Source organism: Cervus elaphus, chromosome 17 (genome assembly GCF_910594005.1).
Source record: "Cervus elaphus chromosome 17, mCerEla1.1, whole genome shotgun sequence".
NCBI classification, from domain to species: domain Eukaryota; kingdom Metazoa; phylum Chordata; class Mammalia; order Artiodactyla; family Cervidae; genus Cervus; species Cervus elaphus.
The window spans coordinates 47330799-47907514 of record NC_057831.1 but is presented as its reverse complement, the minus strand read 5'-3'; the positions used below and the strand labels follow the sequence as shown (position 1 = coordinate 47907514).

The 576716-nt window shown below is 36.4% G+C and overlaps 1 pseudogene; it reads right to left on the bottom strand.

Moving 5' to 3' along the window:
- Positions 1 to 168679: 168679 nt before the first annotated feature.
- On the bottom strand, positions 168680 to 170350 carry LOC122673366 (annotated as a pseudogene).
- Between the last annotated feature and the right edge of the window lie 406366 nt (positions 170351 to 576716).

Genomic DNA, 576716 nt, shown 5'->3' with positions numbered 1-576716 from the left:
ATGTAGGAAATGTATATATTGAAGAATGTTGTATTAATAATTGGCTGGCATATTCTACATGATTATCTAGTGGTGTGTGACCACTTTATATTATTTCATGAAGGAAGAAAGATAAGGAAACTAATGCATTAAATATCTACTCTGCCTTGATCTGTGATAATGTTTCTCATAACCATCCCACTTAATTGTCTTCGTGAAGTAGTTATCATTTTCAGTTTTGAGAGGAGTAAACCAGGAAATGTGGCAACTTTCTGATAACACTGCAATGTCAGGATTCCAACCCATGTTTGTCTGGTTAAAAAACTTGTGCAGAGCTCATTAAAAAAAAAAAAAAAAAAATCTCTTGAATGTTATGCAGATGGGAATAAGTTAACACAGCATATAAGATTAAAATGCCCAGAGTGCTTTGTCTCCTCAATTATAAATAGCTAAAACAATGGTTACCAAGACAGAAATGACTGGCTTTAAGCTGAGCCTTAATTTCAATGAATTCCTCCAAGGCAATCTGTCTTGCCTCAAATTCCACTGATGTGTTCAAAGAAGCTGGGAACATTGCATGGAAGGTAATGTTGAAAAATGAAAAGTTCTACTGTAGTTTAATAGTCCATCTTGGATACACATACATGCTTCCAAATTAAGGAGGATTTTGCTTCCCTGGGGGCTCAGATGGTAAAATGTCTGCCTGCAATGCAGGAGACCCTGGTTCGATCCCTGGGTTGGGAAGATCCCCTGGAGAAGGAAATGGCAACCCACTTTAGTACTCTTGCCTGGAAAATTCCATGAACGGAGGAGCCTGGTAAGCTACAGTCCATGGGGTCGCAAAGAGTTGGACACAACTGAGTAACTTCACTTTCTTTGGTTATTCAAAACAAATGCCCGATTTCACTGTTACATGGCTCATTTTGTTGCACACTAACATGGGCATTTGTTTTATCAGAGTTTATGAGAACTTGGCCAGCCACTGTGCTGTTTCTTGTATCTCAGCATCCATTTCTCAGAGGTATATAATGGGACTGACATTTACTTTGGATTCATATTCAACTGATAGTTTATATAATTGACTTCTACTCCCTAGAACTGCCTTTCCTATTGAGAGAGTCTGACCTTGAGGTGTCTTTGTCATTCTGTTCTAAGAGTCAGTAAACATTTATTCAGATAATACAGCTTGAGATGTGCATGTGCATAAAATGATGAGATGCTAACTAGATAACACATCTAAATTTGTGTTTTTAACCCAATTCATTAGTTGCTTTGATACTGGGTTAGCACTGAATGAGATCGGCATTCTGTAGTTGTATTCTTAAATACAAGTGTATTTTGTGTACACAAGTACCCAAAAACACTGTTTTGCTTTCTTTCTTTCTTTTTTTTTTTTTTTTTTTTGGTGAGAACATCTACTCTCTTGGCAAATTTCAAATATACCATATAGTGTTGTTGTTCAGTTCCTAAGTCATGTCCAACTCTTTGCAACCCCATGGACTCTAGTTCTCCAGGCTCCTTTGTCGTTGGGATTTTTTTCAGGTGAGACTCCTGGAGCGGGTTGCCACTTCCTGTTGCAGGAGATCTTCCCAAACCAGGGATTGAACCCATGTCTCCTGTGTCTCCTATGTTACAGGTGGACTCTTAACCCGCTGAGTCATCAGAGAAGCCCTTTTTAGATTCAACATATAAGCGATACCGTGACGTGTTTGTCTCTCGTTATTCTTAACCCAGATCACCAAATAATAACTTGTTTCAAATAATTCACTTAAATCGTTTAGGAGATTACCTCGTACATACTTGTGAAGTATGTACTTCACATACTTCATAACAAACGTGAAGACAAAATGAACTGTGGAAGTGAGCTACATGAAAAATTGGGTACAGGGTTTAAGGCAGAGAAAACTGCAAGTACAAAAGCACCAAGGCAGAAGGACACTTGGCATTTTAAAGTAACAGGATGAGGAAGAGTATGGCTGGAGCAGATATAGAGATAAGGAAGTAGTGATTACATTTGGAGTTATTCAGAGGCCAGATTATGCACAAATTTTAGTCCATAGTAAAGAGTTTGGGTTTTGTTCTAAGTCTGATAAGTTCTAATTGAGATTGGAAAGTTTTGATCAGAGATATTGACTTGTGATTTTTTAAAATGACTATTACTTAACATGATTTATATATATACTGGATGCACACATAAACATTATCTATCTAAATTACTGATTTATATAAAACATATAAAGATACATGTCTACATATTATAGTACATGTCAAATATTAATATAAGTATACATGAGAATGTATGTAATTATATAAAGCATATTTCATTCCATTTGGGGACCAACCTACTCCAATACTCTTGCCTGGAAAATTGCATGGATGGAGGAGCCTCATATGCTACAGTCCATGGAGTTGCAGAGTCAGATGCGACTGAGAGACTTCACTTTCTTTCTTTCTTTTCTTTCTTTCTATTGTGTTTCAACTCTGAAGACTCAGAAAATAGTCCTGAATTTCAATACATTACAACCTAAGCAAGCAAGCGAGATCTATTTTTGAAATATCCAAGGGGGTATTTACTTGGCTTATTTAACTTGGTTTTCTCTGTTAGTAATCTTGGGTCTATCACTTATAAATTGTATAACTTTGGATATAGTCTTTAGTGTTATCGAGACTTTTTTCTGTGAAATAACAAAAAATAACGTCAGCTATTTCAGATAATAATAATACATTTGAAGGCAGTGTCTCCAATACACACTTGCCACATGAGATTTTTATGAGGGGAAAAAAATACACAAAATATACAAAGTAAAAAAAAAAAAAAAAAATATACAAAGTAACAATCCAGTATGTGGAGTGGAGATATAGTCATTATCAATAAAGTATCTTATATATTTGAAAAAAATAGATCAGTGGGAAAGAAGGAAAAAAGGAAGTGAGGAAGGGAAATTAAGGCTATTTTATAAATACTTGCTAAAGCTGTATTGTCACTTCTAACATGTAAGATAATAGTAGCTGATAGTGCTTTCAAAGTGTCATACATTAAGTTTTTTATACATATAAATTCAGTTCATCTTCAGAAGTCTTCTATGAGATAGTGTTTTTATTTGCACTTTTATAGAAAAGAAAATTAAGGCCCAGATTTCAGGTAACTTATCTCAGGTCACACAGCAAATGATCTTTGTGCAGCTCTGGAGGAATATGATCATTTAGTTTTAAATCAATTATTTATTTCTGACTATGTTGGGTCTTCATTGTTGCATGTGGGCTTTCTCTAGTTGCCTGGAGTGGCGGCTATTCATTGAGGCGTGCAGACTCTAGAGCTGGGGCTTCAATAGTTGTGGCACATGGGCTTAGTTGCTCCACAGCAAGAATGTGGGATATTCCCGTACCAGGAATTGAACCCGTGTGCCCTAAGTTGGCAGGCATATTCCTAACTATTGAACCACCAAGGAAATCCTGCAATGTGGCAGTATTAACAAAATTTAGGGTCAGATTGTGCTGCATACAAGTGCCAGCCTTTCTAGTAACTCTCTGAGCCTCTGCTTCCTCTTCTTTAATTATTGAGTTTGGATACAAACCTCATAATTACAAAGATACTGTGACAAAACATTCTGGGGCTCAAAAATTAGTAATTTTCTACATCGAGTTAATAATTCACCAAATATGATATGGTGCCCAATGTTTATTACACGTTCAGTATTTTCCTGGCTCTTACTCAAACTCATTTTGAGTATCCTCCTGCTACATTTGGAATGAAAATTTTTAGTAAGTGGTAATACAAAAACAGTGTACTTTCCAATGGGGAACACATGTAAATCCATGGCTGATTCGTGTCAATGTATGGCAAAAACCACTACAATATTGTAAAGTAATTAGCTTCCAACTAATAAAAATAAATGAAAAAAAGAAAAGCTAAAAAAAAAAAAAAAAAGACACCTATAATCTGAAAGAAGATGCAAGAAATTCAACCTCTCTCCCTCCCTGAGTCTGTAGTCATGGCTCTGTGTCCACATTCCTGCCAAATAATCTTATTTTACTTAATTAACCTATTAAAGGGTACTTAATCATTTTATTTGATATATATAAAATTGCAATAGCTCATCCAACAAATTTTTCAAGAACATACCCAAACTAAGGAGTGTGATCTTAGATTTCAGTCTTTTCAATTCACTTGATTTCACCTAATTTATTAATTCTAAGGAACAATTTATAAAATGTGCAATTTAATATGGTTGTATTTTATATCATTGTAACTCATTATATCTAAATGAGTTTCATTTAAATCAAAATAAACATAATGGCTTTGAATCAAAATGGTAAAAGTGACTGTGAGTGAGTAATGGAAAAGGCAGTGTGTTTCTGGGTTAGAGAATGTCCACCTCCAATTGTTCACACCATCACCTCACCTCCATCATGAAGTTGTTTTAGAGGATTTTGACATTATGGTTTCCCCTTGACATAAGCTGCTGCTTTTTTTTTTTTTTCTGAAACTTTGGGTTATCCACAGAATTCAGTACTTTCTGGGAATTTATTAGTACATACATTCACCACGAGTCTTATTTACAAATATAATTAATGATTTTCTGGGGAAATTATGCATTACTTTTGAGTTGCAAAGCATTTTGCTGTAAAACAATAGGTCAAGTTGATTTGTCAAAGTTTGTAGGACTGTCTGCTAACTAATTTGAGGACAGTAGGGAGGGTTTGACTCGGATTGTCCTTAAGCACAAAACCCATGACTGAGTCCTGAGATGATAATGTAGGAAATTTTTAATTGGAAACAAGTATGTTTCTCTATAAAGCTTGTGGTACTGTGAGAGTGCATGCTCACGCTTGTCTGTGCTCAGTTGTGTCTGGCCGTTTGTGCCCTCATGAACTCTGGCCTGCAAGGTTTCTCTGTCCATGGAATTTTTCAGGCAAGTATATTGGACTGCATTGCCATTTCCTGCTCCAAGGGATATTCCCACCCAGGGATCAAACCTGCATATCTTGCCTCTCCTGCATTGGCAGGTGGATTCTTTACCACTGTGCCACCTGGGAAGCCATAATGAGAGTGCTATGTGTTAAGTGTTAATCATCTTGGTGCTAAACATTCCTGTAAGGATGGAACAGGTCTGTGTAGGAGTGGTGATGAATATAGACATTTGTAGGCTCAGTATTGCTGATGGACAGTCAGAAAGCCAGTATCAACAGACTTTCAAAAGCAACTAATTTGGCTTGGTTGTCCTCAACAGGCAGTAGCAGAAGCAGTGTCCCCATTGGTCAGTAGCATCAAAGCAACAGCTTTGATTTTAACATAAGGAAAAGCTATGGAAGGTACCAGAAATAGCTAAGGGTTTTCCATCAACATTGTCCAAAGAAGGCTGGCAGATTTCCAAAATTTTTTACACAAATGTGATGATGAATTGAATCCCTCCAGGAGTCAGAAATAGAGCCAATGAAGTACTATTTGTGACTATTATTGTTTATATTTAATCATAGAAATGAGTGGTCTGGAAAACACAAATCACTTAACTGTACCCAAGGCTATCAAACTGGTACCAAATATATTTATTATGCAAATTGAAGTCCAACAACCAAGAAATTGAAAACAGAAAATCACCTTACTTTCCAAATGAAGCAAAATCATCCATATAATAAAGTTTATTAAATGTTCAGGAAGATATAGGGACAAAGGCAGCTTAACAACAATTTAAAAGCAGAAATATTAGCTATTCTAGTTCTTAAAAAAGAGTTCTCTATAATTTCCAAAATTAGGAATCTAGGTCCATCTTTGGTTCACAGTCTCAACCTTTGCTCTGCTCTGCTCTTTCCTAAGGGCCTACTTAGGAGATTTCCTGAAGTAATTCAACTCTGAATATTCATTGGAAGGACTCATGCGAAGATGAAGCTCCAATAATTTGGCCACCTGATGTGAAGAGGTAGCTCATTGGAAAAACCCTGATGCTGGGAAGATAGAAGCCAAAGGAGAAGAAGTTGGTAGAGGATGAAATGGTTAGATAGCATCACTCTATGGACATGAATTTGAGCAAACTCTGGAGACTGTGAAGGATAAGAAAGACTGGGATGCTGCAGTCCATGGTGTTGCAGAATCAGACACAACTGAACCACAAAAAGGGCCTACTCCATCCTTTTCCTCTGTTATCAAATTCACTTCTATCTTTCACCAGATCTTACCATTGGATCTCTCTTTGCAAGTTAAATAAAGACTCAGCAGAGTTAATATTTATAAAGCCATGTCTAATTAAGATCTTAATCTTGCACTTTTAACCAACCTCCTCACTTCTGTCCTAAAAGGGAGGTGGTTTGTTTCTGCTACTTTTTGTATAGGATTCCAAGCAACCTTATTTTTTATAATGTGATAAAATGGAAGAAAATTATAAATTTTGGAGACACGAATACTCAAGGTAGTGTCAAATTAACATTCTAATTTTGTTGTTTGTCTTTATCTTATATAGAACCATTTATTGACTATTTCTCATAATCCATTTCAATAAAATGAGAATAAAATAACATTTCAAACAGGTAATAAGAGGAACAAATAAACAAACAAAAAAGGCGATAGGGAAACCAGTAAACAAATGTTAATTTTAATCTCTTGCCTTTCTTCCTCGATTTGTTGTCGTTGTTCAGTTGTCGAGTTGTGTTGGACTCTGCCACCCTATAGACTGCAGCACTCCAGACTTACCTGTCCTTCACTATCTCCTCATGTCAAATTTACACTCAAACTCATGTCCATTTACATAAATCATCCAGTTTACAAGTCTGTAAACTAAATTACAAAGGAATTATGTAACTTCCCCATGTCCATTATTTTTCTTTTTATTTTATATACTTTAATTTTTCTTCCCAATCTTTAGATTTCCTGGCTTGACCAAAAAGAATAAAAAAAGTCTGGTGTTTTTCTGGCTAGGTGAGGTCATCCAGATCATAGATGTGTAGTCTATGGAATCAAGAAGACTTTTCAGGGCAAGTCATCTTAAGAAAACTCCAGTTAAAAATTAGTTTACAGAATGTAGCCCCAACCTATAGTATTTTCAAGATAAAGAAGAAAAATAAACTAACCAAACATGGGAGGAAAAGAGGGAAAGAAAAAATAAATTTATAAAATAAATCTGGAATAATAATTTGGAAGAAATAAGGAGAGTTTCACTTGCCTTTACCCCGGTTTTCTGTTTACTACTTGGGTCACAGCTTGGGTCTTTGAAGGAAAGAATAAGTATAAGCAACTAGTTAGTGTATAGTTTTCTGGAAAGGAAGAGAAGAAAGAAAGAAGGAAGGAAATTAATTTAATTAAGCTTATTTTTAAAATAATTAGGATATTTTGAATTTGCAAAGACAGGAAAATGTTTCAAACATCATGATTTATCTCTGAACTGCCTGTAAGTTAAATTTCTGTTTTCAACTAATTCAGGAGTCTCTAAAATATTTAACAGGCATGTGTTCATTGGCATACTAATTTGCACTCCTTACCAAAATAAAAGAAAAAGGAAAAAAAGGTGGACTGTCAGGCATTTTCTTACTTCCAGGAAATAATGCAGATGTAATTTACTATAAAACATTTCTCACGATGTTTCAAAGAGTTATACTGAAACCGAGCAGGACCGTATGGGGCTCCTGGGCACTGGAGCCTTTCCTTGTTCCACTTTTCTTGTTTGCAGGAAATAGTCTCCAGTTTCCATTACCTTCCTTGAGCTCCAAAGGGTAGATCTGAGCAGTTGCTAATCAGGGAATGGAGGAGATGCAGAGATAAGGGGGAACAGCCCAGGAACGACAGTGTAGCCTTGGGGTGGGGTCCTGTTTCTGCCTCAAGGGATACACATAACACTATCTTTGAACTTTTCTACAGAACTAAAAATCCCAACAAACGGAAGATGAAGTACTTGATGAAGCAATCCTCATTTCAGAGAAGGTGACGTTTTGATAGTCTCAAAAACCAGAGAAGATCATCCAGAGACCTCTTGAATCCATATTAATTGGCTGCAGACCCTGAACACAAACTAATTCTTATGAGCAACCCTGTCCTTGAACCATTGCTATATAACCACTCACCAAATCCTTCCAGCTTGGGACACACAGTTTTGAATGGTACAAGTCCTCTGTACCCATTTGCTTGGCAAAAAAATAAAACTATATTTTTCTACTTCACCCAAACTCTGTCTCCAACATTGAGTTCAACACTGTGCACAGAGGCTGAGTTTTTGGTATCAATACCCCAAGCAAAACTCTTTCTCGTACAAAATTATTTGAAATTTGAACATAATTTTACTCCTTGGTAAGAGTGGCAAATACTGCCTGATCTTTTGGGTGAGGTGGGGTAGGGGTGGGGTGGTTCCATAATAATCCTACACATGCCCCTAGAAATTATATGCAAGTTCAATTCAGTTCAGTTCAGTTGCTCAGTCGTGTCTGACTGCGACCCCATGGACTGCAGCATTTCAGGCCTCTCTGTTCATCACTAACTCCCAGAGTTTACTCAAACTCATGTCAATTGAGTCAGTGATGCCATCCAACCGTCTCATCCTCTGTTATCTCCTTCTCCCTCCCACCTTCAATCTTTCCCAGCATCAGGGTCTTTTCAAATGAGTCAGTTCTTCGCATCAGGTGGTCAAAGTATTGGAGTTTCAACTTCAGCATCAGTCCTTCCAATGAATATTCAGGACTGATTTCCTTTAGGATGGGCTGGTTGGATCTCCTTGCAGAGATGCAAAGAACAACTTGTATTTTCAGTTATCATGAAACTGAAACCATTTACCACAGATTGGGACTTGAACCCATGTGCTGGGACTTAAACCCAACCAAAACCCAGTTTGGGCCTCAAACCCATGTGATTCATACCTAGCCAAAACCCTGCTTGGGACTTGAACCCACATGGCTGGGACTCAAACCCAGCCAAAACCCATGGTACCTGGTTTCAGGACCTAATGAAGCTCAGGTTCTTGATATCTCATTACAGAAAGAATTCAGTGAGAGACAATGTGATGAGTAACAAGTGGATTTATTCACTTACAGAGAGAAGCACACTCCATAAACAGAGTGTGGACCATTCCACAGGGCAAGTGTGGCCACAAACTGTGGTGTGGCTAGTTTTTAGAGACTGGGTAATTTCATATGCTAATGAGTGGGAGGATTATTCCAACTCTTTTTGGGAAGGCGTGGAGACTTCTAGAATTTGGGCCACCACCCACTCCTTGGTCTTTTAACAATGCCTTGGAACTGTCATGGCATCTCTGGGTGTGTCATTTCACTTGCCAATTGAAGATCAAGGTCTAGTCTTGTCTGCCATCTTGGTTCCATTTGATTCTAACCAGTTTATCTTGTGTCCTTGGGCTATGTCATTTATTCAAAAGTTGTGCCCTGTCCCTTGTCCTCCTGTTACAAAACCTTGTGGAAATCAAATAACTAGGCATATAATAAAATCTTAGGGCTCATATGGATAATTTTTTTCATTAGGGAAAACGTGAAGAGTTGATGTGGGTTCAAGAATATTATGAAATTAAATTCATGAAATTGGAAAATAAAACATTTTTCTTTACATGTACAACAATAGTTTTTGTTTATTTGCTTTTTATTTCTTTAAGTTCAATCTGAATTGGTTTGGAGATGCATTACAAAATGTTCAATTTACCTTATACTGTCAAAAAGAAAGTAGTAAAACTCCATGTCTGAATCCTCAGTGGGGAGTATGGTCAGAGGTAAATCATGGCAGATAAAACTGAAGCAATTTTATGTTCCACTTTAATTCTCTATCAAGTATGTGGACACAGGGAGTGCATCGCCCAAGGGCATCTCTTTGGGTTTAGGCTAGTGGCAAATCATGACAGGAATTCAACCTTTTATCTACAGGATGCTTATAAACTGACAAAATCAGGTTAATGTGAACACCAAGGTCAACCACAAAAGGAAAAGACTTTTACAAAAAAACAGTCTAAGGTAGATTAGTATTTAATGATAGCAAACAATTGTCATTGATCAATGGCACACATGTGCAACCTCGGGTTCCTTAGTATATCTGGCAGACAATGCTTTCCTACCCACATCTTACCCTCTGTTCCCAAAGCATTATCCATTGTTCTTAATTCACTAAAAATGACTTTACAAATAACTATTTCAAAATGTTGATACATTAACTATCCTTTATTACCCTTCAAAAAGAAAGATGAATTGTAAAGATAATACTTTGTCAAACTTTGATTATTGAATGATAGTAAATCATACACAGCATATTTACTTTGGTATGAATCTGGCAAATATCTGAAGTAAGAAATATTTATTCAAATATTTACAAAATTTATTTTTCCTCATGGAATAAAATGTATAGAAAGCATGCTCATTTTTAAAAATAATAATATAGGACTCTGTAAAGAAGATTTCTGCTCTTATATGAAGATTCAAGTTGCCTTATATCTTAGTCTATTAAAATTTTTAGGAGAATAATAATAGGATTTATTAAGCACAAAGAAACTGTTTAAAACATGTGTAAAACAGTCATAGTAGATTTCTTTGAATAAACTCTAGGATGGATTATTGTCTTGACCAGTGGCACTAATCAGTATTGTTACAAATCTTAGCTCTGATGAAGGTAAGATTGTAGTAAATGTCATGTCACCTTGTCTGCACCTCTCTCCTCCCACTGCTCCAGCTCCCCAGGAGGGAATCAGATAACTGTAAATTTCACAAAATATTCTGCTGAGAGCATTGTAGCAAGCTGGTCTATGAGATTATATCTCTGAAGTTGTCAGTTCTTAGATTCTCCTATGGAATGACCTCAAGGAGCAAATATATTGTAATCACTCACTTTATACAAGAGGATACATGAGGTTAAAGGTGGTGCTGAGCCTGCTGTTCTGAAGTTACACTAAAGCCAAAGTAAGGAGGAACCTTCCTGTACTGCTCCATGGGCAAAGGAGGTTGGAAAAAATCAAAACATTTCTTGGAAGTGGGTAAAGTTTTAAAAATGAAAACTATTCTGGAAAACCTTTTGCTAGAATTCTCGACATATAAGAACAAATCTCATAGTTAGCACCTTCACTGAAGCTATTTCTACTTGCAAAGAGCTCAAGAATGGCAAACAAAGTGTAGAAGTGAATCATCTTTCTCCGTTCTCACAAATATAGAAAAGTAAAAAAAAGGAGGGAGATAATGCAACACAGGGAAACCCAGGAGGGCTCTCACAGCTGGCCAGCAGTGGTTCCCATCTCTTCACTCACAATGCAAACTATGTAATTTTCCAAAGACAGCCCAGGATACCTGTGCAAATGCTTCTGCATGAGTGGGTGTATACATCTACATGATTATATTTTATTTTTAGATTTACAGTAATTGTTACATAAATCTTTAAGGAAATATCAGTGTTAAAAATAAAAAAAATAAGAGGCTGACTTGAGTTGGCCACAATTTATGAAAATAATTTTCAGACTCTGAGGATTTACTTCATTCATGACCTCAAACTCCCTTGTTGTTCCAAATTATGCCTTCTCCTTAATGAGTGAACCAAGGCAGGAATTTCTGCTGAATTGGGCAAATTCTGTAGTAACTGTGTGATTTGAACAAATTTCCATTAGCTTCTAGGAAGAAATCACGAAATTGATTTTCATCTGTGAACGGAAACAGGATGTGTAAAATTCCCTAGAGAAAGGAAATGTTCAATTGTGAACATAATGTTGAAAATTATTCAGGATATTTAGCATGAAATATGATTTAACCAAACCCTCATGAAAGTCATGATGGCTCTAAAACACATCAGATGTTTCTTACACGTGTGTATGGTATTCAATATCTACCTTTAAATATCAGCGAAAAGGATGAATAGCATCAAGGATATATATTATTTAGGTTGAAACTGAGGTGTCCAAACCACAAATGTTTTGTCATACAGAATGTTTTGTCATACAAGATTTAAACCCTCTCAAACCAATCTTCCAACACAAGTTTCATGAGCATAAAGACACGTAATAAGTACCACTGAATGATGATTAACTTCCTAAATTGCTGGCCAATTAATCTGCTGTGAATTTAGTTGATGAATTCAGCCCTGTAAATCAGAAGCTCATAGGATGGGCAGTCTCAAATTAATTCTTCTTAAAAAATTAGAAAGTTAGAACTATCCTATTAACTCAGGCTATGTGTAACTGATTAGAGAAAATATTTTGAAATTGTACAGGTAATTTTGCCTTTTCACTTTCTTTTAATACTAAATAGTGAAGATGTCAGTTCATTCTACTTTTCACGGAATCCTACAATCAAAGGTTATCTTTAAGTAAGTATTGGTACTATGGTCTTAGAGATTCTAGTTAAAGTTTTTCAATTTAGCCATACAAACTATTTTTGAAATAAACATGAGTTTGGTGTGAAGAGGCTGTGATGTGATCTATTGGCAAATCAATACAAACAAAGTAGTTGTCCAGGACTGTACATAATAGGAAGGGTCAAATAAGTCCTTAATGATGGGCTCAATAAAGGACAGAAGTGGTATGGACCTAAGAGAAGCCGAAGATATTAAGAAAAGGTGGCAAGAATATACAGAAGAACTGTACAAAAAAGATTTTCACGACCCACATAATTACGATGGTGTGATCACTCACACTCACCTAGAGCCGGACATCCTGGAAGGTGAAGTCAAGTGGGCCTTAGGAAGTACCACTATGAACGAAGGTAGTGGAGGTGATGGAATTCCAGTTGAGTTATTTCAAATCCTAAAAGATGATGCTGTGAAAGTGCTACACTCAATATGCCAGCAAATTTGGAAAACTCAGCAGTGGCCACAGGACTGGAAAAGGTCAGTTTTCATTCCAATCCCAAAGCAAGTCAATGCCAAAGAATGCTCAAATTACCACACAATTGCACTCATCTCACATGTTAGTAAAGTAGTACTCAAAATTCTCCAAGCCAGGCTTCAGTAATACGTGAACCATGAACTTCCAGATGTCCAAGCTGGCTTTAAAAGAGGCAGAGGGACCAGAGATCAAATTGCCAACATCTGCTGGATCACTGAAAAAGCAAGAGAGTTCCAGAAAAACACCTATTTCTGCTTTATTGACTATGCCAAAGCCTTTGACTGTGGGGATCACAATAAAGTGTGGATAATTCTGAAAGAGATGGGAATACTAGACCATCTGACCTGTCTCTTGAGAAATGCAGGTCAGGAAGCAACAGTTAGAACTGGACATGGAACAACAGACTGGTTCCAAATAGGAAAAGGAGTACATCAAAGCTGTATGTTGTCACTCTGCTTATTTAACTTCTATGCAGAGTACAACATGAGAAACTGGGCTGGATGAAGCACAAGCTGGAATCAAGATTGCCAGGAGAGATATCAATAACCTCAGATATGCAGATGGCACCAACCTTATGGCAGAAAGTGAAGAACTAAAGAGCCTCTTGATGAAAGTGAAAGAGGAGAGTGAAAAAGTTGGCTTAAAGCTCAACAATCAGAAAACTAAGATCATGGCATCTGGTCCCATCACTTCATGGCAAATAGATGGGGAAACAGTGGAAACAGTGGCTGATTTTATTTTTCTGGGTTCCAAAATCACTGCAGATGGTGATTGCAGCCATGAAATTAAAAGATGCTTACTCTTTGGGAGAAAAGTTATGACCAACCTAGACAGCATATTAAAAAGCAGAGACATTACTTTGCCAACAAAGGTCCATCTAGTCAAGGCTATGGTTTTTCCAGTTGTCATGTATGAACGTTAGAGTTGGACTATAAAGAAAGCTGAGCGCCAAAGAATTGATGCTTTTGAACTGTGGTGTCGGAGAAGACTCTTGAGAGTCCCTTGGACTTCAAGGAGATCCAACCAGTCCACCCTGAAGGAGGTCAGTCCTGGGTGATCATTGGAAGGGCTGATGTTGAAGCTGAAATTTCAATTCTTTGGCCACCTGATGCGAAGAACTGACTCATTGGAAAAGACCCTGATGCTGGGGAAGATTGAAGGCAGAAGGAGAAGGGGACGACAGAGGATGGATGTTTGGATGGCATCACTGAGTCAGTGGACATGGGTTTGGGTGGACTCCGGGAATTGGTGATGGACAGGGAGGACTGGCGTGCTGCAGTTCATGGGGTCGCAAAGAGTCGGACACGACTGAGCGACTGAACTGAACTGAACTGAATATGTATCAGACTGAATCAAGGTTTATCTCTTATCAGGAAAGTTATAATTAATAGGACACAAATAACTACCATTTATGGAACATACTTTATGCCCCAGGCAATGCAATGTATATTATTTGTAATTTGAAAAAATCTTTGGATATTAGTGAAAACATTTTATAAATGAAGAGACTGGGAATCAGAGAAATTGATTCCCCATGATTATAAAGCTACTATTTAAAGCCAGATATATGTAAAAGATCTGAGATTTTGTGCTGTTTCTAACTCCCCTAAAAGCAACACAGAACATAACAAAACAAAATAAAGCAAAACAAATAAAAATTAAAACATGCATATGCACATCTCTGCAAAAACTGAGAAAGTTTATGTCTATAATATTTTAGTTTCTGCCATTTAATATGTTGCTATAAAATCAGCAAAATATAACTGCTTTTAAGTTCTTTCACAGTTTTTTTTCTTTCTTTTTTTTTTTTTGGTCAATGATATTGCTTCAGATTGTTAAACTAGGTAATAGAAAAGCAAAGTCAAGAGTCATAAGAAGAAATTATTGGATGAAAATAGATTTTCTTTTAAATTTGGCTTCCTGAAGAACACATGAATTGGAATGAAAAGTTATAAGTTTTTTCTGTTGATTATTGAAATCGATAATATACAGAATAAATTCTCTTCTGTGTCCTAGACTTGTAAATTACTAAATTTTCTTTTTATTTGGCTTGGAAATTGTTATGGGATCTTATTGCCAAACTATGAGCAAATTCAGTTAGAATTTGGGAAAGAAATAGACCTTTTATTCCTAAGCATTCTTCAAAGAGCTTAATACATTGGTACCATAAAATTTTGATAAATCTTTACCTCATTGTGTCCTAGAATTCTTTTAGTATATCCAGTTGAGCTTCTCTTAAACAGGCTGAACTGAGGAAGGTATTTCTATATTGGGCGAATAGTGTGGCAGCTTTATGAAACAACTTTCTTATTTTTAAGTCACCTTCAGTGTTTTATTGAACACTCTTTAATAAATATTGTTCTTTACAGCATCAGACTTTATTTCTATCTTCAGTCACATCCAAAACTGGGTGGTTTTCGCATTGGCTCCTTCTCTTAATTCTTTCTAGAGTTATTTCTCTAATCTTCTCCAGTAGTGTATTGGGCACCTACTGACCTGGGGAGTTCATCTTTCAGTGTCATAATTTTTTTGCCTTTTCATACTGTTCATGGTGTTCTCAAGGCAAGGATGCTGAAAGGGTTTTCCATTCCCTTCTCCAGTGGACCACATTTTCTCAGAACTCTCCACCATGACCCATCCATCTTGGGTGGCCCTACATGGCATGGCTCATAGTTTCATTAGTTAAACAAGGCTGTGGTCCATGTGATCAGTTTGATTAGATTTCTGTGATTGTAGTTTTCTCTCTGTCTGCCCTCTGAAGGACAAGGATAAGAGGCTTATGGAAGCTTTCTGATGGTAGACTAACTGTGGGGGAAACTGGGTCTTGTTTGTGGTCTTGGAAGTGGTTAAACAGGAGCTGGCAACAGTGAACATCAACATTTAAGGAATCAGTGAACTAAAATGGACTGGAATGGGCAAATTTAATTCAGATGACCATTATATCTATGACTGTGGGCAAGAACCACTTAGAAGAAATGAAGTAGCCATCATAGTCAACAAAAGAGTCCAAAATGAAGTACTTGTGTGCAGTCTTAAAAACAACAGAATGATCTCTGTTCATTTCCAAGGCAAACCATTCAATATCACAGTAATCCAAGTCTATGCCCCAACCAGTAATGTTGAAGAAGCTGAAGTTGAATGGTTCTATGAAGACCTACAAGACTTTCTAGAACTAACAAGCAAAAAAGATGTCCTTTTTACCATAGGGGACTGGAACGCAATAGTAGGAAGTCAAGAGATATCTAGAGTAACAGGCAAATTTGACTATGGAGTACAAAATAAAGCAGGGCAAAGGCTAACAGAATTTTTCCAAGAGAACACACTGGTCATAGCAAACACCCTCTTCCAACAACACAAGAAAAGACTCTACACATGGACATCACCAGATAGCCAGTACTGAAATCAAATTGATTATATTCTCTACAGCAAAAGGTGGAGAAGCTCTATACGGTCAGCAGAAACAAGACCAAGAGCTGACTGTGGCTCCAATCATCAACTCTTTATTGCCAAATTCAGACTTAAATTGAAGAAAGTAGGGAAAACCACTAGAGCATTCAGATATGACCAAAATCAAATCCCTTGTGATTATAAAGTGGAAGTGAGAAATAGATTCAAGGGATTAGATCTGTTAGACAGAGTGCCTGGAGAACTATGGATGGAGGTTCATGACTTTGTACAGGAGGCAGTGATCAAGATCATTCCCAAGGAAAATAGATGCAAAAAGGCAACATAGTTGTCTGAGTAGGCATTACAAATAGCTGAATAAAGAAGAGAAGCTAAAGGCAACAGAGAAAAGGAAAGATATACCCATCTGAATGCAGAGTTCCAAAGAACAGCAAGAAGATAGGAAAGACTTCCTCAGTGATCAATGCAAAGAAATAGAGGGAAAAAATAGAATAGGAAAGACTAGAGATCTCTTCAAGAAAATTAGAGATACCAAGGGCACATTTCATGCAAAGATGGGCACAATAAAGGACAGAAATAGTACAGATCTAACAGAAGCAGAAGATATTAAGAAAAGGCAGCAAGAATACACAGAAGAACTATACAAATAAGGTCTTCATGACCCAGATAACCAAAATGGTGTGATCACTCACCTAGAGCCAGACAGCCTGGAATGCAGAGTCAAGTGGACCTTAGGAAGCATCACTATGAACAAAGCTAGTGGAGGTGATGAAATTCCAGTTGAGTTATTTCAAATCCTAAAAGATGATGCTGTTAAAATGCTGCACTCAATATGCCAGCAAATTTGGAAAATTCAGCAATCACCACAGGACAGGAAAATTTTCATTCCAATCTCAAAGAAAGGCAATACCAAAGAATGTTCAAACTACTGCACAATTGCACTCACATCACATGCTAGAAAATTAATGCTCAAAATTCTCCAAGCCAGGCTTCAAATAGTATGTGAACCATGAAATTCCAGAAGTTCAAGCTGGATGTAGAAAAGGCAGAGAAACCAGAGATCAAATTGCCAACATCCACTGGATCATCGAAAAAGCAAGAGAGTTCCAGAAAAACATCTATTTCTGCTTTATTGACTATGCCAAAGCCTTTGAGTGTGTGGGTGTCAATCACAACAATCTGTGGAAAATTCTTCAGGAGACAGGAATACCAGACCACCTGACCTGCCTCCTGAGGAATCTGTATGCAGGTTAAGAAGCAATAGTTAGAATAGGACATGAAACAACAGATTATTTCTAAATTGGGAAAGGAGTACATCAAGGCTGTATATTGTCTGCTTATTTAACTTATATGCAGAGTACATCATGAGAAATCCTGGGCTGGATGAAGCACAAGCTGGAATCAAGATTACTGGGAGAAATATCAATAATCTCAGATATACAGATGACACCACCCTTAACGCAGAAAGTGAAGAAGAACTAAACAGCCTCTTGATGAAAGTGAAAGAGGAGAGTGAAAAAGTTGGCTTAAAAACATTCAGAAAAGTAAGATCATGGCATCCAGTCCCATCACTTCATGGCAAATAGATAGGGAGACAATGGAAACAGTGAGAGACATTATTTTTTTTTTGGGGGGGGGGGGTGGGTGGGCTCTAAAATCACTGCAGATTGTGATTGCAGCCATGTAGTTAAAAGACACTTGTTCCTTGGAAGAAAAGTTATGACCAACCTAGACAGCATATTAAAAAGCACAGACATTACTTTGCTGACAAATGTCAGTCTAGTCAAAGCTATGGTTTTTCTAGTAGTCATGTATGGATGTGAGAGCTGGACCATAAGGAAAGCTGAGCAATGAAGAATTGATGCTTTTGAACTGTGGTGTTGGAGAAGACTCTTGAGAGTCCCTTGGACTGCAAGGGGATCCAACCAGTCCATCCTACAGGCAATCAGTCCTGTATACTCATTGGAAAAAACTGATGCTGGAGCTGAACCTCCAATACTTTGGCCACCTGATGTGAAGAACTGACTCATTGAAAAAGACCCTGATTCTGGGAAAGACTGAAGGAAGGAAGAGAATGGGATGAAAAAGGATGAGCTGGTTAGATGGCATCACCGATTTGATGCAAAAGATTGGAGCAACTCTGGGAGCTGGTGATGGACAGGGAAGCCTGGCATGCTGCAGTCCATGGGGTCACAAAGTTTTGGACATGACTGAGCAACTGAACTAAGCTCACTTTAATAAATATTTACTTTAAAAATGATTGTGAATTCTATTCTATTGCATGAAAACAGGGTATCAGAGCAGCTTCAACATAATTTTTGTGAATCAAGAATGGTAGGTTTAACAATATTTTCATCTATGCTTTGTATGCTTTCAGATATTGTCGATATAAATATGAAAAAAATGTACAGCCTACACTGTTGGGTGTTGTCATCATCTGCTTACCTGCCTTCCTTGTAGGAGTTCTCATTTGTATGAGCAGCTTGCCTATATATAACTCAGCAAAGATAATCCCTGTCCATGGTCCATGGTAAAACATTCCTAACCCAAGTTTAAGGCAATCAGCATCACTCCATTTTATGTACTGGAAATGAGTATTTGGCCAAGTTTTGGCTAATGTATCGTGAGAGGGATTCAGAAAGGAAATTTCTAGATAATCTTCACTAAAACAAAAAGGCAAAATGAAAGAATGAGGGAAAGAAAGAAATAAAAAGAATGAAAGAAGGAAAGTATGAGAGGTGTCATAGCTTCTTTTCAGTCATAACGTGATACACAGCCATATCCCTATTCTGGGAATACTGAGGAAGGCTTTTATTTTCATAAAATCCATCTCAAGTCTATAGTGATCCACTACCTTTAATAGTAAGTGTTCAGAAATTAGATGATAGATTGCACAATAGTGATGACAGCTAAATTTAGTATGTCTGTAGTTGGTTGTGGCTGCCGTCTATGGGGTCGCACAGAGTCGGACACAACTGACGTGACTTAGCAGCATAGCAGTTGGTTATGGGCTTCCCAAATGGCGCTGGTGGTAAAGAACCTGCCTACCAGTGCAGAAAACAAAAGATACAGATTCAGTCCCTGGATTAGGAAGTTCCCCTGGAGGAGGAAACGGCAACCCACTCCAGTTTTCTTGCCTGGAGAATCCCATGGACAGAGGAGCCTGAGGGCTGCAGTCCTAGGGCTGCAAAGAGTCAGACATGTTTTGATCATGAGTCTGATATTGGTCTCTACATATTCTACATATTCATAATAAACGCCAGTAGCAGAGCATGTTATAGAACCTGGTAGACTGATTTATTTAAATGTCTAAATAAGATTTTTACAGCCAAACATGTGGAGATATCAATCTATGAAGGAGATCCAGATTCCAAAAATCAATATAAAGTGATCTTTCATTGGCAAAAAAATATCATCATCAAAAAAAAAAAATTGCAATACAATTTTCAGTCTTTGGAGGTACAGTTTATACAGCTAGGTATTTAAAGTGCATGGGATTTGTTTTAAAATTCTTCAAATCAATGAAAATCATGAAGAAATAATAGATTATCTCAAGTATTCAAAATGAGGTTAAATTTCAAAGTCACTATTAGAAAGTTTTTTTTTCTCACTTTGATTTGTATATATTACTTTGGAGATAAATATAGTCAACTTACGAAAGTAAGCTGGCCACTTTGCCAAAGTGATCACAAATTCATTGGACACTTAGCAGGCTGTGGGGTACCTCATATACTAAAGCTACTTCCTCTCATAACCACTTTTAAAGTGAAAGAGTATTTTGTCAATAAATATTGAAATTGAACTTTAGATAGCAGAAAAGGCATGTAAAAGTAGTTCTTTCTTCTCTTAAAGTGCCTAGAAATGAAAGGTGGAATAAAAAAATAGTAGTAGTTTAAAAAGCAAGAATATGTATTCTTGGGGAAAGTTAAATAAGTATAAAAATAAATAAATAAATAAAGAGTCCTTAAGATACAAAGCAGGCAGATGTACTCAACTGAAAAATAAATCTCAAATGCCTGTTAAAGAATCTGGTACTTATTATTAGATATTATTTACCTATTCAGATGCTCCAGTTTCAAAAACAATGAATACCAAGAACAGCATAAGCACCTGTGACAACTTTCAGAGCGATTATTAAAGGACAGTACATGGCAGAACTGGACTGAAAAGTTCTTTCCTACCCAGCTTCTGCTCAGCTTTCAACCACCAAGGTCTTTTCCCTCAGATTAAAGCAAGGTATTGGGGTTAAAAAGAAAATGAGGTACCCATATTGCAATCTTAACTTCCACAACAAAGGCTACTATTGAAAACTCCTGGCAGCAATCTATTTTCGATAATCACTAGAAATAAATTCCTAAAATCAAGAACTACTCTTTTGCTCCCATCCATCCCTTAATCTTGCATCAATTCTAGTCAGCTCTAACCTAAGAAAATACATTGAAAGGGATTCATAAATGTAGAATTCAGCTTATCAACATTAGCGCATTTTAACACATTTCCCACAAGGACTTGAAAAATGAAAGCAAAGATTATACACTTTTCCAAAATTCTAATTTGTTATAAAAAATGCATGTAAAATATTTTTCTTTCAAAATAGAAATGACTTATTTTGCCTCTTGAGGATAATACTCTCATGACTTAGAGATTACCTAATTTATCAAATAGAAGCACTCCAATGAGAACAGATATTGCATTTTCCCATACATTAATATTGAGATATAAATAAGGAATAGCAGTATGCAGTTTTTAAATGAGTATTCCCTATACAATCATATCATGGACACATACAAAGTCATAAAGAAACTAAATGACTCATGAATTGTATACTCCTGTCACTAATCTAGTCTTTAAGCCTAATAAAAAGAAATGTATGGCATATGTTCAGGCTTTCCTGAGGTTGTCCAGATGTGTTTACTACAAGAGGAAATGAAGCAGACTAAATAGATACACTGAAGTCTAGACATTTTATTCAAGAACAAAAAGACAGAAAACACACACACACATATTCCACTCCACATTAGGCAGAATAATGCTCCCCTAAAAATGCAGATGTTCAAATTGCTGGAAACTGTTTCTATGTTATGAGAATTAAGATTGCTCATGGAATGAAGATTGCTAATTTAATGACTTTACCATGGAAAGATTATCCTGGATCATTCACACAGGCCCAAAATAATCGTAAGTTCTTCAGCAGTGGGTGATACAGATACGAGTGGGTGGATACAGATGTGGAGGTTGAAGTGATGCAATGAGAAAAGGCCTTAACCTGCTGTTGCTGGCTTTGAAGATCAAGAGAGAGGAGCATGAGGCAAGCAATGACCAGGCTTTGGAGTTACACACATCTGGCTGAATGGTGTGAAAAGTGTTAAGTTGGAGGATGGTGGTCATACTTTTGGGGAGGACAATTCAGAACAGAGTCACAAAGTTTCCAAGCATGAAACATACATAGGAGTAGTGAAAATATAATGTAAACTTTGGAATAAATCAGAAATATGTTATCCAGACAAATAAAAATGTATCAGCAAAAAAGGCAATAATTTGTAATAGTTGAGCCACTATATAGGGCTGGAAAGTACAAGGAGTCCAAAAGATCTAGGTTCAAATCTCAAAACTGTGGCTTCCTTGGTGGCTAAGTCAGTAAAGAGTCTGCCTGAAATGCAGGAGTTGTGGGATTGATCCCTGGATGGGAAGACCCCCTGGAGGAGAAAATGGCAACCTACCCCAGTATTCTTGCCTGAAAAATCCCAGAACAGAAGACCTAGAGCCCAAAGAGTTGCAAAGAGTCTGAAATGATTGAGCACACACACACACAAACACACAAAGCAACGATATTACAAAAAGATTAGTACATTGTCCAAAACTTAGTAAAATTTCTGTCAATGTTAGCTACTGATAGCAACAGAATAGTTAAGCTATTAAAATTTGAGAAAAAAAAAATTAAGTTTCATGAGGCAGCAACCTGTGAAGAAATTTAGGAAGAAAGAGAGAAACATTAATTGGTAGAAGAACATCTTCTACCAATACAACTTCTAATGTATTCTTTTTTTTTTTTTCTCAGCATTTACTTTTTTTTTTTTCCCCCCATTTATTTTTATTAGTTGGAGGCTAATTACTTTACAATATTGTAGTGGTTTTTATCATACATTGACATGAATCAGCCATGGATTTACATGTATTCCCCATCCCGATCCCCTCTCCCACCTCCCTCTCCACCCCATCCCTCTGGGTCTTCCCAGTGCACCAGGCCCGAGCACTTGTCTCATGCATCCAGCCTGGGCTGGTGATCTGTTTCACCCCAGATAATATACATGTTTCAATGCTGTTCTCTTGAAACATCCCACCCTTGCCTTCTCCCACAGAGTCCAAAATTCTGTTCTGTACATCTGTGTCTCTTTTTCTGTTTTGCATATAGGGTTATTGTTACCATCTTTCTAAATTCCATATATATGCATTAGTATACTGTATTGGTCTTTATCTTTCTGGCTTACTTCACTCTGTATAATGAGCTCCAGTTTCATCCATCTCATTAGAACTGATTCAAATGAATTTTTTTTAATGGCTGAGTAATATTCCATGGTGTATATGTACCACAGCTTCCTTATCCATTCATCTGCTGATGGGCATCTAGGTTGCTTCCATGTCCTGGCTATTATAATGTATTCTTTTTATTATTGATTCTGTAAATTGAAATAAATCATTATAATAAATATTCCATTAAAAATACAGTCTATGGAAAAATCTATAAAAATGTTGAATTACTGTGTTGTATATCTGAAACTAATATAATCTTTAAGTGAGCCATACTTCACTTAAAAAAGAAATGTAGTGTATTTATTTAATGAATTAGTAGTACCTTGTGATAAGTTAGTATCTATTTGATGCCATTCAGTTTCTAATCTCATAATAGATATCTACCAAAGTTATAGTGGTGAGGAAAATCTCCATTAACACAGTAAAGAATTTTATAAAATAGAATCATAATCACCTAAAATGAGCATAGCATAAATGTCTTGGTGCAAATATTTTCCAAAATATAAAACATTCTCTCTTTGATATTTCACAGGTGCCATTCTAAAAAGACTCTTAAAAAGAAAAAAAGAATATATGACATTCTTATAGTCAAATAAATTTAGAGAACATTATACAATATATCCCATCTTGAAGAGTCACAGTGTTCAAACACATTAAACTTATTGGGTCTTATGGAGTCCTGGCCTAATCAAATTATTTAACATTGTCTAACATAGTCTTTTTTAAAAAAATTCCATTATTCTATCACCAAAAGATTTATATGTGTAACATGCCATGGGACCATTCTTCCCTGGGAAAACAATTTGTAATATACAGACTTAGAATTTAAGATAATAAAACAAATCTATCATTTTTTTTTAATTGTTTTTAATTAATGATGTCCAATGGAAGTTTATGCTGCAATAGAAATATTCTCTATCTGTGATATCCAATGCAGTAAGCACAAAACAGTTGCATAATTACTGTTGGTTGAAATAATTAAATACATAGTGATATTTAAAAATTATGGAATTAAATAAACTACAGGAAATGGTAGAATTTTCACATTTTAAAAGACTTAAAATGCAGGTGCAAGAATTTGAGCTGTAATATAACATCATGTTGTTATCAAATATAGCCATTTGTATCAAAGACTCATTATTTCAAAGTTGAGGAAGCTCCTATCAGTTGGCAAAGCTATAATTCTTAAAATGTTCTTCATTATATTGGACTGAAATGTCATTTTTCATATCCTACACACCTTGATAGGGGTCCAGAATAGCAATAAAATATATTCAGTGCAGTTTTTCTATCAAATTTCCCAAAGACAAACTGAGAGAAAATGGAAATATTTATCTAACTTAACCAAATCTTTTCAAATTAAATATGAGACTTTAGAACAAACTATTGTTAGCTGCAAAAAAATGATAACTCCCCTAAGAAATGTGATATTTGTATATATATATATATAATATATACATATATCCCCAATCTTTAAATTAAATGTTAAACGCAACATCACCTGACCAAAAACAGTATATATGCAAAACATTTGGCTTACTGTGAAACCAGTATAATTTACTCACACCAATAAAAGTAATTGCTGAAAAGAAAGATTTATTATTCAGTCAATCCAATATATTATAAACACAAACCAATATACAGCAGCAATCAATTTATTATACTATATAAAGCATTTCATGTGGAACCCAATTTATAATAACCCAAAGACAGTGCTGACCACATTTTTAAAAAGCTTGATATAATATTCACATAAATTCCACACAAAAAATTGAAACTTGACTTTATAGATATCTCAGACAGCAACACTGCTCTTTTTGGTTCTTCAGTGTCAACTTTCAAGATAGTCAAATATTTGTAAAAACTAGGTTTCTTTTATTCCCATTGTGACTCTGAAAGAAAGGAATCATTAACAAAACAGAGGTAGATTCTCCTGTGAAAGCTTAGAATTCTTCAAATCTGGTTAAGTAGTTGAATGAATGTACTATGAAATAGCAGCTGCAGAAGCACATTTTTGCTGACTTCAGTTTTATTTAAAGAAACAATTTAGCAGCACGGATTTTGCAAACAGTAACACATTTCTCCAATTCATATTTTAGATTTGCTGTAGCCAAAGGAGCACTTGCCAGAGTAATAAAGCCTCTGTAACTTGAAATGGGTAGGTGTTTCTGAAACATTTCAATTATTCTCTAGGTGACTCTGAGAGATATGTGTCAAATGAATTTTAGTCATGCAAAATGAAACACTTAGAGGCAGTTGCAACGTCCTTTCTCATGAAATCCCATCTCTTCTGTCCTTACATATGAATAATTATGTGCAGAGCTTTCTACAGATTAACAAGTAAAGAAGGAAAAAAAAAGGCAGGGAAATTTTAGGGGACAGCTTTCCAAATTCATTTCAGTGCGACTCAACTGACTCAGATTCATTGAGGTGTGTCCATTTTACTGCCAATGAGAAGCAAAAATAATAATCCTAGTCATCATGGTGGCAAGTTATTAATCCCAAGTATCTTTCAGGATTTCTTCCAAAATTAATGACAAGAGCAGTTACTCTCAAACCTGTGAGCACGGATTATGCAGAACTAACTTTAATTTTAAGGTGCTCAATTTATATCCAATATGGGTTATATTTTAAAATTAAAATCGTCTATGATTGTAGGTTATCTGCAATTTACCTGGTGACACAGGCAGATACTTCCTTTTAAAGTGATCATTTATTTTATAAACGCAAGTTTCTCACTGTTCCTTAACAAAAGCTTATTAAACCAATTACATAAGGACATTAGACTGAAATGATTAGACTGAAGTGGCTCTAATGCCATGGTGATCTGTAGAAGAAAATCAGAATCTGAGTTGAAAGTTGTCTCAAGGTTACAAATTTGAAACTTAAGTGCAACCAATAACAAATAGCCTACCAGAATTTAAGCTATAGCCAATTAATAGTTTTCTTGCTTTATTTCTGCCTTCTTTCTATAAAAGTCTCTTCACACTCCCCACCCACCCACAGGCAGCTCCTATCTTCAACCCTCCTAACCACTTTCAATGCGGAAATGTCCAGTTGGAATAAAGTTGCTCAAATAAAATTAAAAAATGGTTAATATGCTTCAGTTTATCTTTTAACAGGTTTTACTTTTATACACTCAGTTTAAAACAGTTTTATACAGCTTCTCAACAGGTAAAAGTATATGTCTTCAATGCAGGAGATGCGGGAGATACAGGTTCCATCCCTGGGTCTGGAAGATCACCTGGAGACGTTAATGGCAACCCATTCCAGTATTCTTGCTGAAAAATCCCAGGGACAAAGGACCCTGGTGAGCTATAATCCTAAGGGTTACAAAGAGTCAGACAGGACTGAACACACACTGGATACAACTTTTCAACCTGTCAAAACCCTGGTTATTTTTTCTAGTCCTGAATTTTATTTTATTTCTGATGTTTACCATTTCTTGCTATAAAGTGACATTTGGAAATGATACTGAGCAGGACCCAGTGGGACTCCTGGGAGCAAAAGCTTTTCTGTTTCTCCTACTTCTTGACCTCTGGTAGCAGTAGGTCTTGACAGCTGGAAATACATTTTATTCACCGCCAAGACCTTCCCTGAGTTCCAAAGAGGTAGGTTCAAACAGTTGCTAATTAGGGAAGGGAGGGGACTCAGAGAGGAGGGAGGAACAGTCAAGAGAAACAATAGTGCAACATTAGGGCAAGGTCCTGGTTCCCCTCAAGGGATATACATAGCAATATCTTTGAGCTGTTTTGCTGATACTGAAGTTCCCACCTGGTGAGAGAAATGAGGGGTATACTGCCCACCAGCACAAAGACCCCAGACAAGTTGACAATGCTGACTCCCACTTATCTCACCAGTAGCCAATCAGAAGTATGTCTATGAGCTGATTATGCTCTCTTTGAACATTACTAAAAATCTTATCACTATACCTTTCAGGTCTGGATCTCCGGAAATTAATTTGGTGTCTGGATACAGAGGCAGAATACAGCTTCAAAAAGAGCACCTAAGAGCTCAAGTGCATCCTTTAATATTAGGATCTGTAAACTGAGGTCTGGGGGTAATAAATTGCTTAGCCTATCTCTGTCTAGCTATGGGGCATCTTTTCCCACTATGACAAAACCTGTATATTGTAATTTAAAAGTAGATAGTATCTTTGACTCTGCCAGACACCTTGCTAAGAATTTCATATTCAGTATCTCATTTAATAAAAAACAACAGATTTATAAATTGTTACATTATTTTTGCAATCATTTTAAATAAAGAAGTCTTTTTAGCCCATAATTTTATTAGTTGATTAAAAGTCCATCATGATTATAATAGTAATTTGGTTATTCAGGATCTGTAAATTTTCCCTTCATTTATGCTGATCTGGGTGAGAACAGAGAAACAGAAAATTTTGATTTGGCATAGATTCCAGTCTGGGCCAATATTTCTTCATCCTTCCAACTACACTACATCGTTTCCTAATTTTAGGCCCACTGCTTCATTAGGGAAAATAAATACATACACATGAATAAGCAAATAGGAGCAAAGTCAAGAACACACACACACACACACACACACACACACGACAATTAACTTAAACATTGACTTCCAGGAATGTTTACTGAAGAATTCAACTCATAGTACAACATTAAAGTGGCATAAAGATATCCCGTTAGTTTCCTGTGCCCATGGGATTTCCCAGGCAAGAATTCTGGAGTGGCTTGCCATTTCCCTCTCCAGGAGATCTTCCTGACCCAGGGATCAAATCTATATTTCCTACTTGGTAGTCACATTCTTCACCACTGAACTACCTAGGAAGCTCAACGTAGTTTATCCTTTTAAATCTTCATATTGTCATTTCAGGTATCACATTTTTTTTTTTTTTTTTTACCTTCTATATGATAAAATGGCAGATATTTTCTTTGTCTCATCATCATGTCCCTAACATGTCATAGTACTTTGTAAGAATGAGATGTATAAATATATATTTGTGAAGATACTATAACATTTGGATGTCTTAGTCTTTTTAGACTGCTATAACAAAATACTACAGATAGAGAAACTCGTGAACAATAAAGATTGTGTTCTTACAGTTCTGAAGCAATGGAATTTCAAAATCAAAGTGCTAACATGCTCAGCTTCTGATGAGGGCCCCCTTCTGGCTAGCAGACTGTGAATTTCTCCCTATATATCCACATGGTGTAATGAGTTAGAGAAGTCTGTGAGGTCTCTCTGAGCAGAACACTAATCCCATTTAAAAGGGCTCCATCTTTATAAACTAATCACCTCTGAAAATTCCCACCTCCTAATAGCATCCCCATTGAGAGTTAGGAGGAAATATATAAATTTAGGGAAATACATATTTGGACCAGAGCAGTGGGAAGCACATTTTAATGTAGGATTTGATTGGGTATTTAAAAGGAAGCTGTCTAATAAAACTAGTCCCAACTTTCCCATGTCTTACAGTCTTACATTTTACCTTCTTTAATATTCATTTCAAATATTTCACTCTTTCTCTCTCTCTCTCTTTTTGGCTGCACTGCATTGCATGTGGGAGCTCAGCTCCCCAACCAGGGACTGAACCTGAGTTCCATGTATTGGAAACATGGAGTCTTAACCAGTGGACTACCAGGGAAGTCCCTCAAATATTTCTAGTGGGGCAAAGACTGAGCATAAAAAGAAAAATAAGATAGGTTTGAGCGGATTTATTTGAAAATTAACTAAATTGTCTGATTAGTAAGGGATAGATAGTATGAAATGAGAAAAGTCAGCCAAATTTAAAAGATGAAGGGGAATATTCTCATGGTCAGCAGTATTCATTACCTTTTAAAAATGATTGACTATTGAATTATGAATTCCCCATCATGCCATATTTCAGAAAATGGGATAACTATCTTTACTCATTCATTTAATTAATAAATAATTATATGACACCAAACATTTATCAGATACCAGGTTGTTGTTCAGGTGCTAAGTCGTGTTGTGACCACATGTACTGTAGCACGCCAGGTTTCCTTGTCCTTCATCATCTTCCAGAGTTTGCTCAAACACTTGCCTACTGAGTTGGTCATGCCATCCAACCATCTCATCTTCTATCTTACTTTTTCCCTCCTCCCCTCAATTTTTCCCAGCATCAGGATCTTTTTCCAACAAGTCAGCTCTTCACATCAGGTGGCCAAAGTATTGGAACTTCAGCTTCAGCAAAAGTCCTTCCAATGAATATTCAGGGTTTATTTCCTTTAGGGTGGACTGGTTTGATCTCCTTGAAGACCAAGGGACCCTTAAGAGTCTTCTTCAGCACCACAGTATGAAAGAATCAATTCTTCAAGACTCAGCCTTCTTTATGGTCCAGTTCTCACATCTGTGCATGACTACTGGAAAAACCAAAGCATTGATTATATGGACCTTTGTCGATAGAATGATGTCTCTGCTTTTTAGTATGCTGTCTAGATTGGTCATAGCTTTCATTCCAAGGAGAGAGTGTCTTTTAATTTTATATCTGTAGTCACTGTCCACAGTAATTTTGGACCACAGGAAGATTAAATCTGTCACTATTTCCACTTTTTTCTCCTTTTGTTTGCCAAGAAATGATGTGACTGAATGCTATGATTTTTAGTTCATTCTGGGTGGAATTTCAAGTCAGCTTTTTCTCTCTCCCAAGAGTCCCTTTTCAACATTCAAATTTCAGCAATCAGCCAAGAAAAACATGACCAGGAGCTGACTGTGACTCAGATCATGAGCTTTTGTTGTTCAATTGCTCTGTCGTTTCCAACTCTTTGTGACCCCATGAACTACAGCACTTCTTACTGCAAAATTCAGTCTTAAATGAAGAAAATAGAGAAAGGTACTAGGCCATTCAAGTATGACCTAAATCAAATCCCTTATGATTATACAGTGGAGGTGATGAATATATTAAGGGATTACCATACATGGTAGACAGAATACCTGAGGAACTATGGACAGAGGTTTGTAACACTGTACATGAGACAGTGACCAAAAGCATCCCAATATGGGGTCAGATTTATTCTTCTCTGTTATAGTTCCAGAAACCCCTCACACTAAGATCAGCAGATACTCAAGTCCTTTAAATAAAATGGATTAGTACATTTGAACCTCCAAATCCATGCATGGGAATCCAAAGATACAGAAGGCCCACCAGTACCTATGATGTCATTGCTAAAGAGTAAAAAATTAAAAGAAATCTTTTCAATATGCTTAAGGATTACAGATATTAACTGCTATAAAAGATAGAAGAAAAGGAAAAGAAAGTAGCTTGAATGGGTCAATGAAAGTGTATTTGATCTCCGTTTGCCCCAATTCTATCTTTTCTTCGCCTTAAACTTATTTCTCATTTTCATTCTCAAATGTTTTGCTTTTTAGGTCTTGTCTAGGCTTTGTATGCTATAGAAGCTAAAGAAAATATTAGCTGAAAATCACTAGTTCTGGTACAATTTTATCCCAAAGTAAGATGATCTTGTTTCCTGAGAATTTGAGTTGGAAATCCATGATTTGTGGATATTCCCTTCCCCAGCTGGACCCAGAAAAGCCTTCTCTGGGAATTCCAAATCATGAGCAAAAGCAATTTACACTGAGAAAAATTCTTCTCCCTAAGGAATTTGGCACTGGGGAGTGTGTTTGTAACAATCTTAAGAGTGCTTTACATGCACATGTATACATTTACAAACTTGGATTTACTTTATAATTAATTCCTCACAATTAAATATTTTATTCTATCACATCGTGGCAAATATATGCAGAAACAATGGAAACTGTGACAGACTTTATTTTCTTGGGCTCCAAAATCATTGCAAAGGGTGACTGCAGCCATGAAGTTAAAAGACGCGTGCTCCTTGGAAGAAAAGCTATGACTAAACTAGAGAGCATATTAAAAAGCAGAGACATTACTTTGCTGACAAATGTCTGTCTAGTCAAAGCTATGATTTTCCAGTGGTCACGTATGGATGTGAGAGTTGCACCATAAAGAAAGCTGGACACCAAAGAATTGATGCTTTTGAACTGTGGTGTTGGAGAAGACTCTTGAGAGTCCCTTGGACAGCAAGGTAATCCAACCAGTCCATCCTGAAGGAAATCAGTCCTGAATAATCATTGGAAAGACTGATGCTGAAGCTGAAGCTACAATACTTTGGCCATCTGATGCGAAGAACTGACTCATTTGAAAAGACCTTGATGCTGGAAAATATTGAAGACAGGAGGAGAAGGGGACAACAGAAGATGAAATGATTGGATGGCATCACCCACTCGATGGACATGAGTTTGAGCAAACTCTGGAAGTTGGTGATGGACAGGAAGGCTTGGCATACTGCAGTCCATGGAGTTGCAAAGAGTCAGACATGACTGAGTGACTGAACTGAACTGAACTGACTCCCACTGAACAGAAATCCATTAACAAATTGCTTACTTTATATTCTCCCATATTGTCTATGTAAACAAATTGAAAATATTGATGTTTTAAAATCTAGCACAGAAATAATTATTAAATTTTCTAAGTCTGATCAATTGTTGAGGCATTGTTGTAAAGCAGTAGTATCAGAGAGACAAGCCATTATAAAATAGATTTCACATCCATTAACTTTCAATTGATATCTGCTATTAAGCCAAGGAGAATAGTAGAAAAGTGAAAAGGAACTAATAATTATTCAGTATTAAAATTCAGCTAACCACTAAAAGTAGAAATGATCTGTCACTAATAATGTATAATAAAAATTTCTATATTTAAAATAACAGTGAAGACTTACTAAGAGCTTATTTTGTGCCAGGTACTGTTTCAAATAGCAACATATCTAATATGAACTAATTTACTAATGCTCACAATAGCTCTAAGAATTTGATGAAAAAAATGAGACAGAAGAAATAAGTAACTTGCCTAAGATCACACAGCTAGTAGTGATGGAGTTAGGAATCATACCCAAGATACGTTATTACACATTCTCTTCCATTAACTCTTATTTTCCCCTGCCTCATACTGACTCATATCTGTACAGACAGACACACACACAAGGCAAAACAATTTATACTTTCGCCTTATTGGGTTTCTAGCCCCAGAAAAATGTGTCATAATGTAAAAGAATTTCTTCTAAGAAATAAGAGCATATTGAGGTCATTTCAGATGTTTTCTTGTCTACTTCAAAAAAATAAAAGGTGATTTCATTGAAGACATTTCCAGAATTGTGAACCCAATAGTTCTGAAAGTCAAGAAGAATAAAAGATACTGCTAGTCCAGAGTAACCATCATCTTACTGTGAAAATGATGCTTTAAGATTCCTATTCCAAGTGATGCAACTGGAAACAAACTCTTACTTAAAAAATCTAAAATTAAAAATAACTCTTTTAATTGAATGTGGATAAACTTAACAAAAAGTAACAATGAAAGTTTGCTGTTGCCAAAAAAACTGTTTTGTTATATGATGAAAGATGTAAACAAGTTTGTGTTTGCTATGTGGCATTGACCTAGTGAACACTTATTTTTGTCCTTAAATATATATATTAGCATACAAATTCTTTAAGGAAATGGATTGCAGTCATGTGATGGAAAAAGAAATAAAGAAAATATGTTTTAAGAGGCTGTACACGCATTTTAAAATTTCTTGATTTTCATTTTTATTACCCAAGTCATTACAAGCCTGTATCTACTATAAGTTAGCAAGAAAATCAGTTGATTCTTTTATATTCCTTTCCTGATAGCATAGTGACATTAAAGCAGTATGTTTTGACACACTTATTAACAAAATTAAAGTACATTTTCCTTTAATTATATTTAGTTGGTGGCCTTGATGGTTTGTAGAATTATTGCTTTATTCAAATGGGGAAGACAGATAACATGGATATATATTTATATAAAATAATACATTTATGATATATAAAAGTATGCTAATAAAAGGTGTGCATAAGTAGAAAAACTGCTTTCCTCAGGTTTTAATACATTTAAAAGGCTGTCAAAATATTTTACTTTCTGATTTTTAGATTAAATAATCTTCTGTATCTATCTCTCTATGTGCATTAAAGCTCTTTAAAACAGTCTGAAACATAAAAGTCTTAGTCTCCAAGATCTCCTAATATGAATTAATTTCTTAAGCTTAGTAGAGTTTACAATTTTTTTAAAGGATTACAGCATTTTTGGAACTTTCATATACTAATATAGAAAACTTACTACCCTAAAATCAAAGATATTATTTAAATTTCTTCTTTTTCATCACCACCATTGTCATCATTATCATTATTTCTGTGATAACAATCAACCATCACTAATTCCATCTTTTATTACAGCTGCTTTTATTTAACAGCATTACATATTTCTTTCTCCAAACACTTACCCTTCATAAACACATGTGTCCAAGTGATTAATATTGGTTTGTCTCACCAAAAGCTGCTTGCTTCTTTTCTTTATGTATTTTCAGAAACAGATTTTGGTTCATTCCTCTTCTTCATGTTTACTTCTATATTTTTTGACTCTCATTTTCATCCTCTCAATTTCTTTCACTCCTTGTTTCCTTCATTTTACAACAATTATGAATGACAAAGTCCCTCCAAAAATTTCAGTCTAGTAAAGGAGACAGACAAGTAAACAGGCTACAATAGTACAACCTGCCAAATTTTAGTTAAGTGTAAGATATTATGAAAATCTATAAAAGGAACCTATGTCAGTTTTCCGTGTAAGTTCTAGAAGGTTTTATAGGTCTTCATAGAACCATTCAACTTCAGCATTACTGGCCAGGGCATAGACTTGGATCACTGTGATAATGAATGATTTGCCTTGTAACAAACAGAGATCATTCTTGAGATTGCATCCAAGTACTGCCTTTCGGATTCTTTTGTTGACTATGACAGCTACTCCATTTCTCCAAAGGAATTCTTGCCCACTGTAGTAGATATAATAGTTATCTGAGTTAAATTCACCCATTCCAGTCCATTTTAGTTTGCTGATTCCTAAAATGTTGATGTTCACTCTTGCCAACTCCTGTTAGACCACTTCCAATTTGCCTTGATTCATGGACCTAACATTCCAGGTTCCTATGCAATATTGCCCTTTACAGCATCAGACTTTACTTCATCACCAGTCACATCCACAACTGGGTGTAGTTTTTGCTTTGGCTCCATCTCTTCCTTCTTTCTGGAGTTATTTCTCCACTGATCTTCAGTAGCATATTTGGCACCTACCGAACTGGGAGTTCACCTTTCAGTGTCATATCTTTTTTGCCTTTTCTTACTGTTCATGGGGTACTCAAGGCAGGAATACTGAAGTGGTTTGCGATATCCTTCTCCAGTGGACCATTTGTCAGAACGCTCAACCATGACCCATTTGTCTTAGGTGGCCCAAGGAAATGGCAACCCACTAGAGTACTCTTGCCTAGAAAATCCCATGGATGGAGAGGCATGGTAGGCTACAATCCAGGGGGTCGCAAAGAGTCAGACTTGACTGAGCGACTTCACTTTCTTTCTTTTTCATAGTTTCATTGAGTTAGACAAGGCTGGAAAAGGTCAGTTTTCATTCAAATCCCTAAGATAGGCAATCCCAAAGAATGCTCAAACTACTGCACAATTGCACTCATCTCACACGTTAGTAAAGTAATGCTCAAAATTCCTCAAGCCAGGCTTCAGCAATACGTGAACCGAGAACTTCCAGATGTTCAAGCTGGCTTTAGAAAAGGCAGAGGAACCAGAGATCAAATTGCCAATATCCACTGGATCATCGAAAAAGCAAGAGAGTTCCAGAAAAACATCTATTTCTGCTTTATTGACTATGCCAAAGCCTTCGACTGTGTGGATCACAATAAACTGTGGAAAACTCTGAAAGAGGTGGGAATACCAGACCACCTGACCTGTCTCTTGAGAAATCTGTACGCAGGTCAGGAAGCAGCAGTTAGTACTGGACATGGAAAAACAGACTGGTTCCAAATAGGAAAAGGAGTACATCAAGGCTGTATATTGTCACCCTGGTTATTTAACTTATATGCAGAGTACATCATGAGAAACGCTGGGCTGGAAGAAACACAAGCTGGGCTATCTAGGTTGGTCATAACTTTCCTTCCAAGGAGTAAGCGTCTTTTAATTTCATGGCTGAAGTCACTGTTTGCAGTGATTTTGGAGCCCAAAAAAATGAAGTCTGACACTGTTTCCACTGCCTCCCCATCTATTTCCCATGAGGTGATGGGACCAGATGCCATGATCTTAGTTTTCTGAATGTTGAGCTTTAAGCCAACTTTTTCACTCTTCTCTTTCACTTCCATCAAGAGGCTCTTTAGTTCCTCTTCACTCTCTGCCATAAGGGTGGTGTCATCTGCATATCTGAGGTTATTGATATTTCTCCCAGCAATCTTGATTCCAGCTTGTGCTTCTTCCAGCCCAGCGTCTCTCATGATGTACTCTGCATATAAGTTAAATAACCAGGGTGACAATATACAGCCTTGATGTACTCCTTTTCCTATTTGGAACCAGTCTGTTTTTCCATGTCCAGTACTAACTGCTGCTTCCTGACCTGCGTACAGGTTTCTCAAGAGACAGGTCAGGTGGTCTGGTATTCCCACCTCTTTCAGAATTTTCCACAGTTTATTGTGATCCACACAGTCGAAGGCTTTGGCATAGTCAATAAAGCAGAAATAGATGTTTTTCTGGAACTCTCTTGCTTTTTCGATGATCCAGTGGATATTGGCAATTTGATCTCTGGTTCCTCTGCCTTTCCTAAAACCAGCTTGAACATCTGGAAGTTCTCGGTTCACGTATTGCTGAAGCCTGGCTTGAGGAATTTTGAGCATTACTTTACTAACGTGTGAGATGAGTGCAATTGTGCAGTAGTTTGAGCATTCTTTGGGATTGCCTATCTTAGGGATTGGAATGAAAACTGACCTTTTCCAGTCCTGTGGCCACTGCTGAGTCTTCCAAATTTGCTGGCATATTGAGTGCAGCACTTTCACAGCATCATCTTTCAGGATTTGAAATAGCTAAACTGGAATTCCATCACATCCAACCTAGATAGCATATTAAAAAGCAGAGACATTACTTTGCCAACAAAGGTCCGTCTGGTCAAGGCTATGGTTTTTCCAGTGGTCATGTATAGATGTGAGAGTTGGATTGTGAAGAAAGTTGAGCACCGAAGAATTGATGCTTTTGAACTGTGGGGTTGGGAAAGACTCTTGAGAGTCCCTTGGACTACAAGGAGATCCAACCAGTCCATCCTAAGGGAGATCAGTCCTGGGTGTTCATTAGAAGGACTGATGCTGAAGCTGAAACTCCAGTACTTTGGCCATCTCATACGAGGAGTTGACTCATTGGAAAAGACCCTGATGCTGGGAGGGATTGGGGCCAGGAGCAGAAGGGGACGACAGAGGATGAGATGGCTGGATGGCATCACCCACTCAAATGGCATGAGTTTGAGTAAACTTCGGGAGCTGGTGATGGACAGAGAGGCCTGGTGTGCTGTGATTCATGGGGTCACAAAGAGTCAGACAGGACTGAGCGACTGAACTGAACTGATGGTCTATGTGATCAGATTGATTAGTTTTCTGTGATTGTGGTTTTCAGTCTGTCTTCCCTCTGATGGAGAATGATAAGAGTCTTATGGAACCTTCCTGATGGGAGAGACTGACTCAGCAGGAAACTGGGTCTTGTTCTGATGGGTGGGGCCATGCTCAGTAAATCTTTAATCCAATTTTGTGTTGATGGGCAGGGCTGTGTTCTCTCCCTGTTATTTGACCTGAGGTCAAACTATGTTGGAGGTAATGAAGATAATGGTGACCTCCTTCACAAGGTCCCAGGCACACACTGATGTTCTCAGTGCCCTCAGTGCTACAGCAGGCCACCGCCAAGCCACACCTCTGCTGGAGACTCCTGGACCCTCACAGGCAAGGCTGGGTCAGTCTCTTGTGGGGTCACTGCTCCTTTCTACTGGGTCCTTGTCCACACAAAGTGCTGTTTGTGCTCTCCAAGAGTCTGCTTCCCAGTCCTGTGTAAGTTCTGGCAGCTCTATGGTGGGGTCAGTGGAGACCTTCTCCAAGAGGGCATATGCCATACCCAGATCTACTGCACCTACAGCCCCTATAACAACAAACTGTGGAAAATTCTTAAAGATATGGGAATACCAGACCACCTGACCTGCCTCCTGAGAAATCTGTATGCAGTTCAGGAAGCAACAGTTAGAACTGAACATGGGACAGACTGGTTCCAAATAGGGAAAGGAGTATGTCAAGCTTGTATATTGTCACCTTGCTTATTTAACTTATACGTAGAGTACACCATGAGAAACGCTGGACTGGATGACACACAAGCTGGAATCAATATTGCCAAGAGAAATATCAATAGCCTCAGACAAGCAGATGACACCACACTTATGGCAGAAAGAGAAGAAGAGTTAAAGAGCGTCTTGATGAAAGTGAAAGAGAAGAGTGAAAAAGTTGGTTTAAAACTCAACATTCAGAAAACTAAGATCATGGCATCTGGCCCCATCACTTCATGGCAAATAGATGGGGAAACAATGGAAACAGTGAGAGAGTTTATTGGTGGGGCGGGGTGGGGGCTCCAAAATCATTGCAGAGGGTGATTGCAGCCATGAAGTTAAAAGACGCATGCTCCTTGGATGAAAAGTTATGACTAACTTAGACAGCATAATAAAAAGCAGAGACATTACTTTGCCAACAAAATCTGTCTAGTAAAAGCTATAGTTTTTCCAGTAGTCATGTATGGATGTGAGAGTTAGGCTATAAAGAAAGCTGAGCGCTGAAGAATTGATGCGTTTGAACTGTGGTGTTGGAGAAGACTCCTGAGACTCTCTTGGACTGCAAGGAGATCCAACCAGTCCATCCTAAAGGAAATTGGTCTGGTCCGGAATATTCATTGGAAGGACTGATGCTGAAGTTGAAATTCCAATACTTTGGCCACCTGATGTGAAGAACTGACTCATTTGAAAAGACCCTGATGCTTGTAAAGATTGAAGGCAGGAGGAGAAGGGGACGACAGAGGATGTGATATTTGAATGGCATTACCAACTCAATGGACATGAGCTTGAGTAAACTCCGGGAGTTGGTGATGGACAGGAAGGCTTGGCATACAGCAGTCCATGGATTGCAAACAGTCAGACACCACTGAGCAACTGAACTGATATCAGTCTTAAGGGATTAGGATATGACCACAAAATGTTTACATACTTGTCTTTTAAGCTGAATCTGCAAGATTCACTATCAATATTAGAGATAGGGGGCTGAATCCAGATGCTTAGCTATAAATTTGTGCCAGAATTTTCCAGTGTTATATTTCTGGAATTCTTATAGAATTATACCAGTTTAATCAGTTTGAAACTGAGTTTTAGGTGCTAGTTAATTAGCTGACCAGTTCACCATAAAGGTTAAACTGGAATCATAAAATAGGTCATGACCTATAATTTGCAATAACTCCTGGGGAGTTTCATTCTTTATCACTGACAAGTGATCTAATGACAAGTCTCTAAATCTTTGTCTTCTTTTTGCTCTTCTCTGAAAGAAAACGAAATTGCTTGAAAAATTCAATGAAAATGCTTTCCTATCACTAGGCAGTCTTCAGTTAATATTGTGTTACAATGCAAAAGAATATGGAATGGTAAATGTGAACCTTTATACTGCATTAAACATTTTATGAACAAAAATAGAGCATATAATATCGTAGCACAGAGGAAGAACATGAGAATGTGGAATAAGATGTAATTTATTTTCTTAAAATGGCTGTTGTCTATTACATCTCAGTTCTATATCTCTTTATAATAGATGTGCTTATCAGACATTTATCTTCCATCACTTCCTGACATAATACACATCTTGTGATTTCCAATTTTATCACACAATAAACTTTATGTTCTCAAAAATAACATGAGTTAGAATTGACTAAAAATAATCCACAGTATTGCTATAGATGTTTCAAACTAAAGAACTGATTCTTTGAACTGCAACTGGCTATAGAAAATGGATTTTGGAGGACCTTGAAGGATTCTCCCCAAACAATCTCAAGACATTTCACAGATTTTATTTATACTTAAATTACAGATAATTTGTTAAGACCATTACATGAAAATGAAGACAAGACAAAAAAGATTTCTGCTTGTATTCCATCTTTTGGGGGCAGTTTTCTCCATATTAACAATTGTGCTTAATAGCAATATAAAATTTGCTTGAGTTACATCATTGTGTTAATTTTCTTATGACACACTTTAAATTAAAAATCAACAATGACTTTCTGCTTGATTATGATACAAAATTAAAAACAGTTTCAAAGCATCACATAAAATGATGCTCTACTGAAATCTACCAAATTTGAACATTTTTGCCCCATCTGTGAAATGTCTCCTTTTCCCTAATTTTACCTTTACAATCATCATCACTATCATATTACTAAAAACTTCTAAACTCCTGTTTCATCTAAAATGCTTTACCGGTAAAGAAATACAATTTGTCTTATCCCTCTTATTCAGTCCTGAAATATCTATGGATCTTTCCTCCTAACCTTCTCTTACAAAATGAACTAAAATTACATACTTTTCTATTCTTGACATACTTGATTATTTTATGAAATGAATAACAACAAATAAGCATTGTTTTGCCTATAGATGACCTATCTGGATACAGGACAGATTGAGTCTATCAGATTTGATTAACAATTTAGGGAAATTAATCGTATTAACCTTATACCCATTCTTCGGTAAAGACAATTTTTAAAAATGCTTATCTGAGTGACAAATTATTAGCTTTAACATCTGACAAAATCATGTCCTTGTTATCTTCTCACTGACATTTTTTTTTCTGTCTCTGCATTATCTAAAGTCAAATGCAGTTTAACATCTGTAGTAGCATAAATCCACTGCGAGTGGCCTGATGCTATAGAGAGCTTTAGAATAAATATTTTGCTGCAACTCTACAAAACTCAAAGAGGAATCTTGTGTTAGACAATGAGGATTTGAATTCCAGATCCAGAGAGAACTAGCTTTGTTGCCATGAGCACCAAGATGTAAAGTGATAATAACAACAGCATCGAGTTAATCAATTTATAAGGTAACAATTAGCACATTGCTTGGCACATAATACTTAAATGTCAATTGTTGCTTTAACGACCAAAGATAGAAAAGGCTATCAATAAATGGAGATTTACATATAAATGCATTACCATATTCAGTTTCACTATTTTTAAACTGACAACTAAACAACGACTGCGCTGAACTGAACTGAAACTGAAAACTGCTACAGGGCAGAGATAAATCTTAAACTCTTCCTACAATCTATCTAACACAATCTCTGTAACTAATTTCTTTGTTGTTGTTCAGTCACTCAGTCATGTCCATCCCTTTGTGACCCCATGTACTGCAGCACACCAGGCTTCTCTGTCTTTCACTATCTCCTGGAGTTTGCTCAAGCTCATGTCCATCGAGTGGGTGATGCTATCCAACCATCTCATCCTCTGTTGTCCCCTTCTCCTGACTTCAATCTTTCCCACCATCAGGGTCTTTTCAAATGAGTCAGTTCTTCGCATCAGGTGGCCAAAGTGTTGGAGTTTCAACTTCAGCATTAGTCCTTCCAATGAATCCTCAGGACTGATGTCCTTTAGGATGGACTGGTTTGATCTCCATGTAGTCCAAGGGACTCTCAAGAGTCTTCTCCAACACCACAGTTTAAAAACATCAATTCTAAGATGGCGGAGGAGTAGGACGGGGAGACCACTTTCTCTCCTACAAATTCATCAAAAGAATAACTGAATGCAGAGCAAACTTCACAAAACAACTTCTGATCGCTAGCTGAGGTCATCAGGCGCCCAGAAAAGCAGACCATTGTCTTCGAAAGGAGGTAGGACAAAATATAAAAGATAAAAAGTGAGACAAAAGAGCTAAGGATGGAGACCCGTCCCGGGAAGGGAGTCTTAGGCGGCCTTGCTTGGGCTAGGGTCCGGGCCTGAGTGCCCTGAGGACAATCGGAGGGAGCTTCTGTGAGGTGCCAACTTGAACTGTGGGAGACCAAAAGAGAGAGAGAAAATTAACCCCGGAACACACTGCCGGCCGTTCGCAGAACAAAGGGACGGAGAAAGTCCCGAGAAGAGCTCGCAGGCTGCAGACCGGCCCAGCCCCGCCGGAGGCAGGAGGCAGGGGGGAGGTGAGGGTCGCGGTGAGACACAGGGCGCAGGCACCCGACCGGCGGGGGCGGGGACTGGGGCTGGGGACGCAGAGGGCGGAAGGCGCGCGCACCCGACTGGCGCCAGCGGAAACTGAGACTGGGTCCGCGGAAGAGAGTGAGTGCGCCACACCTGGGGATAGCTCGCCCATCAAGCCCCTCGCTGCCTAGACCGCTCTGACGGGGAAGGCACAGAGAGCAGGCGCAGCTTTTCCTTCCGCGCTTTTGTGTAACACCCGAGGGCTGGAACCTAGCGCAGCGCGGAGCGCGCTCCATATAGAACAGCCGGGAGCCTGAGCAGCGCAGACGGAGAAAGCAGCGTCAGCCCCTCCCCGCAGCGTCAGCCCCGCCCCGCAGCGCCAGCCCCTCCCCGCAGCGTCAGCCCCTCCCAGCAGCGCAACGGAACTAGCTACCTGAATAAGAGTCCACCTCCGCCCGCCTGTGTCAGGGCGGAAATGAGGCTCTGAAGAGACCGGCAAACAGAAGCCAAATAAACAAAGGGAACCGCTTCAGAAGGGACTGGTGCAACAGATTAAAATCCCTGTAGAAAACACCGACTTCACCGGAAGGGCCCTGTAGATATCGAGAAGTGTAAGCTGGAACGAGGAGCTATCTGAAACAGCCGAACCCACACTGACCTCAACAGCTCCAGAGAAACGCCTAGATATATTTTTACTTTTTTTTTCTAAGTAAGGAAAAAAAAAAAATTTTTTTTTCTTTTTATATTTTTTCTTTTTTATTTTTTCTCTTTTATTTTCCTTTAAAATTCCCTATTACTCCCCCATTACTCCTTAACTTTCATTTTCATAGATTTTTACGATTTTTTTAATTAGGGGAAAAAAAATTTTTTTTTTTTTCTTTCTTTCTTTTTTTTTTTTTTTTGTTTTTTTTTCTTTTTTTTCTTTTTTCTTCTTTTTTTTCCTTTCCGTTTTCTCTTTTATTTTCTATTTTTCTTTTTCTCTTATTTCTTTTAAAGTCCTCTAGTACTCCTCTACTACTCTTCATTTTCATTTTCACTACACTATAACCTTACAAAAAAAAAAAAAAAAAGAGAAGCCCTATCTTTAAACCGAAGATTATTCTCTCCCAATCTTGACTCTCTGTTTTCTACCTCAGAACACCTCTATTTCCTCCTTTCCCCTTCTCTTCCCAATCCAATTCTGTGAATCCTTGTAGGTGTCTGAGATACGGAGAACACTCTGGGAACAGACAGCTGCGTAGATCTGTCTCTCTCCTCTTGAGTCCCCCTTTTTCTCCTCCTGCTCATCTCTATCTCCCTCCTCCCTTTTCTCCTGTTCATGTAACTCTGTGAACCTCTCTGGGTGTCCCTAATGGGGGAGAATCTTTTCGCCATTAACCTAGAAGTTTTATTATCAGTGCTGTATAGTTGGAGAAGTCCTGAGACTACAGGAAGAATAAAACTGAAATCCAGAGGCAGGAAACTTAAGCCCAAAACCTGAGAACACCAGAAAACTCCTGACTACATGGAACTTTAAGTAATAAGTGACCGTCCAAAAGCCTCCATACCTACACTGAAACCAACCACCACCCAAGAGCCAATAAGTTTTAGAGCAAGACATACCACGCAAATTCTCCAGCAACACAGGAACATAGCCCCGAATGTCAACATACAGGCTACCCAAGGTCACACCTAACACATAGACCCATCTCAAAACTCATTACTGGGCACTCCATTGCTCTCCAAAAAGAAGAAATCAAGTTCCATGCACCAGTACACTGACGCAAGCTTCCCTAACCGGGAAACCTTGACAAGCCAATCGTCTAACCCCACCCACTGGGTAAATCCTCCACAATAAAAAGGAACCACAGACCTCCAGAATACAGAAAGTCCACTCCAGACACAGCAATCTAAACAAGATGAAAAGGCAAAGAAATACCCAACAGGTAAAGGAACATGAGAAATGCCCACCAAGTCAAACAAAAGAGGAGGAGATAGGGAATCTACCTGAAAAAGAATTTAGAATAATGATAATAAAAATGATCCAAAATCTTGAAAACAAAATGGAGTTACAGATAAATAGCCTGGAGACAAAGATTGGAAAGATACAAGAATTGTTTAATAAAGACCTAGAAGAAATAAAAAAGAGTCAATTAAAAATGAATAATGCAATGAATGAGATCAAAAACACTTTGGAGGGAACCAAGAGTAGAATAACGGAGGCAGAAGATAGGATAAGTGAGGTAGAAGATAAAATGGTGGAAATAAATGAAGCAGAGAGGAAAAAAGAAAAAAGGATCAAAAGAAATGAGGACAACCTCAGGGACCTCTGGGACAATGTGAAACGCCCCAACATTCGAATCATAGGAGTTCCAGAAGAAGAAGACAAAAAGAAAGGCCATGAGAAAATACTCCAGGAGATAATAGCTGAAAACTTCCCTAAAATGGGGAAGGAAACAGCCACTCAAGTCCAAGAAACCCAGAGAGTCCCAAACAGGATAAACCCAAGGCGAAACACCCCAAGACACACATTAATCAAACTAACAAAGATCAAACACAAAGAACAAATATTAAAAGCAGCAAGGGAAAAACAACAAATAACACACAAAGGGATTCCCATAAGGATAACAGCTGACCTATCAATAGAAACCCTCCAGGCCAGAAGGGAATGGCAGGACGTCCTGAAAGTAATGAAAGAGAATAACCTACAACCTAGATTACTGTATCCAGCAAGGATCTCATTCAGATATGAAGGAGAACTCAAAAGCTTTACAGATAAGCAAAAGCTGAGAGAATTCAGCACCACCAAACCAGCTCTTCAACAAATGCTAAAGGATCTTCTCTAGACAGGAAATGCAGAAAGGTTGTATAAACGTGAACCCAAAACAACAAAGTAAATGGCAACCGGACCACACGTATCAATAATTACCTTAAATGTAAATGGGTTGAATGCCCCAACCAAAAGACAAAGATTGGCTGAATGGATACAAAAACAAGACCCCCATATATGCTGTCTACAAGAGACCCACCTCAAAACAAGAGACACATACAGACTGAAAGTGAAGGGCTGGAAAAAAATATTTCATGCAAATGGAGACCAAAAGAAAGCAGGAGTCACAATACTCATATCAGATAAAATAGACTTTCAAATAAAAGCTGTGAAAAGAGACAAAGAAGGACACTACATAATGATCAAAGGATCAATCCAAGAAGAAGATATAACAATTATAAATATATATGCACCCAACATAGGAGCACCGCAATATGTACGGCAAACACTAACGAGTATGAAAGAGGAAATTAATAGTAACACAATAATAGTGGGAGACTTTAATACCCCACTCACAACTATGGATAGATCAACTAAACAGAAAATTAACAAGGAAACACAAACTTTAAATGACACAATGGACCAGCTAGACCTAATTGATATCTATAGGACATTTCACCCCAAAACAATCAACTTCACCTTTTTCTCAAGTGCACACGGAACCTTCTCCAGAATAGATCACATCCTGGGCCATAAATCTGGTCTTGGAAAATTCAAAAAAATTGAAATCATTCCAGTCATCTTTTCTGACCACAGTGCAGTAAGATTAGATCTCAATTACAGGAAAAAAATTGTTAAAAATTCAAACATATGGAGGCTAAATAACACGCTTCTGAATAACCAACAAATCATAGAAGAAATCAAAAAAGAAATCAAAATATGTATAGAAATGAATGAAAATGAAAACACAACAACCCAAAACCTATGGGACACTGTAAAAGCAGTGCTAAGGGGAAGGTTCATAGCATTACAGGCTTACATCAAGAAACAAGAAAAAAGCCAAATAAATAACCTAACTCTACACCTAAAGCAATTAGAGAAGGAAGAAATGAAGAACCCCAGGGTTAGCAGAAGGAAAGAAATCCTAAAAATTAGGGCAGAAATAAATGCAATAGAAACTAAAGAGACCATAGCAAAAATCAACAAAGCTAAAAGCTGGTTTTTTGAAAAAATAAACAAAATTGACAAACCATTAGCAAGACTCATTAAGAAACAAAGAGAGAAGAACCAAATTAACAAAATTAGAAATGAAAATGGAGAGATCACAACAGACAACACTGAAATACAAAGGATCATAAGAGACTACTACCAGCAGCTCTATGCCAATAAAATGGACAACTTGGATGAAATGGACAAATTCTTAGAAAAGTATAACTTTCCAAAACTGAACCAGGAAGAAATAGAAGATCTTAACAGACCCATCACAGGCAAGGAAATCGAAACTGTAATCAAAAATCTTCCAGCAAACAAAAGCCCAGGACCAGATGGCTTCACAGCTGAATTCTACCAAAAATTTAGAGAAGAGCTAACACCTACCTTACTCAAACTCTTCCAGAAAATTGCAGAAGAAGGTAAACTTCCAAACTCATTCTACGAGGCCACCATCACCCTAATTCCAAAACCTGACAAAGATACCACAAAAAAAGAAAACTACAGGCCAATATCACTGATGAACATAAATGCAAAAATCCTTAACAAAATTCTAGCAAACAGAATCCAACAACATATTAAAAAAATCATACACCACGACCAAGTGGGCTTTATCCCAGGAATGCAAGGATTCTTCAATATCCGCAAATCAATCAATGTAATACACCACATTAACAAATTGAAAGATAAAAACCATATGATTATCTCAATAGATGCAGAGAAAGCCTTTGACAAAATTCAACACTCATTTATGATTAAAACTCTCCAAAAAGCAGGAATAGAAGGAACATACCTCAACATAATAAAAGCTATATATGACAAACCCACAGCAAGCATCACCCTCAATGGTGAAAAATTGAAAGCATTTCCCCTGAAATCAGGAACAAGACAAGGGTGCCCACTCTCACCACTACTGTTCAACATAGTGTTGGAAGTTTTGGCCACAGCAATCAGAGCAGAAAAAGAAGTAAAAGGAATCCAGATAGGAAAAGAAGAAGTGAAACTCTCACTGTTTGCAGATGACATGATCCTCTACATAGAAAACCCTAAAGACTCTACCAGAAAATTACTAGAGCTAATCAATGAATATAGTAAAGTTGCAGGATATAAAATTAACACACAGAAATCCCTTGCATTCCTATACACTAACAATGAAAAAACAGAAAGAGAAATTAAGGAAACAATACCATTCACCATTGCAACAAAAAGAATAAAATACTTAGGAGTATATCTACCTAAAGAAACAAAAGACCTATACATAGAAAACTATAAAACACTGATGAAAGAAATCAAAGAGGACACAAACAGATGGAGAAACATACCGTGTTCATGGATTGGAAGAATCAATATTGTCAAAATGGCTATTCTACCCAAAGCAATCTATAGATTCAATGCAATCCCTATCAAGCTACCAACGGTATTTTTCACAGAACTAGAACAAATAATTTCACAATTTGTATGGAAATACAAAAAACCTCGAATAGCCAAAGTAATCTTGAGAAAGAAGAATGGAACTGGAGGAATCAACCTGCCTGACTTCAGACTCTACTACAAAGCCACAGTCATCAAGACAGTGTGGTACTGGCACAAAGACAGAAATATAGACCAATGGAACAGAATAGAAAGCCCAGAGATAAATCCACGAACCTATGGACACCTTATCTTTGACAAAGGAGGCAAGGATATACAATGGAAAAAAGACAACCTCTTTAACAAGTGGTGCTGGGAAAACTGGTCAACCACTTGCAAAAGAATGAAACTAGAACACTTTCTAACACCATACACAAAAATAAACTCAAAATGGATTAAAGATCTAAATGTAAGACCAGAAACTATAAAACTCCTAGAGGAGAACATAGGCAAAACACTCTCCGACATAAATCACAGCAAGATCCTCTATGACCCACCTCCCAGAATATTGGAAATAAAAGCAAAACTAAACAAATGGGATCTAATGAAACTTAAAAACTTTTGCACTACAAAGGAAACTATAAGTAAGGGGAAAAGACAGCCATCAGATTGGGAGAAAATAATAGCAAATGAAGAAACAGACAAAGGATTAATCTCAAAAATATACAAGCAACTCCTGCAGCTCAATTCCAGAAAAATAAATGACCCAATCAAAAAATGGGCCAAAGAACTAAACAGACATTTCTCCAAAGAAGACATACAGATGGCTAACAAACACATGAAAAGATGCTCAACATCACTCATTATTAGAGAAATGCAAATCAAAACCACAATGAGGTACCATTACACACCAGTCAGGATGGCTGCTATCCAAAAGTCTACAAGCAATAAATGCTGGAGAGGGTGTGGAGAAAAGGGAACCCTCTTACACTGTTGGTGGGAATGCAAACTAGTACAGCCACTATGGAGAACAGTGTGGAGGTTCCTTAAAAAAACTGGAAATAGAACTGCCATATGACCCAGCAATCCCACTTCTGGGCATACACACTGAGGAAACCAGATCTGAAAGAGACACGTGCACCCCAATGTTCATCGCAGCACTGTTTATAATAGCCAGGACATGGAAGCAACCTAGATGCCCATCAGCAGATGAATGGATAAGGAAGCTGTGGTACATATACACCATGGAATATTACTCAGCCATCAAAAAGAATTCATTTGAACCAGTCCTAATGAGATGGATGAAACTGGAGCCCCTTATACAGAGTGAAGTAAGCCAGAAAGATAAAGAACATTACAGCATACTAACACATATATATGGAATTTAGAAAGATGGTAACGATAACCCTATATGCAAAACAGAAAAAGAGACACAGAAATACAGAACAGACTTTTGAACTCTGTGGGAGAAGGTGAGGGTGGGATGTTTCAAAAGAACAGCATGTATACTATCTATGGTGAAACAGATCACCAGCCCAGGTGGGATGCATGAGACAAGTGCTCGGGCCTGGTACACTGGGAAGACCCAGAGGAATCGAGTGGAGAGGGAGGTGGGAGGGGGGATCGGGATGGGGAATAAGTGTAAATCTATGGCTGATTCATATCAATGTATGACAAAACCCACTGAAATGTTGTGAAGTAATTAGCCTCCAACTAATAAAAAAATTAAAAAAAAAACCAAACAAACAAACAAAAAAAACATCAATTCTTCATCACTCAGCTTTCTTTATGTTCCAACTCTCACATCCATACATGACTACTGGAAAAACCATAACTTTGACTAGATGGACCCTTGTCAGCAAAGAAATGTCTCTACTTTTTAATACACTGTCTAGGCTTGTCGTAGATTTTCTTCCAAGGAGCATGTGTATTTTAATTTCATGGCTGCAGTCACCCTCTGCAGTGATTTTGGAGCCCAAGAAAATAAATTTTTTCACTGTTTCCATTGTTTCCTCATCTATTCGCCATGAGTGATGGGACTGGATTCCTTGATCTTAGTTTTTTTTTTTTTAATTAATAAATTAGTAACTAATTTCTTACCAATAATTTTTATAGATTATGATGTGAACAGATACACAGAACTAACGCCTCCCCCCCCCCCCCAAGAAACTATAATTTAAGAGAACATAGTCCATATAACATTCTGTAAAAGAAACCTTTTGGTACATTTCCAAGGAAGATATATCACCTAACATTACTACAGGACTCTACTTTGTATATTTAACATTACCCAGTGTCCTATTAAAGCCTCACATTCAATGTTATGAACTCAAGCTATTTTTATAAATATATTTTAAGTATGTATTTGTTACTGGATTCAAAGTTAAGAAAAACTCTCAGAAAAACAGGATAATATAGGAAGAGCAAAACAATTGTTTGAACAGACTTAAGATTTTCATCACCCAGTGTCATGAAAACTGGTGTAGAATTTAAAAATTCTGGCAGGGAGCCAAAGGGTTTGCAATAACAATGAGTTTTAGGTAGTTAAAACATTAGATTGGCAGTGTTTGAGAATGTGTTGATCATTTCAGTGAAATATACTATTTATTATTTGAAATAAATTATCAGAAACAAACCTCATAATATTTTTACACATAATTGAATACCAGTACTAAATAACCCTAAGAAATTTTATTTTGAAAATCAAAGAAACCAAGATTTTAATTTTAAAGCTTTATTAAAATATAGCATATGGCTACAAATAGCCAGACCTTTAGGTAGCACCTGCATTTTTAAATATGCCCTGTATAATCTACGGCCATACCACTCTGAATGCACCCAATCTCGTCTGATCTCAGAAGCTAAACATGCCCTGTATATACTTGAAAGAGTAAAACCCATTCTGGAGGGTATGAGATACAAAATTTCACTCTTGATTTATTAAGTAGAGTTATTTTTAGTTTTCTATGAATTTTAGTGTATTTTCAAGAGACTTGGGAAGGCTATAATTATTTTAGATACTAACTGCAGTTAGTATTTAAAATAGAAAAGTAAAGCAAAAGTCCTAAGATATCAGTGGTATTTGGGGCTTATTTGGAAGACATAATAGCTGAAAGTATCCTAAGATTTATTTCTAAGCTTTTTCAAACTTCTCCCAATTATATTAAAAAGCATACACACACATAATTTTAATGTAAAGCTGTGGGAAAGATCTATCTTAAGTATTACAGAAGCTAAACTATAAACTATTTAAATATTATTGTAATGTTTACATCTTATTTTTAGAGAAGTAGTTTAGTGCTAAGTTGTGTCCAACTCTTGAGATCCCATGGACTGTAGCCTGCCAGGCTTCTCTGTCCATGGTGTTCTCCAGGCAAGAATACTGGAGTGGGTTGCCATTTCCTTCTCCAGGGGATCTTCCTGACCCAGGGACTGAACCCAGGTCTCCTGCACTGTAGGCAGATTTTTTACCAACTGAGCTACAAGGGAAGAGTACAAAGACAAATAATGTAAAACAACTCTCTAAAAATGTCATTCAGACCTTAAAATATTTCAAAGCCATAAAGATTAAATTTTATAAAAATTTTATTTAGGCTTTATTTTAAGAAAAATTCATGCAATAAAATATTCAGTCTGTTTTCTCATAATCTGAACTATATCAAATTGTATTTGAAATCTCAAGGCTCTAGAAGTGGTAAACTTGGTAGTAATTTATTTTCCATAATAATTCTATGATGCTGATATCATACAGTGTTACCTACATTCTTAAATTATCGGTTTCTCTGTCACCTGGCTTTTCTTGCATTATAAATCACCTCAAAATTTAGTGGTTTAAGAAAATAAGATTTATTTAGTTCGTCAGTCAGTTCAGTTCAGTCACTCAGTTGTGTCCAACTCTTTGCAACCCTATGGACTGCAGCATCGCAGCCCTCCCTGTCCATCACTAACTCCTGGAGCTGCTCAAACTTATGTCCATTGAGTTGGTGATGCCATCCAACCATCTCATCCTCTGTCATCCCTTTCTCCTCCTGCCTTCAGTCTTTCCCAGCATCAAGGGCTTTTCCAATGAGTCAGTTCTTCACATTAGGTGGCCAAATAATTGGAGTTTCAGCTTCAGCATCAGTCCTTCCAATGGTTATTCAGGACTGATATTCTTTAGGGCTGATTGGTTGGATCTCCTTGCAGTCCAAGGGACTCTCAAGAGTCTTCTCCAACACCACAGTTCAAAAGCATCAATTCTTCGGCACTCAGATTTTTTTAGAATCCTACTCTCACATCCATATTATTTATGTTCTATTTAGTTCATAGTTCTATTTAGTTCATAGTTCAGAGAAATAACAAGTTAGCCTGGACTCAGTAAGGCAGTTCTGCTGGTTTGAGCCAGGCTCGAATGATTTTGACTGGGCTTCAATATTGTATCTGCACAAGGCTGCTAGCTCCACTGGGGGCTAGCTGACAGTCAACTGGGAGTCTTGAGCTTTCCTCCCCATGATCACTCATATTACAGAAATCTAGTTTGGCCTGTCCACAACACCAGTAAAAAATCTCTTTTCAAGTCTCTGCTTTCATCAATTTTGCTACTGTCCCTAGTGCCTCAGATAGTAAAGAATCTGGCAGCAATGCAGGAGCCCCAGGTTCAATCCCTGACTCAGGAAGATCCCCTGGAGAAGGGAATGGCAATCCACTCCAGTGTTCTTGCCTGGAAATTTCCATGAACAGAGGTGCCCGGTGGCCTACAGTCCCTGGGGTCGCAAACAAACACAGCTGAATTACTAATACACTTTATTGATCAAACAAAGTCACTTGTCAAGCCCAAAATCAATTTGGGAAAGTTTCCCTAAGATGGAGCTAAGGGGTGGCTAGGATAAGTTGGGGGCCATTATTGCAACAATCTACAGTAGCCATTTGAGCATTTTTATTCTAATGCCAGAAACCAGTAAATCAAAAATTATTGAAAAAAGATTGGTTACCATAGAGAATTTCATATACTGGATTGTTCTTAGTAGATAATTGATAAATGTTGGCAGATTGAAGTGAATTTTTATGAAGGGCATAAATTAACAAAGCATGTTACAAAACTACTTTCAACTAGAGTGAAAACAATAATCATGGCAACCAATTCATTATTAGAATGATGATAGGGGTAAAACCAAAAAGGAGTGAAATTAAAAGATAGCTAATTGAGAATCTTAAAATCTAAGTGACAGATTTGAATTGATTGAGAAAAGTTACTGAAGTAAATGTTAAAAAATATTGGATAGAAAAAAGTTGATTATTGATTGAATAAATATAGAATATAAATTTTGGATTGGGGGATCAGTCACACTGGATAAAAATAGACGAAAAATTGTTATTAACTTATAAATTTCATAATGACAGGGCCTATGTATGTTTTTATTTATTATACCCCATTGATACCTTTATGTTTAGTGAGGTGCCTGGTATAAATTCAGAACTGGTCATTATTTTTATTGACTTAACTAATTAAATAGTTTTATTTTATTTCATTTTATATTTTTATTTTATGCAAATATCAGGTTCAGTTTTCATTTACCAGGCTTGATGCAAAGTCCAGTATTAGTCATCTTTGGACTTTCCAAATGCATGAAATCATATGTCTCAAAAGAATGAGAACTGAGTCTGGATCTTAGTCCATGATGGTATATTTGGTTGATATACTTTGGTATACTTGATATACTTTGGTTGCAAAATGCTGCAAAACTGGTCCTCCACATACTGTCAGTGTTTCACAGAGCAAGCAATTGAGGTGTCTTTCCAGAAACCCTACTCTCTGGCTGTAGTCTCTTACAAGGGACCATTGATTCTGTCTGCAAGGCAAGGAGCTTAATACACAAAGCCTGCCCCCACCCACCTAAGATAGGTATAAGGATGAAGACAAGAGATTGTGGCCAGGAAATGATGTTGACTTCAGATAGAACAATGGTAGTGGAGATAGAGGGAATTTTATGTATGTGTGCATGCTCAGTCACTCAGTTGTGTTCCACTGTTTGTGACACCAGGGACTGTAGCTCACCAGGCTCCTCTGTCCATGGGATTTTCCTAGCAAGAATACTGGAGTGTGTTGCCATTTCCTCCTCCACGGGATCTTCTCAACCCAGGGATTGAACCTGCATCTCCTGCATTGGCGGGAGGTTTCTTTACCACTGAGCCACTTGGGAAGCCCGTAGTGGGAATTAGAAGGGTGCAAAATATGTCTTGAGATTGGAGTTAGTAACAGTTTCTGATTGATTCAGTGTGTATGACAGTGAAAATAAGACTTGCCCAAGGTCCTGGATCTGGACACTCAGTTGGATCAGGAGGTTGTTTACTCACACGGAAACTAGAAGGTAACAGGAATAAGGTATGGAAAAGATTGAGAGTTTGACTTTGTGTCTGTGTAATCTGAATTACATTTTAGGGAGTCAAATGGAATTACTGTACAGGCAAATGCATATTGGAGCTGGGCTTCCCAAGTGGTGCAGTTGATAAAGAATCTGCCTGCCAATGCAGGGGACATAAGTGATGTGGGTTCAATCCCTGGGCCGGGAAGATCCCCTGGAATAGGAAATGGCAACCCACTCCAGTGTTCTTGCCTGGAAAATTTGACAGATGGAGGGTTCTAGCGGGCTACAGACTATGGGGTTGCAAAAAGTTGAACATAACTGAGCACACATGTAAGAACATGTTGGAGTTAGACAACAGGGAGCTGGTTTGGGCTGGAGTTATACATTTTCATTCTTATCATTATATAGTCACCTGAAGTATAAGCACCTGGAAGGCAGGAACAAAGGGATACATATTTTTACTCTTTTCACAATGTTTGCCATTTTTAATACCATACTAATGTGGTCAGCAAATGTCTTAGGCCAACAGTGTAACTGTTAAGGGTACACATTGGTAAACTCGGACACAACCTGTAGTTGTGGGTAACAAGATGGGTTCTGTCAACCTTGGAGACATGCACGGGAGCCAGGCACAGCTGGTTTCTCCTTAGCATGTTCACCAGGAGAGAGGGTCTATCTTTTTTCCTATTTTTACAGAAACTTTGTAAAAGTGCTTGTGACATTTGTCTGAGTTTCTGCCATTTGTTTTAATGAAAGTGACCTTGTTTTCCATTAGAAAGACAGCATGGTTTCAATTGTCCAGAGAAATTGTAAACCAATGCTGATATTACCATTTAATCCCATAAGAAATAGAATATTCCATGACTCCTGTTCATGAGAAAGAAAGCCACTAGACCAAGGAAATCTATATCTAGGTAACCGTAGAGGTACTGAGGTCTTCAATAGATGATTCTGCTTTTCTCTCCACAAGATAAGGTAAAGTATTGACACTATTTATTGGGTATGACTACCTATTTTATGCCAATCAGTTCATAAGTACATATGAAAGTGAAAGTTGCTCAGTTATGTCCGACTCTTGCAACCTCATCGACTGTACAGCCCATGGAATTCTCCAGGCCAGATACTGCAGTGGGCAGCCTTTACCTTCTCCTGGGGATCTCCCAACCCAGGGACCAGACCCAGATCTCCTGCATTGCAGGCAGATTTTTACCAGCTGAGCCAGAAGGGAAGCCCAAGAATACTGGAGTGGGTAGCCAGCCTATGCATTCTCAAGTGAATTTTCCTGGCCCAGGAATCAAACCAGGGTCTCCTGCATTGCAGACAGATTCTTTACAAACTGAGCTATCAGGGACACCCATAAATACATATATTTATGTTTCATCTTATTTATCATTGTATGAAGGAGTTATAATTATCAACATTTTCCTAGTTAAATAAACTTTGAAAGAGCAGTAACAACAACAAAAACTCACCAGTGTCACCCAGATAGTTACAGATAGAGCTATAATTTAAGCCTGATTGACTCCAAAAACACTGAATCCCTGAATAGAACTACTATGAGGAAATGCTTCTTTATTGAAGTGAAGGGTAGGGGGCAGGGAGGAGTAAGCTGAAAGAGGATGAAACTGCAAAGTGAGGAAACAAAAGTCCCCAGAAGACACGCTGCATGAGGCAGTTTGCTATTATTAGCCCACCCTGCCAAATGTTCTACTTGATTCCGCCCTTTGGTTTGGTCCTAGACAAATTCTGTGCGCCAAATCCCCTAGGTGAAGCCCTGCACTTGATACTTTCATCACTAGATCATAATACCTGTTGTGTATGTGTGTGTGTGTGTGTGTGTGTGTGTGTGTGTGTGTGTGTGTGTGCCCACACGCATAGTGCTCTTTTAAATTTTTCTTTTAATTTATTTTTTATTTAAGGATAATTGCTTTACAGAATTTTGTTGTTTTCTGTCAAACCTCAACATGAATCAGCCATAGGTATACATATATCCCCTTCTTTTTGAACTTTCCTCCCATCTTCCTCCCCATCTTACCCTCTAGGCTGATACAGAGCCCCTGTTTGAGTTTTCTGAGCCATGCAGCAAATTCCCTTTGGCTATCTATTTTACATATGGTAATGTAAGGTTCCATGTTACTTTTTCGATACATTTCACCCTCTCCTCCCCTCTCCCCATGGCCATAAGTCTATTCTCTATATCTGTTTCTCCCTTGGAGCCCTGTAAATTAGGTCTTCAGTATCATTCTTCTAGATTCTGTGTGGATGTGTTAGAATAAGACATTTATGTTTCTCTTTCTGACTCACTTCACTCTGCCTATTTTCTATAGTTTACAGTTCAAAGACTTTTTCAGATCCATAAACACTGTTTACTCTGAAGATCATCTCCCTGCTTTCTGAGGACTCTGTAGATGCACCAAAAACATGTACTCAGGAAAGAGGCAGTTTTTATTATTTCAAATTGTAAAAATCAACAATTTTTGAGAAAATCACAGCTATCATCTGAAAATTATATCAATTTAGTGCTTATAATATGGAAGAACTAATAGCTCAGAATTGAAGAAGCTCCCCTATATATCGGTAAGTACTTTTTCAATGCTCACTCACCATTTTTCTAGGACACTTGGCCTTAGTTCTCAACCTGTATAATTACTCTCCTGTTTTGAGTGAAGAAATGCAAATTATCCAGAGAGATGCAAACACATCTATTCCAGACCAGAGTTTGGGGCTAACCAATAGTTTTACTTCTGTTTATGCGTTAAGACCTAGTTATCGAGTGTCCACAAATGGGATCAGCTAGAAGCCTAGATTCTCACCTCCTATATAGGTAGTTAGTGGTGGAATTGACATCCTGAAAATCTTTAATAGAGAACAGAAGGAAAAAGAGTTAAAGGCTATGTAAGAATACGGATTCCTTGGTGGCTTAGTGTAAAGAATCCACCTGCAATGCAGGAGACAGAGGAAATGAGGGTTCAATCCCTGGGTTGAGAAGATTGCCTGGAAGAGGAAATGGCAACACACTCCAGTATTCTTGCCAGGAAAATCCCATGGACGAAGGAGTCTGGTAAACTACAGTCTGTGGGATTGCAAAGAGTTCGACATGACTGAACGACTGAGCACACATACATGAAGAAATGGATAACTTCTCTGACACTCTTGCATTTCGTGCATGAGCTCAGTGCAGTGAACAGATGAGCACATTTAGTTTACAATTCAGTAGCTGAGGGTTGTTATGAAAGTCGAGTGATACAGATGGTAGGCAATTATTCATGCTGCATCAGAAAACCACTATGAAGACACTATTAAAATATGATTGTTGATTAGTAATCATCATGGTTTCTGTGAGAAAAAAAAAAAAAAAACTTTAGTAAAAATGAAATCTCTGGTGGGGATTGCTAATGCATTAGGCAAAGAGAAGGTTAAGATGTCAATGTCATTAACTGTGAGATCAGTGATGACCTAGATCATCATTTTCCCCTTCCAAAGTCTGTCAATTTAAACCAGTGCTTTTATTATGATTATATTATTATTATTATCCATGTGCCTTTCTAATGTATCACAGCAGTCATGTAGCCTTGAAGTCACTGTATTTCTTCTTTTTTAAAAATGACCCTTATTTCCTCCTTGTTAAAGCATTCATTTAATTGGGTATTGCTTTTAAGGGAATTTGAAAATTCATAGAATATGATTTTGCCATTGGTGAACAACCCACATAGTGTAACAAAAAATTTCATTGTTAATAATGATAACTTAATGAGAGTTCAGTATGAGGTGAATGTGGTCAAACTGGATTCTTGTAGATTAAAATAGATCATCTCTAACTTTGCACAATAATGTGTCAAGATAGTATGGACTGAATGGTGCCCCTGCCCCCAAATTAATATGCTGAAGCCTTAACCTCTGATATTTGGAATCAGGGCCTTTAAGGAGATTGTTCTTGTTGTTTAGTCACTCAGTTGTGTCTGACTCTTTGTGACTCCATGGACTGCAGCCCACCATGCTCTTCTGCCCATGGGATTGCCCAGGCAAGAATCCTTGAGTGGGTTGCCATTTTCTACTCCAGGGGATCTTCCTAACCAAAGGATAAAACCCACATATCCTGCATTGGCAGGATGATTCTTTACCTGTGTCACCTGGGGAGCCCCTTTCAGGAGATAGATAAGATTAAATAAGGTCATAAAGTTAGGACCCTAAGCCAATAGGACTGGTGTCCTTTTAAGAAGAAGCAGCAGCACTCTTGGAGTGTGCACACAGAGAAAAAGACAGAGAAAAAGGCCACATGAGGACACGGAAGAAGGGGGTCAGCTATGCACCAAGGAAAGAGGACCTAGGGAAAACAAAAGCCAGCCAACACCTTGATCTTGGATATCCAGCCTCCAGTACTGTAAGAAAATAAATTTCTCCTGCTTACGCCATGTGTCATATTTTGCAATGGCAGTCCTTATGCAACTGTTTACAAAAACCAGTCTAGGTTTGGTCAATTCCATGCCTTTCTGATTTCATAGCCTGGATTGACTCACTGTATCTACAAATGCACTTTCAGAGCTGAATTGCTCTAATCAAGTACTAATCAAGTGCTCTTGAGGTATATGGAATTTGGGATAAGGGAGTAAATATGTAATTTTATCCTTGTTTTTAAATACTGTGTTGTTTGATTCTACTTTTCTGACTTTCCCAAGTTTGGGAAGTCCAAGATTCTTGAGTATTTTGAAAGGACTTTGAGTATTTAACTCATACATGCAATACACTAATATTTACTAGTTGCCTACTATGTTCCAGGCATTATTCAATTATTGTGGATGCAACAAATAAGACAGAATGCCTCCCTAACTAGCTCTAAGATGCCATCATCCTGTGGGAGCGAGAGGCACAAGAACAAATCATTACAATACTCTCTGACAATGAATTAACAGTACGGTCCATGATCTCAGTCCAGTTTGCAAACTCTTACTGATCTGCCATGTGATTAGCACAGATTATGAGAGAGAACATTTAGAAATGTCAAGAATTATTTTTGCATAAGAGCAAAATCCAAGCCTTTTTTTATTTGTTTTTGTATTTACACAAGTATAGGTCTGTTCTATAATCAGCAGGGAATTAAAAAAGCAAACAAGCATACAAGAAATAGACCTTGATCACAGATAGATTGGAAGTCCTCTTCTGTGTGATGTCTGTGTTTACTTCAGCTTGAGGAGGGAAAATGGAAAAAAAAAAAAAAAAACTGGCAAGCAATTTACTCATGATTTATCATATATTTTTATTATGTTTACTTCCACTTGGGTCAAAAGGAAATAAATTAATGTTATATTTAGAGTCAGCTATTGAGTATATTTTATTTTAAAGTATAAAAAGAAAGAGAAATCAAGGATAATTGTATATAGATCAAGATTTTTTCTTTCTTGTATTAGGTACCTTTTGTCTCAATAAGGAAAATAAAGTAATTGAGCTTATATAGTAATTAGACACCCATCCTCTGACCTAGTTTTACAAAGGTATAAAATAATTACCCAGAAGTCTCTGTTTCTTACATTACAGCCAGCAGGAAGGTGGACCAGTCAGGAGCTGACTTTGTCTTGAAGGCTAGAGTAAGGTATAAGCTGAGGAAGAAATTTTTCAGTTTAATTCCTTTAGGTAATGTACAGGTCATTCTTTTCTGGCTTTACCAAGGTGAGACAGTTAGGAATTTGTGTGCCTAATCCTGGCCCAGGAGAATTCGCTAACATCACATGGGCCATTAGTCACATGCCTCCTAAAGAAAAGAATGTCGATTGTGAGAATACCATTTGAAGCCAGGGTAGACATAGTCTTAGAAAACTGGTTGATGTCACTATTACTCTCTTGAATTTTAAATAGATTGACTGTAAAGAAATCAGAATAAAAAATTACAAAAGCTTTTGATAAAGTGATTGAAAAGCTTTTGATAACCTAATCCAGAAAATACCTGGCAACCCATTCAGTAGGACAATGCAATGTTAAATATAGTTATAAGCTGTATTGTCAAAGGGAAAGAAATGATTCACCCTTATGTGTTCATAAGTAGCAAAGTTCAAAAGATGTAACATCACATTTATGTTAATGGAAAAAAATTAATGCTATGCATATATCTAAGAAAAATTACCATAGATATGTAATTACTAATAAACTTTTTTCCTCTTAAATTTTAACGGAAGTTACACTTGAATGTGAATTGCTCTTACTATGCAGAATTTCTACTCAGCCTACTCTAGTCTAGAAAAGAGATCAGTTTTTGTCAGTTCTATTAAAACACCTCATATTACACCTCTCCATGCAGTGCAATCAGCTCTCTTTTTTTAATTTCCACTTTTTACATAGGAGAACCTGGATAGGTTTTGTGTTTCTTTCTCCTTGGAAAAATTGGGATAGAGTGTAATAGCACCGCTGCCCCTATTCCATTACCACATGTGATTTGGTATAAAATCTTTATAGAAGATTTGTTCCCATAGGAAATAAATCATTTTCTTGGACTTGTTCTTCATTTCCCAGATTTTTGGATTTTGTTTTGCATTTCCCCATTGGAAAGCTTGTGAAGAAAGTCCAATTCAAATTTAGGGTATAACTGGTTTCTCTACTAGTTTGTGTATGCTTTTCTGTACAATTGCAGATATTTTTCAAAGAGAATAGCCTTTCCTATAAACATTGAGATTTATTTGACTTTGAAATGTTATTATATTTGAGCAGGACCTTGGCATTCTTAATGTGGCTATAAGAATAGTTTCTTCAAGAAAAGCATCATCAATTATTTCAGTATTTTTATGATTAACTGGAAAAAATATTTACCTATATATAACCCAAATTATTAAAAATTATATTTTAAGTTCTATAAATTATGTGCAAAATCATGGAAGTAACAGATAACTATAATTAAACATTATGATGTTTATTTTCCTTTTTCCCCCTGCTCAATAAACATGACAAGAAAGAGAGAACATGGTGAAGTGGCATGGTGAGTGCAATTAACAAAGAATGATTTTCTTCCACTTGGGAGAAATTATGAAATGTAGATTTCTTCTTTGTTAGGATCTCATCTAGCATCTTGGATCTATCATTTATTATTTTCTCAAATCTGGAAGCTTGCTTATGCTCTTTGAATCTTAAATTGAGACTAATAGGTTGCCAGTGTTAATGTGAAACACTGAGATAAAATGAGCACATGCATTGTTAACTGGAATGTTCTCTGTATGTGTTGATTTCATTTATTTGGATTTCTTGAAGTTCATTTCTATTTCTTCTCTGTATAAAACTTGAAATATTTAATCATATTCTGACCTGAGGAAAATTTGCCAAGCTCATGTTAAAATTATTGACAACATGGACTGTAACTACCAATTGAGCATATTTATTTACATTAATATCTGAAATAATGGACATCTTCTTTTGTTGTTTTCTTCTGTGTGACTCAGAATATATGTATTTTCCATAAATTTATCAGGTGTCTTCTTGTACATACTGATGTCTTTATCCATTGATATCAATTTATTTTATAAATTTTTTTTTTCCAAACTCTCCTTTTCAATTGGCACTGTAGTCAGAGGCATGGATTCTGGATCTATATCTGTGTGACAGAGAAATTTAGATTAGCATCCTAAAGTTAATGGAAAGCATTTTCAGTGTAGTGCTCTTTCTCCCAGAAGTTTGTGGCATTCCTTGGCATCTAGTGTAATCCAGAAAAGACAAACATTTGTCTGGCTGCTGAGAACTAGAAAAATTTCATTGCCCTCATTCACCAGAGGGATTCCACAGAGAGCAATGTGACATATCACAATCCTTACAAAGAAGTGCATTTTGACCCAAGATTACATTTGTCACAAAAATATTTTCTCTTCTAATGCAACACAGTAGGAGGTAATGTTCAGGTTTCCTTCTTCTGTTGAGCTTTATCAGTTTTCTGATTTTCATGACTTATACTGATCTTGAAATCTCAGTATTTCCAACCACCTCACACTGCTGAAATAAAGATGAATGTCATGCCTTTAAGATTGCAAGTTGTGGTAGTATTTCTTAGGTGTGTACATGTGTGATTTAGTGTGGGAATTTGTGAATCAATCGGAGACAACCTTAATAAAAAATCTATAGACCAGAAAGCGATGAATGGTGCTGATCTCAAAAAAAAAAATTATTTAGTAGCAAACAGTTGAGTAATATTCTATTTTGTCCATATCACTGTCCATTCATCTGTCAGTGGACATTTAAAGTCTGTCATACAGAATGAAGTCAGAAAAATGCATATGTGTGGAATCTAGAAAATGGTACAGATGAATCTATTTGCAGAGTAGGAACAGAGATGCAGTTGTAGAGGATGGATATGTGGACATGGGAAGGGAGAAAGGGAGAAGACAAATTTTGAGATTCAGACAGACATATATACACAGCCATGTTAAAAATGGCTAGTGGGAATCTGGTCTCAAGGCTCTGTGATGACCTAGATGGGTGGGCGGGGGAGTAGGGTGGACAGAGGCCCAAGAGGCAGGGGATATATTTATACATACAGCTGATTCACATCATTGTATAGCTGACACTGACACAACACTGGAAAGCAACTATACCTCAATTTAAAAAAATCAGCAGGAAATAAATGTGAATTTTAGCTGACAAAGCTACTCCTATTTCAAGAACTTTTCACTTGGTCTTCCATCTGCTTGAGAAGTCCTCCTTCCTCTTTCCAGACCATTCCCAACTTCTGCAATATCTTGTTTATACTCATCCTCAACCACTCTCTCATATTCACTTCGAGATCTAGAAATGTTTATTTTTCTCAATACTTAGTAATATGCTCAAGGAGAGATTTTCCCTGACCACTTATCCTCATTTATTTTCTTCATGATATTAAAGCATTCAATTTAACCTAAAAGTGTATACTATTTGTTATGCATTTATAAAACATAAGTTTCATGAAGGAAAACATTCTAATCTGTTTTATACACCATGGGACTATTACTATCTAGAATAATGTCTGGCATATAGCGTTTCTCAATTTTTACTGTTATTGACTAAGTGAATGAATTCAAGTTTCTTTGCGCCAGATCTGTCACAAAGAAAAAGATCGGATAATTAAGGAATTAATTATTTTCAACATTATATTGAAATTGGTTTATTATTTTGAATATTTAATATCTGTAACTAAACATTCTAAAAGAAAGGCCATGGTGTATGCCATCAGAAAGAGCTGCATCAGCTTAGAATTCTATTATTTACAAGTTAGGTGGACTTAGAAAATAAATCATCCTATGTAGACCTTAAGTTTTTCATCTGTGTATTAGGAAGAATAATATTTTCATTAATAATTTTTGTGAGACTTTATCCTTTGAAATACCCTTTATTCCTGACCTTACTCTAAACTCAAGATTCTTATGTGCAACTACTTTCTTGAAATTTCCACTTGGATCTCTAATTCATATCTCAAAACAACATTTACAAAGCTGAGTTCAGTGCCTTTCCCAATTAACTTCCCTTCTAATCCTCCCAGGGAATATCCCCTGGGATCTACAGTCCATACAGGCTACAGTCCATAGAGTTGGAAGAGGTGAACACCATGGAAGCAACTTAGCACACAGGCATGCACTAATCCTCCCAGCCTCGGTATATGGTAACTGCATTTGACCAGTTGCTTCACAACCAAAACCTTGGAGACGACATTGTATAATCTATTCAAATCTCACAATTCATAGTCTTTAAAGTTGTCTTTCCTAAAGTTAAATATGTAACCAAAATTCAACTCTTACTTCTCAAAGGCTTTTCCCTGGCTTACAAAAACATAGACATGCTGTAAACTTACTACCTGTCTACACTACCCTCCATAAATCTCCCCTGGGTCCATTCAGTATTCATTGACCTTGTTTTTATGGCTTTAATGTGCTGAGTGCTGAATGTTCATACTTTAGGACTGTTTTCCAGAATAATCTTCCCCAGTTAGCTATAGGTCTGACTCTCTTCTTTCTTTCATATATCTGCAGAAATGTAATTCCATCAGACATTTTTTGGCAGTCTGCTATGGACTGAAAGTTTATGTCTCTCCAAAACTCATATGTGGGAGGTTTATGGTGATAATATTTGGAAGTGGGGCCTTTGAGAAGTAAGTAGATCATGAAGGTGGAGTCCCGTGATGGGATTAATGTCCTTCTATGAAGAGGAAGCAGAGAAGGAAATGGCAACCCACTCCAGTATCCTTGCCTGGAGAATCCCAGGGACAGAGGAGCCTGGGTGGGCTGCCATCTATGGGGTCGCACAGAGTCAGACATGACTGAAGCGACTTAGCAGCAGCAGCAGCATGATGGGGAAGAGAGCTAACTTGTTCTCCGTTTGTCTTATAAGGACATAAATAGAAATGACCATCTCCATGCCAGGAGTTGTCCCTCACCAAGAACCAAATCGGCTGGCACCTTGATCTTAAACTTCCCACTCCAGAATTGTGATAAAGAGACATTTGCTGTTTAAGCCCCCCTGTCTATGTTAACTTGTTGTGACAGCCCAAGCCAAGATGCTGTCCTATCTAATCCCTCCTCATGCCCATCTTTCCTATTTCCTGTTTTCTTCTTCAACATAAAACTTAGACTGATATAGTCAATATGAATTTATTATTCATTTACTATTACTTTTCTCCCATTAGGATATATTTTCCTTGAACTAGGATACTATTTCATTTACTGCTTGGGACAGTAACTAGTACAGAGTAGATACTAAATAATTATTTTTGAAGAGCTTATGAATAAATGAATGACTATTTTTGGCACTTAGAAGGTTCTTAGTAAATGATATACCTTGTTAAAATAATCAGTTTCAAACTAAAGGAAATGAAGAGTTTATATTTTAAAGGTGTGTCAAATAGAATATCATTTTTTTTTTATTTTTTAAAGAAAAATGTTTTTCAAACTAGGTTTTTAACTACACATTATCTTTATAATACATGCTGATTTACATGTTGAACATTCTCTGTGGTGAAGCTGATTTAACCCATGGATGATAACTATCTGTGGTGAACAAATGAGGTATCAGATTACTCAAAACTAATAATATTCTTTTTGTGTTTTTAATCTGAGATTAAGTTTATAATCAACATTCCACAAGAGGACAAATCAATAATAATTGGTTTCTCTTTGACACTTCTTTGCATTAATGAGACATAAAACTTAAATGGAATTCTCATGATATCTTATCAAAAATATCTACTACAAGCAATCTTTCAAAATTATACTTGATGTAAATATATCCTGATACAAGTGCTTTATCTAAAAATTCAAATGAGACTCTACCATCTCAGTCATAAGTATGCTATATCTCCCTTATTTTCTTATAATCTCCTATGAAGATCATGAATAGATTTTGTAATCTGATTTATCATGAAAATGATTTAGTATAGGCTAAATCTTAAATTTCAGTAACGTCAAAAAACAGCACTTTATCTCTTTTGCAATCTATATATTCTTTAAACTGTTGAAACTTACACAAAATTTGTGATTTCATTCTTTCTTATGTCTCCCTCATTTTTCTGTTCTTCTTTCTTTCTCTGAAGATATCTTTAATACATATGTTCTACATTGATCAGAGTTCCAATTCAAATACAAACAACTAAGATAAGAATGAACCTTCTTGGAGCAGTATACACATTTGTGGATGGATCCAAAATCTTGTTTCAGAAATAAGAACTAACTTGAGAATGTGTTCATATATATCTAAATAAAGCACTTTTAAATGGAGTAGAAATAACATCAGTGATTCATTTAGAAAAGTAAAATGCATTTGTCAGTCTAACAAAATACCAATTATTAGATGTAAGCTTACTTTCAAGCATTATTTCATCAAATGTAATTTTATAATGTAGGTATTATATCCTAGAATTATATATTATTCTAAGTTCAAAATCATATAAATAGACCTTTTAAACCACTAATTTGTAAATGAGAAAAATGATCGGTGTTCTTAGAATTGTTTAATCACAATACTTATGCTAGAATCTAGTTTTCTTGACTCCTAAGCTTGTTGCTTTTCTGGGTTTTTAATTACATTTAAATTGTTAATATCTATGAACTTCTATACAGTAGGAACTATTTTTATTATTTTTTTTATTCTAATTCCTACCAGGAATTATACATACCTTGATGTAAAGTAATACTCAGCAGTGTTGCCTAGATAATTATAGATATAAAAGAATCAGTTCAGTTCAGTCACTCAGTCATGTCCGACTCTTTGCAACCCCATGGACTGCAGCACACCAGGCTTCCCTGTCCATCACCAACTCCCAGATGTTTCTCAAACTCATGTCCATTGAGACAATGATACCATCCAACCATCTCATCCTCTGTAATCCCCTTCTCCTCCTGCCTTCAATCTTTCCCCACATCAGGGTCTTTTCAAGTGAGTCAGTTCTTCACATCAGGTGGCCAAAGTACTGGGGCTTCAGCCTCAGCATCAGTCCTTCCAATGAATATTCAGGACTGATTTCCTTTAGGATTGACTGGGTGGATCTCTTTGTAGTGCAAGGGACTCTCAAGAGTCTTCTCCAACACCACAGTTCAAAAGCATTAGTTATTCGGTGCTCAGCTTTTTTATAGTCCAACTCTCACATCCATACATGAATACTGGGAAGACCATAACTTTGACTAGATGGACCTTTGTCAGCAAAGTAATGTCTCTGCTTTATAATATGCTGTCTAGGTTGGTCATAGATTTTCTTCCAAGGAGCAAGCATCTTTTAATTTCATGGCTGTAGTCACCATCTGCAGTGATTTTGGAGTCCAAGAAAATAAAATTTTCTGTCACTGTTTCCATTGTTTCCCCCATCTGTTTTCCATGAAGTGATTGGGCTCAATGTCATGATCTTAGTTTTTTGGATGTTGAGTTTTAAGCTAGCTTTTTCACTCTCCTCTTTTACTTTCATCAAGAGGCTCTTCAGTTCCTCTTCACTTTCTGCCTTAAAGGTGGTGTCATCTGCATATCTGAGATTATTGATGTTTCTCCCAGGAGTCTTGATTCCAGCTTGGGCTTTAATAACTAAGTTCTTGCTTTGCAGTTATAAATGCCTTGAGTACAGATAGACATTATTACATTTGATAAAGATGAAGATTCCTTTCTTGAGGAAGGTGGCCATGTGAGCAAGGTCTATGGCAACATAACAGTCCCCAAATAATTTTAGTGACAATAGTGACATTTGAAAATGCATACAAAGTTAAACTATAGTCTTCAACATGTATGCATTTAATTTTAATAGTTGCTCACCTTGTAATATTGTTCTACCCAAACCTATTTTTTCTATACATAAAGACATGTTAAGTGTTACTAAATTATTCCTTCTACAATCAAAACATCCATATCTCTCATTATTACAAATATGTGCAAATTATTTTCATGTTTTAAGTTCAGAAGTACCTTTAGAAACTTCCTGACTTTGCCCTCCTGACTGCGACACCAGAGAAGATCTCCTTTCATCATTTTGACAATAGGAATGATTTTGTAAATACTTCTTGAAGGTATTTCACAGGTCAGCAGTCTCACTTCAATATAGATCTACATCTTAGATTAGATTATAATTTGTTTTCTGCTTCACCTTCACCTTGACATGTTATTTCATACAATGAAACAGTAAATCAATAGAGTCCTTGTGGGTGGGATTCTGTAAAGAAAAAACCCATGTTCACTTAATTATAAACTCATTAAAATAAGAACACGACATTTCCAAAAATATAAGTCAGCTTATAAGTCACTGAAAGTAAGTTTGGGGCTTACTTTCAAAAAAACAATCTTGGTTAACTAAAACCATGCACAAGTAAACTCATCATCACTGATCTGGTTGGACCTAAAGAGCCCACTGATTTTGTCCTCCAAGTGAATAGGTACAGTAGCTCACAGATAAGTAGTCTGCTCCATTACAGCTGGAATTTCCACTTAGTTAGGCACCCTAACAAAGGGGGAGAGGGAATGTATGGTCTCAAAGAAAATCTCTTTTTTCTCATATGATTGCTGAGTGTTTTGATTATAATCTCAAGGGATAAACAGTAGGCTTATGTCTTATAAAAGAAATCGTGTTTGATGTTCAAGGGTCCTAATAGTCACATATAAATAGATAATTCATAATTTAACAATGACTTGCAACACATATTAATTTGCTAATATTTATTATTCTTCTCACTGGTCCCTTATTAATGTTTTTTTTTTTTTTTTGAATGACTGTATAAAAATTATTTAAAATGTTGCATTAGCTTCAAGGGCTTCCCTGGTGGCTCAGACAGTGTACAGCAAAGTAATTTAGTAACACATATACATACCTCTATTATTTTCCAGATTCTGAAACGCTTGTTTCACATTACCATCAGCTTCCTATAGCAGTTGGGGGAAAGCCTTCTTTGATAGCTATTATGGTTGCTGTTTGGCGCTAACCTGTGTCCAACTCTTTGCTACTCATAGACTGTTGCCCGCCAGACTCCTCTATCCATAAGATTTTCCAGGCAAGAATACTGGAGTCAATTGCCATTTCCTCCTCCAGGGGAACTTCCCAACCCACGGATCAAACCCACATCTCCTGCTAGGTAGGCAGATTCTTTACCACTGAGCCACCTCAGAATTTCCCTTGTTAGCTATTCTTCTCTCACATAAATGGTCTTCCACTAACTAAGTCTGTCTATTCCTTGGAAGCAATGAAAAGAAGCAAGGAAATAAAAAATGTTCTTTGGACACTGATGTAATTGTATTGGGTATATTTATGTTCTAGTAGATCAGGGTCAAAGACTCGAATTGAATTTAGAAATGCATTGTAATTCTATCTAACTGAAAAAAAAAATTGGAAGAAATGATCTCTGGAACTATTTATCTAAAATTTGAGCTACTCATGCCTACAAGAACTTTGACTTTGAAACACACCTCCCCCCAAGGTCAGTATTCCAAATAAAGAAATCTACATTACTTCTCACTACAAGTGAGTATGACTCAAAAAGAAACATGTCTAAGAAAACAGGCTTCGCTATACCTTCTTCATGTAAGAAGAAAAAAAACACAAGTCACTGTGGTGAGAAATAAATACTTTTGAGTTGTTATATTATCTGATATATTCCAAATTTTTGTGGTTGTTAGAAAATGTATTTGGAAATAAGTAAGTATAACTCATATACATAAATATACATCAAATATATCTAACTATATATTTAAATGAGCTTTCAAGCAGAAATAAATATTAAGCAATAATTTTTTATTCTTCTTAAAATACTATTTCCTAGAGAGAGGAATAAGGCAGCTGCAGTAAACAGAAGGGGACTTTTAACTCAAGCTTAGCACATTTAGATGTATGCATATATAAAACCAAAATAAATCTATACATTACCATTTTGGGATATGACATTTTTGAAATGCTGATGTATAAGTTAAGGCATATAAAATAATTTTTACAACTCTATCTTCCTTTGACTTTAGCTATTGCATATTCTACCAAAATTCTACACTATAGGGTACATTAACTTCATTATTTCTGTATGATTACATTATAGTCATTTGTTAAAAAAAAAAAGAAAGACAAATATATGATATCGCTTCTATGTGAAGCCTAAAAAAGGGTATAAATGAACTTATCTACAAAACAGAAATAGAGTTACAGATGTAGAACACAAGCTTAAAACCACCTAGGGGTAAGGAAAGTGGAAGGGATAAGTTGAGAGATTGATATAGACATATACACACTACCATTAATACATATAAACTAGATAACTAATAAGGACCTACTGTATAGCATAGGGAGCTCTACTCATTACTCTGTAATGGCCTATATGGTAAAAGAGTCTAAGAAAAAGTGAATTTGTATGCATGAAAGTGAAAAGTGAAAGTGTTGATCCCTTAGTCGTGTCTAACTCTTTGCCACCCCACAGAGTATAGCCTGCCAGGTTCCTCTGTCCATGGAATTCTCAACACAAGAATACCGCAGTGGGTAGCCATGCCCTTCTTCAGGGGATCTTCCAGACCCAGGGATCAAACCCAAGTCTCCTGAATTGCAGGCAGTCTTTATCATCTGAACCACTAGTTATGTATGTGTGTGTCAATGTGCTTCAGCCATGTCTGACTCTCAGCGACCTTATGGACTGTAATCCCCCCGTGGGGTTCCTCTGTCCATGGAATTTTCCAGGCAAGAGTACTGGAGTGGGTTGGCCATGTCCTTCTCCAGGGGATCTTCCTGACCCACGAATGGAACCCGTGACTCTAACCTCTCCTGCATTGGCAGGTGGGTTTTTTTTTTAACCACTAGCACCACCTGGGAAGCCCTAACTAGTATGTATATGCATAACTAATTCACTTTGCTTTACACCTGATACTAGCACAATTTTGTAAATCAACTATACTCCAATAAGATTTTTTTTAAAGCATAAAACAAACAAAAAACCTTTTTAAATACAATGTGTTTTAAAATACAATGGCCTGGAGGGTCACCTGAATGTACATGATCCCTTCTGTATCAAGACACTGCTTTGCTGAAGGAAACAAATCCTGAAAGTGGCTTTTGGAGGAAGAAACTTAGAAATTCCGTAAACATGTTTACACTTAAGAAACAATAAATAAAACCAATGCTACGTTTTAATTTAAGGGGCAAAGTTACACTTCCAAGGTTCAAAGGAGGGTCTGATATTTAAATAGAATGAGCAGTTTGATATGTTGCATCACTTAGTACTTTCCAGTCTGAGATAAAGTTTCTTACGATCTTCTGGTTATATTTACTTCATTACTAAGGGGTTTTAAAGCGTTTTACATGTAAAATTTTGCTAGCCACTCTGCATTTTAGTACCATCATCCTTAAACTATTAACTATTTAGTCATTACACTTAAATTTTGCCAATTTTAATTGGAAACATTACATCAATATTTTACCCTTTACTATGGTCTGATTGTGTCCTCACAAGATTTGTATATTGCATCCTAACCCTAAAGGTGATGGTAATAGGAGGTGCTGCTTTGGGAGTTAATTAAGTCATGAAGGTCAAGCCATCATGAAGAGGATTCGTGTTCTCAAAGAGTCCTCAGAGAGCTCCCAACCTCCTTCCAATACATGAGAACACAGAAGTAGGCAGTCTGCAGCTCAGGAGAGGGCTTTGACCAGAATGTAACCATGCACAATGATCTTGGACTTCCGACCTTCCAAACTGGGAGAAATAAATGTCTGTTTATAAACTATCCAGTCTGTGGTGCTTTAGTATGGTATAAAGCAGCCTAAACAGACAAAGATACATTTCTAGACATAAAAATGCAGTGAAATATATATATATATATATATGTAAAATATCTAGCACAATTCCTGGCATATGTTTAGAATAATGTAAAATGTTTGGGGTATGTGTGTGTGTGTGCGTGCTTATATATTTGTGTGTTAGTGCATAGGGGCACATACAGAGTTAATTCAGGAACAAACATATATCTGGATAGGAGAATTTGTAAAATGTTCAGCTATAAATAAATTTCTAGAGATTGTATTTGTCCCCCAAACCATGTGGAAATTTCATTGAATAATATGTTAATTTTGTTCCTTCTTTTTCCTTTCACAGTTTATGTTATTCATTATTTAGTTGCATAGTCGAGTCCTGTTCTTTGCAACTTCATGGACTGCAGCACGCCAGGCTTCCCTGTCCATAATTTATACCAAGTAATTATTTGCGTGGAAATATCAACTATGTTGGATAACATGCAGGTCTTAATGGAATTTGTGAACCCACTTAATTTATATTCCCTTGGCGTCTACAAGACTTCTTAGTGGTCATGAAGGAATTATGGAGGAAATCCCTCAAATCCAGTATGACTCATTTAGACAAGAGTTTTAAGAATCACACCTAACCAAAAAATGTCCATTTCTATTTGGGGATCATGTGTTATCCTGATTTGTTTTGAATGCTTTATGTACATCTTATTGTGTTATAATTTATCTTCAACTTGTTTCCCAAATAAATGATGTTTACTTTCTTTCTCTTCGAAGGAAAATTCATATAGCTTCTCTTAGAAATATTTCCAGTAAAACATTCCTCAGAGCTTAACAGCTCTCAACTTTATAAAGATTTCCATGATTAAACAGATTGCAATGTTATAAACAAATTTCTACATTAATAGCTTTCCTACCAAAATACCGGTGAGAAAGTTTGAAGATGTGAGTTCACATCTATTTGAGTCTATTTCTTTTCCATATTAAACATAGTTTTACTTAGGTAAATGACATTTATATTTTTTGGATCAATGTTTTCTCCCTTTGTGTAATGTATTTGATATAATATTTAAGAAAATATAAAATACTGTGTACTGATCACAGAGCCTTTATGTTTCCTCTGGTCATTTCTTTCCAATTGAATGGTATTTTTTGAATCTGAGATCCAATTATCGTTATTTGAGGAAAGATTCTCACTACCAATTTAATATAATTTTTTTAGCAGTCTACAATGATACATGAAGGGAATATAACTATGTCCTTATTTGGTGTTAAATTATCTACTTCATGTAATAAGCAAATGTTGAAAATGAGGAGAGGATGTTCTGTACAATTTTTCTCAAATGACACAGATTGGATGTCCAGTAATTGGCTCCAGATTTGATTTCTGGTCAATTACTCACATTTGAGACCACATTTTATATATCAAGTTTAGCCTCTCTTTCTTGAGCTTTTTCCCATTTAATAAGCACTTTCTATTTATGTAATGCCTATATCTGAGAAATTTAATATAACTCAGATTTCTCATTAATTCTGATGATATAACTGTGAATTAGATGAGTCTGCCTTTGCAGTGATGGAAACTGAGGTAAAGATAGTTGGAGTGGCTCTCATACAATCTCACCATCTCCCATTTGTAAAGATCTGCCTTCAAGGAGGAATTGTCACCTCATATCCATTCAACACTGGTAGGTCACCATGTTCAAAAGTTTCCATAGTGACTGTTCCAAACTTTTATATTTTGCAGCTCATTAGCTGAAAGAGATGCTTCAGTTTTTGCTACTGCATGCACATCTGGCAAGAAAAATCTCTGCACTCAGTAAAACAGGAGTGAGGAAAATAGTGGCTACTCAAGAGCCTCACTGGTGAAAACAGGGCAAATTTTCTTTCCTTGTTATTAATCCATTATATCAGGTTGTGAAGCAGGCATAGTTGGTCCTCAATAGAGGTCTAGTTTCTCAATGTCTCAGACAATAACATATGCCAGCAACAAGGCTCAGGATCTTGGTCTAATGGTGAGGTCCTTGAAATCCAGAGAATGGCATTTCAATTTTCAATATAGGCACCAAAATAAAGGCTTTGAGCCTTCAATGGGAAGCAGCGAGATGACAATGAAGCCCTCACAACTGTATATTTCTCAGTCCATTATTTTTCCAAATACAAAATGAAAATAATAAACACAGAGTCTCAGGTATTACTGTTCAATAATCACTCTGAAAAGAGGAAAGCAGGCATCCATACTGAAATGTGTCCTCCTAGAGAAACCTCCTTTTTAAAGAGATATATTTAGTGTGAAATGATGCACCAAAGGAAATGTTAGCAAAAGTAGAAATGATGCCAAGCTTAACCAAACAGTAGGAATTATTATTTTTTTAACTCAAAGTTCAACTTTTTTTTTTTTTTTTTTAGGAAATAGAGAACATTTTATTTTGAACTGTGCTATTTTTATTTTCCCAATTATTTTTATTAGTTGGAGGCTAATCACTTTACAATATTGTAGTGGTTTTTGCCATACAATGACATGAATCAGCCATGGATTTACATGTGTTCCCCATCCTGAACACCCCTCCCACCTCCCTCCCCACCCCATCCCTCTGGGTCATCCCAGTGCACCAGCCCCGAGCATTTGTCTCATGCATCCAACCTGGACTGGCGATCTGTTTCACCCTTGATAGTATACTTGTTTCAATGCTGTCCTCTCAGATCATCCCACCCTCACCTTCTCCAATAGAGTCCAAAAGTCAAACAGTAGGAATTAAACTGATCATTAAATGATATTAAGAGTTGATATGGAAACACAGCATGTCAATTCCAGTTGTTAATCCGTAGCAAAGCCTAACTTCCCAATACTTGCTTTAAGATTCTATTATTTTGAGGAGTCATTTCTGAGATTCTTTTCATACAATTATAACTTTTGTCTTTTCTAGAGAAGTCTAAATTTAACCGAGTTACTAATTATAGTAATAGAATGCTATCCTTGATTTTTATATTTTTAGAAAATAAAAAGTACTAGCATACCTAACGCATGACTAAAATTGTTAAAACTCTGAATGTGTTATATGTATTTAATAACATCACAGTTAGTATAATTTAGTAATATTTGAATAAAACAGAAAAAATGTCCTCATAACACATATTTATCATACTCTTCAAGAAGGAGACAAAGGTAACCACCTACAATATATTCAGGAAAAAGGAAAGTAAGCATCATGGTTTACAGTTAGAGATGTAGTACAGGCCAGTGGTGGCTCCCTGCAATGCAATGTGAAATTCTTTGAAAGATATGAAATAATACAAGCAGAAATGATAGATGGAGGAGAATTTCTGCTTGAAACAATGCATAGAAGGGATTATCCAAATCACCCCCTGTGAAAACATGCTGTAGCTGTTGTTCTCTTTGTAAAAGCAAAAGGAGAAAATCAATATATAGCAGCAGAATATATTTTTAATAGCTTAGTTTTTTCTGGTTTGTTTTTCCAAAAATGTTTTTGCAATGTGACAACTTGAACTTGTGGAACTTGTGTCTATACCGATACTGTTGAGATCTTAACATTTTGGTTTTTTCAAGTACAAAATGAGTGGGATGCAATATAGCAGGGTTTTCTAGATAACTACTGCCTCAGAAATACTGAGGGTACTTGGTAAATTTCAGATTCCAAACTTCATTAAAGGTCTACTACTCAGTACCTTTTGCTACTATAACAAATTAACCACAAAATTTCTTAAAACAAGACAAGTTCTGGAGGTCGCAGTCTGAAAAATAGGTCTCACTGGGCTAACGTCAAGGTGTCAGCAGGGCTGTTTTTGTTCTGGAAGCTCTAGGAACAACCTGTTTTCTTGTCTTCTCCAGCTTCTAAAGGCTTCCAGCATTCCCTGGATCTTTGCCCCCTCCTCTATCTTCAAAGCTAGTAGGGTCGCATCTTCAAATCTTTCTCTTCCTGGTACTAAAGTCACATAACCTTTTTTGATGTTTGACCTCCAGTTGCCTTCTTTTAAGGACACTCGTGATTATATTAAGTCTACCTGGATAATCTAGGATATGCCTGATGTCTCAAATCCTTAATTTACTCACATGTGATATATATTTGTTATGTAAAATAATATATGTAAGGTTTTAGAGATTAAAACTTCAACATCTTTGGGGCCATTTTTCTGTTTACCAGGTCAAATTTTGGTAGAACTAGATAATCTCACTTAGCAATTAAACTCTGTATTCAGCAATGTTTTTGTTAGTATATACAACTATTTACTTATTGATTCATCTATATAATCATTATTTTATTCATTATTAACAAGCATTTGTTTCATACCTGCTGGATGTGAACCACAGAGTCGGTCCATGGAGACACAAAATGAATTAAAAAAGAAATGTCTACCCTCACTTCATCGAGCTTAATTGTTCAATTTTTTTTAAACAGAATTCATGTATTTATTACCTAATATGTGCAAGGTGTGGTCTACTTACAAATAATTAGACATGCTCATGTAGTAGACACAGTATGTAATATATTGTTTTCATTGAAATTACAGTTATAATTTCAGAAGTGGATTGTAAGATAGCATAGACATCCATAGGAATATAACACAAATTTACAAAGTAAAAAAAAAAAAAAAAAATGAAGTCTGTGAAACTACAACCTAGGGAGATATACTAAGCAATTGACATAGTATGAGGGTGTTAATAACATCAAATTTATCCCATTAGAAGATAATGAGCTCTTTTCTCTCTGCACCCAATGGAGATTAATTTAAAAACATGTATTTTATGCATGTTCCTCACCTCTTTTGATAAAATAAAAGTGCTAAAAGTGGTCACCTGGGGGTGGTTTTTACTTTACTTTTTATTCTCTTTTCTGAGAAGAAACATGTTGCATAACTTCTATTGCACATAGAATAGTATTATAAACATTTTGCTATTTGGATTCCTGGCCAAGTGATTCCATTAAAGGATGTTCAGTTAAAGGATGTGTTTTCTGTAATTATCATATCAGAACTTACAAAAAAGTTCCTCTACTTTAAAAATGTTCAAAGCTAGGCAACAATCTGTTAATGCCATGTGATCAGTAAAAATCAGCAAGTTTCTGAAAGTAAGCAATAGCTCTCATTCTCCATAGGCATGTTTTTCTGAAATCAAGCTCCAGGAATTCTCATTTGTCTCAGGCTCATTCTGTTTCTCTAAGTTTCTGTCTTCCCTGTGGCTCCCACCTGTTTTTTTGTTCGTTCATTTGCTTGTTTTTACCATAGCTACTGTCCACTCTTCCTCCCCTGGGATAGCAGCAGAGATGATTTGGGTATGAGTACAGCCCCACATCACATGAGCAGTTCTCACTTCTGTTTTCTCTTCAGTTACTCCCTGCTTTGAAGCTGTTTCCTAGGTACTTATGTGTCTTTTTGAGTTTGCTTCCTGCTTTGAACTTTCCCTGAGCTCTCTGTTTCTTCAAATGTCTACACTGTGCTTTCGATTCTCTTAACAATGTGATGAAGAAAACCTGATTAGATGATTTGAGCTGTGTTGATATGTACAACTGGCTTTATATGATTCCACTTTCAGAAAACATGCTTAATAGGAGCCATCAATACTAAAAGCCTCTCAGTTACCTGTCCTTTAGTATATTCAGGATGCCGAGCCATGCTAAGTCAATTCAGTCATGTACAGTTCTGTGCAACCCAATGGAATGTAACCCTCCAGGCTCCTCTGAACATGGACTATTCCAGGCAAGAATACTAGAGTGGTTTGCCATTTCCTTCTCCAGAGGATCTTCCAGATCCAGGGGTGGAACCTGCGTCTCTTAAGTCTCATGCATTGGGAGGTGAGCTCTTTCTCACTAGAGTCATCAACAGTAAAACACGATGTATCTGTCTGAAGAATACATTTCACTTAATTTTAAGTAAATGAAAACACTGCTTTTGTATTATTCAATAGAATATACAATTAATGTTGGATTCTTCATGTTGGAGCCAAGTCTCTAATATATTTTGTCCTTGTGATAGTTCGTTTCAGATTCACAGAGATCTAGAACCCTACAGAAAACATAGTTAAATCTGTGGCTATTACAGATATTTCTGTAGAAAAGTTTGGGAGTAACTCCCTAAAAATTGTGGGATTTAGCTTTAGTTGAACAATTGTTCAGAAGCCCTCATGATACACTTGTATCAACCTTAGAAATGGAGAAAGCAGAGGTTAGCTTTGAATTCCACATTTGGAGTAAATTTTTGTAACTACCTCTTCAGTGATAAGAGAAACAGTTGAGAAGCAGAGATATTAGAGTAAAAAATGGCTGCAAAAAATGGGATAATGCATTTTTTTGCTTTTAACCCTTGCCAGCAGCTATCACACTTGCAGCAACTTCAGGTGTGACAAGTTTTCAGATCTGTTGGTCAAGAAGGAATCAGACTATGCAAGTTAGATGACGATGACAAATTATTTAGAACCACACCCTCATTTTACAGATGAGAAAATGAGGTGTGGAGAAGGTGAAGAGATTTTTCTTTGATCGCACATCCCCTTGTTGGAAGAAGTAAGCAGTGTATTAAGGGAATTAATCAAGAAGTATTTTTATTATAATTAAAATAAAACAAGTTGAGTCAAGGTAAAATGGAAATTTATTAGATCATGTAAGCCAACCATAAAATGAGTGGCAGTTGAGTAGCACTGAGGGTAGCCTGGGAGTCAGGACTCGGATTGAGTTAGCGCTGGGTCTTCTCTCTGCTTTACTTCACAGATCAGCTTCATGTTCCCTTTATGTGTGTGGACTTCTTCTGAACATCAAAAAGATGGCACTAGGTGTCTTGTTCTTTTATTCTAACAGCCTTTTGCCTACAAAGAAAATCTAGTCTTCCTGTTGCAGAATTTAAAATCAGAAGGAAGAAGTCTAGTTGGTTTGGTTCAACTCATTTGACCATTGCTTGGACCAAAGAGAGATAAATTAGATTAATTTTCTCATTCTGTGTAGCCAAAACAAAGAAACCATTTTTATTTTATTTTATTTTTTTTTCTTCCCCCCCCCCCCAAAAAAAAAGAAACCATTTTTAAAGAAAATAAAGCGGAGAGGGTGTTGGGCAGATAAAACAATTCCCTGGGGGCTGGAATTGGAGAGGGAACAAATCTAGGATTTCTGAAGGACACATTTTATACTCTGGCTAGAATGTCTTACACCCAATGTGCTCTGATTTTGTCTATCCAGAATGTTCATTAGAGATATCAGTTTTAATTGGGATATCAAATCAGCTGGGGTTAGAAGCATCATTTTTACTTCAATTATCTTTCCTTTTAAAAAATCCTTTTAAAAATTTGATGAAACCTGATAGCCATATATTGTATGAAACAATGTATACAGATAAGTGAAATGGTCATTTCAGATTACAGCAAATGAGCCATTTGTTTTTCAGAAATGGTATAATATAGGTTTTTTCCCCCAAATGCTGTTTTCCTTACAACTCTTTTGATGCATGCTTCAAAAAGTCCTTATTTATTTTGAAATGCAAATCAGGATGATATTTAAATTAAATGAATCTCTCTCTTCTATTCATACAAGGACTTTATCTTGTGACAGAGTGTTTTATAGCCCTTTAGTTTTCAAAGCAGTAAGCTGTTGCTTCCCGTAGACATGTGCCCTATGTCTACAAGAAATGCATCAATCCTCTTAATTGGATGGGACATTGATAAGGATAAGTCAAATATTATTTTTCCAATTGCTGTAATCAGTATGCTAACTGTGCTTAGAATAATTTTTAAAAATTATTCCAACAGAGCTGTTGTTTTTCTGACTGTATATGAAACTTGAAAGTTTGATTTCAATATGAGGAAGAAGAAAAAATAAAGCAGCTGTTTGACTTCTATCTCCAAATGGGGTATAGAAATATAATATATATATATATTCTTTAATAACAAAAGATTATTTATAGAGTCCAGCTTTAATGAACCTTAGCAAACCCAATGTAGTGTTAATTATGGGTTCTATTTAGAGAAAAAAGAGGCAGCAAATTGTAGAGAAAGTGCTTCGTGGACATAATCAGGCCACTAAGCTCAACTCTAATCTCTGTGATCTTCGAAGTAGCATTGTCACAGATACTAGGACACCTCCTCCTCTTTCACAGCTTTGGTTCTTTTTGTACTATAGAGTAATATAAAGGATAAAATAAAGGGAAAAAAACATTTCACCAAGAAAAAAATTAATCTTGCAGTATTTTATTAGTCAAATGGTGATCACTAGGTTATAAGATAATGTTGCTGTTTCACGTACTCTCAGAAAAAGAAACCTTCACTCCATCTTACTAACTAAAATATTAGAGTAGCTTCTTCAATTCTTTCTTGGAGTCAATACCTTTTGTTACCATAGCAACCTATATGTATAAAGGAGCAAGACAAGATGCTCCTGATTCTGTCATGCCCAAGTAACCTGTCTACTACTTGCGATTCCATGATTTCTAACTACAGCAAATGAAGCATGACATGTTACCATTTTCAAATCCTTTAATTATTCTTCGTGCACTTGAAACTGCAATGAGAGCTAGGAAGACAACACATTACCAGCTGTACCTTGTTTTAAATCTCTCCATCTGGAATTTTGTATCTGCATTCTTATAACTGAGTAAGAATATCATCTGAAAACCCAAAGTTAGTATTTCCACAGCTTTATAAAATTGCAATTCAGTCTTCTAACATAGATATAGAATAAAAGAATGAGAATATGAAGGAATGAGTGGTTCAGAGGGAAGACCATGAACTTTAGAGTGGGACAGACCTATTTCTAATCTCAATCCTGCATATCATACCAAAAAGAATTTAGGTTAGTCACTTCCATATCTGCAGACTAGACCATTCAGGTATGACCTAAATCAAATCCCTTATGATTATACAATGGAAGTGACAAATAGATTCAAGGGATTAGATCCAATAGTCAGAGTGCCTGAAGAACAATGGACAGAGGTTCCTGACATTGTACAGGAGGCAGTGATCAAGACCAACTCCAAGAAAAAGAAATGCAAAAAGGTTGCCTGAGGAGGCCTTGCAAATATCTGTGAAAAGAAGAGAAGCAAAAGGCAAAGGAGAAAAGGAAAGATATACCCATTTGAATGCAGAGTTCCAAAGAATAGCAAGGAGAGATAAGAAAGTCTTCTTCAGTGATCAATGCAAAGAAATAGAGGAAAACAATAGAATGGGGAAGACTAGAGATCTCTTCAAGAAAATTAGAGATACCAAGGGAACATTTCATGCAAAGATGGAAACAATAAAGGACAGAAACGGTATGGGCCTAACAGAAGCAGAAGATATTAGGAAGAGATGGCAAGAATACACAGAACTATGCAAAAAAGATCTTCATGACCCAGATAATCACGATGGTGTGATCACTCACCTAGAGCCAGACATCCTGGAATGTGAAGTCAAGCGGACCTCAGGAAGCATCACTACAGACAAAGCTAGTGGAGGTGATAGATTTCCAGTTGAGTTATTTCAAACCCTGAAAGATGATGCTGTGAAAGTGCACACTCAATATGCCAGCAAATTTGGAAAACTCAGCGTGGCCACAGGACTGGAAAAGGTCAGTTTTCATTCCAATCCCAAAGAAAGGCAATGCCAAAGAATGCTCAAACTACCACACAATTACACTCAACTCATACATTAGCAAAGTAATGCTCAGAATTTTCCAAGCCAGGCTTCAACAGTATGTGAACCGTGAACTTCCAGATGTTCAAGCTGGATTTAGAAAAGGCAGAGGAACCAGAGATCAAATTGCTAACATCCACTGGGTCATAGAAAAAGCGAAAGAGTTCCAGAAAAACATTTACTTCTGCTTTATTGACTATGCCAAAGCCTTTGACTATGTAGATCACAGCAAACTGTGGAAAATTATTAAAGAGATACCAGACCACCTGACTTGCCTCTTGAGAAATCGGTCCACAGGTCAAGAAGCAACAGAACTGGACATGGAACAACACTGGTTCCAAATCGGAAAAGGAATACATCAAGGCTGTGTATTGTCACCCTGCTTATTTAACTTAAATGCAGAGTACATCATAAGAAATGCTGGACTGGATGAAGCTGGAATCAAGATTGCAGGAGAAATAAAAATAACCTCAGATATGCAGATGACACCCACACTTATGGCAGAAAGCGGAGAACAACTAAGGAGGGTCTTGGTGAAAGAGGAGAGTGAAAAAGTTGGCTTAAAGCTCAACATTCAGAAAACTAAGCTCATGGCATCTGGTCCCATCACTTTATGGCAATAGATGGTGAAACAATGGAAACAGTGACAGACTTTATTTTTGGGGGGCTCAAAAATGCAGATGGTGACTGCAGCCATGAAATTAAAAGATACTTTCTCCTTGGAAGAAAAGTTATGACCAACCTACACAGCGTATTAAAAAGCAGACATTACTTTGTTGACAAAGGTTTACCTAGTCAAAGCTATGGTTTTTCCAGTAGTCATGTATGGATGTGAGATTTCAACCATAAAGAAGTTTGAGCCCCGAAGAATTGATGCTTTTGAACTGTGGTGTTGGAGAAGACTCTTGAGAGTCCCTTGGACTGCAAGAAGATCCAATCAGTCCATCCTAAAGGAAATCAGGTTGAATATTCATTGGAAGGACTGATGCTGAAGCTGAAACTCCCATTCTTTGGCCACCTGATGGAATGAACTGACTCCTTGGAAAAGACTCTGATGCTGGGAAAGATTGAAGGTGGGAGGAGAGGAGGACGACAGAGGATGAGATGGTTGGATGGCATCACCGACTCAATGGACATGAGTTTGAGTAAACTCTGGGAGTTGGTGATGGACAGGGAAGCGTGGTGTGCTGCAGTCCATGGAGTTGCAACGAGTCGGACACAACTGAGTGAGTGAACTGAACTTCCCTGTCTGAGTCTCTGTTTCTCTATTTTCAAAACAAAGTTATTGATAGAAACTTCCTCAGATCATTGAGATGGTTTAATGAGACTGCACCTGTAAGTCCTCTAGCACAAAGTGAACTGAAGTACAAAAAAAGGTAGCAAATAATCTAAACTATAGTCTTCCCTCCCTTTTGATAGTCACAAGACAGAGTAGATGTGAGAACCACACCCTAATTTGGGATGATCGACGAAGCAAAACTGCAGAAACATGGTGTCTCCTCAGATAAATCTGAAATTCCTGTTGATATATTGACACTGATTCCAATGAGCCAAACCCAGATGTTGCTTCTGTAAGCAACTGGCTGTCTTCCCTCAACAGTCCATCAGTCTCTTGAGTCCTTCCGTCAGCCGGTCGGCACAGCTGTTCTCTTAGCAACATCTGGAGAAGGCAGCTTGAGGAGGGAGCCCCACTGAGGTTTCTTGGGTAAGTCTGATGTTATAAACCACTTGAAAGAGCTGATTTTTTAAAAGTCTAAACTCCCTTGAGTTACCTTAAGAAAGCAGGTCTGGGGACTGGGGAGCATTATGCATCAGTGTTTCCTCAATGTCTTAATGTGACTTCAGGAATCAAATGTAACCCAGCTGAGCCAGTGATCATGTGAACTCTCACACCTCCCACTGGTGATGGAACAGGATGTTAGAGCACAAAGGCCATCTGTCTCTCCCAAGAATTGCCTTCCCAGGCACCTAACACCCTTGGAAAAAGACACAAATGCTTCTTTACATTCACTTTTCCTAAAATCAGCCCCAAATAGTCCCTAATTTCTAACAGAAATAAAGTTTAAAGCAGCTTCTGGGTTGCTAGTCCATAATCGTGTTATATTCTGAGAAGTAAATTTTAAGTCACCAAGGTCAGGCTGATATGTTAGCAGTCATATTCTAGCTTCCCTTGGGAGGGGTAGCCCAGGGCCCTCGACTCTGTCATTGGACAGGGGTTCTAATCCCAGCTCTGTCACTAGGCAATTATATGAACTTATGTGAATCATTCAACAGCTCTGGACCTAAGGGCCCTCACCTATGCAGACTAAATTATTTCTGAGCTCCCATCCAGGACTAAGATTCTATCATCTGTACTCTCAATTTGCTATTACTTGGAGAGCCAGGCAGATTGAATGTTCTCTCAGAAGTGCTAACTGTCCTTACTGAGAACACTTGCACACAAGCTTATTAGGTAAATAAAAAAAGTTTCTTTTTGCAGGAAAAACCTCTTGGCACTATGGCTTCATATTAATATTTAGTGAATTAATTTTATAAAGTTTATGCACCTAACATTTCTATTTCTTCCATTTTATTCAGCAATTGTGGATTTTGTGAGTTTGATATGCTAGACAAATATATTTCCATGATTTATACATAATTTGTCAGTCGCGGGGCTGTTTAAAATACTTTCAAATGGGGGATGCCATTCAATACTTTTCTTTTATCTATTTAGCAATAATTTCATATTTACTTTGATGCCCATATTACATTTATGAATAGTTCAGTATTTTCAAATGTTATACATATTGCACCTGCATCTATAATGAATCATTTAGTCATCAATTATATTACCAGTAGATAATGATAACTTGCATATACCAGAACTGAAGCTAATAGTCTTGAATGGATTTCTTCATTGACACAGGCCTCGTCATGCTCATGTGTTAAGGTGCCAGCTATTGTAGATCACAGCTTATACTACCTTTCATCCTGTGCACTGCATGCTTATACAGCTTAAATTCACATCTTTCTAACATTATATAGGATTTCTACAAGACTTCATTGGAGTAAATTGCTGGATATGATACAATAATAGCTGCAAACTCCTGGCATCCTGGGCTCAAGATGAACGACGATAGACCCGAGGCTAATCATTTCCATAATTCCACTTTCACTGCAGCTGTGAAAAGACTTAGACAAAGACATGCCATTGATCCATTTGAAATACTTTTGCAGGGGCAAAATGTTTCAAGTGGTATATTTATATATGTTATGGTTGAGACACGTGGAACCTGTGTTTATTCTGATCTAAATTTTCTATATCTGCTTTTTACTTCATGCTTTAATTTGTTAAAATTATGAAGCTCTCTCATAAAACCTGGTATTCATAGCCACAATAATAACAGATCCTGCAGAACCCATTTATAATTAAGGAAGCTGGATAATCACAGCTTTACCTGTCTATAGAGATATATCTGGTCTTAAGCGGAAGGATTTACTCTTTCCTGTATGTGAATTATCCATGGAAAGGGATATAACCCCAAATATAAGAACATCTAGCTTATTATCTCAAGGTTCTTGGGGAAGTCTTCTTAGGTACATCAACAACAATTTATGGAGAAGACACAGAGAAAGAAGTTGCTCAACTGCTTATGTAATAAATCAATCTTAATATACTAATAAATCTCAGTAAATCTAATCTACTACTAATAAATCTACTTATGTAGTAAATAAGTAGATTTAAGTACTAATGTCATCTGTGGAGTACCCATAATAGGTCAGGTACTCTGTTGCATATGATATTTGATGAAGGCTGAGTTAAGGTCTCAAAGGGCTCAAGTAGTAGAGTAAACAGAGACAAATAGAGGCCAGTTAGTATGACTAGTGCTCTTTAAATGTCAAGTACAAGTATCTACCATGATACTGAGCTATACATGAGGGCACGGAAGGCTTCACAGATGAGAAGCATTTTTTGGATATCCAAAAGAAGGTTTTTGGATGGAAAGAAGGATCTTGTCATAGAGGCAACAGCAAGTTAAGGGAATGCATCTTGACTTACATATGCCAACTTTTGTGAATTTGATCAATATGAATCTGTTAATCAAGTCTAGTTCATAGGTAAGCAAGCTTTTAACTAAGGCACTATTCCACATCCATAATCCAAAACATAGAACTTCGGATCAGTGGTGAGTTTGCTTACCAAGTGACGCTAGTGGTAAGGATCCTGCCTGCCATTGTAGGATATCAAAGAGAGTCAGATTTGATTTCCTGGTAGAGAAGATCCCCTGGAGGAGTGCATGGCAACCCACTCCAGTATTCATGCCTGGAGAATCCCATGGACAGAGGAGCCTGGCAGGTTACAGTTGATAGAGTTGCAAAGAGTTGGATGAGTCTGAAGTGACTTAGCACGCACCAAGCCACATTACTCAAAGCTGCCTCATATCTTTCTATTTTTCTTTTTTAGCATCCCTGCAGCTATAATACATATAGATCAAGTAAATAATGAATTCAAAAAACAACAATAACAGCAATGCACACATGTCTATGTATATTGCATATGCATTTAGAATTGGATATGCTTAGTCCCTGCTTCTAAGATAAACAAAGAAGACATTTATGTTAACAAAAAATGTCCAGTGCTACATGATATATGATTTCGTAGGTAAATATAGAAGAAACATTAAGAACACAGGTGGAAAAGATGCTCATATTCTCTCAGATTTGATTTAAGTGAGTGATTCTGATGGTATGAGCTTTTGCATAATTACTCTCCAGTCAATGAAAGACCAAAATAGAGAATTGATTTTAAATGTCCACTAAATCCATCTGGAGGCACCCAAGCAATATTCAAACTACAAGCCAAATGAAGTATTTATAGAACAGCTGGTTTCAGAATCATACACATGATATATATCCCATGTGTCTTCTTAAATACATCCCTTAGCATCACTGATCATACAGACTGTGGATGAACAAATCTAAAATCACTACCAACATGTTATTAAAATTGGCTGAATGCTTTCATCGAGAAAATGCCAACCCCAGTGAAAATTCACTGGAGTTTGAAGAAGTCTTAAAACTTTTATTGGTAGAGTTAAATATTAATTTCTATAAATAGGAAAGACAAGAAAAAGTAAAACCTGTTTTTACCAACAAAAGAAAAATTTCATGTAAAGATGTAAAACTGTGGCTTTGAAAGAAGAAAACGTTGGAATTGAGAAAATATGTATAGCACTTTTTATTGTAATCAAGATGGGAAACCTACTTAAATGATCTTGAGTTGGAAACTGTGGCTGTATACAGACAAATGTGGATAATATGATCCAATAACAGGAATGGCTGAATTTTAAATAATTTTTCTTTATAATTGTTAGGTCTCAGTGTCACCATTTTTTGTTTTCATGAATTTATTTGTTCATATATCTGTTTATCCAGCCTTAATTAGGCTTTTTCTATGTACATTCACTCAACATTTGTTGTGTTTATACGTGCTGGTCTATTTTGCTATATTCTGAGGATTTTGAAATTCTCATTAAGGAGGATAGATAGACTAGAGCATTTTAACCTGAAATTACCTTATAAGAGACAATCTGTTGTTATCGAAGAATTATTTCACCTTTTATCTGGCATGTTGCTGTTATTGTTATTAATCAGAGCAGACTGGTGAAACTTTATAGTATCCAGAAGTAACAAGTAGCTCCTTGAATTTACCTGCTTGATGGGACAAGGGCGTATGTGAACACTGTTCATTAGAAGCACATCTAATTAGTTAGTAGAGAATAAAATTATGTGTCCATCCACTCCATGTGAAATAATTCTCAAAACTCAAAATTCTTCAATGAGAACTTATTTTTTTGTGATTCAGACCGTATTAGTTGAAGGTTATAAAAAGAGACAGTGTGAACATCATCTTGTCTAGCTAGTTCATAGAAAATGGATAGGCTATTATTTAAAACATTCCCACTACCCACAAACCTCCTGATCTTCTTGTCTTTTGAATTCATCCTTCATTCTGATGTTAAATCTCAAGTACTTTCTCACAAAGGCAAATTGATAAGTTTTTAACCTCAAGAGCCTGAAAGAAAACATACACAAAGTCTCCTAAGCACATCAGCTACATTTCTCTGAAGTGTACTTGACATGGGGGAGATGACTGACACTTACATCCTGATGACAACAAGAACTGAGAGAAAGTAAACATGTTATCACATATTTGCTTTAATGAATCAAGCATAGGTTAAGTGATGTGGCTTTGAGTCCTTACACAAAAAGTCAAAATACATTAGCCATAAAATATTGAAACAAGCATGTTTCTTGATTCATCATTTTATTTTTTGCATATTTGGTACCTAAGAATATCTTTACAAAGGCAGGCCATTTTACTTAATGTTGGTAGAGTATTCTTTTTTGTTTGTTTGTTTATTTTATTGAAGTAGTTGATCTACAATGCTATGTTAATTTCTACTGTAAAACAAAGTGATTCAGTTATACATATATATACCTTTCTTTTCATATTCTTTTCCACTATGGTTTATCATAGAATACTGAATATGGCTCTCTGTGCTATAAACTAGGATATTGTTTTTTATCCATTCTTTATATAATTGTTTGTATGTTCTAGCTGCAAACTCCCAGCACATCCACTCCCTTCCCCACTCTGGCACCCACAAATGTGTTCTAGTGTTGATAGGGTATTCTCGCATGTATTTCTAATGTGCAGAGTGATTTCACATATAAAACAGAGATTATCTGTACAACAGATTTAGCTCTACCCAGGTAACTTTACTTCTGAGTACTACAATATATATATAAGATATATAAGACACAACTGTGGCTGTAACTGTGCTGATTATTTAACTGTGGAGGCCTGTCTAGAGACAAGTATCTACAATAAAAGGATGTGTATGCAAAGAGACAGATGATTAGTTCAGCTAAGTAAGAAATGTTTTTCTGACTTCCAGAACTGAAATGTTCATTTTTTTTTTTCTAATTCTATACCAGCTATTTCATTATTTAGAATAAGGTCTTGCTCAAGTACATGTCTGCCTCTTCTTCTGTAGTATTACATGATCATTAGAAGCTGCTGCATAGGGAACATATAAATGAAATAATATGAGAAGTGGAGGAGTTTCAGCAAATAGGATGATAAAATGCTTTGAGGGGAACTGGCTCAAAGAAAAACAGCAAAAAGGCCTATGGTTAAAGCAGTCTTCATAAAGAACACTATAACTCAACTGCCACAGGTTACTGGGCTCTTGGAGGGCTGACAATGATGAAAGAGCAAAGCTGAGTCTATAGTATGACTCAGCCCATGGGCTTAGAAATATACTCTCATGTTCAAGTCAGTTTTTCCACATGTTCATCTGGACCCCTTCCCAACAAATGTAGCAATGTCATCACTCATTTGTATTTGGAATGCAAAAGTAGGTGGTCAAGAGATACCTGGAGTAACAGGCAAGGTTGGCCTTGGAGTGCAAAACTAAGCAGGACAAAGGCTAATAAAGTTTTCTCAAGAGGACACACTGGTCATAGCAAACACCCTCTTCCAACAACACAAGAGACAACTCTACACATGGACATCACCAGATGGTTGACACTGAAATCAGACTGATTATATTCTTTGCAGCCAAATATAAAGAAGCTCTATACAGTCAGTAAAAGCAAGACCTGGAACTGACTGTGGCTCAGATCATGATCACCCTATAGCAAAATTCAGGCTTAAATTGAAGAAAGTAGGGAAAATCACTAGGACAATTCAGGTATGACATAAATCAAATAATTTATGATTACACAGTGGAAGTGATGAATAGATTCAAGGGATTAGCTCTGGTAGACAGACTGCCTGCAGGACTATGGGCGGAGGTTCATAACATCATACAGGAAATGGAGACCAAAACCATCTCCAAGAAAAAGAAATGCAAGAAGACAAAGTGATTGTCTGATGAGGCCTTGCAAATAGCTGAGAAAAGAAGAGAAGCGAAAGAGAAAGGGAAAGATAAGCACAACTGAATGCAGAGTTCCAGAGAATAGCAAGGAGAGATTAAAAAAAAAAAAAAAGAAAGAAAGAAAGAAAACCTTCCTAAGTGAACAATACAAAGAGATAGAGAAAAACCACAGAATGGGAAAGACTAGAGATCTCTTCAAGAAAATTGGAGATACTAAGGGAACATTTCATGCAAAGATGGGCACAGTAAAGGACAGAAAAGGTAAGGACCTAACAGAAGGAGAGATTAAGAAGAGGTGGTAAGAACACAGAGAAGAACTGTACAAAAACTGTCTTAATGACCTGGAAAACCATGATGGTGTGGTCACTCACCTAGAGCCAGATATCCTGGAGTGTGAAGTCAAGTGAGCCTTAAGAAGTATTACTATGAACAAAGCTAGAGGAAGTGATAGAATTCCAGTTGAGCTATTTAAAACCCTCAAAAATAATACTGTTGAAGTTTTGCACTCAATATGTCATCAAGTTTTCAAAATTCAGTAGTGGCCCAGGACTGGAAAATGTGTTTTCATTCCAATCCCGAAGAAGGGCAATGCCAAAGAATGTTTGAACTACCATGTAATTATGCTCATTTCAAATGCTAGCAAGGTAATGCTCAAAATCCTTCAAGCTAAGCTTAAGCAGTACATGAACCAAGAATTTCCAGATGTACAAGCTGGATTTAGAAAAGGCAGAGGGACCAGAGATCAAATTGCTATTGGATCATAGAGAAAGCAAGGGAATTCTAGCAGAACATCTATTTCTGCTTCATTGACTATGCTAAAGCCTTTGACTGTGTGGATCATAAAAATCTGTGGAAAATTATTAGTGTTGGGAATACCAGATCATCCTGAGAAACCTGTATTCATAATAAGAAGCAACAGAACAGGACGTGGGACAATAGACTGGTTCAAAATTGTGAAAAGAATTCGCCAAGGCTGTATGTTGTCACCTGCCTATGTAACTTATATGCAGATTACATCATGTGAAATGCCATGCTGGATGAATCACATGATGGAATCAAGATTACTGGGAGAAATATAAAAAACTGAAAATATGCAGATGATATCACTCTAATGGCAGAGAGCAAAGAGGAACTAAAGAGCCTCTTGATGAGGGTAAAGGAGGAAAGTGAAAAATCTGGCTTAAACCTTAACATTCAAGAAATCAAGATAATGGTATCTGGTCCCATCACTTCATGGCAAATAGATGGGGAAAAAGTGGAAACAGTGGCAGATTTTATTTTCTTGGGCTTCAAAATCACTGCAGACAGTGACTGCAGCCACAAAATTAAAAAATGCTTGCCTCTTGGAATGCAGCTTGGAATGCAGCTATGCCAAACATAGACAGTGTATTAAAAGGTAGAGACATCACTTTGTTGAAAAGGTCCATATAGTCAAAGCCATGGCTTTTCCAGTAGTCATGCATGGGTGTGAGAGTTAGACCATAAAGAAGGTTGAGTGCTGAAGAATTGATGCTTTTGAATTGTGGTGCTGGAGAAGACTCTTGAGAGTCCCGTGGACTACAAGGAGATCAAATTAGTTAATCCTAAAGGAAATCAACCCTGAATATTCATTGGAAGGACTGATGCTGAAGTTGAAGCTCCAACACTATGGCCACCTGATGCAAAGAGTCAACTCATTGGAAAAGATCCTGATGCTGGGAAAGATTGAGGGCAAGAAGACAAGGGGGCACCAGAGGATGAGATGATTAGATGACATCATCAACACAATGGACAAGAGTCTGAGCAACCTCTGGGAGATACAGAACAGGGAAGGACAGGGAAGCCTGGTGAGCTGCAGTTGATAGAGTTGCAAAGAGCCAAACACAACTTAACAACTGAACAACAAAAACAATCATCACTCAGGAGATTCAAAAGGGTTTTGGTCAGCTTTAGTCCATGAGTTTGGAGCATGGACAGAACGTCTTAAGTCCTGAAAGGAAAATTGAGTTAGAATGATGTTTATTTCATTTTTTGATGGCCTCCATCTTACCCACTCCTTATAGGTGCTTCACTAGAATATGAAAAAGGAATCAGAGTGATAGCGGAACTCAGAATGTGACCAAGAAGTTAAGGTTCAGCAAACCAGTTGGAGGGGGCAGACCAGTTGTTTTTGCTACCAGAGGTACTGATGGAGGGAAGGAGATAGGAGAGGGAAAGACAGACAGAGACAGACAGTATGACCAAGAGAGATAGAAAGGCAGAGAGAGAGAGAGAGACAGAGAGAGATCAGAGAGATTCATCAGGAACAAAATGCAGTATCTTTCTGTTGTGCATCCTGATGAAGTTCAAGTTCAACATAGGCAAATGATGAGTAACACAGACATTTTTTTAAGGCAGTGATTTTCAACACACAACTGCACTTTAGAACAACTTAGATGTGCTAATTTATACTAGTTCAATCCTGGGTTTCAACTTAGACCAATTAAATCAGAATTTCTGAAAATATAAATCTCCATATGTAATTCTAATATAAAGCAAAGTTGGGAAACTATTGCCTAAGGATGTATAGAACAGGATGAGATGCATTTTTGTAGTTGAATATTCACTGTTTTTTGGATTTGTTAACGTGTTGTGGTGATAAATAACACCCATGCCTCAAACACCATAAATGGATATAATGAACAGTTGTGAGAGAAACCATTGGCCTCAAGACACTTTGGATAAATATAATGAAGTGCCCTCCAAGTTTAGATATTCTTTACATACTCTGACACAATGACTATCCTACAAGTTAAGTATGCAATTTGTTTGTTTATGCCTATATATATATATATATACATTCAGTCCCAAACTCAAGGGACTAGAAAGAGAAGAGAAACTTCAGGTAGGTTTTGTGGGATCTGAAACTTCAGAAAGATATTTCAGGGATATTAAAATCCTGTGCCCAGAAACACATGGAAATTAGTGCTGGAAATTAAGGTTGATGTCTTTAGATAGAGATGGCCTAAGCTCCACCAGAGAGCTTCTAAAGGTATTACCATGGTCCCCAAAGGAATCACTTGTGAGCTTTGCTAGAGCTAGATTTAGAAAACTTCATATTTGGGAAGAAGGAATAACATAAGTGCAACCTTCATTTAACAAAGGATGGGGAAGGACCCCATATACTTCAGAGGAACAGAATGAATACATGGCCAATAATGGCCATATGTTCCTACAACAATTGCTAGAGATAAATTTCAGTGTGACTGATTTTACTTTTCATCATCTGTCAGAACTGAGTTTAAAATAGAAATTATTTTGTCACACAGTTCTAAAGTCACACTTCATGCCTGCCTGAACTCGTGGCCTAGATTTGTACCAAATATGGAATGTGTATCAATAGCATTAAAAAACAAAAACAAACAAACCAAAAAAAAAAAACTCATACAAATCTATCATAGGATCATCTTTTCTAAGTCTCCTTAGACTTATAATAGCTGATAATCTGTACTTCAAATAAATAAATTTTGCTGTGTTCAATCTCTCATATGAAATCTCCTTGAATGTTCACCCTATTTTTGGATTGTGTGTGCCTCTTGTTTCACAGTTCTCTTCACTGGTTTTTTGTTTTTTTTTCAGTGTCAAGTTCAACTTGGACTTCATCTATGCTATGGCTTTTAGGTTGATTCTGGTATGTCAAGTACCTAACTGGAAACCATGAAACCCATGTATTAGGCAAATTCAAAATAAAATCTATATAGTGTTAGCCAGCAAACCAATGAGCAGTCACAAAAACAGACAGAGTTTTACCATATTTTACTATGTTCAGTGAACTAAACATGGTCAGATACAAAATGCTTCAAACCAGCTTGTTACAGAGTTGTATTTTCAATATATTAATTGATTGCAGTACTGACTTTTCCCTTAGGGAGACCAACAAAAGTGGGTCTGAATAGGAGCAGTGAGAAGGTCAATTGGTAGCTAAAATTAGATAAACAGGGAGAATGATTTGGAACCAGGAGAGAGCCGGGCCCCCTCATTGCAGAACAAGGAACACAGCAAAATCTTCAGGGATGAGTTGCCTCAGAACAAGGATGCCCTGCCTTTCAGCAACTGGTGTGTGCCTGCAGCCCCAGCATCACCACCACCCTCCCCCCCAACCCTAACCACACACACAGACAAGTGAAAAAAAAGCAAAGGATAGGGAGTAGAAAACCCAGATTCCCTGAGAGGAAGTGAGTGCATAGAGCACCTTGCCTTCCATTTCTGAAAGTGTGGTGACATATTTTATCTTGACCATTCCTTCAGCTAATAACCATTTTTAGCAAAGGTGAAAAGGAGATGATGCCATAGAGAGATTCAAAATTACAGTGACTGAAGAAGATGGAAATACACAAGTGTCTTTCTCTCTTAAATCGTACTTAAGCTTCAGGTTGTAGTGCTACCGGCAGGCTAAAGAATTGAGGGGGAGGAAGGAGAGAGCATTGCTACTCAACTATAATGAAACTGAGCTGAAACAATGGGGTGTGTCCCTACAGGTTGGGTCACAGTGCCACCACTAAACAAGACAACATGTACACACAAGTGCAGAGCTGAGGTCTTACTTTCTGTCTCACAATTCCCCGTATCTTCTATGCCAGTTGCAAATAAGAATATATACCTGAAAAAAAAAAAAAGAATATATACCCAAGAAAGGCAGAAACTGTCCTATTAATAAATGCCTGTGAGATGAAGGTCAGCATCTGCTCAGTCATTTGAGTTTGATAATAGAAAAGACAAATCTGAAGAGAGTCTTAAAGTGGATGTCAAAAGTGGAAAGCATTTCTTTTGGGGGATGGGGGTACAAGGGTTTGTTTTGTTGTTACAACTTTACTGGCACTCATCGTTTAGATCCATCCATATATACACAAGCAACTTGTTATAGGTGTTACGAGTTAATGTGGCATATTTTCACTCTTTATACATTGATAAATATAAAACATATTTCCTTTCAAGTCAACTTTCACTGATTTATTTGTAGATTTAATAATCTTGCTTATTCAGAACATTTCCTCTTCCTTTCTGATTTTGCAGTTATGAGTTGGCCTAAATATACTAAGACATATTCAGCTTTATAAATATATTGCAACCCCCTCAAAGCCTGGAATGCATATCATTCGGAGAGTGAAAATGACTCAAAAGCATGAAGTCTCATTATCCATAGGTAAGTAACCCAAATCTGTGTCTAGATATTTAAATATAAATAGTTCCTGGTATCTGGGCTGTGACAGATGTAAGTCACCTTATTACTGCTTAATTGCCTCCATTACTAACTTCATTACTTCTTTTTTGGCTCTTAGAGGACTCCGTGTGAGCTCATGGGGCCCAACTGCTTTGGGTGAGAGAGAAATGAGCACTTTTCCATGGGTACATGGCTGGGATTTTGTTGATCTGCATCACACTTCGACCCCAGGTTATGCTAAATGAATGACTTAAAATGATCCTTGGGGAGCTTACCTTACATGCCAGCTTCCTTAGCAACCCCAGTGCCTAAAGTCAGCTCTGCCTATCACATTTTCCAGTCTCTCCCTGTTCATTTCTCCTGTCTCCTGCAGCCCGTGGTGCTATGCTGTACCTAGAGGGGCAGTTTGTTTTTCTATAACAAGTCTATTTTACCATCAACATTCTTTTGCTACCATTGAGATACAATTTATTTTTTAAGAAAAATCTCTATAGTGTCATGCTATATTAAGCAATAGAACTTCAACTTCCCCAGAAGTATATGAAGTCTAAAGGGTTGAGTTGAAATTCCAAGATTACATTACCTTAGCTGCTAATTGAAATGGAACAATTATCTCTGTCTTATACATGCACTCTGGGGCATATTTTGTTGATGGTTCATATTTTTCAATAATACCCTCCCTAGAGTGGTCCTGTCTCAGATTATCAGCTGATAATCTTCAAATCCCTTTGCCCTTTTCTCTTTCATGCAGATTTAAGCTCCTTCATTTATAGGTTTATGTAATATATTCACTGAATGCTTGTCAGAGCTGCAGTGTCTATTTTTTTTTTTTCCAGAATCTTTCTTGGGCAATTGCTAACTAAAATTATCACCTGCATTGAAAGAAACTTAGTCTATGTTGAAATTATGTCAAAATAGCTCATTGAAGAGTGAAACATTTAAGTTATCTCTTTTGAACTCTACAAGAAAATTATTTGACAGATATTTACACATTTCCTGAAATGTGTTAAGTCCTCTGCTGGGCACTAGGTACATATAATATTCAGTACATTCTGTCTCAGTCCACTCCAGACAGGTTAAGAACATCACACAAGAAAAGGGTAAAAATACAAGTTATATGCCATGTAGGGAAATGATTAAGTGAGTGATGCTCACATCAAGTTCTGTTTTTGCCATGCTGGCTGTGAAACTCTGGGCAAGTTACTTACTTTGAACTTGGTTTCCTCATTTAGATAATGGAATAGTAGTAATGCCTTCCCTGGTGAAGAAATTGGAGCAAAACATTAGGAGCCAGGGCATTCTTAGAACAATGTCTGGTATAGGGTAACTATCTGATAAATATCAATTATTTTTGATTGTCCTTAAAGCAAAATCTAAATGCAGGGTTGTGTTCAGAGCTAAGAGGAGGAAAAAAGTTTCTCTCTTTTTTTTTTAAAGAAAATTTCTCTTGAATAAAAGTAGAAATAAGTGTAGCCACAGATTTTTCAGTCACTCAGTCATGTCTGACTCTGTGACCCCATGGACTGCATCATGCCAGGCTTCCCTGTCCTTCAAGATCTCCTGGAGTTTACTCAAACTCATGTCTGTTGAGTAGATGAAGAGGTAATGAGTAAATTAGATGAAGCTTTGTGGATTAGTAGAAACATCCTTTGGCTTGGCCCAGCTGTTAAGGGGTGTTGTGTGTGAATGTGTGTGGGTAGGTATTCAGAAATAACTCTAATCTGCTTTTGTTTCTTTTTTTTTTTTTTCCCAAAGATAAATTAGTCTCACTAAATCCATTAAATGGAAGGGTAAAGAACCAGGGGTAGGGGATTCTCAGGTGGCTTAGTGGTAAAAATCCACCTGCCAATGCAGGAGACATGGGTTTAATCCCTGATCCAGGGAGATATCAAATGCTGCAGAACAACTAAGCCAGTACACCACAACCCCTGGGCCTGTGCTCTAGAACCCGGAAGCTGAAACCACGAGCCACGTGCCACAGCTGCTGAAGCCTGTGAGCCCTAGAGCCCATGCCCTGAAACAAGAGAAGCCATCTCAATCAGAAGTGCATGCACTGCAACTAGAGAGTAATCTCCGCTTGCCACAACTAGACAAAAGTCTGCACAGCAACGAAGACCCAGAGCAGCCAAAAATAAATAAATGAAATTATATATATGAAGAAAAGTGCAAAGATGTGAGATACCCGGCAGTCATGGTAACAGGGTGTTCTCAAGAAGATCCCTTGGGTGCCTCTGCCAGAATGAATAAACTCCAACTGATTATTTCATGCTTCCCCTCAAGATTCAAGGTTCCCGCTAGTCCTACCTCTGACTGCTGCCAAAGTCTGCCACTCTCCCCTCTTTAAAGGTGTCAGTTCTAAAAAACATCACACCAGTGACAGGATCACAGGTAATCATGTGGGTTATTACCCAGGAGAATGCACGCATAGGGAGTCCTGGGCGAGGGGTCTAACAAGCAGCAAGAGGAATAGGGAAAATCCTGCTTTTAGATTTGTTACATGTCATTATGAGATATGCTAACTCTCCAAAAACTTCTTGAAATGAATCACTGACTATAGCACAAAAAATGCATTCAATAAATACTGAATCACTTTAATGAATTTACACTCCGTATTCTGTGACATTTTCACAGAACATTTTATAATACACATGTCTGTATATCTATGAGATCATTTAATTATAAAGAGCCACACAAAATATTTTGAAAAAATAAAAAAGTTTATAAAAACATCTTGCACTTCAATGTAAATTGCTAAACTGTTTACTTCATTTATGAAGTTCTTTACAAATTAATTACCATCTTTTTCTTGACCACTTAACTTTTATTAGAATTTGGACAAAGAAAGTAAAAATTAACACACCACTGTAACTCAGCTATACTTCACTAAAATAACTTTTTTTGTAAAAACCCTAAATTACTTTGCTGGACAGTAGGAATGAATACAACGTTGTAAATCAACTCTACTTCAATAAAATAATTTTTAAAAAAGAAAAAGATTGGGACAGGAAAAGATAATAGCTTCTCCAAAGATCACAAAGGGAATAGACAATATTTGGTGCAAATATTTAAAGAATTAAAGTGTTCAACCAAAACAAAAGATATGATTTAATGACACTAGTAATTTCAAGTCATATTCCAAATCAATTTAAAACTAGATGTTTTCATTCTATGCATCACTGAACAGAATTACTTTATGACACCTCATTCACAAGGTAAAAATAATCACCCACTCTTCTTAGTTTCATAAAAATATGTTAATAACTCAGTTGTAACACAAATAACAGTGTATACTATTTGGTCACATGCATCTGTCTTTGGCTCATGCCTGAAGAATTAAAACAGAAGCTTATCTACACGCTTGTGGTCTCAACATTTAACACAAGGACAGCTGAAAATTTGATAGCAGAACTAAATGTGATTGATCTTCCTGTTAAAAAATAAAATGATCAAAATATGGTACAAGGGGAAAAATAAAAACTTAAACACACAACACTCTTTCTTGCACTTTCAAGTTCTCTGTAAACTAACTTCAGGACCTCAAGAAAATAATTCCTTATTGTGTGTGAAAGGATATATGACTCTCTGAGTTTTGAAGATGAAAGGTGATAAATATATCCTAATCATCATGCAAAATATTATTATTGACTTCAGTATGATTCTACATATGTTTGAGAATAACTGTTTTGTGTTCAATATTCAGTAAAGCATAAGGGCAGTCTGGGAGTTAATGGAGAGAAGGATCTATATCACGTTTGAGATTTTCCTTAAAGTATTAACCAATGCCAAGCACCTAAGAAAAAAAAAGACTTAAAAAAAGCACCTATAAAAGGGGACTCCTGAGAGTCCTTTGGACTGTAAGGAAATCAAACCAATCAATGCTAAAGGAAATTAATCCTGAATGTTCATCGGAAGTGCTGATGCTGAAGCTCCAATAACTTGGCCATCTGTTGGCAAGAGCCAGTTTATTGGAAAAGACCCTGATGCTGGGAAAGATTGAAAGCAAAAAGAGAAAAGGGTGACAGATGATGCGATGGTTAGATAGCACCACTGACTCAATGGATATGAATTTGAGCAAACTCTCCAAGACAGTGGAGGACAGCGGAGTGGAGTGCTGCAGTGCATGGTGTTGCAAAGAATCTGACATGACTTAATGACTGAACACAAATAACAACAAAGTACCTAAAAAATTCTTTGCATTAAGCTCAATGCTAACTTCCCTCTGAAAGTCTTGGGAGGCAATACAATGAGAAAATTCAGGGAATTTTGAACAATGTTTTCTGAGTATTTATTATGTCTAATGATTCCACTAACTACTATGATTATGAGTAAACTAATAAAAAAAATCTTTCATTATAGTGAGAAATGCAGACTAGAAGACAAAAATAATAATAACATCATAAATCATAGAAGTACCATGCACAATAGGAAATGTTTGAGTCATTTTTCTTGGAGCATTTGCTCTTGAACTCTTAGGATAACAGAAGGATATACAACTAGTAGTGGGTTGGAGCCAGTTTCTACAGGCTCAGGTGAGCTGATGGTGGGAATCTCTTCCCAACTCTTCTTCCCATGATGTCATATTGGTAGCTTGAAATTGCCCACGATGGGGGATATTTATAGCAAAGAAATAAACAAATATAAATCAAGGCTTTCCTTCACCATCACCCCTTAAGTCATTTTCAAAATGTTTATACAATGATGTTTTTATAGTACTGTACACAATTCTGAAAGAAGGTATCTGATAAGAAAAAGAAAATATGTTTGTGTTTTAGGCTAGAATAACTTGATATTTTACATTTTGTTTTATGTCTGTGAAGGCATGGTTTGCACGGTTATGGTAGTTTTAGATTATTTTTATCCTTTACTCTTTTCTAGGACCTTCCAGAACAAATAACAATAAATAAGTGAAAGGTCCTAATGAATGAGTTTATTCTTGAGACATGAAATAAATTCATTAGATAACATTGTTATGAGATGAAGTAATTTTTAAGTAGTTCCCTCTTGGCTGATAGTCTCATTATTACACATCAGAGGTAATAACTCTTGCCATGTGTTATAGATCAATGCATGGTAAAAATGAAATATCCAACTGGACAACTGTGGTGAAAACATTGAGCATGGCTACAGTGTTCAAATAACCTGAGGTGATAGTAACTTGCCTAAATACTAACTGAAATTCAAAGGACAGCTTCTCCAGATTGAGTACTCTTGTGCTTGGTACAAATTAATTTCACAGTTTCCTTTTTCACTGGCAATCACCAAGGATCCTTGTCCAATTGCCAATAAATAAGACTGTTTCCTGAAATAATTATTTGTATGAAACAGAACTTGCATAAGCCATTTTCTTTCTTTCTTCTTCTTCTTTTTTTTTTTTTTCTTTGGTAGCCTGCAGTGATTTCTCCTCCACTAGAGCACTCTAAATTCGTTAACTTTTACAATTACTTTTGTAGCAGACAATTATCTTTCCAACCCAATCAGTTTGTCCACATTTTCATCACTGCAGTTTTTAGGCTGGGGAGAAAATCTGCTGGTAGGGTCCCAATTTCCATTTTAGAGTTACTCTTTTTGGTTTATGAGATTGTAAAAACTTGAATTATTTAATCATGCTCTTTTCTAAAAGTTTCACCACACCTTCAGGGCTTCATTTACCATGACAAAGGGTTTTAAATGGTTTTGAATGAGTAAATAAAATATTTCTTCTGAATGGCTGCAGGTCAGAACTTGTTATGGAATTGTGGCTACTTCAACTGTATACTGATCTGTTAAGCTCCCCGGTGTTGTGGGTGCTGTTTATAGCTGGGGATAAGGTTCTAATTGCTAACACTTCCTGAAGGCAGGTGCAGATCAGCAAGTAAGGTAAAGAGAAAAGGTCAAGAACACATAATAGCAATTTTCCCCAGAGTCCCAGCAGAAAAATGTAGAAAACAGAGAACCCCCACTGTATTTTTGAGAAGCAGTTTCCAGGGACTACTTGCTATGTTAGCGATCTGATCTAGAGCCTTAAAGACATGAGAATTTATGGGAAGGACTTGGATTTTTAATGTTTCTCGATGTAGGGCTCCTCTCAATTTGTGAGATATCCTCCCCGCAACTGGAGAAGTTAGTTACTACTGAAATGAGAAGCCCATGCAGCCTGAGGACAAACATGCAAGACTCAATTCCAAAGGCAGTATTGGCTGAATTAATTCAGTAGGAATAAGTGCAGAGATTGGAAAGCCAACAGGTTTGAGGGAAAACTGACTTGCAGTCATGTGATTAAATCAAACTCACCTGGATAATCTTCCTTCTTGAAAGTCACATAAATATAACAGATCATAACCTGATCACAGGAGTAAAATACTTCCTATTTATAGTCCCAGGTAGTTTGCAGAGCATCTACACAAGGAATAGAAAATCTTGGACACCATTTTAGAATTCTGCCAGCCACATGATGGGTGAGCAATAATCTCAAAAAGTTGTGAGGATTAAGGGTAATAAGTACTGATTTTTAAAATCTTGATTATCATATACCACTTGATACTTGGTAGCTATAAAAAAAAGACTTATTCTCAGGTCTAAGGGACAAGCATGGAGCCTAAATCAGAAAATAAGAGATTCAAAGTAAAATAATCCATAAAAAGAACAAGACAGAAATGAGAAATGATTGTTCAGATTTTGTTATCAAGGACCAATTTTAATTTTGAAAGCTGGCAAATTCTGTTTATTGGATGCTGGTAGCTTGTTAGGTAAGGGCTGACCCAAATTTTAAGGCATAGGAGCAGGATCAACATTATCTTCATTGATATATGGATTTTTATTGCTAGTTTAGTTGCATTCAAGGTATGCAACTTCTTTCCAATTCAACCTGATGTTCTTGGAATAAACCACTATTTTTTCTCTATATCGCCAAACTCCCTAGTACTTTTTTACTCTTATCTATCACTTGCTATTATCAATGAATAAATCTGCCAATAGAAATTTTATAACATCTATGTGATACTTTATTTTGGAGACTAGTAATTTTTCATATAAGAAAACATATATACATATAGATAGATATTCAAAGGCAGGTCTTAATATGTACAAGTGATATAAAAGTTATAGTAGTTGGCTAATATAAATTATGTGCCTGTCAGATGAAGCTTTGGAGTAATATCTATTAGATCAAATTATGGCAGTTGTGTGGGAGCTCATAATTCTTGTTTCTCAATATTTTATTACAGTTTATGTACAATCAAACTATAAACAAAAATATAAGATAGGATATGTTATCATTAATCATCGGTTTTTGCAACAAAGCAATGATTATTAAGATATAGAGAGTCTATTCAAGAATTCTTGGCATTAATGAGAATGATAGTTGTTGCATAAGAAGAGCTTCCTTCTTTCATAAAACATTTAATGAGAGCCTACTTTGTTTTAGGCACTGATGATATGTAGCAGGGATAAATAATATCTGCTTTTGAGAAGATTATAGTGTATTCAGGTGTAAAATAGAGAAATAAATCTTTGATTAAAAAGTCTAATAAGAGTTATGCCAGATTTATGCTCAGAAAACTATAGGGACAAAAGTTCATGGGATTGTTTTTTAATTCCAAAAGTTCTGTGACTTGGAATATAGACTGATTGTAGATTGTTCTGCCATTAGGCATAGCTGCCAGACTTATCTTTCTTCATTTTTCTTATATTATCACATACCTGTTAGGTTTGCAGTTCATATCTATTCAGTAAATGAATGAGAAAATGTATTTTAGTGAATAATTTGGCTGTTAGCATTTTTCCCCTTTCACTTTATCGTCAAATAAAAAGTACAGACTTTCTACACCATTATCTTTCCAGGACCTAGCTTCAGGGGAACCCCTCTCTACTCTTGGCTTAGAGTCAAGGTTAACTTCATCAACCTAATTTAGTAGTCCTCAACTAGGAGCATGTTTGTTCTCCAGGGATCTTCAGAAATATGTGGAGGCCTTTTTTTCAGGAAAGGGAGGTAGTGGCATTGGTTGCCACTGGCATCGAGTGGGAACAGGCCAGGAAGTTGTTGCATATCTCCAATGCAGAGGATAGTCCCTCTCCTCATGAAGAATTATCTGGCTGAAATGTCAATAGTACAGATATTGAAAACTGTACAGAAATTGTACAGGTTTAATGTTACGTTTCTAACCCCAGGAATTGGTTCAGGGAAGAGCACTTGATCTAAATTGATCAAATCAGAAAAAAAGTTGGAGGTGGTTTTTTTTTTAGACCATCAGGGGAAATGAATTTCTATTGATAGAATATATGATATGCAGAAACAACTATTGAATGTGGGACTCTCTACAGCTGAGACCTCAGGTAACTATTTGAGACATGAATAGTTATATGAGATTAGGATTCACATTAACAGGAATGAGTTAAGAAATTAAAAAAAAAAAAAAGATTAGTATGGTTTTAACAATGAGATTCAACAGAGTCTGAAGCCTTCCTTACCCTCTGAATGTTTTAGTAATATAATCCAAAAAATTTCCCTTATATTATTTAAATTTGATTGTAGTAACTTGTAGCAAAACCCTTCAACCTGATGAATAAACAAATGAATTATAAGTAAGACATAGGTAAAGATAAAGGTAAAAGGAGGGGTTAGCAAATGTGAAGGAAGCTATGAAGCAGAACAATTTATTCCAGCATCCCCATGTTAGCAGATTTTTTTAAATACTATCAAGAGCGTGATTTTATGAGAAGACAAATTTTTTGATTCCACCAGCATATTCAAAATTTTTTTTCTGATGCTCAGGACAATCACCTTGTCATTCTGAGATTCCTTCATCAGAAGATGCTATGATCCTGCTCCCAGTTCTACACAATCCCAAGCATTTTCTACAAAGTCGACTTCCTGTAAGAAGGCTTCCCAGCTCCCATTGGTCATAATTAGCGTCATCCTTTCCCCAGCAAGCATATATATTGTCTGAAAGAAAATTATTTAAATCTCTTTCTTATGTTCTATTATGGTCTGATAATTAAAAGCCATTAGTTATTTTTTGTGACTCAGGTTTGTGCTACTGGAATTTAAGAATATTCTTCATCATCTTTGTACCTCATAATTTAAAAGACTATTTATACCTGATAATAATAGCAGTGAGAGTCACTCAGTCGTGTTTGACTCTTTGCAACCCCATGGACTATACAGTCCATGGAATTCTCCAGGCCAGAATACTGGAGTGGGTAGCCATTCTTTTCTCCAGGCGATCTTCCCAACCCAGGGATTGACCCAGTTCTCCCACATTTCAGGCGGATTCTTTACCAGCTGAGCCACCAGGGATGACCATTTATACCTGATAGGAATTCATGAAGCTTTATTGAATTAAATACTACTTTATTACCAAACAAAATAGCATGAACATTTCTTTCTTTTTTTTTTTTTTTTTAAGTAACATTTTAAAATCCTTTCAGGAGACTGTCTTTTTATAACCTGGAACACAGCTCACTATCCAAATGACCAGAGAGAGAGAGAGAGAGAAACTGGATCTAAAAAATTGAATCTAGATGCTCTTATCGATGATATTTCCTTCAAGTTTGAACCCTTCCCCCGTCAGTTTGACTCTAAAAATGTTCTTTCTACTTCCACTTTTGTAAATATTTATTGTTTTAAAGGATGGAAAGAGAGGAGAATCACAGAACATTGGTGTTATCCTCAGAAGGGAGTGGTAGGGCACTGCTTTCATCCTCGGTTATTATGAGACTTTCATAGTGGATCAGATGGTAAAGAATCTGCTTGCCAATACAGGAGACCCAGGTCTGATCCCTGGGACAGGAAGACCCCTGTAGAAGGGAATGGCTACCCACCCCAGTATTCTTGTCTGGAGAATTCCACGGACAGAGGAGCCTGGGGGGCTACAGCCCATGGGATTGCAAAGAGTTGTACATTAATGAGTGACTCAGCATGTATGCACTTCAGTTATTTTAAGTGTATCTGTCTCAAACAAAGGGAATAGGAACACAAACGTTTGGGCTAATTAAAGTCAATGTTTACACTTTAAATACTTTCTGGGAGTAACACACTGTATACAATCACAGAATATAGCTCCTGTGTACTATTAATATTTCATATTAATATGATAATATTAATAATATTTATATTATAGTAACATTAATATTAAATAATTAATTATTATAATTAATATTAATATTATTGATTAATTGATAATTATTATTTGATAATTAATATCAAATAATATTAATATTAATAAGATAATATCCCTAAAAATATGCTCAGATTCTGAACTCCATCTTGTAAAATCCTTCAGCAGCTTCCCAAATCAACAAAGATCCAAGCCAGAATCTATTGAGTTACATATTAGAACCATTTGATCCTATTTCTTGCCTCCACATGGGCCATTCTTTCTCCACATAGTGGGCTTCCCTGGTGGTTCAGTGGTAAGGAATCTGCCTGCCAACACAGGAGCTGCAGGAGATGAGTTCAATCGCTGGGTGTGAAGATCCCCTAGAGGAGGAAATGGCAACCCACTCCAATATTCTCCCCTGGAGAATCCCATGGACAGAGGAGCCTAGCAGGCTACAGTCCATGGGGTCACAAAGAGTCACACAGCTGAGCTTGCATGTTTCTTATACTCTCTCAGGTACATCTGCAACAATCTATTTATTGCTAAAGTACTTTCACCATAGCTTGATATACTACCTCATTGGTTTTGTATATCGTACTTGCCCTACTGGAAAGCATTCTCCTCCTCCTTGGCCACATGACAGTCTTCTACCAATGTTAAGATTTAAACCTGAACCTTGCTGACCTTTGCACCTCCCATCATGGGTGCAGATGAGTTCTCACTGCTCTCCACGTAGCACCCTTCATATTTGTGCTTGTTGCTTACTTTGTCTCTCTTAGATAAAGAAATTTTTTATATGAATGTTTTTATCCTTTAAGAGATGGAATTGTGCAGGCAAGAACACTGGAGTGGGTTGCCATTCCTTCCTCCTGGGGATCTTCCCAACCCAGGGATCAAACCCGGGTCTCCAGCATTTCAGGCAAATTCTTTACCATCTGAGCTACCAGAGAAGCCTATCTATATGTAAAGAAATATTAGTCATTATTAATCTTCAAACAAGAAAAATTAAGTCCATTTAAGTTAAAAAAATAGCTTTTAAAGATGTTAATTAATTATAGAACAAATGGTTCCCAATCTCTTTAGAAATATTAATATTATAATAATCATAAATTAGGTTAAGACTTTAATTATTAGTATTTTTGAATCATTGCAATATTCAAATATTGCTCAATTGTTTATTTAGAATTCTGTCTTTGACTTCAAAAATTGAAAACAAAACAAAAATAATGATTAAAATGTGCATTGTTATTCACCTTTCATACTTTAAAACAGCAAATGAGAAAATTAATATAATAGGCATCAAAAAGAAAATGGTATTTCATTAAAATTACTCAGTTTTGTATCACTTTTTATTAAATACCCATTATGTCAAACATATATGTACACGTACTATATATGCATACTTTCACTTTATGACTCAAGTTTGACAAAATATGTAAGCATAGAAAGTGAGTATTTGGAATTGAAGTAACATTTAACTCTGCAGAAAGTGCATGTGTTCTTCTCATAGACATTTACTGACCATCAAATATGTGACTGGAGAAGGAAGTAGCAACCCACTCCAGTATTCTTGTCTGGAAAACTCTCATGGACCGAGGAGGCTGGAAGGTTATAGTCCATGGGGTCGCAATGCAACTTGGTGACTAAATGACAACAACAAATAAACGATGGGGACTCTACTTTGTGTAAATTTTGATGACATACACTTCCTTTCCTCCAAGAGATCACTTTTTAGTCTTATAAGAATTTTATGTTTCTCTCATTCATTTATTCAATAGTTATTTACTGTGTGTCTACTATGTGGTGAGCATTATGCTATTTGTTGGGTATATAACAGTGAATAGCAAGCCTGCATTGATCTATTTTTCTCCATTACACACACATTAAAATAATCAATAAATTTCTTTGATTTAATCCAAATTCTTTTTCCTTTGTCCATGGCTAACAGATTGATTCGCTTGTTAGTGAATCCCCTCTAAGATTAAGGAAGTAAGTTCAAACTCTCCTATCATATTTCACCAAACCACTCTCTATAAAGCCCATTACTAGCTTTAATCACTTTCATTAAAATAAGAATAAAGTACAAATTCTGTTCTAGAAATCAAAAGGAACTCAAATTTAATCTCAGATATTTTTGCCTCCAACCTATGTAGGTTATTTATCATTCCTTTTGCCTGTCCCCATTTCCACAATGATTCTAATGGTTAGTCCTTTCCGATACTTTACATTTTCTCTTAAATATCATTTCCACAGAAAAATCATCTCTGGTTACTCCATTTTCTTAGTTCCTTACCTTCCATAATATTATCAACTGGAGTACCTTGTAAGTTTGTTGAACAGTATAAATGGGTGAATATGTTAATAAGATTTCAGTTTGTAGGAATTAGAAATAGGTCTACAGGAACTATAAATAAGCAAACACATTTATAATTTTGAAAAGTACTATGATGGTATATGTACAGGTTATATAATAGTTAATAAAAATGTTAAACCTAGCCTACTCCCTGTTTCCACAGAATGTATAAACAAGGATATAAAAGATAAGCAGAACTGACTAATCAAAGCTGGGAAATTGAGAAAGAATTGAGAAATGTGGGGAAAGATTTATAAGCCATATAAAGAAAAAAATACATTAGGAATTGGACATTGGGATGTGATAAGAAATAAAAATGGGCTTCCCTGGTGGCTCAGTTGGTAAAAAATAAACTTAAGAGAAGATCGAACCTTGAAGTGCTTTATAATTCATGTGAGGAACTAGGTCCTCATGCTGAGAACAACTGGGAGTCATTGCATATACTTCAGTTATCAGTAACCTCTTGATATGGAACGAGGGGGAGAGAGATGTTATTTTTATGTTGCTGCTACTACAAATTGCCACACATTTAGCAACTTAACACCTATTTATTATCTCATGATTTACATGAGTCAGAAGTCTGTGCACACCGTGGTCCAGTTGGTTGTGTGCTTCGAGGTCACAAAGCTGGAATCCAGTGTCAGCAGAGCTGTGTTCCTTTCATGATTCCAGTCTCTTTAAGGTGATGGCAGAATTCACTTCCGTAGGGGTAGACCGAGGTCCCTGCTTCCTGGTTGGTTGCCAGGGAGGGGTCGTTCTCAGCTTCTAGAGTCTCAACCATATCCCTTGGCTCATGGCCCCATTCAAAGACAGCAATAGCTGGTCAGTTACTTCTCACACTTCTCAGACCTCTCTGCCTCATCTTTTTTTACATAGTTCTGCCATCTTTTCTATTTGTAAGGGCTCAAGTGACTACATTGGTTAATTTGTATAACACAGTTTATTTATCTCCTATCTTAAGGTCAGTTGATTACTAACCTGAAGTCCTCTGCAATTTCCCTTAGTTTAACATTTGATATTTCTGTTGTTTCTTTCCCTGAATTTTAATATCATTATAATTTATTTTGGTGTGCAGTAAGAATCATGTCTAAATTCCTTCCTCACTGATCTATAGTAACCATTACTAACGTTTATTAGCCTCATTTTCTTAAATTTTTTAATGGTTTTTATGGAAAACTAGTTTTTCTTAACCTCTCCCATTTTGAAAGCATTCTAAGCTATTCTTATATTTAGTTTTTGAAAATCCAGTGTGTGTGTGTGTGTTTATAAGAAATTTATAGGCACGATACTATACTACTGTCCTTATAATGAGGACAAACATGTTTAATATATAAAAATATGTCCATTGATATGTTTGATTCACCTGAAAAGATGAATGAATATTAGGAGAAATGAAAAAATGAGCAAAGTAAAAAGACCTATAGTGGGCAAAAATATATATTCCCTTGGCCTTAATTGAAAGGTGTCAAATGTCAAAGAAATATGGGGAATAAAGAATGAAATGAGACTAAGACCAAAAAGCCCCCAAGGCTTTTTGGGGGAGGGTTTCCCGGTGGTGCAGAAGGTAAAGCGTCTGCCTGCAATGCGGGAGAACTGGGTTCAATCCCTAGGTTGGGAAGATCCCCTGGAGAAGGAAATGACAACCCACTCCAGTGCTCTTGACTGGAAAATTCCATGGATAGGGGAGCCTGGTAGGCTGCAGTCCATGGGATCGCAAAGAGTCTCATATGACTGAGCAACTTCACTACCTAGAAGTGAAGGCTTTAGTTGCAAGTTAAATATAGGTGATTTAAAAATTTCTCCTTGGAATATATACATTTTATATTTTATAAAAACTATTTTATAAATATTTTATAAAAACTGTTTTTGTTCTACTTCCTTATATATCAAAGTAACAATTTTTTTTTTTTTAAACTCTGATTCGTCTCAACTATGCTTAGAAGTTATAATTGGTAATGACAACTGGGGAGAGAAAAATCCATGAAGATGACAATCAAGTTGAATTAGAATATGTAATCTAGTTCATTTTATGCACCTGGGGGGTTTGTTGTCAAAGTTCAAATTTTGATGTGTGGTTGTAAATAAAGGCGTCAATTCCCTTAAGCAATAATTCTCAACTTTGGTTGAATATTATGTATAATTAGTTGGGGAGTTTTAAAAATCCCAATGCTCAAACCACACCCCAGAGCAATTAAATTGGCATCTCTGGGGTTGGCATCTAGTTAGCAGTACTTTTTAAAGCTCCCCAGGTGATTACAATGTGCAGCTAAAGCTGAGAATCACTGCTTCAGAGTGGTATTATATATTTATTAAATCATGTATATGTGTTTGTGTGGGCTTCCCAGTGACTCAGCACTGAAATATCCGCCTGCAATGCAGGAGCCACAGAAGATGTAGGTTCAGTTCCTGGGTCAGGAAGATCCTCTGGAGGAGGGCATGGCAAGCCACTCCAGTATTCTTGCCTGGAGAATCCCAAGGACAGAGGAGTTTCTCGGACTACAGTCCATAGGGTCCCAAAAGGTTGGACACAACTGAAGTGACTTAGCACACAGCACACATATGTATGTGTATATTTACATAAGTGTTACATGCTTATTTCTTGACTTTCTGTTCTACTGATTTCTGGTATAATATTTGAATTACTGTTAATTCTTTAATGTTTGACTATAATTTGAAATAGACATTTTTATATTTTTCTAAGTATCTTTATATTGTATTTATTTTCTTTTTAAAACAGCTATTTTAATTTAAATGGAATCTATAAATGCCCTATATATTCATCAGTGTTCATATTTCATTTACCATTACAGTAGATACTATTTATTCCCTATTTTTTTTTTCATTCATTACTCCTATAATAGAGAAATATATTGATCTGGAATTAGGCAATTTTTAAAAAGTTTTTGCAGTTTTTTGCCTGATTTATTAAAATACATATCAGATACAGAAATGATACATAAATTGATTTTCCACTTTAAACACTGGTGATTCTGCTTATGAAGTCCTTAGATCAGGGAAAAAATATACCATATTTTTAATACTTTCAAAGGAAAATGATTTAGAAATGATCAAGTATTTTGACATTTTGACCATAACTCACTTTAAACAAAATCATATCTCAGTATATTTATATACACTTAATCAGAAATAAAGTTTCATGATGTGGTATTAACCTTCAGTATGTGTGATGCTCCTATGATGTTTTCTCTTATAGTCTACTCTATGTTAGTCTTAATAATATTCATCACAATACACAAAATTGTTTTCATATCCTAATTAAGTATTGAGAGATATTTGAAGATTATTTTTAATCCAATACCTTTATTTAATAGACAAGCTAAGGACCACGACAGTTAAGAGTAGCTTTTGTCCAGTGGTTACACGTGGTAATCCTTGATGTTAATAGCATTCTATTCAGTGGCTAGATCTTATCAAAATTTTGTCACATCAAGGCTCCTCAGGGTTGATTATTCATCAGTATTACATCAGATATACATAAAAGATATAGATTACCAGGCACTTCCACCTGGAATTGCTAATTAAACTAGTTTTTCCTATATCTAACATGTATATTCTTCTATTTTAATGTGCATCTAAGCTTACACAGACTTAAAAATCCTGAACCTCAAAACAATCAGTTTCTTCTAAGCTTTTATTATAATTTTTCCCACCAGTTGGTAACCTCTCTACATGTTTTTGAGGTGCCTAGAGTTTATAGTAAATGTAATTAAAAATATAATTTCTAATTGAAAGTAATTTATTAAGGAAGAACAAAATTATATATCATACATAAGTACTTTATGGATATTGTTTCTTCTAAGATCACCTACCTGAGAATGAAATAGATGAATCTGACCCTTCATTACAAGTTTTTGCCATTGGCTTAGGCAGTTTTTGGCCTCTATTTTAACAAACAAAACATAGAATATATATAACAAGCACGTTGATTGATTGGTTAATTGAGTACAAATACGTGCAGTGCCCGCTCCACCCCCAGTCTGAAATACAACTAATTCCAATGTAGTGTTTAAATTTATTTTTCACTTGAATTCCTAATATTTCCTTGGTTTCAAGAGTAAAGTTATACAATAGATTTGTTTTCCAATATTGTCCACCTGATTAGTCAAAATTTATCTTAGAAAATGATGAATGTTAATCACAGAAGTTTGGTATTTGATTTATGTTTTAAAGTTATTTTTTTATTTAGACAAGTATGCCTGCAGAATCCCAGGGACGGCAGATCCTGGTCAGCTGCAGTCTATGCAGTCGCACAGAGTCGGACACGACTGAAGCGACTTAGCAGCTGCAGCAGCAGCTTTATAGAAGTAAATACATTTTAACACTAAAAAGTTAGTTATGTAGGAAACATTATGCTTGAAGAATTAATTCCAAGCTTTACATTTTATCTTTCCTTCAAAAAGGGAAAGTAAATTTGCCTAATTATCTAAGTCATTTTTCTTATGTTTTTCAGATAATCATAGACTTTTAGATTATATAAAAAGATCAGAAACACTTTAGTAAATTCATTGCTTCTGACATTCATTCTAACCTTAAATACACACACACACATACACACATTGTAACATACTGTTGACACATTCAGTCAATCAAAAATTGCATTTAGGTTTAACCTTAAAATATTGAACAACGAGCTTTATGTGGTTCTCTATACTAAACATATAGGTTAATTTATATTGATGAGTGAGTGAAGTGAAAGTCATTCAGTCATGTTTCACTCTTTGTGACCCCATGGAATATAGCCCACCAGGCTCCTCTGTCCATGGAATTCTTCAAGAATACTGGAGTGGGTTGTCACTTCCTTCTCCAGGGGATCTTCCTGGCGCAGGATCGAACCAGGTCTCCTGCGTTGTAGGCGGGTTCTTTACCATCTGAGCCACCAGGGAAGTGATAGATTATATCAATAACATAAACTTCCAGATTCCAATAATAAACTTCCAGATTCCTAGTCAGCTCTTCTATTTATCGAAATAAGGGAGACAAATAGGATTTATCTTTAATTTTGGTGGGTTGAGAAGAATTCTAATTCTGCACTCTATGTTAAGCAGTGAAAAACAGGATGATAAATCTGATAAATAAGAATGTTTTTTCACATACAGTGAGCCTGAGTGGCAATTATAAATATCAAATTGTTGCAATATGCATAGGTGGCCTTAGTAATCTTCCTTAGAATTCTTGGCAAACCACTACCTTAAAAAAAGTACTCTACAAGCATAATGTCAAGTTTTCAAATGTCAGTATATCAATCAATATATCAAAATACTATCAATAATCCATAGTAACAAAAGGAATCATAAGGAAAGTCTTTTAGGGAAGTTTTCTTGCCTTTAGGCAACACCTCCTAAACATAAATTATTTCCAAACTTTGTTTTATTTATTTATTTCTAATACCTTTTTATAATATTCAGAGGGAATTCTCTGCTTCTTGAGTATCTGTTCCCAGTATACCATTTTTTTTGGAGACGGGGGGCAAAAACAGAACTTATTATTGTTCATCAGAATTCAGAATTTAGTCATGTAGGTAGCACTAGCAATCAGGTAGCTCTGATTTTCACAAAAGAGTCAAGTTAACTGGATGGCTGCATTAATTCATTAGTTGGATAGAAGACCTCATAGCAGTCACCTACCTTTGACAGTAGCTAGTAAAAGATCTGACATTTATTTGTCATTTAGTTACTATGGGTGGCATAACTGACCAAATATCCAAGTGCCTGAATGAATGTATGAAAAACACAAATAAGACTCATTCTTATGAGTCCATTTTGGTTGCTAGTTTTCGTTCCCTTTACCAGAACTATTTAGTGCCCCTTATATTTCTTAGTCTAGATCTTGTTCACTTGATCCACCATGCGGTCAGTGAGTCTAACACTAGTTTCTCTTACATTCTCTCCACAATTGCCTTGTTAATAAATGATATGACTTTTTAAAAGGAAAATTGTACCTGATCATGTAGTTTTTACCCATCTCATTAACAGTTAGAGTGTGTTTTAGGTTTATTGTGATTGTGGAACAATCTAAATAACTAAAGATTATTAAACCCACATTATTAGCTATATAGGATCCCATCAGTTTCCAGGGAGTACAGTGAAACTTGCATTACACTCCTAAGACATCTCTAAATTTGTAGAAGCCATTACATATATGTCTTGCAGAAATATAATTCAACCACATTTTCTAAGAGAATAAAATATTTTTAAAAATGACTAGTCACTTCTCAAGCACTTTTCACCCATAAAGCAAATAATTTCATTTTTAAACATTTCATTATATGACATATCTCTTAGTGAGAGCAGTCACAAGAGAAAAAAATGGTGAAATAATGCAACTGAGAAATTATAGGAAAGGAGTTGAAGGTGTGTTTTCCACAAGGAGACTCCAACAAAGGGATTTGGCCTCTGGCTTACTAAGTACACAATGGTAACAGTTTTTGAAAGCTGCCTTGAAAAATTCAAATTTATTTGTGGCTTAAAGATCTACCTGGCATAGAAACAGAACCATTATAGTAATTATGAACATTTATTGAACACACACTACATGCTAGTCACTATGCTAAGTGTTTTAAATAATAACTGATTATTATTTTTAAATGTCAGGAACTCTGTGAGGCAGTTATTATTTTTTTTCCATTTATGTATGAGGACACTAAGCTCAGAAAATAAAGTAGCTTTCTCAACTAGTTAGTGGCAGTTCTAGGATTTAAAACATGTCTAATTCCAAAATCCACATTGTTGATAATCTTTTTACCCATTCTTTTATTCAGCCATAAGAAAAAGATTTATTGAGATTCTATTACTTACCAAGACCTGAACTAGACACCAGAACCACAGAAGAAAACATGGTGACATGTCCATTCTCATGGAATGCATTGATAATATGTAACTAATAGATATTTCTGAAATCATGTAAGTTAATGTGTTGAATCTTTTAATGGCACTCTTGTTTTAAATAAATGCCACAATTTTCATGCATTTTTTTCAACTTATTTCTCATGGTCTTTGGTCTCATGGAAAATGGGCTGGATTGGCATATCCTCCTTTCTTATTATTCATGGAATTTAAAAGAAATATATTAGTACTTTTTCTTAGAGTAAACAAAATACATAAACACATATGATGAAACTGAATAAATGTTGGTGTTTTGAGCTGACATTTCTCTTGATTACTTCCCATTTCCTGGTTTTGATAGCATCAGTTAAATTTCAGTGACTAGAAACACTACAAACATTTCAAATTGGGTTGTCTCTGTATCATGTTCTCCTGATGCTTTTGCTGTGATCACTGGGTTGTGTTTATCCCTCTATTCTCATGTAGCAGTATTAAATCAGAGTTGCCACAATGATGAATTGATTTAATTTGCTTATTCTTAAATCCATGCCACACTACCAGCAAATCTCTTATCCTTAATCATTCACCCTGTTCCTCTGATTTTATCTCCTAAATACTTCAGAAACCCATTCCTGTCACTATTACTAATTTTCTAGTTCAGATACACATCTTTCTTGACTATTGCCTGAGTCTCCTAACTGGTCTCTCTGCCTCTATTGTTGCACTTCACATAGCATCCCCATCCCAGGGTTTGGGATATTATTATCTTAACCATATTATCTAGAATCAACTTGGATGGATTAAAGTGCAAATCTATCATAACATTTTCATTACCTAGTATTCCAACATCTATAATACTTTGTGTGTTAGTCACAAAGTCCTGTCTAACTCTTTGCGACCCCATGGACTATAGCCCACCAGGCTCCTTTGTCCATGAGATTTCCCAGGCAAGAATATTGGAGTGGGTTGCTATTTCCTCTTCCAGGGGAATCTTCCTTACCCAGGGATTGAACCAGATCTCCTGCATTACAGGCAGTCTTTACCATCTGAGCCACCAGGGAAGCCCTCTGTAATACTTTACTGCACTATAAAGAGATAGGCATACTCCCAAATCATTACAAGCTCCTTAAACTTAACACAAATACATCATTTATCTATGTATTGTAGCACTCAGAAATACCTAAATTATGGTGGAATTTAACAAACATTTGTTGAAATGAACTGAAATAAATATGCATTGAAGTTTCAGAAAGAAGAAAATGTTTCATTTATTTGGTTTATAATTGCTAGCTTTCATTTATTTTTTCCTTCTATCCTTCCATCCTTCCCTGGTTTCTTTCTCCCTCCTTTCTTCTTTACATTCATTGTTAGAGCACTGTTTAACTGTTATTTCTAGGCTTTTGTGTTTGGGATCCAACAAAGCAAAAGTCTCTGTCCTACTGGAGCTAAGTTTTATATTGGAGAATTTAAAATAAAAATGAAAATGTAGTAAATTAATGATCTAACATATTATCAGATTATCCTTGGGGGAAAATAAGTAAAATTAGAAAAAGTGAAGATAATCCAGAATGCCAGAGGAGGCAGCTGGAACAGGGTGACATACTGCATAGAGTAGTCAGAGTGGATCTCATTAACAAGCTGAGATTTGAGCAAATATGTGAAGGAAATGAAGGCATGAAGCAAACAGATATCTCAGTAAAAATCATTCTAAGCAGAAACAATAAAATGAAGCAGGTCATTGTGGTCCTCTTCCCACCCCATGTCCTCCACTTGCCTTTTGTCTTGTAGAGAAACTTTAGCCAAACAAAAAGTTTAATCAGAGAAGTGAGAAATACTGAAGCAAAGAAAAATAGCTGAGTAAGACCAATAGTAGTAATCATTAAGCAAAGTCAAGGACCTTTTAGTTCCTCATTATCTGTAGATAATATTCTGAGCCATATCCTGTGAGCTGTCTTGTAGATATTGAAACCCCCATGAGGTGTAAAAGTTAACTACATGATGATCAGACTATAGCCATGACATAAGCTGCCGTAAGTCCAAGAATTGTCCTCAAGGAAATTGGAACAAACTCACTCTGGAATTGAAGATTAACTTAATCTAGATGACAACGGCCAGACCACTGCATGACCAATTTCAAGGTTACTGTCAGAGCTGACTGTTATTTCTGCATGTAGCCCCCTCCCTTGGTCTACAAAATCTCTTGCCCACAGATCATCAGTGAGGGGGATAGATCTTTGGACATGAGTCTACTTTGCCACCCCTCCCCCATTGCCCGCCTTCAAAACAAAGCAAGCTTTACTTTCCACAAACCTTGTACCTTTATTGGCGTTTGACCAATGGGCAGCCAGAACCCACTTTCAATAACAATAGAGCTGTAGCAAGGCCATCTCAAATGTGATATTTTCCTTTGTCTGATTCTTAGCTAAAGATGCAAGTCTAATCTTTTCTTAGGGCTTAAAAAAAAAAGAAGAATACTGCATTTGAATATCTGATCTATCCTATACTTCATAGCTGTAGAATTTGTACTGTAGTCTTTATTCACTTGTGTACATGTCTGTTTCTATGCAGCAGCTCTGAATAATTGAAGGAAGATGTTGCCAGGAGGCGGCTGTTTGGGAGGAGGGAGAAGCTATGAGCTACCCAGTGGAAGCTGTTGGAGAGGCAGGCCAGGGTCACAGAAGAACCAGGGGAGCAGAGCACCAGATAAAATGCTGGGAGTGAGGCTGATGTGGGCAAAGGCAGCTTTAGTAGGAGAGGTAGCTTTTAGGCAACACTGGTTGTGTAATAGGAAGATGGAAGCTCAGGTGGGAGGAAAAGTAGGCTAGAGAAAATAGAGGCAAGAATTTTTTTTCTTTTTTTTTAGTCATATCAAATCAAGAAATAAGATTCACCAAATATTATTTTTCTGTGAATAAAGGCTTAATTAAGGATTCATGAAACTAGTCAAATAGATGCAAATTGTGGGAACAATGAATAAGACCTCTTCAGAGTCAGGGATACATGCATTTCTGTGCTTGTGACATTTTAAAGACTATTTCTGCCTCCCCCCCCCCTCCTCGGGAAAAGTCAAATAAAAAAACATGTCCTTTTTATCTTTCCTACATAATCATTTTGCTCTTATAGTGAATAGTAGAGTGTTATTTTAACATCTGAAGAACTCACAGAGCCTTTTCAGAAGAATTTGTGAGGATAAAAGATTTAATACAGTATGAACATCTTAAAGATGTTCACTTTTTTCCTCATAATTTTACAAAACAAACATACACACACAGCAATTCAGAGGATAGACTATAAAATTATGCTTGTTTTCTTCTCTAATGTTTTTTTTTTTTTCCTTTTCTCCTTTTTTTATTTCTTTGCTCAATTGGGTTGCACAAAAAATCCTTTGATAAAAGAGTTCTATTATCTTAGGTTATACATTTGATATGGGGTTATCTAGTTAGGGTTGAAAATGATTGAAAAGCCAATAGTTTACAAGATGGACAAACCAAACAAAACAAAGTACGTGCAGGGGCATTTTCAAATCAAGGAAAGAGAAGCCTTGTCCTTAGTGATTAGCTAACAGGTATTGACTATATAGCAAGGGACAAACAAGGAAGTTAATGCTTCCAGGCGACACACATACTCAAGGGAAAGTAGCTAACATAAGAGAATAGTAAGGGAACTCAGTGAGAAAGATGAAGAGTTAGAAGACAAAATGCTTAGAAAACGTGGGAAAGGACGATTTTAAAACAATGTGGTCAGTCCTTGTAAATGTTACAGAATGGTGATGTACAATGTGAACTGAGATGAGGTCATGTGAATTTAGTCATTAGAAAGTAGTGACTGAGCACAAAACAATCAGAAAAGGAGAAAGCAATTGAAGATGAAGCCATGAATGCAGTGAGCACAATAAGTACATAAATACCAAGATTTCAGGAATTTAGCAATGAAAGAAAAGACAGAAAATAAAGAGTCATGCAATTGGAGAGTGGTGTGAGCCAAAGAATTATCTATTAAGAATAAGAAAACGTTCTTTTTTTTTTTTAAATGGGGTTAAGGTAAGTGAAGGACATGTACTTTATATATTTTATCTCCTGTCATCTTCCCCCAGAAAGAAAGAAAGAAAGTGAAGTCACTCAACCGTGTCCAACTCTTAGCAATCCCATGTACTATTGCCTACCAGGCTCCTCCATCCATGGGGTTTTCCAGGCAAGAGTACTGGAGTGGGTTGCCATTTCCTTCTCCAGAGAGTAGTATTAATACTTTCAGCTTTCCAAAGAGGAAAGTGAAACATTTATTATATGACCAAGATCACATAGCTAATACATTGTAAAAGGTTATTTAAATGCAATTTTGTTAGACCAAAAAAAAAAAAAAAGTCTCTATTACAATGCTTGTGTGCCTGATAGATGGAGTTAGGGTCAAGGGGCCTGTGGAAGGCTCAGTGTTGGATCTAAGTAATGATGAAGAGATGGAAGGTAAGAATATTTATTGATAACTGTGTATGTGTGTGTATGTAATAAAAAAGGGAAGGGCCTTATTAAGCCTGAAATAATGTTGAATTGTAGAGGATTTAAAACCTGCAAAGCAGACATTATAGGGAGTCAGTAAGGCAGTTGGTTAAAACTGAGCAAAATATTTGCAGAACAATGTTGAGAGACAACATGGTGGAAAATATTGGCATACCGGAGCAGGAAACCCAGAAAAGTATGTGTGCAAGCCTAATTCTTCAGTCACCACATTGAGGGCACCAGTCCCTGGCCAATCTCCATTGTATCACCTGGAATGGGATACAAATCTGATTTCATTAGAGAATCATAGAAGTTTAAGATGAACAAGAGAGATTAAAAGTCTGCTGCTCTTTCATTATGTGAGTGGAACCAGGTGGATTTGAACCCTTAGAATGTACTTATGTTACCAAGCACTATGGAACTCTAGAAATTTTTAAAGATATTTTTTCTTTAAAGATATTTTTTGGCTTCTTGAGCAATGTGAGTTGATATATTGAAGAATACCTCTTTACCCCAGATTTATTTGCTTTTCATATTTTCAAGCATGATAGATCTAGAGCCATCTACTCTTGTTCAAAAGGTAACAAAACTTATCTCTCCGCAGGAGCCATGGAGAAATTCCAGCAGTTGTAAACCTGCAGCCTTGTGCTGTTTCCCCTGTGGAGACATTGATTCCATTCTAAAGACAGAGAACCCAGAGTCTTTACCCTTCCCTTCCCCAGGAAAATTTGTTGTCATTAGAGAGGTAAAAGCTCTCTCCTTTCAAGAGGTGAAGGAGATAAGACGTAATTAATGTGCAAGATTCATATTTTCAGGGTTTCTCTTCTATAATACAGACCCCAGTACATGAGGAGGATATCTAGCTCTCATCACATTGCTCTAGAAGAGATAAAAGTTGAACCTACAAGGAATCAGTGTGGTTATTGTTGTAATAGTAACAATCTCTCTCAGCTCCAGAAAACTCGGGTCTACTCTCAAAATAAATAGGAATAAATATAGTTATTAGAAACATGATGCAACATCTATGTTTTTTTGCTTTTACTATTTGCAGGTCAAGCTCGAAAACAAAATTATTGTTGAAGTGACAAGCAATCTGAGGTTGGGAGCAGCTATTTCCAGGAGTTGGTCTGAGGAAGCCAGGCATCTGATATTTAGAGACCAGGGCACCTGTAAAATTCTCCCATCATCTGCGACGAAAGGAAAAACATTGGCTTCACGGAAAATCTAGTTTGAGGGCAGCTCTTTTGCTTGAAGAAGGAGTCCTGATAGCCCAGTCTTAATAAACCTAGAGTTAGGGTTATTTTTAGACATGCCTCATCCTTGCATCACAGAAAACAATTGTGTTTGGATGGCATAGCACTGGCAATTTAGAGGCAACACATAAGAAATGCCTACATTTAAAAATATAAGAATAATGGATACTAGTGAGAATATTCTTGAAATTCTAAGCAAAGTTTCTAGGTGAAATTGGAAGGTAACACGAAGCCAGATGGATTTTTGTAAGAGTTAAAAATGGGAAATTAAAGAGTAATTTTGGTAATGTTAAGCCAAACACCAACTTTAGTGGGAGAAGTGTGGGGACTTTAAAGAGTAGTGATTTAGAATCAGTCAGAGGAATGTTCGATTTTAAGATATGAAAGATGTTACATCTTCAGATAGTAAGATTGCTTAGGATGCTATCCTAAGAATAAATTGCTCAAGTGGAAAAGAGCAGAAGTGGGTGAGAAGAAAATGTTAAAGAAACCTATACTCTCAAATCCTTTGCACAAATCTCAATCCCTTTGCACACATCTTAATGTTACCAATCATTAAAGCAAAGGGTTGGAGTTAACCTATGATTCAGGTGCCAAAAGGTATGAGGGAGAAGTGGTGAGGATGAGATGGAATCGATATCATTAGGAGATGTAATTTTCAGAAGATTTTTGCAAAAAGCAGTCTAGAACTGGAAAGGAAGTATCCAGTAAAAATGCTAACCCAATAAAAAGGCCCTATGCTCTGAGGTCCTGGATATGAGAAATAAGGATAAGAAAAATGACAAGCCTGCATTTGAGAGTATTCTGTTAAACCTTTTTTCCATACATCCTATAAGTAATGATTACCCTTTAAATTCTCTTGTCACTAATTCCAACTTGAACTTTAAAACTAGTTAAATGAACTAATTCTGAATTCAGCAAACTGGTTTTAAAAGCAACTCTATCTCTCATTAATACAGGAAAATTAGTTGTCTTCTCTATGCTTAACTTTCCTCATCCATAAAATATGGCTAGTAATGCCTGACATTGTGTTGCTTTGGATATTAAATGAAATAATATGTATAACAGTATGTATAACCTGTATATACCATGTAGCATAGGGCAAGGCACAGAACCTTGTTTCAGTAGGATAGTTTTTACCATTATTTTATGAATGTTGCTTACCCAGTGATGCTCCCAATTCCAAATCTATTGGCCTTTTATTCTCCCTTTTTTTTTTTTTTTGCTTGTTTTTTGCCTCTCATTATATCCTTGAGCTATTCTAAAGGTCACAGGTTATGTGTGCTCTCAGGAGACACTGAGATGGAGATTCATGTTTGTTAGGGATCCAAACTTGTGGAAGGAAGGGGAGAGAACAAGAATTGGACAAGAGAAGAAATTGAATTGCAACACAGGCTTAATAAACTTTGGCCAATCTCCTGTGTGCATCTGGAGTGGGGCTCATTTTTGCTGTGCCAAAATGCCAAATATTTATATGCTTAACTCATCCAGTCTACTAGATACAGACTGACAAAGCCATAGAGCAACCTGCAGCGAGGTGTCTCTCTGCAATTGAGGCAAATCCTCAGGTAGGCTGAAGGAGCCAACAGCTGGAGGCTGTCCCCTGATCCACATTCTCAGCAGCCAGGACAAGTCCTTTCTTGAGAGAAAATATAGAATTTTCCACCCATATCTATTGTACTGATCTGTGTCTTACATTGGGCTTCCCTGGTGCCTCAGATCGTAAAGAATCTGCCTGCAGTACAGGAGACCCAGGTTCAATCCCTGGGTTGAACTGGTCCCCTGGAGAAGGAAATGGCAACCTTCTCCAGTATTCTTGCCTGGAGAATCTCATGGACAGAGGAGCCTGGCAGGCTATAGTCCATGGGGTTGCAAAGAGTCAGGCACAACTGGAGTGAGTAATGCTTACTTACATGTATGCCTTCTATTAGGCACTTACTTAAAAGTACTTATTTATATCAGTATTTTTAAAATTTTCATTCTTGTATTTGATATTGAAATATAGGCTACATACCACACAGAGCAAATTTAATATTTCAATTTCAGGCATCATAGCACCATAGACATTGCTCAGCAAATAAGAACCATGAAAAAAGTAACTACTTTTTGAATCATGGATAAAATGATTCATATAAGAACATTTCCTTTATTCAGATTGCATTGTGAATGTTCTATAGTCTGTTCTAAAGGGTGAGTCAAGTGTATATTTTGGCATAAGTATTGATTCACCAAAGTTTAGAGCAGATTTTGTATAAGCACACCTCAGTCCTAACGGAAGTTATTTATCTGACATACATGTATTAAATTCCTATTATATGCCAGATGCTGTTCTAAGTTCTGGGAATGCGGCAGTAAACAAAAGAGACCACTCCACTCTCATGGAGTCATGGATATTATATTCTAGTAGAAATTCAGTGGCTTTCTGAAGAGAAACATCATAGCGTCAGCTATAAAAGGAAGAAATATATCATCACAATGAACCTGACAAAACGGTGGAATAGGCAGCCATACTTACTCTGCTTTGTAGAGGAAAATATCTCTGTCAACTGAAAAGATTCCTGGACTTGGCAAAATGTTTTAGGAACAACAACCTCAGATGAGTATTCAAAGTCTCTGACTCATTTGGTAGGGGCAAGCAGGCAAGTCTTTTATTCCCAGTGGAAACCACAGTGCTAGAATTTTTGTATTTGATAACTGTTTTGGTTTAATCCACAAAATCCACAACCTTCCTGTAGTTCCTGATTACTGGCATGGAGTAGTTTCTGCATCCTAGTTGTGTGTGTGTTTGTGTGTGTGTGCGCACAAAACCATATCAATCTCACCAGCATTCATAGACTCTGTATTGCCTTCCCTAACAGAAGAGTAAAGAGCAGTACTCGTATCAAGTATTCTTTAGTACATCAACAGGTAGTTAAAACAAGGAGTTGAGGAGGTAATTTAAACTCAAAAAAAAAAAAGAAAAGGATTACATGAATTAGTGAATGTGATCTGGCTATCGGAGAATGTGGATTTTCCCGTTGCTTACCATGAGACAACAGTCCACTTAGACAATGACAACAGTTTGACTTTCCCTATTACCGTCTTAGATAAATAGGATTTAGAATTATTCAAACACTCATAGAAGTATTCCTTGCCTAGCTGTGGTCAGCCAAGTAGTGTCTACAATAGGAAGAGAAAAGTTGGAACTTAGAGCTGCATTGTGAGCAAAAGCAAAGGTTAAAAGCATTCTTTAAAAAGCCCTTCACTCTGAGAAATGTCTTTTGGAGGTGTAAGCCAGACCTCCTGGGAGAAGCTGGAGTGTCCTGAGCATTTGTGAATCTGTGGTTTTGTCCCAAAGGAGCAAATTTATTACATGCAAACAAAAATTTGTGTTATCTGCAGAGCCTTACTTGTTGTGACTTCAGTCATGTTTAAGTCACATGAGTTAGTTCAGTGAAATACAGTGTAAAGGCAGAAAATCACACCCTAGCATCTTCCAAAAATAGGAAATGAAATGACATGAAAGATGCAATAAAGGATACTGAGTAGGTGCCACCTACTCAGAGCAGATAGATTATGAGCAGATAAATTTTTATGTAGGTTATTTCATGTATGTATGCCAGTAAAGTCACTAAGGATATTATGAATGGCTGTACAACTATATTATTATTAATTAAATATTTCAATTTCAATCTGCAATATATATATTTTCCTCTTTCAGAAATATTTTCCTACTAAGGGCATTGTCTACCCAGGAACAACAAAAAGATTGATTACCATCCCTGAAATCTCTTTGTGACCCACAAGTGAGATAAAAGAATTAAGAAGGTAAAGAATCAGGAAAAGGTCTCTGCAGAATCTCTCCCTAAGTTTTACATCTTTTCTATGACCAGCACCCAGCATCATTTCCCTATAAGGGTGAAATGCACTAAGTATTTTTACAGATTGTAAAATACATCCTTTCTTCTTTTTGCCGACAAAGATCCATATAGTCAAACCTATGGTTTTTCCAGTAATCATGTGTGGATGTGAGAGTTGGACTAGAAAGAAAGCTGAGCACCAAAGAATTGATGCTTTTGAACTGTGGTGTTGGAGAAGACTCTTGAGAGTCTCTTGGACTGCAAGTAGATCAAACCAGTCCATCCTAAAGGAAATCAGTCCTGAATATTCATTAGAAGGACTGACGCTGAAGCTGAAACTCCAGTACTTTGGCCACCTGATGCCAAAAGCCAACTCATTGGAAAAGACCTGACACTGAGGGAGATGGAAGGCAGGAGGAGAAGGGGACGACAGTGGAAGAGCTGGTTGGATGCATCACTGACTGAATATACATGAGTTTGAGCAAGCCCCCAGAGATGGTGAAGAACAAGGAAACATGGCATGCTGCAGTCCGTGGGGCTGCAAAGAGTCAGACATAACTGAGTTACTGAACAACAACAAATTTTTATAGACTGTAAAATACATCCTTTCTTCTTTTTTAGCTTTTATTCTTTCCTTCATTTTTTACTTACTTTTTTCCTTCTTCCCTTCCTTCTTTCATTCAACAAACATTTAAGAAGTGGTATGTGAAGAACATTCTAGAAGTAATTTATTATGCTGCTGTTGTTGAGAATTTATGGTACGAGAATGAAGGTTTGCCTCTGCCAAGGATTTGCGCTCGATAGTTTCCTTCATGTAAAATTTAATTCATTTGTCTCAAGATCAAGGCCAAAATATTAATTTACAACTACTAGTTTGTATTTTCTTAATAAACATACCTTTAAAAATTAAAATACATAAATTATATGAGATTTCTTTATTTAATCTATTTAGTTTAATAGTGGAAAACTCATGTTACTTTTTTATGATCAGATTCAATAGATTACACAAAAATTTTGGTTTTAGAGTTAGGGATAATTAGCTAGGGTTTAGGGACAGGGAAACCAAAAAATGATATATACATATATACATATATGTACATATATATATATATATATATATATTTGTTCATTTCCTAATGCTGCCATATCAAATTAGCCACAAACTTGGGAGCTTAACACAACCAAAATTTATCCTCTCTGTAGTCAAAAGACCAGAAGTCTAAAATCAAGCTTTCAGAATGTCCATACTTCCTCAAAAAGCTGTATATAAGAAATCTTCTTGACCTCTTGCAAATTCTGATGTCTGCAGGAATTTCCTTATCTTGTGACCACTTAACTCTAATCTCTGCCCCCATCGTCACATGGCTTCCTTCCTTCTGTCTCTGTATGTCCTTTTCTGTCTTTCATAAAGTTATTCTCACTGGATTTAGGACTCACAATAAGCCAGTATAATTTCATCTCTATCTTTACCATTATTATATCTGCAAAGACTGTGTTTCTAAATAAGTTCATATTCTGAGATCACAGGTGGACATGAATTGGGAGGGAACACTGCATGTGTTAATCCAAAATGTGACTATTTTAGAACTTTTACAAGATTTGCTGGATTCTGTGATATGCCACTATGATCTCCCTTCATGAATGAAGGGCCTACTGGGTATGGTGCTGGCAGATAATCTTCAAATATTAGTAAAACTAATATTTGGAAATCACTTCAGCTGAAAACAGTCACTTCCTCCCAAGATTCCCTAAGTAGATTGCATCCAATGGCTGATTAACACAGAAAAAGGGGTTAAAGACACAGTATACTCAATATAGTTCAGACTGGACTTCATAGCTTCATCTCTCTGTGCAGGGTCAACCTAAGTTTCTACTGAAATTGCTTTATATCTTGACCTTTCCAGTTACCATGTGTATTTCTTCCCTTTGCCAAGTGCCTCTCACATCCCTCCCCCAAAGGCATTCCCTTGTAAACATCCTCCTATACACTGAACTTTGCCCCAGATTCTACTTCCTGGGACAGAATTCCTTCTGATATATAAGCCATGAATACACAACTTAAATGACTCTTTCACAAAATAATACTAACCCTCATTATTATGATACCTTCTACTCTATTTTTATTCTATTGTATCCCAGTTTAGTCTATCTTATCACATTTTACCTGTCCTCTCTGTCTATCTTATCTTAAACTACTCCATCTATCTCAAAAGAGGAGGCAGAGATTAGAGAATCTATGTCAAGATCAGCTCAATGGACACACTAAATCATAGTCTGAAAAAAATTTCTCCAGCAGGTTTGCTCTGAAAATAAGGTACATCCTTCTAATTACAGTTACACTGACCCCTAGGGACAATTTTTAAAAAATTATAAATACAGTTATAATAGTCCTCTAGATCATGCAAATGATAATTTGGTTCATTGTTATAGCAAAACATCATTACAATGTCTAGAAATGCTTAAAAAGATGCACATTAAACAGGCAACCACTCATCACATTAATAAAAAATTATAAAATATAAACTTAAAAGATTCTTTTTAAAAATGTGTCATTGATCTTTCTAAATTAAGATAGTCAAGAAAGTTTGATTTAATTAACCAATTGCTCAACAGATAAGCAAATAAATATTTCTTACCGTAAAACAGAATTTGCCCTGACACCCTTAACTTGCAAGGTAGTGTCCACAACAAACCCTCTAATGGTAGTGGTTCTTGTTTTTGTTTTTTGCCTGTGGCTGGTCTTTGGGGGCTTTTCTCTAGTTGTGATGAGTGGGGGCTACTCTCCAGTTGGGGTGCCAGGGCTTCTTATTGCCATGGCTTCTCTTGTTGGGTTCTAGGCACATGGGTTTCAATATTCACAGCTCCCTGGCTCCAGAGCACAGACTCAGTAGTTGTGGCACATGGGTTTAGTTGTTCTGGGCATGTGGGATCTTCCTGGATCAGGGATGAAGCCTGTGTCTCCAGCATTGGCAGGGGGATTCTTTACCACTGAGTCACCAGGGAAACCCAGTCATAGATTTTTTATAACACTTTTCACTATAGTTTTCTACCTTCTACTTGGTACACTTTCAGAATGAGTCACACACACACCCCAAATTCTTTAAAACCAGGTGTCAAGCCATTCTAAGTTTCATATCCTGTCATCACTTATATTATCCACGTGGATATTTTTTTCTTATTCTGACATTTAATATATATGTATATATATAATTAAAATTTAAAAGAAACAACAAAATTTTTGCTTCAATATGGTTGTCTGTTGAAAGTAAATATTTGGGGGAAAAAAAAGATATAGGCATGATATAGTATGAAAATGCTAATCATGTGTTCCACCTTTCTGGGTTTGAATTCTATTGTTCAATGTTAAAAGTCCTTTGTTGCTTCACTTTAAAAATTATAATGAGGGAATTTCCTGAGGGACCAATGGTTAAGATTCTGCATTTTCACTGCCACCCGCCTGGGTTCAAACCCTGGTTGGGGAACTAAGATTCCACAAGTCACACAGTGTACACAAAATAAATAAATAAATAAAAATAAACGATATTGAGACTGGCAAGAATATTTTGAGGTAGGCTGAATGGAAAAGTAACTTTTTAAAGAAAATAATCAAGAATGCTAGACAATTATATGGGTTTGATGCTGGTTTAAAAAATTAAAAAATAGATTCAGAAGTTGATTTTAAGTGCATTTCTGAGTTGATATTTTGGCTCTTATCAAAGCATTTAAAAAATCACATTGATTTTAGAGAACTATCTTCTTTCCATACTGAGAATCTAAGAAGGCAGAATAGTCACTTAGGACTTAACGGGTTATAAAATTGAGGTAGACACATTCTGGGGGCCGTAAAAACTAGAGACAAGACAGGATAAAACAGATAATTATCAGCACGTTTGTCACTATTAATAACAGGAACATTTCCATAAGAGAGCTGTCGTTCGGATATCTTAAAATCCCTCTGTGATATTTGTTTTCCCAGCACAATGTTTAAGCGGTGACAATGACTCTTTCTTGTTACCCAAAGCAGAGACACAGAACCAGAAAGGTCACAGTGCTCTGATAAACTCCTCTGAGAAAACAGCACGTACATCCAGGATTTCAACCTTCTTGAAATCAATAAGCTTCCAAATGTCTCTGGGAAGCCATGCTTCTTGTGAGGCAGGTTGTCCTTTCCAGATCTACAGGCACCTTACTTTGGGTGTTTCAATACTTAGCGGGTCGATCAGCTGTTACAGAACTGATTCCCCTGAGGAAATGGGTCCTTATCTTTTCAGTCCAGCCAGCTGAGAGATCCTGAGTAGAGAGAAGAAAGTGAAGGAATTTTGGTAGTAAAGCACATAGGGGAAGAGCAGACTGATATGGTACATAAATGGGATTTGGATTGCCGCCTGCCTCTCTTCTCTTTCCTTCTCTGTGCTCATATCTCAATACTTCATAGTTCCATTTCTTCGTCTTTTTCTTCCTCCCCATAATGTGAAAATAAAAGCCTGGCTAAAATCCAACATGATAGCAAAAGCAGCAAGATAATCTACAAAACAAAAGCTCCCCTTAGACACATCAGAGGCTAGGCAGAAATTGCTTAATATTTTTCCAGTAGCTGTTTTGCTCAATATTGTGGACTCTCCCCTGGGAGGTCATAACACTTACTGTAAGTACACTTGCACTCCATGAATCCACAGTCAACTGAGCTAGCTATAAATCAATTAGTACTTTGCATGAGCTGTGCCTTATTTCAAATGTAAAATCAGCAAAATCCACATGTTTAAACAGTGCGTTTCAGATATCTTACAAACACTGTTTTCAGAACAAAATATTTCTGATGTAGGAACATGCTGCGCTGAGCTACAAAGAAAAATATATTTTTTCCCAAAGAATTGAATTCATGTAGACTTCCATAAAGTGAAAATAACTGGCCTATGTTAAAATTATCTTTTTCCTTTTTTTTGTCTTTTTCAACAAATTTTACTTTAAAATAATTAAATACCATTTACTTAAATCGGGCCTCATCTCTTCCAATTTCATATAATTTCTGAAAAAATAATTTTTTTTAATCTTCCTTGTGTTTCATCAATATACTGTTATCCACACATGCTTCTCCTTGGTAACACCTGTTTTTTCCATCAAGAGGTATACTAAAGAATTGACTCAGGTACCATGATGCTTTCCCTAAGCCCATCAAAGAAATTGGTTTTATATTTACAATACATAAAACAAAAGTTTGAGGTGATTTAAAAATTTAAAGACCCATCTTTGCACTTTTTCTGTAAATGTCTGGGTTATTTTATCAACTACTAACTGCGTCAGTAAATAGCAGTTAAAACCAGATACTCTGGAGCCAGACTGCAGAGGTTTATCTACTATTTTCTCCATTTATTTTCTGTGTGGAGTTGTTAAATTTTGCTTAATTTCCATCTAGTTAATTCACTTGTAGAAAGTGGATGATAATACTGTGAAACTAAATTCATAGGCATATTATTAAAATTAATTGAATATGCACATATGCACTTAGCAGTTAGAATCCTCCTTTGTAATATAAATAGAAGATGGACAAATAAATAGATATATGTAGGTACAATGAATATACTAGCCATAATTCATAAATTCATTGGCATACTATGTGCCCTATCAAACCTAGAGACTCAAAAGTATACATATTACAAAAGATCTAAAACCAATACATGCAATTCTTGGTACACAGAAGGCATACAGGAAATGCCTTCTGACCTGAAGTAAAGTAGGAGCAAAAGAAATCTCTGCCATTGAAACTGATCTTTTTCAGATTGAGTGAGTATCTGCTATGTGTAGGACAGCCACCAAGTTTAGGACAGGGCTCAAGAATACAAAAATTAATTTAAAAATGTGAATGTTTGTGTTTTCATGTTGCAATGTATTACATTAGCAGAAACAGAAGTTTTGTTTAGAGGACAAGAAGGAAATGAGCCTAAGTGAAAAAAAGCTGTAATAGTTTGCCAGATGAGATTTTACAGTTGGATTTTGGATAGGCAAGGCATTTTGAGCTTGCAAAATGGACATTGGAATGAGAATGAATGGCATTTGAAATTATATGAGAAGTCTGCTTGAATCTGAGGGAGATGAAAATAATTCTACAGGCATAACATTTGGGTACCTGACACCAAACAGATGAGTGTTTTGGAGAGATAAGCAAGGATCACAGAGTCTACAAATGGCCCGTACAACGTGAGTAGGAATTGATACCTTATTTTCTAGTATTTCAGAGCTCCTGTGACTGTTAAACAGAAGAATTATATAATCAGATTTTCATTACAGAAAGGACACTTTAATAGTAGTGTTGTAGGAGTATTCCCATGAAGAAAGGATACACATTTTGAGGAAATTATTTCAGTGATACCCTTTGAGTATAAATGGACATATCAGAATTAAAAGAATAGATCAACATGAGATAAGTCAAACATCTTTAAAATCCTGACTTATGTGAAGTGAACCAGAAAAGGAGAATAGCTTTCGTGGTGAATGCTCCCAGGGATGTGCTGGTAAATGGGCTCTCTAATAAACAAACAAACAAACAAAAATTTTAAAAATTGAAAGTGCTGAATTATACAACTTGCCAGTTTCCATGGTATATATATTCCCCTGAAGGTGAATGAATTTCAACCTACCAGCATGATGTCACCAATTCAGAGTTGGGAGAAACGTGCACAACTGACTCTCATAAGTCAGGAAGGACCTGGCTTCAGCACACTGTTCCCTGGGGTCGCTGGCTTGCATAATCAGATTGGTTAGGATGTCATTAAAAATGGAGGGGATTGAGAAGAAACAGCTTTTTAGGGAGATGAATTGTGAATTTAGTTTGAAATATACTGAGTATGATTTGTTTCTGAGACATCCAGACATAGAGGCCCATGCTAGTGGTCATTGAGTGGATGGAATTGACAGGGAGCAGTCAGCCCTGACTATTATTATAAAACCTTGGTGAAAATTGGCAAATACCTGACTTAAGAAGCATTTGTATGGATTGTAGTGGAAAGGACATATTCAAATGATGCATCAGAATTGATGAATTGATTTATAGAAGAGAAAGAAGCTAAGGATGTTTACAGATTTATTTCCTGGATGACTTTTTTTTTCCTAACGATGACATTAACCAAGGTATACAAGAAACAGGTAGGTAGAAACATACAGGCCTAGGTATTAAAAATAATAAGTTAATTATTAAAAACAATAATTAATAACATAGTGAATTTTAAATATCTGTAAGTTTGCATAGAAATTATAGAGAACTACACTCAGCTAAACTTAAAAGAGTGGATGAAATATCAATAAATAGCAAGATAAAAATATTCCTAATGGTTAGTAAGGAGCAGGAAACACTATGGAAAAAGGAAACACAGGATACAATTAATTTGCATTAATTATGTGAGAAAATAGTAAAAGATAAGACTAGAAATGTTGTTCTAATATAGATTGGAATGGACTCATGATAAATGAATGGAAATTAGAGAAAGGCACTGGAGATATTGGAGAAAAGAAATATGATCAAAGAACTTTATGAAGAAACAACAATTTATAAGATGATTTAGAATGGGGGGGTCAAAACAGAAAGTCTTATGGAGACATTTGCAGTAGTTTAGACTTAAGTAGATGGAAATTGGAAATGTGAAGAAGATCATAATATCTGAAAAGAAAAATGTTTAAGAATACCATTTTCCTTGTATACAGTTTAAAAAAAAAAAAAAATGTCTCATTCCCTACCCAGATGTTCAGAAACTGAAATAGCCAGCAGAGGCATTAACATTTAAAACTTAGCTGTAAGCTTACAATTTTAGAAAGAAAATAAAGAATGAAGGCAAAGAGCACCATGCTTATCAGAGAAAATACCAACAATATACTCAGAGTTCAGAAAGTTTAGGCTGCAGATGAGGTGGGATAACATTCCTAATGAAACCAAGGCAAATGCAGCTTGGTAAGGAGAGAACACTTACTGTGGTATCACAGACAGCTGATTCACCATGAAAGGTCAATCTCTTTCCTCATGTTGGAAGCACAGTTGGCATTGTATTTGGCCATCCAAAATGTAAAAGTAAAAGTAGACCAGCTCTGAATATTGATGTGCTCCCTTCTAAAGTTCATGCCTTTCAGAAAGGATAGCTACAATTGATTACTTAAAAGAAACATAGTTTTAAATTTTGTTATAGTACAAAATATTGGGTTGGCCAAAGAGTTTATTTGGGTTTTTCCATAAAATCTTATTGAAAACTGAACAAACTTTTTGGCCAAACCAACATTAGCTATGGGGCTTCCCAAGTGACTCAGGGATACAGAATCCATCTGCAATGCAGGAGACCCTAGTTCAATCCCTGGGTTGGGAAGATCCCCTGGAGGAGGAAATGGCAACCCCCTCCAGCATTCTTGTCTGGAGAATTCCCACGGACAGAGGAGCCTGGTGGGCCACAGTCCATGGGGTCACAAAGAGTCAGACATGACTTGTCGACTGGACAAGAACAACAACATGGACATATTGGGTTTTGTTGTCATTTTTAGCTCAATTTTTTTTATACTTTGGAAGAGGATTTATTTATCCATCCTTTGTTTCCTACTTTTGATAATATTCTATAATCATGACATTAAAAAGTTTATAGCAAATACTTCTTTCTTTGGTTCTCTTAGCCATTGATTATCTTTTATTTTTAGGGAATTATTTAGAAATCTTTACTGAAACAATTTTTTCACAATTAATATTGGACATATTGTTAATGAAACATTTATTAGCACTGATTACTTTGATAATTGTGTATTTTATAGGATAAGCATTTATGGATTTTTTCTTAACTATGATAATACCATGGTAACTTATGATTTATATAGGCCAGATCTGAGGCTTGATATTATCATTGTGATTTCGTATTAAACTCAGTGTTTGGGTCAGCATGTTGAAATGCATTATGTGGCACTTCACACCGCTCCTTTCTTTTCTCTTTACATCTCTCAGAAAATCTTTTTTTTTTTTTTTTTTTTTTTTCAGAAAATCTTATGTTTCATATAGATTGGGTTCTTACAAACATTATCAGAATTTTGTAATTCAATTTCAACTTAAACATTTGTTCTCATTCAGTAGCTCAGTCGTGTCCGACTCTTTGCAGCATAAACACACTGTAACACACCAGGCTTCCTTGTCCTTCACGTCTCCCTGAGTTTGCTTAAACTCATGTCTATTGAGGCTGTGATACCATCCAATCATCTCATCTTAGGTTACCCCCTTCTCTTCTTGCCCTCAATCTTTCCCAGCGTCAGGGTCTTTTCCAATGAGTCAGTTCTTCGCATCAGGTAGCCAAAATACTAGAGCTTCAGCGTCAGTCCTTCCAATTCAGGAAGGACTGAATATTCAGGACTGATTTCCTTTAGGATGGACTGGTTGGATCCCCTTGCCATCCAAGGGACTCTCAAGAGTCCTCTCCAGCACCACAGTTTGAAAGGGTCAATTCATCAGCGCTCAGACTTCTTTATGGTCCAACTCTCACATCCATATATGACTACTGGAAAAACCATGGCTTTGACTATGTGGATCTTTGTTGGCAAAGTGGTATCTCTGCTTTTTAATACGCTATCTAGGTTTTTCAAAGCTTTTCTTCCAAGGAGCAATTGTGTTTTAATTTTGTGGCTGCAGTCAGCATCTGCAGTGATTTTGGAGCCCCCCAAAATAAAATCTACCACTGTTTTTACTTTTCCCACATCTATTTGCCATGAAGTGATGTGACTAGATTCCATGATCTTAGTTTTTTGAATGTTGATTTTTAAGCCAGCTTTTTCACTCTCTTCTTTCACCTTCATCAAGAGGCTCTTTAGTTCCTCTTCCCTTTCTGCCATGAGGATGGTGTCATCTGCATATCTGAGGTTGTTGATTTTGATACATGTCTCTGTTCAAGTCTTTTTCAAGCTGCCATTCTAGTTGCCTCATGCCTCTTCCTGGTTCTATTTTAGGCACCCATCCCTCTCCCACAGCTCTCAGGAGCAATGTTATTGAAGATAGAAAGGAAAGGAGACATTATTTAGCTCAATCATTTCCTCTTTTTTTTTTTTTTCATTTCCTCTTTACTCTAACCTATTATTTGAAACCAGCAAAGAGACAAAAAAAATAAAGAGAGAAATTGTGTACATATGTATGGATTCCAATTGCCTGTGTTAATCCAGTTAACATTTACTTGCATAGTTGAAAATTGATGGCATCAGAAATATTATTATTAGATCACACCAAACAATCCAAAGTGACCTAAAATTCATGCAACTCCTACCAAGAAACAATATTACTATGCAAATATTAAATGCCCTAAGTTGCAAAGAAAGGACAATTGAACTAGGGCTATAAATAAATTATGGTAGATATTAAAACAGAATAACAATATTAAGCTCATCCTTTGAAATCAAACACATTTTTAAAAGTAGTAACATGAAATTTATCTTTTACATTTCCATTTCCTGCCCATTTCATGTCCATCCTATTTCTAACTGAAAATCTGTAATTTAAATAATATTTGGTTTAGATTTATAAACTTTGAAGGAATTTCTTTGGGTTGACTTTAAATATTTACCTATATATTTTAGTCAAGAAATAGGTATGATATTCTGACTGACTAATGAATTAGTAATAAGTTAATAGAGATATTCCCTTAAGTATGTGAAATGTCAGCTGACTTGCACTTATATTGTGCATATTTCTCAAGGGAAAAAAAGTCATTCTGTCATAGAGGATGAAAAATTTGAGAAGATGTCAGTGATATTCACCAGAACTGATGGCAATTGTTAATGTGTGATTTTTTTTTTCTTTTTAACAAGCTGGTAGCATCTAGGATAAAATCTTAAAGTCATTATTAATTCAAAATATTATTTTCTTAATGGTTATAAAAATCAACAATTTTATAAAGAGTTCTCATTAACTCTGGTTTGTTTTCACTTTTCTAATCTGTGGAGAGTCTGTTAAAACTAGTTTTACTAAGTAGTATTAATGATTATTCCCACATGATTGAAAAAAATATGGAAATTCAAGAATTTGTAATGACTAAGCCACATTTCATTGACTCAATGGACATCAGTTTGAGCAAACTCCGGGAGATAGTAAAGGACAGGGAAGCCTGGCATACTGCAGTCCTTGGGGTCACAGAGTTTGACATGATTGAGCAGCTGAACAATAATACAATAAGCCAAATTTACTAGGGCTTAATACAGATATTCTAGTTCTAAATCCTCATACTTTCGCTCTGGATGAAATAGATATAAAAAGTTCATCTCCAACTTGTTTACATTAGACTTTCAAATACAATCTACAGAGAAAAAGAATGTGAGTCTGAATCTAAAATAATAGCAAATAAGAGAATGTCTGCTTTTAGTTAGAACTTAAAACATCGCTAGAGACTATAGTCTTCACACTAACAAGAAAAGATAAACACATAAGCTAAAAAGTAACATATTTTAAGTTTACCAGAAAGCTGATGATTCAAGGAAATCTAACTAAACTTCATTTCAGAGATAGACAAACCAATTATAGAAGGAGGAGATTCGGAGCTGCTTTTATCCCTGGCAAAATGATAGAGTGGTGAGAAAATAATGAACATGTCAAAGACTGGAAGAAAAAAAAAAGTCCAACTAAGTGTTAATGAATCATTAATGTCTGGTTTTACACTGGATGGCAGAATAGAATTCTGAGATATCCCAAGCACAGGACAAATGTCAACCTCTTTTTGTTTCTTGCCCAAGGACCTACTACAGTTATTTGAGTCCATTATACCAAAGAGGGTAAGGGTAAGGAGATGCAAAGCACCTTGGTTTCTCAGGAACCAAAGACTGAGAGGGCAGGGGGAGGTAAAGCTGAAGGAAATCTGAGAGTTTGCTGGCTTTCACCTGCAGAAGGCTGAGAGTTGGACATGAGAATTTGTGATTATATATCTATTATCTGTCTATCCATCTGTTTCTATTCTCCCTGAGCAGCCATGATTAAAGCAGGAGAGAAGGAAAATGTGGGCTAAGATTCTTTTTAATTCAGCATGGCTTAGCTGTCAGTTTGAACGGTTTAATAGATATTTCTGACAAATAGAGCATCTGTGTTCCTGTTGATGGATTTTAGGACACTGGGGTGATTCAGTGTCTCAAGCTAACTCAGGCCAAGGCAGGAACTCCTAAGAAGATAATACTTCCTCAGATCTCAGTGATGCTTTATTGCGACCGTGCTGCTAAGTACAGTTATCATCTTAATTTTACACACTTTCATCAGCCTTTTTGGAGAAGGAAATGGCAACCCACTCCAGTATTCTTGCCTGGAGAATCCCACGGACAAAGGAGCCTGGTGGGCTACAGTCCATGGGGTCACAAAGAGTCAGACACGACTGAGCGACTCTCTCTCTCTCTCACACACACACACACACACACACACACACACACACACACACACACACACATATACATACACATTCTGAGAAGGCGATGGCACCCCACTCCAGTACTCTTGCCTGGAAACTCCCATGGACGGAGGAGCCTGGTAGGCTGCAGTCCATGTGGTCAATAAGAGTCGGACACGACTGAGCAACTTTGCTTTCACTTTTCACTTTCATGCATTGGAGAAGGAAATGGCAACCCACTCCCATGTTTTTGCCTGGAGAATCCCAGGGACCAGGGAGCCTGGTGGACTGCCGTCTCTGGGACCGCACAGAGTCGGACACAACTGAAGTGACTTAGCAGCAGCATACATACACATATATATACACATAGGTATAGAAATATATATATACACATATGTATCTATATATAGATGCCTATATCTCTGCATGGGCTTTCCTGGTGGCTTAGGCAGCAAAAAATCCACAAGCAATGCAGGAGACGTACATTCGATTCCTGGGGCAGGAAGATTCCATGGAGGGGGAAACGGCAACCCACCCCAAGATTCTTGCCTGGAGAATCCCAGGGACGGAGGAACCTGGTGGGCTACAGTGTAAGGTCACAAAGAGTCAGGCACAACTGAATCAACTTAGCATGCACGAATGCATTTCTGCATATATATAAATCTACACTGACATTACATAAATTTCAAAATTTATCCAAAAACAATAATCCATAGATCCAGTAAGCTTATAAAATTCTGAAGAGGGGGGAACTACAGTTTCAGTATTGTTTCAATCAAGTGGGAATACTGATTAATATTGCTTAATAAAACTAGTTTCATCAGACTTTCCTATGACTTACAGATTAGAAAAGTGAAAACAAACCAGTGTTAATGAGAACTCTTTATAAACTTGCTGATTTTTATAGCCATTAAGAAAATAATATTTTTGAATTAATAATGGCTCTAAGATTTTTCCCTAGATGCCACCAGCTACTTCTTTATGTTTAAATTATTTGTCCCTTTACGCCCACTAGAAATGTAAATGTCTTTGTAAAGACTTTTGAAACCCTGTTCTGTCAGAGTTTATCACTTCCTCTTCAATGGACCTATAAAACTTTGTACTACACTCTATTACATGAGTGGCATTTGTATTGCAATATTTTCAATATGTACATCTCACACAGGATTATGAGCTCCTCAAAAAAATGCAGTTTATCCCATTCATTTCTGAATCCCTTGTATCTGTTTCATTGCCTGGAGCTCAGAAGATGCTCCATAAATATTTGCTGAATGAATCTATTTTGTTAAGCAAAGAACACTTGCAGTAAAATGACTGCCCCAGAGTTTTTAATAAATGGCATATCTTTCTGCAAATATTGAAGCAAGATTAGATTTCTTTAACATATTACACACATATATTAACCAAACACAAACAATCTAGCTTCTGAGTTTCTTCTCTACCCTTTGGACTGAAAGCTGTATAAAAACAAATGAAATTATTTCCATCATTTAAAAAATGAAGAGATAAGTGACTTGAACATTTAAAAGGGTATTTTTGTCTCAACAGTGAATTTAATGATCATATATTAAATGTAAGATTCTTGACTAATGAAATCAGATCTATCTGTAAAGAAATTTTTGAATTAGTTAACTTATATTCATTGTTCTTCCTGACCTATGTATTGTTGTACCTCTTTCTTATTTCTCCATATTGCTGTGCAAAACTCTCTGAGTCTTATCCACACAGAATCCAGGATTATGGCCATGGATAACAATTAGAAATTACCATGTAATTGTTTGATAAGATTATGCAGAGTCCCATAATTCTTAACTTCCCTAAAACCCAATCAATATTTGCTTGCTTTTTATTTTCTTATTTAGTATTCCATTCTTCTAAGGAATTAGCAAAACATGGTTCAAGAACAAGTGATAATAGCAGAAAATATCTTGATCCCTATGTTCATATTAAAAATCAAGTGAGAATTCAATATATTCTTATTAGTTGATTGGATTTTTCTATTGGAAAACTGGATTTCCAATGATTTCTTTCACTGATTTAATTAATGGTGCATGCCTGCTTGGTCACTCAGTCATGTCCAGTTCTTTGTGATGCTATGGACTGTAGCCCACCTGCAGGATTCCTCTGTTCAAGCGATTCTCCAGGCAAGAATCCTGGAGTGGGTTACCACTCCTTTCTCTCAGGAATCTTTCCAACACAGGAATCAAACTGGTGTCTCCTGCATTGCAGGTGGATTCTTTACTATCTGAGACACCAGGGGAGCCCAATAAATGGTAACATTTCAAAAAATGTTCAAAAATCCAAAAAGAATTTTTCTTGGCCTTTTCAACCTGCTCCCTCAACAGAGATATGTCATTAAGGTAGCTCTGATTTGTTGCTGCAATCCTCGGAAACTTCCTTGTTATAACCTACTTGGAGTGCCATTGATACCAGTATTATCTTTGTTCCCCTTAAATAGCTGTAGATATCATTATATTTTGGGGGACATTTCCTGTGTCTAACTGCAAGGTCAACCTTGGCCTTGTGGTAATTGGCCTCTGACTATGAAGTCTTTGGAAGTAGCAGCAGTTGATTGCAATATAGCTGATCAAATCTCCCACCAGGGTTGAAACAAATATATCAATTCCTTCACTATTCTCCAAATATTAATAGTACCTCTTATGGAGTTCAGGTTATCAAGCACAAAAGTTTTCACATAGTTTGAAATAATGAAAATAGAATTACTTAGAAAAGTGCTAAGTATGCTATTACCATCCTTTTCAAAGATGCTTAGGTTTCTGTTTTCAGCCAATGCCTTTCTTTAGAATGAAAAACTCAGAGTCAGCATATATTTATTTTATCTTCATGACATATATTAATACATTGTTGGGCAATGTATATAATTTATTAAACTCAGTGCTAAATTTGCAGCAGAGTGCTACAAAAAATGGAGACAATTTTAATGTTTAATTTATAAGGAAATTATCATAAAATGAAGGTGTCCCAGGTAACACAGTGGTAAAGAATCTGCCTGTCAATGCCAGAGATACAGGAGACATGGGTCCAATCCCTGGGCAGGGAAGATCACCTGGAGTAGGAATTGGCAACCCACTCCAGTATTCTTGCTTGGGGAATCCCTTAGACAGAGGAGCCTGGTAGGCTACAGTCCATAGGGTCACAAAGGGTGGGATTCGACTGAGCACTCATGCACTCTTCAGGAAGTAAAATTTCTAACCTGGCTATAAGACTTAATAGCAGCATGTCCAGGGGTAACACCATATTTTCTACTAGAAAAACTAAATATCTCAAGGAAGAAGTTTTTCTTAATGTCATTTAAAAAGACATTATTTTATTTTCAGAAATATTTAAGTAAAACTGGGGAATATTTTTACTTCCAAACTTCCCTTTCACTCCCTCACATGTACACACATCAATTGGTTCTACAGTTAATTCTTAATGAGGCAAATCCCTGAAATTAAAGTTGAAATCTTAAAAGCCCCCTATTAGTTTCTTTCTACTAAGCTAACAATGTTTTAAAAGAAATTATCTTAGGGAAAAAAATAATGGACTTAAAACTGTTTTCACCCTCGTTAAAAAATCTTCTGGCAGGATATGCTTTATAAAAGGATACTTTTTTTTTTTTTTCTCATTTCTAAGAAATGTGCTTTCCAATTAGTGAAAACAAATCAATAAGATGAACTCGGGGCTAGAAGTAACTTCTGTGGCTCTCAAGGCTCTTCAACTTGCTTTTGACCAAAACTCAAAATGTTCAACACAATTGGGAATGTATTAGTAAATTTTATCCATAAACACTTATATACATATATATATATATATATATATGTATGTATGTATGTATATATTTAGCTTTTCTTTCAAGCTATTCTATTGTTTAAAAGATCAATTTGTTAAAACCCTGTCCTTAATATAAACAATATCTATAATTTTGCTGCACTTCAAATATTTTTCTTTCTTGTTCAAGAAAAGAGTTATGTTTTTGTGAGTCTTCTTTTCCTAAAAATTAATGAATCGGCTTATATTTTTCTCATTGAGTTAATACATGTTGAGACCATGAATCTGACCTTAAATTTCCAGGTTCTTCCTAGCCCTTTTGAGTAACAAATATTTCATAGTTTGTATAAGATTTTTTCATCATTGAACATCACACAGTTTGAATGTTATCCATGAATTAAAGTAGTTACTATTGGTCTTTTATTAATAGACATAGATGATAAGAAGAAATATGCATCTATAATTATTCTGTTCAAAAGTAGAAACGTACATCTAGGAGCAAAAAGAAAAAGGAAAAATTAAATAAATAGTATTAAGAGAGAAAAGTGTTTGAGATGAGAAAGAGTGCTACTAGTAGTTTCATGAATAGTAACATGATGATTTTCCAAATACTTTATTAGTAATAAGTGTGTTAAGCAAAACGAAACAATTACATCATTTCTGTTTTATTTTGGTTTTTCAAATTATAAATAAAAAGGTTCATAAAAACATTTACAAATAAAAATCTGAAATGAAGGCCTGTGGAGCAATTACTTACTAAAAGAAAATCTGAATTAAGAGAAAACTTTTATTTTTAGTAGTTTGGGTATGTGGACTCGTCATGTGTTATGTTAGCTCAATTCCAACTCTTCAAACGAATCTATTCAAAATAAACCTCTTCTCACTTGCTTTCCTCTCCCATATCTCAAAGCTAGCTGTATTTCAGCAAATAAATCTTTGGTGCATAGCCTACATTATGCTGCCATGTACCATCAGGTTATTTGGAGGTGGTAACGTAAGTACAGGCTTCCCAAGTGGTACTAATGGTGAAGAACCTGCCTGCCGATGCAGGAGACATAGAAATTTGGGTTAGGAGCATCCCTTGGAGGAGGGCATGGCAACCCACACCAATATTCTTGCCTGGAGAATCCAATCTTGACAGAGGAGCTTGGCAGGCTACAGTCCATAGCGTTGCAAAGAGCTGGACATGACTGAAGCAATGTGGCATGCATGCAATGAAAGTATAAAGGACCCAGACTCTGAAGACAGACAGTTCACCTATTACTTGTATGACAATTGACAAAGTACTCTCAATTTCAGTTTCCTCATCTCTAAAGAAGGAACTTATTATACCTACTTTGTATAGTTGTAAAAAATGACTTGAATTCATGTAAAACATAGAGCATAATGTTTGGCATAGTTCTCCATTTCATTCATCTATGTATTTCCATCACCTAGAATGGGTGATGAAGTAGAATAGATAATAAAATCTATGTTAGTTTCCTAATGCAGTAGTAACAAATTATCACAACTTTAGTGGCTTAAAACAGTACAAATTTATTATTCTACAGTTCTAAAAATGGAAATTTATTATCTAACAGCTATGGAGATCAGAAGTCCTAAATCAAGGACTGAGCTTCTTCTGAGGGAGAAGAATATTCCTTGTTTCTCTAGGGAGTATTTGTTTCTTTAACTTTCCCAGCTTCTAGCGTTTGCACACATCCCTTGGTTCTTGGTCCTTCCCTCTTACCATTCCAGCATCTGCTTTCTTTATCACACTTTCTTCTTTGATTTTGTTCCTCCTGCATGTCTCTTATCAGGTCATTTGTGATTATATTGGGCCCACCAGAATAACCTTCTCATCACAAAATTCTTAAGCTGGTTACATCTGCAAAGTCCCTTTTACCATGTAAGCTAACATATTAACAGATTTGATGGATTAGATATGACATTTGGGGGGCCATTAATATGTGAACAACAGTATCTTATCAATAAATATGTGTTACACAAATTACCCACAGGTTGTAAGTAAAAACCTGGTTCTTTTACTTACGTATTTATGCATCCATTAAATAATCATCCACTTAATTCATGTGTGTACAGTTTATTGAAAGCTTGACTAGGTAGAATATAAGCAGAAAACAACTTTGTTTTTTTCCCTACACTGTCCAATTCAAAACTTTTTTTTGTTTGTTTGTTCCTCTTTTACAACAACTCTGTCACCCTGACAAAATTTTTCCTATTTTGTAGAGAAAGAAACAAATACAACGAGGTCAAGTGACTTCTCAAGCTTATAAATCTCATAGTTGGCAGATTTATTCAAAGAATTCAGGTTTTCTGCCTCCTTTTCTCTTCCAGAATATTATAATCATTAATTCTTTGTTTTTGAAATTTGAGTTGAGGGAATACTGAGACCAATTAACTGAAGAGAAAGGCTGTGGAAAGGGATGATCCTAACTTTATGGTACTTGTGTTTATTCATACTGTAAACAAAGGGGGATTTCTGCTAATGAGAAGCCCATAGGGGAGCATTCAGAGTGTTGGGATTAGTGCAACAGATTTAGCCACAACAAGACCTCATAATATTATGGTGCTGTGGCCAGTGCATTTCCCTGAAAAGAACTCTATGGTTGACATTACACTGTCATATAGACTTCCAAGTAGAAGTACATCTCCCAGGTTGGGATATTAGAATTAAGGCTCTTAGGAATAGCCCTGATCAGATTTGTAGGGACTTCTATTTTACATCCAGTCCTGTTTTTAGGGAAAGTTAACACAAGTCAATAAAATATCCCAACATCCTAAACATTCACCAAGTTGAGAATTTAATGTTGTACTTTGTGTTTAACCGACTTGATGTTAGAAAGATTACAAGGCTTTGAGATTCCCAACCAGAGCTAGAACCAGTACTTGTTTACATTTACCCATGATCAGAACTAGTACTAGTTAACATTCACATTAGTGATTTGTTATAGAACTGGTATTGTAGGTAATAATTAATGTGTGTGTGTGTGTGTGGTGTGTGTGTATAAGGGAGGGATTGATCCAGTGATGAAACAGTTCCAGATTTATTTGAAAATATAGTACACTCAATTGTGCTGTTACCAGACCATTTTATTTCTCAAAGAAGCATTAAATTTTTGGACTGGAGGGATGCAGAAAGATGGAAGAAAGGAAGGGAAAGGGAAAGAGAAAGTGAGAGAAAAAAATTAATATGTTGTGTTTTTATTCCTCTGGCTAAAATTTTCATTTTACAATAAGACAGATAGAAATGAAAAAGCAACAACAACAACAAAAAAAAAAAAAACAAAGCCAACAAAAAAATGCCAAGACATAAATTTTCATTTTGTGGAACTTAGGGTAATTTACCTACAAGTTAGGTTCAAATTATTATCACTTACATGTTTGGCATGTTTGGATCAGGGGGTTGAACCCAGGCCCTCTGCAGTGAAAGCCCAGAGTTCTAATAACTGGACCATCAGAGAACTCCCTAGACATTCTTGATAAAATAATTTTTGATTGATAGAATGACAGATAAATCAATTATTTCTAACAAGACTTGTATAGCATCATTTATTTTTATAATTCTAAAGACTTCATTAGATATCAATTAATGTTCAAATTGCATTGGTAAATTAATTAGGATGTAGTTAACATTTGCCACAGATTATAGAACAAACAAATCAAGAGGTTAATGACTATCCATCTGTGATAATAAAGGAATTTTCATTTGGTTCACGTGAATTGACATATTAGTAGTTAGTACTAATTCAGTTGTTCTTTTGCTGTTGAATAATTAGTTTACTATGAACCATATTACATTCAATAAACAGAAGTTAAATAGTTTTCCTGCTCTTTTTATTGATTCTCACTCTTTTCCAGCTAGCAATATTTAGATTGTAAACCAAACCAAAGTTTTCAGATTATCTTCTAAATCCTGCTATGACTGTGTATGGCTTAGAATCATAGAAGTAGCACCTAAAAATACCCCAATTTATATTTGCTTTTAAAATGAGTACATCTATTATCTCACATAAATGGAAGTCCAGGGTTTCTAGGATAAGTGGATTGGAGTAGTTCATTGCTTTCAGGAACACAAGTCATTTTCCTTTTCACCACTGAAGTCCACTAGGTTAGATTCATCTAAAAGCTTATTTCTCTCTTGATTGCAAGATAGCTACCAGTATCCCTCAGTATTACAGACTTTCTTTATTCGTTGTGTAATATTAAGGATGGCCACAAATAAGTTGACAATGAAGTTGCCCTTGAATCTAGGTGAGCTCTCTAACTGAGCAATAGAATATGGCAGAACTGATAGGCTAAAATTGAGACCCCAACATGTGGGACCCTTATTCTAAGAGAATAGATCAGATTAAGGTGGTTCAGAAATTCTACTGGTCTAGTCTATTCTGTTTTATTGAAGAGACATACAGAAAATCTACAGGTCCTTAGTACAATATAAAAAGAAAAAAGGTGAGATGCAATCAATCAACAATCTAGGTAAACAAGCTGAGTGTTGAAGAATTAATGCTTTTGAACTGTGGTGTTGGAGAAGCCTCTTGAGAGTCCCTTGTACTGCAAGGAGATCAAACCAGTCAATCCTAAAGTAAGTCAGTCCTGGATATTCATTGGAAGGACTGATGCTGAAGATGAAGCTCCAATACTATGGCCACCTAATATTTAGAACTGACTCACTAGAAAAGACCCTAATGCTGGGAGAGATTGAAGGCAGGAAGAGAAGGGATGTGATGGTTGGATGGCATCACCGACTCTATGGACATGAGTTTGAGCAAGCTCCGTGAGCTGGTGATGGATAAGGAGTCTGGCATGCTGCAGTCCCTGGGGTCGCAAAGAGTCAGACATGATTGAGTGACTGAACTGAACTGAACTGAGGTAAATAAGAATAATTTATTACTTTGTGGGTGAGATGAAAGATGCCCAAGCCCTTATGCAAGTTTGCTGACTTACAAATGAAATTTGAGAATGCTCCTTTTAAAAGCCAGATATCTTATGTTCAGTGCAGGATTTCCAGTACTCCAAGGGTAGATCACAAACAATAGGATGGGCCAGTTCCCAAGCTAGAACATGGAAATAATCATTCATCTTCTATGTGACCTTAGAAAAGTAGCTTAATTTTTTGAACTTGCTTTATCCATTTATTAATGATTTAGACTGATGCTGAAGCTGAAACTCCAATACTTCAGCCACCTGATGCAAAGAATGGACTCATTTGAAAAGACCCTGATGCTGGGAATGATTGAAGGCAGGAAGAGAAGGGGACATCAGAGGATGAGATGGTTGGATGACACCACCGACTTAATGGACATGAGTTTGAGTAAGCTCCAGGAGTTGGTGATGAACAGGGAAGCCTGGTGTACTGCAGTCTCCGGGGTTGCAAAGAGTCAGACATGACTGAGCAACTGAACTGAAATGAATGATTTATCGATCAATTATGCTCTATGTGTGCTAGTGTGTTCAGTTACTTAGTCATATCTGACTCTCTGTGGCCCCATGGACTGTAGCTCACCATGAACCTCTGTCCATGGAATTTTCCAGGGAGGAATACTGGAGCAGGTTGCCATTTCCTACTTCAGAGGATCTTCCCAACCTGGGAATAGAATCTGCATTGGTCTCCTGCATTGGTAGGCAGATTCGTTACCACTAGTGCCATCTGGGAAGCCCATGCTCTATCTGTATCCTCATCTACAAAGTGAAAATAAACTTATTTCTAAGTTACTGTGTAGATTTTTGTAAAAAAAAAAAAGTATTTTAAACTATGTTTGATTATAAATCATGTGTTTTAAAATTCTACACACCTATAACTGAACAAGACTCAAAAGCAGAATGCAGAGTTCATCTCTAAGACTTACAGGATGTCTTAACTGGTAACAAACAGGATTATCAAGACAGAAGAGAGCCCACATACTCAATTATCTGTGGAATGATATGTAATACACTAGAGCCACTTCTGTACAGAACACAAGAAATACCAAGAAGAATAACTGAAATAATTCATGTTTAAAGTGCTCAGAATGGTTTCTAACACATTATAAACATTTAAAATAAATGTTAACTAATAATAGCTGTTTTATTTCAATTAAAATGATTAATTAAGAACTTATTTGATGAACTGAGAATGAATGAAAGAGGAGGAAAAAAATGACCAAGGCCAGTATCATCAGTGGGGTCAAGAATACCTGGTAGGCCATTATATGGACAGCTAGATCTCTATACTGATGGGCTACATCAAGGTATATAATTTTGCTGTTGTTAGACATCTGAATACTATATGTAAACCTCTTCCTTCTGATTTCATTATCCCCAAGCAGTCATCTGTCATCTGGTTCCCACCGGCTTGCATCAGTTCAGTTCAGTTCAGTCACTCAGTCGTGTCTGACTCTTTGTGACCCCATGAACTGCAGCACGCCAGCCTCCCTGTCCATCACTAACTCCCAGAGTCCACCCAAACCCATGTCCATTGAGTCAGTGATGCCATCCAACCATCTCATCCTCTGTCGTCCCCTTCTCCTGCCCTCAATCTTTCCCATCATCAGGGTCCTTTCAAATAAGTCAGTTCTTCGAATCAGGTGGCCAAAGTATTGGAGTTTCAGCTTCAACATCAGTCCCTCCAATGAACACCCAGGACTGATCACAGAGAGGAAAATAAAATGATGATCTCTCTAGGCACAAATAAATATCTGATCTAATTACTGGTTATCATTTTCACTGAAATTAATGCACAGATCTGAGTTATATATTAGTTTTCCATGCATTTCAATAGAAGGAGTCAGCCACTCTAGCCTATATAGCTTCAGGATATACAATAACATTTCTAAATTTACAAACTGGGAACATAACTTGGAATAATCTGACAACAGTAAAACATGGCTTCTATTTAGGGATCCATCTGAAAAAACATGGTGATCTTCTAAAGACTCCAAAATCTTAAGCTTGTTTTCTCATGAGCATGAGTTTAATGAAGAGTCCAGTGAGAGAATGTAAGTAAAATATATTGGGTTAAGTTATAAAGCAAAGATGACAAAGTGTGTTATAATATTTAGAAAAAAAATGAGGTTGATTCCAGGACTATTAGCAAAGAATTTCACTTCTGCCATAGTTAGAGGGTGAACTAGAGGTATGTATTAAATTATATGCTATTACTACATTTCAAGTATTACCTCTTACTTTTATACAAAGCAAATTATAGATATAAAAATACGATGTAAGAAGCACATTTAATATTTTGACAATTTTATAATCTAACAACACAGATGGAAGATATACTACTAACTCTTCCTGAATTTGACTATTTGAAGGGACTCTTCCTAAATTTGACTATTTGATCTGACTTGTAACTACTGATAAGTTACATGTTACTTAGCAGTGGTGCATCTTTGTGGAATTTATTTTGATAAACAACATTCATAATTAGCATATCAATATTATAACATGTACATAGTTGCCTCCAAATTACATTTATGCCAATTAAAACAATTAATTTTGCTAAATACTTTAAATAATCATCCTAGATTTCAAGAACATTGAAACTGTGAAACTTCCTTGCTTTATTTGTAAGTGGTTTTATAAATAAGGATAAGTTTCTAAGAAGCATTTTGTGTAAATTTACATAAATTTGGAATGTGTAATCTGAAGTGAATCAAATTAAACTGTAGCATCACAAGTGAAAAAACTATAGTATAGTAATCCCAGAGAAAGAAGTTAATAGCTAATAATGTTGCTGCAGAACTGTTGAAAGAATACTATTTTAGAAATGCACTTACATAAAATGTATTAGAAATATGCATTCATATATAATGCTTAGAAATACTTTTCCAGAACCTGTGTAATGAATCTTCTCCATGCTGAAATACTTATTATTTATTAATTGTCATTTATGGTAATTAAAAAGGTTAAACATTGGTTAAATTTTAAAATATACAAAGTAGAAATAAGGAAAATTCATATAAGCAAAAATATAAGCTATTTAATATACAGGAATAGCAACTTGTTCTTGAGTGTGTTTAAGAGCATTAAAAGAATATTTGTAATTGATATAGGTCAATAATATATCCTTATTTATTAAATGATTCTCAAGTTAAATCTTTTCTAAATAATACATTTATAAATCATGTTCTGTTTACAGGACTTGGTATACTGAGTCAAAATGTTGATTTTCTTCTCAATTAAGAAAAAAATATTTGTCTTTAATTTGAGGGCCTCATCAATTTCCCTTAATATATAAAATATGAATGCATTGACCTATAAAACTTCATATATCTTTAAATGAATACGTTTAAGTATGCTTGCAAAGGTTTAATCTTTTACAATGAAATGATGGCCTATATTTCAAATTTTTTTTTTTTCCCCAGTGGGTTTTGTCATACATTGATATGAATCAGCCATGGATTTACATGTATTCCCAATCCCGATCCCCCCTCCCACCTCCCTCTCCACCCGATTCCTCTGTGTCTTCCCAGTGCACCAGGCCGGAGCACTTGTCTCATGCATCCCACCTGGGCTGGTGATCTGTTTCACCATAGATAGTATACATGCTGTTCTTTTGAAATATCCCACCCTCACATTCTCCCACAAAGTTCAAAAGTCTGTTCTGTATTTCTGTGTCTTTTTTTCTGTTTTGCATATAGGGTTATCGTTACCACCTTTCTAAATTCCATATATATGTGTTAGTATGCTGTAATGTTCTTTATCTTTCTGGCTTACTTCACTCTGTATAATGGGCTCCAGCTTCATCCATCTCATTAGGACTGGTTCAAATGAATTCTTTTTAATGGCTGAGTAATATTCCATGGTGTATATGTACCACAGCTTCCTTATCCATTCATCTGCTGATGGGCATCTAGGTTGCTAAACAAATGGGACCTAATGAAACTTAAAAGCTTTTGCACTACAAAGGAAACTATAAGCAAGGTGAAAAGACAGCCCTCAGATTGGGAGAAAATAATAGCAAATGAAGAAACAGACAAAGGATTAATCTCAAAAATATACAAGCAACTCCTGCAGCTCAATTCCAGAAAAATAAATGACCCAATCAAAAAATGGGCCAAAGAACTAAACAGACATTTCTCCAAAGAAGACATACAGATGGCTAACAAACACATGAAAAGATGCTCAACATCACTCATTATTAGAGAAATGCAAATCAAAACCACAATGAGGTACCATTACACGCCAGTCAGGATGGCTGCTATCCAAAAGTCTACAAGCAATAAATGCTGGAGAGGCTGTGGAGAAAAGGGAACCCTCTTACACTGTTGGTGGGAATGCAAACTAGTACAGCCGCTATGGAAAACAGTGTGGAGATTTCTTAAGAAACTGGAAATAGAACTGCCATATGACCCAGCAATCCCACTTCTGTGCATACACACTGAGGAAACCAGATCTGAAAGAGACACGTGCACCCCAATGTTCATCGCAGCACTGTTTATTTCAAATATTTTATTATAATCTTTGATAAAAATATTATTGCTGTCCTCAAATTTGTAAAAAAATAATTCACATGTTTTCACTGTTAGTGATCCTAGAAAACGCAATGAACATCTATTATTCCTGTATTAAACTAAAAAACATTGAAACTCTAAAAGATTTTATCATGCAGTTTATCCAAGGTCAGTTGACTAATGTTAGGGAAACCAGAAATTATTTGACTCTCATTCTGATGCTTTCTCTATGACTTTAAAGAACCAAATGAAATAATATGTACTGTGCAGTAAATACAATATTGGTTACTATGGCCCAATGTAAAGAATCCCTCATGTTCACAGAGCATTAATTTATTTTAAAAGAATAAATAATGATATATATTTAAAGTGTCAATTAAAATTAAAAAGGCAATCCATGTGTAGTTTAATTGCAAGCTTTGCTTTGCTTACAATCTGGGTATCGTTTTAATATTTGAAATGTGATTTAAAAAGGAAGAGTGGGCTTTATGTCATTTTATATCAAATCAATTGAAACAATAAAGAAAGGCAAATATTAGCTATTTTAAAAGGAGAAAGTTTTTGTGTAGCTTTCTTACATTAGTTGTTAGAGGGATAAATTTGAGTAACTGTTTTTCTAATTATTGTCTGTAATAACTAGATAATATAGTAGACAATAATTATTGTACATAAGTAATTGTTGTTTTGTTTTCCCAGTCATGTTTTTGAATCTTCATATTAAAGACATTTTTCCCTTTCCCATCAGATGCAGAAGAAACACGCATGGCCTCATGAAAACCCAGCCTGGGCTCTAAAACACACAGCCAAACTAACCCCAGGAGTTAGGTCTAAATCTTTAGAGCTGTTTCCAGTCCAGATAGCCACAACTCATTAAAAACGTTGTGTTCCTTCTCGATAGAAAACACAACAGGAGAAATGAATCAAGAAAAAGAGAATTATCTAACTCAATCTTAAAATAATCACACATAAAATTAACCTCATTCCTCTGGGCTACTATTATTTTAAAAAAAGGAGGAAGTGGGGGAAATGACCCCCACCTATTCTTCTATTGGCTACGTGGGTAATATAAAACATCGAAATAGAGAAACACTACGCCCTGACCTAAAAAATCATATATTATTCTCCTCTGATTAAGAAGTGAATACAATGATGTACAAAGCAGCTTTTACACGTTGCAGTGGAGATTTCTTACTCCAATCCAAAAGAGGTTATTTTCTTCCTAGGCTCTGCAAACAAGTTTTCACTTTGTATAAAAATGCTGAATCTGTTCTCCCATCAACCTAAACTAAGTGTGCACCCCAGAATCTGACCTAGCAAATCAAATTCCAGTGATAAAACAGAAGATATGACAATAGAGGTTATGAAGATCAGCTCTTAAAAACCATTAAAAGGCAAAGCAGGTAGAATTTAATTAACTGCTTGCAATTGTTGATGCAAGATGACCAAGTTTCTCTCTTAGAGTACAACAAGCTAGCTATTCAGCTCCATAACATCTGGCACTGAATACATTTTCAGTGAATTTGCTGAAGGATGAGAAATGAAATTTTTTTACCTTTTAATTACAGTTAAGTAATTAAGAAATTATTTTGCTCTTCTAGCCATTTTGTCCTCCTTTTGTGAAAGGCCAAAAAAATATGTGACTAATCCTATAGGCTTTAGCATCAGAAAGAATTGAGTTTAAGTTCTGGTTTACCTACTACTACCTAGGTAATTTGGAGCTGGATAATCTAAGACTTTTATTTTTCTTCCTTTCTTCATTTTTTCCTTCATTCCTTCCTCTTTTCCCCTTCTTTTTTTTTTCTAGACAAATTCTATGCATAGTTAATTTTATTGAAAAAACTAATTTAAAAAGGAAAACTATCATATTCCATCTTACCATTTCCAATACTTGAATCCTGCTCCTAAGAGGCAAACAGTTGAAGATCTTTCTTCTCTACTTACTTGGATTTTTTTAAAAATAATATTTATAATACAATATTTTTGTAACACTTTTAATTTTACAGAAAAATTTGAGATATAGTGTTACTGGGCCCAAGCTCCTATTGTTCACCAGATGATAGGCCATTAAATTGAGAAATGAGTTGTTGGCACCAGAAATAGTGACTTTATTTGGAAAGCCAGCAGACTAAGATGGTGAACTAGGGTCCCAACAAACATTTTGCTTGGGTTTAGAAGCTAGTTTCTTCTATAGAGTGTAGAGTGGGAGGTGAGGAAGTAAAGTCAAGAAGGGGGTAAAAGTGAGTGTTAGTCTCTCAGTTGTGTCTGACTCTTTGCAACCCCATGGACTGTAGCCTGCCAGGCTCCTATGCCCATGGAATTCTCCAGGCAAGAATATTGGAGTGGGTAGCTATTCCTTTCGCCAGGGAGTCTTTCCAACCCAGGGATCAAACACAGGTCTCCTGCATTACAGACAGATTCTTTACCATCTGGGCCACCAGGAAAGCTCCAGATAAGTTGTTACAAATATCTCCTGGTTCCAGCCAGACTCAAGGGTATATGTTAATTTCTTCTTTGCTGCAGCCATTCACACATGGGCCTGGTCAGAATATCTCTTGTGAGTTTAAACAAAGAAATTGTATTCTAACATTTAAACATGGGAAAGGAGGCAATGTCCCAGGAGATATGCCATTATTTATACTTTAATACAGGTAATATCCCTTTAGTGATTAATCTGTGACAAAAGCAATAATATACAAAGGATAAAGAAGAAAAAAAAAAAAAGAAAAAAGATCCAACATGGAGTCAGATTTTTCTTCCCTATTATAATAGTATGCAAAATTCCCATATACTCTCCATTAACTTTCCCCTATTGTTAACAACTTACACTAGTATATTGCATTAATATCAATTAGTAAACCTGTATTCATACATTATGAGAGCCTAACATCCTTTCTCTAGTCCAGAATTCCATCCAGAAGGCTACATCACAGTTGGTTGTAGTTGTCATTGACTCTTCAAGGCTGTACCGGTTTCACAGATTTTTTTTTCCTTGTTTTTGATGATTTTGACTGTGGTGAATAGTACTGGTTAGATATGTTGTAGAATATATGTGTGTTTTTCTTATGATTAAACTGGGTTATGGGTTGGGAGAGGACCGCTACAGAAATAAAGTGCCATTTTTACTATATCATATCAAGGATATATACTATCAACCTGATGTTAACCTGAACCATTTGGTGCATGTTTGTCGGGTTTCTTCCTGAAAGTTTCTGCCCCTCCCCCATTCCCTACTGTCCTCTTTGGAAGAAAGTTACTAAGTAGAGTTCATACTTAAGATGTAGGCAGTTATGCTCTATCTCTTGAGGGAGATAGAGCTACATAAACTATTAGAATTTTTGTTCACAGGTATTTCACTTTTTTCTCATGTATTTACTTTGTAAAATATTTAAGTATATCAGAGTGACCCATGGACATTTATTTTATATTTTATGGTGTAATTCAATAGTACTTCATTTATTGTGGGATTCAAATTCCAACTGCAGCCATTGGGTCTTCTTTCAGTTGATTCACATGCCCTTTTGGCATACTCTCAACAATGTGGGTGTGCTTCCCTTGTGGCTCAGATGGTGGAGAATCTGCCTGCAATTCGGGAGACCTGGGTTCGATCCCTGGGTTGGGAAGATCCCCTGGAGAAGGGAAAGGCTACCCACTCCAGTATTCTGGTCTGGAGAATTCCATGGATTGTATAGTCCATGGGGTTGCAAAGAGTCAGACACGACTAAGTGACTTTCACTTTCAACAAGGTGGGCATTTTGTTGTTGTTTGTTTTGCTTTGTTAAACTTAGGAATGCTTCTGTACTTTCTGGCACTCTACTGGCTCCAGGATCTCCATAAAGCTTCCCTGCCCTAGTCTTAGAATAAGCCCTTTTTTCAAGGATGAGACCACCCTTATAACAGAAAGTGAAGAAGAACTAAAGAGTCTCTTGTTGAAGGTGAAAGAGGAGGGTGAAAAAGCTGGCTTAAAACTCAACATGTAAAAAACTAACATCATGGCATCTGGTCCCATCACTTCATGGCAAATAGATGGGGAAACAATGGAAACAGTGAAAGATTTTATTTTCTTCGGCTACAAAATCACTGCAGATGGTGAAAGCATGGTACAGCCATGAAATTAAAAGATGTTTGCTCCTTAAAAGAAAAGTTATGACCAATCAGGACTGCATATTAAAAAGCAGAGATAATATTTTTACAGCAAAAGTCCATATAGTCAAAGCTATGGATTTCCCAGTAGTCATGTATGGATGTGAGAGTTGGACCATAAAGAAGGCTGAGCACTGAAGAATTGATGCTTTTGAACTGTGGTGTTGGAGAAGACTCTTGAGAGTCTCTTGGACTGCAAGGGGGTCAAACCATCCTTCCTGAAGGAAATCAGTCTTGAATACTCATTGGAAGGACTGATGCTGAAGCTGAAGCTCCAATACTATGACCACCTGATGCAAAGAGCCAACTCTTTAGAAAAGACTCTGATGCTGGGAAAGATTGAAGGCAGGAGGAGAAGGGACGACAGAGGGTGAGATGGTTGGATGGCATCACCAACTCAATGGACATGAGTTTGAGCAAGCTCTAGGACTTGGTGATGGACAGGGAAGCCTGGAGTGCTACAGCGCATGGAGTCATGAAGAGTCAGACACAACTGAGCCACTAAATGACTGAACACAACAAATATTTTCAAGTACATCTGGGTCTTTTCATTGGAAAATTGTGTTAGAAATCTAGATCTGTGCACTGAATGTGGTCTCTGCTACTAGGCTGTTATTGTCTACAGATACCAAAAGAATTTCCAGCCACAAGGCTGGAAAAGGTCAGTTTTTCATTCCAATCCCAAAGAAAGGCAATGCCAAAGAATGCTCAAATTACAGCACAACTATACTCATCTCACATGTTAGCAAGTGAAAGTGAAAGTTGCTCAGTCATATCCGACTCTTTGTGACCCCATGGACTATACAGTCCACGGAATTCTCTAGGCCAGAATACTGGAGTGGGTAGCCTTTCCCTTCTCCAGGGGATCTTCCCAACCAAGGGATTGAACCCAGGTCTCCCACATTGCAGGCAGATTCTTTACCAGCTGAGTCACAGTTCAGTTCAGTTCAGTCTCTCAGGCGTGTCTGACTCTTTGCGACCCAATGAACCCCAGCACGCCTGGCCTCCCTGTCCACCACCATTCCTGGAGTCCACCCAAACCCATGTCCATCGAGTTGGTGATGCCATCCAACCATCTCATCCTCTGTCGTCCCCTTCTCCTCACACCCTCAATCTTTCCCAGCATCAGGGTCTTTTCAAATGAGTCAGTTCTTCACATCAGGTGGCCAAAGTATTGGAGTTCCAGCTTCAACGTCAGTCCTTCCAATGAAAACCCAGGACTGATCTCCTTTAGGATAGACTGGTTGTGTCTCCTTGCAGTCCAGGGGACTCTCAAGAGTCTTCTCCAACACCACATTTCAAAAGCATCAATTCTTTGGTGCTCAGCTTTCTTTATAGTCCAACTCTCACATCCATACATGACTACTGGAAAAACCATAGCCTTGACTAGACAGACCTTTGTTGGCAAAGTGATGTCTCTGCTTTTTAATATGCTGTCTAGGTTGGTCATAACTTTACTTCCAAGGAGTAAGCATCTTTTAATTTCATGGCTGAAATCACCATCTACAGTGATTTTAGAGCCCGGAAAAATAAAGTCAGCCACTGTTTCCACTGTTTCCCTATCTATTTGCAATGAAGTGATGGGACCAGATGCCATGATCTTAGTTTTCTGAATGTTGAGCTTTAAGCCAACTCTTTCATTCTCCTCTTTCACTTTCACCAAGAGGCTCTTTAGTTCTTCTTCACTTTCTGCCATAAGGGTGGTGTCATCTGCAAATCTGAGATTACTGATATTTCTCCCAGGAATCTTGATTCCAGCCTGTGCTTCCTCCAGCCCAGCATTTCTCATGATGTGCTCTACATAAGTTAAATAAGCAGGGGGACAATATACAGCCTTGATGTACTCCTTTTCCTCTTTGGAGCCAGTGTGTTGTTCCATGTCCAGTTCTAACTGTTGCTTCCTGACCTGCATACAGGTTTCTCAAGAGGCAAGTTAGGTGGTCTGGTATTCCCATCTCTTTCAGAAATTTTCACAGTTTATTGTGATCCACACAAAGTCTTTGGCATAATCAATAAAGCAGAAATAGATGTTTGTCTGGAACTCTCTTGCTTTTTTGATGATCCAGCAGATGTTGGCAACTTGATCTCTGGGTCCTCTGCCTTTTCTAAAACCAGCTTAAACATCTGGAAGCTGAGCCACAAGGGATGTTCAAAATTCTCCAAGCCAGGCTTCAACAGTAAATGAACCGTGAACTTCCAGATGTTCAAGCTGGATTTAGAAAAGGCAGAGGAATCAGAGATAGGTCAAATTGCCAAAATTCATTGGATCATCGAAAAAGCAAGAGAATTCCAGAGAAACATCTACTTCTGCTTTATTGACTATGCCATAGCCTTTGGCTGTGTGAATCATAACAAACGAAAATTTTAAAAGAGATGGGACCACCAGACCACTTGACCTGCCTCTTGAGAAATCTGTATGCAGGTCAGGAAGCAACAGTTAGAATTGGACATCGAACAACAAACTGGCTCCAAATCGGGAAAGGAGTACATCAAGGCTTATTTAACGTATAAGCAGAGTATATCATGAGAAACGCTGGGCTGGAGGAAGCACAGCTGGAATAAAGAGTGCTGGGAGAAATATCAATAATCTCAGATATGCAGATGACACCACCCTTATGGAAGAAAGTGAAGAAGAACTAAAGAGCCTCTTGATGAAAGTGAAAGAGGAGAGTGAAAAAGTTGGCTTAAAGCTTAACATTCAGAAAACTAAGATCATGGCATCCGGTCCCATCACTTCATGGCAAATAGATGGGGAAACAGTGGAAATAGTGGCAGCCTTTTTTTTTTTTTTTCATTTATTTTTTGGGCTCTAAAATCACTGCAGATCATGACTGCAGCCATGAAATTAAAAGACGCTTGCTCCTTGGAAGAAAAGTTATGACCAACCTAAATAGCGTATTAAAAAGCAGAGACATTACTTTGCCAACAAAGGTCCATCTAGTCAAACTTTGGTTTTTCCAGTAGTCATGTATGGATGTGAGAGTTGGATTATAAAGAAAGCTGAGAGCCTAATAATTGATGCTTTTGAACTGTGGTGTTGGAGAAGACTCTTGAGAATCCCTTGGACAGCAAGGAGATCCAACCAGTCCATCCTAAAGGAAATCAGTCCTGAATATTCATTGAAAGGACTGACGCTGAAGCTGGAAATCCAATATTCGGCTAGTTGATTCAAAGAATTGACCCATTTGAAAAGACCCTGATGCTGGGAAAGAATGAAGGTGGGAGGAGAAAGGGATGACAGAAGATGAAATGGATGGTATAACCGACTCAACGGACATGAGTTTGAATAAACTCTGGGGGAGTTGGTGATGGGCAGGGTGGCCTTGTGTGTTGTAGTCCATGGGGTTGCAAAGAGTCAGTCATGCCTCACTGACTGAACTGAACTGAGCTGAACCCATAAAATAGATTCTTGAGACTTAATTGAGGTTCCATTAAAGCAATTCATAGAGGTGTAAAATACTGGTATTATGAAATGAAGAACATTGCCTGCCATATCAGTAGAGTAAGGATATTTCATCCATCAAGCCACAGCACCTACCCCAGGGGGTGAGTCCCAAGGGAAATCAGGATAGAGACAGATGGACTGTCCTGCTGCCAAATAATCAGCCACTGCAGTCTCCCCCCATTGTGCACCCCCATTTTGCACCCTGAGGGGGTTTTGGATGGACAAATGCAGGATTTGCATTGGTCCTAAATAGTTAAGATGCGTATCAAAGGAATGATTTCAAAGAGCCCAGAGGTTTGCATCTTCCCATACATAGAAATATCTAGTTTTATTTAACTAATTGTAGTCCTTTGAAGTTCTGCCTTCCTAACCCTTGTTGCAAAAACTCTTAGATATCCTGGCTGCTTCCTTATCCCTGCACAGCAGGCCCTCAGAGTTCTCTGAAAGGGTGCATTCCCGGCTTGGCCTAAGTCCTCAGTTCTGTCTACCAAATAAAACACAATTCTAAACTTTCAGGCTGTGCATTACTTTTCAGCTGACATCTTAATGATACTGAATTTGAAGGAATCTGCCTATAAATCTTGTATAGGTATTTTGTTAGATTTATAAATATTTAATTTTGTATTTTTAGGGAGGCTACCATAAATGGTATATTTTGAATTACAGTTTCCAGTTGTTTATTGCTGTTATTTGGGAAAGTAATTGACTTTACTCCATTAGCCATGAATACTGTATCTTTTCTATACTAGTTAGTTCTAGGAAGTTTATCTATCTATCTAATTAGCATTAATTAGTTCATAGGTTTGGGGGACTTTTTTACATACACATTCATGTCATCTGTGAACAAAGATGTTTTTATTTATTCCTTTCCAATATGTATATCTTTATTGCTTATTCTTTATCTCTTTTTATTTCTTGTTGTGCTAGTTAAGAATTCCAGTATGATGCTATGATTGATGGGAAAGGACATTGTTATCGTCTTCCAAATTTTAAGGTGAAAGAATCATTTCTCACCACTAAGTATGTTGTCTGCTGTTTTATTTTATTTTATTTGTAGAGATGCTTTACGAAGTTGAGAAATCTCTTTCTTAGTCTGCTGAATGTTTTTGTCATGAGTGAGTGTTGAATTTTGTTAAATGTATTTTTGCATTAATTGGTGCAATCATATAATTTTTGTTTCTTAGCCCCTTTATGGTGAAAGCTTAATAAATAATTTAGAAAATGTTCCATGTTACTATTTTCTGGGAGATATTTTGCATGTAGAATGTACCATGTGTATTTCATCATGGTTACTCCCCCATTTCAACTTGTAGAGTCCTGAGGCAATCTTTCCTGACTCTTTCCCTTGAGGACATGGTGTGGTGGGTAAAACTCTTGAAGGTGGTCCTCCCCACTCCCTCTACACACACACACACACATAGACACACGCACACACACACATAGACACACAATACTGCAGCCACCAGGAGTTTCTTATTCTCAAACTAGTCTATACTCAGCCTCCAGCAACTTGTAAAAGTGACTACTTAATGTGTTCGTATCCATTTATAGTTTTAATGTTTTTGATCCAGATAGGCAGCAATCAGCTGTGAGTTTTGTTATTTGTCTGTCTCTCCAGATTTTAGGGTGGCAGTTTGCCCTGAGAACTCAGTTCTTCCATGGATTCTGTAACCATTATGGATCGTTATTTTCTAAGCTGTTTTTTTTTAATGTAAGAGGAGTAATGACTTTTCAGTTCTTTATATGTTAGAGCTGAAATTGAACACAAAATTCTTTATAAATGGTAATTTCCTACTTTTTTAGAAAATTGGCTATGAATTTTCCTTTTGGAAGAGTTTATTTCTTTTCCATTGACCTTAGTCTCTCTCTCTCTCTCTCTCTCACACATACACACACACACACACACACACATCTCCCATCTTGCCAAGTAAATTTATATTGCAAATTTAATGTCTATATCAATATTAAACAATGACTATATAATGAAATAAACTGTTTTTTATCTGAGCCACATAAGTTTTATTTTATGAAAACTTACTTTGTTTTTGTTGTCAAGTTAATAATTGCTTTTTTTAGTAGCTTACTTCTCTAAGCTAAACATAAAAAAAAAAATTAAATTAAATAAAAAAGAAAGGAATGAAGGAAGGAAAGGAGAGAAAGTAGTAAGCGAAGAAAGAAGGAAGAGACAAATCCAACAAGTGTCTTCCAGTGTAGTCATAAAACGCTTGGTTCTCTTCTCAGTTCCCAAATGTCCCTACTTAATATTCCAGGAACCTTTATTCTTTTTGTTGTATTTTTAAAACAACATGAAGCTACTCCATTCTCAGTGTTACTACTGAGAATCCTGGTGACACTCATCTCATTTTTTGTACATGAGCTGTTGATTTTCTCTGAAAGATTTTTGGATCTTGTCTTGACTTTTGGGGTCTCATATCTATCAATACCATATGAAGGTATTTTGAGGATTAAATAAAATAATAGGTAGAAATTTGTTTAATCATTGGCTAATTTTTATCAGTAAATTAATACTTGTCATGATAATAAAACTGATGAGAGTTCATTCTTCCATATGTTTGCAAGTAATACCACTCACACTTTTTTTTTGTTTGTTTGTTTGTTTTGTTTTTTTGTCTTTTTTTTTTTAATTTTTTATTTTTTTTATTAGTTGGAGGCTAATTACTTCACAACATTTCAGTGGGTTTTGTCATACATTGATATGAATCAGCCATGGATTTACACGTATTCCCCATCCCCATCCCCGCTCCCACCTCCCTCTCCACCCGATTCCTCTGGTTCTTCCCAGTGCACCAGGCCCGAGCACTTGTCTCATGCATCCCACCTGGGCTGGTGATCTGTTTCACCATAGATAGTATACATGCTGTTCTTTTGAAATATCCCACCCTCACATTCTCCCACAGGGTTCAAAAGTCTGTTCTGTATTTCTGTGTCTCTTTTTCTGTTTTGCATATAGGGTTATCGTTACCTACTTACACTTTGATGAGCAACTATGAACAACATTGAGGTCAATGGGTGTTAATAGAAATTTCATTGTTTATACTAAAGATAATAAGTGTGTAGAAAGCAAATATAAACCCTGCTGGCAAACAGATCATGTTTTGAATGCTAGTGTAACCATAGTTAAGGATGTGATATAAAGGAAAACACTAAAAGTCACTTTATAATAAATCCCCTGCCTCATATGTTTAGGGCAGGGGTACATAAAACAAAGAATATTAAGAACTCGGGAGGTGCCAGTGACACAGCAGTTTTCCAAAGATATTCATTTCCAGTTAAAATTTATCCTTTTATTCATTCATTCATTCCTTTAATTTGTGGGACCCATCCTATCATAGAAAATATTGCATTCAATTCTGTATGTACTACATTAACATACTCAAATAAAAGTTTATCAGGATACTAATAACTAGGGAAAGTTAGGAAGCCTGAGACCATGTCATGAGAAAGTGGTAAAACTTACTAGCACAGAGAACTCTACTCAGTACTCTGTAATGGGAAAACAATCTAAAAAAGAGTGGATGCATGTACATGTGTAACTGATTTACTTTGCTGTACGCCTGAAACTAACACATGCTGTAAATCAGCTATACTCCAATAAATATATTTTAAAAATAATAAATAATGCGAGGATATAACTAATACTACATAAGTTGTCAAAATGTGTTTGAAGGACTAGAAATTTCTCTATTGTTTCATAAAGCTGCAATAGATGTTTGGAAGCAGGAAATTGACAAACAAAAGGGCATAATTATATTTACAATAGAACTGCCTAGATTTTGAGCTGTGTTAGAATGTAGTGTAGTTGCATCTTTTTCTCCAAAGATATTTAACTATTAGGAAAGCTGTCAAAGAAAAATTTCAAGCCCAGCTGGAGTAGCAGTTTGACAATTTTATAATGTATAATATCACTTAGAGTGCCAATTTAAATTCAGATTTCTGGGCTTCACCCTATAAAGAATATGATGTTATAGGTGGTTTTGAGATGTGCTGCTGATGCAAGGTTTATACAAAATTTGAGAAATTCTGGTCTAAGGGTATGACATGATGAGTTCTAAGGTTTATTCCAGTCTTTGTATGCCATGAATTAATAAGATAAATGCCTCAAGCAGAGATATGATTCAGTCAGGCCTCAAATAATAAGTATAACTTCACAATGAATCTCACTATCATACAAAATGACATTGCCCTGACTGGTATTTTCTAAACCAGGGGACAGAGAAAATCTTTAACTTCAACTAAATTTTTAAAATATTAGCAATTTCTACAACAGGGACCAAAGATATTTGACCTATAGATACTATGTCTCTAGTTACCATGTGTTAAATATAATGAAACAGAAATGAGGTGGCATTTACTGCTTCAGAGACAATACATGATATTTAATGTACTCTACATTAATGAGTGTTTATGTCATTATGTCATGGTAACATTGCTGAGCAAACTACATTTATTTCAGAATGCAACTGCTTCTTGCAGTAAGAAAAACAAAAAGTATTCTAACAAAAGTATGACCTAATTCAGTACTGATATAAACTCAGAATGTACTTTTGAAAACTGACAGCATTTTAAGTCCAATTGGTTGGAATGAATAACAATAATATTTCATTCTTATAAAAACTCACTACTTATTAAGACTGCATAATAAGTAGAGGCATAAGAATCATTTCCATGATTTTCACCCTAGGAACACCATTTTTTTTAAATTTAAATAACTTTTCCATAATGCATTTAAGAAGAACAAGGATTTTATATGCAATTACAATATTTTAGAAGGTGTAGTGGTAATTCATATCTATTAAATATTTAAACACATTACTATTCAAATATATTGGAAGGTATTATACAACTAAACTCTCATCCATCTCTCATTTCACTATATTTAAATAATCTTAACCAAGAAGTATAAACAGCTAGACTATAGCAGAGAGTGGCTACCTTTGACATTAAAATAGCTTCATGTGGAGATTTTATTATAGTATTAATAGTTTAAATACTTGAGACATTAAAATTATATAATTTCCAAAAACAATAGACAAGTGAGAAATTTTTTATGTTTTCAAATGAAGTTACTTTAATATCCCAGATTTTTAAGTGATATAATCTTAATTAATAGCCAAATATTCAGTTCAGTTCAGTTCAGTTACTCAGTCATTGCTGACTCTTTGAGACCCCATACACTGCAGAATGCCAGGTCTCCCTGTCCATCACCACCTCCCGGGGTTTAATCAAACTCATGTCCATTGGGTTGGTGATGGATCCAACCATATCATCCTCTGCATCCCCTTCTCCTCTCTCCCTCATCTTATCCAGCATCAGGGTCTTTTCAAATGAGTCAGCTCTTTGCATCAGGTGGCCAAAGTATTGCAGTTTCAGCTTCAGCATCAGTCTTTCCAATGAACACCCAAGACTGATCTCCTTTAGGATGGAATGATTGGATCCTCTTGCAGTCCAAGGGACTCTCAAGGGTCTTCTCCAACACCATAGTTCAAAAGCATCAATTCTTCAGTGCTCAGCTTTCTTTACAGTCCAACTCTCACATCCATACATGACCACAGGAAAAGCCATTGCCTTGACAAGATAGACCTTTGTGGACAAAGTAATGTCTCTGCTTTTTAATATAACTTTCCTTCCAAGGAGTAAGGGTCTTTTAATTTCATTGCTTTAGTCACCATCTGCAGTGATTTTGGAGCCTCCAAAAATAAAGTCAGCCACTGTTTCCCCATTATTTGCCATGAAGTGATGGGACTGGATGCCGTGATCTTGGTTTTCTGAATGTTGAGCTTCAAGCCAACTTTTTCCACTCTCCTCTTTCACTTTCATCAAGAGACTCTTTATGTCTTCTTCACTTTCTGCCTTAAGCGTAGTGTCATCTGCATATCTGAGGTTATTGATATTTCTCCCAGCAATCTTGATTCCAGCTTGTGCTTCCTCTAGCCCAGCATTTCTCATGATGTACTCTGCACATAAGTTAAATAAAAAGGGTCAAAACATACAGTCTTGACATACTCCTTTTCCTATTTGGAACCAGTCTGTTGTCCCATGCCCAGTTCTAACTGTTGTTTCCTGACCTGCATACAGATTTCTCAAAAAAACAGGTCAACTGGTCTGGTCGTCTGATCTCTTTCAGAATTTTCCACAGTTTATTGTGATCCACAAAGTCAAAGGTTTTGAAATAGTCAATAAAGCAGAAACAGATATTTTTCTGGAACTCTCTTACTTTTTTGATGATCCAGTGGATGTTGGCAATTTGATCTCTAGTTCCCCTGCCTTTTCTAAAACCAGCTTGAACATCTGGAAGTTCAGGGTTCACATATTGCTGAAGCCTGGCTTGGAGAAGTTTGGGCATTTCTTTGCTAACATGTGTGATCAGGGCAATTGTGTGGTAGCTTGAGCATTCTTTGGCATTGCCTTTCTTTGGGATTGGAATGAAAACTGACTTTTTCCAGTCTCATGGCCACTGCTGAGTTTTCCAAATTTGCTGGCATATTGAGTGCAGCACTTTCACAGCATCATCTTTCAGGATTTGAAATAGCTCAACTGGAATTCCATCAGCTCCACTCGTTTTGTTCAAGTGATGCTTCCTAAGGCCCACTTCACTCCATATTCCGGGATGTCTGACTCTAGGTAAGTGATCATACTATTGTGATTATCTGGGTCATGAAGATCTTTTTTGTACAGTTCTTCTGTGTATTCTTGCCACCTCTTCTTAATATCTTCTGCTTCTGTTAGGTCTACCATTTCTGTCCTTTATTGAGCCCATCTTTGCAGGAATGTTCCCGTGGTATCTCTAATTTTCTTGAAGATATCTCTAGGCTTTCCCATTCTATTCAGTTCAGTTCAGTTCAGTTCAGTCGCTCAGTCGTGTCCGACTCTTTACAGTATCCCATTCTATTACTTTCCTCTATTTCTTTGCACTGACCACTGAGGAAGCCCTTCTTATCTCTCCTTGCTATTCTTTGGAACTCTGCATTAAAATAGATATATCTTTCCTTTTCTCCTTTGCTTTTTGCTTCTCTTCTTTTCACAGCTATTTGTAAGGCCTCCTCAGACAGCCATTTTGCTTTTTTGCATTTCTTTTTCTTGGGGATGGTCTTGCTCCCTGTCTTACTGTACAATGTCATGAACCTCCCTCCATAGTTCATCAGGCGCTTCATCTATCAGATCTAGTCCCTTAAATTTATTTCTCACTTTCACTGTATAGTCATAAGGGATTTCTTTAGGTCATACCTGAATGGTCTGGTGCTTTTCCCCACTTTCTTCAATTTAAGTCTGAATTTGGCTATAAGGAGTTCATGATCTGAGCCGCAGTCAGCTCCCAATCTTGCTTTTACTGACTGTGTACTGTGTAGAGCTTCTCCATCTTTGGCTGAAAAGAATATAATCAATCTGATTTCAGTGTTGGCCATCTGGTGATGTCTATGTGTAGAGTCTTCTCTTGTGTTGTTGGAAGAGGGTGTTTGCCATGACCAGTGAATTCTCTTGGCAAAACTATATTAGCCATTGCCCTGCTTCATTCTGCACTCCAAGGCCAAACATGCCTGTTACTCCAGGTCTTTCTTGACTTCCTATTTTTGTACTCCAGTCCCCTATAATGAAAAGTACATATTTTTTGAGTGTTAATTCTAAAAGGTTTTGTAGGTCTTCATAGAACCGTTCAGCTTCAGCGTCTTCAGCATTACTGGTCGGGGCATAGACTGGATTGCTGTGATAGTGAATGATTTGCCTTGAGAATGAACAGAGATCATTCTGTCATTTTTGAGACTGCATCCAAGTACTGCATTTTGGATTCTTTTGTTGACTATGATGGCCACTCCATTTCTTCTAAGGGATTCCTGCCCACAGTAGTAGATATAATAGTCAACTGAGTTAAATTCACACATTCCAGTCCCTTTTAGTTCGCTGATTGCTAGAATGTCAACATTCACTCTTGCCATCTCCTGTTTGACCACTTCCAATTTGCCTTGATTCATGGACCTAACATTCCAGGTTCCTATGCAATATTGCTCTTTATGGCATTGGATCTTGCTTCTATCACCAGTCACATCCACAACTGGGTGTTGTTTTTGCTTTGGCTCCGTCTCTTCATTCTTTCTGGAGTTACCTCTCCGCTGATCTCCAGTAGCATATTGGGCACCTACCGACCTGGGGAATTCATCTATCTGTCCTATCTTTTTGCCTTTTCATACTGTTCATTGGGTTATCAAGGCAAGAATACTGAAGTGGTTTGCCATTCCCTACTCCGTGGGCCACATTTTTGTCATAACTCTCCACCATGACCTGTCTGCCTTGGGTGGCCCTACACAGCATGGCTTAGTTTCACTGAGTTAGACGAGGCTGTGATCAATGCGATCAGATAGGCTAGTTTTCTGTGATTGTGGTTTCAGTCTTTCTGCCCTCTGATTCCCTCTCTCAGCACCTACTGTCTTACTGGGGTTTCTCTTATCTTGGACATGGGGTATCTCCTCACGGCCTGTGCTCCTGACATTGGATGTGGGGTATCTCCCCTTGGCCACTCGCCGCTCCAGCACCACGTGGCCTCCGCTCTCCAAGAAACATTACTTCACAGTTGATGAAACTCTATATTAGCAAGGCTACAGTTGTCTCCCAGTTGCCAGTAGTCATGTATGGATGTGAGAGTTGGACTGTAAAGAAAGCTGAGCACCAAAGAATTGATGCTTTTGAACTGTGATGTTGGAGAAGACTCTTGAGAGTCCCTTGGACTGCAAGGAGATCCAACCAGTCCATCCTAAAGGAAAGCAGTCCTGAATATTCATTGGAAGGACTGATGCTAAAGCTGAAACTCCAATATTTTGGCCACCTGATGTGAAGAACTGACTAATTTGAAAAGACCTGATGCTGGGAAAGATTGAGGGTGGGAGGAGAAGAGGACAAGAGAGGATGAGATGGTTGGATGACATCGCCAACTCAATGGACATGAATTTGAGTAAACTCCGAGTTGGTGATGGAGAGTGAGGCCTGGTGTGCTGCAGTCCATGGGGTCAGAAAGAGTTGGACACAACTAAGCAACTGAACTAAACTGAACTGAACTGATAATTGTCTCACACTACATATGAGCACTCATCCTGGGCAAAAAAAAAGTATTTCATTTCCCAAAGCAAACACCTCAGCTAGTGAGGTTTTGTTATTTAGCTCATATCCTTTCCACTTTCTTTGTATTAGAAAAATCTCATCAACTAAAGCCTCATTTTCATATTGCTATGATAGTCACACCTCAAAAAACCAGTAAAGAAGAGGATGTCTATTTCTGGAACCACCATGGCATCATCAAGAATGGGGAACATTCTGTGGTTTAATCCTCAGCCTTGTGTTTGAAATTAGCAGTGCTGCGTAAAGAGATTTTAATAACGAAATAAAGGCTACAAAACAGTGAAGTAGCATATTGACTTCTTTATATATTCAAAAGATAAGAGAAGACTGTACTTAAAAAAGAGGCTCCAGCTGACTCCAAACTTTTGCTTTTTATTAACATTCTCTGTCTAGGAACCTTCCTGGCAGTCTAATGGTTAAGACTCTGTGCTTCTACTGAGAGGGAAACGAGTTTAATCTGTGATAAGGGAAATGAGATCCTGCATGCCTCACTCCTGTGTGGCCAAAAAAGAAAAAAAAAAAAAGGTTCACAGTCTATTATTTTCTTTTCTCTCATCAACATAGATGATTGAACATATCTGTTCCTCAACTAATAGCATCAAAGGAAGAGTTTAAAGATACACCATTGAACTTCTGTTATGTTTGGTTCCTCTTCATATTTTGTTAATTTCTTCATTTAAAAAACTTTTCCACTTATATAGGTTTTTCTTTATTAATAACTGCTTTAGTATTTTTTCCAGCTTACAAATATGCTAGTATTCTCTGTAATTATGCCTAAGCTAGTTGTTATTCCAGTTTTGAGGATACTTTTTATTTTAATGGTTACATATATTTTCTTTCCCAAATTTCCTCTTGGTTACTTTTTATACCCATCAGTACTTGATATATATCCACTTATTTTGTTTCATTACTACTTCTTGTTCTTTTTTAATGCATACTGTTATTCCATCAAACAACTGAGGACCTACATTTAGTGGACTTTTGTTAACTTTTAAGTTATTGTGATCATTGGTGTATATTGGTAAATTAGTCTGAAATAAAATGAAAATGTCCAGCTTGCCCAGATAATAGTTGGTGAATGAGACTAGAAGCCAGAGGTTTCCCAGTATTCAAAGCTTATGATGGCACTTGATCTCTAGAGTAGATAAGACAGAAAAATAAACAATAATTATTTTTCTGGATCTTAACAGTGTGAGACTCAGGGACCATATGTTCTAATAGGGTAAGGGACTTCATAGAAAAGAATCTTCATTTGTGACACTCACTGCATTCTGTAAGTGTTCTTGTATAAATATTCTGGAAAGTAAGGAACTTTTGTGCGTATGTTGATCACATGAAATCAGAGACACAGAGGAATAAACCAACAGATAATAAAGGTGCTAACATGTAGAGGAAAAATGATAGACTTGAGATTAGAAGTCAAGTCCTTTAATTACAAATTTTACAACTATGGGCAAGTAAATTTCTGAATTTTCACATTTGTATAATGGGAATGAAAATATTACTTATATTCAAAAATACCATAGAGACTATGTTATTCACCATAGCTTTGATGTTCTTCAGAAATGTAGAATAAAAATATCAAATGGTATTCAAGTATAACAGGAAAAAATTCCAGAAAATATATTGTGTAACCATGTTTTGTTTGAAATTGTCTCTGGAACAGTAGGTGCTTAAGTAATGCAGCCCCACTAGAAATGAAAGAAATTATCTTGATATACTTTTAAAACACATCTGTCCCATACATGAATAACAATATCTTTAGGTTCTTTTAGGTCCTGGTTAAATAGTTTCACATAGGTTCTGGAAGATAACATAGGAGAGATCTGAGTCCATTAGACTTAGGATCTTGTCAGAGATTCTAGTGCTTTGGCACTTGCCAAATTTGTACCTATGGAAATATGTTATTATCATAAACTTCTTAAGATTATTGTGAATATTCAATGTATGATTCCTAATGCAAGCCTAGTATATAGTAGGCATGTGAAATTGTTATCATCAAAGAAACAAAGAGAAACAGACTTAAGAGTAAATTTGTCCATTCACTTCTTTCATCTTCAACAGAAACCTCACTTCCAGTCAGTAAGGGAAAGTGGCTCATTGAACTCCCTGGCCTTATGGGTCAAATTCAGCCAGCCCTGTAAAGAGAGCCCCAGATGGGAACCCATCACCCTGCCATCAAAGCCTTGGCCCAACGTAGGAGCAAGTTTCAATTACTTGGAGGACAGATGTTTTGCCAGTGGTCATGGTTTTGTGTTCCCTGGTAGTAGCGCCCTATGAAGTCTATGGTAGCATAAATTCTCAAACTCCTCATCACAATTTTAGACAAAGGAAAATCAGTTTTAATGCAATTCCTTTCCAGATGAAAATGACAATTATTTTTGAGCCTAGGCTTCCTGTTGTTCAGGTTGTCGCTGCTGTTTTCACTCCTAATGAATCACTGTGCAACACCTCATTGCATGTGAATTTATGCAAATTGACAATTAAACAAGGGGGTTATTTTAGTCAAATCAATCAGATATTGTATCTATTTGAAACGATAATATAAGCATAATTGATGGTGCATAATTAATGATTATCCAAGGCTGTTAATAATGAAATGATAAAAAGGTATGAAAGGAGAGAGATGCCAAGGAAACTGGCTCTAAAAAAACCGAAAAGGACTTTTGCTTCGTTTTCTCAAACCACTGAAACCCTTTCTTGCATGTGTAACCAAATCCACTTGAGACCCTGAACACGTGCACACTGCTCTCCAGAAGCATTCTGGAATTATAGTGAAGTGAATAAATATGATGGTGTTACAGAACCCTGTCCTGGATCTTTCTGTGTTTAAATCTTGGCTTTAACAGTAGCCAGCTACCTGACCTTGGGAATACAATTAATCCCTCTTAGTTTCACATTTCTAATTTGTAAAAAGATTGTTGCATTATAGGACCATGTATATATAACTGTGGTGTGGATTAAATCAAACATTAAATGCAAAGGTCTTAGGTGTTTTCCAGAAACTTTACACATACTAAATAAATGTTTATTATAATTCTTATTTCCTTTGAAACATCTTTAGTTCTCATTTTCCCACACAAAAAAGTTATTTTATAACAAGAATTTAAACTATATTGCTTCAAATTTCCACTTAATTCTGGGCTGAGAAACACTTACTTAAATATGAAGTCACAACACCAAAGGCACAATTTATGAAAGAAACAATTGACAAGCTGGATTTCATTAAGGTTAAAAACTTCTGCTCTGAGAAAGATAATTGTCAAGAAAATGAGAAAACCAGCCACAGATAGGGGGGAAAAATTGTGAAAACATAAAGAACTGTTATTCAAAAAAACCAAGAATGTATAAAACTACCCCCCCAAGAAAAAACTAACATCCAGATTTAAAAATAGACAAATACCTGATAAGATACATCCCAAAGAAAGCATACCTTTGGTAAATAGACATATGAAAAGATGTTCAACATCATATGTCATTAGAGAATTGTAAAATAAAAAACAATGAGAAACTCCTATGTATCTATTCAGTTCAGTTCAGTTCAGTTGCTCAGTTGTGTCCAACTCTTTGTGACCCCATAAACCACAGCACGCCAGGCCTCCCTGTCCATCACCAACTCCTGGAGTCCACCCAAACCCATGTCCATGGAGTTGGTGATGCCATCCAACCATCTCATCCTCTGTCGTCCCCTTCTCCTGCCCTCAATCTTTCCCAACATCAGAGTCCTTTCAAATGAGTCAGCTCTTCACATCAGGTGGCCAAAGTATTGGAGTTTTGGCTTCAAAATCAATCCTACCAATGAACACCCAGGACTGGTCTCCTTTAGGATGGACTGGTTGGATCTCCTTGCAGCCCAAGGGACTCTCAAGAGTCTTCTCCAACACCACAGTTCAAAAGCATCAATTCTTTGGCACTCAACTTTCTTTACAAGGTCAACCATAGCCTTGACTAGACGGACCTTTGTTGACAAAGCAATGTCTCTGCTTTTTAATGTGCTGTCTAGGTTGGTCATAATTTTCCTTCCAATGAGTAAGTAAGTGTCTTTTAATTTCATGGCTGCAGTCACCATCTGCAGTGATTTTGGAGCCCAGAAAAATACAGTCAGCCACTATTTCCACTGTTTCCCCATCTATTTGCTATGAAGTGATGGGACTAAATGCCGTGATCTTAGTTTTCTGAATGTTGAGCTTTAAGCCAACCTTTTCACTCTCCTCTTTCATTTTCAAGAGGCTTTTAGTTCCTCTTCACTTTTTGCCATAAGGGTGGTGTCATCTGCATATCTGAGGTTATTGGTATTTCTCCCGGCAATCTTAATTCCAGCTTGTGCTTCCTCCAGCCCAGTGTTTCTCATGATGTACTCTGCATATAAGTTAAATAAGCAGGGTGACAATATACAGCCTTGATGTATTCCTTTTCTTATTTGGAATCAGTCTGTTGTTCCATGCCCAGTTCTAACTGTTGCTTCCTGACCTGCATTCACGTTTCTCAAGAGACAGGTCAGGTGTATCTATTAGAGTGGCCAAAATACAAAACACTGAGAACACCAAATGCTGGTGAGGATATGGAGCAATAGAAATTCTCATTTATTGCTGGTAAATAAATGAGAGTAAATTCTCATTTATTGTTCTTGCCAAAATGCAAGATGATACAGCCACTTTGAAACACAATTTAGTAGTTTCTTTCAAAACTAAGCATACTCATCACATAATTCAACACCAGTCATTGGTATTTTGTGAATTATACATTACTTCCAACAAAAAACTGCATATGGATGTTTTATAGCAGCCTTATTCATAATTGCAAAATCTTGGATCTAAGTTAAACATTCTTCAGTAGAAACATGAATACACTGTGGTGCATCACATAAAATGAAATAAAATGAATTCAGCATCTTAAAAAAAAAAAAGTTCTGTCCATAAAAAGACACGGAGAATCTTAAATGCATATTACTAAGTGCAAGAATGCAATCTGAAAGTCTATACTGTATGATTCCAACTAGATGATATCTGTAAAAGGCAAAACTATAGAAATAGTAAAAAAAAAAAAAAAAAAAGATCACTGGCTGTCTGGGGTTAAAGGGAAGGGAGGGAAGAACAGGCAGAGCACAGAGAATGTTTAGGATGGTAAAAGTACTTTGTATGATTTTATCACGGTGAATACAGTTCATTATACATTTGTCCAAACTCACAGAGTGCACAACATAGTGTGAAACCTAATGTAAACTATGGATTTTGTATGATAACGATGTGCCATGTAGGTTCATCAGTTGTACCAAATGTAACACTCTGGTTCAGGATGCAGACAATGGGGATTGTGCATGCCTTGAATGAAACATAATTGAGATCAAATTGTGATTCTGTACAGTCCAGGTTTAAAGTAGATGGCAGTTTTCTTTTTTTTTTTTTCATTTATTTTTATTAGTTGGAGGCTAATTACTTTACAATATTGAAGTGGGTTTTGTCATACATTGACATGAATCAGCCATGCAGTTACATGTATTCCCCATCCCGATCCCCCCTCCCACCTCCCTCTCCACCCGATCCCTCTGGGTCTTCCCAGTGCACCAGCCCTGAGCACTTGTCTCATGCATCCAACCTGGGCTGGTGATCTGTTTCACTATAGATAATATACATGTTTCAATGCTGTTCTCTCGAAACATCCCACCCTCGCCTTCTCCCACAGAGTCCAAAAGTCTGTTCTGTACATCTGTGTCTCTTTTTCTGTAACAGCAAGCCAGGGTGGTAATTTTCTTCAACGTCCCCGGTAGCCCCCAGCAGGTGGCCCATGCTCATGTTGATGGAGGAAATGGCAAGGGAGTCTGCATGGCCTTTGAAAAGATGTTTGATGGCTTCATTTTTGGCAGTGTCTCCCAGCAGTGTGGAAGTATCATGCATGTTGATACAGGATATCTCCTCAGGTTAGACACCTGCATCTTTTACAGAAACAGCCATACACCTTAAAGCACCTTCTCCTCCGGGATTGGGGGCAGTCATGTGACCGGCATCATCTGAGAGTCCATAGCTCAAAATGTCTGTATAAATCCAGTCCCCTCTTTGTACAGCCTGCTTGGTTCTTCTCCCACCAGCACACTGCACCTCCTCCCGTTACAAAACCATCTCTGGATGAAATGGTCGACATGCTGACTTAGGATCAGAGCTCAGGCTCTGGAATAGCAAGTGATAAACGGCTGATGCAAGAATCTGTACCTCCAGTCACCATCACATCAGTAGAGTCATGTGTTATAAATCTAAAAGTCTCCCACTGCATGAATTTCTGTGGTACAGGCTGTGGGTAATGCTTGACTGGGGCCCTTGACTTTATATCGAATGATGACCTGGCCTGCTGCCATATTGATCAGAATCTGAGGGACAAAGAATGGGTTGACTTTATTGTAACCTTTTGTTTGAAACATCAAAGCAATTTCAGAAATAACTCCAAGAGGAACCATTCCCTTGCCAATTGCAGCACACGATCAGCTTCTGACTGAGGATGCCATTAGAATCTTTCAAGGCTAACTCTGCAGCCCCGATGGTCATAATGGTGGGAGAAGACATGCACTTGATATCTGATTTGGGCACAAAGCTTTTTTCATTGAATTGATCTTCATTGTAATCTCTTGGCACATAAGTGCAACACTGCAAGGGATATTGATACTCTTCACTGCCACTGTAAGCATTCCACTCTCTCCCTGGACAGACGATCCCATACCAGCTGAGTTCCAACTCAAAGAGGAGTCACTAAGCTATGCCTGTAATGACAACTTGCCTAGGTAATCAGAGTATTGGTATAGTTCCTAAAAATTTCCTTTGACTTATTAATCCTTGGAATAATCTTGTATATATTAAATGAGATTTGGTCATTTTTAAGAAATTTTGTAAGCCTTTTGACAGCATGGTTGAGATTCAGAGAATAACAAATATTCCTATAACAGATCATGACATGTCCAGCAGGTATTCACTGTTGTTTAAATAGCTTAAAGGTTTAAGAAACAATGCTGCCGCTCAGTCGTTCAGTCGTGTCTGACTCTTTCTGACCCCATGGACTATAGCCCTCCAGGCTCCTCTGTCCATGGGATTTCCCAGGCAAGAACACTGGAGTGGGTTGCCATGTCCTACTCCAGGGGATCTTCCTGACCCAGAGATCAAACTCATGTCTCCTGTGTCTCCTACATTGGTAGGCAGATTCTTTACCATTTCATCACCCGGGAAACCCAAAATAACATTATCTTGTTTTAATTAATACTTATCAACAAACCACCTGTTTGCATTCAACTGTTTTTAGACACTAAGTCCTCTCAGACATTCCAAGACAATGAAGTGAAACGGTGATTCATTTGATTCACCCCAACAGAAATTTATAATGAAAAATATACAGGAACTCCAAGCCAGATACAGATGGAAGAAAGCATCCTTTTTCAGGACTCAGTTCAGTTCAGTCACTCAGTCGTCTCTGACTCTTTGCGACCTCATGAATCAAAGCCTAATTATAAATAATATTTCTGGTGTCATTGGCACAAAACACTTTTCAGGGCCCATTCTTTGAGGTTGTTGATGTGAATGGACTTTTTTTTGATCTTCACCTTGGAGACAATCAAGGGTTTCTGGGACAGTGAAGGTCCGTGCAGGTGATCAACTCTCTGTACCCCGCCTGACACCCAAGGACAAGAGGAAAAGGCCAGGCCCAGGTCCTCCACGAGCCTCTCCCTACCTAACACCAAGCAGGCTGGCGGCTGGAGGGTGGACACAGAAGAGCAGTGAGCCTGGTCCCTGCATCTTGCCTCTGGCATCCGTGCAGCTGCAATCCTCTGCACAATCACCTTTTTTGGTTTTAACTGATCATTTTATACAATTCCACTTTCTCTCTTTTCTTAACATATCAGTTATACCTCTCTTTTTAGTTTTTTTTCCTTTTCTTTTTAGTTTTTTTAGTGGTTCCTCCCATTACTTCTTATTCTGTTGCATTTCAGCTTTTCCTGTAATCTTTTGCACATTGCAATCCTGAGCGAATTATTCTTTCTCAGACATCCTTGTACTTCTTATGACACTACAAGATATTTTAAGGTATCTGAACTACAAATATAGACACCAAAAAGGCATTGTCAAATTATTAGTCAAGTAAAAATTCCATTCTTACACATGTGTAACTTTCTTCCCCATTGTGATGTTAAAGTCATTTGTTGAAATTAAATACAAGCTATATTCACTGTGTCAGTGCTGCATAAAAACCATGCAGAAACTCAACAAGCTTCAACTATATGCTTTTAATAACCTCATGAGTCCGAGAGAAAGAAATTTATATTGACCTTGGTTGGGTGATGTTTTCAATCTCTGCCTGCCTCAGTTCCATGTCTGGGTTGGCTGGCTGTCAGTTGATTTAGATGTTCCTTTCTTGGGAGACTAGGCTACTGGTATTTTCAACTCTACTGCATGTGACTCAAACCTCCTATATGTAACCTCAGGCATGTTTTGATGGAAATAACAGAGACACAAATACACAAGCAGATTATATAAAGGTGTTTGTAAGCCTTTTCATGCTTCAAGTCTACTACCATCCACTGATCATGAGTCATAAGGCCAAGTTCAGATTCAAGAGATGAGGTACAGCTTGTCCATAATGGGCTGGCACTGTGAAGTTATATGACAGAGAATATGGGTTAAAGCAGGGCAAAAATTAGAGCCAAATACATCAATTTTCCATATTCACTTCCCTTTTTTACTTTTAATCAGTTTGTAATGTATAGAGCAAAACTCAAAAAAAAATACGTTAATGTTTTACTTGAACTTTACCCAGAAAATGCCACAAAGATAATGACTTAAAAGCAAATATGCATTTCTTAGTTCTGACTTTTCTATTCTGAAAAGTAACTATTCAGTGGAACAAAAAAGAGTTCTAGAAATCTCAGTTTGAGGTGCATTTTTTTGTGTATTTAAGAGTCAACACATTCAATAGTCAGGGCAAGTCTCTCAACTGTTCCTCTGAGTTATGTAAGACACATCAAGTTTCTGTAACATGTCCATGGTACTATCTCTTGATTTATACATATGTAAGTGTTTCAGTTGCAGCACTGCATAGTAAACCACCACAAATCTGAGTAATTTGAAATAATGGCATTTTATTTGCTCACTTATCTGTAATTTAGGCAAGACTCTGTGGAGATAGCTCACCTCTGTTCTATATGGCATGAGCTGGGTCAGCCAGAAGGCTGAGGTTGGTTTGTTCATTTATATTTCTAGAGATTGACACTTAAGACTCAAATGATTAGGTACTGAAATTTGAGGGTTACTTGGACATCTTTATCTATTGCCATGTGGCTTCTTAAATATGGAAACTTCACACCAGATGGACACCTATACGTCATCTCATGTATCTCAAGTTTCAGATCCCCAAAGAGAAGGAGAAGCAGCTAAAAGCTGTTATCACTTCTGTTAGCCATGAAATTCCTGAAGTGTTACTTCTACCACACAAAGCATGTCACCACATATAATTCCTTTTTTAAGGGGACAACATTCAGAATTCACCTCTTGCTGAGAAGAGTATCAAGGTTCTGAAAAATTTTGTACCACCAAATATATTGCTATGGTCATTTTTTGTAAAGTGCAATTAACCAGAGATGCTCCAAGATAATCATCCTGTCATAGGGCCCACCCACATGGCCAGAAGAAGTTGTTCCCTCCCAGCACCATGCCAGGGACTCTAGCAGTTCACTTGATACTTTGTAACTTTTATGTGTGAGTGTGTGCTAAGTCGCTTCAGATGTGTCTGACTTTTCATGACCCTATGAACTATAGCCTCCAGCCAAGAATACCGGAGTGGGTTGCCATGCCCTCCTCCAGGGATCTTCTCGACCCAGGGACTGAACCCACATGTCTCTTCTGTCTCCTGAATTGGCAGGCAGGTTCTTTACCACTAGGGTCACCTGGGAAGCCCTTGTACTTTTTATACCCTATAGAAAGTGTGTCTCATTTCTTGAGGCCCCTGTTGTCTATAAGACAAGAGTCCTAGTAAGGGCTAATCAGATAAATACAGTCACTGAACATGTATAATATTTTAAAAATGCATTAAATGTTAATATGTAGAAAAGAAAAATGTATTTTTTGATTCTATAGTGATGGATTCAAACTATCCCACTGAATAAAACTAATTATCAGTTTTATAAAACAAACCTGAAATTAACATTTTATTGCTTATAAATTCTCTCTAAAACTTTTCCCCCACTAGAATATATGATACAAGAAAACATAAACCTGTTTTTGTTATGTTTTGTTTCTACCAACATATTCCCAATACACAGAACAGTTGAATGAATTACTGAATTGAAAGCAAAATCAATTATGACTACAAGCAAGTAAAGGAATTATTAGGGAAGTAAGATCAGAACTTTACACACAATAGATAAGAAAAAAATCATTTTGTTAACAAGTTTGACAGAACTTGGAGTCAGAACCCAACTGTGGAACAAATTTCTTTTCTTTCTTCGGGCAAGAAAACTGAGGTCATTTAGTTAAGACACATACTGTACTAAACAATGAATTGATCCTTTCAATTATATTTCCAGTGTCTGAAAAAAACTACTATCAAAATTCTAGGGTGTTTATAAAAATATATATGACTAGACATAAATCCAAAAACCCTTCAATGTTTCTTAAAGCTCTTAAAAACTGAGATCAACCATTTCTATTTCTATTAATATAAAAAGTTTTGCCAGCTCTATTTAGGAGCTGTATCAAGAATTAATGGCAATAGAGTCCACTTACAGTGAAGGCTCTAGACATCTATCTCTCAGATTGTTTTAAGTGGAACTATGGATGTGAAATTTAAGAAAGAACAACATTCCTTTTCTATCTAATCAGAAATGATTAATAACATTTTAATGCAAATCTTTACCACTTAAGATGAAGATTTTGATTTCTATAAGAAACCACATTATGTAGATGTGAATAAGCATTCCCTGATAGCTCAGTAAAGAGTCTGCCTGCAATGCAGGAGACCCCATTTTGACTCCTGGGTCTGGAAGGTCTGTTGGAGAAGGGATAGGCTACCCACTGCAGTATTCTTGAGCTTCCCTTGTGGCTCAGCTGGTAAAGAATCTGCCTGATATGCAGGAGACCTGGGTTCAATCCCTGGGTTGGGAACATCCCCTAGAGGAAGGAAAGGCTACCCACTCCAGTATTCTGGCATGGAGAATTCCATGGACTGTAACTACCGCACAATTGCACTCATCTCACATGCTAGCAAAGTAATGCTCAAAATTCCCCAAGCCAGGCTTCAAAAATACGTGAACTGTGAATTTCCAGATATTTAAGCTGGGTTTAGAAAAGGAAGAGGAACCAGAGATCAAACTGTCAACATCTGCTGGATCACTGAAAAAGCAGGAGAGTTCCAGAAAAACATCTATTTCTGCTTTATTGACTATGCCAAAGCCTTTGACTGTGTGGATCACAATAAACTGTGAAAAATTCTGAAAGAGATGGGAATACCAGACCACCTGACCTGCCTCTTGAGAAATCTATATGCAGGTCAGGAAGCCACAGTTAGAACTGGACATGGAACAACAGACTGGTTCCAAATAGGAAAAGGAGTAAGTCAAGACTGTATATTGTCACCCTGTTTATTTAACTTATATGCAGAGTACATCATGAGAAATGCTGGGCTGGAAGAAGCACAAGCTGGAATCAAGATTACCGGGAAAAATATCAATAACCTCAGATATGCAGATGACACCACCCTTATGGCATAAAGTGAAGGGGAACTAAAGAGCCTCTGGATGAAAGTGAAAGAGGAGAGTGAAAAAGTTGGCTTAAAGCTCAACATTCAGAAGACTAAGATCAGGACATCTGGTTCCATCACTTCATGGGAAATAGATGGGAAAAGAGTGGAAACAGTGGCAGACTTTTTTTTCTTGGACTCTAAAATCACTGTAGATGGTGACTGCAATTATGAAATTAAAAGATGCTTACCCCTTGGAAGCAAAGTTATGATCAACCTAAACAGCATGTTAAAAAGCAGAGACATTACTTTGCCAACAAAGGTCCGTCTAGTCAAAGCTTTGGTTTTTCCAGTAGTCATGTATGGATGTGAGAGTTGGGCTATAAAGAAAACTGAGCACCCAAGAATTGATGCTTTTGAACTGAGGGGTTGGGGAAGACTCTTGAGAGTCCCTTGGACTGCAAGGAGATCCAACCAGTCCATCCTAAAGGAGATCAGTCCTGGGTGTTCATTGGAAGGACTGATGTTGAAGCTGAACCTCAAATACTTTGGCCACCTGATGCAAAGAACTGACTCACTGGAAAAGACCCTGATGCTGGGAAAGATTGAAGGTGGGAGGAGAAGGGGACAACAGAGGATGAGCTGGTTGGATGGCATCACCGACTCAATGGCCATGAGTTTGAGTAAGCTCCAGGAGTTGGTGATGGACAGGGAGGCCTGGCATGCTGCAGTCCTTGGTGTCACAGAGTCGGACACAACTGAAAGTCACTTTCACTTTCACTAACCCTAACCCTAACCCTAATTGTTAAGCCTTCTACTACTATCATTTAGCACTAGCAAGAGATAGGGAAGAGAGTGTAAATGTTGAGAGAATGATACACCTGGATTCATACAATAGTTCCAACAACTACTACCTGAGTATGTCTTTGGACAAAGTAGCCAATCCTCATGAACTTCAATTGTTTATTCTTTTTTTTTTTTTTTTTTTTTTCATTTTTTGGTTGAACTTATAAAACTTAGCAAACAGTTTGGCCTTTAAGATTAAATAGCTTATTTAAGCATAATACTGTGCCCAATCAATAAGTAGCAGTTGATCCCCAACTTCCTACTTAGCATAAACCCTTAAAATTAAGTAAATTATACATTTTTCCTAATAAAGGAATAAGAAGTAAGTGAGTGATGTTAAGTGATTGAAGTACCAAGCACCCAGAGCTTGGGAAAGGTGGATATAATGAGACCAGCTTTTCCTGCACAGTAGCACCAAGGAGTGCTAGATTTTAGAGTCATTCACGGAATACATATTTATTCATCTCACATGAAGTGCGAGGAAGTATGGCAAGCAAGATAATGTGCCCAAGGGCAGAACTCCTCAGAATCCATCATCACATTTTAATAAATATCTCGTCTCTTCTGCAACAATGGGAGTTTTTATAAGGTGAACCAGCTCATATGCACTTGACAAATAAGGGGCTGATGTTAGCATAATGGAGAAGTTACATTAGTTCAAAAGGGATACTTCCTAGCCAGCCAATTTTGTGGTAATTATCAGCTGAACATAGCAAGCAGTTGAGTAAATGGTCCTGTTCATCAGCCATGTTCACTATCCTCCCAGGGCTCATCAGTTCAGTTCAGTTCAGTTCAGTCCCTCAGTCGTGTCCGACTCTTTGCAACCCCATGAATCACGCCACGCCAGACCTGCCTGTCCATCACCAACTCCCGGAGCTTACTCAAACTCAAGTCCATAGAGTCAGTGATGCCATTCAGCCATCTCATCCTCTGTCATCCCCTTCTTCTCCTTCCCCCAATCCCTCCCAGCATCAGGGTCTTTTCCAATGAGTCAACTCTTCACATGAGGTGGCCAAAGTACTGGAGTTTCAGCTTCAGCATCAGTCCTTCCAATGAACACCCAGGACTGATCTCCTTTAGGATCGACTGGTTTGACTTCCTCTTTTGTTTTGTTCGTTTTCCTGACTTGTATGCATTTTAACCTTGTCCTTGTGACACAGCCTTCACAGCATTTTTTTTTTTTTTAACAAGTTCCCTTTGGCTACTTGTCTCTTACCTTTTTAAAATAAAGTCCTATAATTTCCAGAGCAGTTTTTGTTTCTGCAGGATTTAATACGTCTTTGTGTGCCCAGACGCTCAGTTGTGTCCAACTTTTTGCTACCCTGTGGACCGTAGACCATCAGGCTATGGTATTTCCGTGGGATTTCCCAGGCAAGAATACTAGAATGGGTTGCCATTTCCTCTTCCAGGGGATCTCCCCAACTTAGGGACTGAACCCGGGTCTCTTACTTCTCCTGCATTGGCAGGTGGATTCTTTACCACAAGCGCCACTTGGAAGTTGCTATTTTTATTAGGATCACAGCTGTGTTTTATGAGCATTCTGTATAATAGGTTTTAGAGTGATCTGCATCGGTCCAATTTTTTCCACAAACCCCATTTTTTGTACACAATTTTTCAGAATATACAGTCTTTAAGAATGCTGTATCACAATATAGAATACATTTAGTTATTATCCCTCCTAAAAGCCAAAAAAAAATGGAAGTTGCACTTTAACTCTTACTTACCAGTCTTTCTCTAAGAATTGAACCTCAACTTCTGAAAACACAGGCAACCATCCCTGAAACAGTCCATCCCTTCAGCTGGATGTTTTCCTCATGGACGTCTAAGTTCAGTGTATCTCCTAGGAGGTCCCCAAATTCCTGGGCTTTATATCACAACACTGCGCACATTCAAATACAACTTCCCGTTGATTTTTCAAGTTCAAACATTGATTCCTTCTGTAACAGTTGTTATAGTTTATTACTACTGCTTTGCCCAGCATTTATCACAGTGCATGGCACATAGTAGGGCTTCAAAAAAGTGATTGCAGAATGGCAGGATTCATGGATGTGTCCCCATGTGTGCAAGGACACAGAAGCTTCATCAAAAGTGTCCACATTCACTACTGTATATAAAATAGATAAGTAATAAGGATATACTGTATAGCACAGGGCACTCTACTTGATACTCTGTAATAACTTTTATGGGACAAGAATCTAAAAAAGACTGGATATATGCATATGTATAACTGATTCTTTATTTTATATCTGAAACTAACATAGCATTGTAAATCAGTTATATTCCAACAAAAGTGTCCATACTTAGAATTAGCATGATCACACTGTCATAATCATTATTGTTAAAATTCAATTGTATATAATATTTTTTACCTCTTGTGGTATATCTAATTCCCACCATTTCCACAGTCCTATTCCATTTTATAGCAATCGCTCTCAAAGAAAGTTTTATCATCAATTTTCAGAAGGTTAAATGTGAGGGCCAGAGGTTCAGAATAGTTTGTCTACAAATATACAAGCACTTAATAGCTCTGACGCCCTAGGAACCAACGTGTCCTACTTCTCAGGCCAGATCTTCCAGAATCGTTACAATTATTCCCATGGATTCCTGCTCAGGATTATTTAGAACACAGGTTTTGATTCCTGACACATTATCCTTTCTGCTCCTGTGGGTAAGTAGCCCAGGAATTAACATATTTTGTATGGATTAATTCTTTCATTTAATATCTCTGTGGAGAAGGTCTTAGAGCATTGTGCCCTGTCCCCTGCATGCTGATTTGAGAAAAGCAGCAGAGAGAATGCTTATTTGTTGACATTTTGGTTTTGGTAAATAAAGTGACCTTTAGCTTCAGTCACACACTTGAATTTAAGTAAAGATAAATGAAAGTCTGGAAAGCCTGGCTAAAAACCAAGTATATTTTGAATGAAATATGCTTGGCTCAGAGCAAAATACTCATTACTTCTTCCTTCAGGCCTACTTTCCTTTAAAATATCCAGATAATCATGAAAGATAAATTAGATAAACAGTTCTTGACCCAACAGTTTCATTTTTCTTTGCAAAAGCATTGATAATAGAATTCTTTTAAAAGAGCAAGTACCTTGAACAGATGTAAAACATCAAAGACTCTGGCCCAACATCTTTGTGCATTTCTACAATGGAGATGGATGCAGAGGTCCAGGCACTATTGTGCTAAGTGGTGGGGCTACACAGGAGAGCAGAATACCCAACAAGAATTTATGCTTTTTAAAATAAGCATCTATTTTGAGAGAACCTTCACTGTCAGGTAATATTAAACCTATAGACATAGATTCTGCTTTTATCTGGATAAACATGAACTGGGCACTTGCTTGATGTCAGAGAAATTTTTGGTAAGGAGCCAAGTACTGATTATCTTTCAGAACAAGCCAGTGCATTTTTCAAATGAGTTCAAATGTCTCTTTTTTTCTAACACAAACCTGCCTATAAAAACCTGTTATAGTTTATGTTCTCATTCTAATTTTTAGGAGAGAAAAATTTGTTTTATCTTCTCCAGAGATGGTTCATCAAACTACCACCTTTCGTGCTCAAATCTTTTACCTCTCTTTTGCTTCCTGTAATCCATTTCAGACCCTTCAGGAACATCAATCTTCTTTTGGTAAGATATGAGTGTGATTACTGGCTTTAGCAGAGAGGTCACGCGCAGAGGCTGCACATACTTATGTCTCAGTCTTGAGAGTTGCTACTATCCACTAATATGTGATTAGTGTGTGAGTGGCAGAAAGAGAGAGAGGGAAACCTCTTAATTTTTGATACTACCAATAAATCCCTCTTCTCTTTGGAGCACCTCAAGATCTATACATAGAACTTGGTATCACTCTAGGATCCATACAACTCCATTCCCCCAACAAAGGCACATAATAATCCACAGAGTACATTTTATGATCTCTGCAAAATTATTCTTGATTATCCCATGGGGCTTTATCAGAATAGCCCTGGAGTAGGTCCGTCATGGTTAATTTTATGTGTCAAATTGACTGGGACACAGAGTTCCCAGACATTTGGCCAAACATTATTCTGGGCCTGTGAAGGTGTTTCTAGAGGAGATTAACATTTGAATCTGTAGACTGAGTAGAACTGATGCTCTCTCCAATGTGAATGGGCCTCATCCAATCCATTGAAGGCCCAAATCAAACTGAAAGGCAAAGTAACAGAAATTACTTTCTCTGCCTGGCTGACTTTGAGCTAAAACTGTGCCTTGTATTACCTTTGGGCTGGGACTTAAACCATTGGCTTCTTCTTCTTCTCAAGCCTTTAGACTCAAACTAGAACAGTAGATTTAGGAACTTCCTAGACTCCATAATCACATGAGTTAATGCCTCATAATAAATTTTTTCTCTTTCTTTTTTCTCTGTGTTTCTCTTTCTATCCCTCTCTCTTTTAGAGATATAGATACAGATATAGACATTGATATAGTTATAGATACACAGATATAGAAGACTTTTGAGAATTCCTTGGAAAGCAAGGAGATCAAATTAGTCAATCTGAAAGGAAATCAACCCTGAATACTCTTTGGAGGACTCATGATGACGCTGAAGCTCCCATACTTCGGCCACCTGATGTGAACAGCTAACTCACTGGAAAAGGCCCTGATGCAGAAGGAGAAGAGGGCAACAGAGGATGAGATGGTTGGATGGCATCACTGACTCAATGGACACAAGCTTGGGCAAACTGGGAGACGGTGAAGGACATGCAAGGCTGGCATGCTGCCGTCCATGGGGCCGCAGAGTTGGCCATGACTTGGTGACTGAACACCAACATATATAGATATAGACATATAGATATAAATATATATAGATATAGGCATAGATGGGTTTTCCAGGTGGCACAGCAGTAAAAAACTTGCCTGCCAGTTCAGGAGACGTAACAGACATGGGTTTGATCCCTGGGTTGGACGATCTCCTGGAGGAGGGTGTGGCAACCCACTCCAGTATTCTGGTCTGGAGAATCCCATGGACAGAGAAGCCTGGCTGGCTACGGTCTATAGTGCCACAAAGAGTCAGACACACTGAAGCAACTTAGCATGCATGAACATAGATACAGATCTAAATATGGGCTTCCCAGGTGGCTCAGTGGTAAAGAATCTGCCTGCCAATGCAGGAGACGCAGAAGATGTGGGTTTGATCCCCAGGCCAGGAAGATACCCTGCAGTAGGAAATGGCAACCTGCTCCAGTATTCTTGCTTGGAAAATTCCATGGACAGAGGAACCTGGTGGACTACAGTCAATGGGGTTGCAAAGAGTTGGACATGACCAGGGACTGAGCACAGATGCATAGATATAGAGATATCCATATCCTATTTGTTCTGTTTCTGTGCAGAATGTTATCACAGGATCCAATCCCACTGGAGGTATTGCAGTCAGTTAGAGGTAAAGTATGTACCTTAAAAAAAAAAAATTCTTCTGGTGACTATGACTTATTGGTCAAAGCACGGACACTCACCAGTTATATATACAAATATAATCCAAATATCCTGTGAAATCATATAAAGAAAAGAACTATTTTTCCAAAAGTCATGATATCCTTAGACATCCCCATGGGCCACAAGTAGAGTATGTCTTTTATGTTAAGCCACAGAGTAGTTTTATTCCTCTCCTTTTACAAATTCATTGTCAGCCTGTGCAGTAGAAACTTTAATTTTTAAATTTACTCATAGTATTTTTTTTTTCAAAAATTTGGAGGCATTAACATTCCCCATCCCCAATATAAGCAGTCACTCCTTCATTCTTCACCAACTAGGCAGAAGGTTTGCAATTTGAACTTTTTTCTCCTTGCACATAGAAATTCAGTTATTTGATATTTGTATTTTTTTCTCCCAGAAAACTCCATATGTGAAAGGGAAACAGTTTTATGAGGGTTTAATTTGCTCATTCCTGAGAAGACCTTCACAGGTCCCTGAATCTCAGAGCTTCATGGTGGGCTTCTTATACTCAAGATTGCAGATTCCCCTGTTGGCCGAATGTGACTTAGCCTCACGAGTGCTGTGACTGTATCGTTATGACAATACAAGTAAAATGAGGGCAGGGATTTGGTCTGTTTTCTTCTTTGTCTTATGCCCAGCTCTAAACACAGGGCCCACATATAATTTTTACTCCCTAAATAAGCTCAAATGAATTGCAATAATTCATGCATTCAAGACATTTCATAAGGGCACATGAGTACCAGGAACTGTGAGAAGAAAAGCAAGTAGAATGCTCAGGGAAGAATTCAGGGATGAATAAAGCAGTCTTAAAGTCAAATAACAGTCACAGACATAGAACTAAAATGCCAAGTGTTGGCTAAAGAAAAGGAAATAGCATCTATGACCCAGTATTGCTTTCTGTTTTGCAGCTCATATTTGAAATGTAAATTACATTTTTTCTCAGTTCATCTTCTTTTTTATATACTGTTAAACAATGTGGCTGAGCATTTTATCCTATTTTCATCAAAAATTTTAGTTCTAAAGTTTTCAACCAATAGAAGCGTTACAATTGAATCATAAGAACAGATACACCACAGCAGTACTTCAGTAATTTCAGAATGATTTTTTTAGAAAAGATAGATAATAAATTTAACCACACTGATTGTATCTTATTTGTAGGTCTATTTGTCATTCATTTTCAAATACATTTTTTCTTTTTTTTTTTTTCTTTTTTCTCATTTATTTTTATTAGTCGGAGGCTAATTACTTTACAATATTGTAGTGGTTTTTGTCATACATTGACATGAATCAGCCACGGTTTTACATGTGTTCCCCATCCCGATCCCCTCTCCCACCTCCCTCTCCATCCCATCCCTCTGGGTCTTCCCAGTGCACCAGGCCTGAGCACTTGTCTCATGCATCTCAGATTGGGAGAAAATAATAACAAACAAAGCAACAGACAAAGGATTACTCTCAAAAATATACCAGCAACTCCTGCAGCTCAATTCCAGAAAAATAAATGACCCAATCAAAAAATGGGCCAAAGAACTAAACAGACATTTCTCCAAAGAAGACATACAGATGGCTAACAAACACATGAAAAGATGCTCAGCATCACTCATTATCAGAGAAATGCAAATCAAAACCTCAATGAGGTACCATTACACGCCAGTCAGAACGGCTGCTATCCAAAAATCTTTTTTTTTTTTTTTAATGACAAGAAATGCCAATTCAGCCATTTGTGGCTATTTCTTATAGTGATGGCTTCTGGAAAAACAACTGTTCATAAACTACTTATTGTTAAAAGATTTTAAATCTATTAAAGTGGATGACAGAAAGAGAGACTAAGTAAATATTAGCAAAAAGTATATATTGTTTCCTGGGGTGTAACCAAGAAAATTGGAGTCCTTATAATTTAAATATTATTTCCAATAAAATTTAGTGGGTTCAAAAAAGAGTTGCAGGGGAGGTAAGGAGCCAAAGATTAACTCCCACATGAAAGTAAACCTTAAATTTTTTAAGTATCCTGTTTTCAAATTTAACTTAGTTTTTTCTGTCAAAGAGCATAAAAATAATGATAATATTTACATAACATTTGTACTATGTGAAGTTCTATGCTGATTATAAATGATCAAATTTAAATTTGAAAACCAACCAATGGAGTGTTTACTCTTAGTATGCCTATTTAATGAATGTGCTATTGTGGGAAGTTCATGCTGCTTAAGTAACCCCAGAAAATCTCAGAACTTGGATTTAAAACCGGTCAGTCAGCTTTCTTATCATTGGGGTTAAATTGCCTCTCACAGTGGACGAGAGAAAAAAGAAGGAAGGAGTAGACACAAAGAGTGTAGGTAAATGCATGGCTTTGAGGGACATTTAGATATATATATAATTTGGCCATGCTGCATGGCATGTGGGATCTTAGTTCCCTGACCAAGGGTTGAACCCATACCCTTGCACTGGAAGCTTGGAGTCTTAACCATTGAACCACCAGGGAAGTCCCTGAGGGACATTTTTGCCCTTGATTCTTTCAGTTCAGGCAGCAATTTGTATTTAAGGTGTCTATTTCTTGCCCACTAACTTTGAACTTTATGGCTCTCTCTTGTCCCTCTCCTTGGTTCTGAATGCTGATGTTCATAAATATCTCAAGCACATCCCACCATCACACTGCTGCTGCTGCGGCTGCTAAGTCGCTTTAGTCGTGTCTGACTCTGTGCAACCCCAGAGACTGCAGCCTACAGGCTCCTCCGTCCCTGGGATTCTCCAGGCAAGAACACTGGAGTCGGTTGCCATTTCCTTCTCCAATGCATGAAAGTGAAAAGTGAAAGTGAGGTCGCTCCGTCGTGTCTGACTCCTAGCGACCCCAGGGACTGCAGCCCACCAGGCTCCTCCGTCCGTGGGATTTTCTAGCCAAGAGTACTGGAGTGGGCTGCCATTGCCTTCTCCAGTCACACTGCAATCCCAGCATACTTGCTCCTTCTTTCTCCAATTCCCAGAACCTCAGACCAAGACATTGTTCAAGGCCTTCCTGCGTGCCGAGAATGAGCATTTAAGGGCCTTTTAACCATTGGACTGTCCACTGTGAATATTTCTGGAAAGTTCAATAAATGACCTCAGGCCTTAAGTCTTGATGCTTCCATCTATGTACTAACAAGCAGGCAAAAAAAGCAAAAACAAAAATTAAAACGGGAGAGATAGTTCTCAGGAAATCAAAACAATGTAGAAGAACATAACTTTTTGCCTACTTTTATTATTTGTCTTTCCTTAAGTATCACAGCATTGACTGAAGCCTTTTTTAATCAGTTGAAAACTTTTTTTTGGCTCACTTTGCAAAAAAAAACAGATTTTTTTTTTGGCTCTACTGTTTCATTTTGTTTTCCATTTGTGCTATTGTCCATCAATCCTTTTCAGACTCCTTAAGGTAAGCAAAATACAGCATTGCCAATTCTGTGGAGTATCAGATATGGGGTTACATTTACCTGCTGTTTCAGATTGCCCTGGTCCAGCACCTTTGTGCAATTATTTCCCTTGATTATTCAATCATACGTCCAAAATTCAACTCTTAACAGAGAATATAAAAAAAAAAATTTCTTAAAGTAAGAGAAACACAGTGGCTTTTGAAAGAGAAAATATTACTATGTTTCTCTGTACATCCCTGATGTTTAGTTTCAAAGAAATAAAATGTATTGCAATCAAGTTACTTGATAATATTTAAAAACCAGGTGCATTATTTTTATAAAAAATATATCCATCTGAAATAATAGTTTGATAGATGGAGTTTTGAATGTCTGATGATAAAGAGTTGGGTGTTCTGGTGAAAAAGAATAAACTTAATAATACTAGGTTACTGTAGTATATGGAGGAGAGTAATACTGTGGTCTGGACCTCCGGGTCGTGTTTTGACTTTCCTAAGTCCTAAGCTTTTGTGTTTGAGGGTCCTTTCCTCAACTAAGCATTTTATGGCTGTTTCAGTATGATGATGAATATAATTCAGATTGGTTATATTAATATATTTTTCTGATTGTATCATATATTAAAGCATTCTTGGACACCTTTAAAATTATAATGGGTCTAGGATGCCATGGCTACTGTTCCCAGTAGGTAGGCTGGCACTCCTGAGTTGGTTCAAGGTCAAGGTAGGAAGCTATACACATATGGGTTTAGATGTCATTTTGAGATTCTGAATTTTCAAAAGAGTCCGGCTTATTTTAGCAGAGCTTTCATTTGATAGTTTGTCTAAGATTTTTGCTTTCTATATTGTTCATTTGAATAAAGATCTGTGCCTCCTGTGGACAGTACAAAGTTATGATTCAGCCTGAGGCAATAGGAGTTTTCAAGATGAATTTTCCTGTTATTTCAGCGGTGCTCTCAATTTCAGTTTTTTCTTTCCCCATGATCTAATCGGTAGCTTTGAAGGAACAGGTTCAGACTTTAAGGTTGTCATGGGAGTTCAGTCAAAGCTTTGAAGACATCCTTGACTCCTTTCTTTCTCTCATATGCCATATCAATCAGCTAAGAAATCACATTGACTCTACTTCAATAAAAAACTCAGGACGCTTCTCTCTATATCCCATAGCTATCACTCTGGCTTATCAAAATAGCTTCTTAATTGGTCTCCCAGTTTGTACTCTTTCTCCTCTCCTGCCCTTTCTCAATATATAAGTTAAAATGTTCCTTTTAAAAGGTAAAACATTGATCTGCCTCATACCCTTGGGTACCAAACTTTTTTGTCACAAAGTAGCAGCCCAAGCCTTTACAATGCCTTGCACAGCTGGGCACAATCTGGTTGAAAGCTTCTTTTGTATCCATTGAGATGATCATATGGTTTTCATTCTTCAGTTTGCTAATATGCTGTATGGCATTGATTAATTTTTGTATATTGAAAACTCCTTGCATCCCTGGGATAAGTCCCACTAGATTATGGTGTATGATTCTTCAAATGTGTTGTTGGATTCGGTTTGGCATATAGTTGCTTGTAGTAGTCTCTATGATTCTTTGTATTTCTGTGGTATCAATTGTGGTTTCTCCTTCTTCACTGCTAACTTTATTTGGTCCTCTCCCTTTTTTTCTTGATGAGTCTGGCTAAAGGTTTATTAAAGTTGTTTATCTTCTCAAAGAAACAGCTTTTAGTTTTATGATCTTTGATTTTTTTTGTTTCTATTTCATTCATTTCTGCTCTGACGTTTTATAATTTCTTTCCTTCTACTAACTGTGGGTTTTTCTTGTTCTTTCTCCAGTTGATTTAGGTGTAGGTGAGGTTGTTTATTTGAGATTATTCTTGTTTCTCGAAGTAGGATTGTAGTGCTATAAACTTCCCTCTTATAAATGCTTTTGCTGCATCCCATAGGTTTTGGGTTGTCATGTTTACATTGTCACTTGTTTTTAGTGTTTTTTTTTTTTTTCCTCTTTGATATCTTCAGAGATCTTTTGGTTATTTAGTAACATATTGTTTAGACTTCAAACATTTGTGACTTTACAACTATTTCTCTGTAATTGGTGTCTCATACAGTTATGGTTGGAAAAGATACTTGATATAATTTCAATTTTCTTAAATTAACAGAGGCTTGATTTGTGACTTAAGATGTGAAAATATTCCATGTGCACTTGAGAAGGAAGTGTCAGTTCAGTTCAGTCGGTTAGTCGTGTCCGACTCTTTGAGACCCCATGGACTGCGGCACACCAGGCTTCCCTATCCATCACCAATTCCCGGAGCTTCTCAAACTCATGTCCACAGAGTTGGTGATGCCATCCAACCATCTCATCCTCTGTCATCCCCTTCTCCTCCTGCCTTTCCCAGAATCAGGGTCTTTTCTAAGGAGTCAGTTCTTCACATCAGGTGGCTAAAGTATAGGAGTTTCAGCTTCAACATCAGTCCTTCCAATGAATATTCAAGATTGATTTCCCTTAGGACGGACTGGTTGGAACTCCTTGCAGTCCAAGGGACTCTCAAGAGTCTTCTCCGACACCATAGTTCAAAAGCATTAATTCTTTGGCGCTCAGCTTTCTTTATAGCCCAACTCTCACATCCATACATGACTACTGGAAAAACCAAAGCTTTGACTAGACAGAGCTTTGTTGACAAAGTAATGTCTCTGCTTTTTAATATGCTGTCTAGGTTGGTCATAGCTTTTCTTCCAAGGATCAAACCTCTTTTTATTTCATGACTGGTAGTCACCATCTGCAGTGATTATGGAGCCCAAAACAATAAAGTTTGCCACTGTTTGCCCATCTATTTGCCGTGAAGTGATGGAATGCCATGATCGTAGTTTTCTGGATGTTGAGTTTTAAGCAAACTTTTTCACTCTCCTCTTTCACTTTCATCAAGAGGTTCTTTAGTTCTTCTTTACTTTCTGCCATAAGGGTGGTGTCATCTGCATATCTGAGGTTATTGATATTTCTCCCAGCAATCTTGATTCCAGCTTGTGCTTCTTCCAGCCCAGCGTTTCTCATGATGTACTCTGCATATAAGTTAAATAAGCAGGGTGACTATATACAGCCTTGACATACCCCTTTCCCTATTTGGAACCAGTCTGTTGTTCCATGTCCAGTTCTAACTGTTGCTTCTTGACCTGCATACAGATTCCTCAGGTGACAGGTCAGGTGGTCTGGTATTCCCATCTCTTTAAGAATTTTCCACAGTTTGTTGTGATCCACACAGTCAAAGGCTTTGGCACAGTCAATAAAGCAGAAGTAGATGTTTTTCTGGAACTCTCGCTTTTTCTATGATCCAACAGATATTGGCAATTGGATCTCTGGTTCCTCTGCCTTTTCTAAATCTAGCTTGAACATCTGGAAGTTCATGGTTCACGTACTGTTGAAGACTGGCTTGGAGAATTTTGAGCTTGCAGCTTTCAGATGGAATGTCTTATAAATATCAATTAAGTCTATCTGACCTAACATGTCATTTATGACTTGTGTTTTCTTATTAATTTTCTACCTGGATAATCTATCTGTTGATGTAAATGGACAGTTAAAATCATCCTCACTATTACTGTTACTCTCGATTTTCCCTTTAATGGTTATTAGCATTTGCCTTATATATTGAGGTGCTTATATGTTGGGTGCATAAATATTTACAGTTGTTTTGTTGTCTTCTTGGATGTATCCCTTGATTATTGTGAAGTATCCTTCCTTCTCTCCTAGTCTTTTTTAAAATCTATTTATCTGATATGAATACGGCTACTCCAGTTTTCTTTTGATTTCCATTTGTGTGTAATATCTTTTACCATCCCCTCACTTTCAGTCTGTATGTGTCCCTATGTCTGAAGTGGGTCTCTTGTGGATAGCATATATATATATATAGGTCTTATTTTTGTATCCATTCGTCCTGTCTGTGTCTTTTGGTTGGAGCTTGTAGTCTATTTACATTTGAGGTAATTATTGATATTTGTGTTCCTATTATCATTTTGGGTTATCAGTTGTTTTGGGGGTGTTTTTGTCTTTTTCTTTCCTTGTGTTTCACACCTAAAGAACTTCCATTAGCATTTATTGTAACATTTTTTATTCTTGTAATGATTACCTCTAATACTCTTTCAGAATGTATGTTGAATGAAGTACAAAGGTCCCTTGAATCTTTGAAACACAGAGATTACTTCAACAGATTCAGTGTTTTGCTATAATGGGAATTTCTGCACTTAGAATTGCCTAAATTGAAAACAGACCAAATGGGGTAAAAGCCAATGACTTGGCTAGAGGGTCACTGATGCTAGAGGAAAGGACTGTTTTAATTACTCCCTTTCCTTTGCTATGGATGAACTTGGAAATATATCATTATGCTATCCGAGCTGAAGCTAAATCCATGGAATGGTAACTATATGTTGGATAATAATATTTAGAAACTTAAAGTTTCAAATTTTAAAAGACTGTCTCAATTTTTTTTCTTTTTTAGTGATTTGACTATTTTAGTAGCTATTTTTAACCATTTAACATTAAGCTGTTTTTAAGAATATTTCAGAAACATTTAAGGAGAGATTTGGGGCTTTGCTTAAAGGACTTCTGGGACTGTGTGAGGAAGCCAAAATTCCAACAGGATAATTTGATAATAGTGAAAAGGTTTATGCTAAAAAATCAAAGTCTGAATCTTACTTCAGAAAACCAACTTTCAAAGAAGCACTACATTAAAATAGAAAAGATTAACTGGTCAGCACAGTCATTCTTTCCATTATAAAGTGCCAGGGAAGAAGGATCTATATTACTTTGGTGAAGTAGAATTTTCCATGGTTTTTATTTTTAACTTAAGTCCAGTTGATTAACAATATTGCTCTAGTTTTACTTGTACAGTGTAGTGACTCAGGTATTTTTTTTTTGCAATTATATTTCATTATATTAATAAGTTGTTACAAGATATTGGACATAGCTCCCTGTGCTATAAAGTAAATCTCACTTATCTATTTTATGCATAGTGATTTATATTTGCTAATGTCATATTCCTAATTTTCTCTCCCTCCCTTTGGTAACCATGATTTTCACTTATATCTGTGAATCTGTTTCTCTTTTGTATACATATTCATTTGGATTATTTTTTAAATTCCACATGTCAGTGATATCATACATTAGAACAGTCTCTGTTTTTGTTTGGAAGCTCATGATTTTTTTTCCCATGACTTTGCACTCACAATCTTTTTTTTAATTCTGTCCCCTTTTGCATTATTAAAGACACCCTGCAATAAACATGTCACTATAGATGCTGAATAGGCCATGCACACAGTTATCCTTATCCTGTGCCGTGCTGGGCTTAGTCACTCCATCGTGTCCAGCTTTTTGTGATCAACATGGACTATATAGCCTGCCAGGTTCCTCTGTCCATGGGGATTCTCCAAGCAAGAATACTGAAGCTCCTCTCCAAGGAATCTTCCCAATCCAGGGATCGAACCCAGGTCTCATGCATTGCAGGTGGATACTTTACTATCTGATTCACCAGAGAAGTTCAAGAATACTGGAATGAGTAGCCTATCCCTTCTCCAGTGTAACTTCCCAACCCAGGAATTGAACTGGGATTTCCTGCATTACAGGAAGATTCTTTACTAGCTGAGCTACCCAGGACACCCCATCCTTAATCAGGATTTCCATTTACCTCATTCTATGCCTAGTCTTTCCATTCTGTGAGGCTCACTTAAAAAAATACCCATTCCTTTCTAACATTTCCTCTAATATCTGGATGAGAACATATGGATCTTTGTTCTGAGTTTTGGTGTTATGTTCCATTTACTTTGGACACACACATCACTTTGTCTAATAGTAGAGTTAATATTTTACACATTTGTCTCACTTATTGATAGTACATCCCTTAAAGCAAAATTAGTCAACTTCGAAATTTTATAACCTAATTGCTGAACTATAACGAGGTTCTTGTGGATGTATGTGGACCTGAAATGCAAAAATCTATAAGAAACCTGATGTACATCTTCAGAAATTAAAATCCAGTTGTCTCCACCTTATTCATTGTTTTCACTTTCCACAGTTTCAATTACATGATGTCAACCAAGGTCCAAAAATATTAAATGGAAATTTCATAAATAAACAACTTTTAAGTTTTAATTTTGTGCCATTCTGAGTTCTGTGATGAAATGACCCACTGTCCCACTTCCTTCCCACTGGGATCTTCAGTCATCAACATCATCTACTCCTGGCATCAAACCATCAACGTGGTATGCCTGGATGATCCAGGATCACCCAAAGCAGTCTAAGGTTTCATCAGAAGGTAAATATAGTCCTCCTTCAGTATCCATGGGGGATTGGCTCCAGAATTTCCCACAGATAACAAAACCCATGGATGATCAAGTTTCTTATAACATGGTGTACACAGTCAGCCCTTTGTGTAGGGGTTCTCCATCTACAGATTCAACCAATCAGGGATCAAATCTGCAGATGTGGAGCCACCAACTGAAGTAGCCTAATGCTACATCACAATGCCTGCTTCATTCACCTCATTTCACCTCATAATTAGTCATTTGATCATCTTACACCATCACAAGAAGAAGGGTGAGTGCAATATGATAAGATATTTTGAGAGAGAGTTTACATTCACATACCATTTTTATAATATATTGTTACAATTGCTATTTTATTATGCTACTGATGTTAATCTCTTATTGTGTCTAATTTATAAATCAGACTTTATTATAGGTATGTATGTATGTGTAGAAAAATACAGTATATATTGGGTTCAGTACTATCCATGGTTTCAGACATTCCCTGGGGTCTTGAACAGTATCCCCCCCTGATAAAGTGAAATGACTGTAACTACTCTTGAAGACAGCTTAGATTTACTTAAGTAACTTCAGAAATAGTGTTTGGGAAAATGTGTGAAAAGCCAAAGAAAATTTTAACAATATTGAAGATGCTCAAAATGGGATGAATATTCTTGATATTATAACAGTGATAGTCTAATTTTTACTAAAAGAAGACTTGTCAGAAATATAAAAATCCATTAAGGCTTCAAACAGTCTATTACTTGAAGATTTCTCCCATATCTGATTTTCTGTGACTCTATGATTAGGTAATTCATGTCAATAGAAAGCATGCTTTAAAGTGTTAAGGTAGAATCATCTTAATTCAGAGTTTAGTTTGGAGAAGAAAATGTTATACTAGATGTGAAAATATTTAGGACCATGCATACACATGGTATGTATATTTTGAACAAATCTGAGCAGTAGTTTGTTGTTCAGTCACCAAATTGTGTCTGACTCTTTTAGACGCCATGGACTACAGCACATCAGGCCTCCCTGTCCATCACCATCTCCCCAAGTTTGCCCAATTTCATGTCCATTAAATTGGTGGTGCCATCCAACTATCTCATCCTCTTCTCCTGCTTGCAATCTTCCCCAGCATCAGGGTCTTTTCCAATGAGTCAGATGTTCATATCAGGTGACCAAAGTATTGGAGCTTCAGTTTCAGCATCAGTCCTTCCAGTGAGTATTTAGGGTTGATTTCCTTTAGGATGGACTAGTTTGATCTCCTTGCTTTTCAAGGAACTCTCAAGAGACTTCTCCAGCACCACAGTCAAAAGAATCAATTCTTCAGTGTTCTGCCTTCTTTACTGTCCAACTCTCACATCTGTACATGACTACTGGAAAGACCATAGCCTTGACTGTACTGCCTTTGCTGGCATGGTGGTAACTTAGCTTTTTAAAACACTGTCGAGGTTTGTTATAGCTTTCCTTCCAAGAAGCAATCGTCTTCTCATCTCATGGCTACAGTCACCGTTCACAGTGATTTTAGAGCCCAAGAAGAGGAAATCTGTCACTGCTTCCACCTTTTCCCCTTCTTTTAATCAATGTGTCCTTACAATTGTTACACATTTTCTTCTCCAGCAGAAAAATTTCCTTAAAATTAGAAATCAGACCAAATTTCTTTTGAATCTGAGTCCTTGCACATTTACTAATTTTTCTTGGAACAACTTTATCCAACTTGAGGTCTGACTACAGCCTCTTGATTTTCAGCTTTTTAACCCAAATATCGTGTCATCTATGAGAATTTCTGGAATCTCAAGACAGTGTGTCTCTTTCCTGTGTCCTCTTGTAGCACCCTATAATTAACATTTGTATCTGACTTAATCACACAGTGTTCAATTGCCCTTTTACTTGCTTGCCCTACCCACTTTGCTTTAAGTTCTTGAAGGTTACCTTGTGTGTCTTATTCCTTTCTACCCTGTCCACCCCCCCCAACAACCCCCCCCCCCCCCCCCCCCCCCCACCCCGCCCCGGGTCTATTGCCCTGCCTAAATAATAGATGTTTCAATTGTATGTAGAATGTGGAAAGGAATGCATGAACCAGTGAAAAAAAGTCTCTTCAACTTGTGAGAACAAAGTCCCTTATGTAGATGAAAGCATATTTTGTAAACTCTAGATTGTGGTTTTATTATGGTTGCAAATAGCTTTCTGCATGTCCTCTGCACCTGGCATTTTCCCCATACATAGCTCATGTTTAATAAAGGTGCCTGAATAAATGAGTGACTGAAATAGTCAGTCCTATAGTTTAAAAAAATAACATAAAGTAAGTTATCAGAGCATGAAAAAATCTTATTGCAATATTGTTCTTTTTGAGCTAAATTAACTTTCTAAGTCACTTTGCAGCATGCATTTCTTTACTCTGCTGAAAATATGCACTCTGCAGGTTTTAAAATAGCTTTCCTTTCTATCTGGTTTTTGCTTCTTATGAATTAGGCCAACCAGCACACATCATTTCTACACTACCCAAAGCCAAACTCTTGAAGTGTTTCTATTATACATTCATTCCAATAGAAATAATGACTTCCATTTACCACGATGTCAGAGGCCAGTGAAGCCAAGTCAGCGGCAGCTGCATTGTTTTATAACAGAAGATAATGTTATCCCCACTGTAGTTACAAATGTGATTTCCTCAGAGTTCAAATACACTTGGAGCTAAACTGTGATTTGATGTCTAATGGTCAACTCATGTTCTGGGGATTAAGTTAATTAAAACAGTTGCCCTACTCTATTAAAGCTCCCTGTAGACTAATTATTAAAGTGCCAAGCACCATTACAGACCTACAGCAATTTAAAGTCACAAAAGGAGTTGCTTATATTATGGGAACTCCAGACCTCAGTAGATTATCGCCGGTAGTAAAAGAACACACATACTGAGAAGTAGATTACCTTCTCCACTGCCACAGAGCTATTATAAAATGTACAAAGGAAAAGCCAAATGCACAAGCACTTGGATTCATAGCCTTTAGAATCCTCAATCTCCAAAGCTAGTCAAATATCAGGAAAGCAGCCTGGTGAAGTGCAAAGAGCTCTCTTCAGGGAATCAGGAGAGTGACGAGGAGTCCCAGCTCTCTATCTGCCTGGGCAAGCTCAAATAATTCTCTTCAAATGCCTCATCTCCAAAGTGAAGAGTATATAAGTGACCAGTGATTCAATCTTAGCATATTTTGAGTTATGTCTTTTACCAAACAATGTCTTCGGATGTGTAGTACAAAGGAGCACCATGAAGTGGTGAAGACAGTGACTAAACCAATAGACCTTCTCCTTTTTGGGAATCTTCAAAGAACTTTGCTTCACAGAATACACTTTAAAAGTTTTTGTATTCTTTATTGTGGCTTTAATAAAGGAGATGCTTGATGTTGTTATTTTTTTTTTTAGTTTTAGTTTTCTGGAGAATCCCACGGAAGTCATAAGCAAGCAAATTTACATCTTTTTTGTAAGCTTTTATGTAACATGCCTATTTTCTTTCCACAATAAATCAGTAATAGTCACAGTAATAAATCAAAAGTTTTGATATCTGTATTAATATAATGAAAAGAGCATTGGTTATAAAATTGTGTGTGTGCTCAGTCATGTTCAACCCTTTGTGACCCCATGGACTATAGCCAGCCGTGATCCTCTGTCTATGGGGTTTCCAGGTAAGAATATTGGAGTGGGTTGCGATTTTTAATTCCAAATTTTAATAGCCTTGTGGGTTCAGGACAAACTGTTTTTCCTCTTGGAATTTTGGTCCACACTTAGGATAGACAGATAGATAAGTAGATAGATAAATAGACAGAGATATCCCACTTCATAACTCTATTGCCAGAACTGACACTCACCCACCCATCATGCAGGGAGCAGTTAAACTTATTTTCCCACCACCTTTATAGAGCAAAAAGATAATATCTTTTTTAGAGTATGCTTAATATAATTGGATTTTATTTCTGAAGGCTGGGCTATAGTTTAAGACATTTAATAAATGAGTATGTGGTATTTCATGTTGTATTCTGATTTTTAAAAGTGTCATTACCATAAGTATAGGAATACCAATTTTAGGGACTATTATGATGAGAAAAGCAAGGCCAGGAATTGGATAGGTCTATAGGTAATCATTCTTTCAAGGTTATCTATGAGCTATCACAACCACCAGGTGTTTGGCTACTCATATTACATGCAGTAGATTTTCAAGCCTGCAAGCCATTAAGATATAGGACTTAGATCTTTTCATTTTAGGTATGTCAGTACAGAAGTATTTTTTAAATCAGATTTTTATATTAACTTTCCATTTATGTAAGTTTAATATCAACTGGTAATATTATTGTTACTTGTCAGCCAGCAAATCAGTTTTGGAATCATTTTGTGTAGTCAATAAATCATCTTGTAAAATCCCCTTTCTCACTAGAGTTAACAGCAATACCTATTAGGAGGCAGCAGTTTTCATTATTACTGCAAGAGGTGCCAGGGCATCAAAGTATATAAGCTCTGGCAGAGCTCATTCATCAAGGTAGGAAATCTGTTTCCAGCATTAGAACAGAAGCTGAGAAACACCAGAGACCAGTGCTTGGGTGAAATAAGTAGAACTATAAAACAGGAAATAGAGTTACAGAGAGAAGAAAATGTAGTTTATCTAAAGTTATATGTGGGAACTGATATATGTTATTGATATAACCTTTGAATATTTGATAAATGCTGATAAAACCTCATATATTTGAATTTACAAATATGCAAAAGTGAATGGCTTAATGTACAGAGGTCTATATTTTTTCATAAGATATGGTTGTTTAAAATATTAAGATATTTTAAAATTTAAGATTTAAAACTTAAGATTTAAGATATTTTAAATCAGATTATTCATTCATTCTGATGATAAATCTACATATTTAGAAATTATATAGTATTATTGATTATTTATTGATTAGTGGTAGATTGCTATAAATTTAATAACAAGTTACACTATATGTGAAAACATGCAGCTAGAGTAACCTCAAGATTCATATTAAGTTTTTCAGTCAATCAAACTGCATGCTACACTTATTTCTAAGAAGTATTGGTCACAAATTAGTACTCATGATTCCACGTAGATATAGGCCAGAATGCTATTCCCAAAGTAACTAATGAAATAATCCCAAAAATATACTTGTTGATTCATTGGCTTTTTAAACAAACCTATAATTGGGGTAATTTCACAGTTCTTTATTATCATTTAAAAATCTTAATCTAATTATGCAGATTGATTCATGTTGGTCATATCTTAAAATATGCAAAAATAAATAGACACAAAATGTCATCAGTCTCTTCATTTGGGCAAACATAATGACAAATAACTTATGTCCACTGCCAATCTGACAATAGCATTACTATCAATCATTAGTAAGGTTTCAATTAGCCATGGACTATTGCCTACCTGTATTGATCACATTAATTAGATAATAGCTGACTGTTCACTTAGTTTTCCCTCTATAATAAATTATTAATATCTATTAGGTATGCTGGTGGGATAACTAACTTGATTTACCTTCTATATTCTTCCAAATATTAAATAGAATGTATCATAGCAAATTACCTTGTTCTTTCAAACCTAGGGTATGCACCTACACAATCATTTAGGTTTGTTGGAAGGAAAGGAGAAAAAAAGAGAATACTAAACTGATTTGTTCCCTAACATAAGCCTATTTCTTCCTTACAAATTTGGTTAGAGCTCTTCTCAGCATGAATGGGAAGTTCAATGAGCATTAGAGGTTGTCTTGGCTGGGCAGATTAGATGGGATTTCGACAGCTGTGGAGACCAGACACTTTCTGGCCGCACCTGTAGGCATTTTAGCTCTTAAAATGAGACCCCTTCAATGTCTAGCATGGCTGCTATAGAAAGAGTCCTACTTTTATAAATGATCTCTTTTATATGGAAGCCTCTCATCTTCAGTCTGACATCATAAATCAGAGTGAGCATCAGGAGCCTCAGAGAAGAGAATTATTTAGAGAGCTGTGTTAAATCACCACCCAGAATTTTACATAAAGCACATGGTAAATCACAAAAATACAACAGAGTTATTTCACGATAACACAGTAAATAACCAACATCACCACTATAAATCAGCTTTTGGCAGAACTATATTTTTAGGCCTAACATCTCCAACATGAAAAACTCCCAGTTGACCTGACGTGTTTCCTGTTGTTTTCTGGTTGCTGACTGGTGAGTGACAGCATTTCAAGTTATAGAGAAAATAAAGTTAGAATAAACATGTGTAGGAGAACCACTGGAACGTCTGACAGCAATTACAATCAAAGCACTTTATACTTTCTCATTGTCAAATGAATATGAGCTGGAACATCTTCAATACTGCTGTGTTATTATCATTTAAATGTGTTTCTAGAATATAAGACATTGGCAGTATCAGGCAACTGGGTTTTAATCACAACAGCAAAAATCTAGTTTTCAGCTCTGGTCCATTGCTTCCTGAAAGAACTGTCCAAAGAATAATAGAAAGCAGAGAATGCTCAGTATAATTTATCTCCATAGCCTCATTGTCTGTAACTATCTATCCCTAACTCTCTCTCTTCCCTTCTTTCTCCATATCTTCATTTGCCCAGATTGCTGGAATTTTTTTTATTTTTATTTTTATAGAATTTAGAATACATTTATTTGGCAGGAAAATACTTTTAACAAAAATTACAATTTGTCATTTAATTTACAGGAAAATAATACATTTTATTTGCTAAACTTATATTTGGCCATATTGCTGAATACTCAATTACTATATTGATGAACACAATAATAAACTATAAAAATACAACAGACTGTTTAGAGTTACAGCAAATTGTGAATTTCAAATTCTCACGTGTTGTTCAATGCACGTGGAATGGCTGATCATAGAGTAGCTGAAAGCACAATAAAAGTGCTGCACCTATCTGATGCAAATAAATAATTTTTAATTACACAAGAAGATATATAGAAATATGTCACAACTGCATTTTTAAATTATTAGTAATACTGCTATTTTTCATTGTACATTTCTCAAAAACTACCATAAATGTATAAAGTACAAAGTAAAATGGAAATTAATGTGTTGTTTGAGGACACATGGCTGTGATGCTCTGAAAAGTGCAGAAATCACGGAGGTGATGCTGGTGCACTTTGCTAGAATCTATCATTTTGGATTTGGGGGAAAGATGTGCACAAACAAATTTCCTGAAGCTGATGTCAGGAGAAGTTCTTGATGCTGTTGAGGTGAGCTTAGCACTCTGCAGGTTCCCAGGTGTTGGAGAAAATTATTGTGCCACAGAAGCCTGGAGCTGGAGAAGCCCCCCAGATGGTAGGAGTCAAACTCTGGAACAGTCTTGTACCCAGCAGGAGCCTGCTGAGATAGCATACTGAAAGCAAGAAGAAAAACTTTTCTCTTGTAATGTCTCTCAAGGGCCCTCTTCTGCAAAAGTTAACCTGTACCAGCAGACAAAGAAAAATCATTTACAGAGCCCATCCCCATTTTCTTACAGCCAGCAATGAAGGATGAATTTGTAAGGAAATAGATTGGTGATTGGCATGTTATTATGAAAATAAACAAAAATAAGATTTGAGCAAAAATATGAAGTCTGAGGCTTCCCAATGACTCTAGTGGTGAGGAACTTACCTGCCAATGCAGGAGACATAAGAGATACAGGTTTGACCCCTGGGTTAGGAAGATGCCCTGGAGGAGGGCATGGCATCCCATTCCAGGCTTCTTGCCTGGAGAATCCCAAAGACAGAGGAGCCTGGTGGGTTAGAGCCCACAGGGTCACAAAGAGTCAGACACGACTGAAGTGACTTAGCATGCACACACATGAAGAGACTGAAAGAATAATTCAGAAGAGGGAGGATACTTCCAGGCAGTCAGGGGCAGGGCCATGTTGGAATATCCCTGATGTTACTGAGACATAGCAAAGGATCAATATGATTGGAAGAGACTGAAAGATAGTAAAATGATATCAGACAAAAAAAGAAAGGAAAAGATCAGCTGTATCATATAAGGTACTTTATACTTCTGTAAGGTTTCCCTGGGGTCTCAGCACCTGCCAACACAAGAAACGTGGGTTTGAACCCTGGGTGAGGAATATCCCCTGGAGAAGGAAATGACAATCCATTCCAATGTGTTTGTGTGGGAAACCCCATCAACAGAGGAGCCTGGAAGGCTACAGTCCATGAGTTCACAAAAGAATCAGACAGGACTTAGCGACTAAACAACAAGAAGATGTTGACTCTGAGTGAGGTGGAGAATGATTACAGAGTTCATTTTGTCTTTTTAATCTTTAATACAATTTTAAAGGTCATTTTCCACTTACAGTTATTACAAAATATTGAATATATTCCCTGTGTTGTACAATACGTCCTTGAGCCTGTCTTACATTTTGCAGTTTGTTCCTCCCATTCCCTCACCCCTATACTGCAGAGTTTTAAGCAGAGGAGGGCTATGATTTGACATTCATTTGTGATATTAACTCTGACTGCTATTTTGAGACCAAATTATAGACAGTGGGGTCATTCATAGTTGGGAAGAATATGTCAGAAAATTGTTGCACTGAGCCAAATGAAAATTAATGGTGGCTCAGGTGGAAATATTAGCAGTGGAGTATACCAGCAGTTGTCAGCTTTCAGATGTACTAAAATTTGAAATAATCAATAGAATTTCATGATGATTTGAATGTGGAACCATGGATAGCTTCCAGGTTTTTGACCTGTGCAGCTAGAATTGTGGAATTACCAACAACTTAGAAGATTTCCTTTCAGTGAAAGGGAAGAACAGTTTTAGTCATACACATTTTTATGTCTACTAAGGTTTCCCAGGTGGTGCAGTGGTAAAGAATTCACCTGCCAATGCAGGAAACGCAAGAGATACGGGTTCAACCCCTGGCTCAGGAAGATGCCCGGGAGTAGGAAATGGCAACCCACTCCAGTGTTCTTGCCTGGAAAATTCCATGGACAGAGGATGAATCCAGTCCCATGGAGTGGCAAGGAATCGGACCAAGTGAGCATGTATGTACTCACACTGCACTGCATTAATTGTCCATTTGGAGATGACAAATGAATATCAAGTTGGCAGTTAGATATGCACATCTGAATATCAGCAAAAAATCTGAGCTGGAGATATAAATTATCAATTTTGAGACATATAAATTTATTTAATGGCCTTCAACAAGAGAGTAATGGCAGAGAGATGAATTGAGGTACAAGAATTGAATTTAGTTCTCCAACGTTAAGAAGTTTGGAAGAATTTGAGAAAGAGTAAATAAACTGAGAGGAAGCAGCTAGTAAGACAGAACAAAAACCATGGCGTCCTGAAAGCCAAGTGATATGGTAAATCAAGGTGGAGAGGATAGTCAACTAGTTTATCTCAGTGGCAAATAGATGGGGAAACAGTGGAAACAGTGGCTGACTGTATTTTTTAGGGCTCCAAAATTACTGCAGATGGTGATTGCAGCCATGAAATTAAAAGACGATTACTCCTTGGAAGGAAAGTTATGACCAACCTAGACAGCATATTAAAAAGCAGAGACACTACTTTGTCCACAAAGGTCTGTCTAGTCAAGGCTATGGTTTTTCCAGTAGTCATGTATGGATGTGAGAGTTGGACTATAAAGAAAGCTGAGCACTGAAGAATTGATGCTTTTGACCTGTGGTGTTGGGGAAGACTCTTGAGAGTCCCTTGGACTGCAAGAAGATCCAACCAGTCCATCCTAAAGGAGATCAGTCCTGGGTGTTAACTGGAAGGACTGATGTTGAAGCTGAAACTCCAATACTTTGGCCACCTGATGCAAAGAGCTGACTCATTTGAAAAGACCCTGATGCTGGGATAGATTGCGGGTGTGAGGAGAAGGGGACGACAGAGGATGAGATGGTTGGATGGCATCACTGACTCGATGGACATGGGTTTAGGTGGACTCCCGGAGTTGATGATGGACAGGGAGGCCTGGCCTGCTGTGGTTCATGGGGTTGCAAAGAGTTGGACACGACTGAGTGACTGAGCTGAACTGAATACATTCTGATTGAGCATCTAATATAGCAACTGAGAATTTATTGGTAACCTTGAGGAAAACAACTTCTGTGTATTAGTTAGAACAAAATCCTAAATGAGATAGAATTAAAGAAGCCTGGGCAAAGAGGAGTTGACAGCATCAAGTGTAAATGGGTAGGACTTTAGGACTTGCAAAGAAGAGAAACAAAAATATAGTATGTGAGAAAAAGTGGAAATTCAGCTTTGTGTTCTTACACTTTTTCTTGTCTAATTATATTTTTAATTGACAGTATTTTCAGAATTAACATATAGTTAGTAGAAAAGACAGGTAATTTTTAAATTATTACTGATGATTATTTTGTTTCTGATTTTATGGTTTGTAGTTTTAAATAAAAATAGAAATTGAACTTACCAAATTATTTTATTACTTTTACTTCCTTGAATTATATGTATATTGAATTACATTATTCTTCATATGAATTTGTTTGGGCAAACCCTAATATATCAGAATGTATGTTTCTTTTGTGCATTATTTGAATTCCTCTATTTTTAAAATACATTTTTGGATTTACATCACACTTTAGATATAAATAAAATGGAGTTTCTGTGCTTTAGTTTTTTTTAAAATAATATATATATGTTTTTGAATTAATTTATTTTTTAATTGAAGTATAATTTCTTTACAGAATTGTGTTGGTTTCTGCCAAATATCAACATGAAATTTCTGTACTTTGAGTTTTTTAATCTGCTGTAGTCTGTCAGATATTGATATCAGTGTTATAAAAACAAAAAATCTGGATATTTTCCTCATTTTGTTCATGTATAAAATTAAATTATTGAGAAAATAATCATTTGTTGGGAGTTGAATTTTTTTATATAAAGATTATTGATGAATAGTTTATTTTTGACAAATAACTTTGGAAATTAAATTTTAAGACAAATATTATCTTAAAAGAATACATCATTTAAGTTTCAAATTAATTAACATATTTTATAGATCTATTTATTATGATTACTTAACACCAATGCATATTTAAGGCTTTACTTTCTGCGTTTTTATTTGTATTCATTTTTTTTTGTTTGTTCAAAGAAGAGTTTTTGACCTTTTAATAGTCTTACTTTTAAAAATCTATTCAATAATTAATGTCTAGCTTTATTTTTATCATTTCTGCTTACTTTAATCATCATTAATTTTATAATATATATATTTCTTTTTTTTGCCTTCAGTAATGAAAGTGTTGAATTCTATGAATATTATTCTAGACATATTTCTTACCACAGCCAACACATAAAATAAGAACTAGGATCTTCATGATTGGCTCAAAATTGCACATGTGTTTTATACTATTAAACTGAACACTAATGCATTTGGGCATGCTACAGATATCCTTATATAATCTCACCCTGTGAAAACAAGCACTGACGCTAGAAATGAAGATGGGTGCAATACTAGGGTAACTGGAGCAGGTCAAGCCAAGAGTAAATCTACTTAAGATGACTGAAGAGTGTATTGCAGTGTCAGACTCTGAAGAACTAAACATGCTCTCCACTAGAAAGCCGTCATTGGATATTGACATACAGAAGACAAAAGAGAAACAACAGTCAAAAAAGGATTTACAGAGACAGTCAGGCATGGCAGGTAACCTCTAAATTCTCTCCTGTTCTTAGATGACTGAGACAGAAATAGGGAGAAAAGAATACCTAGCAGAATCCATTACCACCACACACACACACACATGTGCACAGACACATACATACATACACACACACACAGCGGTGGGCTGAGAAAAAGGAGTAGGTGAGTGTGTGTGTGACTGGAATTTTTAAGTTGAATGAAAGTTTGGCTTTTGTTTTGTCTTAAATGACTAAACTGCTACAGAAGCCCCTGACTAATCAGCGACAAGAAATTGAGATGCACCCAGTTTTAACCAAATAAATAGAAGGAAAAATAACTTCATATTTGCACACTATCACATCAAGATCCTGTAAAAAACTGGGTTGCAGCTTCAAGAATATAGTGTTTTCAGGGCTTTTTGAAAAAGTTATAGAAAGATTTTGTAAAGTAATTCCTTTAGTTAAAAGTGAAAGTGAGAGACCCTATGATTCTGCTCTTGGTAATTCTAAGATTATTTAGATTCTCTTTTCAATTTTCCTTTCCATTTTGACTATGAAGGCAGGTGGCATGTATTCTAAGAGCATGATTTCTGTAAGTTGGCTTTTTTTTTTTCTGTAACTTTTGGCATACCTATGCTGCTAGCTTCCCCAAAATGCCTAGTTTAGCACAACTTAGTTTTCCATCTGCTCTTATCCTTTTTTAAAGAATTTTTGCATGTGCAGCATTGCATTGGGGTAAAAGGCTGTCAAGAGCAGTATACATAAGATCTTAAGAAATCCAGATTAACTTTGACTTTGTACCTAGCAAAGTTTTTCTTTCTGTTTTTTTTTTCATTTATTTTTATTAGTTGGAGGCTAATTACTTTACAATATTGTAGTGGTTTTTGTCATTTTTTTTAATGTTCTTAGTTGTCAGGAATTTCAACCATATACATAAACAGCAAGAAATCAAGCTTGCAAAGTTAAAAAGCTGTCAGAAATAGATTTTCTTATTTGTGGACCTACCTTGAACCTAACAAATTTTGAGTCAACAATGAAATATTACATTTCACACTAATTGTCTCCTTTATCCTTAATTGCCAATTGGAGGCATTGGTAGTGAAGTCCAAGTAATTTCCATTGATGGTAACAATTGTCAAATAGTTGACATAATTCTCTGCTGAAGTTAGATTAAATTGACATGTTTTGAACCTCAATCCAATTGCAAAATTTCACTGATCTTTATTTACTTAAAAAGCTTTCCCTACCTACTCATAAGTTATTTTTTAATGTTCCGTTTTATACCAGAATTGGCATTATATAGCATTTGATGTGCCAGCTGCTAATTAACGGAGTAAGTAAAATCTGAGTTTTCAGTGATTAAAAGTCCTAACTCTTTATTCAAGTTTTATTTGCTATTTTAATTTTTTTTTCTTTGATTTAAAATACAGCTGGCAGTGGGTCATCCTGGAACACAGATTTCCTTCCTGACCTTGAAAGAGTTGCATTTCATTATGAGGTTGATAGCCACCAAGGACCTCAAAAATCTGTAATTCCCAAGTTTGAATTTTGTGAATTATGAAAAAATATTACTTGGTAATGCTGAGACTAATAGAATGAATACAGAATTCAGTATTATTCGCTCTCTGATGTATCTCACTGCAGCGTTAATTTTTAAAATTACACTCACCACTTCAATGTGATTATTGACTGAATTATGCTATTCTGTCAAAGGCCAATTTCCACTGCAGTCCTGTGGGAAAGAAGACTTACTATTCAGTTAATTACATTTGTCCTATTAAGTCTAAAAATATTATCGACTCTCCAAGTTCTCAATTTCTATGGCTCATAGGTGAGCTTATTGATGTGTCTTACCACTCTGCATTCCTCACTGCAGTGAACACTGTCATTCAATTGTCCCTAATTTAAAAGGAGTTCAAAGTTCAACTCTGTAGAATTACAGGGGTCAGAAGTTATAAACATGTTTCTGCCATTTCGTACTTTAGTTTGTAACCTGGATCTTGAAAAACGTCTGTCATGTAAATTTGCCTCCCTTAAAACTAAATGGCATTTTATATATGATTTAAGGGCTTACACAAATTGCTCACACATGTATTGTCATTCATTTCTTTGATTATCATGATTATCTCAGTTCTACAGATGAAGATATGAAGGCCCAGAGAGTCAAAGTATATTATTTGGGTCACTCAATTTACAAACTTGGCCATGTGATGCAAAGAGCTGACTCACTGGACAAAACCCTGATGCTGGGAAAGACTGAAGGCGGGAGGAAAATGAGAGACCAGAGGACGAGGTGGTTGGATGGCATCACCGACTCAATGGACATGAGTATAAGCAAACTCTGGGAGTTGGTGAAGGACAGAGAAGCCTGGCATGCTGCAGTTCATCGGGTCGCAAAGAGCCAAACATGACTTAGCAACTGAATAACAACGACACTTTATAAACTTGATAGCAAAATATGATTGTATAAGCCCTATTTTACAATTTCTCATCTTTCTCAAGAGATGCTTTGAGAGCACACATTCTAGATCCAGTGTGGCAGGGTGTAAACTCTGGCTTTGACCATGCACCATTTGGGCAACCTTAACAAGTCTCTTATTCTTTTTGTTCCTTAGTGTCCTCTTCTGCAAGACTGAATAATATACTCATCATGTAGACTTGTGAGGTTAAAATAAGTATGACATTAAATTGAAAGCACTTGAAGGTTTGGCATATATACAGTATCATGTGTAAAATAGATAGCTAGTCAGAAGCTGCTATATAGCACAGGGAGCGCAGCTCAATGCTCCGTGATGTCCTAGAGGCGTGAGATGGAGGAAATATATGTATACATATAGCTGAGTCACATCATTGTATAGCAGAAACTAACACAGCATTGTCAAGGAATTATGCTTCAATAAACAAATAAATAAAAAGAAAGTACTTGAAATCCTTCCTGCCACATCCTTGCTTTCTGTAAGAGTCAGCTTTAATAATTATCACATTGAATTCCTTTCAATACTAAATTAGAATTATGCTCGTGGAATATATAATAGAATAGCATGGATGTATGTCTTCCATCTTCTTTCTAGGATGATTACTTCATAGCATAGATAGCCCTTCTTGAAGAGCAGAAATTTTTCAGGTAAAATGGCTTAAAATGCTTTTTTTTTTCCTTTCTGTTTTGAGTAGTCGAATGATATCTAATAAATTACAGTAATTTTCCTACTCTAGTTGCGAATAAAGAACCATAATTAGCCTAGCTAATTATTTATGTCATAATGCATGTCTTAAAGTGCACTTAAAAACAATTAATTTGCAAAGCAATGATTGCTCTGCTTTCAAATGATGGTCAAAATTCTAATAGCAAAGGAGGTCTTTAAAATTGTCTTTGTTTTTGTTGACATATGTCAATTGTTTATGTTATGAAAGAGCAGAGAGTGGGTTGGATGTACATTAAAATGACTGAATTAACAAAACTATGAAAATGATAAGTTGTTACTTTTGCAATGGTTTCTTAAATCTTCCTTTTGATTTACGAGGATGATTTACGAGGATGAATTTGCCAACTAGGAATGTTTCAACATCATGAGAAGAGGTAGGAGGTTCGCAATCAAAATAAAGGTAAATTTTAGAAAGATCTCCCAAACTGGACTAATGTATGTCCATTCATTCAACACCACAGACAATTAATTACCATTTATATTTTATTTATGTTAAATCTTTATTGTTGTTTCTTAGTCGCTAAATTGTGTCTAATTCTTTTGCGACCCCCATGGACTGTAACCCGCGAGGCTCCACCATCCATGGAATTTCCCTGGCAAGAATGGGTTGCTATTTCCTTCTCCAGGGGATCTTCCCAGCCCAGCAGTTGAACCCACATCTCCTACATTGGCAGGGGGATCCTTTACCACTAAACCACCCGGGAAGCCGATATTAAGGCTTAGCATGGCCTGAATGTCAGTTCTGGCATTTGGAAGAGGTTTGAACTGTGTATAGTTGACAAATTTCCCTAAACCTCAATTTACTCGCTTACAAAATAAATGTAGTTATATTTATCTCAGAATACAGTTGTGAGTGTTAAAAATTAATTGATAGATATAAAGAATTTGACACAATACCTAGAACAGAATATAAGAACTTTGATGTATTTAGCTATTACAGAATTTTCAACAGTTTTACTTACCTGTTGACATTTGGAAAATCAATATCACTAAATATTATTTTTAAATTAATTATATTTGAACATTTCAGTCAATATTACATTTCTGTAAAGTTGGAAATTTCTATATGTTGAAAATTCTCTTTCCTAAGTGTCACTGAATTTTTTCTCGGTTTCTTGGAAGGAAAGAGAGTATCTCTGTACCTCAGTTAGAAAGAGGATTTGAGAAATAAAAGTATTGAGAACTTATACAGATGAAAATGTCCATTAATAATTTGCCTGGCTATAGAATTTGAGGTCTGAAATTATTTGAATTGAAGAAGAGTTATATTATATTGACTTTGAAATTTCAGTGTTATTGGAAAGTTCAATGCCATTCTGACAATCAAATTTTTCTAAGAGATCATTTACGTGTTCACAAACATGAAGAAAGAAGCTTGGTGGACCTTGGGATAGGTCTTTTATCATCTATTTATTTGGCTGGATGCCTTTGAGTCATGAAAATCTATAATTTTATGACACTCAATCAAGGAAATTAATTTATTATTTTATAATTTATTCAAATAATTTTTCTCTCCTCCACATTGAAAAGTCTACTATTTAGACATTAGGTTTTCTGGACTAATCCTCTAAGTATTTTGTTTATCTTATTTTTATTTCCTTTACTTCCATTTATTTTTTGTTGCTTTTATCTCTGGAAGATATCATTAACTTTTATTATTATCACGTAACTTTTATTTAATTTTTTCACATTTTGTGTGTCCACAATCAGTTTAAATCTCTGAGTGGGTTTTTATGTTTGTGTTTGTTTTGATTTGTTTCTTCTTTTCTTTCATGATTGTAATCGTCTTTCTTACCTCTCTGAGGACCATTCTTATTTGCATTTTTTAAAAATGTTGCAGTCTGTCTTAGTTCACTTTGTCCAATATCTTTGATTCTTGGCTATCAACTGCAGTTAAAGAACTAGGAAATAAAATGCCTAACTGGAATCTCTTTATGCATTTCTAGTTTATAGTCAAGATATAGAAACAACCTAAGTGTTCATCAAGGGATGAGTGGATAAAGAAGTTGTGGCATATATATATATAATACTATATGTATATATAATATTATGTAAATACATTATATATATAAAATGGAATAATGCTTAGACATTAAAAGTTGTACTGCCATAATTCTTTATACTCTCTTTGTCCTTAGGGCTTAATCCCTTTACTTATCTGCTTATAGTACATTAATGGGAGTCAGGGAGAGTAAGCAGAAAGTCAGTGACAAAATAGGATATTTTCCCAGTATAAGAGAAAAATAAATAAGTGTATAAATCAGAAGATATAAATTCCACATGCACAGATCATGCTACTCAAAATTTAAGTGTCTAGATACTCTTCATACTCCATCCCAAAGAGTAAACAAATTACATTTCTTTAGAATTCTAACTAACCATTGAGGTACAGATAGTGGAGTAGCCAAGAGGAAATGACCATTAGATAAAATACTGGTTTGGACATCAAATAGTGACATGCATGTGTGCTCAGTTGTGTCCATCTCTTTGCGACCCTATCAATTGCACCCTGTCAGGCTCTCTGTCTTTGGGATTCTCCAGGCAAAAATATTAGAGTGGATTGCCATTTCCTTTTCCAGAAGATCTTCCTGACCCACAGATTGAACCTGAATCTCCTGTGTCTCTTGCATTGGCAGGCAGATTCTTTATCACTGAGCCACCTGGGAAGCTCCTAAAATAGTGACATACATACTGATAAATATTTCCCCCAAATGCATGAATTGGAATGTTCATGCAGTAGTGATTAGGAGTTCTAGACTCAACCTCTAAATGTATTGTTTTTATCACCAGCATTTGGCTGTGGGCACTTTCATAAACTCACTTACAAGCTATTATACCACACACAAAGGAGTCTGCCTAGAAATTAATGCTTCCATCTCAGCCCTTTGCCAAAACCTCATTCTTCCAATAATAAAAATAGGGGCAGCATATGATAGCATACTTTGATAGTTTGTGAAGATTAACTGAGATAATATGTGTGAACATGCCAAGAGTTGCACAAACAAAGCAGTTCTGTCTTCTTGTGAAACAGCCCAGCTTCACTGTCTTTCCCTTGTCCGCCTTGATTTCTATTTCTTTGCAAATGCATATAAAACAGTGCACTTCCCCTAAAACAATAGTCTCTTGGCTTGGCTTCTGTATAAAATCTCACTCTGGGTATCTCGTTTTGATATTGAACTAACTAGCAAGGCAGCAGGGGAAAGTGACAGTTTCATAGGAGATTCAATGTGTTGAGATAAAGCTGCCTGTCAGAATCCCATTCCCTAGGGGAAGAGTGAAACTTGTACATCAGAAAAGGAGTAGATGGGCTGGCTTCTGCCCTTAGGTGTTCATACATGAGGCTCAAGGCAGGAAAAGGCAATTCATCAGGGCCCAACCAGCACCCTGTCATGCCTGGTTATGATAATTATAAGAATATGTCTTAATATTTTCATGGATAAAGTAGGAAGGTAATTATTTATCAAAATCTTCTACCACAGCATATTACTCAGCTTAGAAATAGATCTTAACATTTCACAAGGTATGAATTAGATTGAAAAGTGATTTGGTAAATGAAACCTTTTAATCATGGCAGCTAATTATCTCGCATTTTCTTTTCTGCCCTCCTGGATTCTCTCATGTCGCCCCCACACCCTCTTTCCTCTGTCTTTGCCTTACTCTCTGCTTCCCACTCCCACCCTCTCAAATCTGGCTTTCCAAACATCTTTTGGGAGCACAGAAGAGCCATGTGTGACAGTTCTCAACTACTTTAATTCAGATTTTCACCTTTCAAGTATCATAATGAAAGCTCAAGCATTGGCACAAACACAATGCAAACCCTCTGTCTTATCCTATATGGCTTCATTGACCCAAAATATAATTAAATTATACCACAAATTAGACAATGGAAAACTTTGATGGAAGACCTCTTTTATTTTTTTCCTTCATTTACATTATTGCGTTTTTTTCTTTCTTTCTTTGTAGAGGGAGTAGGGTCTCCTAATTCTATCTATAACCTTCTTCATTAATTCACATTTCATTTATTCAGCCCCCAGTACATGCCAGTTTCTTTGCAAGGCCCTTGAGAGTACCAGTAACTGTGAGACATTTTTATTTTTTCTGAGTTCAAGAAAAGGTAGACCTTAAAGGCAGAGTCAGAATTTAAATGAAGGAATCTTTATAGTATGATAAGTACTCCACAAAGAGACAGTACAGTGCCCTATGTTTGCACAAAGAAAAGTGAGTTTTGATCTCTGAGCTCAGGTAAGGTTCATAAAGGTCAGGCCTGGTTTGAATCTTTAAATGAAAGTCATAGCTCACCAGGTGGATCCAGGAAAAAGCATGAGAATGGTGAAGTTTGTAGATATGAAAGAACTTTTCTCATTAGGAAAAATAAAAACATAAAGCATTTCCAGAAAACACATTAGTCTCTATAAATGACTGGAGGTGAGAGTTGGGCAAAGGAGGAGACTAATTAGTTTGGTAGTTTTCTATGCCAGAGGAGGGAAATTAGACTTTATTCCATGGCTATGAGGGACATGAGATGCATCTTTCAGCAGGGTGTTGTCATGTTGAATTGCATTTTAGGGAACTCACACTATGAAGTGATGGTTGGTTGAGGAGACATAAGGAAACCTGGAGATGGGACACTACCTAGATTCAGCTCACAGTAAATCAAGCAAGAGAGAATCAGGGACTAACACAAAGTTGTCACAATAGATGCCAAATGAAGGGAATTCTCATAAATGATATGCAAGTGTAGACTAGATCATGTTGTAATGAGAGAGATGAAGGAAGAAAGGGTTGCCACCAGGTTTCTGGCTGAGATTAGAAGCACAAAGAGAACAAGGAAAGCTGATGACTTCAGTTTTCGGTTTTGGACACATTGTAGTCATCATTATCCCACTCTTTACCTATTTTCATCTTTTTTGAGATATCAAAAAGATTGGAGCTTGACATTTTAACTCCTGGCTATACTTGCTTGAAACTATACCATTTTGAGGACCTGGTTAATATGTCTGTGTTTCATATTATTCATTTATCAAATAGGATCAATTATAGTACTTAACTGGGAAGCTTATTTATAGTTTATTGGCAGGATTTGGCACATAGTAAACGCTAAAACTGTTTATTGTGGCTTTTGTGTTAATATTGTTATTATAATTATCAGCATAATTTTTAGCTAGAGGCAGAAAGAAAATAGAACTAATATAATTTACCATTCTAATGTCTCAATTGCTATGAGTTTTCCCTCTCCACATCACAGTTCCAATATTAACCTCTATAGACTGTGCTTTCACTCTTACAAAATAAATTTATATTGCTTTATTGGCTTTATTTTCTCAAACTTCATTCATTTACATTAACTTCTCCTTGCCTGGAACCCTCAATAAATACTTTTTCATCTACCTCTCCCCTCTAATCCTTGTCTTTATGAGTTCTACCATTGAAGGTCAAAATAAAATGACATTTCTCTCAAAAGTCCATTCTGAATTATCCACTCAAATATTTGCATGGTTTCAAGACCAATATTTACCTTTTGTCTTTTAAGGAATTCATATTTCCATTTTATATTGCTATGAATTATATATAAATATGCATATACAAGTGTACACATACCATCCACCTTTTTTTAGTTCCTCAAAGGTAGATCTCATGCCTTAGATATTTATTTTTTATCATTGAAGGTACTGAGCATATTGACTTTTTCATAACAAGGATTCAACAAACATGTATTGAAAAAATAAATGCATTACTTAAAGAGAGGGCTAACCACTCAATTCTAACCCAAATAAGTAAATATTACTAGATTTTAAACGAGTTTAAATTAAGTTTTTAGAAATAAAAATAGAGAGTCAGGATCCAAATGAGGTCTATATGCCTTCCAATCCTGTGTTTTGTTTTTTCTCCCTTGTTTCAGGTGATGGGGAGAAGGAAAGGATAATGTTCAAGATTATATTATTTCACTGTTGATTTTAATCATTAAGAATAAAATGTTCTAACCAATTAACATGTTAGATTTTTTGTATGTATATAAAAGTAAAAAGAGAAAAGATGATTTGAAAAAGAAAGCAAAACAAGAAAACAGGCCAGAATAAAATTAAGTAATAAAAGAATAATAATCATCTAGGATAACTTTGGGGCTTCCCTGTGGCTCAGACAGTAAAGAGTCTGCCTTCAACCTGGGAGACCTGAGTTTGATCCCTGGGTCAGGAAGATCCCCTGGAGAAGGAAATGGCAACCTACTCCAGTATTCTTGCCTGGAAAATCACATGGACGGAGGAGCCTGGCAGGCTACAGCCCAAAGGGTCGCAGAGTCGGACACGACTGAGTGACTTCACTTTATTTTCAGGATAACTAAAGAAGCAAAAACAATGCTAGAAAGCATTCTAACATAATGTCTGTATAAAACATGAAATGCAATGATAATATTGTATTTATCATACTTTTACTCAGGAGTAGTTGCTTAAATATTGTAAACAATATAGTCGATTCTTGAAGACTTTGTTCTTATTAATCTGCATAACTTTGATTTGCAGAAATATTTTATTGTTTTGTGTAATGACATTGGTAAGCAGAAGTACTTCTAATTCATAACTAGGCTAGGCAGCAATTGATCCAAGGAGACTATAGGATTCTCCTATGCCATTTTTTAATTAGAAGCCTTTCAGCTTCTCTATGGTTCTGAATTCCACAGATTTCTTATACAATAAAAGCTTGCTTGTCTTACAATGGTGATATCCTATCAGACTCAGTTCATGTGACAGCCCTCAAAATGCAGCTCCTACATTGACTTAAACTGGACTTTTTATTTGGTTGCACCAAAATGACATCTTATATTTTCCACAGATGTTTGCATGGATGAGAATTGGCAGATACATTTCTTCAAAGACAAATTTGATAGGTTATTTTCCCATCTTCTCTGTTATTTTTCAGATTATTTCATTCAGAGCATATTAGTATATATTTACTAAGAAATAAAATACTTAAATTTCACTCCAGCTATTAATCATATTAGCCACAAGTCTCAATGTTATAAATGTCCATGAAAACAGAGAAGAAGGAGGTGGAAGTATGTGACAAATGAAAATTATATAAAATTTAAACTTGAGTTTCCATAAAGAAAGTTTTATTGGAACACTGATACACTCATTCATTTACCTTTTGTCTATATTTTTAGCTCCTGAGGCAGAGTCGAGTAGCTGTGATAAAGCCCAAAATATGTACTATCTGGCCCTTCACAGAAAAAAAGTTTACTTATCCTTGGTATAGGCCCTTCATATGCAGGTCTGTAGTACTGAATGCCCTTATTATTGATTTCCGTGCTCCCTAATATTTTTCTCCTCAAGTCCATCTTCTTCAGAGCCAGTAGAGTGATCTATCTAAAATGAGAATCTAGCCTTGTCACTCTCTTAATTAAAGCTCTCCATTGACTCACTACAAACTCCAGGACAGTCCAAGCTTTGGGAATCGGCACATAAATGGTTCAGGAATCTGTTGATCTATACTGTTCACCCCAAACCCTTAGCCACACTGTGCATTATGGCGAGAAATTCCTGTTTAGAGAAAAGAAGCCATGCTTGCTCCCTGAAATTATCTATTTTAATATAAAAAAGAGTGAAGAAAGGGAGAGACAAGACAACCTGTAGAAGAAGAGGTCATAGCTGAAGAAGGGCCCCCACCTCACTGGAAAGACCCCACACAGTTTAGAGCAGTGTGGTCGAGGGCATCCAAGTCAGCAATGGGACAGAGATTGGGTGGAGACGGCATTGCCAGTCACGGACATCCAGGAACAGCCAAAAATAACTGGAACTCCATCTGCTGGAACTACTCTGTTCCAGGCCCTGTGATAAGTATTGGGCAAACAGACAACTTGATAAAAAAAATAAGAATGTTCATCAGTATAGTGGTAATTCACTGTTGACATTAGCTCAAGGCCCCATGGAAATGCAAAGGGAGGGTCCCCCTCTTCAAGATGTGGAGTGCCCAGGTAAGATATCCTGGAAGAAATGACCTCAAAGCAAGCATGGCTTTTTTACTGCTTAAATTTAATGTTGTGTTTCAAGCTGAAGAAATGTTTTCTGCAGAGGTCTGGTTAGCCGGATGGAGTGTAGGAACCATAGGAAAACATTTAAACACAGTCTATCTGAAGGTCAGAGTCTATACTTTATCTGCTACACCACAGTTACTATTTCTGAGATTTGGGGCCACTGTGGCCAGTGCTGGACCTATCCATGCATGGCATTTGATCAAAACATGAAATCCAGCTATATACCTCTCCCTGTCTAAAACAAAGACATTTGAAAATTAAAAGTAAGTGAGAATTAATGTTGAAAATGTACATAAAATAAGAGTGTGCACTGAAGATTCCATAGCAGGGAGTGAACATAAAGAGTTTGCATTCAACGTTAAATCCGTCTGTGGGGATCCTGGAAGGGTATGGGAAGATCTAGCAGTTTCAATTCCTTTTCTCCTTTTAGTAACACAATGAGATATTTTTGATGAGGTCCTGAAAAAAGTGACTACAGCACTCTTATACAAACGAATGAATAGAAATCTGTAGAGGTTGGCTAGACATTCTAAAATTTCCAGGACATTTCTCAGAAGTTTATGAATGTCATTTGGAGAGTGAATAATGGATCATTACCTCATTAAGGTAAACAACCCTCTTTTCCTTTTGTTCTAATGAGACAGTTACCCAGTGCTAATGCCTCATTTATTCTGTCATATTCCTGTGTATTTTTGATCATTTGCGATACTGTGCTTCCTTATTTTTGTTTTTCTGCAATATTTCATTTGTTTTGCACAATTGTCTGAAACTTGGGAGGAAAGAATCATGTATCCTTGAAACTATTAAATGTAAAAGACTATATTGTTCAGGAAAGCCAGATACTCTCCTATTAGTCTCCTGTTTTGGTAGATGAGATAGGACAATGCATGTAAAAGTCTGAGCCCAGCCACCAGTACATAGTAGTCATTCAAAGCATGTTACCTGTATATTTACCCAGTGTTTTTATTATTACCATTCTGAGTTTCCACAATGTGATAAGCACTGTAAAATATCAGCCATACCAAATATGACTGAGGAAGTGTTGCAGTTTTTTGCAATGTGTTGAATCAGGAAAAGAAATATCCTAAGAATTAAGTCACTTCCATTTTAAGATAATTAATCTATAATATAGTAGATCATTTTAAAAGTTTTAAGACAAAAATAATGTGAAATACTGTTGACACAGTATTTTTTGGGAAAAATGTATTGGAGAAAGTGATAAGATACACATTTGAGAATTTGTTTTACCTCTTATCGCCTTTTTTTAAGAATTTAACCTTTTGAAATTTTCATTCTCCATATGATAGGATGGTCTTGAAAGTGTTTGTGTAAGAATAACAAGATATAAACAAACAAAAAAAAAAACATAAAAATCTGAAACCAACTGTGTTAGACAAATGGAAGATATTTTTAATGTCCTGTTGGTTCATTATATAGGGCTATTTTATGCAAGATATTTTCAATCAAATTATCTCAAAATGTCCACTTAAAACTAATTGCTTGGATAGGCTATGATATTTAATTCTCAACTACATATACATGGGACTCTTGTCCCAAGCCATAGCACTATGAATAAAGCATGGGTGCTTTGAAGTCAGAAAAATGTGAGTTTACTCACCATTTACCAGTCATGCTAACTTGGGTAACTATTCTTATATGTATCTTCTACAAAATGGAAATATCACATAACTCACACTATTACTGTAAGAATAAGAGGCAGCAGTGCTTAACACAGTTCTTGGTACCAAACGCAAGCTCAAGAATGGCAGTGCTGTTTGTTAGTGTTTTATTCCTCCTCCTCTTCATCATCATCATCATCATAACTATAGACTTCTCTCCTTTAATGTTTGAAAAAAAAAGGCAGTGAAATATCAGCGGAGAAAACTGTATGGCAAATTATGAATCAAAGTATAAGAATATGAGGTCATATAAAAATGAGAATCAGATGAACATTTATTCTCTGTAGAACAGAGAACAACCTTGAGACACTGAAACTAGAAGTACAAAACCCATTATTATACAGCCGGCTCTGCTGGAAGGTCAAAATCTTTTTCTAGCTTGGAATAGTGAGTCCTATGTATAAGAAGCCACCAACCTTCTTCTCAGTATCATAAAAAGATAAGTAAAATCTGTGTACTTGTCCCTAGTTCTTAAGCATAATTGAAAAATTATTTTAACAACATATTATATGTCAAATAGTCTTTTGTGATACAGCATGAGGAAGTAACAATCTTATAGACTATTATTCCTTAAAAGGAAAATGACTAAGTCCTAAGCAATTGACTCATACACAAATGTTAAGTCTCAGGCATTTGCTACTTGGTGACAAGTTGTATTAACCCATCACGATAAACAAGCATTTTAAAAAGCTAGGCTTCTAAAATTTCTACCTGTTTAAGTATTTGGGAATTCCCTGGTGGCTCAGATGGTAAAGCATCTGCCTACAATGAGGGAGACCCAGGTTCAGTCCCTGGGTCAGGAAGATCTCCTGTAGAAGGACATGGCAACCAAATCAGGTCTTCTTGCCTGGAAAATCCAATGGATGGAAGAGCCTGGTAGGCTACAGTCCATGGGGTCGCAAAGAGTCAGACACAACTGAGCAACTTCACTTTTAGGTATTTCAGTTCAGTTCAGTTCAGTCACTCAGTCGTGTCTGACTATTTGCAACCCCATAGACTGCAGCACACCAGGCCTCCCAGTCCATCAACAACTCCCAGAATTTACTCAAACTCATGTCCATTGAGTCCGTGATGCCATCCAACCGTCTCATCCTCTGTTGTTCCCTTCTCCTCCCACCTTCACTCTTTCCCAGCATCAGGGTGTTTTCAAATGAGTCAGTTCTTTGCATCAGGTGGCCAAAGTATTGGAGTTTCAGCTTCAGCATCAGTCCTTCCAATGAACACCTAGGACTGATTTCCTTTAGGATAGACGATTTGGATCCCCTTGCAGTCCAAAGGACTCTCAAGAGTCTTACCCAACACCACAGTTCAAAAGCATCAATTCTTTGGCACTCAGCTTTCTTTATAGTCCAACTCTCACATCCATACATGACTACTAGAAAAACCACAGCCTTGACTAGACAGACCTTTGTTGGAAAAGTAATATCTCTGCTTTTTAAAATGCTGTCTAGGTTGGTCATAACTTTACTTCCAAGGAGTAAGCGTCTTTTCATTTCATGGGTGCAGTCACCATCTGCAGTGATTTTAGAGCCCAAAATAATAAATTCTGTCACTGTTTCCCCATCTATTTGCCTTGAAGTGATGGGATCAGATGTCATAATCTTAGTTTTCTGAATATTGAGTTTTAAGCCAACTTTCTCACTCTCCTCTTTCACTTTCATCAAGAGGCTCTTTAGTTCTTCTTTGCTTTCTGTCATAAGGATAGTGTCTTCTGCATATCTGAGGTTATTGATATTTCTCCTGGCAATCTTGATCCCAGCTTGTGCTTCACCCAGCCCAGTGTTTCTCATAATGTACTCTGCCTATAAGTTAAATAAGCAGGGTGACAATATACAGCCTTGACGTACTCCTTTTCCTATTTGGAACCAGTCTGTTGTTCCATGTCCAGTTGTAACTGTTTCTTCCTGACCTGCACACAGATGTCTCAAGAGAACTAACACCCAAAAAACATGTCCTTTTCATTATAGGGGAATAGAATGCAAAAGTAGGAAATCAAGAAACACCTGGAGTTAGAGGCAAATTTGACCTTGGAGTATAAAATGAAGCAGGGCAAAGACTAATAGAGCTTTGCAAAGAGAACGCACTGGTCATAGCAAATACCCTCTTCCAACAACACAAGAGAAGACTCTACACATGGACATCACCATATGGTCAACACCAATATAAGATTGATTATATTTTTTGCAGCCAAAGGTGGAGAAGCTCTATACAGTCAGCAAAAAGAAGACTGGGAGCTGACTGTGGCTCAGATCATGAACACCTTATTGTCAAATTCAGACTTATATTGAAGAAAGTAGGGAAAACCACTAGACCATTCAGGTATGACCTAAATCAAATCCCTTACAATTATACAGTGTAAGTGAGAAATAGATTTAAGGGACTAGGTCTGATAGAGTGCCTGATGAACTATGGACAGAGGTTCATGACATTGTACAGGAGACAGGGATCAAGACCATCCCCAAGAAAAAGAAATGCAAAAAAGCAAAATGCAAAATGGTTGTCTGAGGAGGCCTTACAAATAGCTGTGAAAAGGGAAGTGAAAAGCAAAGGAGAAAAGGAAAGATATACCCATTTGAATGCAGACTTCCAAAGAATAACAAGGAGAGATAAGAAAGCCTTCCCATGGAATGGGAAAGACTAGAGATTTCTTCAAGAAAATTAGAGACACCAAGGGAACATTTCATGCAAAGATGGGTACAGTAAAGGACAGAAACAGTATGGAGCTGAAAGAAGCAGAAGATATTAAGAAGAGGTGGCAAGAATACACAGAAGAACTGTACAGAAAAGATCGTCATGACCAAGATAATCATGATGGTGTGATCACTCACCTAGAGCCAGACATCCTGGAATGTTCAAGTGGACTTTAGGAAGCATCACTATGAACAAACCTAGTGGAGGTGATGGAATTCCAGTTGAGCTATTTCAAATCCTAAAAGATGATGCTGTGAAAGTGCTGCAGTCAACATGCCTGCAAATTTGGAAAATGTATCAGTGGCCACAGGACTGGAAAAGGTCAATTTTCATTCCAATCCCAAAGAAAGGCAATGCCAAAGAATGCTCAAACTACTGCACAATTGCACTCATCTCACATGCTAGTAAAGTAATGCTCAAAATTATCCAAGCCAGGCTTCAACAATACGTGAACCGTGAACTTCCAGATGTTCAACCTGGTTTTAGAAAAGGCAGAGGAACCAGAGATCAAATTGCCAACATCCACTGGATCATCAAAAAAGCAAGAGAGTTCCAGAAAAATATCTATTTCTTCTTTATTGACAATGCAAAGCCTTTGACTGTGTGGATCACAGTAAACTGTGGAAAATTCTGAAAGAAATGGGAATACCAGACCATCTGATCTGCCTCTTGAGAAATCCGTATGTATGTTTAGGTATTTACTTAATTGCTAATTCCCAAGCTTGCTTTCTCTCTGCTGCCACCAAAGAGTAACACTGAAGTAAGCCTAGTTTGAGTGCACCTAAAGGCAAATAGCAACCAATTTAAGGGTGTGACATGGTATTTAGAAAAGCACTAAATGTTTAGGGGCTTCATACAGAAAAAAGGAAATCTCACTTACATTTGAATTTGTAATTTGCCACTGTAAGTATATTTCTTACTATAAGTCCTATGCATAATTTGCTAAATATTGAAACTTGTTTTTATTGTAGAACATATTATGTCTATGTATATACAGATATATACACACATTCATATCTGTGTGTTTTTGCATATACACATATATGCATCTTTTATATATGCATTTCAACATATATATATACATATATGCTACAACAGATAGTCCCCACATATACTATATATAAACATATTAAGTACATAAAATATATTCTTTTTATGTAGCTTATATATAGCCTTGTGTAGTGTTTTCTGACAACAAATGTATGATTTTTTCTTGACACCAACTATTTGTTATTTTTCCATGCCAAGCAATTCTCTAAATTTCTCTTAATAACTGAGAGGAGAAGGAGGGGGATGAGGGAATAAGAGTAAAGAAAGGAAGAAGAGAAAGAAGAACAGCAACAATTACTAAAGCAACACCAACACCCCCATGAGCCCCTAACAATTTATTCTACTTGGTTTCACTCTGTTTTTCAAGGAGGGATGAAGAGATAGTATAAGTGACTTACATTATTGAGAATTATACCTTTGATGTCTGGAAGACTGAATATAATACTATTACATAAGTACCTTCAAGTTCTCATTTTTGGAAGTTAATAATCAATTAAAATTATTCAGCAGCTACTAGCTATTTTAAATTTTGTTCATCATAACATTCAGCATAGAAATCATAAAGTCTTGGTGATAGATTTAATACATCATATCTGGAAATAAGTACATGATAAATCTTTTTCAGAGGAAATAATCAAGAGGAAGTGACCACTGGTTGACCCGTGACCTGGACCTGGGCAATCCATGCTCCTCTTCTTCTCTCCTGTTCTCGGAATGTACGTTCTGCCCAGTGGTTCCTCAGCAGGAGCCATTTTTAAGGACACAGCCTTGAGAGAGCAAAGTGCTTTTGGGACCTTCTGGATAGTGTGTGTGTGACTGAACCCAGCTAGGGACTCTATATTAAACATTTATAATTCTGATGGATGGGTTCAGAAGTCTATTGGTCATGTGGCCACTCAAGACAAGCCTCATAATTAAGCCTGCTTGCTTATTAAAACTACCACTGCCTAATCTGGAGTGGTCTGCCTCTTACTTCAGTCTCTTCTTGCCTTCCAGGTACAGGGGCCAATTTGAAATTTCGCTAGGGAACATACTGAGGTTTCAAACCAACAATATCTTGAGTTTTATTAACAGGCATTACTTTATGTAAAGATGTAGTTTTTCACTAAGGGTAATTTAGAAATAACCAGGAAAAAGCAGGGAATCACTCACTCAATTAGTAGATACTTTTGAGACCTTACAATGTACAAGAGATAACTAAAAGCACTAACTGAGTGATAAAGCTTTGGAAAGCATTTATTTGTTTCTGCTTTTTCATAAACATTGCTTAAATGTCTGCTATCAAGATCAAACTACTTTAAATCTAAAGCAAATCTAGAAAAGCAAATCTAAACATGGCTTCCTTTGAGTAGTTAGGTAACAACCAATATGAAAGTTGGCCTTGGAGAGCCATGCACAGCTTCCTATGAAGAGAGCCTTCTAAGAGTGAAAGGTAACAAGAGTTTGCCAAGGAAAGAGTGAAAAGAAACAGTGTAATGGCATAGGCAATGCAAGGTGATATGAAGGAGCATTTGTTTATTAGCTTTATATTGAGTCCACTATTTTCCAGTAGCTATGTACAGATGTGAGAGGTGGACCATAAAGAAATCTGAGTGCCAAAGATGCTTTTGAACTGTGGTGTTGGAGAACTCTTGAGAATCCCTTGGACTGCAAGGAGATCAAACCAGTCAATCCTAAAAGAAATCAATCCTAAATATTCATTGGAAGGACTAATGCTGAAGCTGAAGCTCCAATACTTTGACCACTTGATGCCAAGAGCAGACCCATTGGAAAAGACCCTGATGCTGGGAAATGGGAAAAATAGAAGGCAAGGAGGAGAAGAGGACAACAGAGGATGAGACGGCTGAATGGCATCACTGACTCAATGGACATTAGTTTGAGCAAACTCAGGAAGATACTGAAGGACAGGGAAGCCTGGAGTGCTACAGTTCATGGGGTTGCAAAAAATCAGACACAACTTAGCAACTGAACAATATTTCAAATAATATGAATGTATATTCTTTAATTTAGGAAACTAACCTACTTCATTGTTTCTGAGATACAGCGCATATGTGTATATATGTAAATCTGGGAAAATAAAAGGAGGTTGTGAGAAGTGAAGTAATGGATGTGGGCAGGTGTCCAATTATGAAGGCTTCATCTATCATGCAGAAAGCACAGAATTTTATCATGAGGTTCCAAGAGCCACTGGCAAATCTGGACCAGTAAGCAACATGACTATATTTAAATTTTAGAAAACTCATATGGCAGCAGGGTGACAATTATAGTGGAGAGATATTAGAAGCAGCAGTTCTAAAACAGATTCTAAATTTAATATTTTTTCAGAGGTCTTGCCGCCTACCAGTCTTCCATTTTTCTTCGTTTTGGGCCTGGTCTGCACCACATTTCTGGGTGGATGCAGAGGCTATTTAGAGAGCAGTTAGGATCAGGGTCTCTGAAGCCTTTTGGTTTTGAACCAAGCTTCATAGATCACTATCCACATGAACCTGGAAAATTATAAAACTTCTCTCTGCCTCAGTTTATCATCTGTAAAATGAAAAAAAAAAAGTGAAGATATCTAGCCAGCCAGGTTATTTTAAGAATCAGATGAATTGGGAGGTTGGGACTGATAAATAAACACTATTGATACTATGTATAAAATAGGTAACTAATAAGAACCTACTGGGAAGCACAGGGAACTCTACTCAATGCTCTGCGGTGGCCTAAATGGGAAGAAAATCCAAAAAGAGAGAGGATATGTGAATATGTGTAGCTGATTCATTTTGCTGTACAGTAGAAGCCAACACAATATTGTAAGGCAACTGTACTTCAATGAACATTACAAAGTAAAACAATATTTTACAGAATCAAGTGAATTAATAGTTTAATGTGCTAAATGGAGTTTCTAGATAAAATATAGAATATGCAGTTAAATTTGAATTTCAGATAAACAACTTTCAATGTAAAATGTCCCCAACATAGCACTCTGTGCTATGCTTAGTTGCTCAGTCGTGTCTGACTCTTTGCGACCCCATGGACTGTAGCCCGCCAGGTTCCTCTGTCCATGGGATTCTCCAGGCAAGAATACTAGAATGGGTTGCCATGCCCTCCTCCAGGGGTCTTCCCAACACAGGGATCAAACCCAGGTCTCCCACATTGCAGGATGATTCTTTACTGACTGAACCACCAGGGAAGCCCAAGAATACTGGAGTGGGTAGCCGATCCCTTCTTCAGGAAATCTTCCTAACCCAGGAATCAAACCGGGGTCTCTTGCATTGCAAGTGAATTCTTTACCAGCTGAGCTACCCTAAATAGTACATGGGACATATTTAAATTTAAAAAATAGATTGCTCATTGTTTACCTGAAACACCAAATTTACCTGAATGTCTTGTACTTTATTTGCTAAATTTGCTAAAGACGTCCTTGTATATAGTAAGCAGTACAGATGTTAACTCTTAACACAAGCAGCTTTTTTTCACTCATTTACAATTATTATCTCAGGCACCTGTCAGCGCTAGGACCTGAAATCTCTTTTTAGAGTCTCCGGGATTTCTCCTTTTATGAAGGTACATTGTCCAAGTTCTCTGAAAATGGACACCATTATTCTGATTTCTATGAACCTACTTATTTGGTATGACAGGTGAAATTGTACTTTAGGGCTTCATAAAATAATTTACCCACGAACTTACAGAGAATTTCTCCAATTTTTCTGTACAGCCGCTCTCAAGAAAAGCATTCAATAGAGCTCAACATCTTTGAAATAATTATGCACTTAAGTAAATTAGCCCAGAGCCTGGAGTTATGAGAAAGTGTCTCCCTCCTGAATAACTGTGCCGTCTTCTTCTGCACCTCTTTGTCAGTTTTTGAGGAAACTCAGAGTTAAGTTTTCTGACTCTTTCTCTTATCCATTCTCTTCACTGTCCTCCTAGAATTTTGGCACTTTCCTGTTACTCTCATTGTAGCATTTTTTTTTTCTTTTTTAGTATTTGAGCCTGTTATTTCAGAAGTTCTCAAATTACTTGAAAAAAAAGAGACAAATTTTATATATGTTTCAGAATCTGTATGAAACCCTAAAATTCTAAACCCATTCCTATGCTAAATATATTTTTTTCTGTTTGTTTACTGAGTTTCCAATGCAGTCCTTCAATTCTGTGTGCCTCTACTATTCAATTATAACAACAGAAACCATGGTCTAATAATGAAATGAACAATAAATAAAGGGATTATACTGTTTTCTCTAGCTTTTCTTCCTATCTTGACAGTCAAAATTGTTAGAATTATACATATAAGGTGAATTAGTCCATAAAATAAGAAGATATTTATTTGTATCTTTTTCATTGTATTATTTATTTTATTTTATTGTGATATCTCCTTTCAGTTTTATTCTTCACTCTCAATCTAATCTGCCTCTGTCTCTCTTTTTAGTTTTACATGTAGGGTGAGCAAAGAAGAAAAGAAAATGTGTTTTTCCTTTTCCACCAGTACCTTTTTGACCGTTAGTTACACACACGCTTTAAGATGGAGTGACATAGAATCTAATAAATTCATTCACAGGGAACTGGCGGCTTTGTTGGTCTTCTCCTTCAGGGAGACACATATTTGCAACTAAAGCCTGAAGAAAAGGGACACTGCTTAATACAAATGCTCTAATACACCCAGGAAAAATATCAATCATTGTGGCACCAAAGTCTGATGGAGGCTTCAGAGTAGAAAATTACCTGGTACATTGAGTCAAAGCACACCAGTTCCACTTCTCTAGTGAATGCTCTAAGTCTGCAGACTGACCCAAAAGAAAGCTCTTTATGAAGGTTCAAGAGAGAAACCAAGAAGCCCTTTTTTTTCTCCCTTGTCAAGAAAAAGAATAAAATCTCAAGGGTGATTATTTATTAAATCTTAGCTCAAAGAAAAAAGCAAGCTAGTAGTGGTATTTTATTGTAGATAATATTCAGTTTAATAACACAGAATATACAGAAAACAATGTCAGAACCAAGAAGGCACAATCATTACAGAAAGAAATCCCAAAGCTTCTTTTAAGTTAAGGAAAACATATTCCCTCATCTCTTGCAGAATGATACACTGTAAAGCTTTAAAAACCTTTGTTAACAACTTTATGAATATTAAAGAACACCATGAAATCTTTCTGTTAAAGAGGCGATTTATTATTTAATGCTTGTTTTATTTTTATTATTGTTGCCAAGCCAGCAACTTCCTGGTGGTCAAATAAGAATGTTTTCATATTTTAGTGCTACAACATGATTTCATCTATTATTAATACAGCTCATAAATACTATCACCATCAAAAATAGCCTCAAACAATCTTATCTGGGCAGACTCAGACTTCACTTCTTCCCCAAGGGTTTCCAGTTTCTAGACTATAATTAGTTGTCATCTATTCTGACGGAGAAGATTCTACCAACTTTACCCATGTCTCAATAATGTTCTTGACAGTTTTTATATCCTGAGGCAACCTAAACAGTTTACTAAGTGAGACCCACTAGGAGAGAAGGAAAAGGTAGAATGGGGGAAAAATGTTATTTTTAGCTAATTAGGTGTTTCTGTAGTATTATTTTCCTGAAACCATTAATATTTTGCTAAATGTGTGACATAGGTTATGTTACCCTTTAAAACAATTTTAGTGACTTGTTTTAACACCCTAATTGAACATCTATCTGTACGAAAAAGGAAATACGTTCTTGCTAATGAAGGGTCCTTCATTTAAAAATTTATTCTGTTAATCCTGGTAGCTCAGCTAGTAAAGAATCTGCCTGCAATGCAGGAGGCCCTGGTTCAATTCCTGGGTCAGGAAGTTTCCCAGGAGAAGGGATAGGTTACCCATTCCAGTATTCTCTGCCTTCCCTAGTGGCTCAGACAGTAAAATATCCACCTGCAATGCAGTAGACCTGGGTTCCATCCCCGTGTTGGGAAGATCCCCTGGAGGAGGGCATGGCAACCCACTCCAGTATTCTTGCCTGGAGAATCCCCATGGACTGAGGAGCCTGGCAGACTACAGTCCATGGGGTCGCAAAGAGTCGGATATGACTGAGAGAATAAGCACACACATTTAACACTCGCATTTCTGTCAAATATTGCAACTGTGATTTATTTTGTAAAACAATTCATTGATAAAAAAAAAAAAATAAATAAATAAATAAAATTTTTAAAAAAAACCAATTCATTGATATAATCAATGGCCATATGAAACTTTTATTAGATCATACGCCTGGTAAATAATAATACTTCATAGCTACAGTTAACATGAAGAAGTCGGTTTTTCTATGACTATTTCATAGATAGGGATATATGAGCCTATCTTCTACTGTACAAGCGCTAGTTAATGAATCCTGAAGAAAGGCTAAAAATAACCATAGCGTAATCAAGCTGGGCTTCACTATCAGAGTGATGGTGAAGGTAGAAATCATCTTGTTTTAGAAAACAGATCTTGTCTTTATCATGCATAGCTGTTTTTCAACCTTCTTGATTGTACAAGATGTGTGTGTGTGTGTGTGTGTAATTTTTAAATCTGAATGCCCTCTGAGTTTTAAGGACAATACTTCTATTCTTGAGATAAAGCCGTGAATAATACAAGTCCAAGCTGTTAAGATTCAAGTTTTTGGAACCTGAGTCCATAAGTAGATAAGTAAGTGAAGTTGCTCAGCTGTGTCTGACGCTTTGAGACCCCATGGACTACTGTAGCCCACCAGGCTCCTCTGTCCATGGGATTCTCCAGGCAAGAATACTGGAGTGGGTTGCCATTTCCTTCTCCAGGGGATCTTCCCGACCCAGGGATCGAACCCAGGTCTCCCATATTGCAGGCAGATGCTTTACCTTCTAAGCCACCAGGGAAGCTAGATAAGTAAAGGGGAAATTAAGTATCCTGTCATGAGTACTCTAGGAAATATTCCAACACTCAGAAAAGGGGCACCACATCCAATTTGGAGGGGAGATAAAACTGAGTATTTAGTAAAGTTTTCACAGAAGAAATGACATCTATACTGAGTCTTGAAATATAAATAATACCTTCTTAATGTGAAACGTGAAGTGGAAGTACAGATATATCTTAAATTAATCATTCTGATAGGATATTTCCTAGAAATTTCCATTGTACCTATCTTTAATTCTAACTGTGTTTTTCACATTTTCTACACTCTTCAGACTCCTCTTGTTTTGTGGGGCAGTGGAGTGGAATGGGTGGTATAGCAGGAAGTGAAGAAAACCTTGTTCTTGGACACCACAAGGGAAAAGGCTCATCTTTTGTTGTGGTAAAACGCACTATTTAAAGAGTATGGCCTTGGGCTTCTCGTGGTGGATGTCTGGCTCCAGTGCAACTTCCATGTGTCGCTTTGAGCAAATTACTTAGTCTGTTTTTGTTGAAGTCTCGCTATATGAAATATTGTCATCCCACAAGGCTGCCATAGTGTTCAAAGATGAGTGATTAAAAATGTACTGTATGTAAAAATATTGAATATATAATACAAATATTCATCTGATAATGATTGTGATGGTGTTTTGTCAGCTTGTAAATCCAAGGTGAATATTTAAATGTTGTTGTCTCCCTGGTAATATTCTAGATCATATTCTAACGAAGTCATTTGAAATCAATCTAAATTCCTCTTTAGATTGAGACAAGGAGAATGCATTTTCCTCGAAAGTACTGCTTCCAGATAAATATGGTAAACCCTATGCCTTGTTTTCTTTATCTAGGTAAAAATAAAATATATTTGGAATTTTCACTTCTAGCCATGACATACTATATCAGACTACTGTACCCTTTGCAAACAAGTATAAAAAGAAACGAACTATATGAGGCAATTGTTTTCAAGAACGGACAACAGAGGGCAAGCCTATTTTACCTGAAAAAAGAGAAAAACTCTGACAAGTGAACCCTACATTCACTCTGACTTCCTGCCTAGGAGGTTTGTTTTTGAACTGCAGCACAAAGAGGAGGAACCCAAGTCAAAAGCTGCAGTCTCAATGAAGGAAGCAGGCAGAAATAAGAGTCAGAGCTTCTGAGCTGTGAGGCAGGAGGAGGAAGGAGAGCTGTACAGAGAAAAACTCTTCTGTGAGCATGTTATTCCCTCTGTCCCTTGGCTGAAAGCAAGGCTATGAAGGCTTAGGGTGAGATTGTAAGACCTGGCAGAGAACAGCTGCTGGGCACTAATAACCGAATGAAGATACGGGGAGGTTCCCCAGTGTTGAGAACTTTACAGTATGTTCCAGCAACAGTGGAGACTCGCTGAGTACCCCAGGAGTGCTGTTGACACTCCAGAAAAAGCATGTTTTCAAAGTAGGATCACACAGTAGAACAAGGCAAAGTAGGGAAACATAACCACTCAAACAAAGCCTAAAATAAAGGTTCATGATGATCAATTTTCATTTGGCTATCTGTCAAAAAAAAAAAAAATTTAAAAGAAGAAAAATAATCCATACATGTTACAATATAGCAAACAGTCATTATTACTGGACATGAGAAAACAAAAATTTATTCCATAGCCAAAGGAAACAGAAATATGTATTTTTCTACCAAAAGAATAAAAGAGCTAATAGAAACAGACACCACAATGAAACTGATGTTTCAATTTGCATATAAGGATTTTAAAACAGAAAGTATGATCAAGAATTTGAAAGAAAATAAATACAATTGAGAATCTCAAAAATATATATGGACTATAAACAAAAATTCTAATTCTTTAAAAAAGCAAATATAGAATATCTGATATGAAAATGTTATAGGATGGATTCAAAAGCAGAATGATCAGCAAATTTGAAATTCAGATTAATAGAAATTATTCAAACTGAGTCAATGGAAAAAAAAGTTGGGAAAAGAAAAACACAAAAATTCAGTTACAGAAGGGATACTTGCAATTGGATCCTTTAAAGCAAAGAGATAAGGAAATAACTTAAGAAATATTAGCTTTTGAATTTCCTAAATTTGGTGAAAAATGAGAACTCACAGATCCAAGAAGCCCAGTAACTCCAAAAGAAGGTAAATATAAAAATCACACATAGGTATATCATAGTCAAACCTCTATAAATCTAAGATAAAGAGAATAGACAAAGGAGGGGAAAAAAAAAAAACTAGATACAAGTTATCAACATTAAAAATTCCAGCAGAGAACAGGATGGCGGAGGAGTAGATGGATGTGGAGTACGTCTCTCTCCACGGATACATCAGGAATATGTGTTTGGATGCAGAAGTCCATGTAGAACACCAGCTGAGAGTCGGCAGGAGTACCTGACCAGTGGAAAAGAGTTATACAGAACCACACAAAACTCAGTAAGACTAAGGAACTAGGGGGGAAAACAAGAGTGTTAGTAGGACTGGGCCTGCCTTTGACGGGTGGAGGAGCTGAAGCAGGGGTCTGATCTCCACATCGGAGCAATTATCTGAGTCAGAGAAGAAACATTCAAGGCTGAAAGTGAAACAGCTGATCCGCCGCAGCCTAAATGGAATGAGAATCAGACAGTCTTTGCCACAGCCAAACATACCTCAGACAGGGACGCAGGTCTTCTACAAAGAGTAGTGGCTGGTAGCTGGAATTTAGGGGTTGTGGAGCAATCCCAGGGCCAGGGTGAGGGCTGCTGTTGACTGTGGAGAGACAGATGAATGGAACGTGAGAGAGGAGATCGTGGTGGGAAATGCCTGTGGAGGAAGGCCAGGCAGCCATGGAAGGAAGGAAATACTGCTGAGTCACGCATGGGGGTGGAGCCATCACCATAGCCTGTCCCCACACTCTAGCTAGCATCAGCAGATGAACACTAGAGAGGCTGGCCTATCAAATGCCTGAGGCATGGAGCTACAGAGTAGGACCCCCACCCAGGGTGCCCCTTTAAGTGCCTGACACACAGATCTAGAGAGTAGGACCCCAGCGAGGGGGGCCCCTCTCTGTGCCGGATGTGTGTGCAGAACAACAGAGAAGGACCCCAAGCAAGGGAGCCCTCTCGGTGCCCAAATGGGCGGAACTACAGAGAAAGACTGGCCAAAGAGGCCTTCGGATCACCAGCTACAAGAACCTGAAAAAAAAGACTCTGATAGGGCGTTAACTCCTGCAGCAGAGACAGTCCGTGTCCCTGCACACTTGGCGCTGCCAGGATTCCCACAAGCCGAGCAACTGCACCGCCTTCACGCTCAACTCTCATTGGAACAGAGCTGCCACAGGCAAAAAAAATCTTGTGTCTGTGTGCACAGGGTTGCTCGGGTGGTATCCAACTCTTTGCAACCCTGTAGCCTGTGGCTTGCCAGACTTCTGTCAGGGGAGTTCTCCAGGCAAGAATACTGGAGCGTACTGGCCATTAGTGGTTGGATACCTTTCTAGAGCACTGTATTTCCTGCTGCCCTAGCCTCCAGCTCCCCTGAGTACCTGGTGCTGCCAGAACCCCTGCAACCCAAGCAGCTGCACCACCTCCACACCTGGTCCTCACAGGGGCAAACCCCAGTCCTCCAGGGCAGCCTCAGGAGCAAACCCCAGTGGATGACCCACATGCAGAGGTGGAAATAAAACCACAACTGAAACCCAGGGGCAGTGTGGCTAAGGAAGAAGACCCAAAACCTTCCCACCAGCTGTACAAGCTGCAGATTAAATCCACAGGATCAACTAGGCAGACTCTGTGTCTATGGAATATATAAAAGGTCATTGAGAGCTCCCTCAAAAGAAAATGCACTAGTTCAGATAGCTGAGGACATTGGAGGCAAGAACACACAGGAATAGGACCAGATTAGAATCAGCGCTGCCGCCACAGGAGGTCCAGAGATCAGCACAGTGTTGGAGGGCATCCTAGGAAGGTGAGGTGGACTGTGACTCCCGGGGAGGGAAAGGACTCTGACAGCAGTGATTCAAGAAAGACATTTATTATTCTTATGTTTTGACTTGCTCCATAGATTCTTTTGGATCCCCCCACCACTCTTTTTGTTGTCTATTTTATTGGTACTATGAAATCTATTTAAGCTTTTGAGAATTTTTTTTCTTTCTTTTATCCTCAGTCACATTTTTTTTTATTGTTATTATAAACCTCTGCCTCTACATTGGATTTTTGCAGTTCTGTGGAGTCCCCCCCCCCACTTTTTTTTCTTTGCTCTTTTTTTAACTTTAAATTTTTAAGCCTATTATTATTTTTTCTACATTTATTCTTTTGATTGCTTTTCCTACTGTTCTTTCCCCCTTGAAGTTAATCTTTAATGTATAGAAATCTTCTTTAAATACCTCTATTTAATTTTGCATATTTATTCTTTCTTTCTTTTCTTTCCTCTCAACATATGTTCATTTTATTTTCATTGCTTTATTCTCCAATAGGCACCTTGATTTAGTTTTGCTTTCCAGTTTATGCTTTATTTAGTTTTGTTCTTAATTGGTTGATACAGTTTTTGGTTTCCTTTGTTCACATGGTCAATATATTGTACTTTATTTTTGTTGGACTGTTTTGATTTTGCTTATGGGTGTATATGTATATGTGTATATTTAGTCACACATTTTGTTGTTATTATAAACCTCTGTATCTACATTGGGCTTTTGCTTTCTGTGAAGTTTTCCCTTTTTTCTTAATTGTTTTCTTTCTTCCTTGCTTTTTTTTTCTAGTTTTTATGTTTTTAATTTTTTAAACCTATTATATTTTTTCTACATTTATTCCTTTGTGTGTCTTTCCTACTCTTCTTTTCTCCTTGCAGTTAATCTTTAGTGTATATAATTCTTCTTCATCTAACTCTATTTAACTTTGCATATATATTCTTTCTTTCCTTTCCCCTCAACATATTTGTTAGTTTTTTTTTCCTTGGTTTAGTCCTCACTTGGCACCTTGGTTTAGTTTTGTTTTCCAGTTTGTGCTTTAGGTAGTTATGTTCTTAACTTGTAAATATAATTTTTGATTTCCTTTGTTCACCAGGTCAATCGAGTGTACTTTATTTTTGTTGGATGGTTTTGACTTTGCTTAGTATATGTATATTTGTATATTCTATTATTTGCCTGATTTTGTAACTGTCATTTCTCTGGGATTCATCTTTGGTTTCTCATTTTGGAAATTTGTTTTAATTTCAGTGCCATAACAAACCACTTGTGGACTATTCATTCCTGACCAAAGATCAAGCCCTGAGCCTTTGGAGTGGGATCCCTGACTCCAAGACCCTAGACTACCAGATAACTAACTCTCAGTTCAGTTCAGTTCAGTCGCTCAGTCATGTCCGACTCTTTGCGACCCCATGGATCACAGCACGCCAGGCCTCCCTGTCCATCAAAAACTCCCGGAGTTCACTCAAACTCATGTCCATTGAGTCGGTGATGCCATCAGCCATCTCATCCTCTGTCGTCCCCTTCTCCTCCTGCCTCCAATCCCTCCCAGCATCAGGGTCTTTTCCAATGAGTCAACTCTTTGCATGAGCTGGCCAAAGTATTGGAGTTTCAGGTTCATCATCAGTCCTTCCAATGAACACCCAGGACTGATCTCCTTCAGGATGGACTGGTTGGATCTCCTTGCAGTCCAAGGGACTCTCAAGAGTCTTCTCCAACAACACAGTTCAAAAGCATCAATTTTTTGGCACTCAGCTTTCTTCACAGTCCAACTCTCACATCCATACATGACCACTGGAAAAACCATAGCCTTGACCAGATGGACCTTTGTTGGCAAAGTAATGTCTCTGCTTTTTATTATTCTATCTAGGTTGGTCATAACTTTCTTTCCAAGGAGTAAGTGTCTTTTCATTTCATGGGTGCAGTCACCATCTTCAGTGATTTTAGAGCCCCCAAAAATAAAGTCTGACACTGTTACCACTGTTTCCCCATCTATTTGCCATGAAGTGATGGGACCAGATGCCATGATCTTAGTTTTCTGAATGTTGCACTTTAAGCCAACTTTTCACTCTCCTCTTTCACTTTCATCAAGAGGCTCTTTAGTTTCTCTTCACTTTCTGCTATAAGGGTGGTGTCATCTGCATATCTGAGGTTATTGCTATTTCTCCCAGCAATCTTGACTCCAGCTTGTGCTTCTTCCAGCCCAGCGTTTCTCATGATGTACTCTGCGTATAAGTTAAATAAGCAGGGTGACTATATACAGCCTTGACGTACTCCTTTTCCTATTTGGAACCAGTCTGTTGTTCCATGTCCAGTTCTAACTGTTGCTTCCTGACCTGCATATAGGTTTCTCAAGAGGTGGATCAAGTGGTCTAACCCTAGGGAGTATCAAATAGTGAGAACTCACACAAAAGAAACCACTTAAATACGACACCCAGCATCACCCAACCACCAGTAGCACCCTGTGAAGGACCCGTCATCTAAACAAAAAACAAAACAAAAATACAAACCCAATCATCAGCAGACAGGAAAACCACCTCACCCAGCCTTTCCCATCAGAGGACAAACAGATAAACAAAAAATTCAGTACAAATCTCACCCTATATGAAATTTACACAAACCATGGGACCAAACATAAGAGGGCAGAAAACAAAAGGAAGAAAGAATTCAACCTTGATGCCTGGGAAAAGGAGACCTCAAACACAATGATTTAAAAAATACTAATGAAAAGGCAGAGAAATACTACACAAATGAAGGAACAAACTAGAAACATAGAAGCCCCCCCACAAAGAAGAAGAAGAGGAAATAGGCAAGCTACCTGAAAAAGAATTCAGAATAGTGATAGTAAAGATCATCAGAAACCTTGAAAATAAAATGGAGAAAATGCAAGAATCAATTAACAAAGACCTAGAAGAATTAAGGAATAAACATACAGAGACAAATAACACAGTTATTGAAACTAAAAATACTCTAGAAGGAATCAATAGCAGAATATCTGAAGCAGAAGAACGAATCAGTGAGCTGGAAGAGAAAATGGTGGAAATAATGTCTGAAGAGCAGAATAAAGTAAAAAGAATGAAAAGAACTGAGGATAGTCTCAGAGACCTCTGGGACAATATCAAACACACCAATATTCAAATTATAGAGGTCCCAGAAGAAGAAGAGAAAAAGAAAGGGTATGAGAAAATTTTTGAAGAGATTATAGTTGAAAATTTCCCCAACATGGAAAAGGAAATAGTCAATCAAGTCCAAGAGGCACAAAGAGTCCCACACAGGATAAACCCGAGGAGAAACACATCAAGACACATACTAAGCAAACTAACAAAGACTGAACACAAAGAAAGAATATTCAAAGCAGCAAGGGAAAAGCAACAAATAACATACAATGGAAACTCCATACATTTAACAGTTGATCTTTCAGCAGAAACTGGGCAGGCTAGAAGGGAATGGCAGGATATATTTAAATTTCTGAAAGAGAAAAATCTACAACCAAGATTACTGTACCGATATCGTTCAAAATTGATGGAGAAACAAAAAGCTTTTCAGACAAGCAAAAGTTAAGAGAATCCAGTACCACCAAATCAGCCTTACAGCAAATGTTAAAGGGAATTATATAGTCAAGGGATACAAGAGAAGAAAAAGAAGAAAAAAGATCTAGAAAATTAACCCCAAGCAATTAAGAAAATGGCAATAGGAACATATATATCAATAATTACTGTGAATGTAAATAGATTAAATGCTCCTACCAAAATATACAGACTGGCTTAATGGATACAAAAACAAGACCCATCTATATGCTGTCTACAGTAAACCCACAGTGGACCTGAAGACATATAGACTGAAAGCGAGAGGATGGAAAAATATATTCCATGTAAATGGGAAGCAAAAGAAAGCTGGAGTAGCAATCCTCATATCAGACAAAATAGACCTTAAAATAAAGAAAATAAAAGAGATGAAAGACACTACATAATGTTCAAGGGATCAATCCAAGAGGAAGACATAACAATTGTAAATATCTATGCACCCAACATAGGAGCACCTCTATACATAAGTCAAACACTAACAGACATAAAAGGAGAAATTGACAGTAGCACATTAATAGTAGGAGACTTTAACACCCCACTCACATCAATGGACAGAGCATCAAAACATAAAATCAATAAGGAAACGCAAGTCTTAAATGATACATTAGATGAGATGAATCTTATTGATATCTTCAGGACATTCCATCCAAATGCAGGATACACTTTCTTCTCAAGTGCACATGGAATATTCCTCAGAATAGACTACATCTTGGGTCACAAATCAAACCTCAGTAAATTTAAGAAAATTGAAATTGTATCAGGCATCTTCTCCAACCACATGCTATGAGACTAGATATCAATTACAAGAGAAAAACTGTAAGAAACACAAATGCACGGAGATTAAATAATACATTTTTAAATAACCAACAGCTTACTGAAGAAATAAAAAGGGAAATTACAAAAGTTCTAGAAATAAATGACAATGAAAACATGACAACTCAAAGCCTATGGGAGGCAACGAAAGCAGTTTTAAGAGGGAAGTTTATAGCAATAAAATTTTACCTCAAGAAACAAAAAAAACATCAAATAGACAACCTAACTTTACACCTAAAACAACTGGAAAAAGAACAACAACAACAACAAAAAAAAAAAAACAACGCAAAATTAGTAGAAGGAAAGAAATCATAAAGATCTGAGCAGAAATAAATGAAAAAGAAATGAAAGAAACAATAGTAAAAATTAATAAAACTAAAAGCTGGTTCTTTGACAAGATAAACTAAACTGACAAGCCTTTAGCCAGACTCATCAAGGAAAAAAAAAAAAAGAATCAAACCAAAAAATTAGAAATGAAAATGGAGAGGTTACAACAGACAATGAAGAAATACAAAGGATTGTAAGAGACTATTATGAACAACTGTATGACAATAAAATGGATAACCTGGAAGAAATGGACAGTCTTAGAAAAGTTCAATCTTCCAAGACTGAATCAGGAAGAAATAGAAATTATGAACAGCACAATAATAAGCACTGAAATTGAAGCTGTGATCAAAAATCTCCCAAAAAACAAGAATTCAGGACCCGACGGCTTCACAGGAGAATTCTATCAAACATTTAGAGAAGAGCTAATACCTATCTTTCTGATTGAAGGCAGGAGAAGAAGGGGACAACAGAGGATGAGATGATTGGATTCCATTACCGACTCAATGGACATGGTTTTGGGTAGACTCCAGGAGTTGGTAATGGACTGGGAGGCTTGGCGTGCTGCAGTTCATGGGGTCACAAATAGTCGGACAAGGCTGAGCTACTGAACGGGACTGAATATGTATATATGTATATTTACGTATATATGTGTATATATACATTGTAGTTATACAGTCATTGTATATACATTCTATATACAGTCGTTTTCTAAATACAGTCATTGTATATACATACATCTACATCATGTCATTGGCAAACAGTGAGAGCTCTATTTCTTCTTTTTTTTCTTTTTCTTTTCTGATTACTGTAGCTAGGACTTCTACAACTATGCTGAATAATAGTGGTGAAAGTGGACAGCCTTTTCTTGTTCCTGATCTTAGGGGGAATGCTTTCGGTTTTTCACCATTTAGAATAACCGCTTACCATATATGGCATTTACTATGTTGAGGTAGATTCCTTTTATTCCCATTTTTTGAACAGTTTTAATAATAAATGAGTGATAAATTTTCTCAAACGCTTTTTCTGCATCTATTGAGATTATCATATGGTTTTTAATCTTTCAATTTGTTAATATGCTGTATCACATTGATTGATTTGCATATATTGAAGAATCCTTGCATTCCTGGTATAAACGCAACTTGATCACAGTGTATGATCTTTTTGATGTTTGTTGAATTATGTTTGCCTGAATTTTTTGAGGAGTTTTGCATCTATGTTCATCAGTGATATTGGCGTGTAGTGTTTTTTTTTTTGTTTGTTTGTTTGGTTTGGTTTGGTTTTGGTATCAAGGTGATGGTGGCCTAGTAAGATGAGTTTGGAAGTGTTCCTTCCTCTGAAATTTTTTGAAAGAGTTTTAACAGCATCAATTCTTCAGTGCTCAGCTTTCTTTATAGTCTAACTCTCACATCCATACATGACTACTGGAAAAACCATAGCATTAACTAGACGGACCTTTGTTGACAAACTAATGTCTCTGCTTTTTAATATTCTGTCTAGGTTGGTCATAACTTTCCTTCTAAGGGATAAGCATCTTTTAATTTCATGGCTTCAATCACCATCTGCAGTGATTTTGGAGCCCAAAACAATAAAGTCTGCCACTGTTTCACCATCTATTTGCCATGAAGTGATGGGATCAGATGCTATGATCTTAGTTTCCTGAATGTTGAGATTTAAGCCAACTTTTCCACTCTCTGCTTTCACTTTCATCAAGAGGCTCTTTAGTTCTTCTTCACTTTCTACCATAAGAGTGGTGTCATCTGCATATCTGAGGTTATTGATATTTCTCCCAGCAATCTTGATTCCAGCTTGTGCTTCATACAGCCCAACATTTCTCATGATGTACTCTGCATATAAGTTAAATAAGCAGGGTGACAATATACAGCCTTGACGTATGACTTTTCCTCTTTGGAACCAGTCTGTTGTTCCATGTCCAGTTCTAACTGTTGCTTCCTGATCTGCATACAGGTTTCTCAGGAGGCAAGTCAGGTGGCCTGGTATTTCCATCTTCTTCAGAATTTCCCACAGTTTATTGTGATCCACATGGTCAAAGGCTTTGGCATAGTCAATAAAGCAGAAGTAGATGTTTTTGTGGAACTCTCTTTCTTTTTCGATGATCCAGCGGATGTTGGCAATTTGATCTCTGGTTCCTCTGCCTTTTCTAAAACCAGCTTGAACACCTGTAAGTTCAAGGTTCACAACTTGCTGAGGCCTGCCTTGAAGAATTTTGAGCATTACTTTACTAGCATATGAGATGAGTGCAATTGTGCCATAGTTTGAGCATTCTTTGGCATGGCCTTTCTTTGGGATTGGAGTCAAAATTTACCTTTTCCAGTCCTGTGGCCACTGCTGAGTTTTCAAAATTTGCTGACATATTGAGTGCAGCACTTTTACAGCATCATCATTAGGATTTGAAATAGCTCAACTGGAATTCCATCACTTCCACTAGCTTTGTTCGTAGTGGTGCTTCCTAAGGCCCACTTGACTTCACAATCCAGGATGTATGGCTGTAGGTGAGTGTGAGTGATCACACCATCGTGATTATCTGGGTCATGAAGATCTTTTTTGTATGGTTCTTCTGTGTATTCTTGCCACCTCTTCTTAATATCTTCTGCTTCTCTTAGGTCCATACCATTTCTGCCCTTTATTGTGCCCATCTTTGCATGAAATGTTCCCTTGGTGTCTCTAATTTTCTTGAAGAGATCTTTAGGCTTTGCCATTCTATTTTTTTTTTTTTTTTTTTCTATTTACTTGCATTGATCCCTGAGGAAGGCTTTCTTGTCTCTCCTTGCTATTTTCAGAACTCTGCATTCAAATGGATATGTCTTTCCTTTTCTCCTTTTGCTTTTCACTTCCCTTCTTTTCACAGCTATTTGTAAGGCCTCCTCAGACAGCCATTTTGCTTTTTTGCATTTCTTTTTCTTGGGGATGGTCTTGATTCCTGTCTCCTGTACTATGTCATGAACCTCCGTCCATAGTTCATCATGCACTCTGTCTATCAGATCTAGTCCCTTAAATCTATTTATCACTTCCATTGTATAGTCATAAGGGATTTGATTTAGGTCATACCTGAATGGTCTAGTGCTTTTCCCCACTTTCTTCAATTTAAGTCTGAATTTGGCAATAAGGAGTTCATGATCTGAGCCACAGTCAGCTCCTGGTCTTGTTTTTGCTGACTATATATAGCTTCTCCATCTTTGGCTGCAAAGAATATAATCAATCTGATTTCAGTGTTAGCCAGCTGGTGATATCTATGTGTAGAGTCTTCTCTTGTGTTGTTGGAAGAGGGTGTTTGTTATGACCAGTGCATTCTCTTGGCAAAACTCTATTAGCCTTTGCCGTGCTTCTTCTGTACTCCAAGGCCAAATTTGCCTGTTACTCCAGGTGTTTCTTGACTTCCTACTTTTGCATTCCAGTCCGCTATAATGAAAAGGACATCTTTTTTAGGTGTTAGCTCTAAAAGGTCTTGTAGGTCTTCATAAAACCATTCAACTTCAGCTTCTTCGGGTTACTGATCAGGGCATAGACTTGGATTACCGTGATACTGAATGGTTTGTCTCGGAAACGAACTGAGATCATTCTGTCGTTTTTGAGACTGCATCCAAGTACTGCATTTCGGACTCTTTTGTTGACTATGATGGTTACTCCATTTCTTCTAAGGGATTCCTACCCACAGTAGTAGGTATAATGGTCATCTGAATTAAATTCAACCATTCCAGTCCATCTTAGTTTGCTCATTCCTAGAATATCGATGTTCACTCTTTTCATCACCTGTTTGACCACTTCTAATTTGCTTTGATTCATGGACCTAACATTCCAGGTTCCTATGCAATATGGCTCTTTACAGTATTGGACCTTGCTTCTATCACCAGTCCCATCCACAGCTAACTTTTGTTTTCGCTTTAACTCCATCCGTTTATTCTTTCTGGAGTTATTTCTCCACTGATCTCCAGTATCATACTGTGCACCACTGATTTGGGGAGTTCATCTTTCAGTGATGATGAATCTTTCAGTGTATATATATATACACACACATACATATATATATATACACACACATACACACATATATATACATATACATATATATGCATACATACATATATAAATATACACAGATATATATACCGTATATAGAATTTATATACAGTGACTGTGTTATACAATGACTATATATAGAAAATCCTAAAGATCATTTGAGAAAATTACTAGAGCTAATCAGTGAATTTAGCAAAGTTTAGGATACAAATCAATACACAGAAATAACCTGCATTTTTATATACTAACAATGAAAAATCAGAAAGAGATATTAGGGAATCAATTCCATTCTCCATTGCAACAAAAAGAATTAAATATCTAGGAATAAACATACCCAAGAAGACAAAAGAACTGTACACAGAAAATTATAAGACACTAATGAAAGAAATCAAAGATGACATAAACAGATGGAGAGATATTTCATGTTCCTGGGTAGGAAGAATCAATACTGTGAAAATGACTATACTACCAAACACAATGTACAGATGCAGTACAGTCCCTATCAAATTACCAATGACATTTTTCACAGAACTAGAAAAAAAATTTTGACAATTCATACGGAAGCATAAAAGACCTGAAATAGCCAAAGCAGTTATGAGAAAGAAGAAAGGAGTTGGAGGAATCAACCTTCCTGACTTCAGACTATACTTCAAAGCTACAGTCATCAAGACAGTATGTTACTGGCATAAAAACAGAAATATAGACCAATTAAACAAGATAGAAGGCCCAGAAATAAGCTCATGCACTTATGGGTACCTTATTTTTGACAAAGGAGGCAAGAATTTACAATGGGGCAAAGACTACCTCTTCAGTAAATGGTGCTAGGAAAATTGGATAGCTATATGTAAAAGAATGAAAGTAGAACACTTCCTAACGCCATATACAAAGATAAACTCAAAATGGATTAAAGTTGAAATTGAAATAAGGAAACTTCAGATAAACCAAAGCCGATCACTTTAATAGCAGATTAAGCATCACTGAGAAAAATTTAAGAGTAGATAGAAAAATTCAATTATAAAAGTTGAATTCCTCTTTATACCCCACACTTTTCTCCAGTATACTTTGCAATTCTGAAATTTATTAAATAGGCTAATCTAAAGTCTGTAAATGTTATTCCATTATCCAGATTTCCTATGGGTCCATGTCTGTTTCCTTTTTTTAGCTCTAATGGTCAAGACTCATCTTTTCATACACTTAATTATTATGAATTAAGTACCAGACATTACAAATAAAAGTTATAGCTACAATTTAAGGTACTTACTGAATTTATATTCTTCTGGACAAGATTTATTTTTGCTTCTGAAAAGCTGCTAGCACAGGCAAACAGCAGTTCAGTGTAACTTTAATCTAATCAGGCAAATGCCAGGATTCAAGGATAAGCTTAAGTCCTGCTAAGGACAATTGGAATTCCACTTCACATTTGGTCCTTGTATAGAGCCCTTGTATGAATCCCAGTTGAATGCCTCCAGTTGTTTCTAGACTCTTTCTCCTTAAGAGACAGTGATCTTCACTTTATAGAACTCTTCCCTTTGGTTTCATGGGTCTACCAAGCACTTTTCTCATTCCTCTCAGACACCATTTTAAAACTCAGCAACTACATCAAGGGGAAAACTTGAATGTAATGAGAAACAAGTCAAGTGGAGCTTTTAGAATACAATAATACACTATCTGAAATTAAAAATTCATGGGAGAGACTACATTCTAGACTCGACATGGCACAAGAGACAATCCAACAAAAATATCCTTCAAAAATGTCTTCCAGTGCCTTTGATCTTATATCAGTTTTCACAGTGTCCAGTGACATCCAGATGATAAAAGTCCTCTAACTTGGGTCACCTGTTTGATAATGACATGGATCACAGTGCCCCCTGAAATGAAATAAATATTTGGTTCAAAAGAAATAGAAACCTTTAATTTTCAAGTCACTGAAATCAGGGAGTTTTTTTTTTTTCTTTCTTTCTTTCTTTTCTACTTCAGCATATTCTATAACATTCTGACTAATGAAGATGCCTCAATATTGGAAAAGCAATTAATGTAATTTTCCTCATGTCTTAGCAGATCAAAAAGGGAAATAGAATGATTGTATCAGTACATGATAAAAGTGTATAGTAGCTTTCATCACAAATCCATAGTAAAAAAAATCTTAGTAAAGCAGGAAAATTTTAAAAAACCTGTTTATATTTGAGAAGACCCCATTAAAAAATTTTAATACCTATTTTAAAATAAAACCTTAATTTAAAAAAAGTTTTAGATTTTCAGAAAGATTGCTAAGGTAGTACAGAAAGTAGCTGTCAGTTTCCCATATTAATAATACTTCACATAACTATTAAAAAGCAGAGATATCGCTTTCCTAACAAAGGTCCATATAGTTAAAACTATGGTTTTTCCCAGTAGTCATGTGCAGATGTTAGAGTTGGACTGTATGAAAGGCTGGGCACCAAAGAATTGATGCTTTTGAGCTGTGGTGTTGGAGAAGACTCTTGAGAGTCCCTTGGACTGCAAGGAGATCCAAGCAGTCCATCCTAAAGGAGATCAGCCCTGAATATTCACTGGAAGGACTGATGCTGAAGCTTAAGCTCCAGTATTTTGGCTATTTGATGGGAAGAGCTGCCTCACTGGAAAAGACCCTGATGCTGGGAAAGACTGAGGGCAGGAGAGCAGGGAGTGACAGAGAATGAGATGCTTGGATAGTATCGCCGATTCAATGGACATGAATTTGAGCAAAATATGGGAGATAGTGAAGGACAGGAGATCCTGACAAGCTGCAGTCCCTGGGGTTGCAAAGAGCTGGACATGACTTAATGACTGAACAACAACAACAACACATAAGCATGATATATCTGTTCAATTAATGACCCAATATTGATATGTTGTTGTGATAGTTAATTTTATCTGTCAACCTGACTGAGCTAAGAGATACCCGGAGAGATGTCTATTTTTAGGCATGTCTGTGAGGGTGGTTCTGGAAGAGATGAGCATTTGAATTAGTAAAGTGAGTAGAAAATGATCACCATCTTCAGTGACTATTATCCAATCTGTTGAGTGTTGTTTAATAAAAAAGGAAAAGGACAAACTCTCTCTCTTTGAGCTGAGACATCAATTATTTCTTGCTGTCAGAAATGAAAATTTGTGCCACTGGATCTCTGGCTTTAGGTTCAGACCAGAATTTGTACTATCACTTTCTCCCTATCTAGTTTATCAGGCCCTTGGCCTTAAACTGACTTAGTTGTATCATTGCTTTCTTAGTTTTTGATCTTACAGAGTACAGATCTTGGGACTTCAGCTCCATAAACACATGATCTAGTTCTTATAATAAATCTCTATATGTATGTAGCTGTGTGATTGATTCTGTTTCTCAGGAGAAATCTAATACAGTTTTCATTAACCAAATCCATTCTTACTGATTAATTTTTTTTCTATTTTCTATTCCAGGATTCCATTCCAAATACTTCACTACACTTAGTAATCACATTTTCTTAAGCTCCTGCTCTTGTTATTGTTTAGCCCCTAAATTGTGTCCAACTTTTTCGGGACTTTATGGACTGTAGACCACAAGGCTCCTCTATCCATGGGATTTTTCAGGCAAGAATATTGGAGTGGGATATCATTTCCTTCTCCAGAGTATCTTCCTGACCCAGAGAATGAAACCACATTTCCTACACTGACAGGCAGATTCATTGTGGTGGTTTCTCGGATTTTTATTTTGATAGCCTTGACAGTTTTGAAGAGTGTCCTAAATCAAATCCCTTACAATGGAAGTGACAAATAGGTTCAAGGGATTAGATCTGATACACAGAGTGCATGAAGAACTATGGATGGAGGCTCACCACAGTGTATTGGAGGTGATGAACAAAATGATCCCCAAGAAGGAGAAATGCAAAAAGGCAAAATGATTGTCTGAGGAGGCCTTACACTAGCTGAGAAAAGAAGAGAAGCTAAAGGCAAAGGAGAAAAGGAAAGATATATCCATCTGAATGCAGAGCTCCAAAGAATAGCAAAGAGATACGAAAGCCTTAGTAAGTGACTAATGCAAAGAAATAAAGGAAAACAATAGAATGGAAAAGGCTAGAGATCTCTCCAAGAAAATTAGAGATACTAAGGGAATAGTTTATGCAAAGATGGTCTCAATAAAGAACAGAAACAGTATGGAGCTGAAATAAGCAGATGATATTAAGAAGAGGTGGCAAGAATATATAGAAGAACTATACAAAAAAGATCTTCACTACCCAGATAATTATGATCATATGATCACCAGCTAGAACCAGACTTCTTGGAATGTGAAGTCAAGTAGGCCTTAGGAAGCATCACTTTGAACAAAGCTAGTGGAGGTGATGGAAATCCAGTTGAGATATTTCAAATCCTAAAAGACGATGCTGTTAAAGTGCTGAACTCAATATGCCAGCAAATTTGGAAAACTCAGCAGTGGCCACAGGACTGGAAATGGTCAGTTTTCATTCCAATCCCAAAGAAAGGCAATGCCAAAAGATATTCAAGATATTGCACAATTACACTCACTTCACATGCTAGCAAAGTAATGCTCAAAATTCTCCAAGCCAGGCTTCAACAGTACATGAACTGTGAGCTTCCAGATGTTCAAGCTGGATTTAGATAAGGCAGAGGGACCAGAGATCAAATTGCCAACATCCATTGGATCACTGATAAAGCAAAAGAGTTCCAGGAAAACATCTGTTTCTGCTTCATTGACTACTCTAAAGACTTTGATTGCATGAATCACAACAAACTGTGGAAAATTCTTCAAGACATGGGAATACCAGACCACCTAATCTGCCTCCTGAGAAATCTGTATGTAGGTCAAGAAGCAACAGTTAGAACTGGGCATGGAACAACAGACTGGTTCCAAGTTGGGAAAGGAGTATGTCAAGGCTGTATATTGTCACCTTGCTTATTTAACTTATATGCAGAGTACATAATGCGAAGTGCCAGACTGGATGAAACAAACTGGAATCAAGATGGCAGGAGAAATATCAATAACCTCAGATGTGCAGATGACACCACCCTTATGGCAGAGAGTGAGAGGAAGTAAAGAGACTTTTGATGAAATTGAAGAGGAGAGTGAAAATTCTGGCTTAATACTCAACATTCAAAAAACTAAGATCATGGCATGCAATACCATCACTTCATGATCAATAGATAGGGAAAGAATGAAAACAGTGAGACACTTTAGCTTCTTGGGCTCCAAAATCACTGCAGATGGTGACTGCAGCTGTGAAATTAAAAGACTTTTGCTCCTTGGAAGAAAAGCTATGACCAACCTAGACAACATATTAAAAAGCAGAGGCGTTACTTTGCCGACAAAGGTTCATCTAGAGCTATGGTTTTTCCAGTAGTCATGTATGGATATGAGAGTTGGGCTATAAAGAATTCTGAGCACCAAAGAACTGATGATTTTGAACTATGGTGTTGGAGAAGACTCTTGAGAGTCTCTTGGACTTCAAGGAGATTGAACCAGTCAATCCTAAAAGAAATCAGTCCTGAATATTCATTGGAAGGAGTGATGCTGAAGCTGAAGATTCAATACTTTGGCCAACTGATGTGAAGAACTGACTTATTGAAAAAGACCCTGAAACTGGGAAAGATTGAAGGCAGGATGAGAAGGAGATGACAGAGGATGAGATGGTTGGATGGCATCATTGACTCGATGGACATGAGTTTGATCAAGCTCTGGGTATTGGTGATGGACAGGGTAGCCTGGCATGTTGCAATCCATGGGGTCACAAAAAGTCAGACACGACTGAGTGACTGAACTGAACTGAACTGAACTGATTAGATATTTTGTAGAGTGTTCTTTTATTGGAATCTGGCTCATGATTTTCTCTCTATAACCTGGGATTTAGGTTTGGGGGATAAAAACCACTGACATAAAGTCTTATTTTCATACCATCATATGAGGAGTACCTAGTACCAATACGACATCTCTGGTGATGCCAACCTTGATCACCTAGCTGAGAAAGTAGGTGTCAGTTTTCTTCATGTTACATTATTCCCCCATATTTTGCTCCCGAGTAAGGACACTAGATCAGCCCATGCATAAGGAGTGTGCATTATGTTCTTCCTTCTTCAAGGCAAAGTGCTTACATAAATGGTCATTTTTCTGCATCAACATTTTCCTCTTCTTTCCCATGTTAACTTTTTCAATTATTTGTTTTCTTATTTGGTTTTTTGTTTATATCAGTATAAAGTCACATATATTTATCTTATACTTTAGGTTATGATCCAGTATTTTGTTATTGTATTGTTAAAATTGTTTCATATTTGACTTTAGGGGGCTTTTTTCAGTTGACTCCATAATCACTGTGGGATTTGGAGTTTTTGAGTGTTTCCTTCCTTTCTGGCACAAGAAGTTAGTCCATGCTTATATATTCCAATGTCCCAGTCCCTGAATCAGCCACTACTTATAAGAGTCCTGGCTCCTTTTATTGTAGAATGATATTAAAAACCAAAATCTGGGAACTAGATATGCATATTCCTACTGGGATATAATTAATTCTAGGCCATATCAGAAAACAGAATAAGGAAATACATGTGTTCAATAAATAATGTAATAATGAAGTACTCAATGCATTCTCACTAAAGTCATGAATCATGTATGGAGTCCACAGTCATCACTGCATTTCAACATTGCAGAAAAATACATTAGCCAATGTAACTAGACAGAATAAAAAATATGTAATAAAGTTGAAAATATACATATACTTAAGCCATTAGTTTTACTCCTAAAGAAAATATGCACCCCATATGCAGAAGCATATGCATAAAACTATTAATAATAGCATTGCTTGGAGCAATAAAAACAAAACAGCTTACATATGTTTAGGTATTATAAATACAATGTGGAACATCATGCATCTCACTTTATTGCTAGTTTGAATGAATGAACTAGGGCCATATATATATTCAATTCACGTGTATATATATATACATGACAAAAATTTGTTAAGTAAAAACAGAAATGGCTAAATAATGAAAAACCATTTCATTTATACAGCTTGAATACATATAAAAAAAACAACAGTGCATTTTGTGTATATAAATATACACACATACACTGCATGTGTGTGTGTGCATGTGTGTGTGTGTGCATGTGTGTGCGTGTACTCAGTCATGTGCAACTCTTTGCAAGCCCATGGACTGCAGCCCACCAAGCTCCTCTGTCCATGGAATTTTCCAGGCAAGAATACTGGAGTGGGTTCCCTGTTCCTCTTCCAAGGGATCTTCTTCAATCTAGTGATCCAACCCAGGTCTCCTGTGTCTCCTGCAGGCAGATTCTTTACCACTGAGCCACCTGGGAACAAATTAATCTTTAGAAATGCAATAAATTACCTGGAAACCTGCATCATAATGGGAGCAAAGTTATGTCCTCATCAAATTTTTGGCATTATAACTATTTATTTAAGACAAATACTATGATAAAGAAGCCCACTGTGTTACCAATGATAGTCATGCCTGAAAATACTGTTATTTCTTCAAGAAGAAACTCTCACATTTGCAACATAATAAAAGGATATAAGACATAATTACATAAGAATTCTGAAGCAATAAAACACAGGAATAAAAAGAACAATTTTAACTACTGCTGCTGCTGTCACTTCAGTCGTGTCTGACTCTGTGTGACCCCAGAGAGAACAGCCCACCAGCCTCCCCCATCCCTGGGATTCTCCAGGCAAGAACACTGGAGTGGGTTGCCATTTCCTTCTCCAATGCATGAAAGTGAAAAGTGACAGTGAAGTCGCTCAGTCGTGTCTGACTCTTAGCAACCCCATATATTGTAATTAGCCTCCAATTAAAATAAATAAATTTAAAAAAATAAAATAAAAAACAGAAACAGAAAAAAAGAACAATTTTTAGGCAGTATTTTTATTTTTTGAAATATATACTAGTAAACCGAAATGACCTTCGAAATGGTAAAACAGAAAATAAGTAAGTTCTGAAGTTCATTTGATGAGCAACATGGCTGGCTCCTAAAAAGTCATCTTTATTACAATAAGAGCAACTGGAAATAGCTCAGCAAAGAAGTCTCAGGGGATTTTTCCACTAGAGAGAGCTGAAACAAGCTAGTTGCACTGGGGATGGACATGACTAGTTCAGAGTTAGTGAACTGTGGGTGGCATGCTGAGAATAGAGACTTTTTTTGAGCGAAGGTTATAAAAGTTATTCCAAAGAGAGATGTACCTGTCATTGATTTCTTATACTCTAGTACAACAGAAATGAAAGCGTACAGTTTCTCTCTGGAAGATTAAAAATAGGCATTTTCAAGCTGGCCTTTTTTTTTTACCATTTCTATAATCCTTTGTGAGCAACTATAATTGTTACTGTGTTCTCTTGTTAAAGTGTATTCAATGGAGGAAATGTTAATTAAAAGAATCAATGGTATAGTAATCTTTTGTTTTTCCTTCTTGTTGAGGATAAGATCTTAACCCCCAAAGACAAGGTCTGAAGGTCACATTACTTAAACGTTCAACTTAAACAAGCAAACCTTTGTACCTATTTTGTCCACATCTAATAGTGATATCATATCACAATTGGCTAGGAATAAATGGATCTCAGATAGCCTATGAAATTATATAAGGGCTTATATAAAATTAAACTATACCACCAACTAGAATCGTAATTCATTTGAATATGTTTATTATTTACAAATATAATCAATTTTACCTACCCACAAAGATATCCATTTTTAAAGTTGCAGTTAAGAACAAAATATCTTGATTTAACCTATTCATTGAAACACACATGACACTTTTATACATCTTTCAAAATTGATTTTAAGAAAAATTGCTGGTTCTTCAAAGTACTTAAAGATAAAAATCAGCATTCTTTGATTCTGTGTAATTTGATTTAAAGTCTAAATCAAATTTGTAAATGGATAGATGGATTACATAAATAATGAATGGATGGATTACGTAAATAAATTCTGGAGCTTGTTCTATTCCTGTTGCCCAATAAATTACCCACAGATAACACACTACAGGTTATATTGCCAATACCTCTGCAACAGTTCTAACAAACATAGAACCCAATCACCAATGGTTTGCTCTTGAAATTCTGTGATAACTGCTGAAAGTGAAAATATATACAAATGAAATTAGGTTTTCTTCTTCTGTTACAGTAATACCTAAAAAAAAGTTAAACAGATTTATATCAAATTTGTAATGTATAATTTGGATACCTTAAACTGGCATGTAATCTGTGTATTGTACACAAAATTTGTGGGGCATAATAGGGCAGTTGCCCAAAAGGATCCTCAAAGGGTGACAGTCGCCGCCGAGGCAGTGGGAACTTTGTAGCTATCAGAGAGAGGCTTCTGTGACTGCAAACTGGGACAGCTCTGCCATTTATTAAAACCACCATGGAGAGGGGCTTCAAATAAAACCCTGTAATTTAAGAGCTGTAAAGTTCCGTGTCTCAAAGAACCAATTCTGTTTGGTGATAGATCTACTTCTCATATGAGCAAATCTACACAACAAGCACTCACATGCCAGACTCGGGTTTATATAATTATGCTTCATGGTTCATACACAAAATCGAGAGTCTAAACTAGTTTTAAATGAGATTCTAAAATGAAGTTAGGAAAGCTGAAAAAGGCACAGCTGAAGTGCATGATTTAAATATAAAATCATTTCTTAAAAAACTTGTAGAAAGAGGTAATCTCCAAAGTTCTGTTGCCCCAGTTATAATCTCAGAATCCAACATTTTGGCTAAGCTCTAATTTGATTTCCATTAGTGTATTATCTTTGGGGCTTCCCAGGTGGCACCAGTGGTAAAGAACATGCCTGCCAATGCAGGAGATTTAAGAGATGCATGTTCAATCCCTGAGTTGGGAAGATCCCCTGAAGGAGGGCATGGAAACCCACTCCAGTATTATTGCCACGAGGATCCCTTTGACAGAGAAGCCTGGCAGGACTATAGTCCATGGTGTCACAAAGAGTCAGACACTACTGAAGCGACTTAGCACCCAAGCATGCCCAATGCATTATTTTTACAGGACTATTATATGATCTTGAGATAAACACACATATACACAATAAATGTCCATTTTAAGTATATATATTTCAAAGTCCAGATAATAAACAACTTCTAAAATCTGAGTTCAATAATCTGTAATTGAAGGGGAAAAGTTAAAATTTTACATAACCTCCTTCTCCTTCTGCCTCTGTCACTCAACCTGCCCCTTGCAAAGTCTAAATCATGTAGGTCACATAATCTCAGAAAATGGGGATCTGCAATATTAGGAACTGGAGTTTATCTCACTCCCCCTTGTCCTGCTCTTTGCAATTGCCCAGCCCCTGCAAACCTGCTTAATCATGCCTGTCCAGGTCAGGCATCCCCCTCCCCATCTTGACCACTGTTCCCGTGCATGCAAAACCCCTTAGTTCAAACCAGCCTATTAACAGCTAGTGTTGCCCACTACAGTCTGTCTATAAAAACTCTGTCCCTTTGTTCAGGGCCCAGAGCTTAGACTGTTAACTCCTCTGGGCCCACTGGCATAATAAACCTGAGTTCTCCAACTCTCCAAGTCTGCTGCTTGGTTTCTCCAGTACTGGTTTCTGTAACATAATTGCATCTTTGTATGTATCCTTTATTTGAGATACCTAGGGCTGGTAAATCTTTTGTTGACTGAGTAATTCATAACAATACAAATTTAATATTCTCTGTGTTGTTTTCTTTAAATGTCTATATTCATCTCTTCTTCCTTTCATATTTCACAAGGGCATGTTTTAAGCGAAGCAATGCAAGGTTAAGAGAAAGTAAAAAACTGAAGTTCACTTCAGATCCTAAGAATAAGAATCAGTATTATGCCCACTTCTCCAAACTGCTACTTATACAAGGAAAGTGCAACAAATGTGTCTTCCAACTCAAGAAAAAAAGAAAAAAAAAATATATGTTTTGAGTGAATTAAAAGGGATTCTAAGCAAAGCAGGATATTTCATTTCTGGTGTATTGGTTTTCTAGGGCTACCCAAAGTACCACATACTGGGTCTTCTAAACAACAGAAATTAATTTCCTCACTATTCTGGAGGTTAGGTCCAAAATCAAAGTTTTGGCAAGGTTGGTTTCCACTGAAACCTCTCAGTTTGTAAATGGTGTCTTCACCTGGTCTTCCCTCTGTAGCCATCTGCATCCACACATCCTCTTCTTATTAAGACAAGTCATACTAAATTAGGGAGCACCATCATGATCTTATTTTAACTTAAATGCATCTTTAAAATTCTATTTTTTAATATGGTTACATTCTGAGGCACTAGGAGTTAGGACTTTAACATATGAATTTGGGGGGCATATAGTTCAGCAAATAACACCTGGGTCAAGTCACTTTGCCCTAAATTATGTTCTGATTCTAAAACACATTTTAGGAGTTAAATATGAAGTTTATAATGAAATGCAAATCTCCAGTAAGATAAACAATCATAATTCCCATACACAATTAGAATATTGGGAAGGATATATAAATTGAATAGTCATGAAAAATAAATGGCAACAGTATTGTTTATGCCCCAAAATGAGATGCACATGCAACTGGATGTTGAGAGTGATTAGGAAGGCTAAATTATAAATTTGGATAGACAAGAATCAGTTGATATGGGAGTATTCTCCCAAAATAACTAGATATAAAACCCTGACAAGGTTCCCATGGATGGTTCAAATCTACAACTAAAATGACTGCTAAAATCTTGAGAAAAGCAATGGGCACACTGTGCAAAGTTGAAATGCAAAGTTTCCATGGAAAGAGGTGAAGAGAAGCATGCAATTTCAGTGATATGGGCATGATATGCACATCCAAAACACTCATCAAATGATTATGTTTCATGAGAAAATCAAAGCGTATCATTTACCAAGTCCACGAGAAAAGCACTATTGTGTGAATATCACAAAGAAATTCGGTTATGGATTCTCTGCAGCTAGGCCTAAAGGGAAGATACAACTCTGTTAAATAACTTGGCCTTATTATGGCTATAGGGATGGTAGAATCCAAAAACAAGTGGTAGCAACTTTTAAACTCCAGAAGCCGAGGGAACTAATTACTGCAATAGCCACCAGGATCATAATGACCTTCAAGGTGGCCTGATATATAAGATTTCTAGAGATAGTAGAATTTACAACATGTGGAAGTACAAAAGAAATGGGTGTAAAACAAATGCTAACTCTCAGACTGTGACAGCTCAATAATTCACAGATAAATGCCTGGGAGACAGAGACCAGCCACTCCAATAAAAACCATGATCCTATGTAGAAATTTAAAATTTGAGGCAGTTTTCATATCCAGAAACTAATGCATACATTGGTGATCATATATCCAGACACAAGATCTCTGAAAAATCATGTCAAGTATAAATGGTAATGGCTCTCCAGCACTTACAAGGGACATTTGGTCATTTACTCAGGTAACTATGCATGTCAAAAGAAGAATGTTCAGATGTTTCAAAGACCTTTGAAGACAAGGTATGAGTTGAAGAGTAGCTAAGAGCTTAAAGCATCATCATGAACAATAAATACCAGCCCTGCAGACCATCTCTCCTAGTTGGAAAGCTACTTGTATAATCCAGTTCAAATCTGGCAAACAACTATAGGCTACTGCTAGTTCATACAAGAATTAGATCAAAGTTAAGCTAAAGTCTCAGATGGTCTGATTTGCTCAAGTAGATTTTTAAGAACTCAGGTACATGGCTTGTGACAACTAACTTGACAAGCAGCATTCTTTTATGTATCAGCAGAAAAATAAAATTTTTGCAAAAGAAAAAAAAATCATACTCATATGGAACAGGCAACAATATACATTTACATTTCTCCCAAAGAAGAAGATGATTTGAATTCAAGAGACCTAATAAGAAATATGTTTTCAAGTATATAAAGATAAACCATGTGAAAATTCAGAGTGCTCCCACATCTATAAAATGTGTGTGTGTGCATGCTAAGTCACTTCAGTTGTGTTTGACTCTTTGTGATCCTGTGGACTGTAGCCCACCAGGCTCCTCTGTGCACGGGACTCTCCAAGCAAGAATACTGGAATGGGTTGCCATGCCCTCCTCCAGGGAATCTTCCCAATGCAGGGATTGAACCTATGTCTCTTATGTCTCCTGCATTGACAGGCAGGTTCTTTACATCTAGTATCACCTGGGAAGCCCTCGTGGTAGTCAGGTAGTTAGGTATAAACAAGGACATGGCCCTAAAGCCAAAGGCAAATGATTAGATCTTGCATCTCTTATCATGAAAAACAAAACATGAATTCTACCAACTTTCAGTAGGACTCAGAGGAGGAGAAGGCTCTGTAGTTAAGACTGTGATGCAAGTATTGCCAGTCATAGTATTGTAGGTTAGTTAAAGTTCAAAATCAAATAAACTTATAGTAAGAGAGATGAGACTTATCATTACCAGAGGTGAAAGTGGGGGAGAGAGAATTGGATGAAGGCAGTTAAAAGGCACAAACTCCAGTTATAAGACAAATGAGTATTGGAGACACAGTGCACAACATGATAAGGATAATTAACACTGCTATATATTATATATGAAAGAGTTCTGATTACAACGAAAATATTTTTTTCTATTTTTTAAAAAAATTTATATATGTGTGAGATGATGGATAAGGTGGTGAAGGTAAAGAACCCTCTTGCCAATGCAGGTAGATGTAAGAGACTTGGGTTCGGTCCCTGGGTCGGGAAGATGCCCTGGAGATGGGTATGGCAAGCCACTCCAGTATTCCTGCCTGGAGAACCCCATGGACAGAGGAGACTGGCAGGTTGTAGTCCACAGTGTTGCACAGAGGCAGATATGACTGAAGTGACTGAAGAGTGTAGCACTATTGTGGTCGTCATTTCATGATGTAAGTCAAACCATTATGCTTATACATACTTATACAGTGCTATTTATTAATTATATCACAATAAAACTGGAAGAATGCCAGAGAATGCTCAAACTACATCACAACTGCACTCATCTCACACGCTAGTAAAGTAATGCTCAAAATTTTCCAAGCCAGGCTTCAGCAATATGTGAACCGTGAACTTCCAGATGTTCAAGCTGGGTTTAGAAAAGGCAGAGGAACCAGAGACCAAATTGCCAACATCCACTGGATCACTGAAAAAGCAAGAGAGTTTCAGAAAAACATCTATTTGTGCTTTATTGACTATTCCAAAGCCTTTGACTCTGTGGATCACAATAAACTGTGGAAAATTCTGAAAGAGATGGAAATACCAGACCACCTGACCTGCCTCTTGAGAAACCTGTATGCAGATCAGGAAGCAACAGTTAGAACTGGACATGGAACAACAGACTGGTTCCAAATAGGAAAAGGAGTATGTCAAGACTGTATGTTGTCACCCTGCTTATTTAACTTATATGCAGAGTACATCATGAGAAATGTTGGGCTGTATGAAGCACAAGCTGGAATCAAGATTGCTGGGAGAAATATCAATAACCTCAGATATGCAGATGACACCACCCTTATGGCAGAAAGTGAAGAAGAACTAAAGAGCCTCTTGATGAAAGTGAAAGAGGAGAGTGGAAAAGTTGGCTTAAAGCTCAACATTCAGAAAACTAAGATCATGGCATCCGGTCCCATCACTTCATGGCAAATAGATGGGGAAACAGTGGAAACAGTGGCTGACTATTTTGGGGCGCTCCAATATAACTGCAGATGATTATTGCAGCCATGCAATTAAAAGACACTTACTCCCTGGAAGAAAGTTATGACCAACCTATACAGCATATTAAAAAGCAGAGACATTACTTTGCCAACAAAGGTCCATCTAGTCAAGGCTATGGTTTTTCCAGTAGTTATGTATGGATGTGAGAGTTGGACTATAAATAAAGCTGAATACTGAAGAATTGATGCTTTAGAACTGTGGTGGTGTTGGAGAAGACTCGTGAGAGTCCCTTGGACTGTAAGGAGATCCAACCAGTCCATCCTAAAAGAAATCAGTCCTGAATATTCATTGGAAGGACTGATGCTGAAGCTGAAATTCCAATACTTTGGCCACCTGATGTGAAGAACTGACTCATTGGAAAAGACTCTGAATCTGGGAAAGGTTGAAGGCAGGATGACAAGGGGATGACAGAGAATGAGATGGTTGGATGACATCACTGACTCAAAGGACATGACTGCATCATGTCCACTGCATCATCCAGTGCCTCATCCATGTAGCAAGCAAAAGTCACACAAGTCACAGGATCCCATTACTGACCAAAAACAACTCAAGGGCTTTATGTCTGAGAAAAAAATCCAAAAATCTTATTCAGTAGTTATGATTACTACAAAACCCTCCTAACCTGACCCCTGAATATCACTTAATATCATTGAATATCATCTCTCATTCAGAAAGCTTTATTCACATATTTTTTTCTTGAAATTCCTGCAACTCACCAGGTTCTTAGCAATCTCAGGATTTATAAAGACACAGAATGGGAAACATAAATATATAACAATATGAGTTTTTAACATGACTGTCTTACTCTGGTAGATTAAGGCGGCAATAAACTTACCAGACACTAAAACTCAGACAGCCTTAACTCGAACAAACAAGCAAACACATAGTAAACATACACAAATGTAAGTCTGCCACATGTAATAAAGTTACAAATCAATAACAATATTAAAAAAATTCACTTCTACCAGGAAAGAAAAATCAAGCAACAAACACAGAATTCTATCTACAGATCTACTAGATCAAAAGTTAATTTAAATCTAATATTGAAAAATTGCTATAAATTCAGGATATCTTTATCCTGATGTACTACACTGTACAAAGCAGTGCTCAGAGAAAAATTCATAGTATTAAGTACCTTTATCAATAAAACAACAAATGCATGTCGAAACTTGCATCCATAAAGATAAGACAAAGCAATCTAAAATAAAATAGAAGAAATTATTAGAGATAAAAGCCAAATTTATTGAGTTAGAAAATGAAAAAGCAAAATAAATTGTGCTTTGATAAATTAGAAAGAAACACATCATTAAATAACCTAGTTTTTTAAAAAGGAGAAGATATGTATACCAAAAAAACAAATTAAAGGGAAATTTTTAAAAAATCATTCGTGTGCAGATATATTTGAAAACCTAAATAACACTGGTAATTTTAGAAGAAAATAAAATGTATAAAAGTGGCATATTAAAAGTAACAAGAAGTTGTTTTTTTTTTCTTAAGCATAGCTATAAGAAAACTGGGGTTTCCCTGGTAGTTCAGCTGGTAAAGAATCCACCTGCATCAAACTGGGTTTGATTCCTGCATTTGGAAGATCCCCTGGAGAAAGGAAGGGCTAGCCAGTATTCTGGTCTGGAGCATTCCATGGACAGAGAAGCCTGGCAGGCTACAGTCCATGGGGTCACAAAGAGTTGGACATGACTGAATGACTTTTACTTCACTTCACTTCACTTCACAAGAGGACTAATTACCCGTCAAGTGAGAAATGAAATGAGTCACTCGGTTGTGTCCGGCTGTTTGTGACCCAATGGACTATAGTCCATGGAGTTCAGTATTCCCCCTAGAATACTGGAGTGTATAGCCTTTCCCTTCTCCAAGGGATCTACCCAACCAAGTGATGGAACTCAGGTCTCCCCCATTGCAGGCCAATTCTTTACCAGCTGATCCACAAGGGAAGCCCAAGAATAGTGGAGTGGGTAGCCCATCTCTTATCTAGGGGATCTTCCCCACCCAGGAATCAAACCAGGTCTCCTGCATTGCAAGCGGATCCTTTACCAACTGAGATAATTGCCTTTAGTTGAGTTAAAAAAAAAAAAAAAGACAACTGATTTCCATAGTAAAAGGAAACAGATTATACAAAAATATCTTTCACAAAACACTTCCAGGTCGGTCCCCTAATGGGCTCACAGGGGCTTTTATGAAGCCTTAAAGGAACAGAAAGTCCTAACCCTAACTTTACTTTAAACAATTACCAGAACAGAAAAATCAGGAAAACTACTGAATATTTTTTAAAAGAACAACCCAAGACCTGAAAAATGATATGGTATATTAAAATTATAGACCAATTTCATTTACGAATAGCAATAAAATTTTTTAAACAGCAAAAACCTCAGGACAATCAGATGTGAGAAAAGTAGTATATTACAAATAAGCTAAAAGACAGTTTTCAGCACTGAAATTAAAGGGGTGATGATTACACACCCTCTCTCCCCTCTCCCACAGTTATGCTAGGGGCAGGGAAGGAAAATTAAGCTTGGCAAAACATAGAGTATTAGAACGTCACATGGTGTAATAAATGACAAAACCGCATGTATGCCTCCTTCCCCCTCCTGCAAGGTTGAAGCTGCCCATCTCAAGGTGGGCAGTCAGCGACTGAAGCTCAGTCTGTTATTGTGCCTGTATCAGAGGCTATTTACCAACAGCAACCTCAGCGTGGTCACAGCAGTATAGGAGGCCCGTTATCCACTTTCTTCTCCACCATCACAAGGACAACAAATGGTAGAACTAGGCTTAATTTCCACTGTTGTGCCTGCAAACCCCATGTACTTCTAATCTCTGCCTGATTAGGAGAGAGTCCTTGATTAACACTAAGTGTAGTGTCTGCAGTGATAGTGCCAGAAATAGGAGCAATGCAGAAGCAGCAGCTTTGTGATTTTCCTGGGTAATAGCTGAATTTCTCAGAAGCACGGGCATTCTTGGGTGATGACCTCACTATTAGCAAAGAGGAATCACAACCACTAGACTCAGACAATAATATAACAATTGTGAAGAATGATAGAAACCAGTTTCCTCAAGATGTATAGAGGATGATTCATTTGACTCCTAAAGATATCTTAGGTTTCTAACCTTGGGAAATGAAAATGCATTTTTTTGTACTAAATTGTTCCCACATTCAAAATAAAATACTTCATTCCTGTGACTTCTTCAATACACAATTATGGTATGGAGTTAAAATAATGAATTCAAGGGACTTCCCTGATGGTCCAGGGTTGGGAGTCCAGCTTGAGTGCAGGGGACATGGATGAAGGCACCGGCAACCCACTCCATTCTTGCTGGGAAGATTTCATGGACAGAGGAGCCTGGCGGGTCCCAGTCCATGGGGTCACAGAGTCACTGAGCAACTTTCACTTTTCACAGGAACTAGAATCCCACAGGCTATGCAGCAACTAAGCGACAACTGCAGAGAAGAGGGGCAATGGAAGATCCTGCACGCAACCAGGAGAATCTCGTTGGTCGTGGCTGGAACCTGATGCAGCCAATAGATAAATAATAATAATAAAATGAATTCAAAAGCTCCAGTTGTGGTAACTAGAAAGCAGATCTTATTTATGACCTCTTCCAAACCACCATGATGCTAAAAAAAAGATGACAACACTCTTCAGAAAAAACATTTTGAAAAAATAAAGAAAATGGTAGACAGTTATTCTGTGGTCATAAATGTGGCCAAATGTGTGCTCCACAAGCATAGAATTGTAAACATATGCATGATGATTAGTCAAAACTCATTGATAAGTTATAAGTCTATATATACATATGTATATACATCATAAATTCCATGATAAAATAGAGATTATAATTAAAACTGTTATATTAGAACAAATAAAAAATAACTACAAGAAATAAATGCTTTATACACACACATATATACTTGAAAAAAATTAAACACAAGTAAGAGAATGAGCTTGCCTAGGAAGGAAGCATAGAGTGCAAAAAGCAGAGTTCCAAAGTAGGATCCCTGGGATAATCTACTCTGATCTTAAAAAAAAAGTCTGTAAATAAGATTAAGAAGACATGTGCAATGAGGTTAGTGGGAATTATAGAATTGTCACTTCCCTGAAGCAAAGAATAGAAAGCATTAGCATAAAAGAAGGTCTAGTGCATCATAACTAAAGTTACTGGGAGGTGAGGTAAAAGGAAAACAGAAAATTAATCACCAGTTTTGTGCCCTTAATAAGAACAATACCCTGGAGTGGTAGAGACAAATACTCAAATAGAATAAGATGGTAAAATAAGCAGCTCCAATTTTTAATTTTCCAAAAACAGTATTTGGTCCCTCACAAAGTAGATGTCTTGGCTTTTCCATTGTCCTCCTCATCTCAGCAACTGGCAATTAAATTTTTTCCACTTTCTCTGGCCTAGGAATATTTCTTGCACACTTCATATGCAATATAGCAACAACTTTTTTTTATTAGCTATATCTACAAATTGGTTACAAATCATCAGACATGACTGAACACACACACGTATCTACAAATTATATACACAATCCTACTATGTTATACACACTTTACCAGATTCTAGCCATTATTATTTCTCATTACGTTACTGCAAAATTTTTATAAATTTCCCCTGGTTTCTATCTTTAGTCTGCTAAAATCTATTCCTCATTTGTCCATAAAAATGATCTTTTAAGAGTTAAAATGATGTCATGCCACTCATATGTTCAAATGCACATGTCAGGAAGGGGGAATTTCCCCCCTACTCTTCTTGAGTCCTTGTGGCTGAACTAATAACAAAATTAACACAAGGAAGATTAACAGGAGAAAAGTAAATTTTAATTCTTCCTCATGGAGTTCTCATAGATATGGGACCTAAAAAGTGGGCAAAGCAAGCAGCTTTTATACGTTTTAAGCAAGCAAAAAAGCAATTGACAGAATGAAAAAAAAAAATCCCATGTTTTAGTTTCTCAATTAGCAAAAAAACCCAAAAATCTAAACAGAGTTTGGGCTAAAGGTAGTGAATTAGAGAAATGACAAGGCGTGTTTATATCGGCTTCTTGTCACAAATTTCCCATCTCTGACCACAAAGTTGTCCTTTATCTCCAGATGCAAGGTGTTCACCTTTCACATGAGAGATTTATTTTCTGCTTTCAGGGAGACAGAAAGGAAGGTTAGAGTGTTCCACTAGTATTGGCATTTTGTAGGTAACTCTAACTCAAAATAACTAATATGCCATCAGGACACATTTTGGGGCATCCTACTCCGCCCCAACGCACTCAGTATAAGCCAAGTTCCCTGCTGTGGTGTTTGTGGTCTCGGCTAGCTTTCTGGCCTCATTTCTGTCTGTTCACACCATCGCTAGCTGACTGGCCAAATCATTTCCTAAGCATTCTAAGCCTCTTCTTGTCCTAGCACTTGTGTACCAGCTCCCTCTCTTGCTTGAGAAGCTCATTTCATAACATAGTTGTGTCTTTGCTCTTTTGCATCTTTCAGATCTCTGCTTGACCTTTTCTCACAGTCTCCCCTAATCATCCTTTATAACATAGTGTCCCTAAGCATGTGCCATCCCCTCTCAATACTTTACTTTTAACAGAGCCCTTATTACTACTTAGAATATATTTTCTTCTCTAAGAAAATTTCTATAAGGGAAATCTTTTCTTTTTTGTTTATTTGTTTGTTTTTTATGTTCCATTGCTGGCTCATAGCACCTGTCAATGCATACTGAATGAATAAATGAAAAGGTAAATATAGAACTTTAAACAATTATTAGCTTATCAGCAGGCATTGGATCTCCAAGGGATAAAAAGTTTGTATATATTGGCACTAAAAATTAATCATTGAATTAAGGTTTCAAAGGACATTCTTTGGGAAAATCTGAAAGCTATCAGATGGCAAAAGCATCTGGGAAGCCACATTCTTGACCTCTTTGTTTTACTGTGGTAAGAACAATTAGCATGAGATCTACCTTTTAAACAAATTTTGTGTGCAATATATTGCATTCATTTTTATAGTTATGCTGTACAGTTACATACAGTACAGTGTTTTAATAGGTATAATTGAAACTTTATGCTTATTAATTGATAACTCCCATTTCTCCCTCTCCTCAGTTCTTGGTAATCACCATTCCAATTGTTGATTTTATGAATTTGGCCATTTTAGGAATGTGCATAAACAGATGAAAGGATAAAGAAAATTTGATATATATTTATACAGTCCTTCTTCCATATCTGTGGAAAATGGGCTCTAGAACCCCTGCAGGTATTGATATCAAACTCTAAAGATGCTCAAACCACTTGTATAAAAGAGTCCTCTATATCTCGGGGTTTGCATCCACAGATTCCAAGGACCAATTGTAGAATGGAATACTGCTCAGCCTTAAAAAATGGAAAGCAACACTCTAGTTGGTTGCTTTTTTTGGTCATTTTTCTCTGAATGTGGCACATAGGCATCATTATCATTGCTATTATCAGTTTGGGGATATTTTGTGCAATATGTTATTAAACACAAAAGTGGATGCAGTGTTTAATCCATAATAAATATACAGGGTGATGCCATAGGAACTCTTCTATTTTCATTAAGGCAAATGATTTACATATCTACTTCATTATTATAATTGTATTTGTACAGACTGCATAACTGTGGAATTCAAGATCAGAATTTACAAGATACATTCATCAAAGTTCCTATTGTATATTATTTTGTCTCATCGCAAGATAAGCAAGTTGAAGAACTATATTTTATTTCCATTGAGTTAATGCTTTCATTATATAGTTACCACCAGGATGACACATCTCCATTATAGTAGGCTTTGTATGACTAAGGTCTTACATTAATGTAATCTCATAAATTTATAAAAAGCCAAAATGAGAGCTTTTGTTTTTCCAGTGTGTTTGTCAAACAATGAGTTCATATTATCGTCTCTGAAAAGCTTGCTTTAAAGTAATGAAAAGCAGTACTTATGTCACCCAAGGGTAATTGCTGCTTATTTATTTATTATTTTACAATTTACCTTCATTAGTTCAGAGTGACAGATTAACTGTAGAACAAGAGCTAGGTTACTGGGATGTTATGAACGTTTGAACTCAAATAGGGGAGTGAAAATTTCAACAAAAAGTGCACCTATGTGAATGTGATTCAGCAAGCAATGTGGACCTCAAACAGGAAAGAAAAGCAGACAACTGAATTTCAACAAACATATTTTCCTGTACCTTTAAATGAGAAAACAGAACAAAACACTCAGGTTGACATCAATATACAGGTATGTCCAACATTATATTTAAGTAACCAATCTAAATCAATGAGGTAGAGATATTTCATTGAAGCAACTCATGACTTTTGTTCAGTCATCTGATATTATCTGTATGTCTATCTGAAAAAAAATTAATCAAACATCATCTATGAGTATGGACATGTATCTCCCTGTTTATATTGTCTTTTAAGAAATTGGTGCCTTGATCTCAAATTTAAGCTTCTGCAGTTGATTCAACTTGCAGTTGATTAAATTCAATCAGTTTCCTCAATTATCTTCAGGAATTTAGAGATATATTTTATATATACTTTTGTAGAAAGTCCATATATCATTTTTCAGAAAGATTATATATATACACACACACACACATAGATCTGAATATAAAACCACATAAAAAAGGGTTGACTAATGTTGCTATATTTTATCTAAATGCTAACTGATCAGAACCATTAATTTGTTCCTTAAGTAAGCATGAACGAAGTCCTTTGGTCAGCGAGGAGATGAAACTAGTTAGTCCTAAAGGAAATAACGCTGAATATTCATTGAAAGGACTGATGCTGAAGCTGAAGCTCCAATACTTTGACCACCTGATGTGAAGAGCCAACTCACTGGAAAAGACCCTGATGCTGGGAAAGATTGAGGGCAGGAGGAGAAGTAGGTGACAGAGGTTGAGATGCTGACTAACATCACTGACTCAGTGGACATGAGTTTGAACAAACTCCAGGAGATGGTGAAGGACAGGGAAGTCTAGCGTGCTGCAGTCCAATAGGTGGCAAAGAGGTGGATACAACTTAGAAACTAAACAATAGCAACAAAGCTTTTACTAAATTCTAGGTAATTAGATTTTGGAAATTGCATAAGGCATATGAAAATACAATCTCTGGGCAAATTTTAGTGCTATATTAGTAAAATAATAATAACTATTACTATTTTTGTTATCAGCTATACTGATAATTATTACAAACTTGGTACAATAGTAAACTCATTACATGAATTAATTTTATTGCATAATCTATGAAACAAGTTATGACCTACTTTTGTAGATTATGAAACTGCACACCAGAGAAGTAAAGTAACTCCTACATGTCACATGGTTAGTAGTTGTCAGAACTGAGATTGAAACCACACAGTCTGTCGCTAAATCCAAATGTCTTCCCTATTGTATCTTGCTGTGCTTCCAATAAGAATAGACAATACATATCTCTAAAAATGTGTCACAAATACCATGATTACTACGCAAAAAGACCACTGTTAGAAAAGTGGGCAAATCAAGGTGAGAAGTCAAATCTACCTTCTTGACTTGAATAATGCAAGTCAAGAGACAATTTATACAGCATAGAATCCAGCAGTTGGATCATCAGAGAGGAGTTAGGGTCCCTGAGATAGATAAGCTCATAGGGTAAGAAGTGCTTGAGCAAAAGATTCAGGTATAAAATAAACAGGCATCATGAGGAAACTGCAGACAGTTCAGTAGAGTAGAAGGTATGATGCAATGGAGGGAGAGAAGGGGAAAGAGAGGAGCTTGAGCAGGAAGAAAAGGCAAAATGTTAAACTGCGTTGTATTCCAATGCCTGCAGACATTTGTCATATGTCTACCAGATAATTTTAAGAGGTATTCAGATATTTTTAAATGTATGTTTAACATAACAAGAAAAATTTAATATAAAATGTTACTGAAGTTTATACTATGTGTTGTGAAATATATATTTAAATTTAAGATGATGAGTTGACTAAAGAAAACTATCAAGTGAACCATAAGGCATGGCCATGACAAAACATAAAGTTTAAAAGATGGTTTGTAAACTACATCTGTACGTGAAATGAGCAGTTTGATCTTTATCCTGCGAATAGTTAGAAATATATTAAAAGCACTTTCATGTTAAAATTTTTGTCTTGAAACAATTCACTCTTCAGAACCTGCCTAAGACAACACTGAATTTAGTTATTGATGGTGCATTGAGAGTCAGGTAAAGGACACAGGTTAGGACGCCCGGAATGATTCTGGCTTGGGCAGCTGGGGGCTCCTAGTACCAGCCACGGAGCTGTAGAACACAGATAATAGTTGTGATGTTTTTGTGTGTGTGTTTGGTGGATGCAGGTTGAATTACAGATTCAGACATATTCAGATTGAATGCCCCAGTGTAGATATTAATGGGCTGGAAACCGAGAGAGTCACTAAGCACTTTGATAGGAAAAATGATGTTGCCACTGGGACAGTTGCATTCATGAGTAAAGCACATGTCAAAATAGTATAAGTATGTTTCATGCTGTGAGACACCTTGTGATCAGACAATGGTTCAAGACACTTGTATTTAAATATCTAGGACAAAAACTAAAAGTAGACTCTTACTTTCTATGTCGAACTTATTCAATCAGAATTTGTAGGTGATGGGGCCCAGGCCTTTGCATTGTTAACAATTTTCTTAGGTAATTTATCAGCATAGTCTAGTTTGGGAATAGTCATTCTTAAATAAATGCAATTCTTCTCTAGATGCTTGAACTCCCCTGACTCTCCTCCCTACCATTTTATTATGTTAAAATATTATGCGACATACTAAGGAAAAACAGGGGGCTCTTTTTGCTCAATTTCAAGAATCATGATAGAAGTATCTAGGAAGGCAATATTCATGAGTAAAGAATGTCAGGTATTGGAGAGTTGGATCTACATCTCCCTTCAACAAAATAGGGCACCTGGTACTCAGTTCCAGGTGATTGTTGCATTGCTAGCATGCAGGTTCAGTGTTACAAATTTGTATAATTTTTAAATGTTAAATTGGCAACTAGGTAAAATTACAACAAAATCAATAAAGCTAGAGGCTGACACCAGCCTCTAGTGTCAGCCTCTGGTCCATCATTTTGAAACTCTTAGTCAAGTTCATTCTCATTATTTTCTGTGAAATAAATGACTCAACATGATGTTTTAACTTAATTTTCAGCAGCATTTTTTGATATAATCATCACTAGTGAATTGGTAGAAACATATAAAATGCACAATTATGCTTCGAAGTCTGAAGTTGCTGTAGGTCATTGATTGCTCAGATATTGTTAATAATGTGTACTTCTTCTCTTTCTATGAACCTCACTTTAGCCAGGAACCTAAAGACTGTAATGTTATTTAATATATGAGAGTGATTCCAAGTTTGGATATTTTAAAGCTATAAAATTTCTGTAGTTAATTTATTTGCAATAAATGTATTAATTTATTCCAACCCTTAGAATTCCTCAAGATATTAAAATAATAGTAATAGAGATAATGATCTAAAAACTTGTATCACACCTGAAAACTTATATCACAAGGAAATTTTAGGTATACTGGTTATTAATTTTAAAAGGTGGCGCTTCCATTTTGTCTTTTTTACTTCACTTTTCTAGTAACTTACTTTTACTGTGTTTTACAAAAATATCAGTTGGCAAAGGATTAGAAAGTAAACCAAACAAACAAACACAAAAATTTGCTTCTTCCCCCACAGATAAGGTTGCCAGATTTAGCAACTAAAAATACAGTAGATCAATTAATTTTGAATTTCAGAAAAGTGATGAGTAAATTGTTTAACATAAATTGCCCCAGATATATACATTTTCCCTGGCAAGCCTACTACAGATTCTGTTCTGCATGATTCTCTCTTTCCAAATTCTGACATGTACTTCTTCTAAGCTGAGTCCTTTTTAGTGTAGGGGTAGTAAGTAACAGCTCTAATGCTAACAGAAGTCATCTGCATAATGCCTATAGTTTTCTGCCATTATGTCCATACCTTTTTCCAAAGTTCCTTTGTAAAACTCTCCTCTGATTATCTCATTTGAGTATGCCTTTTGTTCCTTGCTGGGACATTGATTGGAACAGCTTCCAAGCTAAATTCTTCCAATTACTTCTAAAGCCCAGTATTTAGTGTCCTCCACAGTCTTTTCACTAGATTTTTTCTCCTCAGAATTGCCACACTGTGTATACCCATACTTAAGAAAGAATAGAAACAGCCCCTGGATGCCTAATTTGGGGAAGGCAAGAGCCATTAAACTGCCAATCAGCATTATCCAGATGTCTGCATCTGGTTACCTCCCTCCTCACATTCTTTTCTGCCTCCAGCTAATTGCTTTCAGTATGGAGTTTACTTGCTCTCAGACTCTTGTCACCACCTTTCTTAATTGCCCTAATTCACATCCTGCAACTCTGAGATGCAGAAAATGAATAAACTTGCTGTGAAAGAACAGTTAGAGTATGTCACAGAATATACTCCTGTTTTCCGGTTTTAGCTCTGTGCTCCGTATTGGAACAGAGTCAAGACTTCCCCAAACGCCAATTGCTTCTCTCACCTTCGCAAGCTAGAACTCTCAGCTTGAAATTTCTCTGCTTATCTTTTTATCAGGCAACCAGCTCGGTTATAAGGAAATTCTTATTTTAGACAATGCCTTGGGTTGAGGTGAAATCTGCTTCCTTGTAACCTTCTACTATTTCTTCTAGTTCTGTATTCCTGTATAGTAATATGTGTCCTCTTTTACATATGACAGTCCTTCGTCTCATCAACATTTAGTGATGGCTAGCAAAATTATATCATTGTATTAGACACCCTCCATGACAGTAGGCTGCAATGTAATGATTCAATTTGATGTTGGCATCAAGATGCAAATTATTATAAATGTGTGTGTTTTACAAAAAACATACACATTTTCCTCAAGGTATAATTATATTTATATGCAACTTAATTCCACCTTACAATATTAGTACCAATTTATATGGATCCTCTAAAAATATTGTCCAATCAGTTCTTATTTGTTAATAAAATAATCTTCTAAAAATTAGAATAATAATACTTGAATTTTGATTAAAATTCAGATCTACCACTTATTAGCATGGTGATCTTGCATTGAGTAAGCTTTTTAATTATTTTATAATTGGTAGACATAACACTTTTGTTACACTATTACTACCAGAAAGATATTTGTTATTTTGCTGGTCATATGATATTACTTCCAGGTTTTGATACTGCCACATACATTCCAGGAAGAATCTACAGTGAGAAACATATCATTTATCACTTTAAGGAATAGACCTATTGTCATATTCTTTGCTGTTACCACCCATACATGTGTGTAAGGCTTTCAGTGTATAAATATGTGATCATCTGTGTTAACCTCCTAATAGCATATGCTGGGAATGTAGTTAGATCCAAGGTCATAGCATCGAAAACATAACAAATGATGTTGGAGAAGGACTTGTTTATACTATGACATTTTTTTTGCACTTTCTGTGGTCTATATAACCACTTTATTTCAAGAAAATAAAGTCATATTAAAAACTTGAAATTGTCAAGGAAGTAGTTAAGGAAATAGTTTCCTTAACTATTAAGGAAATAACAGTTAAGGAAAAAACATTTAAGGAAATAGTTCCATTTTAAAATATGTTATACTGGGAACCATGGGGCTGCAAAGAGTCAGACACGACTTAGAGACTTAACAACACATACTGGGCTGTCAATATTCTACCTCATATCACCCTCCTGCTCCAAAAATTATTTTTCCAAAGGAATAAGGGAAAGGACATCAGTCCTGGGTGTTCGTTGGAAGGACTGATGTTGAAGCTGAAACTCCAATACTTGGCCACCTGATGTGAAGAGCTGACTCATTGGAAAAGACCCTGATGCTGGGAAAGATTGAGGGCAGGAGGAGAAGGGGACAACAGAGGATGAGATGGTTGGATGGCATCGCCGACTCGATGGACATGGGTTTGGGCAAACTCCGGGAGTTGGTGATGGAGAGGGAGGCCTTGCGTGCTGTGGTTCATGGGGTCGCAAAGAGTCGGACACGACTGAGCGACTGAACTGAACTGAAGGGAGAGGAGAATTGGTCAGAAATACAATATGGTTTAGGAAAATATAAAATGGATTATATATTTATAGAAAGCACCATAATATTTCCCCCCACTTTCTACTCCTTGACTCCAACTTTGAGAAGTGGATAAAACCTTGCCCCCAAACTGTAGCTTTTTCTAGACGGGTAGTCACAAATGTAAATGTCTTAAGGACAAGAGTCTATATTTTATTTCTGATGCTATTCTTAAGCTCTTTCAATAATTCTGGCACCTACTAGACTTATAATAGTTTTTAATGGCTTCACTCACTATTCATTAATACATTCAGCAGATTCTGCCAGTTGCCCTGACTGTCTATGATGCTCAATCCACTTTTCAGGTCTATAACTGTGCTGCCCTCACTTTCCAGATCAACGTCAGCGGTCTTTCTAACATTGGGATCTCACTGTGCCACCCTCTTACGTAAAGGACTTTATGAATATCTTAAACACCCACATGATAAATTGCTTTATTTCCAAAGTACAGAACATGCTACCCTTCATCTGTTAAACGCAGTCTTACCTTTTCATACACCTTTCTTGTTGACCCCTCACTTGTTTTTACTCTCTTATACAGCTACATTAATTTGTGATTCTCCCAATATACTGGACTCTCTCCTATCCCTGTACATCTGAGTATATATACTTGTTCAACTTCTCATCAGATTTTCTTCAAGAAGGCATATTATAATTAACAGCTATTTACTGAGGCATTTTTTAACCAGATACTGTGTTAGATATTATACATAAAACACATAACTTAATCCTGGTTTCAACCATTCAAGGAATGCAAACCTACTTTTATTTTACAGAGGAAAAACTGAGGTCCCAAACATTAATTTACTCACAGTCTCAAACACCCTTCGTGTAATTTCTATAATATTAGAAATTGTTTCCTTAACTTCTCATTTCAAAGCAGATATTGAATTCATTCTGTCATATATCCCTTCCTTTTTTCTATAAGGCTGAACTTGGTTTGCTAATTACTGATCAGACTCTTTCCTCTATTTGGATTGATAAAATGGGACACTTATAGCTGTCCTTGCCTCGTTTTAGTATCAAAATGAAAAACAAAAACAAAAGCACACACACATATATTAATCAACATGTCTTTAACTTTCTCTGCAGTTTAACTAACTCTGAGACTGGTTTTTTCCTGACCTCCCTTTTCTGAGAACATTGACTTTAGAAAATTTTCAATAGTAAATCCTTTCACTGCTCCTTTGAAATGCAAATCTTCTCCTAACCTTTTGCTAGTTTCATAACCCAGGAAAGTTTTTCTCTGGGACCTGGGGACCATCTCTTTGAAATATAACCCTAGAAGGATGTAGGGTCTTTATCTTTCAGTCTCTGTGTGAAGATGGGAGTAGTAAGTGCTGGTTTAGTGAACACAGATGGCCTGATCACATTGACCAACCTCCCCGCCAATATGCTTCAAACTTGTATGAGCTCACAACACTGCTTAAAAACTCTCCAGCCTTTTGTTTTGAAAGTTGTTCAGATCCATTTCTTTCTCTCTCTTGTTTCATTTTGCAAGTATTTTATTTATTTTATTTTTAATTTTTGTTGGGATATAGTTGTTTTACAATATTGTGTTTGTTTCAAATGTATAGCAAAGTGAATCAGCTATACATATATCTCCTCTTTTTTGGTTTTGCTTCCCACTTAGGTCATCACAGAGCATTGAGTAGAGTTTCCTGTGTTATCCAAGAGGTTCTCATTGGTTATCTATTTTATACATAGTTTCAGTAATGTATATACATTAATCTCAGTCTCCCAATTCATCCCACCTCCACTTGCCCCCTTGGTATCCGTATGTTTGTTCTCTACATCTGTGTCTCTATTTGTGCTTAGAAATTAAGATTATCCATGCCATTCTTCTAGATCTTCATATATGCATTCATATATGATATTTGTTTTTCTCTTTCTGACTTACTTCACTCTGTATGAGAAGTCTCTCCCCTGGAGGAGAGGAGGGTGAAGGTGAGATGAATGGAGAGACTAATATGCAAATTTACAAGTCCATATGTAAAACAGATAGCCAGTGGGAATTTGCTGTCTGACTCAGGAAACTCAAACAGGGGCTCTGTAGCAGCCTAGAGGGGTGGGATGGGGAGGGAGCTGGGAGGGAGGGTCAAGAGAGAGGGGATGTATGTATACCTATGCCTGACTCATGATGATGTTTGACAGAAAACAACAAATTCTGTAAAGCAATTTTCTTTCAAGTAAAAAGCAAATTCTCTCCCCTTTTACAGTAAGCTTGAATGAGGTCTTCTTTGCCTGTTCAGCCCCATCAGTGCAAGAATATTTATATTATCTGGGTGCACAATGTCTCTTAGAACTGATATTAATAATTCTCTTAGGAAATTAAACTGAGAGCTTCCCTTGTTGATATGAACAATGAACATCATTTCCTTGTATTCCATTTCTGTATACTCAACAACCAGCTCAGGGCCAGGTGTATATAGGGGACTACTTATATGTTGAATGAATTATTAATAACTTAGAACTTCTCTCTAGCCTAACTCCTCCTTGAAGCTCCTTTCGCAGTTACTCCATGGACAGTTCCTTATGGAACTTGGTCCAGTATATGACTGGCACTTCTCTTTCTAGATCCTATAGCTGGAAATGTGTCTGTTCTTCTTCTAAGATGACCTCCAGATCTGACAGTATTTCTTGTGAGCTGTTATTGAATCTATCTTCTTATAGTAAAGTATACCTTATTTGTATCTGATTCCCAGAAACAACCTACAAGCTATCTTTCTGTGTCCAAGGAAGTATATGGCTGGATAAGTTTCAGTTTGGGAAGATAACATCAAATACATAAAAAGTATCTTATTATTTAATATTCAAAATATATTTCCACTATACCCCACTGGATTTCCCCCATGCAATAAAAACTCCATAGGTTGAGGTTGTTTAACATCAAGAATGCTGAGAGGATTGATTCCCAGAAACAACCTACAAGCTATCTTTCTGTGTCCAAGGAAGTATATGGCTGGATAAGTTTCAGTTTGGGAAGATAACGTCAAATACATAAAAAGTATCTTATTATTTAATATTCAAATTATATTTCCACTATACCCCACTGGATTTCCCCCATGCAATAAAAACTCCACAGGTTGAGGTTGTTTAACATCAAGAATGCTAAAGAGATAAAAACTTTCTACAGAAATATTTGCAAAACTAGTTAATCATGTAATGTGGAAAATTAACAGATTGTTAGAAGTCAGTGTCCTTGGAAGGTTGAAACCATTCTAACAGAAATTCTCATTTTCATATTAGCCTTTCTTCAAGCTGTTACTCACCAAGATAATAGCATGGTCTTTTGAGATATAAATAAATTAGTGTCACTCTTCTGCTTAGAAAACTCCATGGTTCATGTTACAGATCTCAGTCCATATCTGTCAGCAACATGGAGGGAATCTTGAACCTCCAAACGAGCTGGCATTCTCTACACTGTACCCCAAACATGGGTTTTGAATTCTATTTTGTTAAGTATTTTCAATGGATTTGTGGTGCTTAAAGAGATGAAGGTATTTCTCAGTAAATTAGATCACTCAATCCTCCATCTGTAGAGAAAAAATAATTACAGACTATAGAGACTTTATAAAATTAAAAATGCACATGATTAATATTGTTTTGGGGGTCAGAAGGCTAAGTTCAGTTAGAGAAGGGTTTTTTTTTTTCTTCCATTTTGATAATTTGAAAATACTCTTCTAAGAGAGAAAGTGATGCCACTGATATTGCTTCTTTGATCTTTAAAGGACTAAAGAAATGTCTTACTTTTATCTGACTCAAAAAGAAGTGACACTTTCTACTAAATATTTAAAAATGGTCTCTGCACCTTAGAAAAGGCTTGAATGATTTTTTTGTGGAAATAGCATCTTCAGGGAAAAAAGGAAATACATTAAACTTTATCATTATTGTAGTTTATTATAGGAATTTATATGAGACTATGAATATCATTTAATATACAATAGAGTATCATACATTTTAATACATTTAAAGAATATATTCTGAAACCCTATCCTAGTGAAGTATGACAGTGCTCTGAGAATAAAACTGGCTCATTTTAACCCAAGCCCTGTTTTTCTCTTTAGTAACAATTTAAATGGCTTTTAGGCACTCACTCAAGGCATTTTATACATTACTCTATCCATGATAAAAAAAATGTGTACTGATCTCCGAGTCTGACTTTATTTCATTGCTAAGTTCCTTACCAACTACTTTTTACATCAGTGTATTTGTCTATGTTGCCCTATCTTTTAATTTAGATGGAAAATACAGTTGCTCGCCATTTCAGACTTTTGGAGATAATGATCTCCCTTTTTTCAAAACCAGCTTCTACAAAGGAGCTACAGACAGGGTGTGACAGAAACTAATGGACAGAACTAAATGTTTATGAAGATGCTGAGAAGACAGATCCTCGTTCTCTGTATGCCGAACATGGATGCAGGCGACAGCAGGATTGGTCAACATAGCTGAGAAGAGCAGAGAGGAAAGAAAGAAACCATTGTCTCTACTTTCACTTCTTTCTCAGATTTGTTCCAGTCAATCGTTATATTTTTGGAGGGAAAAGGGAACTCTTCTGAGGCTCTAAAGAGAAATCATCATGTGGCAGTGACTATGTCCTCTCCATTTAATGCAACTTTGCTTAGTAAATAGCCATGCAAAAAAAAAAAAAAAAGTGTAGGTTTTAATGTTGGCAGTGATGTATGATGAGCCATTTTAAGGAGATTTGGTCCCTGACTTTGATATCATACCTTTAATTTTTTATTATTAATATAGACTCTGATAAACCCTAGATGCAAAACAGAGTGAGATTGCTATTTCATATTTCCTTTTGTTCTTTATATCAGTGGTTAAACTTGGCTGCACATTTGGATCACATGAGAAGGTTCAGAAATCCTGATGTGCAAGCCTTGCTAATAGCACTTTAAATCAAGCCTCCTTAAAGGTGTGGACCACAACTCACTATATTGTAAAGCTTCTCAGGGTGATTCTAAAGTACAGGCAGGTTGATAAATATTGATCTAGACCATTCTTTTGAAGGTAGAGCTAAAGTTTACTTTAAATAAATATTAATATAATCATTTCATGAAAACATTGTAATGTATAAAAAAGATATCAATTTTAGTTTAATAGTTGCCTGGATCAAATTCTGACTCTTCTGCACATACTTTGATGAATTTAATTTTCCTCAGTTATACAGTGGAGTTGAAACTATATGCCTTACAGAGAACTTTTGAGGATTATACATAATGGGTAATGCTTACCATAATGAATAATTAGCTGCTCATACATCAGAGATGATTTTGGCATATTCCTAGAAAAAAAATATCGTGCAATACACATTTCATGCCTTTCTACACCTTTGGACAGCCTTCTTTCTTTTGCCATCAGAATCTTGATGTTGGGTTTGGGGAGAACAATGGATAAATTTATCCCATTCTTGACTTGATATTTTTCTTCTAGAAATTTAGATCAGATGTTAAATCCTTAAACTTGCTCCAATTTTCAGTAAAATCATTCTCCTCTTCTTCTTCGTTGGCTTTCACTGACATCAACTTATTAATCCTTCTGTATAAGTGAAAGCAAGAGTCATGTCTTAATCATCTTTTAACTTCATAATTAATACAATGACTAGTGTAGAATCTCTATTAATATTACTGAATAACTGAATTGATTTTTCCTCAAGTTAATAAAATCTTAGGTTGGCTTCATAGATACAATATTCACAACAGGAGCACCAAGGTCTCACATATTTGATCATGCCTGAAAATTTGCAGTTAATTACATGTATAACTATTGATAAGAAATTGTGACAAATCAGAATATCTCTTTGAGAAATTATTGATATTGGTGTATTTAAAACAACAGAAGGAGCTTTGAGCTATCTGTTCAGACGGTTGTTTTCAACACTTGAAGAACAGTTCTATATTAAGCTAGAGAACAAAACTAATGCTACTTTACTAGGGGTAAAATTTATGAAAAGACTGGGGCTTCCCAGGTGGCACTAGTGTGGTAAAGAACCCACCTGCCAATGCAGGAGAAGTAAGAAGTGGGTGTTCGATTCCTGGGTCAGGAAATTTCCTGGAGGAGGGCCTAGTAGCCCACTCCAGTATTCTTGCCTGGAGAACCCCATGGACAGGGCAGCCTGGTGGGCTACAGTTGACAGGGTCACAAAAGAATCAGACATGACTTAGCAACTGAACAACAACAACACCCATTTCAGGAAGATAAAAAGATACTTTATCAAGCAATTATTTAGTTTTGAGTAAACACGATAGAGCAGAAGTAGGTGCTTTAGTTGAAGATGAGGGAATCACCTAATTCTCAGCTTGGAAAAGACTCTTAATGAAAGTATCTTTCAGACAGAACATTTTCCTTAATGGTGAATACTTGAAGTAATTCCTTAAAGAGTTGTATACAAATGTGGTCAGAGGGAATCAATTATTGCTTTAAGGAATGTTGTATAAATTTCTCTGCCATAAATTGCTTAAGAATTGAAATTGGTACTTAGGTGGAAGTTTTATCTTTTTTAATATTTCTATAAATGATCCAGAAGAAAGAGAATATGAGTATAGTTTGCCAATGATACTAATTTCTCTGACCTGCTGAAATGTTAAGTCGACAGGGATTCATTTCAAAATCTTACTATCAGTGTGAGTGTGTAGGATGTGACAGACAATAGGGGAAAGGGTAAGTTCACATTATTGGGGAAAATAATTGAAATTGTAATTATACCAGGATACAATTTGAGGGAACTAATTTGACACTCTTCATTCCTCTTGCTCCTGACAACTACAAAGTTGTTTTTTTTTTTTTTTTCAAGTCTTTAATAACAATTTCCTTAAATTATTGAAGCAATATGGTGATTTAACCTAAAAAGAAAACATGATATCTGGTCACCCTAATCCTGAATTGAGTAGTATTTCCTGTGACTCTTACAGTTTGCATCTATAGTTGCACTTCAAATGGACATGCAAAAGTTTTTGAGATTGATAAAAGGTTTAGAGATTTTGACAAAAAGCAGTCTAAAATGCAAAGAAAACATTAGTAGAGAAAGAGAAATAATTTTAATGTCAATTTACCTCATGAATTCAATAAGAATATGTAAAATGCTGAATTAAATGATGAGTAAATCTGGATCATGCCACAAGGATTTTGAAACCGCTTAGTGATGGGGAGAAAAAAAATCATAAAGAAGAATGGTATAACACCATAAAGTAAGTCTAAATTCTTGGAGTTTCAAGTAAAAAGAAATAGATCTAGTTCAGAAAACCTAGAATGATTTTATAAAGAAAGTTAGATTTTTTTTTTTTTTTAACTTGACCTTAACAAGTGGGTAGATTTTTAATAGAACACAAAAATGTCTGGGGAGCAGCATTACTACTGTCTCTCCTCCCCTCCTCTCTTCAAGTCTCCTCTTTCTCTCTCTCTCTCTCTCTGCCTCTCAATACAGAAACCATACAATGTGGATAATTTGTTATTTTTGGAGAACCACAAAGAAAGTTTATTGGTCTGATAAGAAAAGAAGAAGGACAATTTTCTAGAGGGTGTCAATTTGGAATCAGTGAAAGTGCAGAAGTTAGCAAAGGAAAAGTAATTTCAGACAGCAGAAAAATCAAGTAAATCAATGGGAGCCTGGAAGAAAATGGATGACGCTCACTCTGTTTATAATGTTCTTCCCCTTTGCTTCTTGCAAATAAAGTGTCTATATCCTTTAGACATTTTCTCTGAAATTTTTCCCCTGGAAAGATTTCTTTGATCTCTCTGACTTGATCAAATTCCACTTTAACAGGTATAAATGTCACCATATTCTTCTCATTTACGCCAATTGTCACAGTAAAATTTTATATGTATTTATGAGGTTATTTGATTAATATCTCTCTTTCCACCAGACTGTAAGAATCATAAGTTCAGAGACCAGGTCCAGTTTTTATCAAGCAATGCAGAGCACAATAATTTCATAAGAATTGACATACAATAAGTCTTCATTTGGAAAAAAAAAGATACATAAAATAATGAGGTAAGACACAAAATAATGTTGTCAAAGTATTAAGTACATCTATGCCATGGTGAATTTTGATTTGAAGGAGAATAATGATGCCAATTAACAAAGGTTCTTATTTATTTCATTTAAAAAGCTTAAGCTTTATCCTATATGCAATGGGAATCCGTACTTCAACAAACCAGTTCACAATCATATTTTACTTTATAGGACTGACCTTAACAATAATTTAAAGGATGGATTGAGCATGGGGTAATAATGGCAAATAAGTGCATAACCACGAAAATATTGTAGTTGTCTAAAGATGAAAATAATAAGTCCCTTAGTAGAACTGGGATACAATACTCATAAGAAATAATTGTGCTTCTTAATTTGATCTAAGACACAAAAGGTAAATTAGACCCAGAGTATGAAAGATTTTTCACATAGTAACTGATCCAATTCAAGCTAAGTAGAAAAAAAGATTTTTTTTTCAATGATCTTCCCTGAACATCTGTTGTGTCTCCAGAATGATCCTGGTGCCGTTTTGTGAGGACATAGGTCATTATGTGTGCTACTATTCTTCTGAGATACTCTCATTTGAGATAATTTACAAGTTCATCAATGCATTGTTGTGCTCTAAATAAAATATATTCTTCAAGCATTAAGTCATATCCTGTCTTTATAAATGATGCTACAAGAAAAAGCTAACTGCGTGATGTATCTTCACAGTCTTAAGGCAATTTATAATGGTGGATTTGATTTTTAAATGGAACCATAAATTACACACTGCACTAAAAATTATAAGATTTAGTGATGAGCTTTACTGTAACTCTCCTCTGAGACAAGTGTTGCCATAAAAATCTAAATCAGCATTTAATGAATTGACAGAAGCTAGAGAACCTGAAGCTAGCAGTGCTAGCTGAGAAAGACTTAAAGACCTTGGGTCTTTAAGAAGAAACTTGGGTCAGAAAGTAAGAATCTGTACCTCCTCCATTTAACCTAACTGAGCTCAGAGAGACTGTCAAATTACATCCCCAAGGTATGTAAAAGATCCTGCAGCTGAGGGGACAGCCTCTATCTATGCAGGAACTAGCATCTCATTTGTTAATGCTCCAAATGTAACAAAGAATTAAGCGGAAACATCTATTCCTACACATTCAGAACAAAGAATAAATCCTGTATTTAGTGTAGTCACACACAAAGGAGTGATCTGGAAATGTAAATCACCAAAAGGATTTTTCCCTGGAGCGTTAATAGCAGGTCAGTAATTACTCTGAAAAGGAAGGAGACAGATAGAACTCTCTGGAAGATCCGACCCACCCTGCTAGACACCCTCAGTGTTTTCTTTGGGACAAGTAGTTTAAATTCAGTTGGAAAATATATTTTCTGTCTGCAATATCTTTAAAGTTAAAGGAAAGACTCCTTTTCAAAAAACAGTTAAATTCGAGAACACGAGGATTTTTTTTCTTTTTTTTTTTTTTGCCCTCTTTCAGCAGTTACTCTTGAAAACAACAGAGCATTATTGTCCTCAGTGTTAGACAAATTCCAAGTGAAATTATATTAACTGTGTTCTTTTCCAAAGCTGAGTTATATGCAAGAAGGGAAATGACCAGAGAACATAATCCTTTATGACAATATATTACAAGGACATAAAGAAATTACACTAGTAGTTATTTATGTTATGATTCCTTTTTGGTATGCTCATATAAAGACAATGAGTGTGCAAGAAAACTTTTTCTGGTTCAGATGGCAAAAGACAAGTGAAACGACTTCATTGCGGAGAGTGTTCAAGTGAGCAAGGCTTCAAAGGAAAATGAGTATCTAGGATGTTCCTAGATATTAAATTAAGACGCACTGGTTCTTTTTGACAATGCTGAGAGAAAATCTGCACATGAATGTCTTCTGGACTTGTGAATAAATTTAGAAACTCACAAAGAGAGGTTTCCTGACCTAAATGTGTCTTTACACTTCCTAAACTGCAAACTGCATACTGGGAGTAATGACTTGCTTTTTTAAAAACTTTACTTCACTCTAAGAATCAATACAAACAGGACCACATCTCTCTAGTTCATCTTTGAATCACTAGGACCCAGTACATTGCCTCTCATAGTGCTGTGTGCTGTGCTTAGTCGTGTCCGACTCTCTGCTCCTCCGGGGATTATGCCCCACCAGCCTCCTCTGTCCAAGGGGATCCTCCAGGCTTGAATACTGGAGTGGGTTGCCTTGCCCTCTTCCAGCAGATCTTCCCAACTCAGAGGCTCAACTCAGGTCTCCCTCATTGCAGGTGGATTCTTTACCATCTGAGCCACAAGGGAAGCCCAAGAATACTGGAGTGGGTTGCCTATCCCTTCTCCAAGGGATCTTCCCAACCCAGGAATCAAACCTGAGTCTGCAGGTGGATTCTTTACCAGCTGAGCTAGTTCAATCAAATGTTGTTGAATGAAGAAATATATTTTACCTGCTATTTTACACAACAAAAAGATGGATTTTATACAGTTCTGTGATATGGAACGTGTGTGTGAGTGTGTGTGTGTGTGTGTGTTTATATGTTTAAACCATACTATATTGACTCTCTTAATTCATTTTCTTTTTTTCTAAAATCATGATAGCAGAAGAAACGAAGGATAAATTCATGTGTGTGTGTGTGTGTGTGTGTGTGTGTGTGTAATATAGGCAGAAATAGTCCACTGATACATATAACTGGAGGGAAAGAATGGCATAGTTGTTATAGACAGTCATTGTTCTTTGATTTTAGCATTTTCACTTAAGTGTAGTAATGTGGTAGTGCAGAAACAGAGAAGAGAAAACAAAATAAAGCAAAATGAGTGAATATGGAACTCTCTAGCTTACCATTTTTCTCCCACTTAAACTCCTCCTCTGAATTGACTGGGCCACATCACAAAATCAGGAGGTGAACTGACTCTTCTCTTAAAACTTGCAAACTCTCATTTTCTCTAGAATAGAGTTAATTAGGTGGACTTCCTTGTCCTGCTTCTCTTAGATTGGACTAAACTTAAAACCTATTATGTTAGCAGAGTATTTAATTGAAAGAAGTATTTTTCCAATCTAGTAAGAATGAGAAAACAAGATCTAAAGGACAAAAGGAAAGCTTTGTGGCAGGTGTGGCAGGTGGAAGAAGAGTAGATAGAAATGAGATAATGAAGAGAATGGTCTATAAAAAGCTTGATGTGCAGCCAGACTAGAAGTTCAAATAAGAATATGGAGAAGTTGAGAAATGGGAGCAGAGAGAGGAAAAGTAAACAATGATGGAAATAGAAGTGTAAATATACACTTAACTTTCAAATAGGCAAAATACTTTTGTTTATATATTTTTAAAAGATAAATTGCAAAAGGAAACATTATGACAATACAGGTAAAACAGTGTATGTCATTTTTTTCTCATGACCAATAGCTCCATGAGTCCAGAGCATGTCATATTTTGGAATTTTTTTTTAAAGTTGTCTATGACTTAGTGACCTAGAATTGACATCTCTTTCTTTAAAATCATCAAGTTTCATAAACACAAAGATTTTTGACAAGCTTTCATTCTTAGAGGGGCAAATGGAAAGCCCTACTTTAATTTTAATTTTATGAAGGATCGTTGAAAGAAGACATAAAGACAGTCATTGAGTATTCTCTTTTCTTCATTCACCACATACCATTCACCATGCAATTCCTACTGATATGCCTCCAAACATGTCCTGACTTCACTCATTTTTCTGTCTCATTACCATCCTACAGCATTCCTCTATCATCCCCTTCATGAAGAGCTATAGCTTTCTAACTAGACCTCTTAGATTCCCTCTAAATTCTATGCAAGCTAATCTTCACATGGCCACCACTAGATCCTTAAGATTATACAATAGATTAAATCATTTCTCTATTTAAAACAGTTCAATGATTTTCAATCTCACTAAAAAGAAAGTCAAAAGTCTTCAACCTGACTCATAACACTTTATGGACTGCAACATGGTTTATAGTCATCTGCTTTCTTCTCTGTAAAAGCAGGATACCCCTATCCTTCTCATGTCTCCTCATGGAGAGGAGAAAATACTTACTCATACCCTCACCATAAAAATCCATGTTCCGTTGGGCAAGGAAGTCATAGACTATACAGAGGCATCTAAATACATAAGCCGTGCAAGAACAAATCATTTCATCTATCCTTGTCTTTTCATCTGGCCTAGCCCCTATGCAATCAATGCCACAGCCTAGAAATGAAAAGATCTCTACTGAAGGCATATTTGTGAGATCCAGGCAGCATACATTAAAATTTGGGAGGTCTACCCTGTAGAGTGCACCGCAGGATAGCAGTTCACTATATTTGATTTAATAGCAAAAGTTAGGGGCTTTGACCTGCAGAGGTCTTCAGTACCTTGCTGGTCACAGTGAAATCACAGGTAATGTTGGTGAAGTGTATGTGCATGTGCTCACTCGCTCAGTTATATGTCTGACTCTTGGCAACCTCAGGGATTGTAGCCCACCAAGCTCCACTGTCCATGGAATTTTCCAGGCAAGAATACTGGAGCAGTGGGCTTCCCTGATAGCTCAGCTGGTAAAGAATCCACCTGCAATGCAGGAGACCCCGGTTCGATTCCTGGGTTGGGAAGATCTGCTGGAGAAGGGTTAGGCTACCCTCTGCAGTATACTTGGGCTTCCCTTGTGGTTCAGCTGGTAAAAAATCTGCCAGAATGCTGGAGACCTGGGTTGGATCCCTGGGTTGCGAACATCCCCTGGAGAAGGGAAAGGCTACCCACTCCACTATTCTGGCCTGGAGAATTCCATGGACTGGATAGTCCTTGGGGTCACAAGGAGTCAGACACCACTGAGAGACTTTCACTTTCACCATTTCCTACTCCAGGGGATCTTCCTGACCCAAGAATTGACTCCACATCACCTGCATTGGCAGGAATATTCTTTACTTCTGCACCACCCGGGAAGCCCCAGGTGAAGGGTCAGGCTTTGTTTCAGGGGATAGAGGAAAAAGAGCAAGTTTAGAGATGAAACATGGGCATTATCTGTGGGCTTTAGCTGTCTAGGCTTCTCACTCATCCAGGGTTGCTGAAAGAGGAAAGGAAGAAAAGGTCAAAAAGAACATGGTATCTGACATCAGAGTTTGAGAGAGAAAAGCCCCAGATGAACACAAAGAAATGTATGAGGATTAATTAATAAATTATTAATAATTATTGAAAAGACTCAAATCACAGAAGAATTCATTTTTATTTAATGTAAGATTTGGGAGTAAATTATTTGCCCATGTAATGAGTAATACTATAAATGGTTAGACCTGCTTTACTACTTACTGTGAGTCTTACTAAAACCAACATCACCTAAACCAAGTAGGAACAGGTGTTTACTAAACTTCAGCCGCAAACTAATTTTATTTTGCTCTTGTGCAGTTGGTAATGGTGATATTAGAGTTTACTTTACTCGCCACTTAAAGTAAATGGGCTCCTGTGATTATCTAACACAATAGTCTGGAGTTTCAGGGACTCTTAAGGAAATCTGAGTAAGAATTTTCATAAGTGCTTGTGAATTGAAGCTGCAAATGGTTTAATCTAAATCACAGCATGAGTAATTACGTAAATCCTCCTCATATAACCAACAATTCACCAGAGGCCAGATCTGTGACAATTTTATTCTCTAGCCTGGAATTGTGAATGGAACTTCTAAAAAAGACACTTTATTTTTACAAGCTCATAGTGGCTTTCAATTTCTGGTTGGGTTATCTCCAAATTAAAAAGATTGATTCACATAAAATTAAAGTAATTTTATTTAATAATAAAGATAATAGATTAATAGTAAACAACATTTAAAATGCTTTAAGCATAGTTTGATTTAAGCTGTCATAAATGCTTAAGGCAATATTTACACTTAATTTTTGATGTGAGCACTGAAATTTTTAATTTGACTGTCTAGGTTAAATATGTCATGATTTGAACTTAGGAATGAATGTTTGCATAAGTGATATTGTCATTTTATAAACTGTTCTAAGTAAATATAAGGAGCTGTTTGGTGATCTTGATACTGACTTATAGACTAGTTTCATCATATAACAAACATGAATGCTATGAACATCATACACATCATTAAGCATATGTGCATTTTCACATGTTGGAATGCGCAAAAATAAACTATGTGACTGCAGTGTGCCAAATGCCATGGTGCTAGCTGTTGTGTTATTAAATTAGGAGTTAAACGAATTTGTGCTCAAAATAATACTTTCCTGTATTTTAACGGTGTCGAATTGACAGCTGAAGATACGAATGGATCTGTAACATAACTAAATTTGGAATTGTTCCAGTTCCAAAGAAGAGGTTTACTGTGGAATATATGCACTGAGGTATACAAGAACAAAGATAAGTTCTAATTTCTAAAATGACTTTGAGGCCTCTCTAGTGAAAATTTAACCTAATCGTGTTAAACACATTTATCACCGAGGCCATATTCTGTCTTCTCAAACAATTGTCAGGTTTCCATAAATGGGGACTAGAAATATTTATTTAGTTGCACATTAACAATCTAATGGTCAAAAATATATATTTTTTTTTACATTTTTAGAGCTTGTTCATGAACCATCTCTCTTCCTCAATCAGCACTCATTTCTTTCCAACTTCACATATTCCAAAACTGTATCATCATTATCTACTAGCAAGGACCAGATATTCAATAGCACTATCAGTGTGAAGAACCCCTGTAAAAATGATGCTTTGCTGACGTACAATCTTTTGCTGCTCTTCCAGGTTTTTTCTTTTTCTTTGATTTGATTTCATTAGAGATTGTCAAACTTTCATTGCCTCAATTTTATTTTATTACTGTGAACTATGAAAGATTCCATACTACTCTTCTCAGTTTTAGAGTAAGAATTGAATTCTTACCCAACTTGTTCTGAGACTCTAAAATCTAGGAACGTAGCCTTCTGATACTCCCAGATGCTCAAATATATAGACTTATCTACCTAGTAGAGGGGCCTGATATCTACTCATTGTCATTTACTGAGTAACTGTCACACTGTTAAGAGTCCTCAGAGCTCTGAACAGGGCATAAAAGTACCAATTAGGACTTTGCTTTGCCAGGAAAAAAATCTCAGTCTCTAAGTTGTTGGCAAAGCATGACTTGGGCATGCAAGAGTGAGGAAAGGCTACAAGCAAATTTGCTGCCTTTTTGTAACTCAGGTACTACTTCTTCCACAGAAATGTCCCAATATATTCTGTCTCTGTGTCTGTTTGAACCTCTCTTTTGCTCTCTCTCTCTCTCTACCTCATTCATGACTCTTACATTCAGTCGCAGTCCTCAATCACTCTACTGTGTCCAGACTTTATGTGACCCCACCCCATGGACTGGAGCCCATCAGGCTCCTCTGTTCATGGGATTCTCCAGAAAAGAATACTGGAGTGGGTTAGCATTCCCTTCTCCAGGGGATCTTCCCGACTCAGGGACTGAACTTTCATCTCCTGCATTGGCAGGTGGATTCTTTACAATTGAGCCACCTGGGAATTCACATTCAGTAACAGATACAATTCTAAATATGAAGATTCATCAGCTAGTTTCTGAGGAATTGGGTTTATAATCCCAATGTATTATAGAAAATACTAAATATTAAATGTATTCCCCTACAGGGACAGAGCCCACATATGCTTCTCTTTAAATGAGACTAGATGAAAAATAAGCCAAAGAGCTTTAAAATTCTTCCATCTCAATGTTAAGATAAGTTCAGACTTTGCAGAATCTTTGCTGTTTGGTCACTGAGTCATGTCCAATGAGGCGAACAGCTGGCTCATTGGGAGAGACCCTGATGCTGGAAAAGATTGAAGGCAGGAGAAGAGGGTGACAGAGGATGAGATGGTTGGATAGTATCACTGATTCAATGGACATGAACTTGGGCACACTCCAGGAGATGGTGAGGGACAGGGAGTCCTAGCAAGCTGCAGTCCGTGGGGTCGCGAAGAGGCAGACACGACTTCGTGACTGAACATGTCCAACTCTTCGCAATCCCATGGACTGTATCCCATCAGGCTCCTCTGTCCATGGCAGAGTCTTTACTGTTTTGCAAATTTCCCCAAGTCTGTCCTTCCCTACTAAAGGATGTAAACCCGACTTTCTATAACATCTTAGCAGGGCCAGGCACTCAGGAGAAAGCTCATATTGACCTAAATGTCAAGGCATAATGCTGTGGTTCCTAAGATGCTTTTAAAACTCTACTGCGGTATGTAATGTGCATCACCGAGCTGATTTTGAAGCATATTTTCACACAGTAAACCTCTAGGAAATCTCATCTATTGTCTTCATATTTCTTCATGAGGGTCTGTCATTAAGTTTCTAATACACAGGTCAGCTTTATGCCTGTGAAACATGAGATCAAGAAATAGAAGAGAGTGAATCAATAATTCAACAAAGCATGCAAGATCATATACTTTAATCCAAGAGTCTACAAGGGGACAGTTTGTATCCTTTAAGATTTGTGAGGTCTATATGCCAAGCTAATTCCTCTCCCCTTTTCATCCTCATTCATTTTGAAAAGGTGAACTGTTCAGGGCAATTATACCCATCACATTGGGTGGAGGATACTACAAAGGGGAGAATGTTGCTTTTTGCAGGCTCAGCAAAAGGAAAAGATGATGGTGAGTAGAAGCTGTGCAAATTATGTATAAGTCCAATAACCTAAGCAACATGCACAACATGAAGACCAATGAGCAAAATACAAATTATAAGAATGACACTAATTTTATGGATTTGTGTGGATGAAGAAAAACTCAAAGGATGTAAGGATTTCTTCTTAAACTATGATTTTCCTTAGCATGTGCATAGAGCCTTGACCAAAAAAAAAAGTGAAAAACAAGGCAAAAACAAACAAACCAAAAAACAGATACCTACATTACCTCGGATATAGTTGTAATGAAAAATAGAAAGCATTTTTTGTAAACTTTTTTGAATTAAACTGTTTGCCTTGGATTTATATTGTTTCTTATCTGCATAATGTGTTCCTTTTAGTTGTTAGATATTTTTAAGTTCATGAAATAATTAATTTTCATATTAGAGATGTTTTTATATACTGAGAAAGGGGTGTTTCTGATTCTCAGTAACTTTACAACAGCACAATATCTCAGGTGTCAGATTATTTTACCTTAGAATGGATGAACTCAAGGGCTACTGTCAAAGGATATGCATTGTTAGGTCTTACAAAGCATTTTGATCACAGTTTAATCACTATTTATTATACAACCTTGCTGTGTGGTGAAACTTGAAGTGAATATGTTATTATGTTACAAGAAATCTGTGCCAGAACTCATTCTCCAGAGATGCAAAAATGCACAATCAGAAATGCAGCATGTGAAAGTTAGTCTCTTCTGAAAAGAAATCAAAAGAGATACTCAGGGTCAAATGAGCTAAAGATACACACATGAAGCAAACACACTGTAGATACATGCTGTAAGAGGTCTGCCTGTCTACATGTTCAGTATTGTTTCAGATGACTTTCAAGTTACACTGTTCCCTTCCAAGTAAACAACCTAAGACCTATGACTTTAAAAATAAAAAATTGGAAAAAAATAAAAATAAAAAATTGGAGTATAGCTGTTTTACAATATTGTGTTAGTTTCTGCTCTACAGCAAAGAGAATCAGCTTTACACAAACATATATCCCCTCTTTTTTGGATTTCCTTCCCATTTAGGTAACCACAGAACATTGAGCAGAGTTCCCTGTGCTATATGATACAATCTCATTAGTTATCTATTTTATATATAGTAGTGTGCATGTGGGGCTTCGCTGGTGGCTCAGTGGTAAATAGTTCCCCTGCTATGCAGGAGCCACAGGAAATGCAGGTTTGATCCCTGGGTCAGGAAGATCCCCTGCAAGAAGACATGGCAACCTGCTTCAGTATTTTTGCCTGGAGAATCATCATGGACAGAGGAGCCAGGTGGGCTACAGTCCATAGGGTCGCAAAGAGTCGGACACAACTGACCAAAGCAACTTAGCATGCACTCACATGGTGTGTTATGCGTCAATTTCAATCTCCCAATTCTTCCCACCCTCCTCCTTTTCCTCCTTAGTGTCCATTCATTTGCTCTCTATATCCTTGTCTCTATTTCTGCTTGGAAATAGGTTCATCTGCACCATTTTTCTAGATTCCACATGTATTTGTTAATACACAATATTTGTTTTCTCTTTCTGACTTCACTCTGTATGAGTCCATCTACTCTGATTAGTTTTCAGATCTGAACTTCTGGTATCACCCTCCCATACTCAGCTCAGTCTGCTTCTCCCAGAACCTTACCATCTCAGTAAATGGAAGCTGCACCCCCCACCCAATTGTCCGGGACAAACCTTTAGTGTCACCCATGACTCTCTTTCTCTCATACTTCACAACCCATCTACTTGCAGATTCTCTTAGCTCTATCTTCAACATGATCAGAATGTTCATGCAGAAAATGAACACTTCTCAGGATGTCCCACTCTGGTCTAAATCACCATCCTCCATTACTGGGATTATGGAGATAGTCTCCCAATGGGAACCTCTGGTCCTCTATCCCCTCTTCCTCATCCCCACTCCCTCAGACTCTCTCAATGCAATAAACAGAGTGATTCTGTCATAGGTGGACTGGGAGCCTTCAGTCCACTACTTAAACCTGATGATGATGGCTGCCCATGTGAGTTTGAGTGGAAAGCAAAGACTTCAATGAGCTGTGAGATTCTAACTTCCTCTCTAAATCCCTGGTCCCTTTATCTCTACTAAACCATTTCCTATTCTATTTCTCTTTATTGCACTCCAGGAACATTAGCTTATCTTTATGCTGCTCATTATTCCTTCTTCCTAGAATACTGCCACCTCCCCCAATCCTTGTCTTCATATCTACTTAGTTCACTGTCTCTCCTCTTCTTGATTTTGCTAAGATATCATCTTCCCAGTGAGTTATCTCTCAACAATGCTGTTTTGCATTTTAACTCTACTTCTGCCCCCAGAACTCCCTACCATCATTCTCTATCTTAAGCTTAAATATTTTTTAGGTATAAAAATTGTTCTATTAATTTTCATGGAAGTCCTGGGTAATTTTTAGTTGGATTGTTTGCTTCAAATCATTCCTTTAGCAAATAACCTCTTTTCCTTCCTCTCAGCTCTTATTCTTCTTGCTAAGTGCTCTAAATATTATATACTTTACTTATTTTTGTTGTTTTTTTTATGCCTCTTCCTCCTAAAGCATAAGTTCCATGTGAGGAGAGATTTCTGCATCTTTTAATAACATCAACATGTCTAAAATTTAGAGGAATATTTAGGATCCCATATTGCTCTATAAAATAATAATTGAATAATGCACTTTAGGTTTTTTTATTCTAATGAACAATAATTTGGCTTCTTTTGTTTATTCTTTTATTAACCTTTATTATGTTATTGGATGTTATAGCTTGTAGAATAACAGGGAGATATACACATGAACATAGGAAAATTTCAGGCTTCTAAAACTTCAGATATTTTTTACCTGCTATTTCTGCTGAAAGAATGTTAATCGGTCACAATATCTCTTTTTCCATCCTCTAGCCCAAAACATCCTGAAGGCAGCATTTTGACTGCTTTGGTTCCTTTATGTAGTCCATATACTCAGCATAGCCTCTTGGATAATAGTGGGCATTTGGTAAATATTGTAGTATGAATGTACAAGTCAGATATAATCTCTGCAAAATGAGGAGGTTGGTCTAGAACAGAATTTTTCAGTGTTGACATTATTGTCATATTGGGCTATACATTAAATGCCAGAAGCACCCTTCCAACCCTTCCCAGTAGCTACAACCACGAATATCTCCAGACATTATCAAATGTCCCTTGGGAACAAAATCATCTACCATTGAGAATCACTGGTCTAGAAGAGTCTAACATTTTATAAAATAAGGTTTTGAACTTCTCATCAACCATTCTAGTGGACCACCAACTAGACTTCCTATTCTCTCTTTGCTATCTTGATTTCAACCACCAAAGATGTGCTGTCATCCACATGGCAGAATGAGAAGATGACGCATCACTGGGTTGCTCAACATTTCCCTGGTTTAAACAAGTAGAGTTTTAATGTTTCTGCACTCATGCTCCCTTTAAATTATCTCTGTCACCACTCACTATTAAGGATATTATTTTCTTACATATGTGCAGAGGTGATATTTAAACTTCCAAGCACTTTGAGATGAATTGGTCTGCACGTTGAGACAGGAAACTATTATACGCATCAAAGACCTGATGAAAGAAACACTTGGCTCTCTCTGATATTCAGTTCTCAAGAGACTCTTGACTTACAGCTTATCCCAGAGTCAAGCAAACACAGAATTGTCAAGATACCACAGCAAAAGCATCAAACATTTGGTGTTCAAACCTTCAAACGTGTGAAATAGAAATAAACATAACATCTTGTCTGTCAGATAGGTTGGACCCATTGAGCAAAAGAGTACATGCTTAAAAATATTTCCATTAACTACTTTTTTTTTTTTTTTACAATTCTTCAAGCAATTAATCAGGAAAAAACCCTGAAAGTAGTTCTTCAGTGAAGTTCAGTCTCTGGAGAACATTAATTAAATGACTGCAAACATTTCAATTCCATGTTCTCCAAGTTTCCATTATGTCACAGGCAAACTGAAATGTCAGCTCAATAGCGCTGGCGATGGAGGACATTGCCTTTCTTGAAAATTAATCACAATGTGGTAGTAGAAAAAAAGCAGGAAGATTTCCACCCTCATACATCTCTTCACCTTATTTGTGCCTCCCCATTTATCCATACCATAAGCAGAGCAATCACTGCTCAAAACTCTTAAATAAAGTCATTTGGTGGTTGACCTTTATTGTTTGTATTCACACTTTTGTTCTTGTATCATTCAGGATAGATTTGCATATACTGCTACAGCAAACAACTTCCACAGTCCTAGAAGTTTAAAGCACCAAAAGCTTACTTTTTTCATGCTACACACCTATCATGAGCAAGCAGTGGAATCTTCATATTTGCACATGGGATCCAATATGGAGTCTCCACTATCTGGAACTTTGCCATCAGAGGAAGAGAACATGTCAGATTGTGGACTAACACTTAAAGGCCTCACTTCTTGGGTAAATCACATCACATGTGTGCCTCACTTTAAGGGAACTGAGGGACATCAACCCTGCCATGGGCTGCCTGGTAGGAGGAGAACCAGGAATAAGTTTGGGTAGCTGTAATGGCTATCTAAAAATTGTCCCTGTCCTTCCGAAATGTTCTACTCCATTATCATTAGGGCAGAAAATGATATGGTTAGATAGCATCACCAACTCAGTGGAAGACAGAGGAGCCTGGCATGCTACAGTCCAAGGGCCTGGACATTGACTGTACAGTCCAAAGAGTTGAACATGAGTTAGAGACTGAACGACATGGTCATTACTCCTGTCATTTAAAGATTGTCCCCAAAGGGTCAGTTTGTTTGTTTTTATTTTTTCTACTACCAAATTCCCTATGATTTTGAGACAAAATACAACAAATTATATAATTATAAGAGAGGAAGAATTATGCATGTTTTGACTTCAGAGAATGTGCTTCAGTCTCCTTGTGTCCCCAGCACCTAGAACAATGCTTATGATGAATACTAGAGATGCTAAGTAGTGTTTGTAGGGGAAAATTTAAAAAATGAAGAATGAGTAATTTTTAAAATAACAGAATCTTTGAATTTTCAATCTAAATGAATAAGATAATTACTTTACATTCAGACAGAAAGTGAAAAATATACAAAGTAAAAAGAATGTATGCCAACCAACATTCTACTGTTTTTTTTCTCATAGTATCAAAATTTTGTCCTGCTGGAAACTTGCTACTAGTCTTATTCTCTTACTATACATTTCCATTCAAGGTGATATGGTGGAATCATAAGGGTAAAGGCCATGTTCATGTTTTGCTTTCCTATTATGAGCCAACCAGCACCTTAATTAAGGCCCTTCCATAGTAGGTAACTGATGAAAATTTGTTGAATGGTTCCTTCAAGTATCTTCAAGGCTGAAGATATTCTCCATGGGATAATTCCTAAGTCTATAGATCTAGTCCACACCACTCTGTTTTTTAACCTTCAAATATATGGGAAAGATTGAAGGCAAGAGGAGAAGGGGATGACAGAGGATGAGATGGTTAGATGGCATCACCGAGTTGATGGACATGAGTTTGAGCAAGCTCCAGGAGTTGGTGATAGGGAAGCTTGGCGTGCTGCAGTTCATGGGATCACAGAGTCAGACATGACTGTGACTGAACTGAAAGACATATATATACTGAATATATATTCAAGTATATAAAATGTGTGTATTTGTATATATATACATATACATTTTTCAGACATATATATTCAGATATAGATGCCTATACTAGAAAATTCCACTTGCTTTTCTTTGGGCACCTCAACCTATACAAGTTAAAGTGGAATGTATTAACTCTACCTCTTTCCACACCTGATCTTCCTTTGACCCTCTACTCCATGGAAAGTACTACCAGAAATTTGAGCATCATTCTTGACTCTTTCCTCATCTTTAATTTCAACAGACAATCACTCAGTAACTACTTTCCATCCGACCTTCCCCTATCCTTTCCTTTATTACTTTCTTCTCTCCATATATTTGTCAGTGGCCTAGATTAAGCCACTGTTATTTTTCATGTGGTTAAGGCAACATTCTTAACTTTTGCTCTTTTGTAATTTTCTCTCCAAGTGATACACAAAATACCAATTATATAATTTCCCTGCTTTGGCTTCCCTGGTAGCTCAGCTGGTAAGAGTTCACCTGCAATGCAGGCGACCCAGGTTTGATTCCTGGGTTAGGAAGATCTCCTGGAGAAGGGATAAGCTACCCACTCCAGTATTTTTGGGCTCAGCTGGTAAAGAATCTGCCGGCAATGCAGGAGACCTGGGTTCGATCCCTGGTTGGGAAGATACCCTGGAGAAGGGAAGAGCTGCTCCCTCCAGTATTTTGGGCTAGAGAATTCCAGGGACTGTATAGTCCATGGGGTCATAAAGAGTCAGACACAACTCAGTGACTTTCACTTTCAAGTCATTCAGTAGCTTCTTCTGCCTTCAGTTAAAAATACTAGTATAAAATATATTTTGTTTAGTTTTTGTTTCTTGCTCCTGTTTTTCTTTGCACCACTATCTTTAAACAGAGTTGATACCAAATCAATAGACTGGCCTTGAGCAGTGAGGATTGTATAAATCTTTGATAGCTTTGGCAATATTAAGAAAATAAATTTTGGTAAAAACACATATTTTTCTCCTTTTAAAACTTCCTTATCTCTTTGTGAAAAAAAAAAAAAAAAGGCGTGGGGGCTAAGAAGTTAGAAATCTTAAAATCCATGTGCCAAAGCCCAGCTAATTCCATGACATCAGGCTGAGCCTGCCATATATTTCCTTTGATGTTCTATATGCACCTTGGATATTAGTCCATTTCTAAATATCTATTAATCTTAAAACAACCCTCTTTGCCTCACCATGGAAGGTGTCATTACTTCTGTAGTGAAGATGGGGAAATGGAAACCCCAGTGCATTAATTGGTTTACCTAAAATCAGTTATTCTGTGAGAGCAGATAGGAGCTTTCGGCTTTATTAACCCTTTTTACTTACTCCACTGAGAAGATTTTCTGAGAGATGTCAAAGTGGGAAGAGAAACTACCAGTTTGTACATCTTGTAAGATCAAATCTAGATATAAAGGAAAAGGGGAATTATGTAAACTAAAAGCTGGCTTAAAACTCAGCATTCAAAAAACTAAGATCATGGCATCTGATCCCATCATTTCATGGCAAGTGGATGAGGAAAAAAATGGAAATAGTGGGAGATTTTATGTTCACGGGCTCCAAATTCACTGCTAATCGTGACTGCATCCATGAAATTAAAAGATGCTTGCACCTTGAAGGAAAAACTCTGACAAACCTAGACAGCATATTAAAAAGCAGAAACATTATTTTGCCAACAAAGGTCCATATGGTAAAACTATGGTTTGTCCATTCAGTTCAGTTTGGTTCAGTCCCTCAGTTGTGTCCCACTCTTTGCAACCCCATGGACTGCAGCACGCCAGGCCTCCCTGTCCATCAACAACTCCTGGAGTCTACCCAAACCCATGTCCATCGAGTCGGTGATGCCATCCACCCATCTCATCCTCTGTCATCCCCTTCTCCTCTTGCCCCCAATCCTTCCCAGCATTAGGGTCTTTCCCAATGAGTCAACTCTTCTCATGAAGTGGCCAAAGTATTGGAGTTTCAGCTTCAACATCAGTCCTTCCAATGAACACCCAGGACTGATCTCCTTTAGGATGGACTGGTTGGATCTTATTGCAGTCCATTAGTCATGTCCAAATATGAATGCTGGACCATAAAGAAGACTGAGCACTGAAGAATTGATACTTTCAAACTGAGAGTCCCTTTGACTGCAAGGAGATCAAATGAGTCAATCCTAATTAACCCTGAATATTCATTGGAAAGACTGATGCTGAAGCTCCAATGCTTTGGCCACCTTATGCAAACAGCCAGCTCACTGGAAAAGACCCTGATGCTGGGGAAGATGGAAGGTCGGAGGAGAAGAGGATGACAGAGACTAGATGGTTGGATAGCATCACCGACTCAATGGAACTCCAGGAGATGGTGATGGACAGGGAAGCCTGGTGTGCTGCAGTTCATGGGGTTACAAAGAGTTGAACCAGACTGAGTGACTGAACAATAACAAACTGAAAATTATGCTAACAATTTGACCATAAAGGATTTCCTGCTTTTTTCTGTACCATAACATTCCTACTTATAGATTTTCATTTCAATATTCCTGGTGCTCCAAAATTTTAGCCGTATACTTGCAAGACAAATAGTGGGTTCTTAAATAAATAAATAAAGTTCAGTCACTCAGTCGTGCCTGACTCTTTGCGACCCCATGAACCACAGCAGGCCAGACCTCCCTGTCTATCACCAACTCCCGGAGCCCACCCAAACCCATGTCCATTGAGTCAGTGATGCCATCCAACCATCTTATCCTCTGTTGTCCCCTTCTCTTGCCCTCAATGTTTCCTAGCATCAGGTCTTTTCAAATGATTCAGCTCTTCACATCAGGTGGCCAACGTATTGGAGTTTCAGTTTCAGCATCAGCCCTTCCAATGAACACCTAGGACTGATCTCCTTTAGGATGGACTGGTTGGATCTCCTTGCAGTCCAAGGGACTCTCAAGAGTCTTCTCCAACACCACAGATTGTGATAAAAGATAAACATGATTACAGTAAGACTATTCCTAATATCCTTGGGTTATGCATACATTAACTCAATTCATTCTTAACCATAATTTTATGTATCTGTTACCTATATACTTTTTGACTGACAGCATAGTAAATACTCAAAATATATGACTGACTTTAAGTAATTTTAGATAAAAAAATATTACACTATACACTATCATCACAGATTATTAAATAGTTCTAGAAATTCTGTTTCTGAGTTTTGATATTATTTGCAATGCTTATTTCTCCTAAGCTCTATAGCTATCTTCTACTATATTAAATTCATTTTAACAAGAGATTATTTGTTAGCCTTATTGTTTTTGCTTGATACTATATTTGGTTATAATCCTCAAACAAAAACAGTTTCAGGCTAATCACTTTCTCTCTCTTTTTCAAACACAATCTTTTCATAGTTTATTTAGAAAGAAGGTGTCATTAAAATTTAGAGTAAAATTATGTAATTGCAATTTTCTAAAAAAAATTTGGAATGTGAATCTAACAATAAGCATAATTTACACTACAGTTCAGTCAACCCTTCTATTTCCCTATCTTTCTTTGTACTTAATTTCTTACTGAAGCTAGAACATCTTAGATGTGATCCGTATGATAAGAGAGAAAGGATTTAAAGATATGACTATAACATATTTAATAGTTTGGGTTATAGTTTTAAAATTTTATTTCTTTCTAAATAGATATAGATCTATGAAAGAAGGGGCTGTAAGTGTGATCTTTGGACACTTTTGCCACATTATCTTATGAAAATAAGCAATTAATAGGTTAGTAATTTAAGTGAGTGTAGTAATCTAACCTTATCTTTAAAGTTGACAATAAAATTCACAAATAACCACTTTTTTACTTGCATTGCTGAAATCACTCCATTTCTCTTCACTTAAATATTTTCTCTGAAAAATGGGAGGAAAAATATTGACTGTACTCAGTGTTAACTAACAAAAATGATTGCCATGTTCTTAATAGATGCAAAGTGCTAGCCAAATGTAAGTGTTAAATGAAGCAATAAGTCTTATGGACTGTTTCTCAGCTCTGTTAAAAAGCTTGGATATTACATCTATGTAAAAATTAGTTGACATTATGACTGAAGATGTTCTATCAATGAAACCATGGTACAGTGCACTGATTTTTGAATGTAAAGGCTGAGTAATTCTGTGTTTAGCTACCATGCTTGAGAGACATCTATAATAGAAATCTGTTTAAAAATGCATGTCCTGAGAATGACAGGTAAAATATTGAGCACGTCATTTGACCAAAGAACAAATTTAGTTTTAAAACATAGTGCTTTGTTATTTCTAATTCCTAAATCACCTAATATTATGAATAATAACTTTCTCATTCTATACATAGCACCTAGTGCTCCTTGGAAAGTTTACCTGGTGAGAGACAGAACAAACAAAGGATTCTGGATGTAAAAATGATGCAGTTAGTTTAACTACCCTCTGATGGTGCAAGCCTATTTAGAATAATCTAAGAATTTATTAATAAAATGGACATAATAATACATTCAATTTTAAGTGCTTAATGGAGACCAATAAACCTCACAATGACATCACAATGGAGTATGTATCATGATAGCCATTTTACAGATGAGAAAGCAAAGGCTTCGGAATGTGATTCTGCCAAGTCACATTTTGCAGAGTGACTAAGATTTCATTCTATGCCTATATAATTTGCATGCCTCTTTATTTTTATGATTAAAGTTTGTTATCATGCATAACTTTCGAATGGCAGCAAATTATCATAAAGAACAGATTTAGATTTGTGATCATTAAGTTGGAGGTTGAAGTAGGTTCATATACAGAAGTTTGAAAAAGTGAAAGTATTGGTCACTCAGTTGTGTCTGACTCTTTGCAATCCCATGGACTGTAGCCCACCAGGCTCCTTTGTCCATGGAATTCTCCAGGCAAGAATACTGGAGTTGGTAGCCATTCCCTTCTCAAGGGGATCATCACAACCCAGGTATCTGACCCGGGTCTCTTGCACTGCAGGTGAATTCTTTACTATCTGAGCCATGAGGGAAGCCTGTTTAGTCCAATTTGTATTTGTTGAGCAAATATTGTGCTTGGCACAGTGCTTTATGTTTATTTACACACATATATAAAATTTATATTAATTAATTTTACTTACTAATTTAATTCTTAAACCCACACTGTAAGTTATGTGTAATATAAATAAATTACACAAATATGAAAATATATATATTATATTTCTGGGGTTTTTTTTGAGAACTTTAAAATACAAAAAATAAAATGGAAATATATAAACAAATGTATATATATGTATTATATTTCTGTTTCCTTTTGGAGGACCTTAAATTAGGGGAAAAAAAAGTTTGCTGTTATAATCAGTTCAGTTCAGTTCAGTGCTCAGTCATTTCTGACTCTTTGTAACCCCATGGACTGCAGCATGCCAGGCTTCCCTGTCCATCACCAACTCCAAAAGCCTACTCAAACTCATGTCCATCGCGTCAATGATGCCATCCAACCATCTTATCCTCTGTTATCCCCTTCTCCTCCCAACTTCAATCCTTCCCAGTATCAGGGTATTTTCAAATGAGTAGGTTCTTCACATTAGGTGGCCAAAGTATCAGAGTTTCAGCTTCAGCATCAGTCCTTCCAATGAATATTCAGGACTGATTTCCTTTAGGATGGACTGGTTGGATCTCCTTGCTGCCCAAGGGACTCTCAAGAGTCTTCTCCCACACCACAGTTCAAAGCATCAATTCTTTGACACTCAGTTTACTTTATAGACCAACTCTCACATCCATACATGACTACTGGAAAAACCATATCTTCGACTAGATGGACCTTTGTTGGTAAAGCAATGTCTCTGCTTTTTAATACGCTGTCTAGGTTGGTCATAGCGTTTCTTCCAAGGAGCAAGAGTCTTTTAATTTCCAGCCAAGATGAATGGGTCATGGCGGAGATTTCTGACAAAATGTGGTCCACTGGAGAAGGGAAATGCAATCCACTTCAGTATTCTTGCCTTGAGAACCTCATGAACAGTATGAAAAGGCAAAAACGTATGACACTGAAAGATGAACTCCCCAGGTCAGTAGGTGCCCAGTGTGTTACTGGAGAAGACTGGAGAAATAACTCCAGAGAAAATGAAGAGCCAAAGCAAAAACAACACCCAGTTGTGGACGTGACGGGTGATGATAGTAAAGTCCAATGCTGTAAAGAGCAATATTGCATAGGAACCTGGAATGTTAGGTCCATGAATCAAGGCAAATCGGAAGTGGCCAAACAGGAGATGGCAAGAGTGAACATCGACACTTTAGGAATCAGTGAACTAAAATGGATTGGAATGGGTGAATTTAACTCAGATGACCATTATATCTACTACTATGGGCAGGAATCCCTTAGAAGAAATGGAATAGCCATCATAGTCAACAAAAGAGCCCCAAATGTAGTACTTGGATGCAATCTCAAAAACGACAGAATGATCTCTGTTCATTTCCAAGTCAAACCATTCAATATCAGAGTAATCCAAGTGTATGCCCCAACCAGTAATGTTGAAGAAGCTGAAGTTGAACGGTTCTATGAAGACCTACAAGGACTTCTACAACTAACACCCAAAAAGGATATCCTTTTCATTATATGGGACTGGAATGCAAAAGTAGGAAGTCAAGAGACATCTGGAATAACAGGCAAATTTGGCCTTGGAGTACAAAGCAAAGCAGGTCAAAGTCTAACAGAGTTTTGCCAAGAGAACGCACTGGTCATAGCAATCACCCTTTTCCAACAACACAAGAGAAAACTCTACACATGGACATCACCAGATGGTCAATACTGAAATCAGATTGATTATATGCTTTGCTGTTATAATATTTGTATATAATTGATTGATATTACCCATTAATTTAAAAACCAAATAAATTAATTCATACTGACTTTTGAATTTTAGCTATTTTTTGTGTTTCTAGTTGTATTTTAGCAGAAAGATAACCCAAGACTAAGGCCTGGCTACCAAGAGTCTAAACTTAACCTAAAAGTTATACCCTATATTTCTTCAAAATGTTATTCTACATTTTATTTCAGTATGTAGAATGAAGGCTAGTTTCTAGTCAAGGCTATGTTTTTTCCAGTAGCCATATATGGATGTGAGAGTTGGACTATAAAGAAAGCTGAGCACCGAAGAACTGATGCTTATGAACTGTGGTGTTGGAGAAGACTCTTGAGAGTCCCTTGGGCAGCAAGGAAATTCAATCAGTCCATCCTAAAGGAAATCAGTCTGAATAGTCATTGGAAGGACTGATGCTGAAGTTGAAACTCCAATACTTTGGCCACCTGATGTGAAGAACTGACTCCTTGGAAAAGACCCTGATGCTGGGAAAGATTGAAGGTGGGAGGAGATGGGGATGACAGAGTATGAGATGGTTGGATGGCATCACTGACTCAATGGACATGAGTTTGAGCAACTTCTGAGAGTTGGTGATGGACCAGGAGCTTTGGTTTACTGTGGTCACAAAGAGTCGGACAGGACTGACTGACTGATCTGAACTGAACTGAACTGATGCAGAATGAAAAATGACTATAAAATTCCTCCTAAAACTTGTTTTAAAAATAAATTATATAAGATCAGCAGTGATATAATTTTTTGTGATCCCACTGAAGTTGTTAGATCTTATTCAAAGGACTTGAACCCTATCCATTATGAGGAAAATTTTGTTTATAAATTATTTGAAATCTTGTTTCTGGATCCCAGCTTAATGAAAATCAAAACCCTCGTACTTCATCCATTTTACTGCCTATTTATTAATATTTTTTGCTTCCAGAATTACCAAAAGGAAATTTTACTTCCAATTTACTCAGTGATTGCATTTAACTCAATTCCTACTAGAGCTACTTGCCAGCCTCCTGCCTTTTCATTGTTCTATGGTCATAATATGAGCATATAAGCCATATACATCCTTCACAAACATAGTCTCTTCTGTTTTAAGATACAATGGCTACTTTATATTTATGCACATTTTTCACCAGGTGACTCATCTTTGTTTGCAAATCTGTAGAATTTCTCAATTTTAACTAAACTTATAGGAGAATATATCGACTTCTCTCTTCTTATGAACACTGCGGAATAAAGGAGAGGGTGAGAGTTCTGGGGCAGAGAAAGAAGGTAGGGACAAAAGGGAATACCTGAACCAAGGAGACCTTGAGACCATCCACCCAGTTATTGGTTTATTTCAATGGATCTCAGTAAGACTCAACTAAAGCTTGCTTCAAATCAAGATTTCCAGACTTCATTCCTAACATTTCAGATTCATTAGATCCCAAGGGGACCCTGAATTTTGAACTTGCAACTTGCTCCAAAGGTGAGTCATGAATGATTCAAGAGAAAAAACTAGTCTAGTAATTCAGGTTCTTAGGTTTCCAAAGTTTTCACTTAGCTCAGTAGACTTTTGATTCATTTTACCCAGAAAATAGAGACTGCAAATATTCAGTATATTTTTCTTCCAACATCTCTATTTATTTCATGTATTTCTATTTCTAACTGCTTTAGAAATTATTTATTAGGTTCATTGATATCAGGTATCTTATTTTCTCAGTTTTATTTTTATCCTTGGTCCACCAGAGTTAGTTTCACTCAAATGTGACTCTTAACCAGCACATAATTTCCATGAAACCAATTCTGCTATAATGTCACATACAAAATTCTGATATCTTTCTCATGTTCTTCTAAGCATGACCTTATTTGGGGCCTATCTTGGCTCTGGAAGCCCATTGTGGCTTCACACTGTCAGGCAGCTAACATTTATTATATGAGAGAGACCATCAGCTGGAAACAGATGAAGACTAATGGCGGCTACCTTCAGGGTCTGGATATATATGTCATGTTATTTGGTAGCTGATGGTCCTCTTTCTCACAAATCTGTAAGGACAGTGTGCATTCTGTGTGACTACATAAGAGAGAGAACTGGAAATTTCCATTTCCCAAGGCTGCACATTTGCCCCTTCACCTGAGACAATGGGGCTTTTAGCGTCTTGGCATCCATTCAGTCAACGCATATGACGTTTCCTTTGTCATCTGTTTTAATGGATGTACAGTAACCTTATGGGAGTGGAAAAGGACATCTCAAAAGGCACTCCAGCTTTGCCACTATTTCTAGTACTTTCAGAAGATGACATGATTGATGAATCAGACCTAAATGGAGCCATAGGCACTGTCAGTTACAAATATGTGGTGCATACAGTGCTCTGGTTCATATGTCAGGAGTATGGTGTATTTTTTTTTTCCCTTCAGAGAATAACTTAATGTTACCTTAAAAATTTTCTCCTAATAAAACAAAATAAGATTAATATTATCATAAAATTACAATTCAAAATTACTATTGATGTTTTTGTTTTAGAGAGCCTAGAAGATTTTTTGATAGACATCAGTAACTGTTTGAGGCATAGATAACAGAATGTATACATTTCTCAGGGATCTCTAAGACCCTCTAGCGCTGCCTAGATACTTGATTTATGCATATAAAGAAAAAGAGGCCTTTTAGAGCAGAATTACAGCAAAAATTGATACTGTGCAAAGTTGCACTCAAATGCTGACAATGACATTGCATATCAATTTGAGATATGAATATACAATAAATCCTGATTAACTAATAAAGTAATTTAAATAATTGCATTAATATGATAAGTAATATACAATAATTACACCATGGCTGGCATGTATAATGCTGTTGGGCAAACTTTAAGTGCCCAATATATTAAAAACCAAAATATATAGAAAAGTTAACTAGAAAATGAGCAAGATGACACAGGAAGAAGACCCTGAGTTCACCTCCTCCCACAGGCACACCAAAATTACAACTATTTACACAGCAACTATTGATGAAAAATGTGGAAAACTACAGAAAAGATCATGTACAACTTAAATATAAAGAAGGAACTGGCCACTGAAAAGAATTAAACAATGCCATTTGCAGCAACATGAATGGACCTAGCTATTGTCCCAATGAGTGAAGTAAACCAGACAGAGGAGAAATATCACATGACATCCCTTTTGTGGAATCTAAAAAAAAAAAAAGATACAAATGAACTTACTTATAAAACAAACAGACTCACAGACTTAAGAGAATGAACTTCTGGTTGCCAGAGGAAACAAGCTGGGGAAGGGATAGCTGGGAAGTTTGGGATGGCCATGTGCACACCGCTATGTTTAAAATGGATAACCAGCAAGGACCTATTGTACGGGACATGGAACTTTGCTCAATGTCATGTGGCAGCCTGGATGGGAGGCAAGTTTGGGGGAGAGTGGATGCATGTACATGTGTGACTGAGTCCCTTTGCTGTTCACCTAAAACCATCACATTGTTGACTGGCTATACCTCAATACAGAAGAAAAAGTTTAAACCACAGCAGCAACAAAAACATATACACACAAAAGAAACATGGGAAATCCTTTGCCCACAGTGACAATGAGCAAACGACAGAACCAAGGCTGAAATCCAGATCTAGTGCACTTTATCTCTTCTTAAATTAAAAGACATGGAAATGTGTATGAATCAACCTGAGACCTTATAAACATAGATCTGGCCCAAAGGAAAAAAAAAAGGAACCAAAGATAGGACAAGTAGGAGGTTAGAGACGCAGTATAGTCGAGACCTATACTACTAGTGGGTGACTCACAAATAACAGGATAATTATAACTGTGAAGGTTCTCCCCAGGGAGCTGGTGGCCTGAGCCACACACTGGGCTTCCCATCCCCAGTGTGATGTACAGCACAGTAAATATTAACTCTGCTATATGTTATTTATGAATGTTATTAAAAGAGTAAATCCTGAGTCCTCATCCCAAGAAAACGATTTTCTGTTTCTTTAATTTTGCGAAGGACTGATGCTGAAGCTGAAACTCCAATACTTTGGCCACCTCATGTGAAGAGTTGACTCGTTGGAAAAGACCCTGATGCTGGGAGGGATTGGGGGCAGAAGGAGAAGGGGACGACAGAAGATGAGATGGCTGGATGGCATCACCGACTCGATGGGCATGAGTTTGAGTAAACTCCAGGAGTTGGTGATAGACAGGGAGGCCTGGCGTGCTGCGATTCATGGGGTCACAGAGTCGGATACGACTGAGTGACAGAACTGAACTGGATTTTGTATCAGTATGAGAAACTTGGGCTTCCCAGGTGGCGCTAGTTGTGAAGAACCTGCTTGCCAATACAAGAGACATAAGAGACACCGGTTCCAACCCAGGGTTGGGAAGTTCCCCTGGAGGAGAGCATGGCAGCCCACTCCAGTATTCTTGCCTGGAGAATTCCATGGGAAAAGGAGCCTGGCAGACTATGGTCCATGGGGGTCACAAAGAGTTGGACACGAGTGAAGTGACAGCACTCAAGCATGAGAAACTTACTGTGATAATCATTTTGTGATATACGTAAGACAAATCATTATACTATACACCTTAACTTCATACAGTCCTGTATGTAAATTATATCTCAATAAAACTGGAAGAATAAAAAATAGATTTTTGCATTTCTAAAAAAAAATTAGCTAGAGAAAATGAAAGTTATAAAAAAACTCTCTATAGATACTCAAGAACAGAATTAAAAGATATAATTTTATTCTTAGAATTTAGGAATATATATACATACAAATTCTCAGTGCAAAAGATTCTTTAATATTTAGTAGAATGAGTTCAGAATCATGGTTTTGTCAATTGGTGATATCATTTTGGAAATAATATGAACCATAAGTATATTCATATTTTGACATGATAATCTCAGCCATAAATAAATATAAAAAGCACACTAGTAGATACCAAAGTAGATATAAATGTAGATATGGAATATCTATTTATATAAAAGACTATTTCAAATAGATTGCCTGTGGCATTTTAGGAATATAGACAGAAAAAGGAGAATATGTTGACAAGAGGAAATGCAGAAAATAAAATCTAAAACATTGCTATTTTTACAACTATTTAAGTATTAATAAGAAGACAGCTAGATGGAAAAATTATAAAAAGAGTTGTTCCATTTGACACTTTGATTTTACTTTTCAATTTACTTTTCTTAATGTTTTAATGATCATAGTATGGAGAAACAGGAAACTGAGTTTGCCCTTAATTTCTGTATGACTTTCGATTATGTTTCTTGACTTCTCTGAATTTCCGGTTACACATTTGCAAATTGCAGATAATTAAGTTTTATTAAGGATTACTTGAAATCCTAGTGGTAAGTCTCCTGGACTACAGCTCTGCCACTTCATGAATAATCAGGAAGTAGTTTACATGCATTCCTCTTTCGACCCCACTGTGTTCACTTATTATTTATTTATGCTCACTTATTTATGTTCATATTAAAAAGCAGAGACATTACTTTGCCAACAAAGGTCCATCTGGTCAAGGCTATGGTTTTTCCAGTGGTCATGTATGGATGGGAGAGTTGGACTGTGAAGAAAGCTTAGCGCCGAAAAATTAATGCTTTTGAACTGTGGTGTTGGAGAAGACTCTTGAGAGTCCCTTGGACTGTAAGGAGATCCAACCAGTCCATCCTGAAGGAGATCAGTCCTGGGTGTTCATTGGAAGGACTGATGTTGAAGCTGAAACTCCAGTACTTTGGCCACCTCAAGTGAAGAGTTGACTCATTGGAAAAGACCCTGATGCTGGGAGGGATTGGGGGCAGGAGGAGAAGGGGACGACAGAGGATGAGATGGCTGGATGGCATCACCCACTCGATGGGCATGAGCTTGAGTAAACTCCGGGAGTTTGTGATGGACAGGGAGGCCTGGTGTGCTGCGATTCATGGGGTCACAAAGAGTCGGCCAAGACTGAGTGACTGAATTGAACTGAACTAAATGTTCACTTATCTAGAATGTGAAGGAAATAGACTGGATTTGATGCTCTCCAAAATGTCTCTCCATCTACAGTTACAGATTTTATTTCAGTATTTTTTCTAACATGTAGAACATAATGTCCTTAAAAAGCAGGGTGTTCGTGTTTTCTCTAGGATCTCTATAGTATTAAAAAATAATCTCTCTCAACTGTATTCCAAGGGGACTGTGAGATTTTTCTTCATAAAGTGCCAGAAATAGAAGTGATTGAAAATCCAGCTCTACTATTTGAGAAAAGAAAGAAGCACTGGTGATTTAAATAGTTATTCATAATAAATACCATCCTCTCAAAATAACATTAAGATAATTAAATCACAAAACAGTAAAAATAATTTCATTCATATAATAAGATAAATCGAAGAATGAGTTTATTTATTCATTTAAACAACTTCTGTAAGTCAAACACCAAGCTCATGATAAAATCAAATATTTTCCTGAATTCAAAAGTAATGTTGTACATTTATAGCTTCTCAAGTGCAAATAGACTTCTGGCTTCTGAATGTCTTCACACTCTCTGCCATTCCTGCAAAGTTGTATTCTCTCTTGCATGCACCAGTAGTAAATGGCCAGTTTAATGGGTGAAAGCAACAGCTCTGTTAGGAGAAAGGGTTAGCCACAGTGCTGGTTGATGATCTCTAAGAGAAGGCAATTGTGAGATTATCATTCCTATGAAAGTGAGTGCATTTCTTATTATGGATCACTTTTAAATAGTGAAATGCTAATATCACACTTTTATTCTGGTTCATCTTGTAAAAGGTGTGATGACTATCCATTTAAAGTTAATTTTGGCTATTTTTCTTTGCACTTATTTCTCCCCTCAGCCTCAGGAAAATATATATATTCCATCGGTTAATAAATTTGCAGATGACATAAATTTCCCCATGACCTAACTGCATCACATTTTCAACAATATATAAATGCTGTGAAAATATATGCAAATAAAAATGAAAATTGTCAATATTTATAAGTTTTAATACAGATTGTACTCTGAGATCTTCAAAAGAACATACCCCATAAGACTCTGTTCATCCACACAAAAGATTATGTTGAAGTTATAACTTAATTGACAATTATTTTGGTAAATTATGTGCCCCATTTCTTCTTCCATACCAGCCATCTTAGAATCCCTGTGTATTAATTTTCTAGGCCTGACATAGCAAAGTACCACAAACTGAGTGACATAAAAAGACAGAAATTGATTTTCTCACACCTCTGGAGGCTAGAAGTGAGAAATCAAGGTGTCAGCAGGGTTCATTCCTTCTGAAAGATCTTAGTGAGAGAGTCAATTCCTAGGCAGATTGATAAGAAGCCCAGGGTCCCCAAGGAGAAGAAAGGGGTCTGGGGCTCTCAAAGTGGAGATAGGGGTCTGGAATTCTCAAGGAAGAAGAAAGGACAAATTTTTTTTTTTTTTTTGGTCTACATTCCTTAGTCTTAGTCACACACAACGTTTTTGTTTTTTGTTTTTTTTTCTTTAAACCTTGAACTGATGATTACCCAGCTCAGTTTAAACTCTGTACTAGGGATTATACAACAACAATGTATCCTGCTTGAGGGCAGTTTCTCCTTCCTGAAAACCTTCTGACTAATCCTGATATCTTGGAATGTATATTGTGGGAGTGGGTCTGGTAGGATCTTTCTATTGTTAAATTCAAAACTTGTTATCCTAAAATGTAAATTGTGGGAGTGGGTCTGGTAAAATTTTCACAAACTTGAGACATTCTTTTGGTTTACTGTAGTAAATAATGCATCACTTCAATGTCTGCTGCTGTGGCCTTCTCCCTTTGAGTCTTACACCTTCTTCCTCCTGTGTGTTTCTATGTATTCACATAGCAACTTCCTCTTTTATAAGGACACCAGCCCTGGTGGCTCAGATGGTAAAGAATCCACCTGCAATGTGGGAGACCTGGGTTCGATCCCTGGGTTGGGAAGATCACCTGGAGGAAGCCATGGCAACCCACTCCAGTACTCTCGCCTGGAGAATCCCCATGGACAGAGGAGCCTGGGGGGCTACTTTCCTTAGGGTCACGAAGAGTCGGACATGCCTGAGCGACTAAGCACAGCACAGCCATATTGGGTCAGGGGCCCATTCCCACTCTAGTACTCTTGCCTGGAAAATTCCATGGATAGAGGAGCCTGGTAGGCTACAGTCCAAGGGGGTCCCAAAGAGTCGGACACAACTAAGCAACTTCACTTTCTTCTCTACAACTGTATTAACTACATATCAAATGAACTTATTTCCAATTAAGGTCAGACTCTCATGTTCTGGTGGTCAGACTTTAACGTATATCAGCGGAGGCACAATTCAGCCACTAACTCTCTGCTTATAATGCCACTAACACCATTTTAAGAGTGCTAAGTCATTTCAGTTGTGTCAGACTCTTTGTGACCCCATGGACTCTAGCCTGACAGGCTCCTCTGTGCATGGGATTCTCCAGACAAGAATACTGAAGTGGGTTGTCATTTCCTTCTCCAGGGAATCTTCCCCACCCAGGAATCAAACCCATATCTCCAAAGTCTCCTGCATTGGCAGGCAGATTCTTTACCATGAAAGCCCCCTAGGAAACTCAGTTAAGAAACCTCCCTAAATGGCTCCTCTGAACAATGAACTAGCAGATCTCTCTTCTCACTTTAATCTCAAACCACACAGTATTACCTGTCATGTGACTGCCATTCTGAAGACTTCAAAGTCACAATATTATTATTGCTTTGTGGCATTTATTACATGCTGCTGCTACTGCTAAGTCGCTTCAGTCGTGTCCAACTGTGCGACCCCATAGATGGCAGCCCATCAGGCTCCTCCATCCCTGGGATTTTCCAAGCAAGAACACTGGAGTGGGTATTTATTACATAGAAAACATTTAAAACTATTGGGTCTATTCTAATAGGCCCAAGCACCATATTATCTCACATATTGATTTTATTTCCCATGTGATCAAAGACATTGCATACAAACAGAGAGAGACTCCTAATATTTTACAAAATCATCCATCACACATCAGACTGACATCTTCTCAAATGACTAAGGGAGGCTATGAAGGTCTAATCCCTGACTAATGCCCCTATTTTAAAAATCCCCTGTAGACATCCATTAGCGAATATTTTGAGAGAAACAAGCCAGAGGAGACAGCTCTATCAGTGTCAAAGGGACTGCTTTTAAAAGTGACCTTGCCTATTGAATATCCAGCATGGTAAGAGAGTAGCATTTTTATACACACATAGACTCATTCACTTGCATACACGTCCTCTGGAAAATGCTGTGCAGAAAAGAAAGCTCTAGAGAATGATAACACGTCTGTTAGCAGAAATGAAACTTGTTAAAATGCGACCTAGGACAAACTTCAATCAAATCAGTGGAGCAAAATCCTCTGTGAGCCAACAGAAAGCATAGCGCCAACATCTACAAGACATCACCTGATTATATGCCTCTGTGTGTATTCTTTATAATCCATGCTTAGAATTCTATACATTTACAAACTTCCAACTTGATTAAGAGCTGAAAAATCTAGAATGATAGTGTAAAGCATACTGATTGCCCCCTCCCCCAAAACTGATTTCATTAAAAGATAAGAATTATGTTGACAGTTAGGTAAAAAAAAAATAACTTCATATTGTTTCAAAATCAAATCATTTTACCAACTTAATCCTTTTAGTGTACGAATTTTTCATGAAGTTAACTATGTTTTCCCAGTAGTCATGTATGGATGTGAGAGTTGAACTATAAAGAAAGTTGAGCACTGAAGAATTGATGCTTTTGAACTATGGTGTTGGAGAAGACTCTCGAGAGTCGCTTGGACTGCAAGGACATCCAACCAGTCCATTCTAAGGGAAATCAGTCCTGAATATTCATCGGAAGGACCAATGCCAAAGCTGAAACTCCAATACTTTGGCCACCTGATGTGAAGAACTGACTCCTTGGAAAAGACCCTGATGTTGGGAAAGATTGAAAGTGGGAGGAGAAGGGGATGACAGAGGATGAGATGGTTGGATGAAATCACCAACTCGATGGACATGAGTTTGAGTAAACTCTGGGAGTTGGTGATGGACAGGGAGGCCTGGCGTGCTGCGATTCATGGGGTCACAAAGAGTCAGACAGGACTGAGTGACTGAACTGAACTGAACTGAACTGAACTAAAATTATATTTAAGAAAGTAATTATGTAAATCCTACATTAATTTGCTGTCTGTGCTTAGACAATTTCATTCTGCCCATATAAGGCTTGGATGAACTATTTGTAATCAGGCTAATATGGAATAATTGCCTTTTCACATTTTCAATGGATCAAAAGATCAGTATGATCCAGTAATGAAATGCATGTAGCCTGCACATTAGTTCATATAATCCATGCACATTTATGTTTACTAGCCTTGCCAACAATTCAGTTCAACCATTTTTGAACAGGGGTATATGAGACATATTCATATAACCCAGTGCCTTCTATCTATATCTATTTAGTTAGTAGTTATTATGTACATAATAGTGAAAGCTATTTATTTGCCAGGATATTCTCACTTTCAATGGAGCAGCTTCACATCTCCTTTGATTTGTGGCAATTTCAAGAAAGATTGTGTTGGGGGTGAAAAAAGCATCAAACTTCAAAAGAATTTTAAAAGTTTTTATAGATCTTCCTAATTTTTAGCTTAATAGAAAAATGCTGGATTCTTTTATCTGATCAGCATTTAATATAGAACAAAATGTTGTCTTGGTTGAAGTGCATTAAAAAAAATGAAGATTGACATAGATAAATACTTTGAAAATAAAGGAACAGTTACATAGAATTTTTAATAATTGTGAATATTCTTTTTTGATACTGTACCAAGATTGTACAACAATATTTTCTTAAAGTTACTTGCAGTGTAAAACCTGAAGCCATGTTTTAAAAAGTTTCATACTATGTGACATTAAAATCCATTGATTTATCTTCAGCTTAAAATGGGTATCTTACCCATGCATGAATTTATAACATCACTCATTTGTCACTGACATATAGATTTTCTAAAAGAAGACATTTTATTACACAATGCAAAAATTATTCATGTCATCATTAACCTCACCAGAAAAGTCTCTACATGTTGGGAAATTGTCAAGTTCAGATAGTTAAATACAGCTTTCAAAAATTACAATTCTTGCTTCAAATTTTGAATTTTTATCAATGGCAACTGTGAGATTATATATATATATATTCATATGAATATATATATATATGAATCTCTACTCCTGATTCCTGATACAGGTTTCCTAAAATCCTAGAAAATAGAATGTTAGCAGAATCATTCATTCTAACATTTAATTTTTGACCTTAGTTCCAGTAATAGAGCTACAAAAACCCTTGTCATTTCCTAATTGATAAGAGTACTAGAAGCATTTTTTTTTTCCTACATTTAATCTTTAACCCAGGTTCCTGACACAGGGCTCCTAAGTCCATTGGAATTTCCTGAGTGGTAGGAGAGTCTTTTGTTCTGACAAGGTGACTCTTGAGTGGTCACCAGAAAGACCAAGCCAGGATTAGAACCTTGGATGTGTTAGCTCCACTCCTCACACCTCAGAAACAGAGGAAGGGCTGGAAATAGAGTTAGTAATTGATCATGAGTACATGATAATGCCTCCATAAAATTCTTAGCAGTGTGGGGTTTGGAGAGTTTCCAGATTGGTAAACGCATGTGTGTACCTACCAAGAGGGTGATGCCCCCTAAATCCATAGGGACAGAAACTCCAGGACTCAAGACGTTCCCAGCATTTGACCATTGTATCTCATCATCTAGCTATTCTTTTATATCCTTTATTATGTAATAAGCTGTTAAACATATTTCCCTGAGTTCTGACACAGACTGTGTCAGAACTGAATCCAAGGGAGATGGTGTCATGGGAACCTCTCAAGTTGGACAGAAGTTATTAGTAACCTGGGGACCCACCCTTTGCTATTGGTATCTGGGGGCAGGGGCATTCTTGTGAGACTGAGCCCTCAACCTGTGAAATCTTTTGTTAATACCAGATAGTGTCAAAATTGAGTTAAATTATAAGGCCCCCAGGTGGAGTGACAGAAAGCTGTTCGGTGTGGTTTAAAAACCCACATATCTGGTATCAGAGGTGCTGTGAATGTGGGAAAGTGTGAGAGTCAAGGGGAAACACAGGGAAACTGAGTTTTCCCTTCTCAGCAATGAATATTGTTAGTCTTTTCTTCAAAGTAACAGGCTCATTGTGTTTGTTTACAACATTGGGGTTTGGGGTAGGATACCCTCAAATTTGCCACAAAGGCAAACTGATTATTTAGAATTAGAGCTCCATAAGAAATAACCAATGCATGAGGAATACTCATTCATCTCTCCATTTCCCTGAAAACAGGAAATAAGTCTTTCATGTAAAAGGTACAGTCCCTGCATCTGGAGATAGAAGGACACTCATGTAGACAGAGATGGGGAATTTGTGACAAGAAGATATATAAACACACCTTGGCACTTAGTTAATTTACTACCCCAATTCTAAACACTGTTTGGATTCTTCACTAATTGTGTATCCCAAACCTGAGTTCTTTTGTCCTGTCAACAACTCACAAATTTATTATTTCTTTGTCTAAAACATACCGGCTTTCCTGGTGGCTCAGGTGGCAAAGAATCTCCCTTCAATGCAGGAGAGCCAGGTTCATTCCCCAAGTCGGGGAGATCCGCTGGAGAAGGGAAAGTTTACCCACTTCAATATTCTTTTTTTTTTTTAATAAAATATAAATTTATTTATTTTAATTGGAGGCTAATTACAATATTGTAGTGGTTTTGCCATACGCTGACATGAATCCGCCACAGGTGTATATGTGTTCCCCATCCTGAACCCCCCTCACACCTCCCTCCCCATCCCATCCCTCTGGGTCATCCCAGTGCACCAGACCCAAGCACCCTGTTTCATGCATCGAACCTGGACTGGTGATTCATTTCACATATGATAATATACATGTTTCAGTGCCATTCTCCCAAATCATCCCGCCCTAGCCCTCTCCCACAGAGTCCAAAAGTATATGTTCTATACATCTGTGTCTCTTTTGCTGTCTTGCATATAGGGTTATCGTTATTATCTTTCTAAATTTCATATATATGCATTAGTATGCTGTATTGGAGCTTTGTTTTGTTTTTTCCTGGGTTACTTCATTCTGTGTAATAGGCTCCAGTTTCATCCACCTCATTAGAACTGATTCATATGTATTCTTTTTAATAGCTGAGTAATATTCCATTGTGTGTATGTAATATTTTTTCTTGGAGAATCCATGGACAGACGAGCCTAACCATGGGATTGCGAAGAGTCAGACACAACTAAGCAACTTTCACTTTCACTTTGTCTGAAACATGTAAAAGTCATCTGCTTGGGCTACTTCTTCATCCTCATTTCTATGAGACCTCTATGTGCAAAAATTAAAATTTACTGTTTCACCTCTTAATCTGTTTTGTGACAATTTTATTATTAGTCCAGCCACAAGAACTCAAGAGGAGTAGAAGGGGAAAATTTTCTCCTCCCCAACAATGAGATAATACTTGCCAAATGCACAAAGCGAAATAGTCATGTTTTGTCCATCTGCTGTGTTTTCCAAAATGACATTCCTTGAAAAATGTAGCTAGTGTGGCTTATATTACAATCACATAGTAATTTTCATTGAACAAACAATGCACTTGGTCAACAGCACAAATGCTTAATATGTACTTCCCACTTCATCACACAGAACGCCCTCAGTTCAGTTCAGTCACTCAGTCCTGTCTGACTCTTTGCAACCTCGTGGGCTGCGGCATGCCAGGCTTCCCTGTCCATAACCAACTCCCGGAGTTTACTCAAACTCCATTGAGTCCGTTGAGTCAGTGATGCTATCCAAGCATCTCATCCTCTGTCATCCCCTTCTCCTCCCACTTTCAATCTTTCCCAGCATCAGGGGCTTTTCCAAGGAGTCAGTTCTGCGAATCAAGTGGCCAAAGTATTGGAGTTTTGGCTTCAGCATCAGTCCTTCCAATGAATATTCAGGCCTGATTTCCTTTAGGGTGGACTAGTTGGATCTCCTTGCTGTCCAAGAGACTGTCAAGAGTCTTCTCCAACACCACAGTTCAAAGCATCAATTCTTTGGCACTCAGCTTTCTTTATACTCCAACTCTCATATCCATACTTGACTACTGCAAAAACCATAGCCTTGACTAGATGGACCTTTGTTGGCAAAGTAATGTCTCTGCTTTTTAATATGCTGTCTAGGTTGGTCATAGTTTTTCTTTCAAGGAGCAAACATCTTTTAATTTCATGGCTGCAGTCACCATCTGCAAAAAAATATAAGTCTGTCACTGTATCTTTTGTTTCCCCTTTTATTTGCCATGAAGTGATGGGACCAGATGCCATGATCTTAGTTTTCTGAATGTTGAGCTTTATACCAGCTTTTTAACTCTCTTCTTTCACGTTCTTCAAGAGGCACTTCAGTTCTTCTTTGCTTTCTGCCATAAGGGTGATGTCATCTGCATATCTGAGGTTATTGATATTTCTCTCAGCAATCTTGATTCCAGCTTGTGCTTCCTTCAGCCCAGCATTTCTCATGATGTACTCTGCATATAAGTTAAATAACTAGAGTGACAATATACAGCCTTGACATACTCCTTTCCTGATTTGGAACCAGTATGGTGTTCCATGTCCAGTTCTAACTATTGCTTTTGGATCTGCATACAAGGTTTCTCAAGAAGCAGGTCAGGTGGTCTGATATTGCCCTCTCTTTAAGAATTTTCCACAGTTTGTTGTGATCCATACAGTCAAAGGCTTTGGCATAGTTAATAAATCAGAAATAGATGTTTTTCTGGAACTCTCTTGCTTTTTCAGTGACCCAGTGGGTGTTTGCAATTTGATCTCTGGTTCCTCTGCCTTTTCTAAATCCAGCTTGAATGTCTGGAAGTTCACAGTTCACATATTTTTGAAGCCTGGCTTGGAGTATTTTGAGCATTACTTTACTAGCGTGTGAGATGAGTGCAATTGTGCAATGGTTTGAGCATTCTTTGGGATTGCCTTTCTTTGATACTGGAATGAAAACTGACCTTTTCCAGTCCTGTGGCCACTGCTGAGTTTTCCAAATTTGCTGGCATATTGAGTGCAGCACTTTCACAGCATCGTCTTTTAGGATTTGAAACAGCTCAACTGGAATTCTATCACCTCACTAGCTTTGTTCATAGTGATGCTTTGAACCTTAGGGGTTGAAGTTTTATAAAACATCTTTTATTGCTTCATAAAGAAAATTCTTAAGTGAAACCAGTGTCAGTGTTTGTGCATGTATGTGTGTGAGTGTGTGGGTTTCTGTTTGTTCTTTGCCTGCCAGGATGCATTTTTTGGAAGAATATAGCAGTAAATAGAATAGTGACTACTAGTGGAGTTTAGTGCCACTGCTTTAGCATGTGCTAAGGAAACAAGTCTTATCTACTAATTGCTTGTGTACAAGCAAATATCAACACACTGATAAAGGAAAATAACATTAGTGCAATTATCAGAATAGTTTTGATGTCACCTTCTATATCTTTTAAAGGGGCCTCAGAAGTCCCTAGAGGTCCATGGATCATACTTTGAGAATCACTGATAGACTAGGAGCCCTTAGAGAAGATAAAAGCCACATTTCTGGCTTATATTTATATATTTGCAACATTAAACTATGATGGTGTGCTGTGCTGTGCTTAGTCACTCAGTTATGTCCAACTCTTTGTAACCTCATGGACTGTAGCCCACCAGGCTCCTCTGTCCATGGGGATACTCCAGGCAAGAATACTGGAGTGGGTTGCCATGTTCCTCCTTCAGGGGATGGTTCCAACCCAGAGATCAAACCCAGGTCTCCCACATTGCAGGTAGACTCTTTACCATCTGAGCTACCACGGAAGCCCAAGAACATTGGAGTGGGTAGCCTATCCCTTCTCCAGGGGATCTTCCCAACCCAGGAATCAAACCGGAGTTTCCTGCATTGTAGGTGGATTATTTACAAGTTGAGTTAACAGGAAAGCCCAATATTAAACCATACTTTATATTAAATCATAATTACTGTTTGTAAAATACATCTCTTGTTTAAATACATTACTTTTTGTTTCAGATAATGTTAACTGAATTATTTACCCCATTCAATGTTTTCCAAATTCTAATAAGAAAAGGCAGAAATTAAAAGTTTTTTCCTAGATGTTCCATGATATAAAACACTTAGAAAGTCTTTTGCTTGACAAGATTCAGTTTTGTATATTCTTTTTTGCCCATTATAATGATCACTATGTACTGCTGACAATTTGAAACTTCAGCTTTTCACTCTTGGCCTTATTAACTGCAGAAATTCTCATTATGATTTTAACCCATGGAAGATCAGAGACAAATTTTTCTTGACAGCTTGAACATTTATTAATAAACTGTATGGCCATTTTATAACCTGAATTGTCAGAAGACTTCTTTCCAAAATTTTAAATTACATTGAAATTTCAAGTAGATATAACCTTAGTCCTTAATGAATATTATTTCAGGAGCAAATGTAGGCCTACAGAAAAGTCAATTTGTCTCCAAGAATTGAATAAATTTGAAGATAGTCTTAGAAAACTATTCTTAGATGATGATGTCAAATTATATTCACAAAAAATTATTTATAAAATACAAGGAAAATGTACACGTAAGCATATATATGTATGTGTATTATATTTTTACACATATACATATATATACATGTATACATGTTTATCTGTCTCTATCTATATCTGTCTGTCTATACTCATTCTTTATTGGCTATTCCATCCATTTCATCATCAGAGTCTGTCTTTCATTTGGCATAAACTCTTTTCTGGAACCAATTTTTAAATTAGTCTTAGTTGAAGTAGAATTTGTTATCACCATAAATTAGATCTGTATCTTTTGATTAACTCTAATTTTGGTATACTTATTAGATAAAAAATCTGATAGTGATATTGTACAAACTAATAAAATTCTGTTATCAATTCATTAACTCAGATATGTGTTTCAGACACTGTTTTTCACACTTGGAAGAAAGGATTTTGAAGACTGACATGGTTCCTTTCTTTCCCATCTTCCATTAATTTAGGGGAGAAAGCAGAAGTTAGTAACTATGTAAACCCATGAATAACATATAATTTCATAAGTATAAATATTTTCAAGAAAATAGAACTGAGGGCTGGAAAATAAAACTGAAAGCTGAGTGGGTCTAATTTAAATGGTCAAACAAAGCACCTCGTCAATATTACAAACTGAAACTGGGATGATGAGAAGTTGTCTTTACGGAGATCAAGAAGGGAGAGTTTGAGGCTGCAGTTTGTGTGATTCTTAGTAAAACCAGAACAGAGAAGTGGTCATTTCATAGGACAACGTGGTCATTTTTACTCTGATGTAAGATGAATAAGCAAAATGGAAGGGCTCAGATTCTACTTAAGAAGGCTTTAGTGGAGGATCAAGTTACAAGGCTTGAGAGAAAATACAAAATCCTTTCAAGTTTACATGGGAATGGATGTAAAGAAATATGGAGCAAACTGGAGAATGTGGTATCAAGAAACTTAAGATAATTATGCTAGAGCATGTTTTATGCTTATAAGAGATGTGGTAGACTAAAAATAGCTCCCCAAAGATGTCTACATCTGTGATGGTTAATTTTACGTGTACCTAACTGGACAGGGGTCCTCAGGTATTTGTATAAACATTATTCTGGGTGTATCTGAGTGTATTTCTGGATGACATTAACAAGCAAAGCAGATTGCCCTCCCCGTTTGGGGAGATCCTCATCCTATTTGCTGAAGGCCAGAAGACAATGAAAGACTGATTAAGGGAAGATTCCCTCTCCCTGTCTTACTGCCTTTGAGTTGGGACACTGGTCTTCTCCTGCCTTGAGATTCATATTCAGGCTGGATCTTATCATCTACTGGCCTGGTTTCAGGCCTTCAGACACTGAAACTATGCCATTGACTTTCCTCAGGCTCCAGTGTGCTAGACCTTGGGACTTCTCGGTCTTGATAGTTCCATGAGGCAGCTCCTTCTATTTGCTGTTTTGTTTTGTCACTAAGTCCAGCCGGACTCTCTGCAAACCCCTGGACTATAGCCCACCAGACTCTGATGTTCCTGCGATTCTCCAGGCAAGAATACTAGAGTGGGTTGTCATTTCCTCCTCTAGGGGATCTTTCCAACCCAAGGATAGAATCTGTGTCTCTTGTCTCCTGAACTGGCAGGCGAGCTTTTTGCCACTAGCACCACCTGGGAAGCCCAATACAACACCCGTGTTGATGCTCAGTTCCTCAGTCATGTCCCACTCTTTGCAACCCCATGGACTGCAGCATGCCCAGATTTCCCTGTCCTTCACTATCACCTGGAGTTTGCTCAAACTCATATCCATTAAGTCAGTGATGCCATCCAACCATCTCATCTGTCACCTACTTCACCTCCTGCCTTCAATCTTTCCCAGCATCAGGGTCTTTTCCAATGAGTCAGCTCTTTGCATCAGGTGGCCAAAGTATTGGAGTTTCAATTTCAGCATCTGTCCTTCCAATGAATATTCAGGGTTGATTTCCTTTAGGACCAACTTGTTTGATCTCCTTGCTGTCCAAGGGACTCTCAAGAATCTTCTCCAGGACCACAGTTCTAAATGATCCATTCTTTGGTGCTCAACCTTCTTTATGGTCCATGACTACTGGAAAAACCATAGCTTTAACTGTTTAGACTTTTGTCAGCAATGTGATGTCTCTGCTTTCTACTATGCTGCCTGGGTTTGTCATAACTTTTCTTCCAAGGAACAAGTGTCATTTAATTTCATGGCTGCAGTCACCCTAGAACCCTGTAAATGTGTTATTTAAATGACAAAAAGGACTTTGCCATAGTGATTAAATTACAGTTCTTGGGAGATAAGTCTGGATTATCTTGGTGGGCCCAGTATAATCACAAGGGTCCTTGTAAGAGGGAAGGAGTCAATGCTACAGACCGAATGTGCTTCCCCACAGATTCATACATCTTGTGTATATTACACTCAAATGGAGGAGGAATATCAAGAATAACTTACTAAACTTATGGAAAGGAGATGCTTACAGAACAGATTTGAATCTCTGCGGTGTCTGGAAGGACAAGAAAGGAGGGAGCTAAATAGGCCTGAAATAAGAAAGTTCCATATAATTACTATCTTTATATGACTATTCTAATGTTTGTATTATAGGATTTCAGGACTACTAATCCTATAAGTTATATTCACCATTTAGTTATTTATAAAATATTATAGCATGGCTTTTTTCTAGACATTTTCAAAACAGTTTTAGCCTTAAAGACATAATTTTCTTCCTGATTTTCCTAATTTACTAGTTGAAATAAACTTCTTTCTAAAATAATTTGCAGCTTTATTTCTTTTATTAATTTCACTTTAACTTATTGAGTGTTCACTTTGTTCCACCAAGATAAAGAGAAAAATATGAGAAAATTTAAGAGTTTGAGTTATAATTCATTGTATTTATAATTTCTCCTTTTGATTTGTAGCATTTTCTAATCTATGAAAGGGTATCCTACTTCATAATAAAACTGCCTTGGGTCAACAATTCAAAACCAAAAATATTCAGAATAAAGCACACAGAGATGTAGCAATTAAAATGACATAGTAATAAAGTATCATATTGTGATGCCTTCTTTTAAAGTAAAAAGACCACACATCATATTTCATTATTAATTTTACATGAAAAGATTCATAAATCCTTTCTGTTTGCTGTATGCCTGCAGTCGAACTTCTGCATAGTAGAAAATAACTTGTGCCTGAATAGATATAATTCATTCAACAGAAATTTCTTTTGTTGCTACTGTTGAGGGTTTAAAAAAAAAAACTTGTAATTTTTTAATTAGAAAAAGAAAACATTTGTAACAACTCATGGAATATAACTATTTATAAGTTATATCAATAGTCTTACCTTCTCCTCTCCTTTTCTCTCCCTCTCCACTGAAGTATACTAAGCAATGTTAGCAGATTGCTTTTCCCCTTTCAAACTTATTTTTTTTAACCTTGTTTAGAGACAGAGATACATGTGCCGAGTTGCTTCCATTGTGTCTGACTCTGTGACCTCTATGGATTGCAGCCCGGCACACTCTTCTCTGTCCCTAGGATTCTCCAGGTAAGAATACTGGAATGGGTTTCCATGCCCTCCTCCAGGGGATCTTCCCCATAGAGATACACACACATATGGTTTATTTTCCTTTTTAAATATGTTTTTATTTTTCAAAAACAGATTTACATGGGTGTTAAGACTTCAGTTGTGTCTGACTCTTTGTGACCCTATGGACTGTAGCTCACCAGCCTCCGCTGTCCATGGGATTCTTCAGGCAAGAATACCAGAGTGGGTTGCATGTGCTCCTCCAGGGGACCTTCCCAGCTCAGGGAAGGATCCTGTATCTCGTGTCTCCTGCATTGGCAGGCGGGTTCTTTACCGCTAGTGCCACCTGGGAAGCCCCAAATACAGAATTATTCATTGCTAAATAATGTGTTACAGATGTATTTCTAGGTCAATGCATAAATAACAAGCTAACTTATTTAACTGCTTCATTTTCTAGCTACAAATATAGCATACCTTAATTAACAATTCCATATCGTTTGACATTCAGGTTATTTCCAGTTACATAACAGTCTTCAGTAACTATCATTATCTATCAGTGTTATTGCTTATTTTGTAGCAAGATTTACTCCTATTGAGTACTGCAATGTTCCTTGCCCCAAATTTGATCCAAAATGTACTTTTACCAACGATGCATAACTGTGTTCTTCCCTCACACACCTAAAAGAAGTGAATGCTACCAATGTTTAAAATAGTCACTAATAAAATAGGTTTAAGAAAAAACGTAGTTTTTGCTGTTTTAAATTTTCATTTCTCTAATAACAAGGGCTTTTGACTTGCTTTCTAATATAATTTTTTTAATATTTTTAAATTTTTGTGAGTTAACTACCAATTTGCAAACTGTTTTTTTTTAATTGGTATCTGTATTTTTAATACATTTTTAGAAATTTTCTTTATGCTTGTGAATTTAACTCCTGGCTTATTATATCTATACTTCACTTTGTTTTGTATATGAATAATTTAATTTATATAATTTTATATGACTATTTACCTTGATGTTTTCTAATATTGTATTTTCATGACTCAAGAATATACCATTTTTCTTATTTTTCTGTTACCTGTAAATTTTTCCAACATTAGCTATGAAAAAAAAATGTACATTTTAAATTTAAAAATGATAATACAATGATTCCTTTTTATACAAAAGGCCTACATATATTAACTGTTAATATTTTACTATTTTTTAATCTATGCATCTTTAGTTTATTTGTTGAACCATTTAAAAATGTTACATAATTCTTGACACTTTACCCTGAAATACTTTACATGCATCTCCTAAAAATTAGAAAAATTTTTGTGGTTTCATTCAATCAATTCTTCCATTTCACAAAGGACATCAGCATTTTTCCCTAATGCTATTTACTATAAATCTATATTAAATTTTCTCCTTTTACTCTGGAAATTCATCATTAACTGCCCCTCCCGCTTCCCCCTGCTGAAGCATAATTCAGCTGTTTGTGATGTTAAATTTGATCGCTTTATTTTTGAGAAAATGGCAATCAGATCTTTTTTTTTTTTTATGGTGAAAAACAGTTTTATTTTTTTATTTTTATTTTTTTTATTAGTTGGAGGCTAATTACTTCACAACATTTCAGTGGGTTTTGTCATACATTGATATGAATCAGCCATAGAGTTACACGTATTCCCCATCCCGATCCCCCCTCCCACCTCCCTCTCCACCCGATTCCTCTGGGTCTTCCCAGTGCACCAGGCCTGAGCACTTGTCTCATGCATCCCACCTGGGCTGGTGATCTGTTTCACCATAGATAATATACGTGCTGTTCTTTTGAAATATCCCACCCTCACATTCTCCCACAGAGTTCAAAAGTCTGTTCTGTACTTCTGTGTCTCTTTTTCTGTTTTGCATATAGGGTTATCGTTACCATCTTTCTAAATTCCATATATATGTGTTAGTATGCTGTAGTGTTCTTTATCTTTCTGGCTTACTTCACTCTGTATAATGGGCTCCAGTTTCATCCATCTCATTAGAACTGATTCAAATGAATTCTTTTTAACGGCTGAGTATTATTCCATGGTGTATATGTACCACAGCTTCCTTATCCATTCATCTGCTGATGGGCATCTAGGTTGCTTCCATGTCCTGGCTATTATAAACAGTGCTGCGATGAACATTGGGGTGCACATGTCTCTTTCAGATCTGGTTTCCTCAGTGTGTATGCCCAGAAGTGGGATTGCTGGGTCATATGGCAGTTCTATTTCCAATTTTTTAAGAACTCTCCACACTGTTTTCCATAGTGGCTGTACTAGTTTGCATTCCCACCAACAGTGTAAGAGGGTTCCCTTTTCTCTACACCCTCTCCAGCATTTATTGCTTGTAGACTTTTGGATAGCAGCCATCCTGACTGGCGTGTAATGGTACCTCATTGTTGTTTTGATTTGCATTTCTCTAATAATGAGTGATGTTGAGCATCTTTTCATGTGTTTGTTAGCCATCTGTATGTCTTCTTTGGAGAAATGTCTGTTTAGTTCTTTGGCCCATTTTTTGATTGGGTCATTTATTTTTCTGGAATTGAGCTGCAGGAGTTGTTTGTATATTTTTGAGATTAATCCTTTGTCTGTTTTTTCATTTGCTATTATTTTCTCCCAATCTGAGGGCTGTCTTTTCACCTTACTTATAGTTTCCTTTGTAGTGCAAAAGCTTTTAAGTTTCATTAGGTCCCATTTGTTTAGTTTTGCTTTTATTTCCAATATTCTGGGAGGTGGGTCATAGAGGATCTTGCTGTGATTTATGTCAGAGAGTGTTTTGCCTATGTTCTCCTCTAGAAACTAAAGAGACCATAGCAAAAATCAACAAAGCTAAAAGCTGGTTTTTTGAAAAAATAAACAAAATTGACAAACCATTAGCAAGACTCATTAAGAAACAAAGAGAGAAGAACCAAATTAACAAAATTAGAAATGAAAATGGAGAGGTCACAACAGACAACACTGAAATACAAAGGATCATAAGAGACTACTACCAGCAGCTCTATGCCAATAAAATGGACAACTTGGATGAAATGGACAAATTCTTAGAAAAGTATAACTTTCCAAAACTGAACCAGGAAGAAATAGAAGATCTTAACAGACCCATCACTGGCAAGGAAATCGAAACTGTCATCAAAAATCTTCCAGCAAACAAAAGCCCAGGACCAGATGGCTTCACAGCTGAATTCTACCAAAAATTTAGAGAAGAGCTAACACCTATCTTACTCAAACTCTTCCAGAAAATTGCAGAAGAAGGTAAGCTTCCAAACTCATTCTATGAGGCCACCATCACCCTAATTCCAAAACCAGACAAAGATGCCACAAAAAAAGAAAACTACAGGCCAATATCACTGATGAACACAGATGCAAAAATCCTTAACAAAATTCTAGCAAACAGAATCCAACAACATATTAAAAAAATCATACACCATGACCAAGTGGGCTTTATCCCAGGAATGCAAGGATTCTTTAATATCCGCAAATCAATCAATGTAATACACCACATTAACAAATTGAAAGATAAAAACCATATGATTATCTCAATAGATGCAGAGAAAGCCTTTGACAAAATTCAACACTCATTTATGATTAAAACTCTCCAGGAAGCAGGAATAGATGGAACATACCTCAACATAATAAAAGCTATATATGACAAACCCACAGCAAGCATCACCCTCAATGGTGAAAAATTGAAAGCATTTCCCCTGAAATCAGGAACAAGACAAGGGTGCCCACTCTCACCACTACTATTCAACATAGTGTTGGAAGTTTTGGCCACAGCAATCAGAGCAGAAAAAGAAGTAAAAGGAATCCAGATAGGAAAAGAAGAAGTGAAACTCTCGCTGTTTGCAGATGACATGATCCTCTACATAGAAAACCCTAAAGACTCTACCAGAAAATTACTAGAGCTAATCAATGAATATAGTAAAGTTGCAGGATATAAAATTAACACACAGAAATCCCTTGCATTCCTATATACTAACAATGAAAAAACAGAAAGAGAAATTAAGGAAACAATACCATTCACCATTGCAACAAAAAGAATAAAATACTTAGGAGTATATCTACCTAAAGAAACAAAAGACCTATACATAGAAAACTATAAAACACTGATGAAAGAAATCAAAGAGGACACAAACAGATGGAGAAACATACCGTGTTCATGGATTGGAAGAATCAATATTGTCAAAATGGCTATTCTACCCAAAGCAATCTATAGATTCAATGCAATCCCTATCAAGCTACCAACGGTATTTTTCACAGAACTAGAACAAATAATTTCACAATTTGTATGGAAATACAAAAAACCTCGAATAGCCAAAGTAATCTTGAGAAAGAAGAATGGAACTGGAGGAATCAACCTGCCTGACTTCAGACTCTACTACAAAACCACAGTCATCAAGACAGTATGGTACTGGCACAAAGACAGAAATATAGATCAATGGAACAGAATAGAAAGCCCAGAGATAAATCCACGAACCTATGGACACCTTATCTTTGACAAAGGAGGCAAAGATATACAATGGAAAAAAGACAACCTCTTTAACAAGTGGTGCTAGGAAAACTGGTCAACCACTTGTAAAAGAATGAAACTAGAACACTTTCTAACACCATACACAAAAATAAACGCAATCAGATCTTTTTAAGGAAAGGGCCACTTATTTTTCCCCTTTGTAATTCTCAGATAATTTCCAGAGTGGCTTTGGCACTGTTTTAATTTGTATACTCTGAAACACTTTAATTGTTGGCTTTAGCATCCGTTTCTCTCTCTGTTTTTCATATTCCCTCTTACATACACACATACCATACAAAGGACTCATGGGTTTTGTTTGTTTACTATCAGTTACAGAAATGATAGTAACAAGTTACTAATGTTGTTATTTAAATAATCCAGCTTGAGCCCATAGGAGGCCCTTTAGGCTTGACTTTGTTTTTTGGCATGTCTTCTTTGTTAGTTTTTGAATTCTTTGTTTTCTGATATAAGACATCCCAGTGTTACATAACACTTCTCCTTTCCTGATCCAGGAAGTAGTCATTTCTCCAAGAAGCCCTGACTCTTTTTAGTGAGGAATGATTCTTGGAAATGAAGATATCCATCCTTCTGATTCATTCATACTATCCTACTTCTGTTGCTGATTTTTTTTTTTTCCCCTTCACCACTAGTTCTCTAAGGGATATTTCATGTTACCTATGTTCCTGTGGTGGAGCTTTTCCAACACAACCATAACTGGTCCTTGCATTTTTCAAGCCTCTTTCTTTCAAATTTCTGGAGTCTAGGAGCCTGATTCAATGACATTGTAGTTTCAGTATTTCCTACCTTGACTGATACCTTTCTTTTCTTTTGTAACTAACCCAATTTGCCTTGCTGGTTCTATGTATGCACTGGAGTTAACATGGCTGATCTCAGAAGGTCCACTTATGTGAAAAATAACTTGTTGAGAAATTATTGTCTCCAAATTATCTGTTGTTGTGGGTTATGGGTGATTTTGCTTGCTCTCCTTGCCAATCTGTTGCTACACTCATTAATTTTGATTTTATAGCTTTTTAAATTAAAAAATAATTTTTTATGAAATTATTTAAGGTTCTTAATTTTTCTCCAAATGAAGTTTTGCTCTGTTGTATACTTTTGGCATGATATCTTCCTTTTTAAATTCAAAATAGCATGTGATTTTAGTTTCCATTTATTTATTTTTTTAATCCAGGTTAAATTTTTAAGTGTTACTTTCATATATTTGCATATGGTTGTAAGATGTGGTATATACAATCTTAAAAAAAGTTTTCATGACTATTTGAGCATATTACTAAAAATATCTTCTTTTTAAGATATATTTAGCTTTCTTGAAATGCCAAGCCTAAAATAGACTAATTAAACTCCTCCATTCTAATTGAGATTTTAATGGTATCATTGTATAATTAGGTGTTTAAAATATATACAACCTATAGCTCTGTGATCCAACATTCTCTTCTTACCTATCTAATATGTCACCCCTATGGGTAAATATTATTTTTTAAAAGCTTTAGGATGAGGAAACAATAGAAAATTAAAATTAAGGGATATTACAAAATAATTGTTTATTATCCTTCAAAATGTCAAGGTTGAATTTTCCGGAGAAAGCCTGAGGAACTGGTCCAGATGAAAGGAGACTAAAAACAGATGACAACTGAATGTACTGTAAGACCCTGAATTAAACCTTGGACAATGATAAGCAACAGGTATAAAGGACATTATTGACATCGCTGGCTTCCCTGATGGCTCAGGGGTAATGAATATGCATGCCAATGCAAGAAATGCTGGTTCAATCCCTGGGTCAGGAAGATTCCCTGGAGAAAGAAAATGGCAACCCACTCCAGTATTCTTGCCTTGAAAATTCCATAGACAGAGGATCCTGGTGGTTAGAGTCCATGGGGTTGCAAGAGAGTTGGCAAGACTTAGCTACCAAGCAACAACAATTGGCATAGCTGCTGCTGCTGCTGCTAAGTCACTTCAGTTGTGGCCAACTCTGTGCGACCCCATAGAAGGCAGCCCACCAGGCTCTTCTGTCCCTGGGACTCTCCAGGCAAGAATACTGGAGTGGGTTGCCATTTCCTTCTCCTTGGCATAGCTAAAGAATTTTGAATATAAATATATTGAGAGAGAATAATGAAGCAAAACAATGCGAAGGAAAAATGTGAACAATGATCGAATTTGGGTGGAGAAGAATTCCTTTTACTATTTTTGCATCTTCAGTATAAAGTTTGAATTACATCAAAATTAAAAATTGAAGGACTTCTCAAAAGAAAAGGTGTCAGGATTTGGAAAAATCACAAATAAATCAGGGCTCCCCTGTTAGCTCACCTGGTAAAGAATCCACCTGCAATGCAGGAGACACGGTTCAATCTCTGATTTGGGAGAGTCCCCTGGAGAAGGGATAGGCTAGGCACTCCAGTATTCTTGGGCTTCTTTGGTGGCTCAGACAGTAAAGAGTCTGCCTGCAATGCGAGAGACCTGGGTTCGATCCCTGGGTTAGGGAGATCCCCTGGAGCAGATCATGGCAACCCATTCCTGTATTCTTGCCTGAAGAATCCCCATGGACAGAGGAGCTTGGAGAGCTACAGTCCATGGGGTCACAGAGAGTCCAATACAGCTATGCAACTAAGTACAGCACTAATAAATCAACCATCTACATTTATTAAATTACTCATGGAGTACTCATAACAAATAGCAAACTAATCAAAGCAAAGAGATTAAAAGCAAATTTTTATTAAATATAAATAGGATTGTGATTACACACCTGGTTCTATAGATTGATCCTATATAAGTGAAAGATGTGTTAATTTATGTGTGCATCTTTATCTCTAGGCATTACAAGAAGGCTTCCAGAACCAGCTGTGACCAAAAAGTCTCTTGTTCAGTAAGAAAGAATAAGGTAGAAAGACAGACTGAGAGCTATAGAGACATAGAAGAAAAATCAGAGATAGAACTCTCCTCACTCAAATTTTTAAGCTTGTTCTTTCCATCTGATTTGATCATTTTAGATCACATGCCTATCTCAGGATATGTCATGTATTGCTCTTCTACCTAGTTAGTAAAGAAAACTGTAATTCGAGAGAGTAAAGAATCATTTTTGGATGAAAAACATGAGGCAGTTTTATGTATTTAATATCATTTGCACTATAGTTACATGTAAGAAAGTTACATGTAAGAAAATAATGACTCTAACAAGTATAAAAAAATTGCAAATGGAATTATGGATATAGCCAGATTGTGTTTGTGTGTGTTGGATTTTTTATTTTTGATACAATTAAACCAAGCAAGATGGAGGAGCAAGGAAGTAGATCAATTGTAACTGTTGAAGAAATTTTGATAGCATTGTAAGAAGATAAAATATTATATGAAGTATAAATGGAGGCTATTTCTGATCCATGAGCTGAAGGATTACATGATCTTCCTGTTAGACATAGAAGATCTCTTTGTCCCATTATCTCTTTCATTTAAATAAGCCAAATTCTAAAAAGAGAACATCTGCCCCTTTCAAACTGCCAAAATTATACTCCTGAGATAATTTCCTTATGCATAAATTTGCATAAATTTTTGCTAAAGATTAAATTACTATTAAAAGCCAAACTTCTATCTATGTGAAAACATTTTCCAATTGTGGAAACCAGTGAAAAATTAGACAAATTATACCCTATATGATTCAGCAGAATAAAGTTATCAATTCTCCCAATTGACCTATACATTTAATGCAACTCCTATCAAAGTAGCAGCAAGGTTTTGTTAAGACACAGACAAGTTCATTCTAAAATTTATATGGAATTGCATAGAGCCTAGAATAGACAGCACAATCTTGAAAGAGGAGAATAAAATGAGAGTAATCATCCTAAGAATTAAGTCCTACTACATAGCTAATCAAGACAAGGTAGTATTAGCACAAGAGACCTATACATATATAAATGGAAAAGAATAGAAAACTCCAAAATAGGCCCATACAAACATGCTCTACAGATTTTTGACATCGTTACAAAAGCAATTTAATGGGGAAAGCATAGTATTTTTAAAAAATGATGATGGAGAAATAAAACATCTATTAGGAAAACAAAATAATATAAATCTGACCTCACATATCATGCAAAAATTAACTTCAAATTGGTCACAGCCTTAAACATAAGGCTACTGCATTTTTGGTAAATTACATAGGAGAAAACTGTCAGAATCTAGAATTGAGAAAACAGTTCTTAAACTTGTCATCAAATGCATGATCCATAAAAAGGAAACTTTGATAAATTGGACTTTATCAAAATAAAATTAATTTGCTCTACAAAAGATCCTGATAAGAGTATTAAAAATAAAGTTAAAGACTAGGATAGTATACTTGAAAACCACATTTCCAACAAAGTATCAGGATCTGGAATATATACTTTTAAACATTCAAAATCCAACCATAGAAAAATAAATCAGTATAATTAGAAAATGGGTCACAGGCATAAACTGAAATTTTGCTGAAGAGAATAAATATACAACAAATAAATACATGAAAAAATGTTCAGTACCATAGGCTATTATGGAACTATAAATTATAAGACAATGAGATATCACTACATATCTAGTAGAATGAATGAAAAAAAAACAGTGACAACATCAAATACTGGTGATGTAGAGAAATATCATCACTTACCCATGTTGGTGTGAATGTAGTATGATACAGCCACTCTGGAAAACAGTCTAGTTGTTTCTTATAATGTTAAACCTGCAATTACCACACAATCTAGAAATTGCAATCTTGAGCATTCATGCCAGAATAATGAAAAATTAGGTTTACTTAAATGCTCACAGCATCTTTATTTCAAATAGCCACAATCTGGAAACAACACAAAGTTCATTTGATAGGTGATTGGCTAAACAAAGTATGGTATGTCCATTCCATAGAATATTACTCAACAATTATAAGTAATGAATTAATGATATACAAATAACACAGGTAAATCTCAAAGAGACTCTGTTCAGTGAAAATGACAAAACCAACAGTGGTGTTTCTGAAAATGGCAGAGTACAGAATTCCACAAAGCAACAAATAAGCTGACCTGAGAACTTTCATGGTCAAATCAATAAAGCAAACATATCTATATCCACCTAAGACTAAGAAAAGCAGTTAGAGCAAGCAATAAATTAAAAATCCTGGGGAAAAAAAGAATGAGCAGGAGATATTTGGAAGGATATGCAGGAAGTGAAAGATAAGGCAGAACTGTAAACTGCTTGGATGAGATGTGAGTTAGTATCCCAACCCAGAGGCCATCCACACAGACTGCGAAAGGCTTTTTATTTTGTTTTTGGCTTGTTATTTTGGTTATGTTATTTTGTTTTTTGCATCAGTTGTTTAAAGAAATCTTTGGCAAATCACTGGATGATCACCAGTGTATTAGGATAGAGATATCAATGATCACATATGACAGAGAATATAGGTTTCACAAAATAATAGCTAAAAAATTAAACATCAGCCCAGTTTTTCTCGTTCCAATCTTCCCCTTGGGAACTTCAATTTAACATGTATTAATACACATGATGTTGTTTCTCAGTTTATTCTCTATTTTTTAAGTCTCTTTACTCTTTGTTTTTTTTTTGGATAATTTCTATTGTTATATTTTTAAAATTCAAACCTCCTCCTCATCTCATCCAAACAAAACAATTTTTAAAATTCAGGCATTTTCCTCTCTAGAAGTTCAGTTTGTTTTTGGATTTGTTTTCATCTCTCTACTTAACATGCTTAATCTTTGCTCTTTTTCCTTGGTATATGGCTTCAAGTTATAATTAATATTTTAACATGCTTTCCTGCTAACTCTATCATATATTTAATTTCTGGGTATATTTCTATTCATCTGTTTTTCTCCTTATTATGGCTTATATTTTTGTTTTATTATATGCCTGTTTATTATTGATATTTACAATCATCATGAATTTTACTACGTTAGTAACAGGATACTTTTGTATTCTCACTCATTCATTGAGTTTTCCTCTATCGTGCTCTTAGTACATGTTTGAACAGTTTTGAACAGTGTGTTTGCTCATTTTGAGACTTGCTTTTAAACTTTAAGTGTAACCAGAACAGAGCATAGTTCTTGGGCTTATTTTATCACACTACTGAGACAATACTCTTTTGACAATTCTACTCAATGGCCCATGAATTTATGACATTTTCAACCCTGGCTAATAGTAACATCAATTATTCTCAGCCCTACACAAGCTCCAGGATTATATCTGCTGCTCCATTTTAGTAGATTTTGCATGGCATTGGGTAGTTAGTTTCTTTTCACACATGCACTCACAGGTACTGAGTTAAAAACCTGAAGTGGACTCAACAGATTTTATTATTTTATTTCTTTGCAGCTGTCTCCTGTAAATTATACCTGCCTTGTCTTCCCGAGACTTCCATATGCAAATCCTCAGCACGGGGAACCTTTCAGGCTGTAACTCCATTCTTTTCTGGGCCACTGCCAAGGAACACCTCTCCAAATAGTAAGTTCAGGAAATTCTAGGGGTTGCCTCATTTCTTCCTCATGTCTAAGTTGTCACTATTCTACACTGTTTTAATAGGCAAAAAAAAAAAAAAAAAATTCTATTTTATATGAAGAATTGGTATTGTTTCAGGCAGGAAGTTAGTTTTGTCCTTGTTGCAGGAATTTTCCTGAGAGAAGAGGTCACTTGCAAAAGTTATGTTGCAGTGTTGGAACAAAGATCTGAGAGAAGAAACTTCAGCCAGGAAAAATGTTCAGTTAGATTTGAAATTTATATGTTAGAGGAAATAAACAATAGTGTGACTGGAGAATATTAAGCAATGGATGAGAAAAGAATGAGATAAAATTAAGCAGACACGGTACCAAAAATAGGGTAAGTAATGTGGGCCAGTGTATAATTAAAATTATGTTGTAGATTTCCTATGAGTAAACTCTAGAGCACTTATGACTGTCCAGAGAGAGGGTAGAGTGATTAATTTATGGATTTTCTGGTTTGTTATTTTCAAGAATGTGCTATAATATCTTCTATCTGTAGTTTACTTGATAATGTGCCAAATGTAATTATAAATGCACCATCAATAGTTTTAATAGAAATTATGGAAATATAATTTTATCAGAATTTCTGTTATCATAGAGCACACACACTTCTAGAAGTGCTATGAAAAATGTATATTTCTCATATATGCAAAAATCTTGATAGATAATTTTTCATAATTTGATGACAATTTGAAATGGTTTCATGACAATATCAATTACTATGGGCTGAATTTTGTGCCCCAAAATTCATACATTGTAGATTAACCCTCAGTGTGACTATATTTGAACATAGGACCTTTAAGAGAAAATTGAGATTAAATGAGTTCATAAGGGTGGGCTGATAATCCAATAGGACAGGTTTTTTAAATAAGAAAAGGAAGAGACACAAGAAATGTGTGCACACAGAGAAAATGCCACATGAGGACACAGCAAGAAGGAAGTCAACTGTGAAGCAAGGAGAATCCTCAGGAGAAACCAATAACTTTATCTTGGACTTCCTAGATTCCAAAACCGTGAGAAGATAAATTTCTGTTGTTTCAGCCACCCTATCTGGAGTATTTTGTATGACTGAACTAGCAGTCTAATTAGCAGACTAATATACTAATAGTGAGTTGTGAAGCTCAAAAATCTTTTTAAAAAGACAAATATGGTCAACCTAGATAATGGAAAGATGGTATGATGGTTACAAAAAATGATAATATAAAATCTTTGTAATGTGACATGAAGTCAAAAAATATAGAAAAAAGATGTTGTGGAGGTATATGAGACTGCTATTTAATTAAAATTTTATTTTTCTGTATTCTGTAATGATTATTATGCTTGCAGAGCTTAAAATATGCACATTTTGCTTTTTGTTCTTATTCCAAAATATTCTCATAATTATTATTTTAAATTTTGATTTATTTTTCTTAATGTTGTTAGGTTCATATTTCATATAAGCCGAATCTACCTCTGGCTGTGAAGTCAGAGTGACCTGAATCTGAATATTCAGCATTCTCTGTGTCATAAATTTTTGTTCTGGATCAATTCAATTTCTTATCTCTTATTTATGTGAAGACAGTTTGAAACACAATTTAGTTTTCTAGAATTTAATGGCAAATCCATAGCAACTTTATCCATGCAATTGCTGTTACAAACTCTCTACTATGTTACTTTCCCCAATTTCACTCTATTTCCTTTACTTCTAAGAGCATTTGTAGGTCTAAATTTTTTTCTAAACTCGTTGTTTCTTGTATTTCAATCTTTTTGATGCTTCTGTCCACTTTAGATTTTTTCTCCTTTTTTTCCCCTTCATGGGTTCACTTTCAGTTGCCATCATTTCTCATGCTCTCTCTACATATATAGTTTTAGATGAATTGGAAAGTAGCAAAGGTGTAAAAGAAAGTGGCATAAAAATGATTGGAAAACTAGAGAAGATAATGGAAGGAGACATTTTGAAATTAAATGCAAACAGTGGTTCAGAGAGTACAAACAAAAGCAGGTGGTAAGAGAACATTCTCCAACAACTAAAACCAGAAGGGATACTAAAAGGTCAATGCATGGAGTGTACAACCAGGTTAGCAAACATCCCTCTCTCCCTCCATCAGAGAAGTAAATAGAAAAGTCACAGGAGACTTGATCAATAAAGGAACACTAAATAAAATTGCTACTGGGAAGCCAAAAACCCAAGGTTTCCACCAAAAGATAATTTGAAGTTGAAAAATTTCATGAAGGCACCTAAAGCTATATCCTCTAAAATTTCTGAAGAAATAAATGCTCACATTGGCCCAAGATATTGCTAAGAAATCAAGCTCTCTGCCACAATACATATAAATTTATTTTTTTAATGTTCTTTACTAGCTGTGTATATAACCTGTTAAATTTAATTAACCTCTCTTGGCCTGTTTCCCATTAATCAGTAACAAAATATCTCTCACTAGGTCATCATACAAATTAACTACATGAAGATTGCTAAGACAAGTGAACATAGCAATCCCTTAACAAATTGCAAGTTGCATCTGATGAATCTGGATATTCAAATTAAGCCTGTTTGCATTTTTGATAAGCAAGAAGAAAACATAATCTGAACACAGGTTTTAATTTTTATTTGGAAAGTGTGTACAATTATAGATGGACTGTCTATACTGGAAAGCAATATTCTTTGGTTCTTATAAGACTCAGGATTTCCATGGGCAAAATTGAATTAGAGAAATGAACAAGTTCTGGGTAAAATCCAAGCACCTATTCATTTGGGGTACTTCAGAATAAGAAAAGGATTGACCTGAACTATTGTTATTTTTCCTAGGGGGATTACATTCAGTCAACTCCAGTGGGCAAGAGGAACAACTCTGGTTAATGAAAGTTACCAATTGCTTAGTCAGGACCTTTAGTTTTTATCAAACACTTATAGCTCATCCTCTATCAAACCTTTTATCAGAGCTTATACTAAACTGCTACATTCCAATATATCAAATTTATTTTGTCTCCTCTCTTTCATATACTTGCTGTATAATAACAAGAGAGAGAATAGGGGTTCCTGGCTTATATAATCTTAAATGGGACTTGATGTCTCTGGATAAATGGGAGTCTTCTCTGGTTCATGGAACTTAGAGGTCTTCACATCGACATTCAGCATCATCCAGAGAGCAGTTGCTCTATCCAGGTCAGACTGTCTGCAGAAAAGTTGTCTGCAAAACCAGCCTTAGATAGTAGATGTGTCAAGTTATTGACTTTTCTTTCACTAAACACTTGGTGAATATTTCTTTAGCAGCACCCTACTAGGTCATGAAGGACATAAAAGACATACATGATATACCACTCAAAGGATTTATGGCATCTTTGTATAGATAAGGATAACAGGAAGCTTTTATTGAGAAGAATTGTGAGTGAATTGACAAAAAAAAAAATAGAGAAATCACATATAGGAAATTTAATATCCAAATCAGTCCTATAGACCAGTGGTCCTCAAACCTAAGTGTGCATCAGAATCATCTGGAAGGGTTGGTAGGTGTCTGATTCTCATAATTCTAACATTTTTGCCGTATTTAGGTATGCTTTTGATGTTTGCTTTGTCTCTTCAAACATTTTTTGCTGTTTCGTATACTTTGTGATTTTTCTTTTAAAGTTGGACAGGCACTAGTTAAAAAGAAATTTTTCAAGAAGACCCTTAGTAACTGGATGGTAAGAGGGGATGCCGGAGAGTATTCTGCAGCCCCATGATTAAGTCTCAGTATTTTAGAGTGATTATGGTCTCTGAACTGTGAACTTCACATGAGCTTCTCAATTTTCCACCACCACCAATGACCTTAACTCAGACAGGTTGGCTGGGGTAAGCTGGAATTTGATATAATATGTTACATCCTTACCGTCTTACCCCGCTTTTGTACATCTCTGTCTAACTTCTTACAAACCAACCTCACACAAATAATGCCAATTACCTAAACTCATCCTGTACTTCTAGCACTTTTCATTTTTCTTGTTTCCAGCTGGTTCAGTTCCAATGGGTCAAGTTAGAAGAGAGTGGAGTGAATACCAATCACTGTGAAATTCAGGCTTATGTAGAGACATATGCAAAGAGAAATGAGAAAGATCCTGAGATTAAAACACCAGGTTATATTAAAAATTAGGAAGCAGAAAAGAAATTGTAAACATTTTTGAAATATTATAAACATTGAATATGTGTTCTGGTGGGGGGTTAGTGAATATTAACTCATTTACTTTTCAGATGTGGAAACTGAATTTTGGAGAGCCTACACAGATTTAATGAACATCAAAGTCTAATTAGAAATAAAATCAAGGGCAAAACATTTCTTTTTACTTTCTGTCTATCATGCACTCCTCTATATCACTCACCCTTCACATGTACAGCTAAAGTAGTTTTCCATTTTTTGGACGGTGTTGTAATGATTCAAAGAAAAAATAATGGCAATAAAAGAATGTAATCCTTAAAAAAAAAGAATGTAATCCTGTCTAAACCTGTGAATGATAATAACAATTATTTCCCATATGGTATATTTCTCATGATGCCTATGGCTCATGGTTACTTATCCTTCAAGGTCTACCTGAAAAATCCTCCATAAAGTTTCTTCTAATCAATGCAAAAGTATGCATTTTTCCTTTCAAAATTCTGTACTTCTGCTGTTATAGCACTTCAAATTTTCTGCCATATATTGTCTCTTGATTGTTGTCTAATTACTACAATCTACAAATTGGTATTTACCAAACAGTTGTAATGATTCCAGGTACCACCTTAAGACAAAATGTGCTGATTTTGGAAATGCAAATGTCTATGAATTTTAATGATATTAATCCAAGGGAGCTATGGAGAATAACTGGACTTGAGTTTGTTAGCTTAATTAGGCATTGCCTCTAAGATTTCCTTACTAAATATTGGATATAACAGGTTTTAGTTTAAAGCCAAAATAGGAAAATGGGAAATTAAATATAATTTTGGATTTCTGTCTTTATATAATCCATTTGAGAGATCATTCAAATAAAACATCATTTTTAATGTGTGGTGAGATAAGGATGTATACAGCAAAATATAAACCCTTATTATGTTTACCATTTGTGGAATTTAAGCATATAAAACCCTAATGATGAATGCAAAATGAGATTCAACATATACTACTCTGTGTAATACAGACTTCAAAAATGATATAAATATTCAGAGTTAAATGGTTTATTAACATTTGGAGTGGTCAGAGATGAAATATATCTTACTCTAGATAGTAACATTTTAACAAGATTTTATCAATCATTCTCAACTTTCAGGCAAGGAATAATAGATTTAAGTTGTATTCAAAATAATTAACTTTTTTCAAGATTGACTAAATCTGGAACACTCAAGAAAACAGTCTGTCAGAGTCTTTCAAAAAGTTAAAAATGAATTGTTTCATATTTTAGGCTATTGATGTTTTTATCTATCTGGAGGAAGTTAGACCAGACTTAATACATTCCCTTATCATTCTATGATTCTGTGAATAAATTTGTATATAATTAATTAAAGTTATATGAATAATATAACTCTATATGTTAGAATGGAAGACATTACTGGGACCTCCTGTTAAAGAAAGAAAAAAGTGTAGAGGATCTAGAAAATGAACAGGTATTTTTTACCTTACAGAGAGCAAATGCAAAGCATGAGGCAGTAAGTATAGAATTACATTAAGTCCCAAATCCACTACTTAGAAGCCAGAAATGTTTACTTAAGTCCTTGGAATTTTATTACTTCATATATAACATGGAAATAATGATAATAACTGTTTACACTTTTTCATGGATCATTCAGTTCAGTTCAGTTCAGTCGCTCAGTCGTGTCAGAATCTTTGCGACCCCATGAATCGCAGCACGCCAGGCCTCCCTGTCCATCACCAACTCCCGGAGTTTACTCAAACTCATGTCCATCGAGTCAGTGATGCCATCAAGCCATCTCATTCTCTGTCATCCCCTTCTCCTCCTGCCCCCAATCCCTCCCAGCATCAGGGTCTTTTCCAATGAGTCAACTCTTTGCATGAGCTGGCCAAAGTATTGGAGCTTCAGCTTCAGCATCAGTCCTTCCAAAGAACACCCAGGACTGATCTCCTTTAGGATAGACTGGTTGGATCTCCTTGCAGTCCAAGGGACCCTCAACAACACCACAGTTCAAAAGCATCGGTTCTTTGGTGCTCAGCTTTCTTCACAGTCCAACTCTCACATCCATACATGACCACTGGAAAAACCACAGCCTTGACTAGATGGACCTTTGTTGGCAAAGTAATGTCTCTGCTTTTTAATATGCTATCTAGGTTGGTCATAACTTTCCTTCCAAGGAGTAAGCATCTTTTAATTTCATGGCTGCAATCACCATCTGCAGTGATTTTGGAGCCCCAAAAAATAAAGTCTGTCACTGTTTCCACTGTTTCCCCATCTATTTCCCATGAAGTGATGAGACCAGATGCCATGATCTTAGTTTTCTGAATGTTGAGCTTTAAGCCAACTTTTTCACTCTCCTCTTTCACTTTCAAGAGGCTTTTTAGTTCCTCTTCACTTTCTGCCATAAGGGTGGTGTCATCTGCATATCTGAGGTTATTGATATTTCTTCCGGCAATCTTGATTCCAGCTTGTGCTTCTTCCAGTCCAGCGTTTCTCATGATGCACTCTGAATATAAGTTAAATAAGCAGGGTGACAATATACAGCCTTGACGTACTGTTTTTCCTATTTGGAACCAGTCTGTTGTTCCATGTCCAGTTCTAACTGTTGCTTCCTGAAATGCATATAGGTCTCTAAGGATCAATTACATAATGATTTTAAAAATATTTCATAAATCATAGAAAAATTTACATTAGCAAATGTTTATTGTTAAATGAAAATTAATTTCAATAAATCTTAAAGAAACCATTTATACTTTGCTTATTGCTATATATTTAGCTTCTTTCACTCAGCCAGATATACAGTAGATGCTAGATAAAAATATCTTAAGTAAGTTGGAAACCTTATCTGATTACATTTCTCTAATGAAACTTGTGATGAGTAGTTTAAATTAGTGATAAAATCTGAAGAATATAGTTCATGAAAGTCCATTAGTGAGCTATACATCAATCAAAACAAAATAATCATTTTTCCTGAAAATTCTATTTTCTACTAGAATTTCATCTCTTTTTTAAACCTTAGCCATTGTTTGATCTCCGTATTTGGAACAAAATATGTACCCCCACACATGCTCAGCATAAATAGAACCAGATTTTTTTGATTTCTCCAAATATGAAAATAATAAGGCATAACAATTAACCATGCTATTGCTACTTCTATTAATCATTTTAAATATACTACATGGTTTTAAGAGTTTACTTTTACCTAATGTAGAAATTCTTCATCTATATGTACTTTTATTCATTATTGTTGTAGGACAAGTCTCAGTTTAGGGTTTTAGGTACAGTGCTAAGCAATTTGTTTTGTGATTGACCAAGGAGATACTATAATTCACTACATAAGAAACATATCATCCTATTTTCTTAGACCATGTAAACAATGCAAAAGACCCTTCTTTTATCTGAATATCAATTTTCCTCCAAAGTATTTTGGGACAGAAAGCAGTGTAGAAGAATACCTTTAGAAATGCTTCCTCTATGACAATGATATGAAAGGTAGCTGTTACGTAGCATCAGAAGTATCAGCAATAGTAATATATTATCTTACTTTTATTGACTCTGTCATTAGCACTTAGTCTATTGCCTTAGTGAGGAGCTATACATAGAAGATATTACATCATTTATTTTATGCAACTCTGAGAGGTTTTTTTAATATACATATTCATTTAATTTTTGCTTAAACCGATTTATTTTCCATATGTTCTCAATAGTTTTTCACAAAAAAACTGCAAATGCAATTATCAAGGAGATAAAGTATGGATTATTTATAGTTATATTTTAAACATGAAGGTATGAGATTCATATCAAGAATAAATATGTGTGAGGTCAGTGGGTGGCCGTGTTGCAGTGGCTTTTGCTCCATGAAGAGAATTAAACTTTTAAGTAAAAAAAGATATAATGGTTAAGATTTCTGAAAGGTTTCTGTCTGAGCTAGACATTCCATTCATTCCCCAAAAGTGATATGTCATTTATCTTCACAAATCTGCATTTTCCCAAAGAGCTAAAGCTCCAGCGGCAGAGGGTGAACCCGCCCTGCATGTGTCACTTGACCATCATTGAAATGTTGAATGAGTTAGACCCGTCCATATTTAGAATCCTTATTCCTGGTACTCAGACATGATAATTTTTCTTTCCCAATGAGATAGTGTCTGGCCTTTTGACTCATCCCAGTATGATGCCAAGTCAGACTGATGCAGGACTTTTAAAGTCCAAGCGGTTAGGCCTCTTAGATTTAAGGCAAATAATCTACTGTCAGATTTATAGAAAGAGAGATCTTTAAGGCTATGTAACAAAGAGAGCACTCCCTGAAAAGTCAAAAAAATGAAACCCTTAAGTCACTTTTGTCATTCTTGTTTGAATCACAATGAAGGTCTTTGATTCTCACAAAAATGCAGAAAAATTGCATTTATTTGAAATTTCAGATCTCAGCTTCACAAACCTCTATGATAGAATGCAGGTTGTTCCAAAAAGTCAGTATTAAATGGATTATCTATATAAAATATCTAATATAATCCCAAGTACTTTAAATTTTTCAAATTAACCATGTCTATTCAACGTGGAGATGGAGATATGTGTGTGTATGTATATATGTGCTTGTGTAAATACAAAAATCTAATAGCGTATTATCAAAAAATTGATTACACTTAAAAAAATATGTAGGATTCACCTTACAAAATCTCTAGTACAAAAAGAGCAAGTCTACTATCCAAAAATGTGGAAGGCAAGAAAAAGAAACAAATTAGAAATGGAAAAAAAGAGTTTAGATCACTGCTATTTTCTTATATTTTCTAATGATAGGAATATTGAAAGTATTCAGCAGACTTTGCCCATGTTTTATTATCTTGAGTGTGTATATGTATTTTCCTTTTCTCAGTTTCAAGTCACCAAGGAAAATATCTACTGAATAAAAAATCATAAAATACAGAACAGGAACTATGTTAGTAAACTGTTTCTATAGTCTGTCTGATTAGGAAAATCTCTGTGTGTGTGAGTGTGTGTATGTGTGTGTATGTGCGTGCATACACACATGTTCATGTGCACACATGATCTGCTTACATTCTGCTTAGCTGAATTCACGATTTTTGGTCAAAGAGGCTGTTAGCATATTTAATCTTTATTATCATTATTTCGCTGGAAGACCTTGTTTAATTGTTTGCTTGATTGCCATCTCTTCCTAAAACAGAAAGAGGTAAGCCGAGTCCCCAGTGTCTTTTCTCCAGAGCAGACTGTGCTTCAGTGCTGACCTCACTACTGCACACAGAAACTACAGATTCGTGATGGGACCAAAGTACATTTGGTAAAATGATCCTTTCTCTCAGTCTACATTCAAATGCCAAGAGTTTGCTGAGAGCTAAGGGGGCAACGTTAACTCAACCAATAGCAGAAAACCAGGAGTTTCTAGCACAGTATTCAGACACAGTTCACTTTGCTGCAAATGAGCTAGATGGTTTATTCTCCAACATGAATACTCTGATATTCAAGCTCAGATGAAGTCAGGGTGACAGGCTGAAGCTCTCTTCTAGCCATGAATGACCATGGGAGTTGGTGTGATGTGGTCATCCCAGGTGTTGTTAGAGGTAAAGAACCTAACTGCTAATGCAGGAAACCTAAAAGAAGCAGAATCAATTCCTGGGTCAGGAAGATCCCCTGGAGGAGGACATGGCAACCCACCCCAGTAATCTTGCTTGGAGAATCCCACGGACAGAGAGGCCTGGTGGGCTACAGCCCATAGGGTCTCAAAGAGTCGGACATGACCGAGGCAACTTAGCACACACGCACCTGTCTTAGGTTACACACTTTTCCTGACTAGGTCCATGTGTTGGTTTTCTTATATAAATGACCCAGAAATTTCAGCAGAAATGTCTGTTATGAGGATGATGAACAGAATCTTTGAGAAAGGGAAATATAGAAGGCCATAGTCCTTCTTCCAGCAACCTTTCCTAAAGTGCCTGGCCCCTATGAACACATCCAGGTCGGTCCCCTTCGTATGAGAACTTTTCTTAAAGTAAATTATAACCTCCACCACAGAAAATCTTTCCTTTGTCCTCTCATTCTCCTTGCAACTCAGAACCTGCTTGTACGTCACGCACTGCAGTCCTACCTAGATCATTATGAAAAACAGAAAACACTGTTTTCTCTATTTTCTACCCAGAGACCATCTCATTTTACTACAGTTTCAAAGGAAATCTTGTAAATGTAGCTGGGGAAATAAATGAACAAAACATAACATGTAACCAACCATTCTCTACTTATTGATTAAACATGTAATCAGTTCCTTGTTTTTCAAAGACCATCACTATTTTTGATTCTCAAAATTTCTCTACAAAAGAAAAAAAGATCACACAATTCCTTTGGTTTCACTTGTATAATTAAGAGATCACCAATATATTAATACAATACATAAGTTTTCTTCTCACACCTCTTGGCCTGCTTATTTAATCATAATATGGATTTGTACTATTTTAAAGGGTAAGTTTAAAAACTGAAAAAATCATTCTAAATTTAATTATTTTAGTAAATAGTTTAGTTTTGAAATCATAAGAAACATCTTTAAAATATTAGAGCAAATAGCTTTCAGAAGGTCATTGTTTTCATTACAGCCAGAAATCACCCTATATATTACAGATATTATTTAATATTGTCCTTGCTGATTAGCAGCTAAGAGTCTCTAATCACTATTATGCTATCAATTCCAGTATGGGGTTTATAAAATAGTAAGATATTAGTAAAATTAGATGTAATATTAATATGATCCTATCTGGTTCACATACATTCCTGGTAGTGTGACTTTCAATTACAGAAATGGCCCCTTTAAAGGCAAGAAAAAGAGGGGGAAATGTATATGTGTGTGTGTGTGTGTGTGTGTGTGTGTACATATATATGTGTGTGTATGTAATATATATTATATACACATAATCCATTTCAGTGTATCTTTTTCTCCACCACTGACAAAAATGTATACTTAGGCAAATACATATGGCCAGATTCACTATTTTTCTTTTCTTGTTAGCTTCCCATCAGAATGTTTTTCACCTGTAAACTTATTAAAAACTTTACATTTAGAAAACATAATTTTTAAGTTGCTGAAAATAAATAGAAATATAGACATATGATTCTGTCATCATTAAAAGTATTTAAAAACAATGAAAACATGTTTTAATGATTATATACATTTTTATGATTACAAACATTTGTTATTTTTGTAAATTTCTTTTTTTTGTAAATTTTTTAAATGTTGTACTCTGCTCTCCATGCTGTGTCGAAGAAAATGCTAGGCTTAAAAAAGGCATTCAGCAACTATTTATTTGAACAAATAAATTATGAAAGATGGAAGAGTGACCAAACAATGCAAGATATGGTTAATTCTAGGGAGAAAGGGAGTGAGATAATAATATGATGAAAAGGCACCCAGCTGACCTTTCCTCCTGTATCTATAGGTTTTATTTTAATTAACACACACAGATATATATTATATAATCTAAAACAATAATATTAGAGGACTTGCTCTATAGTATTTTTTATGTTTCAAATATGTATTTTAAATTTAAAAATAATTTATAATAAAATAAAATTATTCAAGTAGACAAATATTTAAATAATAAAAAGAAATTGAAAGAGAAAACAGATTTCACTATTCTACAAAAACCTAGAACATGTTATAAATTGAAGAAGGCTGGCTTAAGAAGTAGTGATGTTTTTCTGTTTTTTAAACAGAGGCTTAAAGGAGCCTATTTTGTACCAGGTAGGGCTTATGTACCAGGTGATAGATGAAGGAACATATACCTATATCTTTTTCCAAGTGTATAATTCAGTGAGTTTTTTCAAATCCATCTAATGTATTTTTCTGTGTGCTATGCTCATAGAAAATAGTATATTGAGAGTTAATGAATAGAAACCAACCCTTTTCCTTAAAGTAGATTTTTTTTTCCTATACAAGAAAGATAATTCCATCATACAAAAGAAAATATTCAAATTAAAATGTCTCTAACATATACCTCTGTCTGTGTGATTGTGTGTGTGTCTGTGTGTGTGTCTGTGTTCTCTCTCTTAAAAATCTTTCCCAAAACTGTGAGAATCCAGCCAGTGTATACTTGGTTCATCCAACAATTTTTCTTTAGTCTAAAGCTGAATCATAGCAGTGCTGTTTTGGTAATAAATATACTCAGCTTCCTTAAGTGTCATTTAAAAATCTCTTGCAACAATAAACACATTTTAAAAATGTTCTATGGCATATTCTATTTCAGAGTAAAACCTTTTCTTATTTATAGCATATTTAATTTTACACAGCAACAACTTTCTTCTTAATTTTTAAATATAGTCATATTATGTATTTTTCTATTAGCTTGTAATTTAGATTATGAAATATAAGTGGGTTTGTTTGCATCTCAGAGCAAATTGGAATCAAAACAAATTACATGATCTGAGATTTCTTTTTTTAATTTTTAATTAATGTCACTGAAGTACTTGATCCTGACATTTAAGTACTTCATTTAGCTAATGATTCACTCAACATATTAACAGTAAAGACTGGAAGCACAGAATACAAGTAAAGATTTGTATTTGTTTATACATATAAAAAGCCAATAATTAAATCAATTATTAATCTAAAATTTCATTCAGAATTCAAAAATGCAAAAATCTGGTTTAATAAGTAGATTAGTTTAAGAATAAAGTTATAAAATACCATGGTTAAAAACATTTTAAAAGAGGAAACATTAGATTGCCCATTTATCTCTAGGACCCTTTTGGATTTTAGGTGTTTATATTATTTATATTTAATGTCTTTGAGGTTCTATAAAAATACCATTTATCCATACTACATCCAAGGAGGATGGTGGAAATAGTTATTTAGTTAATTACAGGATGAATTCACAGTTTATTTCTCTCAACACTGATGGGCATCTGTTGACCATCAGATCATGTGCCAGATGCTAGAGTGACAATGAAAAAAAAATCTTACTCATTGGTCTTTGGTGGAATTTGATGTGACATAAAAGACAGAGATTTAGAAAAATTATTTCAATGCAACATGGCAGAAGCTGTGAGAATTTATGCACACAATGCTATAAAAGTGAAGAAAAGTGTGCTTTAGACAAGGAACATCGGATCTCAGTACGGTGATCCTTCCTGCCTAGGTGTTAACAAAGAGCTTTGGTTGAAAATGATTCTGTGGTTTTGTCAGATTTCTACTCACTTCTACCACACAGTCAGCCAAAGCCTTAGGCAGAAGTTTACTCTTCTTCTTCTATTATGTATAACTTCACTGCTTACTGGTTTCTCTCTGCTGAAGAGAAAATCTCTTTATACATAAGTTCCTCATATCTCATTTGTTGTCCTTGACACACTGCTCTGTTCAGATTCTTTCCTCTCTTAGAGGCCTTTTCCTCTCTTAGAGGCCTCTTCACCCCAGTGATTCATGAGTAAACTATTCCTCTGCCCCTTAACATTTCTATAGCCTTCATTAAAACATTCACCATTTTCACTAATCTATAATGTTTCTAATCACCCTGAGCAGGAAATCACTTTTTAACCCATTTCACCTTCTGTGCCATGAAGATACAGTCAGATATCTCAGAAATTACATTTTTGAGGCAGAAGCTATAATTTTATTGGTGCTTAATATGTGATTTAGAATAAATACAATGACAAAACAGCTTTGGGAATGCTAGATCATCCACGTATTTGCATGGTAATAACTACACTACACATTGCTCTCTTTCCCCCCTGTGATTTATGGCATTTTTAATTTTGATATGTGAAAATTTAACATTATAAATGTAATCTCTTGTCATTATGAGACTATTGGTTGCTTTTGTGAAATTTCTGGGTTAATAAATTAAGTTGGTATATATATCAACCTAATTTATGTACCACCTTAGTGACTAAACAACAACATAAACATGCTGTTAAGTCCCTAAACTGAGTCTGACTCTTTGTAACCCAGTGGACTATAACCAGTCCGTTCCTCTGTTCCTGGGACTTTCCAGGCAAGAATACTGGAGTGAGTTGCCATTTCCTTCTCTAGGGGGATCTTCCTGACCCAGGTTGAACCTACTTATTTTGGCAGGCAGTTCTTTACCAGTGAGGCACCTCAGTTCAGTTCAGTTCAGTTCATTTCACTAGCTCAGTCATATCTGACTCTTTGCAACCCATGGACTGCAGCATGCCGGGCCTCCCTGTCCATCACCAACTCCAAAAGCCTACTCAAACTCATGTCCATTGCGTCAATGATGCCATCCAACTGTCTCATCCTCTGTTGTCCCCTTCTTCTCCTGCCTTCAATCTTTCCCAGCATCAGGGTCTTTTCCAATGAGTCAGTTCTTCACATCAGGTGGCCAAAGTATTGGAGTTTCAGCTTCAGCATCAGTCCTTCCAATGAATATTCAGGACTGATTTCCTTTAGGATGGACTATTTGGATCTCCTTGTTGTTGGAGTTTTCGCGAACATCACAGTTCAAAAGCACCAATTCTTCTTTGGCACTCAGCTTTCTTTATAGTCCAATGCTCACATCCATACATGACTATTGGAAAAACCATAGCTTTGACTAGACGGACCTTTGTTAGCAAAGTAATGTCTCTGCTTTTTAATAAGCTGTCTAGGTAGAGCATAACTTTTCTTCCAAGGAGTAAGGGTCTTTTGATTTCATGACTGCAATAACCATCTGCAGTGATTTTAGAGCCCCCCAAAATAAAGTCTGTCATTGTTCCACTGTTTCCACATCTATTTGCCATGAAGTGATGGGACCAGATACCATGATCTTAGTTTTCTGAATGTTGAGTTTTAAGCAAACTTTTCACTCTCCTCTTTCACTTTCATCAAGAGGCTCTTTAGTTCTTCTTCACTTTCTGCCATAAGGGTGGTATCGTCTGCATATCTGAGGTTATCGACATTTCTCCCAGCAATCTTGATTCTAGCTTGTCCTTCATCCAGTCCAGCATTTCTCATGATGTACTCTGCATATAAATTAAATAAGCAGAGTGACAATATACAGTCTTGACATACTCCTTTCCAGATTTGGAACCAGTCTGTCGTTCCATGTCCAGTTCTAACTGTTGCTTCCTGACCTGCATACAGATTTCTCAGGAGGCAGCTCAGGTGGTCTGGTATTCCCATCTCTTTAAGAATTTTCTACAGTTTGTCATGATCCACACAGCCAAAGGCTTTGGCATAGTCAATAAAGCAGAAGCAGATGTTTTTCTGGAACTCTCTACTGAGGCACCTAGAAAGCCAATAAATTAGGTTGGTAGAGAGAGAGAGAGCAGTTTTAAATTCACAGGAAAATAACTGAGGGGAAGATATAGACATTTCCCATATAACACCTGCCCCACAGATGCATAGCTTACCCCTCTCCAGAGGGGCACATTTGTTACAATTGATGAGCCAACATTGGTATATCATAATCACCTCAAGTCCATAGTTTCCCTTAGGGCCCCATTGCTTTTCCACTTTGCAATAATATTAATTTTCAAGTGTATGCAAAGCAAACCATGCAGACCTACTGGACCTTACATAGAAATTTATCTTCACTTCAATATGCTCTCAACTTTTCTAAGTCTAGACAGAAATATTCAGAATGTATATGGAGCTTAAAAACTAACATTTATCATTTATTTTATTTTAAGCACATAAAACAAGCATAAATATTATTGAAGGATTAGTAAACTCCTAATTGTCATTTTTATGGGGTTTAGCCATAATGAATTTTCCATTACTCAATATTTCATTAAAATGTCTAATTTAAATGATCTACAGACTCTAATTAGGTTCCAGGGAAACAACCATCATGCTGTTCCTAGCAATGACAAAGTAAAGTAGAATGGGTAAAAAGCTGGAGCCCATGTTATAGCTTCCTTAGCTATAACGATCCATTTTAACTGAGAAGGAGAATATTACTATACTCAGGCTGCTGTAACAAAGTACAAAAGACTTAGTGGCTTCAGCAGGAGGAACTATCTTTCTGGAGGCTGGAAATCCAAAATCATGATCCTTGCAGAATTGGTGTTCTGTGAGACCTCTCTCCTTGGATTATAGATGTCTGCCTTTATGCTGTGATCCCACATGGTCTTCCTCTGTGCTTGTGTGGAGAGAGAGAGATGTCTGGTGTCTCTTCCTCTTCTCTTAAGGATACTAGTTCAATTCAATTAAGGTTCCATCCTTATGACTTTATTTAACCTTAGTTACCTGTCTAAAGGCACTATTATCAAATATCATACTGGGGTTGTAGGTTCAACTTACAAATATTAGAGAGAGGCATAGTTCATTCCATAACAAACGAACTAAGTGAAGCTTAGTTCAAAGTGAACTTTGAACTATCAAAGTGAAGCTTTGATCTCATGTAGTATTCTTGAATATTTATGTTTTAGAAACACTTGCATTGTAATTTAAAGCACAAACTTAAAATACATTACAGATTGCACTAGATATAACTCATCTACACATTAATGTACTGTTAATATACCTACCTTACTATTTGTAATGTATTCACTGATGCAATAGTCCATTAGCAGGAAACCACTGCTCTTCTATTGTCCTTTAAAGGGTTGCAGCCATGATCCTATTTAGAGGAGCCATGATAAAAGTCTGTAGATTAGATGGTGAATATAATTGGAATATGACTGAACCTCTTTAAATAACCTGTTTTTATATATGCCTGCTTAAGATAATGTTGCACTATGGTGGACTCTACAAATTACAGATCTAATTACAATGTATTGGGCACTGTAATGGATAAGTAACTCATTTATCCAGTACTCCTTTTATTCAAGGAGCCATATATCTTCCAGTCAACAGAATTCCTGTTCATTCAATGGGAACGATGTCAGCCTATTCCTTTCCCGTTTCTTGCATAACCTCCTTGGCATTAACATTAACCAGATATGCACCATCTCCATTATACTTCTTTTCCATTATAAGTCACTTGTTCATGTATCAGTACCCATTAATTCCAGTGCCTTCTTGAAATTCGAGTAATGATGTCAGCTGGACTTGCTTATGTATCTGTGTTTAGCTGATTAACTATATAATCTAGTGTGACACATTTACAGGTGTGCTGGCAGACTGTCATTTGGGGTCACAGGAGCAACTGGGTCACCACAGACTCTTATTATCCTGAAGATTAGTCAAGGCTTGTTCACATGGCAGCATAGGGCAAATCCTGAAATGCAAATACTTTCTAAGTCTCAGTATCATATTGTCTCTTGCCCATTAGCCAAATCAAATAATATGGTGAACCCTAAGTCACCATGGGAAGAGCTGACTCATTGGAAAAGACCCTGATGCTGGGAGAGATTGGGGGCAGAAGGAGAAGGGGATGAGAGAGGATGAGATGGTTGGATGACATCACTGACTAGATGGGCATGAGTTTGAGTAAACTCCAAGAGTTGATGATGGATAGGGAGGCCTGGCGTGCTGCGATTCATGGGGTCACAAAGAGTTGGACACGACTGAGGACTGAACTGAACTGAACTGAACTGAAGTCACAATGGGAAGGGACTACCAAGATGTGGACAAAAAGAGGTATGAATAACATGGGACATTATGGCAGTAATACACCACAGCAGAGAAAATGTCAGGATTATTTTGGAGCCTTTGGTCAAAATAGAGGGTACATGTTTGAGGAACCTTAAAAATTGGATTAAGAAATGTAAGAATTTTTATCTGATATCAACTGCAAGTTAGGGGGTTTCCACAACCACCCTGAGATGCATTAATGTGCTAGAATGATTCATAGAACTCACGGAAAGCTATTATACCCATGGTTATGGTTTATTACTCCTAAAGGACACAAATTTATATTCACCAAGAGAAGAACTGCATACAGCATAGTCCAGGAAAATTCCAGCTATGAAACATCAAGTTTCTCCCTGTGGAGCTGAGTACAGTATTACTTTCCCTTTAAGGATGTGTGTGCTGCAGGAGAAGACAGTGTATTAAAAAGCAGAGACATCACTTTGTCAACAAAGGTCAGTATAGTCAAACTATGGTATTTCCATAGTTATGTATGGATGTGAAAGTTGAACCATAAAGAAAGCTGAGCACCAAAGTATTGATGCTTTTGAAATGTGGTTCTGGAGGAAACTCTTGAGAGTCCCTTTGACTCCAAGGAGATCAAACCAGTCAATCCTAAAGGAATATTCATTGCAAGTACTGGTACTGAAGTTGAAGCTCCAATACTTTGGCCATTTGATGCAAAGAACCAACTCATTGGGAAAGACCCTGATGCTGGGAAAGATTCAAGGCAGGAAGAGAAGGGGGCAACAGAGGATGAGATGGTTGGATGGCATCACTGATTCAGTGAACATGAATTTGGGCTTCATTGCATAAGCATGGTTGACTGATCACATGACTGATCTCAGACTCTAGCCCCTCAAGACTTCAAGGAAATATCACATTACCCAGAGTCCCCACACTAAATCACTCTTACACTCTTATACTCTTATCCCCAGGCAAACAGAGACACTCCATCAATCGATGTACATTGGCTTTATTCTCTGTAGAACCCTAAATAATACAGTAACTGTAATAATTTTAAGGAGATCACTCTGGAAATAAAGTGGAGATTATTGTATTAAGGCAGGCAGGATAATGGGACCCCAAAGATATTCCTGTCCTAATCCCACAAACCCATGAATATGGCAAAAGGAGCTTTGCAGATATCATAGAGTTTAGGAACCTTTAAGTGAGAATACCCTGGATACCTGGGTAAACCCAAGTTAGTCATATTAAATCATATTAATCTCTATTTAAAAGTAGAGAGTCTTGCCTGACTGAGGAGGCAATCCAAAGTGAGTGAGATCTGATCCTCTATCACTGGCTTTGAAAACAGAGAAAGAAGGATGTGAATCTGGGAATGTGGCAGCCTCTGGTATTTGGAAACAACTCTTAGTTTACAGCCAGCAAGAAGATGGGGACATTAGTCCTACAACTACAAGGAACTAGATTCTGCTAACAACCCAAATGGACAGAAAATAGATTCTTCATTTAGTCTCCAAAAAAGAAGTACAGCCCTACTAACATTTTATTTTAGCCTTTTTATACACATGTTCTACTTCTACAGACATAAGTTTTCTTTCTTTTTTTTTCTAAATAGTATGTTGTTTTAAATGACTAAGCTTGTGGCTATTTATTATGGCAACAATTGAAAACCTAATGAAGGAGTCAATATCCATTTTCATCTTAGAAGTCAATTTCTAAAATTAAATGTAAGTATGTGAGGCATAATAAATAATAGAAAGGTCTTTTTTTACCATTTCTTGGCCCAGAGTAACTAAAACCTTTTTAATTTCCTGACAGATAGGAACATCTTTTGTTACTCATAAGAATTCTTTTCTGAACACACCAAAATCTATACCTATTTAATAAGCCTATATACCTATATAATAAGCTAACCTATTTTGGGGTGCCTAAATTGCTTCAGGATGGGGCTGGTCTCCAGAATGACCAAGTGATTAGATGGTTGGAAATTTCTGCCCCATCATAGGCTCTGGGAGGGAGAGAGATATGGCTATAAATTAAGACTCATGAAAACTCTTGAACAAGGAGTTTGAGGAACTACCATACTGGTGAATGTATCCACATGCTGGGAGGGGGTGCATCCAACTTCTATTTACTTCTCCCTATGTATAATACCGCTTTATCTTGTTAACATCTGTATTCTTCATAATACTCTTTGTATAAACTGGTAAATGTAAGTAATGTTTCTCTGAGTTCTGTGAGTTGCTCGTGAAAATTAATTGCACCTAAGAGGGGATCACAGAGATTTCTGATTTATAGCCAGTTGTTCAGAAGCATATGTGACAATATGGACTTGTGATTGATAACCCAGAGAGTGTGAGTGGGGCTGGGGAAATCTTTGGGGTGGTGCCCCTAATCTGTGGGTTCTAATGATAATTCTTGGATAGATAGTGTCAGAATTGAGTTCACTTATAGTATGCATTATCTCCTGAGATTGGATAATTGCTTAGAGGTGTTGAAAAACACATCTGAGTATTGAATTTCATAGATATTTATAAGCAACACACCTGGAGACCTTCCAAAGTCTTCTAATTTACATATACCAAAGCAACATATTAGTTTCCACATACAAAAGCTCAGAAAATATATGCTGAAATATGTTGAATACAAGAGCAGAAAGTGAAAGTCACTCAGTCATGTTCAACTCTCTGTGTTCCCATGGACTATAGGAATTCTCTAGGCCAGAATACTGGAGGGGGGAGCCTTTCCCTTCTCCAGGGGATCTTCCCAACCCAGGGATCAAACCCAGGTCTCCCACATTGCAGGCGGGTTCTTTATCAGCTGAGACACAAGGGAAGCCCACAAGAGCAGAAGAGGCCATTAAAGAGAAGTTTCAATGCAGAAGGTGGAAAGATGTTTCAGCTCCTCTGGGAGCTGAGATATCCACTCTCCCCCAGTAATCTCCGTTCACCCAGATTGCATCTCACTCCACATCAAGTGCTGATGCATCTTCTAAACCAGCTGCATAAACCCATTATTTGTCCCTGTGATTGTTTCAGGGATGACACTAACCTAGAATTAATCTAATCTCTCTGTGCATTTCTCCATCTAAAGGGGTTGGTTCCCAGGGTATCCAACTTGGAACATTAATCTTGATGTCCAGGCTTTATATCTGATTGTTGAAGTAAGGTAAGTTCTTTGTTCTTCTAGACAGTTTGTTGTACAAATGTGTGGATTAGAGCAGGTGAAATCATTTTACTGCCCCAGGAAAAGCTACCTGACTCTGAAACATTTATATTAAAAAAAGGCAGCAGAGAGGACACAGAGTGCAGAGAGAACTAAACAAAGCAATGCATTAACAAAAATTCTTAAGAATGCATGATAGTCTGAAATTGCTTCCTTTTATTATTCAAGCTGGTTTCATTGAGTTTTCAATTATTCCTAACAGCCAACAATTAAACTTTCTTATTAGCCATTTCATAAAACTTTAGGGTTACTCCTTAAGAGCTGGACTTAACACATAAGAAATTTACAAATGTGAAGAATTTATTGTAAAATGGTAGTCATAGAAATAATTAGGAAAATGATAAAGTTAATTCTAGTAATTAAAAGGCTACCCATCTGTATACTATGCTTTTCCTCAAGTAGCATCTCATTCAGGAAACTGTTTCTGACTTTTTAGGCTACACCGGAGTCTTGTCCCACACTTTCTTAGTAATCTGTGTGTATTTTTATCATGTAATTTAAAGTAAATTGGAAGTCTGTTTTGATATAGCAACCTCTTGCTTTTGAATAAGCTGAACTACATTAAGATATCAAGCACCTATTAGTGTCTGACAAGTAAAGGTATTTAACAATATTGGTTGAATTGAACTACCACAAAAAGGTGAGTATGACCCATTTTCTACCTGTATTAAGCTAATGATCTCATATATAGATCTATAGAAACAAATCTATAAGGCATTTTGCCAAGTCCCTGCAGGTTGCCTTGGCTCTCCTGAGTTGGAAAGACGCTAAGATATTTATCTATGGGTTTGTTAAGGTTTATTTCAAGAGACTGTTAATGTGGTTGCTTTCACATTGAGTGTTTTACCACTATTCAAGATTCTTTTAATTCAGCCAGATTATTTATAGCATGTCATCAAGAGACCTCAAAGGCATCATTGCCCAACGTACTTACAGATACTTCCCACTTGGAAGAGAATCTCTAAGTCCACTTCAGTTCTATTTTACTTATTCAAAAAAGCTCACAGCTACAAAGGTTTTGTATTAAAGAAGAATTAGATAAAAGGAGAAGGAAATTGTGTATCAAGTGACCTAAATCTAGACAATAGAATGGCTTTTTCTTAGAGTTCATTTGCTTTTATTCTATTATCACTATCACTTCATCTTTTATTTCAAACAAATTAGCCAACTGACAAGTGAAAAGTCCAGATTATTACTGAAAGGAGCGCCATTCAAATAGAGAAAGGGAGAGTTATACTTAATACTTCTTTCAGCCTAAAATGTCAGAAATTCCAAGTTTGCAGTTCAAATGAGATATAATAGCTCTCTATAGCAAAACATTACAGCTAATATCTTAGTTTGTTAAAAATGACATTATCACATAGGTCTATGCTAAACTAGTAAGGAGATATAGACAACCTGAACAATACACAGCTAGGATTTCAGAATTTTATAATAGAACTAAGACTTCAGATGTCCAGATCAAGATAGAAAACAGAAATGGTTAGAAATCCCGTTTATATTTAATACAATTTATAAAATACATTTCTGAAATTTTTCTGAAAAACACCCTCTTAGATTACATATATATTACTAGTGCTTTTTAGTCTTCTTTGTATACTTTTTGTTGTTTAGTCTCTAAGTTGTGTCTGACACTTTGTGACCCATGGATTGCAGCATGACAGTCTTACCTGTCCTTTATCATCTCCTGGAGTTTGCTCAAACTCATGTCCATTGAGTTGGTTTTGCCATCCAACCATCTCATCTTCTGTCCTTCCCCTATGTTTTAGTTTTTATAACTTCTTGGGGCTTTTTTTGTAATAGGAGAATGAACTGTTATATCCTGTTTTGTTTATATTGAGGAATTATATTTGCATTGGGTTTATTTATATATTTTATAAAATTCAATAACCTATCTGGCTAATACATAATGGGTTATTTCCATTCATATATAAAACTATTTTTAATTGTGAAAGTAAAACTTAAAAGCAAAATAAAATACAGTCACTGAGTTAAATATTTTGAGTCCAAGCATGAAAAGGAAAGAGGGAGCATGCCTAAACAAATTTATCTCCATTTACCTTAATTATGCCTCTATAACTATTCTAATATTTCCTGTTTTCTGAAGTAAATTTCCTCATGTTTAAACAAAGGCTTACATTTTCCAAAGCCAGCTTTCTCTCTCCTTTCTGCTATCTATAAAAATGTAATGCCAAAGGGATGTTATATAATTTACGATATGAAACATGGCAGTGATAAACCTGGAAGTCAGACCCAAAGGTCTGACATAGAGGGTAAGGTTTTAAATGGCATGAAGGGGCATGGAATAACCCAATGCATCTTTATCAAATCTGGATTAAAATCACTACAATAAATGTTGAGCCAATAATTTGCAACCAACATTTAATTTAAAAAAATTACCTTCATTTTTATTTTTTCACTTTAACATCTTTAATGGAATATAAATCCAGCACTATTTGCTAATGAGCAAATCTGTGTTAATTAAATTTGTTAACTTTTTCACAAGGGTACACATAAAACTACTTTTTAGGAAAAGTGTTTTCCAAATTATAATCTATTATACTCACTATTGGATCAATCAGTTTCTACTATAAGTTTTTAAAATTATTTCATTCCTTTGCTTTTATCTGACCTGACCAATCTAGACAAAATATCCTCTAACTTAACTTGGCCAAATTTTAGTCAGTCTTCTTTTCTCCCCACAGGTCCTTAGACCTTGGCTCACCTTTGAATTTAAGAAAGTACTCCAATTTGAAACAGTTCCTCCTTAAAGGAGGTCTCCTGAGAACTGACTGCCCTCAGGGAAAAACATTATTGGGTCAACAATCAGATCCTACCATCTGTTCATCCCCCTCTCCAACACCCATTTCTTTCAAGCCTAATTTACTCCTCTCTGGACAAGAGTCCTTTCTGCCTAGCCTTTGAGACAAAGGTAGACCTTACCCTCAGAGTGTTCTCCCTATTGCAAAAGTCTATTTGAGTAAAATCTCTCGTTACCTACATCCATATTTCTTTTTTACTTGAGTCTCCAAGGTATTGCTTCATCAGTTCCATGCCACAGTCCAGAAATGAGGCATTAGTTTCCTGGAATAACAAATGAACATGTCAGCATCTTTTTTTTTTTTTTTTTTTTTAAGAGTACTTTGTGCCAGGTTCTTAAACATAAACTGTTTCAATAGGACTATCTTAGCTTTAAGATGTATCCATCTTTATTAGCCCTTTTTTATACATCAGAAAACCGATGGGTTTAGTTAGATGGGAGTTCTAACGTTCAGTTAGATGGGAGTTCTAACATTTTGTATTTAGCCGTTACGATTTTCCCCAAAATAATCTATTCATTCTTTCTCTTGCTTCCAATTGTGCAATGCAGAAGAGAAATACTCTCATGTTATCCCTCAAAACACTATTGTGATGGGCTTCTTCTAAAATTCTGTTTCAATTTTGAATTTGAAAATTGAACTTTCAACTCAGTTTTTAAAGTAATAGCATTTTAACTTACCTTATATACTTGATGTTAAACTGCTTTAAAATAGTTCACAAATCAAGCAAATCTATATGTATATTTATGCAAAATAAAATGCAAATATGTTTACCTAGTGCTTTCATAAAAACCTGGTTACTTTAAGATAGAAATGATGATATTAAGATCCTGCTCATTTATTATGGTTTATCCCTGGATCCAGTGTTGAGAAATATTAACCTAATAATTTTAAGTTTGAAGTTATAAATATAATTTTTCCTTCTCCTACAAAATTTTATTAGGTTAAAAAAAGTCAGAATAGTAAATAATATAACAATTTAGATACCAGATGATAATATTAGAATTACTAGCATATATTTTTAATAGTTCAGATCTTTTATACAAATGAACTTATTTATTAATACAAAAAAGTAGAGTTACAAATATATAAAGCAAACCTATGTTTATGCAAAAATAGGAGAGGAGAGATAAATCAGGAGAATGTGTGCAATGCTCAGTTGCTCAGTGATGTCCAACTCTTTGCAACACTATGGACTGTAGCGTGCCAGACTCCTTTGTCCTTGCAATTATCCCAGCAAGAATACTGGAATGGGTTGTGATTTCCTCCTCCAGGGCATATTTCTGACCCAGGGACTAAACCCACATCCTGCATGACAGGTAGATTCTTTACCACTGAGTCACCTGGGGATAGATAACTAATAAGGACCTATCGAATAGCACAGGGAACTGTACCCAATATCTATAATGACCTATATGGGAAAAGAATCTAAAAAAGAGTAGATACATGTATATGTATAACTGATTCATTTTGTTGTACACCTGAAACTAATACAACACTGTAAATCAACTATACTCCAATGAAATTTTGTTTAAAAGTTTAGATATTTTTTTAAAATAGGATATTATAGGTAAACAAGAGGTCTTTGTTTGTCGCATCAGGCCACTTCCCCTCCATTCAGACTGAGCTTATTTTCATAAAATTGGCTTTTGTAATCAATTAAAAAAAAATACTTTATGCATGTCATTTCTTTGTACACTTAGAAAATTATATTCTAAGCTCTCTTACTGTAACTTCTTTTTCCACTCAACATTGTGTTTTGGCAATTTGCCTCGAAACATAAACTTGATAATATCGAATGCTGTGTGTATGGTGCAAATTGCTTTGAGAACCCCATGAACAGTATGAAAAGGCAAAAAGATATGATGCTGAAAGATGAACGCTCCAGGTTGGTAGTTGTCCAGTATACTACTAGGGAAGAGTGGAGAAATAACTCCAGAAAGAATGAAAGGTGGAGCCAAGGAGAAAACACTTCCCTGTTGTGGATGTGACTGGTGATATAAGTAAAGTCTGTAAAGAGCAATATTGCGTAGGAACCTGGAATGTTAGGTGCATGAATCAAGGGAAATTGGAAGTGGTCAAACAGGAGATGGCAAGAGTGAACATCGACATTTTAGAAATCAGTGAACTAAAATGGACTGGAATGGGCGAATTTAATTCAGAAGACCATTAGTAGTAGTAGATGACTACTACTGTGGGCAAGAATCCCTTAGAAGAAATGGAGTAGCCCTCACAGTCAACAGGAGAGTCCAAAATGCAGTACTTGGGTGCAATCTCAAAAATGACAGTATGATCTCTGTTCATTTCCAAGAAAACCCATTCAATATCACAGTAATCCAAGACTATACCCAATAACTGATGCAGAAAAAGCTGAAATTGAATGGCTCTATGAAGAATTATAAGACCTTCTAAAACTACCATGAAAAAAGGAGATCCTTTTCATCATAGGGGACTGAAATGCAAAAGTAGGAAGTCAAGAAATACCTGGAGTAACAGGCAAATTTGGCCTTGGAGTACAAAATTAAGCAGGGCAAATGCTAACAGAGTTGTGCCAAGAGAACTCAATGGGCATAGCAAACACCTTCTTCCAACAACACAAGAGAAGACTCTACACATGGACATCATCAGATGGTCAATACTGAAATCAGATTTGATTATATTCTTTGCAGCTGAAGATTGAGAAACTCTATACAGTCAGCAAAAACAAAACTGCAAGCTGACTGTTGCTCAGATCATGATCCCCTTATTGCCAAATTCAGACTTCAAGAGAAGAAAGTAGGGAAAACCAGTAGACCATCCAGGTATGACCTAAATCAAATCCCTTACAATTTTACAGAAGAAGTGACAAACAGATTCAAGGGATTAAATCTGATAGACAGAGTGCCTGAAGAACTATGGATGGAGGTTCATGAGATTGTACAAGAAGCAGTGATCAAGACCATCCCCAAGAAAAAGAAATGTAAAAAGGCAAAATGGTTGTCTGAGGAGGCCTTACAAATAGTTGAGAAAAGAGAAGCTAAAGGCAAAGGAGTAATGGAAAGATATATCCATTTGGATGAAGAGTTCCAAAGAAAAGCAAGGAGAGATAAGAAAGACTTCCTCAGTGATCAGTGCAAAGAAATAGAGGAAAACAATGGAATGGAAATGACTAAGATCTCTTCAAGAATATTAGAGACACCAAAAGAACATTTCATGCAATGATAGGCACAATAAAGGACAGAAATGGTATGGAACTAACAGAAGAAGAAGATATTAAGAAGAGGTGCCAAGAATACACAAAAGAAGTATACAAAAAAGATCTTTATGACCTAAGTAAGCACTATGGTATGATCAATCACCCAGGGCCAGACATCCCGGAATGTGAAGTCAAGTGAGCCTTAGGAAGCATCACTATGAACAAAGCTAGTGGAGATGATGGAATTCCAGTTGAGCTATTTCAAATCTTAAAAGATGATGCTGTTAAAGTGTTGCACTCAATATGCCAGCAAATATGGAAAACACATCAGTGGCCACAGGACTGGAAAAGGTCAGTTTTCACTCCAATCCCAAAGGAGGGCAATGACAAAGAATGTTCAAACTACTGCACAATTGCTCTCATCTCACATGGCAGCAAAGTAATGCTCAAAATTCTCCAACTCAGGCTTCAACAGTATATGAACTGTGAAATTCCAGATGTTCAGGCTGGTTTTAGAAAAAACCAGAGTTCAAATTGCCAATATCCGTTGAATCATCAAACAAGCAAGAGAATTCCAGAAAAACATCTACTTCTGCTTTATTGACTACACCAAAGCCATTAATCATGTCAATCACAACAAACTGTGGAAAAACTCTTTGAGACGGGAATACAAGACCTCCTTACCTGCCTCCTGAGAAATCTATATGCAGGTCAAGAAGCAACATTTAGAACTGTATATGGAAAAACAGACTGCTTCCAAATTGGGAAAGGAGTACTTCTAGGTTGTCTGTTATCACCCTGCTTATTTAACATATAACCAGAGTACATCATGCAAAATGCTGATCTGAATGAAGCACAACCTGGAATCAAAATTGCTTGGTGAAATATCAATAACCTCAGAAACGCAGATGACACCACTCTTATGGCAGAAAGTGAAGAGAAACTAATGGGCCTCTTGATGAAAGTGAAAGAGGAGAGTGAAAAAGTTGGCTTAAAGCTCAACATTCAGAAAACTAAGATCATGGCATCCGGTCCCATCACTTCATGGCAAATAGATGCAGGAACAAAGGAAACAGTGACAGACTTTATTTTCTTGGGCCCCAAAATTATTGCAGAAGGTGACTGCAACCATGAAATCAAAAAACCCTTGTTCCTTGGAAGAAAATCTATGACCAACCTGGACAGCATATTAAAAAGCAGAGACATTACTTTGCCAACAAAGGTCCGTCTAGTCAAAGCTGTGGTTTTTCCAGTAGTCATGTATGGATGTGAGAGTTGGACTATAAAGCAAGCTGAGTGCCGAAGAATTGATGCTTCTGAACTGTGGTGTTGGAGAAGACTCTTGAGAGTCCCTTGGACTTCAAGGAGATCTAACCAGTCCATCCTAAAGGAAATCAATCCTGAATATTCATTGGAAGGACTGATTCTGAAACTGAAGCTCCAATACTTTGGCCACCTGATGCGAAGAGCTGAATCATTGGAAAAGACCCTGATGCTGGGAAAGACTGAAGGTAGGAGGAGAAGGTGGTGACAGAGGATGAGATGGTTGAATGGCATCACTGATTTGACAGATAAGATTTTGAGCAAGCTCCGGGAGTTGGTGATGGACAGGGAAGCCTGGTGTGCTGCAGTCCATGAGGTCGCAAAGAGTTGGACACGACTGAATGACTAAACTGAAATATCTATTACCATATTGGTGAATATTTTTCCTCAATTTTTTCCTATTGAAAGCAATGTAGCAATGAATTTCATTAAACCTATATTCTGTTGAAATTATGCAAAGCTTTTCTATTATATTCCTAAAATAAAATTTCTATTATAGGGTATTAATACTTTTAATAGAGTCCCTCTAATACTCTATGTTTATTTCCCAAATCTAAGTGTACCTTCGAATGTGATCTTATTTGGATATTGGGTCTTCAGAGGGAAATAAAATTAAGAGGAGTTCATTAGTGTAGACTCTAATCCCAAAGAACTGGTGTTCTTATGAAAAGGGGAAATCTAGATATAGATAGAGACAAGGGCTGCCATTCCCTTCTCCAGGAGAACTTCCCAACACAGGGACTGAACCTGGGTCTCCGACATTGCAAGCAGATTCTTTACCACCGGAGACACCAGGAATACCCCAAATTGTCAGCAAACCACTAGAAGCTAGGTAAGAGGCATGGAACAGAGAACAATGAGCCAGTAATTTCTATTTAAGCCACCCAGTTTGCATTGCTTCATTATGGCAGTCCTAAATAATAGACAAGGTATGTGTTTTTTTCAACTTTATTTAGGCATTACTAAATATCCTTTTCTTTTCCATGGGGATGGTCTTGATTCCTGTCTCCTGAACAATGTCATGAACCTCCGTCCATAGTTCATCAGGCTCTCTGTCTATCAGATCTAGTCCCTTAAATCTATTTCTCACTTCCACTGTATAATCATAAGGGATTTGATTTAGGTCATACCTGAATGGTCTAGTGGTTTTCCCTACTTTCTTCAGTTTAAGTCTAAATTTGGCAATAAGGAGTTCATGATCTGAGCCACAGTCAGCTCCTGGTCTTGTTTTTGCTGACTGTATAGAGCTTCTCCATCTTTGGCTGCAAAGAATATAATCAATCTGATTTCAGTGATGACCATCTGGTGATGTCCATGTGTAGAGTCTTCTCTTGTGTTGTTGGAAGAAGGTGTTGGCTATGGCCAATGTGTTCTCTTGGCAAAACTCTATTAGCCTTTGCCCTGCTTCATTCCATACTCCAAGGCCAAATTTGCCTGTTACTCCAGGTATTTCTTGACTTCCTTCTTTTGCATTCCAGCCCCCTATAATGGAAAGGACATTTTTTGGTGGTGTTAGTTCTCATGGGAAATAGAAGGGGAGACAGTGGAAACAGTGTCAGACTTTATTTTGGGGGCTCCAAAATCACTGCAGATTGTGATTGCAGCCATGAAATTAAAAGATGCTTACTCCTTGGAAGGAAAGTTAGGACCAACCTAGACAGAATATTAAAAAGCATTACTTTGCCAACAAAGGTCCATCTGGTCAAGCCTATGGTTTTTCCAGTGGTCATGTATGGATGTGAGAGTTGGACTGTGAAGAAAGCTGAGTGCTAAAAAATTGATGCTTTTGAACTGTGTTGTTGGAGAAGACTCTTGAGAGTCCCTTGGACTGCAAGGAGATCCAACCAGTCCATCCTAAAGGAGATCGGTCCTGGGTGTTCACTAGAAGGACTGATGCTGAAGCTGAAACTCCAATCCTTTGGCCACTTCATGCGAAGAGTTGACTCATTGGAAAAGACCCTGATGCTGGGAGGGATTGGGGGCGGGAGGAGAAGGGGATGACAGAGGATGAGATGGCTGGATGGCATCACCGACTCGATGGACTTGAGTTTGAGTAAACTCCGAGAGTTGGTGATAGACAGGGAGGCCTGGTGTGCTGCAATTCATGGGGTCGCAAAGAGCCGGACACGACTGAGCAACTGAACTGAACTGAAATATCCTTTAAATTGATTTTTATCTCTGCAAGCAGTGTTCTTCTCTTTTTTCAATATCAATTTGGGACAACTTAAAAAAATAAAGAAATCACTAGACCTAGAAAAATCTCATCTAATAGATAATTTTAAATAATAAAGTTGGTAATGAATGGGTGCTTTTCTTTTTTTTTCCTCTTTCCCTTTCTCTTTAGTACTGCATATATCAAGCAGATGAAAGAATCATTGTTTTATCCCTTATGCTGGTCACTGTCTTCCTTTCCTCTGAGCAAGGATCCTGGTGACATTTTCCTTTCTTGCACGTGTGCGTGTTAAGGTGTTTCAGTCATGTTGGATTCTGCAACCCTATGGACTGCAGCCTGCAGGGTCCTCTGCCCAAGGGATCCAGGTAAGAATACTGGAGTGGGTTGCTGTGCCCTCCTCCAGGGGATCTTCTAGACCCAGGGATCAAACCTGCATCTCTTATGTCTTCTGCATTGGCGAGCAGGTTCTTCATCACTAGGGCCACTTGGGAAGTCCCATATATGATCTTAAATTTGGAGGCGTGCCTTGTCAGACAAGGCTGTCCATATCCTAATCTCCAGAACATAAGGATACGTTAGGTTACTTTGCAAGTGATAAATTAACACTGCGATTGGTATTAGGTGTCATAATCATTTGACCCTAAAATATAAAGTTTAGTTTGGATTATTTTGGCCCACTGTAATCACAAGATTTTTAAAAGTGAAAAAGGGAGGCAGAAGAAAACTCAGTGGGAGATGTGACCATAGAAGAAAGTCACAGAAAGACAGAATGTTGCTGACTTATGAAGATAGAGGAAAGAGGGCACAAAAGAAGGAATGAATTTGTCCTCCAGTAATTGGAAAAGACAAGGGAATATACTCTTCCTTAGCATGTCTAAAAGAGCACATAGCCTTTTTGGACCTTGATTTTAGCTAAGTGAAAACTTTGTCAGACTTCTGTCCAACAGAGCTGTAACATAATATATTTGTGTTGCTTTATACTACCACCTGACATGCATTTTGAGAAATCTATGCAGATCAGGAAGCAACAGTTAGAACTGGACATGGAACAACAGACTGGTTCCAAATAGGAAAAGGAGTACGTCAAGCCTCTATAGTGTCACCCTGCTTATTTAACTTATATGCAGAGTACCTCTTGAGAAACTCTGGACTGGAGGAAGCACAAGCTGGAATCAAGATTGCCGGGAGAAATATCAATAACCTCAGATATGCAGATGACACCATCCTTATGGCAGAAAGTGAAGAACTAAAGAGCCTCTTGAAGAAAGTGAAAGAGGAGAGTGAAAAAGTTGGCTTAAAACTCAACATTCAGAAAACTAAGATCACTTCATGGCAAATAGATGGGGAAACAATGGAAACAGTGACAGACTTTATTTTTCTGGGCTTCAAAATCACTGAAGATGGTGATTGCAGCCATGAAATTAAGAGATGCTTATTCCTTGGAAGGAAAGTTATGACCAACCTAGACAGCATATTAAAAAGCAGAGACATCACTTTGCCAACAAAGGTCCATCTAGTCAAGGCTATGGTTTTTCCAGTAGTCATGTATGGATATGAGAGTTGGACTATAAAGAAAGCTGAGCACTGAAGAATTGATGCTTTGAATTGTGGTGTTGGAGAAGACTCTTGAGAGTCCCTTGGACTACAAGGAGATCCAACCAGTCCATCCTAAAGGAGATCAGTCCTGGTGTTCGTTAGAAGGACTGATGTTGAAGCTGAAACTCCAATACTTCAGCCACCTGATGGGAAGAGCTGACCCATTTGAAAAGACCCTGATGCTGGGAAAGATTGAGGGCAGGAAGAGAAGGGGACAACAGAGGATGAGATGGTTGGATGGCATCACCAACTTGATGGATGTGGGTTTGGGTGGACTCCAGGAGTTGGTGATGGACAGGGAGGCCTGGCATGCTGTGGTTCATGAGGTCGCAAAGAGTCAGACATGACTGAGTGAATGAACTGAACTGAACTGATACTACTTTTGGAAGCAAAGCTATGACAAATAAAGACAGTGTATTTAAAAGCAGAGACATCACTTTACCAGCAAAGGTCTATATAGTCAAAGCTATGGTTTTTCCAGTAGTCATGTATGGATGTGAGACTTGGACCATAAAGAAGGCTGAGCACTGAAGTATTGATGCTTTTGAATTGTGGTGCTGGAGAAGACTCTTGAGAGTTTCTTGGACTGCAAGGAGATCAAATTAGTCAGTCCTAAAGGAAATCAACTCTGAATATTCATTGGAAAGGCTGATGCTGAAACTCCAAATCTTTGGCCACCTGATGGGAAAAGCCAACTTACTGGAAAAGTCCCTGATGCTGGGAAAGATTGAAAGCAAGAGGAGAGGGGGGTGGGATGAGATGGTTAGATAGCATCACTGACTCAATTCACATAAATGAGCAGACTCCTGGAGATAGTGGAAACAGAGGAGCCTGGAGCACTGCAGGGCATATTGTCACAAATAGTTGGACACAACTGTGTGACTAAAAGGCAGCAACAACATGCCACTATTGGCAATAATTTACTTCAACCTTAATAAATTAAAAATACAGTACTCAACACTGTTTCTTTTCATTTGTAAATGACAAAAATCCATTTCTGCCTAGCTTAAATGAAAAGTAATTTATTATCCCACATCAAGTTCAGAAAAGTGACATGGCATAACTGGACTATAGACCCAAATGCCTTAGGTTTTCTCCATCTCTGTCTTGTTTTTCTTCCTTCTCTTCCCCCACATACATTTAAGTAGATTCAGGTGGTGCTAGTGGTAAAGAATCTGCCTGCTAATGCAGGAGATGCAAGAGCCTTGGGTTCTCTTCCTGGGTCAGGAAGACCCTCTGGAGTCAGACATGGCAACCCAATCCAGTATTCTTGTCTGGAAAATACCTTGGACACAGGAGGCTGGTGGGCTATAATCCATGGGGTTGCAAAGACTTGGACATGATTGAATGACTGAGCACCAATGCACCACTCCATAACCCAGCGAACAAGGTCAGAGGCATAGGGTGTTGGATTGACTGACATTTGTTACATAGCCATCTATCTTAAAGCAAACAAGGGCAAAAGGGCTAGGTGGTACTAGCGTCTTGACTCTTTGGGAAACCATGTACATTAACTAAAGAAGCTATAATATGCAGTTTGAAAGACTTTTAATGTGTTTCTCTAGTAAATTAAAGTGGTTTTGCAGTAACATACTTTCAGACTGAGATTCACAGAAAATGCCCATTCTTCTTTGGCATAAAAAGACTAATGTAGATTTAAAATGGTAAAAGGAATTATATGAGCATAGATATAGTTTTCACAAGATTCTTGAATCTTTATGCTGAAGCAACCTCTGAGAAAAGGATAATTGTCAACCAGAAGAATGCAGACTCCCTTAGAGCAAAGAAAACTCACTTTCTAGCCCAAATTGGATGTAATCCACAGAGAAAAAGAGTGCATGGAGAAAATGGTATGCTTTTTTTGGGAAATAAACAATTGTCCTATTTTGTCATTTTCAATAAATGAATAGATAGAATCTGTTTAAACATAATGTGGTTCCAGTCTTCTAGACAATAGCATACGGAACATTTAATAATAAGATGATATAAATAAGGCAAAGTGGTTCTCAGCTGGCCATATGGTTTTATTTTCTGTGAAAGCATAATTTTTCTCAGAGCTATGTTATTCCTTTTAGATTTCAGTATACTTTATTTCATTTGTTAATGCTATTTAACACTTCTCCAGAATATTTCTATAATTGGAAAGGCATTCCAATGATTTTATTAAAACATTCTGATAATAAATATATCAATGAGAATTAAGAAGATGTCAAGAGACTGAAAACATGTGGGTGTGTTTATTCAAAGTTCCTGTGAAGCTGAGTTAATGTAAGTGAAGAGTAGCTACACAAGAAAGATGATCATTGCAGATGCCTGAAAGGTGAACAAAGGAGACACACACAGCTTGCCAGTTCATTCTGAGTCAAAAGATGGTCTCTTCCCTCTCCACCCCCTGAAAATGTTCAAAGTCTGTTCAAAGGATACACAAATGTGTAGAAAAAAGGCCTATAATCAGTGTTTTCAGCAATGGTTTTATAGACTCCAGTGTAAAAACTGAGATATAACTGACATATCATACTGTATAAGTTTAAGGTGTACAATTTGATATGGTTCAACCCTCATCCCAGTGATAATAAGGGCCACCTGCTCTTTGATATTTATGTATTTATTTTTGACTGCGCTGGGTCTTCGCTGCTTTGCGTGGGCTTTCTCTAGTTGCAGCAAGCAGGGGCTGCTCTTTATGGTGCCCAGACTTCTCATTACGGTGGCTTCTCTTGTCATGCAGCGTGGACTCTAGGGAGCGCAGGCTTCAGTAGTCGCAGCATATAGGCTTCGCAGTTGGGCCACACAGGCTCAGCTGCTCCACGGCATGTGAGCTGTTCCCAGAACAGGGATTGAACCCGTGTCCCCTATCTTGGCAGGCTGATTCTTCTCCACTGTGCCGCCAGAGGAGTCTGCGCTTTGATATTTTTTACTTTCAAGTGATACATACTCTTTACTAGGGTGGTAAATGTGCTATTTTTACTAGGTAGCTATGAAAGGATATACTTTAAAGAAAATCATTGGCACATGGGGTTGAAAGAAAAGAATGACTTTCTTTTCTGGAAAGCAAATAATTTTCAATCTTGTGGTGACATTAAATTCTCATTCGATAGATTCTGAAGTTATGAAAAATGGAAATATGGGGGAAAACCTCAAGATATGTTATTAATTTTAAAAAATCAATGTTGTACAGAAAATGCTACTAATTGTGCAAGAAAAAAATAAAAGTTTCTAAAAGTAAGGAAATTTCTGGAAGCTTACATAATAATTTGTGTCACTCAGCATCCAAACAAGAAACAACATACTCAAGTTAAGGTAATTTGAAGAAGGTTTGTTTACAAAGAAATTAATTACAAGCAAGTGGATAGTTACAGAAAGCTGAAAGAAAGGGACTCCATGGCACTCTTCTCGGTGGATTACATCAGATTTTGGCTAGGAAGTGAGTTTTCTTTGCTCTAGAGGAGTCTGCATTCTTTTGGTTGACTGCCACAGGAATGTTATCACCTCCAGGTTGAAGGGATAAGGGGAAAGAGAGGCTTCCAAATGCCAAAAGGAGGTAGAATCTTCTAGAACAGACTGTCTTTTTAAGGGCATAGGCAATCTAAGTTGCTCTCACTGTGAGATAGCAAGTTGAATAAGGATCTTGACTTCACTCTCCTTTCTCCCTTCTCCAACAGGGCCCAACACACCTACCCCAACAAAACCCATCCTTAAAGCCTGAGAGGAAGGAAGAAGTAGAAAGCAGGTCTGGAGAAGCATGGAAGAAATCTACTATAGGACTACCAACTTTGCTTCACTAAGTGTATTGTAGTGTGAATAGCTTTTCCCTCTACTGTTGTATTTCTTGGTCACTTACTAAAACTTGCCCATAACAAGTGTTTGCAGTAGAGAATTAACCACAGCAACAGAGTAAACAATTTCTTTTAGGAAGCACTTCAGTTTGTCTTCCTTGAAATTAGTTTTTCATTAATAAGAAGTCTGGAATTGCAGCAAATAGATAACACATTTCAATTTTCTAAGGATATGCATGATCAAAATGATTTAAAAGTATTGACATATTCACATTATCTTCAGGGAAAGCAGAGCAATTGCTCTTGTTAAGAAAATCAAATTGGCTTACCAATCTATTACATTTGTGGCAACGGTTCCCTTAGAAGTAGTCAGTATAGTGGTTATCAAATTGGTTATCCCCAGTTAGAGAAAAATGCTTCTTGTGTGCTAAATTGTCAAAGCAGAATCTCAACCTAGTTCTGCTGATAATACCAGACTATTAAGAGATTTAAAAGAGGTAAATTTGATTTCAAATCTCACCTCTGTTACTTTAATTTTGGCAAGTCACTTAACATCTCTAAACCTAATTTTAAAAATAGAGATTACAATTAAACTACTTTCTCACAAAGGTTGAAATGCTAATACAGTAGTACAGTATCTGAGAAAGTAAGTGATGGAAGCTACATCTTATTTCATGAGCAGTGCAGTTTTAGTTCCTGTCCATCTGTCTGTCTGTCTTTCTCATATACACATAGACATGTGTGAATTTTCACAGCCTAATCTTACAGTTGTTGTCTGGTATATTTTGCCTTCTGCCAGAGTAGAAGCTGACTCTACTGGTCTTTCTTATGAAGCACAGCAAGTGCAATGCTTTGTTCATTGAATTGGACTTCTGAAAATATTTCGGCAATTGCCACCAAAAATTTGGAAATCAAATGCTTTGTTTCCTTGAATAATGTCTGAGACATCGATTTTTCCACTTTTGCATTGTAATTTTTCCTTGTCTTTCTTCTGTTCTGCAGATAGCAGGGCTCTGAGCTGCTTTTTTTTTTTTTTTGGTTGTAGGGGTGTGGTCGGGGAGGAGTCATACTGCTAGGCATTCGGCTTCCCAAGTGGCATTATTGGTAAAGAACCCCACTTGCCACTTTAGGAGATATAAGGGATGTGGGGTCCATCCCCGGGTCAAGAAGGTCTCTTGGAGAAGAGAATGGCAATCCACTCCAGTACTCTTGCCTAGAGAATCCCATGGACAGAGGAGCCTGGAGCCTTACCGTCCATAGGGTTGCAAAGAGTTGGACATGAGTGAAGCTACTTAGCACACACGCACTCTAGGCACATGGGAGCTTAGTTCCTTAACCAGGAATAGAACTCATACACCCTGCAGTGGAAGTGAGCCAGGGAAGTCCCAAGCAGACTTTTCTTAAGAGGCATTTCTGGCAGGAAGGAAAAGCAGTGGCCTGCATGACATTCATCTTACTTGGTATTTGTTTCCCAAAACCAAAGTCCACTGAAGCAATCAGTCTAGGTTCCCTAGAGGAAGAAGACATAAAGAAACATAAACTGAAAGAAAGGATTTCTTTCAGGATAAAGGCAAAATCAGGAGATTGGAGAAAGCCAGCTAGGTTGTAGTTTCATAGTGAGGACAATCAATGAGGCCTCTTAACCTGATGTGTAGAGATTTTCCAAGAAAATATCAAGAATTTCTAGTGGAAAAGTGGTGCAGTTCCAGCCTGGGCAAAAGTGTATGAGTTAGAGAAGCAGTGGGAAATCTTGTGAAAGGAACCTGCAGTTTTCTTAGAGGGAAGCAGTGCACTCTGATGGCCAAGAAGCGCAGAAGATCTCCCAGGAATTTTTTTTGCTGCTGCCTATGTCCAAATTCTCCTCTTTCACTTTCATCAAGAGGCTCTTTAGTTCCTCTTCACTTTCTGCCATAAGGGTGGTGTCATCTGCATATCTGAGGTTATTGATATTTCTCCCAGCAATCTTGATTCCAGCTTGTGCTTCCTCCACCCAACATTTCTCATGATGTACACTGCATATAAGTTAAATAAGCAGGGTGACAACATACAGCCTTGACGTACTCCTTTCCCTATTTGGAACCACTCTGTTGTTCCATGTCCAGTTCTAACTGTTGCTTCCTGACCTGCATACAGGTTTCTCAAGAGGCAGGTCAGGTGGTCTGGTACTCCCATCTCTTTCCAAATTTTCCACAGTTTATTGTGATCCACACAGTCAAAGGCTTTGGCATAGTCAATAAAGAAGAAATAGATGCATTCCTGGAACTTTCTTGCTTTTTCAATGATCCAGTGGATGTTGGCAATTTGATCTCTGGTTCCTCTGCCTTTTCTAAAACCAGCTTGAACGTCTGGAAGTTCATGGTTCATGTATTGCTGAAGCCTGGCTTGGAGAATTTTGAGCATTACTTTACTAGCGTGTGAGATGAGTGCAATTGTGTGGTAGTTTGAGCATTCTTTGGCATTGCCTTTCTTTGGGATTGGAATGAAAACTAACCTTTTCCAGTCCTGTGGCCACTGCTGAGTTTTCCAAATTTGCTCACATATTGAGTGTAGCACTTTCACAGCATCATCTTTTAGGATTTGAAATAGCTCAACTGGAATTCCATCACCTCCACTAGCTTTGTTCATAGTGATGTTTCCTAAGGCCCACCTGACTTCACATTCCAGGATGTCTTGATGAAAGTGAAAGAGGAAAGTGAAAAAGTTGGCTTAAAGCTCAACATTCAGAAAACTAAGATCATGACATCCAGTCCCATCACTTCATGGCAAATAGATTGGGAAATAGTGGAAGCATTGGCTGACTTTATTTTTCTCGGCTCCAAAATCACTGCAGATGGTGATTGCAGCCATGAAATTAAAAGATGCTTACTCCTTGGAAGGAAAGTTATGACCAACCTAGACAGCATATTAAAAAGTAGAGACATCACTTTGTCAACAAAGGTCCATCTAGTCAAGGCTATGGTTTTTCCAGTAGTCATGTATGGATGTTGGATAGTTGGACTATAAAGAAAGCTGAATGCCAAAGAATTGATGCTTTTGAACTGTGGTGTTGGAGAAGACTCTTGAGAGTCCCTTGGGCTGCACGGAGATCCAACCAATCCATCCTAAAGGAGATCAGTCCTGGGTGTTCACTGGAAGGACTGATATTGAAGCTGAAACTCCAGTACTTTAGCCACCTGATGCGGAGAGCAGACTCATTGAAAAAGACCCTGATGCTGGGAAAGATTGAGGACAGGAGGAGAAGGGGACGACAGAGGATGAGATGGTTGGATGGCATCACCAACACAATGGACATGGGTTTGGGTGGACTCCAGAAGTTGGTGATGGACAGGGAGGCCTAGCGTGCTTTGGCTCATGGGGTCGCAAAGAGTCGGACATGACTGAGCGACTTAACTGAACTGATGTCCAAATTTCTCATGTTTCTTGGTGCCCAGTCAGTAAAGAATTTACCTGCCAATCCAGGACATCCTGGTTCAGTCCCTGAGTTGGGAAGGTCTTCTGGAGAAGGAAGTGGCAATCCACTCCAGTATTTCTGCCTGGGAAATTCCATGGACAGAGGGGTCACAAAACAGTCAGACATGACTTAGAGGCTAAAAGCAACAAGAGTCATGGCCAAAGTTGGATTTTCTACCTGTCAAATAGGAAGGGGAAAACAGTTAAAATTGAATTGTTTTAAAAATAATTAGTTTGAATTAGAGATATCACCTACTTGTGGAAAGTGAGCCTTATCTCATACATTTATATCAAATAGAGAGTCTGTGTTTTTTGACTTCAGGGTTTTAGGCAGTGAGAGTATACAGGTAAGAAAAACAGTAGTTAAGTCAAGAGCTTTATGTCCTGCTGTTCTTTGCAGGGAAATACTGCCAATGGAGCACTTCAGGCTTTGGAGACACTGACCTGCAAGTGTACCTTAGCAAGCCTGTGCTGAATTTTAGATGTGACACTCAGGTGCAGTTGTTCAAGTTAGATAAACATACCTCATGACACTATTGGGTGATTTTCTTCCAGTGTACCTTTATATCCTCTTCCCATTTCTTTTTGAAAAAACACAGCTTTTTGAGGTATAGTTTACATACAACATGCTATGCATTTAAAGGTACATTTTGAGGTTAAACATAGAAACACACACATGAACCCTACATGAAACTCAGGATAATGAACATATCTATTACTCCCAAAAGGTTCCTCATTCCCCTTTGTGAGGCCTCGCTCCTGTCCTGCCTACCCATTTATCTTCCTATCTGTATTCCGCCCTCCTGGTAATGATCTGCTTTCAGCCATAATAAATTAGTTTGCATTTTCTACGATTTTATATAAGTGTAGCTATTCAATATATACTCTTTTTTTTTGTTGGCCACTCACCATAATGATTTTGAAACATATCTATTTTGTTGTATATAGCAATAATAAAATTTTTATTAAAAATAAAGATGCCACGGAAGTTTGTATGCAGGCTGAGTATATATACATGTTTTAACTTTCCTAGAAGTAGAGATGGCTGCAATATATGGTGAGTATAGGCTTACCACTTTAAGAAACTGCAAAAAATTTTCTTCAAAATATTGGAAAATCACCAATAGCTGGTATGAGTATTATTTTTCTTTTTGTAATTTTAGCCATCCTAACAGGTGTGTAGGTTTGTCTTATTGTGCATTTTCATGATGACTAACGGTGTTGCAAATCTTCTCATGTGCTTGCCTGCCATCCATATATTTTCTTTGGTAAAGTATTCATTTCTTTTCCCATTTTAAAAATAATGTTTTTTTCTTTTCTGTTACTGTGTATTGTTAGTTCTTTATCTATAAGGATTACAAGGCCTTTATCAGAGATATGATACACAAATGCTTTCTTTTTTATTTTTTAATTTATTTTTTTATTGAAGGATAATTGCTTTACAGAATTTTGTTGTTTTCTATCACACCTCAACATGAATCAGTCATAGGTACACACATATCCCCACCCGTTGGAACCTCCCTCCTATTTCCCACCTCATCCCCTTGGCTCTCTATTTTACATACGGTAATATAAGCTTCCATGCTACTCTTTCCAAACATCTCACCCTCTCCTCCCCTCTCCCCATGTCCATAAGTCTATTCTTTATGTCTGTTTCTCCATTGCTGCCCTGAAATAAATTCTTCAGTACCATTTTCTAGATTCCATATATATCTGTTAGAATATGATATTTATCTTTCTCTTTCTGACTTACTTCACTCTGTATAATAGGTTATAGGTTCATCCACCTCATCAGAACTAACTCAAATGCATTTCTTTTTATGGCTGAGCTAATACTCCATTGTGTATATGTATCACAACTTCTTTATACATTCATCTGTTCATGACATCTAGGTTACTTCCATGTTCTAGCTATTGTAAATAGTGCTGCAACGAACAATGGGATACATGTCTCTTTTTCAATTTGTTTTCCTCGAGGTAGGAAAGTTATGACCAACCTAGATAGCATATTAAAAAACAGAGACATTACGTTGCCAACAAAGGTCTGTGTGGTCAAGGCTATGGTTTTTCCAGTGGTCATGTATGGATGTGAGAGTTGGACTGTGAAGAAAGCTGAGCACCGAAAATGTGATGCTTTTCAACTGTGGTGTTGGAGAAGACTCTTGAGAGTCCCTTGGACTGCAAGGAGATCCAACCAGTCCATCCTAAAGGAGATCAGTCCTGGGTCTTCATTGGGAGGACTGATGCTGAAGCTGAAATTCCAATACTTTGGCCACCTCATGCGAAGTGTTGACTCGTTGGAAAAGACCTTGATGCTGGGAGGGCTTTGGGGCAGGAGAAGAAGGGGATGACACAGGATGAGATGACAGGATGGCATCACCGACTCGATGGGCATGAGTTTGAGTAAACTCCGAGAGTTGGTGATAGACAGGGAGGCCTGGCGTGCTGCGATTCATGGGGTTGCAAAGAGTTGAACACGACTGAGAGACTGAACTAACTAACTAATATTCCTAGGAGTGGGATTTCTGTGTCATCTGGTGGTTTTATTCCTAGTTTTCTAAGGAATCTCCATACCATTTTCTACTATTTCCCCATCTATTTGCCATAAAGTGATGGGACCGGATGCCATGATCTTAGTTTTTTGAATGTTGAGCTTTAAGCCAACTTTTTTACTCTTCTCTTTCACTTTCATCAAGAGACTTTTTAGTTCCTCTTCACTTTCTGCCATAAGGGTGCTGTCATCTGCATATCTGAGGTTATTGACATTTCTCCCAGCAATCTTGATTCCAACTTGTGCTTCCTCCACCCAGCGTTTCTCATGAGGTACTCTGCATATAAGTTAAATAAGTGGTGATTTCAGCCATGAACTTAAAAGACGCTTACTCCTTGGAAGGAAAGTTATGACCAACCTAGACAGAATGTTAAAAAGCAGAGTCATCACTTTGCCACAAAGGTTTGTCTAGTCAAGGCTATGGTTTTTCCAGTGGTCATGTATGGATGTGAGAGTTGAACTATAAAGAAAGCTGAGCGCTAAAGAATTGATGCTTTTGAACTGTGGTGTTGGAGAAGACTCTTGAGAGTTCCTTGGACTGCAAGGAGATCCAGTCAGTCCATCCTAAAGGAAATCAGTCCTGGGTATTCATTTTAGGACTGAGATTGAAGCTGAAATCCAATACTTTGGCCACCTTATGCAAAGAGCAGACTCATTAGAAAAGACCCTGATCCTGAGAAAGATTGAGGGCAGGAGGAGAAGGGGAGAACAGAGGATAAGATGGTTTGATGGCATCACTGACACAATGGACATGGTTTGGGTGGACTCCGAGAATTGGTAATGGACAGCGAGGCCTGGCATGCTGTGGTTCATGAGGTCGCAAAGGGTTGGACATGACTGAGCAACTGAACTGAACTGATCTGATTCCATTTTCCATAGGGGCTGTATCAATTTACATTCCCACCAGGAGTGTAAGAGCATTCCCTTTTCTCTACGCTCTCTCCAGCATTTATTGTACCTAGAAATTTTGATGATGACCATTCTGACTGGTGTGAGGTGATATCTCATTGTAGTTTTGATTTGCATTTTTCTAATAAGCTATGTTGTGCATCTTTTCATGCATTTGTTAGCCATCTGTATTTCTTCTATGGAGAAATGTCTGTTTAGGTCTTTTCCTCACTTTTTGGTAGGGATTTTTTTTTTTTTTCTTTTTCTGGCATTGAGTTGTATGGCTGCTTATATATTTTGGAAATTAATCCTTTGTCAGTTGTTTTAGTTGCTATTATTTGCTCCCATTCTGAGGTTGTCTTTTCACCTTGCTTATAGTTTCCTTTGCTGTGTAAAAGCTTTTAAGTTTAATCAGGTCCCACTTGTTTACTTTTGCTTTTATTTCCATTATTCTAGGAGTTCGGTCATAGAGGACCTTGCTTTGTATTATGTCATCGCGTTTTCTGTCTATGTTTTCCTCTAAGAGTTTAATGGTTTCCGGTCTTACATTTAGGTCCTTAATCCATTTTGAAAGTATCTTTGTGTATGGCAATAGAAAGTGTTATAATTTCATTATTTTACATGTAGCTGTCCAGTTTTCCCAGAACCATTTATTGAAGAGGCTATCTTTGCCCCGTTATATATTCTTGCCTCCTTTGTTAAAAATAAGGTACCCATAGGTGCATGAGTTTATTTCTGGGATTTCTATATTGTTCCATTGGTCTATATTTCTGTTTTTGTGCCAGTATCATACTGTCTTGATGATTGTAGCTTTGTAATATAATCTGAAGTCAGAAAGGTTGATTCCTCCAGCTCCATTCTTCTTTCTCAAAACAGCTTTTGCTATTCTGGGTCTGTTGTGTTTCCTTATGAATTGTGAAATTTTTTGTTCTAATTCTGTGAAAAATGCCATTGGTAATTTAATAGGTGTCACATTTAATTTGTAAATTGCATTTGGTAGTGTAGTCATTTTCACAACATTGATTCTTCCTGCCCAGAAACATGGAATATCTCTCCATCTCTTTATGTCATCTTTGATTTGTTTCATTAGTGTCTTATAATTATCTGTGTATGGTTCTTTTGTCTCCTTTTCAGTTTAGTTGCTCAGCCATGTCTGACTCTTTGTGACCCTATGAACCACAGCACACCAGGCCTCCCTGTCCATCACCAACTCCTGGAGTCCACCCAAACCCATGTCCATTGAGTCGGTGATGCCATCCAACCATCTCATCCTCTGTTGTCCCCTTCTCCTCCTGCCCTCAATCTTTCAGCATCAGGGTCTTTTCAAATGAGTCCACTCTTCACATCAGGTGGCCAAAGTATTGTAGTTTTAGCTTCAACATCAGTCTTCCCAATGAACACCCAGGACTGATCTCCTTTAGGATGGATTGGTTGGATCTCCTTGCAGTCCAAGGGACTCTCAAGTGTCTTCTCCAACACCACAGTTCAAAAGCATCAGTTCTTTGGCACTCAGCTTTCTTTATAGTTCAACTCTCACATCCATACATGACTACTGGACAAACCATAACCTTGACTAGACAGACCTTTGTCGACAAAGTGATGTCTCTGCTTTTTAATATGCTGTCTGGGTTGGTCATAACTTTCCTTCTAAGGAGTAGGCGTCTTTTAAGTTCATGGCTGCAATCACCATCTGCAGTGATTTTAGAGCCCAGAAAAATAAAGTCTGCCACTGTTTCCACTGTTTCCCCATCTATTTGCCATGAAGTGATGGGACCGGATGCCCTGATCTTCATTTTCTGAATGTTGAGCTTTAAGCCAACTTTTTCACTCTCCTCTTTCACTTTCATCAACAGGCTCTTTAGTTCTTCCTCACTTTCTGCCATAAGGGTGGTGTCATCTGCATATCTAAGGTTATTGATATTTCTCCCAGCAATCTTGATTCCAGCTTGTGCTTCCTCCAGCCCAGCGTTTCTCATGATGTACTCTGCATATGAGTTAAATAAGTAGGGTGACAATATACAGCCTTGACGTACTCTTTTTCCTATTTGGAACCAGTCTGTTGTTCGTCTCTTTAGGTAAGTTTATTCCTAGATATTCAATTTTTTTGTTGCAATGGTGAATGGGATTGATTCCTTAATTCCTCTTTCTGATTTTTCACTGTCTATATAGAAATAGAAGTGATTTCTGTGTATTGATTTCATATCCTACAATTTTACTAAATTCACTGATTAGCTCTAGTAATTTTCTCATACTTTCTTTAGGGTTTTCTATGTACAGTATCATGTCATCTGCAAAGAGTGAGAGCTTTACTTCTTCTTTTCTGATCTGGATTCCTTTTATTTCTTTTTCTTCTCTGATTGCTATAGCTAGGACTTCCAGAATTATATTGATTAATAGTGGTGAAAAGGGACACCCTTGTCTTGTTCCTGATTCTAGGGGGAATGCTTTCAGTTTTTCACCATTGAGAATAATGTTTGCAATAGGCTTATCATATATGGCCTTCATTATGTTTTCCTCTTTATTTATTTGGACTTCTGTGTTTCTAGCTTGTTCCTTAATTTGTGTAGTATTTCTCTGCCATATATATATATATATAAATTTATGTATTTAAATATATATATATATATTTTTTTAACTTATTGTATTTGAGGTCTCCTTTTCCCAGGCTTCAAGGATGAATTCTTTCTTCCTTTTGGTTTCTTCCCTCCTAAGGTTGGTCCATAGGTTTTGTAAGCTTCATATAGGGTAAGATTTGTGCTGAGTTTTTGTTCGTTTGTTTTTCCTCTGATGAGTAAGACTGAGTGAGGTGGTAATCCTGTCTGCTGATGATAGGGTTTGTATTTTTGTTTTGTTTATTGTTTAGATGAGGTGTCCTGCACAGGGTGCTACTGGTGGTTGGGTGATGCCAGGTCTTATGTTCAAGTGGTTTCCTTTGTGTGAGTCCTCACTGATTGAAACTCCCTAGGGTTAATTCTCCGGTTATCTAGGGTCTTGGAGTCAGTGCTCCCACTCCAGTAGCTCAGGGCTTGATCTCTTGCCAAAGACCAGGAGGAATTTCACCATAAATGAAAGGGCCTTGACGTGAGTTCCAAAAGCCAGTGCACAAGAACATAACAGAGATCTCTGACTCAGCAGAAACTCTTCCTTGCTTTAGTTGCAGCAGATGTTGGTCCTCTTCTGCTTTGCCCTGTCCCTGGTTCCTGTGGCAGCTTCCCAGCAGAGGCCATCTGATGCCACTTTGTTCATTACCTGGATGAAAGAGTGTCTCCCTCTCAGAGGAGCCTCCTACACATATTGGAAGGTTTGCAGGGGTAGGCAATAGCTCACCAGGGGGCAGAGCCCTAGAAGCTGGAGGTGGAGGCCTCAAGGAATAAGGCCACCGGTTGATTTTTCAGCAGAAAGTTTTAGGCACAGTAATCAAGGAAGGAATCTCTGAAGAGGTAATGACACATAAGAAATCCATCTGAATGGTTGAATTCATCTTTTTCTTCAGTGTCACCACCTCCCTGCAAATCCTGAGGAGACCAGACTCCTGTCAGCAAGAACCCCACAATGTCCCAAAGCTGATGCCCCAATGGGTCCTGAGGAGACCAGACGCTGGACAGGAGCCATGCGGAGCCAGGTTCTCGACCCCCAAATACTCTTTTGATGTATAAGTTGTACTTTCATTCTTACTAGCGTTTCTCAAAGAGCAGAAATTTTAAATTTGATGGATTATTTATGAGTATATTCTTTGCAGATCATGAAATAGGAAACCAACCAGACAAAATTCAGCCAAAAGCTGCTTCGTTGAGATCAAAGACTCTCTGACTGTGGTCCCAGTTCTAAGACCTGGAAACAGCTCTGTACCTTTGAAGATGCAGCTACAATCTTGTTTGAATTTGGTTCTGTCACCAGCACCATGCACAAAGGGGCCTGGGAGGAGTCATACCCACCCTACCTTGGGTATAGGCATACAAACCTCAGTCACTGCCGTAAACCCTGAAGTGTTACTTCTTTTCAAGGGTGTAAATGAATAAAGTTCTTTTTTCATTTTTAAAAAAAACAATTATGAATAAAAATAAAGGAAAAATAAATAAATAAGACTAAAAAAAACCAATTATGGCATAAATGAATTGATTAATGAATGCCATATTTGTCACATTATGATACTAGATGTAGAAATTATACCAGAGGTTTTGAGTCATGGATTTCATGATTTCCATCTTTTTCTACTGTATTTGTTTAACTCTGCATAACTCTGAGATGTATTTGTACAAAGTGGGGCATGTACTTGTATATATATGCATCTTTCCTTGATGAGAGAGATGTTCTCCTACAAATTACTGGTCCCATTTTTTGGAATGAATTAATTATTCTGCTCATGACACCTTATCATTATTGGTCCATTTAAACTTCTCTCTTGCTCTGACCTCCCTCTCACTCTCCTCTCATTAGTCCCTTTCTTCCTCCCTTCCTCTTTCCTTCCCTCTCTCCCTCCTTACCTTCATCCCTTCCTTTTTTGCTGTCTTCCTTTATTTCCTGGACATTTTTCTCCATTCCTCCCCACAGGCAAAATTTCTCATATGTTTTATTATGCATCTTTGTTTAGTATTCTTTTAAAATACATATTGGTTATGTCATTTAAAAATGTACATAAGTGATATTGTGGTTTGTAACTCATTTATGTATGTGTGTACTTAATTCAGAGCTATATTTGTAAGATCCAACCATGCTCGGTTATGTGTGCATTCCTTCTTCTGCAGTATGATGTGCATCCACTCCATTACTTCCATCTGCTTTCCAAGTGATGGAGACTTCAATTGCCTGTAATTCTTCACTATCATTCTTGGCATAGTATTATACATCCTACTAAATGACACCTTTCTGAATGTATGTAAGCAGTTCTACATTATGAATTCCTAGGAGCAGAACTGCTAGGATAAAATATATGCATTAGAGCAATTGGATTGTGTCCTGGCAGGTTGCTGTGCAGAATAGATATCATATTCTACAGAGTCACCACACATGTTTGAGAGTTGCTATATTTTAACAGTCACCCACCCACATACTTAGAATAGTTCAATTTTTAGTTTTGCCAGAGAAATAGGTATAAACTGATATCTCATTGTTACTTGCACTTGCAAAGATATTGTGCATCTCTTCATGTCGTATTAGTACTTTAGTATTTCTCTTCTATAAATTACAGTTTACAACCCCTCATAGGTTCCTTGGAACTGCTGTATAATTCTTTTTCATTGACAAGATCTCCTTAATTTGGCAGGAAGGGATATTCAATAACTGAACTTTGGAGATGCAAATATTGTCTCCCATTTTGGCACTCTTCTAATAATTCTGTCTATAGTATTATTCACTGGCAAAAGTTATTTGTGATGTGATTCAATGAATCTTTATAAAAAGCTTTACTGGTGAGAATTTTTTCATAAGAATTCCTACTCCCGAGGGAAGAAATAGTTTTCACACTTTTTTCTACTAACTTTATAGTTTTATCTTTCACTTTTAGGTAATTAATTCAATAGGAGCTACTTGGTGTCACGTAAAGATAGAGTTTTAGTGTTTTTCATTCATATTGTGAGCCAGTTCTTGTAGACTGAACAACCTGCCTTCCTCCCTGTAATTTGCAGCAACATATTTATGCTATTTTATGCTGCCTACGGCTCAGATGGTAAAGAATCTGTGGGAGACCCAGGTTAGAACCCTAGATCAGGAAGATCCCCTGGAGGAGGGCATGGCAACCCACTCCAGTATTCTTGCCTGAAGAATTCCATGGACAGAGGATCCTGGTGGGCTACAGTCCATGGGTCACAAAGAGTTAGACATGACTTAATGACTAACACTTTCGCTTTCACAACTCCTGTACATATGGTTCTGTCTCTAAGTCCTTTAATCAATGCCCCCAACAAAACAACACTCTTTTTATTAATAGCGCCTTATATTATGTCTTAGTTATTTATCTCTGATATAGAAAAATGCTATTAATTTTCATAGTTTTATCTTATATACCTTAGGCTTCCTTATATATTTTCCAACTCTATCATTTCCTTAAGTTATCTGAGAATTCTTCAATCTGAGATTCCAATCCACTAATTTCTTCCTTACTGTATCCTACCTATTATGAGATCTATGTTGCTTCTATTTCAATCATTACGCTTATATATATATATATATATATATATATATATATATATACATAACATCTCAAATTACCTATTTTTACTGCCAGTATCTTTGTTTTCTTTAAAAATGTTTACATCTCTTTTAATAATTTTACTTTACTTTCTGTGGGCCAATTGCTTTCATGGTGTTTGTCTTCTTCAGATTTCTAATTTCTGGTTCTGTGGATTTAGGTTACCTTCAGGTTGTCAGATATGGTTTGCAGATATGGACTGAATAAGGCTTCAAAGTCAGATCTCGTCTTTTTTTTTTTTTTTTTTTGGTGATAATTTTAGCCAGTTTGATTATTCCCATTTTCTATCAGGCCATGAAGAAAATCTTATGATCAGATTGAAACAATAATACCCAAGGGATACTAAATTTTCACCTGTTTATGGTTAACTCCAGGCTTTTCAATGCATTGAAATAACCCGAGGAAACTACTGCAGATGATTTAGGCAATAGTTGTGTGGTTTTGTTCTAAAGAAATAAGACTACCAGGGGTTAAGGCGGGAACAAAACCTAGAACATTTCTTGAAGCTATCTTCTCCCTGAAGGCTTCAACTGTCTTCTTTCCCAGATTGCAGTCACATGTGCCTAAACACCCAAGTCTAAGACAATACTCAGTCATTTTATGATTTTTTTTAACTGTGTTGTTGTTTGGTTGAAAGAAAGTGAAAGAGCTGGTCGCTCAGTGGAGTCTGACTCTTTGCATCTCCATGGACCATAGCCCACCAGGCTCCTCTGTCCATCGGATTCTCCAGGCAAGAATACAGGATTGGGTTGCCATTTACTTCACCAGGGGATCTTTCTGACGCAGGGATTGAAACCTGAGTGAGTGAAAGTCGCTCAGTCGTGTCCGACTCTTTGCAACCCCATGGACTGTAGTCCCTGGAATTCTCTATGCCAGAATACTGGAGGAGATGGTCAAAATACTGGAATGGGTAGCCTTTCCTTTCTCCAGGGTATCTTCCCAACCCAGGGATTGAACCCAGGTCTTCCACATTGCAGGTGGATTCTTTACCAGATGATCCACAAGGGAAGCCCAAGAATACTGGAGTGGGTAGCTTATCCCTTCTCCAGGGGATCTTCCTGACCCAAGAATCAAACTGGGGTCTCCTGCATTGCAGGCAGATTCTTAACCCACTGAGCTATCCCAGATCTCCCCTATTACAGGCGGATTCTTTACTGTCTGAGTAACCAACTATATTGGTTGCTTATTCATATTTTATAGTTATTGTTTTTTTGATCAACTAGTTCTTAAAGGCCATGTTCCCCTCCAGTCTTTAATTTTCCCAGAGTTGAGTTTTGAGGCGGGAGTCATAAACTTCTTTGTGCCCTCTTTGCAAGAAACTTGAACTTTCTCCTTAATCATCTTTCTTACGATGCTCATGCCAACTAGCCAATGCAGAAAAAATAGCTTATTTCACCATATATTCATAAAATTTCAACACGTTTGAATTCACTCTTACTTCATTTTGAGTTTATTTTTTAATTCCCAATTGTGCTTTTTTCCTTGCTTTCAAGCAATATTTTATCCTCAGTTGTTCTCATAGTACCTGGCATACCATATAAAAATTAAGGTGTCTGTTTAACAACAATACCAATAATAATTGTTGTAATCAGGATTTTTCCTCCAGAAGTATCTCATTTAGTCCTCATATCAACTTACTAGATTAGGTGTTATTTTCACCATTTCTTCCAGTAGAGAAATTATTAGAGAAATAAAGTTTCCTGGAAACTAGAACTTGGTTTGGAAAAGGCTCTAAATTGCCCCAGAATCTGAGCTTATAATAAGCACTTCAGTCTTATTTTCTGACACTAAGTAAATGCTGGCAAATATTTGCTGATAAAAGTAAGAACATATTTAAAAAAAAAATAAGCTAAGAAAGAAAAAAAGAACAAGGAAGGAAAGTTATTTTTTTCTACCACAGTTTGCCATAGATCCTAGTTCAAAACTTTTCTAAGCTCTTTCTATCAATAGAATTAATCCATTTTTGCCTTATTGACTTTACTCCATCTCATGCTATCTGCTGGGCCAACACCAAAGGCATAGGAAAACAGACTTGTCCTACCAATCTGGATGACAATGAAGTCTTCATACTAAGACCAGAACCAGTTAATTACATCAGGAGTATCCTGGTGTTCCTGTATATGTTTATAGAGTATTTCATGGTGATGGGAACCACTGTTCTACAGTTGACTGTCATATACATTATTCATAACTCATGGAAGTAAAACTGAATAATTAATATCTCAATATCACTGATAATTCACCCTCTTCTTCCACATGCCAATATAAAATTTGGAAATTCTTTTTGATGCATACCCAAAGCACGTATCATACTGTGCAAGAGTTCTGCATTCTGAAAGATATATGCATGCACTATAAATCTGCAACATAGCTATTGTGAATCTTATAACAGCAATTATGTTTTCTGAGATGCCATAAATATAAATGAGAAAGTTTACCTATATACTTTTTTGAAATTGGACAGTTGCTGCAAGTTTAGTTAACCATACATTTTAAAAGAATGGTTATTGAACTTAATGCTACCACTTAAATGTATGTGCAGAAATTTACCCTCTTGACAGTGCAATTTAAAAGCAGACTTGTTACAAAATTAAACTGGTAAAAATTGTAGGAAGGGATTTTTCACTAAGGGATAGATTTCAATTTCAATTTCAGATGGCTCTCTGTGTCTGAAAATAAATATACTTTTTCAAAAGGAGTTGGGTAGGGAGGACTTTTTCCCTCCTCTAGCAGATAATAGTAGCCTATCAATTATTATTATGTAACAATATAAAATTTAAGTTAAAAGATATGATCTGCCCACTTTTAGCAATTATCATCTTTTACCATTCATTAATATCTTTATTACCATCAATTAATATTCACTGAATACCTAAAGCATTGATGCCACTATAGCAAGAGATCTGATCCCTCCAGAATACTGACTTTTGATCTATGGTCAAATAAGATACTATTGCAGTCATGAGATCACAATTAATTACAGGAATGATATGAATTATATAATTGTAGGAAATCATCTCCATTTCCTGAATTCCAATAACGTAAAAGGCAAAACCCAGTATAACTAGTATTCTCATAGCTAATTCAGATTACAACTGAAATTAAAAAGACAGAAAACACAAAGGCATAAAGAGAGACCAGAAATGGAAACCCAAAATAACACCCTTGGCAAAATGACCTTAAATTATGGTGACAGGCAAAAAATATAAAAATAGACATATGGAAATAGCCAAGTTGATTAAAAAATGGCTTTCTGAATTAGCTCCATTTGGAAGTTAATGTCAAATTCTGACTCTGTTCTGACATATTAGGAAATGTGTCATATTTGCACCCCAGGCCACTTAAATACCCTTTACCTAATGGTACCCAGGTTTTCCAGGGAGGCATCTTCATTCCTCTTGAGAGCCCAAAAGCCTACAGCATAGAGACCCAAATCACCTCTTAACAGAAACTCATCCCCAATATAACCAAGACATTATTCTTTTAACCAGTATGTACAGAGAGCTCCCTGCTGTTCTCACCATTGTAAATGTCATTGTTGCTCACTCTCCCTGAGTTGTAGAGGTTTTTTTTTTTTTCCATTAACAAGAGAACATTTCAATTCAGTTGGTGTTCCTTTAGTCACTGAGGGGACATTATCACTAGAGTTAGCACTTTGAAATGGTTACAGACAAGGTTTAGATCACAATCCTTATACCATTACTGAGGGGTAATGGTTTTCAAACAATACAACTGTAAAAGAGAGGTTGGGACTTGCCTGGGAAAGGAGAGGTGGGAAAGGAGCTCTATTGAAAGGTAAGAATCTCCTGTGACTGAAAAATCTCCTTTACGCATTGATTGAACCCCAAAATGGACCTTTCCTATTGACAAGCCAAAGGTATTTCTGAGAACAGAGTAGTCAAGTAACAAAAACTCATTTCCTCAAAATTGAAGTGAATTGCTAAAGCTGTTGCTTGAAAGAATGACCTCTTCAGAAGACAGGGCAGAAGAATTTAGCTATGTTCCTCCTCCAACTTTGTGCAGTTAGCAGAACTGTCAGCCATTCCTGGCATCACTGGGAGTAGCCCCTTTGAGCAAGAAAGTGTTAACAGGTCCAATACTGCAGTGTGAATCTGTGGGGAAAAATCATTAAATACTTGTTACTGCTCTCTTGGTCATTCAGCTTCATCATTTCCCAAGTAATTAAGGCCTTTGTAAGGAATATACGGATATTTGCATGAGTTTAACATTTTATCTTTCGCATAAGTGCAAAAAGATAAAGTGTCAGTGCCTCAAGTGAGTCCCCACGGGCCTCTGTGTTTACCAGATACTTGTACTATGCCATAACTGATGGACGATGTCTCTAGGTTGACATTTCTTCCTGCTCTTTTGCATGGGTTGGCTCAGAAAGGTTAAAAAAGTGACAGGTAGACATTTCAGCATTTCTTGATTCAACTCAAAGCAATGTTTAGAATTTGACTCACATTTTTTTCATGTTATGAATATGGATTCTCAATATTAACTATGGCTTTCCATTATTATCCAATACATTACACCTGTTATTCTTAAAAAGAAAACAAAAATCACATAAAGCCATATGAGAACAATAACCCATATCTCATACATAAATCCCACCAGAATGACAGAAGTATGCATATCTAATTTTCTGCATTTTCCTGGTTTTGCAATGAAAGGGTATGTCTTGATATATTTGATTATATTTTCCATATTTTATAATTATTTCCTAGACATTAGAGAAGACAAGTACTCTTAGTCTAAAAAATAGCATGAAGCCATTTCACCAAAATATTTAGGAAAGATAAAAATATCAATCATCTAAAAAATGTTGGTAAGTCAACAAATGCTTATATGCATGAAGCATTTTGGTATAGATTGGCTGTATACATTAGTCTACACAGACCTGAACTATGAACGGTTTTAAGTACAAAACAGTCAGAAAAGAATGTTAAGATTATTCATGACTAACATTCTGGATTTTAAAATTGTATTTCTCTTTTTGCTTACTATATTATTTAAATAGATTGAGTACTATTCTCAAATTCTAGTTAAGTAACTTTCCCATTCAGAACATTCTATGAATTTGTATTCCTAATCAAATGGTTCCACATTAGTCATGAAATGACACAGTGAATTTTACCTATTCTTTTGGTGAGATCCTTTCTGAGCTTAAATTTCTAAGCTGGGTAAGGATATGCATCAGCAAAAGTAAATGGAAAGTGATATTAAGCACGCTGATTTGTTCTAGCGTCTACGCCTTCATTGTGAAGGTCACCTGTGTGTGTGTGCATGCTGAGTTGCTTCAGTTGTGTCTGACTCTTTGCAAACCCATGGACTGTACCCGCCAGGTTCCTCTGTCCATGGGATTCTCCAGGCAAGAATACTGCAGTGGGTTGTCAAGCCTTTCTCAAGGGGATCTTCCTCACCCAGGGATTGAACCAGTGTCACTGAGATGCCTGTGTTGCAGAAAAACTCTTTACCACTGAGCCACGGGGGAAGCCCAGAGATCACCTCAATGACAGTTAAAGTAGAAATGAAAAGTTAAGTTTGGGGTGAGGACACATTAGCATCAATGGAGAGAATCAGGGCTCCTGAGGAAATCTCTCATCAGAATGGAATATAAATAAGTCAGTCTTACCCAAGACTTTTTCTTCCAGAGGTGAAATGAGGTACTCACTTATGATGGCTAGTACCCTGTGAGTTTGATCTTGAGCTCTCTTGACATGATTTTTGAGAAAAATTATCAGTAAAGTAGTATGGTCAGGAGAAAGGCATCAAGGAGAACAGGGAGGGCTAATTTAATTGCCTTTGTTCCTCAGTGACATAGCTTAAATTGAGCTTGCATTTCTGAGAGCACAGGGATATTTGCATGCTTGGATTTTCAAAAATGGAAAATGAACTCAAAGCACTTGGCCTACAGATAATGTATCACTTTATAGTTGAAGGACAAAAAATACAAGAGGGTTTGAAGGGAATCTGAAAATTCTCTTTTTTTCTCTCATTTTCTGCTGATTTTTTTGGGGGGTGGGATGGTATTGATGTTTAGTTTAAATGTAAAATAAAATGTAATGAATATAGTACAAAGCTGAAAAATGGGAAATCAAAATATACACCCTAAACCTTTGTTCTTGAGGAAGAGCAATAAATAGTGACTATAGGTAAAGCAAATCATTTCACTTCCTGAAGGTTTTTATTAATGAATTAAAAACATTGAAGATCGCTTGAAACTGGTACTCAGATAAATTCTGACCCTAAAATATTATGCAGGAGACACTTCGTCTATATGACTGAAATACCAGGAAAATGATTCTAAGCTGTTCTAAGAAAATAAGGAAAAATTAGAAAATTTCCAATAACATTCAATGATTAAAAAACTTGGAAATCTTTCCACTAAAAATCTGGTAGTACTGTGTTCCTGGAAGCAGACCTAGTTAGAGCACATAAAAAAGCAATTTATATTTCTGCCTTCCAAATCTTCCAGTCAATTTAGGTGTTATTTGAGTTGATTTCTTCTGCATTTCCCATAGCTTGTTTTCACTTAAGTTTCCTATCTATGATCATTGTTTAAGATTTTATTAGAATTCAATTTCATCTAGCTAATGAAAAGTTAATAGAGCTATTATAAATATAATGAAAGCTATAACTTTTCTATAGAGGTAAATAATTAAGTGTTTGTGAAACACTGAATCATAATTCAGTGGAGTTTATGAGCCATATAAATTAATAAAATTCAAATAAATGAAACATCAATAAATGTTGCAATTTGAGGAGAGAACAATAAACAGCATCCTTTTTTTTTTTTTCTTTCCCTGCTCAAGTTGGAATCAATTGAGAGACTCAGGGATTAGACAGATGGAGATCAAAAGAGCACATAGAATACTGATAAAGTTTAAATTGGAGAAATTGTCTTTCAGTCTGTTGGCTTTGTGGGCTTGTTCAGAATACATCCTGAAATTGATCTTGCCCAGTCAGTTTCAACTGTGGCTGGGACTTACAAGACTTTTCCATGGAGTCCTGTCCCTGTACAATTTTAAGGAAAGTGAGGCAGGGAGCATGTGTTTTCCTCCTGCGGGTGTACCAGAGAGAGAATAGGGCTGGATCACATTTGTCAATTCTCTCCTCTCAGTCTCATCCAAGCAGAGTGACTCTTCCTCTTGTGGTCAAAAATGACTCTAAGGACAGAGAGAGGTCTGAATTTTACTGTACTGGAAGAATTTTCTTACTGGAATTAAAAATAATAATAATAACAATAACTTCTCGAGTTTTTTTTTTTAGCATATCCATATTTGGAATAAAGTAGATGAACTCTCTGAATATTTTGATTTGTTACCACGCGGTGTCAGTATGATTATTAGAGGAAATGTAGCAACAGAATAATAGCTGCTTCATATTACTTTCTTGTATGAAAATTCCTTTCATTGTATTACAAAAGGAGACAGCAATTAATGCATGTTCTAGCCATTGTTATTAAATGCTTAGCAGCAATTATATAGCTCTTTGACTGCTGTGCTTGGTATATGCCAAGAGGAAGGACTGACGTATGCGACATAGATGGTACATTTAAAAATTGTCACTATAGCCTGTCCACACAGGCCCTTGTTTCTCTTTTATGTTTGATGGGTTGAAGAAAGGAGTTGAAGGCAATGAGGAAAGTCTATGCTGTTTCACCAAGAAAACTGCAATAAAACTCCATTACTTCTCAGGTGAGGTTTTGAATAGAGACAACAATGTAAAGTATAAAACAAAATACTAAATTGAATTATTTAAGGTTTATTAAACTTGTGGTTTTCATATGATATTAAAAGAGCATGGTAGATATAGAAACCATCTTTTATGTTGTACGTAACGCTCATTAGAGCTACACAGGTGTGACATATTCATGTTGCTTGGGTGGACTATCACTGCAAAACCAGATACTGATGAGCAATACATATACAAGGCAATTGTTAAGCTAAGTGGTGGACAGCACATTGATGAGAAGCGACGTTGCTGTATCACAGACTGAGATGGCCAGATATGTGAGGCGAAATCCTAGCTCTTATTGCATTGAATTAAGACACCGTTTCATGTCTCTGTAAAAAGTCACTTATTTTCACATTCTTGATTGTGTATCAATCATTCCAAGGTAGTATTAATGCAGTATTAATGTAGACAAAGATTTCAAAAGAGTGAAATTTATGATATAGAATCACTAAGAGTTGTAAAGAAGCCTCAGAACTCCACTCTATTAGTATGACCATCTCTTCTATGTTACATTTATTCTATTCTGGGGGTTACTTGGCAGAACCACTTAACTCCAACATTAACTGATTTTTTTCTGGCTTAGTCTTTATCAGCTGATGAGATGACATTTGGCTTACATCTTCTTTTCCTTTGTTTTAGATATCAATTTAAAACATTTGATCAAGGAAGAGAAGTGTTATTTACTGCGAAGCATCAGAGACTCCATTGTTTTTTATGTATAGGTATTTATCTTTTAATAAACCACTTTCAATACCAATATAGCATTCATGAATACATATAACCAAGTACATACTTACAAATATGCACTTTTTATACGTTACCAAAATAACTTCAACACTTCAAAGTCTGTATATTTTGAACAATTTCTTATTTGGAAAAATTTAACATTACCTTTTTCCCCTAATCAATAAAATGGGATTTAAGTACAATGAAATCTCATAGACAAAATTAATGACCCAGCAGTAGAATATGACTATTTTACTATTTCACCCAACTTAACCTATGCCAAACTGTGGCATATTATTAATGAAACTAATGGATTATTTGCATAAATTTTTTCATCTTAATATTTTCTGAATTTGGGCCTCTTTATATTCTAAAAAGCTTACTTATTTGGCTTCTGAAATCTTGAAATTCAGAAGATTCGGGACAATCACAGGTACTCAAATTATAAATTGTTATCTTTTTAAAATTTATTTTTAATTGGAGGATAATTGCTTTACAATATTGTGTTGGCTTCTGTACAACAATGCAAATCAGCCACAAATATGCACAAGTCTCCTCCCTCTTGAAACTCTCCCCTAACCCCCACCCTGTCCCATGCCTTCTGATCGTCACAAAACACTGGGTTGAGCTCCCGGTGCTATGCAGTGACTTCCCATTAGCCATTCAGTTTACACATGGTAATGTACACGTTTCAGTGCTACCCTCTCAATTCGTCCCATCTTCTCCTTCCCACATTGGATCCAAAGTCTGTTTATTTGCATCTCTGTTTCTGCTCTGCAAACAGGCTAATCAGTACCACTTTTCTAGATCCCATATATATGTGTTAATATATGAAATTTTTTTCTTTCTGACTCACTTCACTCTACATAATAGACTCTAGGTTCATCTAGGTTCATTCACTTCCTTAGAACTGATTCAAATGTGTTCCTTTTTATGGTTTATGGCTTTTATGGTGTTATTTCATTGTATATATGTGCTGAAATTTCTTTACAGTCACTATGGAGAACAGTATGGGGATTTCTTAAAAACCTAGGACTAAAACTATCATATGACCTAGCAATTCTGCTACTGGGCAAATCCCCTGGAAAAAAATCATAATTGAAAAAGACATATGTACCCCAATGTTCATAGCAGTATTATTTACAATAGCTAGGACATGGAAGCAACTTAGATGTCCACTGACAGATAAATTGTTATTTTTGTATTTTTATAACTTATTGATATCTGTTTGTTGCAATTTTGACTAGCAGTTAATCTAATTGTTTAAAAAGAAAAGGCTTATGTATTTAGTTGTGTGTGCTTAGCTTTCAGCCTTGGGCTTCCCTGGTGGCCCAGATGGTAAAGAATCCACCTGCAATGTGGGAGACATGAGCTTGATCCCTGGGTTGGGAAGATCCCCTGGGGAAAGGAACAGCTACCCACTTCAGTATTCTCAGTTCAGTTCAATTCAGTCGCTCAGTCGTGTCCAACTCTTTGCAACCCCATGGACTGCAGCACGTCAGGTTTCCCTGTCCATCATCAATTTCCAGAGCTTTCTCAAACTCATGTCCATCGAGTCAGTGATGCCATCCAACCATCTCATCCTCTGTCTTCCCCTTCTCCTCCTGCCTTCAATCTTTCCCAGCATCAAGGTCTTTTCCAGTGAGTCCAGTATTCTATCCTGGAGAATTCCACGGACAGAGGAGCCTGGCAGGCTACAATACATGGGGTCACAAAGAGTCAGACACGCTTGAGTGACTTTCACTTCACTACTTCAGCTTTCAGTCTGCCTGTCATGTATTTCTTTGGTATCTCCCATTTTTAACTCCCAGATTGCATTATAAACAGAATACAAAAATTAACACAACTTGTGGCCTTCTCCTCATGTTCTACTTCTGGAAGAAAAATGTTATTCTTTCAGCTTCTTAAGACTGCTCTCTTCTTGGCCCTTGTCCTAGGGTCCTTTACTTAGCTTATTAACATCAGCTCAGTCTTGTTGAGTATTGATTTTTGAGGCAGCTCAACTTCATCCAGCATTAGTGTCCAGCATCACCATGTCCAAGTGCAAAAGCAGTTTGGGATAAGCCTAAAATGTCATTGGAATCTCTAGGGCAATATCATGAAGTGATGGTCCACTCCTCTCCCATATCCTTACTTGAACAAAATAGTATAAAAATGGAAGGATTGCCACTGAACAGTGACTAAAACACTGAGGGAATTATCTACATGTCTGTGTCTTACATCATACAAATTGCAGCAGCCAAAAGTTTAACAGAAAGTGACCCAGAACTGGAGTCATGTTCAAACCCTGAGGCTATTCCAATTCTTAACATGATCCTTGGCAATTATTTCAATTATTTCAGACTAAGTCGCTTCTTTTAAAAATAGAGGAGGGGTGAGCTCTTTATGACATGTACTGAGTACTGACTGTCTAGACTTTTCTATATTATTTGTATCTATCATATCATTTAATTTTAATGATAATTGGATGAGAGCTGTGTCAGTGTTTTTCCATTTACATTTGAAGAAATTGAGTCCTAGGAAGGTAAAATGTTTTCGTGGGTATCTGGCTAATAAATGGTGGTGGTGGGAGAACACAAACTTAGGTCTGTCTGTCTTCAAGGTGGGATAAAGCTCTGGTTGGTGTTAACAGTTTTTGATTACTGGTTATTTGAATACTGCGTGTTGTCTATGGGAAGTAATAAAAGGTCTTGCCATGCAGCATGACTTAGAATCTCTCACAATACTTATATAGTTTAAGGCATGAGGAGTAGTACTTTTCTTAATAGGCTATCAGATAGATGCTTCTTATCTGTAGCCTCTCTTTTAGATTGGAAGCTTATTGCAGTCTTATTTCTGGAATAAATATGGTACAGGACTTAGTATATTACTGTGCCTGAATATAATTTGGGGATAATTGAAAAAGGCAAAGAAATCATCCTTGATTAAATTTGTAAATGGTTGTCTGGAGAACCATTATAATTTACAAGGATTTGTTGCTCAGAGAGTAAATAATACCAGTGGCAGCATTTCCTCAGAGAACAGAAGATCAAATCTGTTGCAAGGTAAGTGCCAATATTTCCTCTCAAAAACACAGTGAAAGAGACAGAAGTAATAAATGATGCTGCATTTATCTCAATGCTTATGACCCTCCTGGCTGCTTAAGAGCAGAGGGACAGCATTTAACTCTTCCCAGAGTGGTAGATCTACTTACTCCTGCTACCTACAGCAGCCTCAAATTCTCAGAGCATAACTGGATGAGGTAAGAGTCTACCTAAGTGAACCCCATACAATCACATCTGGCATTTTTGGCATATAGAGAAATGTTTGTCACTTTCATGTAGTAAGCTTTTTATCTGCCTTGTAGCAATAATGATGATAACAAAGTTCACGGTATAAGTTATAGCAATACTGTGTTTATGTAATTTAGAATAATGAGAGGTACTTTTCAATTAGCATTTTCGAGTGTCTGCTAATGCTGCTTGCTTGTTAAAAATTATAATTTGTGGTCCTTTATTGCAGAGCTAAACGCCCCCCCATACAAGGTGCAGATTCTAGCTGATTTAATCCACCTTTAGCTCTCCTACAGCATATAAATTGAAAGCTATGCAGCTTGTCATTCAAATGAGTTATTAAAAATTGAGACCCTCGATCTCACCACTTTAAAATCTTGTAGTGTCAGCACATATTAAGAATAATTTATGAAATAAGAACAGCCATTGGTCAAATGTTAGTCTCATATACTGGTGCTGCCATTTTAATTAACACATGTCCTTTTTTAAATGGGCATTTGTTATATCCAGTAAATTATTCTTCTATTCATTTGGCAATATCTGGCCCTTCTTGGTATCTTATTACATAGCCTTAATAATCACTTGACATTTAGCATTTCCTAGCTAACAATGAAATGCAATGATTCATATCTCTCAAATGGATTATAAACTCCTAGAGGGAAGTCATTATGTTCTACATTCATTTTATTAATTGATTAATTAATCTGATGCAAAGTTAGGATGTAGTATAATTAGTAAATACCAGAAGATTGATAAACCAAAGCTCACTTAGTAAGCATAGCTGTATATATTTGTTAGCTGTATTTTTTGTGCTAAATTTGACATGAAATTAAATAATATATGTAAAACACACAAAACAGTGCCTGTAATAAAAATAGATGCCGTAACATATATGATTTCCTTTTATTCCCATCCTTACCTTTATGTTCTCATAAAAGTGTGAGTATGGAAAACATACATACACAATTTTCTGTCTTGGCAAGATGTTTGCTTTTGCCTAGGCACAACAGACATAACGAGATGGCTTCATTATAGGTAATACTTATAATAAACCTTGTGTATGCTCAAATCTGTTTGTAATAGCCAACTTTGAAACCCATATAAGCAGGCTAAGAAAGTAAGAAAGAATAATCATCTCCATGTATTTTGTTGGGGAAAAAAAGCATCACAATGATTTGTTTTCTTAGGAGATAATGTAACACAGGTCCAGCTTCAGAAGGAAAAAAAAAAAAGCCTGTTGGCTCCTCATTTTGCATTTTACATCAATTTGTCCAAATTTTGTTTGGTTGATTGCACTGAATTGTCTTGTTTTTGAAAAACAGCAACAGATTAAAAGAAAGCTCTCTGCAGGAGAAAAAATATGCTTCAGGGAAGAATAAGAGCAGAAAGGGAGTGAAGACATTATTAATATGGCTAGTTATATGAATATTCTCTTTGCAAATTGTTTTTTAGTGCCCAGCAGCACCTTTTGAACTCAATTTTTTGATCACACACTTAATAGATTACTGAGTAATCAAAGCAGTCTTTATCACACAAAATTAGAATATATTCACCACAAGGAAGCAAACTAACAAACAAATAAACATATACACAGAGGTCGGCAATAGTTGAGAATTAATTCCACTTCCTCAGATGCTATGTGTGCAATAATTCAAAGTAAATGATAATATATTATACTCCAAGTCCATAACCTTAGAAAATAAAATCCAAGTTGGTGCTTGACTTACATGAGCCAAACAAGCTTACAGTGCATGGGTCTGTGTTGTTTGGCAAGTAGTCAATAAAACTGTACCTTATGACTTTCTCTCCTAAAGGTTCTAATCAAAACAATTTATTTCAGGCATGTAAACCCTGCTTTTCAGACTATAGCTATTGTCAGCATGTGCAGCGGCAACAGCACCAGCAGAAGCAATTTTGGGATCGAGAGTCTCAGAGCTCCCCCATCTGTCTCAGTAATGGTTGGATTTTGTACTAGATCAATACGGAGTGTCAACTAGAGTGCAAGGATTTTCCCCTTAACCTTTATAATAGCAATTTCACTGCATTCTTGCCCAGCATAAAAGCAAAATCCGAGGATATTATATAAAGGATCTGGAACTAATAGAGCTAGGAGGATATTAGCCACCAAGACACTAATTGCTACAGGCCAAGCATTCAGACATAACAGCCCGTTTGATATTTTAAAGCTCAGCCACAAAAAAAAAAAGAGACTGTCTTTCCTTGCTAGATGGTAACTTGCTTGCTTCTGTGAGCACAGGACCGTGGGTAAAGACAGGAAAGCGATCTGTAAACAAAGGCACCGTTTATTTTTGGGTGAGAATAAGCTGGCTGTTCTGGTTGGTTCTCTGAATGCATTTCTTCTCCCTCGTCAGCAGTGGGAGAGGAGAATTGAATGTGATGTGTTTGTCTTAGTAAAAGATATAACTAGATCCTGGGGGGAGATAAAGTGTTTTGCTTTGTTTCTGCTCCAGTTCTCTACTGAGAAATAAAACCAAGAGGATTCAACTCTTTTCCTTGCAATGGACTTGGAGCTGCCATGACTCGCTGCTCAGAGTCACAATGAGCTGACTGCTATGTATCACTGCCCCTTAGTGGCTGGCCACGAGCAAACTTTTGTAACAGCTACTGAACATCACAAGCTTATAGGTAAATAGAGCATGCAGGCTCTCCTCTCTGCTTCTTAGAGCAGAAAATAGAGACTTTATGTGCACAACTATCCCTTTCTAAGGCAATGTTTTGTCCCTCCCTGTTGGATAATGCAGAGGAAAGGACAAGAATTCTGGGGCCTGAGGCCTGATATTATATCTCCCTGCTGTGTGATCTTGGGGAAGTCGTTTAATCTTTCTCAGCTTCTTTATTTTCTCCCTCCAAAATGGAATTAGCAACTGTCTAGCTAAACTGATGCTGCAGGATTAATTGAGATAATGCAGGAGAATAACTAGCAAAATATCGGACATGGCTTGGCCTCCATGATGATTAACTATTATAATAAAAATGTATAAAGCACATAATCCTCCCACTATTTTGTACAACCTAGAAAATATGAGTATGTCATGGAAACATCACTGTAGTCCCCATGAAATTACTAATATAGCTTGCTTTGATGGGTAACTCTAGGAACAATATAACATGATGTTTTCTGCTTTCAGTCCAAATTACACATTGTAGAGGAACAAAATTTGCCACCCTAAAATGTGACTCTTAGGCATGAGGGTTGTTTTGGGCTGGTTATATCTGTTATAAACAGAAGTACCCCATAACTTTCTAAAATAATTTGGATATAGAGTCTGTGCCAAGAAGAAGCTATTAATATGATCAAAGATGACTTCTTTTTACATCAGAAAGACTCTTCTGCATGGCATGGAAAACATGTGCATATCAAACATTTGCTCTGTGAACTGTCTTCCGTTGAAGTCCCACACCCTGATCTGCTTCTTATCTCAGGATAGCATATACGCCTCAATCGCCTGCCTGTAGGTCACATATTTTTATGGGGTCTGTGTATGTATATAATCAAATTTTTTTATCCCATTAACCTGTTTTGTGTCAATTTGATTATTAGATCAGACAAACAACTAAGAAGGGTAGAGAAAATATTTTTTTTCTCCGTTACAATATCATTTTAGCTGTTGGAGTTTGTGGATTAGATTATTGTTCTTCTGAAATAGGATTTTAATTAAATTCTTCACATACTTATTGGCAGCCTACTATATTGTATAGTCATTGTGCATAAAGAAGCAACATCAATGGTTTCAATAAGCAGCTCCTAAGTTAATGGAAGAGACAGATATGTAAACTTAGCTAGATGAAAATGTGACTCTACTGCTGCTGCTAAGTCGCTTCAGTCGTGTCTGACTCTATGCAACCCCATAGACGGCAGCCCACCAGGCTCCCCTGTCCCTGGGATTTTCCAGGCAAAAACACTGGAGTGGGTTGCCATTTCCTTCTCCAGCGCATGAAAGTGAAAAGTGAAAGTGAAGTCGCTCAGTCGTGTCCGACTCTTAGTGACCCCATGGACTGCAGCCTACCAGGCTCCTCCGTCCATGGGATTTTCCAGGCCAGAGTACCAGAGTGGGGTGCCATTGCCTTCTCCGTTGACTCTGCCAAAGTAAATATATACAGTAAGTGCTATCAGATTGTAGAGGAGAAAGTCATTGGCAACCTCAAAGTAGTTCTCACAGGAAGGTGATATTTGTAGCGATACTTTTAGAGTTTGATAAGCAAGAGGGAAATATTCCAAGTAGGGATAATAGCAAAGGTAGGCATTTTCAACAAAAGAATTAAGCATTCAAAGAATAATTACAAATTAAGTGGGAGACAAAAGCATGCACCACGTGTTAGGAATAAGGTGCACAACATAGATTTTGAATACCCTCAAATATATGCTGAGGTTTTGCATCCTATGTCATAAGCAATAAGAAGTCACAAGGATCATACTTTATGTCTTAGGATATGTTCTTTATTTTGGTTTAAGCTGGAAATATTTAAAAAGTGTTTTTCCAGTAGCATCTTTTATGTCAAAGCTAAATACTTTGTATGCATTTTCAAGGTCATGCATCATTATATTACAAAGTCTACTTATCTTCTTTATAAATTTGGCCAATTTTAGTGCTTACTGTTTCATTCCTTTTCAACAACCCAATCTTTCACTGGTCTGTAATTTGATTATTCTGTTGTTAAAGTTAATGTGCTCCATTCCCAAATAACGATATTCCATCCAGACAATAACTGGTCTCTGAAGACCCATTGAACTGAACACCTTACTCTGATCATTCTGTATGTGAAATGAAATCTTTGTCCACATTTTAAAGATGCAGAAATTATAAAGTATCATGGAAATATGAATGCTATTCATCAAAGAGCCATAGGAAAATACATCAGCAATAGCTGCAAATATCTGTGTATTGTTATTAATATTAATAACACCTAGGCCTAAGATACCATCATTTCTCATCTGGACTACTATGCTGGTGGTAATATTTTAAAGCCAACCACCTGAACTTCCTTGTTTAAAACAGTCTTTAATTCTTAATTTCATTGAAAATAAATCAGAAACTTTTATTCATGTCTCAAAAGGATTTTTATAACATCCTCAAACATCCCCATACTTCTATGTAGTCATTCTTCAACAAACTTTTCCTTGTTCTGACAGCTAAACTCTTTTCTATCACAGTGCTTTTCTCTCTTTTTCCTGTTTATTTCAATGATCTGTTTATTTCAATGTCCCACCCCTTCACTTCATCAAAGTTTTTATTCAAATTCTTCTGTTGTAGAAACTGTTCCTGACCATAAACTGTAAGGATGATACTTTCTTCACTCACTATTTTTTAGTCTCCATCACTTCATGCCATTTTATTTTCTTATTGGCATTTATTGTAAGCATAAATTATTGTAATTTTTACTGATTTACTTTTTATAGTCTATCATCTCAGTGACAGCAGTCTCTTATTTCCCTTAAGCTTCTCTAATGCTATATAAAGTACAGGCATGTGTATTTTATTAAATATTTGTTGCATGAATGAATGAATGATTTACTAAAGCCAGACATATGAGAATAAAAGTGAAATAGAAAGCCACAATGCTAAATTCAAAAGGAGAAAAAAAAAAGGCAAGGAGATAACCAAATGAAGAAAACAAAAGCATTGCATACACTAACAATGCAAGATAGGGGGAAAAAAGAGTCATAGCTAGTGTCCAAATGGCCATGTTGCAGCCAGAAGACATGAAGTGAAAGTGTTAGTCGCTCAATCGTGTGGGACTCTACAGCCCAATGAATTGTAGCCCAACAGGCTCCTCTGTCTGTGTGACTTCTCAGGCAAGAATACTGGAGTGGGTTGCCATTTCCTTCTCTAGGAAATCTTCCTGACCCAGGGACTGAACTTGGGTCTCTTGCATTTCAGGCAGATTCTTTACCATCTAAAGGCCATTTACATTTATTATGTCAGTGAATAAGCAGGAGCACTTGGAATTAATCCTCCTCTCTGTGACTGCACAAGGTCTGGAGGACCTGCAGAAGGAAGTGTGAGAGGGCCATGTAAGCAGCCTAGGCGTGAACCCTGGGGTGACAGGAGGAAGAGGCAACACGTGCTTACGTAGAACAGCAGCAGTGGCTGGAAGGTCACTACCACATCGCTGATCTCCCTACAGATCTTACCGTAGAACTCTGGCGAACACAGGAGCAGGAATTCAGTTCAGTCGCTAAGTCGTGTCTGACTCTTTGCAACCCCATGGACTACAACACGCCAGGCTTCCTTGCCCATCACCAACTCCCAGAGCTTGCTCAAACTCATGTCCATCGAGTTGGTGATGCCATCCAACCATCTCATCCTCTGTCGTCCCCTTCTCCTCCTGCCTTCAATCTTTCTCAGCATTAGACTATTTTCCAAGGAGTCAGTTCTTCGTATCAGGTGGCCAAAGTATTGGAGTTTCAACTTCAGATCAGTCCCTCCGATGAATATTCAGGACTGATTTCCTTTAGGATGCACTGGTTGGATGTCCTTGCAATCCAAGGGACTCTCAAGAGTCAACACCACAGTTCAAAAGCATCAATTCTTTGGTGCTCAGCTTTCTTTATAGTCCAACTCTCACATCCATACATGACTACTGGAAAAACCATAGCTTTGACTAGACAGACCTTTGTCAGCAAAGTTATTTATTAGAAACCCAGCCAACAGGAGATATGGTCCTAATTTTAACAAGCTGGCTTTTATATCTGCTTCCTGACAGAGAAAAGAAAGAAGGGAGACAATGAGGTGAGAACCAAAGTATTAGAAATAAAAAAAAGATAACCATGTTTGTTGTTACTTTGAAAATTTTGTCAGGTGGGTAACTCCAAAACTGATAAAATTGGAAAGGAAGTGAAAGTGTTAGTCACTCAGTCATGTCCGACTCTTTGAGACCCCCATGGACTGTCGCCCACCAGGTTCCTCTCTCCATGGAACTCCCCAGGCAAGAACACTGAAGCATGTAACCATTTCCTTTTCCAGGAGATCTTCCTGACCCAGGGATCAAACCCAGGTCTTCTGCATTGCAGGCAGACTCTTTAGCATCACTAAGGAAGCCCAGAAATGAAGAAACAAAGAGTTAGACCAGTAGGTATTTAAGGTGTGTTCAGACTGCTGGTTTAAGTATCTCTCTAGACCCCTTACTTAAGGCAGATGTTAATGCTGACGCTGTCTCTCTGGGTTTGAAAACAAGTGCCTTCAACTGAGGAGAGAAGCTAGAATCAGGTGGTTCCAGGAAAATGGTAGTAAATACTTGCATTATAGTTTGATTTTTTTTCTGTTTTTTTGTTGTTGTTGTTGTTGTTCCTGAAGCAAATAATATTATTTCAAATGATTAATGTATATAAATATATATAATTAGCTGTGTTATTCATCACACAAACTTTCCTACAGACACTCTCTTTCATTTGGCTGAGCTACCTGTAGGAAGAACTGCCAGCTGGGGAAATGGATCTGTGTGGCCCAGAATGCTGATCTCCTGAATCTGTGAGAACCACAAGGAATGAAAAGTAACACAGGGTATTGCAGGTTTTATGCAAGAAAAAAATGCCTGTGATTAGAGATAAGTTCAGGAGGAATAAAAGAATGGGGAGGCAGAATTACAGACTTAGTACAGGAAAATAGATTAAGGTTTAGAAAAACTAAGATAAAAAGATATTTGGCAAGATGCTGAAATGCTTTTAAATCCATGCAAATAACTGACAAGGGGAAAGGAATAAGTTGAAAGGATAAAACAATGCATTTGAGAGCAAGACAAAAGATCAGCTACAGAGACAAAACATTAAAAAAAAAAAAACTGCTTCTATTCTGATGTAGAAGTTAGCCAAGAGTACAAAATTTCTTAAAAATGTTCTCAAAAATGTACACTAAAAACAATAACCAAGCAAAGAACATTAATTGTTCAATCAATAAAAAAAATCAGAGTGACCTGGATTAGTGATATTATGCAAATGAAATGGAGAGACTGTACTTAAAAAATTCATTATAAATCATGAATGGAGCTCTTGGGAAGAGTTTTAGTTTATTCAGTTTAAAGTGTGCTTGAGCTAGGTACTGATCAAATCCTCATGCATCACAATGAGAAACAGGGTGACAATCTTCAATTCTGGGAGCCTTGGTGCTGAGACCTCTAGACTGAAACACCGGACACTCTGTATCTTGTTCCCAAGTAGCTAGCTAGAATGTTATTAATCTGGAGTTGCTATGGATTGTTTTGTATATGGCAAAGTTAAAGATTCATGAATAACTTAAAACCATAAACAAACTAAAGGGGAGTAGGGCCTATTGCTGTCCTCATTTTTTTAAAAAAGTCCTCAACTCTAAAGTTTCAAAAGAACTGAGTGATTACCAAATGATGATATAAACACTTTGTCATGTCTGTAGATCATAACACTTATAGACTACATACATAGCATAACATATAAGGATCACATAAATATGTGTGTATAAATGTATATATAGTTATTATATATTATCTATATATTATCAATAAGCATTAGTTTATGTTTTTATATCTTCATTTGGTCATCATTCATATGTATATAATAACTTGTGGAATTGAGAATAAAATGGTGAATCCTTAGTGAACCGTGGATTGTTTCGGAAACTACATACTTGATGCAATAAGGAGTCATCAATAAAAGTACTCAGTGGATAGATAACTATTTTCAAAAGCACATTGAAATAACTGTTTCCCTATAAGTAAGGTGAAAAGACAGCTCTCAGATTGGGAGAAAATAATAGCAAATGAAAAAACAGACAAAGGATTAATCTCAAAAATATACAAGCAACTCCTGCAGCTCAATTCCAGAAAAATAAATGACCCAATCAAAAAATGGGCCAAAGAACTAAACAGACATTTCTCCAAAGAAGACATACAGATGGCTAACAAACACATGAAAAGATGCTCAACATCACTCATTATTAGAGAAATGCAAATCAAAACCACAATGAGGTACCATTACTCGCCAGTCAGGATGGCTGCTATCCAAAAGTCTACAAGCAATAAATGCTGGAGAGGGTGTGGAGAAAAGGGAACCCTCTTACACTGTTGGTGGGAATGCAAACTAGTACAGCCGCTATGGAAAACAGTGTGGAGATTTCTTAAAAAACTGGAAATAGAACTGCCATATGACCCAGCAATCCCATTTCTGGGCATACACACTGAGGAAACCAGATCTGAAAGAGACACGTACACCCCAATGTTCATCACAGCACTGTTTATAATAGCCAGGACATGGAAGCAACCTAGATGCCCATCAGCAGATGAATGGATAAGGAAGCTGTGGTACATATACACCATGGAATATTACTCAGCCGTCAAAAAGAATTCATTTGAATCAGTTCTAATGAGATGGATGAAACTGGAGCCCCTTATACAGAGTGAAGTAAGCCAGAAAGATAAAGAACATTACAGCATACTAACACATATATATGGAATTTAGAAAGATGGTAACGATAACCCTATATGCAAAACGGAAAAAGAGACACAGAAATACAGAACAGACTTTTGAACTCTGTGGGAGAATGTGAGGGTGGGATATTTCAAAAGAACAGCATGTATACTATCTATGGTGAAACAGATCACCAGCCCAGGTGGGATGCATGAGACAAGTGCTCAGGCCTGGTACACTGGGAAGACCCAGAGGAATCGGGTGGAGAGGGAGGTGGGAGGGGGGATCGGGATTGGGAATACATGTAAATCTATGGCTGATTCATATCAATGTATGACAAAATAAATAAATAAATAAATAAATAAATAAAAAGAAAAAAAAAAAAAGCTCAACATTCAGAAAACTAAAAAAAAAAAAAAAGAAATAACTGTTTCCATTCTTCTCTCAAACATTCCTAAATATATGTGATGGTTGTATATAATACAACCAGTTTAACTATTTTGCTCAAATTACAATTTAATTGTTTGTATTAATGAAAGGCAACAATTTCATCATTCACTCAGTCACTCTTTCAATAGTTTGAGATTAAATTATTCAGTGTTTTTACATATATTTTATATATAATTTATGTTATTATTTTGCCAGATTCTCTTTTTCTTATAATGGCCAGGGACAATTTTCATCTGGAAAAACTTGTCTCTCTAATGGCATAAAATCTCATACAGAAAAGTGAAGGTCTTGATTCCAGCTGTCTATGAAACCATAAGGCTAATTAAACCAAACTGCTATTGTGTTGCAAGGGCATGATAATTAATCATGGGATGAGGCTAAAAGCTTAGGCCAGAGAAGCTTTCTGTTCTTAGTGCAGTCAAAATGGGTGAAGTGGGCATGGTGTTCATTAAAAAAATCAGTGGCATTTGCTAATTTTTAAATCAAATACTGGACTTAGAAGGTGGGTAATAAATTAAAACAAATGTGATGTAAGCACACTTGCTTGGAATTCTGAAAGCTGGAACAAACATTTTAAGATTAGATCCTTGCCCTATTTCAGTTACAAAATAAATATCTTCATATTCTCTGCATTATAGAGAAAATGTATGGGAAATTTTCTGGGGCCTACTGTATATAAATTGAGATTTTGCTAATATTCTGTTAACCCAAGTATGAATCTGGGTAGACCTCTACAGATTATCTCATATGTTAACATTCTCCCTTACAAAACATCCTATTGTTTCTAAATTCTAAATTTTGTTTTATGTATTGGTCTCTCAATATTCAATCAGTGCTTAAATAAGAACAATTTGTATTTGCTTCCCTTAAATTTATTTCCTGTTATAAAACATTTTAACAAAAGGATATGAGAAGAAATTCTCAAGTTACATTTCAAATATAATTTGTAGAATATCATATTTACATATGGAAAATTGAAAAGCTGTGGATTCCAATAATTGGAAAGTTTATTTTGCTTATTGTGGGCTTAAGAGATGCATCTGGCAAAATGCACCATATCTGAGGCTTTCTCTGCCATATTGTTCTTATCTGAGCATGATTTCTTTATGTCTGTATTTAGCCCTCATTTTTGTCTATTACAAAAAATAAGTCCCAAAGAAGCTGAAGAAGTATTGAAGGAAATTGTATAGAAGGAAGCAAAGCAGATGAAAAAAGTCCATGTCTCTGCATATAAGACAACCATTTGTTAAAAATTGTATCTGGATTTTAGATACAAAGTAGCAAAATGTAAAGCAATTTGCATTTTTATCTGATAGTTTCATACTTCTTTTCTAGCACCTTACAGAATTTATATACACTGTGGATGGTGTTTGCACATTTTAAATATACATGTGGCACTTTATAATGTTTCTCATTTAAAACTAATGAAAAACTGAGTTGTTAGGATTTTAGGTCAGAAAATCTGACCTTCAGTAAAGGATTATAACAGAATTTATATACACTGTGGATGGTGTTTGCACATTTTAAATATACATGTGGCACTTTATAATGTTTCTCATTTAAAACTAATGAAAAACTGAGTTGTTAGGATTTTAGGTCAGAAAATCTGACCTTCAGTAAAGGATTATAACTTTAAGTGGGTGATGCCTGATGCGGGTTCTTCCAATGCTCTGAATGGGTGCTTTTCTTTGGAACCTGGAGTCACTTTCAGGCAGATTTCAAACTCCTCAAGGTTGCTCTTGCTGTCCCAGGATAAGGGAAAGTATTACCTCTTAGGAGACAGAGCCAGCAGCTCTACCATAGTGCGATAGTAAATGGAGTTTGGACAAAGTTGGAAGGAAGATCTCTGAACATGGAAGTTACTTTAATACCGAACCACCTCCGCGCGGGTGCTCAGACGTTCAGTCTTGTCTGACTCTTTGCGACCCCATGGACTGTAGCCTGCCAAACTCCTCTGTCCATGGGATTTTCCAGTCAAGAATACTGGAGTAGGCTGCCATTTTCTTCTCCAAGGTATCTTCCCTACCCAGGGATCAAACCTGCATCTCTTACATCTCATGCACTGGCAGGCGGATTCTTTACCCTAGCGCCACCTGGGAAGACCAGCTTCCACTAATATTGACCAAGACAATGGCTTCTTTTACCCATGAGACTTTGTAAATTTAGATAAGACATTTATTCACAGAGAAGTTGTGTCATTTGGAAAGCAAGAGCAGGTATATTTGGAAACGCGTAGATAAAAATCTAAGAAAATATACACATAAACTATTCATGAGAGGTGAGCAATTTAACTTCAAATTATTTTTTTTAATATGATTGAATAAATGGTAAAATTAATAATGACAAAATTAAAATGCTTACTTTTAGCAAAAATGCATATTTTTGAGTTGAAAAGAAGCTTTTATTTTAAATGTCAAATGAATATAGACACAGATTTCCTGAATTTGGCATTCCCTACATTTCCATAAATGTCTGTACTTGTGAAAGAGAGTGAAAATGTACTTGTGAAAGAAAGTCAATCAGTTGAATCCAACTCTTGGCTACCCCATGGACTAAACAGTCCATGAAATTCTCCAGGCCAGAATACTGGAGTGGGTAGACTTTTCCTTTGCCAGGGGATCTTCCACGTCTCTTGCATTGCAGGCAGATTCTTTACCAGCTGAGTTACAAGGGAAGCCCAGGAATACTGGAATGGGTTGCCTATCCCTTCTCCAGCAGACCACCCCCACTCAAGAATCGAACTGGGGTCACCTGCATTGCAGGTGGATTCTTTAACAACGGAGCTATCAGGGAAGCCCCAATACTTATCTTATGTCTGTACTTATTAAAGTATATATCTTTATTGTGGACAGTGGCTTTCAGAAGGAGGAAAGAATATTCTGTTTCTCAGTTATACAAATAATGACATTATATTCTTTTCAATAATGGTGCAAAATCAAGCAATAAAGTATACTTGCTTAAAACCTGGAGAAAAAGATCATTCTATTGACACCGTTGTGAAATAGGGATATTAATGATTCATATTCTATTCATATTCTATACCCTCTTCATAGGCTATTCTTCAAATTTGACTTTCTTTCCTTTCCTTCTTCCCTTCCCTTCCCCTCTTCTGCCTTCCTGCTTTTATTTTCTCACTCTCATTCTTACTTTTGTCCCCTCCCCTTCTTGTAATTCTGTGGCTTAGAAACAGAGATTCCTGTCCCCACCATGAAAAGTAAATTTCTCACCCATCTGCAACATCATGGCTATCAAAACGAGGATCTTTGTTAAATGCAAATGTTTAAATAAAATTGGGCTTCCCTTGTGGCTCAGCTGGTAAAGCATCCACCCACTATGTGGGAGACCTGGGTTCATCCCCTGAGTTGGGAAGATCCCTTGGAGAAGGAAAAGGCTACCGACTCTAGTATTCCAGCCTAGAGAATTCCATGGACTGTATAGTCCATGGGGTCGCAAAGAATCAGACACGACTGAGTTATTTTCACTTTCACTTTTCGCTTTAAATAAAATTAGCTTCAGTATTTGAATTGCCTGTGTGTGTGTGTGTGTGTGTGTGTGTGTGTGTGTGTGTTAGTTGCTCAGTCATTTCGGACTCTTTGTCATTACCGTTGGTAAATGAACTTTTATAAATATTTTATCATGAAGAGCATTTTCATCCAAATTAGGAAACCAAGCTTTAATATCCACTCTATTTGATTGGCAATCAGTTTCCTATCGGAAAACTTTTTAAGGGCATTTGATACATGACTTAGTTTAGTTACACTACAGAGGTTAGCACACCTTGTAGGACTTAAGAGTTTTATTAGTCAGGAATATTAAGGTCATGTTTTTTGCATCTATAATTTCCGTTCTGTTTTCTTCAATTCTTACTTCGATCAGTCATTCTCAAAGTTACTCACTACCACTTTAAAGTCACAGTACTCTTTGTGAAATACTGAGATATCTAGGAAAAGACACATTTAAATTCCAAAAATACACAATTTTGTGGCATATAAGATATGGCACATACATATGTGTTGATGATCTAAGACAAGAGTTGATGATCTGAGACAAATATATTTGAAATTTATGAAGACATAAAATTTAAAAATATATATATCCGTGTAAATCTATGGCTGATTCATATCAATGTATGACAAAAATAAATAAATAAGTAAATAAATAAATAAATAAAATATATATATATATCCATTAGGTGTTTTTTTCTACAAATTGGGAAAAGACTCATTATTCATTATAGCAGCAGAACACCTCGATCCTGGTAATGGAACATGTTCTGCACAATAATTATTTAAAAACCATTTCCCTACATTAAAAGAAAAGAGACCAAGCAAGTAAAAAGCATGTACATGACTATAATCAACATGAAAATCAGGTGGATATTTAAATATACAAAACTTATGCTACACTGAATGATGTTTGATCTAAACAGATTGTTTTAAGCAAATATAAGTTCATTACCTTAAAATTGTTCCTTATTATTAATATCATCTGCATATTTAGACATTCCTTGGTCAATAACTTATATGATAAGCAGTAGTCCTATAATTTTATCTTTCTGCAGTAAGATAAAATACAATGAAAAACAAATCTAACAAACATGCACAAACTCATTAAATAGCTGAAGCATATTTTGAGATGACTTTGTTATAGTACTACAAAGAATGCAGAGAAGATACATTCATATGGAGTGCTATTTTGTGAAATGATTACTGGTGCAAGACATTGGTTACTGGTGCAAGACATTCTCATATCGTCATAATCATAGAAGAATTATCTGGGAAAAATCCACAGTCTATTTCTTCTAGAAAAAAATTGGTAAATTTAGGAGAATTTACTTAAAGTTGAGTTTTTTCTTTATCAGTAGTCTGCACAGGACTTAACTTCTTAAGGTGGTGATCAAATAATTACGAAATGCAGTTCTTATTCACATGAGAAGTAGAGAGATTAGGTATACAAAAAAATGAGAAAAATATTAAGATATATGTGTGTATATATATATATACTTTACTACTATGAACTGGTGAATTGATAAGTATCAAATATGAATGGAATATTTAAAAATAAAATTGCAGTTATCTGACCTGAAAATTCTAATTGAAAGTAATTTAATTTTACAAATGATGCAAATATACACTGATAAATAAATATAAAACATATAAATATACACAGTATTTATGTATTTAACACACTAAAATGAAAATAACTAACATATACTTCATGCCTGAATCTTTGCAACCCCATGGACTGTAGCCTGCCGGGCTCCTCTGTCCATGAGATTCTCCAGGCAAGAGTACTGGAATGAGTTGCCATTCCCTTCTCCAGGGATCTTCCTGACCTAGGGATCAAACCCTGGTCTCCCACGTCGCAGCAGATTCTTTACCATCTGAGCCACCAGGGAAACCGTAACACGTACTTCTTGCTGCGTACAAGACAAAACACTGCTCCAAGTTTTATGTATTTTAACTCACTTATTTTCTTCATCAACTATGTGAAGTAGGTATTTTTATTACCTTTGACTGTTTTCCAGATGAGGAAATTGAAACCCAGAGAGATGATGTAGAACTTTCCAGGATCACTAAGCTAACAAGTGGTAGACACAACATTTGAAATCAGAGTGCCTCTGAAGACCATGCTATGTGGAACTCCCTCCTTGTGGATAACAAAGATTTTTAGATTCAATTCAGCCCTCTGAGATGGATCATGAACTATACTCAGAAATATGTTTTTTCAGCCAGACATACCCACTGAAAAATAGCCAGATTACCTAGCCTTCCATTATGCTTCTCCTTCCAGGCTCCATTCGATGCTAGGGGAGGGAATAAGATGCAAAAGTGAGCACAAAACAACCTTTGCTCTTAACAAACTTACAGTAGAAATATATCCATTCCAAATGAGTACAGAAAACTTAATTTAAAACGTCTTTACTTTCCAAGAGATGAAAACAGAAAACTCTGCTTTTAAAATACATATCAGGTGGAAATGAAGTGAAATGAAAGTTGCTCAGTCATGTCTGACTCTTTGCCACCCCCTGGACTATACAGTCCATGGAATTCTCCAGGCCAGAATACTGGAGTGGTAGCCGTTCCCTTCTCCAAGGTATCTTCCCAACCCAGGGATCGAACCCAGGTCTCCCACATTGCAGGTGGATTCTTTACGGATGAGTCACCAGGTGGAAATACACTATGTATAAAATAAAATAAAAACATAGTGTGTTTGATTCAAGTTTGAGTTTTAAAATTTGAATCTATACCCATTTACTCCTCTCCCTGGCCCTTTGAGGCAATTTCTGCAACACCTCTGAGGAAACCCTAAGTTTCCCAAGTTTCAGTTTGAAAACCCTAAACTATGAGAGATTCAGAGAGAAATGGGAAAATAAAGATTTATTGGGCTTTCTAGGAAAACAGAGAGTACTGAGTTAAGGTTAGTCCAAAAGTAATCTTTAGCAAGGATGGGATTTGATTTAAGCCCTGACAGATGCAGATGGGTGGTGATGATGAAATAGGAAGAGGATTATTATGACCACAAATGCACAAAGAGTGTTCAGGAGACAGTGGATGATCTAGTTTTGTTTGAACATAGACCATGTGCATGAGGCACTGGGAAGTTATAGACCAATGGACCCTAGGCTTAAGCTGGAAAGTAACAATAAATCATTGTTTGTTAACTAGAAAGCAAAATTAGTAGAACTATGATTGGTGATTTAGGATTTAATAGTGTTTGTGTGTGTGTGTGCGAGTGTGTGTGCTGACTTTGTGTGTTGCCGTGGTTTCCAATGGTGGCAGAAAGGAGAAACAAAAATCAGTTAGAAGGCTGTCTCAGAATACTGCTAATTAGATTCAGTTAAATGTGAAATAAAGGAGAAATGTTTGCTGGATTAATAAAGGCATGAAAATATTAATGAAGGAATGACTAAATGCATAATGTAGTAAGACAGCAGAATCCATATAGTTGAAAGTTTTTACAGGAGAGAAAACCAGATGTTAATATCAAGGGTTTATTTAAATTTTTGAAGATATCTAGGGTAATGCTTGTATAGTTAACAGAAATCAAGGAGATGAAAAAAGAAGTGAAGATTTTGAGGTAGAAATGATATAGTTGTTTGAAATACTCAGAGAAGATTACATTGTGACATCTTTGCTCTGATGTCAAAACATTGATATTGTAAGTCTAAATAAACATTTACAGAGATTTCAGATTATAAAATCTGACAATATATAATTCAGAGAAAATAAAATAAACTGTAGAAATATATTCAGAATATTAGCAAAAGAAATTGAAAAGAGAGAAGTTCTGAAAAATCCGTACATCTAGATCAGGGATAAAATTATGAAAAATATCAGAGTAGTTTTATAGGAGACATGACTGAGCTTTGCAATGAGTCTAGAAGCCAGAAAAGAGAAACTAAGGAATTGATTTGCAAAATAAGTTTGAAAAGAGCATCAAATACTGCCTCAGTTAAGGCTTTTATACAAGTGATCGACTCTACTAAATAAAGAACATCATTTGGACTGTATAAAACCATTGTCAAAGCACCATTAGCAATACCATGTTGGGAAACAGAAGAATCCCTCTAGCTAGTTTTAAGATTTTTAGGCTTTGAAAATCTAACTTCATGATTAACCAAACTGCATAATTTCATCATTGGGTTTATGTCATATGAAATAAGCCTAAAGGTTTAGAATTATTCCGCAGTTTAAAAAAATTAACATGAATATTTTTAGGAAGATACGCTTATACAAATATCTCATTTTCTGAAGATATTGAAGAGCAGTGTTGAGATTTTATTTCGCACGTATGAGATCTTCCAGTTACTCAAATAGAACAGATGCCCAGCAATTATTTCTCAATACCATCCTAAATATGATGATAACAAGTGGCTCTTATGTTGAGATGTTAAGTCATTCTATTTGCTATTGAAATAGCAATAATATGGTAAGTATTTTCCATTATATTTAGATATTATGCTTTGTAATATTCTAACCATGCTTAAAGATCACAAAGAAAAACAAATATAAACTAAAAATAATCCACTATGCAAATTTTTTAGGGCAAAAGGAAGAAAAGACAAGTTTCTCTCTCTCATTTGCTCGCTCGCTCTCTCACACACACACACATACAAAATCATAGCTAAGATTTTTTAATTTTGTTTTAAAGCCTATTTTTAGCAATGTGTAAATAAACCCAATTTTCCAAGTCTATTTTGTGGGATGAGTTAGTATATACAAACATGGTTTACAAATTATAAAACTTTCTAAAACCATTGTTTTATTAATCTTATTAAAATTTACATAAAGCAAGGGGAGAATATTTCTTAATCCAGCATAGTAGATCATGAAATGGAAAGTAGTACTAAAAATGATTTCAGTTTTTATAGTCCTTATAGTTCTTCTCATTTTGTCTAGTTGGTGCTCACATTCATTGCACAAAGAAGGAAAAATTAAATGCTACTATTTTTCTAATTGTTTAAATGGCAACACTAATAACTACATGTAGTTATTTTCAAGCATCACATAAAGATGGAAAATAGCAAAAATATGCAGGATCATGTGTCAATATATTGGCCCCCAAAGTAACTTTTTCAAGATCAAAAATCAAGTGATAGGAATTGTTCCTTGATGTTTTACCATCCACCACATATTTCTTGAATTTATATGTATATCAGGATTTTTTTCTGACAAAATCATTATCTTTTCAAAACAAAATTATTAAAACTGATTTTCTGACATTTTGATTAGTTCAGTAAAGATTTACTGAAAGTTTAGTATCTTCAAGGTAGATGTTTAAGACACTGTGATTAGTTACAAATCAATCATGCATATTTTCCACTGCTACCTCCCCTCCTTAAAGAAAGCTTAAGAAAATATCACAGTTTCTTAAGCTAAAAAATGAGATAAGTATTTATAAATTGTTAATCATATAAATCTTACTTGTATAAATTATGCAATAACTATTCAGATAAAGTGCTATAGGACTGTGGGGAATAAAGATGAGAAGTTTTTCCTGGTAAACATGATGTGGGAAGGAATCTGGAATTAGGTAGAATTTTGTAATAGCATGAAAGGGAAGTCAATGCAGACAGGAAGATAAAGGACAGAAGGTGTGAATGGCATTCTTCAAAGACCAGACCCAAGTGAAAACTTCAGAGATTTGAGATTAGACTCAGAAAATTCACAACATCTATCTATAGAATTGCCTACATTGTGTTGAGCAAAGAGCAACCCGAGAGAACTACTTTGAACACTCACTATAGACACATGTATGTGGGGCAGTCACATCAAATAAGTGGTGGGTACTTTTGAAAAGGAAAAAAATATCAAATTATATAGAGATGGTATCAATTGATAGCACTGATTGTGCAACAGAATATTATGCTAACTATTATAAACACTTACATAATGGACTTGACACATAAACTTAATAAATTCTTCACCTGATATCTGCCTCTTTTCTGCTAGAAATGAAAAGAGACTTTTATCTGACATCATTGAAGACTAATTTTAATAGATGTCTTTGGAAAATACGTAGTCATCTCTCTTTTCTTAACCATGAGGCAAAAATGCATCTTTTTGAAAAATTGAGCATAAATCAGAAAATATTATTGGGCAGCTGCATTCATGACAATTTAGAGAACTTGGAAGTATTTCAGCACCTTAAATGACCATGTTCCAGTTTTCTGATTTATCTTTGAAGATTTATTAATCAGAGGTATATTCTATTTTTTTTTTTTTTTTTTTTGGGAGGTGAAATATTTTATTTTTTCTTTTTTTTGTTTATTTTTTTATTTTTTTTTCCCAGTGGGTTTTGTCATACATTGATATGAATCAGCCATAGATTTACATGTATTCCCAATCCCGATCCCCCCTCCCACCTCCCTCTCCACCCAATTCCTCTGGGTCTTCCCAGTGCACCAGGCCCGAGCACTTGTCTCATGCATCCCACCTGGGCTGGTGATCTGTTTCACCATAGATAGTACACATGCTGTTCTTTTGAAATATCCCACCCTCACATTCTCCCACAGAGTTCAAAAGTCTGTTCTGTATTTCTGTGTCTCTTTTTCTGTTTTGCATATAGGGTTATCGTTATCACCTTTCTAAATTCCATATATATGTGTTAGTATGCTGTAATGTTCTTTATCTTTCTGGCTTACTTCACTCTGTATAATGGGCTCCAGCTTCATCCATCTCATTAGGACTGGTTCAAATGAATTCTTTTTAATGGCTGAGTAATATTCCATGGTGTATATGTACCACAGCTTCCTTATCCATTCATCTGCTGATGGGCATCTAGGTTGCTTCCATGTCCTGGCTATTATAAACAGTGCTGCGATGAACATTGGGGTGCACGTGTCTCTTTCAGATCTGGTTTCCTCAGTGTGTATGCCCAGAAGTGGGATTGCTGGGTCATATGGCAGTTCTATTTCCAGTTTTTTAAGAAATCTCCACACTGTTTTCCATAGCGGCTGTACTAGTTTGCATTCCCACCAACAGTGTAAGAGGGTTCCCTTTTCTCCACACCCTCTCCAGCATTTATTGCTTGTAGACTTTTGGATAGCAGCCATCCTGACTGGCGTGTAATGGTACCTCATTGTGGTTTTGATTTGCATTTCTCTAATAATGAGTGATGTTGAGCATCTTTTCATGTGTTTGTTAGCCATCTGTATGTCTTCTTTGGAGAAATGTCTGTTTAGTTCTTTGGCCCATTTTTTGATTGGGTTATTTCACCTTTTTCTCAAGTGCACACGGAACATTCTCCAGAATAGATCACATCCTGGGCCATAAATCTGGTCTTGGAAAATTCAAAAAAATTGAAATCATTCCAGTCATCTTTTCTGACCACAGTGCAGTAAGATTAGATCTCAATTACAGGAAAAAAAATTGTTAAAACTTCAAACATATGGAGGCTAAATAACACGCTTCTGAATAACCAACAAATCATAGAAGAAATCAAAAAAGAAATCAAAATATGTATAGAAATGAATGAAAATGAAAACACAACAACCCAAAACCTATGGGACACTGTAAAAGCAGTGCTAAGGGGAAGGTTCATAGCATTACAGGCTTACATCAAGAAACAAGAAAAAAACCAAATAAATAACCTAACTCTACACCTAAAGCAATTAGAGAAGGTATATTCTATTTTATGCAGATTTTATATTCTTTGTCAAATTGCAGTCATCCTCATAGAATTGCAGTTTTATAAAAGAAAGATGCAGAAATTAGAATACCAAAGAATAAGAAAATTATGTGCCTTTTAAATGTTATAATATGTGCTCTGCATAAATAACAAATGGTCCCATGGTATCTGGATGTCTTATGCTGATATTTCCCAGCTCTTTTCTTATTTTACTTAAAAACCAATAATTGCTTTTCCAGAAGTTCCCTTGTATCAGTGGCTTCTCTGTCCAGGAACTAGTTTGGCATTCCATTGCCCAACCATTTCAAATCCTCTTTTGACATTTAAAATTATGTAAAATATGGTTACGTGTTTCCAAAATATTTTTTTCCCTCCCTCAAGTCTTTATCATTCTAGTGAAGTTGCTCAGTTGTGTCCGACTCTTTGCGATCCCATGGACTGTAGGCTACCAGCTTCCTCCATCCATGGAATTTTCTAGGAAAGAGTACTGAGGTGAGCTGCCATTTCCTTCTCCAGGGGATCTTCCCAACCCAGGAATTGAACCCAGGTCTCCTGCTTTATCATTCACATGATTTCAAATCTGATGATTTTCCACACCATCTTCAGTATTTGTCCATCACGAACCCCTATTCAATTAATCTCTCCTATCTGAGCTTTTTCTATTATTTAAGAACTACTTCTGTTTAGGTGGCTCAGTGTTAAAGAATCCACTTGCAAATGCAGGAGACATGGGAAATGCAGGTTTGTTCTCTGGGTTGGGAAGATCCCCTGGAGACTGAATTGGCAATCCACTCCAAAATTCTTGCCTGGCAAACCCGATGGAGAGAGGAGCCTGGTGGGCTAAAATCGATGGGGTCCCAAATGAGTTGGACACGGCTGACCACGCACACATGACCTGACCTCTGCTTCAGTAGGCCTTGTTAAGAGATTATTAACTGACTGCTATATTAAAGGCAGAATGCACCTAAATATTATCCTTGCCTTTACAAATCTTAGAGTTTAATCAGAACAAATCAAAAGAATATATCAGTAAGTTTGCTGATACTTAGAGTTCTGTGAAAAAGGAATTCTGTGGCAAGAAGTGAGGGGAAAACCAAACAGCGTGTGTATGAGGGACCATATTCCAGGAGGCAAAGGCTCTGTGTTCAGGCAGGATGTTGGGCACATGAGCACTGAGTGATTTCTCCAGCCCTATCCCTGATAGAACAAACTGTGCATGTGACACAGATATAAAAAAGGTATTTATTTCAAATACAAATTCAACTGGTATCCTGCATTTTTTAATTTTCTAAATCTGGCAACCCTATTGATAGTGACATTATATCAGAAACGAAAATATTGACTTTTCCTTCACAGTCTATTTGGATCAAGGTATCTCAGATTTAATGTTATTGACATTTGGGACCAGACAATTCTTTGTCGGGGGGTTGGTTGTTCTATGCATTGTACAGCAAAGAGCAGCATTCTTGTCCATCTCTACCCTTGAGATGCCAAAACCATCCACCCAGTTGTGACAGTCAAAAAAAAGTCTCCAAATATTGCCTAGTTTCCCCTGAGGGTAAAACAACCCCCATTTATACAGACATAAAGATACACTGATTTAATGATCAGGATTATTCAGGCCAAATCTTTCTCTTTCAATTAGATAATGGCACCAAACAAAAAAAAATACACACCATGGAGCTGTTTAAATTAGTTGCACTTTATTCAGTGAGTAACGTAAATTTCTAGCTATCTATTTGCTGATACATTTGACTGTTAAGAGTAGATCACGAAAAGCCTTCTGTTCATGATCCCACTGGGAAAGTTACCGACTCAGTTCTCAGCACCAAACCAGTTAGGTGTCAAAATATTTAGTCTGACAGGTAAGATACTTGCAGATCATGACATGCATGCCCTACACACTTCTACATGTGCAAGTGGCCAACTGAGACTCAAATACTCCTCCATGGCTCATTCATTGGTCTTTGATGCAGTCACTATGAAAGTTTCATGGTGAGCTAGGGTGCAGTTTAAGATGATTAAAATAACAAGAATGCCTGCTGAGGTCTATTCTAATACAGCAAGAAAAACACCCATGGGATAAGGATGAGTGAGAGAAGCAAGGGATGATAGAGCTTGTTCCTATTTATGTTACTATCAAAGAGGAGAGTGTAAACTCTAGGGTGGATACTTCATCTGTTTCCATCTTTGCTACATATGGCCCATAGAAGGTGCTCAATAATATATTTACTATTAACAAAAGAATGGAAGATTACTTATTTCATTATTTATTATGATTTTTCATTATTTATTATGAGTGAAATGCAATAGATGAAGATGACACAGTCACATATGATATTATTAATTCAGCACCCTGTCCAATGAGAGACAGTACTTTGTTTGGCAGACAGCATTATTACCTTGCTTGTACAGTTGTCTTGATTAAAAGAGAAATAAAACTCTTAACATGACTATGCTTAATAAGAGACTCTGCTCTTATCAGAATTAATATTATCATTCATTAAGACAAATTGCAGGGCTCTAATTTCAACCAGACACACTAAGTTTGCTAAGTGGTATTTTGTAACTCTTAGAATTTAGGTGTAGGGATAGATAAAACATAAATCACTGCATGCATTTACTCAGAAACGACGGAGCAACTTCCAGATGAAAATGTGTGTGCATATGTGAGAGAGAGAGAGAGCAAGAACTTGAGAAAGAAGTTATTTCATTATTTGAAGGGAAAATGTATGTGCTTCACATTAAATATTAAAAAAAGAAGCAGGGGCAAATTTTGCCTTAAAAATGCTGGGACAGTGTTCTGGGTGTACTGCTCACTTATTCTAAAGCTGGTAATATTTTAGTAGTGCCTCACAATTTTGCATAATACAACAATTAGCTGTGCTCTAGCCTTAGATTGGTGACTGCAGCCATAAAATTAAAAGACGCTTACTCCTTGGAAGGAAAGTAAAGATCAACCTAGATAGCATATTAAAAAGCAGAGACATTACTTTGCCAACAAAGGTCCATCTGGTCAAGGCTATGGTTTTTCCAGTGGTCATGTATGGATGTGAGAGTTGGACTGTAAGGAAAGCTGAGCGCCGAAAACTTGATACTTTTGAACTGTGGTGTTGGAGAAGACTCTTGAGAGTCCCTTGGACTGTAAGGAGATCCAACCAGTCCATCCTAAAGGAGATCAGTCCTGGGTGTTCATTGGAAGGACTGATGCTGAAGCTGAAACTCCAATACTTTGGCCAGCTCATGCGAAGAGTTGACTCATTGGAAAAGACCCTGATGCTGGGAGGGATTGGGGGCGGGAGGAGAAGGGGATGACAGAGGATGAGATGGCTGGATGGCATCACCGACTCGATGGGCATGAGTTTGAGTAAACTCTGGGAGTTGGAGATGGACAGGGAGGCCTGGTGTGCTGCGATTCATGGGGTCGCAAAGAGTCAGACACAACTGAGTGACTGAACTGACTGACTGACTGAGCCTTAGATGCCGGAGAAGGCAATGGCACCCCACTCCAGTACTCTTGCCTGGAAAATCCCATGGACGGAGGAGCCTGGTAGGCTGCAGTCCATGGGCTCGCTAAGAGTCGGACACAACTGAGCAACTTCACTTTCATTTTTCATTTTCATGCATTGGAGAAGGAAATGGCAACCCACTCCAGTGTTCTTGCCTGGAGAATCCCAGGGACGGGGAGCTTGGTGGCTGCTGTCTATGGGATCACACAGAGTCGGACACGACTGAAGCATCTTAGCAGCAGCAGCAGCAGCAGCCTTAGATGCATTAAAGGCAAGTAATTTCTCAAATATTAATGTTAATGAGGTTGATTAAACCAGTTTTATCATTTTGAAAACATCTGTTGGGCATGACTAGTTGGAAAAAGAATAGTGATCAGAACTTCTGAAACATCCCTTTCATATTTTATTATAAAGAAGCAACTACACTATAGAAGTATAAAATGAATATAGAACACAATTATGTTTTTTTTTTATTATTCAGATTTCAATGCAAATATTCAAAGACAAAAAAATTAAATTTATACCAGTGGTTTATAAATCCTGTTTGCTACTCCATTTCCCCTTCATATCTACGTTAGAATAGACATTGCATATCTTTGAGAGCAGAAGAGAGAATGTTTTCTTCCACAGGCACTAAATATGTGCTTTCATTTTCAGTCCTGCATTGCAAGATATTACCAAACTGGCAGTTTGGTGTGAAATAGGGCAAATATGCTAGTGGAATCAGCTTGTGATAGTCTCAAACTCTTGTGTGCCTCAGTTTCCTTAACTATAAAGTGGGAATAACAGTGACGTGTAGGCTCAAGTGTAATGATGCTTACAAACTGTTTAGGACCATGTTTCAGTTTAGTTCAGTTGCTCAGTCACGTCTAACTCTTTGTGACCCCATGGACTGCAGCACATCAGGCTTACCTGTGCCTCACCAACTCCCGGAGCTTACTCAAACTGATGTCCATCAAGTCAGTGATGCCATCCAACCATCTCATCCTCTGTCATCCCCTTCTCCTCCTTTCAATCTTTCCCAGCATCAGGGTCTTTTCTAATGAGTTGGCTCTTCGCATCAGGTGGCCAAAGTAATGGAGTTTCAGCTTCAGCATCAGTCCTTCCAATGAATATTCAGGACTCATTTCCTTTAGGATGGACTGGTTGGATCTCCTTGCAGTCCAAGGGACTCTCAAGAGTCTTCTCCAACACCAAAGTTCAAAAGCATCAATTCTTTGGCACTCAGCTTTATGGTCCAACTCTCACATCCATGCATGGCTACTGGAAAAACCATAGCTTTGACTATCGACTTTTGTCAGAAAAGTTTGGCAAAAGTTTGGCCATGTTTGGCAAAGAGTAATTGACAGAAAGCTACTGTTATGTGGTTTTCAAAAAAGTTTAATTCAGGGCTTCCCTGATGGTTCAGTGGCTAAGACTCTGAGCTCCCTGGGTTTGATCCCTGGTCAGGGAACTAGGTCCCATATATTATAGCTAAAGATCCCATGTGCTGCCACTAAGACCCACAGCAGCCAAATAAATAAATAAAAATAAATATTAAAAATATTTCAATCTGGATACAAAAATAATCTTTTAAGTAAATACTTTCAGCTATTATATAAATATTGATGGTCTAATATATTAAAGTGTTCCTATTTTGATTATATGGTAAAGCAAATACACGGACTTCTTGTGTGGCTCAGTGGTAAAGAATCCATCTGCCAATGCAGGAGACATGGGTTTGATCCCTGGGTCAGGAAGATCCCCTGGAGAAGGAAATGGCAGCCCACTCCAGTATTCTTGCGTGGAAAATCCCATGGACAGAGGAGCCTGGCAGGCTACAGTCCATGGGGTTGCAAAAGGATCAGACATGACTTAGTGACTAAACAACAACAACAATAATGCAAATATAAACTTAAATATATATGAGGTATCGATGTTGCCATCTGTTGGGTTCTAAATAAGTTCAAGTCAATACATTTAGCTCAACAACTAAGATTTATGGAGCAAGTATCAAATGCCAGAATTTATGCTCAGCACTGTATAGATAAAAATCATCAAAATTCCATTGAACTCACAGCTTTAGTTGTGAAACAGAAGCAATCATTTTACTTTAATATGCACAGAAAAATTTACCTATTTTTTCTAAACTAGAATATAAATCCAAGATTCTGGTGTTTACCTCTGTATATTGGAAAGGTCATTTGAGTGTGTGCCTGTGTGTGCACGTGTGTGTGTACTTTGTTTTGTTTCTTTGATGATGGAAACTGCATTTCCAAAGATGAATGTTATTTCGATTCCTAGAGCAACTAATGAAAACAGAGGCAGCTTTTAAAGCATCGATTCTTTTCCATCAACTATGTATCAGCAGATACATTCATCTAATCACCAAGTATTTATTGAATACCTACTTGACATTCTGATAGAAGCTGAGAGATACAAATATACAAAGAAGTAAACCAGAAAAGACTCCACTCTTCCAGGGTTCAGACTCCATGCGACCTACAAATATACATCATATAAACACACTTATTAAACACACACACACACATATACATTTGTGTGTGTGTTTATACATATAGATAACAGGTGCTTCCTCTATCTCACAAATTAAAATTTTACCAAAAGAAGAAAAATAAAATGCTTGTGTACATTCAGGATATCTGTTCCTTCTCATGAGAAAGCATCCATTCATTTGTGTAATAAGTATTTACTGTGCAGCCAGACACTTTGCTGAGAACTGGTTACAAAGAGACAAAAAAAAATCTTGTCCTTGTCTCAAGTTGATCTCAGGATTTCACTCTAGTGACAAACGACAACGAATAAAGAACATTAAATCTTGGAGTTTGACACCCCTCCTCCATGTCTATCATCACCCACTAACATAGATATTCTTATATAAATCAACTCTTGAGAGTCACTGATCTTAAAGTGGGAGCTAGACAATGAAAGTAAATAAATGCAATAAATGCTAGAGGTATTATGGTAGAAACATTTACAAAGTTCAATAGCCTCACAAGTGTTGGTTTGAATAATTTAATATTGCAGAAGGAAGGTGTTTGACATACAAGAAATAAATGAGTGGACTTTTGAAATAAAATTTTAAGGTAAGTAAAATAGTCTAACCTGATTTCCTAAGCTATTGATGGTGGAGAAGAGGCAGGCATTTAGAAGGCAGGAGTTATGTTGTCTGAGGTTAAAATAAAGCCTATATGAGATGAACTTCAAGTGGTGTGGTATGAGTAGAAAGTAATTTTTAAAGAAAGTGGAGAAACAGAACCTAATTTTACACAAGCACACACACACTCACACACACATTTATACCATGTACTGAATAATGTGGGCTTTTTCTAATGGGTGATATTGAATTATTTTAAATTGGCAATAATACAATTAAGCCAGTCATTTTGAAAGACTTCTGTGACAGCAACATGGAAACTGCATTACTGGGATGTAAAATTTCAAATCAAAATTGCTACATGATGATTTCAACTAACTTGTTCAGTTAGACTATAAGAATATCAAAGAAGGAAAGCTCAAGCATCCAAAATTTCAATTAGTTTTGTTTATAGGCGCATGAGATACAGACATAAAAATATTTTGTTCTCTTAGATGGAAAAGTATACTTGATAGTCTTCTTCACAAGATTTTACAATCAGTTGTTAAGGAACTGGCACATAGAACATGTGGGTACCAGTTCTTTGATTTCTTCCTTTGCCCATGTAAAGACAGAATGTAAAAAGCTTTGGTAAACATTCGTTTGAACCAAACTTTACCTGTTAAACATCTCAACTGAAAAAATATCTTGCTATGCTATATTCTTATTCACAGCTTTCTAAACAAAAGGTCAAATATTTTATTTTCAGGTTGTCATATAAGAGCTGCAAGAATTTTAAAATAACTGGCAACTTGTGCGTAAAAAGTTGACTTAAAGATATCTGTTTATACACAAGCTAATAAATATGTAAATTTTGTCTGAATGTGAATTTTGCTTACTTACCAAGATTCTTGGACTGTTAGTTTAATCCACAGGGTATAGAATTCTCTAGGTTATTTTTCTTGCTATATTAAGAGTGTTCCTGAGACAAATACTAATTCAGCATAAAGATAACAATTTCAAGGAATTCAGTTCAGTTCAGTTCAGTCGCTCAGTCGTGTCCGACTCTTTGCGACCCCATGAATCGCAGCATGCCAGGCCTCCCGGTCCATCACCAACTCCCGGAGTTTACTCAAACTCATGTCCATCGAGCCGGTGTTGCCATCCAGCCATCTCATCCTCTGTCGTCCCCTTCTCCTCCTGCCCCCAATCCCTCCTAGCATCAGGGTCTTTTCCAATGAGTCATCTCTTCACATGAGGTGGCCAAAGTATTGGAGTTTCAGCTTCAGCATCAGTCCTTCCAATGAACACCCAGGACTGATCTCCTTTAGGATGGACTGAATTAGTCCCAGAGAAAAAGAAGCTTGAATGGAAGATAAAACCTGTTAAATTTCTAGTGAATGTGGAGAACATCTTAAAAGTCTAACAATGTTTGGTAATATTTAAGGTTATAAATTATAGAATCAGTCTTCAAAAGTGACCAAATAGTTTGAAATTTATCAATGATTATTAGATATTTAAAAACCATTCCTAATTTGGTATCAATGACTTGTAATCTATACATAGAATTTGATTATTTTTTTCAAAGAGTACCTTTGAGTACACACATGGAGACCTCGCTCTTAAAATAATAATAATAATAAAAGAGTAATGTAAGTTTCTCTGAGATAGCAGTATCGAAGTAGTAGTAATCATTTTTCCCCCAGCTACTATGGTCAGTTGTTAATCCACAAACACCTTCAAGTTTTCTTTCACATTTCAATATCACTTTAACCATCTCTCTCACCAACATTGGAGCTTACTTTTTTTTAGTCTCCTTTACTATTTTTTTTTTCTTTTTTCACACTTTAAAAATACAGTTACATTACTTTTATAAATGTATTTCCTGATCAACATTGCTAATTCAGTTCACAGAATCAGAAATTTCCAACCAGTTTTAGAATAGTAGAACTGTATAATTCAATTGAATTATGTAGTTGATGCCAAAAACTCGCAGAAGTCTTTGACTTTTTTTTTATCTCTAATGACAGTGAACTCAGGGTTCCTCTCAAAACTGTCAATTCCAGTTTAGAATACTATCTCAGAGAGTTTTGCTTATATAGAGACATGGCTGTGTTTCCTAAATCTTAAAAACTGTATTTGTTTACTTGGGCTGCCATAATGCAGTACTACATACTGAATGGCTTAAACAACAGAAATCTAGTTCTCACATTTCTAAAGGCTGGAAGTACAAAATCAAGTTACCAGCACGGAAAGTTTCATTCTCAGGCATCTCCTCTTGGCTTGTAGGTGGCCACCATCTCACTGTGAGTTCCCATGACCTCTTTGTGTGTGCATGGGGAGAGAAAGACAAAAAAAAGAGAAAGACAGAGGGGAGAGTGAGCTCTGTGGTGATTCTTCTAATAAAGACCCCAATCCTATGAAATCAAGTGAAAATGAAAGTGTTAGTCACTCAGTTGAGTCTGACTCTTTGCAACCCCATAGACTATGGCCCACCAGGCACATTTGTCCATGGATTCTCCAGGCAAGAATACTGGAGTGGGTATCTATTTCCTTCTCCAGGAGATCTTCCTGATTCAGGGATCGAACCCAGATCTCCAGCATTGCAGGCAAATTCTTTACTATCTGAGCCACCAGGGAAGCCCATGAGATGAAGGCCCCATCTTTATGACCTCTTTAACCTTAATTAGTTCCTTACTCCAAATATAGCAACAATGAAGATTAAAGTATCAGCATATGTATTTGTGGGTACACAAATACTCAGTCCATGAAATATACAAGTAAGACCCCTTGAAACTGAATGGAAAAGTCTATTTTTCATACCCTGTAACTGCTATAATTATTTGAAGCATGAGATGTTCCTTGGTTTTCAAACACCTCCCAGTAGCTACAAATATTTTTCCTAGAACATCTCATTGGCACATTTCCTACAGCATTAGTTATTAATTCACATGTTTCTTCTCCATTTGAGGAGCCATGGAAAGTTCTGAACACTGCTTCCCTGATCTACTATACCCATATCCAAGAATAAATAAGTAGAAGAGAAAACAGTTCAGTGAATTTTCCACAGACAATGGTTCACAAAAAAATAAAAATTTTTATGGAAAGCAATCTAAAAGGAGTCTTCCCGTGTGCTGCATAAAATATAAGGTACCATGTTTTGCAAATATTGATGAGAAAAGGATGAAAATGTTCCCTCTGAGAAGCTGTTTTCTTCCATCCCAAAGCTGATAGCTGGCAGTCTGGCATCTTTGTTTACATCCTGGACATTAAACCTGAGCTATAAATATACCTAATGGGGTTTTCAATAGTTTTGTTTATCTCCCTGAGGACAGAAGAAACCCGATGCTTAGAAATGTCAGATCTTAAACCTTGTTTCCGTGAGCTGTTTTTATTTATGTTCCATCTTGTGTTTCTCTGACACACACACAAGTCAACTTCAAAAGTTATTTGTCATATTTGAAATTCTTAAGTATTTAAGCTTTAGTCTGAAGAATCACCTGGAAAAATGTAGACAGGCAGCAAGTACATCCAGCACATTAAATCTAGACTTTGAATATCTAACATTTTTTTACACCACAGTTTTGTATTCGAAAACACCAAGCAAACTTGACATTATATAACATCATAAATATAGTACATATATATACAATATAGTATAACATTATAAAACATTACTTTCTTCATGTTCTACCATGAAGGAACTTTGTGCATACCATTGTAATATTTTTAATAACTTCAAAAAATCTATGACATAATTAACAATTTTCCATATGCAGAGATTCTGGGTGATGAATAAATTTCATCCTGAGTTTCAAGCATCACAAATATGTTTTGTTCATACATTACCAAAGTCAGGGTTTTTAGACATATTGTCTATGTCAATAGACATTGAATGTTTATTCAAATGATTCAAACTATCATTTATATCACTGATTTATCCTCAGTGATAGATCAGAGATGCTGAGCTTAGACATAGAGTACTAGAATGTTGTAGTTGTAAGCACCTTGGGGTAAATTTTCAAGTAATTGATTTTGCAGAAGTGTTTTAGAGGTGAAGTCATGAAGCTAGTGAGTAGCAAAGCCAAGGACTAAATCTAGCATTTCTATAGGTTTATACAGTAGCCTGCCTTGGACCCTGTCTAATCCACATTATAGTAGGCTATTTTCTTATAATTTTTCAGAATCACCTATTGGTTTCTAATAAACTATGGAATTATTTATTCATTGCTTATCATGTGTTCCATTTTCCCTTATACATTGTAAGTACAATAAGGCAGGATTTTTTTTATGTGTCTTACTTACTGATATATCCTAAGTGGTTAGCAAGTGATCAATAAATATTTACTTAAAGAATGAATGAGCTAATTGTTGTTCAGTCGCTAAGTTGTTTCTGACTCTGGGACCCCATGAACTGCACCATGCCAGGTTCCTCTCTCCTCCACTATCACCTGGAGTTTGCTCAAAGTCATGTTCATTGAGTCATTAAGGCTAACTAACCATCTAGTCCTCTGCCACCCACTTCTCCTTCTGCCTTCAATCTTTCCCAGCATCAGGGTCTTTTCCAGTGAATCAGCTCTTTCCATCAAATTATTGGAGCCTCAGCTTCAGTGTCAGTCCTTCTAATGAATATTTAGGTCAATGTTGATTTCCTTTAAGATTGACTGGTTTGATCTCCTTGCAGTCCAATTGACTCTAAGAGTTCTCTCCAACATCACAATTCAAAAGTGACTGAAATATATGTAAACTTGTAGAAATCATTTTTATCTTATTTCACATGTATTTATTTGGTGCCTACTTATTCTGAAGACTGTCAAGATATTAAAACTGTAACAGCCTCTTCAGTTATGGTACTTAACAATGCATTGAGAAGGTTGAATATTACACAAGTAATCATAATTAATAACTGACATTTTAAAGCCAAATCAGTTGTCATTTATGTCAGTTCACATACTGTTCATACTGTGATATTGCTTTGATTATTAAATAATACTTCTTATTACAGAAAGTCAAATGGTTTATTGAGTTGGTAGAAACAGCAGCACATTTAAGGCTTTTGTGCAATTATCATTGTTTATCTAGTCATGGCATTGATGTCAAACTCCACCATGATTGAATTTTCATATCAACCCTATTTCCATCTATATAACATAACTCTGGCAACCTGAATGCATTCTCATCTGTTAAATGTCAATCAGAGGTTTAGGGAGGATTCATTTATTTCTAAGTGATGATTCATTTAGTTCCACCAAGGCAGTATTTTACCTGAGAATCTCATCTTAGATATCCGGATACCAACAATCCAGTCCAACTTCTCTTTCAAAACTTTGAGTATTAAAAAGCTACATTAGAGGAAATTCTAAAGTCGTTAAATCTATTTCAAGAAAATATTCAGAGTTTTGAAAGGTTTGTTTTTTAAATAACCTTTTAACATTTACTTAAATTATTTCACAGAATTTCTCTCTTTTCCTCTCTCTCCCTCTTACTTTAATTTTTATCAATCAGTTACTCTGGAAATGATGCTAATATCTCAATTAGAAACTTATATTATTGCAACAAAATTCCAGTTTTGGACCATAAATTTTAAATCTTTATAACTAGGCTCAAAAACATCTGTATAAATCAAAATGGGAACCATTACAATCAACATATTTTTGCCAACGAGAAATGTTTGCTTATTCCTGTAGCATAAAAATCCATGCATCCATGTATACTATCAAGTGTGAAACAGATCGCCAGTCCAGGTTGGATGCATGAGACAAGTGCTCAGGGCTGGTGCACTGGGAAGACCCAGAGGGATGGGATGGGGAGGAAAGTGGGAGGGGGGTTCAGGATGGGGAACACATGGCTGATTCATGTCAATGTATGGCAAAAACGACTACAATATTGTGAAGTAATTAGCCTCCAACTAATAAAAATAAATGAAAAAAAAAAAGAAAAAAAATCCATGCGTCCAGATTTATAAACTCTTGGAAAACATTTTCTGCTTCCTGCTGGTTGTGGAAGTGTTTTCCCTGCAAAAGTTATTAATTAGCTTGAAGAAGTAGTAGTCGGTTGGTGAGAGGTCATGTGAATATGGTGGATGAGGCAAAACTTCATAGCCCAGTTCCTTCAACTTTTGAAGTGCTGGTTGTGTGATGTGTAGTCAGACATTGTCATAGAGAAGAATCGGGCCCTTTCTGTTCACCAATGCCAACTACAGTCATTGCAATTTTTGGTGCATCCCATTGATTTGCTGAGCACACTTCTAAGATGTAATGGTTTCTCTGGGATTCAGAAAGCTGTAGTGGATCAGCAGAAGTGGCAGCAGACCACCAATGAGTAACCACAACCTTTTTTGGTACAAGTTTGGGTTTGGGAAGTGCTTTGGAGCTTCTTGATGCAACCACTGAGCTGGTTTGCTGTTGGTTGTCATACACAATCCACTTTTCTTTACATGTCACAATCTGATCAAGAAATGGTTTGTTGATGCTTTGCAGTTGTTGCATAAAATAAGAGAAGATGATACTTCAAACTGATGATTATTTTTTATTTCTGCTCAGCCCATGAGGCACCCACTTATCGAGCTTTTTCACCTTTCAAACTTGCTTCAAATGCCAAAGAAGCATAGGGTGTTCGAAGTTAAGTTCTTTCTTTGACAGCTTCTTGGGAAGTTATAAGAGGATCAGCTTCTACAATCCTTTCAATTTGCCATTGTCAACTTCCAATGGCTGGCCAATGTTCTCCTCTTCAAAGTTTTCATTTACTTTGCAAAACTTCTTGAACCACCACTGTACTATATGTTCATTAGCAGTTTTTGGGCCAAATGCATCATTGACGTTGTGAGTTGTCTCCACAGCTTTATGATCCATTTTGAACTCAAGTAAGAAAATTGCTCAAATTTGCTTTTGTCTAACAGCATTTCCATAGTATAAAATAAATATAAAGTAATCAGCAGGTAATAAGCTATTAGCAAAAAGAGATAAAGTGAGAAATTCACATCAAAATGATATATAACATAGCCACATTCATTTAAATTGTTTTCCAATATCAAATGACAAATTTCAAAAATATAAAAACATTATTTTTGCATCAACCTAATGATAAGCCAATAATGCTCATATTTTCAAATGAGGAACTGATTTGAGTTCTCATAACATTGGGAAGAATTGAATAGTATTTGGAATTGATTAAATGAACTATTGAAAGTTTTCAATCACTTGATTATGAACACAGAATTTAATGTTGTACACAATATGGTCATAATTACTGAAGTTTTTCTTTTTTAAAGCAGAAAATGTGGAATAATTCTAAACTCAATGTAATGAGAAATTAATGTCTTCACTAGACATTTTGTAGGTGAGACTATCTATATAATTCTAAGAAGAAGTAAAGATAAATAATTTGCCTGTAATTTAACATTAATAGTCAATTCATGCTGTCTAATTCTAACTATTCAGGACAAATTCATTATATGTTTGCAAATTATAAGGGCTATAAATCTTCATTGTTCACAGATGTAAAGATCTTGGGGAAAATATTGTTCATTAAGGAATTTGTAAGCAACTCAGATTTGTTATATAATTTTTAGACAAAGTTAAAACTACTAAAACCATTTGTGAAAATAATTTGTGAGTAAATTGAGTCTTTTTAATTTAGAAGATAGTAAAAATTATACATTTCCTCAGAAAGCATTCAGCATGAATATAAATACAATGTTCTCTGTTTACACACACACACACACACACACACACACACACACACATATACATACACATATACAATCATAAAGATACATTAAAAATAAATATATAGCATTGAACATAATTTAGAGTATTGTCATCAGTGGAATTTGAAAAAAATTACCTTAAGTCCAACTGCCAAATTTATAACTGGTAGGCATATACTTAGATATCTAGATGAATGATTTTATACATTGCATTATATAACTAATTTACACATATATGGCATGGGCTTCCCATATGGCTCAATAGTAAAGAATCTGCCTGCAATATAGGAGACATGGGTTTGATACCCAGGTCAGGAAAAACCCTTGGAGGAGGAAATGGCAACCTACTCCAATATTCTTGCCTGGAAAATCCCATGGACAGTGGAGCCTGGAGGGCTACAGTCCATGGGGTTGCAAAGAGTCACATATGACTGAATGACTGAACACTTGCACATACACATTCATACGTAACACACTACACTAAAGCCTTGCAAACTGAAGCTCTAAATAAATCTAAAGCTTATATTAATGTATTTTCAGATATTTATAGCTTAATATATGTAAGAAATGGTTAATAGATTGATGTATTTGTATCCCTATATGTTATTTCCTTGAGTTTAATTATCATCATTGCATAAATGTCATCTCGAATTAGTCACTGTGGCTTTGGAAGATAAGATGTGACATAGCTGGCAGTTAAACTCATATAATAGTCCTAGCTCATGCAGCTCTGTTGCCCAAAACATTTAATTCTGAATTGCTAAGTACTACAAAATACAAAAATTAATGACCAAGATGTCTGACTGCATGTGTGCACACTAAGTCACCTTAATTGTGTCCAACTCTTTGTGACCCTATGGACTGTAGCTTGCCAGGTTCTTCTGTTCATGGTATTCTCCAGACAAGAATACTGGAGTGGGTTGCCATGTCTTCCTCCAGATGATCTTCTTTACGCAGAGATCGAACCTATGTCTCATGTCTTCTGCATTTGCAGGTGGCTTCTTTACCATTAGTGCCATATGGGAAGCCCATATGTGTCTCACTACCATTTAATTTAAATTTTAAAAACTAAATTTGAGAAATAGACTTATGTTGTAATTTTCAGGTCAAATGAGTTCTGGCTCTGGAAGATTAAAATAAACACACTTAAATTTCATGTTATACATAGATTAATTCTATGTTGTTATTTTCCCATTCCCACCACTTACCATGTATAGCATGACATATAATAAAAATATAAAAAAAGACTAAGTCCCATTATAACATAGCTTAATAGTAAGAATATTTTTCTACTGTTTCCATTTAAAACCATCTTTTAAAAATATGTGAAATACTGCATTATTGGAATAGCACAGAGGGCCTCAAAAATGTGACTCTGATTGATAGCGTTACTGGGAAGTAAATATTCACCTTCCCCATGCAGGATCTATACTTTCCCATCTCATGGATGTTGTATTTGGGCTTGTGACTTGCTTTGAGTAAGTGATGTGTAAGTAGGCATGACATACATCATGTGGTCTCTTGCTCCGTATTACTTAGACTCTTGGCTACTCTCATCTGCAGTAAGAAAACTACACTCCATGTAGTAGTGCCTTTTCTGCCTAAATGGGTGAATGAGGATGTGTCAACAGACCTGGAACAGAGCATCTGTAGTTTATCCACAGGACTAAGGATGAAAGATGAATGTGTGTTGTTGTAAACCATTGAGACTTTGGCAGTATTATCTAAGCAAAAATTAATGAAAAAGTGTCTCACAATAGAACAATAACAAAACAAAACAAAATAGAAAAACCATAACACCCTTTCAAATGTTACAGAACATGGATTATGCTAGGACCTCCTTGGTGTCTCAGATGGTAAAGAATCTGCCTGCAGTGCAGGAGACCCGGGTTCGATCCCTGCATTGGGAAGATCCCCTGAAGAAGGAAATGGCGACCCACTCCATTGCCTGGGAAATCCCATGGACAGAGGAGCCTGGCAGGCTACAGTCCATGGGGTCACAAAGAGCAGAAGCAATTGAAGCAACTAACACTTACTTACTGATTGTGGATTATGCTATAAAATAATATTTAAAGTTGTATGGCCTAAAAGCTTATAATGGGGATATATGAAGACTAAAATAAGTTATTTGACTTAAAATGTATAATTGAACTTCTTTTTTTATAGTTTATCTGCCCAATCAGCTTATATTTATTTAAAGCACAGCTGCAAAGAGAAGTTAATTCATTTATTCAGTGCTCATTCAATAAATATTTGTTGTGACTACTGCAGTTTAGTTTCTGATGGGCTGAAACAAAAATAGAGATTAAAAAAAACTATAGTATGTAAACATAATGATTGCTGTTTTCCATTCCAGATGACAAATGTTTGCCTATGTTCTTGAAATTAGAGCTATTTGAACATAGATATATTAGACATTTAAATGAAACTCTAAGAATATTTTGTTAGACTCAATATTGGTTTATTTCATATATATCTAATAGTTTAGAGTAGTTGCATTAGTAATAATGAAAATAATAAGCACTTGTATTTATTTGATTTATCTCATTTAGTATTCACAACTCAGGCACTGTTGCTGTATGCATTTTCTAACTTTACATGCATTGACTGAGTCTTCATTGATTTCCCCAAACAAAACCTGTAGGATTGTGATGAAGTTTCAGTTTGAACAAATGTCCTTTGATTCTCTGATTGTTTCAATCACTCACAGAAGAATTTGTTTCTCTTGACTTAGTGGCAGCAAGTGAACTGTTCTGCACAGCTAGTAAGTATCTGAAGAATAACCAACTGTGACATTAATTCAACTTCATAAGATCTCTTTATTTGCATAAATATGCCCTAATATCTACATGGTAGTTTACAGCCCTCAAAATTCAAATTTCAACAAGTTGACCTTTCATTTTCTTTTCCACTCAAAAGCTATGACTTTTGCCCTCATGCAGTTTTCTTGACATTCCGCTTGTGAGGGCAGAGTCAGTGCTTACATGACAGGCCTCCCTGTCCATCACAAACTCCCAAGTTTATTCAAACTCATGTCCACTGAGTCGGTGATGCCATCCAGCCATCTCATTCTCTGTCATCCCCTTCTCCTCCTGCCCCCAATCCCTCCCAGCATCAGGGTCTTTTCCAATGAGTCAACTCTTTGCATGAGGTGGCCAAAGTACTGGAGTTTCAGCTTCAGCATCAGTCCTTCCAATGAACACTCAGGGTTGATCTCCTTTAGGATGGACTGGTTGGATCTCCTTGCAGTATAACTGCATCTAAAAAGTTGCCATTAGACTTCAGCTTCTGGTAACACATATTTCAATGAGTTTTAATATTTAGTTCATTCTTACTTTGAACCAAAACCTGGCTCCCTGAAATATCTGCTTCTGATAATTGATTTTCCAATCAGAATCAAAGCAAACTTGATTCCTCTGTACAATGCAACTTCATTGATTTGAAATCACTGAGAATACTTCTAACTTAAGTCCCTTAAATTCCTCTACTGCATGTCATTATAACTTATATCCTGTCCTTGATGATTAAACTGCTAGAGTTTCTTAAGTTTGTCAAAGTCATCCATGATATAGGGTACTCTTTACTAAAAGAGCACTGAGAATATAGTGGGAGTATAATGTAAAGTTGCACAGCCTTTAATTATATAAACATTAATTCAAAATCAGCATGCAGCTGTTTAACCCCTCACAAGAAGAGTTATTAAGTAACCCATTTGTCCATAGATCTGAAAAAAAAAATTAGTACAGTAAATGAAAAGGTACAAAGTATAACAATATAATTTTTCATATTCAATTACTTCTCTGTTTCCATTTGGGCCACAAATTTTAAAATTGTATATATAAAAAGAAAAGACCACTAAGACATGCAAGATCATGCTTTTGACATTAGTTACAGAAACCCAGTTTTAGTACAGGATAACTCTAACTCAACCTGAAACACGGTCTTTGAATTTTCAGCTACAAAAAATGAGTCAGTTTTTTTGTTTGTTTGTTTGTTTTTAAATTTGGGCTTAGTAAAATGACTAAGTCAAATTTGCACAGCTAGATAGTCAGAGGGCCATGTGCGCTTCTATATCCTGCCGTGTTTTTTGGCTACTATTTGGTATTTCTGGTTGGCGATCACCTACTCCCCTGTAAGACAATGAATTCTATGGCTAACTCCAATACTGACAATACTGTCTGTGATCCCAGGTATCTCCTGATCAGCAGAGATGGTGTAATTGATCAGATGTCTGGAGATCAAGCATGGTGAATAGCAGAGGATATGGGGATTCACTCTGTACCTCCAATGACATCTCACGTCTAAACGAATTTTAACAACCTTCTGAGTCTCAGTCACCACAACCGTCTTGCCCCCCAAGACACAAACACATGGAAGAAATTTCTTCTCACCCCTTCTGAGACAATGCTGGGAAGTTAATAGAGTTCCTTATAGAGTTAAGAGCTGCTTGTAACAGACAGTTTTCTCATTATTGTAAAGCCTGTTAGTTTGGTTTTCCTGTAAGTTCTTAATCTTCTCTTGGTATTAGTTATTGGGGTACCTGATAATTCACTTCAAATATGTCCCTTGTCAGGTATTTGCCAAGCTTTTTAGACATTAAGCCCTTATTTCTAAATCTAGTTACAAATCTGATTTACCTATGACTCAGGGAATGGAGTAGATAAACAGAATAAGACATTATTTTAGTACTTCTTTATGAGTTTCTGTTTTATATTTTAATATTTAATGCTTCTCTTCAGCTTGCTCTTTTCTTAGATATATGTTGTTTTCATTTTTCCTCAGGGACTCTATTTTTCCTAAGAGTTAATCATTTTTATGGCTTTCATTATTGACTAAAAGGCAGAACACATAAGCACAATATTTCTTGTATTTAACATCTGAGAAAAATGCAATGTTTGATGACCTACCATAATGCTACCAACTCAAGTGTTATTTCTCTAGGAAAACTAATATTTCAAGGGCAATGTAAGGGAACAGTAAGAATATGAAACATTAGCTAATTCATAGTACCAGTTTTCACACTCACTGAATCTCCTAACTATAGGAGATGTTATTGATACTGGCTAAAATATATGTGACATATAAGCTCAACTACTCTCTAAGCACTCACTGTACTTAGTGGTTCTTCATTCAGTTCATTTAGAAGTCTCAGGTTTGGAGAGTCTTATGATTCTTAATGAAGTCAATTTTTGCCGGATAGCTCTGTATGTTAGAAGTTCATTTTAGTGCTGTCTCTTTTTATTTCTTTGCAATCTCATTTTTTACTCCTAATATACCCCTTGGTGTCACACAGAGGGGAAAAGTCTAATTCTCATTTCTCCTGATTAGATATCATTTCACCACTGAGTCTTCATATAACCTAACTTAAAAGTTTTCATATATCTATCCTTCATTCTTTAATGAAATATTTGTATTAATAATATATAACAAATAAAAGAACAAAGCTTAGATTTAAGAGATCATACTCTGGACCTAATATCTGGGAGCTTCACTGTTTATAAACTGTGTGAATTTGGGTAAATTATTTAATCTTTCTGTCTCAATTTTCTCTCCTGTAAAATGTGAATAATAGGATAACTAAAATAATATATTTCATATTAGATTTGTGAGGAGAATTGAATTATTGTATCTAATAGCAGGCAAAAATATTATTTCAAAATGCATGTAGAATATTTAAAAGATCCACTCATGCTGACTCATAAAGCATGTTTAAAACAATTTTTAAGAAAAGGGAAACCATTAGGCTATGATCTCTGACATTAGAATATTTAGCCAAAAAAACCAATAATAAATATATAGTTTGAAAGTTATTTGATAAATGCTTGGAAATTAAGTAATACATTGCTAAATAACCCATGAGTCAAACAGTTTATAATTATACTGAATGCTTAGTCATAGCTGAAATTAGAAGTATTTTGAGCTGAAATATAATAAAAATATAATTCTGGAAAAGGATTAGGGTCATGAAGAGAAAAGATATTTACCTTCAAATACATATATATTTTTTTAAAAGGAAGACAAAACAAATTATCTAATCATCCATTGCAAGAAGGTAGTAAAATAACAGCAAACTATTTTAAAAGAAAGATAAGGAAAACAATGAAAAATAGCATAAATTATTAAAAAGATAGACTCTCCAAACCAAAGTTTGTTTGGTTTAAAAAATTAGTGAAATGATCCCTGTCAAAACAGAAGAATTGTTGTGTAGGCAAAAGGAAATATAGTGATTGGGTGTGGGATGTAAACTGGGCAAGTAAAGTAAGAATATTGGGAGGAATGATAGGTGTATTTCCTCCTGACCTACCTACTGCTTTTGCAAATTGCTCCAATATACACTGCTTTATACCCTAGTCCCAAACCAAAGGGCTAGGAAGTTGATGTCTACTCTTCCGTTCTCCCATTGATAATCCCAAATTATTTAACAAAGATTACAGGAATCTACCAATTATATGGAGTTCTTTTTCTTTATCCTCAATGATCTCACTAGTGGTTTACAATTTTTATTAACTCAAGCATTAAGTACTTGAATAAACATGCTGATATTTCTCATAGACATTCTGGAATCACAATTCTTTTTTCTGTTCTTTTCTCCCTCTTTTTCCCCTTTCTTCTTCAATTCCTTCATCCCTTCCCTTCCTACTTTTCATCACTCCTTCCTTTTCTCTTCCCCTCTTACTTCCACAAAGATTTAAGAAGCATGCAGCGTCTGACGGGACCCTGGGGATTTCAAGTTGAACAAAGGAATCCCTGCCCTCAAGAACCTACAGCCATTGAGGATAACACAAGTAGAAACATGAAAGACAGATACAGCATTTCTTTGGGCATCACCTCTCTGAATGTATCATCACATTTTATCATCATAGTAACCCTCTGGTACTAATATCACTTCCACTTTACAAATGAAAATAAAGTGAAGGAAGATAAAGAACTGACCTATGAGCTGAAAATGAGTACTGAAACAAGGATTAAGCCTAGACAATCTGTAAATATTACTACCCTAGGCACACCTCCAAATTTAAGATCATGTATAGGACTTCCCAGGTGGCCCTAGTGGTAAAGAACCTGCCTGTCAATGCAGGAGATGTAAGAGACACAGACTTGATCCCTGGGTCCAGAAGATCCCCTGGAGGAGGGTACAGCAACCCATTCCAGTATTCTTTCCTGGAGAATCCCATGGAGAGAGGAGGCTGTCCTCTGTCCATAGCCTGTAGTCCGTAGCCTGTCCATAACCTGTAGTCCATGGCAGACTACCGTCCATGGGGTCACGAAGAGTTGGACATGACTAAGCGACTTCACTTTCACTTTCTTATTCTAAGACAGAGAACTTTATTTTTTTGAGAGGAACTGAACTGATTTTTTCCCTACATTTTCATCTTTGAAATTCCTTGATATGCAAATGTGGAAAATATTTATTACTTACAAGTTTGGACTAATATGCTATAACATTGGAAATATATATTGTATAATGTTTTACTATTTAACTTATCTCTTTCCCTGAGACATGGAGGGAAGATGTGGTGGAAAAGTTGGATGCTGGGAAAAGTTGCAGAAGTTAAATATGAGAAGCAAACAAACAAACAAAAAAAAAATTAAGAAGATATCTAAAGTGATGTTGAAGTTAATAAAAACCATAGAAATTTAAGAGACAAATATATGAAAGCCACAGGACACTGATTTTAAAATAGCTTTGGAAATGTAAAACCAAGAAATACTACCCTGGATAACAGTATGATTAGGTGATTGTAAATAAAGTAGTGGATTATATTTCAAGATTTTTGATTGTCTGTGTCACTTAACTTTCACGTGTGTGTGACAAAGCAAAACACACCAAAGCCAAAAATGTTAAATTTAGAAACACTCCTGTAATTTATCCTTTCCTGCGTTGATAAATTGAAGTTGGCTTAGGTGGAAGGTGCTAGCCCGTGTCAAGCTCAGCTGAGTTCAGTTGCACTCACTCAAGCATCAGTCTAACCTGCAGCCAGTTTGGCTGGAAGATGGTTCATTTACGTTCACCATAATCAGTTCCTCTTCCTTTAGCGGGCTATCTTAGTCTTGTTTACATACCCCTGCCAAAAATCTGTATGTGATATTTTTAGGCCCCATCATAGGCAATTATAAAGGCATTTCCCGATGAGCCTGAGGGAAAAGTTGCCCTTCAAGCTCCAGACTTGGGTTATAGCCAGTGCTTTGCAGCCTTTGAAGTGAGTTGCAGTCAAGGGCACAGGCCCCACCATGCTCTTGAATTTATCTGCATTTCCACCCCTGGTGCCTCCACTCAGAGGCTTCTTTATCTAAAGGCAGAAGCCAAGATCTTTGGCAAGACCTCTATTTAGAGCAAGACAGGAAAAGTACACTGCGAAGACATGTTTCCACTTTGACTCAGTACTTAACACTTTTGTCTGTCTCCCCTGTGTCCCTCCCACCTCCAGCACTTATTTGAACTCCAGGTCCATAAAACTACAAGAAACATTTGGTTGGGTCTCCAGCAGTGAGGTGACCCCTTAGATCTGTGCTGATCCATCTGGCCGTCAGCCTTCAAGGAAAAAGGAAAAGTCCAAGCCTTTTTCAGTTTAGCCTCTTCCTTACATTATTTCAGGAAGCAATTAACGATTTGACTGCCCTCTCATTCTGACTCGTCTTAATCGGTTAGTCCCACACCTGGCAGCTCAGCTCAGTTCTCTGCAGCTCCGCTGAGCCCTAGAAAGAACTTCACAGCGCAGGAATGAAAATGAGATGCAGGTTTCCAGTTCACACGATGTTGCCTTCTCAGTTTGGTCAAGTCAGTCACCCTGGATTAAAGAAAAAGAGACTCACATCACGGAGGAACTATAATGAATAGTAGACATTACACATTCTACAATGACACTCTGGACACTGTAGATTTATGGCACAATTCAGAGCTCTATCATCTGCTCTTTCCTATTTGTTTTTCTTGTTGGTCAGTTGTATTATTCATCTGTTCAAATATATTCATAATCAAAGGTATGATTACAGTGTAGAATTTAAATTCTGGGACCAGAAAAGTAAAGTCACATAATCTCCAGATAGAAAGGAGAAGTAAAACTGAGGGCTCAAATTCAAGGCTAAAAAACTGAGAGTGATTCTTTCAAGAGGAAAAAATTAGTTTTAAGATTGTCAAGCGAGTGTATTCTCCTTGGTTCTGTCTCATCTCAACAAAAAATTGAAGCGATGGACCTTAGAGACTTCGGCGTGTCACAGTTCTTGGACAAACCATGTTATAGCTCTCAGGTCTCGAACAGACCATGTTATAACTCTTAGACAGATTGTGTTACAGCTCCATGTTACAGCTCTATTTTATTTAGAAAATAGCAGGAAAACCCATCCTCGAGGCATGAAGGTATGCCGACCCAAAGGCGCGAAGAGAAGAGAGTGGGGGAGAGTGCCAGCATGCGGGAGAGACCCCGGCCCTTTGGCTCCTCTTTTTATACGTTTTTTCCTCCCCCTGGGCCTGCCCTATGTAAACTGGGCTAGCCAGGAGTGCTGTTTGTTCTACCTGAGGTCCTCACTCGGGTCCTCAGACCTTCCTTTGTTCTATTTTCGCGGGCTTTTCCCTTCCTTGTCTTTTAGCCACCACCATTCTGGACTCCTGTTTCCTATTCTAACTACCTAACAAGATGATAGTTATAGAAGCAGGAATAATCTTGTTTTATATTATTAATTATTTTTATATTATTTATATTTTTATATTATTTTTATATTATTAATTCTTATTTTATATATATTAATTCTTCCAAAGGGAAGAATTATATAAAATGTACAAACTAAGAAATCAAGATTTAAATTTTTAATATGGAAGACATTTGTAACAATTACAACCTTCTGAAAATAGAATAGAGTGACTTGCAAAAAACTGATGGAGATGGAGAGTGACTGAAATATCAGAGATGTTAAAATGAGAAAATTTTAATATCTTTTACAATTTGCTTCTTTGGTTTTATGTCCTGTCCTTTTATTTTTTAAATCTACATTTTCATTAAGCTTTTCTTACTCTATCAAAATAAATTAAAATATATAAATATAAGTAAATGAATTGTTTTTAGAGGAAATGAATAGAAAATTAAATTATGTTTCACATACATGTTAATTATTTAGAGATGCACTCACCAGGTTTATGTGTGCAGGCAAGTATGTGAGTGTTAAAGTATAAGACATTGCAAGGAACTGGAAAGTGGAATACCTGTTCTCATAACATGTAGCCTGCATTCCTTTTTTAAAAGGATGTGATTCTGCCATTGATATCAAGCTATACCTTTATCAAAGTGGATTTATTTGGTATTAAGTTAGCACTTGACTTCAGGATAAGGTGCAATATTTTTGTGCAGTTTTAGGAATTCTTCCAATTTCAGAGGAGCATATTTTACTAACTAAAAATTATGTTAGCATTAACTCAAATGAAATTAACCTTTGACTTTTGGCATTACTATATGTGTAAATGTGAGCACACTACACTTTAGCTTCTTCATTAGTAAAATGAGGATAATAAGATTAACACTATTTTAAGTTTTCTGTGTTTTCATTGACAAAGTATGCAAAAAAAAAGTGCACTTTGCATTATAGCTTACAGAAAATAAATGACCAATAAGTGTTATTTACTTATAACTATTGTCATCATGATCATCATTACAGTTACCATTACTTTAATTATAAAATTATATGATATAATAATGCAAAGTACAGACTTTGGAATCCATCATTCTGGGCTCAAATCTTAGTTCAATCACTGAGTAGCTGGTGACTATAGATAATTTAATTAAGTCATCTATATTTCAGTTTTCTCATCTGTAAGAATAGACTCATATTACCAAGTTATTATAGTTGTGTGAGTATTCAATTGATTGATGTGAAATTCTTAAACTATGCCAGTGGTCATGTATGGATGTGAGAGTTGGACTATAAAGAAAGCTGAGCACCGAAGAATTGATGCTTTTGAACTGTGGCGTTGGAGAAGATTCTTGAGAGTCCCTTGGACTGCAAGGAGATCCAACCAGTCCATCCTGAAGGAGATCAGTCCTGGGTGTTCATTGGAAGGACTGATGTTGAAGCTGAAACTCCAATACTTTGGCCACCTGATGCAAAGAACTGACTCATTTGAAAAGCCCCTGATGCTGGGAAAGATTGAGGGCAGGAGGAGAAGGGGACGACAAAGGATGAGATAGTTGGATGGCATCACCGACTCAATGGACGTGGGTTTGGGTGGACTCAGGGAGTTGGTGATGGACAGGGAGTCCTGGCGTGCTGCGTTTCATGGGGTCGCAAAGAGTCGGACACGACTGAGCGACTGAACTGAGCTGAACTGAACTGATGCCAGAACCATAGCAAATACTCCAAAAGGTAAAATACTATTATTAGACTTACTATGATGGAATTTCCTTTTTATCATCATTGCATCAGAAGAGGTAATTTTTGAAGAAACTGTAACAGACGGAAGTCATGAAGGTTTTTTTTTTTTTTCCTGTTAGCTTCCTTCATAAAAGTCATCTAAATATTCCCATAATTTATAATTTATTGATCCACATGCTATGTAACAAATAATACAACACATGGAAATAAATGAACCAAAAATTATAAAGCACAATTATATACTTGTGTTGATTAGAATTTTTAATCAGTAATTTTCTGTTAAATATTAGATACTTGAGCTTCTTTCTTTTTTCAATATTTGTTTGCCAAAAATGTGTGAGAATCAAGGTTATAGCAGGAACTATAGTTTCCTGATCTATTTTCTCATTGAGCTTACAATCTAACAAAATAGTAAAATATTAAAACCATCGAAAAATATATGCTGGTGTCTAGTTTTAATTATCCTGGATATGTTGATGTAGTAATAAAAAATGAAAAGATCTAATTTAGATTTAAAGTGAAAAAGAGGGGAAAAAAACCTAGAATATCTTTACACTTCCTCATATTAATTTTCTCCTTGAGTCAATCACTTATGAAACTTTTCCACTATATAGTTTCCAATTCTGTCTTCACAACATTCACCTTTTATTGAGAGCCATTACCCATTCTTCAAAACAGAATCTTTTTCTAATTGTTTATAAGTCTCACTCTCTCTATATCATATTTTCAATGAGGGCAGTGATCCGTGGAATTAGTTTCATGGAATTATCAATTGCAGCATGGACTTACAGAAAGTAAATGGTCTCATTAAATGGAATTACAGAGATACCATTATTCATCCACAATGATAATTTCTATGTTGAAAGAGTAAGCAATTTCTACTTAAGAAAGAAAACTTGAATTATGTTCACAAAATAAAGTCATATTCTGTGCTATTAAAAAAAGGGGATCATGGGTTATTCAATAAGCCAATTGACTTATAATTTGCATGTGATCTGATTATATGAGATACAATCTTCACTTTTTTTCATAAATAAATTGTACTGCTGTGTTGGCCTGTTTTAATTCCCCTAGTTCTAGAAACAAGCATGTGACATGGAGGGAATGCTTTTTGACTTTTGAAGAGCCAGTATATGTTATTTCAAAAGTGTTTAGAATAGAAAAAAGAAAAGGAAAAAAAAATTCCCTTAGGTAACATTTTTTTTTTCCAACTACTAGTGTGGCAATAGCTAGACCCACATTATTAAAAGGGTTTATTGATTTTTTTTAGAGAAGTAACCTAACAATTCCATTCACAACATTTTAAAGTACAGGAGTTTATTTCACTTGCATCATGATGCCTGTGAGAGTTTTAGAGATTTCCCAAAGGCTGTGACATAAGTCAGGAAATCAAAACAATCTTCTTGAGATTTTCTAAATATCATCCATTACTCCCATTGTTCATTATATACTCTACTATAACTCTTACTTTGATTTTACTTTTCAATTACCTTAAAAATGATTTAAGAATGAGTCTTATATTAATAATAGTAAAACAAAACACCCTCTATTCTTTTCATCAGCAGAGTGTGTCTAGTTCTATAGATGTATCACTTTTGATGTTTCTAATGGTAACTTTTTGAGAATGCACAGCAAAACCATACAAGCCACACCAACAGTTTATCATCTATTATCTACCAATGAATAGAGTTTTGAATCAGAAAGAAAATGAAATAACTTTTTAAAATTAATACACTACACAAAGAGATTACACACTTCAGTCATTATATATATATAATATATATATATATATATATAGTGGGTGTAATTACTTTCTCAATAAATGAAAAATACACACCATATCAAATACTCTGAGTGTAATAAATTAAACCACTCCTAAAGCTGCAAATGTTTCTATTCCATTTTTAGTCACTTATTTATTTTTTTTGTTGTTGCTTAATGTTTATCCTAATATATTCAAATTGGAGTAATCATAAGACAAACCCATATAATCATCATTTGGTTCTGGAATATTCTGTCAATATTTCTGCCAACTGACTGATAAACTATTTCCCGAACACAGCATTTTTTAAAATTTATTTGAATTAAAATATATTTTATAGAGCCAAAGTTTGAGTCTCTATAATTTTATCCAGTAGTCAAATTCATTTGCCTGTGTTTTGATTTATTTATTCATTTAAAATACAATTATTGATTACCAAATTCTAGTATTATAAATGGTGAGCAAGACAGACTGGGTGGCCATTCCCCTGAAGATTTAAGAGAGTATTGATCAAATAATTCACAAAATTATGAGAAATTACAAGTGTGATAAATACTTGAAGAAATGGTTTAGATTCCAGAGCAATCTTTACTGGTTGAAGAGAAGTTAATGGAGTGAAGGGGGAAAGGAGAAATCAGTGTGAAGAATTAGTATTTATAAAGGCCCTTTTGGAATACAAGAGAGCAGAGAACAGATTGGAGAGACATTTATAAGGTAAAATATGCATATGGGTAAGTCATAAGGAGGAGTCAAAGATTAATTTCAAGTCTGTGTATGGTGGAACAGAATGGATAGCGGTGGTAGCATAAAATAAATACAATAAACACAAAAGTTGTAAAGAAAACTAATAAAGAATAAAATAAGAAACCAGTAAAATATGAAATATAAGTAGCACAGAAATAAGTAATCAAGACAAAAGTTGATTTTGGAGGGCAAGACTTAAAAGAGTGGACAAACCTCTAAAACATCAACCAGGAAAAAGAAAAAAGAATTCACAAGTCAGTAACATTTTACATAAAAAGAACATCTTAACTACAGTGTGGCCAAACCTGGAAAATGGCAGAGCAGAAGTACGTGCGCTCATCTTCTCCTGAGAGATCTCCAAAACTACAACCTGCTGCTGAAAAAGCGTCCACTGGAGAATGTTGGAGCCCACCAAAACAAGATACTCCATGTCCAAGGGCAAAGGCAAAGCCCCAGCAAGACAGTAGGAGGGGCGAAATCACGTTTAAAATAAACCCCTTACCTGCCAGAGACCCTCAGAGGACTCAAACAAGCCTTGTGTGCACCGGGATCCGGAGACCCCACAGAGACAGAGCCAGAGCTGTGTTTGAGTGTCTCCTGTGATGGTCTGGGTCAGCAGTGGCCTGCCACACTCATAGTCAACAAAAGAGTCCAAAATGCAGTACTTGGATGCAGTCTCAAAAACGAAAGAATGATCTCTGTTTGTTTCCAAAGCAAACCATTCAATATCACAGTAATCCAGGTCTATGCTCAAGCCAGCAATGCTGAAGAAGCTAAAATTGAATGGTTCTATGAAGACCTGCAAGAACTTCTAAAACTAACACCAAAAAAAAGACGTCCTTTTCATGATAGGGGACTGGAATGCAAAAGTAGGAAGTCAAGGGATACTTGGAGTAACAGGCAAATTTGGCCTTGGAGTACAAAGCAAAGCAGGTCAAAGGCTAACAGAGATGTGCCAAGAGAACGCACTGGTCATAGCAAACACCCTCTTCCAACAACACAAGAGCTGACTGTGGCTCAGATCATGAACTCCTTATTGCCAAATTCAGAGTTAAATTGAAGGAAGTAGGGAAGACCACTAAATCAAATCCCTTACGATTATACAGTGGAAATGACAAATAGATTCAAGGGATTAGATCTGATAGAGTTTCTGAAGAACTATAGACAGAGGTTGTGACATTGTACAAGAGGGAGTGATCAAGATCATTCCCAAGAAAAAGAAAGGCAAAATGGCTGTCTGAGGAGGCGTTACAAATAGCTGAGAAAAGAAGAGAAGCAAAAGGCAAAGGAGAAAAAGAAAGATATTCCCATTTGAATGCAGAGTTCCAAAGATTACCAAGGAGAGAAAAGAAGGCCTTCCTCAGTGATCAGTGCAAAGAAATAGAGGAAAACGATAGAATGGGAAAGACTAGAGATCTCTTCAAGAAAATTAGAGATTCCAAGGAAATACTTCATGCAAAGATGGGCTCAATAAAGTACAGAAATGGTATGGACCTAATAGAAGCAGAAGATACTAAGAAGAGGTGGCAAGACTACACAGAAGAACTATACAAAAAAGATCTTCAGGACCCAGATAATCACGATGATGTGATCACTCACCTACAGCCAGACATCCTGGAATGTAAAGTCAAGTGAGCCTTAGAAAGCATCACTGTGAACAAAGCTAGTGGAGGTGATGGTATTCCAGTTGAGCTATTTCAAATCCTAAAAGATGACGGTGTGAAAGTGCTGCACTCAATATGCCACCAAATTTGGAAAACTCAGCAGTGGCCACAGGACTGGAAAAGGTCAGTTTTCATTCCAATCCCAAAGAAAAGCAACGACAAAGAATATTCAAACTACCACACAATTGCACTCATCTCACACGCTAGTAAAGTAAGACTCAAAATTCTCCAAGCCAGGCTTCAACAGTACATGAACCATGAAATTCCAGAGGTTCAAGCTGGATTTATAAAAGGCAGAGGAGTCAGGGATCAAATTGCCAATATCCGTTGGATCATCAGAAAAGCAAGAGAATTCCAGTAAAACATCTACTTCTGCTTTATTGACTACACCAGAGCCTTTGATTGTGTGGATCACACACACCTTTTGTGAAAAATTCTTAAAGAGATGGGAATACCAGACTACCTGACCTGCATCTTGAGAAACCTGTCGAGAGGTGAAGAAGCAACAGTTAGAACTGGACATGGAACAACAGACTGGTTCCAAATTGAGAAAGGAGCATGTCAAGGCTGTATACTGTCACCCCGTTTATTTAACTTTTATGCAGAGTACATCATGAGAAATGCTGGGCTGGAGGAAGCACAAGCTGGAATCAAGATTGCCGGGAGAAATATCAATAACCTCAGATATGCAGATGACACCACCCTTAAGGCAGAAAGCAAAGAAGAACTAATAAGCCTCTTGATGAAAGTAAAAGAGGAGCTGAAAAAGTTGGCTTTACATAACATTCAGAAAACTAAGATCATGGTATCCGGTCCCATCACTTCATGGCAAATAGATGGAGAAACAAAGGAAACAGTCACAGACCTTATTTTCTTCGGCTTCAAAATCACTGCAAATGGTGACTGTAGCCATGAAATTAAAAGACACTTGCCCCTTGGAAGAAACGCTATGACCAACCTAGACAGCATATTAAAAAGCAGAGACATTACTTTGCAAACAAAGGTCCGTCTAGTCAAAGCTATGGTTTTTCCAGTAGTCATGTATGGATGTGAGATTTGGACTATAAAGAAAGCTGAACGCTGAAGATTTGATGCTTTTGAATTGTGGTGTTGGAGAAGGTTCTTGAGCGTCCCTTGGACTGCAAGGAGATCCAACCAGTCCATCCTAAGGGAAATCATTCCTGAATATTCATTGGAAGGACCGATATTTAACCTGAAACTCCAATACTTTGGCCACCTGATGTGAAGGGATGACTCATTTGAAAAGATCCTGATGTTGGGAAAGGTTGAAGGTGGGAGGAAAAGGGGACAATAGAGGATGAGATGGTTGGATGGCATCACTGACTCTATGGACATGAATTTGAGTAAGCTCTGGGAGTCGGTGATGACAGGGAAGCCTGGTGTGCTGCAATTCATGGGGTCACAAAGAGTTGGACACCACTGAGTGACTGAACTGAACTGAACTACAGTGTACCACGCATTATAAGGCTAATAAAAAGTACCATCAAGGTTTATGATTATATATTTGATAAGATAATAATAGTTATAACAAAATCTAACTTGTTAACATTCAATCTGCCTTCATATGAATTTGAGAGCCTGATAATATTGTTATATTTATTAAACTTTTTGAAGTCATATTTTAACATCTTTTCTACAAAGAAAGGCCAGGCATTAAAGCATATATCTCCCAAATTTTCCAGGCTCATATCAATAATGTTTTTCTGAAAAAGAGTGAATACTCTGCATCTCATTCTATGGGGCTAATATAACCTTGATTATCAATACTAGAAAAATAATGTGAGAAATGATAATTATAGGTTTACTTGATACATGAATATAGATGCATACCTCCTAAACAAATTCAGGAAAATTTCCAATATCACAAATTAGAAAATAAGGCAATTGGTAAGTTAATGTCATCATACAGTCAGCTCTTTTAGTCTGGAATAAAAGTAGGTTAAAAATGTAGCTTAGCAAATAAAAGGAAGAAAATGAAGAGAGGGGAATGGTCTGCTAGAGAAGTGGTGTGAAATCTTATTTTGAGGATCAGGGGTATAGAGATATGTCCTTGTGTTTAACATTTTCACAGGTCAGTAACTCTTGATTGGGCCACTAATATTTGCTTTAATGAATCAGAATGATTCTGAAATCTGCCATATTGTCCTAGCAGTCCAGGATGTGGCATTTTTAAATGACAGAAATTATACACACATGCACGCATACACATGCAGACACACCACAGACACATTTGTTCCTAATCATAAATGAACTATCATACAGTATCTGTGAATTTGGGCTTGCATTGAAATAATGCAGGAAAATCCTTCTGTGACTCTCTCCCAGATCTACTGAGGTCATTTGCTTGATCTCATTGTGTCAGCAAGTCGAATTTTGCAATGTATTTTTAAAAAGCCAACACTTACTGAACTATGATTTTCTTAGCTATGCCAGAATGTTTAAATATTTTACTTTTAAATGATATTAACTCCTTTAAGAGATTGAAGGAAATAAATGTGATCATCTCAGTAGATAGAGAAAAACGTTCTTATAAAATTTGATATGTATTCATAATTAGGAAAAACAAAACAAATCAACAAAGAAACTATTTGTGAACTAGGTCTTTTGGAATGTAAGTTTCAGATGGACAAGGCGTTTGACCTATTCTGTTTATTGGTATATCATCTCAGTATACTGAAACTGCTCCTTGCTCATTGAATACAATGTTAACTGTTGATGATTGAAATAAAAGCAAATAGTGAAAAAGAAAACTTGCATCATGCAGCATGCAGGATCTTAGTTCCCTGGTCAGGGATAGAAACTGCCTGAGGCCCCTGAAGTGAAAGCATGAAGCCCTAACCACTGGACCACAAGGGAATTCTAAAAGAAAACTTTGATAAGTGCTACACATTCAACTTAAAATATTGATAAGCAACAACTTAAATGAGCACACATTAGAAGCATTTCTTCTAAAATTGAGAAGTATACCTTCTATTTCCTCTTGTATTTAGTATTGCACTGGAGGCTTTATATAGTCCAATAAGAAAATAAAATTAGATAAATACATTGGAAACAAAAATAGGAAAATAAAACTGTCATTATTTGTCATCAATGATTTTCTACATGGAAACACAAAGAGATATGCAGACAATTCATTATAAATAATTGAGAAGATTTGAAGGCTCACCGGATATGATTTAAAAAGCCAATTTTATTTCTGAATATCAGCAACAAATATTTGAAGAACAGATTATATGATATAATTTACAATAGCAATAAAACTGTATTTCACTTGGGAATAAATTTAGCAAGTAATGCACAAGAATTTTTCTGTAATGAGTAATAAAATAATGTACTGAAAGACATCAAAGAATACTTCAGAAACTGAAGAAATATCTCATGTTCAGAAGGCTTAATATTATACAGCATCATTTTCCCCAACTGATCAAAGAACACCATTAGTGATCAATAAAACACCTCTGATAAATATCCAAGCAGGGATTTTTGTGACATTTAACAAGAGGTACACATTTTACAAAAAAAAAAAAGTGTACAACTAGGATAGCCTGGAAAAGACCATGAAAAGTGGAGATGCAGCATCAGTTTTTCAGGTTGCCTCTTAAGTAGCATAACGTGTTATAGTTAGTCCCCTACGTAAGAATGAGTTCTGTTGGGAGAGTGAATTTGTAAGTTCAATTCATTTATAAGTTCAACAAATTTAGCCAAGGTACCCAACTAACACAATCAGCTATATAATACTATACTGTAATAAGTTGCATATAGATAATGCATATATTGAAAACAAACACAAAAAATAAAGTAAATGTTTTTGACCTTACAGTATAGAAGCTTGAAAAGTCTAGTAGTACAGTACAACAGCTGGCCTACAAGGGCTGGCAATGAGTAAACGGGCAAGAATTATTGACTGGAGGAGGGAGAGGAAGTGGGAGATGGTAGAGCTGAAGGACTGTCAGCCATAAGAGACAGAAGGCAAGCTGCAACTTCACTCACGCCTCATGTTGATTTCACAGGTTCTGGTTCCTTGCTGGATTCCATTCTGTCTGCCCTCTTGAACAAAATGATCTAGGTCTCCTCTCATCACAGATGACAGGGTAGCACTGGAATGCATTCTGAACGGCTGCTGCAGTCTCTGTGTGCTGCCCTGCATCCAGGTCCTGGGCCTCAAACACTAACAGTGCCTCCTCAAATAAAGAAAATCCCCTAGGCATTTCGTGCATGATGAATCTCTTTGGTTGTTCAGTTACATCTTCCTCTTGCCTCTCTTCATCCTTTCTCTGTGCCTGCAGTTCCATCAGGTCTTCATTAGTTAGCTCTTCCTGTTGCAGAGCAAAGAGTTCAGTGTTATGAGAACAAGCTCTGGCTACCATCTTTTCACCTCGCTCCACTCTCCTAATTATTTTCACTTTTTCCATCATTATCAGTTGGTGCTTCCTAGCAGTACCAACTATATCAGTACTGTTTTTATGCTTGCTTCTGGACATCCTGGGCTTGAAATAAAATTACTGTACTACTGTAGTCTACACCATCCTATACTGTAAAGCGCACCCACTTGTAGGGGCTGCTCACGCCTCACAAGGTACACCAGACATCTGAACTAACTTAAGTGACTGGACATGTGAACGCATGTTGCATCTTTCAAAGTTTGCAACTTGAAGGTTTGTATGTAGAGGTTAAAAAAAAAAAAAAAAAAAAAACAGAACTAGCCAACAAAACATAAAGGAGAGATAAGAAACAGACCCACACATATATAGAAGTCTGATAGACGCCAAGTAGGATGACATATCATTAGGAAAAGTACATGCACATGTACTCAATGAAGAGGGTTTTAATCAGTATTTATATGGAGGGGGAAAGTTAAATTGGGAGCCTGACACACATTATAAATAAAATTTTCATATGTTGGTTAGTTTCTGGGTTCCCCATTGTGTTCCACTGGTCTATACTTTTGCTAAACTTACACTCCTGTTTGAATATTTTTGTTTTGAGATCACGTCTCATTGACCTCATTCAGTTTGGTTGTATCCCTTTTATTATTTTGTTAATCAGATCAATCAGTCTGCAAGAGTGGAAAAATATACTTTTCAAGACAGTACGTTCCATTAGAATAGCATTAAATTTCTGTTTGAATTGCAGAAGGAAACAAGTAACATAATGGGAGATTAATAAGCTTGGGTTCATGAATTCAGTGGATCATAAACGGGAATACGTGAACCTTTTCAAATTGGGTGACACTTCAGTTTTATATGATTAAGGATATTTTTAAGGGGGGCATAATGCATTTTGGGGCTTCCCTGGTGGCCCAGATGGCAAAGAATCCACCTGCAATGCAGGGGACACAGGTTCAATCCCTGGTTTGGGAAGAGCCCCTGGATAATGGCTGCTCACTCCAGTATTCTTGCCTGGAGAATTCCATGTACAGAGGAGCCTGGGAAGCTACTGTCCATGGGGTCACAAAGAGCCAGACATGACTGAGTGACTAATACTTTCACTTTCAATGTACTTTTAGTGTATATTTGACCTATTTACTTGAACATTTTCCATTCTGCATTAGAAAATTTTAAGGCAAATACCCTTGCCTTCAGTCTTTGAAGAAAAGAGCATATAAATGCTATTGCATTTATATATATTTAAATTTTAATATTTTTTTAATCAAGTAACATAGTTGTTTGAACCAGGAAATTTTAAGACAGTTGAATCCAGCAAAGTAAAATTTATTCTATTAGGATAGTAACTATGAAGAAATTCTTTAGTAAGTGAAGGTGAATTCTATTCAAGTTGAATTCCATTCAAGTTTGACACGACATTGAACACTGGTCTAAGCCAAAACTTTCCCTTTAGTGTTTAGAAGCCCTGAAGATTTTCCCACAGATTTAAAAAAAAGAAGAAGAAGAAAAAGGAACTGCTGTTGTATTTATATTTTAATGAAAACAACATTTTATTTCACCACCATGCAAAACAGTTTCTCAGAAAGTTTAATGCCCCTCTTTTCAAAGATAAAAATGTAATATGGTGGTCTCAACATCTTTGTTCCTAAAATGAGAGGTGAACAAATATTTTTCTAACTTTATTTTCAACTCTAATATTTAGCTTCTTTACTATATATTCAGTCATTATTACAGGACTATTTGAATCTGTCTTAATAAAGTGATTTTTGTTAAAATCAGTAATATACATCATTTATATGCATACATAATTTTAAAAAGGTGAAATGCATATCTTAGTAGTTCTTCCATTGCCTAATGATTCCTTAAGAGGAAATGAGACCAATAGAGCTGATAATAAATATTCCCCTGTGATGAATTTATTGCAGTTTAGAAAGCTACAGAGCTGACACTAGGCTTCATGCAAAAAAAATAACTTTCACCATAATCATAAAATATGTATTCTTTGTGGCATGCTCACAGAAGAATGACACAGAAGCATTAATATTTACTCTCATTTCATAGACTCTTCAAATCCTATGAAATGAGAGTAAATATCAATACTTTATCCAAAGAACATTACACTTATTAATAAAAGTTTGTGAACTTTGAAAATTGTGGAAGATGGTAATATCTAGATATTAAAATAATTTCCCAGACCCAAATTTAATTAACTTCTTCTGAAATAAATGTGTCTTTCTACAGTTAATCTATTTCCATAAAGTGCCTGGGAGGTAAGTAAAACTTTTTAATCTCTGTTAGTTATTAAATACAAACAATGATAAGCTTTGGAGTACTGTTTCTATAAAATATGAGCTGTTTGTGTCCAGATTGCTTTAGATGTCAGCTTCAGAGTCCATGGAATTATCTCAGAGTTGGCAGGTAATTTCAAATGTTGTGACATTCCTATTATATTTGAGAATGAAACAGCACAATCACCTGCAGCCCTGAAGGCAATAATCTCTTTAAGGACCAATTAGTGCTTTAACTGATGAATCTAACCTCTTGAAGAACTGAATACTTGATGGCATTTTGCAGATCTCTCTCCTATTTCAAAAGAGGCCCCACCCTTTGTGATCTTTTTAGCATGATGACTTAATGCAAAGCAAGCCTGTATACAGGAAAATGTGCAAACTCTATCCAAAAGTTTGTGACATATCAGATGTTGAGGCAAATGGGATACTTGCAACATAGATTGCTTTACCAATGCAGGAGGAAAATCATTCTTCCACTTGTATTGTATGACATAAGCTTTTATACTTCATATTTTACATATCTATTAAATAAAAAATGCTTAATTTTGTATTGGTTTTGAAGATGCATAGATATGAAAAAAAGAAAAGAATTTAAAGCTCTGGGCTCCAGTACAATTTTCATGTGAGTTAAAGACCACCAAATTCAGTGTTAAAGTGAGATGGAAATATTCCATTTGTGAAGTAAATGGTAATCATTGACTTTGTCATAGCCTCACAAAGTGTGAGGCTACTTAGATAAAACTATTCTAGAATCATTCATTCAACTTTTTTCATTTTAAAGATGAAGAAAGATTATACTCACGGAGTTTCACTTTCTTTCCTTCCTGTATCATTCTATGTCCTATAGATGATGACATGCAAGGTATGTCTGATAGAATCTCCCTAGGTCACACACTCTGATCTATTTCTTCACTTATCTATCAAAATTAACCCTCTGTAGGTAATTATCTCAACTCTCTGCTCTCAGTCAACAACTAAATAAACCATCTAATGCATTATGCCTCCTGGTATAAGTTGGTCCTAAAAATGGTATAATTTTGTTGTATTTCTCATCCCATAGACACTAGTAAGGATGTGTTTCTGACATTCTGGAATAAGAGGATTTAAACTGAAATTCAAAGTTGTACCACATAAGCATACATTATTTTAGTTGTTTAATCACTAAGTCATGTTCAACTCTTTGTAACCTCATGGACTGCAGTGCTCGAGGCCTTCCTGTCCTTCACTATCTCCTGCAGTTCCCTCAAACTCATGTCCATTAAGCCAATGAGGCCTTCCAACCATCTCATCCTCTGTTGCTCCCTTCTCCTCTTGCCCTCAATCTTTCCCAGCATCAGGACTTTTTCCAACGAATTGGCTCTTTGCCTCAGGTGGCCAAAGTATTGGAGCTTCAGCTTCAGCATCAGTCCTTCCAATGAATATTCAGGGTTTATTTGCTTTAGGATTGACTGGTTTGATCTCCATACAGTCCAAGGGACTCTCGAGTCTCCTCCAGCACCACAATTCAAAAGCATCAATTCTTTGGCATTCAGCCTTCTTTATGGTCCAACTCTCACATCTGTATATGACTACTGGAAAAATCATAGCTTTGACTAGACAGACCTTTGTTGGTAAAGTCTGCTTTTTAATAAGCTGTCTAGGTTTGGCATAGCTTTTTAAAACCTGTCACTGTTTCCACTCTTTTCCTTCTATTTGCCATAAAGTGATGGGATCATATGCCATGATCCTAGTTTTTGTGTTTTGTTTTTTTTTTTTTATGTTGAGTTTCAAGCCAGCTTTTTCAGTCTCCTCTTTCACCCTCATCAAGAGACATTTAGTTCCTATTCTGTTTCTGCCATTAGAGTGGTATCATCTGTATATCTGAGGGTATTGATATTTCTGCTGGTAATCTTGATTCCAACTTGTGATTCATCCAGTCTGGCATTTTGCATGACATACTCTACATATAAATTAAATAAGCAGGATGACAATATACAGCCTTGTGGTACTCCTTTCCCAGTTTGGAACCAGTCAGTTATTCCATGCCCATGTAGATTTCTTGACCTACATATAGATTTCTCAGGACACAAGAAAGGTGGTCTGGCATTCCCATATTTTTAAGAATTTTCCACATTCTCTTGTGATCCACACAGTCAAAGGCCTTTGAGATTCAATAAAGCAGACATAGATATTTTTTCTGGAACTCTCTTGCTTTCTCCATGACCCACTGAATGTTGGCAATTTGATTTCTGGCTCCTCTGGCCCTTCAAAACCCAACTTGAACATCTGGAATTTTTTGGTTCACATACCGCTGAAGCCTAGCTTCAAGGATTTGAGTATAACTTTGCTAGCATGTGAAATAAGCACAAGTGTACGGTAGCTTTAACATTCTTTGGCATTACCTTTCTTTGGAAATGGAATGAACTCTCACCCTTTCCAGTCCTCTGGCCACTGTTGTGTTTTCCAAATTTGCTGGCATATTGAGTGCAGCACCTTAACAGCAGCATCATTTAGGATCTGAAATAGCGCAGCTGGAATTCCATCACCTCCACTAGCTTTGTTTGTAGTGATGCTTCCTAAGGCCCACTTGACTTCACACTCCAGGATGCGTCACTCTGGCTGAGTGACCACATCATTGTGATTATCCAGGTCGTTAAGACCTGTTTTGTATAGTTCTTCCATGTATTCTCTTCACCTATTCTGCTTCTGTTAGGTCCTTACCATTTCTGTCCTTTATCATGCCCATCCTTGCATGAAATGTTCCTTTGATACCTCCAACTTTCTTTAAGACATCTTTAGTCTTTCTCATTTTATTGTTTCCTTCTATTTATGCATATATTTTCACAATAGAGAATTAGGTGCCTGAGAATTAGAAAGCAGAATGGTGAACAGACAGCAAACTTCATAACAGTTAAATGCAGGCATACCTCAGACATAGTACTGGTTCATTTCTACAACACCTTAATAAAATGAATATTGTAATCAAGCCAGTCACTCAGCCCCTCCTCACAGAGCATATTATGTTTACACTACACTGTAGTATATTAAATGTAATAACATTATGGTTCAAAAAAACACAATGTATACACCTTAATTAAAAAATACTTTATTGCTAAGAAGTACTAAGCATTATCTGAGCCTTCATTGGGTCATAATCCTTTTGCTGGTGGAGGGTCTTGACTCTATGTTGATGGCTTCTGATTGAGAAGGGTAGTGATTGTAAGAGTGGATGGCTGTGGAAATTTCTTAAAACAACAAGGAAGTTTGCCACATTGATTGATTCCTTCTTTTATGAACTATTTCTCAAGGCTGTTTGATGGCACTTTACCCACAATAGAACTTCTTTCAAAATTGTAGTCAGTCCTCTCAAACCCTATTATTGCTTTAATCAAGTAAGTTTATATCATAGTCCGAATCTTTTGTTGTCACTTCAACAATCTTCATAGCCTCTTCACCAGGAGTAGGTTCCATCTCAAGAAAGCACTTCTTTTGTTCATCAGTAAGAAGCCACTCATCAACTGCTGAAGTTTGATCACAGGATTGCAGGAATTCAGTCATCCTCAGGCTCCCCTTCTAATTTCAGTTCTGTTGCTATTTCCACCACATCTGCATTCCTTCCTCCATTGAATTCTTGAATCCCCAAAGTTGGCAGGAAAACTTCCAAGCCATTGCTGGTGTTGACATTTTGACTACCTCCTAAGAATAGCAAATGTTTTTATGCTATTTAGAATGCTGAATCCTTGCCAGAAATTTTTAATTGACTTTGTCCAAGTCCATCAGTGGAATCATACCTATGGCAATAGGAAACATAAGTAGTAAAAAGACTTGAAAGTTAAAATTAGTCCTTGACTTGTGGGCTGGAGAATGGATGTTTTGTTATCAGGCAAGAAGACAACATCTATCTCCTCATATCTCTCCATCAGAGCTCCTGGGTAACCAGATGCAATGTCAGTAAGCAGCAATATTTTGAAAGGAATCTCTTTATGGGCAGTAGGTCTCAGCAGTGGGCTTAAAATATTCAGGAAACCATGTTGGCAACAGATGTTCTGCCATCTAGCCTTTGTTGTTCCATTTATAGAGCACAGAGTGTATTTAGCATAATTCTTAAAAACTCCAGGATTTTCAGAATAGTAATTGTGCAGTGGCTTCAACTTAAAGTCATCAGCTGTGTTAGCGCTTATGAAGAGAGTCAGCCAGTCCTTTGAAGCTCTGAGGCCAGGAAACGGCTTCTTTCTAGCTATGAATGTCCCGGGTGGCATCTTCTTCCAACAGAAGTCTGTTTCATCCACATTGCAGCCATCTTAATTAATTATCTTAGCTAGATCTTCTGGATAACTTGTCACAGCTTCTACCTTAGCACTTGTTGTTTCACCTTGCAGTTTTATGTTATGGAGACAGCTTTTTTCCTCAAACCTCATAAACCAAGCTCTGCTAACTTCCAACTATTCTTCTCCAGCTCCTTACCTCTCTCAGCCTTTGCAGAGTTGAAGAGAGTTAGGGCCTTGCTCTGGTCTAGGCTTTGACTTAAGGGAATGTTGTGGCCTGTTTGATTGCCTATCCAGACCACTAAACTTTCTCCATAGCTGCAGTAAGGCTGTTTCACTTTATCCCTCATGTGTTAACTAAACTAGCACTTTTAATTGCCTTCAAGAAATTTGTCTTTGATTTAGAACTTGGCTAACTGGTTTAAGAGGTCAATTTCCCAGTATCTTGGCTTTTGGCAAGCCTTCCTCACTAAACACAATCATTTCTAGCTTTTGATATAAAGTGAGAGACATGAGATTCTTCCTTTCACTTGAACACTTAGAGACCATTGTAGAGTTATGAACTGGCCTAACTTCAATAGAGTAGTGTTTCTAGAAATAATAGGGGACCTAAGGAGAGAGAAAAATAAGGTAACAGCCTGTTGGTGACACAGTCAGAACACACACAACATCTATCTAAATTTGCCTCTTACATGGGTACAGTTCATGGGCACCCTAGAACAGTTACAATGGTAATGTCAGAGATCACTGACCATAGATCACTATAACAAATATAAAAATAATGGAAAAATTGAAGTACTGTGAGAATTACTAAAATATGACACAGAGACATGGTGTGAGGTAATTTTGAAAAAAAAAAAAAAATGGTGCACATAGACTTACTCAGTATGGAGTTCCACAAAACTCCAATTTGAAAAAAATAAAATATCTATGAAACAATAAAGAGAAGAAGAACAACAGCAACAACAAAACAAGTTATGCCTGTATGTGTATCAGGTAGAAGCATCAAATTCAAAATTAAAACAGAGTTGGAATTTAGCAGCAATATCAGGATATCAGGAAAACTATAAGAAATGGGTAAGTTCTGCTTAACTTTTGTCTCAATGGCAAGGACAGATTATCACGGTATTACTCTAGTTTGTAAATATATGGGTGCCTTTTGAAGGAAAAATAGTGCTGTTATGTGGGAATTAATTGCAAATACTAGGTAATTCATGTGTGTGCGCACTCAGTTGCTCAGTCATTTCCAGCTCTTTGCTCCCCTATGTACCACAGCCAGCCAGACTCCTCTGCCCATGAGATTCTCTAGGCAAGAACACTGGAGTAGGTTGCCATTTCCTCCTTCGGGGGATCTTCCCAACCCAGGGATTGAACTATGGGTCTCCTATGTCTCCTTTATTGGTAGGCAGATATTTTACCATTGAGCCACCAGGGAAGTCCAGGTAATTGATAGATCTTGGTAAATAATGAAAATAATCGATTAGTAGAAGCTTTTATAAGTCAGGCTTTCAAAGTACTTAAGTTTAACATAAAACAAACCAGTTGATTGTGACTGTGTCTCTCATCTTAATTTCATAGTAGTTTTATTAGTCAAAAGCATTTTGTCTTATTACAGTGGATTAAACCCGTTGCTAGGAACTGGTCAAGCTCAATTTTTTTTTTTTTTTTTAATGTGACTCTGTTTAAAAAAAATCAGAAAGAAGTTGTTGATTGATATAAAGTTGCTGAGGAAAAAGAAATGCAATACAATTTTTAGACATTGAAATATTATAGGGAATACCACCAATGGAGTAAAATCAAAGCATTCTGTATTGAAGTTATTGAGATTAGAGATCTTTACCATGCTGTATTAGAGACCTTTACCAAGCTCACTTTTTGTTAGACTCAATTTTGTCTGCCAGGAAAAATCAGTAGGCTTCTGAGAGAATGGTTGTTGTTGTTTAGTCATTAAGTCATGCCTGACTCTTGAAATCCCATGAACTATAGCCTGTTATGCTCCTCTGTCCATGGGATTTTCCCAGCAAGAATACTGGAGTGGGTTGCCATTTCCTTCTCCAGGAGATCTTCCCTACTCAGAGATCAAACATACATCTCCTGCATTGGCAGGCAGATTCTTTACCGTAAGCTACAAGGAAAGCCCTCTGAGAGAATAGTAATACTTTAAAAATGATTACAAGACTCAGTCTAACCTCCAACAAATAGTTTGCTAGATAAAAATGAAGACTGACACTGAAGTATTTGTTACATTAACTCTGGAGGTTATATCTTTAAACTTATAAAGCTATATCTTAGATATTCTGGTTCTCCCTTTTTTACTCTCTGATAGAGACACAGTCTTAAATGTGAAAAGATACCATACTCTGGTAAGGATCTCTACAAATTAATTATCTTTTTTCTCCCTTAATTTTCCCCATAAATTTCATAAATATTAGAATTCATAAAGAGTAGTTACAGAGAAAATTAAAACAAAATAAAATGGAAATAAAAACAAAATGGAAGATTAACAAGAAAACACAGGCAGATATATAATCTCATGACATTAAAATAATTATTAATTATAGGAATTTATAAGAAAAAGTGAGAAAGTTTGATTATACACACAATACAAATATATAGATCTTAAGAATATAAAATTAACTGTCAAATGGCAAGTTGGAAAACAATTTGCTCTATATGTCACTCAGAAAATTAAATTCTTAATAAAAAAGGAAATAGACAATGAGCAAACTGCCAATTTGTACAACTCTAAAACCATGCAAGCAATCTCAAAAACTACAAATGGTTAATGAACACAGGAAAATACTCAATATGACTTACAATTAAAGAAATGCAATTTTAATATCCTGCTTGTGGGAATACAAATATATGGAAACTATTTGGAGGGCAATGTGGCAACATTTACCCAAATTATCAAATACCAATACTCTTTGACCCAATTATTCCATTTTAAGAATACACCCTAAGGAAATAATCCGAGATGTACACAATGAATTATGCCTAAGAATGTTTATTGCAACATTATTTATGGTAGCAAAACCTTGGGACAAGGCACAGCATACAATACCAAAGGAATAAGGTGAGTAAATTACTACAAAACAAGAGAAGCCAATACTATAATGCAACAGTATGCAATCTTCACAATAAATTTTCACAAACTAAAAATGTTATAAAATACATAAAAATGAAAACGTGCTGGGCTTCCCTGGTGGCTTAGACAGTAAAGAATCTGCCTGCAATGCTGGAGACCCAGGTTTGATCTCTGGGTTGGGAAGCTCCCCTGGAGAAGGAAATGGCAACACACTCCAGTATTCTTGCCTGGCGAATTCCCATGGACAGAAGAGCCTGGAAGGCTACAGTCCATGGGGTTGCAAAGAATCGGACACGACTGAGCAATTAACAATGCTATGCTATGTAGCTTTAGTCGCCTCCGAATCTTTGCGACCCTATTGGACTAGCCTGCCAGGATCCTGTGTCCATGGGGATTCTCCAAGCAAGAATACTGGAGTGGGTTGCCGTGCCCTCCTCCGGGGGATCTTCACGACGCAGGGATGGAACGCTCGTCTCTTAAGTCTGCGATGACAGTTGTGTTCTTTACCACTAGCGCCACCAGGGAAATCCCAAAATACATAATAGAAACTGTCAAATGCATGTTTTAATTTTCTTTAACTTTATATCTATACTCAGAGACAAAATATGCACGTAGATTCCTAGAAGGAAATACCCTAAAATTTAATATTTTACATTAACTTGTGCTATGATTATGGACAATTCCTTTCCTTTGCTTTATTTCAACATTTTATGAAAACTGCATTAAACTTAAACTAATTCTATTAGGAAGACACTACATGCTGAAGAAATGTCTGTATATTTTCACTTTCTGAATAAGTTAGGCAAAAAGAATTATCACTCTGAAACAATGAAATCTGAATATGATATTAATATAGTACAAAGTGATACAAAATATTTTTATTGCTATTATATTGAAGAAAGTACAAATTCAAAACTGATTACTCACTTACAAATAATTACATAAAGTAAAAATTTTAGAATTGTAGATGAAGTTGCCAAAATTACAATTGAAATATGATCAGCTAATTTAAAATTGTAAAATTTATTTGATTATGTAGCATTAAGAGGCTCATGCTTGTAAAAGCATAACTAGAGTAATGTTGGTATCCTACATTGATTTATGTACTTAAAAACACAACAATTCAAGTTGCCATAAAACATTTTTCAGTATTTGTTAAATGTATTTAATCTTAATACTTTAATTGAAAAAAGATATATTTGTAAGGTTTAAATTCCCTGATAGTGATGTATCATAAAAGTATATCATATTTTTAAATGCATTTAAAACTCACCACTTAAGAATTTAAATATATGTTCCAAAACAATTATTACTTCAAAAATAGAATCAATATTTTTAGTAAAATAATTAAAATAAATACAAGATTTAAAAATTCAATAATATGAAGAGAATAGTTTTATCTATATCAGTGCTATTCAGTGTGGCTCTGAAAAGCATTTTATGGGTCAATATTTTTAAAAATTAAAATATGTTGTTTTTATTCAGAGTGAGGAATTTTCACCAGACATACATGTAATATTCAATATGTGCTAGAGTTTGTTCCAGGCCATCAGTAAAGACCACTGAAGTACAGTAAGGGAAGAGAGAGGCTTGGAAGGTGTCAGGACACCTGCGGTAAGACTGTTGGCCAGAGACATAAAAAGTGAAAAAACTCTAAGTGAGGAAAGGATGATGTGTTCTATGCAGATGCAAAGAGGCACGCATGGGTAAACCCACAAAAACAAGGGGAAAGGGGAAAGATACATGATCAAAAAACCAGCAAGTAGCCAGATAATTTAGGATATTATAGCTAGTTAAGGACTTTGATTTTTCTCTGAACAAGATGGAAAGTTGTTTAGATGTTTGACATGAACACTAAAAACTAAATTTCACCTAATTAAATTTCAGAAGGATAATTCTATTGGGTGGCCGATAGACTATATAATGATAACCCATGCATTTGGGTATTATAATTTAGGCAATGTATGATGGTTGCTTGGACAAAGGTGATGGTAGTAGAAGAGCTGACAATGCTCAGAGTTGGTCTATTTCAAAGGCAGCCTCAGTAGGTTTAATTGGTTGATTCAAAGTGGAGCATATGAGAAAGAAATGATAAAGTATATTGAGTTATATGGAGTCACTATACATTAAAATATAGTAAAATTGAAGCCGAAGCTCCAATACTTTGGCCACCTGATGTGAAGAGCCAACTCATTAGAAAAGACCCTTATGCTGGGAAAGACTGAAGGCAGGAGGAGAAGGGGACGACAGAGGATGAGATGGTTGGATGGCATCACCGACTCAATGGACATGAATTTGAGCAAGCTCCAGGAGATGGTAAAGAGCTGGGAAGCCTGGCATGCTGCAGTCCATGGGGTTGCAAAGAGTCGGACATGACTGAGTGACTGGACAACAATACATTAAAATGGGGAAGACTATGGATGAAACATTCAATACAGTGAACTTTGTTATCCCTCCTCTTGAGAGGTGGGATGTAAGTCTCCTCTCTTGAATTTGGATAAGTCTTTGTGATTTGATTGAACATTAAATGTTGAGGAAAGTGGTGTTTGGTAATTCCAAAGTTAGATGAAAAGAAGTCTTTCGACTTCCATCTGCACCTGTTGGGATAATAATCCTGGGAGTTTCCAGTCATCATGGTCCTAATACACATAAATCTCTCTAATGTGAGAAAGCGATATAGAGAGGACACATGTAGACAGAGAAGGCAAAGAGCACATAGATGTCCCAACTCAGGTGCCAGACAGGAATGAAAACTTTGAAAGGGCTTCTCCCCATCTTTCTGCAACCCCACAAAAATTTCTGAATGAAGACACTTAGCTGATCTAGTTGACTCACAAAGCCGTGGAATATAATAATAATAACAATGTGTTGTTTTAAATCTGTAAGCATTGTCATGACTTGTTACATAGTAATAGAGATGCAGAGCAGTGAGAGAAACAGGGTTAGAGAGAAATTGAGTTTTATTTTTCACATGTTAAGTTCCAGATGGACATTAATCATCCAAATGAAAATGTTAACTAGGTTAACAATCTCTGGAATTCACAGATATTTCGTTTGGACCACTGGTCCATGAAGGCATTTATGTTTAAGGCCCTTATGGGAAAAGTTGAATTGTTATTACAATGCTGGATAACTTTTATTTCATGTGAGAGCTCCTACTTTTTCATTATTAAGAATGAGGTTTACTGTGGATTTCTGATCAATAGAAAATTTATGCAGTTTTTTTCTATTATTGGCTGAGAGCTTTTCTTTTATGAGGGAAAATTAATATTTGTCAAATGTGTTTTCTATATCTAGTGATATAATCAGATTTATTTACATGCTGAATTTTCTGTTGTGAATAAAATATCACTATCATCCCATTCTATTAAGGCTGGTGCAAAAGTAATTACAGTTTTGCATTGTTGAACTTTGCTGTTTGATATTGGAATACATTCTTAAATAAGTGTGGTTATGTTATACACCATTTTAATGCACATTTCTCACTTTATATATATATATATATATATATATATATATATATATATATATATATATATAGGCCAATGACGCTGTCTATTTTAAATTTATTTTAGACTAGGAAAATGATGTTAGACAAAAAGTAAATTCAAGTGATTTTCTTATTCAAGTTCAAAATGGGTCGTAAAGCAGCAGAAACAACTCGCAACATCAACAATGCATTTGGCCCAGGAACTGCTAATGAAAGTACATACAGTGGTTGTTCAAGCCATTTCACAAAGGAAATGAGAGCCTTGACGATGAAGAGCATAGTGGCTGTCTATTGGAAGCTGACAATGACCAGTTGAAAGGATCATTGAAGCTGTCTGCTTACAAATACAGAGGAACTGCTGAAGAACTTAACATCATCCATTCTATGGTCGGTTGGCATTTGAAGAAAATTGGAAAGGTGAAAAAGCTTGATAAGTGGGTGCTTCATGAGCTGACTGTAAATTAAAACCAAAAAAACTAATCGTTTGAAGCATCATCTTCTCTTATTCTATGCAACAACAATAACATTTCTCGGCTGGATTGTGACCTGTGATGAAAAGTAGAATTTACATGGCAACTGACGATGACCAGCTCAGTGGTTGGACAGAGAAGAAGCTCCAAAGCACTTCCCAAAGCCAAACTTGCACCAAAAATTGTCACGGTCACTGGTGGTCTGCTGTTCATCTGATCCACTACAGCTTTCTGAATCTCAGCAAATCCATTACATCTGAGAAGTATGCTCAGCAAATCGATAAGATGCACGGAAAACCTGCTGCCGGCATTGGTCAACAGAAAGGGCCCAATTCTTCTCCACAATGATGCCTGACCACACATCGCACAACCAATGCTTCAAACGTTGAAAAAATTAGGCTACAAAGTTTTGCCTCATTCCCCATATTTATTTTGACCTCTTGCTAACTGACTACCACTTCTTCAAGCGTCTTGACAACTTTTTTCAGGGAAAATGCTTTCACAGCCAGCAAGAGGCAGAAAACGCTTTCCAAGACTTCATCAAATCCTGAAGCACACATTTTTTATGCTACAGGAATAAACAAAGCTATTTCTTTGTGCAAAAATCTATTGATTGCAATGGTTCCTATTTTGATTAATAAAGATGTGTTTGAGCCTAGTTATAATAATTTAAAATTCATGGTCTGAAACCACAATTATGTTTGCACCAACATAATAAGCTCTCTTCTGTCTTACAAAGGAGGAGCTAGAAAATATTATTTTCTGAATTGTCTTACCTAGCTTGTTACAGGTTAAAAACTGACAATTAAAGAACTTTATAGAAGCTCTTGAAGAAATAAAGGAGAGACCATTATTCTGAGTATCTGCAGACAGACACATCCTCATATAGTCTGCACTAGTTTCCAGGTGAGATTCCTGAGAATTACTCTGCTAATGCATCTTGAGTTAAGTAGAAGATCCTTCCAATGGTTCTTCAGATTTGTCACAGTAGGTCATCAGCAAATTCTTGAAAACCACCTGATTCAATAATATCAGTGGCTTTTTGGTGCCACCTTCTCTGATCTTTATTCCATCAACACTTTCAATAACTGTGCAAGCTTTCAATACCCAATATTAAGGCATTTTATATTTGAAATGCAGAGAGGGCTCTGTGCTCCATACAGAATCCTGATTGACATACTAATAGATTTTTACAAAGCTAAATCATCTTCACATTTCTGAGATAAATCCTACTTTGAACTTGTAGTAGGCCTGGGTTGGGAAGATCCCCTGGAGTAGAAAATGGCAACCTACCCTAGTATTCTTGCCTGGAAAATTCCATGGACAAAGGAGCCTAATGGGCTACAGTCCATGGAGTTGCAAAGAGTGAAACACAACGGAGCACACACACACACAACACACACATTCATCAGCTTTCTCCTCATAATTCCCCACCTTTTGGACACCTGGGTTAATTACTCTTCTGGGTCTTCTGGTTAGGTGTGACCATGGTACTTACTCTATCCAATATATTGTGAGCCGATGAGAAGAGTCACTTCTCAGGCAAACATCAATTTGTTGGTATAGGGCCTTAGATCATTCTTCCCTCTCCTACCACCATTAACAGTGGTTGTGGCTGATCTCTCCATCTGAGATGTGGAATAAATATACAGAGCATAGTCACCAGTAGATTCACCATGGATATATAACATAATCCTAGCCACTGTCACTGATGATAATTTATTACTTTAGTATAACCAAGGCCATCCTGATTGGTACAAAAATTGATACTGGAATCAGGGTACTACTCTAATACAAATATTAAAGTATTTGTTATTAGTTCTAGAACAGGAAAAGGACAGGAAGGAAAATGTCTTCATCAGAGCCTGGAAGGATGTTGATGGATGTTCTATATTAGTGAAACACTTGGTAAAACTGTCACCTTAATGAGCTTATATCTTGAGGAAAGAGGTTGCAGAACAGAATGTTAAAAGTATTTAATGTTTAAGGTAGTAGGCTATGTTGCAAATATTATTAGAAACTGATCTCAGAAAAGAGTTAGTTGTTTTGAAGTGAGAAAAGGAGTGTAGTTCATGAAGTTAGGGACCTTTCATGTTGGAGAGGCAACTGTTTGTTTATCTCAAATAGTAAGAGATAAAATTAATTAGATTTTTGCTACCTCAGTCAGTAAAGAATCTGCCTGCAGTGCAGGAGACCCAGGTTCGATCACTAATTTGGGAAGATCCCCTGGAGAAGGAAATGGCAAACCACTCCAGTATCCTTGCCTGGAAAATCCCATGGACAGAGGAGCCTGGTGGGATGCAGTCCATGGGATCACAAAGAGTCAGGCATGACTGAGCGACTAACACTTTGACATCAAAAACAAATTCAAATTGATTTTCAAGCAAGGATTAAATACAAAGTATGACTTTTACAACCACGGATAAAACCTTTAATGAATTGTTGGCATCTAAGAGATCTTCCTAAGCAAAGCAACTCAGGAAAGGCAGACTAAAATGTGGTTGCTCTCCTAACTATGGGCTTCCCTGGTGGCTCAGATGGTAAAGAATCTGCCTGCAATGCAGGAGACCTGGGTTTGATCCCTGGGTCGGGAAGATTCCCTGGGGAAGGGAATGGTTACCCACTCCAATATTCTTGCCTGGAGAATTCCATGGGCAGAGGAGCCTAGCAGTTTACAGCCCATGGGGCTCGCAAAGAATCAGACACGACTGAGCAACTAACACTTTTACTTTTTCATGCCTACGTAAGTGGCCCAAGTTTCCTCCATTTCAGTTTGGAGAGAACAGAAGTCTGAGGGTAAAGAAATACAGAAATGCTTCAAATCTTGGAAGAATGTCTTGAAAACCCCTGAAGATATGGATATTTCCATATGGGGCTGACAGGAATCAATTACACCAAAGTTGATTAAATTTGTAAGAGGTTTGTACATAAAAAAGCCATAATAATTCTAAGCACAAAAGTTTAGTGAGAATGAATCTAAAACAGCTCACTGTGTAAGAATGAAAATGACCCTCAGGCCCCCAAATTTTGCCTTAATCAAATATTTACATGAATTGGACAATGAATATGGAAAAATTTGCCAGAAGGTGGAGCAACAAGCTAAAGATATCAATGTGATGAATGATTCTTTCAAAGGGTAGAATCAGGGACTTCTCAAGCATCTGCGTTCCCTGTGTGATGGGACTTTTGCAACTTCCACCCATGGTATTTGAGTTTCGGTGAACTGTGTCTCAACTGTTTTGTTTTCAAAATGGCAGCATGTATTTTGTAGTTATTCTGTTTTGGAGATTGTAAAAAAATTTAGTATGTGCAATTCTATGATCTAAAAGTTCTGCATCTGGGGGCATACCCTTAATAAAAAAACTTTAATGATATTAATTGCAGTATCACTGTCCATAGAAGAGAATTAGAGGCAATCTGCTTGTGTCACAAGCAATGATGAATAGTAACTGTGAAGAAGGGAGTGATACTTGGTGAAATCAAAACATGGTGTTCTATGCAACAGTTGGAAGGGAAAAAAGTTTGTGTATATGATCTAAATGTATGTACCTTAAATATAATTTGATTAGTGAAAAAAGTAATATATGAAATATATTATATATAAAATAATTAATTTATATATATTATCTATTAACACAAAGCAATACATATATATTTGTAATGACACAAATATATCAAATAATTGAATGACTGTGGAGAAGGAGGATGAAAAGAAATGGGGTAGTTTAAAGGGAATACATAAATAAAGATGGATGATGTTGCATGACTGAATGATGTTAATGTGCCATGAAGTTAGGAAGATGATAACTTGAGTCCTGGGCATCTCCTTGTCCAAAATAAAACTACATAAAATTTGAAAACAAACCAGCTGGCTTTCTCAGAGATTATAGGAGATTAAAAATCAATTTATCCTCAATCAGTGACAGGAAATGAAGTGAAAAGTCCTGGGAATTGGAACCCTCAAGGTCAACATTTCAATGTGTATATAGGTTTGGTTTAATGAGATATGAAGGTAAAGGGCAGCCTCATGCCTGAACAGGAGACAAGCCTCTTTTTCTACTGGTAAAGAACATTTCATTTAGAATCACCAGGTCTGTTTTCAGGACTTTCCACTTCTGTTACTGGGTAAGTGATTTTGGGCAAATGCCTTAGCTTTTGTAATCATTTGTAAGTAAAATATGTGGTACATAGTCATTGTATGGAGTTAACTAAAATACAGATAAAATGCTGAGCATCTCTGATATGACAGGCAATTTACTACAATCTCTAGTAACACATTGCTAATAATCTAGTAGAGAAGACATACAATTAAAAGGCTCATAAATGCTACAATGGATTATGAATAGTGCTATCGAAGGGCTCACAAAGGATCCAACCCAGTCTCAGATAGGAAACAGAAGCTTTCTAAAAAGAAGTGTTCCAAGTTCACATCTGCAGAATGAGTACAAGTTAAACACCTGGGGACATGATGTGTGTGTGTGTGTGTGTGTGTGTGTGTGTGTAACAGAGACCTACACAGAGAGTTAATTTAAAAGAAATCAAATAGGAATGTTTGCAAGTATAACTTTAAATTAAATTATTAATAACTTATTAACAATATTATTATTGAAAGTTAAAGCAGCAAGAGTTAGGAATTAGCAGCAAGACCAAGGAGGGTTTTTATCCCATCTGCTCCTAGAAAGTCACATTGCTATTTTCCTTTTAGATTCTAATGGTTAGAAAGCATCCTGCTTTCACATCTTTGTTTAATTCATGGCTCAGTTTTTATGTCTTCCAATTGTCTTGATTTGTCTCCCCATTCAAAAAAATAACTATTTTGAGTTTAAACTGAAATGAGTTAATCTTTGAAAATAAAACAGAATGTAAGACTTGCAAAAAAGTTCCACTAACTATGAATGCGTATCATGTTTGCGTTGTTTGAGCATGTGTGTGCACTTACGTGTGTCTGTATGTGTGTGTGCATTCTTCTTTTTATCCTAAGAGAGAATCTTCACCTGGAAATTATCTGGTTCAACATATCTTTTCGTTCCAGTTCTTTGGATGTTTCTCAGTGGAGAAATTAAAATCTGCAGACATATATATTTTACTAAACATCAAACTATCATGTAATTTCTTATTTCTGTCATTAGAGACACTATTGTAAACCAGGGATAACAATGAAAATATATGCTATAACTTTTATAAATTTTAGACTAGCATTCGTATTTTGTTATGGTGCTTTAAATATCAAAGGATATATGAAATTATATTGTAAAATAGCATATAATAAAATAACAAAATGCCGCATGTGGAGTGTTTTATTATAACAGGATCTATAAAGCAGATTAATATGTGTCACATTAAAATTTAAAATTCAAAAAATAAAGTATATGGAATACTGTTTTAATAAACTATTGATTTAAGATTATTCTTCAAAATGATACATTTTAAGAGCAGAATCACTTTAATAAACTTGAATTATGTATCTGTACCCTGTACAAAATGTATCTGTGCTTTTAAAAGCTAGCTAACCCTGTGCTTTAATTTGTTTGATTTTATCTTTATTTTTTCCCATCGGATGCTAAAACTGAACACAGAACAATTCCAAATCCATTTCCATCCACCACTTTTCTATTTCTTCTAAACAAATAAAGCTCTGTTTACTGTAACTGCTAAGTAAAGAATGTAGTAGAATTGCTAAAAAACAGAGGTGTTTGGCAGAAATTTAAGGCACAAAAAATATTTTGAGTATGGCATTACTGAACCATCATGACCAGACCAGACTGTTCCATTTCAGTCACTATAGAAAGAACTCTAGTTTCTAGACTTTTTGAAACATGTTACCTAAGCACTTGCATCAAAATTACCTGAAATCCTCATTAAAATTTCAAATTTTAAGGACCCATCTTCGATTTACTAAGTCAATATTTCTGGTGGTTGAATAAAAGAGTCTGCTACTTAATAAGTTCCCTTGATGATTCTTCTGCATGGAGAAATTTGGGGAAATACTGTTCTGGAAATATGGTATCATGTTCTACTCTGCTTCATCTCTTCTTCCTCCTCAACCTTCTCCTTGAATGCACATCCTGGGAAAAAGATCTAGCATGTGTGCAAGTGCTATTTACTTAGTAAACAATTCCTCATGTTGAAGAATCTGTATGATAGTAAATTTGTAAGAAGGTAAGCATGGAGTTCAGTGTTTTGTTTTACTCTATTTTAACTTCAGATATTTCACTTTGAAAGGTCTACTGGAAAATAGAGATGTTTAGATGCCAATAATTCAAACATTTTAAAATGGCACTTTTACAAAATCTTTCTAAAAGTCTCCGGGCTAGCTTTGCAAATTTGAGCCTAATTAAGCAATCTTCCCCAGGCCGCCCAGATGATAAACAGCAGCATTGTATATCAAATCCAAGTCTTCCACCTACAGTAAAGTATACTTTACTCCAGTGGTAAGAAAACAAATATAGAAGTCCTTCCTCCAGGACTGAGGCATGAGAAGCTCCTTGAACGTAACTCCATAGCAAAAGAAAGAAAACTTGAATAGTTTCAAGTTTCTGGGATTTGTGATAAGGGCCTAAAGCAAATGAAGAAAATCTAGCATGGTAAAAAAGCCATAATTCTTTGGTATATAACTAATACCAACTTTTACTTTCCTTTCCTCCAGCTCAACTTGAATTAAGCTCCACTCTAGGAAAGTATAGACATTAAAATTGGGCTTCATCTTCCCTCAGCTTCCAGACAAGGGTTATCTTATCTCACCAGGAAGGGGTGGCCATCAGCATTTATCATCCTCTCAAACTTAGAATTGAACAGGCCAAATTACCCTTGAATACAGATAAGAGATCAAAGGCTTCCTTCCTTCTCTGAGCTCCACATAGATGATGGGAGGTTCTCCCTCAGTCACAGCTGGCTGAGAATACTTTAGTGGCAACAGTCCTCATCTCAAGTTACACATAGGGTATGTGTCTCATACCTGGTTGGACAAGCCATTTAGACCATGGGCCTTTCCCAGTGTCCAGAGTAGTGACTCAAGGGTTTTTCTCAGGAGGTGAGACATACTAATAGCATTTTTTCATAGTAAAGCCCTATTCTACAAAAAAACATTTGTATGAACTTTATTTGAGCAGAGGGAAGCACTCTCTTCATTCCAGTCCCCTGTACCTTTTGCATAGTGATGAGAGCTACTGCAGACAGTGACTGCAGCCATGAAATTAAAAGACACTTCTTGAAAGGGAAGCTATGACAAATCTAGTCTGTGTATTAAAAGGCAAAGATATCACTTTGCCAACAAAAATCCAGATGCATATAGTAAAAGCTATGATTTTTCCAGGAGTCATATATGGATGTGAGATTTGGACCATAAAGAAGGCTGAGAATCAAAGAAATTGATGCTTTCAAATTTTGGTGCTGAAGAATATTCTTGAATGTCCCTAGGACAGCAAAGAGATCAAACCAGTCAATCCTAAAGAAAATCAATCCTGAATATTCATTGGAAGGACTGATGCTGAAGCTGAAGCTCTAATAATTTAGGCACCTGATGAGAAGAGCCAACTCATTGTAAAAGACCCTGATTCTGAGAAAGTTTGAGGGCAAGAGAAGAAGGGGATAACAGAGGATGAGATGGTTGGATGGCATCACTGCCTCAGTGGACATGAGTCTGAGCAAATTCTGGGAGATAGTGAAGGACAGAAATGTTAGTGTAACAGAAATGTTGTAATAATCAAAGAATTTAGAATAATTATGACTAATAAATTAAAGGATCTAAAGATAGAAGTAGACAACACACAAAAATATAAAATGGAAACTGGAAGATAGAAATTCTAAGAAAGAATCAAAAGGAAATGCTAGAAGTCAAAAACACTGATAGAGAAATAAAGGCTGCTTTTAATGTACACATTATGAGACCAAACATGGCTGAAGGAAGAACTGATAAGCTAGAAGAGAGATCAGTACACAATTCTAAAACAAACAAACAAAAAACAAAACCCAAAACCAGAACATCTGAAAACTATGGCATGATTTTAAGTTCTATCATATATCATTGGTATACAAGATTCAGAATAAAGGGAGAACAGAGCAGAAGAAATAATTAAAATTATGATTACTGAGAAAATCCCTAAACTGATAGGAAACTCAGAGAACACTTAGCAAAATAATTACCACACTCCAAAACAAAAATAAATAACTAAACATACCATATTTACTTTGCAGAAAACCAAAGATAAAGAGAAAATTATTTAAAAATTCTGTGGAGTCAGGGCATCCTATCAATGGGGAAAAAAGAATAATAACTATGTCAAACTTCTTATCAAAAAACATGGAAGAACAGAGTGGAATATTTAAAGTGTTGAAAAAAGAATTCACCAAACTAGAATTTATTCTCAGCAAAATTATCTTTCAAATGTGAAGGAGAAATACAGAGCAACCAAAGAAATTTACTACTGGCAAACATGCCCTGCACGAAATGTTTAAAGTTCTTCATGGAGACGGAAAAGAGTGTAAGTCAGAAATTTCTGCATAGAGAAAGGAAGAGCATCAAAGGAGGAATTGAAGGAAAGCATATTATGTTACCTAAAAATATTCTGTTTGACATGAAAATTATTCTGAGCTCGATGCAATTAAGACATAGAAAATACAGGAAAATGTCTAGCAATTTTCCTTAGCTACCTAAAGGTAAGATATAAACTTTCCTTTAACCAGAGACATACTTTTGTCAAACCATAGAGAGCACGAGAATCTACCAAAAAGAAACAAAGACAAAAAAACAAAAAACCAACCTTACTCAATTAGTTTCCTCCTGAATATCCTGAATATCTACCTTCCCATGGTTTGCTACCCTTGGAAACCTATAACTGTTTTCCTTTGTCCAGGCATCTCTCTACAAATTTAATGCTCTTTGTTGAAGGTACAAATCAAGCTGAAAATCTGAGCCACCACTTTGTTCTAATTATAAATGTATACTGCAAACTCTGGAACAATCACTGGTTTTGATTTTCAAAATACAATTGCTGTGGGAGGAGATAAATTGGAGTCATATAAAATCTTAAGCTAAAACTGGGAAAGGAAGAAAAAGTGAAAAAAGAGAAATAAAAATATCTGCAATGAATAAAAGCAAATTTGCCAGGCTCCTCCGTCCATGGGATTTTCAAGCAAGAATACTGGAGTGGGTTGCCATGACCTTCTCTAGGGGATCTTCCTGACCCAGGGACTGAACCCACATCTCATGTCTCCTGCCTTGGCAGGAGGTTCTTTACTGCTAGTGCCACCTGAGAAGCTTCCAATTAGAAACACAGCACATGTTAATTCAACTATATGAATAATCATTTCAAATGAGAATCGTCTAAATACACCAAATAAAATCAAATATGTAGAGTGGCTTTAAAAACAGATCCAAACTATTGATTGAATCAATCAATCCACCTTAATAATAAAGATTCAGATTGGTTAAATGAAACGGAATGGAGAAAATTACACAGTGCTAACTAAAACAAAGTTGTAGAAGATGTTTAATTTCAAAGCAGAACTTGGAATAAGAATATTATCAGGAATAACAAGTGGTAACATTAATAACAAAAAATAATATAATGGGATCAATTATCCAGGAAGACATAACAATCCTTGATGAATATACACACAAAAATAGAATGTCAACATACAGAAGCAAAATCTAGAAATACAAAGAAAAATCACTAATATACCACTATAATAGTAGATAAATACTCTTTTTTAATAATTGGTGAATTATTCAGGCAGAAAATTAGTAAAAATTGTAACTGATCTGAATAAAACTACTGATCCACTTGATCTAATTGACATTTATAGAATATCCCATACCAATCTCAGCAGAGTCCATATTTGTGTCTCAATTTCACATGGAATGTTCACTGAAATAAATTACATTCAAGCTATAAAATATATTATCAAATTAAAAAAATTAAAAAACATTCAAAGTTTATTTCAGACTTCAGTGAGAGCTGAAAATCTCCACATGTTTATAAACTATATAGAACACATTTAAATAATTCATTAGCCAAAAAAGTCTCAAGACCAATTAAATAATTTTTAACTAATAAGAATAAAATTACAACTAATCAAATTTATTGATGCAATGAAATATGTTTACTTAGAAATTAATAGCACTAAATGCATATGTTAGAAAAGAAGAAAAATCTAAATTCAATAACTTAATATTCTTACTTGGCATCAAGAAAAATAATAGTTGAAACTTAAAAGCAAGTTGTGGAAAAATAAAACTCAGACTATAAATCACTGAAATTGGAAAACAAAGAGCAACTCAATGAAATCTAAAACTGTTCTTTGAAAGATGTAAAACTGATAAACTTCTAGATGGGTAATCCAGAATTAAAAGAGAGAATACACAAATTGCAAGTATTGGAAATGAAAGAGTAGACCACAGTCATTAGTCTTATAGAAATTAAAATATTAACATAAGAATACTATGAATAAATTTATGCTCACAAATTTCATAAATTTGATGAAATGTAGCAAGTTTTTAGAGATACAGCTACCAAAATACACACAAATTTCAACAGATAATCAATAAAAAATTTTAGTATCTACTAAAGAAATTGAGTCAATAATGAATAGCATTTCCAAAGAGAAGGCACCAGACCAGTTAAAATCTGGGCAAATAATCTGAACAGATACACAGATGGCAAGTAAGTACATAAAAAGATATTCAACATTATCTGTGTTTAGAAAAATGCAAATTGAGATAGCTCTGAGATTAGAATGAGTGAAATCCAAAACTGACAATAGCAATTTCTGGAGGTGATACAGAGCACTCAGAACTCACATTGATTGTGAGTTGTTGTTATCTTTGTTCACTCATTAAGTCTTGTCCAACTCTTTGTGACCCCATGAAGCATGCCAGGCTTCCCTGTCCTTTACTAGCTCCTTCACTAAACTCCAAGAGTTTGCTCAAACTCATGTCCACTGAGTACATCATACCATACAACCATCTCAACCTCTGTCACCCACTTCTCCTACTGCCCTCAATCTTTCCCAGCATCAGACTATTTTCCAATGAGTTGGTTCTTTACATCAGATGGCCAAAGTACTGGTGCGTCAACTTCAGCATCAGTGCTTCCAATGAATATCCAGGGTTGATTTTCTTTAGGATTGACTAGTTTGATTTCTTTGCTGTCCAAGGGACTCTCAAGAGTGTTCTCTAGCACCCAATTTGAAAGCATCAATTCTTTGGCACTCAGCCTTTTTTCTGGTCCGGTTTTCACATCTGTACATGACTACTGGAGAAACCATAGCTTTGACTATATGGACCTTTGTTGATTGCAGGTAGAAATACAAAAGGGAACATTCACTTTGGAAAACAGTGTAGCAGTTTCTTAAAAAGCAAAATGCTTTGATCCAACATTGTGCTCCTAGATATTTGCCCAATGATTTGAAAATTTATGTCCATGCTAAAAGCCACCTGCAAATATTTATAGCTCTACTCATAATTTCCAAAATGTGGAAGCAACCAAAATGTCCTTCAATAGGTGAATGGATAAAAAACACTGTGGCACATCCATAAATTAAAACACTATTTACTGATAAAAGCATAGCCCTACTGAAATAATCAAGGCCTAAAATAATATATGAGTACATTCATATAAATTGCAAAATTAGAGAAAAGTACCCTATGGTGTCAGAAGCTAGTGTTTGTCTTTCAAATGGAGAGGAGTAGAGACTGCAAAGACACAATGGGATTACAGGAGTTCTTGTCAGATTCTTCCTCTTGTCTTGCTTGCTTGTTTTGTCTTGTCTTGTCTTGCTTCTGAGTGTGTTCATTTACAGCAATTGATTTAGCTATGCTCAGGATTTTCTCATTTTTTTACTCATTAGCTTTGTTTCCTTGGGAAAGCTGTTTAACCTCTGTGAATCTAGATTTGTTTGATATGTAAAATTGTTATGAAAATATAGATTCTTTGAGGATTAATTAAATATGAAGTATCTGGCACAAGCATTAGCAAATACAAAAATGTTAAATAAATAGCAGCTACAGTTTAAAACCTAAAAGGTTATTCTAGCTATGAACATTTTTAAAACCTTAAATCTAATAGTTTAGATTCAAATGAAATATGTCACTCTTTTGAGAATTATGTAGTCAAGAAACAAACACTTATTTCACAAATAGTTACTAAGGAAAAGTACAATGTGGACAGAATTATTTTAGATACTTGTATACATCAGTTCCCAACCAAGTGAAAATCCCTGTCTCTTTGGACAGGGATTCAAGTGAGAAGGACAAATACTACACTTAAGAAAAAGATACATTATAGATACATTTTAAAAAGATTTTTTGATGTGGACAATTTTTAAAGAATTTATTGAATTTGTTACAATATTGTTTCTGTCTTATGTTTTGATTTTTTAGCTGCAAGGTACATGGGGTCTCAGCTCCCTGACCAGGGTCAAACCCACAACCCCTGCGCTGGAAGGAAAAGTCTTAACCATTGGACCTCCAGGGAAGTCCCTACATTATATTTTACAAGGTACAAACCACAAAAGGAAAACAACAGGATAAAGTACATTCATTATTTGAAAGTAAAAATGAGCTGTGATTTTAATAGAAGAGGTAAGCATCATGAGAGAGAGAGAGAGAGGTAGAGAGAGGGAGAATATTTTGCAAAATCTTGAATGAAGTAAGAAATAAGTAGGGGAAAAGCAATGTGCTCTAAGAAGACGGGGCTTCCTTGTAGCTCAGCTGGTAAAGAATCCACCTGAAGTGCAGGAGACCTCAGTTCCATTCCTGGGTTGGGAAGATCCCCTGGAAAAGGGAAAGGCTCCTGGAAAAGGGAAACACTCCTGTATTCTTGGGCTTTGCTTGTGTCTCAGCAGGTAAAGAATCCACCTGCAATGTGAGAGACTGGGTTTGATCTCTGGGTAGGGAAGATCCCTGGAAGAGCGCATGGCAACCCACTCCAGTTTTCTTGCCTGGAGAATCCCCATGGACCGAGGAACCTGGCAGGCTACAGTCCATGGGGTCACAAAGATTTGGATATGACTGAGCAACTCAGCACACACACACCACACACACCAAGAAGACAATCACAAAAGCCCAAAACTCGTAGTATTATTAACAGATTAGATATGTGGTAGGGAATGAAAAGAGGAATCATGGATGCCACTGAAGGTTTTGGCCTGAGAAACTGTTAAGAATGCAATTGCTATTAATTGAGTTGGGAAAAGGTGGTGAGAAGTTCATCTATTATTATAGCATTCAAATTCAAACAAAATCTTGGGTATGGCAGACATTGCTAGCCTCACCAATTTCTCATTTTGCTTTTAAGGGAAGGACTGGATTTACATTTCCTGGACACTATTATTTTAAAAGCAAGTTAAAGAAATGGAATGGCATGGAAGGGATGATCATGGAGTTATCAACTTTTATCAGGTAAGCTCTTTTTATTCCTATTTTACAGTGTGGCATTCACAATAAGTAACATATTTCATTTCCCAATGTAAGGATACATGCGTGTTGTGCATGCTCAGTCAGTTCAGTTGTATCTGACTCTTTGTGATCTCATGGGCTGTAGCCTGAGTTGAGAAGATTCCCTGGAGGAAGACATCACAACCCACTCCAGTATCCTTGCCTGGAGAATCCCATGGACAGAGGAGCCTGATTGGCTACAGTCCACACTGCTGAGAGTTGGATATGACTGGAGCAACTTAGCACACAGGCATGATTAGATTCAATGGGATGAGATTCTTTCTTTCTTAGAGTATCTTATACCACGTTGTTTGTCCCAATTTCAGTGATTCTAGCTAGTTTCAGTGTTTGGTTCATGTGGTGCTCCACACATTTCTCAATGCTGGTATTATTATTTTTCTTTTGAAACTAAGTAGCTTGTGATGATATATTTTGAAATTATGTAATCATCGTGTTCCTGATACAAAGCCTCTAGGTTTTATATCCACTGGTGATTTATCACTCCTGGAATTCAGGTCTAAGAGATACTATTTATTGATTTGTTTATATACATGGACACATAGCTTATTATTTTAATCAACACTGAATTAATAATCTGCCCCTTTTATTACTTACTTTGATACTCCCATAATTCCAAAACTAGCTAAAAATGAGATTGTCAAACAGGCATGTCTCATTTTGATATATTCCATGATTCTTTGAGTTCTTGTTGTGCAATGCAATAGACTGTTGTAGACTTGTATTGCTCTTTCTCAGTTCTGGAAATAATAACCGTTTCTCTAATAAGCCCTGGGTCCTTTTAATGGGAGCTAGTATTCAGAAATCAAAATCTGGAAAGTGTATTCTTCCTTCTTTTTCTTTCTTAGTCTCTGTTTTCACTCTTGTTCTCACATTCTTCTTTCTCAATCTCTCTCATTTTTTCCTGCACCTATATATATATGTATATGTATAATATGAATGCAAATTGATACTTTCAATGTCCATCTAAAATCACTTAGTACATAGTAGTTTTCTACTTTCCCAAAATTGAAATTCTTTACACAGTGAGAAACATGAATTCCTTTATCCTCAATGTATTAACTAAGCTTACTATTTGTTTACTTCTTTTATAGGATAAAATTGACATATAAGGATAGTCACAAACTGAGAGCTGCAATTTAATGTTTTAACAAGGGGATATGCCCATTTAATGAATATGATAACAGGATAAAGAAAGTTTCCCTCACACTAAGGGGTTCTTCTGGCTTCCCTGATAGCTCAGTTGGTAAAGAATCTGCCTGCAATGCAGGAGATCTTGGTGTGATTCCTGGGTCGGGAAGATCCCCTGAAGAAGGGAAATGCTACCCACTCCAGTATTCTGGCCTGGAGAATTCCATGGACTGTATGGTCCTTTGGGTAGCAAAGAGTCAGACATGACTGAGCAACTTTCACTTTCACTTTCAAGGGCTTATTCATGTTATATTACCATAATGTTCTGCTATCTCGATAAACTCTGTAACTATGTATAACAATGAATTTTTTTTTCTAAGTGAATGGTCATATGTTACACAAGCAATGATAGTTTCATCCCTTCCTTTCCAATCTTCAGGTATTCAATTCCTTCTTACCATATCATTATTCAAGCTGGGGTCACCAAAACATTTGTGATCAGAAGTTGTAAAAATATATTTCACATGTATTTAATTTTAAATAGGAAGCTCTCTACATTGACTCATTTAGAATAATGCTTGTTTACAAAGATATTTGTTACATTAAGTATATTCCTTCTTATTTCTAATATACTGATCATTTTATCATAAACATATGAGAATATGTACTAAATATGTTTTTGCATTTATGTAAATAATCATGTGGTGCTTTTTGTTTAATTTGCAAATGTGAGAATATTTAATTCATAGATTTTTAAGTATGAAAACTTTCTTATATTTATATGATGAAATAAATACGGTCAGGGTTTTTTATTTTTTAAATATTACTGTCTTGATTGTATAGCTAGATAAAATATTTTAAGTACTGTTGATTTAATACTTTAAAAAATAATAATCCATTATCTTCTCATTGCTAGCAGTGTGGTTAAAAAATCTGATGTTAAAATAAAATCTTGTTCTTTTGAAACTGATATTATGTGTCCTCAAAGAAATTTTATATTGAAATTATTTTCTTCTTTTCTTTATATTTTAAAATATCACTATAACATATCTCAGTTCAGTTGAGTTGCTCAGTCATGTCTGACTCTTTGTGACCCCATGGCCTACAGCATGCCAGGCTCTCCTGTGCATCACCAACTCCTGGAGCTTGCTCAAACTCATGTCCAAGACTTATTTCATCATGTCCATGGAGTCATCCTCTGTCATCCCCTTCTCCTCCTGCCTTCAATCTTTCCCAGCATCAGGGTCTTTTCAAATGAGTCAGTTCTTCCCATCAGGTGGCCAAAGTATTGGAGTTTCAGCTTTAGCGTCAGTTCTTCCATTGAATATTCAGGACTGATTTTCTTCAGGATGGACTGGTTGGATCTCCTTGCAGTCCAAGGGACTCTCAAGAGTCTTCTCCAACACCACAGTTCAAAAGCATCAATTCTTTGATGCTCAGTTTTCTTTATAGTCCAACTCTCACATCCATACATGACCACTGGAGAAACCGTAGCTTTGCCTAGATGGATCTTTACTCCCATCAATGTAATGTGTCTCTGCTTTTTAATATGCTATCTAGGTTGGTCATAGCTTTTCTTCTGGGTCTAAGTTTTTCTTTTTCTCCTCTCTAACACACTATGTGCCATTCAAATCTTTCAACTTTATGTCTAGTAAGTATACCTCCTTTATGTCTCCAAATGTATCCTCCACTATTTTGCATAAGTTTTTTATGAATGATATTAAATTTAATTATATTTGGAACAAAATATTTAATTTCAAATGTTTGATATTTTTTGAGCTCTCATGGGGAGAGGTCTAGTATTTAATGAAATATGTATTCCAAGACCTTTATACCATGCGTTTTCTTTGATTATTGGGTATTGGTTAGATCTAATGTGATAATTGTGTATTTTAAAACATCTATGCTAAGGTACTTTAAAAATGTGGTTTAATTATCAATTACTAAGAGTTACTCATCCTCCAGTGTATTTATTTATTTGTCACTCTCTTTTTGTAACAATTTTATATACATATTTTTAGTATATTTTATTTGAATATGTGTATATCTACCTGTTAAATTTTGCATGTAGAATAGATAGTATTTTATTTCAATATTGCATTGCTTTCCACTCTCTGATATAAATTATTAGAGCAACTCTTTCATGTAGTACTTGCTATGTCAGAAACATTCTTATTAAGAGTCTTAATTTACAAAGGTGAAAGCCATGGTCTGTGTCTTCCAGGAGTCGAGTTTAATAAAATGATACACAAAAATTAATTTGCACATTTGGGCTGTATATGTATTTTTGAAAGACTGAACAAGAAAATAGATGATAGATATATGCCATCTGCCATCTAGCAACATCATATAAAGGGAGTCATAAAGATCATTAGCATGCACTGTGATGTGGTTATCATGTTATTTTACATGGGATATATGAGATTGTATTTCAGTAATACAGCTCCACTGAATTCTGCATCAATATTCCAAAACATAAATTGATATGGAAATCCATCCTGGTTAGTTTAACAGACATAGATTTTAAGTATTCAAAATCTGTACATATACAAAACATGAAAAGATTCATTCTATTAGATTTTTAATACTTTAATCTTGGGTGTATTATCCCTTCTTTGATTTTGTGAAGTATCCGAATCTTGCTTACAGTATGGAAATATAAATATGTGGTCTTGTACATACACATGCATAATAATACACAGCTTTTCTCATCTCAGTGGAGGCACAAAAGGTCATAAAAATAAAATTATTTATGTGTTGTTTTTATTTACCAGATAATCTGAAAAAGAAATCTTTCAAATCAGTAAACAGGAATATTGATAAAAGAAAAATCAACTTCTCAGAGCTCTCATTACAAATAATATAAGATCTCTTACATATTTTATCTTTGTCTTGGATTGATATGGGTCCTATAGGGATCTATTATGAAAAAGAGAGCTCACTAGTTACTTATTTACCCAAGGTAAAACAGAAGTCCTGTTTATTACTATATGTCAAAGAAGTACATTGAAAGTTAGTGCTTTTTTGATAATAAATAGGTATTAAATAAGGCTCCATCCTGAGCTCACATATTCATTAAGAAATATACTTTTTATAAAGAATTTATTGAAATGTATTATTTGTGAAATATCATGACATGCAACTGCATGCTAAAACAGCAAGTGAAAGATCAGAGATTGTCCAAAAATTTTTATATGAGGTTATTGAAAAAAAATCATTAAGACAAACATTAAAATAGATACATTCTAAACATTGATGAATTCCAAATAATCCCACTATCACTTCCTTTTCTGTTCTTTAGTCCAACAAGTAAAAAAAAATAGGCACTTAGAGGACAGAAAAAAATTTGAGGTACTAATGGTAAGCTGCTTTATTCTTTAGTGTGTTAGATTATGCATGCCAAACATATATTTCTCTATATTCACACATACATTAAATTTGATCTAAGACTTTCTCATATGGCCCACCAAAATTATCAATAAAAATATGAATTTTTAAGATAAATGAAAAACAAGAATATGCAGATAATAAAATGAAAGTGAACTCGCTCAGTCATGTCCAACTCTTTGCGTCCCCGTGGACTGTATCCCACCAGGTTCCTCTGTCCATGGGATTCTCCAGGCAAGAATACTGGAGTGGGTTGCCATTTCCTTCTCCAGGGAATCTTCCTGACCCAGGGATCAAACCCAGGTCTCCCACATTGCGGGCAGACGCAGGCAGACGCTTTACTCTCTGAGCCACCAGAGAAGCTATGTAGATAATAAGCTCTTCTCAATTAGGCAATGACGTACTAATTATTTATTTGGCCAATTATAATGTTTCCCCTAACAGTATTATAATTTTAATATATACATATTTTCATAATGTTTTTTCTTGACCTATTTCTTCTTCAATATATATGATAGTAATTTTTCTTACCATTTAGGTGTTTATTTTATTGCTTGGTGTAGAACTTACCTTTTTTTCTATCTTTCATTAACTAACTCATTCACCTCTATATCCAGTTTAAATTCAGCCTACTCCACAAATGTGTTTTTTTGGTGCCCGATTCTTTTCTTTCTTATAAGCTAAAAGTAATTTCTTATTTCTCTGATTTTCTTAAAAGCTATTCTGTCATAGTTCTTACAAGCCTTATCTAAGATCTGGTGTTGACCTTTCAGATTTACTAAGCAGACTGAAATGTCCTTGAGAGCAAGCACAGGTCTGATTTATCATTAAATTCACAGCTAGACAGGAACCAAGAGCTCAAACTGGGCCATTAGTAGACCCCAAAAGGATCAGTGATTTGTGTCACAAAGAGAAATGTAGATGGTAGCATCCTGTAAGTGACATCAGAAATTCACAGTCTTATTGTTCAGAAATGTATGCCTCTCATTCACAGTGAGCTAGCAGTCAAATTTATTCAGTTACTGTTGCTAGAAAATCTTCAAATTATTATTAATAGTCAAGTTCTACCAAATACAATTTCCTTCCAGGAATTATATTATTTTCTCCTCCAAAAAAGGAAAAAGCTTTCCTCATGACAGAACAAAAGGGAATACAACTCTGAAAACCTGACTGCAAAAGGGTAATCATTTTAGTTGAGAAAGAAAACTGCATGATGTAAAAGTTTAACATAATAGTATTTTTGAGATTTTAAGATCCAATACACATATACATGTACACACATGGATTCTTCCTAGCCTTTCTTTATTACAAATTTAGGATTATGGTTTATAATAAACTAAATCTTTAGGACTCTAGACATGTAGTTCTAAGAACACTACAGCTAACTACTATAAATTTTTTGCCTAATTACCAGAAACTGGTATCCTGAGAGATAAAACAATGGGAATTTTCATTTTTAACGCATTACCAAAATTTTGTAGCATAGGTAACTCACACATCAATAAAGATGGACTACTCCTCATTTCAAAGCTCAGCAATGCTAGCTATTCTTTTTGTGATAAAATTTGCAATTTTTTTTCATTCAGTGCTTCAAAGTATTTTAGCCCATAACTGCTAATCATTGAATTTATTTTTAGATATATATAATCTTTCTTTAGATAATGAATAAAACTTTATGTGATGATATTCTCTACTCTTATTGTTTTCATACAGTACTGCTTTTTTTAGGAACATATTAAAACCAAGCATTTACATTTGATGAATACAAAATTAATAGCCAGAAAGCCAGCCTAACACATGCTTTCATGAGTTACCAGAAGAAAAAATCTTTTCCTTTTACCAGTTTCAGAGACGAATGGCACCATATGGTTTAGAAAAAAGTATCCTATGCCAAGGAAAAGTTAAATTTTAAAACTGATACAAAAGCTTTATAAAATTCTGAATTCTGATAGTCATGCCAAATCATCAGATTACACCTTACTTGTCTCCTTTGCATCACTGTTAACTAAATGTTAATCACAGTTGTTCATCCTCAGAAGATTCAAAAATAAAATGTCAGCTTACTTATTAAAGAGTTTGAATAAGAAGAAAATATTTTATTGAAATGTAAAAAAAGAAATTCAAAATCAAGTAATAGTAACTTGTTCTTGGGAAGTTTGGAAATAATAGCTCATTCAAGTTTGCAACACTTTGTAAATAGCTTCAAACTGATGTGGAGCACACTAGAAAACAATAGCTATACTTTCAATATTTAAACAATACACACTGGAGAAACTGATGCTAAAAAATAGTCATTTCTAATCCATCTCTAAACTAAACTTTCAAATTTAAAATATTCAACTGAATGAACTCAAACAATAATTTTCAAGCTAAGATAAACTTTATATAAACTATTATCTATTTCATATAACCTAAGAATAAGTAATTTTAGCATAAGGAAATGTTCTAATTTCCTGTTGATAAACTGTACAAAGAATTCTTACAATGAAATTTGGATACTATAATTTGTAACTTGTGTCATGTAGCTTCATAAAGATTAATTTGCTAATCATATGTGCATTTGTTTCCTATTCAAAATAGCTGAGACTGCTGATTGGCAAGATTCAAAATAATGAATTTAGTCACCTTTAAATTTTCCTTTAAAATCTCCTAAAAGAATTTTCAAATCTTTTTTGTTTCTTTGCAATTTTAAAAATCATTTCTGAGATATAATTTTTAAAATAAGTAAATAAATTATGTATAGCTTTTTAAATATTTATATATCTTCAGTATATTTAATGTCAGTTTTTATGATTTTCTCTCTGAGGAATAATGTTTAATTTCCTTCCCTCTTCCATACCTGCCTCCCTCCCCATCCTCCCACCCTTCCTTCTTCCCACCCTTCCTCCCTCTCTCCCTCCTTCCTTCCTTCTTTCATTTCTAGTAAGGCCAAATGAAAAAATTGACTTTGTTAAATGACACTTGTCATTAGGTCTCATAATTCAGAAAATCTCAATACAGATCAAAATACACAGTTCCTAACATCAAGCTTCAACATCATTAGAAATATATTTGAGTCATGAAGTTCCACTGTGGGTTTGTATTCACTTGTTAAAGATGCTCTGTTACACCCCAAATTCTCAGGTATATCTGTTATAAGAGATCATGTGGAAGTGTAGTATCTAGAAGTTCATTTTTCTAAATCAGTGGTTTTAGAGGGGAGACAATTTTTTCTCCCTATCAGGGGACATTTTGAGATACAGAGAGAGATTTTTGAGTGTCACAATATGAGGAACAGGGTTACTGGAGTGAGTAAATACCAGAAACTTGCTAAATAACCAATGTACAAGACCATTCTTTTCAACAAGGAATAATGCAGCCCCAAATGTCAATAGGACTGAGATTTAAAAAAGCCCTGTCCCAGAACAATCGTTGCCTGTACGAAATTTTCATGTACACTTAGGGTCTATAAATTCCATTTTGAAGACTTTGCTGGGGTCATTCTACTATTTTTATTTTCAACAGTTCATTAACTTCTATTTGGGAGTCAAGGACGAACACTTGAATTGTCAAATACCACTTCTTCAGATGGAAAAGGCAGAATGCTACAGAATGGGAACAGTTTTATACCAATCATACACATCTACCCATATACTCACAAATAAACCAAATACCATACATATTTGGAGGAATCATGTTTTGCCTGAATGAGAGATATTAAAGTAGTAGTTCCTCATTGCCCAAATATAACTGCAATTTCTCACTTGGATCGACCCTTTCCCACACCTGTACTTTTCCTTCCCTGCTTTCATCTTCATGAGACAACCTTTCTTGTTCTCATATCACAATGCAATTCTTATACTCCCATTGTCTGGGGAGAGTTTAATTTTTGCTTCTCAATATTTGTGAATCAGTTCAGTTCAGTTCAGTCGCTCAGGTGTGTCCGACTCTTTGTGACCCCACGGACTGCGGCACACCAGGCCTCCCTGTCCATCACCAACTTCCAGAGTTTACTCAAGTGCATGTCCATTGAGTCGGTGATGCCATCCAACCATCTCATCCTCTGTCATCCCCTTCTCCTCTCGCCTTCAACCTTTCCCAGCATCAGGGTCTTTTCAAATGAGTCATTTCTTTGCATCAGGTGGACAAAGTATTGGAGTTTCAGCTTCAACATCAATCCTTCCAATGAACATTCAGGACTGAATATATGTCTATATATTCATATTTTATGAATATATGTCTATAAAACACATATGCATTTTATAAGCATATAACAGATTAAATAATGACAACATTTTACATTAATGTTGCATTGAAGGAGCCTTCTAGAGGCACAATGCTGTGATAAAAAAGAGATTTTAATGAAGAGAATTTCAGCTTGTATGGTAGACCAGTGGAGAAAATAAACGGGTGCAAAGGGCACTTTCATATTCCATCAGTAAAAATTTGTCTCTGACACAAAAAGTATATCAGATGATTTTAGTGAAAAAAAGAGTTACTTACATCTTTAACTAAAAAAAGTTTGCTTAACCTTCTCAATAGTTAAAGTGAGCTATAACATCTAAGTCCCAAGTCTGTTCAAAGCTATTTACATGACTGATATACTGAGATAAATTGGAGAGAAAATAAATTATTAACATGGTTCTTGGTATTCCTTAAAGAAAATGATTCAGTTCTAACTTTAGGTCCTTAGAACAGACATATGCATACACAGACACACACACACAAGCACACACAGAGAAATCCTTACTTTTACCTTTTAATAAAGAGTCTAATGGAAATTTAAATTTAATTTTAATTTTAAAATTAATTTTAAATTAAATATTAACATGGGTATTTTAATAATTAAGATATTATTAATACTAACAATTAACATGGTTAATTTAATAATTTAATGTTAAATTATTAACATGGTATTTGGTATTCTTTAAAGAAAATGATTCAATTCTAACTTTAGGTCTTAAGAACAGACACATGCACAGACACATACACAAACACACGTACAAACAGAAATCCTTACTTTTACCTCCTAATAAAGAGCCTAAGGGAAAGCTTTACTCAAACATCCTGGAATGCAAAGTCAAGTGGGCCTTAGGAAGTATCACTATGAACACAGCTAGTGAAGATGATGGAATTCCAGTTGAGCTATTTCAAATCCTAAAAGATGATGCTGTGAAAGTGCTGCACTCAATATGCCAGCAAATTTGGAAAACTCAGCAGTGGCCACAGGAATGGAAAAGGTCAGTGTTCATTCCAATCCCACAGAAAGGCAATGCCAAAGAATGCTCAAACTACTGCACAATTGCACTCATCTTACATGCTAGCAAAGTAATGCTCAAAATTCTCCTAGTCAGGCTTCAACAGTACATGAACTGTGAACTTCCAGATGTTCAAGTTGGATTTACAAAAGGCATAGGAACCAGAGATCAAATTGCCATCAACCGTTGGATCATTGAAAAAGCAAGAGAGTTCCAGAAAAACATCTGCTTCTGCTTTTTTGACTACACCAGAGCCTTTGACTCTGGCTTTGACTTTGACTGTGACTCTCTGACCTTGTTGTGTGGATCACAACAAACTGTGGAAAATTCTTAAAGGGATGGGAATACCAGACCACCTGACCTGCCTCCTGAGAAATCTGTATGCAGGTCAAAAAGCAACAGTTAGACCTGGAAATGGAAAAACAGACTGGTTACACATCAGGAATGGAATACATCAAGGCTGATTATTGTCACCCTGCTTATTTAACTTATATGCAGAGTACATCATAAGAAATGCTGGGCTGGAAGAAGCACAAGCTGGAATCAAGATTGCCAGGAGAAATATCAATAACCTCAGATATGCAGATGACACCACCCTTATGGCAGAAAGTGAAGAACTAAAAAGCCTCTTGTTGAAAGTGAAAGAGGAGAGTGAAAAAGTTGGCTTAAAGCTCAACATTCAGAAAACTAAGATCATGGCATCTGGTCCTATCACTTCATGGCAAATAGATGGGGAAACAATGGAAACAGTGAAAGACTTTATTTTGGGAGGGCCAAAATCACTGCAGATGGTGACTGCAACCATAAAAGTAAAAGATACTTGCTCCTTGGAAGAAAAGCTATGGCCAACATAAACAAGATATTAAAAAGCAGAGACATTACTTTGCCACCAAAGGTTCATCTAGTTAAAGCTATGGTTTTTCCTGTAGTCATGTATGGATGTGAGAGTTGGACTATAAAGAAAGCTGAGCACTGAAGAATTGATGCTTTTGAACTGTGGTGTTGGAGAAGACTCTTGAGAGTCTCTTGAACAGCAAGGAGATCCAACCAGTCCATCCTAAAGGAAATCAGTCCTGAGTGTTCATTGGAAGGACTGATGCTGAAGCTGAAGTTTCAATACTTTGGCCACCTGATGGGAAGAACTGACTCTTTGGAAAAGACCCTGATGCTGGGAAAGATTGAAGGCAGGAGGAGAAGGGGATGACAGAGGATGAGATGGTTGGATGGCATCATTGACTTGATAGAAATGAGTTTGAGCAAGCTCTGGGAGTTAGTGGTGGACAGGGAAGCCTGGCGTACTGCAGTCCATGGGGTCACAAAGAGTTGGACATGACTGACTGAACTGAACTGAATATTTAAAAAATCTACATTGCGAATATAACTCACATTAAGATTAACAGGGATTATGCATTTATTAACTTCAAGGAGATACTATGCACTAACATATCTCATTTGTTATGAGACACGTCTCACTTGCCATTTATGTGAATATCTTGGAAACTCCATGCATGCACGCCTGTGTGCTGTATCGCTTTAGTCCTGTCTGACTCTTTGCCACCCTACAGACTGTAGCCTGCCAGGTTCCTCTGTCCATGTGATTCTCCAGGCAAGAACACTGGAATGGGTCACCATGTGCTCCTCCAGGGTATCTTCCTGACCCAAGGGTCGCACCACATCTCCTGCGGCTCTTGCATTGCAGGCAGATACTTCATCACTGAGCAACCGGGCAAGCCCTGGAAGCTCCACATATATATACCAAAAGGAAAAGTGTCCATCATGAATGTCACTCATTTTTATATACCAACACAAACTCTGTGTGAAGTACTAAGAAAATGCTTTGTAAAGAGTGTTCATCATAAGCAGAAGGAAAATAAAACAGAAATTTTATAGTGATATAAGAAGCTAGTACTACACAATTTTGCATCCTAATAATAATACTCTTCTATTTATTTTAAATTTGGCACTATTTAGCTATTAGAGGGCTTTATGAAGATTAGAGGAAAGATAGCAAAGAAACTCTCCTAACTCCTTAGAATATTCTTCTTTTAAAAATAGAATCCAGTGACAGTGTTTGAAGAATTGTCTGAGCTCTAGTTGTGTTGCAGATGATTCACTTGCAAAGGGGTTGACCCCAGTCTCATACTTAGATGATTTAAGTGACTGACATGGCATCAAAGTGGTAAATATATGAAGTAGGAGAGCTTCATATTTTCACCATATTAATACAACTCCATTTCAATTTCTATAAGTTAACAAAAATAAATCAGGTTTTAAATTATTATTTGATCTGAAAACATTCATTGTAATCATTCTCATTTAAAGAATACAGAACTATACATATTAAATATTCAGAAATCTAATATATATCTATAGAATCTACAAAGCCAAATAAGATGTAATTATATTCTCTCCTCTGATTTACACTTTTTTTGTGTTCTAATGCAACTAGAATAAGAGACAGAATTCTGAGCACTGGCTTTGAAGCCCTGCATGGAGTGGTTCCTGGCTAACCTCCAGTCTCAAAACTCAAAAATCCTCGGTGCTCTCGTATAATCCAGCCACACATGTCATGGTCTCTGCTCTGAGCCCCTCTAATTCTTGCCCTTGATGACCTTTCATCAACCAAAATCAGCTTCCATGATCAGCCTATGTTCACCTACTTTGAAATGCTCAATAAAGTACCCCAATGACTCTAAATCCCTTGGCCCTCTACATTTTCTTCATGGCTCCTATAATTACTTACAAATACTTGCTCTATTTTATCTTTATATATTCATTTCTTTATTGTCTGCTCTCCCACTAGGTCTTTTAAGCTCTTGGGTATTTTAATAGCATGGGCATTTCCCTGGTTGTGACTTGTTGAGTCATTAAGTCGTGTCCGACTTTTTTGCAACCTCATGGACTGTAGCCTGCCAGGCTTCTCTGTCCATAAGATTTTCCAGGCAAGAATACTGGAGCGGGTTGCCGTTACCTTTTCTAAGGGATCTTCCCAACCCAGTGATCAAACCCTTGGATCCTGCCGCCTCTCCTGCAGTGGAGGTGGATTCTTTACCACTGAGCTGCAGGGAAGTCGGCTATTCTCTTACCTGCTTTGGTTCCTGGTTCCTTTTAAAATCCCTCAGTTCAATTCAGTTCAGTCACTCAGTCATGTCCCACTCTTTGCGACCCCATGAATCGCAGCATGCCAGGCCTCCCTGTCCATCACAAACTCCTGGAGTTTACCCAAACCCATGTCCATCGAGTCAGTGATGCCATCCAGCCATCTCATCCTCTGTCGTCCCCTTCTCCTCCTGCCCCCAATCCCTCCCAGCATCAGGGTCCTTTCCAATGAATTAGCTCTTCACATGAGGTAGTCAAAGTATTGGAGTTTCAGCTTCAGCATCAGTCCTTCCAATGAACACCCAGGACTGATCTCCTTTAGGATGGACTGATTGGATCTCCTTGCAGTCCAAGGGACTCTCAAGAGTCTTCTCCAAAACAACAGCTCAAAAGCATCAATTCTTCAGTGCTCAGCTTTCTTTATAGTCCAACTCTCACATCCATACATGACCACTGGAAAAACCATAGCCTTGACTAAACAGACCTTTGTTGGCAAAGTAATGTCTCTGCTTTTTAATATGCTGTCTAGGTTGGCCATAACTTTCCTTCCAAGGAGTAAATGTCTTTTAATTTCATGGCTGTATTCACCATCTGCAGTGATTTTGGAGCCCAAAAAAATAAAGTCTGACACTTCTTCCACTGTATCCCCATCTATTTGCCATGAAGTGATGGGACCAGATGCCACGATCTTAGTTTTCTGAATGTTGAGCTTTAAGCCAACTTTTTCACTCTCCTCTTTCACTTTCATCAAGAGGCTTTTTAGTTCTTCACTTTCTGTCATAAGGGTGGGGTCATCTGCATATCTGAGGTTATTGATATTTCTCCTGGCAATCTTGATTCCAGCTTGTGCTTTCTCCAGCCCAGAGTTTCTCATGATGTACTCTGCATATAAGTTAAATAAACAGGGTGACAATATACAGCCTTGACATACCCCTTTTCCTATTTGGAACCAGTCTGTTGTTCCATGTCCAGCTCCAACTGTTGCTTTCTGACCTGCATACAGGTTTCTCAAGAGGCAGGTCAGGTGGTCTGATATTCCCTTCTCTTTCAGAATTTTCCACAGTTTTTTGTGATCCACACAGTCAAAGGCTTTGGCATAGTCAATAAAGCAGAAATAGATGTTTTTCTGGAACTCTCTTGCTTTTTCAATGATCCATCGGATGTTGGCAATTTGATCTCTGGTTCCTCTGCCTTTTCTAAAACCAGCTTGAACATTTTGAAGTTAATGGTTCACGTATTGCTGAAGCCTGCCTTGGAGAATGTTGAGCATTACTTTACTAGCGTGTGAGATGAATGCAATTGTGTGGTAGTTTGAGCATTCTTTGGCATTGCCTTTCTTTGGGATCGGAATGAAAACTGATTTTTTCCAGTTCTGTGGCCACTGCTGAGTTTTCCAAATTTGGTGGCATATTGAGCGCAGCACTTTCACAGCACCATCTTTCAGGATTTGAAATAGCTCAACTGGAATTCCATCACCTCCACTAGCTTTGTTCATAGTGATGCTTCCTAAGGCCCACTTGACTTCACATTCCAGGATGTCTGGCTCTAGGTGAATGATCACACCATCGTAAAGATCTTTTTTGTACAGTTCTGTATATTCTTACCACCTCTTCTTAATATCTTCTGCTTCTGTTTGGTCCATACCATTTCTGTCCTTTATCAAACCCATCTTTGTATGAAATGTTAAAACCCCTAACAAAGAGAAATTGTGCAGTTTAAGGCAACCAATATTTAAATAGACCTTTCCATGTGTTATGTTCCAAATATTTATTTAACACAGTGAGTCTACATATAACTATCCACTCATGTCTTTCTCCATGAGTGTGAAAACAGTAGAGTATTTTCATTTTTTGTTTTGGTTTGTGTGAGTAAACAGGAAGCAAACCTATTTTGCTTTTTTTTCTTAAAGAAAGGCAAGAGGTAAGAGTTTTGGGTTTCTTGCTCAGAGCTATATTCTTGGCACCTATGCGAGTATAGGCACATTAGGAACTCAATGAATACTTACAGAAGAAAATGAATGAATCAATCTGGTAGGCAATTGGTATATAAACTTATATGTGAAATACTGGGTGACAGCTTTTGCTTATTTGTTTTTATTGTTATTGCTATGTATTTGTGATCTCTTGTGTGTTTGTGTGCATGTGTGTGTGTGTGACCTTGTAAAGAGATTGAGAGTTAAAAACCAATCCATCATACTGTGAATCTGGGAAATGACTACAAAGAATAATGTTTCAATCAGAAGGGAAAATAAAATGACTTTAGACATAAGTACTTGAAATATCACTCATCCTGTGCATCAAATCTGCTGGCAAACTCCACTCAATACTTTTCTGTTTTTGTTTCAAACAAATCAAATTTTTTTCCATGATACTTAATCCCTTCAAGCCATTCCACTAACTTCCTTGCTTTTTTGTTTGTTTAACAACCAAGACTTTTGACACAAAATTTTATAATGGTTTCCTATCCCCAGTGTGATTTCCTTTTACTTTTTCTCTTCTTCTAGTATATAGTTTTTCTTTTTTAATAGTCTTGCTATTTTTTCTTATGTTTCAAATTATTTGGAGATAATAATTATAGTAAATGTCCAAGACTTGTTGCTTCTGGTCTTCAAATAACTATTTCCCTATTTGTATCACATCTCCAATAATCTTTTTCCTGGACATATCAACAATTCCCTTGTTTTTCCACATCTAGTCCTTATGTGAAATAAGCAGTCTCTAATAATATACAGTTTTACACCAGTATATTAGACTTTTGTGTATATTAGTATATTAGACTATATTACATTAGTGTTACATATGATATATAGTATACTAGTATTATATCAGTATACTATATACTAATACTATAATACATAGTATTTTATTAGTATAGTAAATAGTATAATATATTAGTATTTATTAGCATATTATACTGTTGTGTTACACTGGGGGAAATGTTTGTTAGCTGGTTTTACTGGTCTGATTTTTTGTCAGTTTATTTTATTGTATTAATTTATTTCACTATTTTACTGTGGTAAGAACTCTTAATATGATATCTACCCTCTTACTAAATTTTCATGTGTATAATGCTTCCGTGGTGCCTCACACAGTAAAGAATCCACCTGCAATGTGGGAGTCCTGGGTTCAGTCCCTGGGTTGGGAAGATCCCCTGGAGGAGGGCATGGCAACCCACTCCAGTATTCTTGCCTGGAGAATCCCATGGACAGAGGAGCCTGACGGGCTACATGGGGTCACAAGAGTTGGACATGGCTGAGTGACTAATCACAGCCCAATTGACTGTAGGAACACTGCTGAGCAGAGTATCCACGAAACTTACTCATTTTGCTTAACTGAAAGTTTATACCTGTGATCTAGTAACTCCCCATTTCCTCACTTCCACAACTCTTGGAAACCACTGTTCCACTATAAATCTCATTATTATAGATACTCTGAGCAGTATTTGTCTTTCTGTGGCTGACATTTCATTTAGTATAATGGCTACAAGTTTCATTTACATTTTAAATTGAAAATTTTCCTTTTTTTAAATAATTGAAATATAGTTCATTGTGTGTCTATATTTACCTATCAATATATATAAATGTAGATATTATATTTTATTTATTCATTAATCTGTCAATACACATTTAGATTGTTTCTACATCTTAGCTATTGGGAATAGTATTGCAATGAACATGGGGGTGCTAAAACTCTCTGAAATTCTGATATTTATTCTTTTGGATAAATACTCTGAAGAGGGATTTCTGGATCATATGGTTGTTCTACTTTTAGTTTTCTGAAGAATTTAAACACTTTGCACCATTTCTAAATTCCATTAACAGTGTGTAGGGATTCTAATTTAGAAAGCATGTGATCTACATATGTTTGTCAATATTTAGTGACTTCTCTTTTGGAGGTAAAAGCCTTCCTGACAAATATGAGTTGAAATATCATTGTGATTTTTTTTTCTATTTCTCTGATTATGGAGCTGCACATTTTTCATGTATCTATTGGCTCTTAGTATGTCTTGTTTGGGAAATAACTGTTCACGTGCTTATCCAATTTCTGATTGTGATGTTAGATTTTTGCTACCAAGCTGTAGGAATTCTTAATATTTTGAGGATTAGCCCCTTATCAGATGTATGATTCATCAATATTTTCTCCCGTTCTGTAGAGTGCCTTTTCACTTTGCTGACTGTATCTTTTGCTGTGCAGAAGCTTTTAGTTTGATGTAGTCTTCTAATTTGGAGGAGGCAATGGCACCCCACTCCAGTGTTCTTGCCTGGAGAATCCCAGGGACAGGGGAGCCTGGTGGGCTGCTGTCTATGGGGTCACACAGAGTCGGACACGACTGAAATGACTTAGCAGCAGCAGCAGCAGTCTTCTTATTTATTTGTTTATGTTGCACTTCTGGTGTCCTAATCACAAAATAATTGCCAAGGTTAGTTGACCATACACTCCTGTATTATTTCTGGGCTCTCTATTCCATTCCATCAGTCTATAAGTTTATCTGTGTTCCAATGCAATATGCTTTTGATTATTGTAGTTTTATAACACAGTTTGAAATCAGGACATATAATGTCTCCAGCTTCGTTCTTTCTCCCTGTTGCTTTGGCTATTTCTGGTCTTTTGTGGTTTCATACGAATTGTGAATTATTTTTCTATTTCTGGAAAAAAAAAATGCCACTGGGATTTTGACAGATATTGCAGTGAATCTGTGGATTACTTTGGGTGTACTGTGTACATTTTAGCAATATTGTATTTTCCAATCCATGACCATGACATTTCTTTCCATTTGTTTGGGTATTCTTTCATTTTTTTCACCAAGTTTTCATAGTTTTCAGAACACAGTTTGATAATTTTTATCTCCATAGTGAAGTTCATCCCTCAGTAGTTTATTCTTTTGGATGATGTTATAAATGGCACTGTTTTCCAAATCTTCCTTTCAAGTAGTTTGTTAGTAGATAGCAATACAATCAATTTTGTATGCTGATATTGTATTCTGCAGTTTTCCTGTATTTATTGATTAGTTCTAACAGTTTTCTCTTTGCAGTTGCTAGGATTTTCTGCATATAAGATAATGTCATCTGGAATGCTACTAAGAGGCTATGATGAGCACGTAAAATTGACATCAGAGTTCTAAAAGATCTATCCCTTGGCATCATTCTTATGGTCATGAAGGCCATTTTTGTGGAGCTGTGGGGATTAAAACCCAATTGGGGAGGGCTTGTTTGTGTTAGTCACTCAGTCCTTTCCAACTCTTTGAGGCCCTATAGACTGTAGCTCACCAGGCACCTCTGTCCATAGGATTGCCTAGGCAAGAATACTGAAGTGGGTTGCTATGCCCTCCTCCAGGGGATCTTCCTGACCCAGGGATTGAATCTGCATGTCCTGCATTTCCTGCATTGATGGCAGGTTCTTTACCACTAGCACCACCTGGGAATGCAGGGAAGGGCCAATGGTCAGACAAATATTACAAAGAACAACTCTCCCAGAAATGAAATATGAAATGATATCTTTTCTTATTTTAAGATGGTTGTTCTTGCTAATTATTTTTCAAAATTTTGTACTAATATATATGATTATTACATGTGAAGGTGAAAGTGAAGTCACTCAGTCGTATCTGACTCTGCGACCCCCCATGGACTGTTGCCTACCACGCGCCTCCATCCATGGGATTTTTCAGGCAAGAGTACTGGAGTGGGTTGTCATTTCTTTCTCCAGAGGATCTTCCTGACCCAGGGATTGAACCCAGGTCTCCCACATTGTAGGCAGATGCTTTACCATCTGAGCCACCAGGTATATTAGGCAATATTTGCATTTATTGTATCAATAAGTCAGTGTAAAAGAGCATCTTTACATATGCCAAAGAATCTTTGATGGTGTTTAATACATATTTTGTAATTTGCAATTCTGTGCAGTAAACTTTTCTAGGAAACTGCTATGCTATAGTATATGAGTTGTGCACAGATTAATATCTAAATACATATGTTTTAATTAGAAATCCCAATACCTGCTGTAAGCCAGCCAAGTGATACTTGAGTTCATGTAAGAAAAATTTTCTAATGGAATTGTCAATAAAATCATAAAGGTGAAGAGTAACAAGGATAGATTTGTATTTTCTGTATATAAAACTTTATTACATTGTAAAAAATACATAAGTTGATTTTTAAACAGAATGAAAAGCTTCTTAAAAGATTCCATGTGTGACAGTGTTGTGCATGTGTGTATATATCACTGTTTCTATTTTTTTATCTGTACACAAAATCATGGTGTCTCAAAATTGTGTGAAAAGGCAGAACACTGACCAAATTATACGTGAACACACAATTTATTGTTTTAAATAAAATCAAGTAAAATTTTAACTTTTAGAAATAAATATTTTAAATGTAAAAGAATAATATCATAATTGGAAAATTAGCCAAAATGATAGATATGCATTTATCTTATATGATCAGAGAGACATTTCATATGATACTTAAAATTTTGCAATATATGATCACACCAATATTTTAATGTGCACCTTAAACTACACTGTATATGGAGATAGAAGGTAAGAGCAAGCATAAACTGAGCATTTTCTTCATATATATATATATATATATATATATATATCTTGCTTAATACAAATGAAAAATTATTATAGAGAATTATAAATCAAAAAAACAAAGAAACCAATAAATCCAGGCAATTTGTAAAGTAGATGTATAGATGTCAAGAGGTTTTCCCTAACACAATTTGCAAAAATGAAAACAATCATAAATTCCAATAATAGCAGGTGGAAGAAGAAATCAACAATTCCCTATACGATGGCTGCAAGTGCAGAATGGTATAATAGTTCTGGATTCCCTGCATAAACTTGGCAGTTTATATCAAGCACAATTAAAAATAAGATTCTTTGTCCCAGGTACACTACATTTAGGACTTTTCCTTTATGGTAACCATAAACATACAAAAAATTAATACAAAGTTATTTTAGATAGACAAGTATGAGGTATAATTTAAACCTTGGCAATAGAAAACTCCTAAAATAAAATAGGCTCATTTATAAGGTAAGTTGTTAGATATAAATGTAAAATGCAGGGGATTTCTGATCATGAACATGAAAAAAAATCTATAATATGTTGGTAAATTTGGCAATTTCTAACTTACACTCCATTATGCTGAAACTGAAACTCCAATACTTTGGCCACCTGATGCAAAGAACTGACTCATTGGAAAAGACCCTGATGCTGGGAAAGACTGAAGGCAGAAGGAGAAGGGGACGACAGAGGATTAGATGGTTGGATGGTATCACTGACTCAATGGACATGAGCTTTAGCAAGATCCAGGAGTTGGTGATGGACAGGGAAGCCTGGCATGCTGCAGTCTGGGATTGCAAAGAGTTGGGTATGACTGAGAGACTGAACTAAACTGAACTTACATTCATATTCATGTTCACATGTACATACCAGAGACAAACCTCATGTTTGAATTAAAGGCTGATTTTAATTTGAATGTAAAGGCTGAATTTAATTAATTTAAATTATTCTGTGAGGTTTTTGTGCATTATTTTAATTTTTATCATGAACATATAATAATTATAAGATTAGAAAATACAGTCCATTTAAAATATTAAAATTAATGATAATTTTAAGAGATAACCCACTTTTCTTCTCTCAGCAAGCAAAATTGACCTTTCATTATTTTTTTTCTTTTCATTACTGTATATGATATTATTTTAGCATGCATTCACACCTGTATGTATGTATATATATATATATATTTCAGGTGAAGTGCTATGGAAGGCAAGAACTGTCCTTCATAATCAATGTCCACCTTCCACTGGGAATCAATCTATAGTCTGCAAACCGGAAAGAACATCCTAATGACAGGTATTCTCTGAGTTCCTTTAATAAGCCTTTTAAAAATTGTTACATTGTTAAAGATATATGACTTTAGATTTACATTTTTCTTTTATATGGAAATATGGCTGGAAATTGAGAACATGTGATATTGGACCTTCTCTTCTTTTAGAGAGTAAAAGCAACACGTAATCCATATTTCATGACTTGCCTCTGTATTGCCAAATTCCTTGGCAAAGAACAAATTACTATGAATCCCATGACTGTATTTACATGTGATTAGTTTCAAAATGTTTTAGGACTTAGTTACATACAAATCTCCCTCTTTCAGTCTCTCTCTTTCTTCTCTCTCTCTCTCTCCCTTTCTCTCCAGAAAGCTGGAACTTATAAAATTGGATGACTTTTCAAGAGTCAGTTTAGCTCTTTTTCAGGAAAAAAATCTCTAGACATTGGTTCTTTTCTTATCTTGAATTACCTATACAAGAGATAACGTAGTTGTACCCAACAAATAGATTCAAAAAAAACAGTACTTGGACATTTAACACTTATTAAAAAAAAAAAAAATAGAAAAGTCTGTTCTGTACATCTGTGTCTCTTTTTCTGTTTTGCATATAGGGTTATCATTACCATCTTTCTAAATTCCATATATATGTGTTAGTATATTGTAATGGTCTTTATCTTTCTGGCTTACTTCAGGAGCGGGGATCGGGATGGGGAATACATGTAAATCCATGGCTGATTCATGTCAATGTATGACAAAAATCACTACAATATTGTAAAGTAATTAGCCTCCAACTAATAAAAATAAATGAAAAAAAAAAAGAAAGTATTAGAAAAAAATAGAAAAAAAAAAGAATGGAAAGTAAACAAAAGATCTTATGGAACAATAACAACAAAAATAAATAAGTAAATAAAATTTCTCTTATTCTAAGTGTTGTCAAATTAACTCATGAAGCAATTCAAAATAATAGTGCTAAATGATCAAAATTAATGTATTTGTTATGAATATAAAGAGAGTTTTATCACTCTTGTCACCCAGAAAATTCCAAAGTTTTTAGGAGTTTTTGGCCAAAAACTAAAAGTATAAATAAACCTGTTTACTATAAATCAAAATATTACAACCATGTTAATGGATAGAAAGGCTCAGTACTGTCAAGATGTCAGTTCTTTCCAATATGATTTATAAATTCAATGTAGTTCTAACAAAAGTCCTAACAAGTTTAAAAAAAGGAGAGAAAAATAACTGGCAAAACAGTATTAATACTGAAAATAAAAAATGTTCTCAAATGTCATAAAATAATTTTAAGGACTATATGCAGAGTAGTTATTATTACTTGATATTATCTATTATCTCATTTATTTGAACATTTTTCTATTCTCCCTCATTAGTATGGAAATTATGAGTAAGCAAACTTGTGAAACTTTCAGTGATTAGTAAAGTTACATTTAATGGCATCATTTCCATATATGTATTCCAAATTACTTTATTTTCAGTGCAAATTATTTTTGTAAGTTTTATTCTTAGACAGTTTTTAATTGTTTTTTAAGACCCTTTCATGAGAAATCTGTATGCAGGTCAAGAAGCAACAGTTAGAACTGGACATGAAACAAAAGACTGATTAAAAATAGAGAAAGGAGTACATCAAGGTTGTATATTGTCACCCTGCTTATTTAACTTACATGCACAGTATATCATACAAAATCCTGGGTTGGATGAAGCACAAGCTGGAATCAAGATTGCCGGGATAAATATTAATAACCTTAGATGTGCAGATGACACCACCTTTATGGCAGAAAGCAAGGAAGAACCAAAGAGCCTCTTGAAGAAAGTGAAAGAGGAGAGTGAAAAAGTTGGCTTAAAGCTCAACATTCAGAAAACTAAGATCATGGCATCTGGCCCCATCACTTCATGGCAAATAGATGGGGAAACAATGGAAACACTGAAAGACTTTTATTTAGGGGGGCTCCAAAATCACTGCAGATGGATACTGCAGCCATGAGATTAAAAGACGCTTGCTTCTTGGAAGAAAAGCCATGACCAACCTAGACAGCATTTTAAGAAGCAGAGACATTACTTTGCCAACAAAGGTCTGTCTAGTCAAAGCTTTGATTTTTCCAGTAGTAATGTGTGGATGTGAGAGTTGAACTATAAAGAAAGCTGAGTGCTGAAGAATTGATGCTTTTGAACTGTGTTGTTGGAGAAGATTCTTGAGAATTCCTTGGATTGCAAGGAGATCAAACCAGACAATCTTAAAGGAAATCAGTCCTGAATATTCATTGCAAGTACTGATGCTGAAGTTGAAACTCCAGTGTTTTGGCCATCTAATGAAAAGAACTGACTCATTTGAAAAGACCCTGATGCTGGGAAAGATGGAAGGCAGGAGGAGAAGTGGACAACAGAGGATGAGATGGTTGAATGGCATCACCAACTGGATAGACATGAGTTTGAGCAAAGTCCAGGAGTTGGTGATGGACAGGGAAGTCTGGCATGCTGCAGTCCATGGGGTTGCAAAGAGTCAGACAGGCCTGAGCGATAGAACTGAAGATCCTCTCACATTACCTTCCAAATTCTTATAGAAGATCTGTTTTCCCATGTATTAATTGCTTGTTCATAGACATGTAGTGACCTGGGTAAACTTTCCAAAGTATGGTTGTGTCACTTATTCAAACACTTTAATATACTAATTAATTATAACAGTCTCTTGTATTACTAATATGCAAACTCTTTGTTGGACTGCAGATTCTGTGGCAGAGATTCTCAAAATTTTTCTGTGGGCTTCCCATGTACTTCAAAGGAACATATGCGTGCTGGATGCTGTCACCTCAGCCCTAGCTGCATCCAGGCACAGCTGCACTACTGTGGTAAAGTAATGAAAATGTCTTGTCATTTTTACCTGAATCGAAAACGTTAGGGAGCACTGATCAATGACATTCTACTATTCTCATTAAGAAATGAAATGAACTTTATCTGGCCTATGTTGTTCTTGCATATTCCAAACTGTTTCTAGATTCTAAACTGTTACCTTTTGATCACTTTTAAAGCAGTTATTCCCACAAATTATTTCTTTAACAAATGGATTCCCGGGCTTCTAGCATTGGCCGTGATATTGTAAGTCAGTCCAAGGCTCTATAAGAAGCCATAAGAAACCTCCAAATGTGTCTGGTGGACAAGCAAGTGAGGCCAAAAACTATATGCAAACAGAAGAAAGAGACATTGTTAGAAGGCAGGAAGGAAATTAAAAATAAGATCAGGAAGGCATCTGATTTCTGAGTAAAGATTAGGCTGGGTTAATTTCCTTAGAAGACCCTGATCTGGAGTCTTTCTATTCTGGTAGGTACATAGCAGTAGGTTAGTTCTGATTTTTCTCACCTTTCTTGCAGGAATATACTCAGAAGGATAAGGAGAATGCAATCTCTAGAGCTAAATCTAGAAACAATATAAACTTCAACTCTAAATTGCATTCTGGCTTTCCAGGTGGTGCAGTGGTAGAGAATCCTCACGCCAATGCAGGAGGTGCAAGAGATGTGGGCTTGATCCTTGGGTCCAGAAAATGCCCTGGAGCAGGAAATGGCAACCCACTCCAGTATTCTTGCCTGGAAAATTCCATGGACAAAGCTTAGAGGGCTATAGTCCGTGGGATCGCAAAGAGTTGGACATGACTGAGCAACTGAGCCCGCACACACAAACTGCATGTACTTGCCACCAAAACCAACTAAGGCAGAAATGAAGCACAAAGAAGTGATAGAGAAGCCATAAATAAAAGGAGGATGAAGCACGCAATAAAGGCAGAGACCATAGGTGTCTGGACTTGATCACTCTCTCCGAAAGAGAGAGTTCTTTCCAGGGCCCAAGAAGAAGCAGACAAGATTCCTCGAGTTCCATTTTGCTAGTGGACAAATTTTATTTTATTTTTTCTGTTTCATCCCTTGACTAAAAGGATAGAACCTTAGTCTGACTTAATAACAGGTATCAGTTCCAACTCTCTTGCTTGTATGGCTGAAAATTTTGACCCCCCCCCCCCCTTTTGTGTTCAGTTTATTACCTTTCATGTTCAATTTGTGTTTTATTCTAGTCAGCTTTCACATTCTTGAATTCTCAGGCTTTTATTTTAAAATATCATCATTATATTCAATTTCATGTATCTCAGTTTCTTACCTCAGTATTTTTTAAAGAATTGAATGGGTTCTCATGGTTCAAAGATCATAGATTCCATATAACTCAGTATGAGAGAATAATCTGGGCAAAATCCAGAGCAAAATGTTTGACAAATAAATGGCTTAAAAAGAAGAGCAGAAAATTTTTCAAAGAAGAAAAGCAAACAGTTCCAACAAACAATACTGTATGTAGCTGTGGTAGAGAAGGAAAGGATTCAACTAGAAAACAAGGTACAGTTGTCTAAAAAAATCAGCTCAACCTTCTTGAAAGTATAGAGGAATGCCAGAAAGAAATTAAATACTAGAATTAAATCATGATAGTATATGCATGTGTATATACATACTTACATATATACATATTTGTGTGTATATAAGTATAGTTTAATGTATATATACGTAGAGCAGAAACAAATGCCTCTCACAATCTGGAACCTTTAATATCTGAGGGATGACAATCAATGTTTGGAGGGCAAATAGCAAATACCAACATATCTTCACCAGGCCAGTAGGGTCGCAGGGTTCAGGATCATCAGCAATAGATTCAGTTGAGAAACCTGTCCAGGACAATTCTCCACTTGGAAAAAAAAGGAGATGGTACTCTCCCAGGAGATAGGTTTCACAGGCCTAAGCAATTCTATAGTAGGATCTGACAGAAGAAATAAATATGTCCTGCGAGTAAAAATGCATACTTAAAGGAATGGTGGTGGCTATGTCATTAAAATTGCCTATTTTAAATAATTATAGAGGAAAAACAACAAAAAGGAAAACAACAACAGCAACTATCTGTTAGACACTTTAGATATATATCTATACATATGTAGATGCATATCTATCTATATATATAGAGATACATATATATCTATCATATTTGATCCTCACAATAACCTGATAAGTAGATGATATTACTAATCTATTGGAAGAAGAAGAAAGTGAGTTACACAGAGGTTAAATAGCATGCCCTAGATCATAGCTAATGAATAACAGAATTGGTTTATAATCCCATATACATACGGTGTGGCTCCAGAATTAAGTCTTTAATGCAATGTATGAAGTGATAAGCTATCAAGTCAACTATTAAGTATGTATTTATATGAATCCATTTAGTTCCTTAAGGTTCAGTATAGTTACTTTAATTGATTTAGATCAGTTCTCTACACTGATCTTGACCTTCTTGTCTGACTCCATAGATGTACTTAAAATAAAAACATACAGAATGAACTAGGCTTCCAGTAAATCTAAAGGCACTTCACAGACAATGCATAATTAGTGTCAACTGCTCTTAAAGCTGTTGACAAATAGCAAATTACTTGCAGAGAAGCAATGTGATGTTTCAAAATGGACTTGTGACAAGTGATAAGAAAAAACAAACCTAAGTTCAAATCCCTCTCAGTCTCATACCTGCTGTTGAGTCAGCCCTGAGTGAGTTTTACAGAAAGCAAATGAAAGGCCAGTTCTCTGTCACTGCATCACTCTATCAGTTTATCAATGAACATTGCTTTGTGAATGCTCTTCACTTCCACCCACTTCTTCTAGGTTCCCTGGAATAACATAGCTAACTGTGTGTTAGTAACTTAGTCGTGTCCAGTTCTTTGTGACCCCCATGTAGCTCACCAGGCTCCTCCGTCCATGGAATTCTCCAGGCAAGAATACTGGAATGGTTTGCTATTTCCTTCTCCAGGGGACATCCCGACCCAGGGGTTGAATCCAAGTCTCCTGCATTGCAGGCAGATTCTCTACCATCTGAGCTACCAGGCAGGCCCTAAAATACCTAATAGCAAACAACAAATAAAACATAGAATTTCATTCAATTAATGCACTAAACTTCCATTTGCTTCATTAAACTTTATCATTCTTATTCTGCAACCTGAAACTTCTTCAATGCCTCTCTTTCCCAGTCAGGTTTAAACTCCATAGCATCGGAGACATACCTCTGTTTTTCAATTGTTTTCTCTAACAACACTAAGCACATAGTAGGAGATCAATAAATATTTATTGAATGAAAGAATACATTGACTCAGGAGCACAATTAATATTTGCAGAGTGAACTCATAAATATTAAGATAGAAAGTGTTCCACTGCTAATCAGAAAGATTTCAAATATTTTATAAAACATTTTCTATTAATCATGAATTTACCTAAAATACGAATAATCACAATAAGTCTTCATCATTTTCAGTGTCTCTGGCCATTCTCCCAACCTATCAACTTCTTGCTAGAGATGGTCTAGTTTCCTCGTCCTCACCTTGGGTGAACTGCTCCTTCCCACTTCCTCTGTGACTGAGCACGTGAAGACTTGTTTAGAATGGGCATTTGCAGATTTTGGTACCTGAGGGGAAGCCTGGAATCAATCCCCCAGGGGACTGGCCTTGTCCTTGCTTTTGAGGCTAACCACAATCTCTTGAATTTGTTATGGTTATTGCAATAATAAGCAATTCAGTACACAGATATTTTAAAAATCTAGAGTGATCCTTTTGGTGTTACATAGAGCAAAGGAGCAATGCAAAATGTCTGGTATACTTTGTTTTAGAGTGAAATAAGATAATGTAAAGGAATTTTCTACATAAACTGTATTATAAGTGAATGTGTAAAAGTGAATAAATAATTAATCAATAATGGATTATCTCTGAGAAGGAAATGACAACCCACTCCAGTACTCTTGCCTGGAAAATCCCATGGACTGAGAAGCCTGGTAGGCTATAGTCCATGGGGTCGCAAAGAGTCGGACACGACTGAGTGACTTCACTTCACTTCACTGCCAGTACAAAACACTTGGTTGTAATTAAATACTCTGCCCCACACTGTTTTATAACTTTACAGACCTCAGTTTTTAGAGTTTTCCATTAAAGAAAAGTCACAGAAAGTCAGAGGAAAGGATTAAAATAGAGAAGTACATAAATGAAATTGCAATCTGCATAGATTTCTGTCTGGAAATATATATTTAAAATCATGCTAAATGAATAATAGATCATATAGACATATTCTTTCAAGACGTTGAGTAAATTAGCTTTCCTATCTCAGTCTTCTCATCCTTAAAATGAGAACTATAATAAATATTTTACATTTTGAGGGAGAGAAAATGTATACTAGAATTATACAATCTACCTCCTCAAATTTTCAGCAGATTTCTGTGAATAGTTTGAATTTGCCATTCCATTTTTTCTTCTATTTAAAACCATTCTAATCTGTTTTGGTTATGTCAATTGTAACTATTTTTCTATCCTTCCTTTCATTGATTTCTACTCAAATCTTGATTATTTTCTTTGTTCTGCGTGCTTCAGAGTGACTTTTTCTTTTTCTCCCTGTGAATTAAGGTGAAAACTTGTTATTTAAGATGATTCCACACACTTAACATAGCTCTTATAGCTATAAATTTTCCTTCTAAATACTGTCTTTTGTTTTCATTCATCCCCAAGTAGTTCCTAATTTCCTTAGCAATTTCTTCTTTGACTCATTACTTATTTATGTGTGAGGTGTTTATTTCCACATATTTGTTCATTTTCTATATTTCTGTATTGATTTCTAATTTTATTTTCATTATGTATGAAGGACAAACTTTGTATGATTTTAATAATTCTAAATTTATTGAAAAGCCTTGTATTTTCAATAAAGTTTCATGGCCTTGTCTATGATCTATTCTAGAGAATGATTAATGCACAGGTTTCTCTTGGTATCCCTGGGGGATTCCAGGATGCCCCTCAGAGACCAAATTCTGCAAATGCTCAAAAATGGTGTAGCATCTGCATACAACCTATGCACATCCTCTCAGTTCAGTTCAGTTCAGTCACTCAGTCATGTCCAATTCTTTGTGACCCCATGAATCGCAGCACGCCAGGCCTCCCTGTCCATCACCAACTCCTGGAGTTTACCCAAACTCATGTCCATCGAGTCGGTGATGCCATCCAGCCATCTCATCGTCTGTCGTCCCCTTCTCCTCTTGCCCCCAATGCCTCCCAGCATCAGGGTCTTTTCCAATGAGTCAACTCTTCACATGAGCTGACCAAAGTATTGGAGTTTCACCTTCAACATCAGTCCTTCCAGTGAATATTCAGGACTGATCTCCTTTAGGATGGACTGGTTGGATCTCCTTGTAGTTCAAGGGACTCTCAATAGTCTTCTCCAACACTACAGCTCAAAAGCATCAATTTTTCGGCGCTCAGCTTTCCTCACAGTCCAACTCTCACATCCATACATGACCACTGGAAAAACCATAGCCTTGACCAGATGGATCTTTGTTGGCAAAGTAATGTCTCTGCTTTTTAATATGCTATCTAGGTTGGTCATAACTTTCCTTCCAAAGAGTAAGCGTCTTTTAATTTTAAGATGGCTGCAATCACCATCTGCAGTGATTTTGGAGCCCCCAAAAATAAAGTCAGCCACTGTTTCCACTGTTTCCCCATCTGTTTCCCATGAAGTGATGGGGCCAGATGCCATGATCTTAGTTTTCTGAATGTTGAGCTTTAAGCCAACATTTTCACTCTCCTCTTTCACTTTCATCAAGAGGCTTTTTAGTTCCTCTTCACTTTCAGCACATCTTCTAGTATACTTTGAATCATCTCTAGATTACTTATAATATCTAATACAATGTCACTGCTATTTAAATATTTGTGAATATAATATAAATCATGTGTAAATAGTCGCTTTCACACAGCAAATTCAACTTTTGGGAACTTTCTGAAATTTTTTTCCAAATATTTTTCATAGGTGGTTGGTTGAATCTGCAAATGCCAATCCAAGAAAACAGTTGGCCAACAAAAGTACACTTGAAAGAATGTATACTATGCCATTGTTGGGTGAAGTGTTCTGTATATCTGTTAGAATAATTGTTTTATAGTGTCATTAAATTTTCTTTCTTTGTTATCATTTTCCTATTTGTCTATTCATTATTGAAAGTGTAATACTGAAATCTCTATTAACGTTGAATTTTTTATTTCTTTCTTCATTTTTTTTTTCTGCTTTGCTTTATATACTTTGGAGCTGTGTTGTTAGGTGATATGTGTTTATAACTGTTATAGATCTCTGATCTACTGATGTTTTATCATTATAAACTATCTCTCTTCATCTCTAGCAACACCGGTTTCTTTAAAGTTTATGTTTTAAATTAGTATTGCCACTTCAGCTTCCAAATGGCTGCTACTGCATGATATATCTTTTTTAATCTTTTTATTCTGAACCTATTCATTTCGTTAACTCTGAAGTATCTTTCCTGAAGACAGCATATGGTTGAAATATTTTTTAAAATCCAGAATAATGAATTTTCCCTGGTTCTTTTCAAGGTTTCTCTTTGTTTTTCAATATTTTTTATAATGGTATGTCTGAAGCAGATCACTTTGTATTTATCCTATTTAGATTTTGTTAAGTTTCTTGGGCTAGAGATCAATATTTTCAATCAAATTTTGGATATTTTCAGCTATTACTTCTTTGAATATTTTTCTGTCACTTTGGTAGACAGAATGATACCCTTCTCCTAAATATGCTGAAGTCCTAATCTCCAGAAAATGTGAATAGTTACCTTAACATGGCAAAAGAGACTTTACAGATATGATTGAATTAAAATTTCTGACATGGATAAATTATTCTGGATTATCTGAGTGACGTCAATGTAATCCTGGAGATTCTCATAAGAGAAAGGTGAGACATACTGATAGGAGAATTTGATAAAAAGATGAATAACCATTCTATGAAGATATTTACCATGGACATTTTAAAGTTTTTTTCTATTAAGTCAAACATCAGTGTAACAGGCCAGTTCTGTTGCCTGCTTATTTTTCTGTGAATGAGTCACACTTTCTTGTTTCTTTGCCTGTCTTGCTATTGTTAATAAACTACTATTTTAGATAACATACTATTTCAATTTGGAATTAATGACCCACTGCCCCTTCCTGGGATTCTTAATGTTGTTTGCCTGTTTCTTTCTTTATCGATTAGGCTGCACTAGTTCAGTAAAATATATTTCTCCTGCAGTGTAAATTCTCTACCCTTGCTCCTCAGAGGGTGTAGCCTGAGGCATGCATGCAATCACTGCGGGATGACAATAGTTTCAGCAGGGGTCTTTTTACTCTCTCTGATCTCTCTCTCTGATCTCTCTCTTGAGATGTCTATCTCACTGGGTATTAAGCCCAGCTCTTAGCCTCCAGTATTTTCCTGTTTCACTCTGTTCCTTTCAACGTCTTGGGACTTAAATTCATCCATAGTCCAATACTAATCTTTTCCTTTTCTGCAGGAGTTACTTTTGAGGACAGGCTTTGTAGTTTGTTAGTACCTAAGAAAGGCTTTTCCAACCTGTCTCTTTCCCTGGTTTTCTCTGATAAACCAGGAAGCCTATTATTTTGTTTATCATTGTCACGGAACTACTAGCCTCATCTTGATAGTTCACCACCCAAATATCCACTGATTTTTACAACTCCATTACTCTTGAGTTCCTGCACATTCTGTTCCAAATAAAGTCAGTTTCCATGGAGACAGCGACAGAGATCTCTATTCTTGTGGCCTCCCTCTTTCCCTTGCCAGCCTCTCTGAGCCTTTTCTTAGGAGCTGAGACAGCCGAGCACTGGGCAGCAGCAGGAGTCTGTAGTCTTGGATTTTCTCCTCCTGTGTGGCCCATTCTCTCTATGAGTGAGTGTGAGGACGGCAACAGGGTTCCCAGTGTTCTTTGCTTGTCCTCCCTGAAATAAATCCTCTCTACTGTGACTGTAGACTGGTAAAAGAGGGAGGTTCTGATATCTTGAATATTTGCCGGCAATTTAGTTTCTGCTATACAGAAATCCGGTAGGGGGGTGAAAAATGCTGGTGACTCCCCATCTCTGGAGTTAGAGAAAGAGAAATTCTATCTTATTGGTTATACCTACCCCCAAGAAAGTCTGTATTATGCTGAGCTGGGGAGGGTGGAGGAAAATAAGGGAGTGAGTTGTAGTTCAAATGCCACAGACTTTCACTGTTTATTGAGATTTAGTAGATTTTTGAAAGTTAATGTTTATTTCCTGTACGTTTTAGAATGAGATTCAGAAACTTTAAATGGTTGCTGCTAAAAAAGAGTTGACTCATTGGAAAAGACTCTGATGCTGGGAGGGATTGGGGGCAGGAGAAGATGGGGACGACAGAGGATGAGATGGCTGGATGGCATCACCGACTCGATGGGCATGAGTTTGAGTAAACTCCGGGAGTTGGTGATGGACAGGGAGGCCTGGTGTGCTGCAATTCATGGGGTCGCAAAGAGTTGGACACGACTGAGTGACTTAAATGAACTGAACAGAACTATTTAAAGTTATTTTTGCTTATTGGGGAAAGTTTTATACCACCATTCTGTAAGTAAATCCTCAAAAGGTTATTTTTAAGTTTCACTGAAAGTCATATTTGCTTAAAATTTCACTTATGTTAAGCAAGTATCATTACCTGGTGAGCAATTTAATTAATAAATGATTGACTTTCTCTTATTTTTACATATTTAATACATTTGAAAACTAAGGATTTCCTTTTACTTAACTCCTAAAAATAAATGATTTCATTAAAACATATTCCCTATTTATCTATTTTGTATTTTAATAAATAGTACCTTATATTTAATATGTTTTCACAAGTATAAAAATATAGAGATAAAAACATGTTACTTATGAAGAACTAATTATTCTTTTTTTTTCTAATTCTTCTTGAAAGCAGATGTATAATATTTATTTTCAAAGTGTTTGTTAAAGAACTGGAGTACACAACTACAAACAATATCAATTTGGAAAATTCAGTATGAGAAGTCAATTATTTTTACAGACCTATAACATGTGTTTGGGCCTCCCAGGAGGCACCAAGGTAAAGAATCCTCCTGCCAATTGCAAGAGATGCAAGGGACACTAGTTTGATCCTGAGTCGGGAAGATTCCCTGGAGGAGGAAGTGGCAACCCCCTCCAGTATTCTTACTTAGAAAATTTCATGGACAGAGGAGCCTAATGAGCTACAGTCAATGGATCACAAACAGTTGGACACACACACACACAGACACACACACATGTTTGCTTCTATATGCCAGTGCTTTTTAAAATATACTTTCCAATGTTTTATTATTTCAGCTGAGTTAGGACTAAGCAATATTTTACTGGTGAATTATAATTAGAAAAAAGAATAGAAATTATGGTTGATAAAATAATTGATTCCCTGAAAGAAAAATAATGTCTTTTATATTGTATACCAGCACAATCAATTAGTATATAAATTATTAATAGTAGCACTTTTCATCTATTTTAAAATCTCATTATTTTATTTCCTAATGCTTTTCAATAGTTACTTTAGAAGAAATGTTTTAAAAATTTAATGGAATTAATTATAGATCTTTTTTTGAGAAATGTGAGCTAAAACTGATTATTTTGCTTGAAGTTCACTTTTTAATAAAAATTGCTCAAAGTATATTCAGGTTAAAATGTTAAAGCACAGAAAAATCAACCTAGTATCATTTATTTTCTTATTTTAAAATAGAAGTATATGAGGATTTCTAGTATTGCCACTAATGAGTGATGGACTTTCTGTTTCATAGTTAAACAAAATATTGATTATGGCTGTTGCTTTTAAAATAATTATTCCAGGCAGAGAAACAAAGGTATGTGAGTGCAGGCTTCCCCAAATTTCGTATCTTTGAATTATGCACCAGAGAGAAATTGGTTCAACTGTTTCTTGGACCCTAAGCTGTAAGATACCAAGGAAGTTTCCCTTGGCAATATTTACTAAAAACTAGACCACAGAACATGAGCATATAGGATGCACCTAAGGATAAAAAGTTGTTTTATCTATTTGTTCCCAATTTTCAATGCATCCTGCTGTGGATTTGTGAGAGATTATCCAATGCCAGAAAATCTCCCATTGTCAAGTATGGGACTTTACATTAGAAGCTCTGGCCCACACTTGGATTTGACCCAGATGAAAGCAGACAATAGGAATATAATGAGAGGACCAGGTACTCAAGTGAGCACTTAGCGGTAAAAGAATAGATGTGAACCTTCTGACTAAAAAAGTAACTTTCCCTTCAATCCTTGTCTTGATGTACATTTCTTATAACTTTGTAAACAAAATCAGATCAAAATTTCTTCCTTTATTCCCTTTCACTCAACTAAAAATTTTAATGTTCTAGTTTTATAATTAGTTTTGTGCACCCTCATCAACATTTTCTAAAATGTTAACACAACTGTGACCCTGGGCACAATGATAGGCACTGAATTTGGTGGGAGTTTGGTATGTGAATGTGTGTATGATTTTGTGTACGTGATAGAAGAAAGACAGGTGAATGGGAATATATACTAATATAAGTCAATAACTTGAAACCTGGAAAACTAAAAAATAGTCACGTCACAATTATATCACTCACAGACGCATACCAACTCTTTGTTTTCCTCTTATTATCAAAGTAAAATTACCTTAGCAAAGAAGATTATTATCAGAGAAAAATGTATTGCACTGATTTTGGAATACTGGGTTCTCAATCTTTTTAATATATGGTAATATGTATTAAGTCTTCTTTCTTAGAAAATAATTTAAAAATTAAACTTTACAATGATTATACTTTTGTGCCTGTTAATTGGGAAAATATCCCTTGATTAAAAGCTCTATAAGTAAATATTCTCATTAAACATAATATCACTTACAATCATTTGAAAAATATATTCACTTTATATATGAATATACATATATATATATACACACACACACACACACACACAGAAACACTTATACACACACACACATATATGGCAGTGGGGATGTTAATGAATTAAATGGGAGGAATCCTTTTACTATGTATATGTATATCAAATGATCACGATGCATCCTTTACATATCTTACAATTTTTCAAGCATATGTCAATAAAGATGAAAAGTATATCACACATGTGTGGACCACATGCTTTTTAGGTACTCTTCAATGTCCACATGGATTTGACACTTCTAGAAATAAATTCTTGCTCCTAGGTGTCCTAGTTCATAGAATAGGGACGAGTGGTTTTAAGGCAATTTTGGTGCATGAACATTTCTTCCATGGAAATCCTCACTGGGAGCCCAATGTACTCAACAAATAGAGTGAGGTCGTTCTGCCAGGATTTGTGGGTTTCTGTACAGTTCACCTGCCTCTCTTCCTCATGCACCATGTCTCCTCTCTCCTCCCTTGAGTTCCTCCTTACACATAAGGAAAAGAGCACTGAACCAATTTCAGCGGTTTATAAGAATATCTATCCATGTAGGCAAAATCAGATCAAAGGACTCTTTCTAAAGCATAAATGTTTAAATGACTAGATATGTAGTTACAGCTTTAAACACAAAGTTCAAAGAACTTGAATTTCTCTGTTAAATCCTACTTGGAATTGCTTTTTTTTTTTCTTTTTCTTTTTAATAAGTATTCTTGTTTTTATTTATTTTTAATTTATTTTTATTAGTTGGAGGCTAATTACTTTACAATATTGTAGTGGTTTTTGCCATACATTGACATGAATCAGCCATGAATTTACATGTGTAAATCCTGAACCCCGCTCCCACCTCCCTCCCCATCCCATCCTTCTGGGTCTTCCCAGTGCTCCAAAGAAGACATACAGATGGCTAACAAACACATGAAAAGATGCTCAACATCACTCATTATCAGAGAAATGCAAATCAAAACCACAATGAGGTACCATTACATGCCAGTCAGGATGGCTGCCATCCAAAAGTCTACAAGCAATAAATGCTGGAGAGGGTGTGGAGAAGAGGGAACCCTCTTACACTGTTGGCGGGAATGCAAACTAGTACAGCCACTGTGGAGAACAGTGTGGAGATTCCTTAAAAAACTGGAAATAGAACTGCCATATAACCCAGCAATCCCACTTCTGGGCATACACACTGAGGAAACCAGATCTGAAAGAGACACGTGCACCCCAATGTTCATCGCGGCACTGTTTATAACAGCCAGGACATGGAAGCAACCTAGATGCCCATCAGCAGATGAATGGATAAGGAAGCTGTGGTACATATACACCATGGAATATTACTCAGCCATTGAAAAGAATTCATTTGAATCAGTTCTAATGAGATGGATAAAACTGAAGCCCATTATACAGAGTGAAGTAAGCCAGAAAGATAAACACCAATACAGTATACTAATGGCATATATATGGAATTTAGAAAGAAGGTAACAATAACCCTATATGCAAGACAGTAAAAGAGACACAGATGTACAGAACAGACTTTTGAACTCTATGGGAGAAGGCAAGGATAGGATGATCTGAGAGAACAGCATCGAAACATGTATATATATATTTTTTCTTTTTGAAGTACAACTGACCTATACCATGGCAGTTCCGGGTGCACGGGATAGTGATTTGATATTTCCATAATCACAGAATGATCACCATGATAAGTACAATTACCATCTGCCACCACAAAAAGTTGTTACAATATTATTGACTATATTCCCCATGCTGTAGAATTCATCTCTCTGATTCATTTATTTTGTAACTGGTAGTCTGTACTGCTTACTACTTAAAATTCTTATATCAGAATTTTTCTCGACAGTAACTGCAGGATTAGAAATTTATGGAAAAGAATTGTTGTATGTTTTGTTGAGCTAAATATCATGGTAGAATGCATTGCAGTTAGTTATCTGACCTAGAATGGTGAACTTTGAGTTATTTTCAGTTATTATTCCATTATTCATTTTGTAACTAAGATGGATAGTTAGGGTTTCTAATAACGTTGGCTATTCTCTTTATTCACTTTTCTCCAAGTCTAAGTTGTAAGGAGTTATATATTTGTTTTTCCTTAGGTTAAAAATTGGATTCAAGAAGTTTATGTTTTTCATCCTGTTGAAAGCATAATTACGATTACTTATTAACATCATTGACTTATTGACTATTTACCGCCAAGTTTTCTTGTTTTCAAACAACTTAATACTGTGCTCTGTGCTTCACACACATTATCTCATTCAATAATCCTAGAAATTAGACATTATTATAATAGGCATTTTTAGATGAGGAACTAAAATTCAGCAGGAAAAATAATTTACCCAAAGTATCAGAGTATTTGAAGTGAGAAGCCAAGTTCAAACTCAGACCTCACATCAGAGCTCTGATTCTTACTCATTTATCAAAATGTCTAACAAACATTTTTTTAATCTGCATTTCTCCTAAGAGGATATAAAGGTTGAATAGATTTAATGCATATTTTCCATAAAAGAATAATGAATACTTATAATAACATAAAAATACAAAACAACAGAAAAAGAAACTTAAGTCATCTATTTTAATAATGTCTACCTTAAAACACTGTTGCACATTGTTAGTTTTTCCCAATCTCATACAATATTTGCATAATTGTGAATATATTAGCTCTGGAACTTCATATGCTTCCTTTTTAATTTACATGATAATTTTTCATATTATTATGTCATTAAAAATAATATTAAAAATTCATAATATTTTATTAAAACAGTAAGTATTTAAGAATAGTTAGGCATTTAGGTTATTATAACATGGTCTCTATTATAAATCTGTTCATAATAGAACAGACTTTATATATCAAAATTGTAATTATTTTCTAGAAAAGTTTATAAAACTGAAGTCAGCAATTCAGATGCCTTTAAACACAGTTAAATTTCTTTTTGCATAATGCTAATACTTTTCCAAGGCTTCTGCTTCTACAAGCAGCTTCTACAAGAAACTCATGAATATGTGCATTTTACTGCATATGATAAGTCTGCATATTATATCACTCCATAAAGCAAAAAACTATGTGGAAGGTGCTATCAATGAAAGCTACATCTAATACCACCCACTTCTCCCCCTTTTAAAAATATTAGTGAAACAAAAAGGGAAGGAAATAGATCCATATCTTTAAAGACGAGAATATCAAAGCACTGATGACAGTGAAAGGAAGCACACAATTTTTCCCCCAATCATCTCCTTTGATTGATTTCAAATGATTTATTGATGCCAAATCCATCCCGAAAATAACATATCTATATCAGTACCTGTATCTATATCTGTTATTGGTTCCTAATTTTCCTAATCTCATACAATATTTGTGCAATTGAAAATATATTACCTGTGGAAATTTATATGCTTCCTTCTTAATTTACATGAGAATTTTTCATATTATTATGCCATCTTTAAATCATATTAAAACTTCATAATTTTTTTAAAACAGTAAGTATTGGAGAACTTTTACTTATCCACAAGTATCTATGTTCATCACTTTCTTTCCTTACTTCCTGAATTATGTTTTTATTACTCCCTCTCTCTTAACTATTATTTTAATGGTTTAGAGAATCCAACAATATCCTTCACTTATCAATGTTTACCATAAATTAATAACTTGAATCATTTCTTTTAAAACACTTTTACTCTATTTCCTTGTACTTTAATGCAACAGTTGCTGGATATTTACTTCTATATGTGCCATACATCTACAAACATTATTATTGCCTTTTTAATTCAGTCAGTATTATCTTTGAGGCCATATACATAATTACATATTTCCTTTCCTTCCATTTTGTTTTTTTTATTTCTATTTCCCTGACCACTCAGCTGGGATTACTTGCTTTCTGATAAAATGAAAATATTTACTATTTTTATTTTTAGTGATGGTAACAATCCCCTTTTTTCTAAAGTGTTTTAATTGTACCATGGCAACCCACTTCAATATTCTTGCTTAGAAAATCCCATGGACAGAGGAGCCTGGTGGGTTTCAGTTGCACCAGGGTCACAAAGAGTCAGACATGACTGAAGTGACTAAACAACAATAAATCTGTGCTCTGTACACACACACACACACACACACACACACACACACACACATGTATACATATACATACTTACATATTCATACATATACACATGTATACATACACATACATATACATACATATACACATGTATATACACATACATATATATACATATGTGTTCTGTATATACACACATATATACATACGCATACATATGTGTTCTGTATATACACATGTATACATATATACATATGTAATATACACATATGTATATATATACACACACACATATATATACACACAGACACACACATGTATATATAGTTATCTTTTGAAACTTTATTCTTTGTCTTCTGCATTTTAAAACACAACTATTTTATAGACATGTTAGACACAATTTGAAGGAGTTCATCAAAGGTATACATAAATCAGGCAGGACTTGCCTGGTGGCTCAGACAGTAAAGAATCTGCCTGCAATGCAGGAAATCTGGGTTTGATTCCTGGGTCAGAAAGATAACCTGGAGAAAGACACGGCAATCCACTCCAATATTCTTGCCTGGAGAATCCCATGGATAGAGGAGCCTGACAGGCCACAGTCGGTGGGCTTGCAAAGAGCCACACACAACTGAATGACTAACATTTTTACTTTTCATATAAATCACAGAACCCCTTAATTTCAAAACTGAGCAAAGAACTTGACTTTATTTTCTAGCAAATAGCTAAATTTATGCATTAAGTGAAATGATATTAAGAAGGTTAAATTCTATTGTCAGAGTTATTTTTAAAAAGCATATTTACAGTTGACACCTCACTATTTTACAAGGTCACAGTTGATTTAGTTCATCCTTCTAAAAATATTCAGTGATTGCCTATTTCTATTTAATAAATTCTATGCTATATTACAATATGGGAAATAATTCAAAATGTGTTTCAGAGATTAGATTTTCCTTTATATCTTCATAAATTATTTGAACAACTGGTAGATATTGAAATTATGATTGTCACTTCAATTATGGGGCAAATAAATTAGATATATATATCCAACAGCAGTCTCAGTTTCCACCCTCGTTTTGATGACCCTATCTTTAGGGCTCGACTAGGCATGAAGTCACAGAGGCCTGAAGGACTATGATACTTGGGGCCAAGGAGGTAATGGGATGTACTCTTTTAGAATCAAAAACTAAACAAATGATCCAAAGGATGTACCATTATGAATGGTTAGACAGAAGAATAGAAATAGTGACAAAAGAAACCAGAGAAATGAAATTAAAGTTGAAGTTCAGTTTAAGTGATGTATTTGAGAACTGGTCAGGCACTGACCTAGCCCTTTTCCAAGAAAGAGAGAAAAAAACACCAAAGTAATATTAATGTACTTTCCCAGCTCAGAAAATTGAAAACCTCCAGACTAACTTGCCAGCCCTCAAATTCACCAACTGTTATTTTACCATCATGATTATTCCAGCTGATCTTGACCTAGAATGCTTCTGCTCTTTCAACTGTGTACAATAGCCATCATTAAAGAGCTAGTTTAACTTTCACACTTAACAGATATCTTCCCTATTTCAACTACTCTTCCTAAAAAAGATTCTGTATCTCTCTGTTAACTCAGTACTTTGATTTTATTTCTTTTATCATTAAAAGACTTTCTAATCATTATTCTTGAGGTTATACCTATGGTTATATCATTGTAAGTATATTTGGTTTTAAATAATCTGGGATGAATTTCGCTACTTTATAAATTTTTCACCTGCCTTCTTGTCTGCTAAATAATATTCTTTGAATACTGAAGACTATGATTAATATGCCTTTGATTTTTACCAGAGAACAATGTCAAATAATATTAACTAAATACACATGCTGAAAATTATAAGAATTTTTCTAGATTTTTTTATAGTGTATATTTTCTGAAATATGTGTATATGACTGAAATACAGGCAAATGACTGAAAAATGTCTTTGACCACATTGGGTAAATAAAAATAGTTATAACTATAATTTGTTTGAATGGATCAAATTATAAAATTTTCAAATATTTATTTATTTTGACTTTTAAATTCTTATCTTGCAATAAGAATAAGGCCTTGCAGTATTTCTGCAAACCACTCACATAAAATCAAAACTAAAACTTCAGGTATACATGGTAATTCAAAATGATACCATCAATTATTTTTAAATGATTTGCTATGCACAGAACATTATCAGAGACACTGTGAGAAATATAAAAGTACTATGCAAATGTCCTGCCCTCAACAAAGCAAATCTAACTGAGGTGGGAATAGGAATTCATGGGTGAAACAACTTAAGAAGAACACAAAAACTTAATTGTTACGCTTTTTGGTTTGATTCTATAAACAGTGAAAGTGAAGAAGTTCACCATGATATCCATGTAAAACCTTTGCAACTAGATTTAACTAATTTGCACAAGAAAATAATAATAACAAAGTTTTGTTTCAGCAATGTCAATGCCACTTTTCACATTTATGTCAGTACTTTCTATTACAAAATTACCACCCTATATACAGATAACAGAAGTTAAACCAAATTTATATTTGTTTTGAAGTTTAAAAAATACATAAGAACAATGTTCACCTTATATACTAAAGGCTCCAACATGTTACAGCAGAATTTTAAAAATTTACAATTTCCTAACTGATGAAAAGGTTTTTTATTTTCCCCTGAAATTTATTAAATTGTTCTTTATTCAAAGGAACACAAATGAACATTATTGTCCACAGCAATGTACTTAAAGTTCTGTTCTATATAACAAGTTTGAACATGAAGAAAAATTCACAAGCACCTCACTCACCCAACATACAGTTGATTTCAGGCTGTCCTAATCACTTTGCTTTGTGGTAAACTATAGGTTTATACATACTAAGGAAAACCTCCACAAAATTGAGTAATCTGAGTTGGAAATGAATAGAGTACGTGGAGAATATTAAAAAGTAGAGTGGCAGAAGGGAAATATAAATGAAATAAAAGTGTGTAACACCTATGAATTTGACATAAGATAGGTAGACTGAGATGATCCTTGTGAAACACTATTAAACATTCATGCTTCCAGAACACCAGGATGGAAAAATAATTATGTACATAACTCAAAATATGGCTTAAAATATTTTCCCCTAATGATAGCCAAGTTTGGTAGAACATGTGACTAACCATTTATCAGAATCACTTAGAGAACTTAATAAAAACATAAGAATACAGACTTTGCTCAAGTTAACTACATTTATTGAGTGCTTAACATACTACAGCTACTTTTTCAAAAACTAAGTAATTCAATCCTCTTAATATCTTTTTGAAGTAGTTTCTATTTTATACATGAGAAAATTAAGCCTCAGTAGGATTAAATACCCATATAACTCATAGAAATGAATTTCCATTGTCTTTACTGAAATATCTTCCCTTTCTTATCTTTAAATTTTGAAGTGATTTTGGCTTTCTTCTATCTGTACCACTATCATTTATGTGACTTCATCAATCTACACAGACTTTAATACCATATACCTGCTGGGCAGTCTTATATGTACATTTCTGGAAAAATCACACAAAACTCTACAAATATCTCTATGGCCCCACTTTGCTAAGAGAGATGGGTAGCTTTTACAAACCAGCTAATATTCCTTAGTCAAAAATATACTATCAGTCAATCTATCATCTAGGCAATAGAGAAAACAAATCAAAAGATCTCTCAGCTCATAGCCCCTATTATGTTTTGATAAAGATGATATATCCATAAGATGGGTGTCTCCCCCACAGTTTCAGGATCCATTTGGTTCACTGACATGGATGTTCTCTCTTAAATATCTATTCAAAACATCGTCCATCTTAGTAGTGAGGCTTTAATATTACTTCTCTCAGAGACGTGGTATAAGTATATTGAAAGCCAAAGGTATTCAACATATGTTATGCTTTCTGGAATATGTTTTCATGCACTTTAAAGAATCCTAAATCATCTGAAGTACTCTCTTGAAATCAAGTGCTTGAACTATTTCTGAATAGAATTCTCTGGATCATATACAATTCTTGGTGTTTTTTTTTTAATCTCTTTGATGGTATGTATACATTTCCTAATGAAACCACATTGCCAGGTTAAGTTTATTCTTTTGCATTTAAACAAAATCTACTCAAATCACCCTGTTGGAATAATCATGCCTTTTCTATTTGTAACTACCCCAATACTTGATTTTGTATGTCTGCATTCTGCAAATGTCCTTGTCTATCTAGTTAGTGCCATTTTGAAGGTGGAATATACCCTACTTTGCTTGATCTTCTCCCATTAATTTTTTTTAAATAAGATAAAATGTGCACCCATGAAATCTGTGTACATAGAACTTAATTATACTTGGGGAGAAGCTGGAGGAAGGCAAGTTTATATCACAGCAAAACAGCTTAAAATATTCAGAAACTTTCTCTTTATAAAGTCATTTGTCAACCTGTCACAGGAGATTTCTTTCTTGACCATGTCCTCCCACCACTTTAGTCTCCAAAATCCAGTCTTATCCTGTGGCTTCCATTTGTTCAAACCAGTTTTCTTCCCTCCTTTCTCCATATCCTCCAACTTCATTGTCCTTAGGCTAACTTTTTATTTTACTTTATTTTATTTTACTCTTTCTTTCCAAATAACATCTTCTGAATCTCAAGGTCTGGATTCAAAATGGTTTTGTCAAGACATTTTATATAATAAAAAAGATTATCTCTCATCTAAGAATTCTGACACAGGTGAGACAATATATTTTTACCTTGTTAAGATTATTTATTTGAGCTTCTCTCTTAAGTCCTTTATCAGGGATGACAAATGATTTCTTAACTGTAGACTTGCTCTTTATATATCATTGAATGGATTGCATACATTTATATATATATGTGTGTGTGTGTGTGTGTGTGTGTGTGTGTATGCATACATACATACTCAGTCACTCAGTTGTGTCCAACTCCTTGCAACCCTATGGACCGTAGCCTGCCAGGCCCCTCTGTCCGTAGAATTAAAGTGGGTTTCCATACCCTCCTTCTGTGGACCTTACCAACCCAGTAATTGAACTGGGTCTCCTGTATAGAATTCTTTATCATCTGAGCCTGGTACCAGGGAAGCCTGTGTGTGTGTCTGTGTGTGTGTGTGTGTGTGAATATGAATGTACACATGTATATGAATATATGTGTGAACACATATAACTATATTTTGTTTCTTGATTTCCTTCTTTAAAAAAAGCCTTCCCTAATTCAAGCTGACCTTAACTTTTTAGAATAAAAACTATCATTAAACACAGCCAACTATGTTTTATTGCCAACACAGGTTATGCTTTATAGATTACACTTGTCCTGATAACAGGCAAATGCCCAGCAGCATTTGGGATTAACAACCTGTGTTTAGGAAGTCAAGTAAAAATAGATCAAGTGGCAAATTAAAAATGTATTAGTAAAAATTATCGTTATCAGTAACTAAACCTGAGAAATGATAAGAAAATAAAACTAAGGAAATGACAGTGAAGTAGAAATTTAAAAAGTAGAAATTTAAAGTGATTTGAGGATGCTTTTGAGTCTCAATCGGGTGATGGCTGAATAGAAATAAAGATATATTTTGGTGCACAGAACTCAGAGTTTAATATTAGTCCCAACTTATATAACTCTATGAAAAAGATACTTTGTATGATTTACTTATATTTTTCTATGATTTACTTATATTTCTGATATATAGAACAGATTTGTATAATGACATGCCTAATAAATGAATGAGATAATTGAAAAATCAAGACCAGAACTCATAAGGAAAACCAAATGTGTTTATAGCAGAGGTTAATGTTTCATTTGACTCTAAGACTTCTAAGACTCCTGGAGACTAAGACCAAAATAGGAAAAAACCTCTGTTATGTACTTCCTGGAGGCTACTGAATACGCCAGTAGTTTTCAAGAGACAAATCTGACAAATTTGCTGCCACCAGTCTCTGAACTTGTTTTCTCACTTACATGATGAATATCATACAAATACTTCCCTGAAATTCCCTGGAGGTCCAGTGGTTAGGACTCCATACTTCCACTTCAGGGAGCACAGTTCTGATCCCTAGTCGAGGAACATTCTTCATGCTGTGCAACATGGCCCCCCAAAAATCAAAGTAAATTTTTTTTCAAAAATGAGTGGATATATGTATAACCGATTTACTTTGCTGTACACTTAAACTAACACAACATTGTAAATCAACTATATGCCCATAAAAGCATTTTAAAAAGCTTATAATAAACTTATTGCAAAAAACTCCCAGAAATTCCCAATCACTTTCAAGACTCTTAGAAATTGTCAATGATACTGATTAAGCCAGTTGCGTTGTGACCTTCTCATGGTAACTCTTTCACCCACCCAACTTATAGATTTGTGTAGTACCAGGGAGGAAGAAAAAATTTTCCACCCTTCTAGATTGTTATGGTTGCTTTAAGAATTAAATTGACATGAAACCAGAGAAACAAGAGAAAAATCAAACAAAGTTTCAGTTCAGTTGATCAGTTCAGTTAATTCAGTTCAGTCGCTCAGTGGTGTCTGACTCTTTGCGACCCCATGGACCACAGCATGCCAGGCCTTTGTGTCCCATCACCAACTCCTGGAGTTTACCCAAACTCATGTCCATTGAGTCAGTGATACCATCCAACAATCTCATCCTCTGTCATCCCTTTCTCCTTCTGCCTTCAATCTTTCCCAGTATCCGGGTCTTTTCAAATGAGTCAGCTCTTTGCATCAGGTGGCCAAAGTATTGGAGATTCAGCTTCAACATCAGTTTTTCCAATGAACACTCAGGACTGATTTCCTATTAAACAAAGTTTACTAACATGGATACATGGGCGAGACCGATAACATTGAGCAACTCATCAAAATGGACAAAACTGTCATCTTCAAAACCATCTTCAGCTAAAGACAAGAGAAGTTGGGAGTAATAGTTTGGGACTTCAAAGGGGAAGAAGGCAATTCACATGAAGATGGAAAAGCAAATGTTTCATAGATAAACGTTTTCTGGGCCAAGCACAGACAATAGGACACAGAGTGGAACCTGATCTCTACTGAGCTTCTTCCACCACACCTCACCCATATTCTTTGCAGATATCTCTGGTGACAGCTCTATTCCAGTAAAAAAGCCTCTGTCTATCAAATTTATATAGGCAGTTACAGGGAAGGTCAAAGTTTCTTCCTGAGGTTTTGGTCCTTGACTTTTCAGTTCCAAATGTCTGCATGCCAAAGAGACATTTCAGGTGGCAAATCTTACTCTTCTACAGTCCCCAATAACTAGTGTGCATTAAAATTTTTATACCTGGATCACATATAGCCCAATTGGATACTCATTATTAAGTATGTAAAATTTGGACTAGGAAACAGCAAAAACTGGGGGATCACTAGAATTGATAACTATAGTTATCACTAGATAACTATATTAATGGAAGCTGCCTGAAGAGGTCAACAGACATCTTCAAAATTGTTCAGTTCTTTCTTCACTTTTCAGAGTTATTCCATCTCTTTCTTACAGATTAAATCTTTTAGTGGACCTTAACAAATATAGGAACACCAATTAGTCATAAAGTAAGATTTGATATAGTGGGGAAAATGATATAATTATAAGCTTTTCTTTTTCTCATTAGTAGTAGATCAAGTAAGGTTCTCAACATATTCAGCAAAGTATTAGCTGATTTAATTTCCTTATAATGTTTTTGAGATATCTCTTCTTTCAGTGTAGTTGAATATGCACTAGGGATTCTAAATAAACAGAGCTTCTAAAGAAAATGTATTTAATTACCAGTGTGTACTGAGCCATAGCAGTTCCATGGACGTAATAAATTTGGTAACCATGAGAGAAAATCAGCATTAATGAAGAGTAATATTGAAAATCTTATCAGCTGGAGCATTTAAAACAAAACTATTAAGAGGCTTTCATTTCATAGGCAACCACAATTGCTCTTAATATCATTTTGGGGCTTTAAAGAAAGGAGTTCTCTCTTTAACCTCAATTTAAGTGAAAAGCTATAAATGATCTGACAGTGTTAATAGTTTTAAACTATAATTTCACTCATGGGAGTCTGTGCTAAGAAATTGAACTCGACTGGGAAAAAAAGATTTATCCTTAATAATATTAATCACAGCATGATTTATTGACTGAAAAAATGGGTAAATCTCCAATGTTAAAGGTAGAATGATGTAATAATGCAATAGGTAAATTATGATAACTACAATCTGCCAAGAAATGACCTGCCATGAAAGCTTTAAAATTATAGTGTCATGATATGGAGAAACACTAGTGATAAAAATATTGAACAAAAAAAAGCTATTTATAAATGTTTATAAATAGTTCTACATTTTTCTAGCAGTTTAAAATTTAATTAGCAAAGAAAAATTAAGAGATTTCCCACCAAATTCAGGGCATTGTTTGATCAACAAACTACTGTTATTGATACTGACAGAACTGCCTAAAGTTTCAGTTCTTTTGTTCCATCCTGTGAGTTAATTGGTCTCCTTCAGAAAACTGTTTCAAATAAAAAATCTTAAGTTTAAAAGATCAAATTGCAGGAAAAAAACCAAAAAACAAAACAAGGCTTAATCCAATTTGAGTAAAAATTCTAAATCTATGTATGTGCAGTATAGGCAAGATAATGAATATAGCAAGAAATGGAAAAATTCATAGCAAGAAAGGAGCTGGGATTTTCCAAGTTTTACTTTATACACATTTTTACAACTTGAGTATTTTGTAATACAACTAATAAAATACAAATAACAAAAAATAAAATAGGAAATCATAGCAAAATTTATGTCTATTTTCAAAAGCTTATAACTATTAATGTAATTTTAATTTTCCTTTTATTTCTGTATATGGCTGTATGTGTGTTTAAAGATGCAACATATTTGTGTCCTATAGGAACTGTTGAGTTTTTATGTTATTTTTAGTCTCAAAAGGCCAAAGAGTACTTGAAAATGCATTTGAATTGCTGCAAAGTGCTGGGTATTATAGTTGAATTTTAGGTTTAATCTATGTCTTAATAACACTCACCAGAGTTATCTGTTGAGCATCAAAATATCACTGAAAAACTCTTCAGTAAACTAGTGCAGCATGTAGTTTTCTAGCCTTTTGACTGGCCTGCAATTCTCAGCAATTTCATCTGTGTGTTTTGTAAGATATATGCGCAACTGAGATTTGAGGTATTCTACTTTGTTTATTCAGGCCCTGGGAAGTAATCCCAGTTGGAATTTTATCAAAGATATCTGCATGGCAATAATGATAATCCTTCAGAATCTAGATTAGTTCACTATTTTATTCCACTAATGAATACTCTGGAGAAATATGTGTAATTTTACAGAACAAATTAACCCTAGAGCAGAACTACTTACAATATTCATTTTACTGGACACCTACAAAGCAGAATAAATTTAAATACAGTTTAATCGATCCTTCCAGGCCTGGTTGAGATCAAATAGCTAGGACATAAATATAATGGCAATTAACATAAATTGATGCTGTTGTTTTTTTTTTTTACATAAGTACTTTAAATGTCACAATTGGGATTCTAATTTCAAGCAGATAGAGAGACTACAGGACTGAGGCAATAGCGTTATACTATGTATCACTTGAGTCACAGTGGTTCAGAGGTGGCTTTTGCTGGCAAGGAAATCTGATTTTTAATTACTGTGTTGTTTCCAGCATATAATGGCCATGACTTGTTTAACACAAATACCGCTATATGAGCTGCAGCTTGTTTCCCTTTTGCCTTCATTTCATTGCACAATTGAAAAAATGCAACTACCCGTCCTCCTAATAGGGCAGCATGAAAACTAATTGGTATTCTCCATTTTCAAATATTTGTATCCTCAAGCCTCTCGGCCTAAAAAAGCCTGACAGAGTCTCTTCATTATCTCATTATGCTATAATTATTGCGGCACTCAATTGCCAGGGCCTGAGAGTAATTCGTTTATGCTCTGCATCAATATAAGCTTGTGCCTCTAGAACTAGATTTAACCAACTTAAAAAAATTATGATTTAGATTCAAAAATTGTCTGTCTCCTGGTGATTCAAGACATGAATCACCTTTTCTTTCTATTAAAAAAAGAAAAGTCTAAATCAATATACTAACTATTCTAGCTTTCAAAGCCTTGTTGATAATTGTCCTTTTCTTATACCATCCTCAAAATGGACAAGAAGCACCTTTTGATACTTTTATGCATTCCTGATCACCACTGGCTGGCATTATGTTCTCTATAATAAACTCTTCTGAAATTTACACATCTTTCCTCCTGTTTGTGGTATAATGATGATCATACTATAGTGGTATAGTGATGATCATGATTAGGTATTTCTTATTCTCCAATTGTACTCAAATTCAATGAATTCAATTAAAAAAATAATAATCTTCTATTTCATAACCCCAAGCAGAATGATTTGTAAATGGTACATATTAAATATATATTTACAGATTGGCTTTTTCAGTGAGTAAAGAATCTGTTCCCCTTTTCATTTATGAGTAGCTTGATATTCCTTTCATTTTCAATTCCATCACTTATTTTTCCAGTACACATAGGTAATCAATGAAACAGTTTTATCATCTTTCAAATAGATAAAACTATTTTAAGAACTAGAAATCTGACATTTCCATTAGAGAATCAATGTATTTTCCTGGCACCACATAAACCCACTTCCTTTTCTGTCTTTACTGTACTCCTCAACCTTTCAAATCTTCAGTTTCATTGTGCCCACTTGTAGTTATATCCAATTTTATACATTTTTTAATTTTTTCAGGCATTAGATCCAAGTAATTGGTATCCAGGAAAGTATCCAGGAAGTATCCAATTCCATAGAGATATCCAGAAAGAAAAATTCCACAAATAAATTTAAAAAAATCAATAATCAGAAATAAGCAAAAAAAAAAAAACATTAAAAGAGGTCTGCCACAAGAAAATCAACAGTCTCAGAAGTCTCATAAAACTTTTTTCCATTTCTCTTATTACCACCTTAGTCCCAAATACTATCCTTTCTTAGTGGCTTCTCTGCTTCTAATGTGCCACCTAATACATTCTCCAAATGTAATAATCTTTTTTTCTAAAGATTTTTTTTTTGATGTGGATCATTTTTAAAGTCTTTATTGAATTTTTTACAAAATTGCTTATGTTTGATGTTTGGGTTTTTTGGCTATGAGACATGTAGGATCTTAGCTTCCTGACCAGGGATCCAACCGACACCCTCTGCATTGGAAAGTGAAGTCTCAACCACTGGACTTCCAGGAAAGTCCCCACACAATAATCTTTTAAAATATGAATCAGATCTTGATACTTTCTTACTCAAAACATTCTAAAGTTTTCCATCATATTAGCATGCAATTTTAACTCTTCATCCTGGCCTTTGAAGTACCCGCCTACTCCAGTACCCGCCTACTCCTAGCGCTGTATAACCCAGCAGTTTCCTCCTTGTCCAGTGAACTGCAGCAGTGTTGGCCTTATTCCTGTTATTTTAATGGGAGTTAAAATGTTCCAGCAATCTCTAATTCTGAATTGAATTTATTACTGGCTAATATTTTATGTACTTACATTTTTATTATCTCTGTTAACTCACTCAATTTAAACTTGCCTGACATTGCTCTCTCCCAAAATGCTTAGAAAATCGCTAGGCAATCTACAAACAGTTGCTTAATGAACAAATGCATGGCTGATTGGTATATTGGTACTATATTCTAACTGACAAAGGATTAATAAAAATAAAATGAAAACTTACTTAATTTCAAGACAGTAAATATAAAGATAGAATGACATTAGCTACACTGAGAAAACAAATATGGTTGTAAGGTATAGTGGAAATTCCTTCTAGAATCAGGAAGTGCAGCATTTGGCTCTGTGTCCCAGTTCTGCTATTACTAAGGTGTTTAATTTTTTATAAATAACATATATTTCCTGAGCTTTATTTCTTTAAACAACATACATAATGTGTAACATGATGAATAAGTTATTTCAAATATAGTTTTCAATGTTATATAGCACAGTATGGCAGAAACTCCTTTCAAGTTCCTCCAATCCCCTCCACTCACCTCAATAATTTACCATTTTATAAGAAAGGACATACTTATAACAGTGTCCTAAAAAGCCCTGCTTTACATCTCTGACCAGGTCTCCAAATACTCTACCTCACTCCTATCTGCTCAGCTTCACCCTATCATGCTCACTGAACATCACTGGGCACAATAATTACCATAGATAATCCTGCCTCAGAATTCTGATTTACCATTCCTTTAACTGAAACACTCCCAAGTCAGAAATCCAAATGGCTTCATCTTTCAACGCCTTTAAGTCTCCATCCAGATGCTCTCTTATTACTGAGGTCTGCTATCACCATAGTCTTTAAAGTGGCATCCTTCCTCTTGGTCGTTTCAATCCCATGTTTAACTACTTTACATGTTTCCTTAATAGCCTATGTCACAGAACTACAATATAAACTTTAAAAAGATAAGGTTCGTTTTGTGCCTTAAACACAGTAGGCACTGCCTACATAAGTAAGAATGAATGAATACAAAGAATTGCCCAGTCAACCACTTTCTCCTATCAGAGGAACTAGAAAATGAATACTCGGTTCTCCCTGCTGTCTTCCAGTGAGATGTGGTCTAGTCTGTTTCTGCGCAGTGAGACAGGAACAGATGTTTGATGACAAGGGCATCCTTTGCAAATAAAAGATGAACCTTCTCAGAAAAACAGCTTCTGAAATTTCTGATTTTTTCCTCACCTGGAATGAGAAAGTAAAATATGAAGGCTAAGCAGTCACCTAACGACTTCAGGGATAAAAGTCGCACGTCAAGGGTTGAGAAAAAGTAAGGCAAATGGCATAAAATGTTTGATGATATCTCTGAATTCATAAGAGCAAATAATGACCAATTATTATTAAATCCTTCAAAGCCAACCTCATGGACATGTGTATTTTAAGGGGAAAATAATAGTCAGGGATTGATATGCAGTGGTGGCAGTGAAAGCTTATGGAATCAGTGAAAGGATATTTTCTACAAGATTGTTACTGGAATTAGACTGAAAGATATGACCATGGATTCTCTTTTCTCAAGTGAATAGTCACTGTTTTCATGCCCTTGGAATAGAAGGTTACCTGGTCTTCTGAACTGAGAAAAGTGCACCCCTATAGCAGTACCTTCTAAGGCAAGGTATTAGTAAGAGCTGGAATTTTGTAACAATCAATCCTATGGGATATTAGAGATGCTAGTAGAGAGAGAGAGAACACAATGTGTTGATAAGGAAGAAGAAAAGCTCATTTCTAGTTTCTTTATACATATGATATAGTCAAAGAAATAAGGCATATGTATAAATACACATGCCCAAATTTTCGCTGCTAAACTGGAGACACATAGAGGAGCATGTCTAAAATCATAACTAATGTAAAGAGAACGAGAGATTTGGATCATATCTGTTTGATTTCAAAGACCAAGCTCTGTCCATTCTACCATCCTAAGGAAAATTCTGTTCATTAGCCACACTGACTGGTGGAAATTGAGAAGGGGATAATTTCAACTATTAGTGTTGTTGTTTAACTTTGATGTACAACTTTTCTTACAGAATGTTTGCGTTCCACTGCCTATATGTGTTTTGTCTTTTACCACTGTTCTTGTTCTCTATTGTAATTTTTCCAATATTATTTGCAAAAGAATACTTGACCCTCAAGACCCTTACCTTTGTACTTAAGTTACAACTACATGGTTAGCAAGTTTGTCTTTGGTGAGCACAAAATTATATTTACCCTTAGTTTTTTCATATTTCTTTGGAACGCACACATTCTGTAAGAAAAGTTGCTCCTCTATGTGTCTCCAGTTTAGCAGCGAAAATTTGGGCATTATCACACCCATCTCATGTATAGGGTAGTGTGATTACTAAGTGAAAAAATGCATATACATTTCCTATAACATTGTTGTTCTTTCCAAATCAATTATTAGAAGACCAGTGTTCAAGGAAATCAGCCCATTGTTCTCCATGACTATTTATATTTGAGAAAAATGATCTAAAGCTTAGTGTGGTGCCATGAGGCTTTGGGAGTCCTCAAGACCCTTTCAGAGTCCAAAAGGTTTTGTATTTCTAATTGATTTATCTGTGTGATAAGTCAGATTTTCTCCAATAAATTTCAACCAAGTATACTGCAGAGGACATACACTGTATATTGAATGGAGATGTACATATGAGAGTCCAGATATCTTTTATCAAGGCACAGATCAAAATGATTTGCAAAAATGTAAATGAACATCACTGTTACTATCAATTTAACTTTTTTCTCTTTTTAAAATATATTTCCAAAAAAATCTGTTAAAGGTATTAGTACATGTTTATGATCATTTTGAAATAAATAAATGAATATGTTTAAATGTTCTCAGTTTTAGTTCTAACCCCCAAATATTAATAGCTTTAACCTGCATGAATAAAACCACTCTGGCCATGTTAAAAAATATTAGGAGTGATAAGACTCATGAGTCAAAAAGCACCAAAACCTAAATAGATTACCCATTGACATTAACCACAATCATCAGTTCAGTTCAGTTCAGTTCAGTTGCTCAGTTGTGTCCAACTCTTCGCAACCCCATGGACCACAGCACGCCAGGCCTCCCTATCTACCACTAACTCCCAGAGTTTACTCAAATTCACCTCCATTGAGTCGGTGATGCCATCAAACCATCTCATCCTCTGTCGTCCCCTTCTCCTCCTGCCTTCAATCTTTCCCAGCATCAGGGTCTTTTCAAATGAGTCAGCTCTTCGCATCAGGTGGCTAAAGTGTTGGAGTTTCAGCTTCAACATCAGTAATTGCAATGAATATTCAGGACTGCTCTCCTTCAGGATGGACTGGTTGGATCTCCTTGCAGTCCAAGGGACTCTCAAGAGTCTTCTCCATCAACACAGTTCAAAACCATCAATTCTTCAGTGCTCAGCTTTCTTTATAGTCCAATTCTCACAACCATACATGACTACTGGAAAAATGATAGCCTTGACCAGATAGACCTTTGTTGGCAAAGAATTGTCTCTGCTTTTCAATATGTTATCTAGATTGGCCATAACTTTCCTTTGAAAAAGTAAGTGTCTTTAAATTTCATGGCTGCAGTCACCATCTGCAGTGATTTTGGAGCCCAAAAAAACAAAGTCAGCCACTGTTTCCCCATCTATTTGCCATGAAGTGACGGGACTGGTTGCCACGATCTTAGTTTTCTGAATGTTGTTTAAAGCCAACTTTTCACTCTCCTCTTTCACTTTCATCAAGAGGCTTTTTAGTTCTTCTTCACTTTCTGCCTCAAGGGTGGCGTCACCTGCATATCTGAGGTTATTGATATTTTTCCCGGCAACCTTGATTCCAGCTTGTGCTTCATCCAGCCCAGGGTTTCTCATGATGTACTCTGCATATAAGTTAAATAAGCAGGGTGACAATATACAGCCTTGATGTACTCCTTTTCCTATTTGGAACCAGTCTGTCGTCCCATGTCCAGTTCTAACTGTTGCTTCCTGACCTGCATACAGATTTCTCAAGAGGCAGATCAGGTGGTGTGGTATTCCCATCTCTTTCAGAATTCTCTACAGTTTATTGTGATCTACACAAGTCAAAGGCTTTGGCATAGTCAATAAAGCAGAAATAGAGGTTTTTCTGGAACTCTCTTGCTTTTTTGATGATCCAGTGGATGTTGGAAATTTGATCTCTGGTTCTTCTGCCTTTTCTAAAACCAGCTTGAATGTCTGGAAGTTCACAGTCATGTATGGCTAAAGCCTGGCTTGGAGAATTTTGAGCATTATTTACTGGCATGTGAGATGAGTGTGATTGTGCTGTAGTTGGAGTATTCTTTGCCATTGCCTTTCTTAGGGATTGGAATTAACACTGACATTTTCCAGTCCTGTGGCCACGGCTGAGTTTTCCAAATTTGCTGGCATATTCAGTGCAGCACTTTCACAGCATCATCTTTTAGGATTTGAAATGGCTCAACTGCAATTCCATCACCTATACTGGCTTTGTTCGCAGTGATGCTTCCTAAGGCCCACGTGACTTCACATTCCAGGATGTCTGGCTCTAGGTGAGCGATCACACCATCATGATTATCTGGGTCATGAAGATCTTTTTTGCACAGTTCTTCTGTGTATTCTTGCCACCTCTTCTTAATATCTCCTGCTTCTGTTAGGTCCATACCATTTCTGTCTTTTATCGAACCCATCTTTGCATGAAATGTTCCCTTGGTATCTCTAATTTTCTTGAAGAGATCTCTAGTCTTTCCCATTCTATTGTTTTCCTATATTTCTTTGCATTTGTCACTGAGCAAAGCTTTCTTATCTCTCCTTGCTATTCTTTGGAACTCTGCATTCAAATGGGAATACCTTTCCCTTTCTCCTTTGCTTTTTGCTTCTCTTCTTTTCACACACTCATAAGCTTAGGCTATCATTACTTTTCTTATAAAATAAAATTCAGATTGAATATACATATTCAAAATGTATCTATTATATGATAAATCACTAATTTATTGGGATAATAGCATTTCCTTAATTTAATTCCATGTTTTGATTATCTAAAATTAGCTTTGCCATGGAATCTAAAGAAAAAATTACGTGAAATGATGATCTTATAGTACAATCCCAGGTTGTGCTATTGGTGAAAAACCCACCTGCCAATGCAGGAAATGCAAAAGGTGAGATTCCATCCCTGGGTCAGAAACATTTCTTGGAGTAGGGAATGGCAACCCACTCCAGTATTCTTGCTTGGCAAATCCCATGGATAGAGGAGCCTGGTGGGCTACAGTCCATGGGGTTGCAAAGAGTCAGACGTGACTGAGCACACACAGGGAATGGGGAACAGTATATTAGAACTGCACAAGATAACCACAAAAATGTGTCGGTATTTGCTCTGTGCCGCTTTCTGTTCTGGTCCTAAACATTGATAGTCGTGAGCCTTAATCAATAATGAAAATAATTGCAGGCATGAATGATAAAGGGCAAAACTGCAAAAAATTATAGCATAAGCATCTGTAATATATATCACCCTGTTAAAACCAAAAGACCTGGAAAGTAGACGCTTATAAACATAGGGGAAACATAAACACTCAAAGAGAGTGGCCTGCCAAGGTAATATTGAAAGTATGATTAAAATTTTAATATAGAAAATAATTGAATTCCATTTGCAAATACGTTTAGTTTACCAGGGAATAAAAATATTCCTGCATTATTTTTAGTCACACAAGCTGTCATACAAATTGTAGCATATACATATAGGTATGTTTTCTTCCTGTTCACATTTATTGATTATATAAATTCTATTATAAGTTGAGAAATAACTGAATTCATTTAATATAATATAAAGGTACCTTAAAATTACAAAATTGTCCAGAAAGTGGTTGGGCTGACTTTGCACATCACATGCTTTCTCTGAGCTCCCATCTATACCTTGCTCTAGGTGGCAGGGTGTTGACTTCCATGGACTGCATCATTTCCAGTATCCCAAGTCCTCCACCCTCAGTTTTGATTTGGCCATAGAGGCAGCAGCAGAGAATTGGTGTGCTGGAGAGACAGAGAGAAAGAAGAAAGAGAGGAAGGGGGAGAGAGAAAGAGAGAGAGACAGAATTTAATCCTTTCCCTCTTTCTTGCCAGGCAGCAGATTTTATGGTGACCAGTTTCCTCTGCCTTGGGAATGAAATTCCCACAGCTGCCACTCTCACCAGGCCCTAGATCCCCCTCATTCCCCTACATCACATTGTTCCTTTGGGCAAACAGGTAGTAAAGGTGTCCAGCACCTGCTGGGGCCAGGATGTTTCACCATTTTTTGTTCAATCCTTTCATCCTATCCCTATCTCTCTGGAAATAGATCTTAAATTAACCTTTTATCAGACTTTCTTGAATTAACATTTTGGATATGTTCTGCTGATTGGTACTGCAGTTGTTTCAGAATCTTCCATAGTCCAGCATGATTTTCAGATATCACTGGAGCAGGCTGTCCATCTTTTAGGTTGCTATTTGGTAAACCGAACTGTTACTGAAAGCTCATTAAGGAACTAACTAATTCCCAATATAAGGAATCAGGTTTAGTATTTGCTATAGTCACCAATAAAACCAATCAGACTATTTCATGTAGTTTAATCTACAATACACAAAGGGCAAAACCTTTGCTGAGTTTTAAGCTTTCCTATATTTCAAGCAAATTAGATATGCCCAATGTTTAAACTACCATGAGGAAATTAGTTACTAAAATGTGAAGGCTAACTCATTTAATATGTATTTTTACTAAACAGAGAAGTGAAATGATAAGACACATGAGTTTCTTGATGGTGTAAGTGTCATATATAAAAAATTGAAGAGGGATAGTGTCAAGTACTATATTTTTTTAAAAACTAACAGCAATCATAATAGTCTAAATACTTTATATATATTAAATCATTTTAACCTCTTAAAAATTCTATGAGGTAAGTTCTATTCTTCCTCCATTTTATAGGCAAGGGTTTGGTCACAGAGAAATTAATTACTTGCCCCAAATCACACAGTAGAGGCTAGGTTGGAAATATAACAAAAGTATTAAAGTAATTAAATTGGCCCTTTGCAGGTGTCATTTTCTTTACTTCTTTTAATAAAAGTAATAATCAAACTTCCAAAGATATTAAGAAATTGACCTTTGGAGGTAAAACTAAAATTCTATGACCTATATGAGTAAATTTTATTTTACATTTACTCAATTATATTTTAGTTGAAGCAATTTTTTACTAGAATATTATCTTAAGCTTCTCTCTTATTGTTTGGTTTTATTTTATGAGAAAAGAAAAATAATGCCAATGTAACTGTACCACAAAGTGTCTCAATAATTGCTCCTAAGGTATTTGATCTATGGAATAACTGAGTAACAAGTGGAAACCGGGTATATTTTAACATGAAATTAGAGTTATGAGAGCTATAACTGAATTAGTAATTGTTAGGTATTTAATATATATTCTATGTAATCCTTATAGAACATAACAGTACTGGTACTTTTAGCCACATTTTATAGAAAAGAAAACTGAGAAGTCACATGACTTGTATCTTAACATGATAGTATGTTTTATATCTTTACATGACAATGGAATTATAAACATAGTTAGTCTGACTCCAAAGTCCTTGCTGTTTCTATTCTACCTCTCTGAGATGAAAAATTTGTCTTCTTAATGCTAATTTAAGAAAAGAGCTAAGAGAAAGAAAGAACTAAGGGAACTAAGTCAAGAAAGAACTAAGAAGGATGGGAGCTAATGAAGTGTTGAAGATATATGGAAACATATTGCATTTTAAGTAACTCTAAATTCTTCTTTTGTTCATTGGATTTTTTTTTTTAATTTAAGATTTACTGTTTTGAGATGTTTCTCATAAAACTAAAAACATGTTTTCAATATTTGTCTATAATAGGATTGCAGGGAGGATTCATGCAATACAGAAAAAAAGAATACACATCTACTGATTTTAGTTTCAGAGAATGAGTGTCTCTTGAAAGCCAATTCTACGTAGCCTTGACCATCTGCTTTGTGAGAATATTTTTGACTCAATTTTGAAGTCAGTAAGTTGGACTCAATTTTAAAGCGGGTACTACATGTCAAGTAATGCTTACGTACTATACAATTCAGTCACAATTCAAATTTAACACTGTTGAAAGCCTGGAAACAGGCATTATAATCTGCATTTTACTAATAGGGAATCTGAGACTTAGCAACATTATGCAACTTTTACTTAAGAATCTGTTAAGAATGTTTGTGTGTGGTCATTACCTATCAGGAGAATGTTAATTGTTTTACATCTGTTATCTCAGTAAACCCAACACTACTGATAGAGATGATGATGATAATAATGATAATGGTGATGACGATGATGATGAAGACTATGATGATATTCATTTTACAGGTGAGGACGTTGGGTAAACAATGCCCTCCACTGCCTGTTGCATAAAAAATTTAAACTAAATTTTTGAGGAATCACTTAAAACTCAATTCTTGGAATGTTCCCTCAGGAAACTGTAAATTTACCACTTTTTAACATGAGAATATTCTTTTTTGCTCCATTCTGATGACCACTCAAAGAATATAAAAAATGTTAAATTCATATTCGGGGTTTGAAAGACTACTTCAAGTACCAGGACTTTGAGACCTGATTACCATCCATCTGTGGCAATTAAACTAATGGCCTTCATTCTAAGAAAAACTATTGCTTTGGCATCTCATCTATTTCATTACTCAAGTTCACTTTTCCAGCTGTGATCATATGCTAATTGGGATATGCACAAATGAAAATCAGAGCATTCTAAATACCATAATATATGTAGTGGCTTAAAATTCAACACCTTGGAGACTTCATGGGAAATTACTTCTTGTTTAGAAATATTTTAATAACTTTGGCCCTGAAATGCTCTTAGATGGCCAATTCAAGCAAAAGCTAATGGCATTAAAAGAGAGAGCAAAAAATTAGTTGATTTTTAAGTATGAAAAGGAATAATTATAAATTTATAAATGTAATCTTAAATTTGGGGGATGTTAAACCAAAACGTAATATAGAAAGAGAGACCAGAACCCCTATGATATTTCAATTTTTATTTGATCTTTATGCTTCATTTGATCCAATCAAACTGTATTTATCTCTTCCTGTCTCCCATTCTCTATGTCACATGTATGTAAATAGCATGGGCTCACTCTTCCACATGCCTGTCTACAACAGAAAACACTATGGATAATACATTTGCTCCCGTCCATCAGTCCATTGTTTTTACTTTACCACTCAGTTAATATTATAATTTTTAAGAACATGAACTATGATCAAGTTAATATAATTAAATTGATTGCATAGACAGATAAAGTGATCACATTAATAAAAAGCTATATTGATAAAACACATACATGTGCTGTGCGCTATGCTGTGGTCAGTCGCTTCAGCCATGCTCAACTTTTGCAACCCCATGGAATGTAGCCCCCCAAGCTCCTCTCTCCATGGGATTCTCCAGGCAAGAATACTGGAATGGGTTGCAGTGACCCCCTCCAGGGTATCTTCCTGACCCAGGAATTGAACCAAAATCTCTAGTGTCTCTTGCATTGCAGGCACGATTTTTATCCACTGATTCACCTGGAAAATCCAACATATGTACATATATGTCAACAAATATGAACAGACTCAGTAAGAAGAAAAAATGATTCATTTCAGAAAAGAAAATGACATGATTGATTTTTTCCTTGTTTGCCACTCCTAAAGATTAAAATCTATGAGTTTATGATTAAAATTTATGAATTTCACAAATGTATCCGGAGGCCATCAACTAGTTATTATGTATATAGGAAGCTGGTTCAACCAAAACTTGTAAAGATAGTACCTTACATTGTAAATTATATAAAATTACAATTAGTTCTGTATTTGAGGATGGATAAATTAGGAGCATGTTAATTGTCCTACTATTTAACATATCAGAATAGCTATTCTTAATAAGGAACCTGTGCCCTCAAGGATTTATCAAAAAATTATCACCTATAAAGAATTCAAATATGCTGCTCCCTGGCCATCCTTTATTGGAGATTACTAGAAAACTAAGATCATGGCATCTGGTCCCATCTCTTCATGGGAAATAGATGGGGAAACAGTGGAAACAGTGTCACACTATTTTTTGGGGCTCCAAAATTACTGCAGATGGTGATTGCAGCCATGAAATTAAAAGATGCTTACTCCTTGGAAGGAAAGTTATGACCAACCTAGATAGCACACACATTACTTTGCCAACAAAGGTCCATCTACTCAAGGCTATGGTTTTTCCAGTGGTCACATAGGGATGTGAGAGTTGGACTGTGAGGAAAGCTGAGCACCAAAAAATTGATGCTTTTGAACTGTGGTGTTGGAGAAAACTCTTGAGAGTCCCTTGGACTGCAAGGAGATCCAACCAGTCCATCCTGAAGGAGATCAGTCCTGGGTGTTCATTGGAAGGACTGATGCTGAAGCTGAAACTCCAATCCTTTGGTCACCTCATGCGAAGAGCTGACTCATTGGAAAAGACCCTGATGCTGGGAGGGATTGGGGGCAGGAGGAGAAGGGGACGACAGAGGATGAGATGGCTGGATGGCATCACCAACTGGATGGACATGAGTTTGAGTAAACTCGGGGAGTTGGTGATGGACAGGGAGGCCTGGTGTGCTGCGATTCATGGGGTCACAAAGAGTCGGACACGACTGAGTGACTGAACTGACTGACTACTGTTGGGAGCACCCTGCATGTTTATATGCCCTACTTGGGGGAAGTGAGGGGATTAAGTGTAGAATTACTCAATCTAAATCACATCTGAAAGAAAGAAACATTGTCAGCATCTTTCACAGGATTTTGGGAATATTACTGAACAAAATACTGTGAAACTGAAATGTAATGATATACATAAGCAGTAATAAAGATTCCTGCAGCATCCTCACTCCCATAAAGGGCCAGATTATTGAATCCAATTACCATTCTAAAGGATGTATCTCTGTTTTGAAGTAAACAAAAATGTTATGAAATTCACTGAGGAAAAGGGAAGCTGATTTTTAAATGAACTTATGTTTAGTGTTTATGGGAATTCTATTGCTATACAGGTTATTTTTCAAATATTTAAATTATAATGTAACAAGTGCTGGTTGCAAAATATTCAAAAATAAGAGAGATTATTCTAAAAATCCCCCTTTCTCATATTATACCTACTTTTAGAGTAATTTTCTATTTGTACATATTCATGAGGAAGGAAGTGAATAACATTAGACAACAAATACGTATGTGCATATGAAAATATATATATGTATATGCTCATGAATTTTTAATATTATATCATGCTATAGAATTTGTTCTGTAATTTTTTAAACTTAACAACATGACAAGGAAGTCTCTTTGTATCTATTTACATGAAGTTACCTTATTCTTTTTAATTTTGAAATAAATACTCTTCTCTTATATTCATATACAGTCGGACTGTTGCAGTAAGGGTTAATTTTGAATTTCTGCTGGATCTTCTTCTGTGACTTTACCCCTCATCCTGCCACTTTTTGTTGTTGTAGGCATACATGATGGCCTGCCTGGAGGAGATAACCGGAGCTACCCGCCTGTGAAGGACTGTGAGGCAGTAAAGCTAATACATTGCCCTGCCTGAGGCTTGCCATTCTAGGGGACGTTTGCAAGGACTGAATGGTCTTCTTACTTCATTTCCTCACCTCTCCTCCATCTCTGATCCATAAAAGAACAGGGCAACCAGGCACCCACAAATTGGTTATTTTGAGGTGCTAGTCTGCCATCTTCTTGGTCAGCTAGCTCCCAAATAAAGTCCCTTCCTAGTCCCAACACCTCATCCCATTGTCTCATTGACTTATCCTGAGGTTAGCAGAGCCAGCTTGAACTCAGTAACAGTATGGGAATACATAGTTGTTGATTCTAGAAGTAGTATTTTTATATTCTAATTCATATTCAGTCACGAGCTATATTAATGTAAACACTTTAAAGCTCTTTGTGCCTATATTTCCTTCTCTACAAAATGGCAATAATAATAACATATCTTAATAACAAAATAATAATTTATTTAACTTATTCAACAAATATTCACTAAGCTCCTTCTAGATGCCAGAGAGATCAAGGCACCTTTCATTCTTCACTGAATAAAGCTGACAAGGATTATTTTTTATCCCTCATGAAGCTTAAATTCTAGAAAAGGACTACAAAAAGTTTACAAATAATAATAAAATAAATCCATGAATTATCTAGCATTTTATAATAAGCTGAACTGAACTGATGCACAATAGAAAAAGTAGAACAAGGAGGGCAGTTGGCCAGAACACAGTGAGTAAACGATGAAACTGAAGATTAGGCTGTAGAATTAAGGAGGGCAAGGAGGAAGGGTAAAGTATTTGCTGAACTTTGAGAGAACTTGGGAACCATTGTTGGGGGAGGATTCAGACTGGAGGTGTGAGGTCCTCAGATTTACAATTTACAAGATTCCTTTGACTGCTTTCTGCATAATTGCGTGTAGGTGTGGAACAAGCATAGAAACATAAAGCCAACTAGGAAACTACTGCAATAAAATTGAGATTAGAATTGATGGTGACTCAAGCAGGATATTGCCAGTGGAAGTAGTTAAAAGTCACTGAATTTGGATATAACTTAAAGGTCAAGAAAACAGGATACACTGATGAATTGAATTTGAGATGCTGGAGAAAGCAAACATTCAGTGATGACTTGAGTGATTTAGCATTTACCTGGAAGGATGAAATTATCATCAAATGGAAAAGGGGAAACTCTGGAAGAAGTAGGCTTAGCAGAGAAAACCAGGAGTTAAATTTAGGTCACATTACACTTGCAGTCCCGTAATATCCAAATGGAGATACTGAGAAGTCAGTTGTTAAATAACATAATTCACATCTAGAAATAGATCTCAGAGATACTCTGATGTAAGCTGAATTTGCTGGATTATAACAACAGGTTACTAAAGAAGATGATTATGATGTTTCATTCATAGTGAATACTAGGTTGGTGGATGTAAAATTTGATACCACAGTTTTAGCTTTGTTAGGTAGTTAGAATAGGAAATAGGAGTCCAAATTAGCGGCAGCTAAAAGACAAAGAAAGGAAGAAGCCCGTGAAAATAGAACAAAGGAAGGTCTGAGGACCAGAGTGAGAACCTCAGGTGAAACAGAGTCCTCCTGGCTAGCCCAGTTTACATACAGCAGGCTGGGGGAGGGGGGAGAAAAAAACATAAAAGGAAGAGCCAAAATTGATCTCCTATCTTCTTTAGGGCCGGCCCATCCTCAGGCCTCAAGGATATATTTTCCTTTGCTTGCCAAATAAAACTGAGCTGTAACCAAGCTATAATACTGGGGTCAAATTTTTGCTGCAGCGAGACAGAACGAAAGAAATTACACATTCCCCCCCAACAGCTTCAAGTTCCATGTGCATGACTTAAACAATGATAAACAGGTGACTGAGTGTTGACAGTTGTAATATGTATCCAAACAAATGTGATATGCTGCTTTATTAAATGCACTCATATCTGTTAGATTCCTAACATGTCCAAGTGCTAGGTCTAGTTCACCAGAAAAATAAAACATAGAAGGAATCATGCCCTCCATTCCCTCAGATTCTGATAGACCTTCTAGGTTTTGATGGAATCCACACTGACCAAGAAAAAGAATCAGGTTGAGCCAGTAATAGCAAAGACCTCTCTTTGAGTTTAGTGACCTTGATGTGACAAAGTTATAATCCTGCATTGTCTGTAAAAAGGAATCCTAGAAAAGAAAAGAAAAGCAATTCTCATATTGACCCCTCCCCTTTTGAAGAGACTTTCATTCTCACTACTCCTTGCAAGGTGACCAGAGATTTTGTGTTGTTTAATGAGACGGTCATAACTTATTTTACACCTTTCTTGTCTTGACAACATTATTTGGCACAGTTGAATTTTTTATGCTTGAACTATTTTTCTCATTTGGCATCTGGAACCTCATTCTCTCTTGGTTGCTGTTCGTTTGTAGTATCCAGCTGTACCTCCATCACGGCCAAATTGCTCTGTCCTCAATTTCCCCCAAAGTGACTACAACCTTCGAAATTTCTCCACCCAAAGCACTCAGCACTTATTTCTCCCTTATATGATTTAATCAATTCATAAACATATACTTTGATTTAAATACATTCACAATCAGATCCCTTTGCAATACTTCCACTCCTACCATGGTTCAAGCAACTAGCAGCTTTTGCTTAGATTTTAGAATTTCTAAAGATTTTTAATCCTAGTGTCTTTACTCTCCTTCCTAACAGTTGATCTTTAACACAGCACCAGAGTTCATTTTCCAAAGATTTCTTTCCTTTGCTCAAAATCTGTCAGCAGTTTTTCATTTAATTAATGAAAGGTCCTACATAAACTGACATTATCCCCTATTGCTTTAAGACTTATTATTCAGCTTTATCCACACTGGTTTATTATTATTTCTGAAATACCCTAAAGTGTCATCACATCTTAACTGCCTCAGAACATTTGACCTGCTGTTTTCTCTACCAGGAATGCTCTTCCTGACAATTCTGTGACTCACTTCCCCTTCCTCCAATTATCCGGTTGTCTAGTCTCTTCTCAGTGATTCTTTCTTTAAGACCCAACAAAAGATGGCAATCCTTATTTTCCTCAGTACCACTTATCTCCATGAGAAATATCATGTATGCAAAATCTTGGTAGCTTGTCATGTTCCACCAACTATAATGTAACTTCTAGTTACATGGATGCAATAATTTGGTTCCCCAAAAATAATTGTTAAGCCAACTAGTAAATTCTTATTTGAAATGGTGCCTGTGTTTAATTACTCAACAGGGCATTTTCTCTTTAGAAAAACATTCCTAAGGCTATTATTATTAGATCAACTCTCCAGATGACAGGTAAGCTACTTTACCTGACTGTTTTGTCCCCTCTGCCTACCTGCATTATACCCAACGCAGTGTCACATTTGAGACTTCTTGGAGACTCTATGTTTTCTTCTTGATTAGTGAAAAGTTGAAAATTATATATAGTGTGAAAAATGTCTGGTAATGTTTTGAATTATTAAAACCCAGCAGATACCTGAACATAAAGGTTATATAAAATATCTGTCATTTCATCACTGTCATCTCTATCATTATCATTGTTTTCATGGTTATAGATTTCATTTACTAAGAATTTACTATATAACAGAAACTGTTCTCAATCTCTATGTGTACTGACTTGCTTAATCCTCTGAACAACGGTATATGGTAGGTATCACCTACCTATCTTATGGATTGTGTTCTGTATTTTACAGATGACATAACTGAGACAAAGCAATTTGGCTCAGACTTTTGTAACATAAATATCCAACTTGAAAGTGGCTGGTGGTTAAAAGAAATACAAATAACGAGCAATAACCTACTCCAAATCTACAGATATTAAAAGAGAAGAGGTGGGTTCTGGAACAAGATGCTGAAACAGGAAGATTCTGAACTCATCTCCTTTAAGGACACACCAAATCTAAAGCTATCTGTGGGACAATATCTTCTAAAAAAAGACCTAAAAACTAGTAGAACAATTTTTGTACATCAGGCAAAGGAAAAGTAGGAAAGACTGAGATACAATCTCACCATAAACTCTACTTCCCAACCTTCTGCCCCACATGGTGACCCATAATTGTGAAGGAATTCAAAATTTGGCTCTTCTGCCTGTGGAGTGAAGAGTTCATATCCCACATGGGGCACCATAACTTTTAAGACATATGCCTGAGAGATGAGTTTCCTCAATTATCCTACCTTTGAAAACCAACTAGGCTCACGTCTATGAGACCAGTGGGGCTGTGGTGAATGGCAAAACAACTCTTAAAGGGCTCACAAACAAACTCACTCACCCCAGGGCACAGGGCAGAAACAGCCTTTAAAAGGTGTTCCAGCTTCATATGAAAAAGCTTATTTGGTAATTTTAAAATAGTTGGGGGTGGGGTTGTGCTGGGATATTCTCAACCAGCAGAGTCTGGTGGGCACCATATTTTTCACTTTGTTTTTAAATTATTTATTTATTTATTTAACTCTAGACACATTTCCCTGGTGAGCATTATTTTTTAGCTTCCATTTTTCCTTTTGTGGCAGGCACTATCTTCACATTCCCCCTTTATCTCACTCCAGAATGTCAGTATCCCCCAGAGGGGAGTGTCTACATGCATCCGGTGTCCTGTTTTTACTTCCAGTGGCCCAGTTTTCACCGCTGCAGCCCAAGGGACACCCTTTCACCACCTGGCTCTGAAGAGCTGCTAGTAGATTGTCCCCTCCAAGCCGCTGCTCAGATAGCAGGCTGAAACACATCCCCACACTTTTTGAGAAAGAGGCTTGTTTGCATGTGCAGGAGCTTTGACCTGAGGGTCAGGCTTTAAGGAGCTTATGGAGGTGTTCTCAGGGGAGGTAAGGCTGGTGGATGCAATCTTTGAATTCTCTTTCTGCTTTGTTCCAATTCAATAGTCATCCAGAAAGGGGCTTATGCTACTGTCTGGCACCCTGAATTTTAAGTTTTCTGCCAGGAGACACCTCCAGATTGCCTGGCTCTACAGGACAGTAGGGCCTATGCTTATGGTCCTACACAGGACTGTGTAACTGAGTTCTTTAAAAATTACTTCCTAAGGGACTGGCTTCCAACAGCCTGAATCTGGGTGCTCACTGAAGTCCTTCCTTTTGTGACCCTGGCTGGTCTTGGTACACTCTCAACTACTGTGAGCTATTACAAATAACATAGTTTGCTTGGAAAATCACAAAGGTTTGAAAAACGACCAAGAGCTAGGGAATGGTTGAACAATATGAATCCTTCCCTATCTAGCTACTACTCATACAAGACTGGGAGAGGTAGCCATTTCATTTAATGAACAGAGACGATCATGGAGAGTCAAGCAAAATGAAGAACAGAGGGATATGCTCCAAACAAAAGTACAAGATAAAAGCCCTTTCCAAAAAGGAGATAGGCAATTTACCTGATAAAATACAGGAGGAGACCCACCGGCCAGCTATGGGGATGAGAAATGGCCAGCTCACAGCCTGGCATATGCTCAGCAGCCTAGGAACAAGTTAACATGGCAAGAGAAGCACATTTCATGTGAACTTCATAACTGCCAGTTCTGTGTTTTCAATCCTGTCTCAACAATCTTATGCCAGTCCCACAAAAAAAGACATAAGTGTTAATCAGTTGTGTAATTTTGAATCTTAGTTCACCAAATATCTGTTTAGCCAGACCCATTGGGAAACAAACTAGTCATTTCAATCTTCTAAGTACTGAATTGGCTTACCTAATCACCTATTTTATCATTGAATAGTTATTGGCATCTAAATCAGTTCATTTGGGGACCAGGTGTTATCATCTAAAATATGCCTCCATTTCATTTGCCTTTTCACCTGCTGCCATGCTTTGCAAAATACACAGGTGCCAGGTCAATAAACCCTACTTAAATATCTAACAGCAATGCCAAGAAATGCCTGAGATACAATTTCAAAAGGTATTCACTATGAGAAATGAAATGAATCATCAGTATTCCACAAACAACATAAGACTGAAGCTTCTACTAATGAAAGCAACCCATTATAATACACAAGGGTAAGTCTCTCTTGCAACAGGAAACAGTAACTCACCTTGTTCAATATGCAGAACAGAAATGATGATTAGGTCAACACCTGACATTATTCTTACAGACCCTCTTTCAAGAAATTAGTCATTGCCTAAGGACAAAACTAAATGGGAATAAGAAAATCAACAGAAAAAAATGTACTCAAGATATTTTCCCATCTACCCATAGAAATTTATTAGTATCATAGTTGAATATATCATCCTTTTGATAAAAAGTGGAGTTTACAAGACTTAATAGACTGAAGCTACTTTTATTTGTTCCAAAGTTTGGTATTTGTTTGGGTCTGTGCAACTTAAAATAAGTGTCTGAAATATCTTAAAAACATTTTAAGCCTTCTCCTCTACTGAAAATTTCTAGTTCCTCCAATTTGGACAAACAAAAGTCAAATGTCTTAATTTCACTGACATTCATCAAATCTACTCACTTTCTGAAATAGTAGTTCAGTTTCCTAGAGACATCTGTGTGATCTGATGATTTTGCATCTTGATGCTTTGCATGTGGTAGAGAATAGAAGTCCCATCACAACACAAAGCCACAATGTGGTCACAATGAGCACCAAATTCCTTTAAGAGAAAGGTTGTGATAGTTTTTTGTGTAATGTCACAGTGATCATAGGTAAGGGTTAGTGACACCAGCTCATATCACGGGGGAGAGCAGGAAGCCTCAGGAACTTAGAGTCTCAGTCCTGCAAGTTAGGAATTTGATTTTGTTCGTATGCATCCTTCAGGGAAATGTCATCTTAAAAAAACTCATAAGACTGAAAAAAATCAGGAATCTCAATTTATGAAATTAGAGACAAAATCAAAATATCAAATGAAATGGACATTTGCACCAATCCAATCAGCATATTTTCTCTGTGCAAAGAAAGCATGTAGGGATGCAAATTATCAGGTGTATTGATTAACTGACCACTGGAGTTAATTCTATGATTCAAATGTCAGAATGCTAAATTCTTATACCCTGATGCAGCATTCTCACTCAACAAACCTGGTTTGTGGGCAAACAGTCATGCCAACCCAACAAACAGTATACACTCAGCTTAGCACTGCCGTCTTTGGTATTTAGAATTGCATTTTTTAATTTTACCTGGCCTGACTACTGTCTTCTGTTCTTACAGTCTTTCTCCTAGCAAGATGAACATAACATCTGATCGAATTACAGTACATCAGCTCCTTAAATACTTAGACTATTCCTGAGTCATCTTAGTTGGAATTCTGTCTGGGATTCTGTAGCTCTTTTGTCCTATTGCTATTTGGTTGTACTGATCATTTATTCAGCATCCTTTCATTCAAGAAGTATTTACTGAGAATTTATTATGTCAAAATATCTATTTTAGTCCCTATAAGGATAATGTTATGCAAGGTGATATAGGAACAGTCTTTGTCTTCATAAACCTCAAAATCTAAAGGGGAAAATATATATGAAGCACATAATTACAACAAAGTACACTGACTAGTATGATTAGGAAAGTTCCCAGCATTATTAAAAAAATCAGGAAAGTTCTTTCAAAAGAAATGATGTTTACACTGACACTGAGAAATAGGATAAATTCTTATTTTTCTATTACAGATGATCTGCTCACTTACTATGTCTGGACTTTATTGGTTTAGTTTTATAGGATTTTTTATTTCTCTTATTCATAAATTCACTTATGATATGTTGTAGCTGCATCCCATCGGACTGAACAAACTTAAGTCGACTATGACAATCTATATTATAAAAATAAAAGATATATTTTTGAAGCATCTACACATCATCTAGAAAAAATGACCTCTCAAAAAGTCAATAGTATTGATGTTCAGTTGTTTAAAAATGAAAATAATTACACAGTGCAGGATCTAGCTTGCCCTAAATTCTGTACAGAAAAAAAAAAAAAAAATTCCTCAACGTCCTCTCTCCATTTAAACCCTCATCATTTCATTCCCTAAAGAATAACTCTCAAGACAGCTTTCCAATTCAAACCATTGATATCAAACTATACGTCTCTTTTTAAGAGGGGAGGTCGGGGAATCTCCTGAAAGCTTTGATACACAGATGCTTTGAACTTAAGCCCAAGTCTTTAACATGATCAGAAGTTTTCCTTGAATTATACTAATATTAAAAGCTTCTAAGGCAAAAAGTTCAAGTCAGTGACAATACTAGTACTATTAAACCAAGCAAACCTGAGGAGAAAAAGGGCAGATCTAGTGTGAGTTTGCATTTACATTCAGTCCCAGCAGCTGCCCATGATTCTAGTTTGTGTTGCCAACTCCTCCCATTCCTGGTCACACATCACTGACACTCCTCCAACCACTGTGTAAGCTGCATGCACTTCCAGGAACCTGGGCCTTAAAAGCTGGCTTCTTTATAATTTGATATTTATCACAACCATCAGGCAACATGAAAACTATGAATATAATGGTCAACATGAGAATTAAAGAGCAAGAATATGAGCTAGCATTTAAAATCTGATCAATATACCTAATTCATAAATTTTTGTAATAATTCAGTCTAACCCCAAATTTATAATTATGACAGAATTCCAAATTCTTCCCACAGTCTCCATGACTTTTAAGACCCCCTACTTTCTGATTGTACTCCTACTATTTTTCACTGTTAGATGTCATCACTTCTTGATATTCATGAAGACATATTTGGAGATCTTTGCATTATTACAATTTCCTGAGCTACAGATTCTCTTTCAAAGCTCATTTTGCCTAATGGCATATGAATGGATTATATTATACCTTTAAGTCTTTTTAAATTGCACTAATATTTTCTAAATTGATGAGAAAATTTTAACCCAGCTGAGGCCTTTTCTTAAAATACCTGCACTAATTACTGTTTTTCAGTGTCATAACATGCATAGACATGTTAGTTCCCTTCTAATATCATAGGCTTCATAAAATTTGTCTTTCAGATTTATTTTTAAAAATGTAAATTTTGCCTTAAACATCACTCTTTTAGACATCTTTAAACATTCATCTCCATCATTATCTTATGTTTTGTTCTGATTTGTGAGTGTGTTTATTTCTATGGTTTATTTTGTACAAGGATACCAATAACATTCTTATTTTCTTTTTTAAAAAAAATCACATCATATTCAGTGAGAATTTAAATCACAAAATAGTGAGAATTGTGACTAAAAATGTTCATACTAAACAGAGACCCTAAACTTATTCACTGATAGATGATATGATCTTAAATAACAAATACACAGAATGAAACTAAGTTTATCTTTCATGTCATGAAACACTGAAGATACTCAGTGTATATAAATGTATAGTATGCATGTAAATACACACATACATAGACATATATATAATGCATGCATACATATGAAAGGCTTCAACATTCGCATTTGTATATAAATGTATAAAACTTACATACATGCATACAACTACACATTACCTAATATAAGCAAATCTAGCACAAAGACTCCAGTACTCTTGCCTGGAAAATCTCACGGACTGAGGAGCCTGGTAGGCTGCGGTCCATGGGGTTGCGAAGAGTTGGACACAACTGAGCGACTTCACTTTCACTTTTCACTTTCCTGCGTTGGAGAAGGAAGTGGCAACCCACTCCAGTGTTCTTGCCTGGAGAATCCCAGGGACGGGGGAGCCTGGTGGGCTGCCGTCTGTGGGGTCGCACAGAGTCAGACACGACTGAAGTGACTTAGCAGCAGCACAAAGAAGTTCTGATATCTGATATATTTTAGACTCAGTTTATAAGTTTCTTCATTAATCCAAACTGCATCTTTCTGAGTTCTCATTACCTCTTTTACCTCTTCAAATTTCCACATACATTCTTTAAAGACAGAAATCTACTAGTTTAGCTTTAAATTCCTTCATGGTACACTGTATGCTGTAAATATTTGATAAATATCTTGCTAGTTAGTACATTTTATTCCATAGAAATAAAAAACAGATTAAAGTATATAGATAAACTAAGTAGATTAAAATATTAAAAAAAAACAGGCAAATATTTAAAGGAATAAAATAGGATACATTTCTTAAGTCTTCATATTAAGATAAATAATGCATGTTTAAAGGTTGAAACAGCTATGCTGTATTTGATAAATGATTTATTTATGTTTCAATTTTCTGGCCCCCACATTCCTATGAATTTTGACCTGAGTTCACCACAATCGTTAGGATATAAACACGTGAATGAGACACTTAACTTTCCTGGAATGTACTCGCATTTCCTGCTAGAGGCCAGGAAGAACTGTGAGGAAGCTGTGGCAAACTCAAGAAAGAATCACACTGCAGATGCTGATCATGTGAAAATGGAAGACCTTCCCCAAAGAAACATATGTGTGAAAGATCACAGGGCTATGGTGAAAATGTCAGAGAAAAGTATGTGCTTTAATTTTCTTTTTTTTTTATTTTACCATCATATCCAAGGAAGGAGCCATTGTGATTGTGCCTGCCAGAGGCTCGGCTGCCAATTAAGACCCCTGTGCTCATGTGACACAGATATCTGTTAAAATTACCTTGCTATAAAAACAGAACATGACTGTATACTCTGGTAGCAAGTTAAAATAAAATAGCTAAGGTCTGACTTGGTGACACTTTGAAACACCATCTTTACCCTCTTTAAAAGTAAAGTAACCATTTTATTAGTTTGCTTTGCATCATTCCAGATACCAATATGTATATATATATGCATATATGTATGCATATATATACACAACATATTCATTATACATGCACATATGTGCATATATTATGCATATACATATATGTATTATATATGCCTATGTTGTTGTTGTTCAGTCTCAGTCATATCTGAATCTTTGCAACTCCATGGACTGCAGCATGCCAGGCTTTCCTGTCCTTCACCATCTCCTGGAGCTTGTTCAAACTTATGTCCATCGAGTAGGTGATGTCATCCACGTCCTCTGTCATTCCTTTCACCCGCCTTTAGTCTTTCCCAGCATCAGGGTCTTTTCTAATGAGTCAGATCTCTTCATCAGGTGACCGACATATTGAAGCTTCAGCATCAGTTCTTCCACTGAATATTCAGCATTGATTTCCTTGAGGATTGACTGGTTTGATCACGTTGCAGTCCAAGGGACTCTCAAGAGTCTTCACCACAGTTCAAATGTATCTGGTTCTTTGGCACTCAGACTTCTGTATGGTCCAACTCTCACATGTGTACATGACTTCAGGAAAACCCATAGCTTTGACTATGAGGACTTTTGTTGGCAAAATAATGTATCTGCTTTTTAATATGCTGTCTAGGTTTGTCGTAGATTTTCTTCTGAGGAGCAAGCATCTTTTAATTTCATGGCTGCAGTCACCATTTGCAGTGATTTTGAAGCCCAAGAAAATAAAGTCTCTCACTGTTTCCATTGTTTCCCCATCTGTTTGCCATGAAGTGATGGGACTAGATGCCATGATTTCAGAGAGACATACAGATATAGATATATATCTGAAATATGAAGTGTTATCTTGCACGCTAGTGTTCATTTATTTTTCAATCATCTAAATCTTGTTCAGCATAATAGCTTCTCCGACCTGGCATAGCTCTTTGTGAGGACAATGAATAGGGTCAGTGAAAGTGTGGTTTAAAATTATCAGTTTGTTTGAGGGTTCTGCAGGCAGATAAGGCAACTCTTATTCTGTCCCAGGAATCATTTCACCTCTCCTCATTCAAGTTTGTACTCTCTAGGTGTGACAAGAGCCTCTTGCATCCATTTTGCCTGCAACAAAGTAGACCAGAGTAGCAGATGCAGTGAAGACTTGACCCTACTGCCTACGCAACACCTAAGAGGGAGATGTGTGTGTGTGCTAAATCACCTCATTCATGTCCAACTTTTTGTGACCCCATGGACTGTAGCCTGCCAGGCTCTTCTGTCCATGAGATTCTCCAGGCAAACATACTCTAGTGGGTTGCTATGCCCTCCTCCAGAAGAGGGAGATATGAAAATGCTATTAGGTTTAGGATTTTATTCTCAGAAATGAAAAGCTTCCTGTAAGAAATAAATAAGAGATTGTTTTCCCCTTTAAATGTAACTGAGAATGTAAATTTTCAATGTAAACTGAGAGGTAATCAAAGTTTCACTGGTGAGCTTTTGCTCGTGGGATTCAATTGACAAACCGAATTTTTCAGTTGAAATGTACAAGTGTTGTAAAAGGGAAATGATACATTTCGATAATAATGTGTAATGTGCTTAACACAAATATATAAAATTTATTTGTAAATTTATTAGAGATACATATATTTATAGATGTTATCAAGTAATATTTTATAAAAAAATCATTAAACTTCTGAAACTCACTATAAGCAGTCTTATAACTTAATAGCCTGAGTCTTCAAATAATGAAGATAAATCAATAATATAGTAGCTAAACTGTTTAATAATAAAAGAATCCAGAAAATTAAGTTTATCATATAGACACTTCAGTGATTTAATCTTACCATGACAATCTTGCCATAGTAGTATAGGAAAGAGGACATTTCTCTCCATGTTTTCCCCGCTGTTTAATAACTTACTATTTCCCGTGATGCTACAGTCCATGCGGTAGTAAAGAGTTGGACTTGATTGAACAACTGAACTGAACTGATTTCCCATAGAATGAACCTTCTCAGCATTAGCAAAAAAATATGCAATTTGATTCCAACTATCTCTCCCAGCTTCAGTTACCTGACTTCACTTCAACAACTCTAAATCACAGACAGGTTCTATCCATGTGATCATAATCTCTCTGCTCAGTGACAATGCTATGCATTACAATATTTATAAACTCTATTTATCAGGTTATCTCTTCCATCACACCTTGTATAAAATAACAAAGTAACAATATGATTCCATTCAATCTCCCTCAACATAAAACCATAATTAACTTTATCATTATTATGCTATTTAAAAAATACTTTCTAAAGTAAAAAATGTTTTAGATATTAAAAACCAACTATTTTAGTAAAGTGTAACTCATTTTAGACTTGATTCATAAAGAAATATAACATTTTAGATAAGTCTGTGGGGTCTGCATTTAACAATTTTTTCAAATCTCACTAGCTTTCAAAATCATCACTATAACATTTCAGTACTTTTAGAAAAAAAAAAGACTCCTTATTTTAAAGACAGTATGCTTTTCATTATAAGTTCATTTAGACATTTTGAAATAGGATACAAGTAATAAGTGGAATGCTCATTACTGCTTAATTATCCTAATTACCTGAATATTCTTTTGGTGAAGCTCTGTCAATACAATTATTGAAAATCTCCATTTACTGTTCCTGTCACTCCATTTCTGTGTGCGCATGTGAAAGTTCTTATTAAAACTAATTTGTTTTATGCACTGACAGTCATGTTTAAAAGTCAGCAGGAAATATAAATCATCCAATTATTCCTATTGAGGAAACAGCATTGAAGTGTGGCTAGATTTAGAATGATAATTTGTACGGCTTTGAATCACTGTGAGATGTGAGGGGCTTTGACAACTTGATCCAGATTTGAATCTGTTGTTAATCCCTTTGTTCTGTGGAAGATTACTTATTTCTGCACACTCTGGAATGCATGGGTTGATGGGTAGAGAACACAGGAGAAAAAATGAAGATAAATTATTGTGTGGGCCTTCTTGTAGAAGGGCATATGTTGTTGAAAGAGATGCAGTTTATCAATCTGGAGTAATTACCAATGTCTTTTAAACATCATTGTCAACGAAGCCACCTTCTGTGTCAGAACTTCTCCTAACCAAATTTATTAGAGATGTTAGAGTACACAAAATAATGATAATCTCCTTAATTGAAACAATCAGAAACCACAAACCATACCTCTCCACCCTCTGACACAGACATCAGGGGAAAAACTGCTCATTAAAAATCTGGAGAAGTGGATAAAAATTGGTGTCATTCTCTGAAAAGTTGAAAACTCAATGTGGTATACAACTTAGAGACTTTTAATAAAGCACTGTTGAAGACAGAGCAGCTGTTGCTTTGAAATGCAACATTATTTTCTGTGTTGTCTTAATGTTCGTCTTTGATAATGAATAAAGAAAACAGCCAATTTAAAACTCAGGGATGTCCTTCGAGAACAGAGAAAGCTCAATGGCACACAGAGAGCAAATCTGAGAAAAGTAAATTTCACCGTAACACTCCAGATGGTTTAGAGAACTTTCTCAATAAAGCTGTGCGGTCCCCACTGGGAACAGGAGCTAAGCTGGCCCAAAATTCCACCGAAGGAGGTGGGCACCAACGCACTTACTTCTTTAAAAAACACTATACTCTATGTTCTAGTTTTATTCAAAGCTCTTGTATAGAAGAGAAGCAAGCTTTCTATTCACTGACTAAATTCTGTTCTTAGGAAAGCAGAGATAAACACCAGTGTAGGTCTTACTTAAACACTGGCAAACAGACACAGGCTACCCATAGACCAAGATAAGAAAATTTCCCTCAAGGAGTCTTTCAGAAGAATTCACTCGAGACCTATTCTAGCCAAGATCTGTTCCACCACAAAGCTGAGCCCAACATGGAGCCAAGAGGCCATGTGCACTCAGAGCCTACAAGTCTCCATTTACTGCCTAAAAGCCTTAGACTTTCTTCCAGTGATCCTGTGGGCATCTCCATCCTTCCAAAGGCATTATCACATATCTGGTGGCTGTTTCCCATATATCTGGTGGATGTTGTGGTGAAGTTTGGGTGCATGAGCAGGAGTATCCACATGGGCGCAAACAACACCCTACACAGTGCACGAACTCAGAGGAGTAAGAGAAGAGAGGCAGAATCTCAAGTCAGAAGACAGGGGCCAGCTCTCTGCATGACCATGTCTGTGTAGAAATCTGTCTAAACTTGCACTGGGTATTGAGATTGTCCTTGACATATATTTGTCAGGTAAGATGAAACATATGTTTTAATAGCTGACAGAAATGGTGTGGACCTAACAGAAGTCGAAGATGTAAAGAAGAGGTGGCAAGAATACACAGAAGAACTGTACAAAAAAGATCATCACCAACTCAATGGAGATGAATTTGAGTAAACTCTGGGAGTTGGTGATGGACTGGGAGGCCTGGCATGCTGTGGTCCATGGGGTTGTGAAGAGTCGGACACAACTGGGCGACTGAACTGAACTGAACTACCTTGATTTATAACTATAAATAATTTAGACTTTGGTATGTGGACCACATTTATAATTTTTCTCCAGGACCCACATATGTAAACATTGGACCAATTTAGGCTACTGAGTTCCCCCCTACCTCAAGTTCAAAAAACAATTCTCTTCCATGGTTAATACAATCATTTAAGAAGAATCTTTTTTTTTTTCCATTTATTTTTATTAGTTGGAGGCTAATTACTTTACAATATTGTAGTGGTTTTTGTCATACATTGACATGAATCAGCCATGGTTTTACATGTGTTCCCCATCCCGATCCCCCCTCCCACCTCCCTCCCCATCCCATCCCTCTGGGTCTTCCCAGTGCACCAGGCCCAAGCACTTGTCTCATGCCTCCAACCTGGGCTGATGATCTGTTTCACCCTAGATAATACACGTTTCGATGCTGTTCTCTCAAAACATCCCACCCTCGCCTTCTCCCACAGAGTCCAAAAGTCTGTTCTGTACATCTGTGTGTCTTTTTCTGCTTTGCATATAGGGTTATCGTTACCATCTTTCTAAATTCCATATATATGTGTTAGTATACTGTATTGGTCTTTATCTTTCTGGCTTTAAGAAGAATCTTTATTTTTAAAGATAATAGGCTTTATTATTTTCTTCTTCTTTATAATATTAACATCTTAGAGATGGATTTTGTCAGGAAATTTTTCAATTGGATCCATCATTTTGCATTCTCCCTCTGTTGTATCTCTGTCTTATGCACAGGAGAATGAAGAAGAGATATATAAGAACTGCACAACACAATCAACAAAAGGGATCAATTGACATCTACACAACCTTCCACTCAAAACACTGGATTTTTCCAAGTATTTATGGAACATCCCTTAATATAAACCATACCCTGGCAATAAAACAAACTTAAACAAATTTAAAAGAATTGAAATCACAGTGTCTGTTCTCTGATCATAATGTGATCAAATGAGAGTCAGGAAGAGAAAGGGGACAGGAAATTTTCTAAACATGTAGCAATTAAACAAACTTCTAGGAATTCAGTAGTTTAAAAAAAAGGTCTTAAAGGAAATTTTAAAAATGCATATAGTTGAAATGAAATTGAAAACACAACCTATCAAAACATGTGAGATATAGCTAAATAAGTTCTGAGAAGAAAATAAGAAATTTATACCATGAAATATTTAAACTAGAAACGAAGAAAAGACAAATTAACAACTTAAGTCATACCCAAAGAAACTAGGAAAAAAGAGTAAAACAAAGCCAAAACAAGAAGAATAAAGGAAATACTAAAGATGGGCAAAAATTAATTTACTTATAAATAGTTAAATAACAGCAAAACCAATTAAACAAAGATATTGTTTTTAGAATTTAATAAAATTGATAAAATTCTAAGAAGACTGACAAAAACACTGAAAATGGGAAAGACATTAATACATAAATCACCAATATCAGAAATGATATAAAGGATATCTGTATAGGTCCTATAGTGATTAAAAGAATAATAAGGAAACAATACACGTATGTTCATAAATTCAACAACTTAGACAAAAAAAATTCTTTGAAAACTAAAAAATCTGAAACTGAAAACTGAAACAAAAACTACAAACTGAATCAAGATAAAATCAATGGTTTGAATTATTACAACCATTAAAATAACTATATATGTATTTTAAAAATTAGACAGCAAGGCTTTATACCAGGACAGCTCTACTGGAGAGCTCTACTTAATGAATAATAATGAATTAACACAAATTCTAAACAATCTCTTCCAGAAAATAAAATGGAAAAGATGATTTCTCAATTAATTGCATGAAGCCAGGATTACATTGATATAAAAAAGTCAAAGTATAAAAACTAAATAACAATAACAACAAAAAAAACCCAAGGGCAGACCAACATTTATCAAGAATTAAAATACAATTGTCACCAAAGTATTAACAAATAGAATTCAGCAATATATACAATGAATTTTATACCATGGTCAACTTGGTTTTATTCCAGAAACATAAAGATGATTTAACATTTGAAAAACAATCTGTCATATTAACAAGCTAAACAACAAAACTCATACAGACTTATAAATTAATTCACCAGAGGCATTTAGCAAAATTCAATACCTGTTATGACAAATTTCCTCAGCATTATTTATTATACCATTATAAGGACATTTTCTTAGTAGAAAGTGTCTGTAATTAATCTGTCCTTTATTGTGTCTGTATTTGCATGAAATCTTCCTTTGGCATCTCTAATTTTCTTGAAGAGATCTCTAGTCTTTCTCATTCTATTGTTTTCCTCTCCTTCTTTGCATTGATCACTCAGGAAGTCTTTCTTATCTCTCCTTGCTATTCTTTGGAACTCTGCATTCAAATGGGTATATCTTTTCTTTTCCCCTTTGCCTTTTGCTTCTCTTCTTTACTCAGGTATTTGTAAGGCCTCCTCAGACAACCATTTTGCCTTTTCGCATTTCTTTTTCTTGGGAATGGTCTTGATCACTGCCTCCTGTATAATGTCATGAACCTCTGTCCATAGTTCTTCAGGCACTCTATCAGATCTAATCCCTTGATATTATACAGAAATGGTATGGGTCTAACAGAAGCAGAAGATGTAAAGAAGAGGTGGCAAGAATACACAGAAAAACTATACAGAAAAGATCTTCACGATCCAGATAACCATGATGGTGTGATCTCTCACCTAGAGCCAGACATCCTGGAATGCAAAGTCAAGTGGGCCTTAGGAAGCATCATTATGAGTAAAGGTAGTGGAGGTGATGGAATTCCAGTTGAGCTATTTCAAATCCTAAAAGATGATTCTGTGAAAGTGCTGCATTCAATATGACAGAAATTTGGAAAACTCAGCAGTGGCCACAGGACTGGAAAAGGTCAATATTCATTTCAAACCCAAAGAAAGGAAATGCCAAAGAATGTTCAAACTGCTGCACAATTGCACTCATCTCACATGCTAGCAAAGTAATGCTCAAAATTCTCCAAGCCAAGATTCAACAGTACATGATCTGTGAACTTCCAAATGTTCAAGCTGGATTTAAAAAAGGCAGAGGAACCAGGGTTCAAATTGCCAATATCTGCTGGATCATAGAAAAGGCAAGAAAGCTCCAGAAAAACATCTATTTCTGCTTTAATAAGTACACCAAAGCCTTTAACTCTGTGGATCAAAACAAACTGGAAAATTCTGAAAGAGATGGGAATACCAGACCACCTGACCTGCCTCTTGAGAAATCTGTATGCAGGTCAAGAAGAAACAGTTAAAACTGGACATGGAACAACAGACTGGTTCCAAATCAGGAAAGGAATACATCAAGGCTGTATATTGTGACCCTGCTTATTTAACTTATATGCAGAGTACATCATTAGAAACCCTGGGCTGGATGAAGCACAAGCTGGAATCATGATTGCTGGGAGAAATATCAATAACCTCAGATATGCAGATGACACCACCCTTATGGCAGAAAGTGAAGAAGAACTAAAGAGCCTCTTGATAAAAGTGAAAGAGGAGAGTGAAAAAATTGGCTTAATACTCAATGTTCAAAAAACAAAGATCATAGCATCCAGTCCTATCACATTATGGCAAATAGATGGGGAAACAGTGGAAACAGTAGCAGACCTTAATTTCTTGGGCTCCAGAATCACTGCAAATGGTGATACAGATGGTGCACTGGAGCCATGAAATTAAAAAACACTTGCTCTTGGAAGGAAAGCTATGATCAACTTAGACAGCATATTAAAAAGCAGAGATATAACTTTGCAAACAAAGGTCCATCTGGTCAAAGATATGGTTTTTCCAGTAGTCATGGATTGATGTGAGAGTTGAACTGTAAAGAAAGTTGAGTGCCAAAGAACTGATGCTTGTGAACTGTGGTGTTGGACAAGACATTGTACAGGAGACAGGGATGAAGACCATCCAAGAAAAAGAAATGCAAAAAAGAAAAATGGTTGTCTGAGGAGGCCTTATAAATAGCTGTGAAAAGAAGAGAAGCAAAAAGCAAAATAGAAAAGGAAAGATATTCCCATTTGAATGCAGAGTTCCAAAGAATAACAAAGAAAGATAAGAAAGCCTTCCTCAGGGATCAATGCAAAGAAGAAGAGGAAAACAATAGAATGAGAAAGACTAGAGATCTCTTCAAAAAAATTAGAGATACCAAGAGAACATTTCATGCAAAGATGGGCTCAATAAAGGACAGAAGTGGTATGGACCTAAAACAAGCAGAAGATATTAAGAAGAGGTGGCAAGAATACACAGAAGAACTGTACAAAAAGATCTTCATGACCCAGATAATCATGATGGTGTGATCACTCACCTAGAGCCAGACATCCTGGAATGTGAAGCCAGGTGGGCCTTAGGAAGCATCACTGCGAACAAAGCCAGTATAGGTGATGGAATTGCAGTTGAGCTATTTCAAATCCTGAAAGATGATGCTGTGAAAGTGCTGCACTCAATATGCCAGCAAATTTGGAAAACTCAGCAGTGGCCACAACTGGAAAAGGTCAGTTTTCATTCCAATACCAAGGAAAGGCAATCCCAAAGAATACTCCAACTACAGCACAATCACACTCATCTCACACGCTAGTAAAGTAATGCTCAAAATTCTCCAAGCCAGGCTTCAGCAATATGTGAACTGAGAACTTCCAGATGTCAAGCTGATTTTAGAAAAGGCAGAGGAATCAGAGATGAAATTGCCAACATCCACTGGATCATTGAAAAAGCAACAGAGTTCCACAAAAAACATTTACTTGCTTTATTGACTATGCCAAAGCCTTTGACTGTGTGGATCACAATAAACTGTAGAAAATTCTGAAAGAGATGAGTATACCAGACCACCTGATCTGCCTCTTGAGAAACCTGTATGCAGGTCAGGAAGCAACTGGACATGGAACAACAGACTGGTTCCAAATAGGAAAAGGAGTACATCAAGGCTGTATATTGTCACCTTGCTTATTTAACTTATATGCAGAGTACATCATGAGAAATGCTGGGCCGGAAGAAGCACAAGCTGGAATCAAGATTGCCAGGAGAAATATCAATAACTTCAGATATGCAGATGACACCACCCTTATGGCAGAAAGTGAAGAAGAACTAAAGAGCCTTTTGGTGAAAGTGAAAGAGGAGAGTGAAAAAGTTGGCTTAAAGCTCAACATTCAGAAAACTAAGATCATGGCATCTGGTCCCATCACTTCATGGCAAATAGATGGGGAAACAGTGGAAACAGTGAGAGACTTTATTTTTTTGGGCTCCAAAATCACTGCACATGGTGATTGCAGCCATGAAATTAAAAGACGCTTACTTCTTGGAAGGAAAGTTATGACTAACCTAAACAGCATATTAAAACGTAGAGACATTACTTTGTTAACAAAGTTCTGTCTATTCAAGGCTATGGTTTTTCCATATGTATGGATGTGAGAGTTGGACAATCAAGAAAGCTGAGTGCCGAAGAATTGATGCTTTTGAACTGTGGTGGTGGAGAAGACTCTTGAGAGTCCCTTGGACTGCAAGGAGATCCAACCAGTCCATCCTAAAAGAGATCAGTCCTGGGTGTTCATTGGAAGGACTGATGCTGAAGCTGAAACTCCAATACTTTGGCCACCTGATGTGAAGAGCTGACTCATTTGAAAAGACCCTGATGCTGGGAAAGATTGATTGCAGAAGGAGAAGGGGACGACAGAGGATGAGATGGTTGGATGGCATCATGACTCAATGGACATGAGTTTGGGTAAAGTCTGGGAGTTGGTGATAGACAGGAAGGCCTGGAGTGCTGCAGTTCATGGGGTCACAAAGAGTGGTACACGACTGAGCGACTGAACTGAAAATGAAAGTGAGGGAACTGGGTGTAAGTTCATGAGATGAGTTAGCAGGTAGTCATATAAGACCTCTATCTGTGAGGCTTGCCAGGACAGCCTAGGAAACTCTCTCCTAAATGGTTAAACGAGTAGTTCATAATAGGTATGAAATAGAATATTAACAAAACAAGATATAAATAGGAATTGAAAGAACAAAGTTTTTCATTGCACATCTAAATGCTGAGTTACTAAGAGTTAAACATTTCTTTAATCCAGGCATTTACAGAGACTAAAGTTAGTGTTCATTTTTAAGTCCCTAAGAAGCAGAGATGAAATATAAATTCTAAAAAAAATTTTATGTGTGTTCACACAGCACTTTTTTAGGACTAATTTTCTATGGAATATATTTTTGCAAGGGCTGGTTTAAATCAGAGCTGACCAGCACAGTCTTCAAATCAGAGCTGACAAGCATAATTTCTCTTATCATGCATTACACTTTAGTTATCCAAGTAATTGCTTTCATTTATTGCCAGAAATACTAAATATTTGCAGGTTTTCTTTTTCTTATGAATATATAAAAAAATTCATTTTCCTTAATTAAAAAAACATACAAGAAATATTATAAGGACATTTTAATTTATTTTTTTCTCTTAAGTTAACAGACATTGTAGTTATTTGACTTTTAGATATAAGAATATGTAGGTCAACAGTTAAATTCAAACATAATTTTATTTTTGACAAAATCCAAAAAAGAATAACTCACAGTGCTCTATGTATATGGTATGATATTTTTACTTCTGTATACTCTTATATTTTTATTTAAATTTGACAATTCATGATATTAAAATGAGCTGGAACAACCCACTAAAACTGAGATTCCCTGAGGTCATCTTGTTCCAAACACATAGTTATTTATTCTCACTTCACTGCAGTGATTTGACTTAGCATAATGCTGATTGGCCTCTATTTTTGACTCTGAATTCTCTTGCAGGCATGTGTCAGCTTATTCCTGAAGTGGTTATACATAAGCTCCTCTCAGATATTCACTGTCCTATTTTGTCATGTCTTTTCAGGCAATGCTTCCATTGGGAGGAATGGTCCTGACTTAGCTCTTTAGGTGTCTCACCAGTCAGGAATGCAAGCTACATTTCTGGTGGGACAAACTGTTTATTCCAGCAAACACAATTCCAAGAAGAGGGAAAAATTGAAGGTTCATTAATACTCAAGTCTGCTGCAGATAAGAGGTTTAAGTAAGCACATTAATCTTATATTTTCTTATGAGCATATTTTACCAGTGACCCAAGACCAAGTGCTTTCATGTGGCTCTCTTTGTTTCAGGACTCAAATTATGTCAATAAGAAAACTGGAAATTGCAAATTAGATCAAAGTCACCTGTTGTTGGTTGGTTTTAATCTTCTATTTGAATGTAGAAGAATAGTACAATGTTCCCAGAAAACACACTTTGAATGTTTGAAAACAGGGATCATTTGGGCCTAATAGCTACTTAGCAAATGTGTGACTGTGTTTGTGTCTCCTTTATCTAATGTTATTTTTGTAAATCATATATAGTCAGGTAGATGTGTATTAGAAAAAATACATTCATAAAATTTGGAATACAGAAGTAAATCTTATAATGCAGTATAGTTTTTTCAAAATTGTTATAATGAAATCATTGCTACAGTGATGCTAAAATTACACTACATGTTTCCAAAAAATTGAGTCAAATGCTCTTAGGTAATTAATTTTAGTCATATTCTAAAACATCAAGATTTCAACAATTTAAAAACCATTTGTTGGCATGGCAACATGAACTTAATTAAAACTAGATTAAAGCAATTAACCTAAAACATATTGTACTACTGAGTGTTTGATTTTGAATACTTTGGAAGAAAAAGAACATTTTCCATAATCATTTTAGGTCTTTCCTCTAATGGAACTGTTTAGGTTTTATAATGGACCTATACACATGTACTAATGTGTCAAAAGACTGTTTTCATGGGAAGAAGATGGTTATGAAGATGATTTCCATTAAATGAAATATCAGTTTTCCTATTGGAATTGAAAGAGCAAAACAATTTATGAATATTACTTACTGTCTTTTCTTAGCCAAAATATTCAGGAGATTTGAAAAAATAACCACAGTGTTATCCTTTATTTCACCCTTTATTTTCCAGCCAAATGAACTAAAATTTGTGTAATATTAATGAGGGAGATCATACTATGATGACCACAAAAATAAAACATGGGTTAGAGTAGGAAAGCTAAAAAGTTTATGGTAAAGATACGATCATTTTTGGATTTTTAAGAACCAGTGTTTTCATAGTTAACAAAAGAGGAAAGTTGGGGGAGGGAAAATTAGGAGTTTGGGATTAAAGTATACACACTACTCTGTATAAAATAAACAACAAGGACATACTGATGCACAGGGAACCATATTCAATATCTTTTAATAACATATAATGGAAGAGAATGCAAAAAAAGATATATATGTATAATTGAATCACTTTGCTTCACAATCTGAAACAATCTGAACACCATAAATCAACTATATTTCAAAAATACACATTTTTAAAAAGTACAAGTGTTTTTACAGCAGAGAAGTTCATAAGTGCGCAGATATTATTCACTGAACATTTTAGATTTTCTAGAAGTTTTCAAGTCCATGGTTGGTTTATTGGCTTTTTTATTCACTTTAGCAATAGTGAGTGTTTGTCAAGTGGAGCCTGGAGAATCCCCAATGGACAGAGGAGCCTGACGGTCTATTTTCCATGGGGTCACAAGGAGCTGGACACAGTTGAGTGAGTAAGCACAGCACAGGCTCAATCTCATTTAAATAGATCCACCAGGGATGCCTTGCTGTCTCCCCACCACATCCACATTGTCCATTCTTTCAGTAAAAATATCATCTCTGGGCCTCATTCTCTGTGCTTTGAGGGGGCTGATTCCCACCCTAGGTTTAAATTGTATGGGTGCTTTGTTTGCTTAGCCAGACTGAACCACACTTCCCAGAACTTCCTTTAATGTGTGTTGCTAGTTATTCTGGTCAAATGGAAGATTCTTGGAAGATCTGGAAAGCAGAAAAGAGGCAAGAGCCATTCTGTAGGTCATACGTATTGTTGCTGGTCTGCTGACTCAGATTTTCAGGTTGAAATAGCACTGGATTGGCAACTGCTCAAACTTTCGCTGGATTCTTCTACAGTGTCTCTAACTCCTGGGCCGGGTGTGTGTGTGTGTGTGTGTGCGCATGTGTGTGTGTGTGCATGTGTGTGTGAGAGCATCTTAATGAAGAAGAACCCTGGCTTCTACAGTATACTCATATCAATCAGGTTGGATGGTTTGCCTGGCACTCAAGAGGGCACGGTGTAGAAAGGCCTTTCCATCAGGTGCCCATCCCATGACTGGCCATCACAGGAGAAGCTGAAGACTACAGTGGAAAAGATAAATATTTATGTTATACAGCCTCCCCCTAGCTATCTATTTTACACATGGTAATGTATATACATCAATGTTATTCTTTCAATTAGTAGCCCCTTCTCCTTTCCTCGTTGTGTCCACACGTCTGTTCCTTATGTCTGTGTCTCATTATTTCCCTGTAAATAGGTTCAGAAGTACCATTTTTCTGCACTCCATATATATGCATTAGTATACAGTATTTGTTTTTCTCTTTCTGACTTACTTCACTCCATAACAGACTCTCGGTTCATCCTCCTCACTACAATGAACCCAAGTGATAGACCTGGAGGGGTGAGATGGGGTGGTAGGAGGGAGGGGCAGGAGGGAGGGGATATATGTATACTTGTAGCTGGTTCACGTTGTTGTACGGCAGAAAAACAACACAACATTGTAAAGCAATTATTCTCCAATTTAAAAAAAATGAAAAAATAAATAAACAGTCTCAAAAAAAAAAAACCCAGAAAAGGCAGATATTTAGCGAGGCTGGGGATGTTGTGTTTTCACTCTCCTCTGTATTCAAGATTGGACGGCACGCGGAGTTTTGTTCCTTTCACTGCCAATCACAACATGTTCCTCTTAGCTCTCTTCACTTTTCCATGGGTTCCATCTCTTATTGGCCCAAGTAGGCTTTGTCACAAGTGCTCAGACCTTGAGCTGCAGCAGCATGCTCCCTCCTAGCTTCACAAAACAGCACCTAAATTCTTCAATGTATTATCCTGCCCTCCCACCTTATTTACCAGCCTGGAAGCCGGGAGAGCAGTAAAAGCCTACATATCTTTCTCTAATCACAGATCTTCAACTTTCTCGCTAGAGCTTCAGCTCCTGCTGGTTGTCAGTGTCCAGCTGGCCTGCCCACCTCAGAGGCCTGCCCGCCCCACAGCCACGGTTTATTTCCCTTCTATGCTGCAGTGTGTTATGGGAAATTCCTAAGACGACTTCATCATATCAACTTGTGCTTTAGGGGCATCCCTGTACTTTCATGTCAAATCAGTCCACATGTAACCTATGCACCAGCCTTTCCTCACATAGAGGTCAATGTCCAACCTAGATTTTCCTGGCAGATGCCTTTTTCCCATTGCCCATTTCTTTCTTCTCTTGGTTGGCCCCCAAATTGTTGGTTTGAAATCTCAGGGGCTTCTCAGGTGAAAATTACCTCTGTACATGCAGGGCAAAAAGCGACTGAAAAAAGCACATGACCCCAGTTTGGGAGGTGGGAGGTTTAATAAACAAGACATTACACGTGACGCTTTTCTTGGGCAACCACAAGAGTAGATTTCCACACCCACCTGTTAGAGACTTGAATGTGGATATAGAAGCTGTAACTGGGCCTAGAGTTGTATATCATCCAGAAGGTCTCAATCACACATCGCTCTCACATGGATGCAGCTCTAAAAATGGCTCCAGCTGTGATAACTGTGGGCAGAAAGTACATTTCAAGGACAGGGATCAGGGGCGAGGAGCGTGATTGCCTGGGTCAGCTTGTGGTTCAACTGGCCGTTATTTCCTCCAGTAACTTCCTCCAACAAGACAGCAGGACAGGGAGGACTGCACAGGACTCAGTCTCTCCCCCTGGGCTTTCAGTTTGCATCTGTGTCTGCTAGTGTCTCTGTACACTCATCTTACCTCCTCACTGCTTGTGCTCTGAGTTCAAGCTCATCATCACCAGATGAAAACAACAGCTTTGCAGAGACTGCCTGGCCCACTCCAAAAATAGTGCAAGGTCAAATCCCTAATACCTGGCATGTTATAACCCACTGGATATGAAGTTATGCTTCCATGATTGAACTCTGGATGATATAGAAGGACATGTAACCCAGGCCACAGTCAATAAGCCCAGTCCATTTTGCTAGTCACCAGGGCAATTTGCTCAGGAATCGGTGCTTGACACAATTCGTTCAATTTCTTTTCAGTAACTCATGCATTAATTAACATTCTTTTACCCTCTATACTGAGATTTTCTTTTAAAGAAACTGAAAGTTTTTAATAATACAATAGTATTATTTATATTTTCCCAAATTCACTGAGGGTGTTGTTATGTTCATTTTACTCATGAGGCATGCAGGAATTGAGGCTTGGAAAAAGTATATAGTTTATCCAAGGTCACATATCCAATTCTGTTGGAGTTTCATTGCAATACAGGCCCGTTTAATGTCAAAGACAGTTGTATTTTGCATGATTAATTAAGGAAAAGAGAGGTAATTATGATAATGATCTATTGCTTTCAGGCTCTTCTACAAATAAAATGTCAGTCATCATTATTTAAATGTAATTTGAGACTGTGTTGGACACCTTTAAAAAAACAACTATATTCTATAGCATAATACCTCACCCTGTGACATGGTCTTGGATTGCATTAAACAATTACTATCTTAAAGACATGGATGCTACCCAGGTTCTCTGATGTGAGACTGATCATTTATTTCTCTCGGTATCACAGGTTATTGATACTCTGAAAGGGAAATGGTTTATTTGAATTTTCATCAGGCTCATGAAAGGACCTGATGCTCTTGGCAGGGGAGAGAAATAGCCTCAGACCTCCTTTCATTCACATGGGTCTTATTTATAGAATTTGATGTGTATTGCTTTTTTCATAATGTTATGTGAACACTTTTGTATTAAAATATCATTTGCACATAATTTCCTTACACCAGAGAGTCTATGTAAGTTTGTATCAAATCTTAGACTCTATGTAAAGTGTATCCCTCAGGACCTAATGGGAAGTAAGTGGAATAGTGAATCTACATATTTCAAAATGGATTTAAGACAAGTGGTGCTAGTGGTAAACAATCTGCCTGTCAGTGCAGGAGACATAAGAGATGCAGGTTGATCCATGCGTTGGGAAGATCCCCTGGAGAAGGACATTGGAGAAGGCAACCTACTCCAGTTTTCTTGCCTGGAGAATCACATTGAGCAGAGGAGCCTGGCTGGCTACAGTCCATAGGGTCACAAAGGGTCTGAAGTGACTAAGCCCACAGCACAACACACACTAAATGTCATCATTAATATCGTTTAATCAGTGCTGCATAATTTCAAGGACAATTCTTTCTTCAATGAAAATCTATTCACAAGTAGCACTTTAGAAGATATTGCAAATGCAAAGAAAAGTAAGGCTCCATGCTTACTGTTGAGAAGTTCATAGATTAGAAATGCAATAAAACAAACATGAACTCAAATATTAGTGGCCTGTTTGTAGACCACAAGGTTAGGTTGCTTAACTGGGCTTATGTTGGGGATAGAGTGAGAGAAAAAAATATCATCTGTGCTGAGTCTTGAAGGCTAGATTGGAGTTAAGCAGGCAAAAGCAGAGAATGAGAGAAAAGAATTCCAAGTAGAAGAAACTGCATATGAAAAAGTCCAAAGGAGTAAGAATGCTAGGTAGGGAATGGAGGGGGCATACTGTGGTTGAGAAGTTATTAAAAGAGAAAAGTAGAACTAAATAACAGAACTGGGCATCCTAAGACTGGAATTCTCTTTATTCAAGAGATGTTCACTGAGGCACTTGGAGGCTGGCGATGGCATAATCAGGGAGATCACCTCAGAGAAAGGTAGAAGACAGATTGAAGAGGCAGAAAATAGAAACGTGGGAGACTGGTTAGGGGACCGAGGCAACAGTCTAGTCCAGACCGTACATAAGTGAATTAAGGTTGTAGTAGATGTATACTTACATTCGGAAAGTACATATTAAAATAAGTCTACTGGCAGTGACTGGAAGGTACAGGTGAAAATAGAGCCCTAATCACAATATTTAAATAATTAATAATACATGTTTATAAAATGCTTATTATAGGAAGCGATAATTACTTTAAATGTGTGAAATGGAATATCTCCTGTCATATCATTAAACAAAGACATAACAGTCATCAACAGGAGAGGATGTGAGAAATAAAAAAGAGGATGCTGGCCCCAGATAGCTGAGAAGCATACAAAAGGAATGACTTCGATAATTCCAGACTCTTGCATCTTCCCACACATAGAAGAGTGCTAAATTCCTTGAGATATCTGGTTTTCTTAATTAGCAGTAATCTTTGATGTTTAGACAGCCTGACCTCCTTTGTTAAAAATTTCTGTATATCCTAACTTCTTCGCTTGCCTCCTCAGAGCAGGTTCTCAGGGCTACTGAGGTGCTGCCTCCCAGGCTTGAAGTCCTAAGATATTCCGATGGAAGAAAATAACTCCCACTCCAGTACTCTTGTCTGGAAAATCCCATGGACTGAGGAGCGTGGTAGGCTGCAGTCCATGGGGTCGTAAAGAGTCAGACATGACTGAGTGACTTCACTTTCACTTTCTTTCTAACTTCAGGTTGTGAGTACTTATTTAGTCAACAAGTGTATCCTTGTAGAATTCAATTCTTAGAATAACTCTATAAGTTATAAACTATTATAACTTTTGAGTGCCAGTGTAACTCAGCCAGCCTGACAGAGCTGTCATTTGATTATAGATATTTTGCTCCAGAGTCCCTGCTTTCTACCCCTTGTTTTATGCAAACAGTGAAGGTTTCATGAGTCAGACACTGCAATAAGAACTTGAATTCTCACAACAATCTTCTGGGTTGATTGCTTTTATTGTCCCATTTTACACAAAAAGAAACTGTAAATTAGTATCTCAGCAAAATTACCAACACAACTAACTTAAAAACTAATAAAATGATTAATCACATTGACATCTGAGCAAATTAGCACAAATGTGAAGTGAGGGAAATGGGATTCAGTGACATAGGTGTCTCATCCCCAAATCAGTACTCTTGTCCACTACACCTCAGGAAACTGCTAGGTGCTATGTCTCAAGGACATATGAGGAGCCTAAATGGAGGGCTTGGCATCAACTAGCCTATCATCTAGTAAGACAGCCAGAAGCAGGGACATTTTAGTCCACTGTGGTACATGCTGTAATGTTGGAGAAGAAAAACCTTGTTAGAAAGCAAAAGTAAAAAAAGGATACAATAGAAACATTATCAAAGTCTTGCTTACACTCTTATTCAGTATTCATTTATTTGTAAACATGGATTTTCCTTGTGAATTCCCTGATATAGAAGTTGAAAATATCCATCAGAGCTGGTAAATGCAATTTTTCTTTAAATCAATTGAAAAACTTCCCTTATATCTTGAAATAACTATTTATAATTTTCTCAATTCAATTCAAAATATAGATTCTATTCTTAAGAAACTAAAACCTCAATTAAGTGGCTCTTATATTTGTATTGAAACAAGCTTTAAGAATAGTATAAATTTGAGGATTATTAAGAAGGACTACATTCTTGTTGAGAAGGTGAGTTAGGATTGAGAACACAGCCTTCAATAAGCCTCAATTATCAAGAGATTATTTCAGTAAAATTACATTGTTTTGAGGAGTTAGTTTTGTTTGGCCTCATTTATGTGGAAGGGACAATCTGAATAAAGATACATAGATGAAAAAAGTTGGATAATGTTCAGGAAACAAGAAGAATTTACTTGACTGGTGCATTAGGAAAATAAAGGGACTGCTGAAAGATATGTCATGACATATAAATGAGTAAGAACTGAAGAAAGCATTGTCTACAGGCTGAGTAATTTATATTTTCTTTGGTTAAAAAAAAAACTTTGGAGGATTTCAGTAAGTCTGGTGTGATTATTGGCAGGTTTACATTTATTATCAATCTTATTACTAGTTCTAATAGAAACTTGTTGAGGGTCTACCTGAGTCAAGGTGATGCAAACAGGTCATGCTCCCCAAGTAATGGATAATCTAGTTGTTGAATCAAGAGAGAAATCTTTAAGACCAATAATTATATAATGGTTTCAAGCAGCCCTGCACAATTTGATAGATTCTTAATGAACTATGGCAAAGCCGCTACTGAAGATAATTAATTCAAGTCTGAAATATTGGCTCTTTATATCATCAAAGCACAAACAACTGTATTTGCTTCCCTTCCCTTTGGCTATGGCTGTGTAATCATTAGAATTGCTTATGCCATTTTATCTTTTCAGCTGTTTCAGAAAACCAGCTTTAGGCAATTAATTACATAAGCCGTGTTGTGAGGAGAGCAGTGACAAATATGATCAAAATTACTGAAGCGACTATATCCAGAAATTTCCACCAACACACATAATTCTGTTTCTTTACTTTCTCACACATTCTGGTTTGGTGGAATTCAGTGAAAATGATGGACGATTATAGACTGTTTGATAATGCATTCTATCAATGTGTAGAAACAGCTTTGCAAATGCTATTTGCAAATATATACATATTCTGAATGTGTACAGAAATAGGTCAATGTTCCGATCTGAAGGCAGGTTGGCAAGAGAAATTATGTTATGGGGGAAGGGCCATTGTTTTTGTTCTATTAGGCCTTCAAAGCTCTGGGTGAGTCCAGCCCACTTTAAGGAGGGCAGTCTACTTTACTCTATCTACCAATTTTAATGTGAATCTTGTCCAAAAACATCCACACAGACAAAATGCAGAATAATGTTTGACAAATATCAAGTTAACTCATAAAATCAGTTATCACGCTATCTGCAAACGTATCTATAATGTTAGAAAATCTTAAGTGGAAGATAACCAAGCAGGAGATGGAGACTGGAAATCCTGGATCTGTTGTAGATAGCTGCATATCAGGATATGGTTAACACAGAAAACCTTACAGAGAAAGTGATATCTGAGTAAAGATCAGAAAGTAGATAGTGGTAAGAGGGGAGGCCAAAAATGTATCCATTAGGATTTACAAGACACAGTAAGAGAAAGGACTCTAAAGCAGGAGTTAGCCTGGAATGTTACAGGGATATCAAGGCAACCAGTGTGTTTGCAATAGTCATGAAGGGAGAGTAGTATTGGACAATTTCAGAGAGTTAAAGGAATCATATAGTGAGAATTAAAGGAATCATATAGTGAGAGTTGGACTATAAAGAAAGCTGAGCGCCAAAGTATTGATGCTTTTGAACTGTGGTGTTGGAGAAGACTCTTGAGAGTCCCTTGGACTGCAAGGAGATCCAACCAGCCCACCCTAAAGGAAATGAGTCCTGAATATTCTTTGGAAGGACTGATGCTGAAGCTGAAACTCCAATACTTTGGCCACCTGATATGAAGAACTGACTCCTTGGAAAATACCCTGATGCCAGGAAACATTGAAGACAGGAGGTGAAGGGGACAACAGAGGATGAGATGGTTGGATGACATCACCAACTCGATGGACATGAGTTTGAGCAAGCTCTGAAAGTTGGTGATGTTCAGAGGGAAGCCTGGCATGCTGCAGTCCATGGGGTTGCAAAGAATAGGACACAACTGAGTGACTGAACTGAACTGAAAGGAAGCAAGATAATCTAAGGTTTTCAAAACCACTGTACAGTCTTTGTCATTTACTCTGATTGAGATGGGTCATCACTGGAGATTTTGAACATGAATCTAACATATAGTCACATGTTGTTCAACTGCTCAGCCATGTCTGACTCTTTGCAACCCCATGGACTGAAGTACTCCAGGCTTCATTGTCCTTCAGTATCTCCTAGAGTTTGTTCAAACTCATGTTCATTGAGTTGGTGATGCCATCAAATCTTCTCATCTTCTGTTGTTGAGTTTTAAGCCACATTTTTTCACTTTCCTCTTTTACCTTCATCAAGAGACTCTTTAGCTCTTCTTCGCTTTCTGCCATAAGGGTGGTGTCATCTACATATCTGAGGTTATTGATATTTCTCCCAGCAATTTTGATTCCAGCTTGTGATTCCTTTCATTTGGCATTTCACACAATGTATTCTGCATATATGTTAAATAAACAGGGTGACAATATACAGCCTTGATGTACTCCTTTCCCAATTTTGAACCAGTCCATTGTTTCATGCCCAGTTCTAACTGTTCTTCTTGACCTTCAAACAAGTTTATCAGGAGGCAGGTAAGGTGGTCTGGTATTCCCATCTCTTTAAGAATTTTCCACAGTTTGCTGTGATCCTAACAGTCAAAGGCATTAGCATAGTCAATGAAGCAGAAGTAGATGTTTTTCTGAAATTCCCTTGCTTTATCTATGATCCAACAGATGTTGGCAATATCATCTCTGGTTACTCTGCTTTTTCTAAATCCAGCTTATACATCTGGAAAATCTCAGTTCACAAGGCCCTTGTAGCTTCTCTATTAAAGGTACATTACAGGGAAGCAAGGGTAAAGGCAGAGAGTCAATAGGATTTGTTGCAATAACACAGGTGACAGATGATAATGGCTTAAACAAGAGATACCAGGGCAGGTAGTTAAAAGTAAATAAGGATAAGGTATTAGTACTTCTTTGGAAGCCACAAATATAATAATGGCTAAAAATCATCAGTGTATTTTAAAATCTACTTGACTCTTATGCCATCCTTGGACTTCCCAGGTGTCTCAGTGGTAAATCATCCACCTGCCAAGCAGGAGATGTAGGTTTGATCCCTGGGTCAGGAAGGTACCTGAAGAAGGAAATGGTAACCAACTCCAATATCCTTTACAAGAAAATCCCATAGACAGAGGAGCCTGGGGGGCTAGAGTCCATAGAGTCACAAAAGAGTCAGACACAATTTAGCAACTTAACAACACCAACAAATATCATCTTTAATTTGCTTACTTTAGAACCATGAATATAAAGCTATTTTGTTCATTAATTTTACTAAATATTTTAATTCTTTACCAAAGTAATAACATGTTTATCTTAGAGAGAATTGAACACATATTTACAAAGACATGTGAACTAAAGATGGGCAGCAAACAAGCAGGATTATGCCAGGTATGCAAAGCTGGTTCAACATTTGAAAACCAGTACAATCTCTCATATCAAAAGCCTAAAAAATAAAAGTCTCATGTTCAGGATAAGCATTTGGAAAAATTCAAAATCTATTCAAGATTAACAAACTTTCAGTAGACTAGGAATAGAAGGGGACTTCCTCAATTTGATAAAGATATCTGTAAGAAATCCACACCTAATCCCATACTTAATGATGAGAAAATCAAAGCTTTCACACTAAGTTCAGATACAAGACAAAGATGGCCCTTTTAATCACTCATTTTCAACACTGTAGTGGAATCTTGAGCTAATGCTATAAGACAAGTAATGGAAAGTGAATGTTGCTCCATCTGTCTGACTCTTTGCGACCCCATGGACTGTACATGGAATTCTCCAGGGCAGAATACTCGAGTGGGTAGCCTTTCTCCTCTCCAGGGGATCTTTCCAACCCAGGGGTCGAACCCAGGTCTCCTGCATTGCAGGCAGATTCTTTACCAACTGAGCTATCAGACAAGTAACAGAAATAAAAGATAAAAGATTGTGATGAAATTAAAAAAAAAAAAAGTCTTTGTTCATAGATGATGTAATCGTCTATGGAGAAAACCTAAAAAAAAAAAAAAACACCACCACCAAAAACAAAAAATTGCTGGAATGAAAAGCAATATGGTGAAGTTGCAGAATATATAGTTAATATCTAAAAGTCAACTGCTTTTCTATACACAAGCAATGAACAAGTAGGGTTTGAAATAAAAAACACAATACCATTTACATTAGTACCCAAAAAAGTAAAATGTTGCTAAGTCATTTCAGTCGTGTCTGACTCTGTACGACCCCATAGAGGACAGCCCACCAGGCTCCCCCGTTCCTGGGATTCTCCAGGCAAGAGCACTGGAGTGGCTTGCCATTTCCTTCTCCAGTGATGAAAGTGAAAAGTGAAAGCAAAGCCGCTCAGTCGTGTCTGACTCGCAGCGACCCCAGGGACCGCAACACCAGGCTCCTCCGTCCACGGGATTTTCCAGGCAAGAGTACTGGAGTAGGGTGCCATTGCCTTCTCTGAAAAAAAGTAAAATACTTAGGTATAAATGCAATAAAATATGCAGAAGATCTTTTTGAGGAATATTGAAAAATCTGAAAAACATAAGGAAAGAAGAAATAAACAAATGGAGAGATAGTCCACATTCTTAGATAAAACAAGACGTCATCAATATGCTGATATTTCATTTCTTTACAATTTATTTCATGGATTCAATGTAATCCCAAATAAAATCCCACCAAATTATATTGTGAATACTGACAAATTGATTCTAAAGTTATATAGAAAAAGGAAAAGGCCCTGAATAGCCCATACTATACTGAAGAATAAATTTAGAGGACAGACACTACCCAATTTCAAGATTTACTATAAACCTATAGAAATCAAGATAATGTGGTAATGGTGAAAGAATAAGCAAATAGGTTAATGGGACGAAATATAGAGACCATAAAAGACTCACATAACTATAGTCAACTAATCTTTAATAAAAGACAGGCAATATAATGGAGTAAAGACAGTCTTTTCAACAAATGGTGCTGGGACAACCGAACATTCACATGCAAAAAATGACATAGACCTTACACCTCTCACAAAACTTAACTCAAAATGGATCACAGATCTAAATGTAAAATGCATAACTATTCTTTAGAAACACAGGAGGGAAAGTAGATGGCATTGCAGATAAAGATGACATTTTAAGATATAACACCAAATCCATGCTGATAAAAGAAATAATTGATAATTTGGACATCATTAAAATTCAATCATTTTCTGCAAAAGACAATACCAAAAAAAAAAAAAAAAGGCAACAGCAACAACAACAAAATGATCCATGAGTTCACTTCATTTCAGTTCTGTCACACAGTCATGACTGACACTTTGTGACTCCATGGATTGCAGCACGCCAGGCCTCCCTGTCCTTCACTAACTCCCAGAGTTAACTCAAACTCATCTCGATTGAGTCAGTGACGCCATCCAACCACCTCATCTTCTGTCATCCCCTTCTCCTCCCACCTTCAATCTTTCCCAGCATCAGGGTCTTTGCCAAAGAGTCAGTTCTTCCCATCAGGTGGCGAAAGTATTGGAGTTTCACCTTCAACATCAGTCCTTCCAATGAATATTCAGGACTGATTTCCTTGAGGATGGACTGGTTGGATCTCCTTGTAGTCCAAGGGACTCTCAAGAGTCTTTTCCAACACCACAGTTCAAAAGCATCAATTCTTCAGAGCTCAGCTTTCTTTATGGTTCAATTCTCACATCCATACATGACTACCGGAAAAACCACAGCCTTGACTAGATGGACCATTGTTGGCAAAGTAATGTCTCTGCTTTTTAATATGTTGTCTAGGTTTGTCATAGCTTTTCTTCCAAGGAGTAAGCGTCTTTTAATTTCATGGCTGCAGTCATCATCTGCAGTGATTTTGGAGCCCCCAAAAATAAAGTCTGCCACTGATTCCACTGTTTCCCTATCTATTTGCCATGAAGTGATGGGACCATATGCCATGATCTTAGTTTTCTGAATGTTGAGCTTTAAGCCAACTTTTTCACTCTCCTCTTTTACTTTCACCAAGAGGCTCTTTTTCAGTTCTCTTTAATTCTATTGCTTTCTGCCAAAAGGGTGGTGTCATCTGCATATCTGTTATTGATATTTCTCCCGGCAATCTCGAGTCTATCTTGTGCTTCATCCAGCCCAGGGTTTCTCATGATGTACCCTGCATATAAGTTAAATAAGCAGGGTCACAATATGCAGCCTTGATGTACTCCTTTTCCTATGTGGAACCAGTCTGTTGTTCAATGTCCACTTAAAACTGTTGCTTCTTGACCTGCATACAGATTTCCTAAGAGGCAGGTCAAGTGGTCTGGTATTCCCATCTCTTTCAGAATTTTCCAGTTTGTGGTGATCCACAGTCAAAGGCTTTAAAAAGTCAATAAAGCAGAAATAGATGTTTTGTTTTGTTTTTTTTCTTCTGGAACTCTCTTGCTTTTTCAATGATCCAACAGATGTTGGCAATTTGATCTCTGGTCCCTCTGCCTTTTCTAAATCCAGCTTGAACATCTGGAAGCTTGAAGTTCATGTACTGTTGAATCCTAGCTTGGAAAATTTTGAGCATTACTTTGCTAGCATGAGATAAGTGAATCTGTGCGGTAGTTTGTGCATTTTTTGGCATTGCCTTTCTCTGATTTGAATGAATACTGACCTTTTCCAATTCTGTGGCCATTGCTGAGTTTCCCAAATTTGTCGGCATATTGAATGCAGCACTTTCACAGCATCATCTTCATATCTTTCTTTATATCTTTTGCTTCTGTTGGGTCCATACCATTTCTATTCTTTATTGAGCCTACATATGCATGAAATGTTCCCTTGGTATCTCTAATTTTCTTGAAGAGATCTCTAGTCTTTCCCATTCTATTGTTTTCATCTATTTCTTTGCACTGATCACTGAGGAAGGCTTTCTTATCTCTCCTTGCTATTCTTTGGAACTCTGCATTCAAATGGGAATATCTTTCCTTTTCTCCTTTGCTTTTCGCTTCTCTTCTTTTCACAGCTATTTGTAAGGCCACTTCAGACAGCCATTTTTCTTTTTTGTATTTCTTTTCCATGGGGATGGTCTTGATCATTGCCTCCTGTACAATGTCACGAACCGCCATCCATAGTTCATCAGGCACTCTGTCTATCAAATCCAGTCCCTTAAACCTATTTCTCACTTCCACTGTATAATCCTAAGGGACTGGATTTAGGTCATACCTGAGTGGTCGGGTTGGGGGTGCTGGAGTGAGTGGCAGCCGCGTGGCGCTGGAGTGGCTATGAGGAGATACCCCACATCCAAGATCAGAGAAACTCCAGTAAGATGGAACTAGAGTGGCTGTGAGGAGATGACCCATGCCCAGGGGCACAGGAGAAGCCCCAGCAAGACGGTAGGAGGGGTGAATTCATGTTTAGAATCAAACCTCATTCTTGCCAGAGACGCTCAGAGGGCTCAAACAATCCTCATGCACACCAGCACCCAGGGGCTCTGCAGAGACTGAGACAGAACTGTGTTGAGCATCCCCTGTGGAGGTATGTGTCAGCAGTGGCTGCCACAGGGGCGGAGGCTCTGGGCGCAGCAGACTTGGGTATAATAAGTCCTCTTGGAGGAGGTCGCCATTAACCCCACCACAGAGCTGCCAGATCATACACAGGACCAGGAAAGAGACTCTTGGAGGGCACAAACAGAACCTTCTGTGCACCAGGACCCAGAAGACAGGAACAGTGACACCACAAGAGACTGACCCAGACCTGCTGTGAGTGGCCAGGAGTCTCCAGTGGAGGCGTGGGTCGGTGGTGGTCTGCTGCATGGTTGGAGGCAGAGAGTGTAGCAGTACATGCCTGGGACCTTTCGAAAGAGATCACCATTATCTTCATTACCTCCGCCATAGTATGTCCCCAGGTAAACAGCAGTGAGGGAACACAGCTCCACTCATCAACCGAAAATTGGATTAATGATTTACTGAGCATGGCCCCACCTATCAGAGCAAGACCCAGTTTCCCCTCAGTCAGTCTCTCCCACCAGGAGGCTTCCATAATTCTCTTATCCTTCTCCATCAGAGGGCAGACAGACCAAAAACCACAATCACAGAAAACTAACCAGTCTGATCACATGGACCACAGCCTTGTCTAACTCAATGAAACTATGAGCCATGCCGTGTAGGGCCACCCAAGATGAACAGGTCATGGTGGAGTGGTCTGACAGACTGTGGCCCAGTGCGGAAGGCAGTGGCAAACCACTTCAGTATTCCTACCTTGAGAACCCCATGAACAGTATGAAAAAGCAAAAAGATAGGACGCTGAAAGGTGAAATCCCCAGGTCAGTAGGTGCCCAAAATGCTACTGGAGATCAGTGGAAAAATAACTCCAGAAAGAATGAAGAGAGGGAGCCAAAGCAAAAATCACACCCAGTTGTGGATGTGACTGGTGATGGAAGTAAAGTCCAAAGTTGTAAAGAGCAATATTGCATAGGACCCTGGAATGTTAGGTCCATGAATCAAGGCAAATTGGAAGTGGTCAAACAGGAGATGGCAAGAGTGAACATCAACATTTAAGGAATCAGTGAACTAAAATGGACTGGAATGGGTGAATTTAACTCAGATAACCAGTATATCTACTACTGTGGGAAAGAATCCCTTAGAAGAAATGGAGTAGCCATCATAGTCAACAAAAGAGTCCAAAATGCAGTACTTGGATGCAATCTCCAAAACAACAGAATGATCTCTCTTCATTTCCAAGGCAAACTATTCAATATCACTGTAATCCAAGTCTATCTCCTGACCAGTAATGCTAAAGAAGTTGAAGTTGAACGGTTCTATGAGGACCTAGAAGACCTTCTAGAACTTACACCTCCTCCCCCCTCCCCCCAAAAAAGTCCTTTTCATTTTAGGGGACTGGAATGCAAAAGTAGGAAGTCAAGAAACACCTGGAGTAACAGGCAAATTTGGCCTTGGAGTACAGAATGAAGCAGGGCAAAGGCTAATAGAGTATTGCCAAGAGAACGCACTGGTCATAGCAAACACCCTCTTCCAGCAGCACAAGTGAAGACTCTACACATGGACATCACCAGATGTTGTCCATCACCAGGTGGACAACACTGAAATCAGATTGATTATATTTTTTGCAGCCAAAGGTGGAGAAGCTTTATACGGTCAGCAAAAACAAGAATGGGAGCTGATTGTGGCTCAGATCATGAACTCCTTATTGCCAAACTCCTTATTGCCAAATTCAGACTTAACTTGAAGAAAGTAGGGAAAAACACTAGACCATTCAGGTATGACCTAAATCAAATCCCTTACGATTATACAGTGGAAGATGGTCCACAATCTGGGAGAAAACATTTGCAAAACACACATCTGATAAAAGACTGTTTTTCAAAATATAAAATAACTCTTAAAACTCAACACTAAAAAAATTAACTACACGATTTTAAAATGGTCCAAAATCTTTAACAGATACCACACTAAAGAAATACAGATAGCAAATACATATGTGAAAAGATGCTCACATCATATGTCATTAAGAAAATTAAAGTAAAACAACAATTAAATATCACTACACACCTCTTAGAATGACCAAAATCCAGAGCACTGAAAATACCAAATGCTAATGTGGATATAGAACAACAGAAACTCATTAATTGCTGAAAAGAATGTAAAATGGAATAGACACTTTGGAAGACAGTTTGGCCGTTTCTTACAAAATTAAATATAATCTTACCATTTGATCCAGTAGTTGCTTTCCTTGGTATTTACCCAAAGGAACTGAAAACTTACATTCACACAAATATGTGTACATATAATGTTTATAGAAGGTTTATTCATAACTGCCAAAAGATGGAAGCAACTAAGGTATCTTTCCATAGGTAAATGCATAAATAAACAATGGTACAGTCAGATAAGGGAACTATGGATGGTGGGTATTTATGATGTATCAATGTATAGCAATATATGAGAGGGAATTCTTCTTACCCAACCCAATTTCAAGCTTGCTCTTTCATCCTTAATGTGGCATGTAATAATATATGCTATGGCTGTGCGTAGCAGGGGGCCTGATGGTTCTCTGTCCAAATATGTTGTTGTATTCTGCAGGAATGCTTAAAACCTTTCAAAATCAATTCTAAATCTCTGAGCATCTTCATGCTGCAGTGCAATTTCTCTTGGAATATAAATATTAATGACTTTTACAGAATCAACTGAAAAATTTCAGTGAAATTGTCCCATGCTTGTAACTAAGAAATAAGCAGTAGTCTATAGGGTCGGAACCCTACTTGCATGTTGAGCATGATTTTTTGTTTGTTGGTTGCTTTGTCTGTTTTTTATCTAAAGGCATTATTTTCAACAGATTAGTAAACTCAAATGGTGATGACGGTGCTGGTTGGGGAGGACTGTCTATCGAGCTCACATTAATTCTTCCAGGGACTATGGGTTATCAACACCAGCTACTTTTAGAAAATATTCTTCAGTATTCTAGAAAAGTGAAAAGGCCTGAAAGCAAGCTGCTTTCTGACTGACTCACTCCACCTACACAGTCATAGGAAACAGTTAATTGGTAGGATCTTCCCACCACAAACTTAGTTGTGCACCTCCTACTCATTTTATTGTACTGCAGCTTGCCACAATAGTTCCTTCTCATTCTAAATGTAGGGTTTTAAAAATGTGAGTGCAGGCTACTCTCTATAAAGAAAGTTCCTCCAAAGTGAACAGGAATAAAGTTCAGATTTAAAGAGAAAATAAAGGAGAGGGAGTTGAGACACAGAAAGAGAGGGAGAGAGAGACTTGGCATTAAATTCCTAATATTCCAGGTGCTGAGGATTCCTCTCCAGTCTTTGCTTTCCATCACTTCTTCAAATTTCTTGGTTCCTTCCCAATAATCATCAGATACATTCATTCTCTCTCTCTGCTAATGTTTTTCAGAATTACGTTTTGCTAAGCTGTGACCAAGTATCAATCTACCATGGTGTCAAGGGTTTCCACCTCTTCTAAGGACTTAGCAATTACTTGATTTTAAAATGTCTATGACAAAGATACTAGGAGATATTTTATTCATTGTTCTTTCCTTTCTTGTATGTGTATGTTATTCTCTCAGTCCTGTCTGGCTCTTTGCAATCCCAGTCGATCAGGCTTCTCTGTCCATGGAATTCTCCAAGCAAAAATACTGGAGAGGTAGCCATTCCCTACTCCATGGGACCTTCCCAACCCAGGAATTGAACACAGGTCTCCCACAATGCAGGCAGATTCTTTACCATCTGAATCAGCAGGGAAGCCCATTTCCTTTCTTACTTATACCATATAAAATAGCCAAGCTCTATATCCATGTATTTTATAAATGTGAATAATAAAGCTAATACTTTCCCACCACTAATTAATTCATATTTTTAATTAATTCATTTATTTTAATTGGAGGCTAATTACTTTACAATATTGTAGTGGTTTTTGCCATATATCAACATGAATCAGCCATGGGCACACATGTGTTCCCCATCCTGAACCCCCATCCCAGTTCCCTCCCCATCCCATCCCTCAGGGTCATCCCAGTGCACCAGCCCTGAGCACCTGTCTCATGCATCGAACCTGGACCAGTGATCTGCTTCACATATGATAGTATACACGTTTCAATGCTATCCTCTCAAATCATCCCACCCTTGTCTTCTCCCACAGAGTCCAAAAGACTGTTCTTTACATCTGTGTCTCTTTTGCTGTCTTGCATATAGAGTCATTGTTACCATCTTTCTAAATTCCATATATATGTGTTAATATACAGTATTGGTGTTTTTCTTTCTGCCTTACTTCACTCTGTATAATAGGCTCCAGTGTCATCCCCCTCATTAGAACTGATTCAAATGCATTCTTTTTAATGGCTGAGTAATATTCCATTGTGTATATGTCCCACAGCTTTCTTATCCATTTGTCTACTGATGGACATCTAGGTTGCCTCCATGTCCTGGCTATTGTAAACAGTGCTGCAGTGAACATTGGGGTGCACGTGTCTCTTTCAATTCTGGTTTCCTTGGTGTGTATGCCCAGCAGTGGGATTGCTGGATCATATGGCAGTTCTATTTCCAGTTTTTTAAGGAATCTCCACACTATTCTCCATAGTGGCTGTACTAGTTTGCATTCCCACCAACAGTGTAAGAGGGTTCCTTTTTCTCCACACCCTGTCCAGCATTTATTGCTTGTAGACTTTTTGATAGCGGCCATTCTGACTGGCATGAGACAGTACCTCATTATGGTTTTGATCTGCATCTCTCTGATAATGAGTGATGTTGAGCATCTTTTCATGTGTTTGTTATCCATCTGTATAAACTCACGAAGAAAAGAGGAGAGGATAATTCTAGTTGCAGCTCATGATGAGTTTGGGTGTCTCATATCATTTCTCTTATTGAAATTATCTTTAAGGTCTACTGCAGCCTTACCTACAGATATTTCTTTATCCACAGTGCAAAAGCTATGGTGGTACATTATGGCAGAATTAATCATCACTGTGTTTTTAAAACAGTGGTATTTACAGAGTGAAAATAAAAATGTATTCTGATCCTATGAAGGGTCAAAAATAATTGTTCTGAGTATAACTGCATAAATGTTTTGGGATGGGGAGGGATGTGGGAGGGGCGTTCACGATGGGGAACACATGTACACCCATGGCTGATTCAAGTCAATGTGTGGCAAAACCAATAAAATGTTGTAAAGTAAAATTAATTAATTAATTAATTAATTAAAAATTAAAAAAAAATTTGAATCACCTTATTTATAATCTGAGTTTTCTATGCACACTTATTAGATGATAAGTAGATGGATAGGCAGACAGGCAGCCAGTGGACAGGGGAAAGTAAATTGTTCATAAGCATTCTATAGATGGTAGACTGGATTATGTTTAGAGGCTATTCTTTCCTTATTATTCTATTTTTTTCCACTTTTAATTGAAGGCTACATGCCAGTGTGAGGGTCTTTAAAAACATACAATTTCAGAGAAGATGAACTAGGAAAAAAAGAAGAGATTAACAGAAAAACATTTGTTCTGACACATTAGACTTGCCTATGACGGAGGAGGAAAAACAAACCTTGGATTTGATAAGAGATTAAGGTTTAAAAAATTGACTAGACTAAATTTTCAAAGCCAAAAAGAGCAGAAAAGTTATGAGAACCATCTCAAGTATGAAGAGTCTCTGTAAGTTAGTACTGATGGGAGATTCAATAGAGCAGTCAAAGGCAACCAGACAACAAAGACCTATACACTTATACACTAATGGAGCGATTTTCAGTCAAACTGGGTTATGTTGTCGTTATCCTTGTTCTTATTCTCAGTCTTATTTTCAGTTCATTTATTCAAACCTAAGATGTTTCTTGAGGTTCTTTTTGTTGTTGTTTAGATGCTGTTCTTTACTCCAAATCTGGCTATGAAAAAAAAGATTTTCTACTCATACTCATTTTTTAAAGCTACCTGTAAACTTCCTAAACTAAGGATGTAATTGCTAACCACAACAGAAAATATATAGAAAATTATTAAATAATAAACATGAAGAAATAATATGTTTAATGATACTATTAAATTTTAATAACTAGAGTAACTTTGTAGTTTCAGAATACTTCATCAAATAGTTGTATTTGCAGAGCCACAGCCCATAAGCTTGGAAGAGCCACATCTCTGGTCACCTCTCCTTCCAAGCAAAATGAATAACACGTTGTGCTGCTTGAGGTTCTGCCCACTGGGAAGATTTACCACCAGCACTGTCTTTTAGAACCATCCTGGATTATTGCAGCAATGCTTCAGTTGTCCACTTTTGGGGGACATCTGCATATTGCACAGAACCATTAGGAAACAGGGCTTCCCAGGTGGTGCTAGTGGTAAAGAACCTGCCTGCCAATGCGGGAGATGTAAGAGATGTGGATTCAACCCCTGGGTAGAGAAGAGGATGGCACCGCAACCCACTCCAGTATTCTTGCCTGGAGAATGCCATGGAGAGTGGAGCCTGACAGGCTAAAGCCCATGGGTTCCCAAAGAGTCGGACATGGCTGAAGTGACTTAGCACACATCAGAATATAAGACTGAGATTTAATTCTCAATTACTTTTCAACTGTTGGTTCACAAACTGGTCCCCATCCACAGGGGACAAAGAGAGAACAGAGAGGCAAGCCATACCATATAGGTAGGCGGCAGGCTTCCTGAGAAAGGGAACTTCACATGTAGCTTGTCTTAGGTGGTTACAACATGTGTAGATCTCCACACCCACCCTTCAGAATCTTTAAAAGTTTATGTAGAGGCTTTAACCGGATTCAGTCACATATACCATCTAAACGGTCTCAATAACACACTGATCTCTCAAGAACGTGTCCATGGGACAGCTTCTAGCTCAGGAAAGGCAAGCAGAATGCACGTTCCGAGACAAGGGAGAGGACAAGAGCTTTCCATCGCCCAGATCTGGCTACAGGGTAGTTACTTCTTCTCGATGACCTCCTCCAACATCAATACATATGTGTGGATTGAGGAAGAGAAGTCAGTGTAGAAGAAGGATAGACAATGGACACATGGGCCACTTGCATTTTTTCTGTGCCACCAGGATACTTTCATCTTGTGCGATGCTGCTGTGCATGCCCAGCTCTATGGATTAAAGAGTCATGATGGGAAGCTTGGATTACATGTTCACTTGATAGCCCATGGTAAAGCATCCAGTGTATGCTGAGGCCTGGTAACAATTTCAAAAGCTCTCTCTCAAAGAGCAGTGATCTACAGAAGATAATATAGATTTGCTCAAAAAGTCCTAAGGATCTGCTCTGTGCCTCATCTAAAGGCCATGAGGCTCCATAAACAATCCCTATTTACAACTAATATTCCAAGCAACATCAGAGCTGCTAACTCACAGGGCCCAAGTGGCAGACCAGCTTGCATAAAAGCTTAGATCTGCTTCAGATTCTTTTGTTCTCGTGTGTGTGCCTGGTAAGTTGCTTCAGTCACGCACCACTCTTTGTGACCCACCAGACTCCTCGTCCATGGGATTCTCTGGGCCAGAATACTAGAGTGGGTTGTCATGCCCTCCTCCAGGAGATCTTCCCAATCCAGGGATCGAACCCACATCTCTTAGGTCTACCTGCATTGACAACTGGGTTCTTTACCACTAGCACCACCTGGGAAGTCCCTTTTGTTCTTGGGCTAGTTAAAAGAAAGTTAATTAAGTTAATCACTAATTCTGTGATTCAGAATATGACATTGAGCCAGAGAGTTGAAATAATCCTAAAGTAGGGGAAGAGAGCCTAAGGATAGACCTGTCATCTGAAATGAAACTGCTTCGGATGATCTTTACTAATAGATATAGCAAGAAAACAATAGTTGGCTCAATTCTTGCACACCAGTTGCCAAGAAATGTATAGATTTGCTCTGGCAATTAAAGTGCATCTAGAAGAGTAGCTGCAGTTAGTCTCCACTGACTATATATACGGTGATCCTTTCTCATTCTCCAAGATTAGCTGTCACCTTCACAGGCCTAATAAGAGAAATGAATGGAGTTGGTAGGAAAGATCATGCATCATCTTTCAAGGTAAGTGTTCATGGCAGTAATCTCTGCAGTTTCCCAAGGACTGTAGTATTGCTTTTAGCTCATCATTTTTGTACGTAGTAATAGTTTGAGTGGTTTCCACGTGTTTTTCCTACAATAAAAGCTCCACACGATGATTCAGGAAACCTTTAGCAATGACAGCTGCTGAGGAAGTTTATTCAAATTTTGCATTCCAAAACTCAGAAAATAACCACAGGGTGGACTTGAGGATCCATTGGTCTCACTGTAAAAACAATTCAAGCCAAAATTCCATTGATTACCTAATCTCCATAAATCTCTAATCTGAGTGGTGGACCAACAATGGTGATATGGGTCTTCAGTGGTTAGTGTTAATTCAGTGCCAGTGTCCAGTAATTCCCCCCAAATTGGAAAATTCCTTTCCCTTTCACACACACACACACAC